The sequence below is a fragment of the Eschrichtius robustus genome, chromosome 17, assembly GCF_028021215.1.
Source record: "Eschrichtius robustus isolate mEscRob2 chromosome 17, mEscRob2.pri, whole genome shotgun sequence".
Classification (NCBI taxonomy): domain Eukaryota; kingdom Metazoa; phylum Chordata; class Mammalia; order Artiodactyla; family Eschrichtiidae; genus Eschrichtius; species Eschrichtius robustus.
Genome location: NC_090840.1, coordinates 75,937,996 through 76,372,211, shown reverse-complemented (window position 1 = coordinate 76,372,211; position 434,216 = coordinate 75,937,996). Strand labels below are relative to the sequence as shown.

General features: G+C 45.6%; 1 protein-coding gene and 2 pseudogenes across 2 annotated transcripts; 1 reads left to right on the top strand and 2 right to left on the bottom strand.

Annotated features, from left to right (window-relative positions):
* Positions 1-20,613: 20,613 nt before the first annotated feature.
* On the bottom strand, positions 20,614-20,947 carry LOC137751554 (cytochrome b-c1 complex subunit 7 pseudogene; annotated as a pseudogene).
* Positions 20,948-59,535: 38,588 nt separating this feature from the next.
* ASAP1 (ArfGAP with SH3 domain, ankyrin repeat and PH domain 1) lies at positions 59,536-410,051 on the top strand. Of its 2 annotated transcripts, XM_068525311.1 has the most exons (30): positions 59,536-59,703; positions 102,182-102,267; positions 141,725-141,851; positions 263,187-263,259; positions 286,892-287,037; positions 315,687-315,761; positions 316,254-316,303; positions 318,348-318,477; positions 319,674-319,759; positions 331,042-331,117; positions 332,323-332,409; positions 338,774-338,874; positions 341,741-341,810; positions 358,414-358,501; positions 360,578-360,626; positions 363,407-363,570; positions 364,951-365,084; positions 366,814-366,905; positions 372,301-372,487; positions 372,732-372,817; positions 373,908-374,023; positions 374,177-374,244; positions 375,539-375,646; positions 378,591-378,819; positions 389,582-389,752; positions 397,634-397,703; positions 400,201-400,259; positions 404,619-405,073; positions 406,853-406,975; positions 409,053-410,051. In XM_068525311.1, the coding sequence occupies exons 2-30, from the start codon at positions 102,209-102,211 to the stop codon at positions 409,125-409,127; spliced, it is 3,354 nt and encodes a 1,117-aa protein (XP_068381412.1). In that variant the 5' UTR covers positions 59,536-59,703; positions 102,182-102,208; the 3' UTR covers positions 409,128-410,051. The 2 variants fall into 2 exon arrangements, with proteins under 2 accessions (XP_068381412.1, XP_068381413.1); XM_068525312.1 differs by lacking the exon at positions 102,182-102,267.
* Positions 352,413-353,653, bottom strand: LOC137751623 (large ribosomal subunit protein P1 pseudogene; annotated as a pseudogene).
* Positions 410,052-434,216: the final 24,165 nt, after the last annotated feature.

The window sequence follows — 434,216 nt, the reverse complement described above, 5'->3', positions numbered from 1 at the left end:
TCTTTTGGTGGATTCAAAACGACAGCAGTGTCCCCATGAATTGTCACTCTTCTTGGTGCCTTAGGAGAATCAAGGCCAGTCACTAAGGCAACAGCTGGCCCAGCATTTCTCCTTTCAACAAGGTGCCCTGGCGGGGGTGGGGATAAATTGGGAGATAAGGACCTACCTTATAGCACAGGGAACTCTGCTCAATACTCTGTAATGACATACATGGGAAAAGAATCTAAAAAAGAGTGGGTATATGTATATGTATAACTGATTCATTTTGCTATACAGCAGAAAATAACACTACGTTGTAAATCAACTATACGTCAATAAAATTTTTAAAAAAGAAAAAGAGATTATTTACAAAACAAAACAAAAAACAATAGTGCCCTCATTTTATGCCAGTGGCAAAACTCTGACACTTTGGCTCTGTCCAGCTGATGGCCAATTCCAGCAGAGGCAAAAACAGAAGGAAGACTGTGTACACAGGCCTGAGAACACAGGCTCGGAGGCCAGAGAGATACACTTGGGTTTCCGCCAGCTCCTGACAAGTTACTCCCCCTGTCTAAGCCTCAGTTACCCCTTCTTCTAATAATGATTCAAACAGTACCTCTGGTTATGAAGATTCAACAGACTCACAGTGATGGAGCATTTAGCACCACGCCTCTCATGTACCGAGCCATCAATGTTGGGGACGCTGTTGCTGCTGATGGTGCCTGACTCTGATGATGCTGAGGCTGGTTCCTTCCTCTGCTCTGCTCCCATAGCCTTGCATCTGTTTCTGTGATGCTTTCACAGCATTGGGGTTAGCCATGAAAAAAGTTTTTCGGTGGTTATGGTTGTGGTTATTGTATTGTTGATGTTGTTGTCTTTAAATTCCAAATGACAGCTTTCCTGTATGAGGGAGAGGCCCCTCGTGGGCGGTATGGGGTGGTGAAATGAACATCATCTGGACCCAGACAATCCTGGGCCCCAGTTCCAGATCAATCACTTGCCAGTGGTGTGGCCTTAGGCAAATTGCTTAATTATTCTGAGCCTCAGTTTCCTCATCTGTAAAACAGGCATAATAATCACCAACTCATTTAACTAATTTTAATTGTTTTCTTAGGTGCTAGATACTGTGCTGGGGATTCAAGAACAGAGGAAATTCATCCCTAACTTGAAAAAGATCACCATCTGAAATTCTCTACTCCAGAGAACAGTGATTAAGAGCATGGGCTTTGGAATTAGACAGACCTGGGTTCAAATGTGTACTCTGAATTCACTAGCTGTGTGATCTTGGGCAAGTGACTCACCTTTGCTGATCCTTAGTTGCCCCATCTCAAAATGGAGATGGTAATAACAGCACCTACCTCATGGTTGCTTTTGAGGCCTCGAGTAAATCATGCTATAAAGCCTTTAGTTCAATGCTGGCACAGAGTAGGCACCAGCAAGTGTTAGCTGCTATGATGAAGTGCACTCAGATGTTGCCAGCGCCATGCAGGGAGGTTGTAATGGTTCCAGTGGATAACTATACAGGGGGCCAGGGATGCGGGTGGAAGTCAGGAAAGAATTCAAGGGAACTGTGATGTCTGGACAGAGTCTTAACAAGTAAGTAGATGTCTGCCAAGAAGGGAAGGGAGAACCAAGTAATGCATTCAGGGAGCTACAGGAAGATCAGAATGACAGGAGCCCAGGGTACAAAGCCAGGTAGTTGGCAGGGCTGGGGTTGGGGGCAGCAATAGAAATAAAAGGTGGCCAGAGCCAGAAGTTGACAGGAGCCAGAGCACAGAGAGTCTTACGTGAAATTCCAAGGAGCTTTAGTCTAAGGGGACTGGGGAACCATGGTGGGCTCTTTAGAGCGGAGGCATGATGCTGTCAGATTATCATAGAAACGACTCTGATCTATCATATCCATGGACTGCGGGGTGGAGGGTGGCCTGGAGGCGGGGAACCCAGTGAGTTGATGTCCCAACTGCCCCAGGAGAGACAAGGAAGGGCTTCACCAGGGCAGCAGCAGCAAGAATGGAGAGAAGCCCTATGAGCATCCTTCCAGGTGAGCTCGGCCTGTGAAGGCACGTGTGCTTCCCATGCACCAGGATGCATTGTCATCCTTTCTTCCTTCTTGTCGCCTTCCAGCGTCTCCCTTTCCTCCCCTCCCACACCACCTCATCCCTTCTCTCACCAGCTTATCCTTTTTTTTTTTTTTTTTTGCAGTTTCTATCATAGCCAAATATATTTATTTCATTGAAACACCATTGTAAAAGAGTGCTACCAGGAAATCAGAGTATAAGATAAATTAAGGTCTAAGCTTATCCTTTTTTCCTTTCTTCTCTCTCGCTTGGAGCTTTGCTTGGGGCAGGGAACTGAAAACCGCGGCTCTGGTTTGATCCAGATGTGCTCCATCTCGGGAGGCTGGAGCAGGAGAAAGAGAAGAAAGAGGACATGAAGATTCACTCCAGTTCCAATATTTCTAAACAAGAAATTCCTTTCTGGCACCAGGACAAATCCCATGGGAAAAGTTAGCAGCCCTCAACTCATGATGATTTTCCCTCCACCCACTGCCTTTAGATATCATTTTGCAGGCACCTCGGTAGCCAAAGAGCTGACAGCTGCTGGGTCTCCATCTTCAGTCATACCTTCTGGCAACAAAACGTGATGGGAAGCTTGCAACAAGTCAGGAACTGGGTAGGCGCTGGGCATAAAGGGCCAAATAAGACACTATACCCACATCAGGGTACTCACAGCCTGTGCAGAAGAACCCATGGACAGAAAGAATGCCAAGACAGTGCAATAAATCTTATAGCAGACATTCGTACAGAATCCTGCAGGACAACCGTTACATCGAGTGACTGATTGAGCTCTTACTAAGTTCCAGGAATGGTGCTAAGTTCTTTACAAAAATTACTGCGTCAAAGCCTCAGAAAACTCTGTCCGCCATGTTTGCCACTGTGTCTTCGGCACTGAGCACAACGCCTGGCACCCAGCGGGCACACAAGAAATATTCGCCTGAGAAAAACAGCCCTTGGAGACTGGTCTCAGTATTGTCTCCTGAGCACGGGTGAGGAGACTGAGGCTCAGAGAACTGCGGCCCCTGGTCCAAGGTCACAGAGCAAGTAGCAGATGTGGGAGTCACACCAGGTCTGGCTCAGCCCGTGATCCTGACTGCAGTGCCCTAGGGCTGGTCATAGGAAAGGAAGCAATAAATTGTCTTGGGGAAGGATGTGGTTGATGAAAGCTTTCCAAGAGAGGTGATTCTGGAGCAGGCCCTTGAAGAATGAGCTTGCCAGGTGGGCCAGCAGAGCAAGAGCATCTGGAGGGCGAGGCGGGGGATGCAGTCCCATGTGGCTGAACATCAGTTCCATCTGGAGATGCGGCAGCAGCAGATAAGGCTGGAAATGCAGCGGGAGGCCAGATGATGCGGGGGGCGGGGGAGGGGGGCGGGGGGGCGGGACTGAGACGTTCATCTTTCCCCCCTCCGCTTCCTTTCTGTGGCTCTGATCTGGAAGCTTCCTCTGAACGATGCAGGTGGTTCTTATGCCTGCGTTTGATTTATTTTATAGCTGGAGTTCCGGAGCTTTTGTGTTGGCTGCAACATTTAATACGAATTTCCCTCCCGAGCAATTCTTCATCTCTGGCAACCCACTGGAGCATGATTTTGGCACCCCTATGTGACGCGGCAGGGGCTCAGCTGGTGGAAGCCCAGGACACCCCACGGCTGCCATGCCAGCTGCTCAGCCAGGGTGCCGGGGCTCCTGCCAGAGGGGCGAAGCCCGCCATCCTCCCTCAGGGACGGATCCTCTTCATTCTCCCCATTTCGCTTGTAGTTTCTTCCGTGGAGAGGAGGGAGAGAGCGGGGACGGCCATGTTCTTGTTTGTGTCTGTGTTTTCATCATTCCTGGTGTGGCTTCATCCCTCTCGGAACACATATCACCTACCTCGAGCTCAAGAAACGGTCACAGCCTTCTGAATCAGAACTCAGCTGGGATCCAGTCCCAGATCTCGCAGACTGACTTACTACAGGACCTTGGGGAGGGGAGCATTTTAACCTCTCTTAAGTACCAATTGCCTCATCTGCAAAATGAAAATGGTAGTGATACGTACCTCAGAGAGATGTCATGAGGTTTAACAATAACCCAATAACCTGTGTAAAGCACCAGAGGTAACCCTTGGCACATAGTAGGTGCTGTGGACTGAATGTTTATGTCTCCTCCAAATTCCTTTGTTGAAGCCCTAACCCCCAATGTGATAGTATTTAGAGACAGGGCCTTTGGGAGGTGATTAGGGTTAGATAAGGTTTTGAGGGTTGGGCCCCCATGATGGGATTAGTGCCCTTATAAGACCAGACACCAGAGGGCTTGCTCACTCCCTCTCTCCACCATGCAAGGACACAGCAAGAAGGCAGACTTCTGCAAGGCAGGAAGAGAGTCTTCACCAGAAACTGAATCAGCTGGCACCTTGACCTTGGACTTCCCAGCCTCCAGAACCGTGAGAAATAAATTTCTGTTGTTTAACCACCCAGTCTGGAATTTTGTTACAGCTGCCTGAGCTGCCTAAGATAGCAGGTACTCAATAAATACCAGATCATCTTACACGAGTCTTATCTCCCTCTTCCTTGAGGGCAGGACCCATCTTAAACCATTTTTGTTTCCCCCATCGTGCCAAGAAGAGTGCCTTGTGCAAATTAGGTGCCCCATAAATAGTTACAGAATTAGCGAATGAGGAAAATGTGCAGGTGAGTAAATGAATGAATGAATGAGTGAATGAATGAGAAGCAAAGAAATAACCCATGGCATCCACTAATTGAAGCAGCAGATTCTCTTTCCCCCAAATCTTCTCAGGGCACAAGTATGGATCCAGTGGGTGGGCTGACCCCTACAAGCCCCTTCTGCCTCTTTGGAAGCCTTGCAGGGTGGCCTGGCCTGGGCGCTGCCACGGTTCCTTGCCCTGGCATCAACCCCAAGGGTCTAAATTGCCAACCTGCAGAGAGGGTCCCCACCCCAGATGTGAACAGAAGCATGTCCACCCCAGGCTTCTCACTAGAAGACAGACTTGCTTCAGGTGGCAGTTGCTTAAAGAAAGCCCAGAGCTCAGTGTATAGTCACGGATTTTAGTTCTGCAAAGGCCCCCAATTCCCCAGCCCACCGCACACCCTGACAATCAGAACATTGACATCAGGTCATTGACGAGATGCCTTAATTTATAAATGCCTTTGTTTCCCTAGCCCCAGATATCACCACCTTAGCCCCCTCTCCCTCACCTCCCCCTCCTTCAGTTTGCACAAAAACACCATTTATAAGAGCAAGACTCCCAACCCTGGCACAGAGCCATAAAGTGAAGTAATTGCGCAATTAGAACTTAATTGCTGGATTTAATTTCGTTTTTCCCCCCCTTTGCATCTCAACTGCTGAAAATGTACAGTTCCCGCCTTTGAATGTCTGATGAGTTCCTTGTGTCTGCCCCAGCAAGGGATGGGGTGGGGGAGGGAGACCCAAAGACAGCCGGTTGGATTTTGCATCTCAAAGAGAATTTGCCAAGTTAACCTTCCCCAGTGGCTGGAAGCCAAGAAGGAGGGAGAGATTTAACCCTGAGATTTGGTAGCAAAGGATTTTTCCCTTGAGACCAGATTTTCAGAGGCCTTCGGCAAAAGCTGTGCCTGAGCTTGGCACGTGCGTGACATGTTATTGTGTTAACCACCGTTCATGGGGGACATATGATGTGCGAGGCACGTGACATAATCCCAGCTAAATTCCCCCAACGACCCTACCACCAGAGGGGTATCTATCCTTTTAAACACCAGGAAACTGAGGCTCAGAGAGGTTCAGCAACCTGCCCAAGGTCACACAGCTAGTTAATGCTAGAGCTGCAATGTGAAGGCAGGAGCTAGCTTTTTTCTCCCTCCTCTCAACAGAGAGCCTCACAAAGTGTCCACCATCCAGTAGCCACTCCAGAAAAAATGGTGATGTGCATGGATCTGGAAAATGAGAAGATGGATTCACTCTCCCCACTTACCCTCCACACCCACCCACTCACAAGACCACACCGCAGGCCTCTCTCATCCGCCCAGACTGCACTGGGTGCCACCTTCCCTCACCATGCACTGTGGTTGGGCACCTCGGGAGGTACCAGGAACTTGGATGCTGCTGGGCAATTCAGCCCATAACACACTCTCTGGTCACAGGCCTTTCCAGGTGCAATTCCCTCTGCTTAAAATGCTCCTTATTTAATAAACTCTTGTGCATCTTTCAGGTCTCAGCACCTACAATCACCGCCTCCTAGAAGTCTCCCCGAATTGCCCTAAATCCTCCACAGCTCACCCCACTCTAGCACCTCAGTCACCACTTCACCTGGATGTGTGATTAATGGACTTGCGTGCACCTCCTCCATCAGACTATGGGCCCTGCTGCATCTGAGGTTTATGCTTCTACTTCCTGTTGCATCTCCAGCTCCCAGCCCTGTGACCAGAACACGGAAGGTGCTCGACTAATAGAAGTTGAACTTACCCTGATGAGATGAGGATCCACCCACAGCCTGCCAAGGCACTTAGCAATTATTGAGTAGGGATTAGATCAATGATCACCCATGAAGACAACCACCAACTGTGCTTCCCATCTCTCCCACATTCCTCCCCCAGTGGTTTGATCTCTCCATCACACCCCTCTCCACACTCAGCTGCTCTCCCCCCTCCACCTGGAATGTGGGGAAGCCCCCACAAACTGCTCCAGACCCCCAATAAAGAGGAGGTTTCATTTTTTTTTTTTTTATTTTTCACTGCGTTGGGTCTTCGTTGCTGCACGCAGGCTTCAGTAGTTGTGGCACACGGGCTCAGTAGTTGTGGCTCACGGGCTTAGTTGCTCCGCAGCATGTGGGATCTTCCTGGACCAGGGCTCGAACCCGTGTCCCCTGCATTGGCAGGGGGATTCTTAACCACTGCGCCACCAAGGAAGTCCCAAGGAGGAGGTTTCTTGAAGAGACTTTGAAGTTGTGGCTCCATGGACACAACAGGTAATCCTGCAGCCCACGGCTCACCATTGACACGCCATTGACACACCATTGACACACCATTGACACACCACTGACACATGCGTGCACACACAAGCCACTCTCCCCCGGGCACGCTCCATCTGCCCCCTGCCATGCTGCCACGTTCCAAGACAAGCTGTCCATCGGAGGGTCTGCTCAGGAAAGTTTTGCCCGGGGGATCTCATACAAAGCTGCCAAAAGAGAGAATTAGAAAAATACCTCCTGATGCAATTCCATTGCCCAGAAGCTGTACACAGCACACATGTGCAGTGTGTGAAAGCAAACCAACAGTTCCTGGAACTGAGCCCAGGCTGGGAGGACCTGATCTCGCACATGGCTGCATGTAAGTATGCATGTGGATGTGTGGGCACAAGTAACTTGCTCTGTTGATGTTTGTACATGTGCCCATGGCTCCCACCTAAATCAGTGTGATCCTCAAGGCCTGAGAAGACAGGGGATGTGACAGAGAAGACTGTGAAAATATACAAGTTTTCCAAAGGTGAATCTGCTGGAGAATCAAGAATAGTATAAAACAGAGCATTAGACTCTTTCTACTCCCCGCTCCACCCCCAAAACAAGTGGAACCAGGTTCAGTGGGTGGAAACCGTGGAGACAGGTTTCAGCTCAATCTGAGGACAGAATGGAATGGATCGCTTTTTTGGCAGTGAAGAGGCCAAATCCCAGGAAGCAGCCACGTGCAGGATGGGCGAATGCTCAAAGGAGTTCTTACGGTGGAGTTTCACGATTGAGGAGAGGTATTGGGTTCTAGTAAAGTTCTATGTTTTTAATAAATATAACCCAAACATACCCAGCCTTATATAAGTTCCATTAGTTCTTCGCTTATGATAATAAATTGTTAAATATTAACAGTCATCATTCACAAGGAGAATTTCTATGTACCAGGAACCAACATACATGTGTTATATATGTCACCTTGTTTAAAATTTTATCATAATTCTGTAGGGTATTTTAGCCTCCTTTTTTAGATGAGGAACTGAGGCTTAAAGAGAATATCGATGAGAACTCTTTTTTGATGTAAGTGACAGGACATCCAGTTCAAACTGGCTTGAAAGAAAGGAAATTATTGGGTTTCATAACTGAAAAGACCAGAGGTAGGGGAGGGGGCTTCAGGCTGTGTGTGATCCAGGAGCTCATACATGTCATGAGGATTCTAGCTCCATTTCTCTCTGCTTCTCCAGGCCCTTCCTTCTTCTGTGTGTTGGCTTTATCTCAAGCTGGCTCCCCTCACAGGAGCCAAAAATGACCAAAGAGGTTCTTGATTATGAATCTTCATTCCTTACTGTTCTCCAGGGAAAAAACACATAGTCTTTGGCATAAGGCCCAACAACGGTCTGTCTGCATCTCACTGGACCACACTGTGATTAAGTGAAGGATCCTGAGGTGAGGAGATTGTCCTGGATTATCTGGGTGAGCCCTGCACTATGACAAGTGTCCTCATGAGAGAGCAGTGGAGGAAGATTAAACTCACCCAGAAGAGGAGGAGGCAATGTGACCATGGAGGCAAAGGTGGGAGTTACACAGCCACAAGCCAAAGAATGCCAGCAGCCACCAGAAGCTGGAAGAAGCAATGAACAGATTCTCCCCTAGGGCCTCCAACAGAACCGTGACCCCGCCAAGACCTGGATTTTGGCCCAGTAATACTGATTTCAAACTTCTGGCCTCCAGAATAACGAGAGAATAAATTCCTGTTGTCTGAAGCCACCGATACCGTGGTCATCTGTTAGAGCAGCCATAGGAGACGGGTGCAGCATCTAATGCCTATGTACTTCTGGGGCTGGGCCCCGTAGGACACGCTCCTGTCACCATACAGCCTCTGTTTTGGCTCAGGGGTGGAAGGAGTCTTTGTAAAAGCCATGCCTACGCTGGGGTGGCTGGCAATACATTTCCTATATATGGAAGTTACGGTGAACCACATAAAATATATCCCAGCAAACAAAAATGCATGCCCAGCTCATGGATGCCCACGTCTTTGTGAGTTTTCCCAAATCCTCCCAGCTGTTCCAACACTGTCCATCAGGAGGGAAGTGCCAGGGAAGGCAATCAGAGTGGAAAGAGACAGCAGTCTTAGCCAATTGCAGTTGAAAGCTTACTTTTACAGATATTACAAAAATATACCGAACATTGTGCTGTCCCTCCCAGAACGTTGTCTGAGGCGCTTGCAAGGAAGGGGTCCTGAAGCTTAGGCTCCCCAGCTCCAGGGCAATCACCTCCACATGATTTACTTCTAACTGGGTCCCTTTGGCCACGTGTTGAGGGCCGGGGGCAGAACCAGGCGACACGCAAGGAGAGCCTTTCACTATCCCCTGAGAGAGGTAATGCAGTGCAGGGGAAGTGGTCTGGTCAGGTTCTGGATGTGTTCTGAGGGTCGAACCAATAGGATTTCCTGATGGATGGGATGTGGGACATGAAACCACGAAAAAAGCCAACAAGGACGGCACGTCTTTGGTCTGAGCAGCTGGAAGGATGGTCTCGCCATGAACTGAGATAAAGAAGACTTTAAAAATCCAGTGCCATACACTCTCTTAGCAGCGGCATAACATAGAGAAGTCCTCTAAATTCTGCGGGCTTTCTTTCCCCTGCTGCTTCTGTTTCCCCCAGGAAACACCTGTTTCACCTCACTCCACAGGTGATGCTCTCTCCCTCCCACACGATTCCTTGCCCACGCCCTGGCTTGGTACCTGTGCTACCTTAAAGTACCCAGTCTTGGCTGCAAGCTCTTCTCTTACCTCCCCAAGGACAGTGCAGAGGAAATTTGGAGGAAACTTCCCAGCGCTGAGCAGAGTATGCTAATCAAGAGGCTCAGTCCCCACCCACAGCCGCCTCGCCCCCCCCCCCTTCTGTGCCACTGACAGCCGGCTCCTCCCACAGACTGCGGGGAAAGGGAGCCGAAAGCTTACTCGAAGCCTGAAATGCCAAAATCTGTACTCTCTCTGCACTGAAGTTGGGGAGCCGAAATCCTACAGTCACAGCCGAAATCATCCCGTGTGGGTACAGTGTGTGTGTGTGTGTGTGTGTGTGTGTGTGTGTGTGTGTGTGTGTAAGAGGCTGGTGCCATTACCAGTTCTTAGGGTCTAAACCATATCCTTCACTGAAAGTCACAACATATAATTAACAAATTTGTTTCCCTGACTGGCTGAAAGCATCTGCTTTGTTGAAACTACTCCTGAGCTGAAGGATAATCATAATCTTGACCATAATAACCACACCCCCTGCTGTCGGTAGGTACCACTGTCACCATTTTACAGATGAGAAAACTGAGTCTAGTGGTGTCACCAGCTGGCTCTTTTCGAGCTCTGGTCCTTTGCACTTGGCTGTTTCTTCTGCCTGGAATTGTCCTCCTCGGACTCTTCTGCAGCTGAGTCCTCATCCCTTTGATCCTTCACAGCTTGACCAATAAAAACTTGGTCAGGAAGTTTTCCCTGACCACCCTCAACAGTAGCTTCCCCACCACTCCGAGTTTCTCTCTATCAAATCACTCTATTTTCTTCTCAAAACTTGACACGATTGGTACTGTTGTTTGTTCATTTGTCTACCTGATTAGAACCTATCTTTCCCCACCAGGACATAAGCTCCTTGAAGTCAGAGGTCTGCTCTGTCCTATTCATTCCCACACCCCAGGAACTAGACGAGGGCTCAGTAAATGAACCTCTTGACTACCTCCTCAGTTTTACTCTGCTGGTCTCAGCACTCTGTGTCTTCCTCTGCATCACTGTTGACTGCGTTGGCGTGATTCTTATCCACATGGTAGGCCATGCTGGGAATATTTGTATAACCCTTGTTTGCCACTGAGTGCCAGATGTTTGAGGCACTACAAATGAGCAAAATGGTCTCTGTAGGATGGATATGAACCAATCCTCCGGATAACAAATTAGACTCGGACCCAGTGTGCCTGCAAAGATAAACCATTATTCATAAGTTAATAATGCCAAATCATTACAAAACAAAAAGAGGAAATACCCCGCAGAGGAAATGTCAAATATTTAAAGTTCAATCTATTAACTCAGTTCACATTTTATTCCTTCAACAAAAATGATTGTTGTACACCTACTACGTACCACCACTCAGTGCTGGGAATATAATGTTGAGCAAAACCAGAAACACACATAGAATCAGAAATGAAGCAAGGAGGAAACAAACATTGTTCCACTGGAGGATGAAAGGGGAGACTGGTGGCCCCAGAGGTGATCAGGGAGGGCTTCCCTGAGGAAGGGAATCTTGAATTGGGACCTGAAGGATGAGTGGGAGTTGGGGAAGAAAGAGTATCCTTTGACTGGAGGGAGTGTAGAAAGTTCCAGCAACTAGAATAAAGCCAGTATGGTAGAATAAAGGAGGTGAGTACACAGATGATAATTGACCAAATGTACTGTTAGTGCTAAGCCAGTTATTAAAACACTGAAATACTTCTGTACCATTTGGTAAATTTAGCCACTGCCTCTTCCCCCTGTGGCCCAGCTCCTCACCCCTAGAGCCCCAGGGACCTCCCCACGATCCAGCACCTAAAGTGTTAACCGTGCCTAATCAGCAGTTAAACGGTTTAATCCCTGGCGGTACTCAGGAACTGGAAGGGGGCTAGGAGGAGACCCTGCAGGGTGTGGTACGATCCCGGGGAGCCTGGTCCTTACCTAGAAACGGAGGGAATATTGAGGTGCTTTGAACAGAGTGGTCCTGCCCGCTGCAGTGCAGAGAATGCAGTAGGAGCCGGAGGATGTGATGATGGTAAGCAGGCATTCTGGGTTTCTCAGAGATGCAGGCAACTTGGACTAGGGTGTTAGCACCCAAAATGGAGACAAGGGGCCTGATTCAGGGGGTATTTAGGAGATGAAATTGACAGGACAAATCTAAGGCAGAGGGAAGCCCCAAGGAGGACTCTGAGATGTTGGATTTGTAGAGCTGGAGAGACGGAGGGAGGGAATACCAGTTTGGGGCCACTTCATTAAGAGATATATTTTTCTCTGTATGAACTAATGGAGGCCACACTGAAGACTGCTAATATCCTAAAAGAGAGGCAGCCAGGTACTATGTGCCTCGGTTGGACATTTACAACACCACCTATAAAATAGTCTTCCTCCTGAAAAATGAAATTTGGTTAAGCTTCTAGACTTTAAATATCCAGGAGACCTTTTGCAATGATGGACAAGTTGTATAATCTGTACTGATACAGCAGCAATAGCCTCATATGGCTGCTGAGCCCCTGAAATTTTATTTTATTTCATTAATTTGTGACTAGTGGCTACTATATTGGACAATGTAGCTCTAGATCAAACTACCAATTTACAGGAAATGTGGAGGAAATAAACTGTACCATGGGCATACAACCAGCAAAATCCAGGCAGGAGAAATTCTCCAGGACCAAAACAAAAAGCAGTTTCTTCCACAAATAAATTGCAAGGGTTAAAAATGAGAGCGGTAGAGGGGGATGCCATAGATGAAAGGATACTTAAAAGACGGATTAACCAATCACAATGTGTGGGTCTTGTCTAGATCTAATTCAAACCAAAAAAATTATAGATAAAAATAGGACATTCACTAACTAATTAAAAATCTGAACATCACCTGTATAAATTGATGATATTAAGGAAATATGAATTAATCCCTTTTTTGTGTGATCATGACCTTGTGGTTGTGTTTACTAAAAGTTCTTATGTCAAACAGATACATACTGAAATGTTTATGGATGATGTAACATGATGTGTCATATTTGCTTTAAAATAATAAGGGAGGGGAGACGGATGACAGTGGAAATAAGACAGAATTGGGCAGGCTTTCATGGCCAGGGGTTGGGGTGGGTTCATGCAGGTTCGGGAGACCATTCCATATTTTGCATATGTTAGAACTTCCCCATAATTATAAAATTAAAAATTAAATTAAGCAAAACTAACCTGCCCCCCAAAATAAAAAATATTTTAGGCATAATCTTGCTAGACCATGTGGGTCCCCTATAGATGCGCCGTCATAATATCCCTGTCCCACCCCTGGCAGCAACAGGACAGCATTGAGGGATAGCTCTTCTCGCCAACCTGCCAACTCCTCTTCAGTCTTGTGAAGGCAAAATAAAACTTAATAGAAGACTCTCTTTTCTTTTGCCCCGCTAAAAATCAGTCCCCAAAGGAGACTCATTCTTCACTGTTTCCAAAATTATGATACTTTTCTCCAGGATTGTTTCTAACTCCGTCTAAAAGCATCTTGACTTTCAGTTTCATCTTCTCCCTATTCCCTCCCCCAACCCCCTGAGCTGGACTTCCAGGGACTGAACCATTTTATCTTCCCAAGCAGTGCCGCCCTCTCTTGCCTCTTGCATGTGCCATCTGCGTGTCTGGAACACCCTGCAAAGGCAGGGAGAGGGTCGCATGCAGAACACAAGCATGAGATTAAACAAATGTAGTAAACAGTGTTACAAAAATGAGATTGCATCCCATGTAGCTTAATGAGGGACATCCTTCACAGACTGTCACCCTTTCTCTGCAGTGATCCCTTGGCCGTGTGTCTGTAAGTACTAATTAGGATGCTGACTAATGCTCGTTCACAGAGGCCAAATATGAGTGACTTAAACAAGACGAGAGCTTGTTTATTTACCCCTTAACAGGAGGTGTTCAGGGAAGGTGGTTTTCTCTGCTCCACGATTTGATCCAGGTAGATTACCTACCAGGTGTGAAGTTCACTTTAGTAAAAGCTTTTCTACAGTCCTGCATTAAGGGGAGACACCTGTCTGGGCACCAGCCGTTTCTGCTCACCGCCAGATCTCATGATCTAGCATATGACAATCACATCCTGGCAAACCTCCTCGCCTGGGATATGCTGTGCTTTGCACATAATCAAGACTCAATAAATATTAGTTTAGTTGGTTTAAATATATGTGTGTATATATGTTGAAACGTATTTATGCGGAGATCCCTGCCAAAACAGCAGATGGGGAACTGTGTAATACACATAAGAATGTAAAACAAGGGAAGAGCAACAGAAAACCACTCCATTGTTAGAGTAATTCTACCTCCAATTAAACTTGGAGAATAAACTGTCCACATCCCAAGAGGATGTCATCAGGGTTTCCATTTGCAGTCATCAGGAACTAGTTCTCACACACTTCCCCATTCTCCTCCTACCTCTCTGACCATCCTTTTTATTACTTTTATATAAATTTATCCATTTTATTTATTTATTTATTTATTTTTGGCTGCGTTGGGTCTTCGTTGCTGCGCGTGGGCTCTCGAGTTGCAGTGAGTGGGGGCTACTCTTCGATGCAGTGCATGGGCTTCTCGTTGCGGTGGCTTCTCTTGTTGCGGAGCACGGGCTCTAGAGTGCAGGCTCAGTAGTTGTGGTGCACGGGCTTAGCTGCTCTGCAGCATGTGGGATCTTCCCGGACCAGGGCTCGAACCCATGTCCCCTGCATTGGCAGGCGGATTCTTAACCACTGTGCCACCAAGGAAGCCCTGACCATCTTTTTTAAATCTTCATTGTTAACCTTCTTCATCTGCCTGTTTCTCCAAAGCTGATGTTCCTGAGGTTCCAGTCCTAACCTCTTGCCTCTTCCCCACAGATGCTCTTCCTGGTAGGTTCAGCCAATCCTGTGGCCTTGGTTGCCATCTATGTGCCTGTATCTCCCCAATACATATCACAAACCCAGATCATTCCCCCAGAGCTCCCATCCTGAACACCCAACTGCCCATGGTCATCTCCACCTGTGGGAGGTTCCCTCCCTGGGGACACCTGTTTCACTTTAACCGCTTTTAACCCCTGGCCCCTCGTTATCTCCTCCACAGCCTCTTGCTTCTGGGGTTCCCTGGTACTTACAAGACAGCTCAAGCTCTCCTGCCTTCTGGGTGTCCATTTGGCTCGTAGGAAACTCATATACCTTGGCACCGGAAAGGCTGCTCTACTCTGCTCCCAACCCCACTGAAATAGGTAGAGAGGCTGGATGGGCTCCATTAGCACATGTTCGGCAGGGAAGGGGATTCCAGGCTCATCACCAGGCAGCCCCCTCCCAGCTCTATGAGCACCTCCACTTTGGTTTGGGGACCCAATGCCCCACATTCCACGTGGTGCTACAGAAAGGGGTCAGGTACTGCAGCTCACCTGGTAATGACAGCATTCACTGGGCCACCTACCAGATGGGAGACTTTGGGCAAGTTACTTCACATCTCTGTGCCTCGGTTTCCCTAAGCTTGAGATGGGGACCATAACAGCAACTACCGTGTGGGGCTGTAGTGAGATTGAATGAGTTAGTATTTGTAAAGCATTTAGAGTGATGCCTGGCACATAGTAAGCACTTCCCTTAGCACTTCATTTAAGTCAACGAACAACAAAAAAATGCAAGCAGGAATTTTTGTTGAATAAACAAAAGAATGAATAAATGAAAGAATGAAGGCAGCCCAGCAGACCTGGATTCTAATCTCAGCCCTGCCATGGATGTGTCATGTGGTCTAAACCCTTGACACTCAACAGTGTAGTCTGTGGACCAGGAGCTTCCCTGGAAGCAGAATCTCAGGCCACAGTCCAGACCTACTGATCAGAATCTGCATTCTAGCAAGATTTCCAGGCGATTCACATGCACGGTGAAGATGGATGGAGAGAGCAGCCCTCATGCCCAACGTTGCTCCTCGTCCTCCCTCACTTCTCCGTGCTACAGAAGAGCAGCATAGATCTGTGCATTCCTCCAGGAGGACCCTTCCAGGTTGGCAAGGCTTTGGGCTGCATAAGCTGAGACCACCACAAGCCTTCACCTATCACCCCAGTGGAGGGTTTCAAAGAGCTCAGTCTGCTTGGAACAGACACAGCCCTAAGCAGGCGCATGGCTAGCTCTCGTTGGGAATCTGATCACATATGGTCCATGGAGAATCGGTTCTTCTCTGGGTACAAAGGCTGGGAGTGAAGGGGGCCAACCCTCTGGTGCATCAGTCTCCTAACTGGTCCTCAAGTCTTTCAGTCCATTCTCCACACTGACGTCAGGGTCAACCTTCTGCAGCAAATCTGGCTGTTGACCCTGCTCCTCCTCCCCTTCCAGTGACTCCCCATTGCCCTCAAGATCAAGTTCAAAGCCCTTAGCTTAGCCTACCAGCTCCTTCACAGCTTGACTCCAACCCACCTCTGCAGCCTCTGTCCCTCTACAGCCTCCCTGACACATTTCAGGCCAGCTACATGGAGCCATTTGCTATGCTCTTTCAGGGCTGTGGACTTCCAAGGAAGGATAGGATATGAACAGCACAGAAGAGTGGAGATGTTCCAGGCTGGACAAAGGTGGCAGAGGCATGAGTTTGGAATACGGTGGATGTATTCAGGGCCCAACACTTTGGATGTGCTGTACTCATTGGCTGGAATGCCCTTTCTTCTCTATTTCCAACTGATAAGCTTGGCCACATCCCTAAGATCCAGCCCTGCTGTACTCACCTCTCTAAAGCTCTTCTTAATCCATCCAGGTAAAGATGAAGTCTCCCTCCTCTGTGACCAGGAGCATTTTGTGAACAGGTCAATACCACCTGATGTATGGCAGTGTCCTTTACGTACATGTGGCTGTTTCTTCACTAGACTATTGAGGCAGAGACTGTAGCCCCAGATTCTAGCCTAGTACTTTGCATGTTGTGGGTGCTCAGTGTTTGCTGATATGGAGAATGGCTCCATCACTTCCTTTCCTTCTACTGAATAATTCAGTATGCCCCAGTAGACGGGGTTGACTCAAAGGATGACTCAAGGACAAATGGAATATCTAAGAGGCTAGGGCCTAAGGGTCATATAGACCAACATTGTTGTAGTACAGATAAGGGGAAAAGAGCCCAGAGATGTTAAGCAACTTACCCACTGTCACGCAGGTAGTTTATAATTCAAACCCAATTCTGCTCTCAGGATTTTTCCTTTTTCTTTTCAACATTTCAAATCTATTCTAAAAAATTACATATACTCATGGTTTTAAAAAGTTAAATACTCCAAAAGCATGTCTAGTAAAATCAAATTCTTGCTCCTTTCCCTGATCCTCAGGCTCTCAGTTTCCATTCAGCAGTTCATTGCTATGCTAATATTTGTATATATTTGCACACACACACACACACACATATATACACATATATCAGACTTTCTGTTAATATAGATGCCCATATATGAGATTCACCAACTTTTACTTACACTCACAGTAACAAATATAGACCACAATTTTTCAAACTATGGATAACGATGCATTAAAATGTTATAAAATCAATTGATCAGGTCAGCATAGGTGTGATCTTGTTTGTTTTGTTTACTGAAAAAGAATGAAATGGGATGGAACAGAGGCTAGGACATCTAATAATGGAAAGATGAAGTATTGTTCCATGACACTTCTGTTTCAGTTTTTTTTTTTAATCAAGCCTGTGGAGGTATAATTTGCATATTATAAAAATTCACTTTTTAAGTGTAAAATTTGATATGTTTTACCAAATGCATTCAGTCATGTGACCACATCACAATCAAGATATAGGGCATTTCCACCACCCCAGAAAGTACCCTGGTGTTTCTCTAAAATCAATCTCTTCCCCCATCTTCAGCCCTGGCAACCACTGATTTGCCTTCAGTCAGGAGAATTTTGCTTGTTTCCACATTAAACAGTTTGTGTTCTTATATATATATTTGTAAACTCCACGATGGCAGAGATCTTTTTTTTTATCTGTTTTACTCACTGCTGTCTCTTCAATGCCTATTTCAGTGTCTGAAAATGTGGTGGTTACTCAGTAAATATTTGTTGAAAGAAAATGAATGAAAGAACAAACCAATGAATGAATGAACGAACCAGTTTGTGATGTAAAATATAGTTCTTACAGTGAGTTATGCTTAAAAAAGTTTGGAAGTCCCGGCTGTAGACGATGCCATAGAGTCTGTACATTTGGAAACTTGTTCCATGTCATTTTAGAGCTGTCACATTGCTTCTAAAGGCTGCAGAGTATTTCACTGTAAGAGTACACGGTACTTCTCTAACTGGTCTTCTGTTGATATACACAGCAGTTATTTCCAATCTTTTTCTACTAATAATATCCTTATACATATGTCACTAAGCAAATGTGTGTATGTATGTGTAGGATAAGCTCTGGAACGTGATATTGCTAGGTCAAGGGTTAGTGCGGTTTTTATTTTGCAAGACATCGTTAAATGGTCTTGCAAAGAGGTTTTCCTGTGTTGCACTCCCCCAGCAATGCTGCAGAGTGCTGGTTTCTCACCCTAAATGTGTGAGCAAACGTCTTTTTTATTTTGCCAGCTTAATAGGTAAATAGGGCACCTTGTAGGAGTTTTAGTTTGCATTCTTTTTAGCAGTGAGAGTAAGCCCCCTTTCTTGTGTTTAAAGGCCGCTGTTATCTATTTTTCTGTGAACTTGGAACTCTCTGCTCAAGCCCTTTGCTTTTTCCTTTTGGGTTGTTAGTCCTTTTCCTTTTTCATCTGTGGGAATTTATATAGGTCTTAAGGAAATTAGCTCTCTGTCTGCGCCTCACATGTTGGAAACATTTTTTTTCAAGCAAGTGTGTTGTTCATCTTTTGGCTTTATAGTCATTTTTGCAAGGCAGAAAATTTTAATTTTATGATATCATATGTGTCAATCTTCTTTTCTTATATGGATTCTGGATTTTGTGTCATGTTTAAAAAGACAAAGTCCTTCCCCATTTGGATATTATTTAAATAAAATCTCCATGTTTTCTTTTAATACTTTTATGGTGAGGGTTTTTTTTCCATTTAAATCTTTGCTCCATCTGGAATTTATTTGGGTATGAGGATCTAAGAAGGAATCTAAACTTTGTTTAAGATGGCTACCATTTGTCTAAACATAACACCATTTATTAAATAATCTCCTTTTCTCCCACTGATTTGAAATGTCCTCTTAATCATAAACTAAATTTCTATGAATATTTGGATCTATTTCTGTACTTTTCACACCGTTTTATTGGTCTGTCTATTCATGCACCATTACCAAACTGCTTAATTTATGTTAGCTTTAGAATATATTTTAATGTCTTTCAGGGTTAGACTACCTTTTATTTTTTAGAATTTGATTATTCTCATCTATTTCTTTTTCCACATAAACTTTAATATGTTTAATTCCAGAAAAAAAATCCTACTTTTCAACTGGGATTATGTTAAATTTAAATATTAATCTAGAGACAGTTGGCAAATGTGTAGTATGCAGCTTCCTCTCTTACAGATATTTTTCCATTTATTCGCACGTTTGTGTATGTTCTTTAGTAGCATCTTCAAATTTTATTTATTGACATCTTACACATAACCTGATGACTATATTCCTGGATATGTAATCTGTTTGTAGCTATTCAAAATGGACTTCTTTCTTCCACTACATTTTCCTGTCTGTTTCTTATTTTGGAAGGTACTGACTTTTTTACCCAGACACCTTACTGAATTCTATTGTTGGCAATGTTTTCTAATAGAATATCCTGGGTGCTGTGAGTATAAAATCATATCTACAAGTAACGTCACCCTCCTCTTAAATGTTTACTGCTCTTATTTCTTTCTCCTTTCTGATCACATCAGCTATGCCTTGGGACTATTGTCTGGCAGTGACAGAGATCGTGGACTTATGTTCGTAGGTAATGGGCCTGCTTCTGGGGTTTCACGGTTAAGCATGTGTTGTGTGTGTGTCCTCACTCCCCCACAATGTCCTGTGTGTGCCCCCATTGTTTTTACAGCTGGGACTGAGGCAAGGGTGTCCCTAGGGAACAGAGGGAGAACAGAACTGATGCAGAAAATGAGCAAAGTAGGTAGAGTCCGTGTCTCCAGCCCGGGGACCCACAGAGACACCTCTGTCTCCTCTCTCCTCCTCTTCCAAACTCTCAGACGGCCCCCTCCCCACACCGTGGCTCCCCACGCCCCATATCTCACCCCCCATCATGAAAGCTCACTGGAGCTCAGATTCTAGTCCCAGAGCCGGTGCTGTCCACCTGAGCCTCAGTTTTCTCATCTGTAAGGTAGACTCCTACTAACCTGCTCTGCCTACTTCCTAGGGTGGACACGAAGGCAGCAAGGCAACCCTGAGGAATTTAGGCAGCTGGTGGCCCTCCAGCCACACACATGGTCCTTGTGATGGTGACTTCAGCTCTCCAGCCAATGGAACCTGAATAGAGTTACGTGCATGGAGAGAGATGCTGCGGGACCATTTCCTTTCAACTCCATCCCGGGCTTACACAACAGGCTCTGAGGACCAGGGTGAATCTCCAAGCTCTGTAGTCCTGGCTCTCAGCTCCCAAGCAGAACCCTGCCCTTCCCAGGGAAGGATAATAAACGGCAGTGGTATTGCCAACTGGCTCACTGGGACCTCCAAGGGCAGAACTGCTTTTTCCAGGTCATGCTGGTCAAGAAGAGCCTCGACAGCCATGAGGGAAAACTTGCTATGGCCAATGTCAACGTCTGTCTGCCTGTCACTGCCAATCGGGCAGCAAATGGGTCTCTGCAGGGCAAAGGATCAGTCCACTACAATTTAGGCAGCCACTTACAACCTCCAAAAACATTTTTCTTTTTTTTTCCAACAATAATTATAATAGATATTTATTTAAAGTAATACATTTGCAGCCCAGATAGTTCCACATTGTACATTTCAGGTTTAACCAACTTCATAAAGCTACTTTAGGACAGCTGCATCCACAGATTTAGACTATATGATTATTTCTTTGCCCATTCTTCTCTCTCTTTTCTCTCCCAAATAACCTCTTTCAGATATGGTTCAAGGTAGAATGTATCCTCCTCATATTTTGTCCACTGCTCTTTAGGCAAGATCAGCTGCCTTATGGTCAGGTCCAGTGCTCTCTTAATGTGAAACACTGTGTCATTACAAAGGGTCTCAGGAAGCCTTCTTATGGCCTCTTTTACATCGTCATTCTTATATATTGTATCATCTTGCATTAAGCCCAGTTTATTGAACCCAGAAGCATCGAGTACCCTCCAGCCACTTGCTTGATGCTGCCATGGCAGGCCTGCTCGCCATTTTGACCCAAGACAGAAGCATTGCCTGCTGGGTAAGTCCTAGCGCCAAAAGTATTTTTCAAAATACACTGACAAACAACCAATTGGGAAGGGAAAAAAAAGATGTCGACCACAATTGTGAGTGTAAAGAACGCGGTCCCACAGCAAACTGATGAGGCAATCATTAAGATCATCAATGGGTAAGTGGACGATTTCCAGAAGAAACAGCCAGGAAACATATGAGTTCTTTTTTTTTCTGCCTCCTTTTTACTTATTCATAGTTTCTCAGCCTTCTGTGAAGAGCACGGATGTTACTTTGGCAATCACAAAATAATTATTTTATTAATCTAGACAGCTGTTTCGAAAAAAGCCTAAGGCTTCTCGCTTGCTGTCGTGTCCCGCAACAAAACAGCACCCGATGTGCACTTAAACATCAGAAGCTGACAGACACTTGGCACATACATTGGGAGCCACCCTGGGCACAGAGGGGGGGCCAGTGAGTGGGAGCCCAGGAGAAGTAGAAGACCCAGAACTGTGAAGGAAAACAATAGCGGTTATGGGTTCAGGGTCTACTGTCAGATGCCCTAGGTTTACCTACCGGCTCTGCTGCTTAGCAACTATGTGACCTTGACTGGCACACTCAGGCTCTAAGACTCATTACCTTGCCTGTAAATAATAGGGGGCAGGTGTACGCGCCTTTCAACCTTGTGAGAAGTCACTGAGGTGATGTATGGAAGGGAATCAGCACTGTGTCCTACACGTGGTGAACATTCAAAAAATGTACGATTTAATTTGTGCTGTTGCTATAACTGAAGCAGGCTTTCTTCTGGACTAGGAAGGAACACTATCAGATGGGACTTTAGTCCTCGTCTATAGGACTTACTGTGTGACCTTGGGCAAGTCACATCACTCCTGGGTCCCAGATGATCTCTGAAGCCTCTTCCAACCCGGACATTCTGAATCTTGTTCTTAGACCATCGCTATTGGCCTGCTTTGGGTTCAGTGGGATCCCAGCCCACTTTCCTAGTCACTGCCCTCACCCAGATGGGATCCCATGGCACCTTGTGGAGATCCCGTAGTTCATAGCCGGAGACTCTGATGGTGGGAAGCTCGCCCATGGGTCGGCCCTCCCTTCCCCAAGAAAGCCAACTTCTTGTTTGGGCCTCTCTGCCATTTCCATGGAGACAAGAGACAGAGCAGGAGGGTATTGAAAAGTCCTTCCTTCAGGAAAAGGTTCCTCCCCTCCCCCGGGAGCCCACATTGCAGTGACGCACTTTCCTGCATCCACTGAAACCAAAAGGATTTCCCATCCCACAGGCCTCTGGGCTATTCTGGGGAAAGGAAACCAGGCCAGGTGGCCCCGTAGAGGTGACGCCCTGGGGAGCCAATCCAACCCAAGTGCAGCTCTGCCTGCGCCCTGGCAGCTTTCTTCTGATTGGCTGCCCATCCCTCCCCTCCTGCAGGTACCTGCTTGCTCTTTGGATATAAGAGGAATTTGCCACAATCCCTGCTCTGGGAGCCAAACCCTCAAGCACCAGAGGACAAAACCTCACCAGGAAGGCCTGGAACAGATTGTCTCTTCTCTTAGCAGAGCTCAGACTACTAGTCTCACACATCCACCTGGACGAGACGGGACTCACACCTGTGACACCATTTCCAATGCTCCAGCCTCAGAAGCAGCGCCCACCTTAGGAGAGCCCATATCAGCAGGGTCATCTGGTTGGATGCCCTTCCTGCTTCTCCTTCCTGCACTGCTGGGCCCTCCCTAAGTGTGGCCCCCTCAGATGCCCAGGGCCACTGTGTTCCCATCAGGGTAGCACAGGCGTTGGATCCTTTGCTTCAAATACCAGTTCTGCCACATACTACCTGGATGATGTTGGGCAAGTCATTTACTCATTTGAGTCTCTATTTTCTCATCTGTAAAATGGGGATAATAAAAACTACATCATAGAGTTTTACGTATTCAATGAATGTTTCCTCAGGGCTTACTCAAGGGCTAAGATTATTCCAGGTGCTAGAGATACAAAAGTGAGCCAAAATTACCCCAATTCTTGAGAGTTAACAGAGACGACGCTTGAAAAGTATAATATCTTGCAGACTTCCATCTCTAGCTATGGTATTTTGTAACACACCAACCCTCCTTCAGAGAATAGCTTTAAAATCTGAATTAAACTACAAAAAAAAAATCGTTTGAAAGCATTGGACAAGGGTTCTCCACCTTTGATGTATGTAAGAGAGCTTGTTAAGTCAGTTTCCTGGGCTTCATCCCCAGAGATTCTGACTCACTGGGTCAAGTTCAGGTACATGAATTTGCTTTTCTAACAAGTTCACAGATGATGAAAATGCTGCTTATCCAAGGAGTGCTCTGAATTACATGGCCAGAGGAGAGCCACCGCGGTACCCAGGATTTGAGAGGTCAAGATGCTCGAGAGAGGGGAACACCCTGTGGTGAGCCTGACGTTCTAGACTGCTCTTTCCCTTGTGTTGTAGGAAAAATGTGGTGAGAGGACGGTCATGTCCCAGGTCTCGAGTCAGTCCCTGGGGCGGGCCACCAAGTGAGGATCCCTGGCTCCACGCAGGAAAGAATTCAATAGCAAGCCAGAGTAAAGCGAAAGCAGGTTTATTTAGAGAGATACATACTCCATAGACAGAGTGTGGACCATCTCAGAAGGTGAGAGGCGGCCTCAGGGCATGGGGTCATCTCTTTGGAAAGTGAGTGTGGCCCTGGGAGATACACATTCCATGGAGACAATGTGGACCATCTCCAAAGGCAAGAGCAGCTGAGGGACGGGGGTGGTTAGTTTTTATGGGCTGGGTAATTCCATAGGCTAAGGAGTGGGAGGATTATTCCAGCTATTTTGGGGAAGGGGCAGAGATTTCTAGGAACTGGGCCACAGCCCACTTTTTGGCTTTTTATGGTTGGCCTCAGAACTGTCATGGCGCCTGTGGGTGTGTCATTTAGCATATGCTAATGTATTACAATGAACGTATAATGAGGCTCAAGGTCACTGGAAGTCAAATCTTCCACCACCGTGGGCCAAGTAGGTTCTAACCGGTTTTTGTGGTATCCTGTTCTTCTTAATGGTTGTGTCATTGTTTTAATGGTTGTGCCCTACCCCCTCCCCTCCTGTCTCATTGAGCATCTGCCAATTTTTTTTTTTTTTTATTGACGTATAGGTGACTTACAATGTTGTGTTCAATTTCTGCTGTAAAGTGACTCAGTTATACATACATATTCTTTTTCATATTCTTTTCCATTATGGTTTATCACAGGATATTGAATATAGTTCCCTGTGCTATACAGTAGGACCTTATTGTGTATCCATACTATATATAGTACTTTGCAACTGCTAATCCCAGACTCCCAATCTTCCTCTTCCCCACCCTCCCTCCCCCTTGGCAACCACAAGTCTGTTCTCTATATCTGTGAGTCTGTTATTATTTCATAGATATGCTCATTTGTGTCATATTTTAGATTCTACATATAAGTGATATCATATGGTATTTGACTTTCTCTTTCTTACTTCACTTAATATGATAATCTCTAGGTCTATCGCTGTTACTGCAAATGGCATTGTTTCATTCTTTTTTATGGTTAATATTCCATTGTATATATATATATATATATATATATATATATATATACCACATCTTCCTTATACATTTATCTGTCAATGGACATTTAGGTTGTTTCCATGTCTTGGCTATTGTAAATAGTGCTGCTGTGAACATAGGGGTTGCATGTATCTTTTCAAATTATAGTTTTGTCTGGGTATATGCCCAGGAATGGGACTGCTGGATCATATGGAAACTCTATTTTTAGTTTTTTGAGGAACCTCCATACTGTTTCCCACAGTGGCTGCACCAATTTACATTCCTACCAAAAGTGCAAGAGGGTTCCCTTTTCTCCACACCCTCTCCAGCATTTATTATTTGTAGACTTTTTAATTATGGCCATTCTGACTGGTGTGAGGTGGTACCTCATTGTTTTTTTGATTTGCATTTCTCTAATAATTAGTGATGAAGAGCATATTTTCATGTGCCTATTGGCCATCTGTATGTCTTCTTTGGAGAAATGTCTATTTAGGTCTTCTGCCCATTTTTCAATTGGGTTGTTTGTTTTTTTGTCATTGAATTGTAGGGGCTGTTTGTGTATTTTGGAAATTAAGCCCTTGTCAGTCACATCAGTTGCAAATATTTTCTCCCAGTCTGTAGGTTGTCTTTTTGTTTTGTTTATGATTTCCTTTGCTGTGCAAAAGCTTATAAGTTTGATGAGGTCCCATTTGTTTATTTTTGCTTTTATCTCTATTGCCTTGGGAGTCTGACCTAAGCAAACATTGGTACAATTTATGTCAGAGAATGTTTTGCCTGTGTTCCTTTCTAAGAGTTTTATGGTGTCTTGTTTTATATTTAAGCCTTTAAGCCATTTTGAGTTTATTTTTGTGTATGCTGTGAGGGTACATTCTAGCTTCAACTATTTACATGTGGCTGTTCAACTTTCCCAGCACCATTTGCTTAAGAGACTGTCTTTTCCCCATTGTATATTCTGGCCTCCTTTGTCGAAGATTAACTGTAAGCATCTGCCAATTTTTAAGCTCTGTGGAGCTGACAGACAAAGTAGAATGCAGCTGTTGAGTTTTCACCAGTGTCACGGCACTTGGGAGACAGAAAACTGAAGTGCAGGGCGACCAAAGTAAACAGGGTTTGAGGAGCTAATATTCTGCAGAAAAAAATAACTGCAGAGAAGTGACCCCCACATTCTGGACATCTTTTCCTTGTGTTGCAGGAAGGGGGACCCCTTCCAGGGCCCAAGAGTGGGCTCTTGTCTAACACTCGGAAATGAATTGTCCGAGGAGACACATGTGCTGACAGAGCAAGAGACTTTATTGGGAAGGGGCACCCGGGCGGAGAGCAGGAGGGTAAGGGAACCCAGGAGGACCCCTCTGCCACGTGGCTCGCAGTCTCGGGTTTTATGGTGATGGGGTTAGTTTCTGGGTTGTCTCTGGCCAATCATTCTGACTCAGGGTCCTTCCTGGTGGCGCTTGCATCGCTCAGCCAAGACGGATTCCAGCGAGGAGGATTCTGGGAGGTTGGTAGGCCATGGACTGGCGTCTCCTCTCTCCTTTTGACCTTTCCCGAATTCTTCCGGTTGGTGGTGGCTTGTTAGTTCCTCGTTCCTTATCAGGACCTCCTGTTGTAAGATAACTCATGCAAGTGGCTACTATGGTGCCTGGCCAGGGCGGCCGGTTTCAGTCAGTGGTTCCCCTAACACTTGGAGACATTTTCCAATTCCAATTCCCTCCAGCCCAGGCCACGTGACTCTTGCCTCCTCTGTGGTTCTGTTAGCTCTGTCTGAGGATCCACTCACTCGGGGTTCCCATCCACATGAGCACAGAACTGAAGTGCAGTGGACTTAGTGCCCCATAGGGCACTCAGCGGGTGCAAGTCTCTGGATAAATTATGCCCCTGGGAGGTATGGACCAAGAACTGCCATATCAGTAAACAAAGGATGTTGCAGCCATGAAATCATCAGCCACTGCGGCCACCGACTGTACACCCTGAGGGGACTCAGGATGGGAAAGAACAGGATACCGGCCCTAGGTAGTTAAGGTGCACATCGAAGGAATGATTTCAATGAACCCAGAATTCTTTCATCTTGCCATACATAGAAAGCACTAAATTCATTAACTTGAGATGTCTGGTTTGCTTTGATTAACAGTTATCTTTTGATGTTCTGACCACCTAGTTTTTGTTGCAGAAACTCCTATCTATCCTGGCTCCTCCCTTCCCTCGAGTACTCCCTCTGAGGGATCCGAGGCTGTATCCCAGGCTTAAGTCCTCATCAAGTCCACTGAATGAAACATAATTCTCAGCTTTTAGCTTGTGAATTTTTTTCTGTCGACAGAAGGGTCCTGTAATACAGCCTACATGGTTGTCCTGAATTGAACAAATAGTTTCACTTCGCAGTGGCTAGTGCAATATTGCCTCTTCCTGTGTTTGTCCATAATGCTAGCAGGTTTCTGCTGTGCCTCATGAAAAAGTGAGACTTTTCCTCTCTGCTATCACCATCAAAATTTGCCTGTTTCTTGTAATAATAATAGCCAACATTCATTTACTGCTTATTTTGTTCTAATTAATGCTCTTAGTGCTTTGCACATTTTAACCCATGGAATCAGCACAATAATCCCATAATGTAGGCACAAGTATGACCCCCATTTACAGATAAGGAAACTGAGGCACAAAGAGGTTTAAGAATTTGCGCAAGATGTCACAGCTTGTAAGCAGGAGATCTAGAACTCGAATCTGGGTACTCACTGCAGAGTCTGTTTTCTTAAGCACTAACAGAGCCTCTCAGAGCATTACTTCCATATATCAGTTTAGGAAGGGTTTAAACGTCGATCTTGTCATCTGAGCCTAAACAGCAGCCCTGCAATACACACATGGGGAACATAATGTTATCTCATTTTAAAAGTGCGGAAATCAAGACCCAGAGAACATTAGGAAACTTCCCCAAATCCCAAAAGCTAGCAAGCAGCAGAGCTGGTACCAGAAAGTAAGTCTTGGGGCTTCCCCGGTGGCGCAGTGGTTGAGAATCTGCCTGCCAATGCAGGGGACACGGGTTCGAGCCCTGGTCTGGGAAGATCCCACATGCTACGGAGAAAACTGGGCACGTGAGCCACAGTTACTGAGCCCGTGCGTCTGGAGCCTGTGCTCCGCAAGAAGAGAGGCCGCGATAGTGAGAGGCCCACGCGCCGCGATGAAGAGTGGCCCCCGCTTGCCACAACTAGAGAAAGCCCTCGCACGGAAACGAAGACCCAACACAGCCATAAATAAATAAAATAAAAATTTAAAAAAAAAAAAAAGAAAGTAAGCCTTATAGTTAGTATTAAAATAACATCATTAACTATGTGTCAGACACTCTGCTGAAATCTTTACATGATTCATCCACTTTAACTCTTACAGCAATTCTGTGAGGTGTTAGTTCCCCCATTTCAGAGAAGGCAAAACCAAGATGCAGAGAGATTTAGCGAGGTCACAAGTTAGAACAATCAGAGCTGACATTTCTGGTAACAGATTTATTGAGATACAATTCAGACACCATAGAATTTGCCCATTTAAAATGTAAGATTTAATGGTTTTTAATATACCCAGAGGTGTGCAACCATCACCATAATTAATTTTAGAATATTTTCATCTCCAGAGCTGGAATCTGAACCCAGCTCCATCTAGCTCCAAAGCTTACGCCCTTAATCACCACATTATAGTGCCACGAAAATCCCAGTTCTTTTAAACAGTTTGAGATGTTATTAACATGCCATGCAATCACCTCTTTCAAGTGTGAAAGTTAATGGTTTTAAGTATGCTCACAGACATGTGCTTTTTTATTACTATGCTTGTGTTAGTGTGTGTGTGTGTGTGTGTGTGTGTGTGTGTGTGTGTGTGCGGTGATTGTGAGAGAAGCAGGAAGTATGTGCCCATGGCTCACTCTCTCCCGTGGTCTCAGGGCTGCCAGTATAAATCCACTGAATCTCTCATTGGTTTGGGGGAAACTAAAAGCTCTGGGGATGCTGAGCGTTTCTGTAGAAGACATGCTTACGGAGATGAAATAACTCACAGATGGCTGTTTGCATCAGAGACAGGATCTGCAGAATCTGAAGAATGGATTCCTTTATGGTTATGTTTCTCAGGGCCAAAGGCCAAACCGCAGTCGTTCAAGGGTCTCCTCGATCTGACCCTGGTGTGGCCCCCAATGTTTCTCTAAAACGGCCTCCAAACAGGTTCCAAACGTGATCATGCTCGGCCGCCTGCCTGTAGCGAGACTCCTCACATCTTCACAAAACTAAGCCACCCATCCCCCCGCTAAGCCCTCCCCCAGTTTCCTGTTGCACTTGCAGTAAAATCTAAACTCCTGCCCATAATGGGCTTGCCTCTCCAACCCATCTCCTTTCATGCTGCCTTCCCTGCCTTCCAGCCACACACCCAACACTCATTCCCGCCTCAGGGCCTTTGTACTTACAGTTCCCTCTGTCACAAACCCTGTTCTTCCAAATCCATACAAGGTTGACTTTTTCTTAACCTTCAGGCCTGTCCTGATCACACAATTTAAAGTGGCCCCATCTGCCCTAGGCATGATCAAGTGTATCAATCTGTTTGATTTTCTTTGTAGCACTTATTTTATTCAAAGTTTCCTATTCACTACTGGTTAATTTGTATTTTTATCTCCCCCGGGCCCCCCTCCACCCACTACAAGAACATAATCCACCAGGGCAGCCTTTTTTGCTTTATTCAGTGTTAACCTGTGCGTCTCTGACACCTGGCAGAATTCATGTCCCCAGAGCAAGCACATGTTTGCTGAATAAATGGCTGAGAGACTCCGGTTAGCTGGAATCCTCTACAAAGCCTTCACTGATTCCCTGAGCTGGAAGTAATCTTCCTGCTCTGAATGGCAAAGCCACCTTCTCTGCCTCTCTTAAGGTCCTGGGTACCATCTGCCTGTGCTGCAATTATTTATGGTTTCTCTCTCCCCTTCCAGACCTTAGGCTTCTTGGTCTAGCTCCATACCTACTGTATCTCTGTATCTCCTGTCTCCTCCCAGCCCTCAGCAAAGTGCCTTGTATATTGCCGGCGCTCCATCAATGCCCCATACACACTGAGTGAGCGGTGTTGACTGTCAGCACAGATGCCTGCCCAAGAATAACTTGGAATTCCGTGTCCCTGCATGCCAAGCACCATGCTTGTCACTCTGTCCTAAATGACCATGAATGTATGCGCATACGAGTCCCAGAGATGGATATTGCTGGGCCGAGAGAATTGAGTAAACACGGAGCTGTGATGGCAGGTTGGTCTGAGGATAATTTTCTCCCCACATTCAGCGTAATTGGAGGGCTGCTGCTGGCTTGTTCTGCACTGACTCTCTTCAAAGGAGAGGGATTAAATGCAGAGAAGGTGAAAATGGAATGCAGCAATCTTATTAGGGGAATGGAAATATGACACGTGTCACAGGGTCTCTGTAAGGAAGCAATGCAGAGAGGCGCTGTTTTCAAGGCTGATGGGAACTTGAGTTTAAGACGCTTTAAGGGCTGTGACTTTGTTTCCTGTCTTGCAGGTTTGCACCACCAGACTTGAGGCTGTCTTAGCTGCTCTGCCTTTTGCTGGAGTGTTCTATTATGTTTTCTTGCAATACAGAGATCTCACCAGTTGTTACCTGGCAGTGGATGGGTTTGGGGAATCTTTGTGTTTTACCAGATGTTGCAAACAAAACTCCTGCTGGCACCTACACTGAAGTCCCAGTTCCCTGACCCTCACAGACACATTCCTGCCAGACCTTATTATAGTTTCCCAAACTTCCATCTTGCTTTACAGCCATCTATACTCGAGGCTTCTTCTGCCTGGGGATCCCCTCCGCACACCACCACTACTTCCCTCATCCATCCACCGGGTGACTTCATGCTTAAGGTCAACTCCAACCACCCCTGCTCAGCAAGACCTTCCCTAAGTGATCAGTCCTTCCTTTGTGGCTTCACTAGATCTTGTTCTTGCCTTCATCATCATGGCAATTGTCACATCAAGTTGTCTGTGTCTGTCCCCCACCCCCAGAGGCAGGTACTGAATCTTAGTTATCTCTGTAGCCCTCGTGCCGAGCACAGGATATATAGGACACGGGTCGAAGTCTCAGCTGCAGCCCCGGGGTAGCAGAATCATTCAGTGCATGGACTCTTTCTCCAGACTGCCTGGGTTCAAATCCTGGATCTTGACTTGCTAGAAGTATGACCTTGACTAAGTTACGGGAAGTCATTTCCTCCTCCCTAAATTAGAGATGATGACAATGATAGGTCCCCGTCTCATAGGGGTGCTTCTGGGATGAGATATTAATGTGCTATGTAGTGCTCAGACAGTGCCTGACCCACGCTGCCTGTTGCTATTATTGATTATAAGTCATTTACCCAGTCTCAGTTATTTCTACTCATCTCCTCAGTAACAAACTGACAATCGCTGAGAGGCTGCAAACATATGGTGTGATGTGCGGCATTGCTTATAAGAAGGAAAATATTATACAAGCACAGCGAATCCCCATGTCCTGATAAATCATGCCAGTCCCTCTCTGCCTCTTCCCGCCCTCCTTCTCTCCTTTATCTGTAAATTGATGTGACTTTGTTACGCCTTCCAAATAAGTCAGAGGATGAGGAAACGTTAGCTTATTTGAGTGAAAAACAAAATGATCATTTCTAAATTAGGCTGAGTACACCAGGAATAATTGTTCATCTAATCCCTTGAGGTAAGGCTGGGATGATCTGCCTTTGGTACCTGGTGTTGCTATTGCTAATACTATGCTCCATTCTCGTCCCCTTTGAACCATCACCCGAGTCACCCTCTATCACAGCCGCAGAGGAGGAGGGTCTGGGTGCGTGTTTCTTCAACCTTTGAGTCAATTAACACCTGCACAATTTTGGCCGCATCCGCTTAATGTTTTTCCTTTAGGTTGACTGACTTTTAAAATTTAAATACATGTATTGACAAAGAGAACTTGATGTCCAAAATGGAAAGTGTTTGCCGTAAATAAAAAGTAACCCAGGAAAGGACAACAGTGAAAACAAAACATTGTTACTGAATTCCAGCTAAATATCAGGCTCTTGGCCTGATATTCTCCTTACTCTTTATTCAAGAGGAAGATTAGGAAGAATCAGAAAGGTGTTATAATTACTAACCCCAAATTGAAACTTTCTCCACCTTGTTACAAGAAGGAATGCAAGGGGGGAAATGTTACTATCTTTCTCACTTTGTGTTTTAAGGTTATTTAATCCCATATTAGTGACCATAGAAAAACAGCCTCTAAAGCACTTTAAAGGCATATTTTATTGATAGAACCCAGGCGGCCCTGTAAAAACCCTGCCCATCCACTGGGAAACCATTCTCGTGGACCAAACAGCATGGAACTCCGACCACAGGTAGCCCAACCTGAGCACAGTCTAGACCTCAACTTCTCCATCACTCTGCGCTCGTCCGCATCAGGTCCTATGGAGTCCTCCCCGCCCACCCCCGATCCATATCTCTTGAATCCTTCCTCATCTCCATTGGCAGCACCATCTTCTTGGTTCAGGTCCCCTTGGATTCGTGCAATATCCTCCTCTACATCTCTCTGTCCTCTCGGGCCTCTCCCACTCTGGGTCCATGCACCATGTGCCTGCCTAATAAATGTCCACTGAATGAATGAGCCTGTATCTTTGAAGACCCAAAAAGTAAGTCATCATTCTAAGGCATGGTTGGCATTTCTCGGAGACAAGCTGGAGTGAGGATAAGGTCTGAAAGTTCAGAGAAAAGGAGAAATGCACTGATCAAGAGGTGAAGCTGGAGGTCTGGGGAGCTCTGAAGACTCTGGGAAAAGGGTGGAATGTTCCTTCCCAACCAGAGGAAGAACCCCTGCCTCCTCAGCCTCCCTGGTCACTCAAGGGATCCCTGCTCCAGTGTCCTTGTGTGTGTTGTGTTCTTCAGGGCTTTGAAGTGTGTCTGTACCTCCCGCCCCCCCCCCCCACCGACTAGACTGTGAGCTCCTTGAGGACAGGGACCATGTCATAGTCAGTCTCTACATCCCCAGTGCTTAGCACATTGCAGAGATGCCAAGTGAATGCTGGCTGAACTGAATTGCTGAAGTCAGATGCTTTGTGATTGCACCTCACCTGTCCCCAGTCAGGGCCTTCTCTGCCAAAGCCAACAGGATCCTTGTCACACATCCAAGGCCTGAACATATCCCTGGGTGGTTTGCAAGCAGGATAATTTGTTTCTTGTTGGGAGAGCTTGTCAGCCATTTTCCATGGAAGTGCAGATTAAAAAAAAAGTCTTGGCAGAAAACAAATCCAATTGGAAAGTGACTTGTAGGGAGAGGTTAAGCAGGCATGTTAAAGGTGTCTCTTCCCCAAACTTCTTATCTCCGTCTCCAAGAATTCAGTGTAATGATGACTTCAGTTTACTACCATCTTCCCCTGCCAACAGTATAATTAAATCACCTTTGTCAGTGACTGCTGGCCCTTGGGGACCTTGCAGAGAGAAAGCCATTACTTAAAAGTAAGTTCAGCCCAGGGCCTATCCTTTGCTGCCTCCACCCAGGCATTTTTTCACTACTATTTCATGAGTACTCTGTGCCAGGGCCACAAAGTGGATGTTTTAGTAATCCCCATTTTGCAACTGTGGAATTGAGGCTCAGAGAAGTCAAGTAACTTGCCCAAGGTCACACAGCAATCAGCACAGCCTGCATTCACAGCATCCAAAACCAGTGTCCCTAACCATTACACACAGTGCCCGCGTTCTACCCTGACCACCAGCCTTTCCAAGCCCCCATCCCCCTCTTCCTGGTAAGAAGTCAACATGACAACTCTCAGGCCATGGTCTTCGGGGGGGGTGGAGGTTCTAACATATGGATAGAAAAATATCCTCCAAGTCCATAAACATGTAACATAGCAGATTGAAAGTTTTCGAATCAGACACTTCCTGCCACTGCGAGACATAATAAAAACAGGGAGCATTTATTCAGTCAGGTGCTATCCATTATTATCAATAATTCAGTGAGGTGGGAGCCATTATGACCCCCATTTTACAGATGAGGAAACTGAGACACGGAAAGGCTAAATAGCTTGTCCAAAGTCACAGAAGTGATAACTGGAGGAGCTAGGACTTCATTAATTGAGCAAATTTATACTGAGGACCTTTTATGTGCAGGCGCTGTTCTGGGGGTTGAGGAAATAGCAGCGAACAAGATAGTCAGAAACCTCCTCCGTCCATGCTTTTTATCTTAGCAGCCCACATGCCTGGGATGATGATGATGTTGATGATGATGACAACCATGACTTACCACTATTTACTGAGTACCTACTATGCACCAGGCCTCAGTCTGCTCAACTATAAAATGGGACTAGTATTGCCTACCTAATGGCATAGAGTAGCAGCATATTGTCTCATTAAATCCTTAGACAGACTCCATAAAATAATATGATGAGGCCCATTTTACAGTGGACCAAAGCACGGCCGAGTAAAGTCCCTTGCCCCTCCCCAGTCCATGAATCCAAATGCTCCCCATTCCCCAGTGCCCAGTTCAAATCACACCTCACCTAAGAGGCCTTCCTTGGCCTCCCCAGCCTGGCCACCTCTGGCTCCTTTATACTCTGATAATGACAGTTGTCTGAACAATCAGGAGATAGGCATCTGAAACCAGAGAAACACAAAAACGTATTAGGCAATTCTTCTTATAAGTGCTGGCTCAAGGTCTGGGCCAAAGCTATAGCTCCTTATCACAGCCCCCAAACCCCCAGCAACTGGAAGAGGCTTTAGGGTTTCAGACCTGCCGTTCCCCTAAACGTCAGGGTCTTCATTCTTTGAAAGACAATCAATCCTTTATCTGGGTGGGTGTGCAGAGCCAAACTCAGGTAGTATTACTATCTTGGAAAGGTAACTTCATTACTTGACATTGTTCATTACCACAAAGGAATTGGGTGTAGTCATCACTGAGAACGCCGCTCATTGTGACAAATAAACTCTGGGCTGTTCACATCCACCCTTGAAATACCAGAGAACCAACTTCTGAGGCATGGCCAGGCCAGGATAAACTTCAGGAGTGCCATGTAGCCCATCCACGGGACCAAGGGACTGGGGCCTTCTGCCTAAATGCTGCTGCCTTTTCTCACAGTCTTTACCTGGCAAACGCCTATACATCTTTCAAAACCCAGATTAAAGCTTATCACCCTTATGAGTTCTCCCTGACTTTCAGAAGCAGATTCAGCCCTCCCCCTCTGTGCTCCTATGGCATATATGAATATTAACATTTATACACACATACACATATTTATTTTTAGGTTGTGAACTATGCATGTGACTTGGACCCCATGCCTCTGTGGTAAACTTCTCCTTCAAGGCCCAGCTCAAACGGCACCTCCTCTGTGAAGCCTTCCTTGATTTCCCCCACAGCACTTTGTACAACTCTCCACCATAGCATTTAAGCCTCAGTGCCTGTGTGTGTGTCTGTGTGTGTGTGTGTGTGTGTGTGTGTGTGTGTGTGTGTATAAACCTGGTGCTTCCTCTAGGTCATGAGCTCCTCAAGGGCATGACCGTTTTATGATTTATTTCTGTTTCCCATATTCCTCACCCAGTTCCTGGCATGTGGTGAATGTTCATTATTTGTATAAGGCAAATAAATCCCAAGGCCCAGGTGACTGGTTTCTGGGTGCAATTGAATGGAAAGAACCACAGTCCAGCAACAAATGTAATGAAAAGGAAGTCTCATTCTTTGCCCAAATATCTTCAAGGACATGAAAGGGGATGTAATATATAATTTGTAAAGATGCTTCCCAAACTCCTTTCTTCTCACTCGTCCCCACCCCTACCCCTCTCCTCTCATACTCTGGAACTGCTCTGGAGCCTTTGACTGCCAACCCCTCATTCCCTTCCTCCACCTCACACAAGCCAGCACACTCTCTCACACCAGCCTATGCGGCTGGTTCTCCCTCCTTGCATCCCCTCCCTTCTCCCTGCCCCGTTTTCCTCTCCTTATTCTTTATGACATAGGGCAGCTTAGCTTTTTCTGCCTGCTTTTTGTTTTCTTTCCCCTTGTCTCTGTATCTTTGGTATTCTGCCTCTCTCTACCAGTCTCCTATTTTTACAGCCTTCCCCGAGTCTAGGAGACAGGCTGGAGAATCCTCCTTTGAAAGGAGGAGAAATAAGTCATTTCTCCTGTTGGAGTCATTCTCTCCAACAGGAACAGGCATCTGGGGGCCATGCAAGGTGCAAGAGGCAGGGAGCATCCACGTGCTAGGAAATCTTGTCTGGGCCACATGTGTTTATTGATTGGATGAGGACATGGACACATGGACTAATCTACTTATTTATCCGTTCAACACATGTTAGAGAGTACCTACTGTAAACCAGTTATAGGCACCAGGGAACAGACCTTGACAGGAGGAACAGGTGGAAATCCTACGTGATAAGGTACACTCATCAAACTTTCCATTCTCCTGGGAAGTGGGTCACAGTATACATTCCCAACCCTCTGGGATGTGGGTTTATTCTGTTTTAGGCAAAAATCCCAGTGCTGAGAATCTCCATCTACATTTGTTAGATAGGAAACTGAACTCAGAGAAGTCAAGTAAATTACTCAAGATCTGTCAGCGAGAAAACATGGGATCCTGGGCCTTTGTGTTTTACCTTAGGTTTCAATGAAGAGATTATCTTGCTTGGAAATACATGATCAAGGCTTTTGGCCTATCAGCTGCTCAGTACAGTTATTTTAGGATTTGGTTTGAGCCCAAAGACCAAAATTGAGTCATGATATGAATATATTAATATAAGTAAATGATAGCTACTATTCACTAAGGCTGTGCTATGTGCCAGGCACAGTGCTATACCCCCTACGATGCACAGTCTCATTTACTTTTGTGAACAGTCCTGCAAGACAGATATTACAGACAAGGAGACTGAAACTTCAGGGAGATTAAGTAACTTGTCTGCATCCTATAGGGTCAGTGCCACAGTGAAGATTCAAACAGAGGCCCATGGGATTCACACTGCTGTGTTCTTGGCCACAACGGTCAACTACTGTCCATAACCCAAGATCCCCAGGACCACTCAGGCTCATCTCCAGGATGCTGTGAACCAGGGTGATCTTTCTGGTCCGTGTTTTGCTACCTTCTCTACCCCTTATCCACAATTCCTCCACCCTCAAACACACACACACACACACACACACACACACACACACACACCACTGGTAAAGGCAGTGACTTAGAGAGGTAGCTGGTGGTAGAAAAATAGATGATCCACCAGTTGGTAATTAAGAAGCCACAGAGGAAAAAATAAAAAATAAATTAAATAAATAAATAAAGATTTAAAAAATGAAGTCACAAAGGGACTTATCTGGCAGTCCGGTGGTTAGGACTCTGGGCTTCCACTGCAGGGGGCACGAGTTCCATCCCTAAGATTCCGCAAGCCACACGGTGCAGCCAAAAAAATAATAATAATAAATTAAAAAAAAAAAATACCGGAAGACGGATGTAGCCTAATAGTCTCAGCACCCTGAACAGCTCCTTCTCACCCCTGGGATGTCACCAGTGCCCTGTAACTGCTGCGGTGAGCGCCAGAGCCCGGGGAGCATCTCCAGGGCAACCCCCCCTCCCGCCCCTCCATTCAGAGCCAGACTGCTCTGCTCCGGTGACTGACTCCGCTCTGCATTTCACAGTCTCTCCCCCCAGTGTCCACCTCGCGCCCAGCCTCTGGGCTGACACTTCATCCACGCAGCCTGCTTCGGCTGCTGCTTTCGCATGCTGCCTTTCAGCCAGAGAAGGATGAAAACCAGCGGGACCCCAGGCAGGCAAACCGTCTCATGTCCCTTCAAGTGGATATTTATTCGACATTTATTTAAAGGAAAGGGGCAGGATGGCAAGAAAGCCTGCTGGTGGCCACCCCAGCCTGTCCCCTATCATCACAGCTGCGCAAAACCAGAGTCCCCACAAATGACCCAGGCACAGCCTCCTTGGAGGGAAGTTAGCAGCCTGAGCAGCTTTGGGGAGATCTCCCCCCATAAGCATCTTGTTGAAACATTTCTTACAATCCTGCACTGTTTTCTTCTCGGGAGGAGGGATGGAATAATTCTTTCCTCCATCATCTTACACCTCCAGCCCTGGCTGTTGCCTAGTGCCTGGCTAGTGGAGCCCTCCTGCCTTAGATCCCTCTAAGGTCTGAACTTGGTCACTAAGCTAGTCGCGCTCACCCCTATGCTAAGGACAGACTTTCAGAGTCTCCACCCAGGTGTAGGGGATCCCGGGTTTAGCAGATAGCCAGTTCAAACAGCCTTATTTTCCCAATGTGAACATTTCTGTAATGCATCTGATAATCGATGTGACCATTTAATGTTGCAGTACTTCTGATTGCGTGCCCAAAGCTGTCATTAAATTAGAGACAATCAATGGTGTCTTGGAAACATTTATAGCCTTAACTCACAAGCCCATAACACACATATCCAAACAGAATTATTTCATCTTAGCTGTTTTCCTGCAGCACTTTAGGTCTGCCTCCTTAATAACCCTCATCAGGGTGCATCATTACTGTTTGTGTGCGTCTTAACCACTAGACAGCAAACTCCTCAAGGGCAAAGGCTGTCTAATTCATTTTTACACTCCAATTCCAGCACTGTGTCCAACGCCTAGTAGGCACTAAATTTGATTTGGTTAAATTGGAAGAAGACTGAATTCAGATGACTCATCTAGGGGAGACACATCAGTCCTGGAATCTAGAGGAGTTTTTCCCCCACCAATCAGTAGAGGTGGCCATGTTCCTCTCCGGAGGGGGTCAATGCATCTGTCTTGAAGTGAGATAGCCCATAGCCCACACAGATGACGGATTTCCAGGGAAACTTCCAACCCTGGGGTTGTGCTACCACAAAACATCCCTTCTCCGATTCCTTGGAGCTCTGTCTGGCCCCTGCATCGAGCTTGGAGTAGAGAAATCTAGTGGGTGACTCACAGTGGAAATTGGAAGGAACAAGATCTTATATCATAGAGCCCTTGCTGGCAATTTTGTCATTGATTATTTAGCATCACGTTTTCTGTAAGATCTTTGGGGACTTCAGCCAGATGACCTCACGCTGAGTGAGGTTTATGGCCTCTTGACTGAAAAGTAAGGCTATGAGGTAACGGAGGGAAGAGAGACCTGTAATTATGCATGAAACTCTATCACCCCCATGCTCCCTAATGTATCAGGCCAAGGATGAGATGCTGTCATTGCCATTTTGAAAAAAAAAAAAAAGGTATGACAAAATTCACCTGCCAACCCGTCTCTTTTTAATAATCATAATATTCACCAACATGTGTTTGTGTTTCGATGTGTTCGTTGCAGTCTGTGGCATTATAGGCACTCAATACATTTTTATGGACAGAATAAAAGAGTGAATGTTCTTCTACACACACATTACCTCTTTTAAAGCACACGACTCTTCGAGGTAGACATCAATGTATTTGTCTGCTAGGGCTGCCATAACAAAGTACCACAGACTGGGTGTTTTAAACCACAGAAATTTATATCCTCACAATCCCTCGGAAATCTGAGATCAAGGTGTCCGCAGGGTGGTTTCATCTGAGTCTCTTTGGCTTAGAGATGACCATCCTCTCCCTGTGTCTTCACATGGTCTTCACTCTGTGTGTGTCTGTGTCCTAAGCCCCTCTTCTCATAAGGACACCAGTCAGATTGGATTAAGGCCCTCGCTAACGATCATACTTTAACTTAGTTCCCTCTTTAAAGATCTGTCTCTGAATACAGTCACGTTCAGATGTTCTGGGGGTTAGGGCTTCAACCTATGAATTTGGGGGTACACAATTCAGCCCATAAAATCATTATTATGCAGATGAAGAAACTGGCGCTTACAGAGGCAATGTGACTTGCCAAAGCTTACTCAGTTTGCCAGGACAGAGAAAGCATGTCCCCATTTCAATGATCAAGACCACTTCTCCTTCAACAAGCCAGGGCCTTAAAAGGGCCTACAAGACCCTATAAGATCTGGCCTTTTCCCAAATGTCACTTCTTCTCTGAGGCCTCCCCTAACCATCCTATTTTAAAGAGTAATACCTTTCAACATGCCTTGTCCCCACTTCCCTGATTTATCTTTCCTCATAGCACTTAGTTGCCACCCAGATAATTTCACCAAAATACAAAAGCAATACGTATTTTGCTTTTTTTGGGTTACTTATTGCCTGCTTCTCCCTTTTCTCCACACCTGAGGGAAGCTGAGTTTCAAAGAGCAGCTGCACCCATGGATTACGTTATTTGAAAATAGAAAAATTTAGTGTAAAAACAAAAATTGCAAATCACTGATCTACATGAAACATGATGAGGCTAAATAAGATGGAGGAGGGGGAGGGGAGGGAGAGAGGGGAGCTGGGGTGGGGGAGGAGCTACTCACATGGAGGCAATCAGCCTGTCACTTCAAGTCTCACCCGGGGCAGATCTGCTTCCAAGCTCACCCACGAGCCTGTTGACAGGATTCAAGTCCCTGGAGGCCATTGAGGTGAGAGCCTCATCTCCTTGCTGTCCATTGGTGGAGGCTGCCCTCAGTTCCTTGTTCTGTGAGCCTCTCCATAACATGGCAGCTGGCTTCGTCAGAGCAATCAAGCAATTCACATCAGAGCAATCAAGTGAAAGCAATCAAGTGAGAGGAAGAGAGAAGTCACAATCGTTTGTAACCTAACCATGGAAGGGGCATCTCACGACTTCTATTCCTTGGAAGTCAGTCACTAAGTCCAGTCCATCCTCAAGGTGAGATTAAACAGGGGTGTGAATAACAGGCGGCCAGGATCTTTGAGGATAAACCATCCAATTCCAGCAACAAAGCTTCAGTCTGAGATTCTGACATGGAAGCTAGTCGGCCCTGCAGCCAAAGGCCCTTCCCATACATCCCAGCAATTCTATGAGCAGCGCTCACAATACACCGTGGATGTGGCCACACAGGAATCTGCAGGTGCAAAGGCCACCATGGGACACGAGCTCTCCAGGAGACCCAGACCTCAGGGAAGCGTGGGCTAATACAGGAGAACTGGAATCCTGAATGTTCGTGTTCCAAACTAAGGGAGAGTGTTTGCACACATCAGGCTATCAAGTAATAATAACAACTTGTCTGGGAAAAGACCCCAATGTCAGTGTCTTGTTACTATATTTCACTGAGAAATACCGGGGAGAGATGTTTTGTTTGCTACTTGAGTAATTTACTGCATTTCATATTTAAATTGCAGTGTCTAATTATACAATTATGAATCATCCTGATTCAAATAAAGTTCAGCAGAATAATTTCCTTATGTAGCGTTATCTTCCGATATACGCGATATCTTCACTTCATTATGTACTTTTATTCTGCCAGAGTCTAAAGATCTAATTGTTTTTTTAAAGTGTCCCATTAAACTAAAATAACAATTCTGCCACGCTAACCATCATGAGCTAGTCCCTCCTGACTGGTATTATATTTTGAAATGTCATGCTTTTTTTCATGGTTGTTTTCCGAAGAGAGTTTATAGCTTTTGCAGTTAGGCAGCCTTGTAAAGCGTGGTTTTAAGTGATTTTCAGGTTTCAGACTAACTGAGCATTTCAAACACCAATTTCCTTTGCTTTCTTTTAAACTGACAGTAATGCCTTTCCTGTATCTTGGTTCTTTACAACTGACAGAATACAATCCCATTTGTTGTTTTATTTGTTCCTCTTTTCCAGACCCAGGTTACATGCTAGGAGAGGACTTAGGTCACCAACAAAGTGAGAAACTCGGGCTAACACGAATGCAAAAAGAATTTATTGGCAGGAGAGCAGGCTGTTCAAGGATAAATAGGCACCTGTATAGGCACCATCCTGTTCAAAATACAGAATATTTCTAACAGTTCAGAAGTCTTCCTCGTGTGCCCTTCCAGCGCACCCATAATCTTCTCTAAAATGTAATCACTTTTGTGGCTTCTATTGCTATAGATTAGTTTTGCCCGGTTTTGAGCTTCTTAAAGGTGGAACCATATTATACCTACTCTTTTGCGTTTAAGGTTTTTTTTCTTATATGTGAATTTATTTATTCTATTTGTTTTTATTTTTGGCTGCGTTGGATCTTCATTGCTGCGCGTGGGCTCTTCTCTAGTTGCGGCGAGCGGGGGCTACTCTTCCTTGTGGTGCATGGGCTCCTCATTGTGGTGGCTTCTCTTGTTGCAGAGCACAGGCTAGGCGCGTGGGCTTCAGTAGTTGTGGCTCGCGGGCTCCAGAGTGCAGGCTCAGTAGTTGTGGCACACGGGCTCAGTAGTTGTGGCTCACGGGCTTAGTTGCTCCGCGGCATGTGGGATCTTCCCGGACCAGGGCTCGAACCAGTGTGCCCTGCATTGGTAGGCGGATTCTTAACCACTGTGCCACGAGGGAAGCCCAAGGGTTTTTTTTTCCCTCTCTCTCTTACTCTGTCTCTGAGATTTATCCATGTGGTTCTTTGCAGTAATAGTTCCTCGGGGTTTTTTTTTTTTTTTTTTTTTTTGGTTTGGTTGTTTTTTATTGCAGTGTAAATACTCAGTTGAATGATTTTACCAAAATGTTTTATCCATTCTACTTGTTAGGGACATTTTGGTTATTTCTGGTTTGGGGCTATGATGAATGATGCCTGTATCTGTCTTTTGGTGGACATGTGCACTGATTTGTCTTGAGTGTAGCAATTCCAGTGGAATTGCTGAGTCATGAGGTTGGCATAGATTTCACTATAGTAGATATTCATTGATGGACTTTTGAATCTCCTGCAGCTAGTGTGGATATTGCCCCCTATCCCTATATCTTTGGATCACTCCCTGCGCATGTACAATCCTGGGAGTATTCAATCATTCCAGCCCAGATCTCCGGCCCCACCAAGCAGCCCTGGGGCAGAGAAGGCTGTCCTTGTCAGCGGAATGCCACCCCTCACAAGCTTGTGATTCCGCTCTGATGCCCCACGTCTGTTGAACTCCTCACCTCTCTCCTGTCTCACCTCTGTGTCTCACGTTTATGCCCTGACCCTTGCTCACCATCCTGTGTTGTACAGTTGGAACGAAGCCCTTTTCTTAATAAATTTGGACCTCAGTTGCCCTGTCTGTAAAGGAGGAAACTGAACAAAATTCTCTGGTAATTATGAATCTGTGGTGTCATACTCGGTCAATGAGATCTCACCATAAATGTGCTACAGTACAGGAGGCCAGAGCACAAGCCCAGGACTCTGAGGGGCTGGACCACAAGTTAGAGACCTTCAATGAGGGGAGGCAAGAAGGAAAGTTCTGGAATACGAAGGGGGCTGAGACGGGAGAGGGGTCAGTGGTGTAATGCAGTGCCTGCCATTCACACCTTGTTTTGTTTCCTTTAAACATAAAAACATTTAGCAAATGAGTTTTTCTACATAACACTGATAACATATTCCTTGATCCTAAGATGCCATTGATTACAAAAATCTACCGCTGATTTAGTGCATTTGGTCCAGAATAAAGAATTGAGTGGTGAGCTTCTTTTGATGACACAAAAATGTTCAAATGAGGGAAAATACATACATTTTCTAGAACTGAGACAGTAAGTCATATAAAACAGATAAAAGGGGCTCTGGCTCAGGCTGAAGTGCAGAGGCAGGCTTGGAACCCTGAAAAGTCACCCCCTACCCCGCCGACACTTGCCTTTCCCACTGCCGTTCCTAAGGCACCTTTTCAGAACCCAGAAAATTCCTTTTGAAAAGGGGTTTCCACTGGCATAATGGAAGAGGCTTATGTTTTGTAACAGGCAGACCTCTGGTCTGGAGCAAGTGGCTTCACCTCTGAGCTTCTGCTTTCTGAATAATTAAATGTACTTATTATGAGGATACACACGAGATCATTAAAGTACCCAGCACAACGCCCTGCGTGTCTTAGGCAAGTGGAGAAATGTTACTTCTCTTCCCTTTCTCCTCGAGCAGCAGACAGTGGAGCTAGATTCCGGTTTGCTTAACCATCTGTTGAATGAAGCATATGAGGACAATCAAAAGCAAGGTGGGCAGCCCCGGGGAAGGAGCAGCAAGGCAACGCTTTGCCTATTTCCCATTCATGACTGAAACCAGCCGCTGAGGTCTTAGGGGGTCAGGAAATAATAACCCCTTTCTTCCCTCTTGACTGTAGAACCAGTGGAGAGACGAGGCACACAGACAGATGGAAACCAGAACATCACCTTTATGACTGAGAAAACGGATGGCAGATCAGGGCTTTAGACTTCTGGTGACAAGGATCTGCTGACACTCTTTGCCCCTCTGGACTGAGGGACGGTCCAGCCCAGGGAGAGTTTGGGCTGTACAGCAGGCATGCCACCCAGGCTTGGAGTAAGTGGTAGCACATGCTCTATGAAGCTCAATCTGACTACTCTTATTTGAAATGGCAGCCTCCCACAGAATGGGAGAAAATATTTGCAAATTACATATCTGATAAGCGATTAAAATCGAGAACATACAAAAAGCTCCTAAAACTCACCACCACCATCACCACCACCACCACCAATAAAAACCCAATTCAAAAAGGGCAAAGGACTTGAATAAACATGTCTCCAAAGAAGCTCTATAAATGGTCAATATGCACATGAGAAGATGCTCGTTATCTCTATACATTAGGGAAATACAAATCAAAACCGCAGTGAGATACCATTTCACACCCATTAGGATGAATATTATAAAAACAAAAAACAGAAAACAATAAGTCATGGGAAGGACGTGGAGAAATTGGAATCCTTGTGCATTGCTGGTGGGAATGTAAAAGGGTTCAGTTGCTGTGGAAAAGAGTATGGTGGTTCCTCAGAATGTTAAGTGTAGAATTACCATATGGTCTAGTAATTCCACTTCGGAGTATATACACAAAAGAACTGAAAGCAGGGACTCACCCAGATATTTGTGCGTCCATGCGCATAGCAGCATCATGCACAAAAGCCAAAGATGGAAACGGCCCAAATGTCCGTTGACAGATGAATGGATGAACAAAATGTGGTATATACATAGTACAATGGAGTATTATTCAGCTTTAAAAAGGAATGAAATTCTGACACATGCTACAGTATGGATAAACTTTAAAGACATTATACTAAGTGAAATAAACCAGTCACAAAAGGACAATTGTTATGCGATTCCACTTACACGAGTAACTAGAGTAGTCAAATTCATAGAGATAGAAAGTAGAATGGTGGTTCCCAGGGGCTGGGGATGGAGGGAGAATGGGGAGTTAGTTTTTTAGTTTTTTTTTTTTTAAAGTCTTTATTGAATTTATTATAGTATTGCTTCTGTTTTATGTTTTAGTTTTTTGGCTGTGAGGCATGTGGGACTCTTAGCTCCCGGACCAGGGATCAAACCCTCACCCCCTGCATTGGAAGGAGAAGTCTTAACAACTGGACCACCAGGGAAGTCCTGGGAGTTAGTTTTTAATAGGTACAGAGTTTGTGGGGATGAGAAAGTTCTGGAGATGGATGGTGGTGCTGGTTACACAACAGTGTGAATATACTTAATGCCAGTGAACTGTACCCTTAAAAATGACTAAAATGGTACATTTTGTTGTGTATATTTTTATCACAATAAAAGAAAACTGGCAGCCTTAGCTCCACCCCATCCAGTCCTCCTGATGCCCCCTTGCCCTGGTCTATTGGGTATTGTTTTTGGCTCCATGGACCTTATCACCTGTAATATATTATGTAATTTACCAATTTTCTATGCTTATTTTCCCCTTTAGAATGTAAGCTCCACCAGGACAGGAATTTTTGTCTCTTTTGTTTATTTCTTTTGTTCACTGAGATATTCTAAGCACCCAGAACAGTGCCTGGCACATAGCTGGTGCTCAGTAAACATTTCTTGAATGAATGAATCTCAATAAATCCTTGATGAATACATGAATCAATGCAGGGACGGATGGATGGGACGATCCTGTCACCTGGCTTGCCAGGTACCATTTTCCATTGAGAGGTCACTAGAGGCACCATAGAAGCCCATTCTACACATGAGTAAAGTGAGGCACAGAGGAGAGGAACGATTTTTCCACAGTTCAGGGAGAAGCCTTGCTCAGAGCCAGATTCAGAGAAAATAGCAAATCCAATAGGAGGAAAACGTTAGCTCGCTATCTCAGAAAAATATGAGATTCACCTGCTTATCTTTTTTTAGTATTTGCCCTCAAGGGAAAACTTGTTCAACTTACAGTTTTAAAAAAAAAGACTACATGTTTTCTAGCAATATCACTGCTGGATTTCATCAATCTTTTCCCAACTGATACCTAGTTGTATCCAATGGAAAATAACAGTAAAATATTGAGGTGAAGAGAGAGCCATGCATTGGATGAACTATCGGGTTTAACACAAAGCATAATTTCTTAATGACTTTTAAAGAAATATCTTGAAGTTTCCAGACAAATATCATAGAGGTGCCTAACTTTTTTGGGAAATTTGGGGGGGTGGTATGATTTCCTGGGGTGGGAGTGGGTCTCAGGAGGTCAGGATTTATTCCTGGCTTTAGCATTTTAACACTATCTCTCGGCTGAAATAACTTTCGCTGTTGGATCTCAGCTTTATCATCTGAACAGAAAGGGGACTGGGGGCCCAGGAAACGTGTTAGACAGTCTCTAGGGTTTCAGAGCTATATTTGCATGGCAATCACACTGCTTTTGCTTCATTTGTGTGTTAGAGATCCAGAATGGCAAAGAATTCTAAAGATGCTTCTATTTGCACTTTATATCCTGTGTTTGGATTTGGGGTGACTGATGGCAGATGAGGGGACAGGAGCCCTTCAAAGGCATCCCTTGTGGCCATCCCTGCAGAAGGGGACCTCGGCAGGAGAGATGATGAGATGAAGACGTCTCCAGTTTGTGGCTTTCGGGGCTCTGGGAGACATCAGTCTTGGTACCTGTTTTGTGCTGGGTGGGAGGGCTTCGAATGCAGAAGATGGACACAGAGAGCTTGCAGGGGGCGAACCTGAAAGGTCTGTTTAGAGCCCACGTGAGACCCCCTTGGGCAAGTGAGGACAACCAGCCTGTGAAATCTGAGAACTGACTGTAAATGGAATGAGGGCTAGAGAAGCTGTGGGTGCAAATTAACGAACTTTTAAACCAAATAAGTAAAAAGATATAACAGCTGTTGAAATAGCTCAATGGCCGCTCAATGTGTGGCACACAAAGACATTTCAGACAGTCATTTGCGCTTTGGGCTACGTACGTAGGAAGTGTGTGGTTAAACAGGCTGACTCTGGGTTTATAGCTAAGTTTAAAAACATAATGGATATTTGGATTCATTTCAGGATTCAGCAAATTTGGGTCCACATCCTGGAAATAATAATCCTGTTCTTCTCTGCACTGGTCAGATGCCAATCTTGAGAATTTATGTATTTCTAAGAGCCATACTTTAAAGGGATGTGAATAAGTGGCCATGGGGTCAGACAAGGGCAAAGGAGTGGAGGGAAGGATCTAGAAATCTGTTATTTGAGAAATTGAAGATCTGGGGGACACTGTGTTTGAGTGTTTGAAGAGCTGCTGGATGGGAATAAGGGTTGGGCTGGTCCTGTATTGTTCCAGAAGGTAGAATCTGAAACACAGAAAGGAAAGTTATAAGGACAGAGGCCTTGGCTCTATTTAAGGAAGGACTTTCAATCTGATTCCTTCTTCCAAGGAGGCTGGCCTGAGCTGGGAACTGAGTCCTCTGGGTCTGTCTGGGGCAGGGTCCATTAGCTGTGGGAGTCTGGGGCAGAGACAACCACGGGGCCAGAGCCACACCAAGTCTGTGAGAGAGAACAGTACCAAGACCACAGGCAGGAATGGAGAAGAAAACGGGAGAGGCGCCAAGCCTCAGGAGCCAGGCAAAGTTAGCAGCACTGGCACGACCTCAGCTGGCCGTCACCCACCAGTGGCTTCATGGAATATGTGCAGAGCCATTATCTTAAAGACTCCAAGTTATGAGAGAGGCCATGAGCTGGTCTCTGGCAAAGTCACTGTGTCAGGAAATGCTCTGATCCTGGAGGTGTTCAACAAATACCTGGTGACCATCCCACTTTCACTGGTTCCATTCTTTTAATTTTTAATCATGGTAAAATACACATAACATAAATTTTGCCGTCTTAAATATTCTTATACGGTGCCATTTTAAAGTGTACATTTCAGTGGTATTAAGTATATTCACATTATTGTGCAATCATCATCCACCTCACCATTATCAATCCCCAGAACTCTTTCTATCTTGTACACATGAAACTCTGAACTCATTAAATAGTAACTCCCCATTCTCCCTCCTCCCAGTCCCTGGCAACCACCATTCGACTTTCTGTCTCTATGAATTTGATGAATTTGACTCCCCTGGGTACCCCTGTAAGTGAAATCATACAGTATCTGTCTTTTCATGACCAGCTTATTTCACTTAGCATAACGTCCTCCAGGTTCATCCATGTTGTGTAGCATGTGTCAGAATTTCTTTCCTTTTTACACCTGAATAATATATGTACAAACCATACTTTGTTTATTCATTCAGCCATCAGTGGATGCTTGGGTCAACTGGATTGGATTGATTGATCCAAAATTGGATCGATTTTGTACCAGGCCCTCTGGTAGGCACTGTTTGTCAATACTATGACTATGACCTTCAGGGACCTCACAGGATCCGTGGGAGTGGAGGAAAGGCTGGGGAGGGGGAGTGAGAACGTGGCAGATATGTAAACCAATTTTTAATAACAACTTTTGAATAATAATAATATGATACAAAGTCTGTACCAGATATAATGGATATACAATGAAGGAAGACGTTGGTTCTGGGAATGGTGGGAAGGAAAGGGTGGGACTGTTTCTTAAAGAAGGCAATGTCATACAGCAGAAACTAACACAACATTGTAAAGCAATTATACTCCAGTAAAGATGTTTTAAAAAAAAGAAGGCAATGTCTGAGCTGATGAGCTCAATACTGCTAGAGAACTTTTTTTGAAAAACTTGAATCTGGACTATGTTGTAGCCAGTGGCTCCCGAAAGCTGGACCAGTTGCATCTAACTCCTTGGGACAGCTTTCAAAAAATAGTGATCCCAGTTCCCAAGCCCAGAAGTTCTGATTCAGTGAATCTAGGGTGGAGGGCAGGAGTCTCTTTTAAACAGCCCGTCCTGGGGATTTTGATGTACCAATCGTGTTGTCAGGCACTGGGGAAACCTTGAGGTTATTAGGTCCAGGTTGCATTTTAGATAAACCTCTCTGACCTCCCTGTGGAGGGGGCAGGAGGAAGGAGTTAAAAAAAAAAACAACCCAAGGTAGAGAAGCTAGTTCCACACCATGAGTACAATATTCCATGGACCAGAGATGCTGATGATGTCAGGTGTGGTATGTTCATCCCTCCATTCATTCAAATAATATTTGGTACACACCTACTTTTTGTTACCTGCACTAGACTCTGCTGAAAACCCCGTCCATTTCTAAGGTCCTATATCCTATTAATCATATTTAAAAGTGCTTTAACAAATGGAATGTGGCAGAAATAAGGTTGTGTGAGTTCTGAACCTAGACCATAAAAGTCCTTGCAGCTTCCTCTCTTGTTCCACTCAGAACCCTGCTGCTATGTCAACAAGCCTGGACTCACCTGCTAGAGAATGAACAACCACATAAAACCAAGAAAAGCCATTCAGCTGACCTGGAAGATGATCACAAGGTATGAGTGAACCCAGCTGAGATCAGAGGAAAACTACTTAGCTGATTCCAGCCAAATTGTCAACCCACAGAATTATGGGCTAAATGATGCTTTTTTAAGCCACTAAGTTTTGGGTGTTTTGCTGTGCAGCATAAGCTAACTGATACACTCTCCTTGGCCCTGGGGCCTTTATACACGCTGTTCCCTCTGCTTAGAACACTCTTCCCTCTTTCTTTGTCTCCTTGACTCCTATTCATTTCAGCTCGGGAAAGTTTCCCCTGATCTTGATTAGGTTAAATCCCTTCATTGCACTTTTTGCCTCTCTGGTAGCTCTACAATAGCTGTAATTTTACATTTATGTCTGTATATTATTTGATTATGGTCTTTCTTCCCTATTAGACTATAAGCTTCATGAGCCCAGGGACAATGTCTGTTTTGTTCACCATTACATTTCAGCACCTAGTACAGTTCCTAGCACATAGTAGGTGCTCACTAAATATTTGTGGAATGAAAGAGTATGTTATAGCCCTGGAGGAAACAAGCTTTGGCGGAGCGGGGGGGTTCTTCTTTAAAATAGTAATTCTCACACCAGTCTTCTCCTCCCACTATCCTGGGAATTAAAAACTAGACAAGTCACTGTATAAGAATGTGTCTTGTAATTTTTAAAGGACTGTACAAATATTAGTTCTTAATTGTTAGTGTTATTATTCTGGGCTGGCAACAGCTAGCTTTGGGGGAATCCTCTAGCTCTCTCATTCCCCTAAAATGGCCCCAGACAGTTTCCTAGCAGCTACAATTGTGGCTGGATAAGCAACTTACAGGCTGAAAGTCTCCCCTAGAGTTAAAACACAGATATGTAAATATCTCTGTAGCTGCAACCTAGCAAATAATCTCCAGGCTGGTTAATTGCAGAACTTGATAGTAATGATACCAATGCTGAGTTCAATTAAGGACTATTTACAAAACCAACGGGGGACGATTTTCCGCTTGTTCTGAAACAGTAGGCACGGACTAAAGGGACCTGTTATTCTACAGTATAAATCTATGGCTCAGATACACCATAAACTCCATAGATTTGGAGTCTGCAAACTCCATGCCCTATTTTGATCCCCTGGAGCTCAGTTTGCAGAAAGAGAGCACAAGTCTAATTAGTGAATCGCTCCAAAAACAGATCCTCTGTATGCAACTTTTCTGAGTCTCAGTTTCTTCATCTGTAAAATGTATTAATAGTCTTACCTCATAAGTTTATTTTGAGATTAAATGAGAGAATCATTGGAAAGTGCCATTAGAATCGTGAGAACAGTGCCAGGCATAGAGTAAGCATTCAATACATTTTAACTATTATTTGTTATTATCATCACTGTACTCCTATTAACACATATAGTTGCTTCCACCCTGGACAGTGTACCAGCTTGAGAAGCCTGCTTGGAAATCTTCCTTGCCCAATTTTGCTTACTCAGAAAGTGAATGGGTTTTCTCACATAGCTGACGAGTGGAGATGTTTCATAAAGTATGCAAGCATCCATTCATGAGACATGGGTTGAGCACACACTGTGGATGGTGCTGGGTATATAGAGGTGAATAAGAGTCCTCACCCTAGGTCTACAGGGGAGAGACGAGGTTCACTGCAGTAAAGGCTCCGCCAACATTGACCCCCGGATGCTATGGGAACATAGAGAGGGGCCAACCCCACCCCAAAAAGTTGGGGAAGGCTTGCTCTGGTCCACCTGGTGTTCCCAGGTGGAGAAGAGGGTGAAGCCCTTATTAATTTCAGGCAAAATGGAAGAGGACCTTCCTTCCTTCCTTAAGAGGTTGTCGCAGTGACCTATTTCTCCGACCCTTTTATCACAAAGCTCCATTAAATCTGGAAATGAAGCTTTTAAAATTAATGATCTAAGGATGGAAAGCATTTTCCCCGATGCTCAGCATCTCTGGAGGAAATGCCATTGGGTGTTCATCTTATAGGACCCTTTCCGGTTCAGCTTTTGCAAGGAGGGGTTTTGTTAGCAGTGTGTTGAGAAAGACCTCATCACCTCTCACATTCTTGTGACCTGGGCTCAAAGAGTGGCTCCAGGACTGACGATGACTAGATATACTATGGCGGTCAGGTTTTTGGGGAGAAACACCTCCCTGGGCATAAGGAAATCTGATTCTGTCCCTGATGACACTGGCCAGGCACATGCAACCATGCTCCAGTCATTAACTTTTCAGCGAACTGGTGAGTCCAACTTGAGAATGTTTAACAGGTATTCCCAACTCAGGTGGGGAATCACTGCTCACCGCACGTGTCCGTCTGTCCCTCTCCTCTGCTCCTTCTCTTGCTCTCCCAACTGGAAAAACCAGGAAACGAACAAAAATCCTCCCTGGAATCCCTCTAAGCTTCATGTTACTATTCCATCTCTCCCCTTCATTACTCCTGAGCTTGAAAAATAATAATAACTTTTAAAATGCTGATATTGCAATATTAAAAAAAAACAAACCACAATATTTATTATGTTCCAGCACTTTGATGTGGCTTAATTCATTTAATCCTCCTAACAACTTTATGATATGGGTACTTTTATTATCTCCATTTTATAGCCCGGACACGGAGGCTTAACACTTTCAGCTACGAGGCAAGATCACACTGCTAGTATGTGAGCCAGAATTTGAGCCCAGGCTACCGACTGCAGGGCAGCTCTTAACCACTCGTTTCAGCGTGTCAGTTTCCCATTCTTTCCTAACCTTGTCTCCCCGCGCCCCCAGAATGTTTTCTTCTCTGTACCAAGGATCTCCAGGTGGCCCAAAGGGGAACCTCTTGTAATGGACATTTGTTAGGTTTTGGTGCCTAGTATCCATTTCCTCTTCCAGAAAGCATTTCTGCTCCTGTGGAATTACCTCTTCCCACAGGCTGAAATCAAGATCTCGCCTCCTCCTGGCTAAAGAAGAGGGGAGTGACGCAGGCTGGAACTTGACTTGTAAGCAGCAAGGTCAAGGAGCCTGGAAGACTTTGGCATTCTTGTTCAATCCATCTAAGCAGGTGCTAACAAATTCAGTACTCAAAATAAAAAATATTTTAATGCAATCCTTTTAAAAAGAAAAATTAATGGAAAAATTCCAAAATGAACAAAATCTCAAAATGTAAAAGAAAGACAAGGTCAGTATGACTGAATTTCCCTTTTGCCTTGGGCTCCGTTGTGGCTGGGCATGGCACTGCTGACCATTCTCCATCGTAGGGGCCCCCTGTGTGTTGCCCTCTAACCCTTTGTACCTGCCTCACACTCTTTGTTTCCTGACACTGATGGATGCACGAGGTGCTTGGGCTCCGCTTTTGCTCATGTGGTTCTCTGCACATGAAAGGCCCTTTCTCCTCCCACCCTACTTTGCTGACAAACTCACCTTCCTTCACTTCCTTCTCTATGCATCAGCTTCTTTGTCTCTAAAATGGGGGTAATAAATAGTACCTAAGTGATAGCCTTGGGAGCATTAAATGAACGTTAATATTTGTACAGCACCCGACTCAGGTGAGCACTCAGGGGCCACATCAATATCATCATCATCGTCCCACAATACAGCAATCTGCTGCCAACCCTGCCACCACCCAAAGGTCAGGGGAGCTGCCTGATATTGGCTCAATGAAAAACTCACACCTGCTTCCCTGTCTACATTTCTGACTGCCCAAATGTCAATTACAGACTCCTCCTCCTCCGGCTGCTCAGTCAGTAAATGGAGGTGATGTCTGCGGTTTTGGCTTACAGCTCCCTTCCTCTCCCTATCCACTCTCTCCAGGCCATGTCATAAATGTCCACAGCTTCAAGTGTGCCCTTTTACCTGTGACACATCTGTGCCATCCATATCTCCAGGCCCAAATGACCAAATGCTCGCTACAGGTCTCACCTGTGCCTACATCCCACTACGAATATTACTAATAATAGCGAGTGACTGGGGCTTCCCTGGTGGCGCAGTGGTTGAGAATCTGCCTGCCAATGCAGGGGACACGGGTTCGAGCCCTGGTCTGGGAAGATCCCACATGCCGCAGAGCAACTGGGCCCGTGAGCCACAATTACTGAGCCTGCGCGTCTGGAGCCTGTGCTCCGCAACAAGAGAGGCCGCAATAGTGAGAGGCCCGCGCACCGCGATGAAGACTGGTCCCCGCTTGCCACAACTAGAGAAAGCCCTCACACAGAAACGAAGACCCAACACAGCCATAAATAAATAAATTTAAAAAAAAAGATGAATAGCGAGTGACTGACGACTGATTGTTAACTGGGTACTCCATACCAAGCCAAGCACTTTACCTGGATTACTTCCTTTCACCCTGTCCAAAACCTCATTTGACAGAGAAAATACAAAACAAGAAAAAAATAAAACAACAGCGAAACCAGCGGAGTGGTGGAAACAGGATTTGCACCCAGACAATGTGACTCCACAACTGGGAATAGATGCTTCTGCTAAAAAAGTTTATCCAAAGTTGCACCTTTTAAAGAACAATTTTTTAAGTGAACCGAGGAAAAGATGACAGAGCAGTGGTTCTTAATTTTGCCCCCAGCCCCAGGGGACATTTTGCAGCGTCTGGAGGCATTTTCGGCTGTCATAGCTGGGAAGGTGCCACTGCATCGGCTGGGTAGAGGCCAAGGATCCTGCTAAACATCCTCCGATGCACAAGGCCCCACAGCAAATAATTGTTTGGTCCGATGTGTCAATAGTGCCAAGGACGAGAAATCCTGCTTTATGGCTACAAAGCAAGACAGGGAGAAGCGAGTGAAGGGTGTTAGCTCTGTAGGCGCGTGCTCCCCTACTCACCAGCTGCGTAGAGCCCTCCACCTGCCGGCTTCCCGCCACCCTCCAGCCTGCTCCCCCGCGTCCCCGCCCAGCAAAGGCGAAGACTCAGCGGCACCCACACTGCCTTCCCGGCACAAAGCACAAACAGGAGCTAATCACCTTCCTCCTCAAAACCTTCCCCTTCCCTGCTCTGTATCACGGCTGAGAATACCACGCTCCGCCTCCTCCTCACAGGTGAGCACCACTGCGCCCACCTGGCTTGTTCTCACCACTGCCCCCCGACTCTCCCTCCAGCCATCAGTCACCGAGCTGTGTGTCTCCTGGCTCCCTAAAGCCCCTCCTGCTCTCCCTTTCCTTTCCATCTTCACTCACCTACTTTGGGCCAAAATAGCTCCTTATGCTATTTCTTTCCCAGTTACGAGGCGGAAGTCACTTTTTATTCATCTACATTGGGATGAATTCATTTCGCCCAGAGCATGAATGTCATGAGGAATTAAACGAGGGACCTTTAAGAGCCCGCCTAATCCCTGGCCTGTGAATCCAGGAGAAGTTCCTGATGGCATCTGAGTGCTCTGCTCCTTTCCCTCTGGCCCTCTCCTCCAGGGGACAAGGTGGTCCTCCAGGTCCAGGGCTCATCCCCTCCCACCTCACTTTAGATCCCATCCCCTCTCACCCTCAGGACCTGTTCCATTAGGGACCCTGCCCTTCCTCTTCAACCTCTCCCACCCTACTGGGACTTTCCCATCAGGCACAGATGCTCACTCGCCCACCGTCTTTAAAGGATCCTCCACTCTTACCTCCCACGAGCTAGACTGCCATGTTTCTGAAAATAATTGTCTACACTTGCTGTCTCCCACTCACTCTTCAACCCACTGCAATCTGGCTTCCAATTCCTCCACTCCATTGAGGCTGTTCTGGCAAAAGTTATCAGCCTTCTAATTGTCAAATAAAATGGGCACTTGCTTTCCAATCCTTCTTTGATTGGACTTTCTGTGGCATTTGAGAGTGTTGGCCATTCCTTTCTTTTAGGAGCAATTTCTTCCCTTGACCCCTGGTTTTCCTTCCACTTCCCTTCCTGGACCACCCTCCCCCTCCCCAGTCTGCTTTGTGGGCACCCCTTCCTCTGTTGCCTACGGTGTCCCTCAGTGTTCAATCTTGATCCCAGTATCTTCTCACTCTACACATTCCCCATGGGTGAATTCATCAGCAGCCCGCACCCATAGCTCTAACCACCAGGAGAGGGAGTATAGGGTGATGGTTAAGAGCCTGGACTCCAAAACTCCTCTGTGAACTAAGTGTTTGACCTTGGGCCAGTTACTCGACATTCCTGTGCCTCAGTTTCCTGATCTGTAAAATGGTGCAAAGCTTTTTAGACTCATTGCTTTCCATGACCGAACTTGTACCATTTCCTCAGACCATGCTGAACCTTGTAGAGTCACCCAAATATATTACACGCTCCTACTCAGGCTCAGTCTTTGCTCAGGCACAGAGGGGGTGCCTGGTCAATATCTGTGAATAAATGAATGAATGCTGATCTGCTTTGTGTCTCCCCAGAAACAAACCTTGAGACAAGAAATTGGGTGCAGTTAGTTTATTTGGGAGGTGATTGATTCCAGGCAGAACAAATGAGGGAGTGAGAGAGTGAGGCAGGGAAGAGAGAAGAGGCATAGGGAACTAATGAGAGAGTTATGACTGGGGGCAATGGGACTCAGTTCCACTGGGGATCCTCTGAGGAACTGTGTTGAAAGCACTTTAGGACTGTTCCCCCTTAGGGATGGGAGGCTGTGACATTTATCCACTGATTGGTTGGAGGCTGCCCCGAGGCTGTTAGGCATTTCCCGTCTGGGCAAGATCCCGCAGCCTTGGGGAAAGGCCCCAGGCAGAGAGGAAGAGAGGGACACGTGCTTCAGGTGGACAGTTCCTCTGGACAGATGGCATCAAACTGCAGCTGCAGGTGAGCTCAGAGGTGGGTCCAGGGGACAGATTGCTGAGCATCATCAGCACTGTGCTTTTTGCTCTGGCTGACGGGCCTGTGCCCCCTCGTCTACCTAGATAAGTCCCACCTCTTCCTTGAAGCTTAGTTTAAGAGCCCCTGCTTCTTGGAAGTGGTTTCTAACTCCCTGCTATAGGTTGAATGTTTGTATACCCCCAAAATTCATATGTTGAATTTTATAACCCGCAATGTCATGGATATTAGAGTTGGGGCCTTTGGGAGGTGATTAGGTCATGAGGGTGGAGCCCTCATGAATGGTATTAGTGCCCTTGTAAAAGAGACCCCAGAGAGCTCCCTTGCGCCTTCCACCATGGGAGGACACAGCAAGAAGACGGTCGTCTATGAACCAGGAAGAGGGCTCTCACCAGACATCGAATCTGTCAGCACCTGTCTCAGACTTTCCAGCCTCCAGAACTGTGAGAAATAAATGTGTGTTGTTTATAAGTCACCGAGTTGGGCTTCCCTGGTGGTGCAGTGGTTAAGAATCCGCCTGCCAGTGCAGGGGACATGGGTTCGAGCCCTGGTCCGGGAAGATCCCACATGCTGCAGAGCAACTAAGCCCGTGTGCCACAACTACTGAGCTCGTGTGCCACAACTACTGAAGCCTACGTGCCTAGAGCCGTGCTCTGCAACAAGAGAAACCATTGCGATGAGAAGCCCATGCACTGCGATGAAGAGTAGCCCTGCTCACAGAAACTAGAGAAAGCCCGTGCACAGCAACAAAAGACCCAACGCAGCCAAAATAAATAAATAAATAAATAATAAAATAAATAAATTTATTTAAAAAAAAATAAGTCACCGAGTCTATGGTATTCTGTTATAGCAGCCTGAACTGACTAAGATACCCACTCCCTTCTGATTTAGGAAAATTTCTAAATTTTCTGTGACACCCTGGACATACCTCTATAAGAGTAATCATCTCTCTGCTTTCTAAATAGAACTTTCTTGTCTTTCTCGGAGAGCAAGAACAGTTCATCTTTGCAGATCTATTGCCCAGAAGATTTTTGAGCACTTAACCAATGACTTAATGAATTCAAATTCACCTTGCTCAGGGCCCCAATCAGAGTAAGTGGTCAATAAATACAGGCTCCTTTGCTTTCCCTCCAACTCAGAGAGTTTGCCATCTGACTGAGGAGGGCACGTACCGAGCAAGCACAGAATGTGATTGATTCGTTCTTTATTTTATTTTATTTTTTAAGATTTTATTTATTTATTTATTTATTTATTTTTGGCTGCGTCAGGTCTTAGTTGTGGTGCGCGGGCTTCTCTCTAGCTGTGGCACACGGGTTCCAGGGCGCATGGGCTCTGTAGTCTGCGGCACGCAGGCTCTCTAGTTGAGGCGTGCGAGCTCAGTAGTTGTGGCGCACAGGCTTAGTTGCCCTGAGGCATGTGGGATCTTAGTTCCCTGACCAGGGATTGAACCTGCGTCCCCTGCATTGTAAGGCAGATTCTTTACCACCGGACCACTAAGGAAGTCCCTGATTCTTCTTTAAATGAATAGAAGTGCTGGGGGAGCATAAAGGAGGGCACAATTAACTGGGACTGTACCAATGAGACTGCAGTTATGTCGTCTGACAGACTTAATTACTTACAGTTTTAACTTTCCAGAGCCATTAATAGAGCCTCTGGTGCTTCTTCCATTACACTGGGCTTTCCCATTTGAAAGCCTCTCCCCCAAAGCGGAAGATACAGGGAGCTAAGGGACAGATTGAACCTGCTACTCTAACCTGGTTTACCTCTTTCATTCATTGGACATGTCTTTATTGAAGGTCTCGTATGGGCCAGCACTGTTCTTGGCACCGGGATACAGGAGTGATGCAGACAAGCAGCAGTCCTGCCCTAATACAGCTTACCCACGCAGGGGGAGACAGATGACAAATAAGCAACCAAATAAACAGGACAAATTAAACCATGACAAGGGCTATAAAGACAAGTAGAGCCAATGGTTGGGGAAAGCCCCTTTTGAGGTCTCTCGACTTCTGAGCTGTGAGCTGAGTTCAACGAACAGCCAAGCAGAGATTCTTCCAGGCAGAGGTACTAGCAGCTGCAAAAAGGGCCTTGGGCAGGACCCTGGACTCCCGGGGCCAAACCAGGAGCTTGTCCCACTGCTTCTGGCCACTGAAAAAGAGTTGCAGAAAAGAGACAAACTGGGTCTAAAACTGACATCCGGTCCTTACTTAGAGATGGGGAGCTGATACCCAACTTTCAGTGCCTGGCAGGCTCATTTCAAGTTTGGTTTTCATTCATGGGTACGTTGTTCCCTCTTCAAGTCAGATTGGGTTTCAAAGGAATTTGAGACACTTACAGCAAAACCACCAAGCTGCATCCTCCAGGTAGAAAACCCCTAATGTGGCATTTCCGTGGGAAGCCACAGTGAATCACTCCTGCTGGCCACCTAATCCAGGCCTGAATGGATGGAGATTTTCTCTGGTTTTCTCAAACTTTGTAAAGCCTCTCCAGACTCTTTTTAACAAACACCCCCAGTGTCCTGACTCTCAGGTTAAGAGTAAAATAGCAAATTCTGTGAGGTTTGCTGAGTTTCAGATTTCACCAGAAGGGGGTCTGCCATAGCCACTAACCTTTTCCTCTGCAGAGAGCAATTTCTGAAACGCTGCAAAGAAAAATAATCTCTGGGCGATAAGGAGGTTAATGAAGTTCCGAGGCTTTGTTAAGTAGGTATAGATGCACAGCACACCCTCCACCAGTAAAACCCTTCTTTCTCTGATATCTCTTGTGGTAATAAAGACAATCATGGCTATCATTTATCTGAGCATTTACAGTGTGTCAGTCCCTGTCTAAACATTTGGTTTCCAAATCAAACCTAGGAAGGCGGTATGACCACCTCATTTCATATTTGAGTAAACGGAGGCTCGGAGAAGTGAAGTGACTTACCCAAGGTAACACAGTTAGAAAAAAGGCAAAGTCCAGATTCCAACCCGGGTCAGAGTCCAAAGTCCATACTGTTACTGTGCATACTATTTCTATACTATCCCGACCCGGAAAGGTCCTGCCCCCTGGCACTGCGCAAAAAATGAGGAAATTAGCAAAGCGGAGCCGTGAAAGGGGGCAGCCAGGTAAAGTCATTTATTTTATGAAAAAATAGGGGAAACCGCCAGGAGATTGCAAGTTCATTCTCTGCAGGATGGGAGAGAGGCCAAGGTCCCTTCCTGGTGTCCGGGGACTTACAAAGGCACCTCCCAAGGCCAAGGTTTTATCGGGACAAATCCCACCCCTTCTACCTCTGAGCGAGGAGAAGGCAGGCCAGCGGGGGTGTGGGGCCGAAGGGGTAGGATGCCAGACCCCGGCCCAGCTCGCACGCCGGAGTCGGGTGTCCGAGACCCCGCCTGCCCCGAGCGCAGCGTCGGAGAGCCAGCCCGCCGCCCCTCCTGCGTGCCGGCGGGCCAAGGGTTAAGCGAGGCGGGAGCCCCCGGCGTGGGGCGGCCCCCGGGCCGGGAATGCTTAGTCAGGATTCCGATTTCCTGTCGAAGTGTTTGGATTTCCTGAAGCCCGCGCCCTCCGCCGCCGAGCGGGATCGTCCGAGCCGCGCGCGTCGCTGCGGCCTCCTCCCCTCGGCACATGGTCGCTCGCCCCTTCCTGCGCCGCGCTCGGCTCTCGCGCCTCGCCGCCGCCGCCGCCGCCGCCGCCGCCGCCGCCGCCGCCGCCGCCGCCGCCGCCGCCGCCGCCGCCGCCGCGGGCGGGCACTCTGCGCTCGGGCAGCCCCCGGCCCGCGCCTCCCGCCCCGCCGGCTGCTCCGGCCGCCGCCCGCTTTCCGTTCCGAGAGCCGCGATCGGCCGGCCGAGGGGAGCCGGGGCGCGGGCGTCTGCGCTGCCGCCACCGCCGAGGAGCCGGCGCCGAGCCCGCGATGGAATAATGCCCAGCGGCCCGCCCGGTCCCGGTGAGTTGCGGGGCGCCTGGACGGGCTCGGCGGGGCCGCGCGGGGTCGCCCCGGGTCGTCGGCGCCCCCTGCCCGGCCCCCGCGCGGACAGGCGCCAGCACGGGGCGCCGGGAGGGTCCCGGCTCCGTTCGCGGCCGGGTGCCCGGTGCGCGGGGAGGGCGCCGGCCGCGGGCTCCGCAGGGCCGGGCTCCGCCGCCCAGGGGGGTCTGCGCCCCCGAGGCGCGGAGTGGGACGGGTGGCGCCGCGCCGGGGGTTTCGCGCGCCTTCCCGGAGAGGGGCCGGGGCCCCGCCGATGGGGCGCCCTCCCGGCCGGAGGCGCGGGCGCCGGCCGTGGCATTGTCTCGGGCGCGGCGGAGGAAAGTTCCCCGCGGTTTCGGGAACGGCCGGCCCGGCCCCGCGGCCCCCGGCCCCGGCTGGGGCTCGGCGCTGCCAGGCAGGCCCCAGGCCACTTAATTTCAGCGAACGAAACTTAGGGAAAAAATTCCCACTCGGGGGCTTGGGGTTTGTTCACGGGAAGATAGGGACGTGGCTTGTGTTTTTCTGCTTGTACCATTTGGGGACCTGCTGCATTTTCTGAGAGCAACGTGAAGTTTCAAAGAAAAAAGAAACTCGCTGGCGTCTGGTGTTCTGCGGTTTCCTACATCCCGAGAGTTCTTCTCGGGCATTCCTAAAGCGGTTTCCTTCAATAATTTATTTTTCCACTAGCGCAGGGGGATGGAGAGCCAACTTCAGACCATCCTTAGCGTGACCTCAGCTTTACCTGCACTAATCAGAAAGAACAAGAACTTTCTCCTACTTTTTTACCCGTAGACTCGGTCAGTTTGTCTTAGCAGAATGGATTCTGGGATGACAGCAGGGCATGGATTGCTGAGAAATGTTTGGGGATTGTAAAACATAATTCAATATTGAGGCCAGTTTTATCTCTCCATCAAACTTCAGCCCAAGGCCTTTCCGTTTTGTAGTTGGAGGAAGATGCAGGAAGAGAAGATGCAGGTCTTCTGGAAGCATCGAATCTTTGAGAATAGTTGTTTCAGTCTCTTCTTGTTATACAGCTGAGGCCTAGAGAGGTGAAGTGACTTATGTAAAGTCACGTGGCCAGGCTTCAGACTCCCCGTCCAGTGCTCATTTCACTAATGTCAGTTTATGGTCTGTCAGCCATGAAATGTTGGGAAATATGCCTTCTTGGCATTATAACCTTCATCGTTTTAGTGCCCTCTCTTGTTCTGTCTTGTCTGTTATTGCTGCTATTTTTTGAGATATGCAGTTATCTGAAACTGTATATATATATATATATTTTTTTTTTTTTCTTTTAGCTGAAATCTTTGAGTGTTACATCTATTTTTTTTTTTTTTAACTTTGGGTTTATTTATTTATTTATTTATTTATGGCTGTGTTGGGTCTTCGTTTCTGTGCGAGGGCTTTCTCTAGTTGCGGCAAGTGGGGGCCACTCTTCATCGCGGTGCGCGTGCCTCTCATTATCGCGGCCTCTCTTGTTGCGGAGCACAGGCTCCAGACGTGCAGGCTCAGTAATTGTGGCTCACGGGCCTAGTTGCTCCGCGGCATGTGGGATCTTCCCAGACCAGGGCTCGAACCCGTGTTCCCTGCATTGGCAGGCAGATTCTCAACCACTGCGCCACCAGGGAAGCCCTGTATATTTTGAGACAGAGTTAAAAGAAAAAAATTCCCTAACCCCTACTGTTCAGCTACTAAATGGATTTGGAGCTTCAGCCACCAAATGGATTTGAAATATAAAATGGGTGGCTTCTTATATAGGAATGACTTTTTTCTATCCCATTCTTTTGTAAAAAATAGAAACTCCCAGGTCCAAAAAAGGGCAGTATCTTAGCACATAATGTACCGTATGATGTTCTCTAGACATGATTTCCAGCCCTCCTGTATCTTGTGAGCTAGGCAGCCCATCTATTTTTCTCTCTACGAGAGCTCCGAATGGCTGGTTTTTCATTTTTAGTATGTGATAACGTTGGAGAGAAAGGACTTTTTCTAAAGCTTGCCATTTGGTGAAGGAAATTGAAATTCTCTCCACCTCCCCACTCCTCACCAGCCACAGTGAGCCAGATTTTGCAAAATCAGTCGAAGGCTTGCAGGCCCCCAAATGAGTGTGTGCAGACAAATGGGACCCTCCCTCACCCTTCCTGAGGACCCACCTCCCTGCGGGCCATCTCCATGTTGCACCCAGGTGGCTGAAGTCTAGAGGCAAGAAGGGAACCTGTATTACCTGGAACATTGTCGTTTCTGCATTTTCCCTCCAAGTTCTCAGTGGAATTTGACTGGATCCTGTGGCCCCATTCTCATTTTCCCCTCCTGTGTTTCTTCTTCCCACTTCTTTCCCAGCCACTCTATCTGCATGGGTTGGAGAACAGGTCTTTTCTATGGGATGCATGAATGATCCCCATGTAAGCAATAGTAACAGCGATCGCTAGCATTTATTGAGCACTTGCTATATGCCCTGGATATGTTACCTCCTGAGAAGTCCCAAGGAGGAGAGGGAGCTGCTTCCGGAACCTTGATCAGAAAGGACAGCACTTTTCAGATTCATCTGGAATTTGAGTCATTCTTTCATTCTTCTATTGCACATTTGCTAAGTGGCTCCCCTGTGGAAGGTGCCAGTTGCGCAAAGATGAATAGGACCCTGTGTTCAAGGCCTTCTATTTCCAGCCTCATCTTTCAGTGTCAGCCTCGCACTTTCTCTTTCAATGAGTCAGTTCAGCGAGCCTGTACTGAGCACCTGCTTCATGCTAAGCAGTGTGAAGTCCTGGTGATACAGCGATGAACAAGATAGGCCTGGTCCCGCCCTCATGGGGCTGGCATTCCATTGGAGGATCTGGGCAAAAATAAAGAAGCAGGTAACTTCTAACAAATGAAAGATTGTGATTCTTGTTATGAAGGAAGCACACACAAGGAATCGACCCGATGAACAAAATAGGCCTGGTCCCGCCCTCATGGGGCTGGCATTCCATTGGAGGATCTGGGCAAAAATAAAGAAGCAGGTAACTTCTAACAAATGAAAGATTGTGATTCTTGTTATCAAGGAAGCACACACAAGGAATCGACCCGATGACCAAAGTGAAGTGGGGTGGGGTGTGTCGGGGGGAGTTCTAGTTTTGCCAGGAAAAGGCCTCACTGAGGCTGAAGAATTGAGAAGCAACTGGCCAGGTAGAGAGGTTGCAGGAGAGAGGGCGTTCCAGGCAGAGGGATTAGAATGTGCGAAGTCCTCTGTGCACGAAAGAGCTCGATGTGTTCCTGGGAGTGAGGGGAGTCGGGGGCGGGATGGGGAAAATGGCACAGGGTGAGGTTTTAGAGGGAGGCAGGGGCGGATCACACTGTGCTGCGGACAGTCCCCCCACCAAGTACAAAGGGAAACTTTGATGAGTTTAGGCTCAGGAGTGGGGTCTGATTGGCATTTTTAAGAGATTACTTTTACTGCTTTTTTATAAGAGTGGATCACAGGGGGCCGAGAGTGGAAGCAGGGAGACCAGTTATTAGGCCACTGCAGTAATAGGAAAGATGAGGGTGGCTTAGGTCAGGGTGGAACCTCCATCAGTGGCAGTGGAGGTGGAGAGAAGTGAGTGCAGCCTGGTTGGTTGGATCTTGATGAAATCTGGTGATGGATTAAATGAGGGTGGGGCAGGCGGAAGGACTCAAGGATGACTCTTGGGTTCTGGTTTGAACAGCTGGGTGTCATTTGGAGAGACAGGGAAGACCTTGGGGAAACGTGTGCCTAGAGACAGGTTCCACGGGGGCCGTTCTGAGCTTGAGATGTCTGCAAGGCATCCAGGTGGAGATTTCAGGCAGACACGACTCTGGACCTCAGAGGAGACTTAGGGACGAAAGGCACCAACGTGGAAATTATCAGCCTGCAGCTGAGCTACCAAAATGCTTGCCGGGACGTGTCCTGCTGTTTCATCTCTCTGAGGGTCTGCTGTGTTCTTCCTCTTGCCTGGGACTTTCTTCCTCTCTCCTGGGCTACCTCCTGCTCATCCTGTAAAATATACCTGTGTCTTTAACTCCTTGAAGGTGCCTCTAGCTCCCTCTCCCACTGTCAGATCCCTGTGTTTACCTTCACCATAGTGTTCAATTGAAGTTACCTTTTTATAGTATCTTATATGTATGAAAAATTTGCTGCAGGGCCTGACATGTGGTAAGTGCTCAACAAATGTTAGCTGCCATCATCATCATCATCATCATCATTATTGATGGCAGTGATAGGCATATAAATAAAAATTACATTATATTAGGATCAGTCTAATGATAAGTGATGTATTAGTTTCCTCTTGCTGCTGTAACAAATTCCCCCAAACTTAGTGGCTTAAAACAACACAAATTTATTCTCTTTCAGTGCTGGAGGTCAGAAGTCTGAAATGAGTCTCACTGGGCTAACCTCAAGGTGTGCTCAGGACTCTGTTCCTTCTGGAGGCTCTAGGGAACAATCTATTTATTCCCTTGCCTTTTCCGGCTTCTAGAGGCCTCCTTCATCCCTTGGCTCTTGACCCCTTCCTCTGTCTTCAAAGTCAACAGTGTTGGTCCTCGTCCTTCTCGTGCCGCCATCTCTCTGGTTCTTTCCTCTTTTCCACTTTTTTTTTTTTAAATGGGAATTATTTATTTATTTATTTATTTATGGCTGTGTTGGGTCTTCGTTTCTGTGTGAGGGCTTCCTCTAGTTGCGGCGAGCGGGGGCCACTCTTCACCGCGGTGCGCGGGCTTCTCACTATCGTGGCCTCTCTTGTTGCGGAGCACAGGCTCCAGATGCGCAGGCTCGGTAGTTGTGGCTCACGGGCCTAGTTGCTCCGCGGCATGTGGGATCTTCCCAGACCAGGGCTCGAACCCGTGTCCCCTGCATTGGCAGGCAGATTCTCAACCGCTGCGCCACCAGGGAAGCCCCTCTTTTCTACTTTTAAGGACCCTTTTGATTACATCAGGCCACCTGTATAATCTAGAATAATCTCCCTGTTTTAAGGAGATCAGCTGATCAGTAACCTTAATTCCATCTTCAGCCTTAGCTCCTCATTGTTGCGTAACCCATGTAGCCTAACACATTCACAGGTCCTGGGGATTAGGACGTGGACATCTTTGCAGGCTGGTAGGGGAAGGTGTTATGGGGGTCTGGGCAGAGGCCTCTAACCCAGTGGGGGAGGGGAGGCCAGGGAAATCTTCCTGGAGGTAGTGGTACCCCGGTGGGAGTCAGTCTCTACTTGTAAACTCACTGCCCTCCCAAATGTTCATTCCTTTATCTAACCCAGTGGGGGAGGGGAGGCCAGGGAAATCTTCCTGGAGGTAGTGGTACCCCGGTGGGAGTCAGTCTCTACTTGTAAACTCACTGCCCTCCCAAATGTTCATTCCTTCATTGAGGTTTATTCATTCCTTCATTCAAGCTCTTCTCGATGCCCGGCTTTATGTGAGGAGTTGGAGTTGAGGATTCATTTCACTGTGCATCCTTCAGGCTGCAGGCCAAATTGTTCACTTGGCAACCCAGGACACTCACTTTTCTCACCCCACCTCAGGAATCAGTTAAACTCACCAACCCATGAACACCCTCTCCCAGCCCACGTACCGTACCCATATTCACTCCCAGGAAGGGGTGGGGTCTGAGGGGGTCGGTCCTCTCTTTAAATGTCAGCTGTGGTTGATTTGCGGGCACAGTGTGAATCCCAACACATGTGCCTTTTGTACAGCTAAAACCTTGGGTCCTGAGCCACAGCTAGTGTCCCCAGCCTCAGCCAGCTCTGTCCCCAAAGCAGGCCACTGGCCACAAGAGAGATCAGGAGAAGGCGTGTGATTTGATCAGGACAAATCCATCTGAAGCATGAGGGGAAAAAAACAACCCAAGGGCCTGGCCTCCTGTGCTTTGTGGCAGGTGGCCCCATCTTCTGAGAATAAGGGAAACGCAGCACGATGTGATGTGTAGCCATGTCGCTGTGAGGGGGTGATCAAGACCACCCCAGATGCTCCCCAGAAACAGACAGTGTCCTGGGACCTTCAGCACTTTGGGGGGACCCCATCAGCTCTGCTGGCTACCCAAGTGCCGGGTTGCAGAGAGACCGAGGTCCCTTGCTGCCTGAGCTTCCCCTGCCAGCCCCCATCCCTTGGAAATGCTACCAACTAGCTGGTCTTGTAATATTTTTGGCGTTTCCTCTTCCTCTACCTCTCTAAGTCAGGAAATGCGAAAGTGCACTGAGTTAGAAAAACAGAAAAGTGAGCAAGCAACCTCTTTCCAACAGAGGGGTCCCAGGTGGAGTCTGGGTAGACCTGGGATAAAGAAGTGTGCCTGTCAGCGCTTCCCCCAGATGTGGCAGGGGTTCCGGAGAACCAAGCCCGTCCCGGTCATCGTGGGCAGGACAGGAAGGAGAGACGCAAGCCCGTGTGTGGTTTCTGGGGAATGGCTTGTCTGTCCCTCATCAGGGCTCATCATGAGTTTTTCCGGCAAGACTTCTGCCTTTATAGAACCCTGACTGTGTAATGATACTGGTGCCTGTTTCATTGTAGTTTCGCATTGAAATAATTATCCTTTCGAGTAGAAACACAGAGTGCTCCAGTAAAAGACTGTGATATATGCAACTTGCCCTCAAATGGTTCAGAAAATAATTATATGTATTTTCTGAATACATAAAAATTATATGTGAGTGAGAAAAAAAGGAAAAAGCAAGTAGAGTAAAATATTAACCACAGGTGAACTTGGGTAAAGGGATGTGTGTTCCTTGTACTATTCTTATTCTTGAAATTTCCCAAGAAAAAGATTTTTGCAAGTGGAAGCAGGAGGAAAAAAAGAGGGCTCAACATTCCATTGTGATTGTGGCCTTGATAGATTCAGGATGGCCCAGAGGAAGCCAGAAGATTCTGCGGTCTGCTACTGACCCACCTTCCCTCCCATCCTCACACTTTCTGTACTGAACTGAAATAATGTAGGAAAAGAGTCCCGCACAAGGAGTCCAGAAATGGGAGCATCAGTTGCTGCTATGCTGTGTGGAAACCTGTTTGCTGCTATGGTTGCCTCGCCTTCAGACTGCGCGTCTTGAGGGGGAGGGGTGGGGGGTCTGGGTTGCTCCTCTCCTCCCCTTGTGCCTCTCCTCCTTCGGGCACAAGCAAAGGGCAGGCACTGACTGGGCAGGGAGGGGCTGAATCAAGTCCATTGGCTTCTGGTGCCCAACTGTGTTGCCACATTAGTTGGATTTTCTCATCATTGAGTTTTTATTCCTAATGACTCTCCATTTAACTTCTAGAAATTCTCTTTGGTTCTCTTTCAAATCATCCTGGCTTTTAATCCTTGGGTCTTATTCTTCCATGAGAATTTCTCATTCTTATTTCATATCTTTGTTTTAAACATACTGACATTCTTTGTTCAGACGGCCCTGTTATGTTAATACTTGAGGAGCCAATTCTCCCATTTCCTGCATCTTCTGATTTGCGGGGCATCGTGGCTCATACCCCACCTCTCCCGGGGAGCAGAAGTGGCTTTACAGAGCCGTTTTGTCCTTCAGTCGAGGCTCCAAGGGTTTCCTGAGTCCTGGGCACGTTTCTGTGGTAGCTACTGGGCTCAAGACTTTTAATCCCAGTCCAGTGCTGTCTGTTTGGACCCTTCACCCATACTTAGGGCCTTAAAGTTTGCACAGAATCCTTTTTTTCCCCCATCTAGACCCTGAGGCAGAACAAGCTTTCTTGCCGTTTCTCTGCATTGGAGAGAGGAGCAGTTCAGGCCCACTTTCAAAAGAGTCTGCGACCCCTTTGGGGTCCTGGCCTTGTAGAGGGATCTCAGGTCTCCTGTCCTGTAGGCACCAACTGGAAGCCAGCCAGCTTAATACATTCAGTCTTCTTTTGCAGACAAGGAAGAGAAAGAACATTTACAAAAATTGCCATTTCGAGGAAAGAAAACCAGAATCCTTATCAGAACACTAGCAGTAAGAAGATGTGATTCAGATCAGCAAGCACTTGCTGAGCCCCTCCTGTGTGTTCACCCTGCAGAGCCGGGGTTGGGGGACAGGCATGAGCTGGGCCTTAAAATGCCTTGCTCATCTTCTCAATCCCCAGTGCAGAGAAGACAGTAAGTATTTAGGAAGAAAGGAATTGTATGTACTGAAAAAGACAAACATGGATGCTGAAGACAGAATAAAATAATGGAAAAGAGCACTGAACTGAGACTCAGAAGTCCTGAGTTCTAGTCCGGAAATTGATATTGACTAGTTACGTGACCTTTAGGAGCAGTCACTTACCCTCTTGGAGCCGCCCTTCCTCACCTGGGTCAAGGTGGTGATAACTCTGTCCTGACCCTCCTCCCTGTCAGGTCACAGTGAGATCATGAATGTGGGAGGGGGGAACCACAGAGGGTAAGGGGTCTGTCTTGTCTTCAAGGCGGAAGGGACCACGTATCCTTCAGCGGCACCTTGTTTTGGAGACTCCCTCCGCCTCTCCTCCTCACCACCATGGGCACTGGGTTTTCCGGGGAAGAGCGGCAAGCATTTCAGGTCCTCAAAGCTTGTGTAGACTAAGGGGTTGGCGTCTGGGCAGTCGTTGGGCCCTGGGGTGGCTGAATGGCTCCTGTCTCATGTGATGTTCTTTCCCCTGGAAGTTCCACCCAGACCCCACAAATGAGGGCTGAGCTGCAGCTGGGAACCCTTTCGGGATGGAGTTTGTGCACCGTGTTGCCTTCGTGATCTTTGACCCGCTGTTCTCTGAGGCTGCTCCTCTGGACGGTGGAACTCATGGTCTCTCCGGGGTTTGTCCTTTGGCCAGATCACTCTTTCATGCCTGAGTTGACTTGGTGGGTGTAGGTGGGAGCATTTGTCATGAAGCAACGGGAAAACCACTGGACTTGGAATCAGTAACGATAGCTAATATTTATTGTATATTCATACACGTTGAGCACTATTTTAAGCAGCTTTCCTACATGAGTTCATTAATCCTCGTACTAACCCTATGAAATAGGCGCTCTTTTTCTCCTATTTTATGCGGGAGGAAACTGAGACACACACAGACTAACTTTCCCAAGGTCATGTACCTCATAGGTGGCGAGATTTTTTTTTTTTTTTAATGTTTTTCTTTTTCTTTTTTTAAAATTAATTAATTAATTAATTAATTTTTGGCCGTGTTGGGTCTTCGTTTCTGCGCGAGGGCTTTCTCCAGTTGCGGCGAGCGGGGGCCACTCTTCATCACGGTGCGCGGGCCTCTCACTGTCGCGGCCTCTCTTGTTGCGGAGCACAGGCTCCAGACGCGCAGGCTCAGTAGTTGTGGCTCACGGGCCTGGTTGCTCCGCGGCATGTGGGATCTTCCCAGACCAGGGCTCGAACCCGTGTCCCCTGCATTGGCAGGCAGATTGTCAACCACTGCGCCACCAGGGAAGCCCAGGTGGCGAGATTTTAAGCAAGGAGTCTGTGTTCAGTGCCCACACTCTTGACTGTGATGCAGTATTGTATTGCCTCTGAAGACTTGAATTTGAATTCCACGCCCTAATTCCTCATGTGGCCTTCGGAGAGTCTGGCCTTCACCTTTCTCTTAGCTTTTCTGAGCTTCTTCTTCTGTAAATGTTGAAAAAGCTTGCAGGCTTTTAAAAAAGGTGTTAAATAAAGCAATATATACAGAAAGTGGCTGAGTGCCAGGCACATAATCAGGTCTAAATAAAAGCGAGTAGGTTCCAAACGGGAGGAAAAAACAAAGCACAAATTCGGTTTGAAGAGTCTTCCCTGCACAGACTTTTCCTGCATAGCCTGCTCTGTGCCAGGCGCCTAGGATACAAAGGTGAAAGCTCAAGGTCCGTGGGCTAGAATATCTTATAGTTGATTAGAAGAGAGAGATGTGAAACTGTTCATAATTTTGAACTGATGTCCGTCCTCACCGCAGGAAAGTTATACAGGAATAGCCATGCGTGTGCAGGGAAGGGAGAGTGACCCCAGTGGGGCGGTCAGAGGAAGTTTTGGGGAAGAGGTGCTCTGTGAACTTACAATCCAGGATGGGTAGGCGCTCAGTACAAGGACAGAGTGGGTATCCAAGGCTGAGTAGCTGGGTCACAGTCTTTGTGATAGGAACGTGGTAGTTATTGTTTTTGGAGGCCTAAGGAAAACATTTGTTCAAGAAGGAAGGTAAAAACTCTCAGTTACTATACCATGGCATTCGGGGGTCTCTCACTGGAATGCAGGCATCCCTGCTATTTCCTCCCCCTCCACTGTCACGGAACTCCTGATCCAGAAAAGCAAACTGCGGTGTTTATAGACCTTCCAGTAATAGCCTTTTGCCAGTTTCCTCTCCTAGGACAGTTACTTCCTCAGACCTAAAATAGAACCGCTGAAGGGTGGAGATGTGGGATATTTGCAGATTAGACTCTGTTTAACGGTGTACTTCGGAGGGGAGCGGGTGAGAAGTTGTAGAAGACACTGTTGGTTGCTTATCCAACACCCTTTCCCCTTCTGCTTTGCTGACAGAACATTGATCTTTAGAAGCCCACCTTCCAGGGCCTTTAAGGGAGGTCAGTCCCAGCCCCAGGGGTGAACCACAGTGGTCTTGTCCCCCTTGGCCGTGATTGGTTTAGGCATGGGCATGTGACACAACTCTGGTTACAAAATATGCAGGGGAATTTGCTGGGAGGATGGGGAAATATTTTTCTCCATCTGAAAGGGAGACATTTAGAAAGAAACAGCCTCTCTTCTGCTATGGGACATAGTAGGGTTGACATGTGATACCCGGCACTGTGGCAACCATCCTGGGGTCATGAGGGGCCTTGCTTAGGGAGAACATGTTGAGTGTGTCTGAGCAGAAAGATGGAAGGAACAAGACACTGAATACCCTACCCTGAGACGATTTTGAGTTGACTTTTCTGTTACCTGTAGCCCATACCCACCAAAATAATACTAATACTCAAGGGAATGCCCACTTCACATGACATCTAGATGATTCTGGGGCTACTATACGCTCTCCCAGTCACCCTATGCTTAGCCCACCATCCTGTTTGAAATCACCACTAACTTGTACATGTTTATGCCTTTGCAGTCTTGCTATTTTTTCCACCCGAATTGCCCTTTCCCTACCTTCTCCACCAACCAAAAATCCAACTTACTCTTTTTAAAAAAAATTTTATTGAGGTATAGTTGATTTACAATGTTGTGTTAATTTCTGCTGTATGGCAAAGTGATTCACTTATACATATTCTTTTTCATATTCTTTTCCATTATGGTTTATCACAGGATATTGAATAGAGTTGCCTGTGCTATACATTAGGATCTTGTTGTTTATCCATCCCATGTATAATAGTTTGCAACTGCTAACCCCAAACTCCCAGTCCTTCTCTCCACGCACCCCCCCCACCCCTTGGCAACCACAAGTCTGATCTCTATGTCTGTGAGTCTGTTTCTGTTTCATAGATAGGTTCATTTGTGTCGCATTTTAGATTCCACATAAAAGTGATGTTGGGCTTCCCTGGTGGCGCAGTGGTTAAGAATCCGCCTGCCAATGCAGGGGACACGGGTTCGAGCCCTGCTCCAGGAAGATCCCACATGCCGTGGAGCAACTAAGCCTGTGCACCACAACTACTGAGCCTGTGCTCTAGAGCCCATGAGCCACAACTACTGAGCCCACACGCCACATCTACTGAAGCCCGCGTGCTCTAGAGCCTGTGCTCACAACAAAAGAAGCCCGCGCACTGCAACGAAGAGCAGCCCCCGCTCGTCACAGCTAGAGAAAGCCTGTGCGCAGCAACGAAGACTCAACACAGCCAAAAATAATAAATAAATAAAAATAAATTTATTAAAAAAAAGTGACGTCATGTGGTATTTGTCTTTCTCTTTCTGACTTACTTTGGTTAGTATGATAATCTCTAGGTCCATCCATGTTGTGCAAATGGCATTATTTCATTCTTTTTTATGGCTGAGTAATACTCCATTGTATAAATGTACCACATCTTCTTTATCTGTTCATCCGTCAGTGGACATTTAGGTTGTTTCCATGTCTTGGCTATTGTAAATAGTGCTGCTAGGAGCATAGAGATGCGTGTATCTTTTCAATTTATAGTTTTGTCTGGATATATGCCCAGGCATGGGATTGCTGCATCATACAACTTACTCTTTAAAGAATGGCCCAAATGCACTTTCTCTGTGAAGCCTTTCCTGACCCTTCTTGTTGTAATCCATTATTTTAGTCTTCGAGCACCTATAACATTTGTTGCCCCTCCCACACTCCCTCACCACCCACACCCTCATTCTTTATTAGGTGCCTACTGTGTGCCAGCTGTTCTGTTGTACACTGGCATTGTCCTTCCCGAATGGGGGCAGATGTGTGCAGCAGATTGTGAGCCAGTGTGGTTTGTGTGGTCCCAGGGGAACATAAGGTATCACCAGGTGCTTGTGAAGGGGCACTTGACCCCACCCTACAGGGAGGGTCAGAGGAGACTTGCTACGGGGAGGAATCCTTGAGCTGAATCTTAAAGAATGAATAGGAATTAGCCAGAAAAAGAGTGGAGGGAAGAGAAGGAAGTTCCAGGTGTAGGGAACCACCTCAGCAAGGAAGTAGATGGTGCAAATAGCACGGTTTGTGCTGGGAACCGAGTGACTCATCATCAGTGAACCTGATAGTTCAGGTGGGATGCACTGAGGCCCGAGGGGAAGGCAGGAGCCACATCCTGAAGTTTGGACTTGATCTTGAGGCCGTTGAGCCATTGAAGGCTTAAGGCCGGGGAGTGATGTGACCCTTGCCCTTTAGGAAGATGATTCTGGGTACCCTGGACTGAATGGGCTAGGTGGTGAGGGCCAGGGCTGGAGGCAGGGAGGCCGTTCCGGATGCTCCTGTAGGAGTCTGGCAGCGAGGGCCCAGAAGCTGGAGAGGGAGAATGTATAGGCGGTAGCACTGGCCGGCCTGGGGACTGAGCAGGGGAGGGGCAGTGGGAGGAGGGAGAGCCGTTGAGGACACAGCTTTGTGGCTTGTTTCCAAGGCTGAGTCATGTTTGTGTCCCTCAAGACTGCAGCCTCCTCGGGCTCCTGGTCCTACTGTTCTCTGCCTCCCTAAATGCTTGGTGCCAGGCTTCAGTGGAGGACGGATGAGGAAGGAGCATGTCTGTCCCTCTCTTCTCTCTTCTGTTCCCCTCCCGCAACTTCAGCTCTTCGGTTTTTGTTTTGGTGGAACGGGAAGTGAAGCTGTGATGTGGTTTTCCTGGTGTCCTGGCTTCCTAGGTCTGAGCCTTGAGAAGAGGGAAGACTTTCTTACTGCCTGTGGCTCACTGCCTTCCTTTGTTACGCCTCCCCCGAACCAAACCGCTTCTGCGGAAGCCTGTCCCAGCATCTGCAGTCCAGCCCCGTCTGGTCTGTGTGTCCTCACAGCTCCTGCCTCAGGCCAGGCTTCCGCAGGATCTCCCCTGAGTCAGCCAGCCCTTTCCCAACTCACTGCCCTGCCCTTAGTCCATCCTCCAAGCTGCTGCCAGGGGAGTCTCCTTAAGACTTCACTTTGGGGTCACCCTCCTGCTTAGCAGGCTCTGGCCCCCTGCTCCGCTGCCTGGGCAGTCAGATGAGGAAGGAAGCAGCCTGGACTTTTCAGCTGCTCCAACCTAGGGGTCAGCCCCGGCTCTCGCTTACTCGCCGTGTGCCCGGGGACAAGTCGCGTACTTTGCTGAACCTACGTTCAGCACACACCCCTACACACACACCTACCACACCCCTATACACACACACCCCTACACACCCACACCCTTATATACATACCTACCGCAATTCCTACACACACACACCCCTCTGCACCCACACACCTAAACACACACCTACCACACACCTACACAATCCCTACACACATATGCACCCCTACACATGTACCTATACACATACACACATACTCCTACACACCCTCACCGCTACACACACACCTACACATCCGCATACACACACACACACTCCTACACACACACATGCACAGACACACACAGACTTTCTTTCTCCCCTGCATTCTTATTTCTCTCGGTGAGTCCTTAGTGCCCGCCCCACGGTAGACCATATGCTTAATTGGTGTTTGATGAATGAATTATTCCTTCATTCTCTTTTAGCTTGGAGCTTGACGATCTCTTTTTTGATAAATTTGAGAAACTCTTTCAAGTTGTCCTTTAAGGACCGGAAGGAGCGGGGCGCTGGCGCTCGGGAGGCGCTCACACGGGGGAGGAAAGGAAGTCAGGACTGGAGCGCAGGCTTCTGAGTCCGCTCTTCCCATTGGCCGCCCTGTGCCTCCTGGGTGATCGGGAGCCACCTGCTGGGGCAGGTTGTCAGGGGTCCAGGAGGCACCGCCCTGAGAAAGGGTGGGGCCCCACGCACAGCCGTTATATACAACAGCAGATTCGAGGGTTTGCATAAGCAGGGCCGCGTGAGCCAATCGGTGAAGGACACGTGTTTTTCTGAAAGAATCTTAATGGACATAGCATGTGTCTGTGTGGGGTGTTCTCATCCTGGAACAAGTTGAGAGTTGGTTGGGGTAAGCTGAGTTCAGTGATGATTTTTTTTTTTTTTTTTTTGAGCTCAGTTATCTCTTTATTAGGAAAGCACCAACACCACATTCTTGGAAATTACTGGAATTTTATTTGCCTCAGGCTTATGACTTGCAACCAAAGACATTGTACAAAGAAAGCAAAGATTAAGTACATTTTAGGGAGAAGGAGATGATACACCTTGGTAACATAGGAGATAACGCTTATTTTTTTTGCTCTTGATTAAGAAAAAGTTTTGTTGAAATCGCTGTTGAATGTTGCAATCTATATAGTGTAATGGAGTGATGATATTTTAAGCTTCTTGTTTGAAAGAAGTAACAGTGCTGAACATTTGCATGTGGGAATCCTGTTGGAGCTGAAACTAAGTCTGTGGAGGGTAATGCATCGTCAGAAACAAAGCTTCTGTGGTATAGACGATTGGCTAAGAGTTTGGATCCTGGATTTAGGTTGAATCCTAGCACAGCCCCTTAGTGGCTGATCTTAGAACTTGCTGATCTTGGATCAGCAAGAGCCTCTCTGAGCCTCAGTTTTGCTACTTGTCAAATGCAGTGAATAAGACTTCCGTCTTACAGGCTTGTGGTGAGAACTCTATGTAGTAGTACATGGAGAGCAGTGAGAATGGTGCCTGGCACGTGGTAACTGGAAGTGGAAATGTGAGCTGTCCTGATGATGATGATTATTAGGGGTTAAATTGTGTCCTCCAATAAAGCTGTGTTGAAGTCCTAACCCTGAGTACTTCAGAATGTGGCCTGATATAAAAATAAGGTGTCTACAGAGTTAGTCAAGTTAAAATGAGGTCATTAGGGTGGGCCCTAATCCAATATGACTGGAGTCCTTATAAAAAGGGGAAATTTGTAGACAGAGACCGACACACAGAGAGAGAAGGTAATGTGAAGACACACTGGGAAAAGGCAGCCATGTGACTGGACGATGTGTCTCTAAGCCAAGGATTGCTGGCAACTACCATGGTCTAGGAAGAGGCAAGGGAGGATTTTCCCTAGAGGCATCAGAGAGAGCATGGCCCTGTCCACACCTTCATTTCAGAACTGTGAGAGAATAAATTTCTGTTGTTTTAAGCCACCTAGGTGTTGGTGCTTTGTTATGGCAGCCCTAGCAAATGATGATGGTGATGGTGATGATGATGATGATGATGGTGTTGATGATGATGGTGATGATGATGATGGTGATGATGATGATGATGGTGATGATGATGATGATGGTGATGGTGATGATGGTGATGATGATGATGATGGTGATGATGATGATGGTGATGATGATGATGATGGTGATGATGATGATGGTAACGATGGTGATGGGGGTGATAAAGCATCTGGCCTGAACACTGACCAAAAAGATGGTCCCACGTGTCTGACTACAGATAGGCTTGTGGCATTAATTCAGCGAACAGTGGCATGGTTGTACCTGCCAATTCTATATTCTAGTGGTGCCTCCAAATGGCACTTGTTGAGAACTTCCTTGGTGTTACACTAGGAGCAGGAGATTAGAGGGTGGTGCTCCCAGGCTAGAGGCTGAGATGGACACTGAAGGAGTAGCTCCTCAGAGATCGAGGTGACGTTCCATCTGCTGCATGAATGTGTTGAGAAGGGGCCCCTAGAGGGGCCCTTTGGGGCCGAGGGCAGAGACTTGCACAACACAGGACTGTAGCCACGGTCAGTGCATGCCAGGGGTTGGAGAAGCATTGTTCGATGTGGTAGTTGCCTAGGGCTGGGGAAGCAGATGCACCTTGGGTCTGGAGGAGTGAGAGGGACAGGACTGAGAAGGAGGTTGGCCTTAATCCTGCACCAGGAAGGTGAGATCCGTGGCTCTGTGCTTTGCGAAGCATCGGGGCTCAGCTATTCCTCCCTCATCTCTGACCTGTGTCCCGACCTCCCTGTGCAGTGCATTGAAAGGAAATTCACACCGGAAGGAAGAAACACCAAGTTTAAAGGATTGAGAAGGTAACAGCCTGAGTCCTTCCGTGTTGTACAGACAGGGTGTTGTGGTAGAAAGAATGTAAACTTGAGCATGGGATGGTCCTGGGGCAGACTCCTGGGGGGGGACTCCTGCTCTGTCCTTTGCTTGAGACGCTTGGGCAACTTACATTCTCTGAGCCTTAGTTTCCCCACCTTTCCACTTTATCCACTGCAGGGTGGAGATTACAGTGAGATCATGTAGGACAAGGGTGTGGCACCTGAGAGGCCCTGAATAAATGCCGGTTCTTCCCCACTTAACCTTGTTTACACATGGGACTCTGAAAAAGGGCTTCATGCTACTTGTAAAACCCAGTCGTCAGAGGCAGGAAGAGAGAGTTGGCATTTGGAAAGGCCTGCACTTCATGGAGCAAATACATCACTAACAAGAGGGGCTGGGTCCCCCGGAGGAAAGGGTGAGACGGATGCTGGGGCTTCTGGAAGGCCTTGATAACTCTCATTGGCTGGAGTAACTCTGACACCCTCATTGCTCTCCAGTTACTTAAAATGTTGCAGAAAAGCAGGTGAAGCCTCCTTAGCCCTGTGGGTGGCTTAAAAATAGCCCCTGGGCACAGGACAGCCAAGCCAGTTTTCCCATGGCCCCGTCAGCTGACTTGCTGCCCCTTCGCCACCCACTCCTGCCCAGTGATGTCTCCCATGCATCCTCTCCCAGCCACTCTGGCTACAAACCTGGATATTTATTCCTCACATATTTATTTGAGTTTCCACTGCATTCCAGCATTATCGGGGCGGGGGTGGTGCTGGGCAACAGCAGTGAACACAACAGAGAAAACTCCTTGTCCTCATGGAGCTTACATTCCACTGGGGAGACATGCAACAAACAAACATTTAATATGGATATGAGATGCTTAATGGAGAAGAGCTCACCAGAAAGGAGGCTGGAGAGAGCCAAGGGGGTGTGCACTGTCAGATGGGGTGTTCAAGGAAGCTCTCCTCGCAAAGGTGACGTGAGCAAAGACCCAGAGGAACTGAGGGAGTGAGCACGAGGCACTCTGGCGTAAAATGTGTCCCAGACACAGGGACTAGCCATTGCAAAGGCCCTGGGGTAGCTGCATGTGTGGCATGTTCAAGGAACCTCCAGGGGGCCAGGGTGGCTGGAGTGGGGTGAGTGATGGAGGCGTCACTGATGGGGGAAAAGGTGATGGGATGCGGGTGATGCACGACCTTGGTGGGCACTTTGAGGACTTTTGTTTTTACTCTGAGAGGGAAAGGAAGCTCTTGGAGGGTTTTGAGCAGACGAGTGATATGATCTTGGCTCACTTTTTCACCAGGATCCTGCTGTCTGCTGTGTAGAGAACAGGGTGAAGGACAGGGAGATGGTTGGGAGGCCGTGGCAGTAATACAGGCAGAAGGTCAAGGTGGCTTTTGGACCAGAGTGGAAGGAATGAGGTGGTGGGATGCTTGGATTCTGGGTTTATGGATTTCCCCTCCATCACTCAGCTCATCCAAACCATCACCCAGCCCCGCTGGTTGTACCTCAGCCATCCCAAGGAGGTTGGGAGGACTTCGGAGGTGCTATTCAGCAAGTCCACTGCGCTGTGAGCTCCTTGAGGACAGGAATGCACCTTCCCTCTCAGGTCTCCCGAGCACCAGCCTGGTGCCTGGCATAAATGCGGGCCATTTGTAATGTTTATTTTTTTTATTTAAAAAAATTTTTTTTTGCCTTTTATACTTCTCAGTATACTTCTCATTTCAAATCTACTAACTTGTGAGTAATGTTCAGGTTACCTGTATCATTAGCAGTTTGTGACAGTGTCAGGCAGGAACACTGGTTTTTCACTCCTGGTATAACTTTACATTGGGAGAAACGGTTTATTAAAGCAGTATCCCTGGCCTTTCTCTGCTCCTTTGCTGAGAATGGTGACTCATCGGTTGGTGAATCTGGGAAAAGAGATTTGCCCGTCTATTTTTTTTCTTTTTCTTTTTGGCCACGCTGCGAGGCTTGTGGAATCTTAGTTCCGCAACCAGGGATTGAACCGGCGCCCTCGGCAGTGAAAGTGCCGAGTCCTAATCACTGGACCGCCAGGGAATTCCCTGTAATGTTTATTTCGTAGACAATGAGCCTGTCATTCCCTGGTCCCTAAGATAGGATGTGGAGCCATCTTGGGTGCTCCCAGTGTCCCCCCGTGCTTACCCTTATCAAATGTGTCACACTGATCCATCATTGTCACTTCCCCATGCTGGTCTCTGAGCTCCTAAGGCCAACACCGTTTTGTCCAGTGTCATGAGCACAGTACAAAGCCCAGTGGCTGCCAGGTGCTCAGGAGGTGCTCCCTGTGAGGGATTGAAGGCCTCTGGTCCCTTTCATCCCCTGTTCAGAGAGGGTGTGACAGCCAGCGTCAGTTTCCATCCCAGGAGAATGAAACCGCTGAAAGGCTCCCAGCCTACGTGGTGGCCCTTGGGCCTTCTGAAGGGAAAGGCAGACACACAGAGGTGGAGAGGCCTGCTGTTTGAGTCGTCAGCACCCTGAGGGGCCCTTGGGCCGTGGAGTGGCCTCCAGGGCTTGTCTACACGGCACAGCGCGTGGAGAGCTATGTCAGGAGGCTGGGGCACTTGTTGACGGGCCAGCGTCCTCCTGGGCTGGGAGACCCAGACCGATTGGGACGGTGTAGCAAGAAGTTCTGCTTGGCTGGGTTTTGCCTGGATAGACCAGAGAACTGGACAGTCGCGTGTGAGATCACTATGTATCTCCCATTTCCCAGCTCGCTCACATTGATTCGTTTTGTTTTATAACCTCAAGGCCTTTCACCATTTCCTTCTTATTAATTTTTAAAAATTATACTTTTGTAACAGCTTTATTGAGGTATAGTTCACATATTATACAATTCACCCGTTTAAAGGGCAGAATTCAGTGGTTTTTAGTATATTCACAGAGTTGTGCAACCCTGATTACAATCAATTTTAGAACATTTTCATCACCCTGGAAAGAACCCCATCCATACCTGTTAGCAGTCACTCCCCACTTTCCCCCCACCCCGTCCATACTGAAGCCACTTTCTTTCTGTTTAGTTTATGACATACTGATATTTATTTATTTATAATTTATTTATTTATTTATTTTTGGCTGCATTGGGTCTTCATTGCTGCGTGCGGGCTTTCTCTAGTTGCGGTGAGCGGAGGCTACTCTTCATTGTGGTGCACGGGCTTCTCATTGCGGTGGCTTCTCTTGTTGCGGAGCATGGGCTCTAGACGCGCGGGCTTCAGTAGTTGTGGCTCACGGGCTCTAGACGCGCGGGCTTCAGTAGTTGTGGCTCCCGGGCTCTAGAGCGCAGGCTCAGTAGTTGTGGCGCACGGGCTTAGTTGCTCCGCGGCATGTGGATCTTCCTGGACCAGGGCTCGAACCCGTGTCCCCTGCATTGGCAGGTGGATTCTTAACCACTGCGCCACCAGGGAAGTCCCATATGACAAACTGATATTTAAAGAAACAGTGCATTTAGCTAAAACTCAACGATACTAAATAAATACAGGTGGGTCACCAGCATCACAATGATCATAAAATCATAGAATCCTTTTTTTTACTTTGATATCATTAACCAACCCTCTCCTTATACAGATGAGAAAACTGAGGTCCAGATAGGGGAAATGATTATTTTTTTTTTTTTTTTAGCGATTCGAGTCAGGCATTTTATTTCTAAAAACCAAAGCTCAAGTGAGGCCGAGCTGGTCACTGCAAGATGAACCAGCAGGACATTCTCGCTTCGAATTAGAAAGCCAGGCCTCATCTGGAAGGTGCTTGCTCAGATCGTATCTGTTTTCCTGTGTGGTCATAATCATCCGCTCCCGAACGCCCGCTAGGCCATCTGTGATGGTCTGGGTCTGTCTCCTTCTGCAGCTTCATCTTTCACACTTCCCCTGTCCTCCGCCCCATGCCCCTCCTCCCCCTCCTTCTCCTCCTTCTCCTCCCCCCGACAACTTTTATTCTGAGCCGTCCATCCCCCTCACACTTCCCTCCCTGTTTCAGGCCCCACACCTTTGCTCAGGTCGGCCCCTCCGCCTTGAACGCCTGTAACCTTCACCTACTTGATGAACACCTTCTGAACCTGAGCATCTCCCCTTCCAGAAGGCTGTTCCTGACTCAGCCTGATTCCCGGCAGAACTGACCATCTCCTTGTCGTGGCCCCGCTGTACCTTGTACAGGCTTTTGTCCAGGCATCTGTCTGCCTTACTGTTTTGTGACTTCCTGAGAGCAGATATTGTTAAACTGTTATTTTATTCGGAACCCATGGGATCTAGCATAGGATCTGGCACATAGTAGGTGTTCAGTTGAAGATTTTTTTTGAATGAATTAATGAAACCTTGCATAATTCAATTCAATAGACGTTTTACACTGAGGGGACTAGGATGGTGTATTAATAATAGTGTTAATAGCCTCAGTAACAACTACAGGTGTACCTTGGGGATATTGCGGGTTTGGTTCCAGACTACCACAATAAAGCAAATATCACAATAAAGCAAGTCACACAATTTGTTTGGTTTCCCAGTGCATATAAAGGTTATGTTTACACTACTCCGTAGTCTGTTAAGGGTGCAATAATAGCATTATGTCTAAAAGAAACCAATGTATATACCTTAATTAAAAAATACTTTAGGGCTTCCCTGGTGGCGCAGTGGTTGAGAATCTGCCTGCCAATGCAGGGGACACGGGTTCGAGCCCTGGTCTGGGAAGATCCCACATGCCGCGGAGCGGCTAGGCCCGTGAGCCACGACTACTGAGCCTGCGCGTCTGGAGCCCGTGCTCCGCAACAGGAGAGGCCGCGACAGTGAAAGGCCCGCGCACCGCGATGAAGAGTGGCCCCCGCTTGCCGCAACTAGAGAAAGCCCTCGCACAGAAACGAAGACCCAACACAGCCATAAATAAATAAAAACAAACAAACAAAAAAAACTTTATTGCTAAAAAATGCTAACCGTCATCTGAGCCTTCAGCGAGTCGTAATCTTTTTGCCATAGTAACATCGGAGATCACTGATCACAGGTCACCATAACAATAATAATGGAAAAGCTTGAAATACTGTGAGAATTACCAACATGTGACACAAAGACACAAAGCGAGCAAATGCTGTTGGAGAAATGGCACCCACAGACTTGCTCGGTGCAGGGTTGCCACAAACCTCAATTTGTAGAATACACAATATCTGCAAAGCACGATAAAGTGAAGCACAGTAAAACGAGGTGTGCCTGTGGTCCCTACGATGTTTAATGGCTCAAATACAAGAGATATTTTTTTTCACTCATCTGAAAATCCAAAGTGGATATTGTTAGTTCAGTGGTGTCTGTCTTCCACATGGTGACTCAGAGACCTAGGCTTCTCCACCTTCGTGGCCCTGCTTTGTGGCCCCTAGGGCTTTGTCATTGTCTGCATCCACTGGCAGGAGGGGTAAGTAGCATGCAAGAGGCAAGCTCACTTCTTAGAAGCCTTGGCCTGAGATATGGCCAGCAACATTTTTTTAAAAAATTTATTTATTTAATTTATTTTTGGCTGCGTTGGGTCTTGGTTGCTGTGCGCGGGCTTTCTCTAGTTGCAGCGAGTGAGGGCTACTCTTCGTTGCGGTGCGCGGGCTTCTCATTGCGGTGGCTTCTCTTGTGGCAGAGCACGGGCTCTAGGCGCATGGCCTTCAGTAGTTGTGGCATGTGGGCTCGGTAGTTGTGGTTCGTGGGCTTAGTTGCTCCGCGGCATGTGGGAGCTTCCCGGACCAGGGCTCGAACCCGTGTCCCCTGCGTTGGCAGGCAGATTCTTAACCACCATGCCACCAGGGATGCCCTGGCCAGCAACATTTCGACCCTCATTCCTTGGCTGGAGCTCTGCCACGCGGCCGTGCCCAGCCACAAGGGAGCCTGGGAAATGTAGTCCAGCTGTGTGGCCAGGAGGAGGAGGCTAGTGGACCTCAAAACCCTGTCCTGTGAAACTCTGCTAAAGTAGTGGGCACTGTTTGGCCTAGAGAAGCAAGACTCCGGTAAGGTGGTATTTGTGACCACAGACCATAGTTTGCTAACCCTTGGTCTAGAGAGATCTGAAGTCCCTCCCATCTCGAGATGCTGTGATTCTGTTCATTATGCCCTCAGTGTATACAGCAAGGGGTGCAGCTGGGGTTCGGCTCTGGCAAGCTGGTGCCAGAGCCTGCCTGCCCAGCTGCTATGCTGTATGTTCCTCCTTTGAGCCTGGTAGCAGTTCTAACATTATTTTTGCCATGGAGGGAGATAATTTGGTGTTAAGAGGAATGAGAAAAATCACCCTTTGAGCTCCACCTGATGTTCTAGATACATTTTATACATTTTGCTGAATAAGTGTGGCAGTAATCCTAAACCAACCCAGTAAAGTTGGTATTAGTGACTCTATTTGACAGATGAGGAAACTGAAACTCACTGACGCTTAGACACTCGCCAGATGTCACTGGCTGGGAAGTGGTTGAGTGGGTATGTCAATTAGGAAACTTCCTGCGACATAGACCAGAACGGGCTTAAATGAAGCCACGAGGAAGCACGCTCACTCACATAACTGCACGGGGTGGGGATGGTGTGAGCAGGGGTGCTGTGTCACTGTCCCCACAGGATATTCAGAGCATCCTTGAATTAAGATAATTCCAGAATTGCATAAAGGAATTTTTGTAATTGAGGTAAAATTGACATAAACCTAGCCATTAATCATTTTAAAGCATACAACGCAGTGGCATTTGGTACAGTCACAGTGTTTTTTTTGTTTTTTAAAAAATTAATTAATTAATTAATTTATTTTTGGCTGCATTGGGTCTTCGTTTCTGTGCGAGGGCTTTCTCCAGTTGCGGCGAGCGGGGGCCGCTCTTCATCGCGGTGTGCGGGCCTCTCACTGTCGCGGCCTCTCTTGTTGCGGAGCACAGGCTCCAGATGCGCAGGCTCGGTAACTGGGCCCAGCTGCTCCGCGGCATGTGGGATCTTCCCAGACCAGGGCTCGAACCCGTGTCCCCTGCACTGGCAGGCAGACTCTCAACCACTACGCCACCACGGAAGCCCCACAGTGTGTTTGACCACTAGCTCATCACCCCAAAAGGAGACGCTGTACCCACTGAACAGTCACTCCTCATCAACCCCCTTTCCTTGTCTCTGAGCCCCTGGCGACATCTCGTGTGCTCTGTGTCTCAAAGGATTTAGCTGTTTTGGATGTTTCATGTAAGTGGAATCATACAATATATGACCCTTTGTGTCTGGCTTTTTCCCCTTAGCATAATGATTTTGAAGTTCATCCGTGTCAAGGCACGTATCAGTACTTAATTGCTTTTTATGACTGAACAATATTCCAGTGTATGGGGCTTCCCTGGTGGCGCAGTGGTTGAGAATCTGCCTGCCAATGCAGGGGACACGGGTTCGAGCCCTGGTCTGGGAAGATTCCACATGCCACGGAGTAACTGGACCCTTGAGCCACAATTGCTGAGCCTGCGCGTCTGGAGCCTGTGCTCCGCAACAAGAGAGGCCACGATAGTGAGAGGCCCGCGCACCGCAATGAAGAGTGGTCCCCACTTGCCGCAACTGGAGAAAGCCCTCGCACAGAAACGAAGACCCAGCACAGCCATAAATAAAATAAATAAAAATAAATAAATATTAAAAAAAAAATTCCAGTGTATGGCTAGACCACGTGTTGTTTATCTGTTCATCTGTTGATAGACGTTTGGGTTGTCTCCACCTTCTGACTATTGTGAGTAGTGCCTTTGTGAACATTCACATGCAAGTGTTTGTTTGAAAACCTGTTTTCAACTCTTTGGGGTATATACCCAGGGATGGTATTGATGAGTCATCTGCTAACTCTGTGTTTAATTTTTTGAGGACCTGCCAACTTTTCCAAAGTGGCTGGACCATTTTACATCTCCCCCAGCAACGTGTGAGGGTTCCAGTTCTCCACGCCCTCTCCAAGACTTATTTTATGCTTTTTGGTATTACGGCTGATCTGGCAGGTGTGACGTGGCATGTCATGGTGGTTTTGATTTGCATTTTTCTAATGACTGATGCCTTTGAGCATCTTTCCTGTGCATGTGGGCCACATAAAGGGACCTTTAAGAGGGTGTGGCAGGTGCAGGGAAGCTCCAGGGACAGTGTGGAGGCCCCGGGCACATGGCCCTGGGGCTCCTGTGTCAGTGCACAGTTTGAGGGGTGGGGAGGGAACAGTTGCTAGAATCTGGAGACAGCGAGGGCACGAGGAGGGGCCCTGACCAGAGCTGAGACTTGGGTTGAGGGTGACAGCCAGTTCGTAGTGACCCCCAGACAGGGAGCAGGGGTGGGGGCCGGAGGGGGGCAGCAGGGAGGATGGTACCTCACTCTCCCCCTCCCTCCTGTCTCCTGCTAGGGCTCCCTGTTGGCCAAAACCATCCTGCAGCCAGAGGGTAGGGGGCCCTTGCATTATTAGTCCCTGGAGGCCAATTTGGGGCACAGAGAAGGGGATAGTGGAGCATGAGGGACACGTAGCACAGAATTAGTGTCTATTCCAGGAGCCCCCGCTCCCATTTTCCTGTAGTTCTTCAGGTCTGTCCTTCTTCATGTGTAGGCTTCCCCCTGAGACTGGTAGTGAGACGGGCTGCATCCACTTTGAGCACCTTTATTGTAACATCCAGAGGAAGAGAGAAAACACCATTTCTTAAACCTCTTCTAGGAGATTGAGAAAGAGCTTTCCCAGAAACCTCCAATTTCAGGTCTCCTTGACCCAAGTTGGGTCACATGTCCTTTAGACTGATTACTGGCAAATTGCTGGGAGGGTTTTGGACCAGCTGGGCCCACACCCGGGAGCTGCAGGAACACATGCTTCCTGGGAGAAGGGCTAACCCGAATGAAGTCAGGAATGAGGAAAGGTGCTGTGTAGAACCCCACTGTGCCCTTCCCTGGGGATTCCTTGGAACATCTGCTAGACTAAAGCCCATGCTTTTTCCACTCCGCCATGTACCATGCCAGGGGCGAGACCAGAAGCCTGGACCAGGCCTCCTGGAGGGTTTATGCCCTCGCTGCTGAGTCACACTGGGCAGCGTGCCATCTCCAGCTGGTACCAACCATCTCAGGCCTCCTCAGGGTCTCCCAGCCCCTGTCATCCCTCCTGTGGTCCACATCCTTAGTAACGATTCCAGGGAGTGAGGCCCGACTCCACTCCATCAGAACCAGAGGCCCTGAGTTCAACCAGGAGTTCAGGAAATGGGTTTTTTTTTTTTGTAGATTTTGCCACAAAAGACAAAATTTTAAAAATCCACCTGTTGTACGATTCCGTGTGTATGAAATCTCCAGAATAGGCAAATCTGTAGAAACAGAAAGTTAGGCTGTTCTTTTGCCAGGAGTGAGTGGAGGTGGAATTGGGGGGGAGTAACTGCTGATAGGTACGGGGTTTCTTTTTGGGGCAAAATGAAAATGTTCTAAAATCGATTGTGGTGATGGTTGCACAACTCCGTGAATTCTATTGAAACCATTGAACTATATCCTTTAAACCGGCAAATTGTATGGTATGTGAATTATATCTCATCAAAGCTGTTACAGAAAAAAAGGACACAAAAGCTCGGTCTGCTGCTGTTCTTTTTGTTTTATTTAAAGTCAAAATGGATTGCTATTTTATTCCTTAAAATAAAAATTATCTGTGGCTTATACCATGTTTTCTTTTTCCTCTCTCCCTCCCCCTTCCTCCTTTTCTTCTTCTCTCTTTCTTTTCCCTACTTTCCTTTAGATAAGTACCCACCTCCCCTTAGTCTTCGTAGGTTCTGTGGACTTGACCCAGCCCGTATACTCGTATGGACCCATGGGCAATACCCAGCCAGTGGAATGTTCCAGCCCCTGGCCACAGAGTTGAGTTCAAGGATGCACACACAGAGTCAACCCTGAGACTTTTATTGGAACTATGGGGGAAGAGAGGCTTTCCTTCCTCAGGGATTGCTCAACTGTGACTGCACATAAACCTGAAGGCCAGTGGCCCCCTGGGGGCAGACCTGCCTGAAATACCCCTGTCACCCCTCCAGGAAGGCAGAACCAGCAGACGGAGACTAGGTCCTCTCTGACCATATCCTTTGAGTGAATCTAGCCGTGCCCGAAGTTACATCCATCCCTGGATTTCTCAGTTTGGTCAGCCCATAACCTCCACCCTTTTTTTTTTTTTAAGCCAGTAGTTGGGTTTTCTGCCTCAGGAAATCGGCTTCTGCAAATGTGGGCCCTCCATGCTTAAATGATTCAGAGGCCCCCTTTCCACAGTAATCCCAGTGCCGTGAGAGGGAACTGGTCTTTCCGCCCTATCTCTTGTATCAGAGCAAGCCAGGAGAACCGCTTCCACAGAGGAAGCAGGCTGACGCTGGAGCGTCCTGACCCAGCACATGGAGTCCTTTGTAAGGGCCCCGGATGGTATCTGGGGACCGCCCAGCAGCCTGTCGTGCCCACAAGAATCGGCCTGTGTTCCCCTGTTGCAGGCCTGACTGTCTGTGTGTGTGCGTGCAGCTGGACATAGACGTGTCCTGGAGCGTGGCCTTTGTACATGGCATGGGGTCCCCTCTTTTCTTCTCTCCTTTTTTGGTTATATATTGTAAACCACATGAGTCACACTCATTCAGGATTTTATGTGTTTATAACAAGGGGGAAGGGTACCCCCATCAGCTCAGGCTGCCATGTTGCCCGAGCGAGAAGTGTCTGATGTTCTTTCTGCTCTGTCTCCCTGGTTCCCAGCAAACACAGCAGTTGTGGACCTGGGCGCTATCCTTCTCAGTATTCCCCTGTGGCACCTGAGGCTCTGAGGATCCAATGGACTTTCCATCAGATGGTTTGTCTCCAAAGCAGATAGAAGAGGCCAAATCTCCTGCTGCTTTGAGGCACGAATATTCCCACCTCAGACTCAGTGCCTTGTGGTTCTTTGCCATTTAAGGGAAACAGAGTTGGGGAAGGTGAGAAGGTTTGATTCTAAGAGAAGTTTGGTTCATACCAGTCCCCAGAAGATGATGCTTAGGGTGACCTACATTTGAGACAGTTGCAAAGCATGAGGCTTGCAGGAATCCATGGCACTGTTTAGCTGGTGTTGACCAGTTGGCAACTGGACTCTGATGGGAAGTGGAAGTGTGCCCGAAAGTCTTGGTATGAGGCTGTTTGTTTAGGTGGTCATTCGTTCATTCATTCAACGAACGTTTGCTGAGCCAGGCACTGTGCTAGCCACAGGGTCCTCTGGTTCCCCCAGAGGCTTCTCCGGAAGAGTGGGGATGGGGTGTGGTGTTGCTTTGTTAACAACTCCGTTGTGCCTGCCTCGGTGATATTCCCAGGGCGTTCCAATCTGGTGAGCATCCTGGATTCGGTGAGTCCAGTGGCGGTGACATGAGTGGTGCAGGGAGTGGACTCAAGGCTGCAGTGAGTCAGCTGCATCCAGGCGTAGCGTCCTGCCTGTGTCGCCTGTCACCTTGGAGACAAACAGCTGTGAAACAGAGAAGATTTAAATCCTCAGTAGAAGGAAAGAGTCTTGACTCTGGAGAAATTTCGTTTTGAAAAGAAGTCTTGTAGACATGGGTTGATTCTTCTGGGTTTACAGGCAGTACAATTCCTAAGAAGCAGAGATGAATTTTCCGAAAGAAGTTTGAGGATTGGGGTTGCCCCAGCAGTGGTGTCATGAGGCTTCCTCAGGGTAGGGCTGCAAGGTAGTTTCTTCTCGGGCTTCCTGTTCTGGAGGTGGTGAACTGGGAAAGCTGGTTTAGGTCATGTGACTATTTCCCTGTAGCTTAAAAGGAACCCCCAGTTTCTCATTTTGACAACTCATACAGAAGTCTTTCTGATGTTCCCTTGTTTGTTTTACTCTCATTCTGATCATGTATTCGGTCAATACGTGTTAACTGAGCACCTGTGAAGCATGTTGCATCATTATGTCACGTGACTTTATTATAGTGTTGTGTCTTAAACACAGATCGCCTCTGCCTTCAGGAATGAGATGAAACCAGTGAGTCAGGCCCCTCTCTACAGCCACACCTGCTCTTCCTTTTCTCTGCCAGTCTGTCTTCTTTCTCTTTCAAAGCCATGTTCTTCCAGGAAGCCTTCCTTGTTTGAACCTGCCCCTCTGTCACCATTCAGCAAATATTGCTTTGTGCCCACTGCACGTCAGCCTCTTGGCCAGGGGTTTGGGGGTCAAGATCAGAGATTTAGAGGAGAGTAAGTCATGGTTCTTGTCCCGGAGGAACTTCTGGTACTGAGCATGGTCTTGGGAGCAATGTTAGTCTTTGTATGGGGAGGGTTCCAGTATGTTCCTGCAGTTGTATCAGTGCAGCATTTTGCCCTTATTTCCTATTCTTGGGTATACTTAATGAGATTGTAAGTTAGCTGAGGGAAAGTGTCAGCCCATCAAAAAGTACTGTGTTATTATGCTATGTCTATTATTCATTCAACAGATATATCATTCATGTACTCTTCAACTATGTATCCAGTCCTAGAAATTGGAACCCTTGTGCACTGTTGGTGGGATTGTAAGATGGTGCAACCTCTGTGGAAAACAGTGTGGTGGTTCTTCAAAAATTAAAAATAGAATTACCATATGATCCAGCAAATCCACCTCTGGGTATATATCCAAAAGAATTGGGGTCTCAAAGAGATACTCAAACATCCATGTTCATGGCAGCCTTGTTGACGGTAGGCAAGAGGTGGGAGCGACCCGAATGTCCATCAGTGGATGAATGGATAAACAAAATGTCATATGTACATATCATGGAACAGTATCCAGCCTTAGAGAGGAAGGAGGGACTTCCCTGGTGGCTCAGTGGTTAAGAATCCGCCTGCCAATGCAGGGGACACGGGTTCAAGGCCTGGTCCAGGAAGATCCCACATGCCGTGGAGCAACTAAACCCGTGCTCCACAACTACTGAGCCTGCGCTTTAGAGCCCGCGAGCCACAACTACTGAGCCCACATGCCACTACTACTGAAGCCCGCGCGCCTAGAGCCCGTGCTCCACAACAAGAGAAGCCACCGCAATGAGAAGCCCACGCACTGCAACGAAGAGTAGCCCCCGTTCACCGCAACTAGAGAAAGCCCACATGCAGCAACAAACACCCAATGCAGCCAAAAATAAATTTATTAAAAAAAAAAAAAAAAAAGGAAGGAAATTCTGATACATGCTACAACATGGATGAACCTTGAGGACATCATGCTAAGTGAAATAAGCCAGTCGCAAAAAGACAAATACTGTATGATTCCATTTATGTGCAGTATGTAAAGTAGTCAAATTCATAGAAATGAAAAGTAGAATGGTGGTTGCTCAGGCCTGGGGGAAGGAGGTATGGGGAGCTGTTGTTTAATGGGTGTAGAGTTTCAGTTTTACAAGATGAAATATTTCTGGAGATCTCCTGTTATAACAATGTGAATATACTTAACACTACTGGACTGTACACTTTTAAATGGTTAAGGTGGTAAATTCTGTGTTATGTGTTTTCTTTTTTTTTAAGTTAATTAATTAATTAATTTATTTTTGGCTGTGTTTGGGTCTTCGTTTCTGTGCAAGGGCTTTCTCCAGTTGCGGCGAGTGGGGGCCGCTCTTCATCGCGGTGCACGGGCCTCTCACTATCGCAGCCTCTCTTGTTGCGGAGCACAGGCTCCAGACGCGCAGGCTCAATAGTTGTGGCTCATGGGCTCAGTTGCTCCGTGGCATGTGGGATCTTCCCAGACCAGGGCTCGAACCCGTGTCCCCTGCATTGGCAGGCAGACTCTCAACCACTGCGCCACCAGGGAAGCCCAATGTGTTTTCTTTCTTTTTTTTTTTTTTTATGTGTTTTCTTTTAACCACACAAAACTTTAAAAAAATGTATCTATCTAGTCCTTTAGAACAGACATGTTCGAAGTACTGAGAATTTTCTGGTTTACAAACCAGACAGGGTCCCTCACCTCGTGGACTTACCTCTGCAGTGAGCACCGACTACATGCCAGGAATTATACCACCACCCCGCGAGTTAGCTACTAACCATCCCAGTCCTGCAAATGGGGAAGTGGAAACAGAGGGGAAACAACTTGGCCAGATCCCCAGAACAAAAAGCATATCCAGGGGTGGGAGGCCCGAGAATCTGGAGCAGGAGGCCAGCCTGGCCGAGGTTGCAGGAATTCAGACACACTGGGCAGAGCCTGGCTCAGCGTGCTGGCACAGGGTGCCTGGGAGCACGGCTTAGCAGGCTGGACATTGTGACAGAAGTATCAGCGCTGGGTCTCAGACGTGGCAGAGGGGTCAGCAAACATTTTTCCAGTGAAAGCTCTTTCTTAGCCTGTGGCTTAGAAGTTGCCACTCTGTGTTCTCTGAAGCCCCTCTTCCTGTCTTTTCTGTCTGGTATCCCCTGTGTTCCTCCCTCAAAACCTGAAGCTGCTTCCACCTCCCTCGTGAAGCCACTCTATGTTCTGTATTCTGTACTGATTCTAAACTTTGTGCCAACGTTCATTTTTGCACTATTGATTTCCCTTTCTGCCTTACATCGGAGGAAGGTGCCCACCTTAAATATGACATCTGTTGAACTGTTGTAGGAATGAATGAATGGGTGGATGGATGGATGGATGAATCTCTCAAAAGAGAGGATAGAGGCATATATTTATTTCATAGTTGTACAATATAATGGGCAGCATAATTAGATCTTGTTAACCTGTGAACCAACAAGTGGGGAATTCCCTCCCTTTATTTATCAGCAGTGCAAATATGCGTGATTTCCAAGCCTAAGTTTTCTGAGCCACAGATACATGGGAAATTGTGGGGTGAACCCTCATGCAGGGGCAGGTGTGCTTTGATGGATTCTTTGAGTGGTCTGAACGAGATGGTTTAGACTTCTCATTTCTCAAATTTACAGCCTTCTAAAGACTGCTCTGGGCTTTCAGTAGAAGAGATTTGAACATTCCTTAGATATACTTTATTTCCTTTGATTCTGAGATGCCTTTGATTGCAACATGCATTCTTGACATCATCACAGCATTGGAGGAGAAAACAGAAGCTCTGCCGCATTACATTTCATTGATGGGAAGACACACTGTGTTCCAGAAACAGTAAAATGTGAAAATAGGGCTGTCCACAAAATGGAAGGAATAATGTGATTCCAAAGAGTGTTGTCAAATTGGGTTGCCTGGATGAGTTCATGCTGATTGGACCTACTCCAGGGAGTTAGGAGTGAGCTTGAATGGCAAGGGTGGTCTTGCTGGCTTGTCATAGGTCTTTTTTTAGTTCTAGCACTAGGAGAAAAATCCATACAGCAGAGACCTCTCTCCCGAGGCTGCCCCTGCTTTGAAAGGTTGGTGGGATTTGAAGAAAAGAAGTCTTTTGGAGCCAGACAGATCCAGGTTCCACTTCCTAGCTGTGAAAACCCTAGCGAGATGCTCATTCTGTCCTAGCCTCAGTTTCCTTCTCTGTAGAATGGAACAATAATTATACCTGTCTCTTAGAGTTGTTTTGAAGATTAAAGAATTTATTGCTTGTTTAGTGCCTGATACACATAGGAAGCATGCAATATATGCTAGCTGTATAATTATTTTTTCAATTATTATTTGACCTATCAGAGCTGTTGTCTCCTCTGTAAGGTGGGAATCATAATAACAGCTGTGCTCTCACTATGAGGGGCTGGGTGAAGAGTTAGCACAATCGAAGGTGGCAAAGTGCCTGGTGCCCACACAGGCTCTGCGTGGTGCCTAGTGGGCACTTGGCAGTAGGGGCTTCCTTCCAGGGGGGTGAACACCTTTCCATGCAAAACCCTTTCTATCCTGATTCCCTTTTCCTTGGGCAGGGTGGAGGCCAGGCCATGGTCGTAGCCTCCCTGACTGCCCCTGGGGCAGTGGCTCGTGGACAACAGGATGAGCAGCTACAGGAAGCATGTATATGGTGCTGGCCTTGCTGAGAAGCTGCCAAGTCGGGACCCTGGGCTGCTGACGTCCTTTCTAGTTGTGGGTTGTCACTGGTGGGGCACTTGTCCATCACACATCTGCTGTGTGTTAGCACTTCTCTTGTCCTTGTATGACGGCCGCATCTGGGAGTATTAGTTCTCTGGCGCTTCTAACCTGCCCCTTAGTGGCCGAGAGCAAGCTCTCAGGCAGGAAGTCTCAGCAGTTGCTTGCAGTAGGATGCACTTGGACTTTAATGGACTTGTCAGCATCAAGGCAATGCACGGGGGCACCATCATTGTCTGCTGCCATCTGAATATTCCAGAAGAAGACACAGACTCACAGAAGTGAAGCTCACGGCCCAGAGTCACACAGCAATTAGGGGGGAGAACCAGTGCTGGAACAGAAGTCTTCCCGCTCCAAACAGTGTCCCCTTTCCAGTGCTTGGGAAATTCCCCCAACACCGGGCTGCCTGATGCTTCTTCTCCTACGCGGGGAGCACGGGGGCTCTCGCTCACTGTGCTCGCTGATGGTAAACACACGATTGTTTGCAAGGACCTGGATCGTGCTATTAAAACTGTTGGTAGCACAACAAACCCTAGGTACCTGCAGGTTTCACACTTCACACTTGCAGTTCTTCTCAGGGGACCCCAAAGGAAATGTGTAATTTCTGAGGTGCCACCGACTGAGTTGATCCTGCTTCCGTGGGCTTGAGGAGCAGGCAGCGTGGCTAGTGAGTGAGCCTAGCTGGCCCCCCAGCACAGCAGCTCTCAGGGTTACTTGGTCGTTCTCTTCTCGGCTCACTGAGACTATTTTGCTGGCACTCACTTATTTGAAGATTCACACAATTCTCAGGATGCAACTTTTTAAGATGCTGAGGATTTATTATTCACCTTCAGTACGTAGGTTCGTATGGCACCTGGCACTTTTTCTCGTTATCCGTGAGGTTATTTGGTTAAGGTCTGATTCTCTTAAACACGGGCTCTAAAGCAGAGACCAGGTCCATTTTTGTTTGTTTGTTTGTTTGTTTGTTTTTAAAGTGTTTCTTTTTTTAAAAAATTATTTATTTATTTATTTATTTATTTATTTATTTATGGCTGTGTTGGGTCTTCGTTTCTGTGAGAGGGCCTTCTCCAGTTGTGGCAAGCGGGGGCCACTCTTCATCGCGGTGCGCGGGCCTCTCACTATCGCGGCCTCTCCTGTTGCGGAGCACAGGCTCCAGACGCGCAGGCTCAGCAATTGTGGCTCACGGGCCCAGTCGCTCCGCGGCATGTGGGATCTTCCCAGACCAGGGCTCGAACCCGTGTCCCCTGCATCGGCAGGCAGACTCTCAACCACTGCGCCACCAGGGAAGCCCGACCAGGTCCATTTTGCTAACCATTATTATATCCTTGACATTTAGCTTAAGAAACATTTTTTCAATAAATGAATGAATGAATGGATGCATTTTTCCAACAGATGATTCTCATTTATGGGAAGCTGTAGCCAATGGGACATAGCATGCAGTAGGCACTTACTAGATGTTTGTGAGGCAGGTCCGATAATGTGTTCACACCCAGATGAGATCACTTATGAGAGTTCATTCTGTCGTTTCGGTACCTGTCCCCCTACCCCCACCAGACTACGGTTTCAAGCTACCCAGCTTTGCCTCTGCATTGTGACCCAGTATGCAGTCCACTCAGGAAACAGGATGTAAGACATGGTTACAGTCATCATGAGTTTATAATCCAGCCAGACAGTGGTTCTGGTCTTTTGGATCGTGGGTCCTTTGCTCTGACCTCTTTGGAGAAGAGAGACCCAAACCATCTTTGACTGTTATTTTATCCAGCGAGTGAGGCAGGGGATGGTCCAGGCGGAAGTTCAGCGGTAACATCATTGTTAGGTAGAGCACCTCAACCGTCCTTGGCTTTCTCAGGGCAGGCTTCTGCCGAGTCTTGTCTGCTTCCTTCTATAGCATACCTTGATTATAACCCTGGGCAGATGGAGGCAGGAGGAACAGCCCACCCCAAGCACTTGCTGGTGGGCAGGGGGACACTGTGAGAGTCCAGAGTTACCTGGCCAAAGGCCACAGGTGAATAACTTGGGGCTTCTCGGGGCAGGTAGGGAGGCAGGGCTTGTTGCTTGCTAGTGGATACAGAAACTAAGAGACCTAGTGATTGGTACGATATCCCCATGACCAACTCAGGTGGACTCTGCGTTCACCATTCAAGAATTGCCGTAGGAGAGGAGGTTTGACTTACCTATTTGAAACAGTCAGAAGATCGTATATCGGGCTTCCCTGGTGGCGCAGTCGTTAAGAATCCACCTTCCAATGCAGGGGAGGCGGGTTCGAGCCCTGGTCCGGGAAGATCCCGCATGCTGCAGAGCAACCAAGCCTGTGTGCCACAACTACTGAGCCTGTGCTCTAGAGCACGCTAGCCACAACTACTGAGCCCACGTGCCACAACTACTGAAGCCTGTGTGCCTAGGGCCCGTGCTCCGCAACAGGAGAAGCCCCGTTGTGAGAAGCCTGCGCACCACAACCAAGAGTAGCCCCTGCTCACCGCAGCTAGAGAAAGCCTGCGTGCAGCAACAGACCCAATGCAGCCAAAAATAAATAAATAAATTTTTAAAAAAGAAGGTAATACATCAACAGAGGAATGGATAAAGAAGAGGTGGTACATATATATCATGGAATATTATTCAGCCGTAAAAAAGAACAAAATAAGGACTTCCCTGGTAGCACGGTGGTTAAGAATCTGACTGCCCGTGCAGGGGACAAGGGTTCAATCCCTGGTCCGGGAAGATCCCACAAGCTGTGGAGCAGCTAAGCCCGTGGGCCACAACTACTGAAGCCTGCGCGCCTAGAGCCCATGCTCCGCAACAAGAGAAGCCACCGCAGTGAGAAGCCCGTGCACCGCAACGAAGAGCAGCTCCCGCTCGCTGCAACTAGAGAAAGCCAGCGCGCAGCAACGAAGACCCAGCGCAGCCATAAATAAATAAATAAATAAATAAATTTAAAAAAAGAACAAAATAATGCCATTTGCAGCAACATGGATGGACCTAGAGATTGTCATACTGAGTGAAGTAAGTCAGAAAGAGAAAGACAAATATCATATGATGTCACTTATATGTGGAATCTAAAAAAAGGGTACAAATGAGCTTATCTACAAAATAGAAATAGAGTCACAGATGTAGAAAACCAACTTATGGTTACCGGGAGTAAGGTGGGAGGGAGGGACAAATTGGGAGATTGGGATTGACATATACACACTACTATATATGAAATAGATAACTAATAAGGACCTACTTATAGCACAGGGAACTCTACCCAATACTCTGTAGTGGCCTATATGGGAAAAGAATCTAAAAAAGAGTGGATATATGTATAACGGATTCACTTTGCCGTACGTCTGGAACTAATACAACATTGTAAATCAACTATACTCCGATAAAAATTAAAAAAAAAAAAACCAAAAGAAGAAAATAATACAAAGTGGGATGTATTCAGTCAGAATTCATACTGCCTTACCTCGCATAGTAAGTAAAGCTCTGAGCTTTGAAGCCAGGCTGTCCCAAGTTTGAATTCAGAATCTGCCTCCACCAAGTAGCTGTGTGACCAAATGGTACATCATTTTTGTGGGCCTCGGTTTTCTTATCTGTACAACGCAGACAATCAAAATTCCTTGCAGGGTTGTGGTGAGGATTGAATGCGATAATGAATGTATTATATGTAGGATGAGTCTGGTACCTAGAAAGTGATCAATAGGGGGCACTATTATTATTATTGTTGTTATTGTTATTTGTGCTGTAGGAGTTCAGAAATGGACAGACTGTTGGGCTGGGAAAGTTGGAGAAAGCTTTTAAAAAAAAAATTTTTTTTTATTGGAATATAGTTGATTTACAATGTTATGTTAGTTTCAGGTGTACAGCATAGTGAATCAGTTATACATATACATATATCCACTCTTTTTAAGATCCTTTTCCCATATAACCATTACAGAGTATTGAGTAGAGTTCCCTGTGCTATACAGTAGGTCATTATTAGTTATCTATTTTATATATAGTAGTGTGTATATATCAATCCCAATCTCCCAATTTATCCCTCCCCCGCCCTTACCCCTTGGAAACCATAAGTTTGTTTTTTACATCTGTGACTCTATTTCTGTTTTGTAGGTAAATTCATTTGTACCCTTTTTTAAGATTTTGCATATAAGTGATATAGCATGATATTTGTCTTCCATTGTCTGACTTAACTTCACTCAGCATGACAGTCTCTAGGTCCATTCATGTTGCTGCAAATTGCATTATTTCTTTTTTCTCTTTTTTATGGCTGTGTAATATTCCATTGTATATGTACCACATCTTCTTTATCCATTCCTCTGTTGATGGACATTTAGGTTGCTTCCATGTCCTGGCTATTGTAAATAGTGCTGCAATGAACACTGGGTGCATGTATCTTTTTGAATTATGGTTTTCTCCGGATATATGCCCAGGAGTGGGATTGCTAGGTCAGATTGTAGCTCTTTTTTTAGTTTTTTAAGGGACCTCCATACTGTTCTCCATAGTGGTTGTACCAATTTACATTCCCACCAACAGGGTAAGAGGGTTCCCTTTTCTGGAGAAAGCTTCTTGAAAGAGAAGGCACTTCGAGTGGGGCTAGACAAGCTAGGCTTCTAGTAGACAAGAGGAAGATTTGCCGAAATATGTATTCAGGCTTTTTTCTTTAGGTCTCTGGTTTTCTAACTACAGCTTCTACAGAACAGGAAAGAATCACATCAGTAAATAGGAAAGGTGTTTGCTGTGATGTTATGGGAACAAAGAAAACTGTCCAAGCTGTAGCCAGCTGCTGGTGACTCAAGAGTTCATAACATCCTCTATAAAAAGATACGAATCCCAGCATCCGTGAAGTCACTTCTGTTGAATAAAACTCAACACCTATTTGGTGACTGGCAATAAAGAAGGGCTGATGTACTAAATGACTTATGTCCCTATTTTTGCATGGCATACAGGAATTGCTTTCTGGAATGACATACCGTAAGTCACAGAATAGAATTTCAATGGAAAAAGCAGAAACATGGGTGGATAGAAACTGCGATGCTTGATGATAATGAGTTCTGGTTCACTCTAGCAGGTACTTGCTTTAAATCTTCCATCACTGGTGGCAGGGGGAAATGAGAGGTTATAGAGAAGAGCAAGGGGGTTAATAGCACACGTTCACTCCTCTGACGCGTATTTATTGAACATCTAGTTATAGATGATGTGTGTTCCCTGCCCGTATCTTGAGCCCACCCTGGAAGGCACTGCAGGTGGTGCCTGTTCCCAGGGAGGGCTTCCTGCATCTCTGTCTGAGGCCATACCCTGGCTGTGCGTGGCCAGTGAGGCATGGGGGTGGGTGCATAAATGCCCCAGCTTCCTTACCCCAGGGTGGCAATTCTAAGGTGTGTTCCCATCTCTCAGAGGGTCCCCACTGGGGTTGTGCCCCAGCTGCCTAAGTGGTAACCTGCATGACCTCATGACAAGTTCCCTAACCTCTGAGTTTCAGATTCTTGTAGGATGGCTGTGTGGATTCAACAGATGATAGTGTTACTACCACCACTACTAGTTACTGTTTTGCTCAGTGCTTGAACTACATTATCTTAACTAATTCTTAGTGACTGTATGCAGTAGGTACTTTAATTATCCCAATTTTAAAGATGAGGAAACTGAAGTATGAAAGGATAAATAACTCACCAAAGAGTCATAATCTGAGTTCTAACCCAGATGCATTTGTTCTAAGGAGACAACTTTTAATTATAAGCCAAACTGTTAGAGTACAAGTCCTAGCAAGGAAGCTGCTATTATTATTATTAGCCAGTGCCCAGCATATAGTTGGTGCTCCTTTTATTTGTGCAGTTAAAAAAATAATGAATGTCAATAAAAAAAGAAAAGAAAGAAAGAAAAAAAACAAACCAAAAAAGTGAGCACCAGGCCTTGAATGGAGGCAGAATTCTGGATCAATCAATATTTGTGATTAAATGAAAAAAACACAAAAAACGGGAATTCCCTGGTGGTCCAGTGGTTAGCACTCGGCGCTTTCACTGCCATGGCCTCAGGTTCAATTCCTGGTCGGGGAACTAAGATCCCATAAGCTGCGAGGTGCCGCCAAAAAAAAAAAAAAAAAAAAAAAAAGGAATGAATGAATGAATGTTAGTTCCTCGAGATTATAAATGTTTTTTGTCCTTGGCTCTGTCTTCCCTGCATATAATAAGTCCAAGACAAATATTCCTTGAATGAATGATTGAATGAATGAATGCAAAGTAGAATTTTTTTTTTTTAAGTTACTGGTAGTTCCCTGGTTCTAAGAAAATCATGTTAATTGAAATGCATTATTTATTTGACTTTTACGAAAACCGGTTCCAGAAAGGAAGTAGCTTTAAAATCCTAACAGTATTTATCTGTAGGGGATGGGATACTAAAATATTTTATTTTCATGCCTTACTACTTTTCGTGATGGACCTGGATTACTTTCATAACTGGAAAGAAAGAATCTCTGTTTGAAAAACAAAAATCAGTCTCAAAGCATAAACAGTTTCAAAGCAGTGTGGGTGCAGCACTGACATATACGTAGATGCTATCCTAATTCGCGTGAGTTCAGAGTCGAGGAAGCAGGGTGTGAACTGACGTTGGTGTCACACCTCACACAGCAGTTTCACACACCGTCTCTCTGGGGGTTCACGCCAGTCTAGTGACGTAGGTCAGGCTACGATAGTGATCTCATTTCACTAACAAGGGACCCAACAGCCGAAGAGGCTCACCGACCAGGATACTCTGTCCCTGCAGCCCCTCGTGAAGACCCATTAGAGGAAGTGGGACAAGGGTGGAGGTGGATTGGGGTACCAGGGACTCATGTGATAGCTGTCTCTGAGCATCTTCGAGTTATTTTAAGGAGAGGAAGCCTGGCTTAGACTTTCTGAGTCAGACAACCTGGGTTGGAATCCCAGTTCTGCCGCACACTGTCTTGGACACACTATTTCATATCTCTCAGCATCGATGTTCTCATCTGTAAAACTGGCCCAGTGTCTTCTTGTGAGGGTCAAATTGGCACCAAGTAGTGTGTTTTCTGCAAGAGGTGGCTTTGCTGATTGTCATCACATCTGTTCTGTCTGTGTGCAAGGCTTTCATTTTTCCCAATTGCGTTCATACTCACTGGTGTCCATAAATTAGCGTTCCCATGTGTATTCGTCAGGTTTTGCCGAGTAACAAAAACCTCAGAACTGCAGTGGCCTGCTTGATGGCAGGTGTTTATTTTCGTGCTCATGGGTCGTGGGTCAGTTGTGGTTTGGCTGATCTAGGTTGGGCTTGGCTGGCTCAGGCTGAACTTCAGGTTTGGTTCAGATCTGCTCCACGTGCCTTTGTTGCGGGGTCCAGGCTGAAAGGCAGCAGCTGAAAGGGGCTGGGGAGACATGCTCCTCTCATGACACATCACAGGAGGGCAAGGGATAGACTTGGGACCAGCATAGTGTCATTTCCATCCGAATTCCATTGTAAACAAGTCAGTGGTCCAGTCCAGAACCCAATGCTGCGTGGAAAGAACTACCACCCGCTGTAGTAGGAAGGACTACGAAGACACAGGACCAAGGGCAGGGATGTATAATTGAAATTCAGCTTGAGAGTGAAGAATAGGAGCAGTGATCCAGTCTATACACTGTCTTAGCTTGTATGCTTGGGCGAAGCAAGGAAAGCAAAGGAAAGGCAGGGTGAGGCGTGGGCTGGGAGAGGCATTGCTTATTTATGCCAGTAACAGGGTCTTGTTTTTCATGTACATATAGTGTGTAAAGTTGTGATCAGGAGGTGAATGTTACGGGAAAGTCATGGTCTGTGATTCTGGAGGAGAGCATATGTTTTTGCTTAGGCCAGTACCACCCTGTCTTGATTATTCCAGCTTTGTAGTAGGTTTTGAAATTGGGAAATGTGAGTCCTCCACATCATTTTGGCTATCTGAGTTCATTGCATTTCCGTATCAATTTTAGGATAAGACTGTCAATTCCCCATCTAACTTAAATGTGTGATTCAAAGTTCGGGAAGATTCAGTCAATCACTGTTGGCATCTAAGGTTGAAGAAGGTGGTTTGATCATTTATCCGACAAATGTTTATTAATATTGTGCTGGACACCACTGTGTGGTTGGTGCTGGGGATACGAGAAAATCCAAACACAGTCTTTGTATCACATGGCTTATTATCAAATCAAATCAACATATGTTTATCAGTCTTCACATGAATGAATGCATAGTTAAAAACAGATAAATTCTGTAATCTAATCTAGAGGAGTAGGAAGAGTTTCCCTGAGGAAGTAAGATTTAAAGAAGTATAGGAGTTAACTAGCCAAAGTGAGAGAGGAAGGCTTACAGGCAGGGGGAACAGCATGGGCAAAGGACCTGGGGCAGAAGGACCATGGAAAGTTGCAGGATCTGAAAGAAGGTCATGTGGTTGCAACAGTGAGCTGGGGTGGACAAGATGAGGTCAGAGAGGAGGGGGGCAAGAGTCAGACTGTGTTCAATCATTTTTATCTGGAAGCACTGAGAAACCATTAAAGAATGTTAAGCTAGAGGTGGAGGGATGACACAGATTAGAGTTTTAAAATTTTTATTCTGCATATTAGCCAGTCATATTTGGATCTGGATTTTTTAAAACAAAAAAACTGTTAAGCATTTTTAACATTTATGAGGCTATTAGAAATTTGAACATTGGATATTTGGTGATATCAAGGAATTATCTTTTTAGGTGTGGTAATGATGTTGCTGTTATATTTTTGTAAAAGACCTTATGTAGCGATACGTGCTGCACTATTTTTTTTTTTATAAATTTATTTTATATATTTTATTTTTGGCCGCATTGGGTCTTCATTGCTGCGCACGGGCTTTCTCGAGTTGCGACGAGCGGGGGCTACTCTTTATTGCGGTGCGCGGGCTTCTCACTGCTGTGGCTTCTCTTGTTGCGGAGCACGGGCTCTAGGCGCGCGGGCTTCAGTAGTTGTGGCTCGTGGGCTCTAGAGCGCAGGCTCAGTAGTTGTGGCCCACGGGCTTAGTTGCTCCGTGGCATGTGGGATCTTCCCGGACCAGGGCGCGAACCTGTGTCCCTTGCATTGGCAGGTGGATTCTTAACCACTGCGCCACCAGGGAAGCCCCTGTGCTGCACTATTAATGACGGAATTAAGACACCTGGAATTTGCTTCTAAAAACTAACATGGGGAGGGGGAGGGATTAGGGAGTGGATGGGGTAGGACTGATTATGAGTTGATGGTGATTGGGGCTGGGCAGTGGGAATCTCTGTGTTTTGTGTCTGTACAGAATTCTGCATAATAAAACATAAAAAAAGAAAAAGATTGTTCTGGCTTCAGTGTAGGGGAACAGATTTCAGAGGGAGAAATGGTGATTAGGGGAGACCAATTAGGTGATAGTTGTAGTAGTCCAGGTGAGAATGATGGAGGCTTGATCCAGGGCTGTGTCAGTGGAGATGGAGAGAGAGAGACAGGTTGAGAGATATTTAGGTTCGAGACATGTGACTTAGGGATGTGGAGATGGTGTGTCAAGTGTGTCCCTAGGTTTCTGGCTGCAGATGGAGGTACCACTCTGAACTTGGGGAAGGACCCAGCAGGTCCCTTGGCTTCTCTTGTTTTCACACCCCCACTTCTGTTTCCCCTCCATCCAAAAATATTGAAGCTGTTCCCTTATGTGAAACCTTTAATCCCAGACTTCCTGTGCTCTGTGCACTCAGCAATTAATTAAGCTTTGGTATGCATGAATTAATTAAAATCCTCTCTCTGGTTCCGAGGGGCTGTCCTGAAATATGTAGATTCATATATATCTACCTTCTTCCTGGTGCTGATTCCCTTGGCTGGGGGAACTCCTCTGCTTCCCCATGGGCACACAGCTGTGACTGTCTGTCTGTCCTACCTGTCAGCACAATTTAATTTCATGTTTAGGAGCTCAGGTCTAGAGATGTTAATGACTTGTAAATTGCTCTCCAACATAGAGCTAGAAATAGAAAGGCAAGAAGGATTCCTGAGCACTTGTACAGATTTACTGATGGAGGTGTCAGCCCCAAAGTAGATTGCTGAAATAGTGGTTTCCCCACTGTTTTCCTTCCCATTCCTGGACAGCCACTGTGGTGTAAGAACATTCCTAACAAGGGTGCTGGCTTCCACATGAAATCACGTGTTGGTCTGAGACAATGTCTTCTGCCCAGTCCTGCTGGATGACTCTTGTCACCTTTTTTCCTACCTCCCCATCCAGGTAATTTTCTGATGTGACGGCTGAGACATGAGATCTTCAGCCTCCAGGCTCTCCAGTTTTTCATCAAGAGATTCACTATGGAATCGGTGAGTGGTCTTAGCCCATCCTGTCCAGAGAGCCCAGCCTGGGAAATGTGGAGGGATTCTTTTGGGGAGGTTGAAATGCAAAAGTTGATCAGACTCAAGCACTAGAATCTGACAGAGACACCATGGGTGTGGATATTAGTGGTGAACAGATCTTTGGCATTTGTAGAGCTGCAGACTTTTTGAAGTGTTTCCTGTCACATTACCTATCACCTGTGTGCAGAGGGAAAGGTTGTGGGGTGGTGGTATGAGAATGAAGTAAGGAATGATAACAAAAACAACACTGCCAACAAGAATAGATGCTGTTTTAGCTGAGTGACTCTTTAAAGACATTACTTCATTCAATCCACCCAACAATCCTACCAGGAAGGGCTTACCACATTCATTTTACAGATAGAGAACTTGCCCGGCTGGATTTGAAACCAATTTTTCCTGATTCCAGGACTCCTGCCTTTTTCCTCTTGCAATGTTGCTTCTTGGTAGAGGTGTGATTTGTCCCATTTTTCAGCTGGGAGTACTGGGGCCTGGCATAGGCGCACATGATAGACTCTAAGGCATCTGACCTCAGTGGGTGGAGCTTTGTGTTAGTGGATGATAAAAAACTGGACTGGACAGGAAGCGCCATGAAAACTAGGCAGAGAAAACTCCAAGAGTCCAAGGATCTTAAAGTTGCCAGGGTGACTTGACACAGGGTCCACCTGCTATGACTGGCGTTTCCCAGAAGTCAGCTTAGTGGTGGAAAGATTGTGGGTGCTGGAGGGGTGGTTGAATTCTTGCTCTGCCAGCAACTTTCTGTGTGACCTCCGGCAAGTCATTAACCTTCTCTGTTCTGTTTTCTTATCTATGGAATTGGAGTAATAATAGTTATGTTTCAGGTTTTCGTGCAGATTAGAAAAAAAGATATACAATAAAGTGTCTTGCATAAAGTAGGGACATAAAACATTATAATTATTCCAGTTTTTAAAATGAAAGTAATTTTTAGGGTAATTAGATAAGGAAGAGTATCCTGAATGGGTAGGAGAGGTGAGAGGCTAGAGGCAGGGAGGCCAACCTGAGAGGCTTTGATGTGACCCAGACATGAGTTGATAGGGGACTGTTACCATCTTCCAGGATAAATGAGACTCTTCCTGCTTATCTTCATAGTTTGATGATTACAGGGTTACCCAAGTCATGTTTTATTTTGTTTTGTTTTATAAATCAAGAATCCAACACGAAAGTGACATTAGTTTTGCAGATATCTTTTTAGGTGATATTGTTACTAAACCAGACTTGGGTCTGCTCGCCTGACAGGCAGCACGGTCAATCTACTGACACCAGGTTGTAGTGAAGAAAAGTACAGCATTTATTACAGGGTGCCAAGCAAGAAGAACAGGCAGCTCATGCTCAAGAGATCTGAATTCTCCAGTGGTTTCCAGGGAAGGGTTTTTAAAGACAGTGTGAGGGAAAGGGTCACAGGATGAGTGATCAGCTTGTGCACAATTCTCTGATTGGTTGTGGTGAGGTAACAGGGTGATGTTTCAGGAATCTCAAATCACCAACCTTTTGGTTCCCACCAGTCTGGGGTCTATGTGTTGGTGATCAGCATGCAGTTAACTTCCTCCACATGGTGGGGGTTTTAGAATCTGAAAAACAGCTCAAGGATATGACTCAAGATATTACCTATAGCCCCAAGAAGGAACTAAAGGTCCTTGATGTCTAAATTGTTATTATTTTGTCTTGCTTCACTGCTTTCTTTTCTTTTTGCATTTTCTCACTTCTCTGGTTAAATTCGCTGTTTGGAACTTGGGGAAAGCCTAGCGGGCTAAAGCTTTTCTAGAAACAAGAGGTGGGGAACACGGGGTGGGGGTGTCTGTTCCTGGTAAGGTCCTTCGGGGTCCTCCTCAGTTTCAATATTAATTACAATTGCAACAGCAGTGCATTATTTAGGATTAGGTTTTGCTATGAATGATGTAAAATCTAAAAGAACATTGGCTTAAACAGAAGATAGAAGTATATTTCTCTCTTACCTGAAAGTTCTAACCCAGGGTGGTACAGGGCTGCTGCAGCAACTGTGAGAGACCCAGACTTTTCCTCTCTTGTTTTTCTGCCATGTGCACCTCCTTTCCCCCAAGGTCACCTCATGGTCCATTCTGGCTGCTTCTGCGCCAGCCATCACATCTACCAGCAGGAAGAAGGGAAGAAGAAAGGCAGGCCCCTTCTTTTAAGGGTATCTGCTTCTGGGTGTCACACTTGCTGCTTCTACTTATGTTCTGTTGGCCAGAATTTAGTCCTCTGCCTACATTTAACTGCGAGGAAGGCTGGGAAATGTGATCTTTCTTCTGTAAGACCACGTGCTTACCAAAACTGAGGATTATTGTGATTGAAAAAGAAGAGAACAAAAAAAAAAAAGAAGAGAACAGATATTGGAGGACAAATCTTTCTTTGCCATGCAAATAGTTATTGAAAGGTTGCTATTAAGAGGATAGGCTCAGTGGCCAGACTGCTGGTACTGTATTAGAATCCTGAATTCAGGACTCTATAGCTACATGACCTTGGGAAATCTACTTAACTTCTGTGCCTCAGTTTCTTTATCTGTAAAATCCTATTTTATACATTCTTGTAAGCGTTGCTTTGAACATTAGATGAGTTAAGGTAAAGCACTTGGACCAGTACCTGGAACGTCATGAGTGCTATGTAAGTGTTAGCTATTACTGTAACTACTGACTCTACTATTAGTAATACTACTTCTATTACCACTATTACTACTTCTATTGTTACCATTACTGCTGCTTCTACTATTACAGCTACTGCTTCTACTGTCGCTTTAGTGCTTCTCTTTCTCCTGTTACTTCTGCTGCTGCTGGTGCTGTCACTACTACTACTTCTATTACTAACACTATCACTACTCTATGACTGTTGTTGCCAGGTACCGCATATACGTGTATAGAATTTTATACTCATAGCAAGGTAAGTATTATTTTCCTCATATGAAGATAAGAGTCAGAGAGCATAGTAACTTGCCAGATGGCATGCAGCTGGCAGGATAGTGGTTTACCTTTGGGTGGGTCAGGGGATAGTGACCGGAAGGGAGCATGAAGCAGCGTCTGAGGTTCTGCAAATGTTCTGGGTGCTGGTTGCATGGGTGTCAAAATTCCCTGAATGGTACATTTATGACATAGGCAAGTTTATGTGTTTATATTATATTTCAATTAAAACATATCATGGAGCAGGTAGGTGGTAGAACATGAGTGAAACTACACCTGATTCTAAAGCCCGCACTCTCTTAACTATAACGTAAGGCCTAACACCTTTATCTCTTTTCACTTATTTGTTTGTTTGTTGGCTCTTTCATAACATGTATCGATCAATTGCTTATTACTTATGTGCCAAGAACTGGGGGCCAGGTTGCTTGGGATATAAAGGTACAAGCAGCACACACAGCCCTATCCTCATGGGGCTTTCTGTCTAGAGGAAAAGGAAAGATAAATATCATACAGATTGCCAGCTACTGGGTTAGGCTCAGCGTGGGATGCCCTGGGGCCACAGGTGGGACACATAAACTGATCCAACCACGCAGGTCTGATAAAATAATGTCCATCTCACTGATGTCCATCTCAACCAACTCCTTTGATAGGGCGGAAAGTCCCCACATCCATGGGTAAGCTGACCACATCAGGGCTACATCAAAGCACATAAAGCAGTTCTTTGCCTTCCCTGCTAACAGGCCCTGAGAAGGGGTCAGCTTTTCTTTTCCTTGTTTGTCACTGTGACAGTTGTGACCTCCACCTGGTGTCCCGTGGAGCAGACAAGCGCTGAGCTTTGGAGTTCAGTAGACAAGAGAGAAAACACGGGAGCAGAGGCTTTCTAAATGTATCGGGACATGAGTTCAGGGACCTCTTACTTTGTTCATTTATGTATTATGTATATTCGTTCATAATAAAAATGAATGAATGAAGGAATGAAGGAATAAAATCAGACCCCACAACAGTGCAGTTGCCATCCCTGGAAAAGTTCAAGTCCAGAGGAATAAAGAACAAGATGTTCCCTTTTTTCACCTCAAATACCACCAGGATGGCAGGGGCAGCAAATGGCAGTGCAGTTGAATTCTGAGCCAGCAGTGGAAATCAGTTGCCCTTATTTTCGGGGGTTTTCTCCATCCGTAGAAATGAACTGACCATAACTTTAGAGCCTCCTAAGCCAAGCCCAGGAGAAACCTCTTTGACTCCCTCTCCCTGCCTTTGCCTTTGCAAAGGTCACTGCAGACTCCCTGCCCTTCTTATGCTGTGGGCTGTCAGCCCAAATTGAATTTCCCTGAGCCCAGCTGATGTCCCTTTTTGGCCACAGGGCAGGTGTCAGAGGCTGAATGCAGCACAGGGACAGGAAATGTGTCCCCCGAGCTGAACACAGAAGCGTTGACCTCTGAACTCGGAGCTGCATTTCTGACATTGTTGGAAGGGTTGGAAAGCCTTATGATTTCTGGATGTGAAAGGAAAGGAAATGTGTTTTAGAAAAACAATGTTCAAGTTCAAGTTTATGTAAAAGAAAAAGAAATGTGTTTTAGAACAATATTCAATTGTTTAGAAAAACAATATTCAAGGGGGGAGGTGAATTATATTCAAAGGGCTGTGAAAGCCCTTTCAATGTAATTGAGGCTGTTTGAAACTCAACTGCTTATTCCATGGCCTCAGTTAGATGCATAAAGGAAAGAAATTACCTACCTAGACCGAGAATTGGGAAATTATGATCCTGGTCTTGTTTCCTTCCCTCCCACCTTCCCTTCATTTTTTTCCTCCCCTCCTTCCAAATTTACTAAGAAGCTGCTGTGTGCCACATCCTATGCTGAGTCCTGAGGAAATAGATGAATAGGACTCATTGCAAAGCCTTCCTGAGCTTATCATTTATTCATTTAAAAACATTTATTCATTCCACAAACATTTATTGAGCGCCTGATTTGCTCTGGTCTGTTAGTAGAGATAAAAGACATAGTTCCTTCTCCTCCTGAGTTTGTACTTTATTAATTTTTCCACTTGCTCACTCAGCAAACACTCTGTGAGCATCCACTGTGAGCCAGGGACTGCGCCAGTGGCTGGGATCCCAAGATGAACAAAATACAGCTTCTGTCTTGATGGAGCTAAAAGACCATACAGCACTGTATTCATCTCCTAGGGCTGCCGTAACAGAGTACCACAGACTTGGTGGCTCAAAACAGTAGAAATGTATTGTCTCACAATTCTGGAGGCTGGAAGTCCAAACCCAAGGTATCGGCAGGGTACTGAAGCCTGTAGGGGAAAATCCTTGCCTCTTCCTAGCTTCTGGGGTTTGCTGGCCATCTTTGATGTTTGTTGCCTAGCAGCTGCGTTGCTTCGGCCTCTGCCTGTTTTGTCCCATGTCCTTCTCCCTCTGTGTCTCTCTTCCTCTCTCTTACAAGGACAACAGTCTTGTTGGAATAAGGGCCCACCCTACTCCAGTATGATCTCATCTTTAATTTACATCTTAATTACATCTACAAAGATCCTATTTCCAAATAAACTCGCATTCATGGGTACACTGGCCTAGGACATCAGCATTTGGGGGGGGACACAATTCAACCCATAACAAATATATATATAACCGTGTAAAGCACCTACAAGGGCACTGGGTGTGGGTGGATCCTGGGTAAGGATAATTGACCTCCTTCTTCCACTTTCTCTCTGCGTCTAAGGAGTCTAGGCCTTTAGGGCAGGAGCCCTATGTTGCTCTGAGTGAGTGTTTCTGGATTTTTTTGCCTGGGAGGTGAGACACTGTGCACTTACAGGGAGAGTCTTGTGTGGTGCAAGTTGATGGGCGGGGTTCATTCCCACTACTCCTGTTAGTTTTTGTTTCATGGGGTGGTCGCTGAGTCAGGGCGAACACCTGCCTTGATCAGGAGGCCGGACTGGTGGTCAGAGCTGTGGGTTCCTATCCTGGCTCTGCTCTTGCTGGTGCTGTGAGCCTGGGTCCACTTCTTCCCCGTTCTCTGCCTCAGGCATCTCACTGTACCTCCCCCAGGGCTCTTGTGTGGACCAGGTGGGATCAGATCTATAAAGCGTTCGCGAGCGCTCCCGGCCCTCAGTAAGTGTTTGGTGCGAGTCGGTGGGGTTTAGGCCAGGGCACGTAAAACGTCCCCGGGAGAGAGGCTTACCCAGCTCATTCAGCACAGTCCCCTCAATAAAGACTTTTGTTCAGTGTTTAATGCCATTCACCATCAGAACATTGTTTCCATAATCTTTCCTAAGGACAGTTTTCTGAAATATAGAAAACCCCCTTAGCACAAAGATATCCACTGCAGCATTGTTTAAAATGGTAAACAGTGGCAAACAAGACAGAAAGCTGCCTTACAATGAGAAATGAGTTAACAAATTAGGGCAAAATGATTAAAAAAAAAATAGGGTAAAACAATGAAAAACAATGATGTAGCCATTAATAAGAAAATTATGGTCACTTTTTAAAGGTTATGAGAATGCTCATGATATAAATGTCATGTAAAAAAAAGAAAGTTTTGGACTTCCCTGGTGGCGCAGTGGTTGAGAATCTGCCTGCCAATGCAGGGGACACAGGTTCGAGCCCTGGTCTGGGAAGATCCCACATGCCATGGAGCAACTAAGCCCGTGCGCCACAGCTACCGAGCCTGCGCTCTAGAGCCCGCGAGCCACAACTACTGAGCCTGCGAGCCACAACTACTGAGACCCATGTGCCTAGAGCCCGTGCTCTGCAACAAAGAGAGGCCACCACAGTGAGAGGCCCGTGCACTGCAATGAAGAGTAGCCCCCGCTCTCACAACTAGAGAAAGCCCGTGAGCAGCGACAAAGACCCAATGCAGCCAAAAATAAATACATTAATTAATTAGTTAAAAAAAAAAAAAGAAAGTTTTATTTTCGAGGAAGTGACTGTATTTCCCTGGGCCTCAGTTTCCTCATCTGTAAAATGGAGACAATAATAGTACCTTCTTTAGAAATAGGATCGAGAATTAAATGAGATGATACATGGGAAGCACATGATCAGCACCTGGCACATATGAGGTGCTCACTAAATGCTAATTGTTGTTATTATTTATCATTTGGTCTAAATTATGTACAAAATAGTCATAGAAAAATATTTAGAATAAGCAACACAGATGAAACACACATTTTCCGTTTTGAATGTCTTATTCAAAGGACTTCATTCTGTGAGTCACTCAGCAAACATTGAGCCTCTCTGTCAAGCACTGTTGGCCTGCAGAGCAGGAGGTTTCAGTGTAGGAGAGGGCATCAGAATCCCATTTGAGGGCTTTTAAAAAAACACAAGATGCCTGGAGATGCTGATTTAATCGATGTGTGGTGGGTCCCAGGCATCCGCAGTCTTAAAAAAAAATTCCACAAGTGACTTAGATTCTCAGGGTAGATATAAGGCACAGTCAGTCACTCCCCTGAAGAAGTTTGCAAACCAGATGAGAAGATGGAAACCGCAGCATAATATAGGGAGAATATAAGTGCTCTAGACTGGGGCTCTTGACTCTGGGTCCCATGCAGAACTCTATAATATTAAAGATCCCCTTGATTCCACCCCCAGGTGAATGGAATCAGACTCTCCAGGAGGTTCTTTTTTTTTTTGGCTGTGCCATGGGACATGCAGGATGCAGGATCTTAGTTCCCTGACCAGGGATCGAACCCTTGCCCCCTGCATTGGAAGGGTGGAGTCTTAACCGCTGGACCACCAGGGAAGTCCCCCTCCAGGAGGTTCTGATGATCAGCTAGATGGAGTGTATGCAGCTCCCTCCTCTTGTCCCGGCCCCTTCCTACCCAAGATGCAACAGCATGGACTGAGAACCACAGTTTTCCCAAAGCCATTTTCTCAAAGCCATGAGGCTGATATATTCCCTCTGGTTGGTACCGGTGACTACTTTTTAAAAAATTATTTGTTTATGTATTTTAAAATTAAAACATTTTAAAATGTTTTAATTGTGCTAAAATATATATAAATATAAAATGTACTATCTTAACGATTATTAAGTGTATAGTTCATTGGTATTAAGTATATTCCCATTGTTGTGCAATCATCACCACCGTCCATCTCCAGAACTCTTCATCTTGCAAAACTAAAACTCTGTACCCACTAAATAACAGCCCCCCCTTTTCCTCCCTTCCTCCAGCCCCTGGCAACCACCATTCTACTTGCTGTTTCTATGAATTTGACTACTCTAGGTATCTCACATAAGTGAATCATACAGTATTTGTCATTTTGTGACTAGTTTCTTTCACTTAGCATAATATCCTCAGGATTCATCCATGTTGTAGCATGTGTCAGAATTTCCTTCCTTTTTAAGGCTGGATAATATTCCATTCTATGTATATATACCACATTTTGCTTATCCATTCAGCCATTGATGGATACTTAGGTTACTTCCATCTGTTGACTATTGTGAACAATGCTGCTATGAACATGGGTGTACAGATATCTCAAGACCCTGCTTGGTGTCTTTTGGGTGATGGAATTCTACCCAGAGATGGAATTGCTGGATCATAATGGTAATTCTATATTTAATTTTTTGAGGAGGAACCACCATACTATTTCCCACAGCGACTGTACCATTTTACATTCCCATCAACAGTGCACAAGGGTTTCTGTTTCTCCACATCTTTGCCAACACTTGTGATTTTCTGTTTTTGTAATAGTAACCATCCTAATGGATGTGCTAGTGAAGGCTTTTAGCTGGGACACATCACTGTCAGCTTCATATTTCATTTATGTTGTGTGGGCCAATTAAGCAATTCCCAAGCATTTATTTAAGCTCTAGGCACTGAGAATAATGGACCTAAATAATACATGCATGGTTCCTGCCTTCAGGCTCTAAGAGTGGGTCAGGGGAAATAGATATATGACAAGTAATTTTTGTCCAATAAGATACATCCTTATGGAGCATGTTACACGTGGAATACAGTTTAAAATGGTAGGAGATGTTGACTGAGTTTAGTGCCTCAGTGTCAACACACGAGATACATCATTTGAGCAGACCTAGAGGCCTAAGTTTGGGCTGTCCAATAGAACTTTCAGGATTGCCCAGCAGATCTGTAATGGTGGAAATGCTCTGTCTGGTGTCTGCTAGCTACATGTGGCTGTTGAGCACTTACAGTGTGCCTGGTACAACTGAGAAATTGAAGTTTTAAAGTTTATTTAATCTTAATGAATTTCCATTTAAACTGAAATTAGCCAGAAGTGGCCAGTGGCTAGTGGGTTGGGCAGTAGAGTTAATGGAGAGCGTCTGACATGGTTTTCAAACTTGAATACTCACGTGAGTCACCTGGGGATCTAGTTCTAAAGCAGATTCTCAGGGGACTTCCCTGGTGGTCCAATGGGTAAGACTCCGTGCTCCCAATGCAGGGGGCGCAAGTTCGATCCCTGGTCAGGGAACTAGATCCCACACGCATGCTGCAACTAAGAGACTGCATGCCGCAGGGAAGATCCTGCGTGCTGCAACTAAGACCCGGAGCAGTCTAAGTAAATAAATAAATAAAATTTTAAAAATAAAATAAAAAAGCAGATTCTTAGGCCCTCCCCCTTGTGTTTGTGGTCCCTAAAGTGTGTAGTGGGGCAAGGAGTCTGCGTTTTAATAGCCACTGCAGGTGATTCTGATGCAGGTGCAGTTTGTGGTTTTCAAACTTTTGTATCCTCAGAATATTTTCTTCAAATGAAAGCTTAAGAGAGCTCAGTGTAGAAAACAGACGAGAGCAGAGTTCTTTCTGGTTGAAGTAGGGCTGGGACCCAGGGCTCCATACATATAGGGGGGACATGTTCTATCCTTCTTGGGGGAGGTTTCTTGTAGCACAATTCATACAACCCGGATCTAGCACAACCTCGTCATTGTATTAATCTGAAACCCTGTGAAATGCAGAGTCAGATTTGGTTTCTAAGCATGCCAGAACCAATTTAAAACCAATAATTACCTCTGGAAATGCAAGTTGAAGCAGAAGTACAATGTCTCAGCTCGGGCTGCTACAACAAAAGTACCGTGGACTGTGGTTTAAACAACAGACACTTATTTCTCACCATTCCGGAGGTTGGGAAGTCTAGGATCAGGGCGCTGGCAGATTCCATGTCCAGTGAGGGCCTGCTTCTTGCTTGGTTCATTGACGGCTGTCTTCCTCATGTCCTCACGTAGTGGAAGGGGCAAGGGTTCTCTCTGGGTTCTCTTTTATAAGGCACTAATACCATTCACGAGGGCACCACCATCATGACCTAATAACCTCCCAAAGGCCCCACCTCCCGATACCATCATATTATGCATTAGGATTTCAACACATGAATTTTGGGGAGACACAAACATTCAGTCCATAACACACAATTAGTGCATTAGTAGCCATTTTTCCCCTTGCATTGGACATCAACCACCCACCTGGGCATCACATGAGGGATTGCAGAGCAGTGATTGAGAGGACAGCCCGAGTCTGACCTGGATGTGAATGCCAGCTCCACCCACCCCTGGAACTTAGTGATACTAGGCAGGTTTCTCCATCTGTAAAATGGGTATAACAGTATCTACCCCATAAGATAACACATGTAAATCCCAGCACTTGGCACTTAGCGTTAATTATTTTAACAACAACAACTAACATTTCCTGAGCATTTGACGTGAGCCAGGCACTTTACTCTTCTGAGAATTTGTTATTTATCACCTCATTTAATCCTTACAACAGCCTGTGAGGCAGGTACTATTGTTATTTCTGTGGTAAAGGCAAGCTGAAGCTCGTAGAGGTTTGGAAGGTTGAGGCCATGATGCTGGTAAATGGCAGAAGTGGAATTCAATTGCAGGGAGTGTGGCCCTGGAGCCTGGAATTTCCACTTTTCCACACTGCGTTATTATCCCTAGGTTCTAAGGAAAGCCTTTTTTCTCTTTTTTTTGCGGCATGCGGGATCTTAGTTCCCCGACCAGGGATAGAACCTGTGCCCCCTGAGTTGGAAGTGCGGAGTCTTAACCACTGGACCACCAGGGAAGTCTCAGGAAAGCCTTTTAAGATGAACCCTCCCCCACCCCACTTCCAAATCTCAAAGCTTCAGAATTATTCTCCAAGTCAACTCAGCTTCCAGGAGCTGCATTTGACTCAGCTGACCACTCCCTCCCTCCGAAAACACTGTTTTCTTTTGGCTCCCAGGGCGCCAAGCTGCTTGGATTTGTTCTTGTGCTTTTGCCCTCTTCCTCTGTCTCTCAGTGGTGCACCCCTCACTCCAGCCAGTCTCGGAGCATTTTCAAAGACCATCTGTATGCTGACTACTTCCAAATGATATCTCCAGCTGAGTCTGTCCTCTGAGTTCCAGACTTGAGTATCCCAAATGCCATACTCATGTTTCCATTTGGAAGTCTAGCAGGCACCTCGAACTTGGGATATCCAACTTGGATTATTCTCCACATGCCTCCTGCATGAGAACTTGCTATGCCCCTGCTTAAAACGTATCTGTGGCCCCAATGCCCCCCTGCCCATTTTACTAAGAATGAAATCCAGATTCCTTACCATGGCCTGCAAAGGCCAGCATGATCTAGCCTCTGCCTGCCCTGCACTGTCGTCTGCCCTCACCCCATTCCCTCAACAGACTTCAGCCACCGACCTCTTTCTATTCTCACACGCAGTAAGTGCTATCCGGTCTCAGCACTCAGACACATGTTGTTTTTCTGCCTGCAGGACCCCTCTCCCTGCACCTCCATCCCCCAAGCCCCTGTTCTTCACAGGGCTGACAACTTCTTGTCCTGTAGCCTCAGCTAGCATGCTATATCCTCGGACAGATCTTTCCTCATCACCCTACTCTCTCTGGCTGCACCCTGTAGGTTTTCTTCCCAGCACTTGTAACAATCTGGAATTATTTGTTTGTTCACAAATAGAGCCTGGCACATAGTAGATGCTCAATAAATACGTATTATGTTTGAATTCAAATCAGTGGCCCCTGTTAAGCCGATCATGAACATAAAAGGCCAGTGCTAGGCCTGTTATTTGTAGAATCCTTTCACAGGTGAGGTGGTATCTCATATGTGTATGAGGTACTCATATGTGTATACAAGTGATTGAAAATTGGATGGGACCTGGGCTTTTTTATGGACCTTGGTCTCTGTTTTCACATTTCTTCATGCTGGGCCATCCAAACTGTTAGGACTTACAAAGATAATCTTAAGGGAAACAGCAGCCTCGGATACCCAATGCATATTAAAGTTGATTTGATTTTGGTTTAAAATGGAAACTATGAGCTAATGCATTTTACAGATTTGAGTAGAGAACAATTTTCTCTGTTTAAAAAAAAAAAAGTCTGAGATGTAGAAGACTTTGCGTGGGTTATCGTAGTGCCAAAAGCTCCTGAAAGGGGTTCTCTGCAAATATTTGGGGTTTGATGCTCATAAACAACAACACAGGTTTTCCTGAGAATCGATAACCACGGCAACAGCAGCATCGCTTCCAAAGTGAAAATGTGCTTGCCAAGCTGAAGCGCAGAGCGACTGCTTTTGGCTGAGCCGCAAAACTGAAGATAGAGGTTTACAAAGCGACTGCAGACAGGTCATTAACAGGACTGGCTGCAGGGAACTCGCCCCACTCTCCCTTGCCGCCGCCTCTTCATCAGCAGCAAGATAATTGACTGTTAGATTCCCGAGCCACAGACCAGGCTCTCCATGTTGCAGCTTCCAGAAACACCTGTCCTGCAACTGCCAGTCTATCCACCTAGTAGGTACAGAGCTTGTCTTCCCAGAAATGCTAGCAAAATCCCTGAATTGATTGCCATTGGTTCAGCTTGGGTCACTTGTCCCAGTCACTGTGGACAACGTGATGGGATATTCGGACTGGACAGGGCTATGTCACGTGACCAGCCCCAGAGCTGGGGAGGGGTCAGCACCATGGAAACCAAGGGACTGAGAGGCGGCTGCAGGGAGCCCAAAATGCCAAGGCCACCCCACTAACCAAGTCACTGGAGGTAGGCGGAGGCAGTAGCTTAAGTTCAAACGACTTCTTTAGCGGGTCTTCTAGAGTCTTTGTTCTGCTTTGGCTCTTTTAAATGAACCTCAGGCACACTCCCAGCAGCCAGCGCCATCCCGACTTGCTTCTGGGATGGCTCCAGGCGATATTTGTCAGTCGGCCTCCTGTTTCTCATCTCTACTCTTAGCAACTTTGTTCAGCTCATCCCACTGGATCAAAGACAGAGTTTGACTCTCAAGCCCCTGCCTCTGACTGCCAGCTTCCTCTGAAATGTGGGTCCAGGCCTCTGCCCTACCCCCAGATCCCATACTCTTTCCATGAGAGCAGCCGTCGCCTGGCAGGCAGGAGTGTGATGGGTTGTGAGGCGGATCCAGGCGCAGACAGTGAGGGCTTCCAGGGCCGGCACCGTGACACAGTGGAGGCCCCTGCCCGTGGCTTCCTTGTCCTCGGGTAAGTGTACGGTCTCCCCAACACCCCAGTCAGCCTGGCCCTGCTTCACTGCGCCTCTACCACTCATCTCTCCTTGTCTGCGGTCCAGCCAGACCTGAGTTCTGTTGGTTCCCTGGGGAAGTCTATCCCTGGGGCACTGGTCCCTTCTTCTCCTTTTTCCTTCTTAACTCCCACTCATCCAAGCCTCAGCCCAAAGGGCATTTCCCCAGGGAAGCCTTCCCTGACACCTCCTTCCAACTCAGCTAGCACCTGTCTATAACCTGTGTGTTCTGTGTGTGTGTGTGTATGTGTATGTAGGTATGTGTGTGTGCGTGTGTGTGACCGTCTTGCTTTTACTCATGTCAGCCTCTGTCCTTCTCACTAGATTATCATTTCCAGGAGGGTGGGGACCATCCCAGTCTTGCTCACAACTCTCCATAGCTTCCAGGACAGTGCAGAGCACATAATAGGCACTCAGTAAATGTTTGTTGAGTGAATGAATGACCCGGCAATGGGGAGCTATTGAAGGGTGTGATGTGAGAGGATGACTTGCCCAGGTTCTCCAGATGGAAACAGGCACCACCCTCTCTGAAGTCCACGCCTTCTGACTCCCTCCTCTGTCCAGCAGTGGGGCTCTCTGAGTAGCAGGAGAGGGAAAATGGCAATTAGAACACAAAATGGCCAGGTCCTAGACGACTAGTGAGCTGACAGCTTTGATGTTACACCTAAAATGTTGTCATCATCCCTTCCTTGGAGCAGTTCTGTCTCATGTACAGAGGAGAGAGTGGTTTGCATGTTTATTTTAATTAGAGAAGACCGTCCCTGCTGGTAACTTGAGGTCATTCCATTTCACCTTGGAGTGCCCCATCTGGTTTGAGTCTTCCATCACTCTCGGACCCCATTATTTGGTGATACATTGACTGATGGGGACCTGGAGGTGACACACATGGGACGCTGACTTACCAAGTCATTAGCACATTTAATCTTACAGGACTCTGGCACCCCCTTCACATGAGTTCAAAATAGAGTTCAGAGTGTGACCTGTATCACAAAGGGCAGTCTTCACCAGCAGGTGACCAGGCCTGGAGAGGAGCCAGGAGAGCGGGGTCTCTGGGAGAAATACTGTTCTGTATCAGTTGGGCATCCTTCAGTGGCAAGCAGGGGAAAAGAAAAGTCCAAGGCTAGTGCTAGCTTTAGATGCTCCTGGATCCAGGGATGCCCCTGGGGTCGTTAGGACGCAGTCCCTTCGTCTGTTACAGTACAACGTATATAAGCATTGAGACTCTACCTTCTGACACTTCCTTGCTGTGTGACTTTGGGCAAACCACTCACCCCTCTGAGCCTCGGTTTCCTCCTGCACCGAGGATTAAAGGAGCCAGTTAATGAAAGCACTTAGCACAGTGCCTGGCTCTGCTCTCCTAATGGTTCGGGGCTCATAGCCTCCTGGCTTCTCGTCCATTTAAAGAGAGTTTCTCTTTCCCCAAAGCAGTCAGGGATATGGACCCGGGTCTCAGGCTCCATGCTGCAGGCACCTGCTTCCCGTGGCTGGAGCTTGGGAAACCCCTCGGGGAAGAGGTCTGAGAAGTAGTGAGCAGCCTGCCTGCCAGACTGGGCAAGGCTGGAGTGGAGTGGGGACCAGACTGAGGGTGTTGTTTCCAGGTGGAAGATTGAATAAAGAGCCTTGCAAGCCCTTCTGTTGTGCAGGGGATACTAGTAGAAAGAGTGGCAATGAATGTGTGTCGGCCACATACGACAGGTCCACCGGCCCTTCCATGCCCTTGTGCCTTTGCATGTGCTCTTCCCCCTGCCAGGGCTGCCCTACCTACCCTTCACACTCCCCACTCATCTGCAAGACCCAGCTCTTCTGTGGAGCCCTCCCCAGCCCTTTCCCCTACCATTAATTGCTTCTCCATTTTGGAACAAGCATCTATGGGGTGATGGCCCTGTGTACTGGAAACACAGAAGAGAATAAATCACAGGGTCTGTGTCTGAATTTAGTTTGATCTTTCGACTCCACTTTGTTTCTCCTCTATCCGAGCAGTTTGTTCATTTATTCAACAGATATTTATGAAGCACCTTCTCTTTTGCCAGGCATTGCTCTGGGAGCTGTGGATTCAGCAGAGAGAGGAAGAGAGAATAAAATCAATAAATACTATTAACAAACAAGCTAATTTCTGATGGTGTATAGTTTAAGAAAATAAATAAGAGCTCGGGAGCAGAGTGGGAGGAAGGACCCTGTGGAATGTGACATGAAGGATGACAAGGACCAGTGCAGGGCATTCCAGGTGAGGGGGCATAGCACGTGAAAAGGCCCTGTGGTGGCATGTTCCAAAAATGACAATAGGAAGCAAGGTGAGGTGTGGGGAAGGAGGGGGGTGTTTGGAAAGTGAGGTCAGGGAGATGGGCAGGGGCCGGGAGGGGTAAGACCTTGAGACCATGTAACGGGCTTAGATTTTATTCTCAATGCCTTGGGAAGCCATCGTTGCAATTCCTTGTCCAGCCTGGGGCTGGTGCTTTTCATTTTCGCTCGAACACTGATGTGCAGTGTGGTGGCCACTAGTCACGTGCAGCTACCAAGCACTGGACATGTGGCTGGTCTGAATTGAGATGCCCCAGAAGTATGAAATATACCAGTTTTCAGAGACTTTGCAGGGAAAAAAAGGATGCCAACTGCATCATTAATAATATTTCTATTGATTACATGTTGCCTTGATAATATTTTGGATATATTGAGTTAAGTAATATATATTATTAAAATGAATTTCACCTGTTTCTTTTTACTTCAGTGACCTAAAATTTAAAACTTTTTTTTTTTTTTTTTTGACTGTGCCACGTAGCTTGCAGGATCTTAGATACTTGACCAGGGATCGAACCTGGGCCCCCTGCAGTGGAAGTGAGGAGTCCTAACCACTGGGCCGCCAGGAAATTCCCTAAAATTTAAAACTACATGCAGTCCTATTGTATTAGATTATATTTCTATTGGACAGCACTGCCCTAGAAGCGCCTTCAGCCCTTGCTTTTACCTGCCTGGGTTATGATTACCTCTTGCCTTGTCCACGTCCCTCCTTGAGGACTGACTGCCTCTGGTAGGTGGTCTTTTCCCCGGGGGCCGTCTACAGGAGCAGCGTTGGTGCCCACCCCCCGGCCCCAGTCCCCTTGGTCCACACTGGTTCCCAGGTGCTGAGCACCCAGGACTGCTCCTGGACCCGAGATTTCTCTGCCTGCTCAGGCTGCATGTAGGTCAGGCCAGAAGTGCTGGGGGTTAACTCCCCGGGAGCAGCCCACAGCCAGTGAAGGAAGAGAGTTGGAGAATAAATGCCCCAGCTCCCTGCCTGCCGGTGCACAGTCTGAGGTGTGTCCCAGCCTCTCCCAGACATCCCCACTAGGGCTGGAGCCCGGTTGTCCCTGGCAGTAACCTCCCCTTTCATGCACCCTTGTTGGCTTCCTTCCTGGCTCTGTCTTAGTTCCCCGTTCATCCCCCTGGGTTCGTTTCCTTAAATCCTTATCTCAGACTCTGCTTCTGAGGGATCCCAGCCTGAGACCTGGGGTACCCAACACATAGGTGCTCAGAAGAAGGAAGAGGGGGATCATCTGTCCGGCACCCCACTGGGTGCCGCTGTCGGGGGTGGGATGCAGGTGGCAGGGGCACAGGCTTCCTGGCTAGTCTCCTCCAGCCCCTGGACTTCTGAGCCAGAGCGCTAAGAGCGAGGACATGGGCCGGGCGTGGGGCGTGGTGTCTGGCTGGTCCCAGTGCCTCTAGCGGCCACACCCAGAGGGACAGTTGAGTCAGCAGCTGAGTCAATGAGGACAGAGCTGCCCAGATGTGTGCTGACCTCCTATGTCCGTCTGGCAGTGGGGCCCCCGGCGTGGCTCTCCGCTGGAAGGGTGGTGGGAGTGTCCAGCACACGCTGTGAAGCAGAGAGTGGATGGGCGTGATGTCTTTTTTTTCTAACACCACTTCTGACCCCAGGCAGCTTTCCAATTCTCCGGCAGAAACTGGGTGTCCAACAATTCAATTTTGACACTATGTACCTGGAGTTAGTGCAGACCTCACAGGTTAAGGACTTAGTCCCGTAGGACTGTCCCCACTTCAGATGCCAGTCACAAGTCCCAGGGGCTACTTCTGATTGATCGGCTATAAATTTGGAAGTTTCCACAGCCTCCTCGTCAAGTTTTATAATTCCCTAGAATGACTCACTGAACTCAGGAAAGCACTTTACTCACTGTTACCAGTTTATCATAAAGGATGCAACTCAGGAAGAGCCAAATGGAAGAGATGCATAGGGCGAGGTGTGGAGGGCCGAGGGGGGGGCAGGGTGCGGTGCACAAGCTTCCTTGCCCTCCCAAGGCTCACCTGGCACACTGATGTGTTCACCAACCCGGAAGCCCCCAGTCCCGAAGTTCAGGGGTTTTTATGGAGGGTTCATTGCACAGGCATGATCGATTAACTCTTTGGCCATTGGTGATTGAACCCTGTCCCCAGCCCCCAGCCCCTCCCTGGAGATCTTTCTGGGGACTGCCCTGAAGCTATTTAGCCCCTTACCTGTGAGTCATCTCATTAGCACACAAAAGACACTCTTAGTACTCTGGATATCCCAAGGGCATTAGGAGCTCTGTGCCAGGAACCCGGGCAAAGACCAAACATATATTTTATGATACCACTGTGGGGATTAACTTGTGAGATCCCTTGGAAGACCGGTGACTGGTGAGTTGCCTGGACCACGCTGTGTTCTATGTATTAAATGTGTATTGGAAGGAGGAAGGGAGGGAGGTGACAGATCTTGCTGTGTAGAACTGCTGCTATGCATCCATTCTTCAGCAAGCCTGCAAAGCACCTACTGTACGCTCGTGCCATGTTCATGCAGGGCCAACATTGTAGCCAGATTGAACCTTCTCAGATTCCAACCTGTTCGTGGCCACTGCCAGCTTAGAAGCTCTGACTTGCTTTTAGGACAAAGACCAACTCCTTGGCTTGACATCCAAGGCTTTCTCCAGTGGCCCTTGCCTATCCGCTCTTATCCTGCCGGTCACACGTCCTTCACTCTCATTGCACTGAGCTGTTTGCACTGCCCCGCATCTGATGTGCGTGTCAGGCCTCCACGCACTTGTACCTGCTGTTCCGTCTGCCTGGAACATCCTTTGCCAGCCATCCTACCGGCTAACTTCTCCTTTGGGAGGCAGCTCAGCATCACCTCCTCCAGGCAGTCCTTCCAGATTCCCTCCTTACCATTGATTGCCCTGTTACTCCTCTACATCCCCCGTATCTATTTATCCTAGAACTTCGGCCATTCAGCAGATACATATTGGGCACTTATGTTAAAGGGACTGTACAGTAAACTAAGAATCCCTGCTAGTGTCTGTCAGCACTGATGAAGAGCCAGACAGTGAGCTGGTCACCCTACTTGTACTGTCTCGTTTAATCCTCACTGCTGCCCTATGAAGTAGGCACTAATATTAACCCCATTTTTCAGAGGTGGAAACTGAGGATTAAAGAGATTAACAGAGACAGTAAGTGGTGGAACCAGAATGCACAATCCATCAGACCCCAGAGCTCTTGTACTTCCCTGGAAGACAATATTGTCTTTTCTTGTTCTGCATTATACTGCAGTTGTCTGTTTACTCTGCCTCCCTGGATCAGTCCGGGTCCCAGCAGGAAGCAGATGGCACACTCAAAATAGGATAATTCGAGCAGAGTTTAATAAAAGACTCATTTGAGAAGTGTGGGCGAAGGGTAGGGAAACCGCAAGGGATGGCGGGGCCCTCCAGGCTCCGCTGAAGGTCTGAAGGGGCGAGGGAGGGGGTGTCTCTGGGAAGCAGAGCCGGAGAGGCTGTGCACAGAGGGCCCTCATTAAGACAGCAGCTGGAAGGGCCGGAGCCTGGGGTGGAGGGGAACACCGCTTCCTCCATCCCACTGGCCTCCATCCCATTGGCCAAACCCAGCTGGAAGCCGGAGGGACAAGGAGCCTTGAGATGTGTTCAGAACAGATCAGGCCCCCGGGGTCCAGCGCAGGACAGGAAGGGCATTGAGTGGGCCTGGTGGGCCACCTGCACCTCCGGATTAACTGTAGGCTTCTTGAGGGCTCTGCCCTGGCCTGCCCGGCTCCTACTTAAACCTGTGGGTCTCACGTCGAAGCCAGCAGGCTGGAGGTGCTCCACGTGTGTGTCCAATGAATGAATAATGAGTGACCGATCTTTAGTAAAAAGTCTCCTTCCGCAGTGTCTGCTTGTCAATCACTTGTGGACTCAAGATTCTGAGGGCGTATGTGTGTGTGTGTCTGTCTGTGTTATCTCTGAAGTCTGGAGTGAGGAAGAGGATGGTCAAGTCCTTCCAATTCTGAAACATCTGATTCTTTTTTTTAAATTCTTTTTTTAATTGAAGTATAGTTGATTTACACTATTGTGTTAGTTTCAGGTGTACAGCAAAGTGAATCATATATATATATATATATATATATATATATATATATATGATTCTTTTTCATTATAGGTTATTACAAGATATTGAATATAGTTTCCTGTGCTACACAGTAAATCCTTGTTGGTTATCTATTTTATATATAGCGGTGTATGTCTGTTAATCCTATACTCCTAATTTATCCCTCCCCCACCCCTTTTCCTCTTTGGTAACCAAGAGTTTGTTTTCTATGTCTCTGAGCCTGTTTCTGTTTTGTAAATAAGTTCATTTGTGTCGTATTTTAGATTCTACGTATAAGTGATATCGTATGATATTTGTTTTTCTCTGTCTGACTTACTTTACTTAGTATGATAATCTCCAGGTCCATCCATGTTGCTGCAAGTGGCAGTGTTTCATTCTTTTTTTATGGCTGAGTAATATTCCATTATATATAATATATATAAAATGGAATATTATATATATTATATATATATAAAATGGAATATTTTTTATATATACACACCGCATCTTCTTTATCCATTCATCTGTTGATAGACACTTAGGTTGCTTCCATGTCTTGGCTATTGTAAATAGTGCTGCTGTGAACACTGGGGCGCATGTATCTTTTTGAATTAGAATTTTTGTCTTTTCCGGATATATGCCCAGGAGTGGGATTGCTGGATCATATGGTAGTTCCATTTTTAGTTTTTTGAGGAACTTCCATACTGTTCTCCATAGTGACAGCACCAATTTACATTCCCATCAACAGTGTAGGAGGGTTCTCTTTTCTCCACACCCTCTCCAGCATTTATTATCTGTAGACTTTTAGATATGACCATCCTGATCAGTGTGAGGTGATACCTCATTGTAGTTTTGATTTGCATCCTGATTTGATTCTTTTCAGTGCTTCTCAGAAAACTTTTCCTACCTCTTGCCCCGTTTGAACTTGGATGTGAAGGTGGAAAACAAAAGCGAGTAAATGCCACGTTAATCTCACACTGGCTTCAGGCAGCCACAGTCACTGGGTTAATTGGGTCTCGTCTCTCAGCCTTTGCCTGAATTCCTGAGATGAGGGAAGAAAAAGCAGCCCCAATGTGGAGTCCACCAAGGTCAGGCTTGGACCCGTGGGAGGTGCTAGCACCCAGGGCAGAGTGCCCAGCCCAGGCTGTGGCCATGTTTCCATGCCTTGTGGTTGGGAGGCCCTCTCTGTGCTTCCCAATTGAAATTATCTGAAGAAGAGCACCCAGCCAGAGAGACAGAGAGAAACAACCTGAATTACTGTAGGATGTGCATTTGGGAACCCATATTTGCTGGGTTAAAGGACTCAAAAGCAAAAATATAATTCCACATTGGTTATAATTCTTTTTTTTTTTTCCAATTTGTGTGTGGTGTGGCAATGTGTGTGTGTCTCTGAAGAGGTAGGGATGGGGGTAGATTATCTCCCCCCTCTAAGAACATCAGATGAAGTGGAACTTTCTATCTTCCCTTTTTGTTTATTTGTTTCTCAGCTACATCTGCAGGGGTGAAGCTGTAGGCAGCTGATGTTAAAAAGCGGCACTGGCTTTGAGATGCACAGACCTGTTTGTTAGGACGTGGGCCACGTATTTAACTTTTCTGTGCCTCAGTTTCCTCATCTGTGAAATGGGGATCATCTTACCTCACAGGGTCGCGTAAGAATTAAAGGAGATATAACAGAGGCAAAGCTCTAGGAATGGTAGGTGGCCAGGAATGGGCATTCCCTTCCTTGTCTCTCTGTTTTTTGCTGGTAGAACTCCACTTGCCTGCTCTTTCTGTTACACCTTTCAGAATCTTCTCTAGTGAGACCAGAGGGAGGAGACCTCATTTCTTTCTTTCTCTCTCCCTCCCTCCCTTCTTTTCTTTCTTTTTTTGCTTGTCTTCTTCCTCCTCTGCTACCCCATTCCCACATCCAGCCATAGCCAGCACCTACTGGGGCCTTTCTTCCCAGCCAGTTCTCCAGGGCCTCCCTGTCCGTGGTCCTAACTACAGTGGGCAACAGCATATTGACAAGGAAAGGTACAGTATAGCCTGAGGACCATAGAATCCAAGGGTTGAGAGCCTGAGACTAAACACTAGTCAATAACCGTAAAGCATCCCTAGGTCCTTCCCACCTGTCGATCCCTTAGTGCCCACCAGGGAAGGCCTGTGGCTGAGACCAGCAATTTGGAGCAGTTAGGAAACAGGGGCAGTAAAGGTGCAAGTCCGGGAGGCAGCCGACCAGTGAGGCTAGGATCCCAAAGCTGACTTTGCTTGAAGGGGGGCTTTGGATGATTCTTTACAGTGGAAGCCTCTTCTCCGTTTTGCCTTGAAGGTAGTCCCAGGTGCTGTGCAGACGGGGGCTCTATGAACAGTTATGCCACTGTCTTTAAGGGATAAATCACTGTAGCTCTGCTGTCCTCTGTATGAAAAGAAGCCAAGATGCATTCAGCTCCTGCCATTTTCCAGGGCTGGGGAGTTGGGTACCTCCCATAGAAGCCAGACCCCACGGCCCAGGGTAGGATTCAAACTCGGGTCAGGTTGCCTTTAACGTCTGTGCTGCTTCCCCAGCAGGAACCAGGTAACGATGAAGCCAATTCTTTGAGTGGGACAAAACCTGCAATTTATTGAAGTCAACAGGTATATATGCTTGTTAAAAAGCAATTATGCTGAAATAATATAGACCAGAAGCTTGACCCTAACTTAATGCCCTTTGCATTCTGAGGAGGAGACTGCATTACGTGGGAGCATGATTTCAAACCTTTGCAGTCTCGAGGTTGGTAACAGGACGATCCAAGGTTTAAACACTAGAACATCAACTACTGCCCAGATCAGATCCATCCCAGATCCATGGTGGATCGATGTCTCGTCTCTCTGGAGGCCTTCAGCTGTGGTGTGGTCGAAAGAGAAGTAAACCTGGAGCCAGAAGAACTGGAGTCAAGTGCAGATGCAAACACTTCGTAGCTGCCGGGTGGGAGGAAGGTTTCTTATCCTCCCTGCAGTTACGCTCTCTCTCCAGGGTTGTGTTGAGGATGAAATGAGAAATATTTGAAAGCACCAAATATTTTGAAAGTCCCTTGCCTGCTACATTATAAGTGCTAACCATATTAATTTCCTTCCTGCTTTAATTTGTTTAGCTTCTCCCTACTTAAGATTGGTTGATATTAGTCCGCCTCTGTTCACGAATATACATGTGTTGGGATCAACCTTGGCAAAGGTTGTCTCAAGGAACAGAGGTACCATAGGGTTCCTGAATGTGGGACCATTTTCTGGCTAGAAGAGTTGGTCCCTTTTTAGAATCAAAGAATGTGAAAGATGGCCTGGGCCAAATCTTCCGTGTGTGTGTGTAAATGAGTATTTTTGTATGTGTTTATACTCCACTGTATTCCCCAGAGAATAGGGCAAATTACATGATAGAATAGATGACCCAATGGAAAGATATATGCATAAAATGCGTAAAATTCAGGACACAGATAACACTGGAATAGCAAGACTAAGTGTGGTGGTATAGCTGTGTATACCACAGGACCTGTAGATTTGAGACTGCAGATTTGAGACTGCAGATTTCTCCCTGAGCTTTTATACATATATTATTATACATGCAGTTCTTCTATGAACATTATTATATTTGTTTTTTGGTGAACATATGTATGCATTTCTGTTGGGTTTATACCTAGGAGTGGAATTGCTGGCTCATATTATTCTTTGATTTTAATTGACATCATCAGAGCAAATAATAATTATAAAAATAGTTTTATGGAAAACAAGGAAGATTCGCATTTCAGTTCTTTGGGTTGAATGAACATTTATGGAACACTGATGTCTTCTCGCATATATTAGCTTATTTAAATTCACAACAACCTCGTATGTTGCTGTCTTTAGCCAATTGCAGAGATGAGGAAATTTGAGTCTTTTGCCTAATGTTCATACAGCTTGTATATAGTAGTGTCAGGATTTGATCCCAGGTCTTTTGTTTGTTTGGGTTTTTTAAAAAAATATTTATTTATTTATTTGGCTGTGCCAGGTCTTAGTTGTGGCACGTGGGATCTTTAGTTGCGGCATGTGGGCTCTTTAGTTGCGGCACGTGGGATCTAGTTCCCAGGGATTGAACCTGGGTCCCCTGCGCTGGGAGTGCAGAGTCTTAACCACTGGACCACCAGGGAAGTCCCCAATCCCAGGTCTTTTGAATCCTAGTCTGTGTTCAGGTTGGTCATGCTGCTTTCCTTGAGAAGTTGGCATTTTCTGCAAAGCCTTTGGGCACCAATACTTTTTGTTTTATGTTATTTTTACTGGTCTGATTGAAAACCCTCCCAAAGACCTGCACCTGGCATGGTGCCTAGGCTATAGCATCATGTCTCAAACCTCTTGATTACAAAGCTTCATCATTTTGCATATCACTTCTTATTGAGACTGGCGTCAGTTGAGCAGAATGGTTTGCCCTCACTAGCAGATGCAGGTATTTGGAATTTCTTTCTTGTGGGGGGTGTGTGTTAGCAAATTTCTACAGTTTTTTGTTGGTTTTTTTTTTTTCTTCTTCTTCTTTGGAAAGAAGTAGCCCCTTCACACTGTTTCTGGCATAACTGCTCCCTTCAGCTTGCTGAGGTCTTAAAAACCAGCTCACCAAACCTGTTAGAATTGAGTGTAAAGTAAGAGAAATAAGGTTGAAGTGAGAGCTGAGGGGGCTCCTGTGATTAAATGCGTGAATTCTGGTGCATGGACTTTGTAGAAATGAATTTGGCTCCCTGGGGATCTGCGTGCTTTACTTCCTGATTCCTAGGTTCTAGAAGAGATGAGATGGTGTGTGTGTGTGTCCACATGCATACATGTATACTCTTTTTTTTTTTTTGGCTGTGCCCCTCGTCTTGCGGTATCTTACCCCACCAGGGATCGGAACCTGGGACCTGGCAGTGGAATCGCGGAGTCCTAACCACTGGACCTCCAGGGAATTCCCACATGTATACTCTTTTTTTAAAAAAAATTTATTATTTATTTTATTTTATTTATTTTTGGCTGCGTTGGGTCTTCGTTGCTGCATGCACACTCTCTCTAGATGCGGCGAGCGGGGGCTACTCTTCGTTGCAGTGCGCGGGCTTCTCATTGCGGTGGCTTCTCTTGCTGCGGAGCACGGGCTCTAGGCGCATGGGCTTCAGTCGTTGTGGCACGTGGGCTCAGTAGTTGTGGCGCACGGGCTTAGTTGCTCCGCGGCATGTGGGATCTTCCAGGACCCAGGCTCAAACCCGTGTCCCCTGCGTTGGCAAGGCGGATTCTTAACCACTGCGACACCAGGGAAGTCCCACGTGTATACTCTTAGAAAAGGAAAAAGTAGGGTAAAAATTCCACCCAAGTCCCACATGTATACTCTTAGAAAAGGAAAAAGTAGGGTAAAAATTCCACCCAGGTCTGGAGGAAGGATAGTAATAAATTTTAATAAATTTTAATCTGAATTAATCTAAATTAATCTGAATTCTCTCTCTTCTCACTTACTTCAACACATACACAGACACATAGCCTATAACACAAGATAACAAAATAAAATTAAAACCCTTTACCCTCATAAAGAGTATTTGGGTTACCAGCTCTAGCCTTCCATAGTGTGTAGAATATCAGATATATTAAGCTACAGAAAAAAAAACAGTGTGGAAAAATCTTTCCTTCCTCCAAATGTTTTATCCTCACTTACGTCATTGTGGCTTGAATTCTTAAGAACCCTAATAAGAAGGAAGGATAATCAAAGAAAACCCATTCTTGACCCCAAAATACTGTACCAACCTACTGTTGCGTTATAAATAATATAATCGACTAGTAAGTATCACATCTATCTCTTGTAAACGAACAACGAAACTGCAATTCTTTGTCAAGTGTGGAAAGACCACTACCATTTGTCTTTCTGGCAGGAAAAATAATTCTGGAATTTTAAATGATTGCTCTGGAAAGACTGGGCAGAGCATTGATTTTAAAACAGAGAAGTCTTTGATCTTTATCATCTTATTTCCTGTTTAGAATCTGTTCTGTCTCTTCTCTCTCAACCAAATTGTGCAAAGGTTGTGTAAATAAATTTGCTTCTTCAGAAATCCAGTCTGTGGAAGCCTAATGGCTCTTCTGTGGCTGTATTTATGAAGCATTCCTGAGATGAAATTTAAGTTCTTATAATATGTAATGCCTGTACTTGGTAAATTGAGACCAGTCTCTTCACTGATTCTATAACTCTGCCAAATAGGCCTTGGTGACTGTCTCCAGAATAATTCAGTAGAACCTCTAAGCCTCTGAATATAGAGTCTAAAACACAGAGGACAAAATGACTCTGGTAGAATCCTTAGAATTTGACCACTTCTGAGATTAGCTCTTTTTATACATTCTTAGTTAGTTAAGTATGTCCATAGGTCCAGTGTATAAACTAGGATTATATTTCAACTGCATATAAAGAAAAATCCAAATAAAGTGAGCAATTAGGGTTTTTTCCCCCTCTTTCTCCCAGACCAAAGAAGTCTGGAGATAGTCCAAAGACAGATGGTGCCTCCATGGTTATCAGGCACCCAAGCTGTTTCTGTCTCTCCGGTTGAGCCATCCTTATCATATTATCTCATGATCCAAAATGGTTGCTGGAGTGTCAGCCATCACATCCACATTACAAGCAGCAGGATGGAAGAAGGGGGGAATGATAACAGGGGTCCTCCTCTAGCAGAAGTAGTTCCTTTTAAAACATTTCCTCAAAGGCCTACATAGTACTTCAGCTTACATCTCATTGGCTAGACTTAGGCACACAGCTATACCATCTTATAGTGGAGGCTGGAAGATGAGTCTTTTGGCTGAATACATTGCTGCCCTGAATCAAATGGGGCTCTCTTACTGAAGAAAGGGAGACTGGAGAGAGGGGACATAACCAGTAGTCCATGACACATCCAGCAAGGTGCTGTTTGTACAAAGAGTGTAGTATAGTGGAAAGGGCTTGAACTTTGAATTCAGACAGACTTGTGTTTGAACCTTAGTTCCTCCACTTACTAGGTGCAGGACCACTTCTTTGAGCCTCAGTTTCCTACCCATAAAACACCAGGAGAGTAATAGCTACTTTGTAGAGTTGTTGTAAGGTTTAAACAAAACCATGTGCATAAGTTGCCTTGTACATGATAGGTATTAAATGGTGGCCATTATAGTTGTTATTATAAATGGGTAGCTTGTGCCTTCTACCTACATCAGCATAGTGAGTATTTTTTAAATTGAGATATAATTCACATAGCATAAAATTTACCCTTTTAAGGTGTCCAATTCAGTGAGTTTTAGTGTATTCACAAAGTTGTGTAACCATCACCATGATCTAATTCCAAAACATTTTCACCACTCCCCCAAATCCCATATCCACAGAGTCACTCCTTCTTCCCTTCCCCCAGCCCCTGTCAACCACTAGTCAGCTTTCAGTCTCTATGGATTTGCCTTTTCTGGACATTTTGTGTAAATGGAATCATATAATTTGTGACCTTTTGTGTCTTTCACTTAGCATAATGTGTTTTCAATTTTAATCCATGTTGTAGCATGTATCAGTACTTTATTCCTTTTTTTGTGGCTGAATAATATTCCGTTGCATGAATACACCACAATTTGTTTATCCATTTGTCTTTTGGACATTTGGGTTGTTTCCACTATTTGACTATTATGAGTAATGCTGCTGTGAACATTCGTGTACAAGTTTTTGCGTGAATGTGTGTTTTCATTTCTCCTGGTTGTATACCTAAGAGTGGAATTGCTGGGTCATATGGTAACACTATGCTTAACCTTTTGAGGAACTGCCTGATTGTTTTCCAAAGCTGCTGCACTATTTTACATTCCAACTAACAATGTATGAGGGTTCCAATTTCTCCACATCCTCTCCAACTCTTGTTACCTTCCAACTTTTTTATTATAGCCATACCTAGTGGCTGTGAAGTGGTGTCTCGTGGTATTGATTTGCATTTCCCTGATGACTAATGATATTGAGCACATTTCATGTGCTTATTATCCCGCTTTATATCTTTTTTGGAGAAATGTCCATTTGAGTCCTTTGTCCATTTAAAAATTAGTTATTTGTCTTCTCATTGTTGAATTTTAAGAGTTTATGGGACTTCCCTGGTGGTGCAGTGGTTAAGAATCCGCCTGCCAGTGCAGGGGACACGGGTTTGAGTCCTGCTCTGGGAAGATCCCCCATGCCACGGAGGAACTAAGCCCGTGCACCACAACTACTGAGCCTGTGCTCTAGAGCCCGCGAGCCACAACTACTGAGCCCACGTGCTGCAACTACTGAAGTCTGCGCGCCTAGAGCCCGTGCTCTGCAACAAGAGAAGCCACCGCAATGAGAAGCCCGCGCACTGCAACAAAGAGTAGCTCCCATTCGCCACAACTAGAGAAAGCCCGTGGGCAGCAATGAAGACCCAATGCAGCCCAAAAAATAAACATTAAAACAAAACAAAACAAAAAAAGTTTATATATTTGGATACTAGACTCTTATCAGATATATGATTTGCAAATATTTTCTCCCATTCTGTTATGTGTATTACCTAATTTGCTCTTTTTAACAAACCTTTGAAGTGGATATTAGTATCCCCATTTTACAGATGAGGAAGCTGAGGCTCTGAGGCAGTGAATAACTTGTCCAGGGTAACACATCTACTAACTGTGAAGATGGCACTGGAACCCAGGAAAAGATTAGCCAGGGCTCTTTTTGTTTCATTGGTAGAAACCCATCTCAGACCAGCTTACGCTAAAAAAGAAGTATCACTGCTCATATACCTGGGAAGTCCAGGACTGGCAGCAGGCATGGGAGAGATTCTGTAGTCCAGTGATTCAAGTGACGTCACCACGACTCTTCCTGTCTCCGCCTCCCTCCGTCTCTTGCTGTCTTTTGGTTAGCATTCTTAGGCAAGCTCTCTCATGTGTGGAAAAGGTGGTCATCAGCAACTAAAGGCTTCCTGGGTCCTTTGAGCTAGACCTAGAGAAGAGACACGTTGCTGTTTACCCTAGCTTCCATATCAGACCCCCATAAAGCTCCCTGATTGACCTTGCTTGAGTTTAATGCCTATCGGAATACCCATCGATGCTGCTTTCAGGAGTCTGGGATACTCTAGACAGCTTGGTCCAGCCCTTTGGTTGGGAACATAGCAACATATGATTGACAGTCTCTGGAGAATCATGTGGAGTTAAGGAGAGGGTCATTCCTAAAAGAAGGGGATTTGTAAGGCAGACAAAAAATGTAATCAGTGTCCTACAAGGTCTGTCTTGAACTACTAAGTTCAAGATGCTGAAATTTGTTGCGGGTAAATGAAAGTTAATTCCCAAAACCAAATAGTAGGGGAAAAGTCAATTTATTCACAAAAGTAAAACAAAAGGTAATTGAAAATAATCATCTCCACATCCAATCAACAGTGAGTTCTCTGCTTTCCACTTAAACATAGCAATTTTATAAATTGGTTTGTATAATACCTCTAAACCTCTAAGACCACAACAAAAAGACTAATTTTTCAAAAACAATAAACAAAATAAAGAACAGGGAACAGAAGCTAAATGCTTCTGTCAGAAGCTTAGCTAGCAATTGTAGAGTTTTTTGTTTTTTTTAATTAGAGCCTCTAGTGTGATTTGGAATGTTCACATTTGAGAAAGATGTTAACCAAGTAGCATATGCTAGGCAGAAAACTCTGCAGTGGGTGGGCAATTTTCTTTTTTCAAATAGAGCGATTCCCTACATTTGACATAATTACAGGAAAATTCTATTATAATACAGCTCATTGTTATGTGGGTTCAAATACATTGCAGGTGAAATCATATTTTTAAAAAGCAACAGCTGGGTACTGTGATAGATTCCTATAATATAGGGTGCCTATAACAGCGGCCCCCAACCCAGAACTAATGACCTCCAGACCGTTCTTGGCTTACAAGTAGATCTTGAGGCAGAGCTGGTGTTTGGGGTTGGTTGTAACACTGATATAAAAAAAGAATTCATCAAATTATAGGATATTATTGCCCTAGGACCTCAGAGAGCTTCTGCCCCAGGCTCCTGGGAAATGAGGCCAGAGGAGGTGAGATGATTTGGCCAAGGAAAAGGATCTGACCTCCCTGGCAATGCCATGTTCCTTCTCAGTGCTAAAGTCACAAAGCTGTCATTTATCAAATTTTTCTTCTTGAGTAATGTTTCAGATGATAGGCAGTTTCGAAAAGTGCTCATAACAGTAGGTCTAACTGGGCTCTGGGCAAATCAGAGAGATAGTCATATATGAAAGGACCTTTTTTTTGGACTTCACATTCATAGGTCACATAGTTGAAAGACACATTTATTTTCTGTCTGAGTTCTTTGAGCATTTAGGCAGTTGTGCTGCAGACTTGTATCTCTGTCTACATGTGAGGACAGGGGCTGTATCTTAGGTGTCTTTTTGGCTCCTGAAGAGTCTAGCATAGGACCTGTTTTGAAGACAAATAATGGTATTAGTAGCTAACATTTATTGATCATTTACTATATACTGGCACTGTGCTATAGCATCTTGCATGGATTATCTCGTTTATACCTCACAGCAACCTTAGGAGCGAGAGAGATCTCCTCACCATCCTCCTTTTAAAGGACGACCTCCTTTGAAAGTGACATTAAGTAACTCGCTAAGGTTAGCCATCCCTGTTAAGTGGCAGGGCTGGGATTTGAACCCAAGTAATCTGAACCCAGATCACACATTCTTAAACTCTGGGAGGATTATAGTGCTGCTCAGTAACTGTGAACGGAACTGAACTGATGGCTTCCAACCTAATATCTCTGCGCCCACTGGGGGATGTCCTCAGGGACTCGGGAGACAATGGTCTTATCTCTGAAAATGTCCAAACAAGGAAAGGGAGAGTAAAGTGGGTTTGGCAGAAGGAGAAATCTCATCTACGCTCTGTGCTGTAGGGCTGCCCTGGGTTGGGGGAGGGGAGGGTTGTTTACTAAAACGTCACGACTGACTCCCAATGTTCAGGTTACAAAACATCTCTCTCCTTATTTCTTGTGACCTCTAACCTTTTATAAAGGGGCTCTTAAGGAAGGGCAAAGGGTGGGAGGGGAGGACTTAGAAGGTCCATGCACCGACACTGACTGCCCTCAAGCTCCCTGGCTTAGCTGGTTTTTGGAGAGCAGGAAAGAAGAGAAAGAGGCAAGACAGTGATAACAGCGGTGGGTGTGACTCCGGGCTCATGCTGTACTCACAGTCTTCTTGCTCAAAGTTAGGGGAATCAGTTAAGTGGTCCTATGCCAAATTTTATGTAGTTACAGTTTTTTTTTTTAATAAATTCATTTTATTTATTATTTATTTTTGGCTGCATTGGGTCTTCGTTGCTGCCCGCGGGCTTTCTCTAGTCGTGGCGAGCAGGGGCTACTCTTCGTTGCGGTGGGCAGGCTTCTCACTGCGGTGACTTCTCTTGTTGCACAGCATGGACTCTAGGCGCGCGGGCTTCAGTAGTTGCAGCACGAGGGCTCAGTAGTTGTGGCTTGTGGGCTCTAGAGCGCAGGCTCAGCAGTTGTGGCGCACGGGCTTAGTTGCTCCGCGGCATGTGGGATCTTCCCGGACCAGGGCTCGAACCCACGTCCCCTGCGTGGGCAGGCGGATTCTCAACCACTGCGCCACCAGGGAAGCCCTGTAGTTACAGTTTTAAATGGTAGGCAAATGTTGACAGGCATTCCTTGATACCGTGATGCAAAGACCAACATAATCCGTTCTTAAATGGGAGCTTCAGATACTTTTCTTAATGGCAAGGTCTTTAATCCCTTCCTTGAAATGTAACTGGTTAAGGTGGAGGAGTGGGGCAACCCTTGGGAACCAGCATACTTGGGGTCTGGCCCTGATTTCCCACAATTTTGCCAGGGAATGCTGGGCAAGTCATTTAACCACTGTAGAATCTGTTTCCTTGTCCGGAAAGTGAAAGGGTTGGTAACCATATTATTCTTGAAATTCTTTCCAACTCTGGTAGTTTATGATGATGTCAGATGATTGGAGAGACTCTTTAAGAACCAGGATTCCTCTTTCTAGTTCTCCTCTCCCAATTTCTCTTACACCCCTCCCCCAAGGTAAATGCTCATTCATTCATTCATTCATTCTTCCCTCCATCTGTTCAGTACGTATCTCTTAAGCACCAGGGGCTCTGGGATTGTAACAGCAAATGGAAAACCCCCTGGTCTCAAGGACCTCACGGTCTAGTGGGAGAAATATCAGTATTTGGAAAATAGTGCCTTGGAAAATGGTGCCATGGAAAAGGGTCATAAAAGAGGCATGTTCTCAGTCTTGAGTTGCACAGACGTGGGCCTGAGTAAGTGTGAGCCACTAAACTGAAACTAAGAGAAATTCATCAAAAAAAAAGAAAAAAGAAAAGAAACCTGGATGTTCTTTAAGTGTTTCTCATTTTTCAGAATCCTGTATAACACCACAATTTTTCTTCACTGGATGTTGTTTTACTTATATTAGAAAAGATGTAGCTCATAAAAAAAAGCTGGCTCGATCCAAAACACATTTATTGGGGATCCACAGGGAACCTGTACTAGGCAGTGCCTTCCATGGGGAAGGAAAAGCCTGCAGGGTTTGGTTTCGGACCGGCTGTGAATAGCAGTTCTCTGTTTATTAACTGTTGTCCTTGAGGAGATTGGCATCTGAGTTCTCAACAGACAGGGTGGGCCCTCACGAGGCTATTGGGGGAGATTTCAGGAGATGGTGCTTGTAAAGTGCCAAGCCTGGGGCTCTAGGAATCTCTTGTCCCTCCCTTAGTTCTGCAGGGATGTAGGTGATACAGATAAGGGTACAATTTAGTCTCCTTGTGCCCTCAAGGATTGACAGTCCGGGAATTTTGTAGTGCAGGAAACTCAGTAGGAAGATGGAGTTCTGAGCCAAGCCCCTCCACTAACAGAGTTATTTGTCTCTGGGCAGGGGGCGGGGTAGGGGTGGTTCTCATCTCTCCACGTGTAGGGAGTCTGAAGTCCCTCCCAGTGATGCCAGTAACCTTCACACAAAGTAAGAGAGCCTACATTGCAAACGTCCCTGTGAAGATTAATCCCAACTGGAGGAATGGGGCAATAGGAGAGTGCTCTCCAGACCAGCCAAGCCTGCATTTGAGTTGGGCTTGTAATGAGTTCCCCAGTAGGAAAAAAGATAACACATCGGCTCCAACAGAAAATCATCCTAGGGCTGTGGACCCATTGTCCGGAGGCTGATCACATGGCTGTGAAATCGGACCAGTCTGGCTCCACCACTTGCCAAGGTGACCTCTAATCTCCAGGTTTCCCCCAGGTATAAGATGGAGATAATACCAGCACCTGCTTTATGTGGTTGCTGTGAGTGTGAAGTGAGGGCAGGCCTGCTGCAATGCAGAATCGTGCAGGGCATATAGTAAGCACAACAATTGTTAGTTGATATTATTTTCTTACAGGATAGAGCAGAAATATATTCCTGAGTTCTTTCAGTTGATAGTTACACCAGGATTCTGAGTCTTCTGGGTCCCCAGCACTCTGCCTGACTTTTCTTCCTTATCTGCCTCAGAAGGAACAGTCAGGGAACAGAGAGTTAGTTTTTTGTCTCCAAACAAACCATATTCTCCTCGTCACTTACTGAGAACACTCCAGTGGTTTTACTTGGAGTATTTAAATAAAGTGCATTGGAGACTAGAATAGGCTCTTTTTTTATTACATGAAATAGTATAAGCGTACTTGGGATGCACTCATACAAGGCACATGAGCGAAGCAGTCTGCAGTGTAGGTCGAATATGGCAACGTGAGCCTGACAGTAAAACACGTGGAATCCAATGCATCCCTCCCTGCTTCTGCCCCCCGCAGCGCTTTCCTTCCTTCCCACACTTTGTTAAGATGATAGAAAACAAATTAATAAGGTATCAGGTGAAATAAGGAACTAACAGTACTTTCTTTGGTTGCCTGAGTCGGGAAAGACATCTAACGGAGTAGCACTATGAGAGGTATCATCGAGAGCCTGATTTTTGCAGGCAGTAGAAAAAGCCCTGGATTTCGTCTGCTGGGCTCTGGGACATTAACTTGCAGTGAGATCACCTTGTGTCTTGGTTTCCATTATTGTAATGCTCCCACGTCACGACTGTTAGGTGGATGAATTCAGACACTGCCTATATAACAACCAGGGCAGTGCCTGGCCCAGGACGGGAGCTCAGAAAGTATTGGGTTGGCCAAAATGTTCGTTCGTAACATCTTATGGAAGAACCCGAACGAATTTTTTGGCCAACCCAATACTATCCTACACCTCAGTATCCTCGGGTTTCTCTCTGGTAAGTTTAGGATAATCATACTTACCTTATAAAGTTGTCATGAAGTTTAAAGAAGGATATGTGTGTCCAAAATGTTATACTTAGCAAAGCATCAGGTATATTGCAGTTCTCAGTAAATTTTTTTTTGGGGGGGAGGAATATCAGAATTTTTATCTCCAGATAAGGTTTTCAATATTCCCATAATACCTGAAAAGTATTGTCCACTTATGATGTCTCAGACCCTGTTAAGCACTTTATGGGCTTTAGCTCATAGACTCCTGAGAGCACTAAGAGATAGTTAATAACATTGCCCCCATTTTGCAGATGTGAAAACCGAGACTCAGAGACATGAATTACTTTAACGAGGTCTAATAGCTGCTATGTGGTAGAGATGTGAGGCCAAGTCTTCCTCATGAGAATCAGCCTATAACTCATGCTATTATGAAACAAATGCCCTGTTCTGTCCTCTAGAAGTTGTCTTGGTCAGAATATCCTTCTTTACAGGAACTGTGTTCCATGAAAAAGAGGCTTTAATTTTATGGCCTCAATTCAGTTCTGATCCTGATTAGTATTCATCCTATTTGATTCTAGATACTGTTCATTTACTTCCAGAATCCATCACTCATGGATCTCACCTCACAAGGGATACTTACAAGAATAAGCAAGGTCTCTAAAGACGGTTCCCAAATCTGAGATCCCAGACTTTGGGAATTACTGTGCAATCTCCCCTTGCCCCTCTTCTTTCCCCCTCCAGGTGATTAATTTAGGGAGATATCTGAGTCTTGGAATGAAAAAAGATGTATTTATAGTCATACTTCACATAAAAAGGGAGTTTAAAGGGAACTAACATTGGCTGATTATTCAAACTGCTTTATCCATACCTTCTCACTTTATTTCACGTAACACAACCTGCAGTGTAGTAGTTTTATTATTACACTAATTTTGCAGATGAGAAAACAAGGCTAATAAGTGACAGAGTAGAGATTCAAATCCAGGTCCCAGTTAACACAAAGCATATTCTCTTCCCACACCACCCATTGTCCCTGTCCCATGAAGGCACTGGGAGCCTTTGAGGAATGCTGTAATTCCGGAAATCCCATCGGCTTGGGCCGCTGCCTAGCACCGTGGATCAGAGTACCAGTAGCTCCTCTTGGTTTCTCGTGCCCAGAGAGCACCTCACACCCCCTCCCCACTCTGCCACCCCCGGTGCATTGTCAGCTATCTTGTAAATGCACCTCCTCGGTTGTTAGGCAGATGGATGAGTGGAGCCTGCAACTGGGAACCTAACTCAGACAATCCCTGATGACTGAGGGGTCAGTAGTGCCATTGCTGACCAGGGGAATAAGCCATCGCTATTCTTACCGCCGCTTTTCAAGGAGAAGTAAAGTATTCTGTAAGGACCATTCTCACCTTGGTCAGCAGTGCTCAGAGTAAACAGGCATGCTGAGTCCAAGGATGCCGAACGGTGTTTGATGGGGATGATGACGAAGAAAACAAAGAGGATGTGTGCTTTAGCCAGAGCTGGGTGCGCACAAGTATGCGTACACACGTGTACGAGTATGTGTGTGTATTTTTCCTGGCTCCGGAAGGGATGCTGTGTATTTCTGAGCAGCTCTGCACAAAGGAATCCAGCATTTAAGTTTTGCCTGCATCAGATTCTGTTCGCAAAAGATAGCCAGCAATGGTTTTCGGGGCATGGTTTCAAATTTAAAAAGGATTATGGCCCATGAACCCTAGAAATGGTGGGTGGAGGTGTGAACCTTTGAAATTCTAATTGCAGCCCAGTCTAAGGAGGTATATATTTACCCGGGCACAATATCTCATTGTTCACATACTCCTTTCTTGGCCGGAGGAGATGGGGAGGAGGAGCAGATACATAACATAATCTTCAAATGAAACTGAAACAATTGGTGGCAGCAGTTTGGACTCTGGTGAATTCCGTCAAGAAAGAAATCCCCGCTGTTGACCATCGCAGTTAGCTTAGCTTGTTGTAACAATCTTTATTCCTTGCGTCTGTAGAGCTGAGGGGATACACAGACTCAGCTCCAGCTGGGAGGGATCTGTGTGGTCATTTTGACACACCCACCCCCTTATTTTACAAGTGATGGCACCAAGGCCCAAGGTGACAGCATCAGTTATTAGGAGAGAAAGCTCTGGAATCCAGGCCTCCTGGAATTGAGGCAATTATTCACTGACTCTAGGCTTTTCATAATGGCTCATATTTATCGAGTGTTTACTCTAAGCCATACATATGGGATGGAAACAGCTACCAGCCCAGAGGAGGTGACAGGCATTCGATGACAACTTGGAATAGAGGGAAGAGTAGAAATAATGCAAAATCAAAGTCTAAATTGATTTCCAGACTAGAGGAAGGCCTTCCTGGAATGGATGGAAGTCTAAGTGCTGGGTGTTGGGCTCTCAACTGCTGCATGGGGTATCATGCGGTTACTGAGGCTCAGAGAGCTTAATTAGCCCAAGCTAGTGGCGGCCATATTTGCTCCAGTCACAGAACCTTCTAGATGCAGGATGACCCAGTTAGTATATGGGAAAAGAGGTAGGATTTTCTTCTGGTGGCTCATACGCCAGTCTGTCAAAAACAGCACATGAGCAAGTGACCTCCAGGTGCAGGTCTTTTCTTTTTTTTTAATATTTATTTATTTTTGGCTGCATCGGGTCTTAGTTGCGGCACATGGGGTCTCTCGTTGCGGCGTGCGGGCTCTTTGCTGTGGTGCGCAGGCTTCTCTCTAGTTGTGGCACATGGGCTCCAGAGCACCTGGGCTCAGTAGTTGCTGAGCGCGGGCTTAGTTGCCTCCGTGGCATGAGTTCCCCGACCAGGGATCGAACCCGTGTCCCCTGCATTGGAAGGCGGATTTGTTTTTTTTTTTAGAGGAGTTCCTTTATTATTATTTTTTATTATTTATTTATTTATTCATTTATTTTTGGTTGTGTTGGGTCTTCGTTTCTGTGCAAGGGCTTTCTCTAGTTGCGGCAAGCGGGGGCCACTCTTCATCGCGGTGCGTGGGCCTCTCACTATCGCGGCCTCTCTTGTTGCAGAGCACAAGCTCCAGACGTGCAGGCTCAGTAGTTGTGACTCACGGGCCTAGTTGCTCCGCGGCATGTGGGATCTTCCCAGACCAGGGCTCGAACCCGTGTCCCCTGCATTGGCAGGCAGATTCTCAACCACTGTGCCACCAGGGAAGCCCTGGAAGGTGGATTTTTAACCACTGGACCAGCAGGGAAGCCCCCGGGTGCAGGTCTTAAATGGCCTGCAGTGGCCATTTGGCTGTCTCCCCAGAACCTCAGCCTTGGTGCGTCCCAAACCAAACTTTTAAAGTGTGAATGAGGAGAAGGAGGGTGCCTGTTTGCTTCTTTACTTATTTTTTAGAATGCCTCTCAAAACTGATGTCTCAACACCTCACTTTGCCAGGGAAGAGTCTTTATTGGTTTATGCTGCCTTACCAAGGCCTTCCTTTCATTAGCTGAAATGCTTGCCTTCCTAACATAAATGAGCAGTTCCCTGGAGGCACAGTGCAGGTTCAGGACAGCCAGCACAGGTAGACAAAACAGCTGGAACTCTCACAGTGGCTTTCCTGTGCACAAAGCACTTTCTCATCCGTTATCATTTAACAGCCTCATGGGGTTGGTGCCCTCATCTTTCCTCTTCTTGGGAGGCAACTGAAGGCCAAGATCCCATAGCCAACAGCACGAGGCAGCCCCTCATTCTCTTTTCCACTCAAGATGTCACCTTGTGAGAGAGGCCTTCTCTGAACACTTTATACCACAGCACCTGCATCACTTTGTTACTCTGTATGTACTCCACTTTATATTACGTAAGTATTGCTTGTCTGTTTCCCTACTAGAAGGTAAGGTCAGGAGAGCAGCTCATTGTTATTGCGGAATCTCCAGGGCACACAGCAGGGCCTCACTAAATAGTTATTGGCGGTGAGCGAGGAGATGCGTTTTCATTCAACAATCACTCCCAGGCCCAATGCTAAGACAGGTCCACAAGGTCCCTCCCTGCCTTGAGGCACTCCGTTGTAGTTTGGGGAAGGTTGTCAGACAACAAGACAACCATACAAGATGGCAGGAACTCAATCCCAGGGGAGGCCCCGGGGCCAGCCTTCTGCCCAGGGGGGGAGCATTTGGGAGCTGAGTTTACCGGGCGGCTCCCATTGGCTCCAATTACAGGAGCCAATCCTGAGGCGCTTCCTAAGGGCCTAGCTTTTTTTTTTTCAAAACCAATTTCATCCGCAATCAATGGTGAGAAATTAAATGGATTCTTTGGACTAAGTAGATTGAGCAAAACAGCCATCTGCCAGGGCCGAGGAATGAGCAATCTGTTGGTAATTTTTCCGCTGAAATTTGGCATCTGCTTGGCGTTGTACACCATTTGCACCTCGGGAAATGCCTTTTACACCCCTGACCCTCGTCTGTTCTTCAGGTTAAAAAAAAAAAAAATGCAAATGAAAGATTAGAAAATTATAAAAAAGAAAGAACCCTTCAGTGTCTTCACTTAGCATTTTAGCGACTTAAGCAAACTGCACAAAACTAGCCTTCCAAAGGCGGTGAGCGCCCTGAAAGGGAGTGAGGGCCGGAGCCGGCGAGCGGGCAGCTGCAAGCCCGGCCGCCGGGCCGGCTCCTCGCTGCGGCCGCGGGGGCCGCCCCGTGCCCCTGTCGCCGGGCCCGCGGCCCTCGCAGCAGGAGGCGGCTCTCTGGGCCTCGCTTCCTGCACGCACACTGGGCTAAAAAAGAACGCGCACAACTTTTTTTGGTTCCCCCTTCTTGCGAAACGCTCGAGTAACGAGCTCACCGGAGTAACCCCTCCGGGGGCGACCGGGGACGCGGGCTTCCGCCGCCCAGCGCGACCCCCGCCCGGGAGCGGGCGTCGGAACGTGGCCCGGGCGGCGGCGCGCGCGCGCGCGCGGGCGGGGCCCGGGGGCCGGGCTGGGAGCGGGGGCGACGGGGCGGGGCGGGGGCCGCGGCGAGGAGGGGGCGGCGGCGCGTGCGCAGAGCACTTCCTTGTTTGTCCCCGTGACTGTAGCGGGAGCGCCGCCCGCCTCCCGCCAGCCAGCCAGCGGGAGTGTGTGCTCAGTCAGTCGGTGTCCGCGCCGCCGCCTGTCAGAGAGTGTGAGGAGGCAGCGCTTGCCGCCCCGACCTGCCCAGCCCGGGCCCCCGCGCAGCGCCGCGTCCCTTCCCCCGCCGCCGCCGGCATGAGCAGAGGGAGGCGGGTCCCCGAGAGCCCCCTGCCTCGCGCGCCGCTCGGAGTTTGAAGGGCCCCGCGCCGAGCGCCGCCGCCGCCTGCTTCGGCCGCCAGCCCTTTCTCCTGCCGCCGCCGCCGCCGCCGGGATCTCGAGCCGCGCCAGGCCGGGCGGCGGGTGGCGGGCTGCACTCGGGGCGTTCATGAGCCGCCGGCCGGCCCGCGGCCCCGGGAGTCTGCGCCGTGACTCACCCCCCGCCCCCGCTTGTGTCTCGCCCTCCCCGGCAGGATGCCGGACCAGATCTCCGTCTCCGAGTTTATCGCCGAGACCACCGAGGACTACAACTCGCCCACCACGTCCAGCTTCACCACGCGGCTGCACAACTGCAGGAACACCGTGACGCTGCTGGAAGAGGTAGGTCGGGGCCGGTGCCCTCCGCGCACCCCGCCCCCCCCCGCCCCCGGCGCCCGCCCCCCAGCCGGGGACCCCGGCCCGCCCGCTGGGATGCCTCTCTGCCTCCCCTCGCGGCCGCCGCCTCGCAGTTGGATTGTTTCGATTTCCGAGCCGGGGAGGATGGGGATGTTGGGGCCTGGGGAGCCACACCCCCTCCGGGACCCCCTCCGCCCACCGCGCTCCCAGGTGATCGGAGGACTTGGGATGTGCAGCCCCCGCCCCATTTTCCCCGGAGCTGGAGGTGGGGAGAGAACTGAGCGGGCTCTGGACAGCCCGAGGCAGAAGAAGAGGGAAGTCCTCTCCCTCTCTTGCGCCCTTCCTGGGTGCTAAGGAGGCTTCTAGGCGCTTTCCACATGCTTGTGACCCTCTCGTAACCCGCGAAGTAGGTGGTGTCAGGCCACCGAGGGCAGAGGGAGGCGAAGCCCTGTGGCCAAGGTCACTAGCAAGGGACTGGGAGATGGTCAGTGAATGCAGCTCTCCAAGGCCCGGCTTGGCCAGGCAGGCTTCGCTGCATAGGCGAGGGCCGGTGGAAAAATCCCAAAGGAATGAGAGGGGGCTCAGGCCGGGACTGCCTCCACCCCGGGATTCCTCCCTTCTAGTCCTAAAGCCCTGGGTGGAAAGAGATATCTGTGCAGACTGCTCCTCACCCTCCTCCCCTGGCCGGATGGTTTGGTAGGGTTTGAGGCTGCTGCGCCAGCAGGATCTGCCCACAGGGAACTCCTAAGCTGTGAATGCAAACCCGAGGCTGATGGTGACTGGAAGAGCTGGCTAGACAGGAAGCAGGGAGGCCTGAGACTGCAGAAAGAACAGCCCCTCTTATCCAGGTCCTCCGGGGAACGGTTGTGGGTGCCCAGGGCAGAGCCAGGGGTGTAGCAGTTTCCTTTAAAATTTTAAGTGAATTAGTGATTGGGCAGAGTGGGTAGGTAAGGAGGAACCCACAAGCCGAGGAGCTGCAGAAGCCTCCGAACCTCCATAAAAATAGGACATTTGCCCTGGAACTCTGCACCATCTGTAAGTGCCATGAAGCACCACTACCCTCCAAAGGAGCCAAACCTATTTCAACTGAAAAAGACAGCATTGGGGGAAGTTAGGAAGGCAGATCGTTTTCCCTGCGTAGATTATTATTGTGTGGTTGGTTTACTTGAGGTTTGGGAAGCGCTTTCTGATTTAAGCTCACCATGGCTCCCCCTCTGTAACATTAAGAAGCTTGGGCTTCTGTGGGCACACTGCTCTTGATGCAGGCTTTGATATTCGCTCTGGGTCAGGTTACAAGCAGAACTGGTGTTCAGAAGCCCAGGGGCCCTAAATTTTAGGAGGGGAGACGTTCCTGCTAGTGCTGGGTCCTATTTTGCTGGCCTGATGCTGCGAATTAGTCTGCATGTTTTATGCCAGTTGAGGTTGCTTCTGGAGTCTCTCTGAAGTTAACGTTGGGTTATTGAACTGAATTTTGAAATTCAGCTGGAGAAATATCATCTAACTAGATTTGTTGGAAAGCCAGAGGTAAATGGCTCTTTTCTTTGTTTTGTTTTTGTTTTTGTCAAGTGCCTGTCTGTTGCACCAGCCTGATGCTTGGTGTCTGGGATTAAACGGACTTGCCAGGCATTGAACCCTATGACAAGTCTGTCCTTCACTTGATTGTGATAAATTGAAACATGCTGATATGGGAGCATTTTTCATCCTTCTTCTGTACTAATTGTATATGCTTCTAAAGGCTGTGACATCGGTTAGACTGAGCGGTTATTTTCCTTCTAGAGAAGTTCTTCAGTGCCTGCTAATAGAGCTGTCAATTATTTTAACTTTCCCTTTCTGCACATTCAGATAGTGTCACTGTATTCTGTTTGTGTGGGGTGTGATAAGGGTAAGTATATAGTTGTTGATGCTGTTTGTAGGGGTATGTGCCCACACTTTGCGGCCACACCAGAGGATAGGGTTAATGTTTTAAAATTACATGCAGCTGCTCTTGATCTTCGTTTGAGGTTACTAAATTTAACGGCAAATGCAGCAGATACATTTTTTTGGTGAGGAATATTGTTTTGCAAGGTTAGACAGGAAAACAGACCTGGCGATAATACAAACATGGTCACCTATGAACTTGAGAAGGACTTGGAACCAGGCTGGAAGTTCAGAAGTGTCATGTTGGAGTACGTTGATATGTTCTCCAAAATATCACAGTGAATGTTTCATAGAGAGTGGCACAATAATTTTGTAACTGTTTTTCTGAACTCAAGTGCAGTCCTGGTCAAGAAGTCATTGTCTCCAGTCTGCATCTTTTAACTATTGAATTGTATTCCATGACGTTGGACTCGTGAGTGATTGCCTTTAGCATAAATGTGAAATATGCCCTTTAGTTTCTTAATTGATAGATAATCACCACAGTTGAATTTTTAATCCTCTCTACCCGAGCTTACGTATGTGGAAGAGGTACATTAGCATAAATGTCTTGAGTGGATCAGAATTCAGTTCTTAAAAATTATGGGGCTTAGGACTTCCCTGGTGGCGCAGTGGTTAAGAATCCACCTGCCAATGCAGGGGACACAGGTTCGAGCCCTGGTCCGGGAAGATCCCACATGCCACGGAGCAACTAAGCCCGTGTGCCACAACTACTGACCCTGAGCTCTAGAATCCACGAGCCACAACTACTGAGCCTCAACTACTGAAGCCCGCACACCTAGAGCCCGTTGCTTCGCAAGAAAAGCCACTGCAATGAGAAGCCCACACACCGCAACAAAGAGTAGACCCCATTCGCTGCAACTAGAGAAAAGCCCGCACACAGCAATGAAGACCCAACAAAGCCAAAAAATAAATAAATTAATCAAAAAAAAAAATATGGGGCTTAAGGTTGTTATCCTCAAAATATAAGGAAAATTTTTGGGGCAGACCACGAAATCTTGTTGGCCTACGCTTCATGAGTGAGATATATGGAAACTTTAAGAATGCTGTTTGTGTTATCTTGTGGTTATTCTTAAGAATAGAACTTTTGGGTACTTTTTTGGTGATGTGGGAACTCAGGAATAGGAATTAATTTGGGCAGCTTAGAATTTTTTTTAAAATCTTTTTCTAGTTCTACTAATTGTCTTCCTTTTTATTTATGAACTTTTTTGCTCTTTGGGATTCCTAAGTCTCACCTAAAAGATTGTATTAGATCTCCTAGCTTGGAACCCCAAATTAGCCCACACTCTCCCTTTTGCTGTGTCCTGTAGGCAAAGAGTTCTGTGCTTTGCAGATGTTGGCGCTTTTATTTTCGTCTCTCTGTGATGCGCACTCAAGGAGCTGGGTCAGAAATATGTGGTAAAAAAGGAAAAGAGTTTACTTCTGGGCTTCACCTTTGGGGGCAAAGGGTCCCACATGACTCTGGAAGTCATGGCGTGGCTGGCACACAATGAGTGGCTGCTTTTGAGAGGCAAGAGCGGATGGGCTGCCAAGGGTTTCATGCTGGTGTGTGAGTGTTTTCCAAGCAAAAAGCCAGTGTTTTGCTTATTCAGCAACCAGAGCACACTGATGTGTGCCATTTGACTTGTGACCGTTTGGAAATTATGAGTAAATGACTAGGAGAAGGCAGAGCTTTCCGAAGAAGGCAGCAAGCAGGCACATTCCAGGACCACTGTCGGGGGAGACAGTAGAATAGACTGTCCATTTAAAAAAGGCTTAGATTGGTCCATACTTAGTGCTTGGTGACAGGGAGAGTCCAATATGATACACGAAGGTCGGCTTCGTTATTTAGTGTTGGCCCAGCACTTTTGTCTTTGGTGACGGTGGAGGAGGCATGGTCTGCCCATTTATTGAGCAGCTGCTCTGTACCAGGCGCATTGAAGACACACGGCACGTGTGATCACACTTAACCCTCATACAGGCTTTATGAAGGAGGGACAGTTGTTACCTCCATTTTACAGAGAAGAAAACTGAGATGAAGTGATGAAGTGATTTGTCTCCAAGGTCAAATGGCTAGTAAGTAAATGAGTTAGGAAATCCTAAACAGTTAAGACATAAAGTAGACGTTCTAAATGTCTACAAAGACATATTCCAAGGGTTTTGTAGAGAAAGTAGGAGGCTTCACTTTTTTTTTTTTAAATTTATTTATTTTATTTATTTATTTTTGACTGTGTTGGGTCTTCGTTGCTGCGTATGGGCTTTCTCTAGTTGTGGCTCGCGGGTTCTGGAGCGCAGGCTCAGTAGTTGTGGCACACGGGCTTAGTTGCTCCGCGGCATGTGGGATCTTCCCGGACCAGGGCTCGAACCCGTGTCCCCTGCATTGGCAGGCGGATTCTTAACCACTGCGCCACCAGGAAAGTCCCAAGGAGGCTTCACTTTTATTGTCCCTTCTCATTTTGGTCTCATGAAACAGAGGTACCTAAGTTCCTAGGTGGCTTGGTTTTTCTTCATGTTCACGTTCCAGGGAGTTCTTCAAGGTTAATACTTAAATGCACTGTTTTTTCTCCCCTGTGCTTTCACAGATTTGCGTGTGGTTTTTCAGATTCAAATGCGGGAACTTATTTGGCATTATCCAGGAACAGCACTCACTCAGCATATTTTGGGGGAGCGCTTGCTGTGTACAGCCTAGTGGAGGTACGGGGGGGCGGTGCTACCTGGATTAGGTTATGGAGAATCTGATGGTCTTGGAGAGAGAGTTCAATTGGGCCATCACTCTTAACAGGGTAGAAAGGGGCAGCTCGTAAGTGGGGGAAATAACATAGGGCGTTATCCTGTGACACAAGCTAAATCACTCGTGTGGTCAATATACAAATTGTCCATACACATGCCCTGAAGTGTGCTGGACCGTGGGCATGCTCAGATGAGCAGCCCTGCCCTCAACAGTCTAAAAGCTTTCTTAAGGAGGTTTTCAGTCAAGTGTGGGTCTTGCATCAGAGGCTGGCTTGTGTTAGCATGGGCACATGAAGTGTTCAGTCCTTTCTGAAGGCATAGAAATGTTTGGCTAAATGAAGAAATGAATGAAAGTGTGGAATGGAGGTTCCTTATCAAGGCCTCTTCCAAAATAACAGTGGTTACCAGCTGCTAGTGCTCTTACTGTGTGCCAGCCCCGTACACTGTTATTTCATGCTGACGTTGACCCTACTGTTACCATGGACCTCATCTTATGATAGTTAAGTCTTTTGCCCAGCATCACACAAACGGTAAGTAGTGGATTTGGGAATTAATCCCATATCTGTAGTGTTTCCATGCATGCCAGTCAGACTTCACCTGTATGTGTTTCCTCCCACCCCGTGTAAGTTTTCATTTTTATCCATGTTCTTTGGGGCACCTTCTTCCATGCTGATGACTAGAGGTCATCAGTCTTTGATAAATGCTTTTAAGTCTTCAAGTGTTGTTCTAGGGAATCTCACATGTAGGACCTGTATGGCCAGGGCTTGGAGTCTGATCTTGTTCATCAGCTCCCAGTGTTCTAGAATGCAATTGCATTACTTCTCTTAAATCTTAAAAGCTGGTAAACGTAATAGGAAGTGCTCCTTTATATAGTGGCTGCTAAACTTGGTTGTAGTCTTAAAAAAAACAAGTCTCAGGAAGGGTTTAGATAAAATCAGAGTTGGTCCTTTGCATTGCTTAAGGTTAAGAAGCTTACTTTGTCCCTGAACTCTTGAAGATAAAACAACAAAAGGTGAACAGGTCTTCCCCGATGCCACTGTCCCATGCAAAATTCTGGGCTCTGTGGCTCAACCCTCAGTCCCAAGGTACTTAGGGTGAGTTTTCTCTGGACATAACCAGCAAAGGCCAGTGAGTGAAGAATACCTTTGCCTATAGAAGCAAGGAGAGAAGGACACTTTCTTTATGTACCAGAACTCATACTCTTTCTAAAATGAGACTCAAACCTGTTAGCCGGCTAGTCCAAGCTAATGCTGTTTGCCTTTTATATACATCTTCAGGGTTTAAAGAACATTATCCACTTCTACCATCTAATAAAACCCCTGTCTGATAGCATTCTTATCATTCTTTTACATATGAATAAACCAAGTCTCAGAGAGGTAAAATGTGTTCGCCAAGGTCACACAGTAGTGAATGCTCTGAATGCAGGATCTCTGGATCTGAAAGCCTTTCTGTTTCATCTCTAGTTCACTCTTTTGTCCTTCCTGTCTGCTAGTTTTTTTGTTTTTTGTCTTGCAGATGTCTACTGATTATTTTTCTTATCTCCACTTGATTTCTAGTGCCAGAGATGGGGAGAGAGAGAGACAAAGATAGTTTGGGGTAGAGAAGAAAAAGGGAAAGTTGTTTTTCTCTCTTCTTCAGAGACCTCTTGTTGGACCTCTCTTGAAATCTCTGTCTTTTGTAGTCAGAGACAGCGCTGCCAGCAGTCCTCCCTGGGCAGAAGTGGAAAAGGCCCTGTGGCTTCCAGCTCCACCCTGGCATACTTGGTCTGGGACTGTTGACTAACCTGTCTTTGCCCGTGAGCTGCCTGCAGCCCCGGCTAAAGAACCGCGACTCTGGGTTGGAGTTGCTGCAGGGCTCTCCGGCTGGCTGCCATCTGGCTTCCTGCCCATCACAGCCTTGCCTTTGGGCTGGGTGCTGGGAACTCTGGACATCAGAGCTGAAGGGGCCTCGGAGAAAATCTAGTCTGGTGCTTGCCAGCCTAGGAACCTGGTCTCTGAGGGGCCCATGGAAGTTGCCATGTGGGTCCAACAGCCACTGGCAGTAGCCCAGGAAAATTAATAGACACCTCTCCTAGTGTCGTTCAGCATATTTCTCATGCCAGTTGTCTTGGATTTTGGCTGAAATACATCCGGTTGGTGGTAGGGCACTGATTATCTCCTGCTCATCAGATACTTGGATTGCCAGTTACAGATTCCTAAAATTGGGAAGCAAAATGTTCTCTCATTCTTGTTTTTGGTTTGCTAGAAGAAGCTTCGAGTTTTGTATTCCGGTGGGAGAAAGCTCATGAAGGAAAAGGACCCACACAGATCCAGTTTAGTCATGTTGCTTTCAGAGGTGGAGACGGAGACCTAAAGATGGGAAGGAAATTAGGCAGGGCTTTGAATTCCAGTCTCCTGACTCCTGGCCCAGGCTCTTTGCACTCTGCTCTCCCAAAGGGCTATGGAGGCTGGTTGTACACGGGGCGGGGGGGGATGGGGGGGACCCTGTGGCTCTTGCGATGATGGCTCTTCCAGTGTCGTCCCCTAGAACTTGCTTCCAGGTAGAAGGAGTGGAGAATGAACCTGAATTTGGGAACCTGATCTTGCCAGCCGCTCTGCTGGTAAGTCCTGCTTTCACATGACCTGCTGTGCTAAGCTGCAGCGGCCGTCCCTGATGTGGGGCTGGGAGGCTTTCATTGGAAGCGTCTGTGGTGTTGGATGTTCAGATGTTACCCAGACTTTTGTCTTTACGTCTGGGAGTCAAGGGAGCCTCAGAGAGGTGGTTTCCATTTATGTAACCTAGTCATTTGGGGACTAGAGGCAGACCTTGGCCTCAGCCATCCCCACATGTATTATTTAAACGCGAGTAAGTGATGGTTTGGATGGGGATCACTTTGCAGCTAAGCCTCGGTTTCCTCATTCGATGAATAAATGGCATTGTTTTGAGTATTAAAGGAGATAATGCAAGTGCGGCACTCATCAGGTGACTGCATCACTGGTAAAGTGTGGCCCTATGAATGCCAAGGTCTGACCTGTCGCATTAGTCAGGCTTCCTCCCGTGGGGCGGGGAGGAAGGAGGTGAAAAGCATTCCTTGATGGAGAGCCGGGCAGAGCTCTTTCCACTGTGGACCAGCGGCGACATTTGGGTCGAGGAGGACAGAGTTCCCTTGCCGAGGTTAATTGCAGGCCCTCTTATCTTCTAGCGTGTGTCAGGCAAGTCACTGAACCTTCCCGTGTCTTTGTGTCCTCATGGGGATAGTGCCTGCCTCTTAGTGAGTCAGTGTATGTGAAGCACGTGCAGCCGTGCCCCGCGTGGTTAGGACTCTCTACATGATTGTTCTCACTGTCACCGTTGTTGCTGTTTATTATCAATTGGGTTGGACCCTTGAATGTGTGACCGAGAGGATGCGCCTCGGTAGAGTCGAGTCATTTCGGATGGATGCGTGATGAGGCCAGTGACAGAGCCAGCTGTGTGCCTGGGAGGAGCCGGAGGGTGGAGGCGCAGATGGGACTAGAGGGAGGACTAGGGCAGCACTAAACACGTGACCCACCCCTGGTGGGGGTGGGTCACGGTCAAAGCCAACTTGATCTGAAATAGACTGTCAACTCCGTTTTACTATATACTCAGCCCTTGGCGGTACTGCTGTGAAGTCAGGGAGCCAGTGGCCAGTGCTGCCCCCTCGGACCCAGGCCGGTCTGATGGGCTCTGCCGGTGCAGCCTTGCTGTCCGTGCTTCCTGGTGTCACTGCTGATTCTTTGTTTCCTTCCCCCTGACCTCCTTCTGCCGTATCCCCTCCATTGGTGTGTCAAAGCTGGGGCAGCGCTGCCCCTTTTGATGTTTGCTGGGGCTTTGGGGAAATGAGCCGCGTTCTCTGTTACATAATAAATGCAGGTATTTGGTTTTGGTCATTTGTGGCGAGGTGCTGGGGGAAGCATTTATGTCTTGGCCCTGACTGGGACAGAGCGTGGCAGCTTGGTTGTTTGCTTTACTGATTACAGCTTGAAGCACTGAGACCACAAGGAATTCTATTTTGGTTTGGAGGCAGGCGCCTTCAAAGAAAAGGATCTACCCTTGAATTTGCCTTTCTGTGTGCCTCATAACTTCTTTTTTAAATTATTATTATTTTATTTTATTTTTTTAATTTTTGGCTGCCTTGGGTCTTTGTTGCTACGTGCTGGCTTTCTCTAGTTGCGGCGAGCAGGGACTACTCTTCGTTGCGGTGCGTGGGCTTGTCATTGCAGTGGCTTCTCTAGTTGCAGAGCACAGGGTCTAGGCGCGCGGGCTCAGTAGCTGTGGCTCGTGGGCTCTAGAGCGCAGGCTTAGTAGTTGTGGCACACGGGGTTAGTTGCTCCACGGCATGTGGGATCTTCCCAGGCCAGGACTCGAACCCGTGTCCCCTGCATTGGCAGTCGGATTCTTAACCACTGTGCCACCGGGGAAGCCCCATAACTTCTTTTCAGTGTCAGTAAGATGAATTTTCATTATTTGTGGGGCAGGAGTTAGGTCAGACCTGGAGGCCCTGGACCCCGCTTGGTCTTAACAGAATCTGGGAGTTCACAGTGGGTTCTTCCCGCCCAGAGCCCCTTCTGAGCAGCCCTGTGTCATGGTGCTGTTTGTGGTCACTTACGTAAGAACTGAATTTTAATGCCAAGGCTATGGTATAATTTTCCCAAAAGAACTGGAATATGTGTGCCTTTGATAAGACAGCACCCAATTTAGCCACCCAGAAGCTAGGAAAACAAAATCAGAGCCTCTTGCCCCAGGGAGGTAAAGCCCCAAAGATGATTGTGTTGCGCGTAGCAACTATTACGGAAAGCAGAGTCCATCCAGACCATCCCTTTCCCTGCCAGATGTGATTTGGATGGAGAAAAAGATAAGTTCTTCCAAGCTCTTTCTATTATTAATAGAGCCTGGATACCTTGTATTTCTGTAGCGTTGTGCTCAGGGGCTAGGGCAAGGACGGCCGTGTCCCCAGTGCCCTGTATTATTATGGGATACACTCGACAGAGCTGGAAAAGGCCTTAGAGACCATCTCTCCAGCTCCTGCTTTCTATGGACGAGGAAGCTGAGACCCAGAAAGCCCAAGTGTGTTAGGCTCTTTTGTTGGAAGTAACAGACTCTGCCTCCCCCCAGAAAACAAAATACAGCTAGTTCAGGCACAATGAGGGGTTATTGTAAGGACTCATGGGGGGTATTTTATGGAACACGAGGAGCAAGAATGGTAGGAAGTGAGGATATTCTCCTGAGCAAATGGTAGAGACTGGCAGCCCTGGCTCTAGTGCCCCCCACCAGCTTAGTCTCGGTGCCTGGCTGGGACACCTGGGACGGGGGTCGGGTCAGCCAGCTGGGGTCAGGAGACCGCCGCTAGTGCAGTCAGCTTTGGTGGGTTAGTGGGGCTATCAGATGGGAGGTGGTCCCTCTTCAGCAGGGACTGGGCGTGATGGTGGTCCTCAGAGAAAGCTGAGAGAGTAGGGAAACACCCTCTCTACCCCGGATCACACAGGGCGATGGGACGCGGATCTGGTCTTCTGATCCCACTGTCAGCATCCTTTACTGGAGTGAGAGCCACATGGAGACGACAGTGCCTCCCTCGCAGGGTAGTCAGGAGGACCAGCATCAGCCCCGTGCCTCGCACCAGCGGCCCTGGGGATGTTAGCTTCTCTGCCCTTCCCTCTGCAAGTCTCGCCTCCCCGTGACCCCTCTGCTCTGTATTCATTTGGGACATTTTGAAAGGCTGCGGTCAGGGCGCCGTGCTGCCTAACTGTAGCTTTCCTGATGTGGTCAAGAAAGACCAACATTCCACACAGGGTGTGGGTGGAGGAGAAGCACCCCACTGCCGTTTAAACCCACAGTGATGACATGGTGCTCAGAAGTAATCTCCCCTAGATACCCAGGGCGGATGGAAGATACGGCAGGGCAGCTGGGCTCTGCTGGGGAAATGTGTGCTTTGATTGGCTGTCTCCCAGTGTCGAATAACAGAAGCTGCTTAAACGTCTGACGAGGGCCCGCAGCTTTCCTTCCATTTAAGTGACTTCACTGGCCAGTTACACACAAAATATAATTTGAGCGTCTTTGCTGTTTTCAAATGTGGGGAGTCTTCTTTTATGTTTCATTAATCATCTTTTAAAATGTAGCCCATTTCCTTTTCCTTGTAATGTTTATTCACATTAATAGCACTTACATAAAATTAGATACTCCTTATTTCCACGAAGTGCAAATCAAAATAAGCGTTCACTGCTGGCCCAGCAGCTGCTGCTGCTTTAATAGTAGTAATATTTTTCATAGCAATGCAAATGAATGCACTGCCTCCCAGTAAATAAAATGGTGCCAAGTCAAAGAACACTGTCACTGTCTCAAGGCTTCTGCATTTTGAGTAAAAGAGTTTGAACAAATTCCGAATCCGCCAGCACTACAATTAAGCACCTTCTCTACGCTGGGCCCTGTGCTGGATGCCTTACACACATCATGCCACTTAATTCAATCCTTCCAGCAGCTCTGTGGGGTGGGCACTGTTGCCCGTTTCACAGATGACAGGCTCGGCTTAGAAAGGATTCAGACCAGTCCATGCTCTTTCTACCTCAGACTCGTCCTAAAGGAAGAATGCTTTATGTTGTGAATGGAATGTTAATGAAATAGAACAATGAGGAAATAGGCTTCACCTGAAGCATGAGATATTTCGGTTAGAGTTGAATAAGAACTTCCTGTCAAGATATTAAATACCACTGGGTGGTCATGGAAATCACATTTTTTCCCCTCCAGTTGGCTAATTAACGAAATTATATACTTATTCATGGTCATACATGTATTCACTTTTAGTAGATTGTAAGCACCTTGAGGCCAGGGATACCTTCTCCCCCTCCGCTTTTTCTTTTACCTACCGTCACTCAGAAATTTGACTAAAATAATGAAGGGTAGAGTGAAATTGCATTTGATTTATAATTGTCGAGGGTAGGACTGGTAAAAGTTTTCCAAGTGCTGCTGTCTACCTCTCTGGACTTCAGTTATATGCCTACCAATTGCATAGAGCAAATGGAAAAAACCCTCGATTGCTAAATTTCCTGGAGATCTTGCCACAGATTCATGGAAGACGTGGATGCCAAGCTGAATTTTTGGTCTGGATTTTTGGTGTCTGCATCCTGCAGTCTTTCAGTGGGCTAGCAATTTCAGGGACAGTGACCGCTCTCACTTTTTGAGTCCCAGCTCTGTCCTGAGTACAGAAATAACTGTCTGTGTTATTTCTAACCCTTGTGCCACCCAGCTAATAAATAATGGAGCCGGGAATCACACCCGGCTTGGGGCTCCGCAGCCAAACCCTTCCCACATCCAGCCAGCCTGACTTTGCTGTGATTTAGCTGCAAAGTGCAAGGGAAAGGAAGAGAGTCAGGTTAGTGTTTACTTTCTTAGTGGAAACAAACACACAAACAAGACCTGCATATTCCAGTGGAAGAGAAAGCATTTTCCCCTCTGGATTTGTTTCCTTAAAGTTGAATGGGAAGCATTTAAATTTGGATAATTTATATGCATTGTCTGGGCAGCCAGTTTGTGACATGGTATCAGAGGGATTAGCAAGAGAATTGGTATTTTCAAAAAGAGTTGATCTCTCTGATTTTCCTTTACAAAGGGTAGGGAGTGAATCGTGATTTTACGAGCAGTTGTGCTCTGGGTTTACTCTCCAGCTTTTCTGTACTCTGTTATAACTGCTTACAAAGTGCTTTCATTACGTAGTGTCTCATTTCATCCACAACACTTTTTAAGGCAACAAAGCTACCATTTCCTCATTTGACAGATGAGGAAACGGAGGCTCAGAAAGTTGAAATGACTTGTCAAAGGTCACAAGACTGAAGAAGTAGCGCGCTGAAGCTCCAGGACAGTTCTGCCGTCCAGTCTCGTGTGTTGTGTCTCCCCCCACCCCCCGCCACTGCCCCGCAGAAAGCTCACCATCTGAAAGAGGTGGATCTATGGGATGTTTTGTCAGGTGATTTTTAACTTAAAGAATACCTTCTGACTTAAAAAAAAGAACATGGATTTTATTATTGGACTATTTTGTAATACTTTGCATTCTTGGATTCCCCCCTACACACACAAATAGCTTTTGTAGTCTCTTTTTTCCTTAGTAGCTCAGTTACTTTGGGCATGTTTCTGTTTTAATTTGTTGGTTTGTTTGTGACTTTCACACATATGCAAAAGTAGAGAAACCAGTAGGAATTTCCACGTACCAGTCACCCAGCTTCGACAGTGATCTGCTTTGGCCAGTCTTGTTTTTGTCCCTACCGCCCCACCTTGATTTTTGAAGCAATTCCAGAAATCCTTTCAGTTCATCCATACATATTTTATTGTGTATCTCTGAATGATACAGACTTGAAAAACAACAGCCACGCTGAACCACAATAAATATAATGAGCACATCAAAAAATGAACATTTTCTCAATATAGCATTAAATATATTCAGTGTTCAAATTTCCCCAGCTATCTTTTTTTTTTTTTTTTTAATGATTTGTTCAAACCAGGATCCAAATGCAATCCATAGGTTCAACTTGACATGTATGTAAAATGTCTTTAATCTATGGGTACCCCCTCTTTTTTTTCTTTGTAATTTCTATGTGGACGAAATGAGTTGTTTGTCCCATAGAATTTCCCATAGTCTGGATAGCATTGCTTATGTCTCTGGTGTCATTTAACAGGTGTTACAATCTTCTTTTTTTTTAAATTTTTATTGCGGTATAGTTGCTTTATAGTGTTGTGTTAGGCTACAATCTATTTTTTTTTAATAAATTTATTTTATTTTTTATTTATTTTTGGCTGCCTTGGGTCTTTGTTGCTGCATGCAGGCGTTCTCTAGTTGCGGCGAGCGGGGGCTCCTCTTCCTTGCGGTGCGTGGGCTTCTCGTTGCAGTGGCTTCTCTTGTTGCGGAGCATGGGCTCTAGGCCTGTGGGCTTCAGTAGTTGTGGCTCGTGGGCTCTAGAGCACAGGCTCAGTAGTTGTGGCTCACGGGCCCAGCTGCTCCACGGCATGTGGGATCTTCCCGCACCAGGGCTTGAACCTGTGTCCCCTGCATTGGCAGGCGGATTCTTAACCACTGCGCCACCAGGGAAGCCCTGCAATCTATTCTTAACATACTCTTGTTCCCAATAATTTTTTCATATTGAGAATAAAAGGGATGTATTCCCTTTGTAGAAAACTAGTAGGAAGAGCATAAAAAAGAAAACTGAGAAGTCATCCATAATCCCAGCAGCTAGGGATAACCACTACTGTCTCTTCAGGCTTTCCTTCCAGATTCATCTACATCCTGCTTACCTTCATTTAAAACGTTGTGAGCATTTCCCCATATCATTAAAAAGTCTTCAGTAACATTTTATAAGGCACGTCATTATCTTAATGGGATTTCCCTCCTTCCCTTAAGTTACCCCCGACTGAGGAGTTTGTGTTTTAAATAGTCAGGCTTAGCAGAAACAGAGCAGTCAATGTGTGAATGCATCTGTCATTATCCGCCCTAGTATTGCTGGATTCCTAAGAGGGGAATTATTGGGTCAAAAGCCAGGTGTATTCATAAATTTCTGAAATGGTTGTCATATAGCTAGATTCCCCCAGAAGGATGGCTCATGCTACATTACCTGCCCCCCAAGCCCTGGGCAGCCTGTGAACGAGCTTTTTCCTCACACAGGGACAGCACTGAGTGAGGCCTTGACCTCAAAGTTTCTCCAGAGGGAAAGCTTGGATTTCGGGTGTGCTGTTGCCCTCTCCCATGTGTTGGTGCACCAGAAGTTACTGTGAGTGTGAAGAGGAAAAGGAGCTAGCGTGGGTGTTTTCGCACTGTTTGCGGAGCAGAGAGGATGGAGGGCCAAGAGCCCGTGCCATCTCAGTGTCGCGGGGAAGTGGGCACCTCCGCCCTGTCAGCCCTCCAGTTCTTAGTGGTGACTTCTTTGCCTTCTGTAGCCTCCCTGCCCAAATCCCCGCTTACCATGGAAGTAAATTTGTGAAGGCCTGAGCCTCATGGCTTCAGGAATACAGAAATCGCATTCGCTAAGGAAAGGGGGGATGTGTAGGAAACAGACATGGAGTCCATTGGACTCCTTGCCAGGGGTGTCACCTGGCCCAGGTAGCTCCTCTCCTTTCTCCTTTGCTGCCTGGACGGTTTCACTTCCCCTGTTAGCTCCACAGGCCATTTCTCCAGCTGAGAAACTCCTTTGGATCAGTGAGTATCTTTTGTAGACCCAAGTACTGCCACATCCTTGACATGTGGTTGTGAATTAGCTAGTTGGACTGTTTCCAACCTACCACTTGGCTGAGAAGTAGCTGCCGGGGGTGTGTGTTTTGGAGCGAGGGGCTCCTCTAGAAGTTGGGTGGGCCTGATGGGGCACCGGGGCCAGGGCCTTGGGAGTAACCTGAGGGGAGGAAGGTGCCAAAAGCAGCTTGTCCTGTCTGAGAGTTGGCACACAATTTTTTTAAGAAGCCAAGTTGTATTTCAGATGTCCTTGAGTTGTCTCTGGGCTGGTGAGCCCCATCACTTTGTCATGTGCATTGTTACATCATGGGTTCATAAGGTTTTCCCGGGTTAACCTGGAAACCCTACCACTAATGTTTTCGTGGGCTGGTGTTTTCTCAGCTCTAAAGGTTTCAGAGAGGCCCATAAGTCTGAGATTGCCTCTGAATGTCTTGGGCCTCTACTTCCCCAGGGAATCCTATCAGTGTCTTTCTGGAGCATTTTTCCTGTGGGATTTTATCAGTAGCTTAGCGTAGACTTCTTCAAGTCAGGGTTGACTCTTGGTACAACGTTCTGGGTTCCATGCTGAGTACTTCACTTGCGGCATTTCACAGAATCCTCAGAGCATCTGGAAAGTGAGCAGTATTAACTTCATTTTACAGGTGAGAAGACTGAGCGCAGAGGAATAGGGTGGCTTGACCGAGGCGTGCAGTCAGTGGGGGAAGCTGGAGTTTGTGTGTGTGAGGCCCACGGTCTTTTCATGACTGGTGTCATCCTCCCCCATACCCTTCTTCATCCTTCTTGCCCCTTCAAGACTTCTTGTTTCCTCTTAGGGTCCCAGGACATTCTCCTCCCCACCCCGCATCGTGATTGTCCTGGCTCAGGACTGATATCTTCCCTACGAAAGGCTGCTTTCGGCTAACTCTCCTGGAAGACAGTCTCACTGAGGCTATTCCCTTACAGGTGTTAAAGCCTGATGAGGCATTGCAGCAGCTTGCCTGTCCCAGAGCTGTGTGTACCTCCCGCAGTGCATGATGCCCTGACCCAGCAGAATGTGGGCTTTCAGGCGCCTTGCGGAGGCGGTTGGGAGGTAGTTTAGGTGCCGAGCGTGGGGATCCGCTTGCACCTTACAGTGTAGCTGGCTGTCTCTCCCCATGTATCAGTCCAGTGAACGCTTAGGAAAAATGCCAAGTTCCCTGAGTCTCTTAGTTTGAATCCCTGGTTTCTCACTGCCCCTTTTTCTTTTATTTGTTAATAAATTATTACATAAACAAATGCTTTCCTCTTTCCCTTTTTGTTTCCAAGAATCTCCTAAAGCCTGTTAGTGAACCCTTGGTGCCTGAACCCTGGTTACCTGGTATATGTCTGGTATTGGGCTGGGCAGTTAACATGTTGCATAATTTAATCTTGGCATCAACCTTAGGATGTGGATTCTCAGGTCCCCGTGTTACAGCTTGTGGAAACAGAGACTCAGAGGGGTGCCGGGCTCTTGACATGTATTTTATCATTTGACCCTCACAACAAATCTGTGATGTAGGTAGTACTTGAATTTTCGGATGAGGAGCCTGGGGCTGGGCAGTGGGTAGTTTCCCGGCTCACGTTGTACTGCTGAAGGGAGAGAGCCAAGGTTCAGACTGAGATCTGTCTAGTCTCCAGGTCTCTGCTCTTAACCCGCTGTGCGTTGCAGTTCTTACCCAAGATCCCACAACTGCTGCTTGGTCACGTCTCCTCCTGACGCTGGACACTGGGCGCTTCCCGAGACTTACTCTTGCAAGCATGAGTAATGGGCAGGAGCTTGACATTGTGACCCAGGATCATACATCCATTTGGGGTGGCCCTCCTGGTGCCCTACGCCTACCCAGGCGCTCTGTGGGTGGTAGGTGTACTTTACTCTGGAGCTGTGGGTTGGGAGTTCAGTGTCGAATTCGCTTCCTGCAGTAACACATCGTGTCACTTGACTTAGTGACTTAGTTTGATCTGTTAGCACCCCCAGAACCATGTGGCCTTACTAAATCACACTAAATATTGGTTAAAGCAAAGCAAAACACAAACCCGCTCCGTAACACCCCCCTCTAAAAAGAAAAAAAGAAATACAAACCTGGGATTCTACTGGGTAGCCTTCTGGAAATGTTGTCAGCATCCATTGCCATGCTTGACAGTCTTTAGAAGCGTTCAGGAGCCATTATAATTTTATAATAGCCACAATTTATTAAGCTTTCCTTTGGAGCCTAGTACTGTGCTAAGTTCTTCACAGATTTCTCATTCTTAAGACAGCTTTGCAAGAGTTTCTGCACTTCAAAGGAGAGAATAGATGCATAGAGAAGATCAGTAAATGCTCCAGTTCCACAGCTGGTTTATGGTAGAGCTAAGTTTCAACCCAGATCTGTTCAACTCCTTGGTGTCACACCACTGCCTTAGGCTTTATAGCTTGTTAAAAAAACGTAGACATGGAATGAAAATCTGTAAATTTGTAGTTAAAAAAAAAAAATATATATATATACACACACATTTTCTGCATTGAAGACAAGAATATGAATACCGCAAATATTCTTCATCAGATATTCAATTTCTGCTCGTGCCCTTTCTCCTAGAAAGGTTACAGTAGGAAGGGAGAGGGACTTGTGCCACACCCAGCACGAATTGTTAATTTCTGTTTATTTCTGAAGCAGCAGTGGGTGCTCCCTGAGGGCCTAACCCTGTTTGACAACTCTTGTAGGATAAACTGCTATGTCAGTCCATCTCCTACTTCTCATTCCCTGGCTTTTCATTCCCTGGGAAGTTCCCCTTTGCCTTGCAGCCACCCGTTCTTCTCACGACTGTGTGGGATGCTTGGAAAACAGGGACTCATTTGGGGTCATTCCCTTCTCCAGCCACTCAGCTCAGCCTGTTCTTTGCGTGCAGACACTGGTTTTGAGCCTGTCGTGTTACTGTTTTGAGGACAGGACATGGTCTTACTGATCTGTTAACCTCCAAAGCCTGGGAGCCAGTAGGATGAACCCTATTTGAATGAACAAATGAACACATCCACACAGTGAGGGGCCTTGAAGAATTTAGGCAAAGGTGACCCTGGCTCTGTGTGGAACATTGAGGTTAAGGAGAGTGTGGGAGAAGTATTGTCTGTAGCATCGACCAGACAATGGGGAGGAGGTTTAAGACTTGTAAGAGGTCAAGGCACAAAATGTAATCTTGGCATTTCGGAGGCGGAAGGAGCCTTAGAGATCACGGAGATCAACCACTGCATTTTCCAGACCATTGAGATTTCTCATCAGCCCTAAGTTGGCAGCCACTGGCCACTTCAGGACACAGAACCAGACACATCCCTTTAAATTAGTGCTTTTATTGATTTCAGCACTTACTGATCATCGCATTGTGTTTTAAGTAATTGATTTTGTTTTGTGTTTGAGCCCTGAGGTGGTTTTGGCAGGAAGGAAAAACAACTCTAAAAATTCTAGAAACTAATCAAATAGCACACTGCCTTCAGGTGGGAGGGAACTGCCCCTGGCTGGACCTTGTGACAGCCCTGCTCACCGCCTCTGCCCTGCCTTTCCCCCACTTACCACGTTGCCCCGTGGCCCCTTTTGCTCTATTCGAGATGACTTGTACCTTCGCTGACTCTTACAACTTGCTCTCCACCAGGACCTAAATTATCTGTCCCCGTCTTCTCCACAGCACAGTCCTTTAACAGCTGAGAAGCTTCCCAGCATCTTACATTTGTGGAGCACTTTACAGTTTACAAAGAATTTCGGTGTCTTTTTTCTCAGTTTGAGAGGTATTGATAAAGTAACGATAGCTCAGAAAAATTAACTTGCTTGAAATCTCACAGAGGGTGAGTGTTGATTCCTGGTGAGCTGACTCTTGTCCCGTGGCTTTTTCTACAGCAAAGGCCATCTTTTTCCTCTAAAAGTCTCCCTGAGGAAGAGTCGCTCTGTGTTTGTTCAGCTTGCCTCGCATTCCTTGGACTTGAGGACTCATTTCCCTCTCTCTCCTCGGGCGCTCCCGACTGCTGCATGGCCCGGGTGGGGAGTGAGGTGCCCAGTCGTGCTCGGGTGCCCCCTCCTTCCACCCCAGTGAGTTTGATTGTCAGGCCATCCCCCCCCAGTTCGGGCTCAAGCACTTAGCAGAGCCCAGCGACAGCTGGCCTGGGCTGGGGAGTGGTGGGGGGATTGCCAGGGAGGTCTGTGGCATGTTGGAGCCACAGGCTGGCCAGAGCGGCAGCAGGAGGTCAGCGCTGGCGTGGCAGGGAAGTGGCGATTGCTGTCCTCTGTTTGCAGCTGGGGCAACCCAGCCTCAGAGCTGTCGCGCAGTCAGGAGGTGATGGAACCGGGGCCACTGCCGCCCAGCACGTACATTGTCCACCACACCCCCTTGCAGGCTTCTCATAGCAGGAATGAAGAAGTTCCACAAAACTGTGCATGGCCAGCCAGAGTCCGCGCAGATAGTGCAGAAAGTTGGCCGGGCGGCTGTGGGCACTCCAGCCATCGGGGGTGACGTTCTTGGAGGAGCGCCCCCTCTTTATTTACCTGACACGCGTCTTCGGTTGCTGCTGCCGGCTACTGTGTGGAACACTTCCTGTAGGCAGGGTGCTTTCATCGTAGCCTTTAATGTTTTTAAGGTACTTGCTGGGTGTTAGATGCCATCGACTGCATCCACTCAAACCCCACAGCCACCATTTAAGGTAGGTACTGTTCCTTACCCCCTTTCTAACTGTGCTGTTCGGGGAAAGTTACTTAGCTTCTCTGTGCCTTAGGCACCTGCTCCCAGCGTCACCGGAGTATTTATACTGTCCTGCTGCGTGAGGCTGTTGTGAGGGTGAGTGAGCGGCTGTGAGTGAAGCATCACGAGCACCTTAGGTAGTCTTATCCCCCAGTGCCTCAGTGTGTGATGTAGGGTAAGCCACTCTGCCCCTCTGAGCCTGTTTCTTCATCTGTAAAATGTGCATAACAGGTATTGAAAGGATTTTGTGAGGCTGGAACGAGATAATGGCTCTTAGGCACCTTGTGGTCTACATCAGTACGTGGTAAATACTCAATACAAATGGCAGCTGTAAACACCATTCCCATGGGGAACTGGTTGTCACTCTTATGTGTAGAGTAGATTATAGGATCAAGGGGTCCTGTTAGCAAGGCTGGCCCCTGGCCACTCTCTGTTCAGACTTTAGAAAAGAGAATGTTTTGGTGAAAGGGAGAGATTTCAGGTTGGTAGAGGAGGAAAGTTCAAAGATTATTATAAAAACCAAAGGAAATGCAAGAAAACAGGTATGATGGAAGCTCCTTGAGAAGTTGTGGGTAAGGTTCTGCCAGCCTGTAGTACTTTAATTTTCGTGGGATGGAAGGAAACCTCCCCACCACCATCTCCATACCCACCCAGCTTTCATTTCCTGAGAGGATATATCTGTCTTAGTTCAGGCTGCTAAAACAAAATAGACATGGTGCCTTATAAATAACAGAAATTTCTTTCTCACAGTTATGGGGAGGCTAGAAGTCTAAGATTGCTTGCCCTCATGGTCGGGTTCTGGTGAGAACCCTCTTTTGGGTTGCAGACAGCTGTCTTTCCTCTGTGTCCTCATGTGGTGGACCGGGTGAGGGCTCTCTCTGGGTCTCTTTCATAAGGGCACTAATCCCATTCAGGAGGGTGCCACCTCCTAAAGGCTCCACCTCCTAATACTGTCTCATTGGGAGGTTAGGGTTTCATCGTATGAATTTTGAGGGCATGTAAATATTCAGTCCATTGCAATAACATTTTTTTTTCTGTTAATTATCATGGACATGTTAGGACTTGATTATTTGGGAAGGACCAGCATGCTTAATTAGTATTCAGAATTTATAATTTTTAACAGGGGTTCTCTTTGGAGGGTATCCATTTTTATTACCCTGTGGAGACTTATTTCTGAAAAAGCAATATGTTGTGTTGATTATCAGTGAGGAATCAGAGGCAAGTGGTTGGTGGTACAGGAGATGAACCCAGTTGCTGTTAAACATGGGACTTATATCAAGATTGATAGTCCTATAATCTATTTGAAGCATGCACCATTCATTTGGAGTTAAGATGATAGTTGTAGTAAGTAGATGCTAAATCAAACTTTAAAAAGTCATTTATCTTGGAAAACATATGAACATCTTTTAAAATATTTTGGAATCACTCCATCCTTTTACCACCCTGTGCCATTATTTTCTTGCTTTGACTGGCCGAGCCTTCCTTTATTTGCGTTTACAGGTTCTGGAGTGAGGTGGTCTGAGTCTGACTGTTTAGCTGTTTCTCATTGCCCCTATTGTAGAGGTTCTCAAAGTATGGTCTTGGAGACTCTGGGGTTCCCAAGACTCCTGCAGGGGCTCTTTGAGGTCAAAACTATTTTCGTAAAAATACTAGGGCACTAGTTGCCATATTCACTCTTACTCTCTCATACGTATCCAGAGTTGTTTTCCAGCGGCTACATGATGTGCGATGGTCTCATCTTCTGACAGCTAGTTAAATGTGTGTTCTTGAGTTTGGAAAGTTTCTCAGTTATAATTTCTCTTGCAGCCAATATCAATAGATGTAACCCACTTTGAAATGGTAACAAACTTCTTTGGGATGTTCTGGTTTTGTAAGAATGTAAAGAGGTCCTGAGAACCACTGCTCAGTTGGGCAGAACCCTCCACAGCAGGCCACCTCTTGGGTCACTGGCCAGCCAGTGGAGGAGCCTGAGGGAGGCATGTGCCCCGGTCTGAGGTGCCCACCCTGGGCGAAGAGCGTCAAGGTCTTTTCTTCCAGCGAGGGGACACTGGATGTGTCCTGTACAGACCGCCAAGCCTGTTCCCTTTTCCTTTATGCCAGGGACCTTACATTTCTGTAAATGCAGTGGTCTCATCTCGTCTCTTCTGAGGCGCGGCATCCTTTTTGTGATACAAGTAATTTCAATGAACACATAAAGAATTTGAGAACAAAAGGACAAGGGTGGGGTGTAGCGGAGTTGGGTCCCTTCTGGCAGCTGTCTTGCAAGGGTGGTTTTCAGAATGGAAATAAATTAGGAATTGTGGAGTTAGTGCTTTTCTTCAGAAATTCAGCGCCACATCCATGAGATGAAACATTGGACATTGCAGTTTTTCTGGTGATTTTCATCACAGAACTTCAGAATTCTTGTGAAAAATTCTGTGTGACTCTCTCCTGGTCTGCGTGGTGGAATTTTAATGGCACCAACTGCTCTTTCAGAGCCTCTTCCCTTTTTTCCTCCTTCCTGTCAGTGGTTTGCTGTGAGACCATCGCTCCACTCCCTTTTTCCTGGCCTGAAATTCTCCTTCCTCTGACAGGTATCAGAGTCGTAGACCACAGAGGAGGGCAGCATTAAGTGTCAGCCTCAGTCTGATAAGAAGAAAAGATGCATCAGGATCTTTTTTTCAGGATCAGCCCATGCCCAAGGCAAACATCAAGGCACCCGGCACTCTCCATTTTTGTTACTGATTTACAGGCTTGTCTTTGTCTAGACTAGAACTAGACTGAAAATCTACATAATGACTATGTCTTGCTGGTTTTTTGTTTGTACTGGGTACTCAGTGCCTATTTAAAGAGCGTGTGTGACCCATTAAATATTCACTGAATTACTGTATCAGTCATTCGTTGGCCTCTTTCTCCAAGTGGGAGTCAGCCTGAGATTTAGGTGCGCCTCCTCCGAGTGATACATTCATTCAGCAGCAGGGGCCTCCGAGAAAGAGGCTGCTGGTAGCAGGGCTGCACGTCTCCTCTCCCGCCCCAAGCAATTCTTCTCTGACCCCAGACTTGCATACTTCGGTCAGCCAAACAAGGGCCGTGTGGGTGCTGAGCTCAGCTTTCTTGGAGAGGGCAGTCTAGTGATGTATGTTGTTCATCTGACGTGTCCCATGGAAATCTCACCATCTTACACTGAGAAATCATCACTGTAGTCCTCCCAGCCACATTTAGAACTCCTCTCAGGGAGAATACTAGGATATATCTAGTTACGTGACAAGTGCATTTTAGTGCTTCATTTACATTTGTGTCCTGAGCACTTGTCTGGCTGGCACACCCTTGTTTGGGGTCAGTTCCAAGCGCTTAGAGCAGGGTGCCTGTACACATGGCAGTGTGTGTTCTCCTTTCTGTTCACTTGAGTTCCTTACAGCAGGGACTCCCAGCGTGTCTGCCCCCAACCCAGCACCAGTCACATGAACGACCGAATCTCAACACAGGTCTATAGAAGGAACGGGTGTGCATATATATGTTGCTTGAGAGCATGGGCTCACATCCAGGCTTTTCTTATTAGCACATGAGTGCTAGGAGGTTGATCTGATCAGCTGAGTGGCACCTGGGGGGACCTCGACCCTGAAGAGAAGAGATAGGACATAAGGAGGTCTGTATTGTTTCTCATTTCTGGATGATTCAGGAGGGAGCAGGTCCTAGAACCTCTGCACAAGGGGCTTGGGCTATAGTAGCTTGAAGGAGAAGAAGGATATTTGTGCATTTCTGTAGTTCTTCCCCATTCATGGGGGGTCAGCTGGGGTCTCTTTCTGTCTCTATCCCCCTCCTTTCTTTTCTGGTCCTGGTTGCATTGTGTGTAGTTGTTGTCATTGTTGAGCGATGACCTGTGCAGGCAGATAGCTTTAGTGTGAGTGGTAGAGTTGGAACTTAACTCCCTTCTCTTGACCCTCAACTTGGTTCTCCCTCCATTACCCCTGGACTGAAAGGCGGGAGGGAGAGCAGACAGCCATGGCGCCCCCTGACCTCCCAGTGCAAGGGATGCCTGTTGGAGAGGGGCAATGCTTTGACCCATGAACCAGTTTCCTGGAGCTGGTCTTGTAACTTAAGTTTGCTGCTGTATGTTTAGTTGCCGGTGGCTTCTATGTGGGTGATTTTTCCAGAAGAATATAACTGTTTTTGTTTGCTTTTAAGAGCCAGTGATTTCTTATGAGAAACATTGTGGACTTTTCCTGTTCTGGTGCCAAATTGTGGACTTTGATAAACAGACAAGCTGTGTATTTTGTGTTTGCGTTGGCTGTTAAAAAAAAATCATCTTTGATAACGTTTTTCAAGCCACCCAGTGGGCTTTTTTCAAGCCCCTTACAGTAAGAGGGAGGTTCCCCATAATAGCCCATTTATTGCATTATTCATTTTGGTTGAGTGCTATTTAATTATTGATGTTTCATTGAAGGCTGGTTTGGCCAACATAAGTAAGCAGCCTGACTGGGGAGAGATCCTTTTGTCCCTGTTGCTGGGCCAGAATTATCAGTGCTCTGAAACGTGCGAGCTCAGCGACCGGCTCTGAGTCACTTGTCAGCTCGGGTTTTGCTGAAGTCCTCCAGCTGTTTGCTTATGGTGAGATGGGAGACGTTTGCCTCTAACTGGAACTGTTTGATGGAGAAATAGTTCCTCTCAAATGTTCTTGGGTGATTTCATTTGGGTTTTAACACTGTTCCAGCTGTTCTCCTGGGTCTGATGTCTGGTTTGGGTGCAGAGTTAATTTGCCCTTTCTGCCTCTCTAGCATTTTTTACTGAGGATGCAAATAGATACTTTTTTTTTTTTTTTTTTTTTGGTTTGGTAACTAATCGAAATGAGGACTGTCCAAAAGTGCTGTTTCCCCTTGGTTGCCTTTACCACGTTCCTCCCAAATCTGCAAAAGAGTTTGCAGCTTTCCTGCATCCTTCTGTCGCATCACATGATGAGTGTGGACACCATTCACCTCGCCTCCCTCTGTTATTTGGTACAGAGGAGGCATTCCTTTAGTTTATTGCCTCGTCTTTATACAGCTTGCTTTGAATGTGTTTCCTAGACTTAGACCTGTGTTTCTCAAACTTTGAGGTGCATACAGATTACCTGGGGAGTTTGTTAAAGTGCTGATTCTGATTTAGTCGGTGTTGGGGAAGGCCCAACATTCTGCGTTTCTAACGAGCTCTCAAGTGATGCTGCCGTTGGTGGTCCAGAGGCCACCTACGCTGTGAGTCGGAAGGACGAAAACCATTGATCTGCAGCGTCACGCACACATATGCACACATGTGAAAACACGCATACACGTAAGCACACACACGCACACACACCTTTGTTTATTTAACTTGGCCTCCTTGGCCACGACTGTGATTAAGTGTGAGGCAAGAATCATTTCCTTGGATTGACTGATTGATCGTTCATTCTTTCAGTAAACATTTATCTTGGGTCATACGAGTGGGAGGCCTGATGGCTTTGAAAGGGCTGTTGCCGAGGCTTCTTTTTGCAGTGTTTTAATCCCAGTTGCCCATCCCTGGTGGGCAGTGATCTGACAGCGTTTGGAGTCAAGTAGTCTACAAGGTATTGTAGCTTGCCTGCATCCTGGGCCTCCATTCCGGTATCTCACGTGGAAATCTTGTATCCTAGCGATCAGACTTCAGCGTCATTAAGGTGCCTGCAATTTGCATATTTTTTAAGATCCTGAAAATTTATTGCAAATCATTGGACTGACTCAGCCGTGTTGTAAAAGAAGTAATGGTTTCCATAACAGTTTTACTAATCTCTTGTTTGGCTTACACTCGCAGTGTGGTCACTTGTGATGTGCTGTGCTCACAGGGCTTTCCCAGGAGCTGCATTTCCCGATGACCTCTGATGTCTCTCTGTGACCGAAGAGCCCCAGGAGCCCCCGGTAGGGTGAGGACACAGCCTCAGCGGCAGGGCTGCTGTAGCCTTTATCACCATGAGAGGCAAAGTCAGGCCCAGAATCTGACCCCCAATTCTTTCCATCTCTTTTTCCACCTAGGCGGCTGTGTACTCTCCAGACACTGTTGATTCCTGGCTTTGGATTACAGTCTTTCCATATCCCAATTTACACGAGTAGGGTGATTCTTGTGGTTCACTCTGTCAGTTCAGAGCAGAAGTAAGTGTGACCAACCAGGGTTTGGATATGATGGACGTGGGTTTGGATCCTGGCTGTATTGCTTACTATTTGCCAATTTACTATACCTCTCTCTGCCTCAGTTTCTTTGAGCCTTAGTTTCTCCATCTGTTAAATAGGACTCATACACTGACCTTGCTGAGTGATAGTGGGGATGAAATGAATTAATCTATTTAAATGCCTGGTGGAAGGTCTGCTCCATGATAGGTGTCCAATTAATGGTCATTCTGGTGGTGAAAATGATCAGGGCCATCAAATGAAAAGGAAGGGGATCCAGCCAGAGATAATGCCCACAGTAGAGAGGAAGGAATGGGCAGGAAGTGTACTTTAGTTTACCCTGAAGGGAGGAGAGAATAAATAAGCCATCTTTAGGCTTCTTGTGTCAGTGACAGAGCAGTGCGATCAGAGGATTTGGGGAATGAGAATGAGCACAGAAAGGTGAAGGAAAGGAAAGAAGCTTAATGTGCTGAGAGGTCTGAGGTGTGAAGATCTGGTATATATTTGTATCAACTAAAGGGAAGGTTTATTTATGATAAAAGTACTTTGTTAATGGGGTGACTGTTCTTCATCCCATTGCTATTTTATATTAGTAAATGGAGGGCTGTTGCTATGTGAGAGGATGCCCAGTTTTTCCAGAGTCTGAAAAGGGATCTGTGTTGATGTTGTAGTATAAAAAGTACTCTGTGATAGGGTACAGGGCTGCCAAACGAGTGAAAGGAACAGGAAGTTGCCACACACAAAATAGAAAAAGGTCTTTCATTCATTTTGTGTTTTGTTTCCTCCGAGTTGTTAAATAAAAGTTTATTTTGGTCACGTTCTACAACTAGAAGTAATTTTTAAGCCATCAGAGTGGTTTTGAGGAACTGTGGAATGATATCAAGATAACTGTCTTTGCTTTATGGCATGAAGGTCTGTTCAAATTTGGTTACACATCTTCTAGTTTAAAAGTGAGAAACAGACCATATATATGTTGTCTCCTGAAGTCTAGCTGGGTTTGAGTGGAGAGAGCAGGTAGAGCTCTTGGGAGGCTGAGGCTTATGGAAGACTTCAGTAGTAAATGAATGAAGAGCTGCAGTTTTGTGATAGCATTTCATCACGTGCTTTTCTTTTTCCGTTACCCAAGAAGCATACTTGATATACCCGATTTTTGTTACCTCGAAATGCAGATGTAGCTCCTTATATGTGGGCCTCAGTAGCTCTGCTTGGTTTATGGGACAATGTTCACTCTCCTTTGGCCGCCAGACCTAGAGTCTTGTGCCCCTCTGCCCTCCTTCCCTGCTGCCTGAAGGCGCGGGAGCAACTGGAAAGCATCCTGCTGTTTCGAGTCTCCTGGCCTCCTCCCCCACTTTCTTCCCCCTGGACCAGATGAGCACCTACTCATCTTTCTGGACTGAGCTCAGATGTCACCACTGGAAAAGACCTTTCCCAGCTGCTGTTCCCTGTCTTTGTGCACACCTGGCCCAGCACCTGTGGGGCTTCTTGGGACTTTGCTGGTGGTGGTGGAGGCCTTCTGTAGTCTCAGCTTCTGTGGGACAGCACCATGCTCGCTGCGTAACGGGTCCTCCAGAAATAGTGCTGAGTGAATAAATACATCTAATATTTTATCAATATGATCTGCAAAAATATTAATCTTTTGATATTGTGACCATTGGATATAAACCTTTCTGCTTCAGGATGGGAAATGCCTTGTCATAACTTTTTTATTATTTTTATTATAGCCGTGCCTGTTTATTGTAGAAATAGAGGAGAAAATAAAAGTCGCCTATAATCCTATCATCTGAAGATGATCAAAGTTAGTATTTTGGGTTATAATTCTTTGGAAAATACCCTTTTAAGTAATCCAACTGGTTTGGATGGGGGAGAGCATTTAGGAAGTGAGAGGTAGAAAGATAGTCTACAGCAGATGTATCACCGTAATTTCCCCTTGAGGTTTGAGAGCATGACTGGTTTGGCCTCCAAACGTTCATCGTGAAAGGTTGAACGGTTTTATGCTAGAATCTTTGTGAGTGTTGTTATTTCTAGTTCTTTCTGTAATGTGAAGACATTTTCCTTAGACCACTCATCACTTTATTTTCCCATTTTAAAAGACATTTCTCTCTAGCCACTATAGATTTGTTAGATTTTTTTATATAAAAAACATTTTCTAAAGTATTTTTTATAAAAATGAAATGAAAATTGTGCCTTCATGTAATGGACAGCCATTGGCGTGTTATGGGCTTCTCCTTCCTGGTGGGGAAATGAATAAAGATCACCCTTTGATTTGAAAGAAGTGATAAGGGAGAAGTAGAATGTAAATTAGGGTGAGATTTACTAGAGAGGGAGCCTTTTTATTCTATTCTCAGCTGTTTAGGAGAAAGAAAAACATTTTTTTAATATGAAAAAAGTCCTTTTGCATTCTGGAATACTCCCAAAAGCATTGCTATTGACGTTAAATTCCATTTGGGTTTGGAATTACAAAATTTTTAAAGTGTTGAAGTAAAAGTAGTTCTTTGTATTATTTTTTATTTGATACAAACAACGGTAACATAAACTAAGCTACAGCTATATAATCACAGAAACTAGTATAAAAGTGGTTATTTAACTTGAAATGGGATTGAATATTCAAAAGTACAGATGGGGTGGATGGGTTTCTGGGCCAAATGAGGTTTCCTTACTCAGCAGGGCATGAGGGAGCTAGAGTGTTTCCATTGGACCCACTGCCAGTGGTGATGGGCGTGGAGACCTGGGACGGCCCAAGCATTCAGTGTCTTCAGTGACAGCACTGTGAAAATGAAAAGCAGAAGCAAGAAGTTTCTCCAGAAGCTCTGACAAATCAGATCGTTTGGTCACAGTTGAACGAAAAATTCCAGATAATGGTCCTGAAATAATATGACCCAATGAAAAATATGACCCCGAACCAAATAAACAGAGAAGCCTCAAAGAGAGGCTTTTGCTCTTGGATTTGAAATAGTAGCCATAGCAGTATTTTCTGTTCTCTGTGTCAGCCTTACAATGTAAGTTATTCCATCACACTGTCTCTGGACATAGTGGTTCTGAGCGAGCAATCCTAGCCCTTGGGGCCAAAGAAATATTCAGGGACCCACTCTGTGGTTCTCTGGCTTTGGACCTCCATCTTTCTACTTGTCAGCGTTTGTGGATTCTTTTTTCTTTTTTTTAATTGAAGTATAGTTGATTTACAATATCATGTTAGTTTCAGGTGTACAGTACAGTGATTCAGTTTTATATATACACCCCTTGTCTCTTCCTTAACTAAAGCATCCCTCCCCTCTTCCTTAACATTGGAACCCACCACACTTAAATTTAAGATTAGCTGCCAATGGAATGTGTGTCTGCTAGGTTCTAGGTGCTTTATATATTGTGTCTCCTTTACATAAATCTGCTGGGAAGTAGTTTTACCTTCATTGTGCACCTCGGGAAAGTTAGCATTGGAAAGGCTTACCTAGCCCAGGTCACAGCTAAAAAAATGACGGACTCAGGTTTTGAGCCCAGATTTTTCTGATGCCAAAGCCCATTTTTGGCACACTGTACCAGGCTGCTGCTGAGAAAAAAGTGAGAGCAGAAGTGAAATGAGTTTGCACCTTCAGAAGTACCCCCATAGGGACAATGAATTGGATTCAATATATTCTTCATGGCCTTATGAATAATTTTCAATTTGAGGCACTTTAATAGGCTCAAGAAGGATTGTATGTAAAGGTAGGCTGAATTCTCAGATGACAAAAAATAAACCATGGATTTATTTGATAGAATCCTGTACTCTCTCCCAGCCCCCATACAGACATAAATATGCAGTTAATATGGGAAAAGAAACGGTGACCCATCGTAAAGCTTACCCACAGGACAGATTCCCTTTGGCAATGTGAATCTTAAGTGTTCCGGAAGGCCTCGCATCAGACTAAGTTCAGTTTAATTTGATTCTGGCATTGTTTGAGCACCTGCTGTGTGCCCGTTCGGTGGTGGATGCTGAGGGGGAGGTGACAGAATGAATTAGACATGATTTCTGCCCAGAAGGTGTTCACAGGTGAATGGGGACTAGGGAGAGGGTACAGAGGTAACTATAACGTGGCAGGGCTTGTGAGCAGCGCTGTGAAGATGGTTCACATCGCTCTGGGAGTGCAAGTGAAGCCACAGCTGGTTCCAACTGGGGAGATCTTAGACCGTCCTTTCTGACCTAGACCATGAAGGACAGACGAGTGGAACATTCCAGGCAGAGGACACCCTTTGAGCAAAGGGCCAAGGTGGGATGGTACAGGGTGGAATGGAGACTGACTTCCGTGTGGGTAGGAGGAGGCGGCATCCCCATGGCGATGGTATCGGCTTTATTTCATGCCTGTTCAGTTTGATTTGATGAAGCAATCAATCTCTCTCTCTGTCTTTCTCTGTTAAATGCCTTTTATGTTTTATGTTTTGTTGGGGGTGTGTGTGGAAGAGATTCATTTCCAGCTGGGTCCAGCTGCAATGAAAATGTCCTGTTTGACAAATGGAGGAATTAGATTACAACCCTCTCTCCTTGAAAGCTAGGGCAGTAGCTGTAACATCAAACATCCCTCACTGTGGAGGCAGGACAGGAGGGAGGTGTTGATATAGGGCTGCTGGGTGTGTTGACTTAAAAATTATTTGAAAAAATAGGGCTGTGTTGCCCCAGCTGATTAATCAATGTGGCTCCTCGCTGAGCCCTGGGGGTTTTCTCCGAGGAGAACTTAGGATGGCGCTATCAGGGGCTGCCCCAGCAGAGAAGTGCAGGATATCGTAGGTGGGCAAACATTTTTTATTGAAAGAATTAGTACATTTTTATGCCTTTCTATTTAGTTTCTCCTTTAGAGCTCTTTTTTTCTTAAAATGTAAAAGACATTCAACTTTAAAATTTTGAAAACACCTTGGGTTTTCGGTACCCAGTTAATAATGAGCCAGTAACACGTTTGCACAGGAGATCTGGAGTTAGGAGACCAGTGTCACCGGTGGAGCTTTGAGCGGGCCGCACAGCCACCCACCCAGGCCCCTTTCTACAGCTGTCAGATGATGGACTGAGACCAGCTGACCTCCGAGGGCCTCTCGCACAGTAGCCCCTAGGAAGTGGAACGCAGAAATCCCGGGGCCCGGATCCTAGCTCCGCACTTGGCCGTGTGGCCGTTGTGCAAGGAGGCGAGTCGAAGCTGGGGAGCTCGATGCCGTCCCACAGGGATGCTCCCAGCCACGTCTGTGCCGCAGCCGGGGGCCACATTTGAGAGGAGTGGCCGAGCCCAGCACGGGGACAGAGCTGGAGGTCATTTTGTAGAAGTGACTCAGGGAACGATTGTTGTGTGGCCCAGAGAAGGGGCAGTGATGGCGGGAGTGGGGACAGTGCCAGCCTTCGGGCAGTTGGAGAGCTCACCCACCCTCGGTACTGAGCTCAGGGTGAGGAAGAGTGCCACCATCAGGTCTGAATTGAAACGAGGGCCCTCAGAGTAGCAAGGGCCTCAAGGGGACGGTTGAAGCAGATGCCGTGTTCCAGCAATCAGAAGTCTGGTCAAGGAACCTATTGCCCTGAATTTCCAGCTAGTCTAGCAGGCTTTCTCTCTTCCAACTGTTAACAGTCTATACTGAGCCATAACTAATTAATTGGGTTTTTACAGCTTTTTGCCTTAACGCTGCCCATCTCCCTCTTGGAAATAATTTGGTGTGATGTTGCGTGGTCAAGGTTGTGTTTGCGCCCAGGGCCTACCACAGATGGCGGATGATTAGAACCTCTTACTTTTATTTGGCAAAATTACATATATTTCTCTTCCTCCCTTAGTCCAAAATTAATACAGGTTTTTATAGTAAGAATAATATAAAGGTTAAGTCACCTGTGCTTTCACTACTCTGAACTGTCAGCCACTGTATAATCATGATTGAGAGCACCTAGGCTTCAGTCTGACGGTCCCGGTTTTGAATCCCCGCTGTACCGCCACGTACCAACTGCGTGGACTTGGTCAGAGTCTTTTTGTGTCCATGTGTCATGACCGTTTCCTCATCTCTCCCAGTACCAAGTTCACACAGTTGTTGTGACAATAGATGGGAAATGCTTGGAAAATACCGTGGTGGCTGGCACATGGTTTAAATGCTCGGTGATGGTAGAAGAATTAGTAGAAGGTAATAAACCTGTGAATGTGTGTGTGTTGTTTTTTAAATTTTTTACGAAGCTGGGATCCTATTAAATAATCTGTTTTAAAACCTGCCATTTCCCCTTAACATTATAATGAGCATTTCTCTATGTCATTAGTCTCCCAAACCATCATTTTTAACAGCAGCTTCATTGAGATAGAACTCACATACTGTTCTGCTTCCATTGAAAGCGTACGATTCAGTGGTTTTTAGCATATTCACAGAGTTGTACAGACAGTGTTAGAACACCTTTGTCACCTCCACGAAAGCCCTGGACCCATTAGCAGTCGCTCTGCTTTTTCCTCCAGAGCCCCCAGTCCCTCAACCAGTCTACTTTCTGTCTTTATGGATTCGCTTATTCTGGACATTTCCAAACTACTTAACGGCTGCACAGTTTTCTGTTATGTGGATGTCCCTTAATTTGGCAACCATCCCGCTGCTGTTGGACATTTAAGTTGTTTTCATTATCACGGGCGACACTCACATTGGGCCTCTTTAACCATCTCAGTAGAGTCACGTGGGGGTCATAGAACTAAGAGGTCACGTGACGTCTCCAGCTGTGTGGGCTACGTGCCTGTGCTGTGAGGTGCCCCTGGAGCCGCTGAGGAAGACCCCAGCCCGAGCCCTGCTCCCACACCTCTCAGAGGTCCCCGGGGCTGTTCAGGGGACAGCAGCAGCGGCCTGCGAGGGACAGAGGGAACGAGCAACTTATCTGAGCAAAGCTGTTGGAAGACAGACCAAGCGCGGGGCCATAGTTGTCACCAACTCTTCAAATAGTGCCACAGTCTCAAGCCCAAGGACAGATCTTGGTGGAACCAGCGTGCAGGGAGATTATGTGTTACATCTGTGCAGAGAGACCTACTGGGTGCTGGCTTCCGGGAGCACCCACCCACTTCTTCCCAGTGAGTCGTGCTGCCGTGGCGCAGAGACTGAGGGCGGCGGCGGCCGAGGAACAGCCACGGTTCGCCTGACGAGCTGCGTCTGAAAGGCGAAGTTCAGGTGACTTGGGAAGGAAAGAGATCTTGAAGAAATAGGCCACTGTGAATCTCTGAATCTCTCCTGTGGGATCATTTTCAAGTCCCAGGGCTGGATAACGTGCCGTGGAGAGATGCGTTAAGTTCATGCTTTGCATTTAAATGTCGGGATCATCATGGGAGAATCTGTTGCTGCACATTTGCCGTCCGGTCGTCTGAATGCGTACAAGTTTAGAACATTTATATTCGTTTAGTGTTTTCTGTACCCTTTGCCGACCCCCAGATGAACACTGTTAATTCAGCTTGCTGAGGGCAAGTAGGCTGGTCCAGCCTCTTGCAGGGGAGATGGAGGTGTTTTCAACAGGAGCTGAGCAGTGTTGCACTGACCGTCATTCAGACACGTCTGTCTGTTCGTGCTGTGCATCAAGCCTGTGTTAATTTGGGGTGGAAAATCGCTCCAGGCGTTTCAGCTTCTTTCTACTTAAATCCGGAATCCTGGTGCAGTGTTGGCTGTTTGATAAAATAAAAGAATGGAAGTAGAGAAGTGTGGCCCTATGCAGGCAGCTGAATTCTCAGGTTTTGCAGGCAGGCCCTGAGTCCTACCGTCATGATAGCAGGCCCGTAAAAGCAAGGTCCTTGTGTATTCCATCACGCATTGGCGTGCTGGGGCTTTGCTCATTCCTCAGTCCCCAGCAGGAAAGGATGTGCCCTGGGAGGTAGGCAGGGAGCCACGGCATCAGTGTCACATGCCACCTCCTCCTCGAGCCTTCTGATAGCCCACAGTGCTCCACCTCACAGACGTGGCGGGTGGTGACGGGTACACCCTACGGAGTCAGCCCTGGGCCCCTGACCCAGCTCTGCCGAGGCACCTTACTTAGATTCTGTCTGTTTCCTCATTTGTGAATTGGGGTCAACGATAGTACTTAGAGGGTTGTTGTGAGGTTGGAATGAGAAAATTCCACGCAAGGTTTGTTAATAAGTTTTCGGCATACTTAGTGCCCCATAACAGCTGTAGTTACTGTTGCTAATTGTATGATTTGGAGTCACTTAAACGTTTCTGAACCTCAGTTGTGTCCCCTGCAATAGGAGGATGAAAATATCGATCTCAACAGCAGTTTTGTAAGGAGTGGGTGCAACAGTGCTGGAAAAGCATTGGTGTAGCCCCTAACTTGTCCTGGGCACTTGGCATATCAGGAGGTGGTCGTTAGTGTAGTTTATAACACTTCGATTTGCTTTATGTTCTGTAGTTATTTATGTATCGCCCCCGCCGCCCCCCACGAAACTGTAAGCAGAGGCTGTGCTTTCATCTTTGCCACAGAAATGCTCAACACAATAGCTAATCAACAAATGGTCATTCAAACAAGGCATGTAGATTAAGAACAGGTGTCTCTCACTGTGCTTGTAGGGAGAGCACAGTGTGATAAATGGCACCTGTGTCTTTCTCCGAACGAGGTGCCGTGGCATGCTCACCCGGCTCCGCACAGGGGGACCATCGTGGGCTTCCCTGGTGGTGCAGTGGTTAAGAATCCGCCTGCCATTGCAAGGGTACACGTTGAGCCCTGGTTCGAGCCCTGGTCCGGGAAGATCTCACATTGCCGCAGAGCAGCTAAGCCCGTGTGCCACAACTACTGAGCCTGCGCTCTAGAGCCCATGAGCCACAACTACGGAGCCCACTTGCCACAGCTACTGAAGCCCGCGCGCCTAGAGCCCGTGCTCCCCAACGAGAGAAGCCACCGCAATGAGAAGCCCGCGCACCGCAACGAAGAGTAGCCCCTGCTCACCGCAACGAGAGAAAGCTCACGTGCAGCAATGAAGGCCCAAGGCAGCCAAAAATAAATAAATAAACAAACAAATTTATTTATTTATAAAAAAGAAAGAAAAGGGGACCATCGTGCCGCGCCGGCCTTTTCTCGTTGTGCGCTGTTTGAAGTTGGCCTCAGCACTAGAAACCTGTATTCCCTGAGCCAGCGTTTAGACATTCTGTTTGCCTTCAGATACTTTGAAAGAGAAGAGTTCTCTCGTATGTCAAATTTTCCTCCCAGTTAAAAAGAAACCACTAGTTGTGGCCCCAAGAAAGAGCTAGCCGTAAGCTCATCTGAGTTTTTGGAAAAGGAAGTGTTGAAAGCCCACGCGTTAATCACTACGCTGCTGGTCTCCCACCCTCCCTCCCCACTCCTGGTGTGTCAGGGGAGTTCTGGTCCCTAGCGTGCTGAGAATGTCCAGGTTAGGAAAAGACACCCTCACCTCGGAAGGGCCTGAGAGCAGGGCTGCCAGTGACAGCAGCTGAGGCTCAGGCACTCGGAGGTTTGTGGTCTCAGCTGTTAACCTGTGTTTTATAGGTTTTGGTCCCCTTTGCTTGGCCTTCACAGAGCTCAGGGTTACAGAGCCGACTGTCGGAAGACCTCTCTCCTACTTCTTGCTTAGATGCCCACCTTCTGCTGCTACCAGCTAAGGAAGCAAGTAGCCACTAGTCAAGGGCTTTTTGATTTTTCAAAAGGGTACTTTAAAAACAGCGGTTAAAATGTGGGCTGTGCGAATGTTTGTTACATGAGTCTTAAGCATCTGGGTAAAACAGATGAAGTTGTAAGTTCCACTGAAATTTCATAGCCCTATTCAGTTATCCATAAAATCAGAAGCTTGTATTTTAAATGATTTTATGAATTATGCTTCCTAAATTGATGTTGAGTTAAATAGGATGTAATTAACTCTCCTTGAGCACATCTGAGTCACCCGGTGCATGTGCAGTCAGCTCCTGATTGTCTGATGTCTGTGCTCCATCCAGGCGACGCCCCAGGTCAGTTCATCTCACTGTGCCTCCATTTCCTCTTCCGCAGAACGAAGGGGTCAGACTTAGATTATCTTTAAAGCCTTTTAACTTTTTTAGCTTTTTAAAAAGTCACTTTTCTGCAGATGGAGCCAGCTCTCCAGTTGGGTGTGGGATTCATCCTTTCAATCCCTGCCTGTATCCAAGACAGCCCGAAGTGCTCTCAGCCATTCTCCCTGACCCACTGTTCAGTGATCTCTGATGCTTAACTTCTCCTTCCGTTCTGGAAAAAGAGAAGCCAGCCTGATATGTCTGGAAGCACAAAAGAAGTTAACAGACAGCCCGAGGTGAAGTGGGGCTGAGTAATGATCACTGCAGAATTGGGAGGGCCCAGCCCAAACCGGCCAGATCTTCCTGATTAAGAGCTCCCAGCCCTTTAAAGAGAGTTGGATTCTGCTGATTTGGTGATTGACCCCGAGGGCTTTGTTAGTTGGCATCTAACAGAGCTGGTGGGGCAGGAGGAGGATGGCCCCTGGAGGAATAGGGGTGCGGTGCTGTGAGGAGATCAGGGGCAGCTCTGGGAGCCCTGGGCAAGAAGGGGGAAGCTCTCCTGCGTCGGCTCCTGTGTGTTTCTGGCTCTTTATCCAGGTAAGTAGGTTTCGTGCCTGGTACTTTGTTAGGCTGTGGGATTTAAAGGTGAGGACCTCAAGGGCCTCACAGGCTAGGGGGGAGATAGCTACGTTTATCACGTCTGCTGAGGGCCCAGCCTTGTGCTGGGTGCTTTATGTACGTATGTCCACGTAATTCTAATGCAGTGATGAGCACTTCATAAGCGGTGTCTGCAAAGGGCTGTGGGCACATGAGGAGGAGGGAAGCGTCTGGCTGGAGGTGGGGAGTAAAGGGCCAGGGGTAGAGGGGAGGAGGAGTCGAGCACGGCTTTTTAAATGAGGCAGGGGTCTCAGCTCTGTCTCAGATGGCGTTGGAATGTGTTCACGTTCTTATCCAGCGGTACAAGGACTAGCAAGTAGGAATCTATGCCTCGAGAAGACATAGAGTTGTCTGCAAGAGCGAGGACAATTGAGTATTGCTTTTCCCCACGTCTTTTAGGTTGCTTACAGCTTTTAAAGACTTAGTTCTTGTGTTCTGGAAAGTGGAACAAGAAAAGTATGTTCCTCTTGCTTCTCTAGACAGAATTTTAAAGAACCAAGAGTTTCCACCCTTCTTTCTCAACCCACATCCTTGACTTGTGTCTGAAGGGTAATGTTCACACTCCTGTTTGCGTCAGCCTTGGGAGACCTGCCCTCCAAGCACATGAGCCAGAAGAACATCCTCGGTCTTACCAGGCCCTCACGAAGGGTAGTTGGCTCCTGGTGTTTCAGGAGACATCAGCTCTCTTCCATCTCTGTGCAGTAGTCGTCTTTAATGCCTTGGGGGCGCTCTCTTCTTTGCAGCAGATGCATTGCTATTTTCTTTGCGTTGCCCATTCTGGTCTGAGTCTTTCTCTTCCAGTTGGATTCCACAAATGCCCACGGTATCACAGAGTCTGGGTGGAACTGGTCCTCTGGATGTGCCCTGACACCTGTGCTGTGTTCGCCTTGAAACTTTCTCAGTCTCCCTGGCTTGGAAATGATCTTTCTCCACTTCTCTACAACCCGGGCTCTTTGCATCTCTCTTTTCGCCTTATCACAGGACTGTGTGTTCTGTACATTCTTCGGAGTCCCTAACCGTCAGGGTTTGCCATAACAAGCAGTTGATAAGTATTTATTGAACTGACTCCAGATAGCATTATTTATTTTGAGCTGAGTCCTCATCAAGCACAAAAGGAATTGTTTGTAGAAAGGTCAGTATTTACTTTCCCCTATCCAGTCCCTTTCCCCCCAATCTATAGTTATTTAAGTCAGGTGTCTCCTCTGCAGCCTGAAGAATATGGCAGACTAAAGATTAGAATACAAGGTTAAAATGAGGCAATTTGGGATAAGATTCACTCTAATACTTCCGTGAGAGGCAGCAGACGCCTGACTTCAGCAGATTGTAGTAACTCCATAATCTTTTGCGTCTAAGACAAAGAAGGAATACCGGTTAGTTACAGCATTTTCATTTTCATACCACAGATGGCATAAAATTCATCTGTAGAGAGACTTCTTCTTGGTGCTAAACTTGAGTAGGAATTTTTCTCTCTTAAGTCCTTATGTGATTTGTCACTGCACATACCGTCCTAGTGAGCCTTCCCTTATAAGTTGTTTCATTGAATTTTTGTCGTTGTTGTTCTGTGTTTCACTTGCTGCTTCTCTTGTCTTCTCCACGCCTCGTTTTTCTCAACACGAAACTGTAGAGATGAAGAACTGTGTCAGCAGTAGCACCCTCAGTACAATTTGTGACTTAACTCTCCCAGCTCAGGAGGCTCTACTGCATGTTTTCAAAGCATTTGAAATATTTGATAAAAAAAATCAAATCAATTGGATTCAGATGTAACTGCTATCTTTTGACCACCTATTATGAACGAGGCACTTGCACATACATGATTCCATCTTATCATAGAAAATTATAACAGGAAGAAAATTTTGTGATTACTAAGAACTTTGCATCTCATACTAGGGAATGCGTTCTCTGGGGGTTTAGGTGGTGGCCTGGGATGAGATAGCGGATGTTACAGGACACCATGATGTGGCTTCTGGGAGCATCAGTTTTACTCGAAGACTGGGTCGGGAGGCGGGGGAGAAGTCCGTGAACTCAGGCCATTTAAATGAGAGACTGTCATTTTATATTTAAACCATCATGTTTAAATTAGAAGCGTATGGAAATATGGAGGAGGTATAGAGGAGAATGCAAAATGTACATGAGTCTTGGTGATAAAACAGAGACATTATTAGGATTATGTACCTAGAGTAAGTGCTTTAGGATGTGCCCTCTGACTGCTCCGAGGTGTTTTGTGGAAGAGCTGGAGAGAGACCCCCATGTACGAGGTTCATCTCTCCTCTTCTTGTAGATGTGGAAACTGGAGTCCCAGAGTTTCCATCCCTATTGGCCAAGGTGGGACTTGAACTTCCAGTTCATTCATTGTCTTTCTGTCACGTTGCCTACTTTTTGCCCTTCAGAAGCTTTGGTGCTGGACCATGTATCTGTGTGAAAGCCCAGATGGTCAGATGGAGCTGAACCTGAAGGTCAGTCATACTCGCAGAGGCCACGTAGTACCATCGTACAATGAGGCTGTAGAGTGGGCTGCCAGTGCCAGGCCTGCCTCTTTGCTGTCATCTGTCTCTGCGGCGCCTGAGTCTTCACTACCTTCCACTATAGGATCCATGCATTTTTGCGGGAAATTGACTACCCTTTGGAAGGTTTAATTAGCTGCTCTTTTGGACAAGACGGCTTCATATGCCAGACACGAAACTTATGCCTTGGAGTCACAGAATTTCAAAATTGAAAGGGTCCTTGAGTCTTCTAGGACAGCCTCCTTGTGTTCTATGTGTAAGGTATGGGACAGAAAGGTTTCCTCAGATTTCTAGTTTTCTCTCTTTGGAGTTAGGTGGCTAACCTGTTTGTTGTTTACCTATTTTATTGTTCTGATGCCTTTAACTGAAGATGGAGTGTAATGCTGTCTCTGAAGAAGTAAACTAGGGCAATGGTATTGATGTCTGCTGACCCAATGATCGGTGTCATTGGGTAGATAATTTTACTCTTTTCCGTAGATAAATTCCGCCTTCAGAGTGGCCTACTAGAAACCATGAGCTGTGGATTTTCTCCACTGTTTTATCCTCCGACCCTGAAAGGAAAGATACCTGTCCCTGGTAGCGTGGAAAGCTAGAACTAAGTTGGTTATCATTTTTTTAACTCTTCCTGCCTCATACAGCCATGGTCTTCTCAATGTCTAAAACTAGGTGTCAGGTCTTATTTCTCTATTTCTTATGATTGCAAATCCTGGAAGCATGTGACATATACTCATTGATAATGTATTTTGGTAGTAAAATCACAGTGCTTGATAAGAGTGGTAAGTTTGGTTTGTGCATTAAAATATGTTGCCTTTTCTGTTTACAAAAGTAATGTCTCATTATAAAAATATGGAAAATAAAGAAAGAAAATTGCATGCCACAATTTTGAGAATTCTGATAGTATTAACTGGACAGGAATGTGTTAACGTTTACTTTTCTATGCATTGTATGGTAATAGTTGAGATCGTTACAGCACATATAAATAATCATTGTATGGGTAGTCATTGGGCTGTGTTGTATATGCAGCCTTTTATTCTACTCTTTCTACCTATAAGGTTTTTTCCTCATGTCATTAACAAATTTTACCTTCCATCTTAGTGGCTACGTAATATTCCACGATATGGGTATGTCTACCTTGTTATTCACACTCCTGTTCCTGGTGTCGGTTTTTCAACTCTTTTACTGTTAATACTGCACACACAGCTCTGCTCATCTTCCTGATGACTCCTCGGGGAAGGGATCTCAGTTTGCCGGGTTTAGGGCTTTTTTGACACACAGCCAGACGCTTCCCAGACATTTTACCTCGACTGATGCTCCTACCAGTGGGGTGCGCGTGTCTCCGATCTCCACGGGCAGGGTAGGTTGCGACCCCCCATTCTTAGGGTGTGCAGATATTTGCTCTGTCCTGGGTTCCCCCACGGAGGGTGGCACACTGCTCACGAAGGGCCCCCACGGAGGGTGGCACACTGCTCACGAAGGGCCTGGGCGCAAAGCATCATCCCCCTCAGAACTGGCTTCTTCCTCCCCATTTACTTGCTAGTCTCAGTCACTAATAGCGTAATCTGTCCCGGAGTGCCAGGGATTTTTCTCAGCATACTTTCCTTCCTTTCTTTTTTTTTCTTTTTTTAAGGACAGAAATGGCTCTCTTAAAATTAGCAGCAGCTGGGGGCTGCTTCTAGCTGCATGATCTGACACGACAGTGACTTAAATGAGGGTGCCGCTATCTTTCTGGCTGCACGAGCTTCCTTGGCGTCATCTTAGCAGTCTTCACCAAGGTGCTGGGCTTCTGTGCAGTTTCTTCTCCAAGTAACCCCACTAAGTTGTTACAGAGGAAGTGAAATTGTAAAACCGCTTCAGAAGACTGACAGCCATGCTGACTGTAGGAGTGACTGCTCTTAAGTCCTAATAAATGGTGTTCATTTTTTAAAATAATTTCCATTCAGACACAGCAGAAGCCTCAGGTTTTTATTCTTCTTTCAGGTTTTAGAGCAGCTTGGTTTGTATTCCCTTCCCAGTTCCTCTGAAGCCAGCCTGCGTTGCCATGGAGAGACCAGTGAATTCCAATGTCCCACCGCTCTGACCTGCTCATCTTTTTTTCTATTAACCTTTCTCCCTCCAGTTGGTTTGACTCAGTGTCTTATTTCCAAGATGGAGAAGAAAGGGTTTTTTTCGAGTGTTTGGTCCTTATTTGAAGTTCGACAAACATAGGCTGAACCGCAACTCTGTCACGTACCAGTTTTTTGTTTAATTGAGGTATATTTGACTTATGACATTATATTAGTCTCAGATATACAACATACTGATTTAAGACTTGTGTACATTGCACAATGATCACCACAGTAACGCTGGTTAACATTGTCACCTTACATAATTGCCAAAAAAATTTAAAAAAAATTTTTCCCCTTGTGACTACCTTGCAGTTTTAAGACCTTGGGAAAGGAGCCTGACTTCCACTTGCCGTATCTCTAAGAGGAAGTGACAGCCCCCCTCCGTGGGCTGTTGGGAGGATTAACTAGGATGTTGTGTCAAGTGCAGAGTAAACGCTGAGCCTTTTCCTAACTGTCATGTCAGTGGCCCTTATCCCGGCTCCCGTGTTGCCGTGAGGATGGCGGGGCGGTGCGTGAGATGCCTGCTCCGGTGCCCGGCACACTGGCCCTCCTCGTGTGTCCCTAACCCCACATCACTGAAAGTGCTCCTCCTAAGAAAAACACCACCTGTTCCATGAATTCCGTCAGACCCTTAAGTGCTTTCCCCTTTCGTCCTGTCATAGAAACTCTTTAACAGTGGGTGCTTTCTGCACACCCATTTGCAAACCGTTTCCTGTTCCTGATTTTAGCTCTTTCTGTAAAAGTAACTAATAACACAGCAACCATTTCTTCACCAGTCCTTCCTCGGCTCTCACCTCCACCCCCCCGCTGCCCCCATCCCACGCTCATCTCTTTGCCACTGTGACCCAGGTTGGCAGCCTTCAGTGTGGGAGACTGAGGGGTGAAGTATGCAGGATGGTGGGCTGAGGTTTCAGGAGTGGACATACAACTCCCTGTCTGGCTCACTGATTTATGTGTACTTTTATTTTTAAAGGATCAATTTTTATTTTTTTTAATGTATTTATTTATTTATTTGGCTGCATTGGGTCTTCGTTGCTGCACGCGAGCGGGGGCTACTCTTCATTGCGGTGCACAGGCCTCTCATTGCGGTAGGTTCTCGCTGCATAGCACTGGTTCTAGGCGTGCGGTCTTCAGTAGTTGTGACACGCAGGCTCAGTAGTTGTGGCTCGCGGGCTCTAGAGTGCAGGCTCAGTAGTTGTGGCGCACGGTCTTAGTTGCTCCATGGCCTGTGGGATCTTCCCAGACCAGAGCTCAAACCCATGTCCCCTGCATTGGCAGGCGGATTCTTAACCGCTGCGCCACCAGGGAAGTCTGATTTATGTGTACTTTTATCCATTGATTCAGTGACCGTTTGTTGAACTTCTGCCATGCTCCAGGCACTCTTAGCACCAGTAACACAAACAGGGTGGCAGTAGAGCCCCAGGCCTCAGATGCTCACAATGAAGTTAACTGGTTTCCAGGTGAAGTGCAGTAAACTGTGAAGGTGTTAGGATAGTACCTGTGTGGGTTCTGGTGGAGGCGTGAGTGATGGACTTGCCTTTCCCATTTGGGGGAGGAGGCTATAAAAAGCATCCATGTAGGATGCAGGCTCGTCCTGGTTCACAGAGTCTGTCCAAGCCCTTCTCTCCTTCCTCTGAATTACTCCATGGTGGAATCCTAGAAACTCAGGGGCAGCTCAGCCAGTCAGAGTTCAGCCCTTTTCCTACAGCAGTTGAAATCCTGAGGGTACGTTACGGCATTTGGGTTTATCATGGAGATGTTTTTTCCCCTGCAAGGGCCATCCCCTCTTGCCAGATTTTGGCTGAGAAGGAGGTTATCATGACCACTTTGGCTGTATGGACAAGCATGTGATGATGTGGGGGTGAGTGAGTGAAGAATAAAACGAACCCTCACTTGCTATTCTTTTTTTTTTTTTTTAAATATTTCAGCTTTTTTTTTTTTTTTAAACTTTGGGTTTATTTATTTTATTTATTTATTTATTTATGACTGTGTTGAGTCTTTGTTTCTGTGCGAGGGCTTTCTCTAGTTGTGGCAAGTGGGAGCCACTCTTCATCGCGGTGCGTGGGCCTCTCACTATCGCGGCCTCTCTTGTTGCGGAGCACAGGCTCCAGACGCGCAGGCTCAGTAATCGCGGCTCACGGGCCCAGTTGCTCCGCGGCATGTGGGATCTTCCCAGACCAGGGCTCGAACCCGTGTCCCCTGCATTGGCAGGCAGATTCTCAACCACTGCGCCACCAGGGAAGCCCCCTCACTTGCTATTCTTTGAAAGACATTTTTTTGAGGTGTACTTTTTCTTTTTAACATAGTTGTGGTACTTTCCAAAAAGGTTATATTACAGACAAAAGGAATAAAGTCTGAAGTTGTAGTATAATGTACCACATGGTAGTGGGGCCTGGAACATTCAGTAGGGTATCCTGTATTGATAAAAGCTTAGGAAACATTGGCCTTTAATCTCTCTGGACCCCTCTTCATAAATCGCTGTTTTGGAGACCCTGCCCCTGGCCATTTCATTGTTTGCCATTATTTGATCACTGGCCTGTAATAGTTAGGAGTAGGTTGAGCTGCATATTACAGGAAAAAAAACAAGAACAAGTAAAGAGAGGCTTAAACATGGTAATTTATTTCTCTCTCACCTCAGAGGAGTCTGGATGTAGGCTGGGCGTGCCAGGTCTGTGGTGCCATTGGGGATTCCGTCTTCTCTTGCTTGTCCCCACCCTCTTTAGCACGTGGCTTCCGTCCTCAGGTTCATCTCCTGGCTCCGGATATATGCTAGAGCTCCAGCTGTCCTTTCTGAGAGGTAGATGCTAAAGAAGAAAGGAAAAATTGAGGTCCCCCTGCCCCCAGATGAGTCATTTCTCTCTCAGAACCCACATAACACTACACCTTATTGGCTACAGCTGGCTGCAAGAAAGACTGGGAAATGGAGTCTTTTGTTCCCAGTGGCAAAACAGCTGCTGAAAACTGGGTTTCTGATACTAAGGAGAAGCGGGGAATGGGTGTTGGAGCAGGCAGTCGGCCTTGTCTACCCCAGAGCCACGTCGGAGGGGGGGAGAGGAGGTGGAGCTCAGTGTGGCATCGTGGGGAGGGAGTCGGGGTTGAATGTCACCCATGTGGGTCCTGACGTTGCTGAGAGTGATGTTGGAGTGGGGTAGGTGGCACAGTTACTGAAGTGCTGGTGTCCCGGGGCTCGGGGGCAGAAGACAGTTGGCACGGACCTCAGGAGAGAAGGTTGTGGGATGATGATGGTGTAACAGTGACTGCAGGTGCACCTGTGGCTGGGAACACACAGTCGTAAAAGGACTAGCCTGCCTTGAGAGTAGGTCTTGAGGGAAGGAAGTGAAAAGGCCGAAGTGCCTTCTCTCCAGCCGTGGAAGAGATGGATAATTGATCCTCAGCAAAGAAGAGACCCCAAGGGCACTGGAAGGGATTGACTAAAGATGGCAGGGAGGTGAGGCGAGGTATTAAACCAGGTAAGAATGAAGAGGACGGAATAGGCGAGGGGGGTTTATGTCTAGGGCTAGGGCGGTAGCTGTATTGCGAAGAGAAAGGGAGCTGGCGTTTGGAAGTTAGGGAGAGTGAGAATGATGGATAGGCAGAAGTGTGAGTGAGTTCATTTGGGTCTCTGTTGCATTTCTTGCATTTTCGAGTGTCCCCAGTGTGCCATGCGTGGTAATGGGCACTCCATTGAAAGTTCCAGTTGGGTGGGCCACCTGTTGGCAGGAGGCGTGTCTGTCCCCCTGAACTTGGGAGGCGGGGGCCCTGCTAATGAAGGTGTTCCATTGTGGGCTCCTCATTCATGCACAGGGCAACCTGTTTCCTTGGCTCGACTTGACCTAGAGTGGCTCCATCTCTGTAGAGAGAGGAAGAAGAGCCTCTTCCTTGTGCTCTACTCACCTTGTAGGATTTTCCTTCCACTTGTTTGCAACTCTGTCTTCATTAGAAACATGGTTTGTGAGTAGTCCTAGTTTTGAGACTTGCCCCTGCCTTGGACCCCAGTTCCTGGCTCTTACCTCATGGGACCCAGTTTTACCTTTCGGTTTCTAGATCTCAACTCTGATCCCGGACAGAGCACGAGAATTATTTCACATGATCTCTCTTGCTTGTGTGCAAAGGGAGTAGCCGTTTTGTGGAGTGGGCACATTTTTTGGTTTTGTTTCTTCTTTTTTTTAAAGCCTAGCATGACTGCTCTCTGTCCCCTTGCATCATTAGGGGCTGCCCAACACTTCCCTGATACAACCCTCCACCTGCCCAGCTGGTGTGTAATATTAATTCTTTCCATTTATGTACTGCTTTATGGTTTACAGAGTTTCTTCACGCATTTTCTTCTCTGATCCTCATAATAAAACTGCGATGGAGCAGACATTACTTGTTGACTATCAGAAACCTAGTCTCCGAGGTCACCCAGTTATAACACTTGTGGAAGACGTGAGGTTGGAACCCAGTTGTCTGTCTCTTTTTTCAAGTGTAGAGGTTCATAGTAAGCAAATGAATTTAGTTCTTGGCCTGAACAAAATCTAGTTAGTCGATCTGCTGTGGCTGAAACAATTGTCTGCATATCCCGACTGCATCTGAATGAGTCTTCGATTGGTGATGTTTGGTGTCATCTGTGGCTTAGCTCCTTCCTTGTGCACTAGTTAGGGCAGGTTGATGATCTAGCAACCCCATCCTGGCTGGACCGTGCAGATTTAGGCAGGTTCCAGCCTCCCAGGTGCCTCTGGGCACGCAGCTTGCTATCGTGCAGGGAGCTGGCCCAGGCGTCAGGACTGGACAGGCCTGGGTGTGTGTGATCCCCGGCCTGGGTACCAGCTCTGTCGTCCTGGGCACACCACTTCCTATTTCTGGGCCTCGACCTCCCCATTGTACAGTTAGGGTCAGAACATGTCGTCCTGGGACCGTCTGTTACCTCTGCAAACTTTAGTTCTCTCATCTGTGAAATGGCGCAGTGTAAAGTCTAGCTACATAAGGAACCCAGCGACAGGCCTGGTAACACAGCTGGCGCCTAACACATGTTCCACCTTCTTCTCCTTCCTCTTCATCTTTTCAGAGTGTTGTGAGAGCCTCATAAAAAATGGTATGAAGATTAAAAAATAAAGGCAAGGATGTCACAGCCTGACTGCTTTGCCCACTCAGGTGGCCTCTTTTTTTTTTTTTTTTTTTTAATTTTATTTATTTTTGGCTGCGTTGCATTGTTGTATGAGGTAGCCTCTTGAGTGTGGGGAGCAAACTCACCTTTTTGACCCAGAGTGAGAGAGCCTTGCCCATGACTCTTCTAAAAAATGACCTTTTCTGACCAGCTCGAGGGGGCCATGGAGGGTGACTCATTGCAGCCTTTCATCGATAATGCTCATTTACATGCAGTGCTTGTATTTTCAAATTGACTTCCTGTCACACTAAGCTGGTGGTTGGTGGGCTGCCTGCTAGCCTAGGGGTGGACTGCAAAAAAGTGTGTGCTTGCGGGGCTGTGCTGGTGTCGGGAGAGCAGAGGACACCGGTGACGTGGCAAACTGTAGACGGGGTGGAGGGTGCCTCCACGTGGGAGGGTTCGTGTCCTTTTCCCTCTGCAAGTTCTAGAGCTGATGGTATTGAGCCACGAGTGTTTTAGTTTACTCAGAATGCAGACATTAGCATAAAATTTCATAAGCTTTGAATATTCTGGGGTTGATAGTTTTAGGCGGTGAAGTTATTTTTTTTTTTTCTTTCTTTAACTGAAACCTCTGGTTTTCTGTGAGGACATTGATTATGCGATCTGCCACCCAACAAGAGGTTCCCATTTTCAAATTGCACCTGCACAGTCGGGCAGTATAGCTGTAATAGGAGAATACCACAAGGCTAGTCTGTAACTCCGCAGATAACCTACGGTCAATTCGCATGAAGGCAGTACTTTAAAACGGTGTTCTTCTCTGATCCATTATTACAAAGCAGAACTGCAGTTTCCTTTCTAAGGGATGAGATTTCGAAAGAAGTTAAATTTATATGTGATCTCACTTAGACTGAGGGCCCCAAAGGTGAGGAAAGGGGGTGGACCTTTAACGTTTTTTATTTAAAGGTTATTTTATTTTGTTGAAGGTGGCAGTGGATGGGTACGGAGGCTATATTTTATTTTGGGGACCCACCAAAATTACTTAAAAATGACCTGTAGGCTATAGGGTTTTTCACTCCTCGGTCATCAGCCGGGCACCTAAGTGGTTAGTGCTCAGCCCTCCTCCTTTCCGCGTTCTTTAGTTTGTTAACTTATTCTCATGCCAGGTACATCCAGTTTTAACTGAAACCTTACGATGCATCAGAATCACCTAGCAGGCTTGTTGGAACACCTTGTTGGTCCTCACCCCCAGAGTTTCTGAGTCTGGGGGTCTGGAATAGGGCCTGAGAACTTGCACTTCTAACAGGCGCACAGGTGATACTGATGTTCCAGGCACCGCACTCTGAGGGCCCCTGAAATCAGCGAAGCAAAAGTTGCAGGGCGCCTCTTGCACCTTGAAACACTCGCTGCATAGGACTCACCAGGCCATTTAGAAGGATTGACTCTTAAAAGCCTTGAAACAGCTGAATGTTAAGAAAGTGAGGGTGGGAGGCTGTTACTGATGGCTTGTGAATTTCTTTGTTTTCATTCCCTTTGTAATTTTGGCAGAACTCACCCATCTGCACCTATGTCTATCATTTTTTCTTAAACCGTTTATTCTGGAAAATGTCAAAATACACAGAAAGGCAGAGGGGATAATGAGCTCCCTTGTATTCAGCATCCAGCTTCAACAAGGATCAACTTAACGGCCACTCTTGTTTCACTGCTGCCCGCATTGGGTTCTTCCGCGAGTCCCAGCTGTGGCATTTCCTTGTTAGTAGTTCAGTATGCATCTCTTAAAGATAAGGGCTCTTTTTAAAAAATCACCGCAATACGATTATCTCACTTTAAAAATAAACAGTAGTTCTTCAATATCATTAAAGAGTCAGTGCTTACATTTCCTCAGTGGTCTCAAATGTTGGTTTGTTTAAATCAACTTTCAGATAAGAGCCAGACAGTCATTTTGGTAGATCTTTTTGCGCTTCCCCACCCACCTTTTTTCTATTATTTATTTGTTAAAGAAACAGTTCATTTGTCCTGTAGAATTCACCACATTCTTTGCTGGGATTTCGCTGAATGCATCCCTGTGGTGTTGAACGTGTTGTACCGACCCAGCAGTTTAATCAAAAATCAAATTTGATTTTTTTTCCTTTTTTTGGTACTGCGTAGTGATGCTGTTTACTTGCATCAAGAGGTGTGTAATGCCTGCTGTGTTCTTCTCATAGTCTCTTTCTTTCTCTGATGTTAAGGTTGGCGAGTTGGTTCGGGTATTGTCAGCCAGTTTTTATCTAATGTATCTTTGGGTTTAGCAAGTTTCAGGAGGAACAAAATACAGGCAAGTGTGAGGTGCATCATCTGATAATTTAACATCAGGTGAGTGTTTGCTACTCTAATGCACTGCTCTCACCCCAAGGTATTAGCTTTACTGCCTGTGCTGTTTTGTTTAGTCAGCGAAGGCTTTATTCTTAACTGTAGATTCACAGTAGTATTCCAGCCCTGTGATAGCTGCTTTCTTTGAGTGAAATAAACTTTCTTGGAGTTTATTTCAGGTGCATTGGTCCAGAACCACCAACTGTTTATTGCCATGACACATATGCCTAAAATAGTGCTTTTGGGGGGCAGCGGGATGTAGCGGAAATCAGGAAACTACAGATTGAGTTACTGGCTAATGACACACACGTGCGCACACACAGGCACAGTTTAGGCAACGTTCAGCTGTGTGGCTGTCTAAGACCAACCAATTTAATATCTTTATTTTCTGAATAAAGGTAAAAACAGACCTATTCAGTCTAGGCCAAAAGCAGAAGACCAAGACATGTTTCCATGTAGAATTTGAGTTGGATGTTGATGTACAAATGTCACATCGTACTAAAGTGAAAGCCCTTGCTTTCACAATATGATAAAACATTTTTATTTCAGGAAGGAGCTTTAACGATCATCTAATCCAGTCCCTGCGGCCCTGAGAGAGGAAGGGACTTACATCCACAAGATCACACATTGAATTAATGTGCCCTGCTATGCAGTGGCAACTCTGGAATGACCCCAAAGGTGCCTCCAGTAATTAACGCCTGTTTTTTCTTGGCAAGGAAAAGGCCACCCCCTTCTCCATGGGGACCAAAAAGGCCCTGGTTCTTACTCAGAGCCCCCGTGGTCTAGCAGCAGAGGTTGGCCTCCTTTAGCCATCTGAACTTGACCCCTGCCATTGGAAGGGAGAGCCGTTTGGCAAGTGAAGTCCAGTGGTGTTGGCCTGAACATCTAAAGGCAGAATAACACTTTTTATAGTCCCTGAAAGCGTAGGAAGGTAAATTGGCATATCTTTGTCCTTCATCTCAAGATAGTTGGCAAGATCAGGTGCCATGTCACCAGGTCCCCTTCTCAACCAAGGCTGGAAAGAACTAGAGAGACAGGGTGATGTACTGGAGAGAGCACGGGACTCCACAGTCCACAGTCTGCACTTTTTGCTACTTTGTCCACTTTGCTGGGCCTTAGTCTCTTCATATGCAAAACGGGTGGATTGGACAGATTATGGTTTGAGCTTTTCTGTTTTGACCAAAACTCTGTGACTTCTAGAACATTGTTTAACCTTTCTGAAACAGTTTTCTCATGTATGGAGTTGGGGGACTGGACTGGCTGATTCTGCTCTAACATTCTGGAGCTCCATTTATTACACACACACACACACACACACAGACGCACACACACACACGCATGTGCACGCACACACAGACGCACACACGCATGCACACAGACACGCACACACACAGAGATGCACGCATGCACACACAGACGCGCGCACACACACGCACACACACACACGCAGACGCACACACACACGCATGTGCACGCACACACAGACGCACACACGCATGCACACAGACACGCACACACACAGAGATGCACGCATGCACACACAGACGCGCGCACACATGCGCACACACACACGCACACACACACACGCAGACACACACACACGCACGCACGCATGGAGCAAGAAATAAGGTAAAGTGTTTTATAAACCAAGTGTTTGTAGCTCATGCTGCTCCTTTATTAATTCTCCTTTTTTGGCTCCAGGCTTCTTTATAACTGATACTCAGTTTAGACATAAAAAATTAAAACTGCGAACATGGCTGTCAGCTAGAACATTTGTTTTTATTGTGATTTTTCAGGAAGAGTGTGAGAAATAATCTGCAAACCATGAAGAAAGGATGACGCATTTGTTGGGACTGGAGGAGGCCCAGTAAGTGGGTTCTCTCCTACATAAGTTTTGGGCTAAATTGTGAAATAAGACAAAGGAATAAGGCAAATGGAAGCCAAATAGAGCATCTTTATGACTGGTAAAGCCTGTATTGAATGGCTTGGCTTCTCTCTGTGGGTGAGGAGACTTGCTGACACTGAGCTCCAGATTTGAAAGACTCATCTTCCCAGCGTCGTTGGAGGTGCAGAGCAGAAGGTGAGCGGCTCCCTCACTGGGCTCTGCACATTCAGCTTCACATCCCCTCTTGCCAGTTACTTTGCCTCTTCTTGGATCAAGTGAGTGTGGGAGCAGGAGAAAGGCAGGGGTGTCACACCGGGGGGTGCCCTCGTGTGGAAGGAGACATCTGGCCGGAGTGGGCAAGAAGCGTTACCCCCGGTGGCATTCGTGTAGGAAGATGTGGCAGTGGCCTTCCTTGGTAGCTTGGCAGGTGACATGATTTCTTTCCTTCTATTAGCGGATCTGTATTTTCTTAGCAACGGTGGTTTTAAGTTCCTAGGGAGCAAGGTTAGTTCAGGAAGCTGCCTAGGCTTGAGCAGCATCTACCTTTACTGGGCGCTTTCTTTGTGCCAGCCACTGTGTAGAGCATTTTGGACTTGTGTGTTCTCATTTAATCCTCACTCTAAGGTGAGTAAATAGGTGCCATTTATCCCCATTTTGCAGATGAGGAAACTGAGGCTTAGTGACATTAAACAGATGCCCAAGGATCACTAGTGTAAATTAAGAAAGTCGTGTCATTGTATTCCATTCTGACTCTGTATTACATGACGATGTTCAACTCTTTAAATCTGATATCGGGTGGCTCCAGGAAGGTAACTGGAATAGCAGAGTGGTTAAGCGAAAACTTCAGCACCACGGCTAAGAAAAAGCAGTCAGGAGAGGTGGTCTGAGGTGATCACTAGTATCAGCCTCATGTGTGAGCAACTTATATTCACTTTAGAGATAAAAATGTAAACGTCGGGTTAGTCTGTAAGATACAGATTGAGGTACAGATACATCAGTACCTGCTTCCGCTTACTGATGGCATTGCTAGGTGCCAGGACCTGGGCCAGGTGTTTTACATGTACTGGTCTCTTTGAAACATCAACATATGTGAAAGGGACTGGTGAGAGCTCACTGCAGCCTTTTACAAGCCATTTATCTGCCCTAAGCCTTCTAAGTGTGTATACACGGGACCTCCTGGACTAAAACACTGTTCGGTGTGATCAACCAAGACAACTGTATTTTATCTTGGAAACGTCCCTAACGCAGAGGATGTTCACGAGCACAGGGAGGCGACCTGGGAGTTGGTGCAGGTGGCAGTGTTTCTTTCTCAGCCACAATCCCAGGTGTGCTGCCTCCTCCTTTTAATGATGTCATATTCTGTTCACATGTGTGAGATGAAGTTTTGTTCTGGTCTGGGTCCTGTTCAAGCTCCCTTTCAAAGGCATCGTCAGTGTCCAAGGTCAGGAGCTGAGCTGCAGGGATCAGTAGGCGTGTTGCTTCCATCTTTGCAGTGGGTGGAGGTCACTTAGAATTTAATAAGGTGAATAAACAAGACTGTACTTGCACATACATGTTCCAGGCTAAGTTTGGATCTCCTCATTTAGAGGGAGGGAGTACAATCAATAGCAATTTTTTATGAGTCATATTTAAATTACCATGGTTTAAAGATTTTGCCATTGTTAGCTGGAGTTTTTGTTTGTTTCTTTGTCTGGTTTTAATAGAATTTTAATGATCTAACTTAGTTTATGATCATTTGGCCTAACAACCTTGCTTTTTGTTTTCGTTTTCTTTTTATTGACGTATAGTTGATTTGCAGTGTTGTGTTTATTTGCTTGCTGTAATTATAAGTAACATATGGGACATATTGCAGATTTTGCCCTCCCTTTAAAATAATGGTTTAACAAATGAAAAAAAAACAGCATATGCATTGAAAAAAGACTAAGAGGAGATAGAACACAGAGTCAGTAGAGGTGGTCTTTGGGTGTTGGAATTGGTCATTGGTGTTTTAGTCTTACATTTTCTGTATGTTACAAAATTTGCATCTATGTGGATATTTTTTCTTAATTTTACAAAATATGGCCATTGGTAAATGAACATAGAGCAAAATATAGGGAAGAGAATTTTAAAGTCACCCCCGCCTCTACCAGTCAGATCACCGCCGCTGGCATTTCGGTGAATCGCACTTGTCACTTGTGGTCTGAACAGCGAAGATGCGTCGTTTCCCAGGCCCCTCGTGCAGTTTCTGACAGTCTGCCCTAGACGGCATTTTCACGGAATAACTGTCCTCGCCGCAGTAGGAGCTCCGGCTGAGTCTGACAAATCCGCCTCCTTCTCGATGGCCCTTCGCAGGAACCCCATTAAGGAAACACTGTCCCCCTCACAGCTGGTCTTAGCCCCAAACTAGTACAATGTGTTCGCCAGGAAAGCGTCCTCTACCCACTCTGCTGGCATCACGTGAAACTTGTTTATTTATAGTAAAGCTGAAATGCATAGGGAAACTGGGACAGTTTCTGCATTGGGCCCATTAAGAAAATTTTCTGTTGAGTGTGGGCAGAATTTAAACAGATTATTGCCTTATTTCCTTCAACAAGCATGAACAGCCCTGTTGCCTGTTCAAGAAAGTTTTCAGAGATTTTTTTTTTTTTTTTGAGGAATATATGCTTTGGTGATGGAATCTATAAATAAAGTGACCCATTTTAAACTAGATTACCCGTGTGCTTTTCAATAGGACGTTGTGGTTTAGCTAATGAAATCTTTCAGAGGTGCTCCTCTGAACCTTCTGTCTAGTTATATCACTACCGCTGCTTTTATGACTTAATTGGCTTTGTGGTTTAATTCACTTCGTGACACATCCATCACCATGAAGTTTACACTGTTCACCCCTGTCTGGCCTAGTATTTTCTTGATGACTCCTGGGGTCAAGGAGAGGTTGAGAGGTGGTTTTGTGCTGTTAAAAATAAGTGGGTATTTTGTATGGGCTAATCTGTCTTTTTAAATTAAAACAGTCCTTTTAATTTTAATTAATGCATTGAAGCTACTTCCCCCTTCTGATAATTTTCTGTTCCATAATGCTATCAGCTGAGCTATAATAAGTTATTTCTTTCATTTGTAGAGAGTTAGATTTTATAAGGTCCTTTCATATTTATTCTATCCTTTAATCATTCCCACATTCCCCTCCAAAAAACCCCACTATGGCAGATAATATTACCCTCATTTTGCAGATGAGGCAACTGAGGCAAAGAAATGAAAGGGTGTGCCAAGTCATCATGGCTGGTAGGTGGTAGCACTGGGACTGTTCCACTGTGAAAACTGCACATTTGAGGTTGGTCACATCTTCCATTTTTGTGGACACAGCCCTGCATCCATGGGGCAGCTCAGCTTCAGATTCACTAGTGTTAAAAGTCTACCTTTGAAGGAACCCAAATCTGTTCCTTCTTGCTTCCTTTAGAGCCAAAGTCAGTTTGCCTTGAGTTTTCCCACTTTCCCCCAGTCGTGAATGAGGTGTCAGGAATGTCCACAAGCATCCAGTGTCCATGTTCCTGACTGTGCTACTGTCTCCGTAGAGTGGCCCCGCGGGGCTCGCATAGTGAGAGCCGCAGCGCTAAGGCCCTCCTGGCTGAGCCCCATCCCTCCCCGGGCCCGACTGCTCCTGTCGCCTCATCCCCTGAAGCAGGTGCACGCACGCCTGTGCTGCAGCCCGGCATCCCCTGAAGCAGGTGCACGCACGCCTGTGCTGCAGCCCGGCTCCCGGCTCGTGCTCCTGTCCGGGTCTCCTTGCTGCGAGAGGCCAGGCTGGGCGACATGTCACCTGACGTCTGTCTCCCTCATACTTCGCTGGCCACCACCCATTCTTCTGTCTGACTGCGCTGGGTCAGCACTTCCCTCTCACTTGCTAGCAACTCACTTGTGTATCAGGATGTATTCTGCTGAAATGATTTGTTTCCCTGTCTCTCTCTGCCCACCATTCTACCCTCCAAGACTGAATTTCTTCTAAGTAAGGACTGTATCCCAAAGAAGCCCTGTGGGTTTTGTTTTTTTTTTAAGATTTTTTTTTTTTTGATGTGGACCATTTTTAAAGTCTTTATTGAATTTGTTACAATATTGGCTTCTGTTTTATGTTTTGGTTTTTTGGCCCCGAGGCATGTGGGATCTTACCAGCGATTGAACCCACACCCCCTGCATTGGAAGGCAAGGTTTTAACCACTGGACCACCAGGGAAGTCCCAGCCCTTTGCTTTTTAAACAGTGGGCACTCCTAGAATGGATAATCCCAGAGTTTAGCACACCGTCAAAAACGTACTTGTTGAAAAAACTAAATCTGTTGTTGAAAAGACTACAAAAATGACTTCTGAATTATCCAGGTTTGTGATTTCCTTCCTCTCTTCCTTCCCTGATGCTAATGTTAATAAACTTGACTACATAGCATTGTTTTATCAAAAGATCTTGTACTCAGTGAATTTTTGCTTAATATCCCACAATAATTTTTAAAAGAATATTTGTATCTTATACTGAAGGGTCAAATTATTTTATGTAGACACACATGCAGCATCATAAATGTACAGCTTGATTTTAATCTGTTTGATTTACATTTTGTTTATTGGATAGTTCATTTCATCCTTTGGGTTTGCCTATATTCACACTTCTCGTTAGGATCATATCATGGACTTGGTTATTTTTGAGTTTGAGTTTGGACTTGAGAATCTATTTTTATTATCCAATTGGGGAACACACTCTAGTATCTTATATTTTGAATTGGGCAACTGAAAATCTTAGCTTGTGGAATATATTTTAAGTTTGGAGTAGAATTTTGAAGGTATGACTTGTAAAACTTACTAAGATGGGTAGTTATATGTATATAAAATATTTCTGTAATTATTAAAGGAGCTTGTGATAGTGTTATAAATTCTGGAATGTATTGCCAGGAGCAAATTGAGTTATGGATTTAAAATGTGAACATTTCCTAAATTAATTCTGTGTCAGGAGATGGAGACAACTTTTGAGAGAGGAAGCTACTCACTGAAGCTGTGCAAATGCTATTTCTCTCAAGTGTATTTTAATTTTGAAGTTAAAAAATGCATTTTATATATTTGGAATGGCAGCTTACTATAGTAGAAGGAGTAAGCATTTTGGAGCCAGAAACACCTGTTTTCAAGTCCAACGTCGCCACTTACTCCTTTGTGACTTTGGGCTAGTGTTTTTACTTCCCTGAGTCTTCTGGTTTCCTCGTCGACAAATTAGAGATGGAGGGATGCTCATCCCTGTTTCTCCTACCTCGCAAGGCTGTTAGAAGATCAAATGAGAGGTAGGGAAACATTTAAATTGTCAAGCACTATACACATGTGTATATATATTTCTTTCTCATGGAGAAAAGGTTGGGTACTGGAAAGGAAAAGAAAATAAGAGAAAAACCAGAGGCAGGTGACGGATAAGATTTTTATGAGTTTGCATAGGACATCTAGACCCCTTTGAACCACTGGAGACAGGAGCAGACATCCCTGGTCTGTTTGGTGTGGCTTAGACCTGAGTCTGCTGGCCCACTGCTGTAGGTTGTACATGCCATAGGTCAACAGCCCCCATTTTGGGACCCTCTGTTTTTTTGCCACAGGATCAGATAAAAATTTGTGACCTTCAGTTGGTTAAATACTATTTCCTGAGGACACTCACTATATTCATTTATTCAAGGAATATGAAATTAGCACTTAACTATGCAATAGTAATTGTTCTAGGTGCTGGGGGCTAGAGCATTGGAAAAACACAAAATCCCTGTCTTCTCAGAGAGCATATTTTATGGGGAGGCAGATCGAGCAAACAGATGTAAAGATAAGTTCAGGTAGTGGTAACAGCCTTGAAGAAAGCAAACCAGGTGACCTTGATAGAGAGCAGGGGTTGGAGGGCTTAGTAGGGTCACCCAGGGACGCCTCTGAGGACATGACCCTTGAGCTGCGTCTGAGGTGTGAGAAGGAGCAGCATGAGAAGAGCTGGCTGGGCCCCAGAGCTCCAGACAGTGGGAGCAGCTTGTGCAGAGGCTCTGAACTAGGGCGACTACACATGTGGTGAACTACGTTTCTTGTTTTGTTTGGCTTGGTGGTCTCTGCCCTGGAAGACTTAAATTTTTAATTGGAGGAGGAAAAGTCCCATAGAGATAAAACCTAGAGATGGAGAAGAGAAATAAATGTTAAGCTATATGGTTTGTGCATTATGAGTGCTAACAGATTTATGTGGTTCATTGACATTTACTTCAAGGGTGTACCCTAAATATACGTATGAAATAGTCTCCCAGCTCCTTTCCTTTCCTTACATCTGCTAATTTAATCTTGTGCAAAGAGCTGGGTTTGTTCCTCCTTGTACCTTGGGGTTACTGGCCTCCATCCCCTGGTCTTGAATGTAAAAAGTTTAAGAGGAGTTGAAGGACCAGCTTGGCTCAGACCTTTGACCAATTGATCACGTGACTCCTTGGGGGTTTTGTGCTAATGATAATGGATAAGGTTTTCTCTTTGCTTCCAAATTGATTTTGTGGCTTAAAAAAAAAAGACATTTATCAAAAGCTAAAGGGACTGTCAATGTGGGGAGAGGGGCATCAAAGAAAAGCCATTATCCAAATGACTGGTAGAAGGGAGTCACTTAGGATTTATAGTGACTTGCATTAATATAAGTCAACAGATCTCTGAGTGAGTGAATGACTTGGCTAAATAATACTTACAATAAAAGCTAATGCATAGTAAGTGCTTGCTCTTTGCTAGATTCCCTGCAGTACTAAGGCTTTTCTATATCTAATTCTGAGTCCTCCCAAGAACTCCAGAAGGCTGGTATTATTGTTGCTGTTCTGGTGAGGAACCTAAGGCTTAACTAGGTTAACCTTGTTGAAGGTCTCATAGTCAGTCGGTGGCTGAATGGAACTTGGAACCAGGTTTTTCTGACCTCAGGGTCCTGATTAATCATGACAAGTCATGGCTTCCCCTGATGGTGTTAGGACTGTAGGCAAAGGACCTTGCGGGAATGTTGTCTGGGAAGAAGTGATGAATATGAGCGAGGAGACCCATGTGAGTATGAGGAACCCAAATAGCTAATAAAGTGCTTTGGAATAGCTACAGGGGGGATGCTGGATGTGAAGTTCTCGGTACTGATCCCCGTGATGCATTTCCTAGGGTGTTGTCGGGGCCAGTGAGGCAGCTGATAGTGAAATCCATTTGCACGGGGAGTCGCTCAAGGCTTGGAGTCGCTCAAGGCTTACTTGCTAATTGTGACTTAAAGCTAGTATAATTTGTCTGGTCTTTAGTTTCTCACTTACAAAATGGGGTTACTTAGTTAATTGATTAATTTTAAGAATGAATCCATCGTTATTAATTAAGTGCCTACAATGTGGCGGGAATAGCGCTGTGGATAGAGCAAAAAAAAACAGACCAAGCAGTGTGCTCATTGAGCTTATCTTCTTTATTTTAAAATTTATTTTAGTGAAATATAGTTGATTTACAGTGTTGTGTTAGTTTCTGGTGTGCAGTAAAGCAGTTCAGTTACACATGTATATAATAGTTTGTGAGCTTATGTACTAACGGGGCAGACAGTCAAGAAGTGAGCATGTGTACAGTTTGTTGGGTGGTGAGAAGGGGCTATGAAGAAAAAAGAGGTGGTACGAGAGAGAGAATGAAGGGAGGTTCAGGAGCAGAGACAGAGCGAGCTGTGTAGATGTGGGCGGTGGGTGCAGGCCTGGCATGTTCAAGAAGCAAGGAGGTCACGTGACCAAGGAAGAAGTGGGAGGAGAGGCTGGAGGAGAGCCAGGTCATGTAGGATCCTGCAGCCAATGGAAGGACTTGGGCTTTTGCTCTGAATGAATAGGGAGCCTTTGGAGAATTTTGAGGATAGGCAACCTGGATTGACTTAATGGTTAGAAAGGATCCATCCGGCCACTCTGGAAAACAGACTCTTGAGGGTACAGGGTAGGAAGAGGGAGCCCGGTTAGGAGACTGTAGTAGTTTAGGTGAGATTATCATCCACTTAGTGATGTACCCCCTGCACTGAACTGAAAACGTGCAAACATTTGAACAAGATGGAGATAAAAATAAGACCATCAGGTACAACCACTGGAGTGGGCAGATGCTAGAAGCCCAGTGGTTGTGTAAATATAAATTGCACATCATGCTGCAAGGAGGGCTGAGGTGCGAAGGTTGCTTAGGCCCTGCCCTGTCATTACAGCCTCTGCTAGACATGATCAGATTGACTGATTCAAATCATTTTTATTCTTATTCTTCTATTATACTGGTGTTACTGTTAGTATCAGTCTAAGAGCAGGCTTAGAGAAGAAATTGTGGGGTGGGAATAATGTTCCTTTTTAGGGTGAATATGCCAGATTTCCTAATAGGACTCTTTCCCTGGAGATTAGACGTTTGTTTCTAGTTAGAACTGGAACAGAGAAATAATAATGCAAGGTTCTCTTTTCTGAACACTGCAAAAGGTTAATGTATATTCAGTTCTATCATAAGATCTAAGAACCATTTTCTTAGTTAAACAAAAAAAAAAAAATGGACTCTGTGTTACATCAGTGGTTCTTTATGGGAGTGAGGGTTATCTTGCCCCCCTACCAGGGACATTTAGCAAAGCTTAGAGACTTTTTTTTTTTTTTTTTGTCCATAAACTTAAAAAAAAATTAGTAGTTTTTTTTTAAAAGAGCAGTTTTAGAGTTACAGAAAAATTGAGCTGTAAGTACAGAGTTCCCATATACTCCATCACGACCCACCACCCCCAGTTTCCCCTATTATTAACATCTTGCATTAGTGAGGTACCTTTATTACAGTTAATGCGCCAACAGTTAAAACATTATTAACTACAGTCCATAGTTTACATTAGAGTTCACTCTTTGTGTTGCACATTCTGTGGATTTTGACAAATGTCTGACATGTACCCCCTGTTACTGTATTACAGAGAATAGTTTCACTGCCTTAAAAATCCCCTGTGCTCCACCTACTCATCCCTCCCTCCCACTTCCCGAATCCTTGGCAACCACTGATCTTTTCACTATCTCCATAATTTTGCCTTTTTCAGAATGTCACGTATCAGTCGTTGGTATTGCACGATTTGTAACCTTTTTCGATTGGCTTCTTTCACTTAGCAATATGCCTTTAAGGTTCCTCCATGTCTTTTTCTGGCTTGATCGCTCATTTCTTTTCGTCACGGAGTAATATCCCATTGTCTGGATGCACCACAGTTTGTTTATCCATTCTCCTGATGAAGGACATCTTGGTTGCTTCTCTGGAGAAGTTTTTGATTGTCACCAATTGAGGGGAGAAGCCAGAGATGCTGCCAGACACCCTACAACACACAGGGCACCCCACAATAGAGAATTATCCAACTCAGATGGCAGTAGCGCTGAGGTTGAGAAGCCCTGCTCCGAATATATCCTAGATAGTCTAGAGAGAGGATGTCAAGCATACACGTTTAGTTTTGCTTTAGCGTGTACTTTGAGAACCTCAGCCCTACCGCAATTCCGGGAGCCATGTGTGTTGTAAATTCCATTTTGTGGATGAAGAAACAGGCTAAGAGATGTTAGTGCCTCTGGTCATTCTGCTGGTAAGTGGCTGAAGCCGGGATTCCGACCTGCAGCTTCTCAGTCTGAGTGTGACACTGGCACTCCAGTGTATGGGGTATCATTGGAGTCTTCCTTCTATATTATGTATGGATTCTTCTGTTTTTAACCCAAATGCTCTTCCTTTGTTTCCTTGGTGACTTAAATTCAGTGAAAGTCCTTTGAGTGCATACTAGGTCACTCAGTGTTGTAGAAGCAACAAAGATGAAGCAGCCATGGCCTCTGGCCTCTGAGAAGTTTCTGTATAGTTGTCTCTAGTCCCTTATTTCCTCATAGTTTTCTCCCCTTTGATGTGGTTGCCCCAGAAGATAAAGGTACAGTGATACGTGTCCCCTGGTGACTCGGCGCTTCCTAGTCCCAGGACCCCAACCCTTTTTTCTCCAGAGAAGCATTGCTTAATGAAGGAATGAAACATTAGATCCCCTCCCCACTCCCTCCCCCCCACCAGCCCTCATGCCCGCCTCCCAGGTGGCGTCTGTCTCCGGGGCTTGGCGTCCATCTCTGCCCTTCTTCCTGTGGCCGTGAGTCTGGTCCCCCCCCTCCCCCGGCAGATGGCAGCGGATCTGAATAAAGAAATTGGTTGTTCTTTTCAGTGCCCGGTAGAGGCCTGCCCTCTCCATCTGTTCTTCCTGTTTGCGTGAAGAACAGCTGGCAGTGTTGGTTTAAAAGCCAGCGTTTTTATTTGTTTGGGATTTTTGTCTCTTCATTTTTAGCATTTATCTTTCAACCGTGCAGATAGCTGTTCTTAGTGGCACATATTCTGTATCTGGGGAAAATGCGCCCCCTTCCCCACGCACCCTACACAGACACACATCCCCCCTACCCCATCTGGCCACTAGCAGCCCTGGCTGGTTTCCATTATGTTTAACCGTTAAGAGAATTTTCTTATATAACGTTGGTACAGCGTCCTTTTACTGGTTAAGGTGAAAAGGTATACGTGGTTTTTCAAATCTTTAGTGCGTGTGTCAATCTGTGAGTGCGTGCATGTCATACATCATGTTAGACCGCAGCCGTGGCCGGGTTATTTATTTACGTGCCTTTTTCTCCTTTTGGAATGTCAACTCCTGGAGCATGGAGGTTATTAGTCAGTATTTGAGTACTTACAAGAAGCAGGCTCTGGGTATTGGGGTAATCTCTGCCTTCGTGGAGGTCACAGTCTTCTTGCATCTCTGACCCAGACATCCTACTTCGGTGAATTTTATCCTATATGCAGGCTTTGTTTAGAATCGGCAAAAACAGAGACTTGCACAGGTCAACTTTGGTGAAATCTATCAATGGAATACAGTAAACAATACATACGCATATCTCTTGATATGGAAAGATAGTCATGATAGTGGAAAATAGCAGGTTATAAAACAACACAGGGAGGAGGAATTATCCCATTTTACCTATAAAGAAAAATTTGGAAAGATACACTAAAAGTTGAGCATTAGTCATCTGTGGATGCTGGAGTTTAAAGATGATTAATCTTTTCATAATGAACGTGTAATACAGATTTAATCAAATAAAGAAAGAAACAGAGCAAGAAAAAACACCATTGTACAGATGCTTGTGCCCTGGAGGGAGGGACTCATGTAAATAGCAATGACCACTCAGTATAGCAGATGTTTTTTCTTGCATTCAACAACTCTGTGCCAGCTCTGTGCTGGGCACTTTTATAGGAGCGCAGGCCGTAGCAGTGAACGCAGTAGACTAGAGGCCTTGCTTTCTTAGAGAATCATTCTGAAACACAATTTATCATTCACTTCTGTTTAATAATGGAAATGTGTATAAGATGCTACTGGATAACAGGGAAGGAGCAGCAATGTATGTGGATTAGAGTCACACCGGAATTTCCATTGTTGTGCAGAACACACTGTTTTGTTTGTGGGTGGAATAAAGGAAGGCGCCATGTTTGGGACACATATTAAAAGAACGAGGTTTTCTCCAAGAGCAGGCATTGGTACATGTCATTCCATGGTTAGGAGGTGGAGGAAGGTAGCTTCATTAGTTATGCGAGCCACTTATCATTAGGAGAGTCTGGATAAGATGTAAGTGACTATTTCTTGTCATGACGTGTTTACGCTGGTTCCCTGTACCCTCATCTGAACTAATGGGCTTTTTGGCATCATCTCCTTAGATGCATCGTAGGGAATGAATTTCTCCACTTAGAAGCCCCGTTATAGCTTTTGTCAGGCAGGGTTTTGATTTAGTGACAGCACTACGTGCTTTCCAGACACAGGATGGCAAGGAAGGAGGGCCCCTGCCAGCCCTTAAGTGCAGGCAGCCCCCTTCTTAGAGATTATTCATCACTCTCTGACAGATGCTCTTCTGCTGAAGCCCCGACCAGACGGGACATAAAGGATCAGATGGTGTCTCCCCTTCTCTATTTTGGCCAAAGGGCCAACCGAGTGGTGGACTTATATTTTAAGAATCCAGTTGTTTAGAAAGGGGATAGTGGGCTTCCCTGGTGGCGCAGTGGTTAAGAATCTGCCTGCTAATGCAGGGGACACGGGTTCGAGCCCTGATCTGGGAAGATCCCACATGCCGCGGAGCAACTAAGCCCGTGAGCCACAACTACTGAGCCTGCGCGTCTGGAGCCTGTGCTCCGCAACGGGAGAGGCCACGACAGTGAGAGGCCCGCGCACCGCGATGAAGAGTGGCCCCCGCTCGCCGCAACTGGAGAAAGCCCTTGCAGAGAAACGAAGACCCAACACAGCCAAAAATAAATAAATAAATTAATTAATTAATTAAAAAAAAAAAAAAAGGGGATAGTAAAGCAGGAAAAAATGTTTTCTTTTTAGGAATTACAGTGAGGCTTTTTGATAGAACAGTCGAGTTTGAGTTCCTTCAGCTTCATTATCTGTTCCAGAAATTGAGAACCTGCCATGCGAATCTGAGAAATGATATGAGTGTGGTTCTCTACCTCGTCTGCACATTAGAATCATGCTGGGAACTATTAAAAATCCCAGGCCACACCCCAGGCCAACTAAATCTGAGACTCCAGGGGAGGGGTCTAGGTGGCAGGAGTTTAAAGCTCCCAGGTGATTCTGAGGTGCTGCTAAAACGGAGAACTTCTGCAGTATGGTTATTCCAGCTACACAGGGCAGAGTCTAACCTTCTAAAAATTAGAAAAAATTTAAAAGTTAAAATTAAATTTCTTAAGATTAGAAAATAATGTAAGAATTTTATCCTTTCCTTTAAAAGGAGAAACATACAGTGGGGTGAGTTTACTTAGATGTCCTAACTTGGCTTGATTTTCAACTTCCACATTTAATTAAGGGTGAAGCCACGTCTGTTGTTTGCCTGTTTGCATGGCCTGATCACTGGGAAATTCTGGGAACTTGTAACCCTTTTGTATCGACTTCAGTGTTTGTGTGGATTTTTCTCTTCTTATTTGGCCAAGACACTGCATGTGTTACAGCTTGTTTGTTTCTCATTCTTTGTTTTGGCTAAATTGTTTTTCAAGGAGCTGCCTGACTCCTCCTTCAGTTAACTTCCATCTCCTGTGGATGTGGCCCATTTCACAGTCCACACTGTCCTTTGGTGGTTTTCTGCCCTGGAGGGAGGGCCTCATGTAAGTAGCAGTGACCACTCAGCATAGCAAATCTTTCAGCAAAGATTTGTATGAAAGCTATTTATACTGTTTGTTCCTTTGAAGCGCATCATTTCTGGTCTTGAAATGTAATGGGTTTTTTTGGTTTGTTTGTTTTTTAAACTTATTTATTTATTTTTGGCTGCGTTGGGTCTTTCTTGCTACGTGTGGGCTTTCTCTGGTTGCGGCAAGCGGGGGCTACTCTTCATTTCGGTGCATGGGCTTCTCATTGCGGTGGCTTCTCTTGTTGCGGAACATGGGCTCTAGGTGCGCGGGCTTCAGTAGTTGTGGCACGTGGGCTCAGTAGTTGTGGCGCACGGGCTTAGTTGCTCCGCGGCATGTGGGATCTTCCCGGACCAGGGCTCGAACCCGTGTCCCCTGCATTGTCAGGTGGATTCTTAACCACTGTGCCACCAGGGAGGCCCGAAATGTAATGTTTTTAAATGTGTTTTTTAATAGGAATTTGTTCTCCTCCTCTGAACTCTGTCGTTGCTGCTGCACTTGTTCCTGCTGATCTTGGAACTTCTTCAGCTTTGCTCTGGGAAGTTCCTGCAGTTTCCATCTTCCTGATTACTATCTCTTTAAATCCTAAGTCGTTTTGCATTTCCCCCCACTCCTGAAGTGCAACATTTAATCTGCCTTTCTATCTTGTCAGAATTTATGTGGAGTGCCAGCAGCGTCTGTTTAAATAGTATAGTAACCAAACCCATACATCATTGTTTTCTAGCAATGTCCTGTCTGGATATGCATCTTTTAAAAAGAAGGAGGGGAGGGCATCATGCCAGATAGTGCTGGCACACAACAGAGAGGATAGTAGACATGATTTGTTAGTGGTGTCCAGTTACTAGCATTGCCGAGTTTATTTGTGACCTACTTTTACATCATCAACCCCCTATGCATACGTGCAGCACTAAAACAACGTTCCTACTTCTGGCACGTCCGAACGCTGGAAATACAGCTAACGGTCTTTCAGTGTCCCTGGGCTCCACAGAGTGTAGCGTGGGTGCATCTGCACACGGCACAGCGCACAGCTTGCCCTCGCACGGTTCACAGCCTCTGCCGTTGCCAGTGCCCTGGCTCGTATTCTCACCCAGCCTCTGGCAGACGTGCAGAGGCGCGGACATCCCCTATTGGGCACCCTGCCCGCCCTCCTGCCCCCCCGCCCCCCTTCAGCCTCTTCTCCATTTAGCTTGCCCTCTTTCTCCACCTTCCACAGCCCACCGTTATTAGGCCGTTCATTTCGCCAACAGAGATTTTTGTTTGTTTTGCTTCTGAAGTTCATACTAAGTGCCAGGCACTCTGCTAGGTGCTGGGATGCAGCTGATCGCAAGACTGATGTGTTTTCTGCCCCCTTCACACCTGTAGTCTGGGGGAGGAGACGGACGAGTAAACAGGAATTCTCAGGGAAGCGTTGTAAGTACTGTGATGGGGAGGAGGCGGGTGTTCCCGGAGTCCAGGGCAGGACCCACCTCGTCCACAGCGGGTCACAGGAGGCTTTCCAGAGACGTGACCCCTCAGCTGGGGCCTGAAGAAGAGGAGTGGGAGGAAACCCACTGCTTTTGAGAAACCGTGTTTGTTATACCTGGAGCTTGATGGGAGAGAGGATGGTAATGGGACTGGGAAGACAGCAGGGCTTTGTCCCCAGAGCAACAGAAAGGCTTTAGGTTTGCAGCAAGGGATTGGCGTGCTGTGATTTGCCTTTTAGAAGGACCACTCCGACTGCAGTGAGTGGAATGAGTGCAGTGAGTGCAGGGAATGGATTGGAGGGGACGGGCATAAATGAAGGGTAACAAGTGTTTGTAGAGTGTTAGCGATGACCCAGTGAGAGCTGTTGGTGGCTTGGCTAGGAAGGGGAAATGGGATGGAAAGGGCTGGAGAGAGAGACTCAAGCAATATTTAATCCATGGCTTCTTTCTGGGCACAAAAATGATGCCTGGCTCCTGAACATGAGGGCTTGTCCTGCCTGCCTGTTATCTTGGGTTTTCATCTGTGTTCCTACGTCATGTTGAAAAGATGCTCATTAGCTTCCTGCTGATCAAGGCATCTTCATGGATGCAGCCGCTTTACAGGTTCGCTATCCTTCTCTCGGTTTCTCGATCCTTGGGCTAAAGCACTGGGTTGCTTGCGCAGTAGCCATGCTCATCAACTAGCTCTCTGTCATTTATTGAGAATCCTGGAGTCTAAGAATGTTAGAGTGGAATGAATCCTTGAAGTCCACCCCATCCCTCCGCCCGTCCCCAAACACAAGGTTTAGCAGCAGATACGTGCGTGGTGCTCAGAGAAGAGAAATGAGTTGCTCAAACTCCCAGAGAGAGTTGGGGCCAGAACCCAGATGTCTCAGCTCCCAGTCAGCTGATTCTTCGGGCTAAACAACTGCCCCCCTGGCCGGTTTAACTGCAAGAGTGTGTCGCTTTGCCAGTGTTCCTCTCCCCCTCCCTTGGCTCAGTGGGCTGAAATGTGTGACAGGTGAATAAATCAAGGCTGGTCTTGGGTGTGACCTTCTTTTAAGGCCGTGGGCTTTTCCGTAAAGAACAGTGTGAATGTTGTCCTCTAGCGCTGCCTTTCTTTTCATTTCCACTCCTTGACCTCTTCATCTCTGACAGCAGTGAACTCAGATCCTGGATTCCCCTTTCTGAAGCCACGTGATGGGTGTCAGGGAGCAGCCCGCCGCTGGGCTTCTCCAGGGTTTTCCTGTGGTGAGAGGTGGCCTCACCGCATTTCTGTAGCTTACAGCCTGGGTTTGGGAGTCAGACTGGTGGGAACCCCAGCTCTGCCACTTGTCTGCTGGGCAGGTTTCTCATCGGTGAAATAGGGGCAGTCATAGTTAACTAGTCAGAATGCAGATTTTAAAAGATAACAGATATGAAGAAATCCAGCACAGTGCCAGGCACATAGTTGATGCTCAGTAAGTGGTAACTATGTTGGTACTCGATTATTGCTCTCTTGTCCCTTTACTGCATTTTCCCAAACCGTAATTTAACCAGCACACACCTGTTTACCACCAGTTGCTCTCGTATGGATTCCTTGGGGAGATTTCAGGAGGGTGGGGCTCTTTGTTTCCACCCTCCCTGAACCACATCACTTAACCTTGAAAGCTAGCAGACTGTAGAAACTAAGTAAAACCCCTGGGCGGGGAGGGGGCTCCAGCCTTAGTTGCAGGGGCCTGAAGCAGAGGGACAGACAGAGCACATGTGGGAGCAAGTTTTCGCTAGCTTAATTTCTTTTTCTTTTAAACTTTTTATATAGTCACCCTTCTACTCTGAAGAGACACGTGAATGATTACAAAGAAAGGGTTAAAAAAAAAAAAAAGAAGAAGAAGAAGAAATGGACTCAGTGGTACAGAGCCTTGACTCCTTCCTAGATGCAGGATCCAAGCATGGCAGGTGGTTAATATTTGAGGCCAGCACAAGGAAATGCACTGTAGTACATGGTCAGCTTCTAGCTTCTGCTCAGCAGAGTGACAACATGGGCTTCGCAGAAGAAAAAAAAAGAGGAAAGTGAGGTGGAGTTACCAATTTAAATAATGCAGAGGATTCGTGCTAGAGTTTTTCCCTGGAGGGAGCACGAGAATGACACAGCTGTTGAGCAAGGTGTTCCCAGAGCTAAGGGTGACTCTGGAGAACAAAGACACCTGTTTTTCATACAGAGAAGCATCCTGATGCAAAATCTTCTTTATCTGGTATTCAACCAGATACATTTCCACTTAGGGAGAAGTGTCCTCCTCAAAGCGGGGGCTGTGCTTTGAGAAGTCAGTGCCCTGAGCAAGACCCCATATAGAAAAGGCCAGGTTTGGACAGGCCTGAGGTCCTTCTGAGAAGAGAGGAGCTGGAGGGATTCATGTCAGGCCAGCTCCCAGGAAACTCCGCTGGGCTGGGTTTGCGTGGTGCGCAGGGTGGCCCCGTTGCTCATTACAGGAGAACCCAGCGGTGCCTTTGATTGGTGGTATTTGGGGAGCTAAGAGGAAGGGCTTTGGGAGGCAAACATGGGACAGGAAAAAAAATTTTTTTTTCTTTTTAATATAGCCCAGCTCCTAAACTTAATATGTTTAACTTTGAAATGTAGCACAGCTGGGACCTGGTCCAAAAATGTTCTTGAAATCTCCATGAAACCTAGTTAAGGGTTAATTTTTAAAAAAAATTCTTCTTGTGCCACAGCTTCAGGATATTTTTAGGAACCTTCTGAAAACAGTGGCAGCACAAATTATAGCCCAGCATCAAGCCCACCTCATGCACATCCGCCAGTTTGCAGTTTATTACGAAAGCTTTTTTGCTCCCAGGTTCAGGCCTTCCAGGGACCAGCCACAGTAATTAACAGCTACATCCATTGTGTGCTTACTTTTTGCCAGATGTTTTGTGTACATTATCTCATTTTAATCTCGCAGTGACTACAGGGCAAGTATTGTTATTCCTGTTTTATAGCTGAGGAAGGTAAGGCTAAGGATTTTTGTGTAGCTTGTCCAGGATCACACCTCTAGTATGTGCCAGAACGTCACAGAATCCAGTTCTATCTGATACAGGAACCACTGCTCTTTCCACAGTGCTTCTTTGGGTAATCATTATGGTACAGTCTTTGCGGAAAAAAAAAAAAAAAAAAAAAAAGTTACCATCAGGACTTTCCCATCGGGGAGAAAATTTAGGACATTTTTAATATTCCCCTCCCTGTTATATGCTAGGCCCTCTCCACATTCCTGTAAATTGGCTGTGATCATCTTTTTGACTTCCGGATATGTTAACTTTGGAAAGAAGGCATCGCATCCTCTTTTTAATGGCTTCCATTTTCTTCCAAGTTAAACCGGAGAGTCACTTGTAATTTGTAATTGGACTGAGACTTTCAGTGGCTGCTGGAGTTGGCCTTTCGCTGCATTGACTTGTGTTCAAGTAATTCTCTCTTCTCGTCAGCCAAGTAGGACATGGAACTCCTAATGCTCTTCACGCTGAAGCAGCAAAGCAATGGCCCTGATAGGGGAGAAGAGAGCTTGGATTTGTGGAAGTCCGTGGTGTCTTTAAACACATTAAACACACTTTAAATACATTGTCTCACGTCCTCCTTCCGACAGTCAGGAAGCTGCAGTTGCTACCCTCCTGGTGGAGGTGCTGAAAGAGTTAAAGGCACCACACAGCTGACACGTGGTGGGTTTGGGATTCACACCCAGCTCTGTGCAGCGCCTGCAGTTTCTGCTGAGTCACGTTTCTCTCTGTGTGAGGGGTGGCCCAGGTGGCTGAAGGAGGCGGGGGCGTCATGGGATGCAGGGATCACTGAGGCACCCGGAGAAACGGTGCTACCTTCCTGGGCACCGTGTCTTTACTCTCCCTCAGGACCCATCATCTGATGCTTCGTATCAGAGCTATGAGAATCATAAGAGTAAGAAGAGAAGTAGCTCCAGGTCACAGAAGTCTCAGCGTGGGCAAAAGGCAGTTCGTTTTGGTTGTTGGATGGAAACACCCTCTGTGCTTAGGAGAGAACGCTTACTTAGAATAGCAGCCAGCGTTTCTTTACGTGAATCGTCGCTCGTGTTGCCCCATTTCCTCATCTGCCATGTATGGGTATTGATACGTGCTTCGCTTGGTTATCGTGAGGGTCGGGAAGTGAGATAGTGACGTGCAGCGTGTTCAGCAGAGTGCCCGGCACTCCCGCAGCGGCTCGCGTCTCGGTGGCGGGCGGGGCGAAGCCGTGTGCTGTGCCTTCCGCAGCCCCTGAGCCACTGCCGGGCACGGACGTGGTGCACGTCCAGTAAGTGCTGGTGAGCTGGCGGATGTCCCCCCTTCACTTACTGCACAGGTATTCAGGCACCTAGCCCTCTGCCAGACATGGGGCATTTACGTCTCAGGAGATATAGGATCCTTTACCCCCCAAAAAATCCAAGGAAGGTGACCCAGTGGTGAGTGGTCGTCACGTGGGTGACCTCTGAGGTTGTGGAGCACACAGCTGATGTGGAGATCCCTGCCCAGCTCCGTGGCTGACTGTGCTGGGCTGGCGGGCGGGGTCCTTCCTACTTCTGGCTCTGCTGTCAGAATTGGAGCTTTTGCTGTCATCATAAAATGTCCTGTGGATGGACCTAGAGTCTGTCATACAGAGTGAAGTAAGTCACAAAGAGGAAAACAAATACCGTATGCTAACACATATATGTGGAATCTAAAGAAAAAATGGTCATGAAGAACCTAGGGGCAAGACGGGAATAAAGACAGACCTACTAGAGAATGGACTTGAGGATGTGGGGAGGGGGAAGGGGAAGCTGGGACGAGGTGAGAGAGTGGCATGAACATATATACACTATCAAACGTAAAATAGATAGTTAGTGAGAAGCAGCCGCATAGCACAGGGAGATCAGCTCGGTGCTTTGTGACCACCTAGAGGGGTGGGATAGGGAGGGTAGGAGGGAGGAGACGCAAGAGGGAAGAGATATGGGGATATATGTATATGTATAGCTGATTCACTTTGTTATAAAGCAGAAACTGACACACCATTGTAAAGCAATTGTACTCCAATAAAGATGTTTAAAAAAAAAAAAAAGATAACTTGAAAAAAAAAAAGTCTTGTGACCACACTGTGACTCAGGGGTGATTTCATGTGTCATGAGGCAGTTTGCTTTCAGGAAATGATGGTTTGCTGGAGCATAGGGATGGGTGTTGGAAGTTGAGAAAGAGGCAGAAATTAAAGAGCTGTTTCAGCGAGGTGACTGACGCCACCCTTCCCCGGTGAGGCAGCCACTCTTGATTTGAAGGCGTTTGGGCACCTGCAGCAGCACCACCTGGGAGCTCCTGAGAAATGCTGAATTCCACGCTAGACCTGTTGAATCAGAGTTTGGATTTTAACAAGGTCTCCAGGTGCTTGTGTGCAATATGGGGAGCAAACTTTGGAAAAGAAAGGGCAATTCTGTAGATGCCGAGCCTAGGAATGAAGAGTATTGTTCTGGAGTCATTGAGTGTCGGTCGTTGAGCAGGGCTACCAGTCGGGGCCAATTTTCTCACTTTTTAGTACTTGCCAAGTATTTTAAGCAACAGAATTCCAGCCGAAGCTGCTAACTGCATAAATGTGACATGATTACCGATGAAAACAATAGTATCTTAGCGTTAAAAACCAGTTTATATACATCCGGTCCTCTGATCACACAGCATTCTCATGAGGTAGTCTCATCTCTGCTTTATAGATAATACAACTGAAAGCACAGAGAGGTTGTGCAACATGCCCAGAGTCACACAGTAAAATCAGTAGCAGTATTTGAACTGCGGGCTTAAAACAAGTTCAGAGCTTGCTTTTTTTTTTTTTTTTTAAATCATCTAGTGTTCCCATAGTGAGGTAAAAGAAATCCTCCGTCAGGGCCATTGCTTTGTATAAGTGCACTTATGCACACAGGGGGACATGAGACAATTGTAAGTGGAAGAGAATCTGGACCAGGAACGGAATTCTGCAATAACCGACCTTTAGAAAGTTTCGTGGCTGTTCTGATTTAGAGCCTGGAATAGCAAGGCACTTTCCTCCTCCCCTTGGCTTACCATTCACTTCCAACTCTTCTGTAAAGCCCAGCTAAGAGGTGCCCTTCTCTGTAGAACCTTCCCTCCAGTGGGGGACAGGTAGTTGGTTGCTCCATTAGTGTTTTATTCATGCTTCTGTTACAAAACTGATCACTGCATCTTAACTACTTGTCTTATTACCCACCTACTCAGATAGCCTGTAAGCTCCTTGGCAACGAAGAAGGAGTCCTGTTCACCGTTGTAGCCCCAGAACCTGGCTTATTTTGGCCTTCCACTCCATACATGTTAAATGTATGAACGCACGTGTGTATGATCTAGATTCGGTTTTTGTCCTCCCCACCCCACCATTGTCTGCTTTTTATGGATTTTTTAATAGCATCCGGTGGGGGTGGAGGGTGGGAGGAGGAAGTGTATGGGGGAGAGAGAAAACTCCAATTTTTGGTTTGGCTCCTCTTCAGCAGCTTTTGGGAAAGCGTTTTAAGGAAGTGGCGTGGGGGCTGTCTCACTTGGGCTCGAGGATGATCTGGTCCAGTACAGTGAGTAAACAGGCATGGACTGCAGCTGCGTGGGAACTACTTGCACGTTATCTTCTCAGTGTCCCCTCGTAAGCAGTGGGGTGTAACAGGTGATTCTCGGAAGTCCAGGAGTTATCAGGCTTTTCCGCAGTTTGGAGAACCTTGACGTATAGTGGCTTGGGATCTAATGAATTAACTCATGTCTGAAAATGTAAGTCTGAATGAATTTTACCTCCTGATAAGTAAATGGCGGCTCTGGCTGCTTTTTCAAGGAGTGGATGAAACGTATTCATTTGTTCACTCTACTGATTCACACCATTCATTTTATTTATTCCGTCACTCCCTCTCTCATTTGTCAAACTTACCTACGCCTTCTTCCCCCTTTCTGCTCCCTCCTCCCCTCATCTCTCTTCTCCCTGGTAGCCTGAGGGCAACAGGAAGATAATCAGTATTTTTGCTCTGTAGGTGTTGCCATCTCAACACCTTCCATTTTTGTTTCTCGAGGACATCATGGGGAAGTGGCAGGAGGTGACTTTCTGCAGCCCTTTTCTCTTAATGAGGACAGTCAGCCTCGGAGTAGGGACGTGCAGAGACAGAGATGAGGGGGCAGATGAACAAGAAACTGTTTGGCCGAGGTCTTAGGAAATGATTTTTTTCTGAAATTAATCCACTTGGAATATATACTCTAGCAATTATTTATTTCTGTCTCCAGAATTCTTCTTTGGGTGTCAATCCTGGTTTCATCTCTGAGTTTTTTCAACAGGAGAATTTGACTTTCACATTCTAAGAGTGCTCTGTAATGTTTCCATTTACATACCAGTTTGCCTCGTTTTTTGGCTAGAAGGGTATGTGAATATATACAAGAACCCGAGGTTCATTTTTAGTTGCAGCAGAAGCAAGCCCCAGGGGAAGAGTCAAGATAACTGGATTCCTGAAATGGTAACTTGGCAACTCATCTTTTCTGTTCCTTAGCCTGTAGAGCAGTTCTTTGGTTTTAGAAGATAAGTGGCTCCTACTTGTGAATGTCTTCTTTAGAATGATGCATTGAATGTGTCAAGAGCCCTTATAATCCTTACCCCTTTACCCCAGGCCACATGTCATCAGCTTAGAAGCATATCAAAGCAAGGAGGGAAAAGTTTATTTGATAAGGCACTAAAATTGGTCATTTCTGGTCCAAGGAGAGGAAGGAGAAGTAACATCCTGTGTGTTCAAATGCAAGGTTTTGTGGTTCAAAGTACCTGCAAGGAAATGGTCCCAAGGCAAAACCAGCAAGGGGTTTGAGATTGATGGGGGCGGGGAGGGGGGTCGACATTTTGAAAGACCTCATAAACATGACTGTAGCGTGGGAAGAAGGACCACCATTGGCATGAGGGATGGCTGGAAGGACTTAAGGGGTTCTTCATGAAGTCAGGCACACACCCCCGAGAGGCCTAGGCTGCATGAGGGCATCCCATAGCCCGGGTCGGGTAAGCGCCTGTTTCCAAGGAGGCTTCCCCAGCTGTCCCACAAAATCCTACAAAACCTGGGAAGAAAGAGGAACCTGGGATCTCTAGGTGAAGGTGGTTAATGCATGTTTGTTCAGTTGATGTGCAGACCAGACTTCAGAATGTCACGTTTCCTGATGCGTAAGAGCCGGCTGAGCTCTGTAACTGCAGGGTTGCAGGTAGGACACTGCAGCTCCAGATAAAACATTTCCTGGTAAGCCTGGGCAGGGAGCTCATACCTGTCAGAGGGGCTCTGTATCCTCTTAAAAAATCTCCTTTTTATTAACAGCTGTTTCACCAGGGGGTGTTTTTCTACAGTGGCTGTTGTGAAAGAAGGGCATTACTCCGAGCCGTCAGTTCTGGGGAGCTAAGTTGAGGAATGGTGCTCTTGAAGTCAGATACGAGAACCAGAAAGGTTAGAAATGGATTAAAAGTCCCAGCTTTAACAGAAAAAAAAAGCCACAGACGAAAAGCCTCAAGCAGTTTCCAGCTTGGTTGAGGAGGTAAGCTTCCTGTATTTGCATCAATTAGCAGGAGAGCCATCTGGCACCGCTGATGGAGCCCTCTGTATGGCGGGAGTTCAGCAAAGAGAGGAGTTCCATGCAGTGTTGATGGAGGGGGACTGGAGCAGGTTGGAAAGCTGCGCTTGGGGATGCCTCTCTGCTTCTTGGTGCTTGCATTCCAGGGAGACTGTGCAGAGCATTCCAGGGAGAGGGACCTGGGCAGGAGGAAAGTCACCGCAGAGACCCGACGGGGCCACCTAGTGCCCGTCTACTAGTTTAGGGAAATGTCAGATCAATTTATCAAACCTTCTCTGGATCCCTCCTGTATGCTAGACTGAGTGAGAAGGGCTCGGAGTACAAAGTTGATAAAACCAGCTGTGGCCCTATTGGCGTTTACTTTATTAAAGGGCAGAAATAGCTAAGGATGCCCTGTAGACCACGTGACCATGGCCCTCGACGTAACCTAGCTCTGGTAGTTTGCACACCAACCTTGGGAGATATGCCTTATTCCTAGATCGCAAATGAGAAACTCAAGTGCTGAGGGCTTGGGGGATTTGCCCATAGAGCTGGGCTTCAAGTCTCTGGTCCTCAGAGTTTATATCTCCATCGAACTGTTTCTCTTGGGCTGGAAAAATTAGCCTCCCCCCAAAATCAGTTGGCCTCCCTTCTCAAAGATAGATAGATCGATAGATAGATAGGTAGGTAGATAGATACATAGGTAGATAGGTAGGTAGATAGATACATAGGTAGATAGGTAGGTAGATAGATAAAGGACACTCAGCAGTATTCATCTGAGGGTGTGACTGAACGAGTGGGTACATGGCACCCTCTCTGCTGGCGCTCATTCTGTTTGTTCACGGTCTTGCTAATCTGAAATGACCTCACCAGCCCCATCTTATCTATTATTCCCCAGCATCCTTCACGTGGTCCTTCCATCCCTCTATACTTTCATCCACCTAGCCAGTATTTTCCTGCAGGGCACTATGCCTCGGGCCGGAGCTAGACAAAGATAGATGTATGGGGCTCAGTCCCTGGCCTCTAAGTGCTTATGCAATCCAGCTTTGTTCGATCAGAATCAAATAATTCTGCTTAACAGCCTCTGATTTCCCTCATGCCACGCTCATCCCTGTTTCTGTCTGGTTCCTTGGGGCCCCGTTACCAGGAATGCACTCCCTGCCCTTCTCCAAGTGGCGCTCTTCAGGGGCTCCCTCTGGGCTGGCCTTCAAGGAAGTCTTCCCTCAAATTCTCTCTCCCCCTTTTACCTCCCTCAGCCCTTCTTCCTCTGTCACACATTCCTTCGGTACGAAGGTCTGTGCCCTCTTGAGCTGTGTCCTCAACTCCAGTCTGTCTTATCTTGTTCATACATTGGTGCCAGGATTAACGTTCTCTGAGGGCGCAGAGTTTTGCTTCCGTGTTGTTTCATAATTATGAGCACGTAGACATTAAGTTGGTTTGCCCATTTGTGCATTTGCTTAGATAGTTGAACAGGTTTTTAAGCTCAGGAAGTATGATGGATTCTCTGGATTTGATCACCCGTCTCAGTCCTGGTGTAAATAGGAACATGAAGGCAAGGGTGGCTGGCCTGTCCTGAGCACTTACTGTGTACCGGACAGCGTTCTTAGTGCTCTGTGTGCTTTAACCCACTTAAGTTCTTACAGCAACCCTCATTTTACCACGGAGGGAACCGCAGCACACAGCGTTAAGTATCTTGCTCAAGCAGGATTAAAAATTCAGGAATTCTGGCCTCCAGACACCATCAGTACATGAAAGAGTTACCTGCCGTGACTCTCGATTTTGTGAACGCTATTTTTTTTAATATGAAACCAAGTGGTGGGCTTAACCTGTGAATGGAAATAGACTCTCACATACATGGTGAGATAAACATCAGCGAAATGAATGCCAGCTTTGTTTTTAGTTAATTGAGAGTAACTTTGCCAGTCGTTTTGTAGCAACTTTTGATTACCACCCCATTTTCACTCAACTATACCTCAATTTAAAAAAAAAAAAAAAAAGTTTTCACCTCATGGTTAGTGTCGTATGAGAGAGGTAGCATGCTGTACCTCAGGCGTCCTGGTTTCAGGAACGTGCTCTGCCCTGTGGTACGTGAGACCTGGACCAAACTGCTGTGCTTCTCTGAGCCTGTTTTCCTCATCTGGAAAATCGAGATGGTAATCTGCCCGTCAGACTTCTTGTGAGTGCTGGGAGAGGTAACACACGTCGTCTCCTAGTTCCATACCTGGCACGTAGTAGGTCCTCAGAAATAAATGGTGGCTAAAAGGAACAGATTTTTTTGGAAACCTGTCATCAGCAGGCAGTGATTTTCTAATTTCCAATAGTTAACTGAGTTCGTTATTACATCTGTACCTCTAAGGCCTTGGCTGCTTATTTTGTTTTTGTTTATTTGTAATCAACATTTGGAGCATTGTTGGTACTTTTCTCAGCATGGGTAAGAAACATAAAGTTACAGCAGAAACCAGAGGCAGCAAGCCTTCCACTGTGATTTGCATAAACATTTCATGTTTTTAAAGAAGTCTGGCTATTGCCTGTGGAACACAAAAACTGGTATCAGCTTTATTCCAACTAAATTTGAATGCCAGAGTGACACTGATCATGGATGCCTTCCCAGAGCTTTAGAAAAACAAAACCAACCTGTTGTGTTTGTTTTATTTTCCAAGGATGTCAAGGTTGCGATTGGCTGGGTATTTTAGCTGCTGTACCCATGATGACTCTCTCCTATTCAGTAATTAGAACAAAAAATTTTTTTAGAAGATGGCACTTGAATAGACAAATATGATTGTAATTACATTTTCCTTCATTTTATTTAGACCACCAAAAACGATCCTAGTGATAAGATCATTTTGTTTGAGCCAGTGTACATAAAATTCTCTTCATTCATGAAATTCTGTGTTCACTAATACTCACAGGCTGGCACTGAGCCATTTTTTTTTTTTAAACTTAATGGTTCAAAACTCCTTGAGTAGTCCGTCTCCTTGTGCGTGTTTCTGGAAGTTCTATAAGGAAGGTGGGCTGTTCAGCGTCATTAATGGTATGTCCTAGTGTTTATTTTGCTAATCCTTTCCCTTCATGCTTCCTGTAGGAAAGTAAGTGTGGGTTGCCAAGCCCTCCTTTTCTTTTTGGTCTAGTGTTCCCTGAAGTAACTCCCTCCAAATCTTACAGTCAAGGAAGACTCAACTGTTAAGGAACCACTAGGACTGTCGTTGTTCGAGACTGGTCTTTACTTTCATGGGTCGTGAGTAGAGCGCGGGGTGGGAGGTGTTCCTGTTCCTCCTTCACAGGCGTTAGGGCCAGTCTTTGTGGGCAGCCAGCCACATGTGACAAGTGGGTAAAGGGAGTAGAAAGGAATGATCATTTTCAGTACCTCCTAGGAGATCACATTTTCTTTATGGGGGGAGGGGATATCAGGAAAGATGCTTTATCCTTTGCAAAGCTGTCACGCGCTCTTGGTGACTGCTGTGATATAACTGCATTGCTCTGTTACCCCTCCCTCCCAGGGGCTGCATCTTAACGTCTCAGTCTTTGTGGGATCACCATGGTTCATTGTCACTGGTTCCCAGACATAACCAAAGGAAGCCATTGGTCTTGTCGGCCGGTGACACTTGTCTTCATAGATCCCAGCTGTACCCTGGCTCGCCCCCTCCAGCTTATTGCTCTTCATAAAATACAGCTCACCTTACCCTGCCTAACATCTTTCTTGGGCTCCCCATCACCTTTGCAGAAAATGTGGCTCCTGTTTTTGTCTTTCTGGCCTTCAGTTGAGCCTCACACCCTGTGGGCTGAATTAACACTATAATCACTTGAATCTGATTATAGATACAGTTTTGGGGGTCTGGCTATTTTTAGGATGTTTATTTGCCCAGTTTTCATTTTTCTATTCTCATTGCACCAGTGTTTTGAGGTCTCGGATTATGATCACTAAATGTCTGAAATTTTTTTAAAGGCATTCTTTAGGACTCCCAAAACTTTCAAGAAACACTGCACATTTGACTGGCCACTGCAGTCCCTTTCTGGGGATGGGTCCTGTCCATGAGAACCTCTGCCCTTGGTGCCAGTGAACTGGGAGTTTAGGGATTATGTGATGGACGTGAGTCTAACGGAACCATCCCGCTCACACACTCAGTCCCACACGTGGTTGCCGTCGATACAGTCAGTGAAATATACATCCCCTCGCGGGCTGTCCAGCTTAGTGCCCTGTGGTTTCTGGCGATTTCCTACATCCAATGAGTCTCTGATTGCCTGTCCTGAAGCTCCTAATACTAATGTGCTCTTGAAAACTTTGCCTTTTGTCCAAACGTGGGTTTCTCCTGAGAATGTGCCACCATTTTTTAGGCCTGTTGTCTTTGTGGGAGTTTATCATGGCTTTTCTGTTTATGCATCTACTGACAGTAATTCTTCTTTGCCCATCAAACCAGGTCTGAATTCCTCTGCCAGTTTTTAAGACCCCTACTGTCTGACTTTTCTTCCTCCTGTGCCCAGTCTCACCTATGACTTTCTGTTCTTACCAGGCTAGTGTCCTCTTGCTGCTCCCAAACACTGTTCCCACACCTCCTTGCCTTTACCTGATCTTCCTACTCTTCGCCAGCCACCTGCATCCTGCCGTCCTTTAAAGCTAATCCCAGATCCCATGTTCTCTGCAAAGTGGTCCCTATGATCCAGCTTGCCTGGACATGGTCGTCCTCTCTTCCTCAGTAGTTACTGCAGAGCTCACAAACTAGTGACCCACTTGCCACATGCAGCCCACAGATGTTTTGTGTTCCCACCAAATTTGACCTAGTTGCTGTCTTTTAAGTTTCAGGAAATTTCACATAAATATTGGATTTTTGGCCTGTTTTGAAAAATCAGACAATCTGATAACACTGAACCTCTCACAGATGGCAAAAGCCAGCTAAAGCTAATTAATTAGTGGCCGCCTTTCTTAAATGGCAAATGTTATTATTTTGCCCTGGTCATGCCCTGTCTCTGTAAAATTGACCAAACTTGCGTCTCTTATTAACATTATTGTCTTGGCTCCGGTAAGCATTTGTATTTGTGATCCTTTGGTTTCCAGCCTGTATCATCCTCTACACCATCCTCTTTATAATTTTAAATTGTTATTTGTGTGATTTTCATGAGAGTAGGATGTGCAGCCTCTTTTTTTCCCCAAATATAATTTCCCCAAGAGTGTCTGTACTCTGGGTAACTATTCTACCAAATCAATAATTGGTTTTGATATTTTAGCTTTAATGCCATGGTTGATGTACGCGTGACAGAACATTTTTTTCTTATTTAATCTACCCTACCTGGCATTAGCATCTGAAAGCCTTGATACGCTAATACTATCATAAACAGATTCCATGCAATACATGTGAGCACCTCTGGGGCCAGAGCAAAGAGCCGTGGAGGGTGAGCCCCAGCTGAAAGGGAGAGTGCTGCAGAGAAAGGGAGGGATGTGTCTTTTTTTTGTCTTTAAGCCTTGGTTGCCTCATCAGCTTCCCCAGGAAGTTCTCTGGTCCAATTTAGCTGTGTCCCTCTTGGATTTACTGAGTACTTCCTTTTCTCATCTTAAGGGCTTTGCATACTTTATTTCATTTAATCACTGCAACAGCTTGTGAGGTAGCAACTCTTATCCTGTTGAATAGATGTGGAAACTGAGACAAGCAGTTAAGTGATAAATTTCCTAATAAGTGGTTTGAACCCAACTTTGTTTTGATTCCAAAATCTGAGGCTTTAACTGCTCTTCTAACCTGGCCTTCCTGTAACATATCCCTCTGCCCTGATGTGATTGAGGCTGTGCTTTTGCTTTTCTATCTATGGACTTCTTGAGGTTAGGGAATGTGTTTAACTTATTTTTGTGTTCTTAGCGCCTAAAACAAGACAGGCCCTCAGGAAATCTTTGGTAAAGGGAGTATATGCAAATGTACTTCGCATATACTCATTTTTCCCCAGCTTATTTGTAGATCTTTTTTGCCTCTCTCTATGAATTCTCACGTGGTCCTTTTGGGGAGTAGGCTTTTTTCTCTTTGGGCAACCATTTGTATTATAGAAAAGGGAAAGGCACTTAAAGTGTTTAGCCTTTCAATTTGCCAAAAGGGGATCTTATTAAGTGTTCGTATAGTTACATTCATAAGTCAGGATTGATAATGGATATCCATGCGGAGTACAGAAGGCACCAGTTTTATTGCAATGGATAGACCTTAAGCAGTTTCTGATGAGATTTTTAAATGTTTTGATTCAGTTGTTTTTCAAATAGACTGATAATAAATAAGCCATTTTTTCAAAAAGGAAGGATTAATATACAAATATAAATGAATTTATAGTTTTGACTAAGATATCTAAAAATTATGGAATTCCCTGGTGGTCCAGTGGTAAAGAATCCGCCTTACAATGCAGAGGATGTGGGTTCGAACCCTAGTCAGGGAACTAAGATCCCACATGCCACGGGGCAACTAAACCCACGTGCCACAACTCCTGAGCTCGCACGCCTCAACTAGAGCCTGTGTGCCGCAAACTAGAGCCCACGCGCCCTGGAGCCTGTGCGCCACAACTGGAGAGAAGCCTGCACGCCTCAACAAAAGATCCCGCATGCCTCAACGAAGATCCCGCATGCCACAACTAAGACCCGACGCAGCCAAAAAAATAAAATTAATTAATTAATTAGTAACAAATCTTTAAAAAAATAAAAATTATGGAACCACAATATCTTATTGTTCCTGTTTCTCCCTTTTCCCTATTTGGTAAATTAAGTAAACAAATGATTATTTGCCAGATGTATATATTATTGAATCTCTAGAAGACTCTGTAATTGTGGAGTCTTAGATACTTACTTTGAGGGTGTGATCAAATCATATTGAATTATAGTTAAGCAATATTGCAAAGTGTAGAACATACGTAAGATGCAGAGTCTCTTAGATGAGGATGAGCCGACATGTGCCATGATTGTGTATCTTGATTCCTGGTTCCCTACGTATCATCATATAGATGTCTCAGAATGAAATAAATTAAGTTGCTTTTTTAAAAAAAACACTGTATTTTTAAACTTCTGATACATCTTCCAGTCTGAAAAACTGAACCAGTACATTGGTTGTAGACTCATGGTCCCCACCCTGAGATAGAAGCCCCTGTTCTCAGAAAGGTCTGGCATAATTAAGAAATCAGGGCTCCCCTGGTGGCACAGTGGTTAAGAATCTGCCTGCCAGTGCAGGGGACACGGGTTCAAGCCCTGGTCCGGGGAGATCCCACATGCCGCGGAGCAACTAAGCCCGTGCACCACAACTACTGAGCCTGCGCTCTAGAGCCCGCAAGCCACAACTACGGAGCCCGCGTGCCTAGAGCCCGTGCTCCGCAACAAGAGAAGCCACCGCAGTGAGAAGCCTGCGCACCGCAACGAAGAGTAGCCCCTGCTCGCCGCAACTAGAGAAAACCCCCGTGCAGCAACAAACACCCAACAACCCAACACAGCCGTAAATCAATCAACCAATCAATCAATCTATCTTTAAAAAAAAGAAATCAAGAACCAAGCAAAGCCTCCCCCCCGACCCCTGCCCCATAGTAAATTTTGGAATTCAGTTAATAATCATACATCAATCTTTCTATGGGAAAAAACAAAATAAACCCATAAACAATGATGGGATTGACCAATAAAGAGATGTGTAAAAACCTGAAGCAGGGAGAAAAGCCATAAATGGTAGAGAAATGTTGTTTTTGTTGATCTGTAGATCTCTAAGACTGGTAGCTACCTTTTATTGAGTGGTGAGCTTACTTATTCCTTACAGTGACCTTTTGAGATACGTATGATTCCTGGTTTTACCAATGAGGTCATTGAGTCCATTGAGGTGAATTAACCTAGCCAGTGTCTTAGAGCCCCAGGTTGTCTGACCCAAAACCTCTGTTCTCTTCTGTCCAACATTACCACCAAATATGAGGTATTTTCTGTGTGTATATACATACACATAATCTAAGCCTGTTTGTTATTTAGAAAAATAACGTTTTGTTATATGTTATTTGGAAAAAGTGATTCTGTAAACACACATATTCATTTACCCATTCTTAGACACACCAGTGACTGTTACACCACTTGTATCCTGGGTTACTTTAAATGGAATGATGCTGTTAACGCCCAAGAGCAGTGGACTGACTGACAAATCCACATTTCCTTGTTTGTTTCTTTTTAAAGTTCAATGGATATTGAAATGTGGTTGAATTCTAATGTAGAAAACCAAATGCAGGCCTTTCTCACCTTCTGAGATGGCCCACACTCTGTCTGTGGAGCGTGTTTCTCTCTAAATAAATCTACTTCGGGACTTCCTGGTGGAGCAGTGGTTAAGAATCTGCCTGCCAATGCAGGGGACACGGGTTCGATCCCTGGTCTGGGAAGATCCCACATGCCGCGGAGCAACTAAGCCCGTGCGCCACAACTACTGAGCCTGCGCTCTTCAGCCCACGAGCCACAGCTGCGGAACCTGCGTGCTGCAACTACTGAAGCCTGTGCACCTAGAGCCGGTGCTCTGCAACAAGAGAAGCCACCACAGTGAGAAGACCGCGAACCACAACGAGGAGTAGCCCTTGCTCACCACAACTAGAGAAAGCCTGCGCACAGCAATGAAGACCCAGCGCAGCCCAAAAATAAATAAATTTTTAAAATAAATAAATAAATCCATTTCTTACCTAAAAAAAAAAAAAGAAAGAAAATTAAATACACTTTTGGTACTCTTCCCAGCTCTGAATAATCGTTCTGAATGTTAAGTAACTGAATAACTTTTATTATTTTATTACAAATTTTCATTCTTAAGCAGAATCTCTGATGAGTATTTATGTGCCTCTCTCCTGCTTTTCTGTTGCCTTTTATTGGCTTGGATAAGTAACTCTGTGGCTCAAAGCTGGAAGAGTTTATTACATGACAGAATTATGCTGTATGAATCATGCTCTAAGAAGAGTTCCAGCCCAGATACTGAAAACGCTGGCATGATTGACTCCCATCTATCTTGGGAGACTAGACGTTGAGAACTCCTTCCAGGAGTAGTGCTGACTTGCAAAGACTTAGTTGTCAAAAGAAGCCATTACCATTATCACAATTAGACTCTGTGTACACAACGCCCAGAGTTTGGGGGAAATGTAATCACAATTGAATATACAGCACACCCCCTTTCTAAACTTGTATTTTAGGCCAGAGGTCAGTTACTAGTTTTATGCTGGATTCTTCTGACATCCATAGATGAGGAGTAAAGAAGGCAGAAAAGGGACAGCAAGGAATATTAGAAGGGGCACTGGTGAAATCATCTTTCTTCAAGTCTGTCTGCGCTACTCACTGGCCTGGTGACTTTTTTTTTTTTTTTTTTTTTAAGGCCCCTTGATCCCTCTGAATCATGGTTTCCTCGTCAGCAAAACGAAGGCAAGAAAATCAGCTCTGCATCTCTCTTTTTAATGACCAAGTAAAATAAGGAACACACAAGTGCCAGTTTAAGAGATTCGGTAACGGTGGAAAGTTACTGAACTGAGACACAGACTGAGGCTTCTAATCTGGTACATAGTTGACATTCACTGAAAGTTAGTTCCCGTCACCTCCTTTTAGCCTTAAGTTTTATATTGGTTATTGGGTCAAGAGGGCAGTGGGTTCCATGCAGAGTAGGGTCACTCTTAGGTAAGGATGCCCCAGACTGCTCAGTGGACCAGCTCCCCACTCTGCCCCCCCCCGTGCTCTTCCTTCCCTGCTCTCACCTCTCTGTTTTTCTTTCTCTCTCCCCTACTTTATTTCTTCCTCTATCTGATCTCTCTTACAGAGATTATAGAATATTTTTAGAGTTGAGAGAGATCTAGAAATCATCCAGTCAAATCTGTTTGTTTTACAGGTGAGGGAGCTAAAGCCGAGGGGTTAGTTTCTTGCTCGAGAGCACACAGTAGCCAGGCTGGTGTAGCCAATATGCTCAGTTGCAGAAGCAGATCTGTTTTACCCACACCGTGCTGCTTTTAAAATTTTGTTCGCATGGTAGGGGCTCCACAACCCCAATTTTAAAATACGGTTAAATATCTCCGCAGAAGTGGATTTCTGACACCTGCCATTAACATTCAACGCGGTGTCAGCCAGGTCCTCACATCCCCTGGTTGTCACGTCCAAGGCTCTGAGAAGCAGATTGTGGCAGACAGTGTGGGTAACTTCAGAATCCCTAACACTGGATGTGTGATTCAGACCTTACGTGAGTAAAGAGTAATTTCCTCTGCCTCCCCCATGTATTTCTGGGCTAATGCAACCACAGAGTTCAGGGGAAGGTGTAGGATTTATGCTCTTCTGTTCATTCTCTTTTCTCTCTCAGTCTCGTTGGGGATCAAGTGCTGGAGTTTTGGGGGTTTTGCTTTTACTTGACAAGCAGGTAGACTGAGTCAGAAACCTGGATCTGTTCCATTCCCTATTCGCTGGGTGGCCTTGTAGAACTCCCCTCACTTCAGCTCTCTCATCTGTGAGATGGGCTTGCAGGTTCCTGCCTTGTTTGTCTCAGAGGGTTGTTTTGAGTTAAGTATTGGAGGAGGAAGGTCTTTGTAAACATGCCAAAGACTCCCTGGTTGTGGGGGCGTTTATGAAGGGACTTTAAAGTACGAGATAAAAGATCTGGATTTGAGTTCTGGTTCTGCCCCCAGCATGGTACTGGGCTGAGTGAAAGGATGCTGCGTGGCTCGAAAGCAGTGGCTGTCTCTCTTGCGTTCCCACCCTGCGCAGTTTGTGTTTAACAAGAATATTTGATACATACGGATTGCATACCCTTGGAATTATTGGGGGTATTTTTGTCCTTTATCCCTCATCTCTTTTATCATGTGTCTCAGTCTGATATGTGTGCTCCCTAGCTATTAATACAAAACTGGATGGTATGTATTGGGGGGGAAAAAAAAGAAAGAACAGAAAAGAAGAAAAAAGAAACGTTGATTTGCATGGAAGACTTTTGCAAAGAAAGAGGAATGTTTTCTCATTGGCAGATACTGTCTTCATGTGTTTCTAATGAAACAGAAGCCAGTGAGCCTCTGGTTTATTTCTTTGTTTCTCCTCTGGCACTGTTAATGTCAGCAAAAAATGCAGTTTGTTTTTTGGTGAGGGCCATGTTTTCTTTTTCCATTTAGCATAGGAATGGTGGCTTCTACCTGCCACACCCCTCTAAAATAATAAAATATGTCTAGAATTTGGGACATGACTACAGCTTTCTGTGGTCGGTTAGATCCGTCCTAAAGATCTGGGCTCAGAAAATGCTCTTGGAAACGCCTGTGTGACCACAGTGACAGACATGCATCACTCTGCCTAATAATTATTTACTGTGCTTGTTCCCTTGGAACTCTACTTAGAATCATACGGAGTTAAGGAGCCCCATAGTCTTAGGATGTTAGTGCTAATTGATACACAACATGGCCTTTTGATTGTTGGGGGGTTTTCAACACACTCATTAGGTCTCTTCTCAGGGCACCTCACTGAGAACCAGTCTTTGAACTTGTTTTTGTTGTGTTGAAATGAATTTTCTGGTTCTTTCACTTCAACTCAACTTTCAGTTGTCGGATCCTCTTTGTTTTAAACTGATTGGACATCGAGAGCTGGCGTGGCTTATGGTCATTGGTGTTTTGTCGTTTTTGGGGGGTGTGCGCGCTACATAGCTTGCGGGATCTTGGTTCCCTGACCAGGGATCGAACCTGGGCCCAGGCAGTGGAAGCGCCAAGTCCTAACCACTGGACGGCCAGGGAATTCCCTGGTGTTTTTCTCTTGTTGCCTGTGGACATTGTCTCACTGCCTCCTTACATCCTTGCTACACAGTGGTTGTTACACGGAAGCACCTTGGAGGTGAGTGGCCAGACCAGGTGAGACAGAGACAGTACAGTCCTTCCTGCTCCCTTGCCCTGTTTGGCCTCTGCTTTCTCCTCCTCAGTCTTATTCCGGTTACTATGGCCTGTGGTCCTCAGCCAGAGCGTGTGTCATACTCTTCCCTCTTGGAGATTCTGATCTGGAAGGTCTGGCATGGGGCCCAGGTGTGTGTTTAAAAGCGCTCACAGGGGACTCTGATGTGGAGGGGCGGGGCCGGGCGGGGAGTGGCCGGGCCTCGCCTCCCATGGACCAGCCGCCCTTGAGGAGCCCGGAGGGTTGGTTTCCACCCTGGGCACTGGCCTCCCTCGGCAGCAGGCAGAGGCCTTGGTCGTTGAGTTCCCTCTCTGCCACGGCTGCTCCTGGCACGGTCCGTGGACTGCCCTGCCCATCCTCTGCCCCGGCTCCATGCCTCCTCTTGACTCGGTTTCTGCCTTGTGCTGCCGCAGAGCTTTTTCGTGACTGTGTGTGTTTCCAGTTTTGGCTCATGCAATCAGGTGCTCTTTATTTTTTCTCAGTTCAGGTTGAGCCTGCAAACCACAGTTCTCCCTGTTTGGTGAGAATTTAAGTTGGATGTTCACGCCAGAGATTCAGAGCCGCGGCCGGGCTCCTGTCCCAGGAGGCCCCGTGGAGGACCCACCGGGACACCCCTGCGGCCCTTTCTTCCTCAGGGGACCTGCTGGTAACATAGCCGGTGGAGGTCTTAGCAGCCTCGCTCTTTGTGAGGTGTAAAACACTGGATTTTGAATGAAGAGTTAATGAGTTCCAGCCGGAGCTCAGCCACTTGTTAGCAGTGTGTTTTGGGGGCGAGTCATTGAACCTTACTGGGGCTCCACTTCCTCCTTTATAAAATGGGGCCAATATAGCTTTTCTCACAGTAGTAAAGTGGGATGTATACGGAATCGCTTTATAAAATTACACAAATAGAAGGTATTGTTGTTACAACTAGAGCAGTACTGTGCCACCCCCCGCCCCTTTTGGATGACCTTCTTTTCTCAGCTTTATTGAGTTGGATCTGACTTATTATATAAGTTTAAGGTATACAACATAGTGATTTTATATATGTATATATTGCAAAGTGCTTACCTCAATAAGATAACACATCCATCACTTAATTACAGTTCTGTGTGTGTGCGTGTGCGCGTGCGCTGCGAACTTTTGAAATCTACCCTCTTAGAAACTTTCAAATTAGACAATACATTGTTATTAACTATAGACACCATGCTGTACATTAGATCCCCAGAGCTTATTTATCTTACAACTGGATGTTTGTACCCTTTCATCCCCTCCCTCCCACCTTTTTTTTTCCTTTTCCTTTTTTTTTTTTTTTTTAAATGTAAACAAATGAGGAGCTGGCTTTAGGAGTTTGCTGAGCCTGGGGACACCATACCTTATTCATAGCAACACCAGACCTAGAAGCCAGGCCCTCGGGGTTCTTTATATATTTTTTCTCAGTGCAGAGCATCCATTCATTCGTAGAAGGTCCTGGGTCTGAATCTTCCTCACGCTCTTTCCTTCAGCGAAGCGTGCCTCTTTGGAACCTGTCTCTTTGCTTGATCACGCTGTCTTCAGATCTCCTATTCTTGGAGCCTCTGATGAGGTCCAGACATTGTCAGGACATTTACTTCTGCAAAAATGAGGCTCGTATTACCTTCAGCTTGGTGGTTAGTGCCTTTGTCCTTTTCCAGATCTGTTGTTCTAGTCTGCATGAGGACTATAAACAGTTTCCGTGGGCCTTTTCCATTGTAAAGTTAGAACAGAAAAGCAAACAAAATAGGTCCCTCTAGTCTCTGATATGGCTCCTTTAGTAAGCCTTTTCCTTCTCAGAGTGAGCACTTAGCTCTGCGTGTTCCCCTGTTTAGAAGTGCTTTCCGGCTCCTGTGCTGGCCAGGACAAGAGCTTTCACATGTTAGCAGGCTGGAATGTCTCCGGGGGCTGTAATTGAGAGAGCGGTATTGACCCCGCGGTCATCAGTCTGAATGTGCCTAAGTGGGTAGCAGCCCAAAGCCATTACTGCCGCCTTCCAGGAATCTTTGATAAATGAATTAGTGGGCTTTCTGTAGCTCTGGGTGACCTGTAGAAAGCCCTACACAGGCCTGATTTGTTCACCCATTTATTTCCTTCTGCGGGAGCCAGGAATATAACTGCATATGAGGAAATCTCCCAGTGGTGGGTTTCAAAGCTCTTGGAAGAGAAGGAGTTGCCATTTGTTGACTGTCTTAGGATGGTTATGGCTGTCCCTTCCTATTTTACAGATGAAGCAACAGAGTCTAAGAAACTAGCCTCACCTCATCAGCTGTTGATACATAGTCGCAGGCGGTGCTGTAGTTTGGCTCTTTGTGTACTTATGAGTCTGTGCTCCTACGCCTCACCAAGGCGTCTCTGTTCCAAGTTACAGGTAGGGAACTGTGGAGAAGAAACAGACTCATTCTTCATTTCCATCTGCAAGTGTGCAAGGGAAAAAAATATTACAGGAGTTGTAGCTCAGAACCAATCAGGTCCTGTGCCGACGGCACTGAGGAAGGCCTTGCCCCGAGCATGTAACTCCTCTCGGTCACTTCAGTGCACATCTCTGCTCTGCGCCCGGCACTCTGCTGAGGAAAAGAAGTACAGTTGCCCCTCAGTATACAGGAGGGAGTGGTTCTCACATCCCCCTGCAGGTCCCCAAATCTGCGGACGCTCAAGTAGTACTCTCAGGCCTCTGTGTCCTCGGATGAGGAACCCGCAGATGGAGAGGGCCAGCTGTACGTTGCCATTCACTCCTCTTGCTCCCGAGGAAGTGGACTCTTATTGATCAGACTGAATGAAATAAAATAATATGTCGTCAAGTGTTGATGCCCAAGGTGCACCCCTGACAGTGAATGCTGTAAGAAGTAGTGAGGAGGGACAAGTTGCCATATCAAATTGATATTCTTTGGCACAAGTTAGAGGTTAAGTGTCCCTTCCCTGTATTCCATTTAGGATACTTGGGCATATTTAGGGTAAATGACGGTTCAGGGCAGATCGAGTGATGAGCTAGATATTATCTTCTCTCTAGCAATGAAAACAACATAACCCCCCCATTTCTGCACCACTGCTCCCCAAAATAAAATGGCCCTAAGTACAGTGTAAGTGAAGACTTGGCCTCTCTGAAAAGTACTCAGAAGATGACAGCAAGGCCTGTCACGTCCACCATCCTCCTAATAACAGCAGTCTGTCATCCTGTGATCATCTCAAGGCCTGCCGTTTTGGCGTGGTTCTTCCTAAGGGGGAAGCAGTGCAGGCATGGGGGTGTACGTTAGCATGAGAAGAATGAAAATCTGATCATGTTAAGGTATTGTGGATTATAGAATTTTATACCCTAAGGGGATTTTACTGCAAACATTTCCTTTTTACAGGTGGGGAAACTGAGGATCAAGATAGATCAAAGCCTATAATGAGGATATTAAATGGGACTGATATATTAGTAGTCCTATAAGAGATACTCGGAGATCTCAAAGCCAGTTAGTGGCTGAGGCAAGATCTGAACTCAGGTCCCTTCACTCTAAGGCCCAAGATCTGGGCATCCTATGGAGGGTTCTGGGGCTAATGGGAAATTTTGAGCAAGTCTTGGGGTGAGAAAAATGAGCTTTGTGATCACAGCAGACAAAATCAATAGGTTTCATCCGAGGGCCTCCTGCGCCCGTGCAGGGCAGTGTACTCAAGCCTGGCTGTATATTGGAAACACCTGGGGGCCTTTAAAAACGCACCTGAGCACCACCACAGACCAGTTAAAACCACTCCCTTGTCCTCCTGCAAGTGTGACCTGTCTCACCTTAGATTGTCATCTTAGGCATGGCTCCGCAAGGTTTTCTCCAAGTGCGGTCTGTAGACAGCCAGGACCCCCAGGGGCGCTGGTGAGGAAGCAGATTCCAAGGCCCTGTCTGCTCCTCCTTAGTGCAGTCTCCTGGTGTCAGGAGCTGGGCTTCCGTGTTTACAGTAAGTTCCTCAGGTGACACTGATGCAAAACCAGTGTTCTGGACATGGGTTACTTTTCTTCTGGTCAGTCCTCCCCCTGCACTCTGCCCCTGCCCCTTCTGCAATGCTACATCTGGAGTGGGGGAAAGTGGGCAGGACTCTGCCTTGGCAGCGGCCTCTGAATTTCAAGGTTTTAGGTGGCTTTTGATGTTTTTTCCTTCAAAAAGGAAAGAGATTTAGAATATAGACTTCATATTAATTTTAGAGAGATGAGTGAAGATTACAACACTAAAATGGACCTTTTTTTTTTTTTTTCAAAGAAACTATATATTGATCTGCTGGTGAATAAGTGGTAGGATTGCATCTTTCTCCATTAGCCCATGCTTTTTTTTTTTAAATAGATTTATTTATTTTATTTTTATTTATTTTTGGCTGCATTGGGTCTTTGTTGCTGCAGGCGGGCTTTCTCTAGTTGCGGTGAGCGGGGGCTGCTCTTCATTGCGGTGGCTTCTCATTGCGGAGCACGGGCTCCAGAGCGCAGGCTCAGTAGTTGTGGTGCACGGGCTTAGTTGCTTCGCGGCACGTGGGACCTTCCCGGACCAGGGCTCGAACCTGTGTCCCCTGCACTGGCAGGCGGATTCTTAACCGCTGCGCCACCAGGGAATCCCAGCCCATCCTTTTTTTTGAGCTTAATTTGTGAAGTTACCCTTTGCAATATCACTAGGAGTATGACTGTCGCTCGACAGCAGTGCTGAACTCAGCATTTAAGAAAAAGTGTTTCTCACTTTCTGCTCATATAAGCAGGGATCCAGCAAAGCAGTGATACTAGAAAAACGTACCACCAATTATCTGCAATATTCTTAAAAAGAGAAATGACAACAATATTTCTCCCTTCTGAGTTTTTTCACTCCTACCACGTTTAAAACTTCATTGTAGTTACTGTTTTCTTTCTGGTCCTAGGGTTTCGTCTTATGCTTGTTACAAAAGAAACAAAAATGGGTATGCTCTTGTGTGTAATAAAATTCCACAGATAGAAAACAATTTAAATGAACAGACAAAAAATACCCCTCAGGAATGCACAATTGCAAAATGCATTTCATCTGACAGCTCTTGAAACTTGAAAATGTCACATTTTTAGAGAAAAAAACGTTCATTTCTCCCTCTTCTAATTTATCCCTTTAGATATGGGGATTCCTTTAGTGTTTGTGCAGATCTCTTTTGCCTGCTTACTGTTTTTTGCCATCACATCATTAATTTTGTGTAAGGTAGTAAGATCAGAGACGTGCTAAAATGTTTTAGTTTGGGGAAACCGGTTTTAGAGCTGTGGACTTGGAAGGTTTCCTCCCCTTCCCAACCCTGCCACCCTATATATAACCTCTGTTACAAGGTTTTAAATATGTGTGATCTATTACCATTATTTCAGTTATGCCTTTACTCTGATAGTGTATAAAGGTTTTGTGATATGTATTCTAAAATCTGTGCAACGTTGAAACACAAACAGATTTATTATAGAAGTGGACACCATAATTTAGTTGGATTTTCTGAATGCTGGAGACTGAAGAAAAAGTAAACAGGCCTAGAAAACAAGTGGAAAAGTGATATTTGACTTTTAGCATGTTACTTAATTTTTCTAATTCTGTTTCTTCAGTGTAAAACAAATCAGCATTATTACTTCATAGGAGGGACTATTTAGGGATTGAGAATATTGGTGTAGAGCACTTGTCATAAGATCGAGGCTAAGAAAGGGGATGAGTTTAACAGATCTTGGCTGAATATGAATCCCCGTCTGGAGTCAACTCTAAGGCCTTCTAACATGGACCGTTATGTGACCAAAGGTCTGAATTTGTGCCTTGGGAGGAAATGTCTTTGTTTTTATTGTTGTTGTTTTTCTGAAATAAATCAAGTAGTTGCATAATGAACTAAATGAGAAAGAGGCCATTCCAAAACACTCAAGCATGTACCTACCACCAACCAACCAAAACAAGCCATGGACAGCAAAATAAACAATGATGACATCAAATAATTGGATAATTCAGGATCAACTCATCCAATCTATTAGTTAGTAACTTAGTAATTCTTGCTTTTTTTCCCTCTTCCAATATAAAGTCATGCAGTGTTTATTCCCACAAAGATTTTATGCATTTATAAATAAGAGTGGAAAAAAATGAAACCCAAACAAGCAAAGTAGCACACAATTGTTGTGAACAGGAGACAGGAGAAAGGCAAACTAAATTTAGTAATTTAGGAGTGGAGAGAACCACGTGAAAACGTGACCCTTGGGGATCATTCCCTAAGGACATGAAATCATAATGGAGCAAGTTTAGCTCCGTGGATGGTCAGCCTAATAGTTATAGTTTGTTTAGTTCCATTTTTAAAACTTGTGGCTTTTATCGTATTTATGAAGGATGCAAAAAGAGAAGACCAAGAAATATGGAGATGTGGGTTGGTAGGTATTGGAAGCTAAATTTTGAAGTTAGATGAATAACATCTGAGCTCCATGTGTAGGAATGGAAGAAATGTTACTGATTTGGGTTCCCTTCACTCTTTCGCCTTGAGGTGGTAAGAATTCTTTTTACCAAAACTCTGCAAGGTATAATTTCTTGGTAAAGAAGAACAAATACCTTGGAGTTCAAGCAGTGCAGTGTCTCCATAGCACATCGTTATAATTCGTACTCTATTTTTTAAAAAAGAGCAGAGTAAGGCTGAAGTTGCACCTGGGATGAACTGCCCCTTTAGCGCCCCATGTGCTGTCAGTAGATAGCTCTGTAAGCAGCGTACTTGTTAGAGCAGCCCCACCCTGACTGGACGAATGAGAAGTTAGGGAATGAGGAGGATTTGTTTGCTCACCGGGCAGGTGAGACTAGTCTGAGCTGCCCGGCAGCCGGCTCTGCTGATCCGTGTGGGTGTCACTGGGGACCCGGAGAAGCAGGTCCTCCCTGTGGACAGTGTGATTCCCAAACCACTCCCAGGGGCATGGGTTCCCTTGGAGGAGATGGCGATGTATTTGGCCAAGAACATTGTTGAGCCCTTGCTTTCTGTGTTGGTGACTCGTTTGAAGCCACGAAGTGACTCGTGGGCAAAGGTTATAGGACAAATTAATTTGAGCAGACCAGGGAAACGGCTTGTAAAGGTAGAGAGAGACACTGGAGGAAAATCTGTAACTCCTCTTTAAGCGTTGTTATTTTCCCCAGCAGGTAGGACAAAAATTACCTTCCTAAGGTACGTGTTTTGGAGAGGTTCTATTTGTTTGTTCCTTCCCCCTCCCTCCTCCCCACCAAACTCAGATGTCAGGAGGTTAGGACCAAATTGCCTTCTCCCCCAAAAATTTGGGGGTGAAGATTTGGCCTAGTCCATTTAATTTTTATGTTGTTGTGTGTGTTTGAGTTGAAAGAATATTTTTATCCGCATTAAGCAAAATATCAAAATGAAAAGCTTTGAACATATAAGGAATTTGTACAACTAGTTACCCAATTAACATTTGTAGCAAGGGCAGTTACTTCCTCGCTTTTACGTACAGAGCCGTTTCTGTGTCAGAGATCAAAGATGGGACTTGAATGAATGTTAGCATCAGGCACCGTCAAAAATACAAGGGACTTTAGAAATATGCTAGTCAGCCTGCAGGTTGCAGGGCATTAGTGGGTCATGAAATGCATTTAGTTTGATCCTTAGTTTAAAAAAAAAAAGAAAAGAAAAGAAAAGAAAGTTTGGTCTTATTGGAGGGGAAAGGTCCAAACAGGGGAGTGACTTAGTTTAGGCCTTTTGTGCTAGGTATCTGATAATTTCTTTTACTTTGACGTAATGCCTCAAGACACTGTGATTCTTAGGTACGTGGACTTGGCCTACTTATCTAATCCAGAGACCAGATGATGCAACAATTAAAAATAACCCTACCCTGACATGGATGCAGAGGCCTGGTCTTATAAACAGCAACCACTGCCTTTATGTACCTTTGGGTACCTTTCAACTTTCCCAAGACAGTTGACTCAGCTGGTGGTGACCCTGAGGCTGCCACCCATTGTCTGGGTGGGGACCTAGCTTCAGCTAGGAAACAGGTATCCCTGCTGCACAAGGAGGAGAGCGCCAGTCACACACAGTTATCAAAACCTGCATTTTCTTTTTCTTTTAAATTAATTAATTAATTAACTTATTTTTGGCTGTGTTGGGTCTTCATTGCTGCACGTGGGCTTTCTCTAGTTGCGGCCAGCGGGGGCTACTCTTTATTGCGGTGCATGGGTTTCTCATTGCAGTGGCTTCTCTTGTTGAGCCTGTGGGCTTCAGTAGTTGGGGCACACGGACGGGCTTAGTTGCTCCGCGGCATGTGGGATCTTCCCGGACCAGGGCTCGAACCCATGTCCCCTGCATTGGCAGGCGGATTCTTACCCACTGTGCCACCAGGGAAGTCCCCAAAAGCTGCATTTTCTACACGAAGCCGACACGCTCACCATAACGGGAAACTTGGAGAGCTGACTCCCTTTAGCAGATGGCGAGTATTACCAAGCTGCATTTAGCACGTTTAACATTGTTCTTTCCTGCTCTTGACCCTCCAAGCACGTGTAAACAGTCTTTTGAACTTGTCACTACCTGTATTCCCAGGACATCCCGTTAACAATTTTTTGTCCACTTCCTTGCAACTAGAGGTACACTCAAGGTCACACAATGGCTGTTTTACTTGGAAACCATATCACAGAAATCTTCATTGGGCATTGTAACTCTGGCTGCGTGAGTAATGCTGAAAACCTCGGATTTTACTTTCAAATCATCCACAGCTAAACCAAACTCTGCCTCTTTCCTAAGTCTGAAGAATGCATCCCAGACAAAAGGCCAATTTCAGTTGACCTTAATTCTCCCTCCACGGCATTCCTTTAGTTCTGTGTGTTTGAAATTCAAGGCCTGTTCTGGTTTCAAGTACACTTTTTAAAAAGTCTAAAACAGAAATGTATTATTGGACTGATAATGCCTCACGGAGGCCAATAATGGTTTTATGTACGAGCCACAGTGTTTTTTTGTTAGTGGTTTAAGTGCCTTTGACTGTTCCTTCTCCTTCTCCCCCTCCTCCTCCCTCAGGTTTCTTGAATCATGCTCAGTAATTCGATATTGCTCTTGTCCTGTATAATGTAAGCTAACATTGGCGGCAAAACTGTTGGGGGAGAGTGCTTCATGGGAAAGTCTTTTGTTTAACAAACAGTAGTATAATTTTGTGGAGAGTGCAAAGGATTCTTGAACTAGAGAATTATCAAGAAATCTGAATGCCTTTTTTTTTCTCAAATTTAGTATGCCATGCAACAATAGCACATTTTAAAAATATTTGAAGAGTAAAGATCACCCATGATTCCACCATCCTAACCTAACTGTGTTTAATTATTGCTCTTCAGTCTTCAGTGCTTCATACATTGTTTTACACAGTTGCCACTTCGAATTTTGCTCTTTTACTTTATGTAATAGCACAGATATTGCTCTGAAGTGTTGCTGTCTCTGTTATTTTAAGGACCCCACAATAATATCATCATATAGATGTTCCTTAATTTACTAAACCGTTTCTATGTGTTTGGGTCTCCAGAGATTGCCTGCATTTGGGCTGAGACCATCGATGCAGTGATCCACTTTTTTGAGTCATTAGCCATTTTCCCGTATTGAGTGATCTCCTTGGGATGCTTTCCCAGAAATGAGATTCTTGGACAAAGAAAATGGGCACCATCTTTTGGATTTGTGCTGCCATGTTGCTCTGTCAAACTGTTGTGTAACCACAAGGACGAGTCCTGGTTTTTGGAAAGAGGACTCCTTCAGCTGCTTCCTGGGTTTCTCTCCAGAGACAGGGCCTCTCCCACCCTCTCCTTTAACTGACCCCTCAGGAAGAGGCTTTCCCAAGAAAAAAAATTATCAGTCACAGATGATCTCACTGCTCTCATGAAGGAAACGTGTCCTACGCAAAGGGCATAGTAGGTTCCACCCTGACCTCACTGTTTTTGTGAGGATGGGGTAGAGGAGTTCCTTCCACACGTCATTCATTTATTAATTACAAATTAGATTCTTATCAAGGGAAAGAGGGTTCTGCCTAGACATCGGAACGGTGAAGTGCCCAGCTGTGGAGTTAGGCCCTCTGGGTTTGACCTCCAGCGCCCCTGCACCAGCTTCGTGACTCTGGGCAGCGCACTCAGCCTTACTCGTCTCTAAACATCGTCATCATCTAATCATCCCCATCCCGTTAGGTTATTGTGGGGTTTAATCTGACCCCGCATCGCAAGTGCTACACAGTGTCTTGTGTAGACTAAGGACGCGGCAAGTCTTAGCTGCCAGTATTATATCTTTTATTTCCCTATTCTTCAAGGTCCATGAATTACTTGAGTACTATAGCTCTTACTCTTTTTCATTGGATTCCAGTAGCCCTAGGAGCTGGTATTAGGGTTAACTGTAGGCTTGGGTTTAGCAATGGATTCTGTGCTCTCTGCTGGCTTAACAAGGGCTTCCCCAAACAGAGTACATGAAAGGGGCTGACTGTACTTGTTTTGTGTCCTGATAGTGGCTCCCTTTGTTCTCAGTACCTGCAGGATGTGCTTAAGAAGTGGTTGATAAGTGATATATTCTGAAAAGCTCAAAGAACTATGGTTGTTAGCTTTTCTAAATTTCTTCACTTATCCCTCCACTCTTTCCCAGTGTTCTCTCCTTCTGGAACTTTATTAGATTAGCATTGGACCTTCCCATTCTATCTTCCATGCCTCTTAATATCCCACTTTTTCTTTTTCTGTACTGCATTCTTAGGATAATTTCATCAGATATATCTTCCAGTTCACTAATTCTCTTACCAGCTGTATATAATGTTTAACCATTCCTTTGTTATGTATTTTTTATTTTTGGGGAAGATCTGTTTAGTATTCTTTCACATCTGTCTGTCGTTGTAAAATCTTGTTCTTTTCTCATTTTTATTATTTTAGGTCTTTATTTTTTACAAATTGGGTAATCCATTCAGTAATTATATTAGCTCAGATTCTTGGGGAAATTTATTCTGTTTTTTGTATCTGCTGATTCCCACTCATGGCAGATTGCTTTCTTTTATGGTTTTGTGTTTGGGGAAGGTAACCTCATTATCAGGAAGGCTCTCTGGGTGATTTGTATGGCCCGATTAAAGGTCTTACCCTTCAGAGTGGTTTTACATTTATTCTCCTGGGGTGCTTCCAGCTCCAGACCACTTTTTTTTTTAAATAAATTTATTTTATTTATTTATTTATTTTACTTATTTATTTTTGGCTGCGTTGGGTCTTCGTTGCTGCGCACAGGCTTTCTCTAGTTGAGGTGAGCAGGGGCTACTCTTCATTGTGGTGCGAGGACTTCTCATTGTGGTGGCTTCTCTTGTTGCAGAGCACGGGCTCTAGGCGTGTGGGCTTCAGTAGTTGTGGCACGTGGGCTCAGTAGCTGTGGCTCTCGGGCTCTAGAGCGCAGGCTCAGTAGTTGTGGCGCACAGGCTTAGTTGTTCCGTGGCATGTGGGATCTTCCCGGACCAGGGCTCGAACCCGTGTCCCCTGCATTGGCAGACAGATTCTTAACCACTGCGCCACCAGGGAAGCCCCACTCCAGACCACTTTTGTTTTACTTAATTTTAAATCCTTTTTTTTAAAGACCTCAAACTTACCGAATAGTGCCAAGCACAGTTCACCGAGCTTCCCACCACCACCATTTCAGAGTGAGTTGCAGACTTGAAACCCACGGGGCCTGAATGTCCAGAGCACCTTTATCGTCACTTTTCAGCTTGAGAGCTCCCCAAACTCACAGGTGGAGTCACTTGCCAGTGGTGATGTAATCTCAGGTGAGGCTTTCCCACCACCGACCCACAGCCTAGACACAGGCTGACCAGCCTTCTTGCCGGTCACTGTGCCCACGGGCAGATTTTTTTTCCTCCCAGTTCACGCTTTCGTTGAGATCAGAGTCCTCATAAGCGTTCCGACTTCAGTAGGGAATCCAGCTCCCCACCTGTGAGTCATCTTTTCCTGTTCCTCCATGGATGTTGAAATCTCAGCCCCCCTATGTTGCCTCCCAGGGCTGTGGCAAAAGCAGCTCACATGCTTCCTGCTCTGATCCTCAAGCCGCAATAATTTTTTCCTTTCTTGCAAGCTCACTGTGGATGCCAGGCACACTTGGTCCAGAAGTTGGGCTGTTGGAAGGCCTTCTTTGCTTTCTTATTTTGCATTGGGGAAAGTAGAGGGAACTCCTTCCAAAATCCTGATGGTTTATTTGATCGTTCACTTCCAGAAACGTTTACAAACATCTCCTGCTAGATGGCCGGTGCTGGGTGCTCTAGGGAACCCCTGAAGGAAACAAGACTTGACCCCTTCACAGTTCTTACTTCAAGCTGCCAGTGGCTTTATGTTGCCTTGAGAAAGGGCCAGCTCCTTGGCCAGGATCACAACATTCTTTGAAAGATCCCCTCATTGTTTTTTTGTTTTGTTTTGTTTTGAGGGGGTGCTGTGTTGGGTCTTCGTTGCTGCGCGCGGGCTTTCTCTAGTTGCGGAGAGTGGGGGCTACTCTTCGTTGCGGTGCGCGGGCTTCTCATTGCGGTGGCTTCTCTTGTTGCGGAGCACGGGCTCTAGGCGCGCGGGCTTCAGTGGTTGCAGCACGCAGGCTCAGTAGTTGCCGCGCGTAGGCTCTAGAGCGCGGGGTCAGTAGTTGTGGCTCATTAGCTTAGTTGCTCCACAGCCTGTGGGATCTTCCCGGACCAGGGCTTGAACCCGTGTCCCCTGCATTGGCAGGCGGATTCTTAACCACTGCGCCAGCAGGGAAGCCCTGTTGTTTCGTTTGTTCCTTGTTACACCCCCTGCACACCAGGGATTCCAGTCCAGGTCGCTTGTCCTTGCCTCTGCCCGTCCCTCTTTCTTAAAATGTCTTTCCCCTGGTGCTTGGAGAACATTTACTCTTCATAGCCAGGGAAACACCACCCTGTCTGACACATCCCCTGACCTCCCTGCAGAGTTTCTGGAGCCCGTTGTGCACAGTGGTCATCTCAGGCCAGTTACGGTTCCCTCGTGCTGCACCAGCACCGTCACTGCCCGGCATGTTTCTGCAAGAAAAGGGTTGACCCTTTCTCTCTTTAAAAAAAATGTTTTTCCCATTTGAATAAAATATTTCCCTGTGTGCGTTTTTGTTGAGGTATGGTTGATGCACAGTTTTATGTAAGCTTCAACAAGGATTAAACAAGGACGTACAGCAAGGATTTGCCCTCTCATGTGTACTCACTGGGAGGTACAAGCACATTGCTTAGCACATACTAAGCACTTAATCAATTCCTGAGTGAAATGAAATATTTGTGTATATGAATAGCTAAATAACAATTCAAGAATACAGTTATTATAGTTTTTTTAAAAAGTGGTTTAGATAACCATCGTTTGCCAGCTTTGGAAAGGGAGACACTGGGGACTTCCCTGGCGGTCCAGTGGTTAGGGCTCTGTGATTCCACTGCAGGGGGCACGGGTTCCATCCCTGGTCTGGGAACTAAAATCCCACATGTGGCCAAAAAAAGAAGCGGGAGACATTGCATAGGCTGGTGTCTCAAAGATGGTTCTGGGCCCAGTTTCCTGCGCCCTGCTAGTCTCTCACTGGGCAGTGCAGGGGGGCTGGGCACCACTGACTTTGTGGGCCGAGGAGCTGAGAGGACCAGCCGGCCTGAGAACCCTGTCTGCCTGGCAAGGTGCTGGCGATCACGGGATTGTGGGGAGCCCTGCAGCGTCTTCTGCCTGGTGAGGTAGAAGGAGCAGGTGAGATGAGGCATCAGCGGTTTTCTCTCACCATTTAAGAGCCTCCGTGGTTTAATCTCGCAGCCTGGCTAGCATTCCTGATTCGATTTGCCTTGAGGTTAAATCCAGCCCAGGTGTCCTCACTTCTCAGTGTCTTCTCTCCCCACGGCTGGAGGCCCACTCGAGAAATATCCATGTTTGTCTCTCTCTTCACCTCCGCACCTGTCACGTTGTGGTCATGATTAGGCATCCTCTGCCTTTTCCAGTTGTGGCCAGTGGTTTTCTTTTTCTCACCAATTTTTTTTTTTTTTTTTTTGGCCGCGTTGGGTCTTCATTGCTGCGCACAGGCTTTCTCTAGTTGCGGCGAGCTGGGGCTACTCTTCATTGCGGTGCACGGGCTTCTCATTGCGGTGGCTTCTCTTGTTGCAGAGCACAGGCTGTAGGCGCACGGGCTTCAGGAGTTGTGGCTCACGGGCTCTGGAGTGCAGGCTCAGTAGGTGTGGCGCACGGGCTTAGTTGCTCCGTGGCATGTGGGATCTTCCCGGACCAGGGCTCGAACCCGTGTCCCCTGCATTGGCAGGCGGATTCCTAACCTCTGCGCCACCAGGGAAGCACTCTCACCACTTTTAACAGGGCCTAGAATCTTCCAGTTGTCAGCGTCTGCAACTCAGAGGTGTGTAGCAGGAAGAGCACGCATGGGAATCATGGGACTGCCCTTTCTTACCTGTGTGACTGTAAACAAGCTGCTTGGCCTCTCTGAACCTCAGTTTCCTTACCTATGAAATAATGAATTAAAAAAAATGATCACTGATGTTTATCCAGTGTCTCTCTGTGCCTGGCTCAGCACTCAAAATTGGTAGTTATTCTTATGGAATGCATATAGCTTGGTGAATACACTCTAGGGTTTGGAGCAAAACACTGCTGAACTTGATTCTCTTATCTTACGATTTATTAGCTCTGTGGCCTACAGAGGTTAATAATACTCTGAGTATTACTGTTCTGAGAGAAAGAACAGAGAGTTCCGTCTCCGTTAGGCTCTCTAGAGAGCAGAGGCTCACTTAAGCTTACTCAAAAGTAGTGATGGGGTGGGCACGGGGTTAGTTCCAGACCACCTCATGATCTCTCTCTGTGATGTCTTCATCGCACCTGTGTTTCTTTCTCCTCACACCCTGGCCTTGTCTGGAATTGCTTCTGCTCTGTATATCTTTTCCCTGCCGCTTAGTCGGAATTTTCATTTCTTCATTAAGACTTATATGCCTGCTCCATCATGGTTTCTCCTCCATCACCTTTTCACTTTTGCGAGTTCCTGAAAGAGTCATCTCTGATTGGTCCAGCTCACCTCTCTTTTCTCTAACCACATCATGGGTTGCTGGGAAGCCCTTGGTCAAGCTACCTTCCCTGGTCCAGGTACTATTGGCTAGAAGAAAAAGTGTGGCTCCTTGCCATGAAACCTGGCTGTCTCTTACCTGATCTTTGAATTGGGGCTTTTTGAAGGTAAGCGTTGTAATCAACGCACGTAATCAGACAGTATATGCCAAGTGAATGCTATGTTGATAAACGTGTTAAGTATTTTGGAGGATCATTTTCCGTGTTTCCATGTTACCCAAAAGTGGAAATATTCTTGGGGCAAAGGTTAAGGATAACTTTTGGTTTCAGGAGCTATTTCTTCCCTCTTGATGCAAGGCAGACCTTTGGTTGGAATGTAACAGACTCTGTACGGCGAGTCAAGACTTCCACTGGTTTGCATTTTTCATTAGTGTGTCATTCAAGGAAATCCTGGCTTTTGGGTCATGGAACAGGCCTCTCTGTTTATCCTTCTGCAGAAGTAAAAAATTTGAAGTATTTAGTAATACATCTGAAGATAAACTTGTGTTTTGAGGTCCATTCTCCTAGAGCCTTTTGGGGGAGTTTTCAGTGGAGCCTATTTTATAAATATTTTCAAAATTTTGTGATAGTCTTTATCCCAACGTGAATCATGGAAAAAGAGTCATCCTTATAGTCTAAATATTAGTTGAAAGGATTTAAGAAACTAGGAATTCCAACTCACATTCAAAGACTACTTTCTTCATATTTAGTAAAGTATTAATTTTCACCCCAAGTGTTTACTGAAATGGACAGTGGATAACCTTTGTAACCTATCTAAGATCCCACAGGGACTTTTTTTTTTTTTTTAAGCAGCATTAGGAACAAGAAGACAATCTATGACCTACATATTTTTCTCACATGGTGATTGTTAGCTAATGAAAAAACTGCTTAGTTTATATTGTCCATATCTAACAGTTACTTTTCTTTCTGGAGCATACAGTCTTTTAAGTTTTTTTAGTAACTGTAAAATTCATTTGTTTTTTTCCTTTTATACCGGGTAGCCATATTTATTTGTTCTTTCTGCAGTTGTTTGTTGCATGCACACAATATGTAAGAATTGTGATAGTTGCTGGGAGTCAACTATGAGCAGTCATGGAACTAAGAACGAACGAAAACTATGAGAGGGAGGGAGATCCCTTGACTGTAATCCTGCCCCCTCCAGAGTCTCCCCACCTTGAGCCCCCTGTCTGCCTCCACATTGACCGTTGGCATGAACTCTTGAGATCTTATTGTGTGTCAGAGTCTTACTGCACATCAACTGTATGGTTGCCTCGGGCTACTTCTACCTGAGGAGTTAGCAGCCTCTGATTTAGGCTAGAGTGAAGGTTTTCCTGGCAGTCATTCCCACACAGTAAGAGATACCCCAAGCCCACCCTACTCCCCGTGCTTACATAGAACCCATCCCAGTATTTCTCAAGCATCTCACCCCTCTACACCTCTTTTCCTGGTCCTTCTCAAGCTTTATCTCCTGGAGGAAGGGTTGAATTTTATGGGGTGGCTAAGTCATCATGTTAGGGGAAAGTGGCATAAAGGCAGGAATACTCTTGAGAATTGATTATGAAGATTCTTTGTTCATGGCCAATACGTTGACAGTCATACGTTTTCCTTTCCGTGTTCATTCAAGTACCAGATAAAGTGGTTGGCTTGCATTTATGGGCTCTGATGTCTTGGGCACACATACTCGTATGTATATATACACATGTTTCATAAACTCCAGACTCAGTTCTGAGCTGCTGAGATCCTTGGAATAGGCAAGGCTGCAGGAACTAAGGGATCAGCAGATTGTTTAATGTATCTTCCACAGTTTCAGTGGCCTGGCCTCCTCACAGTGGGGCTTATGAGGGTAGAAGCACCCACACTTTTAACTAGTAATTCCACTCCCACACTTCTTCCGAATGCATACAATCGAATCATTGTGGATTACGTTTCTGCATGAGGTTCCTTGAGGAGTGGGAGACCCTAAGAGGCCTTGAAATTTCCTGGACGTATTGGGTTTTATCTTGAGGGAGGAAAAAGCAAATTTGACTTTATGCACCACAGTGTAGTGTTAACACAACATTGTAAATTAGGTATACTTCAATTAAAAAAATAAAATAAAATGAGGCAGTACAGAGAATATGTAATCTCTAAGGTCTTCCCAGCTCTACAGTTCAGTGAAATGGGATGATGAGCTTTTGGCCATCAGAAATAGAGAAGAGCGGCTAAAACATTGTTAGCACGGAGGGTAGTTGAACCGCAGCGGATGCACAGGAAGTAGACCAGCACCTGCTCACCCAGAGCTCCTGTCCTAGTAGCCCAGCGAGATGGATGACCCATTTGGAACAGAGAGTGGTCAGTGAGTTGGCAGGAGGAGACTCTTGATACAGGATCTACCCTGTAGCAGAGGGCACACTCTCTCCAATTTTACTGATGTAATTAAGTCATCATTACACTTGAGTTGTAAAGACCTTTCAGTGCCACAGAAATAACAAGAAATGTTAGGAGTGCCTACTGACTGGAAAGGAAAACATGGGTTCTTGGTTTTTTCCCTCTAACTGGATGATGTTGGTTGGCCTTTTTTCTTCCCTTTCAAAAAAGAGAAAAGAGGGCTTCCCTGGTGGCACAGTGGTTAAGAATCTGCCTGCCAACGCAGGGGACACGGGTTCGAGCCCTGGTCCGGGAAGATCCCACATGCAGCGGAGCAACTAAGCCCGTGCGCCACAACTACTGAGCCTGTGCTCTAGAGCCTGCGAGCCACAACTACTGAGCCTGCGTGCCACAACTACTGAAGGCTACACGCCTAGAGCCCGTGCTCCACAACAAGAGAAGACACCGCAGTGAAGCCCACGCACCACAACGAAGAGTAGCCCCTGCTCCCCGCAACTAGAGAAAGCCCGCACGCAGCAATGAAGACCCAGTGCAGCCAAAAATAAACAAATAAAAATAAATTAATTAATTTATTTCAAAAAAAAGAAAGAAATTGTAACACATCCTCTATTCATTATCCCAAAAATGTTTTGAAGAGAGCAGAATCACTTGGTAAGGTGTTTGTTATAATCTTTAGTACAGCCGATGGCTAAGAGATAAATGCAATTAATTTGAAAGCCTTGATATTTCTTAATCCTCACCCAAGAAGTAGCCAAATACATACAATTTGCTTGTCTTGGAACTCTTGTCCTGTAAGTGAGTGTGAGGTTCAATGCACTCAGCTCTAATCCAACCTTCTATAATATCTTTCTCAGGTGAAGACGTGGTAACGCAAATACTACCCCCCCCACCCCTGCGGTCCATTATAAGAAACCAAAATGTATGAAAGGCACGTGAGGCAACGTAATTAGTGAGCGAGCCTGATAAGATAGTGATGGTTCATTAGGTTCGATTTTAAAAACAGCATTTCTAACTTATGCTAATTTTGCTTGAAAATTTTGTATAGTCATAGGCAACCCGTAAAAGGCGCTTGCTGGATCAGAGCCGTGCTGTCTTTTGTTTTGCCCCATCTATTCCTTGAATACTAGCTTCAGACTTGAGAGAAAAGTTGGAGGGCAGGGGAGGCCTTGCATCCAGGGCGATTCCAGTGTAGTCTCACAAAAGAGGTCTGGCAAGGGTTGAAAGTGAATTTTAAGCATTTAAGCATCCACTTAAGAGGTTTTCTTTCCATAGCAAGAACTCGTGAGAAATTGCTTCAGTTATTAGCCAGAATGAAAGGGGACAATTTTAAAAAGAGTAGAAAACAGGAGAATGTCTGAAGCTGGTTGGGAACAAATAAAGACTTTGGGGAAGATCCCAAGGGAAAGTTCTCTGATATTTAGTAATCCCAAGGCATAGAGGGGGAGGGGAAAAACCCAGTTCATCTTAGTGCATGAGTCACCACTTTATTTCTCTAAATTACAGGCAGATTGTTATTTCTTAAATTAACTCACGTCATGAATTTTGTGAACCATACTCTTTGGGGAGAATTTTTTTCTTTCTTCTTCTTCTTACCCCCAGTCTTCAAAACTTTAAAAAAAATTTCCATAAGTAAATGGACAGATGCCCTCCTGGAATTTATTTTTGAAATTGATGGGGTAAATAAGAAAATATCCCCATACCAGTTAACCCAAAATTGGAAAAATTAAAGCAACATGAGAATTGAGACAAGGACATTTCTTGGCTCTTTTTTTTTTTTTTTTAAGGGAAGAAATCAGCAGGTCAGTTCACAATCAAGTATTAACGTATCTACCATGAGAACCCAAACCGTTGCATTTGAAATTTAAGAACTGTGAGAGAGACAGACGTAATTCCATGGAGTTATGTTCTCAGAACTAAAAGTACTATTTACTGAACTCCTGCTGTTTCCCAGTCACTTGCTGCATCCCGGATCTTTCCATGAACTCTGTGACATAGCGTGGTGCAGGTCCTGAATCCGAGGGGCATTAGGGGACTTCTCTGTACTCACAGAGCTGTTCAGAGGCAGAGCCCGGGATCAGACCCAGCTCATCTGGGCTCAGATGTCTGTCTTGTTTCTACAAGGCTCACATGAAACAATTGGGAAGTACTGAAGGACATTCTGAGGCAGTAAAATATGTCCATGGGACTTGAGCGTGGAGGAGGTGAGTGAATGTCAGGGAGGTCTGGGAAGGCTTCACAGCTACAGTGACTGTATAACTTATCCAGAACGGGGCAAGAGTGAGGCTGCTGTGTTATTCATTATGCCAGGGCAGTGGGTGTAAACAGAGATTGTCCTTGGCAAACCTTCATAGAGGAGATAGACTGGAGAGATGGGCAGATCGACAGTGACTTTCTCCTCCAGCATCCCAACATGCCCTGACATCTTCCATCGTGGAGCCGTTGCCCAGAACATGGGTAGAATTCATAGGAGCCCTTGTGACAGTGGGGCCGGGCCTGGGTGACCAGCACAGACCTGGTGGTTCCGTGGCAGCTGGAGACCCTAGACTGGCCCTCCTCTTGAGGCCCTGCTGATGGTCATTCCTGGGAAAAGGTGCGTTCAGCTCAACCAAGGCATTTTATAGGGAAAGTTGGACTTTGGAATTTTTATTTTACATCTCCCAAGTTTTAAAAATGTTTGGAAGTTAATTCAGAAATTTACAGAAGATAATTTGCAAGTTGAATTTAGACTGTGAGCTACCTCTTTGCTTTCTCTGATGTAAATTGTAACAGGTTTTCTGGAATATTATGATCCAAGTCTGTGTTGCCCGAAGTGTATTATGTAGAGAACTAGTTCTGAGATGTTCGTGGGTACTTGTGAGAAAGGAGAGAGGCTTGAAGTGTGCTTTTGAGGCCAATAAGTTTGGGGAATACTGTGTTAAACAGAGTTAAAGAAACAGGCATCTCATGGGCTTTTAATAGATTAACGCTCTGTGAATCTTCAAAAGGGGGTGTGGTGTGGAGCGTTTCCCAAACTTACTGACTGTAGATCCCCCTTTTCTCACAGCATTAATTGGACTAGTTGGGCATAGCTTTGGGGAAATGCTGATCTAAGTGAATAGTTCTCAGATTTAAGGATATTCTAAATTTGTGAAAGCTCTAAAACCTTGTGCGCTTTCAACTTCAGCCGTCAGAGGAAAGCTCATGGAATGAAACACTCCTCCAAAGTTGGGCTGTGTGAAACATTAGCCGAGTTGGACTTAATTATTGTGGTTTGATGGGGACTGGGTTGGACCACTCGTGAGTTCATAGTGGGCCTTGTCATTGGATAATGAGGGCACTGTTTGTTCACTTTTGAGAAGTGGAGTCATTTGGAGGATCTCTGGGGTATCTAGATAGTAAAACGTCACTCAGCATTCTACTAAGGGTCATGATAGCAGCCAGAATGCATTTAGAGCGGGGGGGAAGCTTTCCTTGAGGGTGTGCATTATAGTTAGTGCACTGGGCTCACTCAGGCTCCCCAAGAAATGGCCACTGAACATGTTAGTTTACTGAACAGTCAGTATGGACACTTGGAAAACAACTAACTTAGTTTTTATAAAATTATTGATTATAAGCTGATGGCTTTCTTAGAGCTTTTGTACTCCAGTTTCTTCTTTTTTTTTAATGTTGGTATTCGAAATGGAAACCACTTCTTAAACCATTAGTGTGTCCCTTTAATTTTACTCCCAGCAGCATATTAAAGAATCACTCAGAGGGAATTTGTCCCCTCCCTTTGCAGTATAACTCAATCCACAAAATATAATTTAATAAAAGCTTTTATATGTATTTATCAGGGAGACTGAATTTTCTTTATCGTTCCTGGCTTCATGCTATATTTTTTTTTAATCATTTTCTAAAATTTACTACATGCTTCGCTTCTAGGTAAATATTGATACATTTTTGTCTTGGCATACTTACCCCAGATGTCATATTATAGAGAAGCATTCATGTTTAAAAACATTTTGTATCTAGCTACCTAATAAACGTGGTTGGAGTAATCCGTCACGATCCCTGAGGTCAGGGACCATCTCTGTATTCCTTGACTCTGGGATATTGTTCCCACCAGATAACTGTCAAACGAATGAATTCATAGAGTGGAGATTGAAGTTGCTTTCCAAATACTCTGTAGATGCAGCCCCATTTCAAGCAAGCTCTGTCTGAATGTAGGAGGGTGTCATTTACATTACAAAAGAACTCTTTCTGATAAAGCAACAACAAAACTTGACGCCTGTTGAGGAAAGCATTTCTGAAATGTTAATGTGTGCATCTTTGAGGGAATAAGGTTCAATTTCAAAGGTTTGATTTATGGAAAATTTCTTCAACTCCTGCAAACAGGAAGATTTATCTTTATGGAAACAGCACCCAGTGGAGCATGATATTCATTTGTGCTGCAGAGCAAACCCTGGTGCCTCATCGTTGTTTTCCTCAAGTAATATTGAATCAGCAGGTCCTGGGGTCTGTGAGCATTCTCCTGATAATAAGACATCCGTGTGAATTGGCTGTGCTGAGAGAGCTTTGTTTGAAAGGGTGCCTGTAAGGGACAGCTACGGGAGGGGGGGTTAGAATGAGGAGTGTTCCACATTAGCCGTTGCACCCTTTTAAGATGCCTGTGACTTTGAGTTAACTACTAGCCTAAATTGCACTCAACAGAAATTTGCAAGGGGATTAGTTAGATCTTTGTGACATTTCTGGTATGTGACAGCATTTTGGAAGTCAAAAACTTAAAGACCGTCTGTTAGTGTTGTTACTTGGGGGCATGTGAATTATGAATATATTAAAAGATATCTGCTGGTATTTCATAAGCATGTTTAAAAACATGTACAACTTAAAATTATCCTTATTAAAAGCAACTTGATTATTTGACAACCGTGTTGCAAAGTAGGTCTTAAATACTTTTATTTACGAAAGTGAAAAAACTGGCCATGAAGTTAGCTTTCAATAAGAGAAATGTATAGGAGACAGATGACATACCAGAGTGATGGAGTGCTGAAGTAGTAATGGCTGTGCTCATGCCGGCAAAATAAGCACAAGTGTTTGCAGTATAGTATTAAGCGAAAAAGCAGAATACAGATTGCATGTAACATTGATTAGTTACATAGAGATCACGTAACATGAACAAAGATGGCAAGTCAAGAAAAAAGAAAATAGTGTTTTCGAGTTGTGGAATTATGGGTGAAGTTTAGAATTTGTATTTTCCATTTGCTCTGTGTTACATTAAAAACAAAATTTTCTGAAGTTTTTCTTTTTGCCAGTAAAGCATGTTTCCTAAGTGCCTTGTGGTAGGAAACAGAAGATTAGGGAGAAATATCCACTTTCATGTGCTTTTAGCAGTGTAATATCTTCAAAATTACAGAACACCTGTGAACAGAATAATTTTTTTAAATTAAATTCTGATTTGGGAGACTTGAGTTTTAAGACCACATTTATTACCCAAGTGGGCTTAGAAAAAGTCACCTAGTCTCTCTGAGCCTTCATTTCCTCAGAAAGGAAAGATTGTGATAATATTTGGGCAATTGGAAAAATCAGACACAAAAAAGTGAAAGTGACAGAAAAATATATAAGGGAATATTCTTTTATTTTGAAGTAACGCTAGTGCTGTGTGATGCCCTTCCGTGTTCTAAGTTAACATTATTACATTGGTTGCTGCTACTCAAGAAAAACCCACTGGCGTTTCTGGCAACGTCCTTTTAAACATTGGACAGTGCTGTCATCTTCTCTGTATCTGCAGACAGCACACAGCCCCTGGGCCGCATTGTTGTCTTAACTCCACAGTTCCCACAGTTCATACTTCAGAGAAGTAAAATCCTAGTGTTCATTAACAGAGCAGTGGTTTCCAAGCTTTTGTGCATCTCATTTGTAAAATCTTTTTAAGCATGCATTCCATATGTGTATACATGTATATATATCTATACATACTCTTCTGTACCAATACTGTATAATTATTTAACATAAAACAGTGCAAACAGGAGTTCTGTTTGTTTTTTTCCCACACCACAGTGGACTATCCTGTGTGCATTGTAGAGAGATCACTGATCTAAAGAACCGGTCTGAGTGGAAGGTTTTGCCTCTGCCTCTCCGTTTTCTTTTCCTTCTGTAGTAGCACCACCAGCCATGTATCAATAAAAATTATTCTTGCTAACTGTATACCTCTTGGGAACGTTAGAAAAAATAAATCCAAGTACCTGCACTTGCAAATTCTAGCTAACATTTGTTGAGCGCTGCCTCTGATCCAAGCACCATTCTGAGTATTTCATCTGTGTGGTTACCTTACTTAATCCATGTAACTCTGTGAGATGGATCACCGGTGGGGAAACGGAGGCACAGCTGGATTAAGTACCTGGCCCAGGTCATATAGTTAGTAAGTAGTGGAGTTAGACTTTGACTCCAGGCCGTCTGGCTCCACATTCTATGCTCTTAACCACCATGTTTTCCCAGCGTCTAGTCAGCAGTTACGTGATTCTCCACTTTAGATAAAATTGTGTGATTAAGTCTAAATGACTCTAAATCATCAGCAGCGTATTTTGAATCATTGGGTCAAGACACAGACACATGGTTTAGTAGGACATTATAGAACCTCAGAACTGGTAAGAATTTAAAAGGCTAAGTAGCTCTGTGCTTTCTAATCCGTTCACCAGTGAAAACTCTTGTTTTGTTATGAGGCAGGTTCCTGATAAATTCTCAGGGTCCTGCAAAGACATGACTCCTTTCCGGTCTAGGTTTTAATTCTTTTAAGAAACTCTCATTATGTTATAACATGGAAAATGGTGTTTTCATGACTATTTTTTGGTCTTTAAATACCTTGTTGTACCTATAATTATTATTTTCCTAAGAATGGAGCTGAAATTGCTTCAAGATGAAAGAGCCATGGTGCTTGTGGGTGGGTATGCTCCTCTGAACTGTAGAACTGCAGCAGAAATGAGAGGTTCACAAGGTAATTGCTGTGATTACAGTTTTCTTTCTGGCCCCAGACAGGAGCCCTTGAAACGCAATATTCTACTAATTTTTTAAATGTACAGTTTGCAAGGCAACAAGGAAATTACTGAGAATGTGTAGTATTTCTCCCTCATTTTTGATGAAAGCATCTTGTTGGATCTCTTGCAGTTGCTGAGGGAAAAACATGTATTATAAGACACTGTTAAAAGGCTTTAAAAAACCTTAAGTATTACATCAACTGTATAATATTGCATAAGGAAATTATTTTAGAAGAAAAAACGTTCCTAATCGTAGCAGTCTGAGGTAGCAACAGCTTTTAAACGTCTCTGTGAACCTTTCTAAACTTTACATTTCTAGATAATTCACATCTTTATAGTATCTGTATAATTTTACATTGTAAATAATGGAATTTCATAGTATTTGCACATTTCACCTAAATAGACCTTCAATAAATGGCTGTCCTTATCCTTTCTAATTGTTACGTACATACGTTTGAGTGACCATATGAGCCCTCTTATTTGTTTCCTATTTTACTTGGCCATCTCCCTGTTGTTGGATTTAGGTTATTTCTTGCTTTTTGCACTGTAAAATCTGGTAACGTGTTTTATAGTATCTTTTTAAAATTTTTTCTTGAGGGGGTGGTGGTCGTTTGATAGGAATTATCAGGAATAGGGTTACTGTGCCAGATAAAAGAGCAGTATGACTTGGAATACAATTTGTCCTGTGTATCAATTGGGACCGTTTCTCTGAAACCTATCCGTTCATTGTTTTTATTACCTTTTCTATTTTGTTACATCTTTATAAGGACAAAAAGACACTTCAGTATTGTTTTACTTGGAATTTAAAAATTATTGGTGTGATTGAAATTCTTTGCATAGGTTTATTACAGTTTTCAATTTCTATGTCGATGTCTTTTGTCCTCAGTCTTCTGGATCACGATAATAGCGAAATAAGAATTCCACATACTAATAATGTCCTACAGATGTCAACTTTTTTTCCTCTTCTTGTTGTTGTGATTATTTTTCCCTCTTAGTCCTTTTATCTTGTTTTGTTTTTTTGGTTTTATCTTGGTTTTTGTCTTGGCTTTTTCCTGATAGTATGTCTTCTTGACATGAGAACATCATTAGACCTCTTAACTGATATACATAGTGCATTTTTTGAGGCTTAACTTTGTTAGACGTTTTTAAAATATGGAGTTTTCTACATTGATGTCCCAACAAATATTGTTCCATAGGTGTGCCAAGAAGAAATCCTGATTTTAATCAATTATTTCAGTTATTTTAATGGAGAATTGCTGGGTCATAAAGTTAAACATGTTTCTTTAAAATATCCCAGTCTTTGATATTCTAGTGTGCCTTGGGTATCCAAAAGAAAGGTATAGTTAGCATATGGTGTTTTCCAAATTTGTCATGGCCTCTTTTTTCCCCAGAATACTTCCCAGCGTCTTAGAAATAGTTTTCTGCAGATTGCAGTATGGGAAACGCCACTTGAATCCATTTTGTTGTTTTTTTCACAAGAAACGGTCCTTCGCTTTTAGTAATCACCTTCACGCATGTGTGGAGCTGGAGTTTCTTGATGTTCTCTGTCAAATTAGGCCTGTCTTTCTTTGTAAAAACCATTCACAATGGCCAGATCTGCAGTCGGCAGGTCTGAGGTTTGTGTTGGAGAGTACACAGGAGTTCTAAATTCTACTGAACTGGGGACGTCACCAGTGGCTTATGGCTTGTCTTCCATTAGAACTTCTATCCTGAGGAGCTGGGCAGTTGAGCCACCTATAGAAAGCTTAGTGTGCGGTATACTTAAGCATAGCAAGCATAATAAGAAGTGGAATAAAGTATGTGTTTTATTCGAATGTGGCAGAAGGAACACAGACTTTGGAGTTAGACTTTCCAGGGTGAAAAACCTGGTTTTGCCATTTCCTAGGTTTTTGGCCCTGGATACTTGCTCTGACTCATTTTCTTCATCTTTAAAAAGGCATTAGTAATGCTTGTTTTACATGATTGATAGAGTCTTTGAATGCAACTTTCAAGATGAACTTTTCAAAACATCTCTTGGAAGACAGAGGATGCAAAAAAGGGACACAGAAATGACCTGGAATTAGAATCTGAGACCAAAGCCGTGGTTTATCCTTTTAATTGCATAGAGATCTTAAATGTAAGGTCCTTGCCAGCATCAATCGCTGTTGATACCAATCATGCTACTTTTAAAAAATTAAGATGTCTTTTCTTTAAAACAAAATCTAATATGCTAAGAGAGTTGAAGCAGTAGGATATGGTCCCTAGTACTTGAAACTAGTTGGTTTTCAGAAAAATTAGAGCTAGAAGAAGCTGCATGTTGGTCCAGTCTTCCAAATTTACAGGTCAGAAAGCTGGGAACCTGAGAGGTCTGAGGGGTAGGAGTCAGAGTTAGCTGCCAGGTGACCCGGATCCTGCGTGGGGTCCTGCCTTTACACTGTGAACAGCTGGGTCTCCCGGTCACGCACGTGCAGTCCTGGGGCAGGGCCGGGAAGCTGGCTCTACAGCTGGGGAAAGGAAGTGAGTACATATGTAGTATCTTGAAGGATTAATAGCTACCTTTTGTTGGAGATAGAAATGTAAGGGAAAAAGCCATTATGATAAGTGCTCTCACAGCACTACAGGATGAAGAGAGATTCTTTCTCAGAGGGAAGGGGAAGGTTTAACAGAGGTGACAAACTCAGTCTTAAAGGCTGAGCATGCGTTTGTAAGATGGTTAAGATGGTGAAGAAAAGGCAAAAGGCAGAAGTATTTTTGAGAAAGGAGAGAATTGTAGCTATTGGAATTGGCATCTCCAGAGTCACAGAGGCCAGACAGGCGCTTAGTACGTTTGGGCACCATGTATCTGGACTACCAGGAAGGTAGAGTGAAGGGTGGGAGAGACGCAGGTCGGCATGCTGCAGAAGGGAGTCTGCGGAAGCAGTGTCGGGTGAGGCGGAGAGGGCTTTCTGAGTCTCTAGGTCTTAGCGCACGAGAGTGACGCAGTCAGAGTCATAGTTTAGAAAGGCTCCTCCATCTTCCTGGGGCATGATCCAGTCCTGAAGTCAGGCAGGAGCCCTGGGGATGGGTTTAAGAACTGCTGCAGAGGTGGGGTTGGCAGGGTTTCCTGGCCTCTCGGGTCCAGCTGAGTGTCTTGATGCCATCCACCCAGGTACTGAGTGGGTGTGGAGGGGGGAGGAGTATTTTTGGAGGAAGCCTTAAATATGGGCTGTGATCCTAGAGGAGGAAGTGGATTGAGCCACAGCAGAAAGACTTAAGGGAAGTTCTCTTTGTGAAATACCCACTGATTGGCTTTTCCCTTCTGGTCTTGCTCTGTTACCTTCCGTTCCCAGCACATCAGCCAGCGTCGTTTTTCTGAAGTTCAGGAGTAATCGCCTCGTTCTTGTAAAACCCCAGCGGCCTCATCTTTGACTAACCTTTGCCTTCAGAATAAAACCCAGACTCCTTTCCGTGGCCTCTCATCCCTGCGTGATCTGTCACTTTACCCTCCATGTGGCCACGTGCTTTGGCCACCTGACCTCCCTGGTGCTTCTGAACACCAAGCCTCTCTCCTTTCAGAAGTGTTGGTGTGCACCCCGTTGTTTCCTGTCTTTCCCTCCTTGAAGAAGAGAACTGTCTAGTCTTTGCCCAGTGTCCCCACATCTAGCATGGACCTTGGCCTGTGGAGGAGGACGTATTTGTGGATGGATGCGCCCCATCTCTGGATGTTCCTCTCTGTGACTCTCACATTGCTCAGCAGGGACAAAAGTGGCCTCTCTGTGGACCAGAGCCGGATTAGAAGTACCAAGTGGAGAAGCTGTCCCTCTTTTTAAAATGAGCTCCTATTTGCTTTGCTGACCCCAAGAATAAGCCCACCAATTCTTTTCGAGGATTTTTCTACCAGTCACTCTCAGTGGTGTTTTTCAGTCACTGATGTTTTAAGGCGCACCTAGAAGCTTTCACAAGCGTGTGCATCTCCATGTGCTGTTGTGATTAGTTACTGATCTTACACCTGTTTGCTGAGTGGGGCTGCACATGCCAGCAATCAGTTTTAGGGAAAGTCACGCCCAGCGTCCAGTCTAGCTCTCAGTGAAGTCCGTGAAGACTGCACTGCAGTTCCCCGGGTGCAACTGAAGTCGAGTGGAGACCCTCTCTCTGGATTCGACTCACTGCCGCCACGCCGAGCACAGTGGTTGGTTAGCAGACGGACCCACATGAAGTGGCTGGTGGGCAGTTCAGGTGGCACAGCCCCTGCGAGCTGCAGGATGACCTCCTCCCACTTTGCTTTTGTCCCCTCCCCCTCCTTAAAGAGCAACTTCGGGTTCTCAAGCAAAGCGCTGATTTCAGTTACTCTTTGGCTTCTTCACAAGGAACCCCTAGATTGGGAAGGGAAGGGTTTTTGAAGTTGTTTGTCTCATGGCCTGATTAGCGAATCCTTGGCTGATTTTGTCTTTAAAGGTTCCTCCATCCTCTGCACCGCACTGTGTCAGGTTGGAAGGCTGGTGAGCACGACGCTTACATACAGTTTTATGCAGTATCTTTTCTTTGGCTTGGAAAGTTGATAGGTTGGTGGTGGTTTCTTGCATGGAATAGGTCCTTAGAATCATTCAGGAAGCATTGCTGAAAGTGGTACATTGAATCTTTGCTGCAGATCCGAACTGTGAAGTGACTTACCAAGTGGGGCCCAAACCCTCAGTAGTTAGCACCTGCAGATCTTTGCTGCCTGTGGGTCAAATTCCCCCTCATGCAGCCATTCAGCTACAGGTAGAGTAGAGGACATTGAAAGTTTCTGATTGAAATCAGAGAATATAGGAAGAATCTGAACCTTAAGGACACTTTTAATAGTCTAAAATAGTACAGATGAAGAGCTTAAAACCTGTTTCTGTGGATGACCTGTCAACTTTCCATTTTTTGGCTGCATTATGCAAATCACATTTTATTTTAGGTTGATCGTTTCCCCTCGCGTAGCAGCCTCATCCAACTCCTGTTCATCTTGAAACTAACAAACGATAACATCTTTACCTCTTCCTTTCATACGAGCTGCTGTTGCCCTGTCCTGCTTCCTGCTTGCAGGTATTCTGTGCTGCTGCTGATGTTGTATAGCTGACACACAGGATGCTTCTCAGTGCCCCATACTTCCATCTCTCAGATGAACAGGGGCTGTGCTTCCAGCATTTGAGCTGAATGCTGGGGAAAAAAAAGAGAGAGAGAGAGAGAGAAAGAGCACACACAAGCAGGCCAGGCCCCTTTAGATCTGGGGAAGAGTTTCGAGAAGAGGATTTCAGCAGAAACGTTAGCAGTTGCAGAAGCTCTCATGTGGATGCCAGCTTGTGGGTTCAGAAAGACTGCGGGTGTGGCTTAGATATGAGGAGTGGAGAGTGTGGCAACAGAAGTGAGAGGGCTGGATCACATAGGGCCTGGCTGGCAGTAACGGGGACCTGGGTTTTATTCTAAGAACAGTGGATTCTTGTTCATCCTTCCTTCCGCGCGCGTGTGTGTGTGTGTGTGTGTGTTTCTTCATTCAGTTCTTACTTAGCATCTTCTATGTGAAGAAAGAAACAAACATAAGTACTATCCTTGGAGAACTTTTAGTTGACTGAGTAGGGGAAGAGACACAGGTACTAAACCCCTAAAATACAAGGTAAAGAGTGGAATTATTTGGGAAGTGAGGCTAAAACCCCAGGGTAGCGAGGATTAATATTTTTTGAATAACTTCCTTCATCAGTCTTACCAAAAGCAATACCAAGCTTCCCACGGATCCTAGTGAAGGGTTTTGTTGTTGTTGTTTTGCTGTAGCAGGTAGAAGAGGGGGACACGCAGCTGGGGAAGCAAAGGCACATGCAGTATGGATTTTCACACTTAGGCCAGTGCCTGGCCCAGAGTAGGGTCCACTATGTGCCAGGCACAGATAATGGATGAATAAGTGAGCAAATGTTATAAAAACCCAAGTTTGATCCTCAGAACAGAAACTCACTTGCGTGGATTGCCTGACCCCTCCTCTTTTTTGAGGAAACAACAAGGTCACTCTCCCTTCTGGCTCCTTTATTCACAGTGCCCTTCGTTATCCCATAGGATTACTCTCTGGGCTCATAACCTGATTCCCATTACAATTATACACATAGATTCTAGTATATGGGGTCTTGTGATGGATAAATAACGTATTGATTTGGCTGTGAGGCTGCATGAGAGCTTGTATCACTGTTTCGTCCTCAACGAGTTTATGAGAATGTTAATTAGGCATCTCCCTCCTCCCCGAAAGGTAGAGGGATTGCTCAACAAGCTGAAGACTGAAGCAGTCAGGCTCTGAACCAAAATTAGGCCAACGTAGTCTTCCCTTGATTGCCCTATTACAGGAATTACACAGAGGAAGAGCATTCGCTTTGTGGTGATTATAGGACAAATGCTTTTGTTGAAGTGCATTTTTGAAATTACCTCTCTGAATATGACTGTTAAAATAATAAAAATGGAAACACTGCTTTTTTTCCCCAAGTGAGTAAAGATTCTTTTCATTGAAGAAATCACTTTGCTAGTAGGAACGCTTGTTTCAGAGATGTTTTGCTGTCACTGCTCCAAATGTTTCAGGAATCTCTCTCTTGGAAGCGCCTTCAGAGGTGAGGGTAACGATGCTGGCAGTTTTTGAGCACCTGCTCTGTGCGAGGCTTTGTGCCAGCCACATCCAGGTACATCTGTTTAATGCTCAGCATCCCTGGAAGGTGGGAGGTGTCTACCCGGCCATGTCTGTAAGAAATTCTGTGCTATTATTTTATTGTTATCCACTGTTTCCTTTCTCTGTAGGTATACTCATAAGATTTAGCGCCAAAGACTCGTGCTTATTTTCAAAAATCACATCTACCTAAAATAAGACACATTTTACCCATTTGAGTATTTTGAAAAAAAGGTGCCTAGCCTTAGAAAGTAATTCTGAAATAGAAAATCTTAATATTAACAGTCGTATTGCCACTGCTCATTTAACGTAGGTGTACTATATTCTAATAAAATGCTTTTTAAGGAAGTTGCCAGAGTAACTATTCTGAGGTACAAAACTAACTTAAAATGTGTAAGTTCTGTCTGTCCTGTTAAACCATTACTCATGGTACTGTGTGGTCATATCCCTCATACGTGTGTCACACACACACACACACATACACACATTTATTTAACACATACATACATTTAAACTTTGGCTGTTCAAAACCATCAGGGGAGGAATTACAGAGGGCCATGTTTTCTGAATTCAAAACTTTATTCAGCCATTTTCAAGGCAAGTCTTGCATTGCATCCTTTCCTATTTGGGGAGCTGAGAATACTGAGGAATTCATTTCTTCATCATTTGTTACTTCATTTCATAAACATTTTTTGAGCGTCTGCCATCTGCTAAGCACCGGGAATGGGAATTCAGGCATGAACAGGTTCTGCAGGGCCCCTGTCTCCATAGAGCTTTCATTCTTCCAGTGGAGGGAGATAAATACCATTATGGTAAACAGGTCATGAACAGGATCATTTCTGGGTGTGTAGTGCTATGGAATATCTAGTGTGAGGTATATGAGACAGTGACTGGGGAGCAGGGGGGTGTGCTGCTTTAGGTTGACCATAAAAGGCCTTTTGGAGGAAGGGGCTTTTATTCTGAGGCCTGGGTAAGAAGAAAGAGCCCATCGTCTGAAGAGGTTAGCGACGAGAGTTCCAGGCAGAGGGATCAGCTAGTGCACATGCCCTGTGCTTGAAGCAGGCCTGGCTGGATGCCTGTGCGTCTCTGAGAACGTGTGTTGTTTGCACTCCGCTGTGACCCAGGGGTGCTGCTCGGCCTGGAGTGGTACGAAGGGTTCCATGTCCTACCCTGAATGGCCTCTGATTCTTAAGGAATTTTTTCATTCTTATGTCCAGTTTGTATAATCTTTCTGAATCCTCTGGTTGCCAGCTTCTGTTGGTGTGGTTTCTCCAGCAATCTCTCTCTCATTTGCAGTACCCTATATCTTCTCTGTGTATTCAGACGCCCAAGCTTGTTAGGACTATGCATCCGTATAAAGACGGGAAGTGCTTTTCTAGGTTCACGCCCCTGCTCTTTAGTAATGCAGAGAAGGGGAAGTTGCTGTATTGCAAAGTTCTGGATGGGGGAGGTGTTACTCGACTGTTAGAGATGAGCATATTCTCCTGGATTCCTGTCTTGGTTCATTCATCCTCCTTCCCTCTCCCTCTCTCCTTCTCTCACCAACGCATACGCTTTTGAGTTGCTCACCTTCAGATGCGTACTTAGAAACGCAGGCACATATTTTACATACTTTTAATGGGTTGAGAGGTAGGATAATTTTGTAGCCCATTCATCCGCCACTTTTCTCTTAGCTTTATGTAGTTTTACATATAGGACATTTCAAAAGATGTCACTGCAGGTGTTGCTTGTCTGGCTGTCAAGAGAATGGTGCTCTGTAGCATATTTAGACGTGTTTTTTCTGGAGGGAGCATTGTTTGATTGAAGGACGGTGTTCCCTGGCTCTCTTAAACACAGAGTTCTTAAAACTGCATTTTACTCAGCTGCTTTTTGCCCGTGGCCAAATAGTAGAGTGTAAAAAGAGAAGTGTCACGCGGACATAATGGTGGCTGTAGCTGTCTAATGTGGATGTCATTAATAACCTTTAGAAGTTAAGTACCTGAACCTTACATCCTATTAGTTCTATAGACAGGTTGGTAAAAAGTCAACATAAATTTCTGAGGCTTTCCCTCCTGCAAAAAGGAAGCAGATAACTGGTCTCATAAAATGTTACGGCTGAAATCTTTTCCAGCCCTTTGCTCATTTGGAGTCATTAACGCTAAATGTGCACGGACATTAAAGCCCACTCGTTAATTTCTCTACCAGTAGAATCATCCTTCAGTGGTCATCACTCCCCAAAGCTGAGCTGATAGGTTATTTTCTTCCAGAAGGAGATCTTTTTTCCTTTCTCGAAAATTATTTAAAAATCGTTAAGATCTAGGAGAAACATGAGCGTGCCTTCTGCAATGGATTTTTAGGTGGCTTGTTTGAAAAAGCATAAGCTGGTTCTTCTCTTACCTGATGTGTGACACCTGGCAGGTTGTTTCACTTCTCTAAAGCCCAGGAGTTCTCATCAGAAAAAAAGATGGCAGAAATATGTATATAAAAAATAAATGGTGGCTGTTATGAGGATTATTTTTTAAAATATCCTTACCACAAAAGCCGTTCAGCAAAGGATAAACCCTTTGGATCCCATCTCTTAAAATGAGTGCTTATTTGCACTTATTTGCATTACTGTCTTTCCCTCCCAGTCTCCTAGCAACCTAAATGTCTTGTAGTTTCTTAACGCAGATTTGCCTCTGAAAACTCGTGGATGTTGCGCTCTGAAGATGAGACTGCTTTTAGTTTCAGTTCTTCACAGATACCATTGGAATGCGGAACTGGCTAGTGATTTGGAGGTGGGGTTTTACTGTAAAGAACTGGGTTCAAATTCCTACTCTGCCACCTGGGCAAGTTGCACTTTCTAAGCCTCTGTTTCCTCATCTATAAAATGAATCCAGTAATAGTACTTATTTCATAGGGTTTTTGTAAGAATTAAGTGAAATAATCTATGTAAATCTCAGCACCTTTATGACTAAGCATTTATTAAAATGTTAGTTATCTTCCCTCTTTCCTCTGATGTACAAACCTGAGATCTTGGAAATTACTCAAACTTTGTCTCTTCCTCTGGAGCTGTGTCATAAAACATTGTTTCCTTAAATGTGATGTGCAGTATCACTGGCATTAGATGAGGTGATTTGAGGTAGTGAACAGACGAGCATTTTATGTAGTTAGAGGCACATAGTCATTTTTAGGGTATCTTCTATTAATGTTGAGTGAGCCAGCTCTTTAGAGTGTATTTAAATTTTTTAAAAAGATGTGAATGAATTTAAAGAAAAATGTTAACTAAAAAGAAGTGCAGGTGGGACGTGGCTGTGAAAAAAGTTGTGGAGGTGGAAAGTGAGTGATGGGCAAGGCAGAAATAGCGTTAACCCGCAGTCTGCAAAACGCTGGTTTTTATCCCAGCATCCCATTAGATTTGGGATTCGGGAGACATTAGTGTAAACTGTGATTTTAGCACTTTCTGGCTTTGTGACTTTGAGCAAGTTAGTAAATATTTCCCTCCCTCCCTCCTTTCCTACAGATATTTATTGAAGGCCTATCACATTTCCTTATCTGAAAAATATAGATGCTACTTCACAGGATTTTTGTAAAGATGTAACTCAAAGAGATAAGATGTCTATTTGGTACATCTTCTCTACAAGCTTATGCCTGGTGTAGTTAAGCGCTCAGTAAACTTTAGTTCTTGTGTTACTTAGGACTTGTGGTTGCAAGTGATAGAATCCCGATTTCAACTAGCTTCTGACAAAAGGGATTTATTGTCCCACGTACTCAGTCTACAGGAAGGTTGGCAGTGATATAGACCTGGGGACAGCTGGGAGCAAGGACTCGGTTGCCACCAGGACCCCCTCCACCTCTTGTTTCTGGTGCTTTGTCTGTGTTAACATCATCCTGTCTGGCCAGACTCTTCCACACAGCTAGAAACAGAACCCCTGGTGGCCCCCAGGCTCGCATCATCAGAAGGGGGCTGCATGTTATGATCCCGGTTCCCAAGCTCAGAAATCCTAGGCAGGACTGAGCCCAGCGTGGGCCGTGCTCACCTGGCCAGTCATGGGTGCTCAGAGAACAGGAGCCAAAGGAAAGGGGCAGCACCCAGTGAACCCCATGTTTAGAGTGGCAGGAAAGCCCGTTTTGCAGAAGGGGAATAACAGATGCCTGCTGCCATCGCCTTGCCCCCTGCAGCTCTCCCCGTACCCTGCCGAGAGCAAGTACTTACCCTCCGTGGGCTTCCATTCGCTCATCTGAAGTCTCGAGGCTTAGATGATGTAGAGGATGTGAGTGCGCATTGAATGTTCTTAAACTTTATTGTACAAGTTTATTGTTATTGCTGCCATTGCTCCTGCCCTCCAGATCTTGACCCACCCTCCAGGGGTTCCCAGACTGTGAACGGACCGTGGACCCTGGGAAAGCAGAGAGGGGCTTGAATTTATTCTAAGAAGTTAGGTCAGCGTGCCATGAGTATGTCTACATTGACTTCTTTTTGAAGTGTAATACACACATAGAAAAGAGTACATATCCTAAGTGCATGGTTTGATGAATTTTCACAAACGAAACCCAGTTGTGTATCCAGCACCTGGGTTAAGAATCAGGAGTGACAGTCCCCCAGAAACAGCCCCCTCACCCCTGCCTTGTAGATTACTGGAGATGTGTTGATTCATCACCTAAGAAATCATGTACAAGCATTACTCGCATCATGGTAGCATTTTTCATGTTGTGCTTTTTTAATAAACAGAATTTTTAAAATACACCCGGCATTATGTCATTAAAAAAAATTTTTTTTTAACTAAAAGGACTCCTCAAGTTTAAAAGCTTGAGAAGCTCTTCAGGGTCACTCTTGCTTATCACACTCCCTTAAATGTTTTCTTTCTGGCTGAAATTACCATTAGGTGATAAGATGTGTTTTGTTCCCTGGGAAGCTGTCATTCATGTCATATGTTGGCCTTTCTCCCTTCCCGGGTTGTAAACTCTCGAAGTGAAAGAATCAGATCTTAGGTGTCTTATATTTTCTTTCCTGTGCATAGCTTAGCACGGTTACCGACTGACTACCAGCTTATCCATTTCACCCAGTGTTGAGCTTGTGGAATGACTGTATTTATCCCCAAAATATAACTACTCAAATCCTGGGCACTTGGTGTCTCTGAAGGGGTTCATCGTTGATAAATATACCAGTTTGCTGCTGCTGCAGTGCTCAGCGCAACAAATGCAGTTAAGAATGAGTTTTTCTTTCGTTCCTTTTTTTTTTTTTTTTTTTAACTTACCAAGTTTTCCAACATCTTTTTCCCCCCCCCCCTTTTTCTCTTCTAGGCTCTAGACCAAGATAGAACAGCCTTACAGAAAGTTAAGAAGTCTGTAAAAGCAATATATAATTCCGGTCAAGGTAAGTACTTACCAACACAGATAACACCAATTACATACCTTGTCTGCAGTTTTTTCTGTTATTTGTTAGATGCTAAGTTTCTGGAAAACTTGATACAAATGGAAAAACAAGTAAGTCAAAGAAATTCAGTTTTTCTCTTTTTTTCTGTCTCTTCTGTCAGTCCAAACCTGTTACTGCTTCCCAAGTAAAAAGAAGGAAAAACATTAGTTGCAGTGGGTTTTATTACACAGTGAAAAACTTCAGTAGAGTTATAGGTAATTTTGTCACAAGTGACATAGGAGATATGTACAATTCTCTCTGTGTGGTTGGTCAGACGTAATTCGGTGGCCTCAGTTAAACACATGAGGATCTTTTCCATCTGAAGTGTACCTGTACACATTTGAAAATCCGTATTGGTGACAGGCGTGGGGTGAAAGTTAGGGGACACGTGGGGACGAGGCTAAAGGGAGAGACCTGGACAGACCTGCCAACTCGAGTCTTTGCTTCTGACTCAGGGCAGGCCAGGTAACCTGTGTCACCAAATGTTTTAGCTTTGGTCAGAGACTTTGTCATCTTGGAGAGAAAAGTATGTTGTCAGTGGATAAGAAGAAATAAACCGAATTAAGATAAACAGTAGGTAACCACAAGAAATGGTAGGTTCCAGCGCCCCAGGGAGGGAGAGGCCTGCAAACATGAAATGAGTTTCAAGGTCTCTGACTCACATCTTTTGTTATTGGTATTGCAGTACCAGCTTGCTTTCCCAGAGGTCAGGTCTCTAAGAGATCAGTTGTCTGTAACAGAACACCTGGGAAGGGAAGGCAGCGGGGTACAATGGAAAGGACACGCTCTGAGGTTGTATGCATGTGGGTTTGCACCCTTTCTCTCCCTCTAACCAGCAGCGTGACCTTGAGCTGGTTACTTCACTTTTTTGAACCTCCATCTTCTCTCTAAACCGGGGATCGTGATATTACAGGGTTGTTGAAGGGACTTAAGTAGTTAATATCTGTAAAAGTTCTACCACCTCATGGCAGTTCAGTAAATGCAATACATTTATATTTTATATGTTTTATATTTTATTTACATTTATACTCACTCTTGTGATAAAATCATAGGGTATTTCCTGGTCCTCCTCTTCTTGTCAGAGCTGGGAATCAGTTGTCTCTTGTCTTCATTAAAGCCCCAGGCTTAGGGCACTCTGTAATCCTAATTAACACATTTTGTACCCTGGTTCCTGGAGACCTGTCTCTAATTTCTTTATATCCAATAAAACCCTAACTTCTAATTAAGGTAGATAAATGGTATTTGTCTGGTTATGTAGTGGCCAAATGGTGCTTTAAGTCTTGGCCTAAATTATATACCTAACTTATAACCTATGTCTTAGCTTCCTTCTAATGAACTCCCATGAGGTGGTAGCCCTTAATAGGGGATGTGAGTGGGATAAATAACTGGAAGATGGCACAAGGGGCTTCTGAGGTGCTGGTATTGTTCTGTTTCTTAATTTGGAGGGTATTACATAGTTAAGTCTACTTTTTGATAATTCATCAAACGCTACACTTAGGATTTATGTACTTCTCTATATGTATGTGTGTGTATTATGCTTTATATACAAGTAGGTTCATTGAAGCGTTGACTGTGATTTGGTAAAACAGAAAATGGAGATTTGTTAAATAAATAATAGTATATCTATGTAATAGAATACTAGACAGACTTTATAAAAAAGAAACTTAGGTGTAGGGTAGATCTAAGTTTAAATCCTAGCTTTGTCACTACTTGTTAAAGTAAATTATTTAACTTCCATGAGTCTTGGACTTCCCTGGTGGTCCAGTGGGTAAGACCCCACACTGCCAATGCAGGGGCCCCAGGTTCGATCCCTGGTCGAGGAAGAAGTCCTCATGCTGCACGCAACGAAGATCACGCGTGCTGCAACTAAGACCTGGTGCAGGCTAAATAAATAAATAAATAAGTAAGTAAATAAGTAAGTAAGTAAATAATGACTTCTATGAGTCTTAAATTGCCTCACCATAAAATGAGAAAATAATATCTAATTTACAGAGTATTGTATGGACAAAATGAGGGAATATTTAAGGCCCCTGACTCACTGCCTGCCACGTAGTACATGCTTAACACATAGTAGATGAGAAAAAATGGCAGGTAGGTCAATAGCATGGGTGCTTTCTCTATATTAATTCAGTCTTTCTACAAATAATGTTGGACCAGTCTGATTTTATAAAGAGCTTAATGAGCCATTATCTGCCTAAGGAATAAATGTCAGTTCTCCATAATGTTATGGTTTCTGCCTGTGAGTCACAAAGGGAGACTTCTGATTTACAGCTGTGAAGTGCTGCCATATTTACTCTGCTCGGGGCTCCATGTGACTTTCTTTTCCAAGTGTCCTTACTCAAGACACATTTCTTCCCTTGGCCTCAATGACCACGTCATTCAGCAGCTCACACAAAGGCTCTTGTACTTGGGGATGTGCTTCTTTAAAGCATTTCCTTGGCCCCAGCTGTCCTGGACGTGGCAGTGGGGAGAGGTTGTCCCTGTGTGTATGTAAGGTGGAGAGTTGAAGGGGTGAGTGCAGAGTTTGGCTGCCGTTTCCTCTCCCATATGATACTCTCCTGTGGATGGGGGGGCCGCAGCTGACTGAGCTTTGAATCCCCCCCAAAGGTTTCCCCTTTGAAACCTGGATTCAGGGTTGTTGTGTGTACTTTGCCCTACATCTGCACTAGCCAGTCGCACATGGCTTTTTAAATTTAAATTAATTAAAATAAAATTTAAAGTTCAGGCCCTCCATCTCAGTAGCCACATTTTGAGTCCTCATTAGTCATGTGTGACTGTGGCTACAGCATTGGGGGGTGCAGACACAGGGTATCTCCATCATCACAGGAAGTTCTGTGGCTGTAGAGCACACATCCCGTTGTATTGTAATTGTCAGCCCGTCTCTCTTGCATTAGATCAGTGAGTCTCAATCCTGGCTTTTCATTAAAATCATCTGAAGAGGGAATTCCCTGGCGGTCCAGTGGTTAGACGCCGCGCTTTCACTGCCAAGGGCGCAGGTTCAGTCCCTGGTCGGGGGGAACTAAGATCCCACAAGCTGCGCCATGCAGCCAAAAAATAAAGTAATAAAATAAAATCACCTGAAGAGCTCTTAGAATACAAATACAGGGATTCCCTGAGCCCTCACACTCCAAGAGTAGCTCCAGAGTAGGGTCCAGTAGTGGGATTACAAGAGTATTACTCCCCAGGTGACTCTAAATGCAGCTAGAGTTGAGGACTGCGTCAGTGGCCTGGGAACTCCTTGATGAGGGCCGGTTCATCTTTGTATTATTTTGTGAATTTGCCAACCTAGTTTATTAGCTTAGCAAATATTTATTGAGTACCTATGACATGCTACTGTTCTGGGTGTTGGGTATATTAGACAAATCAGACAGACTCTCTGCCTTTATGATAATTTTACAGTCCTGTGGGAGAGAGAGATGTTAATCAGATCATCAAGCTGGAGAGTAGCTATAGTTAGAAACTGGCAAGTACTACGAAGGAAAGCTTGCCGGGTACAAAGAAGAAATCTGATGTAGTTTGAGGAGGGTGCTAAGGGGAATGTCTCTGGAGGACATGACATTTATTGGGTGTGCATGCTGTACTAAGTTAAGCCCATCAAGCCTTTGAGGTAAGTCTACCATTATCTCCAATTTATAGATGATGAAGCTGAAGCATAAAGAGCCAGACTATGTTGTCCAGGATGCCACAGCTAGCAGGGAATGGAAGGAGAGCCTAGCTGACTCCAGCTTTGCTGTTTGCGGCTACTGTGGACGTGTCTTCTACCTGACACTTGGCCAGGGCTCAACAAGCATGGAATGAATTGCCGCTTATCAGCTGATGGGTCCCCAGGAAGCTTTCTGTCAATGGCTGTTAAATATTCACTAGTCATGAATATTCATGAATGAATCCATCACATGTACCCTCCCAGCAGTGTAATCCATGGGATGACTTTGTGGTTCCCAGATAGGGGACACAATAGCAGGTATCGTTCCTGTGACCTGGAAATGTGGGGATAAACTCAGATCTCAGCAACTGCTGGGGCCTGATAGGGTTTCTGCAGTCACCAATGATTACGGTATACCCAGGTTTTTGATCAGCTTGTGTGGGCAGCACTGTGATATTTAATTCTTAAAAAATAGCAAGATGAGTAAAACAGTGATGTTGCAGATCTTTCCATGATACATGCTCAGTGGAATCCAGGTCATTCCCGTCCAAGGGCTTTTGGCCTCTTCCAAAGAAGCCGCAAGAGGATGAACCCTGGTATCTGTTTCCCAGTGTGTTTTCATAATTTTCTTGTTTTCTCACAGTGCTTATGACACAAAACCCATCTGATGTTCTTTAGAAATTTAAGAAGCATTTCTATATTTCCAGTTTGAGAATACCCAACCACCCACCTCCCCAGGGTGATTTGAAAGATGATGGAGAATGGTGAAAGGTCTTACTCTTAAAATGTATTTATTAATTTTGCACATAAGCTTTATCAGTATTAATTAGTAAATGGTATAATAAGAGAAATTTTATTGGAAATACACATTATCTCCCTTCAAGCCCTTTAGTTTGAAAGGGCGTTGGGAATTTGTCTCTTTCTCTTACTTGTCCCCACTGTGTATGAGGAGATTTTAAGAAACAGAAAAAAACTGAATTCTGTGAGCTACTTGGATCAAGGGGAAATTTTCCAAGCCATTCAGTTTTCCTGTGTTGTTTCTAAGTTTTGAAGTCTTAACAGTGTTAAACTGTGAAATACATTGTCATTTAGAAAGTTTTTCTTGGGGTATGTGTTCCTTCCCTCCTTCCTCCTCTCTCCTCCTGATATATGTTTAAAATAGCTAGTAGTTTCTTGAGCATCATAGAGGTTTTAAAGTATGTTGCAATTCTTTGGGACTTTTTCTTTCAAAAGAGGGAGACTAATTCTCTTTGCCTTGAATGTATGCCAGACTTACAACTCTCCTCTAATGAAGAGAGTGTAATAGCGGTGATGCCGTGTGGTTTCCAAGGCCAGTTCATAAAAGAGATGGCTTCCACCTAGGTGCCCCCTAACCCCTTCATTTGTTTTGGAGGAAGCCAGCCACCATGTTGTGAGGACACTCAGGCAGCCCTGTGGAGAGAGGTCTTCCGCCCAAAACCACCACGAAAGCGCATCTGCTAGCCCCAAACCTTCAGGTGACTGCAGCCCTAGCTGACATCTTGCTCTCCGTCTTTGAGTGAGACCTGAGGTCAGAACAGTAGAAGTAGGGCTGGCAGTCATAGGATTTCTGCCCCTGTGAGCAGGGGCATGTGTATGCATGTGGTGGGTCCAGTGTAGGTCAGTGTGTGTCTCTAGAGAAAAAAGAGCTTACTGCATCTCAGTGCTGTTGAAAAAGAAAGCGATACACACTATACTTCTATAAATGGAAGAGTCATGTGGTTCATTGTAAGCATGGGGGTACCAAATTTGTTTTTCTATCAAATGACTTAGTTGAGTTGAATTCGTTAATCTTTTTGAACAGATATACTATTATTATCTAAGCACACACACGTACACTTTTCCTTGGCAGTAAAGACCCAGGATATTCCTGCTACTGGGTCTTTTTCTGTGATTGAAAAAATAATTTTTTTGCACAAATCAAAATGTGTAATTTATTACTATATGGTGGCTTCCTTAAAATTTATGCCAAGATATATTTGGAATACATTTTAGCTTATTAGTGACACATGGTGCCCATTAGAAATCTGTGTAACATTGTTAGTCTGAAAGTTTGGATTCTTAAATCCTTTAATTTTAGCGAATAAAAAAATGACAGTGGTATGTAATTTGATTACAAGTATATATTTCTGAAATACAGCTGGATTGTCATAAATGGTTCCATAGCCTTTTCACGTCAGGAAAGGAAGCACTTGGCTTTCTCACTGCCCTCTCTTTTATTCCCCTTTCATTTTCAGTTAGAATTATGTAGTGAGTGGTTTTACAAGAACATTTGTGTTATTTAAAGCAAAATTAAAGTGTGATGTTCACCCTAAATTTTCATTTTGATAATTTATCTATTTTAAGAAATAGCTCATTGTATATAATGAAATCTAAGATTTTTAAGGTAAAGTGCTAAATTCATCAGTGGATAGGAAGGGAATGTTTTTGCATCCAAGTAATTTCACTTTAGCTACTTTTTTTTTTTTAAGGTGGTAATTCTTTTTTTTTTTTAGAAAGAAGGTTGTTCTTTTCCACTTTTATTTTTATTATTATTATTTTTTTTAATTAATTAATTAATTAATTTTTGACCATGTTGGGTCTTCGTTTCTGTGCGAGGGCTTTCTCTAGTTGCGGCGAGCGGGGGCCACTCTTCATCGCGGTGCGCGGGCCTCTCACTATCGCGGCCTCTCTTGTTGCGGAGCACAGGCTCCAGACGCGCAGGCTCAGTAGTTGTGGCTCACAGGCCTAGTTGCTCCGCGGCATGTGGGATCTTCCCAGACCAGGGCTCGAACCCGTGTCCCCTGCATTGGCAGGCAGATTCTCAACCGCTGCGCCACCAGGGAAGCCCTAGCTACTTTTTTAGTTAACATTTTCTCAAATTTAAAGGTATAGTGTGAAGTGAATTCTAAGTAGAGTTGGTAATTAAGTTTAGAGTCTTAATTGTAATGGTATTTTTAATCCTGTGATTTTCAGTGGGAAGAAAAGTTTTCTTAACAAGGATGAATAGAGATAAAATAGATTAGAACTTTAATGGAAAGAATGTCAAGAGGTATACAGAGAACATAGTCTGTGTTTAGAAAATTTCCTCCTTTTTGCTGTTTTCCAAGTTTGTGGATGAAAATCTGATCTTTTTTAAAAAAATTTTTGAATTAAAGTGAGCTTGTTATAAATAAATAAGTAAATAAATAAATCTAAGCCCTCAGAAGTAGAAGGCTTTAGATAGAAATACTGTAAATGCTCTTGGTGGTGGTTGTAGTGATTTGAGCAAAGTCTAAACAAATTACTTTGGGCCTTCAAGGCATTTTGCATTCTTGTGGATCCATCATTACTTCTTAAGAGGTGAAAACAAATCAAAATGATGGGTTTCTTCGGAATGGTCAAGGAAGGAGGCTTTTCCAAAAGGGGGTATACTTATCCAGGAGAGAGTATTACTCCTCAAATTATGTGGGGATAAAACCAGAGGAATTTTTTAAACTGCCTTTAGAAAATTGAAGTCTCTTTCCAGAATAATGTTATAACTCCAGGCTCTTTGGGAATTGACAATTTTTGTATTCAAGGCTCAAACACTCTGTGACTTGAAATCTGAGGCTGTCTGGGGTGCGTGTGTGCGCGTATGTATGCACTTCCTCCGTTTTGTTGGTCTGGAATGAGTGTTCTCACTTTGAAAATGAGTTAATATTTTATAATGTTTGCTTGCAATTTATGGGAGCATGCTTCATGAGAAAGTAACTCATTTTAAATGAAATTGGGAGCACTCATTCCACAACCAGTAGTATGGGGTTTTTTTAAAGCCTGAAGATAAACAGCAAAAATAGTCTGTTAAAGGTGACTATAAAAAACATGTTTCTGTACCTTAATGGTCCAATTTTGATAGAAGTAATAAATTATAGCCCCCATTTGTTGAGTGCCCACTATATGCCAGGTGCCTGTTGTCACTTAATCATCTCAACAGTCCTGCATGGAAGACATTATTATCCCCAATTGAGGGGTGAAGGAACCTGGTTTAAATTACTGACACAGCTAGTAAGCTTAAGTTTAAACCTGTCTTAAATTACTTACACAGCTCGTCAGTAGCTACAAGTTTTGAAACTTAGTTCTTTATGATCCCAAAGCTGCTGAGCCAGAATTGCCAGATTATTAACTGTCAGAGGTGAGTGCCGACCCAGAATGGGGCACTGAGGATCCAGTGGGGTGCAAAACTTGTGGGCATGCCGCTCTGGAGTACCTCACATGTGAAGAGAGACAGACAAGTGAAACAAGCAGTAATCCTGTAGCGTGAAAGTGCTAGATGGGCCAGTTAGAAAAGGAGCAGTTTTATTACTTCAGATACAAACTAGAGCTGGAATTTAGGGCTACCCAGAAAGTATTTCTCCAAGCTCACTCCTATTACTATGTCCTTTGTAATTAGCATTATTTATACATGAACAACAATGCCCTTAAAACAATATGTTCTCTTACATAGGCTGAACATGCCTGCTGCACACCTTCATTAATTTATTGTGGGTTAGTTCAGACAGGTTGGGGATCAAATGCTGATTTAGCCCCTGATTGGTGGCAGGGAACCTGTGGACAGAGAACACTTCAAGCAATTGGTTCTTCATTTCTGAAAATGGAAAGATAGTTTCTACCTCATTGGACTGTTGTGAAGCATAACATCTGTGATTCAGACCCAGTAATGGTGGTGGTGGTGATTACCTTCATCCTCATCAACTTGAGGCTTTCTGAAATCGTGGGGAGAGATTCAGGACAAACATAGTTTGTCATCTTAGATCCACTACCATGGAGATAAGTGCAGGATGCTTCACCTTGCCCTCCACCCCACTTCAAGCTTCAGTTTTCTGATTCCTAAAATGGGGCAGTAGTGCCTACTTTGTGAAAATTGGGACACATATATAAAATATTTAATGTGGTACTGGGACATAGTAATCAGTGATAATTATTATAATTACAGTTAATTGCAAAAAAATTAATCAAAACTGGAAAAATTTTTAGCCAGTATTTCTTCAGATTATTTATTTATTCTTATATTCTTTTATCTTTCTGAGATTCCAGTAACATTTGTGTTAGATATTGTCACCACAGGTCATTAAGACTCTTATTTGTTTATTTTTGGTCTTTATACTCTTTGTGCTTCAGTTTGGATAATTTCTACTTACCTGTCTTCAAGTTTACTGCCTCTTTCTTCTGCAGTCTGCTTTCCAGTCTGCTATTAGTCTCACCCAATTAATTTTTTATTTCAATACTGTAGTTTTTAGTTCTTGGATTTCCATTTAGTCCTTTTGTAGAACTTTTATCTCCTCTGAAGTTCTTCATCTCTACACCCATTTTGTCCAACTTTTCCTGTAGATTCTTGAATATATTTGTAATGTTTATTTTTGAAGTTGTTACATACTAAATCCAACATCTGGGTTGTCTGTGGTTCTGTTTCCCTTGACTTTTTTCTCTTGATTTTTGGCTACGTGTCTTTTGTTTCTTTGCGTGTCCAGTAGTTTCTGTTTGCATGGTAGACGTGGTGAATTACATGTTGTAGAGACTCTGGATTGTTCTCTTTCTATGAAGTGTGTTTATTTTAGTACACAGTTAAGTTGCTGGTGGTCGCCATCACCCTGATCCTGTACAAGGCTTTCTTAGGGTGAGTTTATTTTAGTTTTGCTCATAGTCCTAGGATGTAACCCTTAGTCCTGCTCCATGCTCCATGCTCCTAAGGCATGATCCTCTGGGACTTCAGCCCACAGTGTTTACCAAGCCCTGCTAACTTTGTAGGACTTGAATTCCATCCTTTTCTCAGCATTGGGAAGTGGCTGAAACCAGCTCAGCTCTAAGGTGCTGTTTTCCACGGGGCTTCTTGGAATAGCATTCATGCATGTGCAGTTCAGGGTCAGCCTAAGGGTTTGAAGGGAGAGTATATACAGATGTGCGGGCTCTCCTTTCTCTGACTTCCACCTTTTTAAGATCCCCCCACTCAATTTCCAGCTGCTAACGCAATCCTGACCTCTGACATCTTAGCTCAGTAAAATGCCGCTTTCTGCTGGAGTTCTATTCTCCTTGCTCAGCATGGACTGAGGTCTGCCAGCAGGAGAAAAGCCAGTTAAAGATGGTCTTCCCCAGAATCGTTCCCTTCCTTGAAGGGTAATATCCCTGCCTGTTTCTTCATGCCTTTGCTTGCTCTCCAGTGGATTCAAATGGTTGTTATTTTTTATATTTTGTCCATCGTTTATCAATGTTAATGACAGGAGCATTAGCCTGGTACAAGTTACTCTGTCACGTTATCAAGTGCAGGCCTTTAATTATAAAAACTACATATGAGCAGTTCATTTATTAAGCACATATTGAGCATATAGCTGGAAGGGATTGACAGACACTCTTGGCTCACAGGTGGTTACTATGTTTTAGGGCATTTGGACTTAAATAGGTAATAGATGACAGATCATGACAAGTGACTTAGGAGTTGAAGAGTTGAAGGTATACCTTCAACTGAGGTTAGTGGAGTTGAAAATTGGCATTTCATTTATTCAGTCAAAAATATTTATTAAGTGCCAGAGAGGTGAGTGGGTAATGAGATGAACAGGATAAGTAGTGATTTCTGCACTTTTGACCTTATAGTTTATTGCAAAGTAAAATGTAGTTACCTATAGGCAAACTTTATTTGAGGTTAGATTTTAAAGTCTGCATGAATGGAAAGTAACCTATGGGGTCAAAATAAGCCTTGAAAATCCTTGGATGGCCTGTAAAGTACACTTAAAATATAACTCATGCAGTGTTTTTACATAGTATTGGCATTCCTGTAGGAGCCCTGGTATTGAAAACACACACACACCATCTTCAAGCCAGTCACCCTTAGCCCAGGGACAGGTGCCCTCTGCGAGCAGGGAAAGAGCACGTTGGCATGAGTCTTCCCGCTCCAGGGACACATGCTCCTTGAGTGGAATGGGGGCCCTCTCTCTCTCTTTTTCTTTCAAATCTTCTAAGTTAAATCTCATTAATTAAAGGCACAGATGTGTAACCCCCCATTTGTGTTTTTCAGTCCTTCTCGCTAAGCCTATTTACTGTTTAAGGATTCAGGTTAATGATGATCTGTAGTTTCTTTTCAGGACCACCTTTCTCCTTTGAGCAGACCATTGCAGTTAAGATTCTACAGCCTGCCTATACCTTGCTGCCTCTTTGTTGCAAACTGCATTTTGACCACTTGGATGGTTTATATCTCATCAAATTCGGATTGTTTTTTCCTGTATAAAGATATTTCACTTAAACTGTCAGAGTCTGCAGGAAAGCCAGGGTCTTTGGTTTTATTTCTGTGTATGGCATTTTCCCCAGGTTTGCTTAAACCCTCCCTTTCTCATACACGCTCCTCCGACCACCTGGGGTGTCACGCGTGAAGCGGGTCCATCACGGTTCTTCACATTACACACCATCTTACGGCAGCCATGCTCTGTGATAACCTCCAGAAAGCAGTCGTCCATGAGTTGAATTCCATTTGTGGTTTGGGAGGAGACAAGAACTCTAAAGTGTCTGTTTCCAGGACTGGAGGGACGTTGAGCTGAGTCTTTAACCCGGAAAGATAACTACTTATTGATTTTTCTGATGCCCTGTTTGGGTATGTAAATCAGGCAAGTTGCAACACTTGATCCTGAAGTGTTTTTCATTGGTAATCAGTCCTGTAAGACAGAACGCTCAGGGGCTGTCGGAGGATGACTTTGCAGGGACAGTTTGTCGCTTGCATTCACAGACAACAGAAGGATATTCTTCCACATCTCCGATAATTGATCTAACATACCCTTCTTCTCTGTGGAGACTTGCAGGGGGCTGCTACTTTGGAACACCTGGGGCTGATTTTTTTTAAATGGCATTTTCTATTTGATTTTGTTTTTCCCATGTGGAAGTATAATGTGTATTAACATGTTTGCTGTAGAAAATTCAAATGAACTAAAAGAAGAAAATACTCATTGGCCATGCTTCTCTTTCAACTCTTTTTTTGTGTGTGCATTCTCAATCACAGACGGCACACTTAGGCGGCACCCGGCACATGGGTGATTCTGCATACCTCCTCCTCCTACTTGTCTGCCCTTGGAGTGATGCCTTTTCCGGGAGTTCTGGGATGGAGAGAACAGTCTCGCTGTATTGCTGCTGTGCTGCGTGCACAGTGAGGAGTGGCCCAGGCCAGGAGAGCTGGGATGTGCCCTCTGCCCGGGCTAGAAGTAGCTGCACCTTTCTTAGCAAGCCCCTTCATTTCTTAGGACCTCAGTTTATTGAAACAGAAAAGATTATCCCTACCATGTCTGTGTATGAGTTAGTGGTTATAAAATGAGATGAAGATTCTTTCGCAACCTGAAATGCACAATACATACCCTAAGGGGGAGTTCATGGGACCCAACAAGTAATGCTTTTCCCCAGTGACCAAAACCAGAGGCCAGCCCAGCCCCCTTGATCTCGTCTGTGCACGTGTGCTGCTGCCCTTCCTTCAACTCGCTGGACTCTCTGCACCCGTCCAGGGTAAGAAGCTTTTGTCCTTGGATTCAGCTAACATTTCCTCTGTGATTCTGAACTTTCTGGGGGTCATAGATCCCTTTATAATCTGAGAAAAGTGGATCTTCTTCTGAATTAAAAACAAAACTTGCAAGGCAGAATTTTTCAGTCAATTTTAGGGGCTTTTGGAGCCCCTAAATTCCACGTAATTTATTAACCAAGAAGCTAAAGCTCAGAACAACTAAGGGACGCACCCAAGGCCACAAACATAATGACCTAAGTAATCTTTGTATCTCAGTATGGGTGTTTGATGAAAGTTTATGAATTAACAGTAAAATGTGAAGCTATATATATTTTTTTGGAGCCATATTTTTAAAGTACATCTTTGTATAAAAACACTTGGCTCCACTGGATGATGGGCACTCATGCTGTGGGAGACTAGAGTAGGAGAGGAATTGCTTGTCTCCTTTCTAGCTTTTTTAGGGGCCAGATCTGAAATTACCTCAGAAGCCATCAACAAACCAAAGTGTGATGTGTATTTGATCTGGCAGTTAGGAAGCCTCAATATTGGAGCCAGGATAGGGAACATTTCTGCTTCTGCTATAATGGAGTGATGGTCACGTGCCATTTAAATGCTGAGTAATAGCCTCGTGGAACTCTGCGGGCATCTTTTCTCGGGGTTCTGTTAGTTAATGGATTTGTCAGTGCTGCGGAAATGGGAGTCTGCACGCTGAGTTTCCAGATAGCACCACAGGGGCTGGGGCAGATTCTTGCAGAAGCTTGGCTAGAACTTTGAAAGAACAAATCCAAATTCAAAATGACCTTGACACATCAGAGTAGTGAATCATCCAAAGTGGTATGGAGGAAGGCAATTTAAAAAACTGTGCACAGGGCTTTCTGCCTCCAAGGGTGTTACCTTTAATCTTAACAATAGACCAGTGCAGGGAGTGTGGGTGGGAACAGATGGGGAAACGGAGGCCCAGGGATGTGAAATAACTGCTCACAATCAAGTAGATGTTGTATCTCAGAAAAAACAGACTCTGGACTCTAAATCGAGCCCTTATCCCCCAATAACACGGTGTCTTGTAAAATTAAAACAGGTTGTTTTCAGGGTCACAGGGTAGGTGTTGCCGGCTTTATGGATTGGTGTGGCAAAAGCGATCTGAACCCCAGTATGACGATGGACAGGAACGGAGGGCAGTGCTTTTAAACTTCACCTGCCTGGTTCTAGACTGAAGGTGGTGAGCTCTGGAGAGACCCAAGGCCCCAAGTTAGTCTCTTTTTAACCCCTGGGTACTTGATGGTGCCTTGATGGTAGGCCGTTACCTCTTACGTGGAACGTACTTTACCCCAAGTTGACTTGTTAACCAACTATTTATTCTTCAGGTTGCTGCTCAGTTACCGTCTCTTATGAAACCTAACCTGCCCCATCCAAGTTTTACCATGTGTTCATTGATTTATCCGATATTGAATGGGTACCTACAACAGGCCATGTTAAATAAGCAATGTATTTTCATACAGCAGAAAGGAAATAAAGTTAGAACTCTTCCTCATGCCATGTGAATACACCCATTGCTGATGGATTGAGTATTTAAACATTAAAAAGAAACTAAAACTGAACTAAATACTAGAAGGTTTAGGACATACTTTATATAACATTAGAACCCTTCTTCCTGCTGTGTGAACAGATGAATTGCATTAGATTAAAGATTTCGATGTTTAGAAAAAATACTGAACGTTAGAAGGGTTTAGGAGTAGAAGCAAGGCAGGAAACCCAAAAGTCTTTTGAGTAGACTGGTATATCTGACTATCTGAAATTTCAAATATTCTGTATGGCAAAGAACACCATACAGAAAGTTAAAAGACAAGTGGGAGAGACGTCCCTGGTGGTCCAGTGGTTGGGAATCTGCGCTCTCACTGCCAAGGGCCTGGGTTCGATCCCTGGTCGGGGAACTAGGATCCTGCAAGCCATGCGGCACGGCCAGAAAAAAAAAGACAAATGGGAGAAAATACTTGCGACAAAGATTGCCATCCCGTATGCAAGACGGTCTTTTTACAAATAGGGAAAAGACAAGCAATGGGAAACCAGGCTAAGTGTGTAAACAGGCAGAAAAGGAAATGTGAATGGACAATAAAATTACAAAAAGTTACTCAGGCTTACTATAGTCAAGTTTTTCACATCCACGTGGCAAGAATTAAAGAGAATAATGACAGGGCTTCCCTGGTGGCACAGTGGTTAAGAATCCGCCTGCCAATGCAGGGGACACGGGTTTGAGCCCTGGTCCAGGAAGATCCCACATGCCGCAGAGCAACTAAGCCCACGAGCCACAACTATTGAGCCCACGTGCCACAACTACTGAAGCCTGTGCTCTACAGCCCGTGCTCCACAACAAGAGAAGCCACCGCAATGAGAAGCCCGCGCACCGCAATGAACAGTAGCCCCCGCTCGCCGCAACTAGAGAAAGCCCGCACACAGCAACAAAGACCCAACACAGCCAAAAATTAATTAATTAATTAATTAATTTTAAAAAAAGAAGAAGAATGACATATATGTGCTGATGAGTTTATAGAGAGCTCCGCCCTTCCATGTTTGCATTGCTGTTGGGGATGTGACTTGCTACAACCAACCTCTTCAGGAAGGAGCATGGCAATATTAATTAAAATTTGAAATGTACACCCTATCCCTTGACAGTTCTGCTTTGGTGAATGTATCCTTCCAGAGATAAAGTGATAGCACGTAAGAGCTTATGTATAAGAATATTTATTGCAGCACTGGTTTTTGGTGGCAAAAAATTGGAAGTGTCTCAGTAGGGGGATAGTTATATGAATTGTGGTAAAGTTTATTATGGAATATAATCACAATTAAAATAATTAGATTTAATTTTACTGAATTTCTCTATCTTTATTCAGTAAGGAAAAAGCAAGCCATGGAGTCTTATATGTAATACCACATTTGTTTTTTAATTATTTATTTATGTGTTTGTTTTTGGCTGTGTTGGGTCTTCGTTGCTGCGCGCAGGCTTTCTCTAGTTGTGGCAAGCAGGGGCTACTCTTCGTTGTGGTGCGCGGGCTTCTCATTGCGGTGGCTTCTCTTTTTGCGGAGCACGGGCTCTAGGCACGTGAGCTTCCGTAGTTGTGGCGCGCGCTCAGTAGTTGTGGCTCGCGGGCTCTAGAGCACAGGCTCAGTAGTTGTGGCGCACGGGCTTAGTTGCTCCGCAGCATGTGGGGTCTTCCTGGCCCAGGGCTCAAACCTGTGTCCCCTGCATTGGCAGGCGGATTCTTAACCACTGCGCCACCAGGGAAGCCCCACATTTGTTTTTTTAAAAGTGAGAAAAGGGGGGAAATCCTTGTTTGTGTGTGTATTTTTTAAGCGTAGAGAGAGTTTACACTACAGATTATTAACTTCGCTGGTTTCAAGGAGGTGATTGGAGAAAAGGAAAGAAATAATACTTTTTATCTTTATATGTCTCTGTAGTAGTGTATGAATTATTTTTGTAATTTTAAAAACAAATGGAATTAAATTTGTGGAAGTGTGATTTGTGCTACGAAGTATGTGTAGGATAGTATAACAGAATTAATCACGTGCCCCTCTATGCCGGCACTATGATTTATGACATGTATTACATGGCTTTATTATTGCGGTTATAGTTCATTGTTTTTTCATCCCTGTCCCATGGCCCATGCTGAGTCTTTTTTGAAGGAAGAAAGAAGACTTGTTCCAGGAGAATTCGCTACATGCAATGAGCATTTTACTGAGCACTAACTATGTGCCAGGCTCAACGCTGGGGACTGGGTGTATAAGAACAGATTACATAAGGCTGGGAACCTGCGCATTGCAAGAGGTTGAGAGTGAATGACAAGCTTGCCTGGGAGGTCACACTTGTATTTGACCTTGAAAGAGGCAGGCTAGGCCTGGAATTGTGATGGAGCTTGGTGGACTGGGAACTTGGGCTAGGTTGTATAACTATAGTATAATAATACATGTATCAGGCTGTCCTCCTGAAGATTTCTCTAAGATCATGAGGGTAAACTGACAAACACAAGCTGCTCTGGATTCTTGGCATGGAAGATAACTTGCATAAAGATCTTGGAAGAGAAGAAGCTAGGCTCCCAGGAAAGAGAATATAGCAAACTAAGGAAGTGAGACTTGCTTTGGAGTGAGGGGTGGTACCTCCCATTTCATAAACAGGCAGCGTTAAGCCAGATGCACAGTGAGGCACATTATAGGGTTTTTTCATCCATTTTACACAATAACTCTATCAGGTAGGTATTACTGCAGTTAAGAAAGCAGAGTCAGAGACACTATAGAAATTGCTCTATATCTGTGGCCGGTAAATGGAAGATCTGGGTTTTGATCCACAGTTGTCTTACATATCTTGGAACCCTCCAAAAAATACCATAATCTTTGGATTCTCTTTGAATGTCCATCACATCAGAACTTCACCCTGGGTCTCAGGGTGAATGAAAGTAATAAAAGTGAAGATATTTTTAGGGACTTGTATGTACTTTCTAGATGTTATCTATCACAGTTCACCTGTGAAGTTGAGGCCCGGAAAAGTTAGGTGCCTTTTCCGCGGTCACACATGGCCAGGCAGGGCCAGAGGGAGATTCAGACCCAGGTCTCTGTGCCACGCAGGACGGTGCCCCTCCACCAGGTGGTCCCTCCATGAACGTTAATTAGGTTGGGGCTGCTCTTTAGGAGGGATTTATTTTGAGTGTCTTCCAGGCCTTATGCTCATTAAATAGAAGTAATCCTTTGTGGTTTCCTAGTGTTCTCTGTTGTTGTTACTGCTGCTGTTGTTTTCCCCAAAGAGCTTTCACAGTAATTATGACGTCTTTACCTCTTAGTAATTAGCCTCCAGGAGTAGGCTGGGTGGGTATTATTAGACCTGTTTTCTAGATGAAATTAAAGCCCCTAAGAGCCCTAGTCGCCTGACCAGGGTGGTATGGTAGAGGCTGGAACTAAGACCCAGATTTTCAGGTCCCTCCACCACTTGACATCTGGCTCAAATTAGAAGACATCTAGGGGCTCCAACACTTAGCCAAGCCTATTGGTTGATAGCATAGGCTCTGGGGAATTCCCTGGCAGTCCAGTGATTAGGACTCAGCGCTCTCATTGCCAGGGCCCGGGTTCCATCCCTGGTCTGGGAACTAAAATCCCATAAGCTGCGTGGCGTGACCCGGGGCGGGGGGTGGGGGGGGGGAAGGCACAGGCTCTGCAGTCAGCACGTGTCATAAGCTCTTATTAGCTGCGTGACCTGAGGCGACTTGTTTAACCTCCCTAAACCAGTTTCTGCATATATAAAAACGAGGTAATGTTAGCATGTTCTTGTGAGCATTGAATTCTCAGGAAAAATACGTGGCACAGTTCCTGGCACATTAAGTCAGCAAAAAATTTAGCTACAATTAATTGTTATTATTGCAGTTAATAACTGTTAACAGGTATTGTTATAATAATTATATCATTGTCATCGTTATGGGCCAGGAGGTCTTATTCCCCTTTCTTTCTTGGTATTTATCATTAAGCCTTTCATGCAGTAGATTCCAAATAGGTGTTTGTGGCACACATTCCGATATCTGGGATTGTCTTTCCCGAGTCTGTCAGTGGAAAAGGATGGGGTTTGGAATCAAATGAAGTTGGGTCCTAACCTGGCTTCACCATTGTGTTTCCCTTTTCTTATCTGTAAAACAACTGTCTTGCATTTTAACGTATTCTCTGTGATGGATCCCACTACACAGTTGGTGCTTAATAAACGACAGTATCAGAGAGTCAACGGTGGGGTTGGCGGGCCAGTCGGGGAGGGTTTGTGAAAGTTTCCCAGTTTGGTAAAGTCTAACAGGGTGACAATCAGGCAAACGCCCCTCAGAGAAAGGCCTGTTTAATCATTGCTGTGCTTCTGAAAATTCTGAGGAGGGCCTCATTGGGAAATATACAAGGTATTTTTAAAGAGTATTGAACTTTACTGTATTCCCAAGGCACTTGTTATTGCCAGCCGCTAGGAATGTGAACTCGCAGTGGGCGCATTGATTTCAGAGTACTGTTGGAAGCCCCTGCCGCCCGGCCCAGGACGGCCAGCGTGCTGTTTTCACCATCGTTATTGGCCTTGTCATCGTAGAAATTTATTGAGTCTATCATGTACCATTCAGTATCTTACTTAATCACTGCAGTACCTCTGTGAGGTCATTACCATTATTATCTCCATTTTACAGCATGGGAATGAGGTTTAGAAAAAAGCGAAGTTGCTGGATCAGTGCAATCACAGAGTGTAAGAGATAGACCTGGAATTGGAATCTGAGTCTGTCTCACTTTAAGATATGGGGGAAAGTCCTCAGCTCATAGATTAAAAAGCCCTAATTTAAATTCCCTTATTTATGAGCTGTATGGCCTTGGGCACGTTTTTCGTATCTACACAATAAGGGTGATAACAGTACTTATCTCGTAGACTTCTTTTTTTTCTTCAAGATTTCAAGTGAATTAAGTTTATTTTGACGACAAGATTCTATGATTGTTTGAGAAATTAATGAATACAAAGAAATAAAGGGTTGAAGGAAAAGCAATGTAGATGATTGTTTCTGTTATTCATGACTGAATAGCAAACTACCCCAAAACATAGTAGCTTAAAACATTTATTTTATTATCTCCACGGTTATATACATTGACTGGGCCTATCTGGGTGATTCTCCTGCTGCTGAGCTGCAGTTATGGGAACAGATAACTGGTCTTTCTTGATAATAGACATACTAACAGGTGTGAAGTGATATCTCATTCTGATTTTGATTTGCATTTCCCTAATGATCAGTGATGTTGGAAACCTTTTAATGTACCTGATGGCTATTTGTATGTCTTCTTCAGAGAAAGTCTCTTCAGATTCTTTGCCCATTTTTTAATTGGGTTATTTGGGGGTTTTTTTGCTATTGAGTTGGATGAGTTCCTTTTATCAGTTAATAGGTCATAATCTATTAATTTAATAATATAGCTAAAGATTTGTCAATTTTGTTTATCTTTTCAAAAAATAGATCTTATAACATTTTCCTTTTTCTCTTGTTTTTCTGGTATCAATTTATTTTCTGCTCTGACTTTTGTTATATCCTTCCTTCTGCTAACTTTGGGCTTAGTTTTCTAGTACCTTAAGTTGTAAATTTACGTTGCTTATTTGAGATCATTTTGTTTCTCGTAGACTTATTCATAAGTGTGATTGAGGTAATGTATGTAAAGTGTTTCACGCAGTAACTGGCGTATACTGAATGCTCAACAAACTAGCTATTATCACTATTACTACTGGAATAAGAAATCACTACCTAGGTATTGCTGTGGCGCTTAAATGTTGGGATGTATGTAAAGGCCCTTTCAGGCTGTGTGGAACATATGAGGTGATTAGTACATGTCAGTCATGTCTCTGAAGAAATGCCAGCAGTTGAAATCCTGACTAAGTGGCCCTTTCTGGTTCAGTTGGTAAAACTATATTATTTTGTTCTTTTATCAGAACTGAAAGGAGTCACCTTGCTCTTACTGTCTTACACTTTGCAGCAGTACCCTGAATGCCAGAAATTACCTGCAAATATTGGAAGAGCGTGGGTCTCCATTGTGGATGGGTCAAGATTTCTCTCTCACCCTATTTTTTTCTTTCCTTTTATCCCATCTCTGTCTTCGCCAGCTTCCCCAGCCCCTACTTTACCAGCTCCCCGAAGTCATCTAGCACTTGGGCGTAGCAAACATCTTAAAATGGCTCATCCTGCTCCCCGAAGTGTCCTGAGTCCACGAGGCCGTTTTCTCCCATGCCTGTGCGGTGCGCCCCCAGCCAGAGACCTTTATCTCTGCCTCCTCCCCTAACGCCCTGAGCTGACATTCCCTTCACTTTGCTTACTCTGCTCTGTAATCTGTCCCTCCCTTCTGCCTCTGCCTCCACCAGGGGCCTGTCTCCTTGCCCTCCGTGCCTTTGAGGACCTGCTTGGTAAACCCTTAATTTTGTACAAAGGGATGCGTGTGGTTATATAATCTGTCGGGTGAATTGTCACTGTTAGCTTTATAATGTGGTATGTAAGAAAAGACTTAAAACGTGAGACGTACGCCCCTATGTTGTTTGATATTAAACGCATCTCTGTATTATAACTAATCATGGGTATAGAGGTAATATTAGCTGATCTTTTAGGCGCACGTGCCACATGCCGGGCACGAGCACCTGAGGCTTAACTCACATCATTTCTACCCTCAAGAGAATTAGTAGTGGTATTCCAAGATACAGCTCACTAAATTAGCTGCTATATTTTAAAACAGGCGACTACACTAGGAAATTGTATACATGTGTGTATATATAAACGTGATTAATACATATATACACACACACTCTTACGTGTGTACATATGGTTTTTTGGTTGCGGAATTGACAAAACATACAGCACCCATGGTCTAGCCTGTACGTATCCAGTCTCACCTTTTGCCTCTCTCTCACCACATTTTAAAAAGGTTTCATCTGCCCCACAAGCGTAATTCTTCCCTTGCAGAGTTCTGGTGAAGGTTAACTATGATATTGTGAAGAGCATTTGGATCAGAGAAGGTTCTCAGCCAACTTCCTGTGGCCTCTCTCCCTTCCTTGGCCAAGTCCATCTTATTTTTTGATGAATCTGTCGTCCCTCATAAAAGGAGAGCTTCTCATAGTACTTTCTAACCCTACAGGGAAATCCAGATTGAGGAGAGTGGTTGTGTCTGGGTAAGGAGGGAAGAGACTGGGATTGGGTAGCAGGTGGGAGAGAGAGGAGACACTCTGCAGTATTTTATTTCTTAACTGGCCAGTGGGTACATGGGCGTTTTATTAACTAAAGATTTTGATATATCATTTGAAATATTTTATAATTTCAAGCAAAATAACACAAAGCCGACCACTTAGGTTTTACCTCTGAGACCCTTCCCTCGAAAGCAGTTGAAATGAACAGGCAGCTGAACCCCTTTTTTGCTGGCCTCCAGAAGCAGGAAAGGGTAGCAGGTGGAGTGGGATTCTCCGGGGCAAGGTGAGGCGCTTTGGCCTCACACAGAAGGTGTCAGGGTGGGTCCAGCTTATGCGGGACATCAAAGGTGTGCATCCTGTCTGTGCAGCTGATGTGGCCTTTCTTTTGTGTTTCTCTGAGCCGCTTCTCAGAGTGAACCTGGGCACTAACCGGAGCTGCATTTTATCTTTTTTAATATCTCAGCCTGAAATGCCGACATCCACTGTAGGCATCATGCATTTTTAATGTGGCAACGATTAGAAGGTTGCTGGGGCCTCATTTCATTTCATTGGACGCGGTGACGCTTGTTACCTTCGTCGTATTTCGACTTCTTCCTGGGACGTTCCCCAGTCCAGGCTCATACTGTTGCTCCCATGCGGTTATTGAGGGTGTGTTTGAAAGTGAAATATTTTTAAATTATTTATTGTTCAATTACTGAACAACCTAGGAGACTTAAGAAGTGAAAGCTTCTTAAATTCCTGAAAGGGAAATCGACGAATCCAAGTCAACAGTTCAGTGAAGCTAGCTTCATAAGCCGAGCTCACTGAAACACGTGCAGTGGTGTTTGTTGTGTGGGGATGCGGAGGTGAGCCAGAGGGAACCCCTGCCTCTCGTGGTCCGGTGGCAGGGAAAGAGCTGTACTTACACAGATGTGTGATGTAGTGGAAAATACTGCGGTAGAGGTACAGAGAATTATGGGCAAAGAAAGATTATTGCCAACTAAGGGGAGGCTTTGAAAAGAAAGAGCTGTTGTTTGAATTAAGCCTTTAAAGAGGTATGATTTTGATAGATACTCTTTTGTTCATTTATTTGTTTAATAAATATCCTACACCTACTGTGGGCCTCTGTGTAAATTCATGCTTCCCTGTACTCCACCACAAAGGAAGAGAGCCGTGCAGAGCTGAGCACGGGCATCTCAGATGCTGCCATGTGAAGGTGGTACACAGCACCTCCACTCGCATTTCCTTGGTCAGTGCCTTGTTACTTCAGGGTGTGGGGATGTGCACTATCTCTTCCCATAAGCCTGCAAGGGTTGGGAACCTGGCTATCCATGATGAATAGCAGTGTCTGCCCCGAGAGTCACGAGATGAGATGCACTGTTTACCAGGACCACACTGGGTGCTGTACTGGAAACGGCCTGTAGGGGAGCAAGAGCTGCAACAAAGGAACTTTTGCAGGAAGGTTTGCAGTGATGGAGGCAAGAGATGATGTTGGATAAGGTTGATAGTCATGTGGGTGGTGAGCCGTCAGATTTCAGTTATATTTTGAAAGGTAAAGGCCAGCGGATTGCATCTGGGGTATGAGAAAGAAAAATCAGCTATGGCTTGCTGGGTTTCAGCCTGAACAACTGTAAGAATGTATTTGCCATTAACCCACTGAGATATGGAGGCACTGTAGAAAAAAGAGAGTTGGGGCAGAACATCAGGCTTTGTTTTTAGCAAGTTAAGATTGAACACTAAGAGATATTGAACAGGCACTTGATATATGTCTGCATTCAGGGTTGGATCTGGGCTGGGAATATCAGTTTGGGAGTTGTCAGCTGATAGAAATTACTTAAAGCCGTAAGATTAGGTGAGATCCCATGGGAGTGAGCATCAGTATGGAAGAGTAAAGGCCCAAAGACTTGAGGCCAGGGAGATGAAGAACCAGCGAAGACGATGATGGAGAGGAACAGCCATGAGGTGGGAAGAGTCAAGAGAGTGTGATATCCTGAAAGCCAAGCAGAGAAAGTGTTTTGAGGAAGGAATTATTATTACTTACGGAGCATTCACTCTATTGAGAAACTTTTGTATATTTTTTATCAACTCATCAGCACCACAGTCTTGTAAATATTGGTCTCCATCTCATAGATCAAAAAACCAAAGCTCAGAGTGGGGAAATTTATTCACAGATATTGTATTGATACCTCTCACATGCCAGCTAGGATAATAGCCATGGAAGTTAAAAAACTTAAGGTAGCAAGCTCATAGGTAGTGAAACCAATCTTGAACTCTAGATCTGTCTGATCTACACCTGCACATTTTGCATCAAGAGATGATGTGTGAAAAAGCATTGTGTGAATGCTGTTCCTCGGACCTGGGTCTTAGACAAAATGAAAGGAAATTAAGATTAATTGCAGAGAAAGAAACATGTTAGAGCACATGGATTTTTCTTTTGCATTCCAAGGTTGATTTTTCTAAGGAGAATTTTCTCCTTGTTTCCTGACGATCATAGTTTCTTAATTGCTTGAAAATGTGATGATACTTTGACCCCTCAACGTTTGGTGAGTCTGTGGATTAGTTGGGATACAAATGAAGTCAATGCTCTGATAGAAAAAGTGGAAACCGCCTTTGATAGAGTGAGTGAGAGCGCTCAGCGCACTGCTGACCACCTTGTAGACATGTTCAGTAAAGAATTGATGGAGTTTCTTTGCTTTCCTTTTGAGAGTTTCTAGTGATCAGTGTTCAGAGTAACTTGTCATTGTGGCAAATAGTAGCTCAGACTCCTTTTTCTTCTTCTTTTCAGATCATGTACAAAATGAAGAAAACTATGCACAAGTTCTTGATAAGTTTGGGAGTAATTTTTTAAGTCGAGACAACCCAGATCTTGGCACCGCATTTGTCAAGTTTTCTACTCTTACAAAGGAACTGTCCACACTGCTGAAAAATCTGGTAAGCCATTTCATAAAAGATTTTTTTTTTTAAATTACAGCCCGATCAAGGTATAGTAAGATCATGAAGAGAACAATATAATAATCTTCTCCCCAACCCTTGATCCTGAGGGCAAAAAATAAAAATAAAAATCTTTTTTAGTCCTCAGTAGGGAGTCACATTTAAGGAAAATGTCACTGTGAAATGCGTAGAATTTGTACCTCTGGCCCAGCTGATAGCAGGGTAGGTTTTTTGAACCTGAGAGAAACTTGTTAACCTGAACTCTCTTCCACATCCTCCCATCGTTTTGCTTTTGTGTTTGTTTAGATAAGTTTTAGTAACTCTTGCGTTTTAATTATTTGAAAGAGTGATGATCTTTTTTGTGTCAAACATACATGTCACCCTTCACTTGTGTGAAGACCAGCATGCATTTTGGTCCCTGATTTGCAAATAATTAACCTCTCCCAACTCCCTATATCCTTTTAACACCCTCCCAAGAAAAAAGATTTGGGGAATCGGTGGTTTCAGAAGTAGATGATGACAAGAAGAATCCCTAAAAATCTGAGACACTGGAGCTGCTGACCTAGGAGCAGACACAGATGGAGGTGGGGGGACCCATTGGGCAGGCAGGGTTGTCTGGGTGTCCCCAAATTGTGCCCACTACCCTCCCTCACCCTCACACTGCGTTCATGCCAAGAAAGGTTCGTTCTGTGTAGCACAGGTACCACACTTGTGTGTGAGTTAATTTAATCAAGTCTCTCTTCCCCTAAGTCCCAAGAGATGGGAGCAGTGGGAGGTTGAAAGATGCCAAAGGAAAAGTATATCATACTTTTGTTGGCTCCTTCCTGAAAGAGCGGAGCTGTTTCCTCCTCTTCCTCTCGCCAGTCTCAGCACTGCATCTTTGCCTCCTTTAAAGATCCAGAAATCAAGTTTAAGATGTCTTGACCCTGGGTCAGTTACTCATATCAAATAGGCGTCTGTGGTCTTACGTGAGACTCGTGTCGCAAATCTACTTGGTACAAATGGCTGTCTTCCAGATGTGAATACACCCTATTGGAAAATAAAGACTACCTTTCTATAGTAAATTAACCTGGTTATTTGACCAATCAGAATATTATCATTTTTTTCTTATCCCACTAGATCAATATATGTATGTGTCTGTCTCCCTGACAATTTAATTCTGTTTGCTAGTTTATGCCACTGAATTAGTCTTACACAGTGACAACTAATCTTAAAGAAAATAGAGACTGCAAATAGAAATATGTCTTCTTTTCAGAAATTTGAGAAAGGATGGTATTTAACTTAGAGCCTATGTGTTCCTACACTTTGGGGTTTATTTGACAAACCCATGATATTTCTGTAAATCTTAGATTATGTGAATCTCTTTGATTCAGATGAGGCCTCCCATTTCTCCTTCCTCTGGGTACTGCCTGCCTTTTTGCGGGTGGCATTGCTCAAAGGTACTATGGTGGGAAGAAAAGTGAAAGAAGACTCTGACAGTTCACTTCAGTGATAACTGGTAAACGGCTACTAGTGGGGGAGGACGTTCTGTTTCCCCTGAGATGGGCGTTGTCACAGTAATATCTTGCTAACCTTGAGTTTCCAGGAGACCAAATGTATGTGGCTTAAGTCAATAGCCATCACTTCCACGTTTCCTGGGCCAGTCCATTTCCACACTTCCCTACCCTGTAGGTTCCTTCCGTGTGTAGGGATTCGTGTGTGGATTTCATGCTGTCCACACAAGTCAGTGGCCATTCAAGCATCAGTCATTGTCTGTGTTTGCTTAGCTCTGTATGGAACTACAGAAACAACTATAACTACAGAAACAACTGGTAGTTATTGAACGCTCTGAGGAACCTGGCAATGTGCTTTGTGTGGATTTCTCATTTAACAATTTATAGCAGCCCTGTGGTGGTTTTACCTTTAATCAGGACGTGGAAACTGAGGCACATTGAGATGATGTCTGTGACTTGTTCAGGCGTACTGTTAGTAAGGAGATGTGAACCCAGCATTCTGTCGCTGCATCCATTGTCTTTCCCAGCCTACTCTGCACCGCCTGGCACCTCGTGCTCTGGTTGTCTTCTTTCCCTAAACATACCCCAAGCTGCAGGCCTCCTCCTTCCAGAAGTCTAAGAAAGAAATAAAAGAAATTGCTGGAAGATTTCATTCAATTAATTTAAAAAACAAAACCATTTTCCCTTAAAAGAAGGTGGTGGCAGGGAGTCCCCTGGTGGCCTAGTGGTTAGGATTCTGGGCTTTCACTGCCATGGCCTGGGTTCAGTCCCTGGTTGGGGAACTGAGATCCCGCAAGCCGTGCGGCACGGCCAAAAAAAGAGAAGGTGGTGGCATTTCCAGTGAGGGAGCAGGTTAGAAGAATCAGTGTGTATTGTAGCTGGTTACTAAGGGAACACTATTCTGATCGAATAAAGTCAATCCCAGGAGTTCGTACAACCCGACAACAGCCAGCAGCTTGCTGCTTCCCTTTTTACGTTTTGCCAGGAAAGGGAAGAGCAAACCAGGAAGATTGACGGGGCCACGCCCCAGAGGAAGCCAGTCCCCTCGGGGAGGGAGGGGTTTCTGGGTCAGTTGCAAGCACCTTCAGGCCCCAGATGAGTTTGGGGGAGCACCCCCCCTGGGAAGCTGTTTTTCTCAGGAGATTCTTGAAAATCCTATTCTCTTAGGCTAGTGAAGGCTGGAAACATTAAGCAGTAATGGATACAGTTGAAATTTAGAAAGTGAGATTTTAAAAAAGGTACCTTGGTATATTTTAGACTTCCTAAATTGTATCCTCAGTTCAACGGGCAAATATCCAAATGTCTGTTGTGTTGAGGTCTATGGTCAATCCTGAAAAATGTCATTTTCTTAAGATACTGCTCATCATGGGTATTTTAATAGTTTATATTAAAATATTATTTATTTTTATGGAGGAAAGGGAAAGGGTCGATTTTGGGGTCAGGTCTAGTGCTCTGCTTTTGACTGACTCTAGGTAGGGAAAACTTTTTTTAGTCATGTTACTTTTAAGCAATCAGTATTATAAGTTATTGTGTTTGGGAGTTTCTGAAGGGTTGGTCCTGAAAAACATCAATGCACTAAGTGCTGGTGACTCTCTCAGTCACCATTTAGATGTTTGTTTTTCTAAACTTTCAGTGAGTGTGGAAGGTATGATGATCAAGTGAGAGGTTACATGGAAACTCCCAGAAGCTGCCCAGATGTTGATGTTAACTTCACATGGACTGAAGCTGGCTTTTTATTAGCCAGCTTCTAACCTCTTGCATCTCTGAGCTTTTTTTTTTTGGTTGCACTGGGTCTTAGTTGTGGCAGGCGGGCTCCTTAGTTGTGGCATGCGTGTGGGATCTAGTTCCCTGATGAGGGATTGAACACGGACCCCCTGCATTGGGAGCGAGGAGTCTTATCCACTGCACCACCAGCAAAGTCCCTAACCTGTAACTAATAGACATCTGAGGACTGCAAAGAGGGTCATGCACTGAGCCAGGTTTAAAGAAACTTGCTTTTCTTACTGCCCATGCCTCCACATACTAGAAAATGGTTTTTATGAGAAGGTCATAATACAGGATGGGAGAGTTCGTGCATTGTAAGTGGTGGGAGGAATATAGGTTTTGGTCGCTATCAGACCTGGACTCCCAACTCCCAGCTCCCGGCTTTCTAGAGTAAGGCAAATCACTTAACTTCTCTAATGCTAGTTTCCTTATCCGTAAAAAGAAATTATAGTATCTGTTTCTTGGTGGTGGTGGGACTTCATCGAGATCCTGGAAGTAAATCACCAAGCGTAATACGTGACCTGTGGAATTTGCTTAGCAAATACAAGCCTTTATTATTATTTACATCTTCCTGCTTGATCTTTATGGCGGCCCGCCGCGGGATGGCGAGTATGGGTAGTCAGATCCCAATTTGCGAATAAGTGCATCAAATCTTCAAAAAATAACATGCCTGGGGAGTAGTGGAATTGGGGCTTGAGCTCAGGCTCCCTGACTATGGATCATGCTTACGTGGATTCATCAGTGCTGCGTCCACAAATTACAAGAGTCGTGGCGTTGCCTCCATAGACTGTGGCTGCTAACGGCCCCTCTGACATGGTGACTGGAACCTGTACCAGTAGTCGTCCAACCCCTGTTTCTCTTTAGCTTGCGAAGTACTGTCTTCTCTACTTTTTCCTTTTGGTTTCCCTCATTAGTGAATTACGTATATTATATTGGAAGAGTGTTAGCCAGTAGTTCTCAGACTTGGGTGTTAGGACCCCAATCTTAAAAAATGTTTGAGAACGCCAAAGAGTTTGTGTTTATGTGAACTGTTTCTATCCATGTTTACTATCTTAGAATTTAGAACTGAGGAATTTTTTAATGTATTAATTCATTTTGTTGCAATACGTTGTTTTAGTTGAAGTAGACAAAAAATTACAGTCTCATACAGGTCTATATATTGGGAAGAGAGAAAAGTACTTTCAGAGCCTTTTCAGGTAATTATCAATAATTTTCTTTGGTACTATGTCAAAACGTGATGGTGGTTCCTTAAAAGTTAGTAGCAATACGAATCTGAAACCATATAAATTAACTTTAAGGATTTGGAAACTGTCAAGCTCATGGTGACAGAGGTTTTCCAAAATTTTAACTTTTCTCCGAAAGCTCCAGTTTTATCATTAGCAACAAATACTGTCACTTGTTCACCTTGTAGTGACGAGTAATTCATTTGCAAGAAAATGTTCGCCAAATACCCAGGTCTCAGTACCACAGTTGTCAGTCACGCTTCCAAGGAAACAAGTGGAGGAAACAAGTGGCGTTCCAGTAGAAAACTAACAAAACCAGCCCGTCCAGATTGCAACTTGAAAAACTGCATGCATGTGTTTTCTCAAGATAACCATCGTATTTTGGTATGCCTTGGAAGTTCTTTACTTCCTATGCATCGTATTTCATCAAAGAGAATATTAAGAAGATATACTCAAGGGTTGATAGGTAATAAAATCAATCATTTCTGCTGTTTCATGGTGGACATTCTTAAATGAAAATAGCCTTTTATTTTATTTTTGTACTGCAAGAGCATGACCATGAGGAATAGAGTGACTACACTTTGTGGCAATACCTTGCATCACACTAAGGCACCAGCAGTTTTACCTTCATTATTTTTGCACTATCAGTGCAAGTGTCAGGACAGTGAAAAGGTCAGATAAAACTTCTTAGTATTATTATGGAAATGCTTTCGACCTTGGGGACTTGAGAACCACTGGCATCAGAAATCAAAGGCTTTGTTATGTCCTTTGACATAAGGACTGAGTGACATAAGGTTAACTTCGCCTAACTTATAAGCATGAACTTCCTCCCTGGGAGAATGGGGGAAAAGTACCTCCCTTCCTACCCTGTTGCTTATTTGAGAATCAGATCCTGTGACCCATGTGAGAAACCTTGTAAACTGCAAATTCCTTGAGTCACGCACGCACAGTGGATTGTTACCATATTAGTAAACTACATTAATGTTAATACTACTGTGGCATTAATGGCCACTGTAGGGACTTTATTTATGTATTTTTTTCTGATTATAAAATGAAACACCAGCCTAGTTGGGAAATTTTAGAATTCAAAGAGAAAATTGCAGGTTCTCTTTTACATCCTTCTTACCCTGAGAGAGCCTTCATTGATATTTCGGGTTTGTCTTCCTGGTCCTCTTTCTCTGCACTTTTCCCCTCACATAGATGAAATCACATGTCCTAAGCAACTTTGTGTTTCTGTGGATTTCACTTAGTGTCAGCATTAGAGCATATGCACTTTTCCTGGTTGGGACAAAGTAATTCACTAGAAGTTCGAGAGAATGTGACTTTCCAAAGAACCCCCTCTGATAGAGCCCTCATCCCTGGCAGTTCAACCTCATCCCTTCCCTGTTGGGAGAGCCAGTGCTGAGATAGCTGCTTGCTGTCAGCACCTGGGAATCCAGGTACTGGGGCAGGAATAGGATCGGGGACTTGCCGGTCCGGTGGGAACTACCCAAGTACATACAGGAAGGTCTTTTGTCTCTTTCTTTCGTGTTGTTTCTACCACTGTGGGCTTCTGACGTCTTAAAGTAAAAACAAGAAGTTCCATAAAACAGTGACTTATAACAAGATAACTTTGCCATTTATGTATTTTTCTGATTTAAGTCTAAATCATCCAGAATTACAGAGATAGAGAACAGGGGTTGGAGGCAGGGTCAAGGGTGTTAACTATAAAGGAAGAACCCAAGGGAGATCCTTTGTGTTGACGGAACAGTTCTCTGTCTTGACTGTGGTGTAGCTGTACCATATCTATACATGTGGTAAAACGTCATAGAAATATACACAGAGACGTACCAAAAAATAAGTGCATGCAAAAATCGGTGAAATTCAAGTAAGGCCTGGAGCCTGGTTGATCATCTTGTACCAGTGTTGATTTCTGGGTTTTGATAATGTGGTTTATAGCACACGTAACATATTACTCCTGAGAGAAGTGGGTTGATGGGTACAAGGAACCTCTCTGTACTATTTCTGCAACTTTTTGTGAGTCTATAATTTTTTTTAAATGATAAGGTTAATAAAAATAAATTATCAGATTCTAGTCAGGGAGAGAAAGTTGGAAAAAGTCTTTAATAATGTAGCTATTGTTATATAACAGTTTCAGAATATAACAAATGCACAGACCAAAAACCAAACTCTCACCTCTACTATTCCTTTAGACCACTTCCTACTTCCTTTTAACTGTTGCAGGTTTTCTAAACCAGTCTTTCTCTGTCTTTTGAATTTTTACCTCTAGTTAAAGACCTCTGTGTGGTCACTATTCTCAAAAGGTGATGAGCTGTTTCCTCCCAGAAGTGAATCCGTTCATCATGTTTGAATATGTCTGGGGAATGCTGCCTTTTAGTGGTGAGAGGCCAGAGAAATGTGGGCGTGATCTGTTTTGCTGATGTTTTTAATATGTTTGTGGCGAGGTTTTAAGCGTGTGGGCTTTTCTGTGAAGTATCTTTTGTAGGTTTAGTTCATAATCTGCTTAGTAGATAGTAGCATTTAAAAAAAAATTATTAGAAATATTTCTTTAGTTGATTTACCAGTCTCTCTGGACTCGTCCTTCCTCCAGTTCAAAGATGCCTTCGTAATCAGTCAGCTCCAGACACAGCAAATGATTTGTTGTTGCTGGCGCATCGGCTGTTTCTTGCTTCCGTGCCATTATACATTTTGGTTCCTTCTACTTACAAGTGCCCTTTAGTTAATGTATTAATGATTAAGGCTTTCTTGTAAGAAAAAAAAAAAGAAGAAAAACAGGATGATCTTGAATTTTAGCTGTTTCTAAATATTTTTATTTTTCATTTGATTAAATATATAGTACCAAAATTATGTTGTCTTTTTTTTTTTTTTTTCTTTTTTGTTAACTATTACAAGGAAAGCAGTAAAGCCATTACTTGCTAAACAGTGCTGGGTCTGCTCCACACCCCAGTGTCAGGCCATCATCCTGTGATCCTGACGAAGAAGTTAGGGAGTCAGCAGAGCATTGCATCCGTTTAATTATCAAACCACAACAATGGGACGGGAAAGGAGTAGATTGAAATAGATTCTCAGTGGGCAGAGGAAAACCATTTAAACCGTGCCCTAAGAGCCTCAATGTAGCAGCAGTTTTAGAAATACATGTAAAAGCTCTTTTGAAATAGTAGGTGCCCGGGAGGATTCCAGTCCAGCCAGGACTCTCTGTGCCTCTGCTTCCTTCTCTTCCCTAGGCCTTCGGACAATTCTGTAGCTTGCATAAGAGCCTGCACCTCCTTCAGCAGTTAGAGGGCAGATATTGCTTCAGAGCTGTTGCAGCAAAGCCGAGATTTCTCCAGCTGCGTAGCATTTCCTGTTTGCAGTCTCTGACTGCAGGGTATTGTGGTTTGAGTTAAGGATTTTTTTTTTAATTAATTTTTAATTTTTCTTCTTTTTTTCCCCTTCAAATGAGAATGGTTGGAAATGTGCAGATTGGATCTAGGTTTGTAGCAAACAGATTACTTCTCAGGTTCTTCTTTGAAACATGGCAAAGTGCTGAAAGCCTGGGTCTCCTCAGTAGTAAATTGGTAGCCCCTGGGTGCTCTGGATTATGTAATACATTTTTAAAACCCCATTATTTTGCACAATGGTGATCCGTAATTGGAAGGTTTAACCTTTTGATCTGCCAACCATCCCCTTATGTCCTGACGTGCTTCATTGCCAATTAGTATTGTAGGACATTTCATGAAATGAGATCTGTCCATATGAATGGGAGGATGGGTAAGATGGAGGAGGGTTTTTCTTTTTCCTTTCTATTGTAAAAGTTGTATGTGTTTACTGTAAAAATTTCAGAAATTTTAAATAAGAAAATAAAGATCATTACATAATTCTAACTTCTGTGAATACTAATATTATAGTTTGTCCTTGGAAACAGTTTCATAGATTTATACACAGAGATACTGATAATTTATACACTAACACACACACATTGTGTGTGTGTGTGTGTTGTGTGTGTGTGTATAACATCCAACTCCACAGCCTCTTATCCAGAACCCTTGGGGTTAGATGTTTTTCAAAATTCAGAATTTTATAGATTCCAGAAGGTTGACAGGGTGCATATGCCATATATTATGCAATGCCCCCTAGTGACTTCTCAGGTGAACAGTTACATGAAGTGGGATAAGTGAGGAGTCCCACCTCAATTCAAGTCCAGGCTAACCACCAAGTGAATTCAGGTCAGGTCAGGTTTTGCTACCAAATCAGTTTTGTTTTTTTAAACAAGCTTGTGTTTTACATATATTTTGCAGACTTGTTTTTATTTATTTATTTTAACATCTTTATTGGAGTATAATTGCTTTACAATGGTGTGTTAGTTTCTGCTTTATAACAAAGTGAATCAGTTATACATATACATATATCCCCATATCTCTTCCCTCTTGCATCTCCCTCCCTCCCACCCTCCCTATCCCACTCCTCTAGGTGGTCACAAAGCACCGAGCTGATCTCCCTGTGCTATGCGGCTGCTTCCCACTAGCTATCTATTTTACATTTGGTAGTGTATATATGCATGGCTTAGTTATTTTATAACTGGAAGTTTGTATCTTTAACCCCCTTCACCCATTTTGCCCACCCCCTATCCACAAGCTCTGGCAACCACCAATATCTTCTCCATATCTATGAGTTTGCTGGTTTTAATTTTTTTACATTCCACATATAAGTGGGATCATATGGTATTTGTCTTTCTCTGTCTGACTTATCTCACTTAGCATAATGCCTTCAAGGTCTACCCATGTTGTTGCAAATGGCAAGACTTCCTTTTTTGTGTGCTGAATAATATTCCACTATCTGTCTCTCTATCTACCACATTTTCTTTATCCATTGATCCACTGATGGACACTTAGGTTGCTTCCATGTCTTGGCTATTGTATATAATTCTGCAATGAACATGGGCATGCATATATCTTTTCCAGTTAGTGGTTTTTGTTTTTTTTTTTTAACATCTCTATTGGAGTATAATTGCTTTACATGCAGACTTGTTTTTAAAGCTTGTTAGCTCTCCATGACCATACAAATAAAACTGCAGAATCACTTTAACAGGCTACATAGTATAACTAAACCATAATTCCCTGTATAGGATTTGAATTGTACATTCATTAGTACAGGTGTACCTTGTCTTAAATACATTCAATATACAGAAATCCTGGTATCCCCAGGCCAAATTTTGACATGTTTTGTTTTTCCTTTCCTTTTTTCTTCTTTTAAGGATTTACATTAAACGTGTTTTAAATAGGAAGTTCAAATAATGCATTTGAAATAGGATTGATTTTCATCTTGTGAGTTTTACTTGCAGTGAATAACACTTTTCATTTAAAATGTGTGTGATTGTGGTTATGTGGCTGTCAGGTGTTAACTCCACTTGAAACAGACTCACAGAACAGCATTTTGATGCTTGAAAGACTTAACGTTTTTAGAGCTGTGGATCTGTGAGAGAAGACGGAAGGAAAAGGAGGGAGAGAAGAAAGAGGAAAGGGGGAGAAAGAAATTAGCGCTTGTTGGAGGAGGGAGTCTCACTAGCCAGAGGAGAGGACTAAGTGTGGAGGAGGGAGTCTCTGGTTGGTGCCGGCTGCTTTAGGATGCCCCTAAGAGTTGCTTATCAGCATCTCTTTTAAACAAAAATGGATCTGATCCTATCCTCAGAGCCTTCAGGCAGGTAAAGTTTTCATTATTTTTATGGTTAACGTTTACTATACAAATAGTAATGACAACGAGTGTTTTGTGCTGTGCCTGCTACATGCCGGGCACTGTTTTAATCGCTTTGCATGTTGTATTAGCTAGGATAGGCGAGGATGTGCTGCAGTAATAAATTAACCCCCGCATCTCCACGGCTTAACATAGTAAAGGTTTATTTCCTCCTCGTGTCCCGTGTCTGCTGAGGGGGTCTGCTCTGTAGTAACAGTGATTCAGAGACCGAGGCAGAGGGAGGCTCCTGTGTCTCAGCAAGGTTTGCTGTGCAGAGGACGAGAGAAACTGTAGAATCAGATGAAGACGTGTCGCAGCTTTCCCTGATAGATTAGTTCTTTGGTTTAAACTGTGTTCCTGGCCCCGCTTGCAGGGGCCCAGGAGGTGGACGGGAACAAATGGAGTATTTGGTGAGCAGTACTGTTTCTGCCTTATCTATATATAGCCTCCTTCACTGCTCACATCAGCCCTACCAGGTAGCAGCCATAATTATCCCTGTTCAGCAGCTGAGAAAATCGAGTCACAGAGCGCTCAGTGGATACTGGAGCCAGCATGCAAACCCAGGCAGTTCACTCCACAGTCCGTGCTCTCAAGCAGTGCCCTGGACTGCCTGCCTCTCAAAGGATATGGACCTCCTTTTATGGGTATAACATAAAGTTTACTTTTAACTTATTTAAGTAAAAAGTATTGATTTAAAGAACGGCAAGTGGGACTTCCCTGGTGGCGCAGTGGTTAAGAATCCACCTGCCAATGCAGGGGACATGGGTTCAATTACCTGGTCCGGGAAGATCCCACATGCCACGGAGCAGCTAAGCCCATGCGCCACAACTACTGAGCCCATGAACCACAACTACTAGAGGAGCCACCACAATGAGAAGCCCGTGCACCTCAACGAAGAGTAGCCCCCGCTCGCTGCAACTAGAGAAAGCCTGCACGCAGCAACAAAGACCCAACGCAGCCATAGACAGATAGATACATAGATAGATAGATACATAGATAGAAGTCCATAAATATATTTTAAAAACTTAGAACAAAAATAAAGAACGGCAAGCAAAACAGTGGCACGAATATTGCAAGAGTAAGGCAAGCACTGTTTTGAGATAATCAACAGCCCAGAAGCCCCCAGAGCTCCTTCTCCAGGCCCACATCTGGAGGTACTTTGTGAAAAGCAAATGCAGGTATTTTCCTTGGCTCAGAGAATTCTGCCAAACTCAGCCTCACTCTCACTCCTTTGCCCCTTTCCACTCTTGATTTCCTGTTGCCATCCCAGGCAAGGCCTCTTCTCTGGATTCTGCCTTTCCACCTACCTGCTTCACATTACATGCTGTGTCTTGAACTGATTTGATTCCTCTGCAGAATGTTGCCTCTGATCTCTCCTCACCTCCACTTTCTGTAGCCTCAGACAAGGCCACTCCCTCCAGCCTAGACTCGTGGGCAGAGGTACTACAGCCCAGCCAGCCTTCTCCTGGGCTGATTGACCTCAGCCAGTGCCGGAGAGCACGGATGAGTGAGGGAGTGTGGCTGGGTTTCAGGCTCCACGTGCACCTGCCAGGTGGGTGCTTTGAGCCGTGTGTACCCCGTGCACCTGTGGTCAGTTGTCAGGCTGCACCCGGTGCGTCCGCTCCCTCTTGCCTGGGAGTGGGCGCATCGGAGTGTGAAACACCTTTCCCTAAGTTTTCCTTGAAACACGAATCCCATGCCTTGTTCTTTGACAAGAGTTCTGGATTGAGAAGCACTACGTAATACCCTTGGGGATTTACAGTGCACATTTGTATATCGAAGGCTTAGAGACATCCTGCAATGAAAGAGACCTGTCCAATTCAGTGCTTTCCTAACTTACTTAACCAGAGACTTTCCTGTTGTATAAGAAACATTAACTTCCCATGAACCTACTTTGAGAAATGCTCATTTAGATGTTTTGCTGGATCAGGGGATCCATTTCATCTGTTGTATTTATTTGTTTTAATTTTCTTTTCCATTTCACATCAACTCTTCTAGAATTTATTTCTTACTTACATTTCAGTATATGATTTCTGAGTATATTAAGCCTCTTTATTTATACTTTGCCTCTCTATTTTAGACGATACCCCTGCCTGTGGTACCTTCAGGTTTAAACCTGAAGAAATGGCCTACTGATTCCATCTGGAGCTAGTAGCTTACTATATCTTCTACAAAAAGTGAATGGCCCTTTTATTGACTTATTGCCTAGCCATGTTAAGAAATTGGAAGTTCAGAGAGCTGGTGGACATAGCATGACTTTGAAGTTAGTTACAACTGAGTTCAGATCTCTGTTCTACTATTTCCCAAGCTAGGTCACCAGAGGCAGATTCATTCATTCACTCCCTCCCTCATTTATTCATCCAGAAAGCAAGGATACCGAGAAAGCCTTCCCAGAAGAGAGACCCTTGACCTGAGCCACAAATAATTAATAGATATTTTGTGAAACTACTCTCCTGGGCTTGCAGAGGCTCTTTTCTTTAAATAGAAACATTACACAACATCAGGCATTGGTTGATACACCTGATATTTAGAGAGTGAGGTGAAATCAATATTTCAGTATTTTTAAAAAGAAAGAAAATAAAAGACTTTCTAAAATTGTGGCCTTGACTCCGCCAGGATTTACTAAGTATCTGCTTTGTTCCAGGCTCTGTGCTAAAGCTTGACTGTCGCCTTCTGTTTAAGAGATTGCTTATACAGAGTATTCTAATAGTTTATGCTAAGGCGCTACTTCATTCTATAGGGAAAGATGGGCGTGGGTATAGGACCAGATTTTTAAAACGTCCTGCTTTTTCTTTCCCTCAAGTAGAGAAAACTTTGATTTGGTTTCCTAGCAGCATCACAGGCTTAATATGTAAGAAGATTCTCTTCTGCAGCAGTGGTCTTGAAATACATCAGCTGATGACGAATATCACAGCCACCAGTTAGATAAATTCTTTGGATTCTAAAATACTCAATGAGGATCAAGTGAAGTGAGTTTTAAAACATAGGAGATATGGACCAAGCAGACAGAGTAGGGCAGTCCAGGCAAAGGGAGCAGCAGATGCCTGTTTTCTTTTATTATCAGTTACACGAAGACAGTAAATGTCTACTATGAGGCATTATGATGTTCTTCCAGTACATGGTGAGCCCTGTGTGCTTGTACATGTTTATTTTGTTAGATTTTTAAATTGTGTTAATAAGGTTCTTCCTAAGTAAAAGTTTTTTGTTGTAAAACATGTACCGTAACGTGTGATAAAGATGTTCGGTAAAGGCAAGGAAAATGTGATTTGATGTCACTTTCATTATGGTTTTGTTCTAGTTTAAACATAGTAGATTATAGATGACATGCATGGAAATGAAATTAAAGGTCTGAAAGTTGATCATGAACTGATTAATCATTTCAAGCACAATAAAGAAACCCTTAGGGTCGGGCTGACTCTTTCAAACCAAGGCGTATGTAGGCATTTTTCTTTTGCTTTCTCATTTATCTTGGGCTTATAAATCTTAGCTACCCACCCACCCCCATTCTTACAATTATCCTCAGATGAAATCAGGTGCTGCACATAATGCAAAGGAAAATTGTGTTTTCATTTGCACTCTTGATGTATGAGATGATGTTAAATCTAACCCATCATTTACTTAAATTGAATTAGACAAAATATAATTGCATTACTTTATGTTAAGGAATTGTCATATTCCCTGACACTCCTACACATACCCAATTTTCTCTGTAAAACTTCCCGTAAAACTGTACTTTCCACTTAAATTCAGTCTTGCCAGTTCCCGATGCCTTTAGCATAAAGTGGGAACTCGGTTCCCCCTTTTCCTTAGTTCGTTCCCAGATCTCCCAGAGCAGTCACTCACCTCTGTTCTTTCTTCATAGGAATTATGCCTTAGACCGTAGGCAAGTGATTTCCACTCCCTGACTGTAGGTCTTTCTTCTCTGACGAAACTTTGGTTTTTCTTCTCCTCTGAACAGCTAAGGCTGCAGGGCCCAAACTTGACCTTGCATCCATCTTCCTTAGAAAGCGTGTTTAAACAGAGGTTGTTGGATCCCATCAGTAGAGTCTGATTAATGAGATTTGAGATTTTGTTTCGAAGAAGTTTCCGCCTGGTCTGACACTGTTGCTCTGAGGACCACACTAGTCAGGGTTGTCACTCTGGGCAGGCAGCTCGAGTTCCCTGGCGTCATAGAGAAGCTGTAACTTTTTTCATCCACATTCACTGCCTAATAATTATTTTTACTTTTATACACACCATCTGCTTTTTATCTTATAATAATAAATAACTTGAATGAGAAATAAGCTGCTGGTTGATTATATCGCCCTCTTGTGTTTCTGTGTCATATTTCTTTTTAATGACTTTCTGGAGACTTCCCTGGTGGCACAGTGGTTAAGAATCCGCCTGCCAACGCAGGGGACACGGATTCAAGCCCTGGTCTGGGAGGATCCCACATGCCGCAGAGCAACTAAGCCTGTGCGCCACAACTGCTGAGACTGCATGCCACAACTACAGAAGCCTGTGCTCTGCAACAAGAGAAACCACCACAATGAGAAGCCCGTGCACCTCAACGAAGAGTAGCCCCTGCTCACCGCAACTAGAGAAAGCCCGCGTGCAGCAACAAAGACCGAACACAGCCAAAAATAAATAAATTAATTAATTTTAAAAATAACTTTCTGAATGTAAAAATAATACCACTTCCTTGTTAAAACTTAGAAAGTACAGGGACAAAAGACTAAAATAAAAATCACCAATCACCGAGATTAAAAATAGCTGTGTGTGGATTGGTTCAAGATGGCGGAGTAGAAGGACGTGCGCTCACTCCCTCTTGTGAGAGCACCGGAATCACAGCTAACTGTTGAACAGTCATCGACAGGAAGACACTGGAACTCACCAAAAGATACCCCACATCCAGAGACAAAGGAGAAGCCACAGTGAGACGGTAGGAGGGGTGCAATCACAACAAAATGAAATCCCATAACTGCTGGGTGGGTGACTCACAAACTGGAGAACACTTATACCACAGAAGTCCACCCACCGGAGTGAAGCTTCTGAGCCCCACGTCAGGTTTCCTAACCTGGGAGTCCGGCAACAGGAGGAGGAATTCCTAGAGAATCAGACATTGAAGGCTAGTGGGATTTGATTGCAGGACTTTGACAGGACTGGGGGAAATAGAGACTCCACTCTTGGAGGGCACACATAAAGTAGCGTGTACCTCGGGACCCAGGGGAAGGAGCAGTGACCCCAGGGGAGACTGAACCAGACCTACCTGCTAGTGTTGGAGGGTCTCCTGCAGAGGCGGGGGGTGGCTGTGTCTCACTGCGAGGACAAGGACACTGGCAGCAGAAGTTACGGGAAGTGCTCCTTGGTGTGGGCCCTCCCAGAGTCTGCCATTAGCCCCACCAAAGAGCCCAGGTAGGCTCCAGTGTTGGGTTGCCTCTGGCCAAACACCCAACAGGGAGGGAACTCAGCCCCACCCATCAGCAGTCAAGCAGATTAAAGTTTTACTGACTCTGCCCACCAGAGCAACAGCCAACTCTACCCACCACCAGTCCCTCCCATCAGGAAACTTATACAAGCCTCTTAGATAGCCTCATCCACCAGAGGGTAGACAGCAGAAGCAAGAAGAACTACAATCCTGCAGCCTGTGGAACAAAAACCACATTCACAGAAACAAGACAAGATGAAAAGGCAGAGGGTTATGTACCAGATGAAGGAACAAGATAAAACCCAGAAAAACAACTAAATGAAGTGGAGATAGGCAACCTTCCAGAAAAAGAATTCAGAATAATGATAGTGAAGATGATCTAGGACCTCGGAAAAAGAATCGAGGCAAAGATCGAGAAGCTGCAAGAGATGTTTAACAAAGATCTAGAAGAATTAAAGAACAGAGATGAATAATACAATAACTGAAATGAAAAATCCACTAGAAGGAATCAATAGCAGAATAACTGAGACAGAAGAACCAGATAAGTGACTTGGAGAATGGTGGAATTCACTGCTGTGGAACAGAATAAAGAAAAAAGAATGAAAAGAAATGAAGACAGCCCAAGAGACCTCTGGGACAACATTAAACACAACAACATTCGCATTATAGGGGTCCCAGAAGGAGAAGAGAGAGAGAAAGGACCTGAGAAAATACTTGAAGAGATTACAGTTGAAAACTTCCCTAACATGGGAGAGGAAATAGCCACCCAAGTCCAGGAAGCGCAGAGAGTCCCATACAGGATAAACCCAAGGAGAAACATGCCGAGACACATAGTAATCAAATTGGCAAAAATTAAAGACAAAGAAAAATTATTGAAAGCAGCAAGGGAAAAACAACAAATAACATACAAGGGAACTCCCATAAGGTTAACAGCTGATTTCTCAGCAGAAACTCTACAAGCCAGAAGGAGTGGCAGGACATATTTAAAGTGATGAAAGGGAAGAACCTACAACCAAGATTACTCTACCCAGCACGGATCTCATTCAGATTCGATGGAGAAATCAGAAGCTTTACAGACAAGCAAAAGCTAAGAGAATTCAGCACCACCAAACCAGCTCTACAACAAATGCTAAAGGAACTTCTCTAAGTGGGAAACACAAGAGAAGAAAAGGACCTACAACAACAAACCCAAAACAATAAAGAAAATGGTAATAGGAACATACATATCGATAATTACCTTAAACATGAATGGATTAAATGATCCAACCAAAAGACACAGGCTCGCTGAATGGATACAAAAACAAGACCCATATATATGCTGTCTACAAGAGACCCACTTCAGACCTAGGGACACATACAGACTGAAAGTGAGGGGATGGAAAAAGATATTCCATGCAAATGGAAATCAAAAGCTGGAGTAGCAATACTCATATCAGATAAAATAGACTTTAAAATAAAGAATGTTACAAGAGACAAGGAAAGACACTACAAAATGATCAAGGGATCAATCCAAGAAGAAGATACAACAATTATAAATATATATGCACCCAACATAGGAGCATCTCAGTACATAAGGGAACTGCTAACAGCTATAAAAGAGGAAATCGACAGTAACACAGTAGTAGTGGGGTACCTTAACACCTCACTTACACCAATGGACAGATCACACAAACAGAAAATTAATAAGGAAACACAAGCTTTAAATGACACAACAGACCAGATAGATTTAACTGATATTGATAGGACATTCCATCCCAAAACAGCAGATTACACTTTCTTCTCAAGTGCGCACAGAACATTCTCCAGGATAGATCACATCTTGGGTCACAAATCAAGCCTCAGTAAATTTAAGAAAACTGAAATCATATAAAGCATCTTTTCTGACCACAACGCTATGAGATTAGAAATCAATTACAGGGGAAAAAACGTAAAAAACACAAACACATGGAGGCTAAACAATACGTTACTAAATAACCAAGAGGTCACTGAAGAAATCAAAGAGGAAATCAAAAAATGCCCAGAGACAAATGACAATGAAAACACGATGATCCAAAACCTATGGGATGCAGCAAAAGCAGTTCTAAGAGGGAAGTCTATAGCAATACAGTCATACCTGAAGAAACAACAAACATCTCAAACAACCTAACCTTACACCTAAAGGAACTAGAGAAAGAAGAACAAACAAAACCCAAAGTTAGTAGGAGGAAAGAAATCATAAAGATCAGAGCAGAAATAAATAAAATAGAAACAAAGAAGACAATAGCAAAGATCAATAAAACTGAAAGCTGGTTCTTTGAGCAGATAAACAAAATTGATAAACCATTAGCCAGACTCATCAAGAAAAAGAGGGAGAGGACTCAATAAAATTAGAAATGAAAAAGGAGAAGTTACAACAGACACCACAGAAATACAAAGCATTCTAAGAGACTACTACAAGCAACTCTATGCCAATAAAATGGACAACCTGGAAGAAATGGACAAATTCTTGGAAAGGTATAACCTTCCAACACTGAACCAGGAAGAATTAGAAACTATGAACAGACAAATCACAAGTAATGAAATTGAAACTGTGATTAAAAATATTCCAGCAAACAAAAGTCCAGGCCCAGATGGCTTCACAGGTGAATTGTATCAAACATTTAGAAAAGAGCTAACACCCATCCTTCTCAAACTCTTCCAAAAAATTGCAGAGGAAGGAACACTCACAAACTCATTCTATGAGGCCACCATCACCCTGATACCAAAACCAGACAAAGATACTACAAAAAAAGATTACAGACCAATATGACTGACGAATGTAGATGCAAAAATCCTCAACAAAATACTAGCAAACAGAATCCAACAACACACTGAAAGGATCATGCACCATGATCAAGGGGAATTTATCCCAGGGATGCAAGGATTCTTCAATATATGCAAATCAATCAATGTGATACACCATATTAACAAATTGAAGAATAAAAACCATATGATCATCTCAATAGATGCAGGAAAAGCTTTTGACAAAATTCAACACCCATTTCTGATAAAAACTCTCCAGAAAGTGGGCATAGAGGGAACTTAACCTCAACATAATAAAGGCCATATATGACAAACCAACAGCAAACATCATTCTCAAAGGTGAAAAACTGAAAGCATTTCCTCTAAGATCAGGAACAAGACAAGGATGTCCACTCTCACCACTATTATTCAACATAGTTTTGGAAGTCCTAGCCACAGCAATCAGAGAAGAAAAAGAAATAAAAGGAATACAAATTGGAGAAGAAGTAAAACTGTCCCTGTTTGCAGGTGACATGATACTATACATACAGAATCCTAAGGATGCCACCAGAAAACTACTAGAGCTAATCAATGATTTTGGTAAAGTTGCATGATACAAAATTGATGCATAGAAATATCTTGCATTCCTATACACTAATGTTGAAAAATCTGAAAGAGAAATTAACACTCCCATTTACCATTGCAACAAAAAGAATAAAACACCTAGGGAGACAAAAGACCTGTATGCAGAAAAATCTGTATAGAGACACAAAAGACCCCAAACAGCCAAAGCAATCTTGAGGTTAGAAAACGGAGCTGGAGGAATTGGACTCCCTGACTTCAGACTATACTACAAAGCTACCGTAATTAAGACTATGGCACTGGCACAAAAACAGAAATAGAGATCAATGGAACAGGATAGAAAGCCCAGAGATAAATCCACACACCTATGGTCAGCTAATCTATGACAAAGGAGGCAAGGATATACAATGGAGAAAAGACAGTCTCTTCAATAAGTGGTGCTGGGAAAACTGGACAGCTACCTGTAAAAGAATGAAGTGAGAACACTCCCTAACACCATACACAAAAATAAACTCAAAATGGATTAGAGAACTAAATGTAAGACCAGGAACTATAAAACTCTTAGAGGAAAACACAGGAAGAACACTCTTTGACATAAATCACAGCAAAATCTTTTTTGATCCACCTCCTAGAGTAATGGAAATAAAAGCAAAAATAAATAAATGCAACCTAATGAAACTTAAAAGCTTTTGCAAAGCAAAGGAAACTACAAAGAAGACGAAAAGACAACCCTCAGAATGAGAGAAAATATTTGCAAACGAATCAATGGACAAAGGATTAATCTCCAAAATATATAAGCAGCTCATGCAGCTCAACATTTAAAAAAAAAAAACCCAATCCAAAAATGGGCAGAAGACCTAAATAGACATTTCTCCAAAGAAGGCATACAGATGGCCAAGAAGCACATGAAAAGCTGCTCAGCATCACTAATTATTAGAGAAATGCAAATCAAAACTACAATGAGGTATCACCTCACACCAGTTAGAATGGGCATCATCAGAAAATCTACAAACAACAAATGCTGGAGAGGGCGTGGAGAAAAGGGAACCCTCTTGCACTGTTGGTGGGAATGTAAATTGATACAGCCACTATGGAGAACAGTATTGGAGGTTCCTTAAAGAAGTAAAAATAGAATTACCATATGACCCAGCAATCCCACTACTGGGCATATACCCAGAGAAAACCATAATTCAAAAAGACACATGCACCCCAATGTTCATTGCAGCACTATTTACAATAGCCAGGTCATGGAAGCAACCTAAATGCCCATCGACAGATGAATGGATAAAGAAGTTGTGGTACATATATACAATGGAATATTACTCAACCATAAAAAGGAGTGGAATTGAGTCATTTGTAGAGACATGGATGGATCTAGAGACTGTCATGCAGAGTGAAGTAAGTCAGAAAGAGAAAAACAAATATCGTATATTAATGCATATATGTGGAACCTAGAAAAATGGTACAGATGAACCGGTTTGCGGGGCAGAAATTGACACACAGATGTAGAGAACAAGTGTATGGACAGCAAGGGGGGAAAGCAGCGGGGGTTGGGGGTGGTGGTGGGATGAATTGGGAGACTGGGATTGACATGTATACACTAATATGGATAAAATAGATAACTAATAAGAACCTGCTGTATAAAAAAATAAAATTAAAAAAAAATAATCACCAGTCACCTTGCAATCTGTTGTTAAGGGGTTGGGATCTATCTATCTATCTATCTTCTAACCTTTCTTTCTATTTATACATACATACTGTTTTCCTGTGTGTAATTTTTGTCATACAATATTTAAACAATACTGGGTTCGTACTGTAGTGCTATTTTGTAACCCGATTTTTCATTTATTTATATACTTTGAAAATGTTTTCCCGTTTCGTAAAATATTGTAGCTTGAGAACCTTTGTTTCATTGGACGCATACAGCCCCCTAAAGCAGAGCTGCCCGGGCTGGAGCGGGGTCAGGAGCTTGGAGCCTCTCCCCTATTACCAGCTGCAGCCCCCTCAAAGAGCGGCCTGCAGAATCCGGAGGCGCTACCTGTAACATCATTCTAACCCCTGTGTAGAAAGCTCACCATTTGCACCATAATTTATGTACCCACTCTCCTATTTTGACCATTTCCATTGTTTTCATTTTTTCACTGTTTAGAATAATTGTTGAAAGCATCTCTGGTATCTCTGCACATGCTGTGATCAGCATGAATCCAGTTCATAATATTTTCACTTCCCTTCCTTCGCTATTGTTTGAGTCAGTCAGGAAATGCGGAGAAACTGCCAGCAGCCCAAGGCACCCTGGTAGTCCTGTCAGTCCTTGCTCGGGTCAGATTCTGAAGCTCATTTTCTTGAGAGATTGCAGACTTTTTCAAGAGGCTGTATTGCGCCAGAAGTTTTATAGTGGATATCATGGAGTGTACAAAAAAGTTTAGAGTGTTGATAGGAATTATGAATTGACCCTTCTAACTCTTCAGCATTACTGCAGAATTGTTTGTTATCGTTTTATTACTTGGTTGGAGGGAGGACCAGGGCTGTCCTTCAGCTCATGGGGCAGTTGAAGCCTCTACTGTAGCTGTTACACCCGCTTGGTCTGGATTTTTTTCTGCTGTGTTCGGTTGTATCTCAGGAGCTCATTTTAAACTATAGGAGGATTGTAACTAGAAGCTATTTTAGAGACCTCATGGCTCTCTCATTTTGTCAGCGGCAGGAGCGAGAAGTGATGGACCTGAACTTACACAGCCAGCTGGAGGCAGGTCAGGTCCAGAGCACCCTTTCTTCCCCAGCTGTCAGACAGCCTCGCAGCTGCTTGAAGGAGGGTGTCCTTGGTCTGTCACCCAACCATATCCCATCCCTCTCCTAAGTCCACCCCCCCACCTCCCCACCCTTCCATTCTGATGCTGAGCACACCAGGAAGATCAGAACTGGTTCAGATGCTGTAACACTTCTGAGTCTCAGAACAGCTTGCCTGCTTTGAAGGGGAACTCATTTCTTCATCCATTTACTCAATCAACAAGCATTTTACTCAGTGTATATCGTGTCTATACCGCACTAGGGGGTTGATATAACACAGTGGTGGACAAAACAGTCACAGCCCCTGCCCTCGAGAAGCTTTGCTCGCGACAGCGGAGAAACAAGTGACTCTGAAATGCAGACTCTTGAAAGCGAGCCTGTTCTGCCTGGTTGAGAGTAATGGGAGATTAGGGAGAAGTGATCAATCTAGAGCTAGAACGGTCAAGACCTCACTGAGGAAGTGGCATGGAGACTGGAAGGAGCTTTGCCAGTAGCCAGAGGACGAGTGGTCCAGACAGAGAGCACAGCACGTGCCAGCAAGAGAGAACTTGATGGGTTGAGAAGCCGAGGAGGCCTGGCGTGGTTGAAGGGTAGTGGGAATGGGTGGAGGGGCTTAAGACAGGTTGTGCTGGGGTTAGACCTATACTGGGAGGTTGGATTTGAATCCAGTTCGATGGGAAGTGGTTGATGTGTTTTAAGCAGGAAAGTGATATGATCTGGTAAATCACTTTAAAACATCAGTCTAACAGCGTGACACAGCACATGAGACTGGCCTTTGGAGTTAGTAAAAACCTTAATTAGTAACCTGACCATCTGCCTTACTTACTGTTTGACCTTGGGCAAGTTGCTTAACCTCTCTGAGCCTGTTTCCTCAATTGGGTGAGACTAAGACCCATCTTACAGAGTTGTTTCAAGCAATAACTTTAGATAACATGTTAAACACAGTACTGTCTGTCATTTTAATAACTATTCAGACTGCCTAGGTTAGAACATGGTGTAATGGGATGCATTATCGTACAGTTTATAGAATGAGGCAGGGAAACAACTACGAAATTTCCAGTGGAGAGAGTGGTGCGATGTGAAGGACTTTTGGGAGTCTCCCCACCTCCACCTCCCCAGCCTCAAAAGACCTATTTCAGTATCTGAAATGCTATCATGTTTTTTCCACCACTACTGCTGAGCCTTTCAAGTGTAAAGAATTCTAAGAAAATAAACCGAGTCACACTTTATTAAGAGTCTGTTGTTGTACATGCATTGCAGGCCGTATCTGTATGTCACACAGCCCCTTGGCAGCATATGGAGTGGCCTTGAATGACTTGCCCAAGCACACCCTAGCTGAGTGCATGTCACCTGCTTGACCATGTGAGCACGGGGCACTCTGGCATCTGTGAAGGGTACACTTACAAAGCCCTTAACAGTGGATGAGGTGGTATCATTAACTCTCATCCCTCCACTTCTGAGCAGTATTCTTTGTTTCCCCTTAATGCATATGCAACCAAATAAAATAAAGCTTAGCTTAATAGGTCAGTAATAGCTTATAAATAACTGTTCATTCATATGTATAGTATATTGTAGTTTTCAAAGCATTCCGACATCTGTAAGAAGATGGTGCTGTAAGCAGTTCATTGCCTTTAGTGTCAGACCTGGTTTGTGCTTTGACGCCTCCACTTAATAGTGTGTTTGAACACACCTTGCAGGGTTACCAGGAGCAGCCAATGAAGCAGGCAACCCTGTGTGTCTGCAGTGAAGTGGGAGCTTCGTTGGTGTCCCCTCACATCGGCGTGGGCTAGTTGAGGAAGGTGCCAGGACTCCCATTTTTAAATCAGGAAGCCAAGTCAGCAAGTCAGACGGTTCTCCCAGAGTCACAGGCCAGGAGTGATGTGTGGCCTCACGCCTCTCGGCTCCCACCAAAAACTCTTTTCTCCAGATCTTAATGCCCTGGAAAACGGCCTGATGACAAGGCACCACTGTAAAATAGCCTCAAGGTGGTGAGTAACTCTCTAGGGCATGAAGGAGTTAACACGCCAGACAGAATACCTCATTTATACCAGGGAATCTCAGCAGAACTGCTGGAAACTGGCTCTCGACTTTAATTGGATTTTCCAACGTGTTGAGCAAGTCAGCCGATTGGCATTCGCCTTACTTTCGGAGGAACTGTTTCCCTCTGCAGAGGGGAAGGAGAGAGAGGGGGAGCCAGTGGGCATTGGAGAGAGGCGGTCAGAACTAGTGCAGGGTGACAGAGCAAGCAGGTTACGTCCTCGTTAATGGATACAGTCACCTGTGCACGTAGGTGTTAGGGGCGGGCGCGTATGGGGGTGCCGTTTGCAGAGCTGTGCTGCTCTCTCCGGCTCTCACACAGGGAAGGACGGCGGCGGTGCTGGCGGGTCACTGCCCCCCGAGGCCCACACCGGCCAGCCAGAAGCTGCCCTGCAGCGTGGCGACCCGCAACTGCTTCTTGGCTCCTGTGTTGGAATCGGGTCAATTAGTGAACAAGGCAGATGAGCTGCCTCCCCTTAAGGAACATACCTTCTAGAAAAGAAAGACAGGTGACAAATCAGTAAACAGGTAACGAGACCATTTCATTTTGTAGCAAAGCTATATAGGGGTGAAGAAAAAATAAGGGCATAGGTGTGTGCGTGTTTATATACACAGGAAAATTGTTCCTGAAGTCATTTCCAATGGCTGGAATTACAGGGCCAGTTTGTATAATGTCTGGTAGTGTTTAAGCAGTTGTAAGGAATAAATGGTTATTTTTATCAAAACCAATATTAATTACAGTTTATTTGCTTAAACAAGTCATTTTTGCATCGTTATGCAGAACGGTAGACCTCAGCCACCTCCTGTCTGGTTTATCCCAGATTTTTTGGTGGGCTTGATGTATATGCTCCTAGGGGAAATTCCCACCCCCCCTTTTTAATACTTATTTATTTGGCTGCGTCGGGTCTTAGTTGCGGCATGCGGGATCTAGGTCTAGTGACCAGGGATCGAACCCAGGTCCCCTGCATTGGGAGTGTGGAGTCTTAGCCACTGGACCACCAGGGAAGTCCCAGGGAAATTTCCCTTTTGTGAGGAAGGAAACGAGCAGCAGTTTGTTTGGAAAGCAGTGTCTTTACCCAACTATACATCATTCCTGAAATGGTCTTTAATGTGTTGTGTGCTTAATAAAATGCAAAAGATATACTTTTTAAAACATGCCCTCTAACCTTGTGTCATCTTGAATCACATAAAGAACTTACATTAATTTAACTTTATTGATAAAGGAAATGGATTGAGAGTAAATGAGAGTGGAGTAATCAATAGGACTTCGGTAAAGTAAATGGGAAATAATTATATAATAGAATTGAAAGGCTCCTTTTAAAAATCTGAGGATTCTGAAGGTGATACGGGCTGTCTGTCCACTAATATTATTATTGTGTTATGTTGTTACGTTGGCTGCATTGCCCACGGGATATTATTGTGTTATGTTGTTACGTTGGCTACATTGCCCACGGGATGCTTTTGTTACACATCTGTTTGCAATGAACAGTTTGCTCAGGTCATGAAAAGGATTCCTGAAAGAGCCGGAAAATTTAAAACAAACAAACAGGAAAATGACAGAATCCTACACCTGTGAAGCCTTGTGACCCATCCCTGTCACAGAGCAACACCTTAAAATACCTGAGAGAGTAGGTGTTCTTCTTAGTTGGGATGGCCAAGGAAGGACATTTAGTTTTGCCCAAATATGTCCTAAAAGTTTCCTCCTCTTGAGATTGCTCTGTTCTCTCTGACTTCTTTCAGTATCTTTATAATAACAGTTACTATTCACTTAACACAATCTCCTTTGCCGGTTTTTATAGATTAACCTACCTTTTCACCGGGAAATAAGTTAGGAGGACTCTGTAAGTTTAAATTTTTTTTCCTGTGGCCTTTTCATAGGATCATCACTGGGAAGATTCTGAATTCATAATACACGGTTATTTTGCCTTCTTGGTTTCTTATCAGCCCCCAAGAGTATGCGTGTGGATAACCACAGAGAAATTCTTAATTCTTGGGGTTTTCCATCAATGCGACTGCAGTCCACACGCTTGCCCAGTGCCTGACCATGATGACTGGGCCGAAAGGTGATGCCGGGTGTTCATTGTGTGGTCAGTACGTGGTTTTTGAGGGACTTTTCCTTCCCAGTAACCCCCACATTGAGTACAGACCACAGACTTTCACGATTCTTTTATTGTTACTTTGTAACACAGCCTTCAGGCCAAGGTGGCAGTGACGTTTATGTATTTTTTGTTTTTTCCTGCTTCATTTCCCGAAGGATGAGAGACATTGGGGAAAGCCTTGATTTAGGACTAATAGTTAAAAATGATTTATGATCACTCTCTCTTCATGTTTTGTTTTAGAATTTTTACTTTTCTTGAATACATAATGTAGTACACGTTACCCCCCCAAAATGCAGAAGGTACACAGTACAAGGCTCCTCTCCCACCCTGTGTCCTTGCCCTACCCCGTGTCCATCCCTGGCGGGGACCAGTGTCAGCAGTTTAGTCTGTATCCTCTCAGAAATAATTTAAGCATGGACATATTTTTTTCCTCTTTTTATACAAATCCTTGTACACCATGAATACTGTATTTCACTTTGCTTTTATCACAAAACAGTTTATCTTGGAGATATTTCCGAAGTTAGACATAAAAAGCTTTCTCATTTTTATGGCAATTGTGTAGAACTTCCATAATTTATTAACTGGTCCCCTATTGATAAGCACTAAACTTAGCATCAGTATAAACATTCCTGTAGAGAAGACCCTTATATACACATGTGACTTTGTATTTCCTTCATTCTACAAATATTTATTGAGTACCTACTCTGTGCTATGCAGTGTTCTAAATTCTGGAAACATAGCAGTGAACTTACAGACTCCAGTCTCAAAGAGCTTGCATTCAAATTGGGAACACAGCAAACAAATAAGGAAACAGATACATATATAAAGGGTTAAGGGCGCTAAGTGTTGAGATGAAAATGCAAGATCTCCACGAACAGAGGAAAGGTAGGTTCTGGCTTGATGAGCAGAGATCCCTGCCTCACTTACCACCATCCATGCAAGCGCCCAAGACCCACAGGGTGGCAGGATGCAGGGGGCTTGTGACCCAGGAATGAGATTGTTGAGGACTCAGAGCAAAATGTTATTCCCTCTATCTGTCTAGGGCAGGGAATGAGTCCTGTTAATCTTTGTTTTTCCCATCTCATACCCAAAGCCAGTGTTTTTCAACCTTTTCTTTTATTATTACTACCTGCAAACTCCCACCCCAAGGAGCTTTTACAAAGATAGTCTTTTCCTAATAACTTTCTCCGTGAAATTTTAATACCACAGATATTCTCTATATCAGTTTACATACTGTGACCCTTTGGAAAGCCACAAACCGTTGTCATTAATCATATTTATTATTATTAATTAAATATTATAGCGATTATATAATTATATTATCAATAATTATCTAATAATGTAATTATAAATTATGTATTATATATTACTGTTTTTAATTAAATATAATGTTTGATTATTATTGATAATTAAATATTAATGTTACTGATACTATTTTCGCCCCACACCCTAAGAACCAGTGCCCTCGACCTCCCGGAACGTAGGCTGTACATCACGGCCCTCTCACTGTTGGCCGTCCTGCCAGCCCGGCTGTTTCTTTGCATGGGTGGTGGTGAGATTGCAAAGATGGAATGTCTTGGTAGGAATCTCTTTGTCTGAAATAAAAAAGAAAGAGATGGTTGTTTCTGACCCGAGCCCTCTGGTGGTGTGCATTGGAAAACCACCCTCGTGTGTCACATTGGTGGTCAGGGAGGGCAAGACGTGGAGTGACTTGGAGCTGCAGGAAACCTCGGATGAGAACCACGGGACAGGGCTAGGGAGGAGTTCAGGGCTGGAGGGAAGGTCTCCCCGCCCTGCCCCTCTGCTCCCACATTGCCTTATTCGTATTTAACATCCTGTAGGATTTTTAAGGTAATAAACACTTCCCAGGTGTCAGGGAGCACACCAGCACTTTGCCCGTGCATTAAGTCGTTGCATCTTCACAGCTGCCACCCACGACAGGTTCTAGTAGCCTCGCTTTAGAGCTGTGGTTAAGAGCGTCACGCACAGAGCCTGTAAGCGTCAGCGTTGCTTCTTCTCACACCACCTTCTCCCTCTGCCTGACATCATCATGCGGTAGAGCTGGTTGCATACTGACTGCGTCTGCCCCTGGGGTGCCAGCTCTCTATAGGCAGGCCGTGTTGAATACATCATCGCACCCCTGTCTCAGGCCCTGGCGTAGCGGGTGTCACAGAATAGGTACTTCGTAAATGAGCGATGGAAGGGTGGTTGGACAGGTGGACGGCCTGATAAATGAATATGCTCACACACGAGTAAAATTCCCTCTTGAATGAGGGGACCCGCCAGCCTCTCCATCTGTAACCGGTGCTGCGGGTCCCTGCGGTCTCGGTTCCACGCTGCTGAAACTGGTTTCGCCAAGATGCCAGGGCTCCCCCTGAAGACGGACTGTATAGCGCTTCTCAGCCCTTGTTTTCCTGACTCTTTCCACACTGGCCCATCCCTCCCTTGGTTTCCCTGCCACCCTGCTCTCCAGCTGGGTACATTCCTTCCCCCTCTCTCTGTAGACTGCTCTTCGCACCACCCTAAAATCAAGGAGACCCAGGCCACCGCCCCGGAACAGTGAAAAAACCCCCTACTCCAGCTGTAGATTGCACTTCCTAAATAGCTTTCCTTTTAACGGAACTTGGCACCGAGGATACAGTTGCGAGCAGAACCGTCGAGGTCTCTGCCCTCGCTTCATCGAGCTTTTGTGTGTGCGTGGGGTGACCGTGCTCAGTCAGCATTGGCTGGTTTTGCTGTTCCACGTGCACCTTCTTTTTCTAACCGTCTCCCATCTTTGTTTGCTTTTCAGCTCCAGGGCCTGAGCCACAATGTGATCTTCACCTTGGATTCCTTGTTGAAAGGAGACCTAAAGGGAGTCAAAGGAGTGAGTGTTGAGAAATTTGATGTTCAGTTTAGCTTGAAAGGGTTGCCTTCTTTCTCTTCTGAGATCCCAGTGGTACTCATGTCTGAAAGTCACTCTGAACGTTTTCAGCATAAAAAATGCTGTTGGAAAATGATCATTAGAAAAAAACGCACCACTTCACATAGTGCTGTTGCCCGAGAGACAAGATGAGACACTCGGGAAGACCGGGGTGGCGGGGGGCGTCTTCGCTTAGTCTGGGCTCCCCCCTGGAGGACCCGTGGACCCACCTCTCGGAACCACTGGGTCCTGCCTCATTGTCGTGACCGGGAACTCCCACCGTCCCGCTCTCTTAGCTTCTCGGGTGTAATAAGTTGTGTGATGTGCCTGAAAGTGTCCTGTGTGAAGTTTCGAGTGTCCTATAAAGGAGAGCATTTCTGCTAAGATGTTACTGGAAGATTATACACCTTTAAGCAAAAGTACCTTAAACCTCAATTTTATTTTCTCTTTTTTAAGGATCTCAAGAAGCCATTTGACAAAGCTTGGAAAGATTATGAGACAAAGTTGTAAGTGTTTTTTTGTTTGGTTGCTTGGTTTATTGGTTGTGAGTATTCTAAGAAAAAGAATAACTACAAGAAGGACAGAGCCCTGAACTGATAGCTTTGGGACAAAGCACTGTTGAGTCCATCCTCGTACGGGCTGAGAGGCTGGGTGAGCTGACCTGATCAGAAGTGCTGACACGTCCCGTGCTCGGTGTCTGCAGCGACATGTACTTTCACTGCCGGGTATTTGGGCATCCATGGCTGATACTAACTGTCGAGTTGTAGGTCTGTCACTGTTGCAGCTTTTCTTTCATTATAGTTAGCACATAACTGTAGACCATTTACACATTTCACGATAGCACGGCAACTGGGCAATACAAGTAATACCCAGTGTTCGTGACATCTGTCTGCCCACCAGGGCCGGTGCAAAGTGCTTTACATGCATGACCTCCTCACAGCAGCCCTCTCAGTGTGCACCTTGCACTGTCTGTTTATGGCTTAGGAAACTGAAGCTTAGAAAGGCTGAGGGGCCTGCAGAAGGTTCTAAGGCTAATAACTGTCGGCTGGTGTCCCCTCCGGTCTGTGTAACCCCAGAGCCGGAGCCGTGTGGCGTGACGGCAGTCAGAGGCCTGCATGCTGGGGTTATCGTGCGGGATGAGGGGGGCGCCGCACGTGAGGTCTTGTCGTGGGCCTGGCTCATCCTCGTGCAGTACCGGTCCTACCACATCCCTTTGTGATTATTGCTCTGAGGCATTTGTAACCAGGCTGTGGAGTGGGGTGGGAGGAGAAGTGTATTTAAAAACATTTAATAAAAGTCTTAGCTATAAACTTGGATAAGTACAAACATGAGAGAATAAAAGCATTTCTGTAGGCAGCAATAACAGCAGAGTGAAAACACAAGCCAAAGAAAAACAAATTCAGGACTAAGTTATGCCCGCCCGTCATGTTTCTTCTCAAGAGTCTGTAGCTTCCTGCTTTCTTCCCACCCACACCAGTGGAGAGAGAGCTGAGGTTTATTCTCCTTCTGGTAAAATCCCTGCCTTCACACCCATTTAACCTCCAAGGTGGTGTGATGAAAAGAGTTGCTTAGGTATGGCACGAGGGTATTACAGTGAATCCCAGCCAGGTTTGTAGGTTTTCCGTTGGGTTGATGGCTTGCTTTTCCACTGTGTTTGTTTGTAGACAAGGATATTGGCTTTCTTTGGGGTTTGATATCCTACCCCACAACTTAAAAGAAGACTTGAAGGCTAAATCAGTCTTTGCTCTCACAACTAGAAATTATAGGCTCTTTCTGAAATTAGAAGTCTGCTTTCAAATTAAATGGATTTTCAGAAAAAGGGCTGTGATCCCTGGTGTTAATACCAAAGTATCATCTGTCATAGCCAAGCATTAGCCTCGGGTACCATAGGTTTAATGTGGTCCCTCCCTCTTATTTCCCTGGTTGCCTCCCAACTGAAGAACATTTTCACAGCATTCCAAATTATAGATTAGGATTTCTTCTAAATCCTTATTTTGTACAATCCAGTGCCAGGTGGTTGAATGATTAAAACGTTACTGGGGTATGAAAACAGCCTAAGTTTAGAGAAATATTGGAAATGACTTTTGACGATAATTTACATGCACGCCTACAAAGACCCATCATATACTTTGTCTTGAATTAACTGTTAAATCTCAGTCTGTTGATAATCAAGGTACGCCTCAGGCCTCCAACCTTCTGACTCTTTTTCATCGTAAGGTGCCTTACTCTAGAAAAAGTAAACTGTCAGAATTACTTGATGCCAACCAAAATATAAGAGAAGTTATATGAATCCATTCATGAGTGAGATCAGAGTTAAAATGTAGGAGGTCTCCTTGGTGAAGAGCCATGCAATGTGTTGGTTCTCTTTGAACTTAGATTTTCACTTTTGATCGATGCTCTCCATTTAAGAGTTCCTGCCTCCGAACTCTGGTAATTAAGAAATAATCAAATAAAGATGTTTAAAAAAGAAAGAATCAAGTGGCTCCCATGAAAGGAAAGACACGACTGTGGTGTTTTTGTTTTTAATGATGGCACCTGCTTGCATCGCAGTACGAAAATTGAGAAGGAGAAAAGGGAGCACGCCAAACAGCACGGGATGATCCGCACGGAGATCACCGGAGCTGAGATCGCGGAAGAAATGGAGAAGGAGAGGCGCCTCTTTCAGCTCCAAATGTGCGAGGTAAGAGCAGACTTTTCAGCCCTTTAAGGCCTAGAATTTGATTAACTGTCATCCTTCCTGCTAGTCAGCAGTCTTTATGCTTAAATGCAGGCTGTGTTTGATGATTAGAGGAGGGGACTGTTTCTCAAGGACTCTAATCTCCACTTTTCTCCAAGCCTTTTGGGATCCGCCGTTTCACTGTTGTCTCATGTTTTGAGCCTGGGTCCTATGGGGCTCTTTAAGCCAAAACAGGATTCTTTGGTGAGGACTTTACTACTGCTTGTGAGTGAGTGTGGAAAAACAGTTTTGGTGAGGGGTAACACTGGTGAATATTAAGTTTTACTGGTACAGATGTACAGCATGTTGTTGTTTTTTTAACCATGTGTCCAAGTTTGAATGAAAACTTGAAGTAGTGATTAAAGTCTGAGCTCATGAAAAAAAAAAAATGCAACAAAAAGCATGTTGCCTTAGACTTAGAGCAGTGGTTCTCAAACGGGGTTCCCATTGGCATTCCTTGACCTAGAGACCAACCCATTCTGATGCTGAGTTGCAGTTTTCAGAAGATATTAAAGGGGATGGAATTTTCTCAGTTTCAAGTTTTTCTTCCCTAATTTTTTTTTCTTTATTTCTCCCCCCACCCCGCTCATTATTAGCCTTTGGCTCCTTGAACTTGTCTGTTCATGAACACTTCCACGCAGTAAAACAAGTGAACAAGAAACAAACAATATCAACAGAAAATCTTGGCCAGTTGTGAAAATCAGAGCCAGTGGTGTTTAGTGCATAAACTAATAATGCATTATTTTTTTTTTTCTTTCACTTTTTAGTAGCAAAAGTACTTTCCAATTCACCTCTTTGGCCTGGAAGTTTGAGTATCTTACAAGCATATCCCTTAAAGAGAATGCCATTTGTCTTTCAATCCGTCTTTCAGGCTTTGACCACGTGAACTATGAGTTTGAGATCCACTGCACACTGGGGGGAGATAATCAATTATTCCAGAATGTTTTGCTGTGCTTGATTTCCGCTTGTCTAGTAAACTAATCTTAAGCATCTATAAAATGCTAACACGCTGATCAGTTTGCTTGGTACACTTGTGACTGTGTCAAATCAGCATTCCCTAAATTAAGCTCACACTGTCTGGCGGCAGCTGAGCCTCAGTAACTCACACTGATTCACGACCGGTAATCTGATCAACGCACAATTCTGTTTTATTTCCGCAGTATCTCATTAAAGTTAATGAAATCAAGACCAAAAAGGGTGTGGATCTGCTGCAGAATCTGATAAAGTATTATCACGCACAGTGCAAGTAAGTGGACTATTGCAGTCATGATTATTAGCCCAAGTAAGGTCCCCTTCACTTCATTGGTTTTCTTAATTCTTTCCTTTCTGGTCTTCATTTGGTCCCTGTATATAGTTGTATAATAACCTTCCACAGCCAAATGATAAGAAATGGTTTTGTCTTCCATCTTCAGCATTTTCTATAAATCATTAACTCAAATTAGTGTAACTGTTTGGCTCCTCTAAATGCTGTCTTACAAATGCTAACTTTGGCCTTGACAGCCTGTGGAGCTGTTGTCACAAATGCACTTGACTGTCACTAGAGGCCTTTCTAGGAACTCCCTCCCCCGCTTACTTGGCATTTTACCTATTGGTCATTTGTACCACATATTCCTACTTGGGGTTGTTTTTGTTTTGTTTTTTTCATCATCCAAATTAAGTGAAATTAAATACTTTGGACATTAGCAATACTTGGTATTTCTACTTGGTTTCCTGTGGAGTTGCTGGTATATTTTGAGAGACATCCATTGTTCTACACCGGCACCATTTTTGCTTATGTTGCAGGGCTACCTTTTTATTATGTTTGACATTCTGTGGTACCACATTTGCTTATTTTACTTCTTGCTCACTTACTGGGTTAGCTTTCATTGGTTTTATTGTAGAATTTTTGTCTGAAAATGTGCCGGTTACCATTCAAGTCTGTATTGAATCAGTGGAAGTTACAGAGAATAGAGTGCAAGGACTTTCCAAAGTGGTCCAGACAGCTCTCATAGTTATTTATAAGTAGAATACTGTAAAGGTCATTAGGACTAGGTAAAATGCTTACTCTCCAAAAAGTTAAAATTTATAATTTCCTTTGGTCCTCTCTCTTATTCTTTTTGATAATGTTGTATCTAGGAGGATCTTCATGGTGAATGGAAACATTCAAGGGGGCTAGCATTAATGTGATGGGAAAAGCACCAGGCTTGAGTCAGGCAGATAGACGAGTTCAAATCCTGGCTCTGCAGCCGGGTAACCGTGTGACCTTTGTCAGGTGCGTCTCTAAATCTCAGTATCCTCATCTGTCAGGTGGGGTTAAGGTTCATAGTAGACCCACCTTGGGTTTTGTGAAGATGTGAGAATTAAGTGAGATAATGCATCGGGACTGCCTCAGCCAGTGCCTGCTGCATTGTGCCTGTTTGCTGCTGGGATGGTTCTAAGTGGCACTAAAAATCATTCATTCACATATTTTATTACACAGGATTGTTTCTCTTCAGAAAGATCAAACCTTTAATGATCAACTTGTTATTTACATAAATTTGATTTTACTTTTTTCCTCTTTCCAAAGTAAATTCCGCCTTGTATAAAACTTTCAGATATGTATAAAAGTAATTATAGTGAAGTAGAAATAGTTTCACATTTATAATTTTGCCTGTAGAAGCCTCATACTGAAGACCTGGACTAACCTTTGCCTTTGTAGTATAACAGGATGCTTATGAAACTTTGAAACGTGTGGTGGTGGTCCCTGATTTTAGTTTAGGGTGGAATTTTTCATCTTTCATCAGTTTCAGTTTTCCTAGAAACAGATCATTCTTTGAAACTTTTACAGAAATAAGTGAATCTCTTTGTCTTCTCAATTACTACAACACTTGAGCAGCAAGTCTGATTTCACCTGATTTTAGAAATCTCTTTTGATTTCAAAATCTCTAAGTCATAGAGGAGGATTTAACCTACACAAACATGAGTTTTCCAAAAAATAAGATGTTTTGTAAACTAGAGATATATTAGCCTTTGTTGGTAAAGGTGAAAAGAAGAGCATCCTCCCTTGATTCTTGGCTTTTTCCCATTCCACAAATATTTATTACTCTCTTAACAGAGGCCAGGTACTTTTCTAGGTTCTGGGGTTCAGAGGTGAAACAAGGCTTCTGCCCATTGGAGTTAACTGTCTAGTACAGGAAGTAAGTCAGGTCCATCAATAATCATAATGGGGCTGGAAAGTGATAACACGGGGCATCAAGAGAAGGAGAGACTTCTGGCCACGGAGACTACAGAGGGCTCCTTAAAGGAGGTTGTGGCACTTGGAATTGGACTTGGAGGATGGCTGGCATTTGGGCACTGGAATCTGGTAGAAGCGTCTCCCCTAGGGCAGAGAAAGATCAGCAGAAGGAAACCCTACACGCTGAGAACTTCCTTGCAGGGAGAGAGACTCAAAGACATCCAGTAGTAGAACTGGGTTATAATGTAATTCAACCCCAGCTGCCCCAGGTGGAGCCACAAGGATGCCATCACAGCGAGAAACCAGTGTACCTTTCTTTTAAGGACTGCTCTTACTCTTTCCTACTTCAGCCAGTCTCTGTAAACTCTTTATAGATGTGTAGTGGACCTGTAAAGCATCCTGTACTTAGATTTAAAAAGAGAAATTTCATATTCTGAGAACTTATTCAAGTTCCCAAAATGATTTTCAATACACAGTAGTCAGGTGGAGCTCAAGAATGACTTTGCTCCAGTAATCTCTCGTGTACTCGTAGTACCTCAGCGGGGATACAACTGCTACAGCGGAAAAATAAAGGGCGCAGAAAAGAAGAGCTTTTGTCACCCGTTTCAGCTCACCCACACCAGTTACTCCTCACTTTCAAACATGAACATTGTCAGTAACATGCTGCTTTCAGAACAAACACATTATTCTACTGCTCACCCACTCCTTTACCACTTGGTGTGAGTATCATTATGGTTTGCAGACTTGAGAGCACTTGCAAGCATTACTTTCCCATCCTTCATCTTACAGATAATAACAGCTAGCATTTATCAGGAGCAACCAGGAAATTGTATCTCAGAAAAGATCAGTAACCTGCCCAAAGTCACAGTTATTCATTTAAAAGATGCTCAATAAATATGTGTCAAAACAGACAAAACACAAGAAACCAAGGAAAACAAGAAAATGGGCTTCGAAGGTAAAAACTTCTGGGAGTGAAAGGACACTGTTAAGCAAGTGAGAAGACAACCGACAGAAGGGGAGAAAATATTTGCAAATCATTTATCTGATAAGGGTGTAGTGTCCAGAATATGTAAAGAACTCTTACAGTTCAACAACAAAGAGATAAACAACTCAATTTAAAAACGGGCAAAGAATTCAAATAGCCATTTCTCCCCAAAAGATATACGAATGGCCAGAAAGCCCACGATTAAACGCTCCGCATCATTAGTCGTTAGGGAAGTGCAAATCAAAACCAAAGTGTAATGCCACATCACACCCACTAGGAAGACCGTAATTAAAAACAGCAGTGGCGGAGTGGCGAGGCCAGTGGCACGATAGAGTGAGCCAGGGAGTGCTTACTCCTGAGATGGGCTACAGGGCAGCACGTTCCAGAGGTGGACGTCCACGTCAGATGTAGGAGGACAGCCTCACTGAGCCCCCAAGAGAGTCAGCTGTACCCGAGGGGATCTCAGCAGTGGCAGCCAGTACGTGCTGTGTTTCCAGGCAGAACTGAGACAGGCGCTCTTAGCTGAGACACCAAGAGGGGCTTGCAGGGTTACCGGAACACCCAGGGAGCTGTTCCAAGAGAAGAAAAGAAAAAACAGCCGACAGTGTAATGAAGCTGTTACCGTGAAAAAACAAAACGGTAACATAACAGAAAATAAGTCTTGATGGAAAAGTGGAGAAATTGGAACTCTCAGTACATTGCTGTAGAAATGTAAATGGGGGGGGCGTCTACTTTGGAAAACAGTCTGTCAGTTCCTCAAAAAGTTTAAATGTAGAATTATGTGTCCTAGCAGTTCCACTCCTAGGTGTATACCCAAGATAATTGAAAACAAGTGTTTAATAAAAATGTGTTTGTGAATGCTTATAGCAGCATTATCTACAATAGCCAAAATGTGGAAACACCCAAATATCCATCAACTGATGAATGGAGAAACAAAATATTGTGTAGCCATAAAAGGGAATGAAGCGGAAACCACAAACAAGACGAAAAGACAACCCTCAGAATGGGAGAAAATATTTGCAAATGAAGCAAGTGACAAAGGTTTAATCTCCAGAATATACAAGCAGTTCATGCAGCTCAATATCAAAAAACAACCCAATCCAAAAATGGGCAGAAGACCTAAATAGACTTTTCTCCAAAGTAGACAAACAGATTGCCAACAAACACATGAAAAGACGCTCAAAATCACTAATCATTAGAGAAATGCAGATCAAAACCACAATGAAGTATCACCTCACACGGGTCAGAATGGCCATCATCAAAAAATCTACAAACAGTAAATGCTGGAGAGGGTGTGGAGAAAAGGGAACCCTCCTGCATTGTTGGTGGGAATGTAAATTGATATAGCCACTATGGTGAACAGTATGGAGGTTGCTTAAAAAACTAAAAATAGAACTACCATATGACCCAGCAATCCCACTACTGGGCATATACCCCGAGAAAACTGTACTTGAAAACGATACGTACATCCCAATGTTCATTGCAGCACTATTTACAATAGCTGGGACATGGAAGCAACCTAAATGTCCATCGACAGATGAAGGGATAAAGAAGACGTGGCACATATATACAGTGGAATATTACTCAGCCATAAAAAGGAACGAAACTGAGTTACTTATAATGAGGTGGATGGACCTAGAGTCTGTCATAGAGAGTGAAGTAAGTCAGAAAGAGAAAAAGAAATACCGTGTGCTAATGCGCATACATGAAATCTAAAAAAACGGTACTGATGAACCTAGTGGCAGGGCAGGAATAAAGACGCAGACGCAGAGAATGGACTTGAGGACACAGCAGGGGAAGGGTAAGCTGGGACAGAGTGAGAGAGTGGCATGGACACATGTACACTACCAAACGTAAAATGGATGGCTAGTGGGAAGCGGCTGCATAGCACAGGGAGATCAGCTCGATGCTTTGTGACGACCTAGAGGGATGGGTTAGGGAGGGTGAGAGGGAGGCTCAAGAGGGAGGGGATATGGGGATATATGTACACGTATAGCTGATTCACTTTGTTGTACAGCAGAAACTAACACAACATTGTAAAGCAATTATACTCCAATAAGGATATTAAAAAAAAAAAAAAGGGAGTGAATCATTGATACACACTACAACGTGGATGAGCGTTTAAAACATTATTCCAAACAACAGGGATTTATCGTATAACACAGGGAACTATATTCAATGTGTTGTAATAACCCATAATGGAAAAGAATCTGAAAAAGATTTTATATGTATATGTATAACTGAGTCACTTTGCTGTACATGTGAAAGTAACACAATGTTGTAAATCAACTATACTTCAGTTTTTTAAAAAAAGTTTTTCTAAGTGAAAGGAGCCAGAGCAGAGGATTACATGTGGTATGATTTCATTTAAGTGAATGTCCAGAAGAGGCAAGTCCTTTTGAGACTGAAAGCAGATTGTTGTTTGCTGGCAGATAGAAGAAGAGGGAAATTAGGAGTCACTGCTAACGGGCACAATATATCTTTTTGGTCTGGTGGAAATGTCCTGGAATTAGATAGTGGTTGCACAACACAGTGCATAGACTAAAAACTACTGAACTGTACGCTTTAAAATGGTGAATTTTATGTTACATGAATTTTGTCTTTTTTTTTTTTAAATGAAAAAAACAACAGAACAAAACAAAGATTCTTAGATTCTTAATTAGTACTTACACTACCCTTGTGTGTTCAAGTTTCTTAAATACCACAGGACATACACAGAATGGATCTGGGAGAAAATGTCCCTGTTACCTAGACAGCTGGAAGTCAGTGCCTGACTTAGTCCAAGCCTGAAGCGTGGAAATCAGGTTTTCATAAGGGGTTGATGGTTGAATTGTTAAGAGGTTACTTTTTTAAAATTTTGCTTTATAGTTTGATTTGTTTTATGAAACCATACTCTCTGCTGTTCCAAGGCATCCTAACTTCTTTTTTTTTAATTTTATTTATTTATTTATTTATTTATTTTTGGCTGTGTTGTGTCTTCGTTGCTGCGCGCGGGCTTTCTCTAGTTGCGGCGAGTGGGGGCTACACTTTGTTGTGGTGCGCGGCCTTCTCATTGCGGTGGCTTCTCTTGTGGAGCACCGGCTCTAGGCACGCGGGCTTCAGTAGTTGCGGCTCATGGGCTCAGTAGTTGTGGCTCACGGGCTCTAGAGCGCAGGCTCAGTAGTTGTGGCGCATGGGCTTAGTTGTTCCGCGGCATGTGGGATCTTCCTGGACCAGGGCTCGAACTCGTGTCCCCTGCATTGGCAGGCAGACTCTTAACCACTGCGCCACCAGGCAAGCCCCCTAACTTCTTTTGAAAATAATATAATGCTCTCTGAATCTTTCAGCTTTTGGCCAAGTAATACCTCTTCCTAAGCCAAGCAGAACCTGTGATAAAGGGGTATCAGGGAGACTTTCTGATCTCTCTTTCTTTTAAATTAATAGCAGGACAAATATAGTGTTTTCCTTCCCCGTCATTGCTTAGAGTGACTTAAGAAGGAAGTGAAGGACGTAGCAACTCTCTCAGGATGGAGAAGGTTCTTGTTTGTTCTAAGGAGGCTGTGTCCTGCCTGATGGTGGGTGACAGTGTCAGACACTCCTGAGCTTGCTTTCTGCAGCTGGGAGGTGTGTTCCAGCTCGTCAGTGTAAATGTGAGGGTCACTCCGCCCATCCGTTGGCAGCTTATTTTTTTCTGGCACCCAATGTCATTAAAATATGGTCATATTTCTTTCAAGCTGCTTCTTTAAAAAGTGAACCAGTCCTGCTGTGTCCCTAAGGTGAGAGAAACGATGAAGCCCATTTCGCTGGCCAGTGGCCGGCATGTATTGAGCTGCTTCTCTGTGCCTGGCATTTTCAAAACATCCAGTGCTCACAAGAACTCTCCAAGGTCCATGCGATTCTCTCCATTTCCTGTATAAGGACACTGCGGTGCAGGGCTCCAGAGATTATGCATTTATTCAGTGCGAGAGCCAGGATTTGGACCCAGATCAGTCTTGTTTTTTAATTACCTTTGCTCCAGAGATCGGAAAACTTATACTCAAATCCCAGCTCTGCACTCAGTGACTAGATGACCCTAGACAACCCACTTGACCTCTTTGGGCCTGTTTTCCTTATCTGTCTTACAGGTTAATAATAATAATTATCTTTTTGTTAGATTATCATGAGACCTTTAAAAAAAGGGGTATTCCATGAATTAGGTAGGCATCATGTTGAGTGACTGGCACAGAGTAAATACTCAATTACATGCTAGCTGTCATTATTATTACTGCATCATCGCCTGCTTTCCAAATTATTTCAGTAATTTACGGAGAAATTGGCCAAGGGATAAGTGGGATGTCATGAGGTAATTTCCCCGTCCGTCGGCAAAGCATCTGCGTTCAGGTTGAGTCATAAGTCATCAGAGCTGACACCTGTGCTTCCCTTTTCAATGAACAGAACACTTTTATTTGTGGTAGCTCATCTGATGCCCCTGGAAGCTAGAAAATGTCCACATTTGGAGATAAGCATGCCTGTGGTCAGACAAGGTCAACGACCTGCCCGAGGTTATACAGACAGTCAGGTTTAGAGCCAAAATACGGTATGCTTTTGACTCCTAAGCCCACGCACTTCCACTGAACCAGAACCAGGTCAAAGAGAGGGAGGAAGGGAACAGAGAAGCGGGCGCCCTCAGTGGAAGGTTGTGGCTTTGAGTCCCGGCCGGCCGGTAGTGGGAGAATCAAGCATGGGTGGGGGCCAGGGGCTCCCCAGAGGGACGGTGCGGTTGGCAGCCTGTTGGCCTTTGTGGTGTCACTAAGGACTGGCGGGGTGTGTTGTTGCCCTGCAGTCCCCCAGCCCTGCTCCTGCTTCCCACCCAACGCTAGACGTTGGCCCTAAAATAACCATCTAAGAGGGGCTCCGCTCAGCCTTGTCCTCCCAGGCTAAGTGTTGATTTTTAAATTTTGTCCTGCCTGAGCAACATATGATCTTATTTTAGAAAATGGAGTTAATGAAAAAGAGGGGAGGAGAAAAAACCATAATCTCACTCAGAAGATTACTGGATTTACATACATGATTTGTTTTGTTTACAAAAATGGATCATACCATAGATTAAAATAATTCCTCATTGCACTGAGTTTTCTTGTAATGTTTGGAAGAATTTAACTATAGGCAAATCAACTTTTTGGGTCTTTCTTCAGCCTTTTAATTGTTAGGAGTTTGACCCCCTTCCAGTTTGCTTGCACTGCTGTAGAGAACTTCGCATTTTTATCAACACCATCTCAAACTAAAACAGTGCCCTCTTTCTCCATCAAATGTATGTTTTAAATTTTTTATTTATTTATTTATTTTATTATTTATTTTTGGCTGTGTTGGGTCTTCGCTTCTGTGCGAGGGCTTTCTCTAGTTGTGGCAAGCGGGGGCCTCTCACTATCGCGGCCTCTCTTGTTGCGGAGCACAGGCTCCAGACGCGCAGGCTCAGTAGTTGTGGCTCATGGGTCTAGTTGCTCCGCGGCATGTGGGATCTTCCCAGACCAGGGCTCGAACCCGTGTCCCCTGCATCGGCAGGCAGATTCTCAACCACTGCGCCACCAGGGAAGCCCTCAAATGTATGTTTTGTAACATGCCTTGCATGCTGTTCAGATCTGTTTGCTTATTCTTGATGTCGAGCAGGACTGTCCAATAGGACTTCCTGAAATGACGGAAATGTTGATATTCTTTGTTGTGTCACATGGTACCCACCAGCCACGCTTGGCTACTGAGCACGTGAAATGTGGCTGGTGAGACTTCATGAACTGAATTTTAAATTTACTTAATTTTAACTAAATTAGCTGCATGTGGCTAGTGGCAAGCACTGTATTGGAAAACACAGATCTAGAGCATTCTCGTTTAAACTCACCTTTTTTTTTTTTAACGTGATGATTAAATTCCCTTCGTGTTGAAAGTGAAAATGAAACACCTTAATAAAAGTACCTTCGAAGAATCTGTATCCCTCTGAGAAAGAAGTAACTCCGTCCATGGTAAACCTCTGCGGCTCCAGGGAAGAAAAGCAACATTTACTGAGCACATCCTAACTGCCCAGCACCTTGCTGAGTCATTTTGTGTGTCTTATCTGTACTATTCATCCCATTTAATACCAGTAACACGGGCAGAAGTTTAGTGACTTGCCAGCGTCCCGTAGCTGGTAAGTCCCAGAGCACAGCCTAGGCCATCATCATCTCATCCCAATGCCCTTGTTTTTCCTGTTGTAAGAAGTCCTGACAGCACCATCAAGTGTTCTACTTTCAAGCCCTTTCTCCAGAAATTAAGTGCAGTATCAGAGATTAAAATTAGTTTTGCTGTGGTTAACGTTTTAGCCATGCTTCTGTGTCCTTGGCAGACACTCCTTCCTGGATGTAGAAGATGCTGGTTCAGGTTAATGCTTTTGGATGATCTGCTTTGTGCAGAACGTTGTCAGCTGCTCTAGGGTTGCCACTTAGGCCTGGGCACGAGCAAGTACTCAAAGATGCCATCCCCTTGACTGGAAAGGCTGGGGAAAGTCACCTGGGGACGTAGCAGCTGAGCTGAGCCAGGATAGAATGAGAGAGTTTGGTAGGCACGTAATAGTGGGGAAGGGCATTTCAGGCAAAGGGAACAGCATATGCGAAGCTGGGGGAGCAACTGGAAATAATGGAGGATGGCGGGAGGCCAGAGTTTTTAAGGGGAAAATGGTAGGAGATAAAAACCAGAAAGATATTCAGGGTCCAGAACATAGAAGTTACTCAGTTCTGTACCAAGAAGTTCAACTTTCATCCCTAAAGGCAGTGATGAAAACCTTGAATGTTAGTAGATGAGAATTTACATGTAGCTCGATTACATGAAACCCTTATTTCAGTGAGGGTTCTCCGCTAAAGATGTGAACCTTAAAAAACTTTGGGGGGCTTCCCAGGTGGCGCAGTGGATGAGAGTGCGCCTGCCAATGCAGGGGACACGGGTTCGTTCCCTGGTCCGGGAAGATCCCACATGCACGGAGCGACTAAGCCCGTGCGCCACAACTACTGAGCCTGCGCTCTAGAGCCCACGAGCCACAATTACTGAAGCCCGTGTGCCTAGAGCCTGTGCTCCACAACAAGAGAAGCCACCGCAATGAGAAGCCTGCGCACCGCAACGAAGAGTAGCCCCTGCTCACAACAACTAGAGAAAGCCCATGCACAGCAACGAAGACGCAGCACAGCCAAAAATAAGTAAATTAAAAAATAAATAAATAAATAAAAATAAAAAAACTTCGGAACTTGTAGAATTTCACTAATCACTTTGAAGGCCAGTTCTGACCAGGATGTATTGTTACCACTGAGTGTACATATTAAGCTGGAAAGATATACATGGATCCCACAACGTGCCCTCAGAACTCTTAGTCGTGCTTCATTCTTACCTCTAAGCGAGCATCTGCTGCTCTGTGCTGGGCCCGTTATGATGTGGGGATGAGAGACCGTCCTCGTCCTCAAGGACCTCCTCCTTTCCTGGGGAGAGAGCAGTGCAGGTAGCGTGCATTAAGAAATAATCTGCCACGGAGATTAAAGAAGCTTCCAGCAGGGTGGAGGGCATTCTGAACACGGACACAAACGGGGCTTCTGAGTGGAAGCGCTCAGACAGGAAATCGCGTCGCTTGGTAGTGAGAGCCGGGGTGTCGGCACCTGGACCTGACCCCAGTTCTGCCACTTACTAGTTGCGTCAGCAGCTTGGGCAGGTTCCACCCTCGCTCTGGGCATCAGCTCCTCCTTCGGGATGGAGGAGAGACTTGAGGTGCTTACCCGCTCATTCGGGTTGCTGTGAGGGTGTAGGTGAAATCAGGCGTCAGGTGATGGTCGCTCAGCAGATGTCAGTGCTTGTTGCCAGTTCAGGGTGAGATGAGACCCCCTTCTTGACGTGTGTGGTAGGAGAGCGCTTTCCGAATCCGTCATCTGTACCACTGATTCAGCATCCTGTGTTTCAAGTGTGTAGGGACCCAGGGATCTTTTGGAAACTGGAAGAACCCTTGCTGACTGTCCTCCGGCCTTTATTTCTCTCAGTGTCCAGTCGGACTTCATGATATTCCACTGGCAAACGTGTCTCTCTGTCTCTTTCAAATTCACATATGGCACAACCAGGAAGAATTGTTCTGTGTATGACTCAGTGGGTTGGGGATGCAGCTGTTATCTGCAGTGTCCGTGTGACACCTGCTAGCACATGTCAAATTGTGCCTGTAGTTTGTTTATTGGTACCTCTCTATAAAATACTGAAATTAGTTTTATAAGTGTTTCATATAGATACCTGGGTAGAGAGTAAATACGTATCTATGAAAATTTTCAGATTTTTCAGGTAATTATGGTTCATTTCTCTTTTCACACTGCTGATAAATCTCTGATGTTTTCCATTGTAGTTTCTTTCAAGATGGCTTGAAGACAGCTGATAAATTGAAACAGTACATTGAAAAACTGGCTGCTGATTTATATAATGTAAGTTCTTTACAAAATACCTGCACTTTAACTTGCTTTTATAGATAAATATCAGTAAATCTGAAATCTGTATTAGAAGAGCATTAAAGAAAAAAGAAGACAAGGTGAAGTGATGTGTCAGCATAAATGTAGGGCCAGTAAATGTTTTTTTGTGGTGTTTTGTTTTGTTTTTCTGGTTTAACTCAGAGACATCATCACTTGTCAGATATTCCAGAGTAGTTTCTGGGACATAGGTGGAGCAGGGCAGGGAGTAGATGGATAGCCATTGGTTCTGAATGGCTCTCCATGCTGGGTTCAATAGCATCACATATGAGTGCCCTTTGGTCAGCAGTTGCAGAAGGAAATTTTTATCCTGGAAGGAAAAAAATTAAGTGACTGTCTCTGAGTAAGCAGGTTTATGAATTTATGAATTTTTTTTTTTTTTTGCTTGCTTGTTTGTTTTATATTTCCTCTCCTTTTTTCCCCTACTATCTAGGTTTTGCTTTTAGAATAGGAAAATCAAGAGGAAAACTTTTTTGAGAAAAAAACTAATTGCATATGTAGAAATCTCAAGTTTGTTCTTCATGAACCGCTTGGCAGTGAATAATATTAAAAGTATATATTTTAGGAGTGTAACTATTGATACATGTGTTCAAATAAGGTTTTACAGTTACACATGATACCTTATATTCTAATAGAACTTTTCTGATTTTTCTTTGAAAAGTTAACATGGTTCAGGTTGCAGTTAAGTTCCAAGTGATTAAGAAAAGCAGCACCAATCCCTTCCCTTCATGTAAACTTTGTAAACTTTCATGTATGCATTAGCTCTTGGGATTCTGGTCATTCTTAGGATTGTCTTCTGGCCCATTCAGTCACATCGTGATATTGATATTTCCCACTGCCACCCTTTGAAATACCAGAAGCAAATAACTCAATGTTATTTCTTAACCTTTGTTTAAAATAGTCCTTCAGAGCTAATTGTCTAGCCTAGATGTATTATTTAATAAGAAAGCATGTTGCATTATTCACTAATTTCAAAACTCACTGGTACTTTAAGAAGATGAGAAAATTGTGCCTCTCATATCAAAAATGAGACCGTGTGAAGGACTTTAATAAGGAAATTGTATAATTGAATTGTTTGATGAGTAGTATACATTTGGAAGAATTAAACTCTGCTCATAAATGTATAAGAGATAAGTGATAGAAGAACTGTTTTTCTCTCATAGATAAAACAGACCCAGGATGAAGAAAAGAAACAGCTGACTGCACTCCGAGACTTAATAAAATCCTCCCTTCAACTTGATCAGAAAGAAGTAGGTGATCTGTGTGTTTCCAGCAGGGCTAACCGTGTAAGCAGGGCCGCTTGTGATAGCCTTTGTGTTTCCTGATCTGCAGAACAAGCATAGTGAGAACTTCCTGCCGGGGGCGGGGAGGTGGGGGGGGGGGCGTGGGTGGGCAGGCGGGGGCAGATGAGACGTAAGACACAGTGCGTACCTATCGTACGAAACACAGTAGGAACGGTCTTTGGGCTCCTGTTCCCTCCTTATAAAAAAAGATAACCCTCACCGCCAACTCCATGACCAGGTTTTCCATCCTGCCTTTAAGGTGTGTGCTTCAGAAGAGCATTCTCCCAGGTGTTGATGTACATACCTCCATTCCTCTTAGATCATCCCTGTTTTTCCAGACAGCCAAAAGGGGCTGTCTCATTTTGCCAGAGAAATATTTTGATACAGGTTCCTATAGAGGTTTTGCCCCACAGTTAGGAAAATTAAGGTTGAGATAGTCTTTGGATGCTGAAGTGGAGTATACAGTGCATAGCAGGTGTTAGATGAATGCAATACAAATGCTTAATTATTAATCTCATCTGTTCATTTGTTTGGTCAAACATCTTATGAATACTTACTGTGTGCTGGCAACTGTTCTAGGCATTAAGCTTGAGTCCCTTCCGCCAAGGATCTCATTGTCTAGTAGGCAATAGAGAGAGTCAGCCATGTGAACAAGTGGCCGGACCTAAAGTGGTATTGATGCTGTAAGACAGAGACTGGGAGGAGGTGTGCCGGGAAAGAGAGGAAACAAAGAATCTCAGGAGTGAGAAGCTGGCCGGCACATTGAGCAGGCCACAACAGCTTGGGGCAGGGCGGGTGGAGGAGTGAGAGATGCCGCTTCTGAGGTGAAAACCCAGACCGGACTGTGGAGAACCTTGGATGCACATTAAAGGGAATGGACTTCATATGCAGGGTACATTAAATAGTGAGCACCGTTTGTTGCATGGGAGAAGGTAAACATTTGCCTGTTTATGTTACGAATTTATTATGGATTCAATTTAAGTGCAGTATTTAAATGCAATATTTAATCATAATCACACAAAATACAGCATTTTTCATATGTCAGTTCCTCATCATATTATCTCACAATTGCAAACTGACTATCTGTAAATCCCTAAAATTTCCTAAAGGGGTTCATGAGTCCAAGACAAAAACAAAGCAAACCCCCTCAAACATGGGAAGCCCTGCTCCAGCAACACTAATGTTAAAGCAATCTTGAGGGTTCTCTTGACTGAGTGACTATAGCCCTCTACCCTCCTGCCTCCCCAGATCCAGTTTTATATACACGTTGGGTCTTCGTACAGCGAGAGGGGTCTGTAGCCCTGTGACACTGAGCGCCTGCTGACCTGTGGGCAGGGAGGTGTGCGGTAGGCATCGGCGGGCAGGGAGGTATGTGGGCTGTGTACGCACATCGCCTAGTCTCAGCAGTGTCTGCACCTGTGCTTTGAGGCCTCTTAGAAGATGCTTACTGCTGGTCCTAGGAGAAGCTGTCTCCTCGAATGACTTCTCAGTGTAAGAGCACTAGAAAGACCCAAATAGAGGGGTAAGAGGTAGATCCCTGCCTGGGGAGAAAACTGCGAGGTTTTGAACTGGCAGATTTGTGCTTAAGCACTTCCTACCTTTGTTTTGTCACACGGGATTACCTCCTTCCTGTGTGAGGAAGCTTTCTTGGGGAAAAAAAAAAAAGACTATTACAGTCCCTTTTTGCTTTGCATAGAGACTGATGTATTCTGCTCGCGCTAGCTAAACGCCGCAGTTGCATATAAGCCTCCTATGAACGTGAGGAAATGCACGTGACTTATTGTAATTCCACGCCAAATTAATAAATGATGTTTTCATTAGCACCGTGTCCAGAGGATTTTACAAGTAAAATTGGTGTTTCACAGCATGCCTGTCCCATTCTCCTTCTGTTTATCATCTCTTATCACAAAATATGTTTAGAAGGTAATGATTTTTAATGCCTTATTAAATATGGAAGGAGATTGTCCACCAGAGAGTTCTTGCCATAGCATGACTGTTTGAGAAGAGTGTAAAGTGCTCTAAAAAGGGACCTGAGAAATTTAAATCACCCATCAAATCATTCAGCCTCCTCACCCCCACCAGGTTCAACCTGACTCCATTAAAGGAAGCTTCAAGAATTTGAGCTCTGTTGACACACATACACTACCAAATGTAAAATTACTTGTAGTGAGGTGGATGGACCTAGAGTCTGTCATAGAGAGTGAAGTAAGTCAGAAAGAAAAACAAATACCGTGTGCTAAATGCACATACATGGAATCTTAAAAAAAAAAAGGTACTGATGAACCTAGTGGCAGGGCAGGAATAAAGACGCAGACGTAGAGAACGGACTTGAGGACACAGCAGGGGAAGGGGAAGCTGGGACGAAGTGAGAGAGGGGCATTGACATATATACACTACCAAACGTAAAATAGATGGCTAGTGGGAAGCCAGAGTGCATAGCACAGGGAGATCAGCTCAGTGCTTTGTGATCACCGAGAGGGGTGGGATAGGGAGGGTGGGAGGGAGGCTCAAGAGAGAGGGGATATGGGGATATATGTATACGTATAGCTGATTCACTTTGTGGTACAGCAGAAACTAACACAACATTGTAAAGCAATTATACTCCAGTAAAGATGTAAAAAAAAAATTATATAAGCACAATTAAATTATATTAAACAAAAGTAGTAAATTTAAAAAAAAAGAATATGAGCTCTAAGTAGGATCTTTGGATTTTTGGTAGAAACTATTGTTAGGGTTGGAAATATTTTATTTTTAATGGTGCTCTCCATAAATCATTCCAGAAAGTTCATCTTTTTATTTGCGTCTCAGTAGCTCATCATAGTTGGCAAACTATCTGTGTTTTACTCATCTCTCCTTTCACAGTATCCAGTACATTGCCTGGCACCCCAGAACTACTCAATAAATATTTAGTAAGATGAAACAGAAGGAATTTTTTGCCCACTCCATTCATACCTTACCTTAGAAATTTGTAGCTTCTATAAATAGAGGTTTAGTTTTAAATTGTATGCCAGAAACATTTATAACCCATTAAGTCAATGAGGGTGTTAATTGCTTGCAGTTTGAAAAGATTTGAGGTTTTACTCCTTAGTAATGCATTTTATATGTTAATAAGGTTTTCTAATAAGAAAGTAAAGTAATTTTTACTGCTAATAGAGAATGAGAAATGGAACTAAAAAGTAATACTGCAGTTTCATTCTATAGTTTACATCTCTTGGCTCACATCATAGATTTTTGCCAAGGTTTTAAGTTCACTATTTGAGTTTTAAATTGTTTACCTGAACGAGTTTCACGTTTGCATTTCTCTTTCCTCAGTACACGTTGATTTCTAGTGTGCTGTCAAAGGATTCAGAACCTATTTCATTCCTTCAGTTGTGTTTTATTTTGTTTACTTATTAAGTGTTAACAATTCTCCAAGGTTTATTTTCTCCAAAAAGAGAATCCTCTTTTCATTTATCTGGAGGGCCCTGCTAAGCCATCATTTCTCCAAGGACAGAGATAATCATTTGTGTGACTTTCTTAGGCCATAAAACTCATTAGTAGTTAATTTAGGATTGTTGGTGCTACCTCGGAATCACTGCTTCCTTCCTGCTTGGTTTAGTGGAATAGGCTTCTGAGGTCAGAGCCTAGGCTTCAGCCACTTTATTCACCTTTAAAACCACATTTGTCTGATATAAAGCAAGGTCTACTCAATCTGTGTTTGTTACTCAGAATTGAAAGTTAATTTAGGCTAGTAATAAATATATGTAAGGAATGTCTTAGTAGTAAGTTTACAGAATATAATAGTTTTCATAAGCTGTCAGCATCTGAATCCTTATTTTTTAAAAAAGGTAAGTACTTTTATTTTTTTAACTTAGGCTTTCAACATTGTAAATTGACTATATTCCAGTAAAATTTAATTTAAAAAAAAACCCCAAAACTTAGGCTTTTATTTTAAAAGTTATCAAACCAGTTACGGTGAGAGATGCATAGTTGTAAAGCGTTCAGACAGACTAGGAATTATGTGGGCAGATAAAGGGAAGTTTAGTTCAAAGAAAAGCGTTCCAAGGAAGAGAGTTATCTTAATGAGAATTGATATCAAGGAGATTTTAGATTTTGCCTTTAATGTTCTGGAGCGTTATAGCTATGGCAAAGATCCCAGCTCCAGGTTGATAGTTAAGTGATTTTCATGTGATTTCACTGGGTTAAAGCAGGAGCTCTGTGGATTTCATTTATCCTGGCCTCTTATTTTGTCCCATGGCTCAGGCCTCTACCACCTGATCTAGTTTTCTGTCCTGATTGTTCTTAATTAGTATTATGGCCACTGTGCTGCCTCCTTGAAAAAACCCCATGTGTCACTATTGTATTGGGGGCTGTCACTAGAGGCACTGGTAGAGGCAGGCTGTCTCTGCCTACTTGGTGTGTGGTACAGGTCCTCGGTCACAGTTCCATCCAGAAAGTACCTGTCAGGGAGGGCAGAGTGGGCCAAATTACTCTGAGTTCAAGGCTGTGGACCCTGGTTAAAAGTAAACACGGAGGGGAATTTTTCAAGATTCCTACGCCCCACTTCTCCCCAGGTGATTAAACGTGTCCAATGAGATGTTTCAGCTGGAGGGAATCTGGCCAGTTAAAGACAAAGAAATTACTCAGATTAAGAAAACGAATCGAGTTTGTAACCTCTTTCGTCGGAGTCAGCTTGCCTGGTACAGCGTGCGCTCAGCTCTCAGCTGCACCTACACGAGAGAGCAGGACGGTGTGGGTTCCGAGGGGGAGCGTCCATCTCTGAGATGGGCTGCGTCCCAGTGTCCTCAGCATGTTCACCACGCCTGGTTTTTAGGGAGTGTTCGGGGCGTGCTTTTGAACAGTGAGCTCATCACGTGTAGAATAGCCCTACAAAGGTGCGCTGTCCTGCAGATTTTCCTGCAGCTATTATTAACATTAATATGCATTCACCGAGCACACGCTATTTGGTCCAGAGGATCCTGAATGCCAGAAAGAGGCCATCCTGGCCTGGAAGGCAGGCCGTGCACAAGCCGTCAGTAAATAATGGCTGCTTCAGCTTTCTGTCTCTTCACCATCGAGTTGCAGCTTACGAACTGGATATTTTTATTAAATTCTCTTCACTTGGAAAACAAAGGATCGTCTTACAATTTGATGCTCTTTTTAGATTTTCGAAGTAATGAAGTGGGTTTCACTGAGGTGTTGATTCCCTTTACACACACACACTGAGGTTTGTCAACCCTTCAATCTTGGTGAAATATGTACCTCATGCTCTTCCATTCAGCTCTTTCTTCTGTCCTCAAATGACCTGAAATGAAACTTGATAAAGATATTTTATTGTCCCATCACCCAAAGTTTATCATGACTCTAAAGGGTGTGTGTGTGAGAGAGAGAAATCTGATATTAATTATCTTTACAATGATGTTTTCTCTGTGTGTTACAAAAAGTGCTTAAGTTATAGACAATAAGACTGTCAATGAAATTAACTGTATTTTCAACTGTTCTGCCTTTTTTTTCTCTTGCTTTTGCCCTTCCTGATCGAAGTCTAGGAGAGTAAGTCAATGCTTTTTGTGAGAACGTATTGTCGTACCTCTGTGTCTAAAGCCCCGTGTTCTCGTTCTGCAGTTCGGCATTGTTTATTTCTTGCATTTCCACAGTGTAATGGCTGCGTCCGGTCATGCAGTCTTTAGAAACGAGGGGGAGCATCCGTGGATGTTAAATCAAGCTTGTTTGCGTCTGTGTTGTTCTGTCAGCCCTTGTCACCCTGTCACCACGCCATACACTTTTCCCTGCCTTAGAGTCATCTTTTTAAATTAAAAGCATGGTTATAGGTATATTTTTGCAGAGCACTAGTAAGTTACAAAACAAGAATTTTATAGCAATTCTTAGTTCCTCGCAGAGGAGGTGTACTTTTCTTTGGGGGTATTTAAGCAGAACATGTGAGGCAGAGGAGGGGTACCTGAAAGAAGATCTCTCGGGATGCATGAGCTTGTCTTGTGGCCCACTTCGGTTCCTCCACCCCTTCCTGTGCTCACCTCTGCTGCCAGTGTAAACTGGTTTGAGTCATAGACCAGTCTGTCGCTGCACTGTTCGTTTGAAGTCGAGCTGGCTTCTGAACTAGAAATAGGAGATCTCTACCCCAGGCCTCAGCTCTGCCTCGAACTTGCTTGTGACTCTGGCGGTTGCTTACCTGCCCAGTTTCCGCCTCTAGAATAAGAACAAGGGCCCGACAGCTCTCAGAAGTTCACAATTCTCTTGGCTCTAGACCAACAGGCAAAGGCTCCATGGCAGAATAGAGTCAAGGATTTGAGAACTGTCTTCGGCATTTGTCTAATCTGTGGTTTCTCCTTTCTAGGATTCCCAGAGCCGGCAAGGAGGATACAGCATGCACCAGCTCCAGGGCAACAAGGAGTATGGCAGTGAGAAGAAGGGGTACCTACTGAAGAAAAGTGATGGGTACGTATACAGCCGGCCTGGGGTCCTGTGTGTGCTTAGCATACTTACGGGTGTTAGTAACCTAGGAACCTGTCCCAGCCTCTCAGATAGGGAAACGTACTTACAAGGTTTCCAGTGCACCAGCTCCAGACCTTTAGCACACTGCTTTCCTCAGTAAGTCTGAGATTTAACCTGCTGTCTTCAGAAGCAGCAGTAGTTGTTCTGTGGGCCCTAAATGGCACCTGTGACTTGTAACGTGCAACTTGAGGAAGGCAGGCACTGAGTCGAACTTGAGCACACGGCTCGCTGACTGCATGCTCGCCCACCTCGCTGGTTTTTTCACTGTGGTTTTCTCTGCCAGATGCCCCCCTGGCCGCGCAGACCCCAACCTTGAGAGTCAACCTTGACTCCGCTCTTTCCTCTTGCATCACTGCCAGCCTAACGACAAGCTCTTCCGTTTCTATTGGGTGGGCCAAAAAGTGCCTTTGGTTTGTAAGTAAAAATAAAAGACACATTTTTCATTTTCACCAAGAACTTTATTAAACAACGTATTCACCCTTTTGTTCCACTACCTTCTGCCATTTTCCAGGCAACTTTATAATTCCGTCTTCCCAAAACTTTTTATCTTTTTGAGCAAAGAGCTGTTCCACATGCCTTTTACAGTCTTCCAGGGATTGAAGTTTTTTCCATTAAGAGAATTTTGTAAAGACCTAAATAAATTGAAATCTGAAGGCGCAATGTCTGGTGAATACAGAGGATGAATCAGAACTTCCCAGCCAAGCTGTAACAGTTTTTGCCTGGTCATCAAAGAAACATGCGGTCTTGCGTTATCCTGATGGAAGGTTATGCGTTTTCTGTTGACTAATTCCAAACACTTTTCATCAAGTGCTGCTTTCAGTCGGTCCGATGGGGAACAGTAGTTGTTGGAATTAATCGTTTGGTTTTCCGGAAGAAGCTCATAACAGAGGAGTCCCTTCCAATCCCACCATATACACAACGTAACCTTCTTTGGATGAAGACTGGCCTTTGGTGTGGTTGTTGGCGGTCTATTTTGCTTGCCCCACGATTTCTTCCATTCCATGTGATTGGACAGTATCCACTTTTCATTGTCCATCACAATTTGTTTTAAAAACGGAATGTTTTCATTACATTTAAGTAGAGAATCACATGTAGAAATACGGTTAAGAAGGTTTTTTTCACTTATCTTATGTGGAACCCAAGCATCAAAGTGATTCACATAAGCAGGCTGGTGCAAATGATTTTCAGGGCTTGATACGGATATTTTGAGTATGTCAGCCATCTCCCATGTGGTATAACGTTGATTGTTCTCAATTAACGTCTCGATGTGATCGCGGTCAAGTTCAACTGGTCTACCCGACCGTGGAGCATCGTCCAGCGAGAAATCTGCTGCACGAAACTTCGCAGACCACCTTTGACAGGTTCGATCAGCCACAGCACCTTCTCCATACACCGCACAAATCTCTTTTTGCGTTTCGGTTGCGTTTTTACCTTTCTTGAAATAATAAAGCATAATATGCCGAAAACGTTGCTTTGTTTCTTCCATCTTCAATATTAAAATGGCTACACAAAAATTCACCAACTTTGATAAGTCTTTTTTTAAATGCACGCTGATACGACAGCTGTCACGTGCAATCTAACAAAATTGTTTCCAATGAAGTTAAAGACAACTGAGTGCTACTAGAGCCATCTTACGCTACTAGAACCATCTTCCGGGAAAAACTGAACGAACCTTTTGGCCAACCCAATAACGAGAAGTTACACACGATTTGCCGCCTCTGCTGCCCTGCTCTCAGATGAGCACCATCACCTCTCCTGGACTATTTTGGTGGCCTCCTAACTGGTCTCTCTGTCACTCACTCGTCCCTTCTCCGGTTCATCTCCACACAGCACGTTGGGCTGTTCCCAAAGCCATTGCCCACCTCTCTCTCCAGCCTCATTTGTGCCATTTTCTCCCCTGGTCCTTCCATACTTGCTGTCTTTCTGTTGCTTGAACAAATGATTCTGTTTCACAGTAAGTAAGTAGAATCTTGATTATTTGCTTTACTAATTATCATCCTTTAAAAGAAAGTTTCTTGTTTTCTGATTGTCTGTGGATGTGTGCTCCTTGGCTTTATCTGAGACATGTAGATTTTCGTTTTGTTTTAATTTGTTTGTTAAAATTGCAACTATTTCTCCTACACATTTCTGGGATCACTGTCGGTTTTGCTCATCATTCTTCCCATGCATTCAACAGATATCTTCTGGGAGACCTACATGCCAGGCACTGTTGTAGACACTGGGACTATAACATCGAAACTATAACATTGAAAGTCCTTATCATTATAGAGCTTACATTCTCAACGGGGAGACGGGTGATAACGAAGGAAATATGTTTATACATATATGTATATGCCTGTAGAAAACTTAGAGTGCTGTTATATAGGCCTGAAATTTTAACCTAACTAGATGATACCAGAATTATCTTAAAGCAGCTTGCTTTTTCAATCAACAGTGTGCTTTAGAAATCTGTTTATGTAGGTCTGCACATATGTAGTTGTTTTCTTCTTTTAAACTCCTACATAATAATACTCTGTAGTATGAATGTAACTATAATCATTTATTCATTCCTCCTATTAGAGTTCTGTTGTTTCTGTTGTTTCCCATTTTCACTATCAAACACGGTGCTACAATGAGCATCCTTGTGCATGCCTACTAGTCTGAATTACCATCCTCCTGGGATAGTAAAAGGCAACCAGGATTTTCTGGTTTGTGTGGTTTTCGGTTTGGGGTTGGGGTTTTTTGGTAATGACTATTATGCATCATAACTATGTTATGATAGTTACGTGAACCAGGTACTGTATCAGCTTGTGTTTGACTCCCTCCTTAGGATCCGGAAGGTGTGGCAGAGAAGGAAGTGCTCCGTCAAGAATGGGATTCTGACCATCTCCCACGCAACAGTAAGTGTGTCTGGTAATTTACCAAGCTGTGTCTGTGATGCCTTCTGGCCATGTGGACTGGAAAGCAAACACGTGCTGTAACCAGCCATGAAAATTTCCCCGGGTGCCTTTAATGTATGGATTAGGTCGGGGGGTTAGGATATTCCTTTACAGAAGAAATTGGTCCTTTCTTGTCCTGCTTCATCTCTTGCTGCACCAGAACTTCTTGTCTTCTGCTCCCTCAAACTGAATCAGGTATTCTTCTACTTTATAACCTCATCTTTGGGGAAGTCTTATTGGTTGTTCTGAAAAACCTAAAGTTTTCTGAATTATAAAGATGGCAGAGGGTGTTCTATACATGAGAAAGTAATGTAGGGAATGAAACAATACGTGTTACAGTGTTCAGTCTTTTTTTTATTGTTACTATTTATTTAAATTACTCAAAAAGCCCCTCAGTATGCTAAAGGATTAAAACATATATAAATAAAACAGTGGAATACTAAAATTGCCTCAGTTACGACTCCCCTTATTTTAGGAATAAAGGCAATCTAATAGTGGAAAACAATGAAGCCAAGTCACTAACATTTACATTCTGTTTCCCTTCAGATTGTTGTATACCTATATAGTGTGTAGTTATACTTACAGTCTATCAGAATTTTTATTTTTATGCTTCGTATCACCCATTTCCAACTAAAAGTTCCAGTATCGACAAAATCCCTATACTTGTCAAAAAGGTTCAGTCTTGGTGGTAGTCAAAGACATGCACAGTAAAACAAGGAATTACTATTTTGCCCTTTTAAAAATAGCAAAAAAAATTTTTTTAATCTTAAAGATGCAAAGATTATCATGGAAGACGTGACAAGTAGGAATGGAAACGGCCAAGTGTAGCAAGAGTCTCTTGACAGAGGTGCATGCAGTTTAACCCGGTGATCCCAGCTTGGAGAGCTTGTAGTGAGAGTTCCGTATCCCGTGCCGAGTGATACTCTTCAGTTCTGTAAGCAGTTAACTGCTAGCAGGATAGTAGAAACAAGGGATGAGCATTTAATACACTGGTATAGATTTACCTCTGTGGAGGAGGAAAGGATGTGCCACTTAGTAAGCACTTCCTCGTGCCAGATACTTCACAAAGTTTATTTCATTTAGTCCTCCCCACAGCCCACGTGGTATTATAATCTTCATTTTACAGATGAAGAAAATAAGGCACAAAGAAGCACCATGACTTGGCTGGTAACTGGCAGAGTTGGAAACTCAGGCTTGGGTCTGTCTAGCATTGCTCCTTACGCCCCTTCTAGGCTGCACTCTCCCCAGGGCACTTAATCAGGTCCTGTTTGTCTTCCTTCAGCCCCTTAACAGACCTTGACACAGAATGTGGTCGGTACACACCTGTGGCCAAACCCTTCCAGGTAGTTGGCTATACATGCGTCTTAAAAATTATTGGCCTTTATGGAACTTGAGCAGTTATGTCATCTCTGTCCTTTTCCTCCTGCAGAAACCTTGGGCTGATTCCTCAGAGGTCTTCAGCTTCCCTCAGACAGCCCAGCTGAGATTTTTAACTATCATGCCAGTTGGGACAAGCCACCCATCTGATACCAGAAATCCTGCTGACAGACTTAGATCAGTTAGTAATTATCACTGAGGCTGTCTAACAGTTAGTCATTTATTCAGCAATGTTTTAATAAGCTTCCACTCTGCCATATGCTAGACTAGGCATCAAAGATACACAAGTGGAAAATGAGATAACTTTGACCTGCTCATGTTTAATTCCATACACAGTTAACCTTAGGAAACAAGTCCTATGAAGAACTTCTGACAGTAATAACATTAGTTGATATTAAGTAAGTACTTACTATGAGCCCAGTTACAGAAAATGCTTTATACAGATTACTGTATGTAATTGTTGCCCCAGGCTACCAGATAAATCTGTTATTAAGAGGGTTTAAGTATCTTGCCCAAGTCCCACGACTGGCAAATGCTAGGATTTCACTCTTAAAGCCTCTGTGAGGGCTTAATGGTTTGTTGGCTAAGGAGGGACTGACCCTACTCATTATTTTGGTGATTAAAATACTTGTGGGGTGTGTCATAAAGGTTTCTGATCACATGATCCAAGATCAGAACCGCTTAAGGGAATAGATAACACTTCCTGAGTGTACACCCTGGGCTGGGCACTCCTTGTTCTGAGCACATGACCACAGCCCGTCTTACATTATTATTAGCTTCTGTTACTCCTATTCCATAGATGGTGAAACCGTCTCCATCCTAGCCCTGTGTGACAGTGCAGATTCCCACCATCTGACTTTGACTTTTCAAAAGCACTGCTATCATCCCATCTCATCATCATCGTCCTGGTGGCTAATGTTTTTGGAATGCTTACCATGTGCCAGGCATCCACCAGCGCCTTGATTAATGCGTGCTGACATTTAATCCTCAACAACCCTGAGTTAGAGGTGAGGTTGTTATCTCCATCTTACAGATGAGGGAGCCCGGGGCTCAGAGAAGTTCAGCTCCCAAGGTCACCCAGCTAACAAATGGCGCGGCTGGGAATCTGGTGCAGGCTGGGACTCTGCCCGTAAACACTCGCACACACCCGGACGTTAACCCCCCCTCACCTGCAACCCCAGTTCCTCCCCAGCGTGGGGTCCCAGGACACAGCCCTGAACCGGAGGTGCCTAAGAGTCAGTGTTTGCGAGAGGCACGTGCCTGTATGAGCCAGCTGGGATTCTCTGATGGCCCGAAACAGGACATGACCCCTGAGCGGTGATTCATTTATTATAAGGACAGTACAGTACAGGTAGCCCTGCAGTTTTGTGATCAGAACCTCAGTGTGGCCTGTCTTGGGTCAGGTATCCTATACTCTTGGGCAACTGCAAGGTGGACCTACCTCGGGGCGAGTCCCAAAGGCATCCAGGGTGGTCTTAGGCCTGCAGCAGTCAGAACAGTGCTCTTCAAGTCACTGGAGTCCCAAGAGACATTTCAGCTGCTGCTCTGTAAGGTATAGATGGAACATGTGGTCCTCAGTTGCCTGAATGTGATTGTGCCTGGCCTTCAAGTCACTTTCCTGAGCCCAACTCATGTCTGATAGTGTCTGATCTTATTAGCTGAGTTAGGTGTAAGCAGTGTGACACTGAGTTGGGTCTAAATCTTGTGCATGAGCAGACATAAAAACCAGAATGGCCCCAGGGGAAATGTTAGGACTTCTCCACTCCCGGGAAGTATTCTTCAGGTTAAATGTACTAAAGTGAACATTTCCAACCATTTGACTTTGTGTGGATCCAGAGGTTTTAGTTAAAAATTTGCTGTGTGTGCCCTGTCTTCACGTTCTTCTCGCCTTGGATTTGTCTGGCTATGACAGTCCTCAGTAAGCATTCTGACAAGTTACTCAATGGCCTTATCCTATTCCATCGATTTGCTTCTCTTAAGAACCTGCTGTGGGAGATCACAAAGATCAAGTGAGTCAGCGGCACTGCTCACGTGTAGTTTACATGGCCTTGGGTAATATGCTGAAAATAAAAACATACGTTCTCTTCCACCCTCCCTTTTTCTTTCCTGCCAAACACGTCATTGTGGCCAAGTCAGCTGTTTCTATGCTTTCTTAAGGCTCTAATCAACAGCAGACATCACATCAGCTGCATTGTTTAGTGGCTAAGAGAATGGACTGTGGCATCTGTCAGATTTGAGTCTGAATCCCAGCTTCGCCATTGACCGTGTGACCTTGAGAAAAATATTTAACTCCTAAAGGTGCAAGTAAGGATTAAATGAGATACCATGCTGTGTGGGGGCCACAGTTCCTAGTAGTTGTCGCTATTAGTGTTACCTCCTCAGATGTTGCTGGCGGTACTGAAACCTATTGACAGTTACCCTCTCCTGCTATAAATGTTGGAAATTGTGGGTCTACCTCTCCTGCCCCCGGAGCAGCCCAGAGGAAAATGGAATTCTCCGCCTAACTTCTGACTGCCTCCCACTGGTCTGTGTTAACCTGTTCCCCACTTTTCATTGGCTTTAGGCCACACTTTTTTGCTGCCAGTTATATCACTTTGTAATCACATAACCTGCTCCCACAGAAAGATCTCTGTAGCCAGCTTGAGCTGGCTTTTCCAGACTTTGCAAACACCACTGATCACTTAGAATCAGGTTGAAAGTCAAGGCCAGCAGTTTCCTGGGAAAACATAAGGAATTCAGTGATCACTGGAAAAGTGGATAAACGAACTTTTTTGTCAGAAAAATATAGGGCCTTTGTTTGGGACCCCTTAACACAGGGGAATTCCTCCTTCTTGAAGGACCCCAGTCACTTTTGCAGGTTGTTCTTATCAGGTTGACTCAGGAAAGGGTCGGGTATGCATTTAGATTAATAAGCTGTGGTCTGTTGGCTTAACCACATACGCGAGACCTACTCCAGGGGCCATCCATCTCCCCAACTTACTGTTCTAGAAAGAAATTCACTTTGTGTACACCTGCAAGATTTGCTCCCATCCCTACAAGATTTCATCTACAAATTCATTGCTTCATGTACCTGTTCAAAGACATAATTTTTTTTTTTAATTTACTGTTTAAAGTAATCCAGCACTTTGGGAATCAAATTCAGTGAGACTCTCTGAATCTGCTGTAACAATAATATTGATAGTATCTAGTATCTGCTCAGCGCAGCATATGAGGTTTTCATTTCAAAAATGCTAATTCTAACAAATCTATGGAAAACATTTTAGTCAGCCTCAAAGCTTCAGGATAAAAGTGTTTATATCAAACCACTAAACTATTACAAATAAATTTCTGTACCCTTGTATTATTTGCTTGTACTTTTTTTTTTTACTATAAGCATTATAGTATATAATAAAACAAATTATCAAAGAAAGAAAGTATATGAATTATAGGTGAAATATTACTTTATTATAATAATCCTGAAATATTAATTTCAAGAGTATAAGAAGCTTTGCTTCTCAAAAACCCTTCCTGAATTTATTAACCCCAGTGTCACATACGGTTCAAATATGGGTTGGCAAAAGAAAGATGACTGCCATTTATTGAGCATTTAGAGCGTGCCCTGCACTCAGTCTTCTGCCTTCACCTGCAGGGGTGGTTCACGGTCTTCATTTTTCACTAGTCTGGAAGGTCTTAGGAGGTGGAAATTATGTCTTACTCACCTTTGAATTCCCAGTGCCTAACACACTGCCTGACATGTAGTTAGTGCTCAATGAATACTTTTTGAATGAAGTTGCATTTCATAGATGAAGAAAGTAAGGCTCAGAGAGGTTAAATCCCATGCCCAGGGTCACATAGTCTGTAAATAGCTGAACCAGTTTTCAAACCCCAAAGCCAATTCTCTTTCTACTACATTGATAGGCCTTTCCTCCGATGCCAGCTTGTTGTTAGGTCTTTGAAAGGTTTGTGAAGAATAGTTCTTTGGAATGAAACTCCTTACCTTGTTGTTGAATCAATCATAGGGTCTCAGGGTAAAGACGGCTACTCTAAGGGTTTCCAGGAGCGGGGAGCAGAGGGGTCAGGGTCATGAAGATATTACAGGGGGTCCGTGAACTTATCTTTGAATCTGAAGACTGATTTTTTAAAGTCATACATTCTTTAAATGCCTGCAGATGCTCTTATGATTAACACTGTAACAGTCATTAAATTCATAGCCACTAGTTTCTCAACACTAAAGATACTTTCAGTATCACACAGAAGTCCACTAAGGTTTGATTTTTACTCTAAAAGTTGGAGAATCCAACTGAACCGGACCAGGTGGAGCCTCTTCAGATGATTCTTGGTGGGCTGGACGTTTTAGAAGGATGAGATTAAGAGCATAGCCCTCTGAGTCAACCTGGAATTAAATGCCTCTTGAGCTACTTATTGTGTGTGGCTTTTAAGATACTTAATTTTACTCCTCATTTGTTAAATAAGATAATAACAGTACCTGTCTTTCAGTGTTGTGAGAATTAAATGAGATGATGCATTTAAAGCTTTGTAGAGCCTGGACCCCACTAAGTGTCTGGCAAACTTAATAATTACTCTCATCATCTGGGTGAGCTGAGGTGGGGTGACAGCATCCAGCACCATGGGGCCAGACTGCTATGATTGGAGTCCAAATGACACTGAGTCCCTCACAATACTGCCAGATTCATGGGTGTGTGTAAAGATTAAACGAGTTCATTGATTATAAGGAATTAGAACGCGATGTGGGGCGGAAGTAGCACTAAATAATTGTCAGCTATTATTATTGCTATCACTATTATCTTCTTCCCTAATGTGTTAACATCTCAATTTTAATTTGATTTGTTGGAATTCCTTTGTATTGCTATTTCCTTACCCCTCGAGGTACTTAATGAAGCCGGTTTGGGGCACCTGTCCTCTCAAAGGAATTTCATTTCTTCCTGTTAGAGGTGAACAGCACTCCTGACATCTCCAGGGCATTGCACTAAAGCAAGAATCTGATGTCTCTCTCCCTGTCCTTGGGCTCTTTAGACCCACAGACATTTTCCAAGGACTATTCTCTGTGCTATCCAGAGCCCTGAAGATAACATTCAGCTGCGAGGGCTTTAACAGATGCGCTGAAAGCCCGTTCACAATGGGCTGCTCCCTGCCTCGAAGTGTGTTTAATAACCTGATTTCTGTGATTGGCCTCTATTGCTTTCTGAGGCTATTCTGGACTCTGCCCAATTGCACATCTTTTATTCCCATTGTCACTACAAGAAGAGACTATTTTCCTTTCCCCCAGTGATTAGAAGCAGCACTGTGAATTGTAAAAGAACAAACTTTGGAGCTAATTAGACCTGGGCTTAAACTCCTGAACAAGCTGTAGGACCTTGGATAAGTTACTTAAGCCTTTGGAGCCTCACTTTTCTCCAATGTAAAATGGGTATAATTTGCTTATTAAGAAGTCTTATTCCTTTCTAAGCAGGCATGAGGCCAGGTACTACGGAAGCAGTGGTGAATTAGTGGCCCCTGGCCTCTTGGAGCCTGGGGTAAACAAAGGCTAAGTGCTGTAAAAGAAGTGAGCAGCTGGGATAGAAAATAAGAGGGGCAGCCCCACTGGTGTGGGCAGGGAAGGCGTCTCTGCAGGTGGCAGTGATCCTGGTGAGGAGTCCCAGCAGAGCGAAGAGGACAGTCCAAAGTCCTGAGGACAGAACGCATGTTCAGAGAACCCAAGAGAAGCCAATAGGGGTAGAATGGTATCACTTTCCTTACTCTCTTTTGAGAGTCGTTTGGAGGTTTAATTAAACACTCTTTAAAAGCTGTTGCTATCTAGATGCAAAAAAAAAGAAAATTCAAGGATGAACTTAAAAAATACTTTATAGTTGGTATAACAAAAATTCCAATTAAGCAAGAACCATAAAAAATTTTTGTAGAGCATCGTGAACCAGTGTTTTTAATTCCTACTTGAATTTCTCCCTCCTCCATTTGAATAATAATTCTCTATTCTATGTCCCTTCCATCAGCTTCAGGTGGTGCCATTTTCCTTCACCTCATCAGCCAGCTCCTTACCCCACTGCCCTGGTGACATGGAACTCCCTCTCCTCCCCCACTTTTTTTTTAAACAGAAGACCAGAGTTGACTTTCATAAATCAAGTTCAGAATGCAGCCTCAGGTCCTAAGGCACTGGTGTTGAATCTTCTAAATAGTCACGGTCACCAGCAAAAGAAACACAGTTGTTCCACGCAGATAATGTCATTTGGACATACAAATAAGCAGCACTATTTCCAAAACTCAGGGGGTCCTGTGGAATATCTTTGTAGGCGTCTGCCATATTGCAAATAACAGACCTGAAGACATGGACGTTTATTAGAGGGCTTCCCAAACTCAAGTTCCATAAAATATAAGTTTAGAAATCTAACTGATTATGCTTTACAGGTTGTTTATTCTTCTAAACAATATATTCAACAGCGATTTTTACTCGATTTGAATCCTGGAGAAGGAGCTTCTCCTTTTCACGTTTGAATCCCAAGATTATGTATTAGCAGCATCGATACAGAGTGTATTCCTGATACAAACCCTTATCACTTCCATCTGAGTGAATCATTACAAGTGATTGGGAGAGGCTGCAATTGGCTAAATGAACTCAGTGATTTGCAGTCCTGACTGTACGTTAGAATCATCTGGCTTCACTCCCAAAGGTTCTGATTTAGTTGGTCTGGTGCTGCAGCCCAAGGATTGCTTCCCAGGTAATTCTGATGCTCAGCCAGATGGAGAATCACTGAGCCCCTCCCCCACTGTTTGCCAGTGGTGTAATTTAAAAGGACAGACAAGAGGGGCGGGTAGTAAGGTGGAAACCTGCAGCCAGTTTCAAGGACTTCTGTAAGGTTTGTGAACTGGCGTGGACCTCAATTCAGAACTTGGCCAGTTTGAAGTCTGAGTCTCCCTACCTCCCTTTTTATTCTAGTTGAGGGTCCTTTTAACAGATGAAGCAGTAAAATCAGAGCAGTGGGCCGGTCTAAGCTTCTCTCTAAGCTCCTCTCAATTTCCTGAGTCCCCAGCGTTTCTGGGCCCTTTAACCCCCTCTTCCGGTTCCTCTCTGTCTGTCTGGAGTCCCCTCACTTCGTTTGCATGTTCTTTGTCTTCATACAGAAGCCAGGGCACTCTGCTTCCCCTTTCTCTACCCTGCCCATGGCACACAGCCTCAGTTCACCCTCTGTAACCCTCCTGTCAGACAGGATCTGTGTTCTCTTTGAACCCGGATGACGTTAATGGGTAACTCTCCCAGAGGTGGTTGCATTTTTTTTTTTTTTTAATTTAATTTTGGCTGTGTTGGGTCTTCGTTTCTGTGAGAGGGCTTTCTCCAGTTGCGGCAAGCGGGGGCCACCCTTCATCGCAGTGTGTGGGCCTCTCACTATCGTGGCCTCTCTTGTTGCGGAGCACAGGCTCCAGACGCGCAGGCTCAGTAGCTGTGGCTCACGGGCCCAGTTGCTCCGCGGCATGTGGGATCTTCCCAGACCAGGGCTCGAACCCGTGTCCCCTGCATTGGCAGGCAGATTCTCAACCACTGCGCCACCAGGGAAGCCCAGGTGGTTGCATTTTTAACAAGGAATACCGCCTTAATCTAGAGGGATGTTGATGACAGTATAGAATCTTAGGTGTCAGCTATGTGGACGCCATTAGAGGAGATAGTTGGGAAATAATAGCTATAAAAATAGTAACTACCATGTATTAAGCACACACCCCATGCTAGTTTCATGTTTTCCCACTTAAGTTTCATAGCAGCCTCACAAGGTAGTTGCCGTTACCTCCATTTTAAGGGGGAAAAGTCAAAGTCACACAACCAGCAGGTGCTTGCGCCAGGTTTGAACCAAAGAAGTTGAATTCTAGAGCCCGTGCCACCTCCCACTTGAAGGGGGAGCACCAGCACTTGTTCAGACATTGCCTCGGTTCATCATCACAGCGGAGATAGGCGTTGTCTCCCTTCTCTATGACAAGAAGAATTGGGACTCAGGAGAGCTCATGGCTCCAGGATGGACGACTGGGCCTAGACTCAGACCCGGGTCTGATTGCCTCCAGAATTATGTTTTTCTCTCCAGTCTACCGTGTACCTTAGAGTATGAGTAGTAAATTGCTTTTGTAAATTAACAGAATATTGTATTGCTCCAGACAAACAAGCAGGAGCCTCAGTGTGGCTCCATGAAAGCCAGGTATTTATGGCAGTGTCTCGTTCTGGCTTTAAAGACCAAGAATTGCACCCTCCATCCCCTTTTGGCTAATACTCCAGAATCACAAGGGTGTCACAAGGGTGCTGATGCTGCCTGGGGTTTGAGGAACTGCCAGATACATCTCTCCTGCTTTCTTGTTGAGCAGAGATTTTCGGAAACTCTGGACTTGATTCTTAGATCAATCAAGGGACTTGATTCTTAGATGAAGAAGGGAGGGTGAAACTGAAGGATTAAAGTGGTTACTACAGTTAAATAGGAAATGTGAGTTTAAAAGTTCTATGCTGGCCCAAACGTTATATACTGGCAAATAGTAGGCACTCAGTAAATGTTTGTGGAAATGACTAAATGATGAATATCTAGCACATTGGTCGGATGAGGTAACATCAGTCCCACTTCTTAATCAGGAGCCCCAATAACCTCTTTTTTTTTTTCCTGTTTACATTACAGCATTGTTTAATGTTGATTCTAGAGTGGAACATACTCTCAGAAGTCGTGACGAGTTCATTACTGCAATAAGAAATTTTCAAGAAAATCTCCACTTGCAAATAGATCTTTCTTGCACATGCACACACGTTCTGCCAACTAGAAATCGGTCCTATGGTTTAAATGGTTGGGAGGTTTAAGGGAATTCCTAATCGTCATACTCTAGGATGAATTGCTTCAGTTGGGTGATCAGTTCCTTCTCCCCTGAGCTGTCTGAAGGCTCACTAAACGGATGGGGGAGCTTTAATTGTGGCCACAAGATAGTAATTTTGGAATGTGGAACAGGTGGAGAATAAGTGAGACTTCTCAGCAGGCGTATTAAGTGACCTGGAAGGGAAAGGAGGGAACTGGCCATTCCAGGGTAGGAAGAACCAGAAAGGGAAAAAGAAGAAAGATGTTTTCACTGACTCTGCAAATGTCCCGAGGGTCTGTCTGGGCAGGGAAACAGCATGATAAATGCGGAGAGCTCTGGGAAGAAATTTGTTCAAATCCCAGTTTTGCTTTTTACTTTTTTTTTTTTTTTTTTTTTAAAGAGCTCAGCTTTTTATTGAACGTGCTACTAAAGAGGTTTAGTCAAAAAGACCAAAGCCCATGTCATCATCAGACTCTTCAGATTCTTCTTTCTTTGCTTCCACTTTCTTCTCCTCAGCTGGGGCAGCAGTGGTGGAGGGGGCAGGACCTCCTGCTGGGGCAGCACCAGCTGCTGGGGCAGGTCCACCTGCCCCCACATTGCAGATGAGGCTCCCGATGTTGACATTGGCCAAAGCCTTTGCAAACAAGCCTGGCCAGAAAGGTTCAACATTTACACCGGCTGCTTTAATGAGGGCATTGATCTCATCCTCCGTGACCGTCACCTCATCGTCGTGTAGGATGAGGGCCGAGTAGATGCAGGCGAGCTCCGAGACGGAGACCGTGGTGCGGACGGGTGCTAGGCAGGGACTGCCGGGCGCGGTGCTAGTCGCCGGATGAAGTGAGGATCTCACCCCAACGCGGCCTTAGCTTCCTCGGAAGGACCGAGCACCTTAGTGGAAACTGAGGAAAAGGAAAGTGCTTTTTACTTTGTGTAAAACATTGGTCAGTTTATTTTCACCTTCCTGACCCTTGGTTTTCTCATGTGCAAAATGGGTACAGTCACTGTACCTAGCCCATAGGGGTATTGCAAGAGAATTTATTATTGCAAATAATAAAATTTATATACAGTATCGAGTAGTTGAGTTGCTCAATAAACGAAAACATCTGTCTTGCCCCAAAGAAACCAAAATGCTTTCCAGAAGCCAAAAGTTTTAATGTACTACAATTTTGGAGATAAGCTCTTTCTGCAGTGCTAGGTGTTCACTGTGTACCTAACTTCTTGTCAGGGGGTTATTGTGGTTGTTGATTGTGTGCCAAACGTATGTGCCCCTCTAGGGCATGGTGGGTGTCCAAATAAATATTTATTGAACAAAAAATTGAAATGCCTGTAAGAATCTGAACAGCAGTGTTAGCAAGCATTAGCCTAGGAAGTGCAGAGAGCTTTATTATTTTATTTTTACCTCTATCTACACAGCAGGCTCAGCCTGGCTGGGTCAGGCTTATTTCCCAAGTAATTAATGATGTTCACTTCTTGTTTGTGAAGCAGAGCAATTCAGCAGGATGATGGGGAGAAATAACTTCATTTCTGGATACTAATTCCCGTAGCAGCTGTTTTCTGCTCACAGAAATATGCCTGCGCTAACGACTTCACGCTTCCAGCAAAATCACGTCACCGCAGTGCATGCCGAGCTGTCTAAGGAGAAATGTGTGGTGTTTTTTTTCTTTCGGGAGACGCAGAAACATTCGTCAGAATCGACTCATTCTGTTTGTGCACGCATTTCTGATGACTTTCCTAGCTGAACGGCATCTTCTAGTTTGGGTGGCAGAGCACTATGTCACCAGGGCTAATATCTTCATCACTTCTGTGCAGGGAATGTGTCCAGAGCTTCCCTAGTGGAAACATTTTCAAAAACCTGCAAATGGCTTTGCCACATGCTTGGGTAAAAGTGAACTCTTCTCTGTATAACGTTAACTGGAAAAAGCAATTTGCAAAACAGTATACACAAATTGAACCAAACCATTTTTTCTAAGAACAGACATTTCACACACACACATATCTTGTTAAAATCCGGTATTAACAATGACTGTCTCTGGGTGTGAAAGTGGGATTAACAAGTAACGTTCAGTTTCTTCTTTGCACTGTGTCTAGCTCCGAGTGTTTCCTCAGTGAATATGCATTCTTTTAATGAAAAGTAAAACCTGTAAAAGGACAAGCCTCAGAGTTTCAGGGAACAGAGCCAAAACAATCTTCATTTTTGAAAGGTATCATAATTGTATTTGGGGTAGAGCACTTGTAGCTTTTGAAAGATGGTGCTCAGCAGAGCCTGCAGGGGCCGCGGGCCCCTTCACTCATCGTTCAAATGCAGAGCCTGGGAGAGCCACCTACCAGGTAGAGGTTACTTTGGGAATAATTTATTGAAAGTCTCTTTTTTTGCCGTATCTTGAGTCCCTGGCCCCCAGTACAATGACCCTGACTTTAATTCAGGCCCCCATCATTGCTCATCAGTCTTACTCTCTCGGCCTCCTCCACCAGCTGTCCCCCTGGATGCAAGTGGACTGCAGACCTCCTGGGATGGGACAAGAGTCCTTAGCACCACATGCAGTGCCCTCCCTGCTTCTCCTTCCGCGTCACCTACTGCCTTGTCCCTTGCATTCCCCCCCAGGTGCCTGCACCTGCACCTTCTCCTCTAAGCCCTCACTCAGGGAAGAGGCTGCCTCTGGAGCCTTATGGAAATCCAGCTCAGGCTCTGGGCCCCGCCGGGCACCAGGCACGTCCTAGGCCCATGGTCGTGTCTGTTTCCCGTAGCTGCTGGGTGGCACAGACCACCTGTTCTTCATATGTGCTTAGATGTGGTAGAGACTTCATCAGTATCTTGTCCAGTGAATAAGTGGATAGGTGTTTCAAATAGGCTTCTAAAACTTCTCTTTGAATCAATTTTGAAAGTCAAATGACCTGAGAAGATATTAAAGTAGAAGTTAATCTTTGGAACCTTTGCTCTATTTCTAACCCTTATTCTCAGAAGGAGGTGTTCCTCCTGGGCTGGGGCTTCAGGCTGCTCCTGGGGGATTTTGTGTGGCTGTCTTTCCCATGGAAGCAGAAAGGAAGCAGGAGCGGGCCTTTGGTCCACTCAACACCGGATTCAGCTCCAGGCTCTGCTGCTTCCTTACTAGGAGATTTTAGGGAAGTTGGTTAACCTCTCTGCGCCTCTGCTTCTTCATCTTGTTAGTAAAAGAAACTAAAAATAGTTCCCTCACAGGTCATACATGAGATAGAATATGTAAGGCCCCTGGAATGCATTCATTCATTTGATAAATATTTGAGTGCCTGCTGCAGAAAAATGTGTGCTCTTAGTGGGAAGAAAGATAAGAAGTAAATAGGAGTGAGAAGACCCAGGAAGAAAATACAGCAGGGTGCGAAGAGGTAGGAAGTCTAGGGAGGGTGGTCAGGCCAGGAACCGCTCCTCTGGGGAGGTGCTGACCGGGAGAGGCCTGGAGAGAGCGAGCTAGAGTTGTCCCTGGGAGGCCAGTGCCCCTCACCGCCGGCAGGGAGAGCGGCAGCTCAAGCGGCAGGAGCCGAAGTCACAAGGAGCCTGGAGGTGGTCCTTGGAGGGCCTGGCACAGCCTGGGGTTTTCATCCAAAGCGTGGTAGCAATCATCAACAGTGAGGACTCAGTAAATACATGTTTCCTTTCCTTTTTATCCTTTCTGGTACTTAAACAGTATGAAAGCAGTTCCTAAACTGTTCCACGGTGTTGTAGCCCAGGGCAAGTCATTTAGTCTCACTATGATTTTAGTCCGCTGAACCGCCGGGAGAGATCATACCTTCTTTAATCGGTATACCTATACATTAGTACTAAATGTCGAGAAAGGACTTTGACATTTGGGCAAGTTATACAGACCTGGAGTTTCAGCGATGACTAGTGATTCCGAGGCTTCTGGTCCCTTGGTCCATGTACCCTGGTTCAGCATCCCGCTCCACTTCCTGGGGTTCCTGGGCTCGGTACTGGCCACATCGGCTGCTTCACCTGTCAAAAATTGTGTTCTCTGCTCTTCAGATTCACATTTGGGGTGATAGGTCCTTTGTCTCACTGGCATTTGGGGGGAGAATACTATGTACAGGCAAGACATGTCTGTGTCAAGTGAAGTTGATGTTGATGTGGCAGATGTCAGTCCAGCAGACTTGACAAGCTTCCAAGGGAATAAGTGTCACATGTCATTGTCACTGAAGTTGTGGGTCAATCATGCAGTGACTTAAACTGTACAAAACCCTTGTCGTCAGAAACTTTCTGGTAATGTACTTGGAAGTAGCCCATGCTTTGAAATGAGAGGTGAATGGTGCTATTTCATTTTCCAGGATCGGTTGATACTTAACTGAATATTTTTTCCTTTTTTAAAATTTTGTCTCTGTTACTTGGTTGTATCTGTTGGTTGTTCAGAAACAGTGGAGTCACAAACATTTGGGAAGAAAAAAGAAATCATCTAGTTAACCCTCTTTCACATTCACATGTGAATGGTGTCTCAAAAATTCTTAAGGTTTTCAAAGAGATTTCTCTACTTAGGTTAAGAAACTTGAAACCTCTTATTATGCATAATCAACTTAAACTTGGGAAGTTCTTCCTCATGTCTGGCGCAAATCTTCGACAATTTGAGTTCTGTGCAAATGGAAAACAGCTGCAGACCTTCCCCGATAACAACCCTTCAAGTCCTTGCAGACCATGATTAAGTCACTCCTCAGCCTCTTTCCTCTGACTAAATAATGCCTTTAAACCGTCTTCAAAGTTCCCGTTTTCCACCCCTTTAATCATCTGTTGATCTTCCCTAAGCTTTTCTGCATCCTCCTTTAAATGTGGATGCCAAATTGGAACATGGTATTCTACAAAGTCTCACCATTAACCAGGCTCGCTACCTTTCCAGCCTGTCAGATGTCTTTGTCGATCATAAGGGAAATCCAGTGATTTTATCAACACCCAAAAAGATGAGGACTCAACAGTTTATTTTACAGTGGACCCCCCGGCCAAGGTTTGTGGTTGCAGCTGCTGGTTTTGGAGACGGGGGCCTTTAGCAACCCCTACACCAGGTCTATTCTAAGAAAACGTTTCAGGCCCACAACCTTCTGCCTCCCCATCCTGGGTTTGGCAATCAGTCTGTAGTACAGGAATCCTTTCCCGAGCCCTGGTTCCTCTTAGGCAAAACCGTCCTGTACAGGACTTTACTTCTGGTTTCCATGTCTAAGTCACATGTACATGCAAAGAATATGAAATCCCTAGGGGTCTCTCACTTCCTCCCCCCAGAGAGCTTGCTTTGGAACAGATAGACTCAGGACAAAACGTGTTGCTTTCTGTGTCTAATCTTGAAACCACAGAGGAGGATCTCAGAAGTTGTCCAGAAAGCACAGGAAGGTAAACGGAAATGAAGTGTCTGGTGCCCATTATTGAGAATGAGAGGCTCAGCATGTGTCGTTGAAATATTCTTGATCATAAGCCACTGATGGGACCTATCTCTACCCTCTCCCCCTCTGCTTTCCCTAAAGACTTAAGTTGGATGGGTGGAAGTGCTCCTGGCATGGAGATTTCCAGAATCATGACTGTCAGCTGGGGTAGGCATGCAGGCCTGACTAAAGAGTTCATTGCTTATTTCTGCAGACTTCTGTTCAAGCAAAGCCCAGCCCGGGCACTCAGGCACTTCACTCCTTGGTCAGCTCCTTCCGGAAGCTGGCATTCACCATTGGCCAGCCTGTGATCTTGGACACGTGGGCAGGAGGGCAAGAAAGAGTTTTGACCAGAACGATTATGTGGCGAGACTCCTTTTAAGTAAAGCCTACATTAGCGTGACTATTTAGATACTGCAGGCTCTGTATGAATTATATGTGTGACCAAGAGATTTGCTGGAAAGTGATGGGAAATCCTCATCATCTTTCCCTCTCTCCAGATTTTGGGGCTCGTTAAGCAATGTCTCATCGGTAGTAGTTGTACTTTTGGGAGAAGTAATGGGAATTTCGTGTTGTAGCCAAGATTTGTGGATGCCTGAGACATTGGGTTTGGGGTGATTGGTTACTGGGGTCATTTTGAGTGAATGAAGGAAATACACTCAGCTACACTTCACAGGAAGATGCAGTAATGAAAAGTGCCACCTCTTCGAGCTTGTATATGTGTAGGTTCCAGAAAGGCACATTTCCATGGGTCATACCGACTCTTCATTGAAAGTGAGATGGATTATCTCGATTCCATTCTGATTAGTCACCAGGACGTTTATACACAGTTAAAAGACATTTAGTAGGCCACCTAACATTTTTTTTCCTTCTTTAATGAGATTCAGAATTCTGATGGGGTGAATTAGAACTTAATCAAATCTATCATGATCCTGCACACCTGCCCCACGGGGCCCTGGGCCTGTGGGGAACAGCGAGTGCTGCCCGTAACTTCTCCCTTTCGTCTTGTGTCCAGTCTAACAGGCAACCCGCCAAGTTGAACCTTCTCACCTGTCAGGTGAAACCGAATGCCGAGGACAAGAAGTCTTTTGACCTGATATCACGTGAGTCCTTTTTCTCCCGAGTCAGTTATTGTGGATTCTGCCACCAGCCTATTCCCGTTCTCTGGGTTGGAAACCGCAGCTTTCCCAAGCAGGGCTCCTTGCTGTACTGCACACGCAGCTCTGAGAAGAGCCCTGGGCCTCTCTGCACGGAGCCCACCTGCAGGTGGGAAGGCATAACCGTGTCAGACCTGACTGCAGTGGAGCAGAATCTAGATTGGTGCAGTAAACCAGACCAGTTCTTGGCTGCAAGTACACAGCTTTATCCCCCTGGAAGGATTTTTGTAAGCACACTCCCATTTCTCTTCTACATCTGCTGAATCAGTCTTTGGTGTGAGGCCCAGACACAGGTGTTTTTTCAGAAGTCCCCGGGTGATTCCAACATGTACCTGTGGTTGAGATGCGCAGACGTAGACTTGACAACACAGGTGTGCCACTGTGTCTGTCCAGCTGATTTGCCCAGCTGCACAATCAAGCCCTGAAAGGAAAAACCATTTCCTTGCTTCCAGGCAGAACTGCCTTCTGACATCATGAATCAGTGACACTGTGCTCTTGTCACTGTCTTATTCCGCGGGTCAGAGTATGTTTTTCTCTTGTTATGAGGTTGCGCAGTGACCCACCCACCCCCCAACTGATGGCCTGTATTCTCACAGTCTTCAGAGTGAGGGGAGATTGTTTTCCTCCAGTCTGGCTCCCTGTGCTTTCACTGGTCCCATGGGTGTTCGCGGTAGCTGAGGGGACATCTCTTTGTAAAGGAAGAGGATGGCAGTGCTGATAAAGTGACTCACAAATACTCTGAAATCCTCCAGCACTGAGCTTCGGTGTTCATCCTTCTCTGTAGAGCCCCACAGGACAGGCCAACCAACAGCCTATGATCTATGTGTAGAGCACAAAAATACTTTCCTGTCCCTTGAAATCCTTCTGATGTAGTCCTGAGAATGGAAAAAGCAGTCCCAGCCCAAAAGATGGACTCAGTTGTGAGACTCTGGGTAGAGTCTAAGCCGGATTCTACAGCACCTGCTGAAGTTCAGATTCCCCATGATTTTTATGACCGTGAGATTTCTTGGGTTACTGATGAGAAAGAAATACGAAAAGTTGGAATTATACTATGACTTCAAAAGTTAAGAACCCCTCAATTTGAGAATCCATAGGTTATTAATAATAATTATTGAATGTCTAATATGTGCCAGGTGCTTTATAAACATGGGCAAACCTCTCAAAAGCCCTGTCAGTTTCCTGTTTCACAGAAGAAAAACCTGAGACTCAGAGGTTCAGCAACTTACACAAGGTCTCAGTGGTAAAGCAGGGATTCAGCCGAGGCGCTTGGGCTCTACTACCTGTGGCGTGTTCCTCTCTCTCAGGGAGATGAGGAGGGGGGCCTACCCTGGAGCAGTCACGTAGTGAGTGACTGGCTAGTAAGTAAAGGTGGTAAGTCAGTGGTAGTTTGACCTCAGTATGTAGAAACATTCTAGCAGATCCCACATTTTAAGGAAGAGCTTCCCTCATGTACGCCTGCCCAAACTATCCAAGTTAAGCTGCCCTCTCCTTACCTGGGTCGCAGCTTGAGGATGCTCTTCCAGCAAGGCTTGAGCCCTTCTTCCCTGAAGCCTGATTCAACCAGAGAGGAACCTGGGGCAGGATGTGCCTGCTTGTCAGGGCTGCCTTGCGAGTTATTTATCGTTTCTGGAAAGGAATTTTTTAAAAAGAAAAGCCAGTGAAAGGCAAACTGAAAAGGAAAAGTAGAATACTGAGTTCGCAGGTAGCAGTCTCCGATTTGTCACCGAGATCCACCTGACCAGGTAGGGACCCGTCCCCCTTCCCACTTGTTTTTCAAAAGAAGTGCTAGGCATTCACGTGGTGTTCGCAGTTATTTTGTTGTATTCTTGTTGCCCTTCAGAAAAATAATATTGACAAAGTGAATCGTGTAACTGCTAAAACAAAATGTTGCAAAAATAAAATTATATTAAAATCCTGCTTTTAATGTGTTCCCCACCCCCCAGGAACTTTCAAAATTTGCATTAATACCTAAGGTATTCTGCTTTCTAAGGTTTTGCTTTTTCCTCTTTTTTTGTATTTTAGATAATAGGACGTATCACTTTCAGGCAGAAGATGAGCAGGATTATGTAGCGTAAGTAACTCTGAAATAACGGCACGATGCCTTAAATTGAAGAAGCATCTCTCTGTCCTGTACAGTATACCTTTAAGTTTTCTTTTTTTTACTGAGAATCCTGGTGGTTATTTCTCACCTCTGGGCCGTCACATGTGTCTCTCCTCTCTGTCTAGGGTGCTCAGTAAACTCAGCTGTCCCCTGCAAGGTTCTGCTCAAGTCACACCACCCTGCCCTGGGGGTTTTGCTCCCTCCCTCCTGCCCCGCACCCACTTCACACCCCTCTGGATCCCCTGGCTCAGCCCAAGCCCTCTGGAGACCTAGAGCTTCTTGAGGGCAAGGACTGTGCCTTCTTCATTTCTAATCCCATCATCTGCACTTGGGAGGGGTTTATTCGGTGTTCAAGTAATTCATATTTGGTGGAGTGGAATGGCTACCTTTTGCCTTCTCTCTGGGTGCTGGTGGTAGTGATGGGGGGAACTTGGTTTTGATGAAGACGTCCTGGCATCCTGCACGGAAAGATGTTTATTTTCCTCCAAGTTGCACGGAGGACTTTTCACTGCCTCATTGAGTTGTTCTCTCACGTGAAAGTGTCCAGTGAATTGAACAGGGAAATCCTTTCTCATCTCACTGTGGAAGGAGGCAGGTACAACAGAAGAGCAGCTGCCTGTTTAAAGGCAGGCAGACTTGACGTCTAGTCCAGAATCTGCCCGGTAGTGACTTTGTGACCTTGGAAAGATCATCCCACCTCGGCCTTCTTGTCAGTAAGATGGGTTCTAGCCCTCGCTTGCAGGATTTTGAGACTTGAGGTAAAATGTGTAAAGCTTCTCATACAGTGCCAGTTTTTTTTTTTTTACTACTATAAACTCAAAGTGACTTTTAAAGTAAAAGTTAAAACACCGTTATGCAGTATTTTATTTCTTAATACTTTTTTTGTATGCCTGTTACTTTAAAATAATTTTAAAGCTTTTTGAAGAATTTTCAGAAATAGTTGCTTTGATTCTTGACCCTTTTGAAATGTAGCCATTTCACCAAATTTGAGTTACTCCTCCAGAAAATGAATTGTCCTTTAAATATGTATTTTCAGATTATCATGGCAAACTTTTTTAATTTCTTTATTTGTCAGGAGTTTTCAAATAAAGAGGCAAATGTGGCATAAGAGAAGGAAGTCTGGAAAAAGGGTGTCAACAGAACTGTTTTCTTTTCCCAGTCTGACACCAGTCCCGCTCTAGGGCCTTGGGCAAGTCACTGAATCTCTCTAGGCTTCTGTTTCTTTAAAGCATTATAAACACTAACTCAGAGGCTTGCTGGAGGATTATATTTCAAAAATTACAAGTACGTGGCACATAGTAGATACTGGTAATATCAGATATCCTAAATCTCAAAATGCCTAAGGAAAGCAAATTAGAGGCTTCTGCAGTCAAGTGAAAACTCCAGCATCATCAATGCTGCTGCTGATAAATGCACAGTGATCTGCCCCGTGGAACCCAGATTCTTGACTTGTTTTTAACAGAACAATTTCTAGTTTCTAACTTGAGACTAATGATAGAAAAAATATTATTTAACTTAAAAGGTATTAAATGCCCACCCCATCCCCTCCATTCCTGAACAGTTGTTGGGTTTTCTGCTTCATAGCAGATCCTTTTTCTCACAACAGTGAAGGTGAGCGCCACCTAGAGTCAAAGGTATGACTTGCAGTTCACCTATTCCAGGTATCAATACTTTGCTTTGGTTTTTAATTCTCATTGCTGTCTCTATTACTTATTCAAATGAAATGAAAAACATTTCTAAACCACCATTTGTTCTCATTTTTTTGTTGTTTTTCATCTTCTTCTAAAAAAGTTAATTTGGCTTTTGTTCCTCATTCATGAAAGTAATATAACTCATAGATTCAAACAATTACAGAAAAATAGAGTCAAGCGTTCCATCTATCTGTTTTTTTCTACAAAAAATCACTCAGAGACAACCAGTATTTTGTTGAATTTCTTTCTATCCCTTTTTTCCCCAAACAAAATATATAATTCACAAATACATTTAAATTTGAGATTATGTCATATGACAGTTTTTTTCCTGTTTATTTCACAAAGCATTATATTGTGATCACTCCCCCAAAGTCATCCAAAATTTAGTTGGAAACTTAAATTTCAATACCTGGTTAACTAGTCCACTTTGTGGTTATTTCAGGTTTTGTTAATCAACCCCTGTTATTGGGTATTTAGGTTGTTTTATGCATAGATTAGTAGCAAAGGGTTATTTTGTTGGGTACATATTGTGGTCATGCTGTACATATATTTTAATAGCCTGCACTTTTCATTTCATAAAATAAACATCATGTTTCCATTGTTAATGTACCTTTTTCATAAGCATGAATCTTCATGGAAAATGAAATACCCCTTCACTTTCACTTTTAAGTGCCCCCGCTGACAAGGACTCCCAGAAAACAATGCCTTTTGCTAAACTCTCTTTCCTGCCTCCTATTCCTTTCTCACCTGTTCTTTCTATCCTTGCACTAGGTTGGTCCCACTCTGAGTCCTCTTCGTTCTGATGTTCCCTTTATATTCTGTCTCCGTGGAAATGCAGGCGCCTATGTATTCGCGCAAGCTTCTTGGTTATTGATATTCGCCCTCTCATCTGTTCCTCTCATCTCCTAGCTCTCTCCTGTGTGTTGTTTTCCATTCTTTGTATTGCTATGGGGAGGTCTCTTTTGCCAGTTCTGCATGAAAACAGATTCTTTTGCAGGGGAAGGAGAATGCAATGGCCAACCAGGCTCTTATGTTTTCTCCTCCTGTTTCTGACAACAGGTGGATATCAGTGCTGACGAACAGCAAAGAAGAGGCCCTCACCATGGCCTTCCGTGGAGAGCAGAGCACGGGGGAGAACAGCCTGGAGGACCTGACGAAAGCCATCATTGAGGACGTCCAGCGGCTCCCAGGCAATGATGTCTGCTGTGACTGTGGCTCGTCAGGTATTTGCCCCCAGACTTGAGCCGCTTGTTAAACATTCCTTCTCTTCCTGTAGAATATAAATGAGCAAGTTATTTAAATGCCTTAATCTCCTTGTGGATACAGACACATGTATGCCCAGCTTGAATGGTCCCACCTCTGAGTGCTTTCACCCCTTCCGTTTGCTCTACCTGGGAAGCTCTCACCTGCTCTCCCTAAATGGCACCTGCCAAAATGCCACCTTTCCCGTAAGGTCCAGTTAAATGAACAGTAAGGGGAGAGCACTGGACATGGAGTCCATCATCCTGGTTTTGAATCACCCGCCCGCTTCTCAGACCCTGGACGACCTCATACCAAGTCCCTTTACTAATCTGATCTTCAGTTTCCTCATCCTGAAAGTGGGATAACAAACCTCAGCTGTTATGAGGGCTTAGTGAAATGGCGTATATGACATTGGCTGGCACACGGTACCTTTCTTTCCGTTCAGTAAAACCTCCCCAACCTCTGTATCACACTGGTGTCCCCTTGCTCCACATTTCTGTTCTCAAATGGCATCTGTGTTACTTAGGTATTGACAGTAGCTAACGTTTATCGAATGCTTACGTTATAATAAGGATTGTGATATTTGTTTTGCTGGTCTTTACGTACTGAATCCTCACAGAATCTCTCTGAGCAAGATAACTAATATTATCCCCATCTCACAGACGAGAAAACTGGGGGAATCAGAGAAGTTGATTGACTTGCCTGAGGTCACACATCTAGTTGGGGTCAGAATGTCGTGCAAACCTATCCTTAAGCATTATGATCTACTTTTTAATTGTTTTACTAGTGCAGATGGGCTCCTGTATACAACAGGCCATAAGCACCTCAGAGGCAAGTCTCACATCTTCTGCTTTTGTGTACGTGTGTGATAGTGACTGACACAGTGTCAGGATATGGCAGAGGAGGCTCTGCTCTGGGGCCCTTGGGGGTTGTAGAAAAAGCTATCTTATTACCAAGAGGTGCTTGTGGAGAAGCCATAACCAGGATGACGGGTTAAGGTGAGTTGTAGCGTGGAGGTTAACGATGGCTGTAGAACCCAGTCCGTTGTGAGCTGTACTTAGAAGGCCTTTAATCTACCACTGTCAGGGTGTTTCCTTGGCCTCCTGTGCAAAGTCTTTCTCACATTTTCACAAAAATATTTTCAATTCAGTATTGAAGGGATAGTTTTAAGATTTGTCTTAAAATTTGCTCTCTAACAGCTGTTAGTTTTTATAATAGCCCCTAAGCTAAACTGCAAGCATCCATTTCTTCCATTTAAATTTTTCCCTTATAGTTTTTAACAAATTTTACTACTGTTTTAGCTTCCTCTGTAGTTGGCACACTAAAAATTAGATATCTTGTCTTCAAAATCCTTTCCACAGAACCCACCTGGCTTTCAACCAACTTGGGGATTTTGACCTGTATAGAATGTTCCGGCATCCATAGGGAAATGGGGGTTCATATTTCTCGCATTCAGTCTTTGGAACTAGACAAATTAGGAACTTCTGAACTCTTGGTAAGTAGTGACCTGTCATGAATATATTTAGTATATTGCTTTGGGGGTTTTTGTTTCTGCTGAGTACAAAGAATTCTAGTTCCTGGATTTAATGAATTTACATAGGTATTTAAAATGTAAATTTTGTGGTATGTAATGTTGACTGTTTCTATTTCCTGATTGAAGAACTGGCGAATCATACATTTCTATAATTAGCTCCACTAAATGGCTCTTTTCTTCTAGGATAGGCTTTTTCAAAGCTGCTTTTTTTCTTTTGGAATAGTTCTTATATGATTCACTGTCATAGCAGTAAAGGGAGTTAGATGTTGAACTCACATGTTCACTTTATCTAGTGGCTTATGTTATTAAAGATAATGACCAAAGAGTTTTTCTCTATTTTTACTGTTTGTAAGTTTGTAACAGTACACATGAATTGAGAGTGGCCTGTTAGCTACTGTCATAAACCAACCACTCCTTAACCCATAACTTCTTTAGGTAGTCAGGGAAAAAATTGTGTGCCGTTATGGTGTATAGCTTTATAATATGGAAAGGGGGCCCTCGTCAGGTCCAAGTTAAACTGGTCCCACGGTTCACCAAATGAAGGAAGGAAAGGCCCACTTGGCATCTCCTATAATACCTTGTGGCCATCAGTCCTGTCTTGCGTAACTGGAAGCCTGGTGCCTGTGAGAGAGTCCTTCTGCTAAGGGTGAAAGGGTTTGAAGTAAAGTAGGGCTCCTCCTCACACAGGAGGCTCTTGATCAGGACCTGAGTGTGCCTGGGGCTCAAAAACTCTGAAAGCCTAGCTTATCACTAGCCTTGCCTGGAGCAAAGTACCCCAGAGTCAGGGCAGTCAGTCACCCAGCCAGCAGCCTTTGTCATCTGAGCACCCACTAAGCAATGATGGTCTGTCTTGTGTTGCATGAGCCCCTTGATTTAGAAAGTATCATACTGATACACGGCTCACTATTCACTTCAGGATCATAGAGAAAAGGCTCAGACCTAATACCTGAAACATTCTTCTTTAGTATGAAAACGGTGTCAGTCCATCGTAAACACTTAACTATGTGATAAATCCAAGAGACCTGATCACATGAATGTTTCATAAACTTCACATCAATCCCCAAATTATCTCAGTGACCAAAAGCCTTTCAGGACAAATTTTCTTGGAAGGGTCTTGAACCCAGAAGCAAAATGGTTCCTGGGGCCTCTTCATTAATTGCCTACAGCATCTTAATTGGTACCCCAAATATAAAGGAATCCTACATTCTTTTCTGTCTGATAACAGTAAATCTGCTTTATCTAAAAATGAGTTGTGATGGTAATTGAAAAGCTATTGCTGTTCATTAAGCATTTAACCTAGATTCATATTTGGAATCTGCTGTCTAATCTCATATAGTGTTATAGTGTGTGTGTGTATGTGTATGTGTAGGGCCACATCCTATTCTAGTCTAACATTTATCACATTATGTTTGTGAAAATTATTAGTTTTCTTATCCACGGTTCCACCAGTCCATTAGCTCCTATAGCAGGGAACATGGTTTACCCATCTCTGTATTTCCAGCACTCGGAAGTTCAGTGCCTGGCACAGAGTACGTGCTCAGTAAGTTATCTGTTGACCAGATGGATGGGCAGTTTGTATTTTGAGTCACATGAGGGAAAATACGTATTCAGAAATCTCAAAAGCAAATAATAGGAAACTTTTAAACTAGTAGTAAGGAGTTTGCTATATTGTGTTTTGTTTATGTTACAGCTGGCCAAGAATGTAGGAAACAATAGTTTTAATGATATTATGGAAGCAAATTTACCCAGCCCCTCACCAAAACCCACCCCTTCAAGTGATATGTAAGTACTTCTAATACAATGAATTCTTTACTGTTCTATAATTGTTCTTCTACTCTCCCCAAAACTTCTCAGTGGTTGTAGTATTTTTTTTCCCCAGAGGAAATTTCATTACGAGGAAAAAGCAGAAAAAAGTAAAGTGTTTGAAACCTATTTCTGGAATGACCTGATTATTTTCATCATCACCTTTCCCTAGGTAGTTTCAGCTGCTCTGTGGAGGATAAATCTTCCTAAGGACAATTATCTCTTAATCCTCACATGTGGTGATAAATAAGAGACATACAAAAGCAACGGGAGATTCCTATCAGATTGGCAAAAAGCCAAGCGCTTAACAGCCCACTCAGCCAGACTGTGGGAAAACAGACATCTCCTCTCCTGTGTTGTTGGTGGGAGTACAAATGGTACACTCTCCATAAGGGGCAAATTAGCCATATTCATCACGATTATAGATTTCTTTACCCTGATTCAGCAGCCCCACTTCTGGGAAGTTCTTCCTGTTCTGTAATGGAAAAGGATTAGGAACAAAGCAAGTGTCTACCTATAGATACAGGATGAAATATTCTGTGGTATGACCACACAGCGGAACCCCTTGCAGATGTAAAAAAGAATAGGAAGCTTCTTCTGTCCTGATCTGGGATGATCTCCAGGATTACTGTCAAGTGAAAACATCAAGGTGCAGTGCAGTGTTCACGGCACGCTGCCTTTGGGGCAGGGAAGGGTGGAGGGCATGGGAACAAGTGCACAGAGGCCCCCACGCCCCCGACCCAGGCACACTGTCCAAAATCAGGAGCCAGATTTTGGGTACTTCTACTGATTAATCCCTCACTGTGAACTCTCGCTACTCATTATCTGGACTCAGACACCAAATAGATTTGGACAGTGAAGGACACACATAAACATATATATTTATTTAAATTTGGGTTTGGTTGAAGAAACACTGGCAAATACCCAGGAAACTAATAAAAACGCTTCCTCCGGGGTGGGCGTAGGACCCCCTCAGTAAACACTTTTTGATATCATTTTTATTGTTGAGTCATGTGAATCTTTAAGCATATTCAAAAAGGTTTACATTGAATTTACACTTTAAAATTTTAAATCCTGTGGATAAATAGAAGAAAAGAGATTTAATTCTGACTCGAGTGATCAGGGAAGCCTTTGTGACGTAGACACCAGCCTAAGTGTTTTGCCAGCCCCTCCTGGGTGGTTGGTTATTCAGGCACCAAATTTGCAAAGCACTTTATGGGGCACATTCGAGGAACATGTTTTCTTCATCCTGAAATCACGAAATTCGATCTCCCAGAGGCCTCTTGGTATTTGTCTTTTCTTGAATTTGACAAATGCATATTGTACGTTTAGTCTGTGCCTCATATTATGTCAGATGCTGGGGAAATGTCAAAACACAAACTAGATATAAACCCTGTCCTCGTGACACCTAGAGCCTAGAGAGGAAGCTAGGTGTCAACCAAGAAATTAAACAGTGATATCATTTAGTCATAGTTGTGGTAAGTGTCACAGAAGAAAAGTTAAGGATGTTGGGGGCCTATATTGAATATAATATCCTAAGCTAATCTGGGGGGGGCGTCTGGCTTAACAGCAACCTTCAAGCATCGTCCTAGCACAAACACTGCTTGGATGTCTCTTTCACACTAATGAGCTCAAATTACACTGAGCACTAGGGCTTTCCGAAGCTAGTTTGATCATAAAACACCTGCAAACAAATGTGATCCGGGGTTACTTCACAAATGTGGTAACAGTAAGTGCTCAAGCGCACACACGGCCCAGTCTTGCCCACACCAGTGTTTTTGAAGTGTTTACATGACCCAAACCTCGAAGGCATTTCTTTAGGATAAATCTCATAACAGCATGGGTTTTTGTTTCCTGCGTTTCACGTGGGAGACAGCATCAGCACTGCCCCGTCAGCTCTGTGGCCTCCGTCAGGCCTTCCCCTTCAAAGAGCTCATGATTCTCCAAATCTCTAATGTAGCCGCTGTTGCCAGACTCCGGGAGTTCAGATCCACTTCCTAAACTGTGATCTTGGGCAAGTAGCTTTGACTGTCCGAGCCTCAGTTTCCTCATCTTCAAAGTGTGTCAACTCCCTAGGGCGTGGGGAGGACTAATGAGAAGAGCTTAGAGCAGCTGTGGGCATGTAGTGAGTATTTACTGCTACTGTCATCATTATTGTTGTTATTCTCTCATTTGGGCACAGCCGAGAGGAAGGGAGTGAATCTCCTGTAACATGATTAAATCACTCACATATTTAATTAAGCAGCTTCTGTGTTCCAGGCACACTTTTAAGCACTGAAGATACAGTCAGTAGTGAACAAGGCAGCTCCTGTCCCGCTAACGTTCTGACTGGGGAGAGGAAAACACAGGGAATGAGGAAGTAAATAACCTCAGTTCACATGGTAGTTGGTGTCAGCAGGAAAACATAACAGGGTGAGGGGTTGATGTGTAGGGGGTCAGGGAGCATCTGAGGACCCGACATTTGAGTTGAGAACTAGAGGGTATGATGGGCAGGTGTGAGCAAGCAGGCGAAGCAGGTGGACAGTTAAGTGTTGCTGACCTGAAGGGGGACAGGCTTGGCGTGTTCACGTGATAACAAGGAGGCAGGTGAGGCTGCAGGGAACTGAGCCAGGAGAGTGCTGGGCGATGCCACAGAGATGGGGCCAGACACGTAGGGCTCTGCAGGTCGTGGAATGGCTTTGGATGTTATTATTCTAAGTGTGATCAGAAGGTGTCAAACAAAGGGAGTGACAAGGGAGTGACATGATAAGTTATGTTTTAAACGGATCCCTGTGGCTCACTGATGCTCAGCTGGGGCAGCTTTGCCCCCACAGGACACTTGGCAGTGTCTGGACACATTACATCGTGACGTGGGCAGGTACTGCTGGCATCCGGAGGACAGAAGCCAGGGATACTGCCACACATCCTACAGTGCATGGGATTGCCATCCGTAACAAAGGATTATCCAGGCAGAATGTCAGGAGGATGGAGGTTGAGAAACCCAACTGTGGCTGATGAGTGAAGGACAGACTATAGGGGGCGGTGGGGACAGACTGAAGAGAAATTTATACGAGGTCCACTGAGAAATAAAGATAAAATGGACTAAGGTGGTAGCGGTGGAGGTGGTGAAAAGTAGCTCAATTCAATTCTCAATGTATTTTGAAGGGAGAACCACCAGGATTTGCTCATCAGTTTAAATATGGGGTGTTCAAGGGAATTGTTCAGATGATGCCCACGGTTTTTGGCCTGAGCATCTAGGTAAATGGCCAGTACCGTTATCTGAGCCAGGGTAGGTAGGAAGGGGACCGGGTTTGGTGGGGGACAAAAGGAGAAAGTTGTCTTTCATCTAGAACTCTTGGCATCCAGACTTTCAGACAAGTCTGTTTTCCACCCTCCCTACTGCCCCATGCCAGAAAGCCTTTCATTGCTGGGGGACTAGATGTGACTAGATAGAGATAACTCTGAGTACCCAGAAAGGGTTAAACATATCCTTCCTAGTGAGAGCTCAGACACTTCCTGGAGCCACAGAATTGCAGAGCCAGGGTTGGAGGTGGTCTTCTAGGTGACCTGGGGCAAATACCTCAGTGCCCTCTGCATCTCTTCTGCTGGATTATCAGGTAGCATCTGCATGATGCTTCCAGCCACAGGAGCCCACCTGCAGAGCTCGCTGCAGTTTAGATCTACCTCCCTGCCATGGATGCTAGTCCTGCCCGCCTTGGATAAGAGTAGAAAGGAAACTTAGAAATGAACCCATAGCCGTGCATCATTCTTTGTTCCATACCTGTGCTCTTGCTTCCCTGGAAGGTAGTAAGTAAGGCAGGTATGATTGCTAATACTTCACAGGTGAGGAAACTGAGGCAGAGCGAGAACTTGATTTACCCAGGGTCACGGAGGTAGCAAGTGGTATCAGACTTGAATTAAGCCATCTAGTTCTTAAGTCGGACGCTCCATCCACCACACAGTAGCTGCCTTTCAAACTTGATGTAAGTCACACACAGCAAGTCTCAGAAGCCAGGCTTAGGCCATCCTTTCAGGTTTCTGGAAGTCTTCCAATTCATCAGGTTACGGCCGTTCTAGGAGGACTCTGACCTAAGCATAAAGGACGCTCTTGAGTGTACAATCTTGGTTCCCAAGCAGAATCTGCAACTCACCAAAGGCTCTGTGCCACCGTCAACCAGCTCAGCTCTTTGCTGCCAACCCAGAAGGAAAGAAAAAAGCATCAGCGCTATTTTAAACAGTGTTTCCAGGCTGTGGGATGTGGGAAACAGTAACAGCTACCACACATGGAGTGACTATTTCTGAGCAAGAAATTTTGTGTCCCATGAATTAGAGCCCTCTTGGAAAGAGGAAAGCACCTATTCCCTGCTGTATGTTCTTTAATTCAAAATATACCAATGAGTTATTATCCCCATTTTCAAATGAAAAAAAAAAATACTGAAGGTCATAAAGATTAAGTAGTTTACCTAAGGTTGCACAGCTGGTTCGCTGTAGGACTAGGATTCGAACCCAAGATCCATTCATTGTCTTTTTATTAATTGGCTCATGTAACGGGTGAGTTCAGGTACAGCTGGACCCAGGATGTCAGACAGTATCATCTGGGCCTTAGCTCACTCTCCTGACTCTTGCCTCTCCTTTCCTCTGAGCCAGCGTCCATCTCAGCCTTTCCCCGAAGTTGACCATCAGGCCACTGAGGTCATAGACTCACCCCTGCAGCTGGGAGGCGGGGTCAGAACCACTTGAACTGAAGTGGAGAGGGGGTAGGTCCTGAAGAGAAGGAGAAATGAACCAGGCCCACTTGGGCTTTGGGCATGTCATCCACGGCAAGAAAGACCACCATCTGTGTCCTTCTGGAGCTTCAACAACAGCTGTGCTGAGCCTCAGTTTCCTGTCAGTGTCTTCATTCTGTCTTTGCTAGAATAAACTTGGTCTAAACCTGTTTGCTGGAATGTTGAAGAGAAGTGTATCTTAATTAAAATAACTCTTCTCAGGACTTCCCTGGTGGCGCAGTGGTTGAGAATCCACCTGCCAATGCAGGGGACACAGGTTCAAGCCCTGGTCCGGGAAGATCCCACGTGCTGCAGAGCAACGAAGCCTGGGCACCACAACTACTGAGCCCGTGAGCCACAACTACTGAAGCCCGTGCGCCTAGAGCCCATGCTCTGCAACAAGAGAAGCCACCGCAATGAGAAGCCCACGCAGCGCAACGAAGAGTAGCCCCCGCTCGCCACAACTAGAGAAAGGCCACACACAGCAACAAAGACCCAACGCAGCCAAAAATAAATAAATAAATAAGATAAAATAACTCTTCTCAGAGAGAACTGTTTGTCAGAAAATGTAAATCTTTCTTAGCTCTTGGGAAATAAGTCTTAGTTCATTTTGCTTTGCTCTATTTTAGGACTGTACGGAAGGAATATATCACTGCAAAGTATGTAGATCATAGATTTTCACGGAAGACCTGTTCATCTTCATCAGCTAAACTGAACGAATTGCTTGAGGCCATCAAATCCAGGGATTTACTTGCACTAATTCAAGTCTATGCAGAGGGGGTAGAGCTAATGGAACCGCTGCTGGAACCGGGACAGGTACAGCTTCACTGAAATCAGGATGAAGAGGGATGCGGGAAATCGGTTTAAAAGATGACTCGTTTTATTGTAACACTACAGAATGAGACTGTTATACATTAAGTGATCGTGTCTGAATCAGGACAATTTGAGAGTGAAAGGGGCTGCTATTAATAATTACTTTGGGGCAACTGACTTAAACGAAGCCTGTCTAGGCCAACTAGAACCTCTGACCACCCTATTTATACTTATCCTTTCCTTTTAGGAGCTCGGGGAGACAGCCCTTCATCTTGCAGTCCGAACTGCAGACCAGACATCTCTCCATTTGGTTGACTTCCTTGTACAAAACTGGTACGGTTTTTGTTTTCTCTGAATATGCCTTGTGAGTTAACACAGACCAGCCCTATTGGTGGCCTACCTCAGGACTCAGCAAGCTTTTTCTGTAAAGAGCCAGATACTGTTATAGGCTTTGCAGGCCATGAGGTGTCTGTCACAGCCATTCAACATTGTCATCATAGTGTGAAAACTGCCACAGTCAGTATGTAAACAAGTGAGCGTGGCCATGTTCCAGTAAAACTGTATTTACAAAAACAAGCAGAGGGCCAGATATGGCCTGTGGGCTGTAGTTTGCCAACCCTTGGCCTAGATAAATGTAAAATCCTCTCTCTGTGTCCAAAACCTGCTGCGTTAAGGGAGGTTGAAAGAGAGGACACTTAACAGCACAAGGTAGCAGATCTGTGAGTTTTCATTGTTTATAAGTTCATGGTAAGAGATCAGTACGTGTGGCTGACCCAATTGCTAATTCAAGTTTAGGATATACTAATAGGATAATAATAGTGAACACAGGAGGTTTAGACTTGCTGGATTCTTTGTTGGGTAGTTCTGTAAGCTACAGATTAGGAGGAGGAACTAGAGCTCATCCAAAGGAGAGGGATTAAAATAGTGAGGGGATTTGAACTCACATACGAAGAACAGTGCCTGGACACAAGCCAGATTGTACAAACGCCCAGCCTCTTCCATAGAGGTGGTTCAGTGTAGTGGTTAAGACCATTGGCTCCAGAGACACACTGCCTGTGTTCAAATCCCTGCTCCATCATCTGTGTCTCGATAATCTCGCAAACAAGCACTTCATCCTCTCTGTTTTCATCTAAAAAATAAGGGTTATAGTATACCTACCCCATCAGGTGGTTGTGAAGACTAAATGAGCTAATACACATAAGAGACGTGTGTCTGTCCCGTACACAGTAGGCACTCAGTAAATGCTGTTATTGTCATTACGTTGCTTACAAATGGAAGTGTCATGTTAGAAACGTCATCATCTTCCCTGCTTATAAGAAGTAGGTCGCAAATTTGACTCAGTTGTTAGCATGGGAAAAAGTGGTTAATCTGTGGTTTTAAGTTACAGAGCAAGTCATTTTTTTCTAATACTTTCATTTTGCAGTGGGAACCTGGATAAGCAGACGGCCCTGGGGAACACGGCTCTGCACTACTGTAGCCTGTATGGTAAACCTGAGTGTCTGAAGCTGCTTCTCAGGAGCAAGCCCACCGTGGATGTCGGTAAGTGTGGCCAAGCGTCTCTTAATAACTGCTGTGAGAGCGTTCAGTTGGCTGAAACCTAGACATGCCTGTTCCATTGTCATCTGAGTGTTGTTCTTTGCCTTTTCAAGATGTATCTTAGATAATCATGCAACTGTATTCCGCCTGTTTTAGTTAACCAGGCTGGAGAGACTGCCCTGGACATAGCGAAGAGACTGAAGGCCACCCAGTGTGAAGATCTGGTAAGCGGAGTGGGAGACGGGTGAGCCCAACTGCCTTAAAAGGGTGTTCTCTGAAACCACGACTGGAGTGGGAGAAGCAGATTCTCTCTCTCTCTTTTTTTTTGTTTTTTGAACATTGGCTAAAGAAATTCAGACAAGCACTCAGGCTATATTTGAAAAAATGGTGAAGTGATAAATTTGTCATCCATGTCTTTTGAGTACAGTTACAATGTAGCAGCGAAAAGGCATTTGAGAGGTCTTATTACCAGACAGACTGCAGACTGCTTTCTTTTTTTTTTTTTTTTTGGCTGTGCCACACAGCAGGCGGGGGCAGGATCTTACTTCCCTGACCAGGGATCGAACCTGAGCCCCCGGCAGCGGAAGCACAGAGTCTTAGCCACTCGACCACCAGGGAAGTCCCAAGGTGCTGCTTTTTTTGTTTGCCAGACATTAGTCTTTCTCTGTAGCTGAACAGTAAAGAATTATTTGGGGAATTCCCTGGCGGTCCAGTGGGTAAAACTCTGCAGTTCCTGGGTTCAATCCCTGGAACTAAGGTCAGGGAACTAAGATCCTACAAGCCGTGTGGCACAGCCAGAAAATAAAAATAATTTTTTTTTGAAAGAATTACTTGGGAAGCCAGTTCCAGAAATTGGGCAAGTAAAGTTCAGGGTGTAATGGTTTTCAGAATGTCCAGTGCCCTGCCCTCCTCTCCCCATCCTGTGTACACACTCATCTTCAGTCCCACTAGTTCTTGCTTACACCTCTGGGCCTTTGTGTAGAGCATGATTCTCTTAACCACAGGGAAGGGTAAGATAGGAAAGATAAGCTACATTCCCTTGAGTTCCTGCTAAGTGCCAAGTACCCAGGCCCAGCAGTTGTACGTCTTTATTTTTACAAGAATGCTTTGAGGACGTTGGAGTTACCCTTGCCCCATTTTATGACTAAGAAAGTGGGCCAGGGGTGGAACCAGGACTGTCTGACTTCAAAGGCCTACCTCTCGCACTTCAGTGACTCTGATTTTGCCTTCCAGCGGGAATTTGCGGTTTTGAGGCTCATTTTAATAATATTGAGAAAGCTTTTAATTTTGGAGAGAAGTCACGTTACCAGAATTAAAAAGGCTCCGCCCATAATTCTTTGCAATTCCTCTTCAGTCTGTCCTGTGGCAGTCCCGTTTGTATAATCAGAATTTTGCCTGCAGTGCAGCTACTGGTGATGAATCTGAAACCAGGAATGAGGTGGGATTTGCTCAGTGTTTATATAATGTCCGGGTGCGTGGCATTTAAATTACAGCGGTTACACCTGCTGTTACTTTCAGCTTTCCCAGGCTAAATCTGGAAAGTTCAATCCACATGTCCACGTAGAATATGAGTGGAATCTTCGACAGGAGGAGATGGATGAAAGCGATGATGATCTGGATGACAAAGTGAGTGTACATAGTGCCTGTGGATTCCTAAGCCCTCCTCTCAGGTTTTCTCCACTATACAGATAAGACCCATTCTTTGTGAGATTGATTTTGGTCTTATGACCTGATTCACCAGGGCCGTTTTCTTGGTTTAGTCTCTGATCCTTGTTGAGTGACACTTAATAGCTGTATTAGTCAGGGTTCTCCAGAGAAACAACCAGTAAGGGTGGGTGGGTGGGTGGGTGGTGTGCGTGGGGTTGTGTGTGGTGTGTGTGTGGTGTAGAGATGGAGAGAAATTCATTTTAAGGAGTTGGCTCACGTGCCTGGGGTGGGCCAGGCCAGAATCCCCAGGGCAGGACAGTAGGCTGGGGATTCCACAGGAGCTGAGGGTGCAGTCCTGAGTTTGGAGGCAGAAGGCCTCCTTCCTTTGGGGGTCCTTAGTCTTTCCTCTTAAGCCCTTTGACTACCTGAATGAGGCCCACCCCTGTTACTCAAAATCTAACCTAGATGTTAACCACATGTAAAAAATATCTTCACAGCAACATCTAGACTGGTGTTTGACCAAACACCTGTGCACCATAGCCTTAGCCAAGTCAACACATAAAATTAGTCATCAAAACAGCTAATTAATAAATAATAAGTTGTCACTGATTGAGTATTTAAATATGAACTAGGTGGCAGCGAGCACATGTGTCACCTCAGGTCATCTCTATCAAAAGCCCATTGGGGTGTTGTCATTGCCCCACTTTACAGAAGAGAAGACTGACAGGGGAATCACGTGGTTTATCTAAAGTCTCACAGCGAGTAAAGACAGTCTCAGGGATTAAACCCAGTTCTGTGTGACTTTATCATAGATAGTTCTGAATTACCTCTGAAGGTTCATTTGTACCCTTTTTTTAGATTCCACATATAAGTGATATTATATGATATTTGTCTTTCTGTGTCTGACTTACTTAGTATGATAATCTCTAGGTCCATCCATTTTGCTGCAAATAGCATTATTTTGTTCTTTTTTATGGCTGAGTAATATTCCATCGTATATATGTCCCACATCTTATTTATCCATTCCTCTGTCGGTGAACGTTTAGGTTGCTTCCATGACCTGGCTATTGTAAATAGTGCTGCAGTAGACATTGAGGGGTGCATGTATCGTTTTGAATTACGGTTTTCTCTGGGTATGTGCCCAGTAGTGGGATTGCTGGGTCATATGGTAGTTCTACTTTAAGTTTTTTAAGGAACCTCCATACTGTTCTCCATAGTGGCCGTGCCAATTTACATTAGTGTAGGAGGGTTCCCTTTTCTCCACACCCCCTCCAGCATTTAGTGTTTGTGGATTTTTTGATGATGGTCATTCTGACTGGTGTGAGGTGATACCTCATTGTAGTTTTGATTTGCATTTCTCTAATAATTATTGATGTTGAGCATCTTTTCATGTGCTTTTTGGCCAGCTGTATGTCTTCTTTAGAGAAATGTCTATTTAGATCTTCTGCCCATTTTTTGATTGGGTTGTTTCATTTTTTGATATTGAGCTGCCTGAGCTGTTTGTATATTTTGGAGATTAATCCCTTGTCGGTTGCTACCTCTGAAGGTTCCTGCGTGCATTTTTCATCAGCTGTGGATCCACTCGTTCCTCTTTCCCAGGCAGGATGTAAGGAGTAGTCAAAGGTGCTCCTACCGAGGGGTCCTAATGGCATTCACCATTTTAAGAGAAGCTCAATTACAATACAGTCAAGATAACCATTATAGTAAGAATTGGCGAAATTCCTGAGAAGTGTTCAGAGGACAGGGCGACTGCCTCAGCCTTGGCGAGCAGTGAAGACCTTATCAAGGAAACACCACGGGAGATGGGTTTCTAAGGGTGGTGAGGAGCTTGCCAGGCAAGGCAGTGGGAAGGAGTGCATCCTTCTGGGGACGGAGAACAGCACGTGCAGAGGCCGGGGGTCATCATGGGGCCTGAACATCAGAGGACTGGTTGGGATGAGGTGTGAGGTGCCTTCACATGCACTGGGTGGGGAGAGGCAAGAGGCTCCCCTGAAGTGTCAGGCAGCCCAGACCAGGAAGGGCATGAAGGGCGTTGTAGGCCAAGTTCAGCCCTTTGGCTTTCATCCAAGCAGGCACAGGCCAACAGAGCTTTGCTGTCAGAGAGCAGGGTTTCCTACCAGCTCTGGCTGCAGCATGGAAAATGGGCTGGAGCTGAAAGAAACTGAGGCAGGGGCTGTTCAGGAGACCAGTGGTCCAGGGGGTGCTGGTGAGCGCCTGCACGAGTTGTGGGTCCGAGGGGCGCTTCTGAGCTCTCCATGCAGAGCTCATCGTGCTCTCCTCGATGCCACTGAGGTTGGGAGACTTCCCACTTGGGAAGTTGGCACGGGTGCTGATGCTGTGAGCCGAGTGCAAACACCAGCGATCCGTCATGGGTGGTTGAAAGTGTTTGGAATCCAAGAGGTTGTGGTTGGATGTACAGGCCTGAGTCATCAACATTAGGTGGCAGTCACGGCCATGGGTGCAGATGAGGTTCCTTCCTAAGAGGGTGTAAAATGAGGAGAGAGGTGAGGGTGGAGAGCTTCGACGTTAAAGGGCTGAGCAGGGACGGAAAAGTTAATGTAGTAGCTACAGGCGGGGGGAGAGACACTGTTCAGCTGTTGGTGAACGTGTCCTGCGCAGGGGAGGTATTTGTGGATTAAGGTTAGATCTGTGTGACCTTCTGCTTCTGAGCACCGTGCTCCCTAACCAGCATGCCCCTGGTGGGACCCTGGTAGTGACAGGAGAATGACATGTGTACTCCCTGATGTTTCCCTTGTGCTGTGTCGTGGCTCCTAGGCTTTTGTGTGGCTGACCCCCCAGAAACGCAGAGAGCCACAGGAGCCCAGATCCCCCCCCGCGAGCCTGCCCTGCAGAGTCCTCTGGACACCTGAAGCGTCATCCTTGATTATCAGCTGACCCACCGCACTGTTATTTCATTTGCCAGCCGAGCCCCATCAAGAAAGAGCGCTCACCCAGACCTCAGAGCTTCTGCCACTCCTCCAGCATCTCCCCCCAGGACAAGCTGTCACTGCCGGGCTTCAGCACTCCGCGGGACAAACAGCGGCTCTCCTACGGCGCCTTCACCAACCAGATCTTTGTCTCCACAAGCACAGACTCGCCCACATCGCCGACTGCGGAGGCGCCCCCGCTGCCTCCTAGAAACGCCGGGAAAGGTACAAGCTGTGGGAAGGGCTTTGTGACTCCATCTTCAGAGCTGGGAGTTGACCCAGCTTTGACGTAAGAATTTCGAGGTGCCTTTGAGTGGCAGAGTGTGGGCTGTGATGTCAGGGCAGCTTGAAACAGGGACCTCACTGTTTGCCACGTTACAGCCGAGAAGTAGTGTTGCGGGCACTCCACGTGCCTTGTCTTGTGTGAACCTTACAGCCATCCTGTGAGGTGTGTGCCTTTGTGCCCATTGTACAGATGAGGAAATTGAGGTAGAATGACTTGCCCAAAGGTCATGCAGCTGGTAAGTAGAGGAGTTGAGGTTCCATCCAGGGTCCACATGGCTCCCAAACCAGCGCTCTTTCCTGTAATATGGGGTGGAATTTGAGTTCTTCTTTGAGAAGTTTCTTTCCTCTACACTAAAATGTAGTAACAGGGATAGTCAGTAGTTACGAAGCCCTTGCTTTACGAGAGGCCCTAAGCCCAGCACCTCTCTTTTCACGCTCACAGAACAAGGTAAGTAGGACAGTTGCTGGCACCAGGCAGACAGGGTACTGGTTCAGAGCTGTAGAGTAATTGGCCTGGGGTTCTTGGGGGTTTGGGATGCTCACCCAGGTCCTGTGCTCTCTGACGAGTGGCTTTCCACGAGACACCACCTGGGGCAGGACCTTACCAGAGGAGGGTCATTGTGCCGTGTGTTGTCACATGCCCCCACGGGGCTCATGCCAGGGGGTGACGGTCCACGAAGACTGCATCCTGTTCCCCGAATCCACCGAACGCCCTGCACAGAAAGTCCATGTGTTCCCACCTACATGGGGACGAGTCGAGACACAGAAGTGATAACATCAAGGGCTCACCCCTCCCGGGGGTATTCGAGAGGTACCCAGAGCTGTAGCTTCCAGTCTGGTCTCAGCCAGGAAACCCAAGTGCAGGATCCTCCCCGTGTCCTCCACTCGTGCTCACGCAGGTTTGAGGGCCCCGGTGCACAATGCCGTGCCTATTTGAATCACACTGGGGCTATTTTCTGGGGAATGTGAGCTTTATTCAAAACAGTGTTTTTTCAGAGCTTATTCTCCATTGAAATAGTGTTATAAATGGGAGCAGTGTTCTTAGACCCCAGTGGCCTCATAGATGATAAAATAGTGGAGAAAGTTAAAATGAGGCTCGAGCATAAACAGTACTCATCAGAGATAACCAGTGACCAGAAGAGCAGCAGCACGCGTAAGGCAAAGGTTTAACCCGCCGGTATTGTCCTTACCGTTCCACACATTATGCTAGAACGTGCCTTTTAAATCACGAGCATAACAAGGTGCAGATGTGTGCTGTTACAGGACTGTGTTACCTCTCACCGCGGGGTGACGGTGTTCCCCATCAGGGCAGCAGTCTGCTAAGAGCAGGGAGTCCCTTTCTGTACCCTAAAAAAGACCGTGAAAAGTTACTCTGCAAGAGTTCATATCCCCTGATTGTGGTTACCAAAAAAAATGGTGATGACCTATCAGAGAGCCTCCAGGTCACTGAGAATCTTGGAAAAGGTCTACAGGAGAGAATGACTCCAGGGTCCTAGGGGCCAAGAGGCCCCCTCACCTCCCTCTACCCCTTTCCATAATTTTATCTCAAGGGGACGCAGAAACCCATAAAATATACTGACTCAGTGCCAAGTATATCTCTGCTGCCTTGAATAAATTCTGATTAGCTCTTTACCAAAGACCCAAAGACAAAGACCAAATTTATTTAGTGATGCAGCTGCTGAAACAAGTGCCTAGAGACTTGGCCGTAGCAACCATGGTCGGCTAAGGATAGACTGCTTACCGCCCCCCACCCCCAATCCCATAATTGGACATAGACATCCCTCTCCGCTGAAGTCAGAGTGTTCTTCCAGGCTGCTCATAGCAGGACACCAGATTCGGAGATTTGGTCTGAGCCGGTGAGACAAGAAGCACAGCCTGCCCATGACTTTTATAAGGGATTCGAAGCGGGAGATACTTCCTGCAGGCAGCTTGGCTCACGTGCCCTCACATTTGGAAAAGTGATAATGTTTGAATGGAGTTCTCAGAAGACACAGTTGAAGATCAGCTGATGCTCTGCACAGAGATAGTTCTCCTCTGTTTTCCTTACGTTTTCTTCATTTCGTTCTGTTGAACTGATTGAACCGTTTGCATGGAACAAGGATGTCTTGTTGTTTGGGTTGCTAGTTTCCCGTGGAGGCAAAGCAGAGGTGTCTGCTTGCAGCAGAAGTCATTTCCACACTGAGAACTTCGGGGTCGTAAGGATGATGGTTTCCGGTGAGGCAGAAACAACTGATAAAGTTTCCACTAACGAGAGGACTACGGAGGACAAAAGTAGAAGGAATTATTCTGAATCCAGCCCAGCAGTATTTTCAAAAATCTGCAGCTGCCTCATGAAAATGTAAGGAGTTTGACCTAAATTGCCATCGTGCAAAGCCCCCTGTACTAGAGCTGGACGACTCAGCAATTCAGAATCCCGAACTCACCACCCTTAAGCCTTTGAAACATTTTGCCGCCTACGCCCTCTTCAGATGTGAAGTCCAACGAGATGAAATCAAAGCTATAAAATTAAGTATAGAGCAGTTTCTCACTCGTGGTCAGCAGCTCCGCCCAGTCCCCCACCTCACTGTATCTTTATTAAGACTAGATATTCTTCAGGATCGCCAAGATTGGTTTGTTCTTCATCTTTAAGCTAAAATCATGTCACAGAACCTGGATTTTTTTTTTTTTTTAGAGCTAGAGGGATGCTGAAAGATTGACGTGATTTGCCACCCTTTGTACAGCTAAGGAAGCAGAGCCCTGAAAAGGCTAAGGAACTTCCACGTCACGCGATGCCTGAAATAGGATAGAAAATTAAAGTGGGCCTTAGGACTTGTCAACCGGATCTTCTATTGTAGTTTCTTCTTTCCCATGTTGAGGAAGAGGGTCCCTCTCTGTCTTGTCTTCCTCGTGCATTTGTCATCAGAATCCAGTGAGACAATATATGAGAAAGCATTTGGTAAAATGCAGAGCCCTGAACTACCGGGAGGGACTCGTATCAGGACTGTTTAGGCTCTGGCTCCACAGATGTCCCCAGAGTAGGGAAGAAGGTAGGAGCACCATGGTACTATGATGCCGCCCACAGAACAGGTGCTTGACAACAGTGTAACTTGCTTTTTAAGTCATTTTAAGCTACAGAACTGCAGTTTTCTCTCATTGTAAAATTCCACACCTTTTACACAGCCGTGGCACAGGCTGTACTTGACACGAGATTTTTGTGGAGGTTAGTGAGAGGGACGGGAAGCTTCCAGCTCAGCACCTGGCACCTAGTCTGTGCCCCAGGGAGGGTTCTGCTGCTGACATTTGAGCCACTGCAACTCCTCAGCTTTAAAAAAGTGTCCTTGGGGAATAGGAGCCGGGGTGGAGCTGCCCAAGTCTGGTAAATCAGCAGGCGCTCTGAATGGCGAAGCGTGGCATGATGTGGGCATCTTTAGCTCAAAGGATTTGTCAAGTAAATGAACGATAAGTCTGATCTCAAGAAGCTTATTTAACTTACTTAAATGAACTAAGTTTTCAAGCTTTTAGAAGCATGAAGTGATACGCTAACTAATTTCAGTTCATTCCCATCTATTTGTGAGATCAGTCCCCTGGACTCAGGCATTGTGTAGCACCTCTGCATATCCTGTGAATACCTGTGGGAATCCTGCAGTCCACACACGTTTTCTATAACATGGACTTCCTGTTTCACACAGGCTCCAGCCTTGGTCTGATAAACCAGTAGGTGATCTGCACAAAAGCAGCTCAGGGCCTGGCACACCGAGGGCTCAATGGGTGCTTGTCACGGAGAATGTTGAACCCGGTGCTGCCCTCGCCATCCCTGTAGGTGAAGAGCTAAGCGCCCACGTTAATCCAAGAGTACAGTTTGAGAGTAACACACCCTCCAAGGCAGGTCCATCTGTAAACCAGACCTTGCCTACTGGGCAGCTGTGAGCCGCTGTGAATTCGAACCCCACTTCACCCTCTTCTCTCCCTGGCCCCACCTAGGAGGCTGGGGTTCCTCCCCACCAAGTGCTAACCCTGTCCCTGTCCTGGTCTCCTTTTCACATTTAACTCGTCTTGCTAAGTTTCAGGGCCTTCATCTGAAAAATAAGAATCAGGTGTCTGGCTGGCTGGGTCCCTGCTTAGAACACGAAGTAACGTATGTAAAGTGACTGGCACAGCGTGAGCACTCAGTGCGTAGTATGGGGGCCTGTTGGGTCCCGCTGCATGTGTTCGGTTCTACAGGTGGCCTGGGCCCTGGCAAGGTAGCAGAGGGGGGAGCAGGGAGCTCCTGCTTGGAGGCTCGCGCTCCAGTGGGTGAGAAAGCGGTGAGCTGTGCCCTCATCGGGGCAGCAGCCGGTGGTGCTCCAGGTTTGAAGAGAGGGTGAAGGGAGTCTTCCTTTCTCTCCCCCCTCCCCCTGGAGGCAGAACGCGTCCTCACGGAGGCTGGGAATGAGCTGTCCCCGCATCCCAGGCACAGAGGGGGCGTGCTCCGTCAGTGCTTGCTGAGTGAACAAACAACAGCAGAAGCAGTGAAAGCGTGTCCCAGAATTGTGCGGCCAGAGCAAGGAGGGCACACTCATAAAACTAACCCAGATGTCCTGGGGCTGTGATAACTGGCTTGCTGACGATCCTTCTGCACCATGTTTATGCCCAAACTCAGTTGTGTAAGCATTTTATACACCATTTCTCTGACTCATTTGAGGTCTGTAGCAACAGTTAGGGCAGAGGGGGGCGGCCAGGGAGAAGACTGCCCCGGGGTCTGGGTCTGAAGGTTCAAAAGTGCCCTGCTCCAGGAGTTGGGCTTGCCTAGGGAATGTTTCCCTGTGCGTGGCTTTATTCATATGCTGATGACTGTAGAGTTTCCTGGGATTTTTTTATCTCACAGGAGGGTAGCCATTTGAGTGGCTCGATTTTAAAGCTTCCCATGGACCATGGTCCTTCATTTGTGTTGAATTTTCTGGATTTTTCTGGGATTTTCTTTTGTGAGTGGTTTTTTGTTTGCATGTTTGTTTTGCCTATTTTTGTCAGTCTCTCTCAATCCTTTTTAAAGCACTGCACACGTATATCACCTTGCTTTGGCCTCCTTGCTGGCCGAGAGCACGTCTGTGACTTCTGCCCTCAGCAGTGGCCACTGGCCCGGGCTCGCCAGCCCAGTCGCCCGACTGCCAGGGTGTGGAAAGGGGAGCAGAGGAAGTGCTGTTGTGCATCTTGCACGTTAAGAATGTATGAGCAGAACTTCCCTGGTGGCGCAGTGGTTGGGAATCCGCCTGCCAGTGCAGGGGACACGGGTTCGAGCCCTGGTCCGGGAAGATCCCACATGCCGCGGAGCAACTAAGCCCGTGTGCCGCAACTACTGAGCCTGTGCTCTAGAGCCCGCGAGCCACAACTACTGAGCCCGCGAGCCACAACTACTGAGCCCGCGAGCCACAACTACTGAGCCCACGTGCCACAACTACTGAAGCCCACACGCCTAGAGCCTGTGCTCTGCAACAAGAGAAGCCACTGCAATGAGAAGCCCACTCACCGCAACTAGAGAAAGCCTGCATGCTGCAACGAAGACCCAACGCAGCCAAAAATAAATCAATTTTAAAAAGCAAAAAAAATCCTTTTAAAAAGAAAAAAAAAGAATATATGAGTGTTAAAGAACCAACCCTGAGCCCCTTGAGTTCGGCACTTTTCTCTTAATGATCAGTGTCCTGGAAGGAGACTGAAGGACACGTGGATGGCTCCTGCGTGTTCTGTGTGCAGCGCTGCGTCTTTCGCAGTGTTCCTGCCGTGTTGGGATCCTGCCAGGCCTGCTGCCAGGCAGTGCTTTCTCCACACGCCCCCCTCCTCTGCACCGTGCCTCTGTTTCCCCACCTGAGCATGGAGATGATGATAGCTCCTTCCTACTACACACAGTTCTTCTCTAAGTAAATATTCTTGCATCTTTATCTACTTTTTTTAAATATATAAATTTATTTATTTATATTTTTTATTTATTTTTGGCCACGTTGGGTCTTCGTTGCTGTGCGCAGGCTTTCTCTAGTTGTGGCGAGGGGGGGCTACTCTTGTTTGTGGTGCACGGGCTTCTCATTGCAGTGGCTTTTCTTGTTGCGGAGCATGGGCTCAGTCGTTGTGGCGCACGAGCTCAGTAGTTGTGGCACACGGGCTTAGTTCCGTGGCATGTGAGATCTTCCCGGACCAGGGCTTGAACCCGTGTCCCCTGCATTGGCAGGCGGATTTGTAACCACTGCACCACCAGGGAAGTCCCTATCTACTTTTTAAGTGATAGAAACTTTCCATCCTTTTTAAGTTCTGTACTGTGAAAACCATTAGAAAATGGTAAATTTGTCATTTGTATTGTCCAGAGTTGTCTATATAACTCTGTCATTAACTTCTGTCATTAACACTTCTATTTGGCATGTTAGAATATGTATGTTATCCTTCTACAGACAGTTTTTCCGAAAACTGTCAGGATAATTTTTAAAGCCGTCTTCTGGGTCTTGTTTTAAATTTAAATTTCAAAGGTGTACTTTTATTTGGTCTCCCAGCATGGAAGACCTCTGGGTATTCTGGTTTATTAAAAACCAAAGGTATGGGCTTCCCTGGTGGTGCAGTGGTTGAGAATCTGCCTGCTAATGCAGGGGACACGGGTTCGAGCCCTGGTCTGGGAGGATCCCACATGCCGCGGAACAACTAGGCCAGTGAGCCACAACTGCTGAGCCTGCGCGTCTGGAGCCTGTGCTCCGCACCAAGAGAGGCCGCGATGGTGAGAGGCCCGCGCACCGCGATGAAGAGTGGCCCCCACTTGCCGCAACTGGAGAAAGCCCTCGCACAGAAACGAAGACCCAACACAGCTAAAAATTAATTAATTAATTAAAAAAAAAAAAACAAAAACCAAAGGTACAAGGATATTGAAGAAGACTCCTCCTGACTTACACCATGAATTATTTCCATAGACTGTGCCCAGCATGTGCCAGGTGCTGAGAGAGAGAAAGACAGTGTGGATCTTGCTCTGAGGAGGCTTCCAGCCTGGGAAGGAGGAGAGAACGTAGCTCTGATGCAGGGTAGAGAGTATGTAGTGCCATTTAGCCTTGTGCGAGCAGAGATAGAAGCAGTTGCTCCAGGACAAAGGAGGGTTAGAGAAGGCTTCTGGATGAGCTAACACTTGGCAGATGCAGAGTGCTTACTGTGAGCACTGAGGCTTCTGAGATGCACGGTGGCGTCACGCGTGTGGGCTTCCCGAGCTCTGGCCGCATGGTGGCCACACGTCTGAGCTGCAGGCCTCAGTGAGGGACCTCCCTGAGCCGGTGACAGTGAGGTGCTCGAGGCAGCACAGCTCACGTGGGGGCACTAGCGTTGAAGCCCCGGCAGAACGCCTAACTGAGTGACCAAGAGGCTGTTGGAAATACAGGCGAACCCCAGGCATGTGAACCCCCAGTAAGAGCTGCGCGGTACACCCTGCCTCCTTGTAGAAGACCTTCTAATAATTTAACCTTGGAGCTATGTATGGCAGCTTCGGAAATCTAGACCATATTTTTAAGAAAAAGAGTTAGAGGATAATTTGACATAATAGCCAGTATTAGCGGCAAATGTGGTTTAGGGTGTTTTCTCCTTATTCCCACAGGCCCTGGCAGAGTTGAGGGAAGAAAACTGGCTGCCCGAGTCCCCTCCCCACCTATTAATCTTGCCTCCCAACCCTATCAAGTTTGTTTGATGCTGTGTTTACTATTTTTTAGTTTGTTTTGTTTTAGCTTTCTTTACCCCTCAAGAATTGCTTCTTTCCTGACCAAGCCACTGCTCAGGTTTATTTTGCAGGAAACATCCTTTTTAGTGCTTAAAGACTAGTTACTTATTTTGGAAGTCTTTTGAGCTCTTTACAGTAAAGTTAAAAAATTTTGTCTGCTTTTCTGGGGTCTGATATAGTGTTTTTCACCCTTTTTTAACTCATGCCCTACCAGCCAAGAAGATTTCATGGCATCTTCCTTTCTGTAGCTTCTATTACAGAACAATAGGTGGGTCTGTGTGTTATTTGCCATGAAAGTCGATTACAGTATTGAATATTTCTTTTCGAACTTCACACTATCTCTCCCTAGGTCCCCTCTCTCCCTGGTTTCTGATCTGTCACCCTAAGTGAGACGTTCTGTCTTCCTTAAGGATCGCTAGCCTTACAACAAGAGAAGTAGAAGTTTATTCATCCATTTATTCGATACTGTATTTACTAAATGCAGCTTTCTCTACACCAGGCCAGAGAACAGCCTGACCCTGGTAGAATCTGCAGCATGGTGGGGAGAGAGGCAATGAACAAGTCAGCAAAGACGGATAATTAGAGACTGTAGTAGCTGATGTCTGAAAGTAAGAAAAGGCTGTGATGGCGTGAGGAAAGGAGCACTAACCCCTACATTTTTTAAATGATGATTCAGGAGGCTTGATTTTGCTTGGTTTGTGGTTACAGGACAACTCTGGTCTGATCACTCCTAAAACCACGTACACAGACAGCTTTGCCCAGAGACATAGCTCCATTGGCCATCTGTGTTTTCAGGCAGGATTTGAAACTGATTGATATGGCCTTCCGGATGCATTGCATCAGAAAGTCCCTAGATGGCGATACAGATGAAACTGCTGGGGAATCTCACCATTGTCTATTATGTATTCTCCATTTATTTCCAAGAGGAAAATTACACTTCCTAGTACCGAGCGTTGCTGTTGCCATTTTCCTCGTGTGGCGAGCCCAGAAAATGCTGGCCTGGCTTTCAGGACGGGGCGAGCCCTCGCCATCCCCAGAGACCTGCATCATGGTTCACCTCCGCCCCTCGTGGCTCCATACCCTTAATCACGCCCAGCCCCGCTTTCCTAGCTGCCAAATGGGGCCAGTAATACCAGACCCACATGCCTCACAGGGTTGTTATGAAAATCAAGGCAAATAGCATGTATGAACACATTTTGAAAACTAGGAAGCACTGTACAAACACAAGGCTAAAATAACAATGCCTTTACTGTTACAAAAATAAAGCAGTTTCTAAAACTTCAGTGACTGGTGCCGTAATTAGGCGTTGATTCAGGATATCGGTAAGGCTTCCATCACATGTCTCATCAGTAGGACTGAGAATAAATACTGCCGCTAGGGCCATTTAATTCTAAAGCAAACGACCATTTTACTGAGATGAACAGTATTTACTTCCAAGACGAGACTATCTTTGAGAAATGGGGGTTTAAATCTGTGTTTGTACTGAGCAGTAATTGATCATGGGAAATAGCAAAGCTTGTTTTCCCAAGGAAGGAGGCCAGCAGTAATTAAGCTTCTCTTTTAATATGCAGAATGTAAAAAGCTCTTTTGGAGCCTTTCTGGATCACCAGGTACCTGCTATCCTGCAATAAACATTTGGTGTGGCAGTGTTCCTAGCTTTTTTTGTTTCTTTCCTTTTTTTTCTCTTTTAATGTTTGCGGATACTGTTGTCCAGTTAAACCATAACCTGGTAATGATCATAAAGAGAGATTTGTCAAAGTGCCCAGCATATAGTGCTTGGCACACACCAGCCACTTCAGTGTCACTTGGAATAAACAAAATTAACGGCATATATACTACTCCCATAGCGCTCATTGAAAACAAACTCCTTTTTTTCTTAAAACGTTAGTTCAAAAAGTCAACTTTTGCAGTAGTGGGGTGTGTGTGTGTGTGTGATATTAATATCATTATTGCTATCCTATCATTACCTCTGGAGAAAGTAGAATCTTTTTTAAAACCTATAGAAATCAGGGCTGCCCTGGTGACGCAGTGGTTACAAATCTGCCTGCCAATGCAGGAGACACGGGTTTGAGCCCTGGTCCGGGAAGATCCCACATGCCGCAGAGCAACTAAGCCCGTGCGCCACAACTACTGAGCCCACGTGCCACAACTGCTGAAGCCCGCACACCTAGAGCCCGTGCTCCGCAGCAAGAGAAGCCACTGCAATGAGAAGCCCATGCAGCGCAACGAAGAGTAGCCCCCTCTCGCTGCAACTAGAGAAAGCCCGCACGCAGCAACGAAGAGCCAACGCAGCCAAAAATAAATAAATTTTTAAAAAAAAATTTTTTTTTTAAACCTATAGAAATCAGTGAAGCTTATGTAACTTGTTCAAGCTTCCAATATAATAGGTGGTTTATGATTTCTAGAACAGTACAGAATTGGAAGAGAAAAGGGTTTTTGGATTTCCCTTCTTTCCAAGTAACCCTTTACATTAGAGCCTTCATTATTTATAAAAGTCATTCAAAAAAAAACTTCAGGCAACGTTTGCTGACTGAAAAAAAAAATTGCAGTGGAGAGAGAAACCCTATTCTATGAATCCAGTGTTCATGTTTCCACGTGAGGCCCTTTGGAGGTTTAGTCGGTATTTTGCTCTTTCTCCATTGATTTTGCTGGCAGTGCTGTGTGCCTTCTTCCTCTGTAGGTTTTGCAGTGGTTCCAGTGAGTTACTGGTTTAAAATGTGTGTGTTTTATTTCTCCCTTTGTACCCAAAGGATGATCTAAACCCAGTAGCGTTCCATGTTGACTGACGTTTTGTTCCTTAAAAGCACACACTCTCCTTTTTAATTTTTTTTTTTACCAGCAATGTTTAAAAACCCTCTTTTGGGGATTACCGGGTCGATGGACTTGGCCGTCCCCAGCCTCGTGCTCCGGTCTCTGTGTGTCACGCTCCATCTGAGGCATGGGAGTGACTGCACACAGGCTGTTCCGTCTGCGAGACCGGGATTGACCTTCCTGCACCATTCGCTTCCTTTCCAGGTCCAGCTGGCCCACCATCAGCGCTCCCTCTAAGCGCCCAGACCTCTAGTGGCAGCTCCACCCTGTCCAAGAAGCGGCCTCCTCCCCCACCGCCCGGACACAAGAGAACCCTGTCCGACCCTCCCAGCCCACTACCTCACGGGCCCCCAAACAAAGGCGCAGTTCCTTGGGGTAAGTCGTCCTCCAGTCAGGGCCCTCACTGCCTGAGCCAGGCAGCGCGCAGGGCTCGGGGGGCGGTGGGCGCTCAGCACACCCAGCAGACCGACCAGACCGCCCCCACGCTGGGTGAGGGCCTGGATACATATGATTGCACAGCCTCTTCTGGCCAAGAAACGTGGGGGAAAATACCACCACCACTTAAAAAGTGTACTAGTGATAAGGTGCTGAGCGCTTTTTGTGCCCCAGACACCCACCAGGGCCCTGCGGGTCAGGCTGGTCTCTCCCAGCCCCTGTCCCCTGCTCAGCCTCGCTGGCCTGCTTTCACCTCTGGGTCCACCGGGCTCTTTCCTTCCTGGGGCCGCCCCCTCCCTGCAGCTCTGTCATGGGCTTGAAAGCCTGGCTCCCTGCCGTCCTTCTCCGCCTGCATGTCTGTCTCCTGGGCCAATCCTCTCTAAGGGAGCTCCCTCTCCACTGTTTCCCTCAGGACCCCAGATCACCGCTGACAGGTATTTTATTTGTGTTCGGCTTTTTGGTCTCTCGAACATAGCTCCGTGAGAGTGGGGCCCTTGTCTGTCTTGTTCCTTTCTGTGTTCACAGAGCCTAGAATCGAGCCCAGGTTGCAGTAAGTAGTCAATAATCGATTGAAAATAAACAAACCTGCCCAGATCAGTTGGTAGTTTACCATTTCATTGACACTGGTGGCAGATAACAAATTTCTATCCACAAGGAACACGGTTTCCGTCTTTATCTCCCTTTGTAGCTCACCAGCCTGCCACCAATTTCGCTCAAGAGCCGGGTGTCTCCCGGCGCCCACGGGGTCCTGGCCCTGCTGATTTGCATGGCTCACCTCCCCTTGCCAGTGAATCGTGTTGTGGCTTTTTTGTTTGTTTGTAACTGATAGGGAGCTCAGCTGAATGCTTTTAAAGGCCTCATCAGAAAGCCCCTAATAGGTGTTCTGGATTGGGGAGCTTCTGGGAAAAGCCATGCTGCCCGTTTGCAGACGGGCACGCCTGTGTGTCATGTGACCCAGAAGCCACAGCGCGTGTGGACTGTCTGTGCTTAGCCGTTCACCCCACTGGCCTGGTGCCTGGGGTTTGGGCTTCTCCACCCTTGTGCTCGAGGAGCTCGTGGTCCAGGAGGGAGACGCGTGCGGTGCGTTCTTCACCAAATACTGCGGAAACGCTGAAGCAGGGTGTCCAGCTGCGTCGGCAGGCTTCGTGGGGAGGGGACATTTGCAGCGGGTGTTGATGAATCTGTTCCCGGTGAGACCCGCCGCGGGGAGGGTGTGCCCAGGCGCACGTCAGCACCATGCAGGTCCCTGACACTGCCTGAGGCCCCACCCCAGGGCCTTCAGGAGTCCCCAGGATTCTTCCAAAAGGATTTTGCCCCAAATAACGCTCCACTGAAGGTCACCAGTTTCCTGCAGGTTTTCATACCACAAATCACAGACTAACCTTTTCGAATTTCACTAAATTTTGATTCTGTTGTTTACTCGGGTTTTATTTCTGCATAAAGTTCATTGTGCCTCACAGACTCCATCAGTCTATAGTTAAATTTACTAAACTTCTGTTTTCTGGCTTAAGAATCATCCCTTTCTTAAGTTTCTTTAACAAGACTAAGCAGCAGGACTAGAAAAACAGCGGGTGTTCATTTGATTTGGTTTGGGTGTGGGTGGGTTTTGTTGTGGACAAGGGGCATTTTTCACTAAGAGACAAGGTTACCCCTCTATGAGAGTGAGTTGGTGCCCCGGGCGGTGAGCGGCAGCCTTCAAGCTTCGGAAGCTGTGGGCCCTGAGCAGTTGGCTGCCACCTACCAGCAGCCTCAAGCGGCAAAAATCGAAATCTCTCCACGCAAAAGTGACCACCGTACACGTCACAAACAACCCCAGGCGGTAATTCTGCGGCCGTCGGGGCCGTTCTCTCTGAGTTGGTGTGTGCGCACATAGGGGAGGTGTTCTTAAAGGCATCTGCAGACATGGGACAGTAACAAGCCTCTCACCAGGCAGGTTAAAGTGGCTCAGATCCCGGCCTTCATGCTTTGTGTTGTCTGATCACCGCGGGTTTTATCCCTACCTGTCTCCCACTGACATTGTGGTCCAGAAGCCGAAGGCAGGGGTCAGACTGTTAATTAATAAGGCACATGGGGTACCGGATTCCTAGGCAGCATTTATGGTGCCTGTAGTTTCCCACTAGGCACCCATCTTTCCAGTGCTCTTATGTTCCCCTAGACCTCCCGTCTCCTCACAGCCCCTGAGGTGAGGGCCTTCGGACTGTCTGAGATCTGGACCGGGGCGTGGGGGGCAGACACGAGGAGGTGGAGTAGCACAGCCCCCGAGCTCGCCCCGGGCCTCACCTGCCCACCCCCTGACATAGGACGTGCCTGCCGTGTGGAGTTGGTAGGCTCCCCAACTCCATCCTCTCCTCTAAGAGCTGAGCCTTTGCTCATAGTGTGCCCTCAACCTAGAACAGTCTGTCCATTTGTGTTCACGCTTAGTCATCCTTCAAGATCTAGTGTCCAGGGACCTGCTTCAGAGACCTTCCCCAGCCCGGCCAGCACCCCCGTGCCCACTCTCTGCTCCTCTGGCATAGGGATTATCACACAGTGGTTCTGTTTGCCTTTCTGTCTTTCCCAGTGCAGTATGAACTCCTTACGAGGGCCCGAGCTGTTTCTGTCTCAGTGGAGCTCCGGTGTGGACCTGTGTCATACTGCCTGGATTCTAATCCACCTCTACCACCTGAGCCCTGTGGCTTTCAGCAGTTACCTTTGAATTGTTCCATACCTCAGTTTCTCCGGCTGTAAACTGGGGCTAGTGAATAGTACTCATCGAATTCTTAAGCCCAGTTCCACAGAGTAGGAAATGCAAGGGCCTTGACTTTAAGGACACTGAGATTCAGGAAGGTTCAGTCCCCTGCCCAAGTTCTCACAGCTGGTGAGTGGGGAGCCCGCGTGGCTGGGAGAGCCCATGGCCCTCACGCTCTCCTTGCTCTGCTGAGCTCTGCACGTGACGGCTCAGTGATCCCCTTGGCTGTTCCCCTGTCGCGGCAGTTGTTTCTTTGCCTGTGAATGGAGACGGGGGAAGGTAGCCTGGTAGGTAGGCACCCTCCGCCTGGCTGTGCCGCCTCGTCTCTGCCGCACGGAGCCCTGGTGTGTGGGGAGGCCACCCCGGGCTTTCTCCCTGCCAGGACCACAGCATCCACGGTGCCCAGGATAGCCCAGGCATCACATTACTGCAGCCCCGCTATGGTGGCGGGTTCGGCCATCTGTCTAGGGAGACGGCAGAGGCAGGCTTTCGATCAGAAAACAACTAGGCCAGTGGGCAGAATCGGGTTTTTGCGGGGACTGTTGATTTTTGAAGTGGCATGTCGTTAAACCTCACCTTTGGAGACAAAATAAGTTGTTTATAACCTGCTTTCTAACAGACCAACACATTTTAACACAATTCAAATTAAATTAATAAGGAAATGAGGACAAAGGGAGCAAAGTAAGATGAATTCCAGGAGTGTTATGTCTTCACAAAATGCATAACACAGGGTCACATACAGCAGCTGGAAATAGACCACAGATTTGACACTGAGGTTCTTAGAGGTGAAAGCAAAGAAAACAATGCAGCCAGTTACCCAGTTCATGGTGGCCATAAGATTAAGCCTTTTCTCACACTTGAGATTCTTGCAGTGACTACGTGAGATCAGCTTTCCCTGCGAGCTCTGTCCTTTGTCAGGTATTCAGAGAAGTGTTTACGGGGCCCATCCTGGGAAACCATATAGTACACCGAACAAACTTTCCGGAAGCCTGAGTTCTGATCCGTGTTCCACCAATACCTGGCTGAGGGACCTCTGGGAATCACTTGCATTCCGTACCTTTGGCCACTGGGACTCAAGTTCTACACGCTTCTCTTTTTTTTAACGGAGAGTAGATAATGGACGAAAAACTATACCACAAGATGATTCCCTTCTCATATTTCAAGGCCAGAACTTCCAGGTACGATGGGTCAATATTTGAAATGTTTGATCCAAGTCCCCCACGTCTACTTATTAGAAGTAGTATTGGCTTGTAAAAGAGCCTTTGGGTAGAAACTTCTGATTCTTTCTTTTTCTTGGATTTCCCAATATATTCTCAAGTCACCTCCCCCCACCATTCCGACCCCATTTTATGTGCAGTTCTAGAAATAACAATGGCTGCCACCATGTATAGATTATTCGCCGTGTACCAGCTGCTGTACACTTGTTCATACGTTACTGTATTAAGCCATCGCAACTGTCCTGTGAGATAGGGACTGTCATGGTCCCTGGTTTACTGATGAGGAAATTGAATCACAGAGGTCAAGTGACTTGTCCGATAACTTCAGAGCCTGGATTTGAACCTATTTCTGACTCCGAGGTTCGTATAATTACCCACTCTTCCAGAAGACCCCTGGAGCCTGTGTGCCAGGCACTGCTGGGCAGTGCCCTCCTCTCGTTCCACACTCCTGGCCCACAGCTTTTTAAATTGTCTGCCCACCGTCCGTCTCCAGCCCTCTCCTCACACATCTGTGTGTGTACCACAGTCACTTCCCAAGCTGCACGGAGGGAGGAAGAAAGGATTGAGCTGTTTCCATGCTTCTGCTTCTCCCTCTGGTGCTATCCTATTTTTGGAAATTTTTCGAAGCCACGCTTCTCTGCCCAGGCACAGCAGGTGGCCTTTGCCTGGCTCTGAGGAAGACAGGATTCCTGTCCCCACCAGACCACAGGTGCCTCCCCACCCAGGTGCGCAGGAAACCAGGCTGTGGGTGGAGGGGTGGAGGAGTCCACTCTGGGGGCCTTGTCTTTATTCCGCAGCACCCAGTGACTGCTCCGTGCGGACACTGGGCTCCAGTGGGGCTGCAGGGACGGACAAGGCAGAGCCCCTGTCCGTGAAATGCTCACTCGGTGAGGAAGTAAATCATCTGCATTTTTGTTACATCTCATCAGGGAGCTCAAAACGGCCATCTCCGTTGGTGTCATGCCCCCTGTGGTCCAGCACCGTGAACTACACTCCGTGGTTTCTCTCTCATGATATGCTCGTGCCCATCTAGTGAAGTAGGTACTGTTATTCCTATTTTAAAGATGAGGGAACTGAGGCTCAGTAGAAAAAGCAGTGTCATCAAAACTCACACCCGCTGGTCGGTGGTACAACTGGAATTCAAAACCAGGCTTGTCTGGCTCCAAAATCTGCACCCTGAGCATCCTCTGTGATGAATGGTTGTAGGCTTACCGGGGGTGTGGAGAGACCGAGTCTGGCTTGGGAAGAATTCTCAGAAATTGACTTTGGAGAGACTCTTTGAAGGTTACAAAGGAATTTACCCCAAGTGGGAGGGGATAGGTGTTGCAGGGAGAAGGAGCAGAGGGGGCAAAGTTACAGAGGCGTAAAAACACACAGTGTCTTTGGAGCGTGGCCAGAGGGGAGGGTTAAACGAGGACACTGGACATAGGAGCTGTGGCTGTCGGGCCACAGCCCCTGACGTGATGGCTTGTCTGTGTGACAGAGTGGGCGGCCCCGGGCAGAGCCGGGGGCTCTTGCAGCCTTTATGGTCTCGTATTCAGTCTCACACCTAATAGGGTTAAGAATCACTGGTTTGGGGTGTTTTCTACCTGGAACAGAAATTAGCAGATGCAACAGCTTATTCCCCTAATATAGAACTTTCTTTGACATTTTGATTGTTAGGGCCCATTTAAATCTGAAAGTGTGAGATTTGAGCACCTTGCTGAAGAGAAATGCCTGCCTTAAAGGAAGTCTCAGCTCGAAGGATGTCGTGAGAGGCTGCCAAAGAAGTCCTTCATTGTTAAGTTACAGACTCGTGGAAATATACGGATGGTTAGGAGGGGTGTCTTAGTAAAATAAATCTATATTTGAAAGTCTTTGGCCCTGGTAGCACCAGTTGAGCTTGTTTCTTCTCGTATGTGTGTCCTGAAGTTAAAGTCCTGTCCGGGAGCGCCCGCCTTAGCGCTCTGCCAGCTGCTTCCTGTCCTGTAGGTTCGTGGGACTGGGATTGGAGGGGCGAGTGTGGTGGTTGAACGCAGACCCCGGAGGGGCGCTGCCTGGCTTTATATCCCAGCCCTGGCCCTTACCCGCTGCTTGACCTTGACCTTTGCTTTACTTCTTTGTTTCTTCTTACACAATATAAGTGCCTTCCATTTTATATCTCATAGACTAGGGGGTACCTAGCACAGTACCTCACTCATAGTAAGTGCTTGATACACAGTAGTTGCTATTACCAATGTTGCTATTGGCGCATCACGATGGGTAATGAAAAGCGCATGCATTTGTGTACAGGACCGCTAGGTACATTGTGCGACCATGTGACCTGTGGCCGTTGGGTCACTTAACCCTGTCTCCTCATCTTTAAAATGAGGACGGGGCCGGCTCCTCCTGCCGGGAGGAGCGAGAGCGTGGGCGCCTCTGCACAGTGAGCATTAGTGTGGGTGCTCGCTCGGCCGCCCCCTTCACTTCCCCCCTTCAGCCAGCCCGTCAGTGCCACCCGGGAGGCACTGCGGGCGTCCAGGCAGGGGAGGGGGCTCTGCAGAAAGAGAAGCAGTTGGGGTGTCCAGGGCAGTCGCTGGAAGGGCGAGCAGGTGAGGAGAGGGAACAGCACCCCAGAGATGGCCGTGCCCTGCAGGTTCCTGGGGTCCCTCCTGGGTGCCTGGCGCTTGGGCTCCTCCCAGTGCGGAACGGGTCACAGAAGAGCCCACTTTGATTCTGGCCAGTCTCTCTGTCTCTCCTCGACAAGCCCATGGATTTGGTCTTGCTGCTCCCCCGTTGACGGTGTTTCACTGTTCAAGGTCCGTGTCCCCAAGAAAGGACTTTCCCTGCCCCTCTGACCAGTTCACTTTATTTATTTATTTATTTTTAATAAATTTTTAAACTTTATTTATTTATTTTTGGCTGCGTTGGGTCTTCGTTGCTGCGCGCAGGCTTTCTCTAGTTGCAACAAGCGGGGGCTACTCTTCCTTGCGGTGTGCATGCTTCTCATTGCGGTGGCTTCTCTTGTTGCGGAACATGGGCTCTAGGCGCACGGGCTTCAGTAGTTGTGGCTTGCAGGCTCTAGAGCGCAGGCTCAGTAGCTGTGGCGCACGGGCTTAGTTGCTCCGCGGCATGTGGGATCTTCCCAGACCAGGGCTCGAACCCGTGTCCTCTGCACTGGCAGGCGGATTCTCAACCACTGCGCCACCAGGGAATCCCATGACCAGTTCACTTTAGATGCTATTTCCTTCTCCTCGTTTCACAGCACCCAACCCTGTCAGCATCCATCTCACCCCATGTTATCAGTATCGGTTGTGCCTGTGCCCCTCACAGGTGGGATGACATACTCTGAAAGAGCAGTGAGGTTTAACTTGCCTTTGTGCCTCCTGCTCCATGTTCATGCCTTGCACATAGCAGATGCTTAATAAACATTCATGTTTGAACGAATGATTAGTAAATAAGTGACTGAGGGCCTTGCCCAGCAGATGGCCAGTCACCACCACCCTGCTGAATAATGGTGTGTACACACACACACACACACACACCCACCCACCCAGTGGTTCCCAGTGGTGGTCCCCTGGCATGGGAATCTGTGGTGAACTTGAAGCCTTACTCTGCTTCCCCTAGCCACCAAGCTAAGGACAAGATTCTGAGCCTACAGGACATCCCCCAAGTCCTGTGACCTTGGAGGCCTTGCCAGGGAGCAGACCACTCATCTTTTTTAAACATTTAATAGGAACAAAAACATTGTCAAGACCCAAACTGGTTTGTTGTAATGTTAGAAATGTGTACTGTTCTAGCTTGACGCTTTTGACTTCCTTTCTGGACCCTGAGGGTGGCCTGCCTGCCTATTCCTATGTCCCCACATTCCATTTCCTGTTGGAAAATGTGGCTTTTCACATTTGATCTTCCCCCTAGGTAACGACGTGGGTCCGTCATCATCAAGCAAGACCGCTAACAAGTTCGAGGGCCTGTCCCAGCAGTCGAGGTGAGCCATCTCCGCACGTGCTCGCTTGGCAGGCCCACAGTCGCCGTGGGCAGAGTTACAGAACTGGGTTTTAGGGGCCATCTGCTCAAGGGGTGGCCTGCCAGCTGGCGCTGATCGTGCTGAGAGCCTGAGTACTTCCCCTCGGTTTGCAAACGCCCCTTGGCAGACAGTTCTCGAGGCCAGGCAGGGTCTGCAGACCTTGTTTTAGGGGAGCACCGCTCTCCACATCCAGGTTCCTGGCGTGAATGGACCCCCCCCCTCCCCGAGGAGCGCAGAGTCTGCCAGAATGAGTTCTTATTTTCAATTTTTTAATTGAGTCATTTTGTTTTGTTACTTTCCCTCTTGGCTCCATTTTACAGACTTGGGAATAAAAAGATAAATCTCAGGGAAATCCAATAGCCTAGAGATTTTCAAACATAAAAATATGACTCTTTCCCAATTCCCTGTCTGTAAGACTTTTTGAAGCTAGGCTAAAAGGGGGGCGCGGTGTCCCTTTCTCCCTCCGCCACTGAAATGAGGTACTTTGGAAGGTCTTCTGTGGGCAGCATCTACCCAGTCCCAGCACAGAGGGTTTTCTTGAGAAGTGTGACCCAGGTAAGGACACAAGGAGCTGCTTCCCAGAGCTTGTCAAAGCTAAAAAATGAAGTCCTCATTTCTTTTAACGCCACTATTTCGTTTAGTCTTTATGACCCTGTGAGGCAGCCCGGTCACTGCTGCCTTCGGTTTTATAGAGGACACGGACCCCAGGAGTTTAAGTGGTAGCAGATGCAGAGCTGGACTTACCCCGGGGGTTCTCAGACGCCACGTTCCACAGCCTCCCCTTCCTCTCGCCATGCCTGCCCCTCCACTCAGCCCTTCCCCACCTTGCCCTGGGGGGCTCTAAACCACAGGACAGGTGGTCTCCTTCCAGAGGAAGGAGAGTCTGACGCAGAGAAAGTGCCCACAAAATGTTTTTTACATGGAATCAAGCCCCCCACATGTACACGCACACATATATACATGTACGTGCACGCACATATATGTGTACACACATGTACACATACACTCGCATAGATACACGTACATACACACGCACATACATGTACACGCGCGCACATATACATGTACACACATGTATATACATGTACACACACGTGCACACAGCCCCACCAGCAGCATAGGAAGAAGCCTGGGTCCACGCACACACAGTGTCGACCCCAGGTCTCCCATGTGAGGCATTTCCGAGCCTCTGGCTTGGCCTCAGTATGCTGGTCAGGAAACCATTGAACTTACGTCCGTGATGGGCAGGTGTGCGTCCCTGCGAAGATGCTGAGGCCGAAACGCACACTCCAGCAATGTTCAGAGCAAAGCCCTCGCACGTTTACTCTTTCCAGTGTGGCTTCATCTCAACAACCTGATCCTCCAGTAACCCAGAGACCTTAGGATTTCAAAGGAGCCGAGGAAAGAGCAGTTAAGATCGAGGGTGATTTGTCGGCCAGGATGGAAGACGCTTGCATTTCATCTTTTTTATTGGACTCTTGTTTTCTTTTTGGTTGGTTTGCCTTTTCCTGTCCTTTTAAATGCAGTTAGGCTAGAAAGAAGGGGGGAAAGCCAGTTCTTAGGCCACCAGAGGACAGAAAAGGATAAATGAGGTAATAAAAGGGGCTCTTGGCAGATACAAGTCCAGCACTTGGATACTATTGCTGTTTGGGTCTGCAGTGCTCCCGGTGTCCTCTGGGAATAGATAGAGCCTCTTGTTAAAGGAAAAGAGTGCGTTCCAACTGAGAGATGCCACCTGCAGCGCTGCCATTTCGGTGGTGGCAGGGGTGTGAGGAGTCACATGATGTCAAACAACATAGGGCGGCTTCTGTGCCAGGGGCCTGCTTCCCCGGGCTTTCTTCCTCTGCTCGTTTACAAGTCGCCCAAAAGGAGGAAAAGCTCAGGGAAAGTCTGGAGGCCTGAGACCCAAGCTGTTTGCTCTGGTGCAGAGAGAGACAACATAAGGGCTCTGGAGTCAAACAGCTGGGTCTGAATATCCAGCTCCACCACCGACCAGCCTCGGGACCTTCTGCCAGTCACTGAAGCTGCACAGGCTCCCGTTTCCTCTTGTGAAAACGGAGGTGACAAGAGTTACGTTTTGGGGTCGCATGAGTTGAGTTACTTCTGTGCAGTGCACTGGGGGCACGACCTGCAGTGTGCCAGGCGCTTTCATAAACGCTGTTACCTCTGGGGAAAGGTTTCAAGAAGAGGAGGAATTAGGCTCTATCATTCAGAGGGTTGGTTGTTTCGTGACTTTCCCTCTTGACTCCATTTTGCAGACTTGGGAATAAGAAGATAATCCTCAGGGAAATCCAGGCAAACTTTGAATTAGGGAAAGTAAGCTATAATCTTTTGTTAGAGAAATTATGAAAGACTTTTTAGATAATTCTGTAAACTCCTGTGACTTCCTTGAGTAATATATATCACTGTTGATTTTATAGCACTTTGAGATCCTAAATGATTCTTATTTATTAATTAGCACCAGTTCTGCAAAGACTGCCCTTGGCCCAAGAGTTCTTCCTAAACTACCTCAGAAAGGTAAGATTTATCTTTTTCATATTTGCATGTAATTAGAGTGTCACTATACTCTCCAAGGGGACAGGGGCGTCTGTCTCTTTTGTTCCCTGCTCTATCTCAGATGTCTAGAGCAGTAGCTGGTATGTAGTAGATGGGTATTTAATATTTGTTCAATGAAGAAAAATATTTATAGGCTCAAATTTTGTGATTAGCAAAACACCAAACCCTTCCTTAAAAAACACCGTGCTTTTTCAGAAGACACATCATTAGTATCCCCAGGTGCCATTTCTTCTCTTGCAGACATGATCAGAGAGACCTAGGAACCAGTACTAGCTCTGCCACTTACTAGCTGTGTGGCCTGGGCGGGGGACTCCGAAGCTTCACTAAGCCTCAGATTCCTCACCTGTCAGTGGGGCCAGGACACCTGCTTCACCAGGTTTTGTAAGGACGAAATGAGATGTTGCTTCAGAAAGGCTGGATTTTGCTGACCGGCATCCCCATGTGGTCATTTAACATGTTCCTCTGTCCTCTGTATTTCCTAGCAATTGAAAGTTGGATCAAGAGACCCGATCAGATACAAGTTCAGGCTTTGCACAACTCCTTGCTGGGTTGTGGTGCGTTCTTCAGTTGAGAGGGACGTGCCATCTGATTGTCTCTCTTTGAGTGAAGTTCCCAGCTGCTGATACTCAAAGCCAAGATCCATTCACATATCCTCTGTTAAGACCACTCCACAAGGCCGTCGGCGGGTGGTCAAGCTCAGCCCACCTGCATGCAGCCTTTGGCCCGGCTGGTTACTCTCTCTGCACTTGGTCTATGGACACCGTCCTGTTCTTAGGGCACTTGACAGTCCCTGCTCCCCTCCTGTGCTGGGCCCTCCTCGTGTCCTCAGCCTCCAGAGGTTGGCTCGGCCATGGTCACTTCTCTTGTGAATATGCCCTCATTCCCTGGGGAACCCACCCTGGCATCTCCACATTTTCCACCCAGCCCAAGAATCCCTCTATAATCTAAACTCACACACACCAGCCTCTGTAATATCTCTGCTCTATCACATGTCTAATAGGCTGCTTAGCTTAAGATTTTGAATACACTTCTGACCCCACCCCCCAGACTTATTTTTCCCACAGTGTCCCTGTCTCTTACAGGCGATATTGTCCAGGTCTAAGTGTTTGGGCCTTAAAACCTAAGAAGGAAGCTCAGCTCCTTCCATCCTGCCATGCCCCACATCCAGCGTTTCCACACGTACTGTTGGTTCTCCCTTCGATGTGTCCTAACATCCAGGCACTTCTTCCCATGTCCCCCACTCTCACCGCGGTCCACGGGACCATCATCTCTTGTCTGGACTCTTGCAGCCTCCTACCTGGTCTGCCTGCCTCTGCCCTGGCCCTGCATTCTTTCCTCAACAGAAGAGCCAGGGCGATCCATGTTAAATCAGTCACTCCTGTCCCATCCATCCAGTGGTTCCCTGTCTCACCCAAAAAAAAAGGCAGAGTCCCCGGATGTGTTTCGGAGCCTCCTGAGCTGGAGACAGAGGACGTCTGTGACGTCGAGAGGGACGGGGCTGCAGCTCCTTCTCCTGCCTGCCCCCCTCCCCCCAAGCACCTGCCACCAGCTGGCACTTTCACATGGACTCTCCTGGCCACATCTCACTCTTTTTCCCTCCCAAACATCACCCATTTTTGAAATCCTTCGGGCGCCTTTTAAAAGGCTTAATTAAAGCCTTCTCAACTGGGGACAGACTGCTGCACAGAGCCATTTGTTTAAGGAGTTTTAAAAGGCAATAGTATAGAAACCTCAGGGGATCTTTCAACCTGAACAGGGTCACCATAGTTCTGCACTCTGATACAGCTACCTGGTCCCTTACATTCTTCCACAGTTGTCATCATAATGAAACTACAGTTTTGCATCCTGGGTTTTTCCACTTAGCATTTCGACATACGTATTTTTTCAGGTGTCCGCGAGCTCTTCGTGAATGTCGTTAGGCTTGCGCTCTTCCACTGAGTGGGTGCCATCCTCTGCCCGGCACTCCCTTTGGTGGAAATGTGGGCTTGGGAGTGTGCGAGCTCTTTCCTCCCCTTCCTTCTCCTCCTCCTCCTCCTCCTCCTCCTCCTCCTCCTCCTGTTACGTCCTTTGAGTCCTTTCTCAGGAACGAACCATATTTGCTTGTCTGTCCATCAGAGTTAAGAATGCAGTTCAGAAAGGACTTTTAATTAGAGAGGGGGAAAACCCAAAATCAGCTTGGAAATAAAATAGCCAGAGATTGGGCAGGCTTCCTTGGAAGAGAAACTGTCTCTTTCTTATTTATTTGTATTATAAAAGTAATATATATTCATCCCAGAAGATTTTAAAAATACAGATAAGCATAAAGAAGAAAATACAAACCACCTGAAGTCTCACCACCAGAATAAACAGTTTGATCTATCCTTTCAGTCTTTTTCCTATGCTTTTTTTTACGTCGCTATGTAAGCTGATTTTTATCACATAATAAATCAAGAACCCTTTCCATGACATAAATTACACTCTTACTGGCTGCATAGTACTCCATTGTCTGATACCAGGACATATTAAGCAGTCTGTCCTATTCCACATTCACCCGGTTCACAGTTTTTTCACTATAAACAGTGCCATGCTGAACACCTCAACACAGGCATGTCAGTGCCTGTCTTTGATCCCTTTTTAGGGATCCCCCAGCTTCTCCCCCATCACTGCCTCAGGGAACCCCCCAGCTTCTGCCCCAGCACTGCCTCAGACTGTTGTTTACCACAGTATCTGACTTCCAAGAGAGGAATCTGATGGGCCTGCTGTCAGTTTCTGAGCCGAGCCACATCGGCTGAAGCTCATGGGCCAGCCTGGGAGCAGGGTGTCCTTGAACTTGATTTCCTTAGGAAGGGACATGGCTGGGCAGGCTGCAGGCAGAAACAGCTGCAGTACAGCTTGTGACAGTTTACAATACTGGGGTTTGTCTTTCTTTTTTAAAAAATAAAATTTTAAGAATATCTTTCTGAATTTTATATTTCTAGAATAAAATTTGGCTAGTTTGGCTCACTCAGTGTGGCTTAGTCAGCTGTGTCCTCATTGAGCACATACTATGTGCTTGGTGAATCCTGGCCTCAAGGAACCTTGTCTAGCAGTAATGGTGATATTCTGATATACCTAGAGCCTGCCAGGTGCTGTTGGCAAATTCTTTACGTATGTCAACTCATGTTTTAGAGATGAGGAAGGTGAGGCACAGAGAGGTCGTATAATTTGCTCACGGTCACACAGCTAGTAAGTAAGTGGTGAAGCCTGATTTGGAGACGTGTCCTTAGTGTCCTAAGTTCTACTGGATAGAGCTGTGCAAAGGTTTCAACAGACTACAGAATTTCCAAGCCACGGAGTACCATGCAGCCATTAAAGAGAAGGAAGAGGAACTGACTTGGAAATTCTCCCAAACATATTAAATGGGGAAAAAACAAAGTTGCAAACAGTGTATGTATTGTAATGCCATTTATGGGTTTTAAAAAGTAATTCATACACCCATGTATGTGCACCACTCAAATGGAACAGAGGTTACCTCAGGGGTGGTGCGTGGGTGTGGTGAGGGAGGAACCTTTTCCCTCTTACATAGTGCATGAATCATATGAAATGTGGGGAATTAATAATATTGTACATTATGATACTGCTGTAGAACGGAATAGACTGCAACATTAAGAATATATGATCACTGGGCTTCCCTGGTGGTCCAGTGGATAAGACTCTGCGCTTCCAATGCAGCGGACCCGGGTTCCACCCTGATCAGGGAACCAGATCCCACACGTCGCAAGTAAGAGTCCACATGCCACGACTAAAGATCCCGCATGCTGCACCTAAGACCCGGTGCAGCCAAATACATAAATAAATAAATATTTTAGCTATATATATGCTACTAATAAAGAATTTTTATTAACGCAGGAAATACTCTTGCTAAAACAGTATATAGATAAAAGCAGATAAATGTCTTATCTATGAAGAATACATAGAAAAATCCACAAGGAAATTACATCAAAGTATTTTAAATGGCTACCTTTAGGCAGGAGGCTTATGGAAAACTTTTCCTTTAGCTCTATACTTTTCAGTTTTCTGTAATCTGTATTATGTTTATAGTGGTGGGGTTTTTTTATTATTATTATTCTGGATTAGTTTGGATGTCCTGTTCATAAACTGAAGCATAAAATCACCCATTGTAAGGTGGATACCTCCCAGGCTTCCGACTTTCACCTTCTTCAAAGCAGGCCACCCGTGCACCTGCATCCAGAGCACTCCCTCGGGGTTGGTTCTCCTCCATGTGACCGTGACAGAGGAAGGCAGTGCTGATCCCCTCACGTCCCCGTCCAGTGACCCCCCTCTCTGTGTTGTTTCCCACAGTGGCACTAAGGAAAACAGAGACCAGCCATCATCTCTCCCTCGACAAAGCCAACATCCCGCCCGAACTCTTCCAGAAGTCATCACAGTTAGCAGAGTTACCGCAGAAGCCGCCACCCGGAGACCTGCCCCCGAAGCCCACGGAACTGGCTCCCAAACCCCCAATCGGAGACTTGCCGCCTAAGCCGGGAGACCTGCCGCCCAAGCCGCAGCTCGCAGACTTGCCTCCCAAGCCGCAGGTGAAGGACCTGCCGCCCAAGCCGCAGCTGGGAGACCTGCTGGCGAAACCCCAGGCGGCAGACGCCTCTCCCAAGGCCCAACCGCCCCCAGAGCTCGTCCCCAAGTCACACCCGGCCGATCTCTCCCCAAATATCCCGAAGCAGGCGTCCGAGGACTCCAACGACCTCACGCCCACCCTGCCGGAGACGCCCGTGCCGCTGCCCAGGAAGATCAACACGGTGGGTGGGCGCCCGTCTCACCCGGCCGGCCCAGCTCGGGCATCCTGGGGGCGTGGAGCCTGGGGGTCGGGACCGGGCTGTGGACCCCGCAGACAGACCTCAGGACCTGCGTTCCCTGTGACCACGGGGGCTTGGCCACTTAATTACGTGCCCTGAGCCTAGGTTTCCTTATATGCAGATCAGAGCTAGGACAGTGCCCGAGTTCATGGGTGATGAAACGCAGTGACAGATGAGCAGCGCCCAGTAACACTCAGCAAGTGGTCGCTCTTGCCTCGGATCCTTGAGGAGGAGACCTTTCCTTTCCCAAGGTCACAGGAAAGCGGTCTCCCTCTCGGGGTCCCGAGCACCTCGCTCCTCTGCTTCTCACGGCATCTTCCTGGAGGAATTGGGCGCAAAGCCCCGAAAGACTTGCACCAACACAGAATTTGGTTTGAAGTCTCCCATTCCATCATTGTGCTGAAATGCTTTCTGCTCTATGATATAGCCATTTTACTTTAATGTAAACATGCTTTTCACCCCCGCTGCCCACCCCAAAATGTTTTTTTGGAAAAACGGAGCTCTGGGAAGATGCACGTGTGCTGTCTGTCCTGCCCGTGGCCGCACCCTCACAGGGTCACGAGCACCCGGGTTAAGGAGCACAGTTAGTGGGGGACTAAAAGCCTCTACTCACATCTTACTATAAAAAACCAACGTTGCAATAAAAGTGTGTCCCTTCGGTACTAAAGGAAAAGTGAGACGAGTAAAATCCATCCTCCCCTGGGTGGGAGACCATACACACGTTCATCAGTGGGTGCTTGCTCTTCTCCAGGGCACCACGCACGGCCTTGACGTGCACATAATTCCAGTTTGTGCTGCTGCACGCTTTACTGTTCATCTCATGTGGCCCTCCCTGTCATAAGTGGCCACACACAGCTTGCTCACGGAGTCAGAGCTGAGAAGACTTAAGATCTCTACTGGCCACAGCTCCGCCGGCCTCTCAGACCCCACCAGCTCCAGCACAGCCTGGGGAGAGGGCTGCAGAAGCCAGCGGGTCGTCAGGGTGACTGACCGAGGGAGAAACCAGCAGACAGAGCGGAAAAGCGCTTGACCCAAAACTTTTAGAGACACAGCTTGCTTTTTTTCTTCCTAGTTATTTAATAAGCTGGGCACCAGAAACATCCTTTAGAAGGTCATTTCCCTATTTCCATCTTCCTGTTTGCAAAGAACTGGAAATCCAACAAATAAAAGCCCGAGTCAAAATGGGTCAGAAGCTAAAACGTTTTGGGGAACTGCCTGGCGTCCTCCCCGCCCCAGGCTGCCCTGCCCTGCCCTGTTTAACCAGCGTGTGCTGACTCAGTGCTTTGCGCGAGGGGCTGAGAAATGTGTTTATGCCGCACGTTCCGTGTGCAGAAGCTGCACGTCCTGCTTTACAGCATGTTTCCCCAAACCATTTTTAAACTCTGCTGTCATCTCTGCAAGCCGCCGTGGGGTGGGGAAGGGCAGAGCGCTTTGCAGTTTTGGGTGAAGCTGGATTTTGGTCCCTGCCCATGATGTTTGCTGTCCGATGGAAGTCATCGGTGCTGCCTGCTCGCTCACACTGGGCTCTGCCCTGCTGCTCGGGGCAGAGGGGCTGTCGTGTCTGGAGGGCACCCAAGCCTCGGGGCGACTGCCCACAAGCCTCCCCCCTTTCACCGAGGAGAAACTGAGGCTTAGGGAGGTTAACTCACTCGCCCAAGGTCAGTGTGTCTTTCTTTCCCTTCAGTCTGTCCTGTGAGCTAAAACCCTGTTTCTTTCTTGAAGGGGAAAAGTAAGGTGAGGCGAGTGAAGACCATCTATGACTGCCAGGCAGACAATGACGACGAGCTGACCTTCCTGGAGGGCGAGGTGATCGTGGTCACCGGGGAGGAGGACCAGGAGTGGTGGGTACGTACCAGTCGTGAGGACAAGAGTGCCACGGGGCCTGCCAGGCCCGCCTCTTAACCGGCGGCCAGAGCTTTGAAACCGGGTCAGGAGAATTCACCTTCGCACGTGCTTTAGCCTTATCACACCACAACCTGTAAGCTCTAGATGTTTTCTGGTTTTCCAGCCAAGCTCTGCTCAGGCCCTGCCCTTCACCACCGTGCGTCCTCCTTCCCGAGTTCCATCCTTCATCCCGCCTGCCGTTCTCTTTCTGTCAAGTGGGGCATGATCCCTGCTTCACGTGACTTTAGAAGATTAAATGAGAATATCTAGGACAACTCCTTTTCCGTGAAAACCTGCTGCCCAGGTGTCAGGAAGGAAAGGCATCCCTGTCCTCCCGCCGTGGCCCTTGAAAGTGCCCCGGTTCTCGGTGGCTGCAGGGGCGGCTGACATGTCCACAGCTGTCTAGGTTGCGGCTGGAGGGAGCCTCCAGTGGGCCCTGCCAGGCAGAGGTGTAGCGGGCAGAAGCCTCCTATGCTTTTCCTAGTCGATCATTTCCCGACCCCAGCGTGGAAATTCTTGTTCCTTGGCAGCCTGAGCCCCTCCTGCCCAGAGGGTCCCGGTTCTGTCTGCCGAGAAAGGGACCTGTGGTTCACAGCTGAGCCAGCAGAGCCTGCTGATGCCCAGGAACTTGTGCACGTCCACACACACACATACACACACACACACGTGCACACACGTGCACTTTTGGCTTCCCCTCCTTTGGGCCCAGACAGTGACTTCAGATTCTTGGCCACAGCCGTGGGGATTTTGCTCGGACTGCAATAGTGGTTCAGCCAGGGGCAGTTTTGCCCTCCAGGCACATATGGCCACATCTGGAAACATTTTGATTATCAGGACCTGGGCAGGGTGGGTTCTTCCTGCTTCTGGGGCGTAGAAGCCAGGGCTTCTGCTAAGCATGCTACAGTGTTTGGAAAAGCTCCCACCCCAGAGAGCCATCTGGCCCCAATGTCGGGAGAACCGAGGCTGAGGAGCCCTAGACTCTCTCGCTCTCTCTCTCTGACATGGGAGTCTGGCAGCTTAGACTCTTGAGAAGGAGATGGGCCCTAAAGGCCCAAGGTGACTCACTCTGAGGCCCTGGATAAAGCGTGTCCTTTCAGTAAGCCTCAGTTTCCTCCTCTGGAAAGTGGGGCATGAGTCTAAGAACTCATGTGCACGACACCAGTTAAGACCCCGTGAGATGGGTCGGCCAGGCCTTACTCCACTCTCCAGAAGGGAAGCTGGTGCACAGTGGCCCCGGTGACCGACCAAGGCCACAGTCCCGGTAAACGAAGGCAGCAGCCCTGGGCTGACACACAGCTCCTGCTCCAGCCACCCTCTGTGCGGCAGGCACTTCATGCAGGGAAATGAGAGCGGGCGGCCTGGCTACCCCACCCATCTCTCCCCGTAATTGTCATGTGAAGCCAGCGTGCGTGTCGGTATTCTTTCTCCTCATAGGATTCTCTTTAGTGCAGTTAATGCGGGTGTAACTGAAGTTATTAGAAACTTTTGTCAGGTAACCATGGCTTACAGGTTTAGGCAGCAGACGACAAAACGGCCATAAAACTTGCCCTTGTCCATCTCAAACTTTCACAGTGTCCTTCCCCCGCACAGCAGTCAGAAAGCAGGTTCTCAGTACACAGAGGCCGTCCCATGTACATAATCGTTAGTGTAATCTCTCAACAAGCTGAGAAATAGGGGCTTTTTAGCCCCACTTTACAGACAGGAGGCTTAGCACAGTTTGCCTGAGGTCGCCCAACAGGAAAGGTGGCCAGACAGCCTGGTTGAGCGCGTGGCTGAAGCTGCAGCCTGGGCGAGACCGTAGCAGGTCTCCCCCCTTCTCTGGGCCGCCGTCCCTTTGTGTATAAAGTGAGGGGTCACGGGACTGTACCTCCCGGGGCTGTCTGCGGGTGCAGTGACCCACGTGAACGTGGTCCTCCCCCGTGTGGTGCTTTCGTGTTGTGTCTCACCGTGGCCTGCATCCCGCCCGGGTCCGGGCCAACTCCGGGGGCTCTGACCCACCGGCCACCTCCAGCCTGACACCTCTCCTTTCTCCCTGCAGATCGGGCACATCGAAGGGCAGCCCGAGAGGAAGGGGGTCTTTCCGGTGTCCTTTGTCCACATCCTGTCTGACTAGCAAAAAGCAGAACCTTCAGACTGTCTGCACCTGCCATGCAAGACTGCTGCGTCCACGTGGCCCTGTGCTCACCGTGTATATAGCTGCTGTCACTGAGCGGGAGGCTCCCGGAGGGGCCGCCGCGGGAGGGGAACATAGCGTGTGTTGTAAATACCCTGTGGTCTCTGCCTTCGCCAGTATTAGGGTAGCCTTGGGACCCGGTGCGCCTTACTGGTTTGCCAAAGCCGTCCTTGACATCTAGCACTTACATCTCTCTCTATGCTGTTTTCCAAGCCAACAAACAAAAACAGGAATATAGGAACTGCTGGCTTTGCAAATAGAAGTGGTCTCCAGCAACCGTTGAAGGGCATAGAGTTGCCTCTCTGTTCCTGACAATACAGTATTCTCCATTGTGTTACTGAAAATGCACCATTAGCAAAGAGGTGGGTTCTGTTTTCCAGGTGAAACTTTCGGCTCCATGACAGACCAGCCTGTAGTTATCTGTGTACACAGTTTACAGCTACAAAAACCGACTTTGGTATTTATTACAGAAAAGTGCTCAGTTAAATGTAAGTGTTATTCCTTCAGCAAAATACTCACTGACCCATAACCTTGGGTGGCATTTTGCAGTGCCCAAAGCCTCGTGCAAGTTTAAACAAGTGGGTTTACACTGTCTTAAGAGGATGAGTACCCGCCCCTGAGATATTACCTCATTATGCAAAAATAACATATCCTTCATGACTATTTTCACAGAAGTTTAAGACATCTGATGAAGTTCAACTTTCAGGAACCAAGGACTGCCAGAAAATATTAGCCTCTACATTATGCATGCATTTAGAAGCTTACCTGAAATCTGCCTTTTATAAAGGAATAGTATGGATAAGTTGAACTGTACATTTTTTAAACTTGATTGCCATTAAAGGAGAGATTATAAGGTTGCAACAATTTTTGTTTCCAGTCATTTGGCTTTCTCAAGAGTATGCATTTACATATCACTTTATGAATTAGCATCCTTCAAATGTGTTAACGCCCCCAACGTGTCCATTTTAAAGTCTTTTCTGAGTTTTGTTCTTGATAAATTTAAACTTTCAAAAGATTATTCAAGAAGATGACGAATTCAGAAGTCAGTTCTGCACATCATTTATCCCCCCTGCAGAATCCAGGTGCTGAAACCATCCTTCTCGTTTTCCATTTTCTTTACTAAGCCCCAGTCATAGATAAGTTTTCCAATCTCCAGCTCCGTTCAGTAGACACGTTACCTTCGAGTCAGTTCATGACCACGTTCTTGAACGCTGCTGTGAATTGCACTGTGAAACACGCTCTTTCTGCCGGGACTCTCTGCCCCTCTCGGTTTTCTTCTCATCCCAGCTGTGTTCATCAGACCGTTAAGAATATCGTGAGTTTTTCAGTCTTTTACGTCAGTCTGAATTTTGGGAAAGGATACAGTCATTTCACTCCACAGTCAGTGGGGCTGCTCTCTGATTCCGAGGCTCGTGTGTCGTTCTGGCGTTAAGTTCGCTTAAACTGCTGTGTTGGCAACAGCACAGAAAACTAATATTTTTAAGCAGATAATCTTGGCGATGAGTAAGAAATGTTCATTTCACAGAAGCACAACTCCCAACCAAACCCTTAGGGGAAGCCTTCTTTAATAGAGTCTAGAGTCAGTGCTCAGTGAATATTAATTTAGTTCTGCTTAAGTGATTACTGTGAAAACTTTGAATAGCCACCTAATCAATAAACCTTGCATGACAAACCTGCAACACATCAGCTGTTATTGGAAAGTGATTTTAAGCAATTGCTTCCTCAGCGTCATGGCACACGTGAACCCCACACAGAACGAGACACCGGGAGCCGGCCGACGTGCTGGTGTACATGGCTGACTGTTCACAGCCTCAGTGTTTAAGCCACATGGGTGTCAGGCCAGGAAGTCACTGTCTGAAGTTCTTTAGTGTCCCAGTTCATTCATTTATACTTCTTAAGTTGTATTGAAGCACCATTCATTTTTGTGGCCTACAGTATTTTCAACTGATCTCAAAATAAACTGGCTTTTTAAAAAAACACAAAAGGTAGATGTCTAAAATTACATGGAGTCAATGTCTATTTTTTTCCCCTTTTGGAGTGACTTTTACACAAATGCCTTTTTTTTTTTTTTTTTTTTTAACACTTCGGGTTTTGTTTTGTTTCTTTTCTTCGGGTTTTGTTTTTGTTTTCCATCAGGAATTTGAGTTCTCTCTAACCCAGCTTACTGTGGGACATAGGAAAACTAGGTATAAGTACCTTTGGCGACCTTGGTTGAGTTTGAATCTGGTATTGTTCTTAAACTCAGTGAGCCACTATCTGCAATTTTGTACATGATATAGAGTATTTTGAAGGTATGGAACCTATGGAAAAAATAGCTAATTAGTTCTTTCTCCCCCCCTCAGAGGGGAAAGTTATGTTCTGCAAATAGTGTGTGTCTTATTTTACTGTTGAACAGCAATTGCTATTTATTTTTTTATTGCCTAGAACTTGCAACATGTTGTATAGGAATCCCATAGCGCCACGAGTTAAATTCCGAATTCCGATCTGGGTGTTATGCTCAAACATCAGTACACTCGTCATTTCACATGTGTTTAATGTGACAGTTTTCAAGTACTGTATGTGTTAATTTCTACTTTTTTTAATATTTAAAATTGCTTTTAAATAAACATATTCTCAGTTGATCCCAAACATCTGACATCAGGCCATTTTGTGAGTTGTCCACTACTCTTCTGATTGGAGGAAATCAAAACTTCACTCGGCTGTGCTTTTGGGGGGGTGGTGGAGGTAACACAAGTCATTCAGCTTCTACATTAAAGCTCACTTTGGTTAAGTAATGTGCTTCCCTCTCCTCGGCTTACGCACCATGGACCTCAATGTTTTGGTTTTCCCTCCCTCCCGCCCTGCCCAATTCCCACTCCCACCTCCAGGCACCCAGCCTGCAGTCATGAAGATTACATGTTGATGCACTAAAAGCTCTTGGATGGTACCCAGCACAGACCAAGCGCTGTGCATGCACTTCTGTCATGTTGCTGTCACCGCTGGTGCCACTGCACTGTAGCAGACCCAGGTCCAGGCACCGGGCCAGCGTTATCTCAGCTCACCCTCCCAGCATCACAGAGCTTGACGGGAGGCTCGGGAAGATCCATTACCGCGCAGCGGCCATGGGGGTCCGGGTGAGTGATTCTGGCTCCAAGGCCATCCTCAGAATTTTCACCACGTGGGAGATGGTCAGCATCATGACATTCTAGCCAGGGAAACGCAGCCGTGGAAAGCTGACCGAGACCACGGCGTTGAAGATTCCGAAGTGTTGGTCTCAGCATTTCTTTTGTCTCCTTTCGTGAAAGTTGGTAGATCTTAACACCTGTTCACACACCTCGGCAAGATAAACCCTACAGACCAACCTGTGGGGAAAACGGGGTTCGGCACGGAAGCCAGTGACTTTCCATCGGGATGTGTCTGGGAGAGGGGACCACAATTACCTGGGTGTTTCAAGCCATAATTACCTGGATGGCAGCCAGCTTTCCATCTAACTACAGAATGCTTCAATGGTTGTATGTATTGTTTTAAACCTGGAGCAGCCCCTGTTTGAGCTCAACACACTGGCCCCCCGTTGAAAGCATCCCCTCCAGAATGCTGTGAACCCCCCGTGGCCCGTCTCCCAGGAACGCTAGGAACAGGAGGGCACCCTGATCTCTCTCCCTAGGGTCCTTCAAGCCCTGGACGGTAGATGGGCCGCTGTTCCCTGTACACGGAGTCGGTCCTCTAGGGGGCAGAAACCCTCCTTCGGTCCATCTTCAGATGAGGAGATGCACTCGTAGGGCTGAAGTGGCTTGCCCAAGGTCACAGTGAGTCACAGCAGCAGGTGGAGCCCAAGGCTTTGTGGCCTCGGCACCAGCCTCCCTGACCTCTCCCTCCCCAGCCCTGCTTTTTGCTCCTCTCCCCTGACCCTGTGCCCTCCGCCATATTTTTTAAGTCTTCCTCCCCCCAGAATGTGGTGTATGTGCGGCAGGGGTGAGGTGGGAGTGTCGATAATTATTGGGCAATTCAACCAACTCTCCTTTGCCCCCCATGTGTTCTCATCCATCCCAAATGGAAATCTTTCATTTCCCCGAATCTGCAGTATGTGGGTAATTTGAAGCCGGTGGGCTTCCTGGAGGAAGGGGGTCCGCGCCCATCCTGGGGGTCTGCATGACTGAGCAGGTGAAGGCAAAGAGCTTGGGCAAAGGCTGGTGGGACAGCGTGTGGCGTACCTCCAGCAGCCGGAGCAGGGACCAGTGGTGAAGGCACAGGCAGGGACCCCTCCCCAGCAGTCGTGCACCCCTTCTTCCCGGGGGGCCCCTCCCGCACGGTAACTGCTAACCTGCATCGCGGCCACGGCACCAGGCCCAGTGCCTTATCGGCACGACCGCGCTCGTCCCAGCCACACTATGAAGCGGAACGTGTATCTTACCCGTTTTACAGTTTAGGAGACTGATGCTTAGGCGAAGATGAACCTTGCCAAAAGTCAAGTCGCTTGTGAGGGGCGGGGGCGGACTTGAACCCAGAGGTCAGGGCCCGTGTGGCTCCCAGCCGTGACCTTGGGTTGCCTCTGCTGCTACTGACTGGGTCCGAGCCGGCCCACTCCAGCCTTGCAGGGCAGGTCAGCCCCAGGGAAGTATAAACCAAGAAGTGCAACGAAGTTTGCAGTCCAGAGAAGTGACGGCCTTTGCAGAAGGGGCCCCGGGTGAGTAGTTCTTGGACAGCTGCTCTGCAGAGGTCGGGCTGGCATCCGGTGTCCCGGTACGTGCAGCCTGTGACTGAGAAGAAAGCGGTGGTTGAGTGTGCGTGTCTATCTGTCAGCACCGCAGCCCCGTGTGCAGGCACTGAAACGCTTAAGCTCCTGAAAACAGGAATTAGAGCTCAGATAAACACAGCTGTTTTGCAAAAATCTTACCACACAGCAAACCCTAGTCAGAGGCTCAGAAGGCCAAAACGTTGACCTTCTTCAAAACCACCAGGGGAGAAGCCCTGTTCGGCTTCACACATCTTCGGACAGGACTTAAACTTTTACTTTGTAGGGTCCAAGCAGATCTGAGGACGAGAGATGGCACACGTGTCATCTGCATGCTGGCCTGAGAATCCAGCAGGGCCAGGTTTTGAGAATTGGGCCAGCGTCACCTGGGGTCCTCGGCATTAAAATCAGATTCCTGGGCCCTGAACCTGGAGTCTCAGGAGGGGCCCAGGAATCTGCATTTAACCAGTATCCCCAGGTTGTCCCCATGTACCGCCAGCGGGCACGGGTCCCTCTCAGTATCCCAACAAGAACTGTAAACCTCACCTTCCCCAGATACCAGTGAGAAATCACACAGATCTCCTCAGTGTTTGACATGCAGTTGGTGACCTCCAAGTATTCCTTGTGCGAGTGAGCACGTGAAACCTCCTGGCAAAATAAGTAAGAGCACGCCCGCTGTTGAAAATGGGGGTCGTGTTCGGTGGCGGGAACGTCGTCTCCAACCAAGGGTCAGAGGGAGCCTCTGGTCCACTGCATATTGCTGACTCTCACCCAGTAAACAGGAGGCCTGACAATGGGCCTCTTTCTATGGTGTATTAAGCTGCAGAACAAAGACGCACAAGAATACGTTTGTCTGAATGCTCAAGCTTAGTTCCTGCTCAGCTGGAACCACTTAGAAAACCCAGACACCAGGACTCCCCTGGCCTGCTCCACCTCCGGAGAGCAGTCGACTGCTTCCCTATCTGGGTCCCCTTTTACGGCTCTGCCACCGTAAGAAAGCTCTAGCTCTAGCGCTGATGAGCCGCGAGTGCACCCAGGCTGTCCCGCTTTCCCTTCCAGACCAGTGCCGGTGGCCGGGGTCCACTCTCCCGCCTAAAGCTGAAGCTGAGTCTGGTCTGTGCCCAAGGACGGGGTGCGGGTGGTGAGCAGTTCACACGGCAAGGGGAAGGGAAGGGAGTCTGGGTAGGCAGAGAATAGGAGCAGAGTCAAAGTGAAATTGGCTGAATGTCTACGACAGCTGGACATATGCATATGCCCCGTGACCCAAGGCTCCTGGGTAGAAATTGTGCATGTGCTGGGCAAAAAAACATGCTAGAGTGTCCATAGCAGGACTGTTGATAACTGTACAAACCTGTAAACTACCCAAATGTCCATCCCAGTAGAATGGTTATATAAATAGGGGCATCTTCACACAGTGTGTACAGCAATGAGAATGAACCAACCACACACAATAGGGATGAATGTCACAAATGATGTTGATTGAGGCAAGAAGCCACATTCAGGAGAATTCACCTTTGATTCTACATAATGTACAAAAATAGATCATATATGTGGTTACAGGTCACAATCATGGTTACCCCAAGGGGAACTTGGAAGGGAGGCTGGGGGAGGGACTTTGGGATACAGATGCTACTCTTTCTTCTTCTGGGTGCTGGTTACACAGGTTTGGTTCAGTTTGCGAAAATCCCTTGAGCTGTTTGCTTCTGATATGTGCACTTTTCTGCGTGTGTGTTATCCTCAGTGCAATGCTGATAAATGTGTAACCAGCTCTCAAAAATATATATATATATTTTTAAGGCCCTTATTTGTAGCATTTGCCAATTCCCATAGTGTAAATATTTCACCATGGCTGATTCCAAGCTACCAATATGATGTCGCTGAATGCCAAGTCGGGAAAAGAGGTATACAATCCGTTACAATCTGTTCTTGCAAGTGGGACTGAGCCAGCTCCAGCAGACCACTGGTTATACTTTAACAAAAGTGATTTAAGAAGGAAAGTCTGCTAGAACGCAGAGGTGAAATTAGGGCTAATGAGAATAAGCCCCTTCTGACCAGCTACCTGCTTGGCCCCATGTGACCAACAGCCATCACCTACCCCCCACCTCCCTATACTCTTTCTAAAAACATGTTATAACAGCCTTGTTGCAATATAATCCATATACCATACAATTCACTCATCAAGTATACATTTCAGTGGTTTATTATAAATGGAATCCTAGATGGTCCTCTGTGACTGGCTTCTTCTACTCAGCATAATGTTTTCAAGGTTTATCCATGTTGCAGCATGTATCAGTATTTCTTTCTTTTTTTTTTTTTTTTAAAGATTTATTTATTGTATTGATTGATTGATTGATTGATTGATTGCTATGTTGGGTCTTCGTGTCTGTGCTGGGGCTTTCTCCAGTTGCGGCGAGCGGGGGCCGCCCTTCATCGCGGTGCGCGGGCCTCTCGGTATCGCGGCCTCTCTTGTTGCGGAGCACAGGCTCCAGACGCGCAGGCTCAGTAGTTGTGGCTGACGGGCCCGGTTGCTCCGCGGCACGTGGGATCTTCCCAGACCAGGGCTCGAACCCGTGTCCCCTGCATTGGCAGGCGGATTCTCTACCACTGCGCCACCAGGGAAGCCCAGTATTTCTTTTTATTGCCAAGTAATGTTCCACTGTACTGATATCCTTCATTTTGTTTATCCACTGCTGAGCAATTGGGTTGTTCCCACTATTTTGGCTATTATGAATAATGCTGCTATGAACGTTCGTGTGTAAGTTTTTGCGGGGACGGACGTTTTCGTTTCTCTTGTACGTATACCTAGAAGTTGAACTGCTGGGTCAGAGGGTAATAACTCTGTAACCACCTGAGGAACGGCCAGACTGTTTTCCGAAGTAGCTGCACCATTGTGCATTCCCACCAGCAGTGTACGAGGGCTCCACTTTCTCCACATCCTTGACAACACTTGTTACGATCTGTCTTTTTTATTACGGCCAGCCAAGTGGGCATGGAGTGGTATCTCGCTGTGGTTTTGATTTGCGTTTCCTTGATGCCGTGACGTTGAGCATATTTTCGTTTGCTCACTGGCCATGTGTACATCTTCTTTGGGGAAATGGCCGTTTAGAACCTTTGCCTGTTTTAAGATTGGATCACGTGTCTTTTTGTTATTGAGTTGTAGGAATTCTTGATACATTCTAGATAAAGTCTCTTATCAGATGTGTGATTTGCAAAAATTTTCTCTCATTCTGTGTGTTATCTTTCCCTTCTACTCCTTCGAACCTGGATATTGTCCTCAAGAAGATGGAACGTGCAGGAATCACAAACTCCAAAGCCTTCAAAAGCCAGGCAAATCACCTAAATATGTGAGATGGCCTTGGGTTTTTCTCCAGTAATACCATTGTTCAGGCTAAACTAAGCATCTCTGGGGCCTCTGGAAGCATAGATGTGGGCAGTGGATTCCCTGGCCCTGGGTTTGATGCTGCACGCCCCCCGCCCCATAGCTCAGTGAATGTGGGCAAGTTAGCTGGCCCCTCTGAACCCTAAATTTTCTTTTTTTAAAAAATAAATTTATTTATTTATTTACTTTTGGCTGCGTCGGATCTTCGTTGCTGCGTGCGGGCTTTCTCTAGCTGCGGCAAGCAGGGGCTACTCTTCCCTGCGGCGCGTGGGCCTCTCATTGCAGTGGCTTCTCTCGTTGCGGAGCACGGGCTCTAGGCACGTGGGCTTCAGTAGTTGTGGCTCGCGGGCTCTAGAGCGGAGGCTCAGTAGTTGTGGCGCACGGGCTTAGTTGCTCCGCGGCATGTGGGATCTTCCCGGACCCGGGCTCGAACCCGTGTCCCCTGCATTGGCAGGTGGATTCTTAACCACTGTGCCAGCAGGGAAGTCCCCTAAATTTTCTTGTCCATGAAATGTGGGTACTACCGCTGCCTTCACAAATGGAGATGGACAGAGAACAACTTGGAACATTTTGGAGTAGGCCCTCCTGTATAATGGTTAACTCTGTGCACATTTTACTTTGATAAATTTTTTTACTATAATGTAAGACCTACATCTGGTCTGGCGTCTGTTAGGGCTCTGTCGGGGTAATCCCCTCCCCCACCCTGCTGTTTCTGCCAAGGAGCCCAGCCCGGCTCCCTCCACCCTCCATCCCCTGAGCCTTCCTGATTGCTCAAAGCTGCTTTTAGACGCCTGAACCTGCTACCTCTTAGTGCAGTGGGTAGGGTGAAAGGGCTAAATATCACTACTTTTGCTTTTATTATTTTAAAATCAGAGACCAACAAATGTTTCTCAGCTTCCGGGGCCAGTAAGAACTTTACCAATAATTGAAACCAAAAGAAAGTGTGCTTTTGCTCTCCTTTCAAGAGGAAGTAGCCTTCTGACCCTACAGGGCTTTCTCAGTCTCCCCCCACGATAGCCACCACCCCAGCCCCTGCAGCAGAGCGCAGCTGGGCGTTTGTGCCCCTGGAGCCGGGGACCTGGCTGCTCCCGCGAGGTCGGCCTGCAGAGGGGCTGAGGGCAAGGAGCAGGGTCTCAGATCCCCGGGGGAGCAGATCTGGTGGTTCCGAAGAAGCCGGACTTCCTTTAACAGACAGGTGTACTCAGGGGTCACAGACACACCACCCACGGTTGAGCTGCGAGTTTCAAAACAGAAATGAAACTCTAGAAGTGCCTCATCTCTGGCCCTCTGGCTCTTTAACGGTAAAGTCACTCCCTTCCATGAGTCAGGCTGGGAAGTGCTGATCTCATGGTAACGCATCACCTCTGCTTAGAGAACCCTCCCTGCCAGGCAGGATTCTTGCAGCTCCGACACACCCAGCTCCCCGCGCCCTGCGGCCGGGATGCCCATGGGGTCAGGAGGTCCTCGGGGAGCCAAGCCCAGAGCAGGAACCCGCTGCTCCCCTTCCTGCTGCCAACCCGCCCGTTATGCTCCATCTGATCTCTGCGTCCGTCTGTCTTTCCCTCTACTGAAGCTGTGGGTCTCAAACTTGAGTGTTAAAAATGCAAACCCCGCACCCTAAGCTCCCTGATTCTGAGTCAGCGGGTCAGGCGGAGCAGGTGGGACCCAGGGTTTTGTACGTGTAGCAGATACGCCTGGGCGCTCTGATGTGGGTGGTCACAGACGGTCCTTTGAAAAATAACATTCACATGGTTCAACATTTTTTTTTTTTTAAACCAAAGCAACGTGTGGATCTTAAAGCCAAAAGAAGCGCTTTGTTGGGTGCTGGCCTGGCCTCTCCGGCTTCATCCTGTCTCACCGTCCTCAGCCCCTTCCAACCCTGGCCAGGGCCCTGCTCCGTCACAAGCACCCGTGGTCTCCTCCAGCCTATTCTAGGGCTCAGGCCACTGACCAGACATAAAGCTCCTAATAGGTACCGTCTCTGCCTGCCTCTCACGCTCCCTGCAGCCGAGAGCCCATTGGGGGTCCTCAAACAACAACTTTAAGTAAGGGGGCCACTAAAACCCCGACCCCAATCCACCAAAGTTATCCTGAGAGAAGAAAGATGTCAGAATTACAGAAAGTGGTGTCTTTCCTCTGGCCTGGGAGAGGGTATTCAAACACAGCTAGTCTCTCTGCTCTTGAAATGGAGTCCAGTTGGACTATCACAAGTAAAACCCTGCTTGTGGGGCTTCCCTGGTGGCGCAGTGGTTAAGAATCCGCCTGCCAATGCAGGGGACACGGGTTCGAGCCCTGGTCCGGGAAGATCCCACCTGCTGCCGAGCAACTAAGCCCGTGCGCCACAACTACTGAGCCTGCGCTCTAGAGCCCACGAGCCACAACTACTGAGCCCGCGTGCCACAACTACTGAAGCCCACACACCTAGAGCCCGTGCTCTGCAACAAGAGAAGCCACTGCAATGAGAAGCCCGCGCACCGCAACGGAGTAGCCCCCGCTCGCTGCAACTAAAGAAAGCCTGCACGCAGCAACGAAGACCCAACGCAGGCAAAAAAAAAAAAACCCTGCTTGTGCCTGCATCCAATTAGGAGGGGAGAAGGAGTGCAGAGGGGCAGCTCTGCGGGGCAACAGGGGCAGGAGAAGAACTGGAGCCCGCCCAATGGGGTCACCACCCCCAGGGCTGCTGAATTGAGGAGGGGGAGCCTGGGTTCTGTCCTTGCCTGGCTCCAGCCAACAGGAAAAGCTCGGGCAAGCCTTTTCCCCTCTACGCTTTAGTTTCATCACCCGGAAGATAGGGATTGCATAGGTTGGCCTATGGTTATGCCATCACATCTCCTTTTTCTGATTTTGACCCTCTCACCACCCTTTAGAATGAATTGTGATATCGGACCAACTCAGACAATCCAGGAGAGTCTCCCCGTCGCAAAATCCTTAACTTAATCACACCCGCAAAGTCTCTTTTGCCATGGAAGGTAATATAGTCACAAGCCCCAGGGGTAAGGACGTGGACGGGGCAACGGGGGCAGGCTGCTTTATTCTATCTATCACAAAGAGCTCAAACAAGTCTCCCAAAGTCACAGCGCTGGAGAGTAGAGAGTCTGGGTTAGGTGACGCCCAGGTGGCTTTTGCTTCCTCAAACCTCTGCGACCCCATGCTGTTGATCCGTGAGCTCCACTTGTTCTCAACAGAGCGGCAGAAGCAGCAACAGGGCCCATCTTCCTAGACTGACACTCCATCCTCCTCCGAGAGCCCCCTGTCTTTCAGCAAGCATCTCCCGTGCACCTACTATGTGCCAGACCCCAGGGACACAGGATAATCAACACCAAACGCGCCTGTGTGGACACTCAGCGTCAAGTCAGCAAAACATATGTCCTCGGTACTTCAATAAAGCAGCTTTCAAGATGGGGGCAGTCTAAATTATAACAATCCTTTTGGCAATACATAAGAGGCCCCAAAAAATATTAATACACTGGCCAAAATTCCAACTCTTGAGAATTCTTCCTAAGAAAAATAAAAGACTTATACTATGCGGTTATTTAAAAAATTCACATGGCTGGTTAATTATGGTACATCCACCCAATAAAATAATATGTAGCCACAAAAAACAGAGCTACAGAACATGCAAACATACTTAATATATGGTGTTTCAGGGTACAATCTAACAACCACCAACAGGGGACTGATTTACAAAGGTAAAGTGCTTCCTGACAATGGAATGCTAACGGCTGTCAAAAAGAAGAAATTGGAAATTCTCCACGTGTCAAAAGAGAAAGATCTCCATTACATGCATGGTTTATATGTGGAAAAATTCCGGAAGGATTTGAGTTCCATAGTTCTGAGGTCAGAACTATACTTGGCAGTTTCTTATATTGTGATATATGTTTTTTATCTATTATTATATATAGTAAGCTGGGGGTGACAGATCGTAGCATAACCTCTTTGGAAAGTGGGTAGTAATATTTAATAAATCCGAAGTTATGCATATCTACCTACTACTCAGCTACTCCACCCCAGGTGCAAAGAGATTCTTTCCTACATGTGCACAAGGGGGCGTGGAAAAGAAGATCCGTGCAAAAGCACTGTTTAAAAGAGCAAAATATTGGAATAATGCAGATGTCATCCCCAGAAAAACGAACAAAGCAACCGTGTTAAGTTTATCCAGCGGAATACTACCCGATGTTGATTCATTCTTGGAATGAATTAGCCAAAGTTTTCAGGTATGTACTAGGTACAGTTCTTATACCTAAAAAATGATCCCGGCTCTCATGGGGCTCCCACTCAACTGGGGAAAAGTAGGGAAGAGAAAGTGGGAGAGACACAAAGACTCCACAGTTTTCACATGGTAGTAACGAGTGCTGTGAATCACGGAATGAGTAGACATGGGCTACATGTAGCAACATGAATAAACAGTGTGGAGTAGAAAAGAAAGTTGCCAGGAGTGTTCATACGAAATGAAACCATCTATATGAAGTTAAAAAAAAAATCTACAAAATTCTACGTGTTGCTTACGGATATATGGGGATGATTAACCCCAAACTCAGGGTAGTGGCTGTCTCAGGGAGGGGGCAGCGGGGGAGCCACAGGCATGGATGCTGGCATAGGGCTTCCGCTCCCCCATCGCCCCCTCCCAAAGAACAGGAAAGAAGCAAAGAAGGAAGGGGGAAGATCTGATGCAAACATGGCAAAATATCAAGACACGACAGAGTACGCGGAGCAGGTGGACCTGGAAGGAAGATTGTGACGTGCAGGGTTGGGAGCTGGGGGCGAGGAAAGGGCTTTCCCGGAGAGAAGAGCCTTGGGCATAGACAGGTGCTCTTTCTATCACGGAGCTGAAACTCTTTCATAACTTTAAAGAGATGAAAAACCAAGTTGCTTTTCTTTCCTGGGCCTGAGCTGTAGTCAGGACGGCGTCCTCCCTGCCCTTGTCCACACCATGCTCAGCCTCATCTTGGGTCTGTTTATTCATTTTTGCCTCTTGTGGTCCCTCCCGCTCTGGCCTTTTCAGCCAGCAGTTGGTGAGAAAGTACACAGGATTCTCCCATAAAGCACGGCTGTCCAACCTCGCGTGCAAGTGCCAGCAGCCCCGGGGCTGGGGAAGGTGTTCTGTGTTCTGAGATCTTCCAGGAAATCCTTACAGAGCACCTGCTGGGTGCTGGGCCCTGCTCTGTGCTCAGGATACCACAGGGAAAAGGATAGACAAGATCCCCATTTTCCTGAAGCTTCCATTCAGTGGGAGGAAACAGAAAATAAATAAGTGGAATAAATAATACCTGATAATAAGTGTCCTGGAGAATATGAAACAAGATAATCTGATAGTGACGAGTGTCGCTTGGTCATCCCAGGGTAATTTAGAACCTTCTCTTTTTCCCACAACAAGGTTTAAAATGAACTTTTGTCAATCCAAAAAAAAAAAAGGTTTTAGGTTTACGATTCTATTTCACTGAAAGAAGAGGGAATTCAGGTTAAAACAGTGTCATTTTCCCAACTGTTAATTTTGGAAAGAATCATTTTACTCTTTCTTGTCCTTCCGAAATACCTTCAGTGTGCCAAGAATGTGACTTTTAGGAGCTGTGTTTCTCTGATGATAATATCTGTTCTTTCCCTGTTCTTGCCACAAACAGTTAGCAACAACCATTGCAGGAAAAAAAAAACAACAGTTCTTCCTGGTACCAATCAGGTGGCGTATCCAAAGATTCACTTCTTTAAACTGTAAAACAAAAATATCAAGGGAGACTATGATGATTATATCTGTACTCTTTTAATTTTTAATTAATTTTTTAAATTGACATATAGTTGATTTACAACGTTGTGCTAGTTTCAGGTGTGCAGCAAAGTGATTCAGTCAGTTATACACACACACACACACACACACATATATGTTCTTTTTCAGGTTCTTTTCCATTATAGGTTATTACAAGATATTGAATATAATTCCCTGTGCTATACAGTAGGTCCTTGTTGTTTATCTGTTTTATATACATTAGTGTGTAACTGTTAATCCCAAACTCTTAATTTATCCCTCTCCCCTTTTTCCCCTTCGGTAGCCATAAGTTTGTTTTCTAAGTCTGTGAGACTATTTCTGTTTTGTAAACAAGTTCATTTGTACCATGTTTTAGATTCCACATATGTGATATCATATGGTATTTGTCTTTCTCTGTATGACTTCACTTAGTATGATAATCTCTAGGTCCATCCATGTTGCTGCAAATGGCATTATTTCATTCTTTTTTTATGGCTGCGTAATATTCCACTGTATATACATACCACATCTTCTTTATCCATTCATCCGTTGATGGACATTTAGGTTGTTTCCATGTCTTGCTATTATAAATTCACTCTTTTAAAGGCTTTTTTTTTTTTCCTTTTAAGGATAAACGGCACAGGAAAAATCATTTGTTCTTCTTTCCAGAAAAGTTTCATGAACACCATTCTGTGAAGACCACTGTGGTTGGAGTTGGGGTGCAGATGATGGAAGGTCAGAGTCTCCTGACTATCAGGTCCTTAGGCAGCCCTAGCACGAGGCAGAAACGCATTGCCATAGGATTTCAGGGCAGAACAGAGTATACTTCCAGCAGGGACAATCAGGGCACACTCAGTGGAGCTGGTGACGGTGGGGCTGGGCTTTGAAGGATAAAAAGGATTCCCAAGTGAGGCACAGAGGCTGGAGGCACAACCCTCTTTATCTTTTCTCAGGAATCACTGTCCTTACTGCCTATTGTCCTGTGTCTGAAACAGTATTTTTTCCTTTTTTTTTCAGTTAAGGATGGAGAATAATTCCAGTCCTTGTTACCCTACCTCAGCTAGAAGTCCTCCCAACCTGTTTTTATGGGTAAAACCTCTTCCTATGGGTGATCCCTATGATTCATATTAATGGGGTTACCCAGTGACTCGGTTCCTAGGTATCCAAGGGTGCATTTGAATTCTAGAGTGGGTTCTTGTAATGGAGCTGAGCACGGGCATGGGGTCCGGAGACCAGGTTCAAGTCCAGCTTCTGGTATAAATAGATGGCATTGGGCACATCACTTTGACTCTCAGGCTGCCATTTCCTTTTCTGTCAGATGACAGTAGCAGTACCTGCTCGCCTTGAGGGACAGGATTTGAGGGTTAAGAGAGTGGGTGTAAAATCCCTCTGAAAACTCAAAAGCCCCATGTATTGCAAGGTCTGTTTATTAGCCAATTTTACAGCCACTCTTCTATCATCCAACAAAGCCGGTGCTCAAGGAACCGTTTGATGGTGGCTTAATCAACTTATAAACGGGCACGAAAAGCAATGACAATATATTGAAAAGATGTGTGTCAAAGACAAATGTAAATGGAACGAATGTATGTGGCATTCACCTTTCGAGGATTATCTGTGCCGTTTGCCACCTCCCCGTCTTCATTTGTATATGTAACCACAACTATTGCTACAGATCATCTTTCTCAGAACGCTTCAGGGGCTTTTCCTTTTCATGAATGTGATTCTTACCAGCACTCTTCTCCCTCCAAATAGCGATAATGAAAAAGCAACAACCACTAACATCCTCAGTCAGCTCCTCGTGTGCCCTGTGCAGCACTAAGCCCCTGAGCTGTGTTAATCTCATTGAATCCTCACCGTGGCCCTGTGGGCTTCACTGTGATCATCCCCATTTTCCTGATGAGTAACCTGTGGCTTAGAGAATTTCAGGAGCGAGTGCCAGATCCTGTCTCTAAAACCTTTCACTATTCAAGCAAATCAAGTCAGATTCTCAATAGCCAGAATGCATCCAACTAGAGCCCTCAATGAACTGTGTGCGTGTGCACACGTGTGCATTCCTTCCAGCCCAGTCAACTTCAAGAAGAAAGAGATAAATAACTATATAAGCTTATTTTGAGAATTCCTGCCTTTTTCTTTAAGTACAGCTTGAGGGGTCATGCCAGAGTCAGTTGATACCAGGAGACTGTAACATTCGTTTCATTCAGTCATTCAGTCATTTTCATTCATTCATTCATATTCGTTCATTCAGCTCACTTATTTAGCCCTGACAGTTCCAGGCACTCTACCACGTACACAGAAACATAAAAAATAATGACTTGAAGGCGTATTGAATTGTGGTTAAGAGAATGGATGCAGGCATCCGTTGGCTTCCTGTGTGGCCTTGGGAGAGTCATTTAGATTCCTGGGCCTCAGATTCTTCATCTGAAAAATGGAGATGACAATAGTGCCTACCGCTAAGTGAGATCACGTACGTCAAGCACTTAGTTGGGTGCATGGCATGTAGTAAACACTCCGTGAGTATTTCCTGTGGACACCCAGCTGAGGCACAGCCAGTGGACTGGAGCCCCTGGGCTCCCAGCAGCACACCGCTAACGATCGTGATGGGGGTTTCTGTCTGGAGCAGCTCCAGGTGCCCAGCTCTCCTGCCCCCAGGGCCTGCCTCTGTGGCCGGCCCCGGGCTGGGTGCCCACGTCGGTAGGCGTGTTGCAGGCGCCCCCTCTGCCCCCACGCTGGGTCTGGGCATCTTGCTCAGCTTCACCAGCCTTTGGCCTCCACTACCCTGGCCTTCACAGTTGATGTGCCCACTTCAGAGCTGGCAGCTGCCGGTGACCCTGCCCAGGTCCTCGGAAGCTGCCTGCCACATTGAGCTTTGGGTGAAAGAAAGGGCAAGGCTTATTCTAGACCCCTGTGTTCCTCAAACTTGAGTGTGCCTGAGAACCACTTGGCAACGGCCATGAAAATGCAGGTTCCTGGGCCCACCCAGACCTGCTGAGCAAGACTATGTGGGAGGGGGCAAAGCCTGGGAATCTGTATTTTTAACAAGTACCCCCCAAGGGATCCTGATGCAGGTGGCTCTGGGACCATGCTTTTGGAAAACTTAGTTTTCTCATCTGCAAAATGGGAACACTAATAAAACTCCAAATTATAAGCATTAAGTACAATTATTTTCATAACCAAAAACTGTTAAAGAACACGGGATTGGGAGTCTGGAGAGCTGGGGTGAGACCTAACTATGTCTCTAACTCGCTGTGTGACCTTCCGCAAGTCACTCAACGTTTCTGTGACTCAGTTTCCTTGTGTGCAAAGGGAAGGGAACAGTACTGCCTTATCTTCATCACAGGGCTGTTAAGGGACATCCCAGGAGACCATGGCTATGGAAATTCTTTGAAATGTAAGAAGTGCTGAGCTTCTAAAACCCAGGCCCATGGAAAATGAAACTAGAGCAGGAAAGCATGCGGGCTGGCCCAGAGGCAGCCAGGGCCTCAGGGAGAGCTGAAGGGGGGGACCCAGGGGACATCCCTGGGGAGGTGGGGAATGTCCTGTGCATGGGTGAAAAGAGGCCAGCACGAGGGAGGCAGCTCTGCAGGTGAGGCAGTGAGAGTAGGCAGACCAGTGTAGACACACTGAGGCTACAGCCCTTAATGGGATGAAAAGAGAGCCTTTATCCCCATGGAGCCATCGCAAAAAGCGTCACTGGAACTCAAACAGAAAACCCAAGTTACAGAGGAATATGTACTAGGAGACCGTTTATGTAAGTTTGAAAACGTGTAAACAATATTTCATGCATATTTTATAGGTGCATACATATGTTTACGTAGTAAAAGTGTAGATATATTTAACAAGCATGTGTATGTCACTCTTAACGTGCCAAACTCTATCCTAGGTGTTTTGTAAACAATAGTTCATTTAACCCTCCAAACAACATGCAGAGGTGATACTATTCATATTTACAGTTTGCAGATGAGGACCCTTTGGCCCCAGAGAGGGTGATTAATGGGTCAAAGTCACACAGCTAAAAGATGGCAGAACCAATATTCCCCACCCAGTTGTTCTGGCTCCAGAATCCTCATTCATAATATGGTTCTGGCTCCTGGTGAGAAAGGTAAAGACTAAAGTTGGGACAAAAGTTACCCCTGGAGCAGGAAGGAGAGAAGAGGAACAGGGGAGGGAATAGAGGGAGCTCCAATTCTCTCTGTTATGTTTTTTGGGTTTTTTTCAGAGAATCTGAGCAAATATGAATGTATTTGTTTCCCAGGGCTGACATAACAAAGTACCATAGACTGGGTGGCTTAAACAACAGAAATTTATTTTCTCACAGTTCTAGAGGCTGGAAGTCCAAGGTCAAGGTGTTGGCAGGGTTGGTTCCATCTGAGGTCTCTCTCCTTGGCTTGTAGATGGCTCCCTTCCCTCTGTACATGTCTATGTCCTAATCTTCACTTCTTATAAGGACGCCAGTCATTGTGGATTAGGGCCCACCCTAATGGCCTCATTTTAACTGTAGGACCTCTTTAAAGGCCCTATTGCCTCATACAGTCACATTCTGAGGTCCTGGGGGTTAGGACTTCAACACAGGAATTTAGGGGGGGCCACAGCCCATAACAATGGCCAGATGATAAGATGTGACAGAGCTAATGGTGGGTACATGGTAGTTTGTTATGTTAATCTCTACACCGCTTTGTATGCATGAAATATTTCTTAATAAAATAAAGTCAGTGTGTTTGATAACAGCACCGTGTTCACAGTAATGATGAAAACACAGTGGCTGGGAAGGCACAGGAATCCAAGAGGAATAAAATAGCCACCTGTAGCCTGTCTGCCATCTGGATCAGGCTCCTCAGCCCTGGCTGCACATTAAAAGCACCTGAAGAACATTCTGAAGTCTGAGCACACCCAAGATCAATTAAATTGGAATCTTGGGCTGGGCTCAGGTACTGGAGGGAAAACAGGTCCCCCAGGTGATTCTGATATGCACCAGGGCCGAGAACCACTGCTCTAAGTCCGTGGCTCTCAAATATGAGCTAATCTGGAATCACCTGGAGGGCTTGTTAAACCCCCAGGATGCTGGACCCCACCCCCAGGTTTCTGAGGGGGTAGCTGGGATGGGGTGGAGACTTTTTTCCCTATCAGTTCCCAGGTGATGCTGGTACTATTCTCCAAGGGCCCTGCTTTGCGAACACTGCTCTGAGAGGTTGCCCACTGCAGACAGACACCTGTTTTTTGATGAGCACAGGGTGTTGTAAAGATTGGAACGTGAATGTCTAAGGATGGAGGATGTGCTCCCCTTCACTACAGTCCCCACCATTCCCTATTGCTCAGGTGGGCAGGTGTCAGTGGCTGGACCTGTCAGGTAAGGTATCAGTATCTCTCCCCCATTCGCCCATCCATTCTTTTTTTTTTTTTTTTAAGAATTTCACTTTATTTATTTATTTATTTTTGTGTGGGGGGTGGGGCTGTGCTGGGTCTTTGTTTCTGTGCGAGGGCTCTCTCTAGTTGCGGCAAGCGGGGGCCACTCTTCATCGCGGTGCGCGGGCCTCTCACTATCGCGGCCTCTCGTTGCGGAGCACAGGCTCCAGACGCTCAAGCTCAGTAGCTGTGGCTCACGGGCCTAGTTGCTCCGCGGCATGTGGGATCTTCCCAGACCAGGGCTCGAACCCGTGTCCCCTGCATTGGCAGGCAGATTCTCAACCACTGCGCCACCGGGGAAGCCCCCCGCCCATCCATTCTTTATTCAGCGCACCTTTATTTAGCAGTCGTAATGTTTCGGGTACCATTCTAAGGGCTGGGACCTCAGTGCTGAACAAGACATGGTGTCTGGCCTGGAGGAAATGGCACTGAAGGGGAAACAGTGGTTTGCTCTCTCACAAGCTCTTTCCCTTCTGTCCTGTGTGGGTTTCAGGCCAGCAGCGGCCTCCCAGTTTATTGTTTAAACCAGTGTGGGATGAACAACCTCACGCAGAAGTGAATAAAGAAGTGAATTCAACATTGCGCATACAGTGTGATTGCAACTGATTTAAAATGCGTTTTAAAAAGACTGAGAGATAATACATCAAAATGTTAAGAAAGAATGGCTGACCCTGGACAGGACATTATGGATGAGTTTTGCTTGCTCTCTTATACTTTTCTCTCTCGAGTTTTCTATAGTGAACATGTATTACTTCTTTTTTTTAATGTTTAAATTTTATTTATTTTTGGCTGCGTTGGGTCTTCGTTGCTGCGCACAGGCTTTCTCTAGTTGCGGTGAGCGGGGGCTACTCTTTGTTGTGGTGCGCTGGCTTCTCATTGCGGCGGTGGTTTCTCTTGTTGTGGAGCACAGGCTCTAGGTGCACGGGCTTCAGTAGTTGTGGCACACGGGCTTAGTTGCTCCGCGGGATGTGGGATCTTCCAGGACGAGGGATCGAACCCGTGTCCCCTGCATTGGCAGGCGGATTCTTAATCACTGTGCCACCAGGGAAGTCCCATGTATTCCTTTCATAATTTAAAAAATAACTCATATAAACACCCTCTTGCCCCGGGTGTGTATGCACGTGTGTGTGCACGCTCACACCTATGCTTGTGGACCAGGGTAGAGAGACGTTTTATGCTCCGAGAAATGACTCATTTAGAAAGTGGTTTTATTTCAGTGTGATCGTAGGGGAGACATTTCTGTCCCTTCTCACATAGGGCCATTTGATTTCCCATGGAACATGTCACTGATACAAGATCGCACCTCCACGTAACTGAGTTTTTCTGCACAGTGAAAGTTGACCCATTTACACAGCAGTTCCCCGGTAAGTAACTGTTTAACAGCACTGGCTCTAAAATCACTCCCAGCTTTTCTCCAGGATTTAGGCTCTTCGGAGAGTGTGAAGGGCTAGTTTCCCCTCCCACCACCATCGCTACATGATCCCAGGGAGGTGGCAGTGTTTTCACTTTGCTCTCTTGCATTTAGTGGTGATTGTCACTTTGCAAGGGACCAGTGACAAGCCATGAGTGTCCATCGATTCCCGGGAGGGGCGGAGAGCGAGCGGAGCCGGCTGCGCCTGCGTCAATCACATCACCGCCGCCTGCCACGCGCTGTGCTCGGGCCCGTGTGAAATCTGTCTTGCAGGTGTGCTTTGGTTTGTGCAGTTCCAAGGCTCTAAAGTCTAGGCAGTGCTTTCTAAAGTTCCCCCCAAGAACTTCTCTGGTTCCTTTTCTGCATGGCCCCGTGCTCCGGAAGACGCTGTGTATCATATAGTAAGAACCACAGCAACGGGCATATACTAAGTATCTTCCAGGTGGAATTCTACCTGTGCTCCACACTTGGCCCCTGCAATGACCCCATGGCGTCGGTGTCATCGTCACCCCATTTTACGTGACAGGGAAACACGAGAGGCTGAATACTTTCCCCGAGGTCCTGAGGCTGATGAGAAATAAAGTCAGGTTTTGAATTCGGGACTATCTCGACCCTGAGCTTTCCCACTATGCCACTCTGTTTTCTCAGAAACACAAATTAAGGTACAATAATAATAAAAATATTAATACGCAAACTGCATTATTTCATACTGATTGCTTTTACTTTCAGTTGTTAAAGGATCCGTTATATAAACTGGCTGCTCGCAAGGAGTTCCAGCGCCTGGTTGCCCGGATTCTGACATTTTGGTTCATTTGTGCAGCTCTATTGTGGCTTCGTTGAAATACCAAAAATATACTAAAGGTCCTGCTCACTAGCTTCCCCCATCCCCTGGCCAAATTTTCCTTCCATCCTTTTGTTTTTTTTAATCCAGGTAAAATTCTCATAACCTATAGTTAACTGTTTTTTTATTTTATTTTTTTATTGCGATACAGTTGATGTACAATATATAGTTAACCATTTTAAAGTGAACAGTTCAGTGGTATTTAGTACGTTCACTGTGTTGCACAACTACCACCTTGATTTAGTTTCAGAATATGTTCATCACCCTTCAAGGAAACCCCTAAGCAGTTACCCCCATTCTCTTCTCCCGGCCCCTGGAAACCATCACTCACTAGCCCTGGTTCTCCATGGCAGGTTAGGATCCGTGTCCCAACCTAAAGGCCAGCTCTCTCTCCACCTCTCTGAGTGGGATTCTCCAGCTGGAAGGGGCTGCCTGAGCCACCTGCAAGCCCCCTTCCAGGATGGCAGCCCCTAGAGGGTTCAGGCTTTGTCTCCTCCCTTAAGTCTGTTGGTTCTGAATGGCTGGAGGTGAAGGGACCCAGGTGAACAGGTACATAGAACGTCACTGAGTTTGCTTTTACCCCAATGGAAAATGGAATCTGCTTAATTGCAAAATACTAACCAGCAGGACAAAAACGGAGTCCCTGTGTCTCCTGACTTCTACCTTCTGTTACCTTGTACACGTAATAGCATTCACTCTTGGGAAAAAGCAAATGCTCAGCAGGGAAACACATAGTTTTGAGGGGCTTTTGCATATGTGATGGAAAGAGCTAGCTACTTTGCTTGAAAGCTGAGTGGACTGCCTGTGCCATGGGAGGACAGGATTCTAAGACTGAAACTAAAATGTGCATATGCTATTTTACAGTTTATAGAGCATTCAAAATTCATTATCTCATGGTGCCTTCTCAATGACAGAATGAATGTTACTGTTCCCATTTTACAGACAAGGAAATTAAAGGAGTCAGAAGTTAAATGACATGCCCAGGTTGCACAACTGGAAATGGTAGGCCGGCCTTTCTGACTCCAAAATCAGCTCTGTTTTCAGGATGCTGGATGTTACGAACTGAATGTTTGTGTCCCGCCAAGATTCCTATGTTGAAACCTAATCCCTCATGTGATGGTATTGGGAGGTGGGACCTTCGGGAAGTAATTAGGTCGTGAGAGCAGAGCCTTCATAAATGGGATTAGTGTCCTTATAAAAGAGACCCCAGAGAGCTCCTTCCCCTCTTCTGTCATGTGAGGACACAGCGATGAGGGCCGTCTATGAACCAGGAAGCGGGCCCTCACCAGACAGCAAATCTGCCAGCGCCTTGATCTTGAACTTCCCAGCCTCTAAAACCATAAGAAGTAAATGTTTGTTCTTTAAGCCACCCAGTCTGCGGTATTTGGTTACAACAGCCCAAACAGACTGAGACATAGATTTCTACCTGCTGTTGTCAGGGTTGATACCCCAGGGAAACAGAGCAGGTCACTGCAGTGGTGAATTGCCAGAGCTTTTCCCAGGCATTATCCCCAGGTTTCCATTTGCTTGAGTCTGTCAGATCTATCAGGACCTGATTGAATGAGGCAAGGTCAAAGGCCAGAATCATCCCCTTAGCCTCCCTGTATCCAGTGAGCGGAGACACACACATACGAGTTGGACCTCTCCTCTCAGGCATCTCTGAATTCAGCGGAGTGCAGGGGAAGTGTGATGCAGCCCCTGCCCCTGCCCTCACCTACTCTCCCCTGCTTCCTGACTCCCCACATTTACACTCTGTGTTACAATCACGCCAAGCTGTGTGCAGTTCCCAAGCGGGCCAGAAAGTTCCTGCCCCCATGCCTTTAACAATTACTGTGATGACAACTACAATGGTGATAGCTCTCTCCTGGGTCCTATTAATGCGCCAGGTTCTACACATGTGCTATTTCATTTAACTGCCCCCCACACCACCACCTAATGAAGTAGTTATGGTCAATCCCATTTCACAGATGAGCGAGCTGAGGCCCAGCGTGGCTAAGCGCCGGGACTTGAGCCAGACAATCTGGGTGCATGCCCAGCTCCACCACGATCTAATCAATCTGACCTTGCGCAAATCCCATCTCTCTCCCAGCTCCAGTATCTTGCAAAACACTGAGCGTGATGAACCTGCCCCCTGGGGCTGTTGTGAGAATTAAATTAGATGGGGACAGCGTTTGGCACCTGGTGAGTATTTCCAAAATGTTCGGAATTATTCATGCCACTTTGTAGGCGGCCAAGAAAGAAACTAAACTCAGCTCAGCTGTGTCTGATTCCAAACCCTTTCTCTGCTTCTTGTCACATTCATAGTTCAAGACCCAGCTGTTCCACCCCTCCCCATGCCACCCTCCACCACTGCCGGGGGAGGCACCTGCTCCCCTTTTGTAGGGGTGAGAGCTCCAGGGATCAAGCAAGCTTCCAGGTGCTTCTAACGCCTCCCAGAACTTCTAGGGAGGGCTTTCTGATCTCCTCCTGTTGTTCTCTTTGGCTCCCTCCCTTCCAAGCTGGGTAAACACCCCTTCCCCCTGTCTCCTCTATACACTGTCATCTGTGCTACCTTCCTTCAGGTACGGATTCATGTGGGCCCCCATCTCCCTCCAGGACTAGGAGCCTCTTGGAAGTCCTGTTGGAATCCTACCGTCTCAGTGCCCCCAGCTCCTAGCACAGGGCTTTAGAAGGGGCTCGCTAAAGAAACAAACGGGTCAAAATCAGGTAAGTCAGCACTCAATATTATTTGGTGACTGGTCACCACATCCCCTTTCCTGGCAACACATCCAGGAGAGGTGGAGGGTGGAAAGACAATGGAAGCTTCTGAGGTGATTCTTGATGTCCTGCTGGAGGTCAGACGAAATACTTTAAAGAACACTGTCTATATTCCTAAGAAATTTGGCTGAATTTCAAGACAGTGCTGGATGGCTTTGAGGGCTGGGGGAGCAAGGCAGAGGGAAAAAAGAAGCATTTCAATTTCCTAGGCATGTCCTCCTACATGGAGAGAAGTGCACTCTTTGCCATTACAGAAGAGGGGAAAGATGAGGTCTCTTATAATACCGGAAACGAGAGTTCTAGTGAGGGGCATTTTGTCTGGGAATTTCAGTGCTGGAAGTCCTTGGAGAGCCTCGTAGGGCAGCACAGATACTCCCACTCCCCCTCCCCGGCCCCGCGTTATCTTTCCTTCTGTAGCATTAGCACCACCAGACACATCGGACGCTTGTTTATTGCCCGTCACCCCCTCTCCCCACCCCCGCCCCCCGCGGCAGGGATGTTGTTTGGATTCCCAGCTGCCTCTCCGGGACCTAGGACGGCCCTGGCACTTGGTAGGCCCTCAGCGAATATCTGTCGAGGGCCGAATGGATGTTTTGAACGCACAAGCCGTCCACGCCTCCACCGCCAGGGGGGCGGGGCAGGGATCTAATCCTTCCCCGCGCACAGGTGAGGGGGCAGCGGACCCAGGGCTGGGAACCCGGCCGGCCTGAAGGTCGGGGGCGCTGAGGGCCCGACGGGCTGTGCCCTTGGGCCACCCCCGCGCCTCCCAGAGCTGGAGTTCCCTCGTCTACGC

What these genes read in the sequence shown, in the direction of transcription:
- ASAP1 (XM_068525311.1), top strand. Translation starts at nt 102,209, where the DNA reads ATGAGATCTTCAGCCTCCAGGCTCTCCAGTTTTTCATCAAGAGATTCA. An exon ending in TGACCATCTCCCACGCAACA is followed by an intron (nt 341,811 to 358,413) that starts GTAAGTGTGTCT and finishes TCTTGTGTCCAG; the next exon opens with TCTAACAGGCAACCCGCCAA. An exon ending in TCCTAGAAACGCCGGGAAAG is followed by an intron (nt 378,820 to 389,581) that starts GTACAAGCTGTG and finishes CTTCCTTTCCAG; the next exon opens with GTCCAGCTGGCCCACCATCA.